This window comes from Panthera pardus, unplaced genomic scaffold, assembly GCF_024362965.1.
Source record: "Panthera pardus isolate Hobbes unplaced genomic scaffold, ASM2436296v1 HiC_scaffold_24, whole genome shotgun sequence".
In the NCBI taxonomy this organism is placed as follows: Eukaryota; Metazoa; Chordata; class Mammalia; order Carnivora; family Felidae; genus Panthera; species Panthera pardus.
Genome location: NW_026526810.1, coordinates 130,539,287 through 131,116,002, shown reverse-complemented (window position 1 = coordinate 131,116,002; position 576,716 = coordinate 130,539,287). Strand labels below are relative to the sequence as shown.

Sequence of the window (576,716 nt, the reverse complement as noted above, 5' to 3'; positions counted from 1 at the left end):
CTGATAATTAAAGGGTAACAGCTAATGAATATGAATGAGACATGTAACTTCCAAATCCTTAAAAAGAGAAAGCAATGGAGCAAAGAAAACTCAATGTTTTTTTCAGTAAAAGTCTGAAAAGAGGGGGAGGGGAGCATGGTAATTCAAAAACATAAAATCCTATCAGTGGAAAAAAATGTAAATGCATTAAATTCTTACATTAAAAGTCAGAAGCTCAGGGTGAGTTCCTTTTTTCAAGGTTTTTTTTTTTTTTCTTTATATTTGAGAGAGAGAGAGAGCACGAGCAGGGGAGGGGTGGAGAGATGGAGACAGAATCTGAAGCAGGCTCCAGGCTCCAAGCTGTTAGCACAGAGCCCGATGCAGGGTTTGAACTCATGAGCAGTGAGATCATGACCTGAGCTAAACTCGGATGCCCAACCGACTGAGCCACCCAGGCACACCATCAGAGTGAGTTGCTTTGATGCAAATACCTATAATTAATAGGAGGCACAACTGGGGCACCTGGGTGGCTCAGTCGGTTGAGCATCTGACTTCAGCTCAGGTCATGACCTTGCAGTCTGTGAGTTCGAGCCCCACGTCAGGCTCTGTGCTGACAGCTCAGAGCCTGGAGCCTGTTTCGGATTCTGTGTCTCCCTCTCTCTCTGCCTCTCCCCTGCTCATGTTCTGTCTCTCTCTCTGTCAAAAATAAACATTTAAAAAAAATTAAGATTCTCTCTTTAAAAAATAGAAGGCACAACTAAAAAATGACACACAAAGACATAAAATAAAGACATGAGCTAAGTAGCAAGTCAAAAAAAGAAGGCCATTTGGTAACATTAATGTAAGACTGCACTGAATACAAGCTAAAAATAATATTTCATATTAATAAAAAAGTGTAATTTACAAGAAAATATAATAGTTATGACATTTTAGTTCCTGACAACATTATTTTAAAATCTTAGTTTAAAAATCAGAAACAGGGGCGCCTGGGTGGCTCAGTCGGTTAAGCATCCGACTTCAGCTCAGGTCATGATCTTGCAGTTTGTGAGTTCAAGCCCCACGTCGGGCTCTGTGCTGACAGCTCAGAGCCTGGAGCCTGCTTGGGATTCTGTCTCCCTCTCTTTCTGTCCCCACTCATGCTTTGTTTCTCTCTCTCGCTCTCAAAAATAAATAAGCATAAAAAAAAAGACTGAAAAAAAGCAGGAAATTTACTCCTATAAAATAGTATTGTCTTTAACATACATTTCTCAAAAATGAAGGGATCAAACAAAGAAAGAAACATGTAGAAGAATTAAATAACACAATTAACAAGCTTGATATAAGAGAAACAGAATTTTGAATCCAACAGGCAGAGAATCCATATTCTCTTCAAGGAATGCTCATAAAACCTGATCATACAGTAGGCCATATAGAAAGTCTTTTTTTTTTTTAAAGAGGAGAAATGACTCAAACACATTTCTGACCACATTTCAATAATATTAGAAATTAATGACAGCAACAAAGGCAGCTAAATAGAGTCAACCTGTGTCAAAATGTTAAAATGCCATTTTTAATAACTCTTGAGTGAAAGAGAAAAGCAAACCAAAATTAACAACTGTTCAAACATGAGCAATAATGAGAGCAGTCCATGAGAAAACCCATGGATTGCAGCCAACTTAATACTCAGAGGAAAACTTATAGCCCCAAATTTCTATCTGAAAAGCAGAAAGATGGAAAATAAATGAACTAAACATTTAACTCAGGAAACGGAAGAGGTAAGAAGAACAAGAAAATCAACCTGAGGATGGTAGAAGGAAGAAATTCATAAACACAAAAGCAGAAATAAATTAAAAAGGAAACCGGTGGGGGGGGAAAAAAAACAGCCCGTAAAAACAAAAACATGCTCTTGGAGAGACGGATGAAACAGACATTCTTTTGGCATGTAGGTTTCATCAGCGACTCACTGAAAATTTTCGGAGCAGGTATGACAGGCCAGGTGCTGTTCTAGACCCTAGAAAAGGGAGTGGACAGAGCAAAGATCCCTGCCATTGTGGAGCTGCACTCTGGTGGACGTGAGGAGACAATAAATTGATAAACAAGTGAATCTAAAAACGTCTGATGAGGAGGAGTGTTCTAGAGAGGAAAAAAGCATGGAAGAGAGATACAGAGCCTGAGATTGGGTAGGTTTGCTGTTATAAAGACGATGGTCGGACCTCACTGAGAAGGCATGTTTGGGAGAAGATCAAGGGGAGGGAGGGGATAAAGACATGCAGATACCTGGAGAAGAGTATTGTGGCAGAGGGAAGGGCGAGTGCAATTACCCTGAGGCAGGAGCATGCCTGGTAGGTTTGCAAAGGAGGCAAGAAAGGTGCTGGTGGAGAGTGGAGGGAAGAGAACAAATACACAATAAAGAGGCGTAAGTATAGATAGATGAGTTGTTTTAAAAAAATAAGTTATTGAAAATGTAGCTTATATTAATTAGATGTGGGATCAGTGGTTGTAGCAAAATAAAAATAATAATAACCCTCAAAATAAGTAGCTTAAAAAGAGAAGTCAACTTTCTCATAGCGCGAAGGTATCGACTCCAGCTCCTTCTGCTTTATTGATGTCAGCCTGTTGTCACTGGACTCACCTCTAGGCGTCTCTTCCAGACATCACATTGAAGGAGGAAGGGGAGCTCTCCCACATATAAAGGCATGTGCCAGAGGTTACACACAAGCATCACTTCCTTTACAACCTGAACTCTGAAATCTTGCATAACCTGAACTTTGGTACCTGGTCACATCCAGCCACAAGAGAAGCTAGGGAAAGGTGTCTCATTCCAGGCATTTATACCCAGCTAAAAACTGAAAAATGAGAGAACAGATACTGTGGACAGCCAGCAGTCTGTGCTAAGTAGCTGTAGATCTATCTCTAAAAATGAAAACAAAAACAAAAAACCCACCATGCCGGGTGGTTTTAAGGACAAATTATCCCAAATCTTCAAGAAATAGAGAGTTTCAGGTTACATCCTCTGTTATTGAGCATGGGAAAGGACAGAAAATTTCCTTGTTCATCCTTTCCAGTTGGAATGGTCCCGATACTAAAAATAAGAATAGTGCACACATAAACGCTATAGGTCAATATCATTTATAAATATGGGAGCAAATCCTAATAAAACATACCCAATGGTCTGTTAAGAGAATGATGCAACTCAATTGAGTAGATTCAAATGCCAGAAATATAAATGTGGTTCAACATTAGGAAGTTTACCACACTAACAGATTGAAGGAGAAAATCATATGGTCACCTCAAAAGTTACTGAAAAATAATCTGGTGAAACCAAGTATCTAAGCCTAGATTTAAAAATAAAACAAGGATGCCTGGATGGCTCAGTAAGTTGAGCTTCCGACTTTGGCTCAGGTCATGATCTCACGCACATCTGTGAGTTCAAGCCCCGCGTCGGGCTCTGTGCTGACAGCTCAGAGCCTGGAGCCTGCTTCAGATTCTGTGTCTCCCTCTCTCTCTGACCCTCCCCCGTTCATGCTCTCTCTGTCTCAAAAATAAAATAAAACATTTAAAAATAATAATAAAAATAAAACAAACCGCTTGTTAGCTAGAAATAGAAGGAGATTTATTTAAGTAGATAAAAGAATATGGTGGCAAAATTGTGCTAGTCCCCATCATCCATTCTCTTGCCCCCCCCCCCCCCGTTGTACCTAACCCCCAGTTTTGGGGGGCAATATGGCCACTGAGCCAGAGACTACATTTCCCAGCATCCCTTGCAGTTGGGTGTGATCAGGTGATAAAGTTTGAGCCAATGGGATGTGAGTGGAAATGATCCCTACAATTGCTAAAAAGAGAACAGTTTTCCTTTGAGACCCCTTTTCCCTTTCCAGCTGGATGGAAAATGGCAATGACTGGCGGAAGTGTGGAAGCTACCTATGGAGGCTGGCAAAACCAGCCCTGGACTATCGCTGTGAACTCTTATGTGAGAGAGAAATTAGCTTCTATCTCACTTAAGCCACAGCATTCTAGACTCTCTTTGTTGTGCCATTTAGCCAATGCCCTAACTAGTACGTGAATGCATAAATCGTGACAAACATAATTTCCAATCATGAATCATAAAAGCATTCCCCATTAAAATCAGAAACAAGGAAAGGATACCTGCAGTCTTCTTTATTGTTCAACATTTTGCTGGATGTCCTAGCAATTAGGTGAAAATAAAATAATAAATATTAGAGGGCCGCCTGGGTGGCCCAATTGGTTGAGCATCTGACTCTCGCTTTTGGCTCGGGTCATGGATCCCAGGGTCTGGGGATTGGGCCCTCCAACAGGGTCTATGCGCAGTGTGGAACCTGCTTAAGATCCTCTCTCCTCCTGCCCCTCCCTCCCCCCGACTTGTGCGTGCGCGCTCTCTCAAAAATAAAATAAAAATAAATATTAGAAAGGAAAATTAAAATTTCCATCATGTGTAGGCAATATTATCTGCTTTCCTGCTAAAAAGTACTAGAAATGGTGTGAGATTTCAATAAAGTGGCTAAAATACAAAAGATTTGGAGACTCAGTTCCTTGTTTACAAAATGAAAATAACACTTCTTCATAGGATTGTCATGAAGATTAAAGGAGAAAATGATTGGAAAATGCCTAACTCCATGCTTGGTATATAGTAGGCATTCAGTAAATACTATTCCTTCCCTTCTTTCTCATTCATCTGTAATTGGGAACCTCACACATCTATCTATTACAAGAGACAAAAGATTTCTTTTCTAAAGTTCTGAAAGTAAAATCAGTCTCTACTGCATTTCTGTGCTGAGACAAAACCCTACAGGAGTATAATGAAATCAGGGGCTCTCCGGTTGGAAAAAATCCAACAGATTAGTTTGTCTGACAACCTATCTAGTTCCTGAAGGCTCTCTACAGCCTGTGCCTGAATGCTCTCAAAGCCAAAGAAAATATTATCTTCTAGGAGGATCTGTGCCTTCAGTCCATCCACCCACCCATTCATCCATCCACACCCCCATCCGTCCATTCCACAAACACTTATTGAGCATGTATTATGCGCCGCAGTGGTAGGCATTGGGGCTTTCAAATTGAACATATCTTGGTCGAGACACTCCTGTGTGTAAACATATAACAACAACACACTGTGACAAGTGCTGTAAGAGAGTCCCCTTCAAATTGCTGTGGGAGAAGGGAAGTAATAAGTGCGGGGAGTGCGAGAGAGAGTTCCCAGCAGGGATGACATTTTAGCCAGGAGCTGCAGAATGCCTATGAGATAGTCCCCAAGCAGGGAAGAGAGGACGGACATTCCACATAGAAGCAAGAGGACGCCGAACACAGAAACGAACATACACAAGGTGTCTGGAACACTGTAAGCAGTAGGGCAGGGGTGGGGGCGCGTGGGAGCAGGAGGAGGGGTGGCAGACCGGGGGTCTGCAAAGGTGACCGGAGGCAAAACTCTGCAAGACTTGGCAAGCCCTGCTTCAGTTAAAGTTTTGGCGAGTGGAACAATCATGCTCTAGAAATCTCCTTAAGAAAATATGCAAAGAATCCCCATGATGTTCTTACATTAATCTGTGCTGCCGGCGTGGGCTTAGATGCAGCTTTGCAGAATATATTTTTTAAAGTTTCATTATGCCACTGTACATCAAAATAGGCCAATATAAATTATAATATGGTCATGCCGATAGGACTTGCAAACACAATATTTTAAGTTTATATTGCTTTCCAAGACCCATAAAAATTATTCCGAATGGCTGTTTGCTTTTTGAAGCCAAATGAAAAGGTATTTGCAATTTGATTATTAACAAATCAAATCACTGATATGATATTGGATTCGGTACATCTCAAACTGACTGAGAGCGAAAAAATCCTCAGTGGTCAATTATGTAGCCTGGCTGGTTTATAGTTTCTTGTGTGTCATTAAGAATAAGCATCACAGCCAACTCCGATTTTATTTTGATCTATTTTAACTGTTTCTCTGCTCTAAGAATTTCTCTCTAGGCCTCTCCCAGGCATTGGACCTTTTCTCTGGCTCAGGCTGGTATGGATGGGTGTGACCAGGTACACTGTTAGCTACGTGAAAAGGTCGGTGGGTGGATGGCTAGGCGAATGAATAAGTGAACGGATGAATGAATGATACTATGTCAGTGCCACACTAGATTTCAAGAACTGAATTGCTTTCGCAATTGAAAAAGTGTTGGTTTTCTTACTTCCAGCATTGAGTCTTTTTTATTTTTTATATTGCTTTGTGTTTTTGCCCTGTGCCTTTGACTAATGGAAAAGTCCCTTTTCTTTCGATACGTTCGGGGCCTCTTGATAGCAATGGCCAGAGAGAAAATTACATATATGCCCTCAAGTAAAATGGATCATCCCGGATTGGGGCCTCCTGTGCCATGTCCCTGGTGCCTCTGCAGATTCAGGGAAAACCTGAACTCCTCCTTCCAGTAAATGGTGCTTCACCTCACCCCTACTTCAAGCTGGGATCTCAATTTCAGGAAATCCTTAGATGACCCAGGCTCGGCTAGGGCATGGAAATGCAGGACCCAATTAATGCGGGGGAAAGGACTCCTACAGAGCAGCGTGTCTGGGGACACAACCTTCTGCCTACTGATCTGGAAATAGGATTTGGGTTTGGGAGAGCCACGTCTTGTCCTGCTTTATTCAGCCTTTAAGGTATCCTTACGTTGCCATGAGCGCTGATGATCGCCTCTTCCAGAGGGCTTCCGCGGACAGCTCTCACAGTCTCCCCACCTTGTGGTTCTCAACCCTGAGCCTCACGATGGGTTGGGCAGGACAGGGGTTATTTCCTGAATTTTGCTAAAACCGGAAGGAAACAAAGATTTAGGGAAGTTACGTTATCTCACACAAGGTGACCGGAATGAGCGTCTATTTTGTGCCTCTCCAGGGTCCGTTTCCCCAACCCCTTTGGTAATAGCCCCCTTAAAGGCCCCACGCTGAAGCCACTGTTTGGCTCGGACTGATACCTAGCCCTGCTTCTAGGGGTGGAGAACCCTCCTTCTGCACCCTTAACGTGAAGGAAGATCACGTGACTAGGCTAATGGAACGTATTTCGAGAATTTTGTGTACCTACTGAGACAGAGCAGGTGTGTTCCTTGTCTTGCTGGTAGCAGGGGTGATACAAGTCTGGAAGTTCTGGGGAATATCAGTGGAGAGAGGTGGTTTAGGAAGAAGCCAGTACAGAAGAGAACAAAACATGAAAAAGAGAGAAAAACAAGATCCGGCAATATTATTTGAGCTTCTGGATCCAGCCACACCTCTAGACCTCCTTGGACTTCTGCATCCTATACGTGTTCTGGTCATCTATTGCTGTATATAGCAAACCATCTCAAAATTGAGTGGCTTCAGACAGTAACGTATCACTGTTGTCATGGTTCCGTGGGTTCATGGAGTCAGCTAGGTGGTTCTGACTTGGGGTTGTTCACGTTGTGGTATTCAGATGTCAAACAATGTGCAAAGTGGCATCTTCCCTAACGCGTCTGGTTGACTAGGTTAGTGTAGGTGGACCACCTGGGGGCTGGCCAGGCATCTCTCTCTATGCTGCCTCTCCACATGGCTCGTTTGGACTTCCTCACAGCCTGGAGGTCTCAGCAGAGTTGAACTTCATACGATGTCTGGCTTTCCTTGGGATGAGTCGTTCCAAGAGAAGGTGGAGTCTATAACACTTCTGTCTCAGAAGCCGGGAAGCATCATTTCTGCCACTTCAGGTTACAAGCAAGCTTCTGGGTCAACTCAGATTCAAGGGGGAGGCGCCTATACAAGGCATGTGTACCGAGAGGCTTGATTCGCTAAGAAGCGCATTTTTAGAGATAGGCTACCACGATATGCTAGCCAGGATATTCCTTTTGACGCCCTCAGAGTTAGGTTTCCACTATTTGCAACCAAAAGCAAGTTTGAGCAGAGCCTAGAGAATACAGGCCTGCTCTGCCCTCTCCTCTGCTGAAATCCTACCTGCCAAAACCAAATCAGATACGCTTCCTGGTACACCCCCTTCCTCGGTTCCTCCTCCCCAGTCATAGGAATTATGTGTTTCTTGATCCCGTTGCACTGTTGGAAATCCATTGGAAGAACTGGTCAGAGCCGGAGACGTGGTGAGGCTCAACACCCTACTTTCGCAGCTCGGGAAACTGAGGCCCAGAGAGACAAGGAGAAATGACCAAAGTTGCCCCATAGTTTAGGAGGCTCATGAGGGAGGCATTCTGGCTGGGAGGATGGATATTATGTTCGTGTCTTATTCTCTCTACTGGACCATAAACTCCTTAGAAGGCGGGATGGCACCCACTCCATCTCTGGACTCCCAGGGCTCCTTGAACAGGTCTTGGACAGGGAAGAACTTCGATGCTTCATTAAATAAGTGTTTAAAAGTTGCAGAGGTAAACTTTGCATCAGGAATTTCCCCAACCTGCTTGGCTCTAAGCAGCTCTCTCTGGCCCCTGCTGGGGAGCGGGGGAGAGGGCTGCCACTCTGCCCATGGCAAGGGGAAAAAGGAGACGAAGGACAAAGGCCGGGAGTCCCAGGCCTGGGCTCATGGCCAGGTGGACCTTCACTTCCTCATCTGGAAAGTGAGGTGTGAGAACCACAGCCCCTCCCAGCGGGGCTGTTGGAGGCAATGATGTCTGCAAAGGGGCTTTGAGAACCCTAACAAGCTACGCAAAAGCAGGGGGTTGGCATCATTAGTAGACTGTGACGCGGGGACTCCAGTGTGCCCAGGGGGGGCGGGGAAGGGGAGGAGAGGAGCCCGAGCATCCTCAGAAGAGCTGCCGCCCTCGTCCTCCCCTGCCCCGGAAACCCTCCCCGGGCCAAGAGGACAGGCACTCCCACCAGAGCTGCCCATAAGAGCACGGGGCTAAGGGAGAGACGGAGCCCCATCGGATTTTCTCCCTCCCCCACCTCAGATTCCCCACCCATTATTAGGCCCGGGGTGGGGGGAGAGACGTGACTAATGTGCCCACAGTTGCCTCCTGGCATGGACAATTAGCCACCTGCATCTAATTCTGAAGGACCCAGAGGCTAATTGCATCTGCCAGACCCCATGGGCTGTGTGCGTGTGTGTGTGTGTGTGCATATGTGTGTCCTCGAGCTACCAGTGGGCACCAACACAGACGCCGCTAAAATAATCGGGTATTATTGCATTCCACATCCACCGAGAGCCTGCTGGCCCCTGAGCACAAAGGGACCAGAGCACGACACGGTCCTACCTAAGGAAGAGGGACAGAGGCGGCCGTCACCGGTAAATCAGTGGAGCCCAGTTTTGCAGCTGGAGAGCGCCCTCTGAGTCATTCTGGAGGTGAGGGAGGGGTCCATGTCAGGGCTGTGATCAGAACCACCTTGCCTCGGGGTTCTGGACAGACGTCGCCTAGAGACTCCTCCCCTCCCATCGGCGCCCTCTGTCCGCACACTGGCGATGGCTCGGAGGCCGGGGCCGGGAGTGTTAGAGGCTCCCCCTGGCTGAATGAATGAATGAATGAGTGAATGAATGAATGGAAGACAACTGCTGCCTCCGGAAGGGCTTGTCGCTAGTTCAATCCTGTGTTAGGACCCCCCGGCACACCTTCTCGCCACACAGCCGCCCTCACCTAGCAGCAAGCGGGTCCCGCCACGGGGTTGGCTCCCATACGGAGTCCCGACACCTTCTCATGGTCCCGCTGTGCACCTAACCCAAGCTGCATTACTAACCAGGCCAGCCCTCCCTCTGGCCCCCGTTCTTCAGTCCCACAGACTTGGCCTCGCGGGCCTCGGTTGTCTGTAGGGGACCCTGCCCTGGCAACCGTTAGAAGTTATAAACTCCCAGCTCTCCATGGCTTCCCACACGATGCAGCCCCACACAGGTTCACGGGGAACTTGGCTCTGTGCACTCACTGACACTCCCAGGCCCTTCTGTGTGGGCTCAGAGCCCCCCCACTATCCCATCTGCGGCTGGCGGGCACGTCAGGGAAAGGAGCGAGCAGGCAGGGTTGCGTGGCCGATTTCCGTGGCCAGGTCCAGAAGTGGCACAGCTTGCTTCCCTTTTCCCCCCGGCCAGAATTCACACGGTCACCTAACCGCAGGGGAGCCTGGGACACGTGGTTTGCTGTGCGCCCAGGAGGACACGAGATTCAGCTGGTGAGCAACCAGCCAGGCTCTGCCATTTCCACCAAGGGTCTTGCATATAAAGCCACGAAAACGTACAGTTAGGCATTCATTTCCTCTGCATGCTCCTGAGAAAAGGGAAACACCGTCATCCGACATCTGAAGCCCTGCCTAGTCACCTGCCCTTTCCCTGGCCCCCCTTCCACATCCTGTGCTCCAGCCATGGCAAGCCAGTCAGGACACCCCCCCACCCCGGGGGCCCCCAAGGCTCTTTCGCGCTTCTGTGGTTTGGTTATTCCTCTCCTGCCATGGCCTCTCTCCCCTCCCCCAAACTCCATCCGGTCTTCAAGCCCCACCTCAAGGGCTTCTCCCCGCAGAGCTCGCCCCAGCCCCCACCCCCCAGGAGAGCGGACAGTATCTCCACCACCGCCCTGCTTTGCTCTCCTTGGCCCACCTGGCAACCCACCTGTACTGGGTTGGATTGTGCTCCCTCGAGAAGGTACGTTCAACTCCTAACCCCTGGGACCTGGGAGTGTGACCGTATGTGGGAACAGGGTCTTTGCCGATGCAATTACATTCCCGACGTCAAGATGAGTGTCCTCCTGGATTCAGGACTGGCGTCCTTAGAACAGAACGGAGAGGCGAACTTGACACAGGGATCCCGGAAGACACAGGGAGAAGGCCGTGTGAAGATGTGGGCAGAGATGGGAGGACGCAGCCATGAGCCAAGGCACACGAAGGATGACTGGCCGCCCCCGGAAGGTGGGAGACAGGCAGGGAACACAGTCTCACTCAGGGCCCTTAAAGCAACCAGCCCTGCTGGCATCCTTGATTCCAAACCTCTGGCCTTCGGAACGGTGAGAAAGAAGTTTCTGTTGTTCTACCACCGAACGTGCAGTGATTGGTACAGCGGCCACAGGGACCCAGCGCGGCACCCACGCTGCGTGGCCGCTGAAAGCAAGCTGCAGCTGCTTCCCCAACAGCTGCCACCCGCGTGCCCGGCAGGTGATCTGATGACACGGGAGACCAACGTGAGCGCTTGGCCCGTGCCGAGGCGTGAGAACACGTGCTTCTCTGAAGGCCATTCGAATTTTTCCTTGAAAGAAAACGAAAAGAAGTGCTATGTCAGCAAAACAAAGCCCATCTGTGCTGGGATCGGGAGCCCCACCCCACCTCTAATCGTGCCCCCACATCGATAGATTCGATTATTGTTCCACCCAATGCACTCCCTCCCCACCTCCCCTGCCCCCCCCCCCCACCTCTGAGGAAGGAGAATTTCCCTCTGTCCAACAGATGTAGGGCTTGGCCATTATGACTTGCTCTGGCCTCGCGGTGCACAAGGGCAGAGAACACTTCCCTGCTGCGGAATCTGGCCCGAGCCATGTGACTTGCTGTGGCTGCTGGGATGTTAGCCGATGTGACTGAGCTGAGGGTCGAACAGCCCTTGCACAACTGGGATTGCCTCTTGCACCCCGTGCATTGCACGACTGCTCCCCCCGGCTAGTTGCTGCCCCTTCAGCCTGGGCCCTGACACGAACACTCCTGGAGTAGACCTGAATCCAATCCTCAGAGAGAAGCCAAGCCCAGCATAGATCAGCAGAACCCCAGCCAATCTGCAGAAACAAGTGCACATTCTCGTACATCTTTGTGGGGTTTTGTGACTGTTTGTTACACGGCAAAAGCTGACTTGTACACCCTCAAACCACCATTGGATCCCAGGATGGTCGTGCTCCCTCTCGGTGCCTGGGTTCCAACTCTAACCTCCTCACCCCAACCCCAGTTAGCACCTCAAGCCCCCCACACGCAGCTGGAGACTCTGCTGACCTCCCCTTCCTGCCTCTGGGGTGGCCTCCCCATGTCAGATGCGGAAAACTATTGCACTCCCTTTGTTGTTTTATAATTAACCGATTACATGTCTACACACCTTGTAGACCAGTGCTGTCAGATAGAAATAGAATGTGAGCACATTTGTAATCTAAAATGTTTCCAGTAGCTGCATTGAAAAAGTACAAAAAAAAAAAAAAAAGGGCAGGTGAAATTAATTCTAACAGTGAACGTTTTTTAATCTGATAGATCCAAAATATTATCATTTCAACATGTGACCAATATTAATTATTTAAATCGTAGTATTAAATATTTTAATACATAATAAATACTATGTAAAACATGTATTGCTTTAAAAACATTTTGTGTTCTCTCTCACGCTAAGTCTTCGACGTTTGACATGGCCAGCAAATCGCAGTTCAGACTAACCACGTTTCAAGTGCTCAGTAGCCACATGTGGCTTATGGCTACCATGTTGGACAGCCCAGATCTGGAACGTGGAAGACAGAACTCAATACCGCCAATGCGTAGCATAGAACCTGGCACATACGAGGGACTCAGGAAATAATTGTTAAATAGATGAATGAAGAAATGATAGGGGCACCTGGGTGGCGCAGTCGGTTAAGCGTCCGACTTCAGCCAGGTCACGATCTCGCGGTCCGTGAGTTCGAGCCCCGCGTCAGGCTCTGGGCTGATGGCTCGGAGCCTGGAGCCTGTTTCCGATTCTGTGTCTCCCTCTCTCTCTGCCCCTCCCCCGTTCATGCTCTGTCTCTCTCTGTCCCAAAAATAAATAAAAAACGTTGAAAAAAAAATTAAAAAAAAAAAAAGAAAGAAACGATAAGCACAGGCATTGTTTTAAGGTGGTGTTTCTGTAGAGGCACCTGGGTGGCTCGGTTGGTTAAGCATCTGACTCTTGCTTTCGGCTCAGGTCGTGATCTCACAGTTTCTTGAGTTTGAGCCCCACATCAGGCTCTGCTCTGGCAGCGTGGAGCCTGCTGGGGATTCTCTCTCCCTCTCTCTCTCTCTCTCTGCGCACCCCCCATCTGTGCTGTCTCTGTCTCTCTCAAAATGAATAAATAAGCTCACACACACACAAAAAAAGGCGGTAGAACGATTGTCCCTGGTAAAAACACCAGAGGCTTATATAAGATCCAATTTTCATTATAAACAGCGGTGATGGTTTGAAGGGCCAAGTTGTCTAGAGCTGTACCTGAGTCTACATAGCAACCTTGCTCTAAGACTTCGATGCGCAACTAAAGTGTGACCTCGGGCAGCGTTTCCCAAAGCCGTCTGACCACGAATAGTATTTAACTCGCAGTGCTTTGTCGGGGTGCCGACAGAAGCTCATGCGGTATCGTTTACATTAAAGGAGACAGCCCCAAAATGGTCTCACGGATGAATTAATTCTGGTAAGAAATGATCAAAATGTGATCCATACGCTTAATATAAAGTAAACAGGGAGTAAGTGCACCGATAAATGTCAAAATTATGAGATAGAATGCACGACAAAGACCAGCCATTGTCAAAAAGAAAACACACAGCTTGGCAGCGGGAGAGGCAACTGCGCAAACTGCTGGGGAACAGCGCGCTTCCCCCCACCCCACCCCACCCCACCCCCGCCCCCATCTGTCACGTGACCTCGCAGCGCTTTCAGGTGGCGGGGGAGACCCCTTCTCAAAGGCAGATGATCACTTAGAACGGAAAGCCACCACAGGTCCCAGGGTCACCGCGTGGCGGGCACGGGTCTACCTCTCTGATGCAGGTCCTTGCGTCCGTGCCATTTTGCAGACGAAGAAACCGAGTCGCAAAGAGGTCGAGGCATTTCTCAGGTCAGGTTGTGCCTGAAGATGCTGGGCCCAGAGCCCGCACTTCGGGCTGTTACGCCATCCAGCCTCTCTCTAATTATTAGAACAGCTCTAGCGGTAAGCTTAGCCTTTTTATAACATTTTACTTTGAAATACACCGAACAGGAAAAATGTCACCGGCTGTGGTGATGCTCCCTCCTCTGGAACCTCCGTATGCCACGGAACAGGGTTTGGGAAATGGTGTTCCAGAAACATACAGGCTCCGTGTTATGCTGCCAGAAGGTGTATTGAACCATTTATCATTGACAGACTTGATCCCTGGGCTTCCTCTCCACCTCCATTTCCCAAAGGCAGCGTACAACAAAAATAGAATACCCTTAGATCGAGAGAGGGGTACAGTGGCCCAGGTAACACTCCAGAAATTAAGCCCCAAACTGCCCTCTCAGCTCCCCAGCACGTGGAGTCCAGAGGGAAGGACCGCAGGCCAAGGGGTTCTTCCCGTCTAGACGTAGGATCCAGCCTGCGTGTCAGGAGGACCAGTTTCTCTTGGCCCGGTGCCCTAGGATGCATTTGTCACAGGGACATTTGCATAAGTGGCATTGAGCAGCGTAATGAATGATGTCCCCAATAGTCATTTTACAAAAAAACGCAGTGATGTTCCTTGGGTGGCTTTTCTTAGAGCATCACGTAATCTTTGCTGAGGGCAAAATATTAAGGTGTTGTTGCACAGACGCAATTCTAAAGGGGAACTGAAGTAATTTTCGGGTGGATTCTAGACAAAGGAATTTTAGTTAAGCTGCCTTCCGATCTGTCCCCTCCTCCTTATCCAGGTTGCCACGGCCCCCCGGCGACGTCTTAGGAGTCTCCTCAAGGTCTCCCAGCTTCTAACTGCACCACCTCCAACCCCTCCTCCCAACTGTCGCCACGGTGACTGTCCTAACACTCAGATCTGAGCACATCTCCAGGGCTCAAAACACAGCCACTAACCCAGCAACTGCCTTGGCTGTTTTTGTTTGTTTGTTTGTTTGTTTGTTTTTGTTTTTTAATCTTGAAATCCCCAGGGTCCGGCACATAATAGGTGCTCAACAAATGTTCATTGCTGCATAAAGGAATCATCCCAAAGTAAGAAATAAAAACAAAGCGCAAAGTCTCCAGTCAGTCCTGCCGACTCGGTAGTCCCTAAACTGGATGCCCACATGCCTTTCTCTGTGACCCCTCTCTTACTGATCGAGCCCCATCTGTGAAAATTGTACTCGGACACCATCTCCTCTATGACCTTCTCCTCCTTTCCCCCAGTGGAGATGAACCCCTCCTTCTCAAGGTCTCCACCAGCACAGGCTGCTGCCTATCGTGGGCAGCGGGCAAAGAGATGTGGGTCCCGATGTCAGACGGCCCTGCTCTGGGGGACCCGGGGAAGTCACCTAAGCAGCCTGAGCCCTGGTGCCCTCTCTGCAGCATCGTGGTGCTGCAGATAACCACATCACAGGGTAGGAACCAGGAGCATACGGGATGGTGCTCTAAGTCACAAAGACTATTTTAAAGCCCGCACATCCAGCCTGCTCCCCTCCCGCCTGGCAGGCTGCTTCCGAACACGGTTTTCTGAGTCACCGCTGTATCCACCCGCGTGCCTTCCAAGGACCTTGCCCAGAAGGACTGAATAAATCCGGCAGATTTGAACACGAGGGATCCAACATGTGTGCTTTGTGGCTGGCGTCCTAGGGCTTGAACCCAAAATTTCTGGGCAGTATTCATAAATATCCAGGATAACTCCCAACACTTCAAATTTCTTTGACTCCATGGTTCTAAGTATAGAAATAAGCTTTGGATTTTAAATAGAAATCGGGGAGCTGAAGACCCGTGATCAAAGTCTCAAGATATCCAGGCACAACGGCAGAGTTCAGGCAGGGCACGAAACACCGACGGGGCAATCTGTCTGACAGATCTCGGAGCGAATCCAGAGCTCGGAGAGCGAGGTTGGAGCTTGGGCTCCACTGGAAACAGGCACAGCCTGGGCAGGAAAGATGATTAGTAATAAACAGAGAGCACCTCAGGGGACCCTCCTACAGACAGTCTGTCACCCAGTGTTTTTACCATTCCGTTTCAAAGTTTAATGAGATAATCACTTTCTGATGCTTACGTGCAATTAACCCCTTTGGAGCGGCCCTGGTATGGCATCAACTTTCACAGGCCCCAGAAGCTGCAATGCCCCGTGACGGTATTCAGCATCGCGGATTTGAGACAAGCATTTCTCCAAGAGAAAAATAACTCACAAATATTTGCGGGTTTTAAAAAGGGAACTTCGCTCCTAAATGTCGGAAGACAACCATTTCTGCTCCAAGAGCTCAGCCCCCACCATCCATGCCTCCTTCCTTGTGGAAGTCCAGAAACAGAAAGAACACGCTTTGGCTGGAGCCACGCTGCCTCCTTCCCCGCCAAGGGAGCACAAAGACCGTTGCATTCTTCCCTTCAAGGGCAAGCATCTGGTTAGTTGCAAATGCACGTGCTCTTTTCCTCACTTGTCGGAGGCTGCTGCCGCTGGTCCCATTTAAATCAGTGGAAGAATATGGACCCCTTTGGCCCCCCCTTGGATCACCAAACCCAAGAAAGCAAAGAACCGCAGAGAATACAAAACGCACCAGGACTTTCAAAAGCAAGTTGCTTATTTGCACGGTTTTCCAAAGCATTCCTATATGTTACTGACCCTCGCAATACGGTGGCCGGGAAAGAGAGCGTTGGGCCCACGGAACATACGAGGACACTGGCTCAGGGGACGTACTCAGCATCACACAGCTGGTAAGAGCCGCAGCAAACTCATACTGGGGGCTGCGAGTTCTTTCCACTAAGCTTTTATTATTATTATTATTAATCCAATGAGTACTGATTGAGTGCTTCCTACGCGGTAGGCCCTGGGGATTCAGTGTCTAGACCCAGGAACCACCCACGTTCAAGGAACTCTGACTCTAACGGAGCAGGCAGACAAAAAGATGTGGGGTGACAGTCCACTGAGAGATGTAAGCCTTGGAAGCCCCCAGATCCCAGACAACGGGCCTGGTCTGCCCCTGGGAAGCCGGTGGGAAGTTACTCAACAGAGCCGGGCCTCTAGGGTAAGACCAGCGAAGTATCTGGTGAGCAAACTTCAAGGAGGCCCTCGCTCTTAGAAGCATACAAGTCATGGCCCTCTCACTCAAGGATGTGCTGGTAAGTACTGGATAAATACTGGAAACTGGCTTCCGGAGGAGAACAGACCTGTTGTAGCATTTGCCCGTTTCCATGGCATAAAGACTCCCACGACACCTGATTTCGAACTACTAATGTGAATCCCCAGCTCTCGAGAGGTTGGTGCAGGCCAGGGCAAGCCGGTTCCGACTCAGCCACTGAGCTGGCATCTAGCTGAGACCCGAAGAGCTCATACCATTTGGTTATAAAGGATGGATGTGGGTTTGAGTGAGACCGGAGGCAGAACTGAGGACAGGTTTTTATAGAGCTGCACGGTCCAACGCTGTGGTCACTAGCCATATGGGGCCGTTTGATCTCCATTTAAATTAATTAAAATTAAATGAAACTACAAAATCAGTTGCTCAGTGCCCGCTAGACACGTCATAAGTGCTCAGTAGTCACATGTGGCTAGTGGCTACCGTATCAGACAGCACGGATTCCGGAACGTTACCAGCATCACAGAATGTTCTATTGCACAGGTCTCTGGGGTAGAAGGGAGAGAGAGCATGAATTTCTGGCAAGAGAAATTCCAAAACGGGAGGTGAAAGGTCATCTAAAATAAACTTCCTCGACTTCCCCATTTTACCGAGGACCAGCCTGAAATGAAGAATGCACTGAATGCAGGACACTGGGGTGGCTCGGTCCGTGGAGCATCCGACTTGGGCTCAGGTCATGATCTCACGGTTCGTGGGTTCAAGCCCCGCGTCGGGCTCTGTGCTGACAGCTCGGAGCCTGGAGCCTGCTTCTGTCTGTCTGTCTGTCTGTCTGTCTCTCTCTCTGCCCCTCCCCCACTCATGCTCTGTCTCTCTCTCTCTCTCTCTCTCTCTCTGAAAAATAAATAAACTTAAAAAAGGCGGGGGAGGCACCTGGGTGGCTCAGTCGGTTAAGCTTCTGACTTTGGCTCAGGTCACGATCTCATGGTTCTTGAGTTTGAGCCCCAGGTCGGGGTCTGTGCTGACTGTTCAGAGCCTGGAGCCTGCTTCGGATTCCGTGTCTCCCTCTCTCTGTCTCTGTTCCTCCCCCTCTTGTGCACTCTCTCTCTCTCTCTCTCTCAGAAATGAATAAACATTAAAAAAATTTTTTTTTTAAAGAAGGGACTGAATGGAAGAAAGCAAAGTCAACGTGCCGGGTGTCAAGAAAGCAAAGTCAAGGTGCTCCCTGTCTTTGCGGAACTTACAGCCCTGGATCAGAGAGGTGCTCCATGAATCCACTGAGCATTGGGGGCCATCGGCAGAACGGTGTTCCGCAGAGCCTACTTTGGGAAACGCCCATGCAGGTACATTGCTGGTTTTGGTCCCCAGAGCCCATGGCCGCAGCTACACCACGGGAACGCGGAGTCATGGGGCAACCGAGGGTCTGGTTAAACCCTCACCTGGGGAGTACTGCTCTCTCCAAAGAGAGCATGCCATGCATCTTCCTCAGGGGTCAGCAGCATAAGGGAGGATATGGTGACGGCCATGGAGCACGTACGACAGACACACGGAGGTCAGCTGTCGCGGAAAACAGCTCCACATCGAACAGCAAAGGCAGCAGAAAGCGCTGGGCAGAACCGAGCGCTGCCCGGGTCAGGGAGTAGCGCGGGACTCAAACCCGGGCCCCTTTTTCTCTAACACCCGTGCTCTGTCCCTCCGTCTGCCCCCCCCCATCATCCTAGAAACTAAGCTCCCCACCACTTCCTCTATCTCACAGAGTCTGCTCATCCAGAAACTGGCTCCTTTCCCCCTCAACCATCTAGAACCTTCTTCTCCGAGCCCTGGTCACTTCCACACCCACTTTGAAAAGGAAAAAGAAAGGCGACGGCTTCATTTCTAGTCTAAAGGGAAATCGGTGCTCCTTCCAGAAAACTAGAAGGCCAAAGAGAAGTAGGGGGTTGGGGGGGAGGGAGAATCAAGCCAGTTCCACCACGCAGAGGCAGGCTGTGCACGTGGTTTCCCTGTGTGACTTTCCCTCGCTGAGCGCCTCTCTGATCGTGCTGCTGATGTGGCTTTGAATCCTGCTTTTGCCTCTCTGGACCGCCGGCACCTCCCCGGCCACCGTACTCTTCCAGAGGCGACCTGCCACACAGGCGGTGGGCGGACCACAGGTGACCTACAGAGTCCACTTCTGTTGGACAGTTCAGGCTATTTCCAATTTTTCTTTCATAAGCGGCAGCTCAATTTACATCTCTGGGCGTCAAGCTCTTCCCACATTTCAGATGATTTCTTTGGGCGGATTCCCAGAACTGGAATTACTGTATCAAAAGGTATGAGCGCTTTAAAGGTTCTTGACACAGACTGCCAAACTTCTTTCCAAAAGGGTTGTGTCAATTTATATTCCCCAAAGCCATGCCTGCAACCCTCCTTCTCTTGCCTCCCACCAGCCTGTACTCCTCTGTGCTGCTCGGGGGATGAACGTCCTGACTCATTGTCAGGAATCCCTTTGGCCAAATGAGTGGTGGATCCTTTTCTCCAGCCTGAAAAAAAAAAAAAGAAAAAAAAAAAAAACCTGAAAAAGTTCCCCGGCCACCGAAGCTGTCTGCATCCTTAAGAAAGGGGCGCCTCTCCAGGGAGAGGCAGAACTTCTCCTGGAAAGTCCAAACTCGGAGGTTCTTCTCTCCCTGCCGACTGGCTCCTGGGGTCCCCTCCCCGGCCCCTCCCAGCCGCGTGTGCACCCCTCACCTAACGCCCCTTCCTCCGATATGGACAGTGGATCCCCAAAGGAGTCTGTGTTTTTAAACCGAAGACGGCAACAGAAAACAAACCCAACAGACACAGGCAAGCAAAACAAAGCGAAAAGGAAGGAACAGCCAGGCCGGGCCGGGCGGGCACCCGTGACCCTCCCGCGTCTCGCAGGGCTTGGGCCGCAGCTAATTCGCCTGCGGTTGGAGGAAGGGGAAGTCGGCTCGCATTAGCGATGATTAAACTGGAGGCCCGTGATTTATTTGCGAAATTCCCGGGGGAGCGGGAGAGGGCGCGAAGGGGGTGGGGGGAGGAAGGGGAAGAAGAGGAACGGGGCAGAGAAAAAATAAATCAGAAACGCAAAGTTGGAGGTGAAGAAACAGAACTGGAGAAAGAGCGAAGAAACCGTGAGGTTATCGCGTAGGAAGAGGAGAAGCGAAGCGAGAAAAGAGAAACAGCCAGAACCCTGTAGGGAAAAAAGACGGAGAGACAGAGCGGAGAAAGCGGACGAGAATTCGCTGCTCTAAAATCCTCGCAACGGAGGGAAACGAGAGCCGGGGTGCAGACGGAGGGTCGGGGGCGCAGCGATGGGGGGGGGGGGGTGACGGGTGGAGCAGGGGCGAGAAGGCAGAGGGGGCGGAGGGGACCCCGGAGAGCAGCGCGCGGACTGAGCCGCGGACGCGCGCGGAAATCCCGTCCCGGGGCGCGCGGCGCCCTCCGCGGGGTCCGGACGAACGCAGGCGGCGGGGTGGGCCGAGGGCGGGCGGCCGGCCCGGCCTGGGCCTACGAGCCCGGCGCCCCGGCGAAGGCCACATGCGGGGCCACTCGAGCGAGAGGCCCCGGCCCCCGAAGGGGCTCCCCAGAGTTAGACGCAGAATCGGCCCCGAGCCCCCGCGCGGGAGGGGGACTCGTGCTAAATGCACGCGCCCGGGCGCCCTTGGCCGCGCACCCCGCGCACCTCCTGCCCCCCTCTCCGGGGACCCCCGCTGCCGGCGGTGGAGGGCGGGCCGGTCCGCGGCGATGCCGACGCTAGAGGGCGCGCGAGGGCCGCTGCGCCGCGCCTGGTCCTCGAGGAGCGGCCCGCGCGACACGTTCTCAGCCCCGGGGGGCCTGCGGGGAGCCAGGTGCCGGCCGGCCGTGGGGTGCGCGGGGCGCCGCTGGCCGCGTGGCTGATGCCTTGCAAACGGGTGTCGTGCACTTTGTTTATTTGGGGGAGAAGTCGCGTGTGAACTGAGTCTTGGCAAGGCAGAGACGGGCACGTGTGAAACTGAATGAAAGGCGGCGCGGGGCGCGGGGGGCGGGGGGGGGGGGCGGGTTGGGAACCGGTGGACGGGGTGTAAGATGCCTCTTGACCCCGAGCCCCCGCACCTCCAACCCTCGGCTCCAGTCTGCACCCCTCAACTGCTTAGGAAGAGAGACTCTGATCCCACCAGCACTCACCACTCCACCTAAACACACATCCAAACACCCTTTCAGGATGGGGGAGGGAGGGATAAGTTTAAAAGGCTTTTTAAAGCAGAAAAAAAGAAAAAAGAGGGAAAAAAAGAAAAAAGAGAACGAGGTTTGCGAGAGGCTGAGGTACTTGAAATGATTTTTGTGTTGCAAATTGCTATGCTTTTACTGAGGCGCTGATGAAAATAAATGAGGCTCCTCTCTCTTTTTGCTAATAAATGAAATGAAAAAAGCACCATTATTATGCCACCTGCTTCTAATTCCTAATTGTGGTAACTTAATTCTCAGATTGTTGTTAGCTGCTTAATATCTCAGGCGCCCCAGCACAGACACACACAGCACGATCGGAAGGGCCATTTGGGTCTTTTTTGGGCAGAGGAGTCAGAAGGTGAGGTGAGCAGGCTTCTTTGGTGACGTTCCCCGTCATGAAATATGCGTATCGGAAGGGAGAAATCTTTATTCTCTTCAGCTTCCCAAGGAAAGCTCAGAAGGCATAAAAGGGCTTCTGAGATGCTCAGAATCTAAATAGTGCATGAAAAGTGATCATTGCGGAGGTCCATATATTTTCCCTACTGAAATAGAAAGGTGTATATTTGCTATAAAAAGAGAAAGTGTACATTTCTGTAAGCTTGTTCCTAAGTGCCTTCTGCGAACCCCCAAGCCACACAGTTCCCAGCCTGGGTAGTATAGCCTGTTCTTGGGAATGAAAAGCCCTTTTATCCCCAGAGTGGGGGTGGAGGGATCTGATTGAAAATTCCTTCCTGGCAAGTAGAGATTACCAGACCCAACCACGATTTTGCCAAAGTCAAGAGCTGTATGTAGCGTCGTATCTCAATTTCCGTTAAACCTGAGCTTTTTTGTTTGTTTCTAATGGCCATTCTTATTGTTGGGAAGTTCTGGACTATGGGACGTATCGGGGAGATATCACAGGGCCTCCAAGAAAGACAGAGTTGGGAGAGGGGAAAAAAACATATCTTCGGCACCACTACGAAGGGATAGGGTATTTCCTTTTGCCCCAACACATTTGTCTTCTCTAGGAGTTTGCGAACGGCTAAATGAACACCAGAGAATAATACCAATTTCATCAAGAACGATTTGTCAGTGCTGTTACTTACATCTGTCAGGAAGGCCAAAGTGCCTTTTGTGAAACCACATGAAATCAAGGTAATGCTTATTGCCTCGGCCTCATGGTCTTTGACTTCCTCGCCCTAGATGCTGTTTTTCTCTTATGACTGTGAATGAAGACAGCACAGTGGAACACGCGGTCTCGATGGTATGCAAGCCAGTTAGGGGCCTGGCGAGGAAAGCTGCCAGACCCCCGATCCCAGTTCGAACCAACCTCCTAGCATGCGGCGACACATGGCGATGTCCTGGTGACTGTGAGATCCCCTTCCAGCGAACGAGAGCCACGTCTAGCCCCCGGCAGAATGGCAAAACCCGCATGAGCAGAGAGCCCGATGCAGCCCTGAAATATGAACGAAGTTCACCAGGGAGAGGACGCAGAGCGGCCAGCCGGAGTCAGCCGAAACCAAGGGAAACCGAAAGAAAACACTTGTGAGTGGGACTTAGCAAGCTCTCAACGGAGCAGGTGCATCAGGTACTGTTTAAATAACCAAAATAAGGTGGCAAGGAGATGTATCCCATGAACCCCCAATTCAGGAAAATATGCAAAAGGTTTGTTCTTTCGATCCCCCCCCCCCCCCCCCAAGAACAGAAAGTGGAAAATATGTGTCTGGGCCATAGAGAGCAAGGGTAAATGAAACACTGAATGTTAATGTGTAACATGATCAACCTAGAGTGCCGTGGTTACATCTTAAGCTATTTGTTGCTGATTCTCTATGCTACTGTTTTGTACTGGCATTCTCAAAGCTGAACCAGAAGCATTTCAATGACCCTATGCGTTTGTTTTGCGTCTTCTAGAAGGCTCCGGCACACACACAGGCATCCACAGGCACACACACACACACACACACACACAGCCGGTCCCACATCTATGCACATAGGCAGAGTGTTCCCCCCCCCCCTTATCTGTACAAATCTCTGGCATCTCTATATTCCCAAACACAGGAGAATCTATGTATTTATCTCTCTTGAACTCAACTATGAAACACAAGTCAACACTCTTAAATGTCATCTTTTAATACCTCATATAAAAGGCAAACTTTTCCTAACGTGCTTTCCGCCGATCCTATTTAATGAACTCCCCCAAATGCTGCATGCCCCCAGTTTCATCTGTAGAGCTAAGGCTTGATATAAAAAAAATATTTTTTTGGTATTAAAAAATGAAAGGAAAAAAAGCAGGGGAAATATTTTGAAAGTCAATTAAAATTTTGTGTACGTTTTCATTTTTTAATGATAAATTAAGTTACTAATTTTGTCCGTGCTCTTTGTAGACACTGCAGGTTTAATTGCTAATTGTTAACTGCGAATGAATACATTTGCATATTAATTAGCTCCAATTTACATTTTTAATTTGCTTCCTTCAAAAGGTGCAAGATAAAAGGTCGTGTTATTTTAAATAATTTATGCTTTATTGCATGAAATACGCTAATATGAAATGTGCCTACTAATTTTAACCCCTTTTCTAAGAAGGAAAATGAATACCATTAAAAGGAGGAAGCCAGAACTGGTGGTGTTTTGAAAAACATTATGCCATGTTGTTCCTCAGCAGCAGAACCTGCTTTTTCCTGCAGCCTCGTTGGGCTGAAAAATGAATATATTCGTTCCTCTACCGTCAGTTTTAAAAGTGATAATATATTTAAAGAACAAAACAGCTGCACTGGATGCAGGCGGCTGGGGGGGGGGAGGAGTGGGGGGTGAAGGAGGGGGGCTGTTCTCTGCTTTATCCAGGGAAGGACTCACAAAATGGGTCTTGCTGTCTAGTAAATACTGCCAGCCAGCGAGTGGAACCCCCGGTAAGTGGAGAAGCATCCAGCGGAAGCCGCTCTCCCGCCCCCCTCCCCCCGGAAAGTCCTGCCACTCCTGTGTCGCCTTTGGAATCCAAGCCGCTCACGCTGGCTTCTTGAAAAACCTTGAGCTTGCTTTAACAGGAGAGAATTAGTTCTTTTCCAATAGCTGACCAAAGAGGTTCTCAAACTGCAATTTCCACTCACCTCTGGTAAGTCAGCTGCCCTGAAAGAAAATAAAACCCGATGGTTAAAGGCAGCGATATTAACACATCATGGCTTCGACCAGGACAGTAACGCTCCATTTGGAAAGGGGTCTACAGCTTGCTGTGTTTTTACCGTTACTGATGGAAATATCTCCTTCATTTTATTCCTTTTTTCTCTTATAGGGTGTCATTTTGAGCCATAACCACTAAAAAGGCGCTAACATTTTATAATGTTTTGTAATAATCTTTCTGAATAAGCATTCATTAAGCATTTTTTAAAAACAGGGTTCTGGAGCTAGGATATACAATTAGAGAAAAATATATTAATAATTTGGAGGATATTGAAAACGGCCGCTTTGTTCTCGGATCGCCCCTGGGTCTTAGCCTTTTTGGTTAGGTTTTATTTTTTTTATTCTTTTTTATTATTTTATTAAAAATGTTTTTTAATGTTTATTTATTTTTGAGAGACAGAGCGGGAGCGGGGGAGGGGCAGAGAAAGAGGCAGACACAGAATCCGAAGCAGGCTCCGGGCTCCGAGCTGTCGGCACGGAGCCCGACGCGGGGCTCGAACTCCCGGACCTTGAGATCGCGACCCGAGCCGAAGCCGGAGGCTTAACCGACTGAGCCACCCAGGTGCCCTTGTTCGGTTTTATTTTTGCAGATGGAGCCCAAGCCACAGCGTTGTGGTGGGAAAACCTCGTAGGTGAGGACGATCTAAGACAGCATCACCAGGGTGAATTGTCTACATTTCCAGGCGGGCAGGCCTCGAAAGGAGGAAGGAGGGAGGTGTGGACGGCAGACAGCTCTGCAGGGCAGGAGTACAGAACCCAGGTAACCGGCACTGAGTAGCCTCCCTACACAGGTCCCAAGCTCTGACCCAAACCCTCCCTCGTTCTCCAGATCGAAACACAGCCTCCCGGGGCCACGGAGGCCCGGCCTGGGCTGGAAATCCTCTAGTATCAATGGATATTAGCAGCAATGGAACAGAGTTGATCGTCCCCCAGAGGGTCGATCTTTCCAGATCTTTCCGGGCAATTATAGCTGCAGTGACGGGAACACCGCAGGTTCACTGTGGAAGACACACGGGCAGTTAGGTATAGCCCCCGAGAGGAGCCAGGTGCGTGGGCACAATGCTCCAGGTGGTTAGGATTTTCAGGCAGCAAGACTTTTCGTGCGCATCAACATCAACAGAGTGGAAACAGGACACGATGCAGCCTTGACTATTTGTCCGTCTAGGAGCAGATGACTAAAGGGGAGGACGGGCAGCTTAATCGTGTGCTATTCCCCTCCGGAGCGGGCACCGATGAGGTCCGCAAAGCACCCACATGAAATAACGACCTTGTGGCCATCTCTGCCTGAAAGCAGAAGGGTGAGCACAGGAACGTGCAGGACACTTGCCTTTTGTGCGACACGGGTGGCCAAACGGGTAAGATACACACTGAGACAGGCAGGTGCCATCTGCAGCGAGGATCCTGGCTTTCTACTCAGCTGTGCACGGATGCCACCGTAAGTTCCAGAGCACAGACACTGTGATGGAGACAGGCTTCCCCACATCCTCCCAGCCGAGGGGTCTCCCTGCGTTTCCGTCTCGGATGCAGCTTATCCCATACGCTCCAGCCCTCCCGTAAATCAGGGGCTAATTGTCATTCTTTCAGATCAGTGTCGACGGGAACCCGAGACTTCTGAAGGATCCCTTGCCGGTGAACAGCGTGGAGGGAGGGGCAAACTTTAGGAAATCCAACTTTGCTGCCTTTCCTGAGCCATGTGTTGTGCGTGTGTGTGTTGAAAAAAATACGTCAGGTACCGGCGTTACAAAGTCCCAGCGCACTTTAATTAATAAAGCCACTTAGGATGGGCGCAAATCACGCATGCGGAGTGTTGCGCAGCCCGTGTATCTCTGACATCCAGCCCGGTTTGTTTAGTGTAATAGTCAAAACATTTTTTCTTCTCTCGGGTCATGTTGATCTGTAGGATAATTTGAATTCTCAAGCTGTTATCTATACATCATTCCCAATAGCATCCAAAGGACGGGAAACAATTTCACATTCTATAATTAAGCAATGCGGAGCAAGCAACAGGCAGGGGGGTGTTCTGGGGGGGGGGGGTCGGGTCTCAGGTCTGAGCTGCAGCCCCACGGCGGCACCCGGCCTGAGCAGGAGCTCAGCACTTTCTCTCCACGTAAGTATTCTCCGTGTTCAGACGCATAGCCCCCGTTCCTTCAACGGAATCTTTCTTTCTGGAAAATTCCAGCCTGTGTGACGGATTTATTCCAATGGGGGTCGTCTACTCCCTATTTAAAAAAGAAACCACTTCTGGGCGCAGGGAGCCGTCCAATATACTTCGTGCTGGAGAAGCCTAGGCTGGCTCCTTTCTTTTAATTTTTCTTCCCCCCTCCTAACAGGAGAGGGTTTAAAGAATTGCTTCTACCATGGATACCAGAGAGGGGAATTTTAAGTAGGCAGAATGTAATCACCCAAATTGGAATTCAGCCAGGACACTGCCAGGGCAATTACTCCTCCTCTCGTGCTAAATACCAGGGGAGCGTAAATGACCCAAGTGGCACAGACCTGCAGGTCTGCACCCCCCCGTTCGAGCGGCAGGACTTCCCGGAGCCCCCGGGGGCCGCCTCCCATCCTTCCCCCCCCTCCGACCCCGGTCCTTTAGCTCATCTCTGTCTCTGACTTGCCCTGCACCAAGTTCCTGTCATTCAGAGGGTTTAAAGCTGAGATTGGAAATGAATTTGGAAAATGACAACTCCCGCTTACACCTGCGAGGAATAGCCCCCCTCTCCAAGGCCCCCCGCCCACGGAAAGACCAGATTATTGTCCTTGGGGCCTCTTCTTGGTGACTCTGCGGAAGCTGCTTCTCTTCTTTCCACTTCCTTAGCCCAGAACTGAGCACCAGAGAGGTTGTGACCTGCTCAAGGTCACAAACTCAGCCTCCCGGCCATGTTTGACCCCCGACCCCCCAACTCTGTCTCTTCTTCCATGGGGACCCTTGAACTAGAACCCATGCCTGACTCAACTCTGCCTATGCTTCTTTCTGGAGCAGACCTCTCTTCAGGACAAGAGTTTCTAGTTCAAATAGGCTTTCACTAACACGGGTAGGACTGTAATGAACACCCTGGCTATGTTCACCCTCACACATGTCTCTGATTATGCCCTTAAAATAATTTCCTAGCGATGGAATTATCTGATCAAAGGGGATGCACATCTTTAAAAATGTTATCACTGAGGGGCGCCTGGGTGGCTCAGTCGGTTGAGCGTCCTGACTTCAGCTCAGGTCATGATCTCGCGGTTTGTGAGTTCGAGCCCCACGTCGGGCTCTGTGCCGACAGCTCGGAGCCTGGAACCTGCTTCGGATTCTGTGTCTCCCTCTCTCTCTGCCTCTCCCTGCTCACACTCTCTCTCTCTGTCAAAAATAAACATTTAAAAATATTTTTAATGATAGCAATGATCAAATCACCCCCCCCCCCCACCAGAAGGACTCACCTGCTCAGCAGCTGTGTATAAGCCCGTTCTTGAAGGTTGGATTGTTGTAAACCTTATCATCTGTACTGTGCTGTACATTGTGCTGATTAAAGACGAAATACTCTCACGTGTTCCCCAAGGCCCCCTGCCCTGTCACCTCTTGCAGCCACCCCACTTTCCCAGCTGTGTGTCATTTGTGCTTTTGTGTGAATGGGCTGGTTCCTCGGGCTGGAGCGTGAGCTCACTGGGTCAGGGGTGGGTGCTTTCCCCATGTCCTGAACCCCAGGGCCTGGCCTGGCCTCCCGCAGGACACTGGCTCCACCAAGGCCCGTGCTGGCCTGCGTGGAAAGCTCCGGGTCCCCCGCAGGGTCAGCACACTCGGGCTGGATGGCAGAGGGTCCGGAGGGTGGGAAGGACACAGGGTCTGACTCCTCCCCGGCACAAACTGCCATGAGGGCGGAATCACTCTGTCTCCCAGAGAACATGGGACCATGGTGTCCATCTTGCTGAGCTGCTCCCGGTTTCTGGTCAACTAGAGGGTAACACCCGACTCTGTGGTTTTGAGTCTTCAGATTCCTATTCATGGTAGTCTCGTGTCAGTTTATCAACAAAGTTGTCGCCAACCGGCGGCCAAGTGAGAAAAAGGAGACTAACAGCGAGATTTTTCTTCAAGAGAAACCTATTCAATGCGAAGGCATTTCTTCACTGAGACATGATGCGATTGCTACTTTTTTGCTGCTAAAACCTCCTTTTGTTTCTGAGGGGCTGGTGAAGGCAGGTGGGAAGTTGTTATTGTGCCTATTTTGTTATTTTATTTATTTTTGAGAGGAGAGAGAGAGAGAGAGAGAGAGACAGAGTGTGACTGGGGGAGGGGCAGAGAGAGAGGGAGACACAGAATCCGAAGCAGGTTCCAGGCTCCGAGCTGTCAGCACAGAGCCCGACGCGGGGCTCGAACCCGTGAACCGCGAGATCATGACGTGAGCCGAGGTCAGAGACGCAACCGACAGAGCCACCCAGGCGCCCCTGTTGTGTCTATATTTTTGACCAGACACATACATCCCCATGAAACACAATAGGTAGCAAACTTCCATGAGCCCCATTGATGCCAGCTTGGTTTTTTTGTTTGCTTGTTTGTTTGTTTGTTTGGGGCTCAAACCCTAAAGGACCCAGAACAACTGACGAGGCTAGAGCTCCCGCCCGGATTTCTGAGCAAATACCCCAGCCCCACAAGTGCACGGAGGGCAGCAGAGGGACCTAGGAAGCAAAACAGCAAATGTTCCCCCATCGAACTGCTCACTCTTATTTTTGAGTGACATAAAGAACAAAATGAGCCTCTCGGTTTTGCTTGTTTGTTTGTAGGACAAAAACGTGAGAATTTTGGAGTCTGCCTAGTGGTGGTGGTGGAGTAGTGATGGATGGGGCTCACCACCCACCGCTCTTGGTTCAGCTCCCCTGCTGGCTTCGTCACCTCCCGTCCTTCTTCGCTCCAAGTGGTTTCTCCAGCTTTTTTTTTGTCGTCCATCTCATGAATTTCCTCGTCCCCTGTGGCTCGTGATTGTTTCTAAAAAATCAAAACCTACCCGTAAAAGAATGGAGATTTGCCAAGGCCCAGGAAACGCATACAAGGAACCAAAAGCTACGGAAAGCCGACAAAGCTACCTTACTTCTTGTGACCTTACGGGCCCGAGTGTTAGCGCACGACCTCACTATGTTGGCTGATGCCATTCCTGCTCGTCTAAGGGATCCCAGACCCCGGCCCCGCTTGGCCTCACGTCTCAGGCTGTGATGCAGGAGGCAAAGCCCAGATAAAGAAGCAAGAATAGAAACAGCCCTTGGAGGAGGCAGATTATTCAGATCCGCTTGGGGAGGTATGTGGGACACAGTGCAGCCCCCAAACAGGGTCTCATCCTTCCGCCAGGGCTCAAGGAACATCCCCAAAGGCGTGGCTTCAAAAGCCTTCCGAACGTAGAGGCCGCAGAGCACTCTGGCTGTGAGGAGGGTTTCATGAGTGCAGAGGGTGTGAGGCAAGCGGGGGACGTTGAGGAGGTGGCCCTAGTGACGAAGGCCATCACATGAAGGGCCTTGTCGTGGCTCGAGGGGCGGCTCCCCAAAAGCTGAGTTTACATCCTACACCCCAGGGTCTGTGAATGCGACCTTAGGTGGAAAAAGGGTCTTTGCAGATGTCTTTAAGTGAAGGGTCTGAGGAGGAGATCACCCTGGATTATGTGGGTGGGGCCTGAACCCAACGACATGTCTTGTAAGAGACGCCGGACACAAAGAAGGCCGTGTGAAGACCGAGGCAGAGATTGGCGCGATGCAAGGCCAGGAGCCTCCAGAAGCCGGAAGAGGCTGGCGTGGGTTCTCCCCAGAGCCTTCCGAGAGAGAGCACCTCACGTCGGAGGCAGGGCCTCCAGATTGTTCGAGAATACATTTCTGTCTGCCAAATAATGGCAGCCCAGGAAAACCAATACAGGCCTCTCTGGGCAGGGGTGGGCCTTTGTCATTTTAGGAGTGAGGCAAATCCCTGACGGTGCCGGGGTGGGGGGTGGGGAGAGGCAGTCGCCGGCGGGACGCAGGGCGGCTCCAAGGAGATGCCACCATTGAGCCCCCAAATCTAAGGGGAGAGCACGTTGCGTCAGGGGTCTTGAAGGGGCTCTGGAACAAGAGCAGAGAAGCAGAAAAGGGAGATGAAATGAATGTGAGACGTGGGACACAGGCCCACAGAGGCGTGAGCAGAAATCACCACATCGCTCATGATGGCGGAAAACTGGAAACGTGCCAGATGTCCAACTGTCGGGGATTGAAAAATTATCGTACAGCCTTGAAATGATTGTGCAGATTCGTGGTAGTTCGTTGCCAGGGACAGGGCTCCAGATACCTAGTTAAATGAGAGCCATCGGTTGCAAACAATATATATGGTGTGATCCCGTGCCTGAATTATGTAAGTGCGTATTCGTTTAGGAAAAGCCCTAGAAGAAAAGCTCACTAAGCGCGATTATCAGTGGGTGGGGGAATTAGGGGCGATTCTGGCTTTTATTTTTTTTCTCTCGCTCTTTCCACCTTTTCTAATTTTTTCTGCAATAGAATCTATGGTTGCATAGTATCTTTAAGGCTTTGTTTTTCTAAGATCCTCTATTGGAATTGAAATATAGTCTTTTCAAGCAAAGTCCTTAATACAAAATCATCAGCAAAGCTATCTGCCTGCCTAAAAAAAGCCTCCAGTACCCCTGTGGGGACTGTGAATTCGTTCAGTCCTTTTAGAGAACAATCAGGCAATGTCATTAAAATTTAAACTGCTCATACCCTTTGATGCAGGACTTTAACTCCCAGGCATGCATCTCCGAGAAACTCTCAATACCCATGCAAACAGCTTGCACGAGGTATTCGTTGAAACATAGCTTGTAAGAGCAAAAAAGTGGAAGGTAGCTAAATGTTCCTAGCGGAGGAATGTGTGTGTGTGTGTGTGTGTGTGTGTGTGTGTGTGTGTGATGAGAGGCTGTGTCAAATCCCCTTGCCTCCTCCTTATGAAGACATTGGTGACTGCATTCAATGCCCACCAGATCATCCAGGGCCTTAATCACACAGGCATCTTGCTTCGAGGGCCCACTGTGTATAGCCAGAGGAGGGAGGCGGCTTTGCGGGGTGAGTGAGGGGGGCAGGGGCCCTTGCCTTTTGCTTTTCTCCAAGTGTGTACTATTCCTATATGTTAAGAATACAGCCATGACTCACGTATGAAAACAAATAAGCTGGGGGCGCCTGGGTGGCTCAGTCGGTTGAGCGTCTGACTTCAGCTCAGGTCACGATCTCACGGTTCCTGAGTTCAAGCGCCACGTGGGGCTCCGTGCTGACAGCGCAGAGCCCGCTTTGGATCCTCTGTCTCCCTCTCTCTCTGCCCCTTCCCCCATCCCCAAAATAAATAAACATTCTTTTAAAAAAGACAAATCAGCTAGATGAATAAAGAAGCTGGAAAGGTTTTCTGCACTTAAGGGGAGCCCAGGACCGTGGGCAGTCCCCCTGCCCCTTCACGCGGTCACCTCGCCTCCCCTGTCTGCTCCTTGGTCTCCTCCTCTGTCCCACCGGCAGTGTTCCAGAGCCGGGTCCCGAGCCCCTTTCAGCCCAGAGTCCCCAGTTCTCTGTTTGCGGTGACAAAAGGAAAAGATTAGTCTCCCTTCCTTCGGCTGGGGTGGGGGGAGGGCTCGAGGACCACAGCGTGGGGACCCAACAAGTTGCTTGTTCGTGAGAAAACAAACTGAGAAAAGAAACCTCTCCTCACATGACTCCCGGAGCCCGCCCAAGACCCAGGGCCCCCAAAGTGCCTATTCTGCAGAAAGAAGGCTGCTTACCTCCGGGAGACTTTAAAAATAGTCGATGTGTGAAAAGATTTCCTGAGACTTTGAGAGGGATTTTTTCGTACCCTCCTCTGTAATAACCAGAAGGTGTTTAATAAACATGATATACAGCAGTTGCTAAGAGAATCTGATTTCCCTACAAGAGCAATGCAGACCAAACTGTGCAACAGGGTTGTGTCCTTTTCTTTGTGAATCCTGTGATTCTTAGGAAAGCACTTGGGCTGAACTTTATTTATAATCAGCTTACAGCATGGATAGCTGTATTGTAAGTGCTTCTCAAATTACATAGCAAATCTTGTTGTCTCCTTAGGCAAATAAGAGGCCCGCATCATCAGCTTTAATTGTAATACAGGTCACTGTCAAGGGTAAAATATTTTCCAAACCCTTCTGATAAGTGACATCGTGTATGACTGAGGGAGGGGCTGGGGCCACAGCCTCAGCACCTGAGGACAGCTCGGAAAGCCTCCAATAAATAAATTGACGTTAGGAAATCTCATTAGGAGAAAATTTAATTCTTCTACGTGTGTGTTGAAGAGTTCACCAGGAAGCATGGACCGCTCGCGCTAAGGAGCTTCTCTCCAAAATGAGCCCTAGAAACATTGCGGAAAATTCGAGGCAGGGAGGAGGCCTTGTTTCGCTAGCCGAGAGAGAAATCAGAACAGATGGGAGAGACCATTTTCCCAGAGACTCAAACAGGACACAGGACAAGACTTTGAAGCGGTCTCCCTTCGCTGCAGCTGCCGGGCAGAGAGAAATCACAGAGCGGTCCCTCAGTTGTTGGTCTAAAACCCCTCTCCACGGGAGCCACCACAGAAGGGTCCCAGAGGAGCCAACACAGCTCTGGAAAACGTTCTCACAATTCATAATTAACACGCCATGGATCCGAATCAAAGGAGCCTGCGTTTTTGGTGCCCTTTTTCTAAAATTTCTTTCACGTTTATTCATTTTTGAGAGACGAGAGACACAGAGTGTGAGTGGAGGAGGGGCAGAGAGAGAGGGAGACACAGAATCCGAAGCAGGGTCTAAGCTCCGAGCTGTCAGCACAGAGCCTGACGCGGTGGCTCGAATCCATGAACCATGAGATCATGACCTGAGCCGAAGTCGGACGCTTAACCAACTGAGCCACCCAGGCGCCCCTGGTGCCCTTTAAGAAAAAAAAAAAAAAGTTTATTCTATTTACTTTGAGAGAGCAAGAGGGGAAAAAAAAAAAAACCATGAGCAGAGGAGGGCCAGAGAGAGAGAGAGAGAGAGAGAGAGAGAGAGAGAATCCCAAGCAGACTCCAAGGTCAGTGCAAAGCCTGATGCGGGGCTCGATCTCCTGGCCTGAGCTGAGATCGAGAGTTGGACGCTCAACTGACTGAGCCACCCGGGCGCCCCTTTGGTGCCCTTTTAAAGTCTCTGCGACCTGGCTCTCTCGTTCTGTGAAATCAGACAGAAATGACCTCAGATCGATTCTTCTTAGCTGAGGCTCGTATCGGAACAAGGGACGGTCCGAACATTCCAGGCATCAGCCACGTCCTGGGAAATTCATAAAACTCTCAACAAAATTTAACATACACACATATCCCCTTTCTCTTCCGCTCGTCTTCGAGTGTCCGTTTTTCAATTCCCCCACCTCACCTTCTCTGCCCCTTTCCAGAAAGGACAAGCAGACCCCTCTTCGCCACACCAATTTCGGGTGGTCTCAGAGCAACCACTCCCCCCGGTTAGTATCTGTGTGTGGGTGCACATGAGACATTCGAAGAGCTCCCCGGATGCACCAAACTCGCTTGTTCTTTCCATTCACTCCACAGATGTTTATCAAGCACCTACTATACACCAGGCATTGTTCCAGACGCTGGAGACACAAAAGGGGCCGAGAGAGAAGGGATATGGTTTCATGAGGGCAAAAGAAACCCAAACAAAATAAAACAACTACGTACGAATGGGGACGATCGCTGCGAAGGAAGCGGCCTGACGAGAAACGGAGGGCCGCCCGTGTTCTGGGAAGGTCTCTCGGCAACCCTGGGCTCAGGAGCTGGTCTGCAGAGGTGGGGTGAGAGCGTTCTGTCGCAACTCAGCGAGGATGAAAATCAATGACCACACGCCTAATGGCTCACGTTGTGGGGGTTTACAGAGAGTGCTGGGTGCTGGGCGGGCTCCCTGCCTCCTTTCTGAACCCTGGGACTCAGGTGAGCAGAGCGGAGGAGAATGTGCTGTCCCCTTTTACAGAAGAGGAAAATGAGGCTAAGAGACGGTGAGGCCTGCTGGAAAGCACTCAAGCAGTGAGCAGCGGTTCCTCCCTGCTGTTCCACCCCCAGCACAGAAGCTGGAGCCTTGAGGTGGGTTCTGTCTCATCCCCGAGAGGACCACGGCAGGGGTTGATCACACAGCAGGGTACCCTACAAGCATACCCTTCCTTGTGCAGTGACCAGCCTGCACCACTGCACATGGCAGTCCTGGACAGGAGGGTCTCTTCTGGCGTCTGAACCGCGCTGCACTTATCTTCTGTTCCTCTCACCACGTGACTCCACCTGCCTTTCCCACCTGCTTTCCGTCCTGTCTTCCACTTTGCTCCATACACACGGGGCTCCTCCCCACAAGCGGACCTCAGAAATGCCATTTCTCTTGCTTCTTCCGACTTCTGAAATCGTACTCAGCTTCCTAATTCTCTTGATCCTAATCCAAGGCAACCGGTCCACTGTGACTCTCTCCCGTCCACGTTGCTAAAACCCTTTCTCTGATCTCCCCGTAGCCTCTCCGACTCCCTTCCCTTCATCTCTCCACTCAGCAGCCATCAGAATATTCTTTAAAGGGTACAAATCACATCGCGCTGCTCCCCTGCCTAAAAACTATTCCAAAGCTTTCCATGGCTATTAGGGCACAGATCACACCCTCACAGTGGCTTCCAAGAATTTGCTTCATGTGGCCTCAGCTTGGCCCATATCCTCACCTGATAGGATTCTCTCCTTTGGTCCGGTCTTCTGTCTAGTTTTGTGGATTCACAACTTCTTCCTGCCCGGGGCCTTTGCGCATATTTTCTCCCTCTGCCGGAATGCAGAAGGAACATCCTGACTTAACTGAAATGTGGTTTTCCTATTTTGCTCTCTCGTAATAAAAGCTAATACTCGGGGCGCCTGGGTGGTTCAGTCGGCGAAGCGTCCAACTCGATTTTGGCTCAGGTCATGATCTCGCGGGTTGTGGATTTGAGCCCCACATCAGGCTCCGTGCTGACAGTGTGGAGCCTGCTTGGGATTCTCTCTCCCTCTCTCTCTGCCCCCCGCCCTTGCCTGGCTCATACGTGTGTGCGTGCTCACTCTCTCTCCAAACGAATAAAAACTTAAAAATAACTAGAAGCTAACACTTAGTAAGGGACGTATGCTTCAGACATTACTCTCAAACCTTTTTGTGTATTTGCTTATTTAGTGCCCACACGGATGCCAGGATCTCACTTTAAAGACCCCGTCTGGGGGCGCCTGGGTGGCGCAGTCGGTTAAGCCTCCGACTTCAGCTCAGGTCACGATCTCGCGGTCCATGAGTTCGAGCCCCACGTCGGGCTCTGGGCTGGCGGCTCAGAGCCTGGAGCCTGCTTCCGATTCTGTGTCTCCCTCTCTCTCTGCCCCTCCCCCGTTCATGCTCTGTCTCTCTCTGTCTCAAAAATAAATAAACGTTAAAAAAAAAAAATAAATAAATAATAAAAAAAAATAAATAAAGACCCCGTCTGGGAGGCCCTGAGAGGTTGTTAAACACTTTGCCCAGAGACACACAACTAATTAGAGTAGGATTGAAATTCAGGTCGGTGGGACCTCAGAACCCACAAACTGTCTACTTTCTTGACCCTGAGGGAGAAGCTTTCTATTTATAAGGGACTGCGTGCCGCCATGCCTTATTTTTGTAGGTCCTACACTGAAAAAAAGTAGCTGGAACACACTAAGGCCTCCACAAATATTGAATGTACAGATGCAGGAGCCAGAAGTAGCTGGGACACAGACAGAGCCATGCCTGGGGCACTCCCTACGACCACGCATTGCACTGGGCGGTGAAATGACGGTGGTTGCCTCCGACAGCCGTCACGAAGGACCACAAAATCGATGACTTAGAACACCATTCGCTCTCTTTCTTACCCTTCTGGGGATCCGAAGCCCAAAAGCTGGTTTCGGCTTCAGAAATCAGGGTGTGCTCCCCCTGGAGGCTGGAAGGCAGCATCCACTTCCTGGAATTTTCCAGCTCCCAGAGCCCTGTGCACCCTCCCCTCTGCCTCCCATTGCAAGAACACTCGTGGTCACATTTAGGACTCCCCCACCCCCTCACCCCCCACCCCCCACCGATAGTCCAGGATAATCTCTCCATCTCAAGATCTTTAACCTAATCACATAGAAAATGCCCCCTTTGCTGTGTATGGTGACATAGTCACAGATTCTGGGGATTGGGACCTGGCTATCTTTGGGGACCATTAGTCAGCAGGCCACAATGCTAATAGGCGCATCACCTGCCGCCTGCCACACGGGGAGCTTCACCCGGGGGCTCCCACCTGACCTCACGACAGCGCTCCCCGGATGGCTACTGTCCGCATCCCCCTCATTTCTCAAGTGAGAGGACCAGGGCTGAGTAAGAGGCAGAACCAGGGTTCGAACCCAGGCCACCGGGGCCCAGAGCCTTGCAACTGACCCCATGGCGCCCCGAAGTTCAGTGGTCACCTCCGGAGGGCGGGCAGCAGACAGGAGAAACCCCGAGGCAAGTGGGTCCCACAGGTTCACAGCAAACCTCCCAACGGGCACAGACGGGCGCACCCTGGCCACCTTGGCATTGGGGGGGACCTCCCAGCGCTGGAACCTGGACACCTGTGGGCCAGCGGGGGGGGGTGGGGGGGGGTGGGGGAGGGGAGGCCCAGCCACGCCTCATGTCAGCCCCCCTCAGCGCCTGTGGCTTTATGGCCTCACCCCCGGTGGGCCTCCGTTACCACCAGCCACTCGGGCTCGGGAGCACTGCACCTCGTTAATGTATTATTTATTTTATTACCTTATTATGGACATTGGTGTTTATAATCCGCTACTTTACATAATGGCCTTCTAATGCACACAGTGCTAAATAATTTAACGACGTCTTAGCCCGCCCCGGCCCCCCGCCTTCCCCCCCAGGAGCCTCACCCTCCATCCTGCTAACTAGGTCAACAGCTTATGTCCAGTCCTTTTTGCTGGAGCATCTCATGGAGTGGGTGTCTGCGAGAGGCATGCTGGGACCAGGGGTGACTAGCCTCACGGGGATCTGGAACGCGGGGGCGCCGCCCGTCCCCCTCCACCTCGAGGACACAGAGCATTGTCTGGGGGGCTGAATAAAGGTCCCCGAAGGCTCCACCTCCTGATCCCGGGACCCTGTGGATGTATCACCTGACGTGGCAAAGGGACTTTGCAGGTGTGATTGAGTTCAGGACATTGAGATGGGGAGGGAATCCTGGATTATCTGAGCGGGCACAGGATCATCACAAGGGTCCCTGTGGCGAGAGGCAGGGTCCTTGCGGAGGGTCCAAGGAGAGAGAAGATAAAGCATTGAGAGATCTGGAAATGTTACACATCCGGCTTGAAGAGGAAAGAAGGGGCCCCGAGCCAAGGAATTCAGGTGGCCTCTAGAAGCTGGGGAAGGCAGGAAGCAATTCTCCCCAGAGCCTCCAAAAGGAACCTGCCCTTCTGACACCTTGATTTTCACCCCATACCCGGTCCCTGCCTTCCAGCACTAGAAAAGAATAAATTTGTGCTGTCGAGAGCCAGCAAATTTGTGATTAGTTCTAGCGGCTATAGGAAGCTAACAATACGCCATGTCGTATGTACGTTTCCATCTAACACAGAGCTTGGCACACGGCAGGAGAGTCTGCTGAAGCAACCCCAGCGTCGACGATGCGGGCGGCGGGCTGGCGGAAGGCTGCCCAATGACCCGTGAGTATGGACACAGCATCCAGACACGTTGACACCAGCCTGGCGAACGCCAGGCCAGATTCCGAAGCCTTGGCCAAATGGGGCTGGCAGGCAAATGGAGCCTACAGAAACCCCAGACCTCCGCTGTAGCTAATGGGCTCCATGTTTTCGCCTGCCAAGCTTTTGGCTGATGAAATGTACAACTATTTGCTCCTAGTCGGACATGCTTTGTAGACACCAGAGTCCCCAGCCCAGCCAGACTCTGGAGGTAAACGGCACAGGCTTCACACCCCCCCAACAGACAAGGAAAGCAGGGCTGGGAGAGGCGAGGAGACTTCCTTGGCACACGGCTTGCCGGGCGGGGGTGCAGACCGAAGGAGAAAACATGAATTCTGATGTGATCCATAAAGAAACGAGCCAGTGCCCTCGCCTCCCCAACCCCATGTGATGACACAGTAGGTCAAGGAAGAGTCACCTATTCACTCGTGGAATTTTCTGGAGAGACCCGTGGTCCCGACTGGAAAATGCATGGCAAATCTCGGAATGCGTCGTGAGGGGCCCGTGTCCCAGAGACAAGGAAGGGCCCACCTTCTACCGAATGCAGTGGGTGTGGCATGTGGTGGTCATATTGTTAAGACCAGACGGTGGGTTTACACCCCTCCCTTCCTTCACGTGTTCGTGCCACACCCGTGCACCGAGAGCCCTGGGGTGCTGGGCGTGACTGACCCAGGAGCTCAAACTCTGCCGGCGGGGGGGGGGGGGGGGGGGGGGGGGGGGGGGGGGGCGGAACGTGCCATCGGCAGATGGGCTGGGTGCTCACTGCCGGGGTCCAGGGGTGTGAAGGGTGCACCCAGCCAGAGACGCATCTGGGGAATGTGACACCTGCTCCCAGTCCTGAACAAGTCAGAGCTCATTGGGCCTAACGGGTGGAAAGATTGCTGCCATTAATAAGAAATCCAGAAGCAGAGGACATTAGGGTGTCCTCCTGGAAGCACGGGGCTCCAGTCTTTTCTGGAAGGCATCCTCTCGGCTAAAGACAGGGACAACCTGCAACGTTAGACACCAGGGGAGGCCACAAAGGCGCCCCGTGGTTTCAACGAGCGGGGAGCCCTGGCCCTTTCAACAAGAGCTAGGGTTTATCGAGCCCATGCTTGTGGCAAGCCTTGACGGGACTTGGGGGACCTGGCAATGGGCCAGGAACCATCAGCCCCGCTAAGAGGGGCAAGTCGAGGGGGGAACAGACCCACAACTGTCGCTCTTACTTTTCACCATGGACACAGGCTGTTCGCCAGCCCGATGTCCCTTCTCCCGGGAACAGATCTGCGCCTGAGCCTTTTACAAGATTTTACAAGAGGAAGAGCTGGTGGGTGACCGGCAGGGCGATGGTGGCAGGAATTAGCCTACGAGACCCCAATGGGGTGGTGACTTTGAGCAGGTGAGTTGGGGCTACTTGGTCATAGGCTGTGTCTCCTCAAGGGGCTCCCCCACCGCACCCCCACCCCGTTTAAGATGTGCACGTTTCTCTTTTTAATAATAAAGCAATAATAATAATGATTATTATTATTATATTATTATTATATTATATTATTATATTATTGTATTATATAATATATTATATATTATATATAATATATTATATATAATATACTATATTACTATATTACTATATACTATAATATACTATATTATGGCACCTAATTCTCTGTTTAAAAATGTTGCTGTATTTATTTTTGCGGGAGAGAGAGCAAGCATGAGCAGGGGAAAAGCAGAGAGAGAGAGAGAGGAAGAGAGAGAGAGGAGAGTCCCAAGCAGGACCCGAACCCTCAGCGCGGAGCCTGATGCGGGGCTCGAACTCCCACGCCATGAGAACGTGACCTGAGCCGAGATCAAGAGACAGATGCTTAACTGACTGAGCCGCTCGGGCGCCCTTTATCGCACTGGGTTCTTCCACAGCCCTGGGAGTCAAGTAGCACTAACTTTCTTTTACAGACAAAGCAGTTGAGTCTCAGAGAGCTTAACTGTCTCACCCCAAGCCAACAGCCAGGGACTGAATCAGGACTCGAAACCAGGTCTGCCAGAGGTGGGATCAGTCGAGGCTTGGCCCAAAGACCTCATGCCGCACAATCAGCTAGCACCCTGCTAAGCAAGCGGATTCCCGGCTCCCCCTCCGACCCGAAGAATCGGAGTTGGGGGTGAGGGTTGCGGAAACGAGGAGAATCTATGTTTGCACGAATCGCTCCCTACCCCTCCCGCCTTGTCCTCCTGGGGCACATGCCGAAGTCTGAGAACCACTTTGCTTTCTGTCTCTACCAGCCACGCCAGCTCCTTGGCTATGAATTCCTGCCGCCCCTCACACAGGAAGGCACGGCCCCCGCCCCGACCCCGAATTGCCATTGAGAAGGCGTCTGGTGGTTCTTTTTCCAGAACCAGGGGCCAGGTTCGGCGTCAGGCAGTCCCCACTTGTAGTCCCCGGGCTGCTCTAGGTTCTGCTGCTCTCATCAGCAGGCTGGAGGCCCCCGTGGCTCAGCCCGACGTGGTTAGTTCCCGTCGGGGCTGAGTGTCCCCCACCCCGCTTCCCTCTGCCTCACCCTAGGAGTGCCTAGGGTCTCCTCACTAGCGATTAAATGCCTCAGACAGGAAGTGATGTGTCACTTGGTCGGGACAGCTCACCCGGCGTCTCTACTGGCAGGGGGCAGGCAGGGGGGGGTCCCCCCAAGTGCCCAAAGGAAAAAGAGACCCCGATGGGGCAGGGGCGGGGAGGGGGGGGGCGGGGGCTCTGGCGCATCTGTTCTAGTTGTCTGTCCCGGGAACAGCACCAGATTCGGAGGTGGGTGACCAAGGACCACCTGCCGTCCTGACACAGATGATTCTCCAGAAAGGCACTTGCAGGAGTCCAATTCGGGCCCGTGGACCAGAAAGGGTAAATCTCAAGGCAGCACAAAACCGAGTAAGAGGTGGGGCCGTGCCTGGGCCTCGGGAGACCCAGGTTTTCGTCCTGCTCCTGCCTTTGCTTCTGCAGGCCCTCAGGAGAGTCACCTGAGCTTCCTGGCCCACTTTGTCCACCTCACGGCCCGGGGGGGAGGCTGGAGGTGTGGGAGGCCCAACAGCACTGCCACCCTGTGGTTCTAGAATGGACTGTGGCCTCTGACCTCAGGCCCGCCCCCAACTCTTGGACGCGGAGGAGGGTTTCCCCCCAAGAAGCCCCAACAGGCAGAAGCGGCACACGCGGAAGCTGGCCTGCCTGCAGGCCCGTCCGCCAGCGCTGAGTGGGGCGACAGGGGGCCTCTCCAGGCCCCACCTGAGCACCGGAAAGGAGTGGCCCCCGTGACAGGGAAGCCATTTGTCACACAGCTCCGTGTCCCTGCAGGAGCCAGGTTCCCTTTCCCTGGGTGGCCTTTAGCCATACTTGGAGAAGACTCCAGTGTGGGGGCCCTCAGCACTTTAACCCTTAAATCAACGCCCAAATACGCCTCCAGGGCATTCCATGTGCCGCGGTGACCCGACAGAGCCCACAGAGGTCTGGAGGATGGGGCCACAGCCCCTCGCTGCTCCTCCCCGGCTCCTGTGCGCTGGGACCTCAGCCTCTCCCTGGTACACAGTCCCCTTGCTATGCCCTCGCTCTCTTTGCAACAAGCCAATGAGAAGATTCCAGAAGGCCAGTGAGAACTGAGTTCATACCGGAGGACATACGTCTCCTACATTTCTCCTTCCTTTCCTTGGGTCGCTAGACTGGGATTATGCATCTGTGCAGAAAAATGCGACTTAATTTGTTTTCTCTAACCGCTCTCATCTTGCAGAAACCCTGATTTTGCCAGCTAGGCTACTCTGTCACTTCCGGGTCAAAGGTTAGTGGCCTCCAGGACTTCTTGCCCGTTTTCAAGGACCCTCCCTTCTTCCTTCCCAAGATGGAGTCAAGGGGTCCACACAGTTCTGGGGGCAGAGCAGAGGCTCCTGCCTCACGAGGCTCCCACTGACCTCAGTCAGGGCGTTACTCACCCATGGACGGCAGGTGACAGCCTGGTCCCTCCATGTCCCCTGAGGGGTAGCCTGGCCGTTGGGTCTCTGGGCATCTTGCTTTGGCGTCTGCTGGTCCTTGGAGCGTTGTGCTGTGCTCACGGGTTCTGGTTCCAAGAGTCCACGCCATGTGGCCTCCTCACCCAACCCAAGTCACCTCCAGGCTCTGGCCCTTCTGGGCCTCCCAGGGCCCGCAGACTCTCAGTTGTTCCCTGGGCCCCTTGCCAGCGAGGGTGGGCCCTGCGAACTGCCTTGGGCCCACTAACTGGACCTCTTCCCTTGGCCATGCACCTCTACCAATCTGCATCAACCTCCTGCTCCGGTGGGGGAGGGGGTGGGGCGGGGTCTCCATGTTGAGCCTAGAAAACACGGAAGGAGTGTCCTGTTTAGGGATCTGACCATGGGAAGGGAAGGGTGAGGACATTGGCACTGGCCCTCTCTCCCCTCTCCCTCCCCACCAGGACCCTCACCCCAACCCTGAGCGTCCTTCTTTCTTCCTACCTTATGGATTATTCTACCATCAGTTCTCCAAGCTTCGGCTCTTGAGATGTAAAACCCGGCTCCGGAGGCGTTCTGAGAAAATAGCTTTTCTCTTTAGAAAGCCTGGCTTTCAAGAACATTACTGCACAACGAGTTTTTATTTTTAAAGGCCAGTTGAAGCTCAAAGTACAGCAAAACCTTCTTTGTTCTTGGCAGTATCAGCCCTCGTTTCCCTGGAGTGAAAGCCTCATGGCCTCATCTTCAAGTTCAAGGGTCCTGAGAGGGAGGGAAGAGGTGGGAGGAGAATCTGAATTTCCAAGAAGACAAAACACAAGTGATATTTCAAAATAGTGTTTCACCTTCCTCCCTCCCTTCCTTCCTCCCTTCCTCCCTCCCTGCCTCCCTGCCTCTCTCTCTACCTTCCTTCTTTCCTTCCTTCCCTCCTTCCTTCCCCCCTTCCTTCCTTCCTTCCTTCCCTCCCTCCTCCTTTCCTTTCCTTTCCTTTCCTTTCCTTTCCTTTCCTTCCTCCCCCTTCCTTCCTTCCCCTTCCTTCCTTCCTTCCTTCCTTCCTTCCTACTTTTCTTCCTTTCTTCCCTCCCTCTTGCCTTAGTTGGATGTTGGTTTACTTCCAGCTACATCCTGGGCTCAGTCACATGGCATTCTGGGCATGTGGGGACGGGTAAGACCAGTACTTGCCTTCAAGAGCTAACGGTTCAGAGAGAGTAGGTTGACCAGCCATCCTGGTCGCCTGAGGCTGAGGGGTCTCCAGAGATCTGAGGCCTTCAGTGCTCAAACCAGCAAAGTCCCAGGGTTGGCTACTCTGAGAGAGACTAGGGATGCCATGTAAGAAAGCCAAGAGAGATTTGTGCCACTGCAGAGTCACTAATTAAACCGAGGGAAATCATGGCATGCTTCATGGAAGAGGCAGCAGGTACCAGTAACAGTAACAGCCCACGCCTGTGTGTGCTCCATAAGCACTACCCTGTCTAGTACTCACAACTCACCCCTGAAGCCATTATTGTTGCTGTTTCGTCGAGGGGAAACAGCCTTAGAGGTGAAGGCACGGGCCCAGTTGTGCTAAGCTGGCCCGTGGGGAGAAGCGGACCCCATGCAGAACATGGCTGTGATCCTCACCACCCCTACCTGCAAGGTGTCAGGATGAGCGAGAGTGTGCTAGGTGGGAAAGGGGGAGGTGGTCCCGGCAGGGGCACCAGGATAAGAGCTGGACTCACGGGAGGAACAGAAGAGAACCCGGTCTGGCTGCATGGAATTCGGATGCCTGAAGGAGATCTCTGTGGGTGGCCCGAGCAGGAAGTTGGCATCTTGTTCCTGAGTGTGAAGGCTTCTGTGTGTCATGCTGAGTTTGGACTCCATGGACAGTCAATGGCGGTGTCTGAGCAAAGCAAGAGTGGGGACATGATGAGCAGAAAAGCAGACAACTGGGTGTCTCTGTTGGTTAAGTGTTCGACTCTTGGATTCAGCTCAGGACATGATCTTCTGGTTCTTGAGTTCGAGCCCCCGCGTCGGGCTCTGTGCTGACGGTGTGGAGCCTGTTTGGGGTTCTCTCTCTCCCTCTCTCTCTCTGCTTCTCTCTGCTCTCTCTGCTTCTCTCTCTGCTTCCCTGTTTGCTCGCTCTCTCTCTCAAAAATAAATAAATACTAAAAGAAAGAAAGAAAGAAGAAAGGAAGGAAGGAAGGAAGGAAGAAAAACAGAAGAAAGAAAGAAAGAAAGAAAGAAAGAAAGAAAGAAAGAAAGAAGAAAGAAAAACGAAAGAAAGAAAGAAAAGTAAAGTAAAGAAAGCCTGCTCAGTTGGAGGGAAGAGGGGATCCCACAGTCCCTCCTGTTTGAGCTCGCTGGCCACTGGGAGAGGAGTCAGATTGCCCAGCAAATTAAGTATTGAAGTCCAGGGCCTTGACCTCACAGCTGAGAGTGAGCCCTCCCTGGGCCTCCCCTATGTGCGTGCAGGGCGCTCGGAGACTTTGTGCCACCGTCAGCACTGGAGCAGATTCCAGCCCGGGTCCACCTTGCAACGTGAATCCAAAGCCCGTGTTCAAGGACGCAAGGAGCTGTGAGGACAAAGGGAAGCATATTAGTTTCCCGTTGCTGCTGTGACACATGGCCACAGTTCAGTGACTTAAGACAACACACTTAGTCTCTTAACGGTTCTGGCGGTCAGAAGTCTACAACGGGCCGGCAGGGCTGGGTTCTCTTGAAGGCTCTAAGGAAGAATCTGTCCACTTGTTTTTTCTAGCTCCTGAAAGCGGCCCGCATTCCTTGGCTCGTGGTCCCATCCGGGCATCACTCAGACCTCTGCCTCGGTTGTCACATCTCCTTTCTTGCAGGCCCCTCGTGACTGTGTTGCACCCATCCCGATAATCTGGGGCAGTCTCCCCGACTCAAGATCCCTCACTTGACTCCACCTGCAAAGTCCCTTTTGCACGTAAGGAAACACATTCACAGGTTTGGGAATGAAACGTGGACGTCTTTGGTGGCGATGAGGGCGGCTATTCTGTCTGCGGGGAAGAGACAGTGAGGAGGATCGTGGTCGTGGGTGTCCGAGAAGGCTCAGACCCTCTTATCTATCAATGAGCAAACATGCTGAGAACTGTGCGAGTGCTCGCCTGGGCTACTGGAACAGAGACCCCCCCCCCCCAATAATGGATCCTTATCAAGAATTATAATTCTTAGGGCGCCTGGGTGGCTTGGTTGGTTAAGCATCTGACTCTTAATTTGGGGTCAGGTCATGATCTCACAGTTTGTGAGTTCGAGCCCCGCACCAGGCTCTGCACTGCCAGCGTGGAGCTTGGGATTCTCTCTCCCCCTCTCTCCCTCCCCGGCTCATGCTCTCTCTTTCTCTCTTCTCTCTCTCTCAAAATTAAAAAAAAAAAAAAAAAGTAATTCTCTCTCAGGTAAACAGCTGGGGCAAAAATAGTACACGGCAGGGCGCCTGGGTGGCTGAGTCTGTTAAGCATCTGACTTCGGCTCAGGTCATGATCTCGCAGCTCGTGGGTTCGAGTCCCACGTCGGGCTCTGTGCTGACGGCTCAGAGCCCAGAGCCTGCTTCGGATTCTGTATCTCCCTCTCTTTCTGCGGCTACCCTGCTTGCTCTCTGTCTCTCTCTCAAAAATAAACATTAAAAAAATGCAAATTCTGGACCTCTACCCAGACCTATATACATTTTTTAAAAATGTTTATTCGTTTTTGAGAGACAAAGAGTGAGCAGGGGACGGGCAGAGAGAGACAGAGACACAGAATCTGAAGCAGCTCCAGGCTCCACGCTGGCAGCACAGAGCCCAATGCGGGGCTTGAACCCATGAGCCGTGAGATCTGAGCTGAAATCAGATGCTCAACGGACTGAGCCATCCAGACACCCCTACCCAGACCTATTTATAAAAAAAAAAAAAGTTCAGGGCTGGAGAGCAACCTCACAGTGTCACGGGCCAGGCCGACTGCATTTTGTTCCTGTGTCCTCTTAGAGTGTGGCTCTTGACTGCATGGCCCAGGTCGCTTTCTGTCATGCCCAAATTCCAGGCACTGTCAGGGGCCAATGGAAGACGGGGAGGAGGTGTGCATTTATTCTTGAAAGTTATGAGACGGAAGTTAAGCCCTTGGATTCTGTCACATTGACGTTGGCCCAAACACAGTCACGTGGTTATGCCTAGCTGCAAAGAAAGCAGAGAAATGCAGTTCTTGTTCTAAGAGGCCGGGTACATAGCGGAATATTCTATGATTATGGAAAACAGGGTGGCTAGATGTTGGGGTACCATCCCCAGTGTCTGCCATAAGCACATGATAAGTTCACGGAACATGGGTGGAGGGCTCAGGATACAGCCTAAGGAAATCTTTGACCTTAGGAAAACCCACAGACGCTCAGGGGAGACGGACAAGTAAACCAAGAATTATAATTTGCTCTGTTGGATGCCTGTGCGGTGTGCCATGAAAACCCCAAGCCTGGGTGTCTGAGTCCACTCTGGCTGCTGTAACAAATACCACAGACTGGGCAGCGTAAACAACAGAAATTTATTTTTCACAGTTGTGTCTGCTACAAGTCCAAGATCGGGAGCCAGCATTGTCAGGTTCTGGTGAAAGCTCTTTTCCTAGCTTGTAGACGGCTGCCTTCTCACTGTGTGCTCACCCAGCAGGGGGAGACACGGGCGGGGGGCGTGCTCTGATGTCTCTTCTTATAAGGGCACTAATCCCATCGCGAGGGTCCTGCTCTCATGACTTCACCTAAACCTCCTTATCTCCCAAAAGCCTCATCTCCAAATAGGGCACGTTGGACTTTAATATATTAATTGGGGAAGGAGGAGCGGGCCAGGACAGAATTCTGTCCGTAGCCCTGGACGAATGGCTAGGCCCAGAGGAGGACAAGACAAAGAGTCAGAGTAGGCATCCCAGGCAAGGGAGCATCTCAGCAGAGTCTCTAGTAATCAGTGTCCCTCGCTTTCCCCGTCCACATCCCCTAGGTCTGTCACCCGACGTCTTCACAGTCTCTCCACCATTGTCTCCTTCTCTACCCAGAAGCACCCTGGTCCACGGCCACCCTCAAGTACTTTGTCCTGAGCCAAAAGAAGTGCTTCTCTGTGAGTGTGAACACGTACATGTATGCACACACACGCACACACGTGCACATGCACATATAGTGGCTTTTTGTCACCCTTCTTGTTGGAAGCCACCCTACCTCTAACAAACGAGCCACAGCCCCCTAATAGGTCTGAAGATGTTAATTTAGAAGCAAGGCTGCAGCCTTACGAAAGCCATTCTCTGAGCAAACCTTGCCTTCTTTAACCACCACCCACCTGGAGGTCCCCAGACTGGGGAGATGCATCTTCCGCTACTCTGAAAATGGGATTCTCCTGCTCAAATTAACCAAGTACATAGCACCCCCATGTGCGTGTGCACGCAGTGCGCATGCACGCACACACACACATACACACACGCTCACACGCACTCATGCCCAAATAGACAGTTTCTCAGAAATGAGGAAGCAGATGAGAGAGTCAAGGACAGGCCTTACTTGCCCTCTGTCAGTTTACAAGAGAATTTATTCCACATATTCATCCATGAATATTTAGCAAGGCAACAATAACATCCAATGACACCCATGAGATACACAACTCGGAGAGCTCTGTCCCAGGAACATACACAATGCTTGATGTCAACGTTTTCACTGGACTGAATGTTTGAAATGCAAGCATTAGCTCACAATAATCCTCCCCTCCCCTCTCTGTCTTGCTCTCTCTTTTTATTTGTGTACCCAGCCATTTCTCCCACTTTTGATGCAAACCACCAGGCAAATTCTTTACAATAACAACAGAGCTGGTGGGTGATGAGGACAGCTAGCAAAGATTTAAGAAGCATTTGTGGCACAAATGAATTTGCAAACACTCCATGCTTTCTTTTTGCTCAAGAAAACACACACACCTGCGCGCACACACACACACACACACACACACATCAAGCAAGGGCTGTTCGAAGATTGGCTGACATTTGATAAAGTCGATAAAGCTTCAGGCTTTTGATAAGCCCCTGTGGCTGCTGAATAATGGTCCCCAAAGATACCTTGCTCCTAATCCCCGGAACCTGTGAATGTTCTAACATATGGCAGAGGGACTTTGCAGTTGTGATTAAGTCAAGGATCTTGAGAGAGGAAGGTGATCCTGGTATCCAGGTGGGCTCTAAATGCAATCACAAGAGTCCTTCTAAGAGGGAGACAGAGTGAGACCATGTGATGATGGAGGACAGAGGAAGGGACCACAAGCCAAGGATGGAGATGGCCACCAGAAAGTGAACAAGGCCCCCAGAGCCTTAGAAGGAACCAGACCGGTCAACACCTTGACTGGGTAGCCCAGGGAAACTAATTTCAGACTTATGGGCCATAGAACTATAGGAGAAAAAAATGTGTGTTTTTGGCAGTCACTAAGATCACGGTGATTTGTTACAGCAGCAACGGGAAACTGATACAGTCCCAACAGCTCCAAGGAAGGTCTTTGTCTTCTCCACAGATGTGCAGGCATCTTCTGAGGGGCTCACCTGCAGGTCGGTCTGCTGGGCTCTGCTGTCAGTGTGGGGCCACTGGAAACTACCCTGGTACTTGCGGGTTTTGTGTTTGTGTGTATTTTTTTAAGTTCTGTATTTTTCTGGGACGACGCCTGGGTGGCTCAGTCGGTTAAGCATCCGACTTCAGCTCAGGTCGTGATCTCACAGTTTATGGGTTGGAGCCCCACGTCGGGCTCTGTGCTGACAGCTTGGATCCTGGAGCCTGCTTCCGATTCTGTGTCTCCCTCTCTCTCTGCCCCTCCCCCACTCACACTTTGTCTCTGTCTCTCTCTCAAAAATAAAGAAACATTAAAAAATTTAAAAAAACAAAAAAAATTTAAAAAAATTAAAAAAGACAAAGTTCTCTATTTTTCTAATAATAAAGTCCATAAAGGCCATGGTAGGAAACATAAGATCTAAAGAAATTTAGAAGAGCATAAAACAAAACCAACACCACAATCGCCCATAATCCCACCCTACGGAAATAACCTTCTCAATAGCAATAACGATTTGTATTAATGAATTTAATTTCATGATCATTTTCTTAATATTGCCTCTTCTTCCTCCCTTACCATGACAACAAGATCCATAGAGGCAGGAACTCACTCTGTTTTGCATACTGCATCTCTAGTGAATAACACAGTGCCTGATATATAGAAGTGGATCAATTATCATGGAATGAATGACCTCTACTAACACTTTAGTACATTTCTTTCCAGCTTCTTTGATATGTATATTCCATAGTTTTACATGCTATGTCTATATGTTTTTGGTTCATCTTCTTCACTTAGTATTTTATCCCGGACATGTTCTAAAGTCATTAAAAAGTCTTCAAAAACTTATTTTAATGGCAGCCTAATAGAGATTTTTTGTTAACTTACTTCCTCTCCCCCACCCTTTTTTTCTGTTCTAAATAATACAGCAATGCACATCTTGGTGCATAAATCTTTATCCACGTTTCTGATTATTTTCTCGAGGTAACTTCCTAGAAGGGGCATTACAGGAACGTAGCACATCATCATTTGTAAGACCAGCTACAGCTGGTTGTCCATGCATTTCAATGCTTCAGAACCAACTCTGTTACCAGGAGGGGACCCTCTGGGACCTAGACAGGATGGCAAAGCCAATCTACTTGGTTGTATTTAAGCGAGAATTTCGCCTGGGTAATAGGAGACCCGGGTTCTGGTGTGAGCTTTGCCACTTTCTAGCTAAGTCTGTTTTCTCTGGGAAACTGAAGTCCTCATCTTTAAAAAAAATTTTTTTTAATTTTTTTTCAATGTTTATTTATTTTTGGGACTGAGAGGGTGAGAGGGAGAGAGAGAGCACAGATGAGCAGGGGAGGGGCAGTGAGAGAAGGAGACACAGAATCTGAAGTAGAATTCAGGCTCTGAGCTGTCAGCATAGAGCCAGATATGGGGCTCGAACCCACGAACCACGAGATAGCAACCTGAGCCGAAGTCAGATGCTTAACCAACCGAGCCACCCAGGTGCCCCTGAAGTCCTCATCTTTAAAGTTTATTTATTTTGAGAGAGAGAGAGCACAAGCAAGCAGGGGAGGGGCAGAGAGAGAGGCCCCAAGCAGGCTCCGAACCATCAGCGCAGAGCCCGATGCGGGGCTCACACTCATGAACCTGAGCCAAAATCAAGAGCCACTCTCTTAACCGACTGAGCCACCCAGGCACCCCTGAAGTCCTCCTCTTTAAAACAGGGAGAATGGGTGATGACTTTGAACTCTCTTCTCCCAAGAAACTCCTAGCAACCATTTCAAAAGGGAAAAAGCCAATGAAAATTTGGGGCAACGCATGCCAGACAATCAAATGTTGGTTTTCAAAGTCAGACTTCTCAGGTTTGCAAACTAAACCACGATAAGAAGCATCTTGCCACTCTCCTGCCCGCCCGGGCACACCACATTTGCTGTGTCTGGATGTTTGTTGAGAAACGATTCGAATCATTCAGAACATGGAAAACCTTCCGCGCGATTAACAGACTCAGAGAAGTAGCCGGCCTGACTTAGCAGATGCAACAGATTCCATTTACGCAGAGTCGGAAGGAACAAAGGGTGATTTGGGGGAAGTGCCTTTGGCAGGACTTTAAGCTACGTTATTGACACTACTCTATCCCGGTGCTTTGAAAAGTGTAATCCGTATCTGATGCATGGACCCACTGTTAGCCAGTGCCCTTGAGGCCTAGCTCGTGGTCCTGAGCAAGACACCTGAATCCTTCCAGACAGCTGGGGCTCCACAGTCCCCTGGAAATTCGACACTTGTTCAGTCATTCTTTTATTGGGCCACTCGGTCACTCAACACACATTTGCTGGGAAGCTGGACCAGGCAGACCCTCTGTGGGACTCCGGGGAGATGGTACAGAATAGAGCATGGCCTCGCTGGCACAATGGGAAGGCCACGCACATCCCAGTTTTGCCTCAAAGTGGCCGTGCGACCTACAGCAACGTGCCTCTCCTTTTAGCCTCCCGCGAAGGGGGCCATTAAGATGCCCCCCGGGCGTGTTGCAAGGAATGACTCGAGGTGTGTCCCACGTGTGGCCCAGAGCCTGATACGGAGGAGATGGCAAATGCCAGGCCCTCCACCCCGGCCTCGAAACACTCACAGTTTGACGAGCAGGACAGGAGCCGAGGTTGTTTCAACCTAATGGAGGTTTTTACAAAGCTCTGTGCGAGCATGAGAGACCAGCCGCTCTGGTTTTCCTAGAGGCACAAAGGGGAGTGTTTGAAGTGTGTCGGGGCAAGGCGGCGGGTTTGCAAGCCCGGGTGCCACCCTGTCGAGCCAATGTTTGGAATCGGTCTGCAAGGATCCAGGCTGATGGATGTTTATTTAGACACCCATGCCAGCAGCCTGTAATATGTGCCCAGAAGAGGGAAGGGGGCCAGCAGGATTGATAGATTTTATGTGCAAGTACGAATTCCGGCTATGAAATGTGAAGTTTAAGATGCCTCATTTTCGGGTTCGGCTCTGGGAAGAGATGGAATGTATTTCTCCCAAAAGCTAGAGGATTGGGCCAAGTTGGGCTGCAGAAGGGATTTCTGCATTTGGAAGACAATCTCATCTGGTGGGCTTGGGTTTTGGGGCAGGCAGCCTGGGTTTGTGTCCCAACTCAGCCACTTACTAAGCGCGCGAGGCCAGCCGAGCTCCATTTCCTAGAAAGTTCCATCCGACGCCAGATGGGGGTGAATCTGGGGCGTGCTTCAGAGGGCTGGTGTGAGCTTTGGATGGGGGAGTACTGGGAGAGTGCCCAGCCCAGCGAGTTGCCTAATAAATGTTCGTTATTATTAGCAGTAGGCAGGAGGCTGGTTGATACGCTTCGAACTAAATGTTCCCTTGAATCCAAAAAGTCTTCGTCTTTGACTCTTTCCACTGCATTTATGGAGGGTTCGGGAGACACTTTTCAAAAGAGGGGAGAAGGGAGAGGCGTGAACTCTCACGCCGGTGTTTTTCTGGCTGGCACTTCTGATTGGCCAATAGCTCGCTATTCCCCCGGCGAGAGGGTCTTAGGATTCAGATTCAACAAAGGCTCTCTAAATTCTTCCTGTGTTCCAGGCACTGCAGTCCAGACATCACCCTCCCCCATTCAATCTCAGTCCACCCCCTCGGCAGCAGCATGAGGTGACATTAGTGTCTCCAGAGGCACAGAGAAGCCAAGTCATTTGTGGAAGGACACACAGCCTGGAAGTGGTAAGGCGAGGATTTGAACCTGGACCTGAATGGCCCGTGGCCCTTCATTATTTCCGGCTGGGAGGATGTGCGTCCCCTCACAGGTGGGGGTGCCCTCGGAGACCCGCAGAGGGAGTGCTAATTCCTGCCTTGCTCAGACCTCCTGGCGACCAGCAGAAAGATGTCTGTCCCGTGGCAGCAGGCCAGCCGCACCCCGGGGGCCGACTCTGGAAAGAGTTCACCTCTTAGTCTTTTAATCACATCGACAAACACAGGCAACCCGTCACTTCCACATCACTGCAAACACAAAGATGCCAGAAAAGGAGAGTTCATGAGGGTTCATGAAAAGTGCTCGCTGAGCAGAGTCTGGGGACATCGGGGGACAAGACAAAGCCATCTGCCCCTGCGTCTCCCACCGCCCTGCCTGCTTCAGGGAGAGGCAGCAGGCTCTGTCCACACCCACCTGAGCTCCCGGAGACAGGAGACATCATGTCTGAGCCACCTTTGGCCTCAGGTCTGGCTCGGAGGAGAAGCTCGGCCCCTGGGCATCTGGAAGGTCTCGCAAAGACCCAGGCACTACATGCAAGGACAGCTCGATCTCCTGACGTGCCAGTGGGACCGGAATGCAGCCAGTGGCCCGTGGCTTGGCAATTCCTTGTGTGTTCAGAAGTCTGGGGGCAGACTCCAGGGGCATCGCTCGGGCTCCCACCACGTGGCTGGCCCAGGCGCTGCATCCCCACAGGCCCCGCCCACTCCGGCCCCGGGCCTCTTCGGGGCTGTGACTTCTGCCTAAATGCCTTCTGCAGCCCCTGCCCCAGTCCCACTGACGGACTCTCCCTCTCCCCCGAGGAGTCTGCTCATGCCCAGAACAGCTGAATGGAGGCTTGGTGAATACCTTCCATAATTAATTACAAATTCCTCATTTTCCCCACACGCCCTCGTGCCCCTCCTGTCCCCTCACTGGGGGAATTAATTAACCGGACTTTCGAGTTACAAACGCATCTCTCCATATGGTCTTGTAATTCCTCCTGATACCCTCCGAGGTAGCTGTGGTTACTTCTCCACGTCCTGGTTCTTTCCCCTTTTCCTCCCAAAGATGAAACTCAGCCTCACGGATATTAAGAATGCACCCAAGGCCGCACAGCTAGGCGGTGGTGAGCGAGAGGCTCCATCTGAGCTCTGGGCTCCGCGTGGGCCAAGGACAAGCATGCCCCCCCCCACCCGGCCCCTGGAGCCCGTCCTGCCCTCAGACGTGAGCCCCAGGAGGGCGCCGGTGAAGAGCCGCCAGCTTCTCACCTGGGCCAGGTGGGGTGCGGCCAAGGCCTGGAGGCCCTCCTGCCGGGCAGCCCGTCCTGCCTGCCCACGGGTGGCCTCAGCCAGCTGCCCTCCGCCGTCTGCCGATTCCAAGCTTTTCGGCAAACTGGCACCTAATCCCCCACCATCTGTGAGCAGCGCGAGTCTTGGCTACCTCTTGGTGCTTCTTCAAATCAACTTGCAAGTTTTCAAAGTGACGTGAGTTCTTGGTGCTCGAAAAAATGTCAGCTTCCGTCACATCCTATTAAAACTGAAAATATGAAAAGGTTTTGGATAAACTGAGATGAGCTGAGTTTTCCTCTTTTCTTAAGTGAGATTGCTTTCTTCTCTTTCTTTTTTTTTTCTCGTTTTTCTTTCTTTTTTTTTTTTTTTTTTTGAAAATGAAGAATTTGGTTGTTTTTCTCTGATCACGAGAGTGATCATCCCTGTCTCGGTGCCTGTCGCCTGACGAGGGGGCCCACGTCGTCCGTCCAGACTGCGGCAGACTCTGTCCATCCCACACGGGTGGGGTCTTGGGTTATTTTCTAATGAGGGCATATTCTTGGGGGCGCCCCACGATGAGGTAACGGTTGTGGAGAAAATACTCAGAGCAGCTAACACCCCATGCCAGGGACGATGTCCTCTATGCATCTTCTTACTGAATTCCAGAAGAAGATTCTCCTTTCATCTCCATAGAAGTGAGGAGACAGAGCACAGAGATGCCCACCAGTCACAGGGTTAGTAAGTGGCAGAGTGGGGCTGGCTGGCTCGAGGTCCTGCACTCAGCCTCTTCCGGGCCACGGCCTCCGTGCTCCCAGCCAACTCCCCACAGGGTGACAAGCCAGGGCCACGCCTGGAACATGCTGGCAGGAGGAAGGCGCTCGGATTCCGTCCTAAGAGCAGCGAGGGGCCGAGTAAGGATCTGGAGCAGGGACTGGCAGGGTCAGAGCCACATTATAAAGATTCTCGTGGCTGCATCGTGGATCCACTCATCCACCCATTAAGTGGCCTCAGCTGCATAGGCCAGTGCCAGATTCTGGGGAAAACGCGAGATGGGTAAAACCCAAACCCAAGCCCAGGGGAAGAAGCCCGTGCTTCATTATGGGACCACCAGGAAGGAACAAGTGGGCTCCTGCCTCTCCAGGATCAGCCCCTAGTTTTCAAGTCAGCCCCCCCCCACACACACACACGTGCCCCTCCACCCAAGGGTCAGGCCCCCTGGTCCGGGTGTCTACAGGGATTTTAGCGTCCGTTGCCTGGCTATCAGACCTTACTCCTCTTTCCAGATTAGGCCACGAGGCTCCGAGAAGCTGTTTGGGACATCACCTCTGGGCATGGTGGCCCTTCCCGGGAACGTGAACCCTGACCGGTCTCCCTGACCAGGAGGGAGGTGGGTTTCTTGAGTGCAGGATCCCTCCTCGCTCATCGCCGGGTCTCCTGCCTCTTCCACATCCCCTGAACTCAGCAGGCATTCTGCAAACGCAGGTGGTAGACTTTTGTCCAGTTGACGGAATGGGGGGGGGGGTCCCCAGGCAGACAGCGTGGCACAGATAAGCCAGCGCCAGTCGAGAGCCAGCTCTCTTCCCGACATCCTAGGGCAGGCGTTCACCTCTGTTTCCCCATCTGTAAAAGGGGGCCACAGAAAACCTCACAGAGGTAGCAGACAGACTCGAGCACCGCAGAGATACATGCTATGACAATTAATTAGGGAAGAAATCTTCAACAGTCCTATGCAAAGCTGGAGAGATTGAGTCGACAACCCAGCACAATAGGGCATCATTATAATGGGCTACTTTGGGTGAGACGGAGACCGTGTCACCTGAACCTTGATCAGTATCAGTGAGCACAGAGGGGAGAAAACCCACACATTTGACCCTCGGGGAATGATCGTCCCAATTGGCATATTTTCACTGGCTGAAATATTACACAGCTCTGAACAATGGCAGTGATAAAGAGATCGTCCCACCAGGAAAGAAGCTTATGATGTACCATTACAAGGAAAAGTTTAAGACACAAAATAGAACTACGCTGTTTACAGTATTATAAAATATGTATGCTCACAGACAAGTATTAGAATAAACACAGAAAAATGGAAATAATTAGATTTGAGTATTCAGACCACGGGGATTTTTTTTTCACAGTTTTCTTTAATATTACTCTCACGGTGTTTTTTTTTTTCAATTCAAAGGAAAAGAAGAAGAAATATCCCAACAATCTATTGGTAGATTTTCCCCCTTTGTGCATAACATAGATGTATCTATTTAAAAGACTTCTTTTTTTAAAATCTCATTTAGCACCACAACAAAGAGTGCCCGACTCCAAGTTTGTTCCAAGTGAGTTCCTGGAAATAAATGGATTCCTGTTTATTGCATGTGTAATTTGCACACTTTGGGAGATGTAGTGGTTATATAGGAATCCAGAGTTGTCATAATTTCCTGACAGGTTGTTTTCGAAGCAGACAATGTGTTTTTCCTATTTCCCAGGCAATCTGATTGATGGAAAATATCCAGAATAGCCATGCCTGAGTCTTTCTTTCTCCCTTCTAATTTCCCACACATTTTCGTGGCTGTCGCCACTGTCCCTGAGCTCCTATGAGGAAGAACTCTCCTTTTGAAGCTAAGTCCTTGCAGACAAGAAATTATAGTCATCGTATCCCTAATGCACTGCTAGATAAGAAAAGGACTTATTATCCTTCAGGAATCTGTGCACAAAGGCTTCATCCCAGCAGGCGACTCAATCTCCATGGGGCAGGTAAGCAGAAAATCTGACCCAGAGATTTCTGAGCTACGGGAAATGGGTATTTATGTCAGCACTAAGCACTGCTTTCATTCCAAGTCAATAGAGACCTGGGAAAGACAGGGCAGGAAAGAACGTTTCAGATGATCTCATTCAGCCGCGTCATTTCACAGATGGGGAAACTGAGGTCCACCAAGATGCCATGACTTGCCCAGGGCCACTTGCCACTTAGTGGCTGAGCAAGACTCCAGCCACTCCTAAATCAATATCCTTTCTACCCTCTTTAAGAGGATCTTTTCTTAACTTAAAAAAAATTTTTTTAACGTTTATTTATTTTGGAGAGAGAGACCGAAGGCAGCAAGCTGTGATGAGGACAGTCACCCCCATTTTACAGGAGAGAGAGCACAGCTCAGACAGGCCCGGGCGTCCTGCTCACAAGGATGCTCTTTCTTAAAAGTCTGGAAGCGAGATTCGTGTGTGACCGTCTGACACCTGTGAGCTCTCCCGACTTCTTTACGAACCTCGACCTCCTGACCAGGAGCCTGAACAGAGAACTCAGCCCATCCAGAGAGCAGGGAGGGTGGACAGCTCTTTGGGGTGGGAGGGCAGTCCTTGGCCAGACTCACACATACACTGACGGGTGCAAGTGACCTCCTACAGGACCCGAGCGTTGCCCAAAGTCAGATGGCTATGGGACACGTTCACCTATGTCCTCCCTGTCAGCAAGATGGCTTACAGCAGCTTCCCACCTCCAAGTAGGAAGGAAGCCCTGTTGCCCTTGGTAAGCCCGTTGGGATTTTGAGTCTACACTGAGATATTCACAGAGGCAGGAAAGGAAAGCAGACTAGTCTGTTGAAGTCCCCCAGCTAGCAGGGGCCAAACAAGTCGCCTTTGCACACGGTATCTTTTCATCTCTATGCCAGTTGTGTAAAAGGGGCATCGACTGCTTTTCCCCCACCCGGCATCTTCTGGAACATTCTGGAAATGACCCCCCGAGTTTCTCTTTAGGCACCCACTCCTCTACAACTCAGCTTTTTAAATAACAGCTTGTTTGAGACAATAGCCACATCCCATACAATTCACCCATTTAAACTCTATTGTGCAGGGGCGCCTGGGTGGCTCAGTTGGTTGAGCGTCCAATTTCGGCTCAGGTCACGATCTCGCGGTCCGTGGGTTCGAGCCCCGCATCAGGCTCTGTGCTGACAGCTCAGAGCCTGGAGCCTGCTTCGGATTCTGTGTCTCCCTCTCTCTCTGCCCCTCCCCCACTCACGCTCTGTCTCCCTCTGTCTCAAAAATAAACATTAAAAAAATTTAAAAAAATAAAAAAATAAAAAAAATAAACTCTATCGTGCAACAGTTATCTTCACAGATGTCCCCAACCATCACCGCAGTCCATATTGAACATTTTCGTTACCTCAGAAATAAGCCCTGTACCCTTTAGCTAGCACCCCGCAATCCCTCATCCCCCCAGCCCAAGCAACCACTAGTCTCCTTTCTGTCTCTATAGACTCCCCTGTTCTTTTTATCCAGTTGGAATCATACAGTATGTGGTCTTATGCGACTGGCTTCTCTCACTTCAAATGCTGTTTTCAAGGCTCATCCGCCCTGTACTGTGCATTTGTGCTGTATTCCTTTTTACGGCCGAGTAATATTCCGTTGTCTGGGCAGACCACATTTTGTTCATCCGTCCACCCACCGATTTGGGTGGCTTCCACCTTTTAGCTATCATGAATAGCGTTGCCGTGAATGCTTGCGTACACGTTTTTAGGCGGACGCATGTTTTCATTCTTCTTGGGTGCACACCTGGGAGTAGAATTGCTGAATCCCATGGAGACTCTATGTTCTACCATTTGGGAAACTCCCAGCCTGTTTTCCCCGAGCGACTGCCCTGTTTCACATTCCCACCATCAGTGGATGGGGGTTCTGCTCTTTCCCATTGCCACCCACACCTGTCACCGCCTACCCATCTCTAGCTCATCACCCACATGGGGCTCCACGAGAACGGAGACCTTAGTGTGGCCACCCTCTCCCCTACCTGTATCCACGTACCGTCTAGGTACTTTGTGCTGTGGGGAATCGTGGGATTCTTGCTGGTGGGCCGACGGATGGGATAGCCGGGCTACCGTGTGTTGTGTTCAGGTTGCGTGAGGTTCCGGGGGAAGACATTCTGAGCAGGCACACACTACGGAATGAGCATCGTGTGCGACAGCCCAGGACGGAGTCTACACTCCAGCTTCGCCTGTAGGTTGGGGGCTCACAGCGCCCCCTACCTGAGAAATAGGAGAGCATCCTCACGGGGCTGTTGGTGGGGAGAGCCTGACGGGTGACACTTGCAGCAGCAATGGTCGGACTTGTCCCCAAGCAAACCCCCACCCAACTTCTGGGCCTTTCTAACCATGCCCCTGGGCGCCCCCCGGTTCTGCGTCCCGGGACACCATCTCTAATCCTTCCAGCACCCCTAACAGCGTGGATTCAGCATCTCCAGGTTAGGGATGCATATATGAAGCCCAGAAGGTTGAGGGCGTGCACAGGGCCTTGCAGCCAGGAAGTGGCAAAACCAGAATAGGAAACCCCGTCTGGCTGCATCCCGTAGCTGTCCTCAGGGCCACACCCAACGTGCCTCCCCTTTCCTTCCTTCTGGCTTCTTTTCCACCTCCCCCTCTTCATGGGTGGCCAAAGGATGGTCCAAAGACTAATAAAGTCTGTCCTAGGCGCCCTTCTTGCCCGCTTCCCAGCAAGCCACCCTCACCACCACCCCTCCGAGTCTCCCAGTCCAGCTGTTGACAATATCCCTGGTATCATGACAACGAGAGGCTGTCAGTTTTCAGCTTCAATAGACTCCTTTTCGGCTCTGCACTAAGAGTCCATTAAGGATGCCCTCTCCTCTAAAGTGTGGCGTCCCCAGGTTAAATTCTTTATAAGCAGATGTTTATTTTTAGAGAGCCGCTGTATGGGCTATTATTGAATGCTTAAGCAGTTTTTTAAGACAAGGGTCACCAAAGGCTCCCACTGTAGGAAAACCTCCACATAATACCGCCCGCTGAACAACACAGCTGAGGAAAAAGAGAGAGAGAGAGAGAGAGAGAGAGGAAAATAGGAGCCTTTTATTTAAAGGAGGAGGAATTTGAGGAGCGGGGGTTACTCTGAAAGCATTTCTGTTGAAAGAATCAGACTTACATGTTTCCATTCAATGTGAAAATGGATTCAATAAAGTTTATTTTTTCCAGGTATTTTGAGTGACAATGACAACACCCATCAGGGTGCAGAGGACGGGCTGGGAGGCGTGGTCTCGTCCGGCCAGGGATTAATGTGAGTGTCACAGAGGTCTTTCAAATGTCTCTATCTCACGCACCTCGTCAGGGGAAGACGTTGGCTCTCAGGCAACTCGTGGGTGCCGGAAGGGGTGCTGTGGGGTTTCCTCCAGGTCTGGACAGGGGAGTTACTGTGGGATGCTGCTAAGGGCAGCGGTGGGTTTTTGTCCCCACACAGTGGTGCTGAGGCCAGGTTTGATAACAACAACTTAAGAAGGATAGTGAGAAAGGGCTACCAATTCTCGGTGTAGCCAGCTCCTAAGGAGACCATGTTCTATGGCAGCAAGATCTCCCCGCACCACGACAGAGGAAGGGGGTCTGATGACTCCTCGTTTATAGCAAAAGCTGACTCAGAGGGGCTAAGTAACTCGCCTGTGGTGGAGGCTGCTGTGTGTCCATCAAAACTCATGCAGGTAGACTAGATGTCCCAAGCTTCCGGTTAAGTGTGGCCTCATGACTGAGTTCTGGCCGAGGGAACATGGCCCGAAGGAAAGGGTGCCACCTCCAAGCCCGGCCCAGAACACCGTCCCGGGCGCCCTTGCAGCCTTGTGCCATCCGCTGGCTGCATGAGGAGAATATTCCAAGTGGTGGGGCCATAGGATGGAAGGACCCAGTGAGCACAGGGCAGGCTGTCGGGCCAGATGGTGGTGTGAGTGAGGAAGAGCCACCTGGGGACTGAACCACTAGTAACTCTGGGTTCATCTATAGTAGAAGCTACAGTGGTGGAGGGAAATCTAATCCCATCACCCCGTGCCCCTAAGGAAACTCCGAGAACTATAGGCTCCCCTACCCCAGATCCTCCCAATCAGTCAGCATTCAGCCACTTTCCACCCCTTGCCAGGCTCTGCCATCTGCTGGGGTCACGGACGTGTGGCACTGTCCCTGTCCCCGCCACACCCCTTAACAGTGCTCCATTATGGTTTTCCCCTTGACATATTTTGGAGCACATCTAAGGGCCAAGAAACACGGGGAGGGCACAGAAAGGGAAACTGCGGCCCCAACTCTCAACGAATTCCTGGGCCAGTAGGAACATAGTTGGGGGGCGGGGGGGGGGGTGCACCAAAGACACCAAGCATGAAGTCCCTAGTTGGCTACAGGAAGTTAAGGAAAGTCTGCAGCAGGTAGTAGTGGTTGAGCTGGGGCTTGATGGCGAGTGAGGGAGAGCCCAGCGGGCAAGCAGCATGAAGCGCGTCCAGGAAGAGGGGTCGGCATGAGCAGACATGGCATCATGAGAAAGAAAGGCATGTGATGGAGGGAATCTAAGATCTTTGATGTGACCAGAGCCTGAAGGGCAAGAGAGGAGTCCCCTCCTCACCAGCACCTCTCTGGTGCAGGCTCTCATCTCCATGGCAACGGCCTCCTGTCTCCAGCCGGACCCCCTCCAGGCTGTCCTCCACCCTGCAGCAGACAGGCACCCTCTAAAATCTCCATCAGACCATGTCCCCACCTTGCTGGGCTGTCCTGGATATCAGCCACCTCCTTACAGCGGTCTACGAAGCCCTTCTGGTTCTGCCCCCTGCTGGCCTCCCTAGTCACATCTGCTACCTTCTGCCCTGAACTCGATCTTTTAGCAAATCTGAGCCACTCCTTGCTGTGCCTCCGTGTCATTGTTCCCTCTGCCTGGAATGGCCTCCCCACTGACTGGTCCACCTCACCAATCCTACCCACTTCCTACAGGATGTCCATACCTGCCCCCTGCAAAGGGGCTCAGTGCTCCCCTGCGTCTCCTGTGCATCCTCCGCAATCTCCCTTGACTACGGCGAATGGGTTTATCCACTCACTGATTGTCTCGTAGTGGACGAAGCCTGGCACACAAGTGATGCTGGGCTCATGTTTGCTGAACTGATCAGAGGGAGGACAGCCAGACTGCTTGACAAAAACCCAATCGCACCAATGACCTTTGATCATCTGGACTCAGTGATGGTCAACCCAGCTGTAAGTAAAACTGGAGTCAGCTTTGCTCACTGTAAGATCGGTAGTTGTTTCTCCTCTGCACCCTTCTGCCTCTCCAACTTGGGACAGGTACCTCGGAAGCAGCCTCCGCAATGAGGGTTCCCATGAAATCATGATTGGGACACTGTCCCCAGAGGAGAAAGGAGGTGGGCTGGGAGGAAAGGGGGCCACACAAGGGAGTGGTATCCAGCCAAGGCCCACAGAGGGTAGCTATGGTGCAAACCCTCAGGTGCCCTGGCCCACCTCAGTGTTGCCCCAGTGAGAGGCAAGGGCATCATGGTACCCAGAGTTCGGTTCCCAAGAACTCTTGGTCATTTGCATGCATGAGCTAAGTGGACTTCGCTCCTGAGGACAGTTCTCCAGCAAAAGGGCCCACTGTTGGCTCTTTGAGTGCAAGTACATCAGGAGCCAGTGGGTGTGACAATGGCCATGATTACAGAGGGTCCAAGTGGAGCACCAGGAGCTTTTGCTACATTCTCTAGGCTCAGTGTTTCCATTTGGAGGCGGGGGGGGGGAGGGGAGCTCCCAGGGCTCTCCTATCTCTAACTTCTTCTGGTTCTATAGCCTCAAGATAATATTCCAGCAGACTGTCTCCCAGGGGCTCAGAAAGACACGGCAGCCAGCCAGGAGCAACGATAACCCTGTCATGGGCTCTAGAAGCCTGGGGAGGAGTGCCCAGCACAGGTGATGCTCTACCAGGAGTCTTTGCAAGGGAGCGCCATCAACATAGCACCAAGAGCAGCCAAGAAACTCCTCCATCTGTTCTGGTTCTCCTGTCTCAGCTCGGCCTTCTCTAGCCATCAAAGATGCAGCACCTTGGGACAAACTCTAGCCCGCAACTCTCAGTTCAGGCTCCTCTGACCTTTCACGAAGAGTCATGCCTCGAGCAACATGACAAGATTTTCCTACCAGGAAATGCTCAAGGGTTGTGGCTGGATATGCCCATTTGGAGAAACAAAGTCAAGAGGCAGGAGGGGGGGTGCAGATGGCATGGCATGTGGAAACAAGAAGGCATAGGGCGTCAGAAGGAGCAGATTTCAATTCTGGTTTTGCCTTTACCAGCTGTATGACATTGGGGTAAGAGACAGAATTCTGTAAGTCTTGTTTTCTCCATTGCCAGACCACACATAACCGTCCTCAAGCTGTTGGAAGAATTAAACTGGATGTCATATGTAAAAGAGCTCTGCACATAGTAGGTGCTTTAAAAACATGTCTGTCTGTTCTCCTTCATTTTATTGACTTCTCATGCTCACTGTTTTTCTTACGAACAATGCTCAAGAAATATTGGTTGAAAGAATGAATATGTGGGTGGATGGATGGGTGGATGGATAGATGGATGGATGGATGGTAGATAGAAAGATGGATCGTTGGATGAATGATGGATGGATGGATGGATGGATGAAAGAGTCTGGGTTTTGGAGTTAGGCAGACTTAGGTTTTAATCCCAAATCTGCTATGTCATCTTCTTCAGGTTACCTCACCAAGTATCATCTGTAAAGTGGGCATAACGATTCCTATTCTCCAAAAACGCTGAGAAGGAAAAATGAGACAATGGATATAAGAGACCAAAGTAAATGGTAAGTGATAGATGCTCAACAGAAGTTGTTTCACGTGGGGATGGAATGACTGGCTACAGTTCTTTACTCCTCCCTGCACTCATACCCCTGCCATGGCCTCATCATGGACACAGTTTGACCCCTACTTGTTGACTTTGGGTTTGGCCGTGAGGCTCTCTCTGGCCAATGGCATATGGGCCAGCGTGACTCAGCCAGTTCCAGCCTAAGCCTTAAGAGACCATGTTGTCTTGCGTTTCTGCCATAGCCTCAGAAGCCCTTCCCCTGGGGAGCTGCCACCCCTTCTGCCTGGGCCCAGAATCAGCACCTGTGGAGCAGAGTCACCTCACCCAGCAGACTCAGTAGTGAGACAGAGCTTCCAGGCTAAGCCCAGCCCATCTGCAGATTTAGGAGAATAAGTGACATTTGAAACCTGTGCGTTTCAGGGTGGTTCGTCATACAGTATTTTGTAGCAAAAGCTACCCAATACGCGTCCTGCTCGTTGGGGCTCCCTAGGTTCCCCTCTGCTAGTTTATATACCTAGAACTAGACCCCTACTCTCCTGGAAAGGCCTCTAGCATGCTTCCCCCCACCCACCACCAAACCGTATCTCACCTCCTCAGTCGACGAGTTCTGCCCCAAACGCCCACAGCCCTCAGACACCAGCGGAGTACCCCACTCCAGAGGCAGCACTCTAGCAGAAATGCTTTCGCAGGCAAGAAAAAGCGACAGAGGCAAAGGTCTGCCTCTCAGCCTCTAAAAGAATGTTGTGTTGGTGATAACGCCTTCGACGATGGCGCTCACGTTCCTTGATCGACCACTCGGCACAAGTTAGGGACAGAGGTATGTGTTCCACTGAAGCTGCCCACTTCAATTTTCTCTTTGTCCAAAAGAAAAAAAATTAAAAGTGCTTCATGTGGGCACTGAAGTACATCATTACTTTCTGAGTGCTTTATCATCATTACTGAGCGTTCTCGCGCAATCGCGGAAGACCTTGACTCCCACCAGTCACACCGCCTTCCGCACTGGGGCTGCTTCCACGGGCGCATTTCAGGCATTGTTCCTTCGGCATTACGAGGCCGTGTGTGAAGGAGCTGGAGAGGAAGCTCTCCAGGTAAATAGATACACTTTCTGTTTCCATTCAAGGCTTTGAGCCATTCCTTAACCCCCAGTGATGCTGGATACATCGACTTCGCTGAGGAGGTCTGGAAAGTCTCAAAAGGAAGAATTTTCCTTGGGGACCTCCATTTATCTCAGCAGATAGTGGGGAGATACAAAGAGAAGGGGGTTAATGCTGGGCAAATTTGAGACGGTCCAGGGGTCTGTTTGGTTGGGTGTGCGGGAATTGGAAGGGAAGTGTGAAGGTTATCTGAATTTAATTGAATTTCTCTAATCCCCAAGGCACGCATGCCTCTCCAAGTTACCTGGCACCTGCTGGTTGAGACTAAATGGGAAGTGCGTGAGAGCCCTGCTTGTTGTTCTGGAGTGTGGTCTCACCGGGCAACCCCCTGCAGCAGGGTGGACGCCAGCACTCCGTCCACCCCAACCCTTGAGCCTCTCCCCGCACAAACCCAGACAAAGGGCTCTCGTTCTATGTCATTTGCCAGGAAGCACCCCATCCACTCCTCACCAAACTTCATCGCGAGGAAGGAAGTCAGCAGACTAAGCAGGAAACAGAGGCTGGAAAGGATTGCCAGCTAAAGGCAGGTCAAGCCTGTCCACACAGAGCCAGGCTGGGGCCCTGGCCGGGGACACTTCTTGCTACAAGCCAGGAACCCCAAGAAGGGGATTGGTCGGCTCTTAGAACAAAGTGGGGAGTGCACCCAGAAATCATTCATTCATTCTCCAAATATTTACTGGGTACCTATGTGTGTTGCGAACTATTTACCGTAGGTGCTAAGCTATTCCAAGGTCTGCCAGATTATAGGCCTGCAAATCAGACGTGGAATTTTCAACATGGTTGTGCGATCTTGTCTCAAATCCCAGCAACATGAGGGAGGGGTTCTAGAAACTCTTAAAACACGTGGCATGGGGAAAAGCAGAAGCAGGTGTCATATCCTGTGAGCCACCGGACAGGAGGGGAGAGGCTTGTTGGTGCCCCCACGCCCAGTGCCCGGCACGCACCTGCCTGCAGAGGCCTCCGGAAGGGTGAGGAATCATCCGGATACTTTCTGTGAGGGTTGGGCCCCGCCTGCTGCTACTGCTGAACCTCCCAGGCTGCTCCTAAGAGTCCTTTGCTGACTCGGCTCCACACTCCCGCCTGCGGGAGGGGCCAGACCGCACTTCACACCCTGTTCAACCTCCAGTGGCTCCCAGGGGCCAAAGGACAAAGTACAAAGTCATAGGTGTTTAACGAGGCCTATGCGGCCGTCCTCCAGACCCTTGTCTGCGTCTCCAGCCCCATGTCTCACCACCAAGTGCCCAAGACAACACACATGCGTGCACGTACGCACACACACACACACACACACAGATACACACACAGGTAGACGCACACACGAAGATAAACACACATACACCACACACTCACATACACACACAGACACACACACACACAGATACACACACAGACACACACACATCCACACACCACACCCCTGCTGTTTCCTACCCCCACGCTTTGTTGGTCATTCCCCTCCCCCAGGACACTGTTCCTGACCAGCTCCCCCACAGATTCCCCCCTCCGTGTGCCCAAGACACTCCAGGCGGGAGGTCACCGCCCCGAGCATCTTCTGACACACACACGGTCTTCTCTGACCGTCTCTGTAGGCCTGTAGGGGGGGCACTCTGCGGTTCCCACTTCAAAGATTGGGAAACCGAGACTGTGGGGTTACACAGTATGACCAAGGCCACGGTTCTAAGGGGGTGCCAGGGATCCACCCAGGCCCGTGCAGACCCCCAGCCCAGCCACAGGAAGGTTCCATTCATCCCATTTCACAGACGCCGAACCAGTGGCTGAGGAAGTACAGAGGGTTACCTGAGGTCGCCCAGCCAGGGAGCTGCAGGGTGCCCCCCACCTTGTGGTGGCCCCTTCTGGTGTCTGCGCCCCTGCCACACTGGGGCTGCTGGAGGGCAGGGATGGTTTCTTACCTACTCCTCCCCTGCTCTTGGTGCAGGACCCAGCCCGGGACAGGTGCACCATCAAGTGGGAGCTGAATCAACTGAGCCAAAGCAAATGTCAAGAGAGTCACGGCGTCCTGGTCTGTGGGCTGCATCCAAAGAGTCGGAAGGACAGGAGAAGAAAGAATGTGCGACCCCTGCCCATGGCAACCAGTCCTCAACCTCCAGGAAAAGTGTAGGACTTAAAAGCTTGTGTTCACGTCCTGCCTCTGCCCTGCTGAGATACGCGTATGCTACTGAGCAACCCTGAGGGATGGACAGTAACATGAGCCCCACAGGGGCTCTGTCTCCCCTTGGCCCAGAGCCTTCCTTTGGTCCAGGATGACCTCCCAAGGTTCCTCGAGCCCAGAAAGACAACCGACTCGAACTTGTACTCTCACTCTTGGATACAGAGAACAAACTGAGGGTTGATGGGGGGAGGGAGGGAGGGGAAAGTGGGTGATGGGCATCGAGGAGGCACTTGTTGGGATGAGCCCTGGGTGTGGTATGGAAACCAATTTGTCGATAAATTATATTAAAAAAAAAAAAAAAAGAACTTGCATTCTCAACGCAAAGATGGTTTGCTTGTCCCAGTCGTCTGCCTCAGAGGGAGCTCCTCTGCGGCCAGGAGGGGCAGGGCAGGAGGCAGGAGGTACCATGATGGGGGAGCTGCTGTAGGGGTCCGTGTAGTAGGCAGTGGAACCCTGCTGGGCATGGCGGCGACCTGACAGCCCGGGTAACTGGTCAACCACAGAGCCTGCAGGAGAGAAGATTCGAAGCCGCCTCCCAGGGGTCTGCCCTGTGGACAATGGTACAGCTTACCGTGTTGTTAGGAGCAGGGAGGAGCATGAGGATAAAATGATGGGTTCTGTTGGGCACCTGTTACGTCGGAAGGTTCTCCAGCACTCCCCCAGGGTGACTCTCGGGAGACGACGGTGTGGGTGTGCAGTTTGTTTAGAGGGTAGCCCACGGGCTGGAAATACACATTTGGGGCTGTGACTGTACAGGTGGTGCAGTGAGGCTGCCCAGAGAGCCCCGGGGGCAGGGAAGAAGCGGTGGCTAGTCTGTGACCGGGACATAGGCTTACAGGACACTGGGAAGTTGCCGAGAAGGAACATTCCGAGGGGTGGGAGGGAGTCACGGAGAGATCACTGTTATGAAAGCCAAACAGAGAAAGGATTCGAAAGGAGGAGGGTTAACGGAGCCCCAGGGCCCAGGGGGGTCAGGAGAGGACTTGGAAAGTGCTCACTGGGTTACACTAACCGCGGGAGGAGCACAACACAACTTTAGAGCTGTTTCCCGCCTCCTTGTTAAAATGCATCTTACCCTGAATTCTGACAGACTCCCAGGGCCTTTCTGCTCATTCCTGGCAACATCCTGTCCTAGGGCCACTGGGGAATCACAAAGAACATCCCCGTTATCGCCATGTCCAGAGCGCGAAAGTGACCCACACTTGATTTCAAATCATCTCCCTCCCAAATAGACCCTGCCCAGACTGGGCCCTGTAGTGCTGGGGGGACACAGTGGACCCCTCTATTCTTCCCCCTCCCTGCTTCTCCACACGGCTCCGCTTTCCAAGTCACAGCCTCTGTCCAAAGCCTTCCTTGCTCCACACCCTGACTCCGTTTTTCATATTCCTGTGCTGCCTGAAGAGCCTCAGAAACGCTGAACTGGTTTTTGCTTTGAGCTCCCTTGGGTGACAGTCCCAGCCCCTTGGTGGAAACGGAGGCAGAATGCGTGCCAAGCTGACATGGCATTAGAGAACCACCCTGACCTCAAGGAGAGCAGGTTGAGTGGCGGGTTTCGGGCGAGAGATGGGAGGCAGGAAGGCAGACAGGCTGGGTTTGTTCAAGGTGCTGGGGAAGCAGAGACAGCACTCTGACGAGATGCCCAGCCCCTGCGGGTGCTGGGAGGGACAGCTTCCGCCGAATCCATGTGGGGTGACGACAGAGCGGGCCTTCCCCAAATAGCTTCTTTGTGTTCCGATGTGCTATTTACAAAGCTGTCCTCAAGATTCAAGGAGAAAGAAACTTAGTTGTTTTTAAGAATGGGAAACCAAAGGTAATTTAAAAAAGGGGGGGGGGGACCCATCAAGTGTCACTCGGCTTCATCAGAAGCATTTCTCACCCTGACAAAACAGGAATAACAAAGAGTGTGTTCTTGTTATTTTTCCAGAGGGACCATCTATAGGCGCGGGTGGAGAAGGAAGTCATAAAAGATACGAAGCAAATGCAATTATTGGGTATTTCAGTGCACGGGAGACTTATTCTTTGGGGGGCAGGAAAAACCCACAGTGGGACACTTTAGGCAGCCTACTTAATTTCGAAAGAAAAACAAAATTATTTGCGATTTCAATGGCGGCCCCATCACAGGCCTCTCCCGCCGCCTGGGTGGCAAGGAAATCAGTTGCCATGGCAACCCCAGGTTGCATCATTAAGAATTTTTTAAATGTGGAGAGGTGGGAGGCGGGGTTTTAAACACCGGGAGGAAGAGGAGGAGAGGGAGGAGAGGGAGGGAAGGGAGGCTTGAGGAGTGAGAGAAGTCCAGGGGTGAGTGGAAGTCTCTGCAGAGGGAGGAGATCCGGGAGCGGAGCCTCCCTTCACTCAAGTGGACGCGGTCATTGTCTCTCCGATATCACGTCCCCACTTGGGTTCCTCTTTGTTTCACATCTTTTTGTTTTGTCTGTTTGTTTCGCGTCTTAATTTGAGCATTTTCTTTCTCTTGTCCGCTAAAAGGGAAAACATTAGAAAGATGGAGACGATGGCAAGAAGCAGGCTTCGCTTCTTTGGTTTGTTTGTTTGTTTTAAGCCCTGAATGGATCGTTATATATCTCGAGTTCGTTTGCTAATGTTCTTCAACGGTTTGGTCCTGAACGTTCCCCTCAGACAAGATGTAAAAATAAAACTTCGCACTTCACCGTCACCTTCTTAAAGCCGTGGCCCCAGCTCCTTCGCTCGCCTGGAAAACGAGAATGGGTGTTATCGGATAGAATTACACATTCTCTCCAAAAGAGCATTTTTACTCAAAGAATCATGGGGAAGAGAGGTATGCCCTCACTCCATTGCTTCAATGCTATCTCTTCTTGAGAAATGTTGAATTTTGTTTTTCTTTTACCTGCGTCTTCATCCGGAGGAAGGAGAGGGAAACTCAGGTGATCATCCCGGTCACTAGTGGTCTGGGCAAGACCTGGAAATATTGTACCTTCAGCTCTGAAATAGCTGGTACATGGGTTCCATTTTGTACCTCCTCCTTGTTTTGGTCCCCAGAGTTCATTCTTCTTTATGATGCGGGCCCCCGTGTGAATCTTTACCTGCAACGGCCATAGGGTCCCAGCCCTTTGAGAGAGAGCCTACCTGGCACACTGAGGTTCTAAAGGCGAGGGTCCAGGGAAGCCCCCTGTGTAGACAGCAAAGAGTTCGATGAGTGTTAGGCGTCTTCCTGTGGGAGGCTGCCTCCAGGCTCCAGGCTTCTTCCTTGCATAGGGTTATGTCAGTCATGCAAACGAGTCATAGGGACCCACCTTCTGCCTGGCTCTCAGGACTTTTGAGGCCACTCTCTTGGCTCTTGGTTGACTAAGACGGGTGAGAAGCCAGGGGCCTGATACTATGGTAGCCATGCTGCTCAAGGCAGTATCTCCTCTGTGGAAGCAGCAATCCCAAGATGCCAGGCCCCTTAATCCAAGGGGTGACAGAAGAATGAGCCAACGGGGCCGGGCAAGCCCCCCATCACTCCAAGTTGGCTACTCCCCGCATCACTGACCCACAAGGTTGGCCTTGCTCTGCCTTTCTGGTTTCCTCCCATGCCACCAAGCCCAGGAGACCTGCCAACTCCCTCAGGGACCACTCCTCTCCTAGCACGAGAATGCCCCCCCACCCCGGCAAGGCAACCCTTTTTTTTCTCTTCTTGTGCAAGTGGCTGTGGGGCCCTGGCTCTGCGTTCTTGAGTAGACCCAATTTCCAAATACCAGTACCTTGTTCTTTCTCCCATGCATCCAGCCAACAGTCAACAAACATTTATGGGACACCTTCGCTAGACATTGGCTGAGCCAGGGAGTCAGCCAAGTATAGCCATGGACCAAATCCAGCTCGGTGCCAGTTTTTATAAATAAAGCTTTATTAGAAACAATCATCCCCATTCGTTTCCGTATTCGCTACGACTGCTTTCACCATTCAGTGGCAGAAATTATAGTTGCAACAGAGATCATAAGGATCATAAAGCCTGAAATATTGACTACGTGAACCTTTACAGAAAAGCCCAGCCCTTGGGCTAGATACCTGGTGGAATGGGGAGGACCCAATAACTGAGGTAGGAGGGACAGGCTGAGGTCCTGCTCACCCAAGGAGCTTACAGCCAAGTGGAGGGAACTGACCGTGTGCATTCTTATTCTGCTACGGGGAAGGCTGTCTTGAGAGGGTTTCAGAGAAGGTGCAAAGGAACTTCAAAAGCAAGATGCTTCTGCCTACAGGAGGACTCAGGGAGCCGTCTGAAGGCTGCACCTTGCAAAGTGGGTTGGACTTGACCGTGTGCACGTGAAGAGGTGAGGGAGGGGTGTCTGCACCATGGGGGCTGCCTGGGCAAAGGCTCCAGCGTGGGAATCAGAGCCATGCACACAGGACGCAGGAAGTGCTGTGGTCAGGTATGAAGGCAAGACGCCTGATGGAGAGCACCCAGAGACACGGATGGAACGAGAGCTTTGGTCAGGATCCCGGTGGGCCTGGAATGCCCATCTAAGGAGTGTGGAGTTTACTCTCTAGATACAGAAAGTTTTTTAAAGTTTTTGAGCCGGAGGGGTGAACGGGGAAGCTGTGCTTTGGGACCATTAAAAAGGCAGCCTGCTGTAGCATAGACTAGAGATTGATATTTCCAAGAGAAATTAAGCCTTAAGATTTATTCTCCCTAACCCAGTCGAACGAAGTCATGTATAAGAAGGATTTTGTTAGCTATAAAATGTATGGGATTATTATGATTATTTATTATAACAATAATGCTAACCCAGGTAAGATTTAGACCTTTCTGTTCAGATTCATTTCCATGTTTCAATCACTTTAACAATTTCCCCATCCTGGGTTGTATTTTGACTTCCCCAGACTGTAATCGGAGCCCACAGAATATGGAGCATGGCATGATTTCAGCTTCTGTATCCAGGGCAGTCATTTTTGGTGTGGCACAGAACATGTCATGGCACGTAATGTCACACAGCTGAGGATCGAAGCCTGCCTGGGACAGGACACTTCCCACCAAGGGGGACACACCCTTCCCATGGTCTGGGCCCGGAAGAATGCTCACTCTGCTGGATGAGGTCGTCGGCAGAGGGCTAAGCCAGAGGGACGAAGAGCCACAGCTGTCTGCGGCCCCGACCAGCAGGAGGTGGGTATGAACTGATGCAAGCTGGATGGGGGAGCTCTCACCAACCAAGGAGGGAACGAGGGGCCATTAAGAACCAATCCACCGAAATCAGGAACCAACACATCATGTAACCGGTAAGATGATGCGATTGGAACTTTGTCTTAAAAGTTGCAAGTGTGGAGCACCTGGGTGGTGGCTCTGTAGGTTAAGCATCTGACTCTTAATCTCGGCTCAGGCCATGATCTCAAGGTTCGCCAGATCGAGCCCCGCATTGGGCTCTCCGCGCTGACAGCACAGAGCCTGCAGGGGATTCTCTCTCCCTCTCTCTCCGCCCCTCCCCTGCTTGGTCTCTCTCTCTCTCTCAAAAGAAATAAATACTCCAAAAAAGTGCAAGTAAAAATCACAAAATCACGTTTACTTTCCTCATGGCTAATAAAACCTGGGCTCTAACGGGCAGCTAGGCATGAATTCGTAGAATGAAGAAGCAGTATGTTGGTGAGGGAGCATGATTTTTCCAGCAAAACTGTAAGACAGCAGGTTACAACTCCCTTCACTTCAAGTTTGACTTCCCAGTGTAATAAAAAAGAAGTCCATTTTTTTTAATTGACAGTTTTCATCAATTTTCCCAAGGGCTTTTCTTTGTCCTTTGGGCAAGATTTACAACCTTTCTTTGCAATTGGTCCGCCATTGTGTTCATCCCAAACCCGACAGACAAGACATTGACGTAGTGAATGGAAGGGAGGTCGGTGTTGAGATGAGGGTGACCCCCCCCAGAGGCGGGGGACAGAAAGCCTAGGGCCTCCACAGACTCATCCAGGCTGCAGATCTATCCACCGGTCCTTTCCCACAGCCCGGATCGGCTCCGGGTGTATTCCCGGGCCAGTCGAACTCAGAACCTTCTCTACAGTCTTCAGACATCTGCCCCCACTGCCCGAGGGATGACCTACCCAGTCCTCTGCATGGAAAGCAGAGGGCCTGGGGAGGGACATCCTCTACCACTCAGTCCCACACCTCCAGGCTCAGGTGTGTCCCCAACAGCTGTTACCTATTTTCCTGGAGCCCACAGGGAAGTCTCCTGCTAAAGCGTCATCTCCCCACGTCTTCTGCATTCAAGCCCTTCCCATTGGTGCCTTGAAGCGACATGTCATTTGCTCACAGACCTTCCTTCCCGCCCCTCCCTTGCCATGGCTCCCTGTGAGTGGAGCCGACATTCCACCCCTGGGTGTGGACCCAACCATGTGACTGACTGTAACTGCACCAGGGACCGTGTGACAGTTCCCAGGCGTGCCATGGCCTTCACAACGGAAAAGGATGTTCCGGGCGGTCACTGTGGCCTCAGCCTGGGCCCTGGGATAGAAGACTCTGGAGCAGGTCTGGACGGAAGCCTGGTCAAGCCCAGATGAGCCGCAGCTGACCCACAGACCCGTAGGAGGGAAGGAAATCATTACTTAGGAAACCACTGAGATCGGAGGGTGCTTTGCCGCACATTGTTATTGCCACAAAACCTAACACAGCCTCTCCTTCCCCCACAACCTGTGAGCATAGATGAACATCTGTAATTTTTGTCTTAACAAAATTCTACGTTACACATGATGGGGGTGGAGTCAATTCTGCCAGAGAACAGGAAGGGAGATCAGGGGATAGTCTGGGCTTTTGGGGAGGGAAGGGAATGGTTTTCTTTTATTCTCTGCACCCCGAAGCAGTCTCCCATGTTGGCAAGGGTGGATTCCGGAGCCAGTCTGCCTCGACTGCGGTCCCAGCTCTATTACCCCGGGCAGGTTCCCGACCCTCCTGCTGACCTGTGGATCTAAAATGACCCGGTCTATGAAACGGACATGCCTGTGGTCATAGCACCTCCTGGGCAAACTGGTGGGAAGAAGGAACGGACTTGGGGTCGCATCTGGCACAGAGTGTGTGCACTCAGGGTGATCGTTTTTATTCTGTGTCTCTTCTCACACGGGCTGTGGGCTCAAGCCTGCGTCACAGCCACCTCTGGGGCCCCCTGGGCCAAACGCACAGCCTGCTGCATAGTAGGTGCTTTTGGAACACCTCCTGGAATATTTGCAGCCCAGCCATCCCACACACTCCCCGGAGCCCCCCACACGAGCAGAGGAGCCTATGCTTCTTTTCTTACTTAAACGTTAATTTATTTATTTTGAGAGAGAGACAGAGAGAGAGTGGGGTAGGGGGAAGAGGCAGAGAGAGGGGAGAGAGAGAATCCCAGGCGGGCTCCGTGCTGTCCGCGCAGAGCTTGGCGGGAGGCTCGATCCCACAAACCATGAGATCATGACCTGAGCCGAAACCAGGAGTCGGACGCCTAACTGAGCCACCCAGGCGCCCCAAGTCTATGCTTCTTGGCTCGGCTTCCAGGGACTCAAAACACACCAGCTCCCCCTGCTCAGCCCTCCAGATTCGCTCCACCACATCCTCCCATCGGTGCCCTGCTGTAGTGTCCTCATGGTCTCGGGTCCTTGTTGTCCCCGTGTCCTCAGCTGGTAAACCCCACCCAGACATCAGCCCTGCATCCCTCCGGCCCTCAGAGACAGTGAGGGCAGAAGCAAGGGCAGGGTCGTGTGAAACCCATCTCCAGGCCCTGCCACCTGCCGAGTCGCCCTTCTCACCTGCCGATACCTGGGGCCTGAGCCGGGGCTCTGCTCTTTCTCCCTGGTCTTTCTCCAAGCCGGGCCCATGTCAAGTCTAAGGATCCCCACCCCTACCCAGAGTCTGCTCAGGGGTGCCTGTGTCCCTCTTTACTCCTGTCCCTCTCCTGTTGGATTGGTCTCCCCATTCCAACAGTCTGTCATCCCTCAAGGGGACTGTATAGCCTCTCACGGGAGGAGGGCTTTCCTACCTGAAAATGCCACTGGGGAAATATGGCCACCGGGCCATGTGGCAAGAATATGTGAAAATTATAGGCAGACGTGGGTCTCTAATCCTGTGCGGGGAAAGATCAGGAAGAAGGGTGTCCTGGACAGAAATGGAAGAAGAGATTATCAGCATGAGCACCATCATGGCATGGTTCCTCTTTCTCTCAGAACATCGGTGACATCCTTGAGGACCCCCAAATTGGGACCAAAATACACAAGTTAGGACTCTAGACAGGATCCTGTACCTCGGTGCCATTAACGTTTTGGTCCAGGGGCGCCTGGGTGGCTCAGTCGGTTGAGCGTCCGACTTCGGCTCAGGTCATGATCTCACAGTTCGTGGGTTTGAGCCCCACGTCGGGCTCTGTGCCGACAGCTCAGCGACTGGAGCCTGTTTTGGATTTTGTGTCTCCCTCTCTCTCTGCCCCTCCCCCGCTCACGCTCTGTCTCCCTCTGTCTCAAAAATAAATAAACATTAAAAAAAAACATTTTGGTCCAGAGAATGCCCCTCAGCGGGGGCCGTCCATGCACCTGCAAGGTATTGAACAGCATCTCCAGCCTCTACCCACTAGATGTGCGTAGTTCCCCACCCCCGTCGGGCTGTGACAACTAAACCTCATTCCGGGTGTTGCCAAATGTCTCCCCGGGGGACAAAATCCCCCCCCTTAACCCCAAACCACTGCTCTAAAGCAATAAAACAAAGTGTTGATGAAGGAACATACAAATTCAGCTTGGGACTATCCAATCAAAATATAATGTGAGCCACAAATGCAAAACCCATAGACGTAGTTTTAAAATTTCTGGTAGTGACATTTTAAAAAGTGAAAAGAAACCGGTGAAATTGGTTTCAATCACATATTTGATTAAATCCAACATATGCAAAATATCATTTCAACCTGGAATACTATTAAAAATTGCTGGTGCGATACTCCCACATCTTTCTTTTTTATTTTATTTTATTTTATTTTTTTTTGGTACTGGGTCTGGGAAACCCACTGTGGATTTTCCACTTAGCAGCACATCTCAGCTTGGACTCACCACTGCTGAGTTCAAAGAGCTCAGTGGCCCCACAACCCTGGTGGCCTCTTCAGTCAGTGCGGGCTGGGGAGCGTGCACGGAGGACGACGCAAAGAGCCTCAAGTCCAAACTCACCACCGAGGTGACCTGAGCAAGTGACTCCCTCTAGCCTCGATTTCCTTATCTTCAAAATGGGACAAGGATGCCTCTTTGGGGGCTAGTCCCCTGCCTCTGAGGGACAGTCCCCTCCAGAGCTGTGGGAGGGTGCTCACCGGTCCCACTGCCAGATTCGCTCTCCGACCCCGGAACAGGTACATCCCTCAAGGTCTCAGCCCCACCAGCCCCTCCCTCCCCCGGGCCACACGGTTCATCTGGGGTATGCTTTCCGCCCTGTATTTGTTAATAAAAGTGCTTTTCCTAGAGTGCTAGCAACCAAGAGTGGGGAGTGGGGAGCAGGAACACGTGTTTGGCGTCCCGGATATTAATAGCACCGAATGTCACATGCTATGACAGCGAGGAAAGCGGGTATGGACGTGGGGCCCCCTCTCCCCCAGGAGGGAGCGCTCCCCCTTGCAAACGGAAAATAAACACAGCCCCTGGTGGGGCACAAGTGCCAATAACTGTGAGATTTTGATTAAATAATAGATATGTGTTCAGAAGCGCTTCTTTATAGTATGTGATTAAGAAAGATAAGTAGACATTCTTACAGCCCTAATGATAATAATTACCACAACACACAAAGTGCAGAATATGACACCAGAAAGGCCATTATTAACCTTTTCCAGGGTTATTTTTTGGGGTGTATTTTTGACACTGTGGACACCGGCATTCAGAAACTAAATAAAACTATAGCTGAGGTAATTACCCTCAGTTATTGCCCTGCTCTATCATGGGATCGGGATGAGGGGCACGGAGGGGAGAGAGAGAAGAGACAGTGTGCAGGGGGCATAAAAAGTCTTTTATACAAAACAGATGCTTGTTTAATATCGAACATCTGGCCAGTCTTAGAAAGATTTGTATTAACATTTCTGCAACTGTCAGTAATTCAGAAAACTGACAGAGAGCTTCCCTGTTTAAATTTTTGCTATAAATAACAACCTTAGACCCAGGCTTTTTTTTTTTTTTTTTTCTGCTTGCATGCAGTTTTTGGCCACTGACATATGAGACCTAACTGCTCAGCACTTTCTGTCCTACCCTGAGGATGCAGGGGAGTGGCACCTGCTCTAAATTCCCATTTCCTCGCACCTCCTGGAGGGCGGCCCTCGATGCCAGCCTCGGGGGCCCTGGCCCCAGTGCCACTCAGCTTTCCTCTACCCTATACCCAATGCATCAGTTAGCTTTTGCCGCATAACAATCTATCCCACAATTGAATGGCTTCAAATAGTGACCACTGGGGGGCCCGGTCAGTTAAGCGTCTGACTTCGGCTCAGGTCACGATCTCACGGTTCATGAGTTCGAGCCCCGAGTCGGGCTCTGTGCCGACAGCTCAGAGCCTGGAGCCTGCTTCGGATTCTGTGTCTCCCTCTCCCTCTGCTCCTCCCCTGCTTCCATTCTCTCTCTCTCTCTCTCTCTTTAAAATATAATTTATTGTCAACTTGGTTTCCATACAACACCCAGGGCTCATCCCAACAAGTTCTCTCTCTCTCTCTCTCTCAAATATAAATAAACATTTAAAACAAATTTTAAATAGTGGCCATTTATTTTGCTTATGACTCCACAGTGGACAACTTTGATTCTACTCAATGTTCTTCTGGTCTCGGCCGGGCTCACTTGCACATCTGCAGTGAGCTTCCAGGTTTGCTAGGGGCTGGTTGGGAAGGAAGCTGACAAGGAAACTGAGACCCAGGGGTTTTCATTGACTTGCTCGGATGTGTTGGTTGAGGTCCTTCAAGACACATGCCAGGAAGGATGAGGGGGAGAGGGAAGCGGGAGTGGGGAAAGGAGAGCCTTCTGACTAAGATGCAGGTCTGATACCTGGGACAGGAGAGAGGGAAAGGAGGAGCCCCGGGAGGAGTTGTTTCAGACCATGGGGCAGCTCTCTGACAAGCCCCGGCCCCTGGGAGTCTCCAGAGCAAGGGCTGCCTGTAAGAGGCATCCGGTCAGTCAGGTAGCCCTGGCCCATCCCCACCACCCCGCCGAACTCGGTCCCTGGCTGGGAAGAGCCAGGGGAGGGCATGGCCGCGGGGCGAGCCCTGCTGAGGCCTCGAAGGTGCAGCAGCCCGAGGTCATGATCTCGCGGTTCATGAGTTCGAGCCCCGCGTCGGGCTCTGTGCTGACAGCTTGGAGCCTGCTTCCGATTCTGTGTCTCCCTCTCTCTCTGCCCCTCCTGCACTCACTGTCTCTCTCCCTCTCTCTCTCTCTCAAAAGTAAATAAACATTAAAAAAAAGGGAGGATGGCGTCAGGACTGAAGTCCCACCAGGTGCCTGACTGAAATGCAGATGAGGAACAAAGGGACAGGTCTGGAGCTTGGGGGACCGCAGGTGGTGCCTGAAGAAATCCTCGGGTGGACAGGATGAAAAGCCAGAGGGGACAGAGATCCTGGAATCTGCTAGGACCTGGACCCTGCTTGGACCCCTCTCAAAAAAAAAAAAAAAAAACCAACCCAAGCTGGAATGTGCTGGAAAGTTTGGGCAACTCGCTGGGCTCCACGTTCATATGACAGCCCGGAGAGAAGGTCCACTTGGCCGAACTTCGCACGTGCGAAAGCCACGGCGCCCAGTTTAAGGAGGAGACGAGGACAAGAACCGAAGGAGGATTTGGGGGCTGAGAGTGTCTGCCCTCCAGGGTGGCATTGCCTGGTGACTGTCGCTGCACAGAGCCTCCTGCTGGCGTCTCCCAGCTGAGTGCCACATCACGTGGGCACCCGGGCATTGGAGATGCTAAATGGGGCCCTGGTGTCGCAGGGGCAGGAAGTCGGTGATGCAGAGCCTCTGAGTCACAGCCCCGAGCCAGAGACACGATTAGATCACGGGAGCTCCCAGCGCATCCTCCCGCACGAGCCCTCCACTGCCATTTTACAGACGGGGAAACCAAGGCCCAGGGAGAAGGGGCTTCCGGTCGCCCGGGGGTTCGCAACGTGGACACCATGGGCGTTTGCAGCCAGATGCGTCTTTGGCAGGAGGGGCTGGGGTAGGGTCTGCACTGTGTGTTGTAGGATGTTGAACTGCATTCCTGACCTCCACCCGCTCAATGCCAGGAGCATCTCCCCAGTCACGGCAGCCACAAGTATCTCCAGACTTTGCCGATTGTTCCCTGCAGGGCAAAACCACCCTGTCTGAGAACCACTGCTCTTGGTCAAACATGCAGTCAGTAGCAGAGAGGGACCTCCAACCCGTCTCCTGCCGTACAAGCCACAGCCCATTATCTCCAACATGACAACACCCTCCCAGTGTCTGCCTTTTACGTCTGGGCTTGGAGAAGGAGAGTAGGAAACGGCTTTTGAATTTCACTGAAATGCCCTGGCCACGGCAGATGGAAATCTAATACTTGACCAGCGTATGATCAGAAAGAACTGCCCCCACCTTTTTTTTTTTTTTTTTTTAGCAAACTGATTCTTCTCATGTTGAATCATATCCACAGCACCAAAGAAATTGGAAAACAGAGAAAATGAATCAGAAGACATGACTCCACCGTCTTCTTTCAATACATTTCTCTTTTTTTTTTTCAATTTTTATTCATTTTTTGAGAGACAGAGACAGAGCACAAGCAGGGGAGGGGCAGAGAGAGAGGCAGACAGAATCTGAAGCAGGCTCCAGGCCCTGAGCTGTCAGTACAGAGCCCGACGCGGGGCTCGAACCCACGGACTGTGAGATCGTGACCTGAGCCGAAGTCAGACGCTTAAAGCCACCCAGGTGCCCTTTCTTTCAATACATTTCTGAGTCTCTTTGATTTCCTAGAGCTACGTGGGATCCCTCCAGGTCATCAGGGTTTAAGGAGACAACCCCAAAGAAGTGGGTTTCCTCCCTCCACGGTCACTGGGCTAATGGAAGGTGGTCTCTGACCAGCAAGCCTGTGGACTTTCTCAGGAGGCCACCGCGGGGCTCAACCTCCATGCACTGGGGCTCCCCAGTGCCGCGGCCAATTGACAATGGCTTCCAATTTGCATTTGGCCAGTTCCCTTGCAAAGCACCCTGCCTAATTTTCTCCTCTGGGTCATCACAAATGTAAAGTTGTCTTGAGGCACATTATTTCCCCCACCCTTTAGGCGAAGGAATAGAAGATTAGAGACACAGAGGCTAAACAGAGTAAGAACTCAGGTGTCCTGGCTGCCTTGAGGTAGGCAGGAGCCCCAGAGGTGGCCCTTGCTTGCCCCGACCCTTTCTGAATCTCAGCTTTATCAAGTTGAAGGCTGAGGATACAATGCTGCTTCGTGGGGTTGTTGGGTCATCATTTAGGAGATAATATGCATGAAACGCCCTGCGTGAGGAAGGCCTTCGGAGTTTGTCTGATACCGTCATTGCTTCAGGAAGGATTTCCTATAAATTATGCAGGCGACCACAGTTCGGTTCTAGAAAGCCCACAGAGTGCAGTGGTTGGGGGCGGGCTTTGGAGGCAGCTGAGTCCAGACCGTCTGGGGGGAGCTTGGGGGAATGGCTGTTGATTCTCTGCTCTCCAAAGTCAACACCTGTGGTGTGTTTACAATGTATCGTGGGGCGCCTGGGTGGCTCAGTCGGTTGGGCAGCCGACTCTTGATTTCGGCTCCCGATCCAGGGTCGTGGGATCGAGCTCCACGTCAGGCTTCGTGCTGAGTGTGGAGCCTGCTTGAGATTCTCCCTCTCTCTCTCTCTCTCTCCTTCTCCCTCTGCCCCTCTCTCCTGTTCGCTTGCTTGCTCTCTCTGTCTAAAAAAAATAATAATAATAAGTAAAATAAAATATATATCTTGATTTCTTAACACTCACCGGGCCCACAGTTTGCCTTCTCTCGCACAAAATGAGGTTGACATGGGACTGCCTTGTCGAAGACGGACCCTGGGTCCCAGAGACTTTGCTGTGCTCCCAGCAAAAGCCTGTGTTGGCTCACGTAGGCACTGAGCAACTGTCCGCCTCGCACTCTGGCTAGTGTCAATGACAGCACACAGCCTGCACCTGACAGCCTGTATGGGTGATTGAAGGGAGGACTATTCTGGCAGCTGGTGCCTCTGATCCAAAGACACCTTAGTGCCACCCCTGACATAGCACCAGATTGTCGCGTCTCTGCGCTGAGCATATTCTCTTCCCTCTTTATCACGAAGATCCCATTCCACTCACTGAGGTCCTGATGCGCTAGGACAGGATACTGGCAAGAGCTGCATTGTCACCTGCTGTTGAAATGCTGCTGTCGCTTGGGAGGAAAGAGGGGTCCCCCCAAATTGAAGGAGTCTACTGGAAAGAGCGCTGAGCCTAGCTAAAGTCCCCGGTTCCTGTCTCAGCTGCCTGGTTGTGGGGTTTTAGGCAAGTCACTCTTCAAGTCTGCCCTGTATGGTGGTGCAGGTGGCTGACTGCACAAGGCTGTGATTAGAATTTGAAATCTGGTCTGCACCCTGCTTGCCAACCCTGCTTGTGTGCTAGAACAGGGCTGTCAGCCCAGAGCCAGGGGCACGTTTTCCTAATTCTTACAGACACTAGATGGGCCGGGAGCAACCTTGCTTCACTGTCTTCTCAGAAGCTCAGTTTCTCTTTCTGTGGACTAGGGGAATCTTCAGGGGCGGGCCTGCCTTTATAGGAATTATAGAGCCCTCTCCTTCCCATTTGTCATTATTTCTCTGCCTTCCTTTCCCTTCAAAGACAGAAAGAAAGAAGACTTCCGATGTGTCTTTGTGAACTTCCAGAAGGGAAGACGCCGGGTGCGGGCAGAACCTAACGATACTTAGGGGATAAATATGGGCAGGACTTGCTGGAGTAAAGGACGTGAGGGAGGGGGAGAGGGAAACGAGGGGGGACTCCCAGGGTCAGGCTTCCGCTCCTGGGCGGGTGGAGGAGGTGGGGAGGAAGGGGTGGGGTCTGAGAACGGAAGGGAGGTTGCAGAATGAACCTGTCAGGGGCAGGTGTGTTTATGGGCATCCCGGAGAAATGCTCAGCAGGCCCTGCCTGCACAGGTTTGAAACTCAGGAAAGGAGCCTGAACTAGAGGCCGGGCTTGAAGGACCCAGGGCGCATCACAGATGAGTCCATCGGGACTGCCCTTAGAGAAGGAAGCGGCTTCACCAGCACATCAGAAGGCCGTGGTCCCAGATGGCACTTCATGCCCCAAACATGCAGAGAAAGGGCTCCGCACCTCTCCAGAGGCAGAAAATGACCACAGAAGCTGAGCTGGGTCAGGGCCGTCTCCCAGGCAGCCAGGCTGGTGGAGAATGAGATCACAGGGATTTGGGTCAAGCTCAGAAGAGCGTTCCCGTCTGGGACACCTTCTCTGACACGGGCTTATTTTTAGAAATGCTTTTTAATGAACAGCATGCAAAACGGTGAATTCAGCAGAGTCTATTCCCCGCGGGCTCCCTCTGCAATACATTTTAAGTGGAGTCGCTGGTGGAAGGCGGCCATGTCCTCTCACGAGGGCCGTCCAGAACACTCGTGGGCTGTGCTTTCAGTGACCACGAGCTGGTAATTATCATAATCATCGTCACATCCTCTCAAATGCCTAGGGCACTTTACAGTTTGCAGGGTGCATTCGCCCCACTGACTCGCTTGATCTCTACAACAGCACTGCAAGGTGCGATTATTTTGCCATTGTACAGATGAGGAAATGGAGGCTAAGGGAGACACAACAGCCCATCCACTGCCACACACAGGGGACACTCACAGAAGAGAGGGACAGCTGGGGCGCTGGGTGGCTCAGTCAGTTCAACGTCCAACTCTTGATTTCAGCTCAGGTCATGATCCCAGGGTTATGGGATTGAGCCCCACCTCAGGCTCCATGTTGAGTGTGGAGCCTGCTTGGGATTCTCTCTCTCTCTCTCTCTCTCTCTCTCTCTGTCTCCCCGTGTGCCCCTCTTCTCCTGCTCTCTCTCTCTCTCTCTCTCAAATAAAAAAAATAAAAAAGAAAAGAAACAAAGAGGGGGAAAGCTGGGCCAGACACACACAGACAGGACACAGTGGCTCTGGGAGTGTAGGTAGCAAGGACCATCCCTCAGGAGGCCATTTCTGGGGTGAACCAACACCCAGCCTCCCTGGCCAAGGATCTCAGGAGAGATTCTGATTGGCTGAGCCACAGGTCACATGCCCATTCCCCACCTAGGGAGCAAATGGCCCTTCGACTTGACGGACCCCCTGAGGATGCATACAAAGAAGAGGTGATGCCCCAGAAGGCAGCGGGGTGCATGAGCAGAGGGGGGAGAAATAGATCCGGGAAACAAAAGAATCACCCAGTACTTCATTCTTTAAAAGCTGTGTGTGAGTCAGATTTCTAAGGAATTGAATCCTGTGCCTGATTTTCCTCTGACCCTCATTCTCTGGATAGCACTCTTCATTTCTGAATGCCTCTGTGAGTAATGCAACCTAACATTTTGGCTGCACATTGCTGTACGTGACTTTGGACCAGTCCTATCTTTCTCTGGGACCCAGTGTCCTCATCTGTACCACAAGGGCACTCCCCATTCACAAATACAAGGGAGACTGGGAGCCCCAGCAACCCAAGGCAGGCTCCAAGGTCAAAAGGCTACTAATACATAGACCTGGGGAATCCTGAAGTGTCCCTCACACCAGCTGTCTTATCCATCTGAAATGACAAGTCCAGGACTTGGCTCCCTAGTGGCATCATGGAAACTGGATGGCCGGGGTAAAGAATATTCTCCCACTGGATTTTCTGTTGCAGGTAGATATTCACATAGGCTCATATAACCCTTCAGACCCTTCTGCAGTGTAGTGCTCCCGGGCCTCTGACTGCCCTGCCTGAGCCCTCTTCTCTTCCCTTCCCTCCTCACTTGACTCATTCCCCTTCCAGCTCCAGGTACAGGGCCCCCGTCTTCCCTGACCACCTTCCTCTGGGCTCCAACTCTATGCTCCACTGCAGTCTTCACCCTGCTGTGTTAGTTATTCATGCTTCTTACCAGTGAGCATTTCATAGGCAGCATGTGTGTCTTATTGAGTCTGTACTCTCAGTGCCCAGCATGATGCCCAGCTTGAGGTGGGTGCTAAGTGATAGCTCATGGGATGATGAATGAATGATTGATTGATTGGATGGATGATGGATGGATGAATGGATGTGAGGATGGATGGGTGGGTGTGAGGATGGATGGATGGATGGATGGACGTGAGGAATGGACGGAAGGATGGATGGATGGATGGGAGGATGGATGGATGGATGGATGGATGAATGGATGGATGGTTGGATGGATGAATGGATGGATGGATGGATGGATGGGAGGATGGATGGATGCATGAATGGATGGATGTGAGGATGGATGGAAGGATGGATGGATGGAAGGATGGATGGATGGATGGATGGATGGATGTGAGGATGGATGGAAGGATGGATGGAAGGATGAATGGATGGATGGATGGAAGGATAGGAGGATGGATGGATGGATCGAAGGATGTGAGGATGGATGGAAGGATGTGAGGATGGATGGAAGGAAGGATGGATGGATGGATATGAGGAACGGATGGATGGATGGATGGAAGGAAGGAAGGATGGATGGACGGATGGATGTGAGGATGGATGGATGGATGTGAGGATGGATGGAAGGATGGATGAAAGGATGGATGGATGGATGGATGGAAGGAAGGAAGGATGGATGGATAGGAGGATGAATGGATGGATGTGGAAGATGGATGTGGAGGATGGAGGATGAATGCAGGAATAGATGGATGGATGGATGGATGGATGGATGGAAAGATAGAAGGATGGGTGGGTGGATGATGGAAGGAAGGCAGGCAGACATATTTTCCAAAAGTCATGCGGATAGTTGATGACAGAACTTGCTCTAGATCCCGGTCTTCCCATTCTGAAACAAGCCATTTCCAATGAGTTCTCTGCTTCGCTATCTTTCCTTATTTTCATTGAACACCTGCTCCACTGAACCTACACCTCCTACGGCTGCTGCTTCATCCGTTCAACTACTCAGCAAACATGCTCTGTGCCAGGAATAGTGCTGAAAGTAGGCAGTCTAGTAACCAAGCTCTGCACACACCTGAACAGCTTCTGTTTACTGACCAGCAGGAGGCACAGCCATCCTCTGAGAGGGAAGGAGGGTGAGGACAGTGGAGAGAGTTTGGAAGACATTGGTGGGAAATGGGAGAGGGTCCTAGAAAGGAAATGTGGGGGGTTCTTGAGCAGCATGGTGGACCCATGAATCTGTAAGGCTGCAGCTGAAAGGGAAGAGTGGTTTCCTGAAAAAATCAACCCAAGCTACCAAATACAACCATGGTTTTCTGGGTGACATAAACTGCAGACAAACCCAACAGAGATACACTGGTCATGTCAGGCCTTCTGGTTTTAAGCGGGTAACAGTCCCAAGCTTTAGACATTGTCACACAATCAGTAGCCATCAGGGACTTACCTTTTGATTGTTTTAATGTTTGTTTATTTTTGAGAGAGAGAAAGAGAGAGCACGAGTGGGGGAAGGGCAGAGAGAGGGGGAGACACAGAATCCAAAGCAGGCTCCAGGCTCTGAGCTGTCAGCACAGAGCCTGACGTGGGGCTGAAACTCATGAAACGCGAGATCATGACCTGAGCCGAAGTTGGACACTTAACCGACTGGGCCACCCAGACGCCCCAGGGACTTAACTTTTAAACATTTTTTTTAACGTAGCAGAGAGGGTTTGAAGTAAGGAGGAAATATTCCACAAATGTCCCACCGTCTCACTGCAAAGAGATCTGTTTGCTATCACTTTTCTTGGAGCAGTGATGGGATGGGGGAAGAGAGCGGTGTCTTGGATATACATTCAATGAAAAATTTGTCTCTGTCATGATAGATGTCAAATACGTCCAAATACGCTCATTCGTCTGTATGTTTTTCTAAGGAGATCAGGAGGTGAGGATTCTTTTCTTCCTACCTTGAAGCAAAGCCGTAAAAATCTGGAGATGAACTCATATGATTTACTTCATGTCTTTATCGTGTCCCTTACACTTTTAGGACAATGGAATTTCTGGGTGAACTGTCCGCCACCCACCCCTGTAATTTCTCCCAGACCTCAGTTTCCATTTCTGTAATGCAAGAGGCTTGGAGTCGACATCCGAATGCCTCTTCTCTGAACCCTGACACACCACAAGTCTTCCACACCGATGGGGAAGACGAGTCCTCCCAGGGGCATAATGTACACAAATCAAATCAAAATATAAATCATCTCACCCTGTTATGGGTCTCATACACAGTTGCTTTTAATAAAATATGCAAATATTTTGCAGTAAATTGATTTCCCAGTTTCATTCTCTTATCTCCATATCTATTATTCATGATTCTTCCCCTCTTTACTTGAAACGTAAGGGGGGCAGAAGTCTAGAATGCTGCGTTCCCTTGCACTCTGACGGTTAATATCAGCACAATGTTATGCTCCCAGGAATAAAAGGTGCATGTCAATATTACTTCCAGTCTCCACCCAAGAGCTAAGATACAAGGTCTTGCGTTGATCTAAATCCACAGGCCTGAACTTCCTGGGAAACTTGAATAAAAGTGTAACTTTTGTAAAAAGTTTTTTTTTTTTTTACTTATTTTGAGAGAGTGAGAGAGCTCACGTGCATATGTAGGAGAGGGGTGGAAAGAGAGAATCCCAAGCAGGAGCCTGACGTGGGGCTCTACGTCACAAACCTTGAGATTGTGACCTGAGCGGAGATCACGAGTCAGATGCTTCACCCACGGAGCCACCCAGGCGCCCCAATAAAAGTTTAACTTTGTTGGGGAAACAGCCATAGTTAAAGCCATGACTGCATGGATATTGTTTCACCTGTAAACAATGAAAACACCGTATCTCATCCTCTCCAGCATCTGTAGTCTCCTGATTTGTTCATTTTAGCCACTCTCACTTCACTCTTATGTGGATCCTAAGAAACTTAACAGAAGACCATGGGGGAGGGGAAGGGAAAAAAAAAGTTGGACAGGGAGGGAGCCAAACCATAAGAGACTCTTAAAAACTGAGAATAAACTGAGGGTTGATGGGGGGACAAGGGTGGGGAAAATGTGTGATGGGCATTGAGGAGGGCACCCGTTGGGATGAGCACTGGGTGTTGTATAGAAACCAATTGGACAATAAATTTCATATTAAAAAAAAAGATTATGTTCTTCAAGAGGTGTGGCTAATGGTTGACTTGCTTGGACTTCACTGCTTTTCCGTGGGACACTATTCAGGGATCAGACCTTTTGGTCCAGTTTTGTATCTGAAAACACAAGGAGTATATATATTTTAATTTTTTTTTTTTAACGTTTATTTATTTTTGAGACAGAGAGAGACAGAGCATGAATGGGGGAGGGTCAGAGAGAGGGAGACACAGAATCCGAAACAGGCTTCAGGCTCTGAGCTGTCAGCACAGAGCCTGACGCGGGGCTCGAACTCACAGACCACGAGATCATGACCTGAGCTGAAGTCGGCCGCTTAACCGACTGAGCCACCCAGGCGCCCCAAGGAGTATATATATTTTAAAGCCTTCTCATCAAGAAATAAAGTTTCCTAGATTCTTCTCTTTCACCAAATTCTGGATTGAGATACAGTGTTTTCTTTCTTTTTTTTTTTTTTTTCAACGTTTTTATTTATTTATTTTTTTTGGGGGGGGGACAGAGAGAGACAGAGCATGAACGGGGGAGAGGCAGAGAGAGAGGGAGACACAGAATCGGAAACAGGCTCCAGGCTCCGAGCCATCAGCCCAGAGCCTGACGCGGGGCTCGAACTCACGGACCGCGAGATTGTGACCTGGCTGAAGTCGGACGCTTAACCGACTGCGCCACCCAGGCGCCCCTCTTTTTTTTTTTTAAATCGCTCTTTGGGAGCTCCTTTATTTATTTATTTTTTAACATGAAATTTATTGTCCAATTGTATTGTTGTATTTCCATACAACACCCAGTGCTCATCCCAACAGGTGCCTTCCTCAATGCCCATCACCCATTTTCCTCTCTCCCTTGTCCCCCCATCAACCCTCAGTTTATTCTCTCTTATATTTTGGCTCCCTCCCTCTCTAACCTCTTTTTTTTTCTTCCTCTCCCCCATGGTCTTCTGTTAAGTTTCTTGGGATCCACATAAGAATGAAAACATATGGTATCTGTCTTTCTCTGTATGACTTATTTCACTCAGCATAACACTCTCCAGTTCCATCCACATTGCTACAAAAGGCCATATTTCATTCTTTCTCATTGCCACGGAGTATTCCATTGTGTATATAAACCACAATTTCTTTATCCATTCATTGGTTGATGGACTTTTAGGCTCTTTCCATAATTTGGCTATTGTTGAAAGTGCTGCTATAAACATTGGGGTCCAAGTGCCCCTTATGCATCAGCACTCCTGCCTGTATCCCTCCGGTAAATTCCTAGCAGTGCTATTTCTGGCTCATAGTGTAGATCTATTTATAATTTTTGAGGAACCTCCACACTGTTTTCCAGAGCGGCTGCACCAGTCTGCATTCCCACCAACAGTGCAAGAGGGTTCCCGTTTCTCCACATCCTCTCTAGCATCTATAGTCTCCTGATTTGTTCATCTTAGCCACTCTGACTGGCGTGAGGTGGTATCTCAGTGTAGTTTTGATTTGTATTTCCCTGATGAGGAGTGACGTTGAGCATCTTTTCATGTGCTTGTTGGCCATCTGGATGTCTTCTTGAGAGAAGTGTCTATTCATGTTTTCTGCCCATTTCTTCCCTGGATTATTTGTTTTTCGGGTGTGGAGTTTGGTGAGTTCTTTATAGATTTTGGATACTAGCCCTTTGTCCGATATGTCATTTGCACATATCTTTTCCCATTCCATCGGTTGCCTTTTAGTTTTGTTGATTGTTTCCTTTCCAGGCCAACTAATCTTCGACAAAGCAGGAAAGAGTATCCAATGGAAAAAAGACAGTCTCTTCAACAAATGGGGCTGGGTGAACTGGACAGCAACATGCAGAAGAATGAAACTAGACCACTTTCTTACACCATTCAGAAAAATAAACTCAAAATGGATAAAGGACCTGAATGTGAGACAGGAAACCATCAAAACCCTAGAGGAGAAAGGAGGAAAAAACCTCTCTGACCTCAGCCGCAGCAATTTCTTACTTGACACGTCTCCAAAGGCAAGGGAATTAAAAGCAAAAATGAACTACTGGGACCTCATGAAGATAAAAAGCTTCTGAAGAACCTAATCGTAACAACTCTTAATAATCACCTGTCCTCTCCTTGCTTCTGATTCTCCTGGAGGGTTTCCCTTCTCTTCCCCCAGCCGACTTTTCTCTCTCCCAGGCCCTCTATCTCGGCCATCTAGCTGTGGGTCACTCCTGCATACCATGCCCTGTCTTTATAGGCTCTGAGCCCCCACACCGCCCAGGGTGGACCCCACAGCTGCCCTTCCGGAAGGCTGCATCCCTCGTGGGTTCAGTCTGTTCTGATCTCTGCCGTTGTAGTGATCAGGTGGAAAGATACAACCACGGGGTGGCAATATCATGTGCAAATCTTTATGTGCTGTAGTTCTGACAAGTCTGCATGTGAGAGAAGGCCCTCAATGCATGGTCCTGTCGGGGGACAATGGCAGAAGGAGGGAGGGCCACCACCCAGAAGGGGATGAAGGCAAATGAACTCCCGGGGAGAGAGGGGGCTTGGAGAGGGGTCTTACAAGCCTAGGTGATGTTGCTCCCAGAGGGGAGTCCTGGGTCAGAGGGCATCAGAAGGCAGCCTCGGCGTGAGGTCTTTCTTTATGGGTGCAGGGTTTCTCTTACCCGTGGCTCACAGACGTCGCGCACAGTTTCTCAGGGTATGTAAAGCAAGCGGGGTCTCCTTGGCTCGAAATCTGCTGGTTTGGGCTGGGTTGAAAACAATTCAATGTGTCAAAACTGGAGTTTGGTGAAGGCGGGCCCTGGCCTGCGGCTTCATTCACATGTTGCAGTTGGTGCCCGCTGTTGGCTGAGGGGTCTCAGCTCTGCTAGGTGTGGTGGCTCGTCCCCCGGGAAGCAGGACTGGACCTCCTTGTATGTTAACGGACCCTCCCGAAATGTGCAAGCACTTACCGCCTCTGCTTGCATCACGTTTATTTCTGTCTCATTGGCCAAAGTGAGTCCTACAGCCAGGCCAGCGTGGTTGCAGGGGACTGCAGCAGGACAGGGCTCCCTGCAGGTGTGGCTCTCCAAGACCGTTACTATGATAGCCTATTACAACTCGTAAGCCACAAGGAAGGTTTCTTATAGGGCGTCCACTTTTCTGTGTGTTGGCGAAAAAACATTTTTTTTTTAGCCTGGAGCCCAATCAGGAAGTTACTCTTTCTGATAAATAGCAGATCCTGACCGAAGGACTTTGAGGCAGGTCGGTTGACTCAGGGCAGCACAAGTGAGAGAGCAGGAAAAAGGAGACAGGGAGGGGAGAAAACCCTATAAAGTCCGCGAGGATCCCTCATAGCATGACCCCATCCAGAGGCCACTGGCAGGGTTGCCACTGTGGGAACCCGGGGCTTAATCCTGCTGGGGTCCCTCTGAGAAGCCATGGGGGCGGGCCTCAGTTTACATCAGTGGGAAGGCTGCAGCATTTACTCACCTCCGGCTGAGCAGCGATAGCAACTTCCAAGTGGATGGGGAAAAACCGGAAGGCGGAGCAAAAGAGTCAGGTGCACGCTGGGAAGCTGTTGGTGGGTTGAAGTCGGCCCACCCAGCTGCAGGTGCACCAGTAGGCTGAGGCGACGTGGGCCAGCGCATCAATGGCATCCGATACAGAGAGACAGAGACGTCCCTCCCATCACCAAAATGCAGGTAGAGTGCAGGCGACACCCACGGGCAGAATCTGGAGCCCAGGGGCAGGGGGAGAGAGGACCAAGCTCCAGGGAAATCCGCACCTCGGTAATGCAGGGCCATTGCCGGGGACTCTCCTGAGCAGAGTGGAGGGAACGAACCACACCCAGAATCACCAGCGAGAGCGATTTAGTACCGAAGGTGACTTTCGGGTAACTGCACACATAGAGACACAGATATATTCTGCCAAGAGAAATAAGGCTCTGACTCCAGAAGCGGTCTCCTTCCTGGTATTCTCGCTGTGGAACGAAAACTACTTGGGATCCAGAAGGGCCTCCCCTATCTCCTGGCAAGAACAGAAGCAGGAGTGAGTAGCAGAATTCTATGTGGGAGCCGCGGTTGCCGTGAACCATTACATGCTGAAGTTAAGAGCACAGTTAACTGTGTGTACCTTAGTTCGTGGATTCCAAAAAGCACGTGGTTTTTTTTCACATTTCATATTTCCAAAATCAGGATGCATTTTACAATGATAACTGGCAGCATTTGTTTGTTGCTTGGCGATACATAAAATAATGGTGCACCTTGTGTTTGACAGCCTCTTAGGCACGATGAACTGTGGAAGCACGTTTCAGAGGGTGAGTTCAACCGGGTTGGAATAATCCTTTCGTGGACTAAATTGAATAACGCCTTTAAACCAGTTACAGAGAGCTGTCTAAACCTCCTGCCATTTCCAGGTAAGGTTCTGGGGCCCCAGGGAGACCCAAAGAGAAGCCTGCAGCCTTCCTTACAGAACATTGCTTGAAAAAATTTTTTTTCAATGTTTATTTATTCTTTTTTTTTTTTTCTAAAATTTTTTTTTTTCAACGTTTTTAATTTATTTTTGGGACAGAGAGAGAGACAGAGCATGAACGGGGGAGGGGCAGAGAGAGAGCAATGTTTATTTATTCTTGAGAGAGAGAGAGAGCACAAGTCGGGAGGGGCAGAGAGAGAGGGAGACACAGAATCCGAAGCAGGCTCCAGGCTCCGAGCCGTCAGCACAGAGCCCGATGCGGGACTCCAACCCACAAACCGCGAGATCTTGACCGGAGACAAAGCCGGACGCTTAACCGACTGAAACACCCAGGCGCCCCCCAGAACATTGCTTTTAAAGCACCTTCTTGCACCTGGGGTACACAAGCTATATTTTATTACTCGAGACTTCAGCTTTCAAAAGAGCTTCCACGGCTACCAAATGCTAAGGGACCCAACAAGAATGCAGCAACAATGACAGAACTCTGAGCGGGGCGGGGATCTAGACTAAGATTTGGTTCAGCAGAACACAGCCGAAGGCCTAGAATGATCCAGATTAAACAGTGAGAGGTTCATCACTCTCTCATGTGGAAGAAGCATGGAGAGAGGGTAGTTCTGGGCTGGTACAGTACTTCCAAGGTCCCCAGGGATCCAGATTCTTTCCATGTTTCTTACCCAATCTCCAAGCACATTGTTTTCATCCTCAGAGTTATCTCATGGGCCAAGATGGCGGCTGGAGCCTCATCTACACTGCAGGCTGGAGGAGAGGAGCAAGGCAGAGGGGAGACAGGACTCCCTCCCCACCTCCTTTCCAGAAAACTCCACAGAAGCTCCAGCCAGCCCCTTCTGCATGCATCGTTGCATTGGCCAGGGGAGATTCCCACAGGCTAACTGGAGATGTGGGGTAAGGAGTGACAGCCCCATGGAAGGTCGCAGAAAAGTGCAGCAGGAAACGGCACCAGCCTTCGGGGTGAGGCTCGTCACAGGTGTGTTTAGGAGGACGCCACCAGGAGGCCCAGAGGCCAGGCTTCCAGTGCTGACACGGGCTCTCTGCCCACGGCCCGTTACAGACCAGATCCGTCCACCAGAGGCTGCAGAGGAAGAGACCATCGTCCCCATCTCCGCGACAGGAGAAGGTCCCAAGTGGGAAAGTGTGAAGCTGTCAAACGCGCCTTCTGCTTTCGCTTCCAGAAGCCACCGTGGGCTCCCGCCTCTGCCACCAGGCCCCTGGCTCCCGCGAGCACACTCTGGGCCGCGGGGGGCCAGGGGGCCTGGTTATTAATGTACTTTCCAGGCGGGAGGTCCAGGGTGGGCCTTTCTTCATGGTCACCGGTGGTCTGTGCGTCCCACCACCTCCGCAGGGATGGCGAAACGTTCTTGAAAGAGGAAAATTAACCAGAAAGCGACGCCCAAAGAAAAGTCGGCTCTCGAAAAGTTTGTGCGTGTTGCAAAGCATTATCTTTAAGTCCTCCAGCTAGGCTAAAAGCCTACCCCATTCCTCCCTGGGATTTCTAGTGAATTAATAATGCCGCTGATGAATATTCAAAAGTAGGCAGCTATTGTGCCTCCAAGCACATAATTAATTATTCATTACACATTTTTATTCACTGAATTAAAAAACACAGGGTGCTCTGGGAAACGAAGGGTACTTCACGACAGGGGCATGAAATTCCGCACTGCCCCTTTAAGGACTATTATTCTCTATGTGTGGTTACCAAGCAACATAAATGCCGGGCAATTAGATCATGGGTTGTCCCTGAAGACTGATGGGATAATAAGCAGTAGTTAAGTATTAAGTTGACCCAGCGAAGGTCCCATGTGAATAAACCTGGGTAGGACCACAGCTGGTGTCTTTTAAATGAAACTTTTACATTAATACCGTGCAAAAGGTGAGCCTGTTCGAGGAGCACACGGCGGCAAAACTCGCTCATCTGCAAACCCTGCGCAGGTTCCTTGTGTCCTTTTTCTGACACCGCCGCGCTTGCGAAGGTGCACGGGGGAGCATGCTGTCCACTGCCTAACCGGCTCCCCTCCAGGGGGCAGCCGGGCTGAGACGGCAGGATGCACGGTCAGCCTCCCCGGGAAAGAAGATACAGGAACAGAGGGCCTTCTGAGCAGGGAGCCGGTGGAAGTAAGAAAGGCTGAGTTCCTCCAGCCGATGGGGCTGAAGTCAGAGCACAGACCAGCCCTGGCGGGAAGGCCTGGCAGAGGAGACCCCTTCCTGGATTCCAGCCCCGGACAGGTCTTCCTGCCTTGACCCCGGTATCGAGTCCTGACTAGTCAGATCCTGGTCATGTCTGTATCTTCAGAGTCCGGCACATAGCGGGCTCAACAAATGATTAGTGAATAAATACCGAGGGTTTGGGACACTTTATTAACCACGCCATTGGATTATAAAGCAAAGCTTGGACTCATGACTATGGTTGTTAGCTTACAAATCTATCGGCACCCTTCCTAAATGCCTCCTGACTGCTGCCAGCAGGGATGCCATATACAGTTGTATGGGATGTGCACTGCACAAAGGGTACACAGCCAAAGGGGTGAGGAGAGCCAGAAATCTGGCCTGTGGTCCAACTGCCAAGTCATACGCTTGTCCAGAGGGGCTACCTGTTTCCAATCCTCACGAAGGTCGTGACTGGGGTGACAGCAGCCCTCACTGTAGTTAGAATGTGGGTGGCAGGAGAGGACAGCTGGTTCTAAGGAAGTAGACCCAGTGGTCCTGACAAGAAAGAAGCCACAGTCAGTATACACAGGCAGAGCCCAGGGCCCAGAAGGTCACAGGCATCACCAGCATGATTCAAGGGAGAAAAGCTCTTGGGCAGAGCCTACTTCCTCTCTGTCCTGCATGGCCCCTGGCGTGTGGCTATATCTAGCCTAAGGACAAGACAGAGGCCCTCAGTTCACCCTCACTGCTGATTTAGGGACACGGAGAGCAGGTATAGGGTGACAGTAGTGAGAAAGATAGAAGCCGGGACATTTTTATTAGTGTGAATCTCCCAGCGGCCCTGTGGGGTGTGTATATATCCCCATTTGCAGATGGGGAGACTGAGGCTTCGAGAAGAATTTAATCAACCTGCCCATTGTCACAGAGCCAAAGAGGAACCAGGGTTTCAATCCAGACAGGTTGGCTCCGGATCCCATGCTCTTAGCCGGGGTCCTGGGGGCCTCTGTTGGCAAAGCTAAGCTCACAGCTGCTGGATGACTGAGTGGTCAGGGCAGGGGAGGGGGGGTGCTTGAGGAGGCAGGCAGCAGCCGTTTACCACTGGAAAACACTTCAGTGTTCTAACGACTGGTGCAATCATGCAGGTGCCTCTCTGCCAAGGGGCAGCCTGCCTTGAAGCATCGTTTTTTACCGCCTCAAAGGTTCCCATGGGTCTGAAGAGAGGCGGAAGGAAGTCAGCCCAAAGCAGAGTCGTGAGCAGAGATCAGAGTCTGTATTCAGCCAGTGCAGGAACCACTAGGCAGCAGAAGACGACAGGGCTGGGGACTCAAGGGCAGCCAACTTTTCAAGACCTGGGCTGGGGCCTTCCCAGCCCTCTGCCCAGGTGGAGAACTTAAAGGCACCACCAGGCAGCTGAAGAGCAGAAAACGGGGCTGAAGATTCCATCCTGGACCGGGCAGGTCCCCCGACAGAACACGCTTGGACCCAACCCCCATCCAGCATCTCCCCTCTGGTCAAATAAAGCCTTTGGGCTGGAAAATCTCCGAGGAGAGTTTTGACAATAGCATTTTATGATTCCATGTTTCTAACCAACGCAAACACTACTGAAGGAAAAGGAAAAATAAAAACATCTGCACTGTTTGCCATTGAGGTTTTGTGTGTGTGAGTCTGTGTGTGTTTTTAAGCTCAGAATGTCCTGGGATCCCCACTGGTGACGGGAGATGATGGTTTTATTGTAGTTGTAGATCATTAATTTTGCAGACAAAAATGTGAAAACATAGCTTATCTCTGTCTGCAGACACTTTGCTATGCCAGAGCATGAAACAGTTCTCGGGTGAAGATAAAGAACCACTGTCTAGAGTTTTGTGATATGAAGCAGAGAAGACAATTCCCCCCAAAGCTAAGTGGGCTCCATGCAAGACAGAAGAGGTATGACTACAGGAGTCTCTAGGTAAGGAGTAAAGTTTGTCAGGCAGGAAGAGAGAATAGCGACTGGAGAAGCTCTGAGAAAAGCCAGAGGAACACCCCCATTCCGCTACACTTTCACCCCAACCCACCCCTCCTACCTGGTCCTGTGTGGACATCCCCGAGCTACTGTTGGGGCACTAGCTATCACCATGATTTCCTTCCTTTCCACGTGCTTTTCCTGAGAACAAGAACTTTATCTTAGGTGTGTTTGTTCTCTGGGCTCCTAACACAGTGCCTGAGACAGAATGAACATTTGATAAAGGTTTGATAATTGAAAGTTGGATGGATGGTTGGATGGATGGATGGTTGGATGGAGGGATAGATGAACAGATAGATGGAAGGATGGATAAAAGGAAGGAAGGGAGGAAGGAAGGAAAGGGGGAGGGAGGAAGGAAGGAAGGAAGGAAGGAAGGAAAGATGAAAGGAGGGAAGGGAAGGGAAGGGAAGGGAAGGGAAGGGAAGGGAAGGGAAGGGAAGGGAAGAAGAATAAATGGATGAGTAACCCAGGGATTCTCAGTGGCTTCTCTCTACATTTTAAGGGGGCAGAATTTGCAAGTTGGAGAACTTACTAGAACATCTGTTCTTACGAAGGTCCTCCAGGCCTTCCCATGACTGCATCTTTAACTCTGAACCCTTAAAAGTCACTGCTAGCAGAACATTCTGGTATAGCAGGGCAAAGAGCAATGATAAAACTGGGCTAAACACTACACACCAAATTGAGAAGCGGTTGTTCATGAAAACCTATCGCACTTCAGGTACAAACAATGCAAGCATACAGCATTCTTGCCCGGGGCTGCGCCTAGCCCTCACCCTAGATCCTTCTCGCGAGGTGGGATGCTCCAGGAAAGCCAGTAGCTTTGATGACAGAGGGGCGAGTTGACTGGGGTGGAGCACTGAGTAACCCCTTACCCGGTGGTGTTGTCAGTACCAGGAGCAGAATGTCAGTGGCAACTGAACAGGGGAGACCAGCCCTCGAGCTAGTCTGAGCCTTTGATTCTCATTAGGGCAAATACAGACCAGCCGACCAGCCAGAGACTGAACAGGCAGATGTGGGAAATGAGACAAAAGTTAGCCTTGATAGGCTCTTGACACACTCATGCACGAGAGACTGAAGAGGGCCCAAGCTGTACAGATATCCTAGGCTGACTGTAAGCCTCCACATAGGCACTGAGAAAATGTGAACAAAAAAGCAGTCTTACAAACTGCTTGAACTTGGAATACATCTCTTTATCCATACACACCAACCCGTCAGCAGAGGGTTGAAGCCTTACCTGTTCCAAGTGTCTGAGCAATCATTGCCTGACCAGGAGGCAATACGGACACAGGGTAAGTTCTAAGTAGCCAGGCTTTAAGAGTGGGGGGCGGGGGGGTGCCTGGGTGGCTCAGTTGGTTGAGCGTCCGACTTCGGCTCAGGCCATGATCTCACGGTTCATGAGTTCGAGCCCCGCGTTGGGCTCTGTGCTGACAGCTCAGAGCCTGGAGCCTGCTTCGGATTCTGTGTCTCCCTCTCTCTCTGCCCCTCCCCTTCTTACACTTTGTCTCTCTGTCTCTCTGTCTCTCTCTCTCTCTCTGTCTCTCTCTCTCTCAAAAATAAACATTTTAAAAAAGAGAGAGAGAATTTGAAAAACAAAACCAAAAACCTAAGCAGAGACATCTGTAGCTACACTCTGAGGGAAAATAGATTCCACACGCTAAGTTCAGGCAAGTTATTAAACGACAATCAAACAGCCAAAACCACCACCTTTGGGGGCTGAGAGGATCCAAATCCAGAATTACCATAATATATAATCTTTAATTTCTTAGTTTTCCACGAGAAATTATGACATCTGGAAGAAACTGGAAATTGTGAGTCAGGCTAAGAAAAGAAAAACAAAAAAAAGCCATCAGTAGAAACTTTGTCTAAGGGGGCCCAGATATTGGAATTAGCAGATAAGAACATCAAAGCGGCTATTATAGATAGGTTCAGAAAAAAACATCTTTTAAAAAACTAAAAGGAAGTATGATGGCAATGACTCAACAAACAGAATATTGACAAAGATAGATATTATTTTAAAAAGAACAAAATGTGAGGGGCACCTGGGTGGCTGTCAGTTGAGCGTCTGACTTTGGCTCAGGTCATGATCCCACAGTTTGTGGGTTTGAGCCCTGTTTTGGGCTCTGTGCTGACAGCTCAGAGGAGCCTGCTTCCGATTCTGTGTCTCCTTCTCTCTCTGCCCCTCCCCCACTCATGCTTTGTCTCACTCTGTTTCTCAAAAATAAATAAATGTAAAATTTTTTTAAGAAAATAAATTAAAAAAGAACAAAATGTGAACAAATGCTTCTTAACAAAATGTTAAGAAGCATATGGTAATCCCCAGAGCAACCACTAAAAATTAAATAAACAAATAACCAGTAAATAGACCTACAAATTGTTTTTTAAAGCCAATGAAAGAATTAGGATGCTAAAATTCTATTTAACACAAAAGGAAATGGAGAGGAAGAAACAAAAGAAAAGACATGAGGCATAGAGAAAAGAAATGGTAAAATGAAGACATAAACCCAATCACATCAATAATTACATTTAATGCGGGGCACCTGATGGCTCAGTTGGAGGAGCGTGGGACTCTTGATCTCAGGGGTCTTGAGTGCAAGCCCTACGCTGGGTGTAGAGATTACTTAAATAAATAAATATTTTAAAAATAATTACATGAAATGAAAGTAGACAAAACACTCCAATAAAAAGGCAGAGGTTGACAGACCAAAAAGGCAGAAGTTGACAGACTGGATTAAATTTAAAAAAAAAACAAGATCCAGGGGCACTTGGGTCACTCAGTCGGTTAAGCGTCAACTTCCGCTCAGGTCACTATCTCACAGTTCGTGGGTTCGAGCCCCGCGTCGGGGTCTGTGCTGACAGCTCAGAGCCTGGAGCCTGCTTCAGATTCTGTCTCTCTCTCTCTCTCTCTGCCCCTCCCCTGCTCACGCTCTGTCTCTCTCTGTCTCAAAGATACATAAACATTAAAAAATTTAAAAAAAAGAAATATAGGGATAGGGAAGGACACTTCAGAATGATTAAAATGATCAACCTATTCGCAAAATATAATAGTTATAAGTATATGCATATCCAACAGAGTCTCAAACGTATGAAACAATCACTAACAAAATTGAAAGGACATATATTGCTGCATTATTCACAATAGCCAAGTAGAAGCAACCCAAATGTCTGTCAGTAAATGAATACATAAACAATGTGGTATATCCATGCAATAGAATGTATCCAGCCTTAAAGAAAGGTGATTCTGTCTCATGCTACGACGTGAATGTACCTTGAGAACATTATGCTAAGTGAATAAGCTAGTCACAAAGAGACAAATCCTATATGGTTCCACATATAGAAGTTATCTAAAGTAGTGAAATTCATAGAAACGGGAAGCAGAAGAGTGGTTACCAGGAGCTGGGGAGGGGAAAATGGGCAGCTATTGTTTAATGGTATGAAGTTTCAATTTTGCTAGATGAAAAAGTCCTAGAGATCTGTTTACCACCATGTGAATATACTTAACACCACCGCATTGCACACCTAAAACTGGTTAAGACGGTTGTTTTACACTATTTTTCACCACATTTCAAAATATTTTTAATTGAAAAAAGAAACAATTCATTAATAAGAGTGGCAGATTTCAATACCCACTCTCAATAGTTTATAGAATAACTAAACAAAGGAGCGAGAACACAGAAGACAACACTACCAACCAACTTGACCTAACCAACACCAGTGGGATCGTCACCAATGACAGCAGAATACACGTGCTTTTCAAGCACACACAGAACATTCTCAAGGCTAGATTACATTCAAAGCCATAAAACAAGTCTCAGTGAATTTAAAAGGATTGATATCACACAAAGTATGCTCTCTAGTCATAATGAAATTAAAATCAAAAACAGAAAGAAATTGAGAAAATCGCCCCAACTGTTTGGAAATTAAACAGCACGCTTCTTTATGACCTATAGGTCAAAAAGCCCACAAGAACAATTAGCAAATGTTTAACTGAATGAAAATAAAAACAAACATCAACTTTTCTTGGATGTGCTAAAGAGTGCTTAGAAAGAAATATACATTTGTATTAAAAAAGAAGAAAGGTCTCACATTAATAACTTAAGTGTCCACCTTAAGAAACTAAAAAACAAAGAACAAAATAAATCCAAAGCAAGCAGAGAGAAATAAATAATAAAGAGCGGAATCCAGTGAAACATAAAACATAAAAACAATAGAGAAAAGCCATGAAACCAGAAGTTTATTTTTTCAAAAAGATCAGTAAAGTTGACAAATCTTTAGTCAGATGCTCAAGAAAAAAAGAGAGAAAACACAAAATAGCAAGATCAGGAATGAAAAAGGAAGCATCACTACCAACCAGAAGTTGAAAAGGATTTTAAGAGACACTATGAACAGCTTTATGCCAACAAATTAGACAACTTATGTGAAATGAACAAATTCCTAGAGAGGTACAAATTACCAAAACGGACTCAAGAAAACATAAAAATATATGAATAGATCTATAGTCTATTTAAAATGTTCAATTACTAATTGAAAATTTTTCCCACAGATAAAAACCCAGGCTCCAGTGATGAATCCTATTGAATATTTAAAGAAGAAATAATACCAACCCTTCACAAACTTTTTCACAAAACGAATTTTATTAGACAGTATTACCTTCATACCAAAGGCAAACAAGCCACCACAAGAAAACTATAGATCAATGTACCTCATGAACACAGATGTAAAAAACTTCAACAAAGTATTAGTATACTCAATCTAGCAATATATAAAAAGGATTTGTCCCAGAAATGCAAGGTTGGTTTAAAATCTGAAAATTGTTTAATATGATACCTTATATTAACAAAATAAGGGACAAAAGTACATGAACAACTGAAGATACAGAAAAAAATATTTGACAAAATCTAACATGTATGATTAAAAACTCTCAACGAGTAGGAATAAAAGGGAAATTCCTCATTGCTAATATCCTACTTAATGGGGAAAGACTGCACACTTTCCCCCTACAATCAGAAACAAGACAGAATGTCCATTTTCACTGCTTCCGTTCAAGATTGTGCTGGCACTTCTAGCTGGTGCAGTCAAGCGAGGGAGATAAATAAAAGGTATCCATATTGGGGCACCTGGGTGGCTCAGTCGGTTAAGCGTCCGACTTTGGCTCAGATCATGATCTTGCTGTTTGTGAGTTCGAGCCCCACATCGGGCTCTGTGCTGACAGCTCAGAGCCTGGAGCCCGTTTCCGATTCTGTGTCTCCTTCTCTCTCTGACCCTCCCCCATTCGTGCTCTGTCTCTCTCTGTCTCAAAAATAAATAAACGTGGAAAAAAAAGGTATCCATATTGGAAGAGAAATAAAGCTGTCTTTATTCACGGATGACATGATTTTATATGTAGAAAAGCCTAAGACACACTTGCACACGCGTGCACACACACACACACATACACACACCTGCTAGAACTTATCAAGGAGTTCAACAAAGTTACAAGATATAATATTAATACACAAAAACTAATTGTACTTCCGTATCCTAACAACATACAACCTGAAAATGGAATTAAGAAAAAATGCCATTCACAATAAAAGAATAAAATATTGAGAACTAAATTTAACAAAGAAATGCAAAGTTTGTACAGTGAAACTACAAAACATTGCTGAGAAGATTTAAATAAATGGAGACACAATCCACACACATGGATTCAAGACTGAATGTTGTTCAGATGACAATTTTGCCCAAATGTATCTATACATTCAACATAATTTCAACTGAAATACCAGTAGGCTTTTTTTTTAATAGAAATTGATTAGCTGATCCCAAAATTCATATGGAAATTCAAAGGACCCAGAATAGCCAAAACAATTTTTAAAAAGAAGAAGAAAAAACATACACTATCCAACTTTAAAGCTTACTATAAAGCTACTTGAATCAAGGTCATGTGGTATTGGCATAAGAATAGGATAAGGGGCACCTGGGTGGCTCAGTCGGTTAAGCATCCGACTTCGGCTCAGGTCATGATCTCACGGCTCGTGAGTTCGAGCCCCACATCAGGCTCTGTCCTGACAGCTCAGAGCCTGGAGCCTGCTTCAGATTCTGGGTCTCCCTCTCTCTCTGCCCCTCCCCTGCTCATGCTCTGTCTCTCTCTGTCTCAAAAATAAATAAAAACATTAAAAAATTTAAAAAAAAAGAATAGGATCAATAGAACAGAATTGAGAGTCCAGATTATTACACTATTACATTTATGATCAATTGAGTTTGACAGAAGTTCTAAAGCAATTCCATAAGAAAAGTCCTTTCGGCAAATAGATATCCATATACAAAAGAATGACTTTAGACTCTTACCTCACACCATATACAGAAGGTAATTCAAAAAAGTAATTCAAAACGGGTCATAAACTTAAATATGAAAACTGTACAGTTTCTACGAGAAAATTTAGCAAAATACTTTGAACCTTGGGTTAGGCAAAGATTGCTTAGATACAACACCAAAAGCATCATCCACACAACAAAAAAATCATAAATTCAGCTTCCTCAAAATTAAGAACATGTGTGCTTCAGAAGACACCAGTAAGAAAATGAAAAGAGAAGACACATACTGGGAGAAAATACTTGTTAAATCATATATTTGATAAAGGATTTATATCCTGATTCCATAAAGAACTCTTACAACTCAGGATTTAGAAAACAAAAAACCCAACTGTAAAACAGACTTCACTGAACAGACATCACCAAAGAAGATAGACAAATGGGTAATAAGCCCATGAAAAATGTCACCATCATCAGTCATTAGGGAAATGCAAATCAAAACCACCATTATATACCCACTGGCATGGCTATCATCACAAAGACAATAAAAATCTTGGCAGGGCTGTGGGAAGACTCAGACCCTCACACACTGTTGGTGGGGGTGAAAGATGGTTCCGCCATTTTGGAAAGCAGTATGGCAATTTCTTCAGAAGTTAAACACAAATGTACTACCCAACAGAGCAGTTCCGTTCCTAGGTATCTGTTCAAGAAACACGAAAACATTTGTCTGCACAAAGACTTATACATGAATGCTCACAGCAGCATTATTCGCGATAGCCAAAAAACTCGAGACAATCCAAATGTTCAACCGGTGAACAGATAAACACAACTTGGTATATCTTTAAAACGGAATTTGCCCCAACAGTGAAAAAGGATGAACTGCTCAGACATGGTACCACTTGGATGAACACACCACACAAAGTGAAAGACAGCAGACGTAAAAGGCGTACGATTTCATTGACACGAAATGTCCCGGAAAGGCACATTTATAGAAACAGAGAACACAGACCAGTGGTGGTCATGAACTGGGGGTGGGAGCAGCCCCCAGAAATGGGCACAGGGGAATAACCAGGGTGATGAAAAGGTTCTAAAGCTGGAGGATGGTGATGATTCCACACCCCTATGAATTTAATGAACATCAAAGTATACTTCATTAAGGCTGTTGAAAAAAGCAAAACAAAACAGAAAAGGCAGTGCTCCAGGAGGGTGTTGGATCAAACAGGGGCCACCTGTACCCACATTCCCTTCCTTGTCAACCTGATCTTCCAGCTTCCGCGGGACCAACATGCCAGACCGTGCAAGGCAAATGCACACTTTCTTTACTGAAAGGTTAGGGTCGGGGCAATTTCAGAAGCAGAATTACAAGGCTGAAGGGCAAAGGTTAAGGTTTAGGACTTGGGAACTTCCCTGCATCTCAAAGAGATCACACCCACATTTTCTGGGCGCACCAGAGCTGCTCCTCCCTGAACCCTCAGTGCCTCCTACAGCAGCTGCCAGGCCTCATCCCAAGGGGCTCACTGTGGCTCTAGGGCGGGACCAGGTCTCCAGGCCAATAGGTGAGGCCCGCACACCTTCCAACTTCGGTGCCTTTAATCCCTCCTAAGAGCTGGGGCATGTGACTTCCTCTATCAGGTGACCATTTCAGTAAGCCCAGCTCCCAGTGGAGATTTCCTGTGGAGATCCCTAGAGAAACCACAGGGAAGAAATTCTGTTCTTCCTGTTTGAGACACCAGCCGGCCCTTAGAGCCTTTGGACAGCCACTCCCCCCCCCCAAAAAAAAACCTCTAGAACCGAGATTTTTGTTTCTTTCCCTTTCCTCCTGGGGGGCTACGGGTCTCACAAGAGAGCAGCCACCTTGGTTATAACCAGCCAGCAAGCACCAGCAGGAACCTGCCAGAAGATCATGCATGGGACCGAACTGGAGGGTGCTGCTTGGTCAAAGGGGCCAGGGTAGGTGGCTGGGAAAGGCAGAGCTCATCGGTTTGGGTGTGCTCACCCAGAATCCAGGATTTAAGCTCCTGAGGAGGACACCAGACAATGGTGCAGACTCACAACTACAATCGCCCCAGGAAGTGTGGACAAAACAACACCCACGCTGAGGCCGAAATGGCAGGATTGCCACGGCAGGCAGCATGAGAAGAGATGAGACGTCCACCAGTCTTGGGCTTGCCAGATGACGCGCGTAAGTTCAGAGGACACGCGAGACGATTCTGCTACATAGAAAGCCCTGGAAGATCCGTCCTTTGCCAAGCCGGTAAGAAATGGGTTGATTTGAAGAGTGTCGGCACCATCATGTTCCCTGGGCACTCCCCTCTGCATGGCCAGGGCTGATGGTGGAAGGTGCCAGCACAGAATCCGTTGCACTGACAGCAACAGGGATGAGAGCCACCAGGAGCCAGGAGGGTGGGAGTGGCAGCCAAGGGAGTCCAAACGGGGTGCAAGCCGATGCAGCTTCCTTACAGCCCCGCTCAGTGGTGGCCTTGAAGGCAGCAGGGAAGGAAGATCGTCCGAATGAGTGGAACCCAAGTGGTGCACCTGTTCATCCACCTCTGTGATCTTGTGGTCAATGGCAAACAACTGCATCCTCAGCCGGCTGGTGAGGGGCTTGGAAAGAGAAAGGTTGGAAGATGCAGGACATTTCCATTCCTGGGAATAAGCCTGGACCTCAGGAGGTTCCACTGGCCACACTCAAGGTCACAGCCCTCGCTCGGCAGGGAAACCAGGAGTCACCAGGCAGTCTGATTCCCGAGGCCACTGCATGCCCGCACAGCTCTCCCAGCTATGATGTGAAAGAGATCGCTGCCTGGTGTCCGGCTGATAGGGGCCCGGGGGGGGGGGGGGGGGGGGGCGGGCACTTTCATGTGAGCAAACAGAGGACCAGCGAGGGAACAATTCAGTGCAATGGGTTTTCCTGAGGAGTGGGGACAGTCCCATCCCTGATGAGAGCCAGGCTTCAACAGGACTGAGAGGACCGTTATCGGGGACAATCACAAAGGCCCCAGCCAACTCTCTGAGGAAAGGATTCTCTGACTCCATGCATGACATTCAAATCCCCCTGCCCTGAGTGGACTGGATGCTTCCAGCTGACGGTGATGTGACGACAGGCAGAGTTCAGGCCGCCACAGAAGGCCTCAAACTGGACTGAGGCCTGACCCGGCTTCTGGAAGGTGGCCGACGGCTGGTGGCGACTCTGATCGCCCTGAAGCAGGAGGCCAGACCGCATGACGGCTGGAGGTCCGTCCGGGATCTCAGTGCCCTTGACCACATCCCAACAGGGGCTTCATGGACGCTCTAGATGAGCGAGGTAATGAATGCCGATCAGCCTTGGAGGACGAACCCTCCGGAGACGCAGACCGAGACACGCCCCTCTAGCTCCACTTTGCTCGTGTTTTCGTCCCACGCCTGGAAGGAATACACGCCTTGCAGCCATGTGTGTGTGCGCGAGGTGTGACCTGTGCATCAGCACCAGCCTCTGGGCAAGACCCTTGGCTCCAAATTCCTCGTTGGCACAACCTCGGGCCTTGGGCTTCCCAGAGGGGAAGGGGGATCCCTTTCCCTGAGGCGGCGACTTCTCCCTCGCCACCCACCCCAGCCAGCAAGCCGGACTTCGGAGGACCTCCGAGTAGCTCTTCCTTGAGAAGAGTGCCAAGCTCTACTCAGGGCCCCCCTTCTTCAGTCCCGCTTTAGATCAAAGTGAAGCTGAGAGACCAGCAAACTGGATCCTCTGGGATTTAATCATCTCACCCGGGACTCATTCGCTCATGGAACAGGCTTGTCTCACGCCGGGCCTTTGCCCCTTCAGGCTCTCACAAAATGCCAGAGGCCGTGTGGCTTCTAAACGACGCATGCTTAGTTCTCGCGGCTCTGGAGGCTGGAAATCCAGGATCATGGTGCCGGCACGGTCAGGTTTGGGTGAGAGCCCACCTCCTGGTTCATGGCTGGTGGCTTCTCTGTGCCCTCAGGGTAGAAGAAGAGACCAGGGACCACGCCCCCCGCCCCCCCCACCCCCCCACCGCCCCGAGCCTCGAGCCTTGTTTGTGAGGAACTAATCCTATCACGGGGCTTCACCCTCCTGTGCACCTGAATCCCTCCCAAAGCCCCACTTCCTGATCTCGGCCCATTGAGCATCAGGATTTCAACATGCGAATTTGGGGGGTGGAGACGGGGGACACATTCAGATCATAGCAAGTGTCTAAGACACGGTTGACAAATGCTTTCTGAGAAAGGCCAAGTAGTAAATATTTTAGGCTCCGTGGGCCAGCCCGTCTCTGTCACAACTGCTTGACTCTGGCGTTGTGGTGCAAAAGCAGCCCTAGACAACGTGTAAACAAATGGGCATGGCTGTGTTCCAATAAAACTTTATTTACAAAAACATGCAGCAGACCAGATTGGCCCACGGGCTTTCGTTTGCCAACCCCTGCTCTAAGAACACAAAAGGAATAGATGTATCTGTGTGTGTGTGTGTGTGTGTGTGTGTGTGTGTGTGTGTTGGGAGAGGGGGGCAGGGGGTCCTCGTCTGAAATTTTGTAAAACTGTGGAAACGGGTCTTGATCATATAGCTTTGAAAAGCCAAGGCACGGCCAGCGGGTGACTTCTAACCCCACGTTCCCGACAGCACGGGCAGAGGTGGGACGGGAGGCCTGGGTTTGAGCCCATTCTCTGCCACTCACCAGTGTATAAGCCACTTCCACGACCTCTGGTTTCCTCGTCTGTAAAATGGAGATAATGATGCATATATGCACTGTGGTATTTTTTTTTTAATGTTTATTTATTTTTGAGACAGAGAGAGACAGAGCATGAACGGGGGAGGGTCAGAGAGAGAGGGAGACACAGAATCTGAAACAGGCTCCAGGCTCTGAGCGGTCAGCACAGAGCCCGACGCGAGGCTCGAACTCACAGACCATGAGATCATGACCTGAGACGAAGTCGGACGCTCAACCGACTGAGCCACCCAGGCGCCCCTGCACTGTGGTATTTTTACGAGGACGGAGTGAGACCATAAACGGGAAAGTGTTCCAAACACCATAAACCCAGGAGCCACCCCCTAAGTCCCTCCCCTGCGTCCACACGTTCAGTAAGGGCTACCGACCCTTCTCCCCCACACAGTTCTTAGATCTGTCCCCTTTGCTCTCACTGCGACTCACCTGTCACCTCCGACCTGGGTCACCGCTCTGGGCTCCTCAGGGCCTCTCAGACCCGCAGATCTACCCAGTGGAGGCCAAGGGCTCCACACCGCAGCCTCATGGAACTGCCCAGAATGAAAATAGCGTCCCCTTCCTGAGACCCTTCGGTGACTCCTCTTCGCCCTGTGACCCGTCCTTTGTCAGCCCAGCCATCCTCAGCCTGGGTCCCTCCCAGACTCAACCTCTATTTTCTTCTCTCGCCCCGCCGTCTGACCTCCAGGCCTTTGCCTACTCCTGCTTCTAGGGCCTTCCGCCATTCCTCACCTGACTCCCTTGGCCCAGAAGGCCTTCCCAAGGACCGTGGCCAGAACCGGTGACAACCAGCTCAGCTCACAGCACTGCCGTCAGGGATGACGGGGCCAGGCCTGGAGTGAACTCAGGTGAACTGCCGACCAACTCAGGGAAGCACAGACCTCCGCAGCCTGTGCTGTGCCAGTGCCCCAGGGGGCCAACCCCGGGAAGAACAGAGAGATCGAGGGGCAGGGCCGAAGCACCTGTTTGCTTAAGGGGCAGCGGCACGTCCTGCTGGGACCCTGGGCCCGCGGGGTCACACAGTTCCACTCTCTAAGCTTCGGTTCACTGGGCTTTCAAATGGGGTCATAATAATCGTGCCTCCTGGGGGCAGGGCTGTACATCGCCCAGGGTCAGCCGAACCTGCCCCCTGCAGTCGTCTGCTTTGGGACGCACCTGTCCCTCCTCAGCCCCCAACCCAAGAAGGCCCACTTCCTTCCCAGGGGCTGCAGGAGCTGCGAACGTGCTGCGAACCTACTTCTGTGGGAAGCTGCCTGGGGTACCAGTGAGAGCTGGTCTGGGGTCCGCGGCCCCCAGCCTGCCTCTCTGAGGGGTCCGGCCGGTGCCCCGCCCTCTGCCTCCCCCCTTCCTCCCTTTCCAACCTTCTCCCCTCTCCCCTCTGCTTCCTTCTGTGTTCTCTCTTTTCTCCCATCATCTGTCTGTCCCTCCTCTGTTTCATTTCCTTCTTTCTCTGTCCTCCCCTTCCTCCCTCTCTTCCCCTCCCTCTCTCCTTGCCTTTCTGTCTAGCTCTCTCCCTCTTCTGTGGCTGTTTCACTCCTATTCATCATACGCTCCCTTTCTCTCCTCTCTGTCCTGTGCAAAGAATTTTCCCCTGTTGCCTCCAGGCAAAGCTGGTGGAGAAGAATGAATTTTTCATTTGTTTTTCCATTATTCTGCTCCTGTACCCAAGAAGGTGGAACTCAGGTCGCCCTGTACGTGATAGAGATATGACACACGTTGATCTCCGAGTTTGGTTTTGTCGTTCCCCTGTGAAAGTCAGTCCCACCCAGGCAGGCGGGCACCAGGCCCAGGGCGTCAGAGCATCAGGCCGCGGGCGCGTCGAGTGGACTTAGCCCTGTGGGCAGTCAGGGTACCGGGGAGCTTTCCTTGGCCCAGTTCCCAACGGGAGGGCAAGAACCTGTTAGAAAATCCTCTCGAGTTTCCAAGGATGCTAGAAATCATATTTCCAGGCAAGGACACCAGTTGTGCACACACACACACACACACACACTGAAGGGAGATGGTGCAAAGGTCCCACCTGCCTCTCCGACAAATACATCAAGTGGGTCAGTTTCTTGGAGCCAGCGTGATGAGGAAGAAAGACCAGGGGAAAACAGATACTCCCCCTGGTGACTTTCACTTCCTTGCTCTGGTTTCCAAAGAAAAACCGAGTCAGGATCAGCTCGACGAGGAAAACAAAGGCAGAAAGGATGAACCCAAAAATGGATGGTCCTACAGCACGTGGCCCACGATGCACGTCTGAGACACGCAGGGCACGCGGTTCCTAAAGGTCCTCGTGACTCACGTTTTACGCGATAATAAAGGGTGACCTTATCTTGACAATGGCCAGACCTCCTCCAAGGTCCTGTAAACCTTACTTTCAACAGACACAAATTCCTTAGACTCTTACGTATCCCTAACCCCCACTAGCAAAAAAAAAGTATCTAATCAGTCACTCCTCACAGTCTGGGCGCAACTCCTGTCCCCGTGCCTTAATGAAAGCATCTGTGAACCATCTCAAGAATACTTCCTGGACCGTCATGCTCAACGATCCGGCTTCAAGCTCACCCCGATTTGTTTTCTGTTGACCCGGAGAATGTCACAGGTGTCCCTGCTCTTTCATTTCCCATCCTAGGACCAGGTTCAGTAAGACAGGATCGACCCCCCGAGTCAGATGGGAACACCGTGGGGACAGTCGGTGCTGCCCCAAGGGATGGGATGTGTCCTGACCACACCCCAGCTCCATGCCAACCTCCAGGTCTATTCTCTCTCATAGATCTGCTTTGTTCCTCTCTTGGCCCCTCCATCAACCTGGACTTGTTGTATTCCCTTGTGTGTCACTTGTTGATTGCCAGCCTTCTGTATGAAAATGGAAGCCCCCGTCAAGGCAGGAACCTGTCTGCAGGCAGAGCACCTATAGCACATGGCAGGTGGTCAATCGATAACTGCCAAATGGATGAATCGGATCTGCACAAGCTCCTGTTGTTACGAACGATGAAACTGAGGCCCCGGGAGGAAAAGCGATTTGCCCCAGACCACGCGCCTGGGTGGGGAGGGGAGGGAGGACTCTAACCCCTCCCTGTGCCCTCACCCCCACCCCAGGTCTCTCCCCTGAGCCTGGTGTCTCGCCCTAACGACGGGTCCGTCCACAGAAACTTCATACCCACACGCCTGCTATCCTCTTAAGCCAGGCCCATATTTCCTTTGGAGTAATAATTAAAATAACATATTCACCAGCTGTTTTTTTTCCTAGATTTAATCTGCCCAGGCTCTGATTTGCATATTAAAAGCACTAATTAGCCCCTCCGAGTGCTTGAGCACGGAGAATGCAGTAACTGGTCAGGTCGTCCCTGAAGACCTATCCCCAGCGCTCTGGGCTGGGATTCGGATGCGGCCGAGCCCTGGGCAGGGAGGAGCCTTTGTGTCCCCGCGTTTGGGGACCGGAGTGCCACAAGGCTTCATCCTGTGGCTCTTCTTCTCTTTGAAGTGTCGTGTTTGATCTGTTAGCTTGTCTGTCAATTTTTGTTTTAGCACCTTTGGAATGTGCATTTGGTCCCCTCCCGGCCACACCGGGGCTCAGGGTGGGAAGGTGGACGGCCTTCGAACGGTGGTCCCGGGTGAGCCCCAAGTCCCTGTGCGGGAGGGCTGTGTCTTCCTTCCCAGGCTTTCTCCCTCTGCCTCCCAGGGAGGATGAGAGGGGCGATTCCAACAGGCCGGTCCCTTTAAATGACTCCTTTACTGGAACCGTACAAAGGAATCGGGAATTGCTGTTGTTATTATTTCCTTAAAAATAAAATCGGGGAAAATGTGTGTGTAGGGAGGGCCAGGGGGCTGTTCCTAAAAGCTGTCAGCCCATGAAGTGGGATTCTGGGTGGGCTTCCAGCAGACTGCACGCCCAGAGGTAGCATTCAGCGTCCCCCAGGGACAGCTCTGAGTACACACTGCTCTCCCTGGGCTGAGACGTTGGATGGGGACCCACCTGCTCCCTGCGGGGATCTGGGAAGGAAACCGAGGCCTCACCCTTGCAGGAGCTGGCAGAGGCCAGCCAGGGCCCCTGCCAGAGTGGGGGGGGGGGGGGGGGCTGGTCCCAGGATTTCAGAATTCCAGCCTGCCTGGCATGCCACATGCCGCTCCCCCAGACCCTGGGTTTTCACAGCAAACAGCCCCTCCCTGGAAGGCCCGGGAGCCTGCGGGGGCTGGGCCACAGCACAGAGAGCCAGATGGCGGCTGTGTGAACACCAGGGGGCAGGGCCAAAAACCGTAAAAGGGAAGAACGCGCTGGCAAGAGAACCTCTTTATTTCCTCCCCCGGCTCGGGGTAGGCTCCAGCTCCGACGGCTGGAGCTGCTTGGGCTTCGGGCGAGAGCGCGCGGGGGGCGCGGAGGGAACCAGAGCCAGGCCGACCTCCCTGACCGACCCACAGCCGCTGTCTGCGGACCCTGCCCATCTCGTGTCCTCGCCAGCCTCCCCAGAGCCGCGGCGGGAGCCAGAACACCCCGCATACTCCCACCTTGAGACGCTCACACAGCCTTCCCTGTCCATTCCCATACTGGATCCAGATCCGCTCGTTGGGCATCTTGCCTGCGCCAGACAGTGGGGTGGGAGATCGAGAAGGAGGCTGGGAGGGCGAGACATGTGACCTTGACTCTGTCTGCAGCCACATCAGTTGCCAGAGGAAGCAGCCTAACTAGAGACACGGGCTTGGCTTTGAAAGGAAAGTGTCAGAAACGCAGGCAGGAAGCTTCAAAGTCAAGTGTATATCTTGCAGTCAGCACAAAGCCTACGGGGAAGGGACAGGGAGAGGAGACAGAAGACTGCCGCTTAAGAATCTGTCTTGACTTTGGCAGGGGAACCACCAGAAACTCAAGGAAACATAGAGTCAGCTCAAAAGTTTTGTATCTTGCAGCCCAGGGGCTGCGGGAGAGAGAAAGGGCGAGCGAACAATGGCAGCCTGAGATCAGGTGGAGGCCTTCAGAACAGAGCCAGGGCTTGGGGTCTACAGGACAGGTGAGGGCGCTGGGCCAGGGCGCACAGAAGTTCACCAAGGTCAGAGGTGGAAGGCTTGCAGGGAGGAGGCAGCAGGTGTGAAGGGAAGGGGTGCCCAGCAGAGTGAAAGCACTTTGAGAGCCTGGGCTTGGCCGGAGAAAGTTGTCGGATATTTACAGCTTCCAGTGAGGACACGGGGTGGCTGGGGATGGAGGGAAGCGGCGCCCCCTGCAGGCGGGAGCGGAACTCTGGCAAACCAAGTAGAAGGCAGAGCTAGGGGAAGGCTTGCAGGGCTGCGGAGGGAAGAGCAGGGGCAGGGAGGGAGGTGGTGGCGGTGGCTGGAGACCACCAGAGACACCAGGAGAGCAGGCAGGGGTGGTGGGAGAGGGGTGGGGGCTTGATTTCGGTTTGCTGGGTGGCCTGATGCCAAGGGGGGAACCCTTTCCCAAGGAGAAACTGACCTTCCCTCCGTCAAGGATCCATGTGTCAGGAAAACAAGACAAAGGAGACCAGCCCTGGGGAAAGGGTGACAGAGTGAATGAACACTAACCAAGAAGGACCTTGGCCCGTGGCTGAATTCCTCCAGGAGGAATGTGTTCTGGAAGTTCCTTTCCAGGAATGGTGGCTTTTCCCCTAGACAACAGAATCTTTCAGGAGGGGCTTGAGGCACCCAAATCTATCTGTTGCTAAGAAACCGCCCCCCCCCCCCGCCCCAGTTACATTTAAGGTGCACAGGTGGGAAGTCCCCAGGGCTGGCACAGAAGCTGAGGGCAACTTGACCACATCCATTTCCTCTGAATATGCTCATCCCCTCCCAGATACACCACTAGAAGAATCTAGTCTCTATGACCGAAGATCTAGACTGCCACCAAAAAAGTTGACTTGAGGAACACGATTTCACGGGGCCCTCCTGGCTCAGTGCAAGGCTGGCGTGGGGCCCTGATGAGGCCCTAAGGCCCAGGAACTGTGTGGAGGTGATACACGGGGATGATAGTGGGAGGGGACGGGTAGGCAGTGCCCTTCCCTGTGGACTTGAAATTGGAGGAAGCCAGGTTGAGAGGAAGTAAATTCACCCTTCATTTGACCCTGGGGAGGCAGGCAGGGGGACGCTTCATCAGTGGGGATAGAAACAAGGAGACCCAGGCTCGGACAGATGCCCAGGTGAGCGCACTGTAGCCAGAACCGGGCAGAACACCAAGAGGTGTGGACAGGAGAGAGACTGTGCCCGTGTCGTGGTTCTAATTTCTCCAAAGCAATCTTGAAAAACAAGGACCCGATAACCTTGCCTGACCTTGAAACAAAAGGGAGCTAGACGTGCCATATTTGCACGTTGGACGGACACCTTGGCATTTCACGCCGTGGGGACTGTTTTGCTTGGACAACACCGTTGGCACAGTAGTGACGTGATCGCCTGCTCCAGATGACATGGCCGTGTCCGGCGGAGTTGTCTGGAGGTGACCGCGGCCAGAGCGGAGGTGTGAGGCAGACCTGGAGGGCGCGGGGTCTGAGCCGGGGGTCTCCCCTGACCTTGGCTGCCGTGTGACAGACGCACAGCCTGGTGCGTTTCAGGAGCTTCTGGGGCAATGCCGACTCCACGCTCGTGAAAGGCCCTGAGGGGCTGAACTTCACATCGTGGACGCAGAAGGGTTTTAAGGAGATATAGGAAGGTTGGAACTTGACCTTCCAAGACACATCTCTTCTGAGAGGCCCCTAACAGCTCCCCGAGAGCTGCACAGCCACACGCGAGGCCAACTGCAAGGCTGGTCCAGCTGACCTAGTGCTCAGCCCAAGTGGGAGCGCCGGCCCGGTTCTCCTCACCTCCCCAGGGAAAACCATCAGGCAGCAAGGACTTGTCCGCAGAGAGGGCTAAAGAACTCTCTGGAGAAGACAGGCCTAGAAACAGGCAGAACAGAGCCACTCTCCCCACCCCACCCCTGCGTACCCTCCCCCCCTACAGGCTTCTCCTCACTTAGGTGAGTCGGGAAGGATGATGGGGCTCTAAGCACCGCTCTGCCTCTCTTATTTCCTCCCCATCTCTCTCCCGTTGGGTTGACAGCTGTCCTTGCTGGAAGGGACCTTGGCCCTAAAGACATGCAGGGACAGTCAAGAGGGGAGGAATCAAGTTACGGGTGGCTTGCCTAAGGTCACACACGCTGGCGTAGCTCCCGTCACCCAGAGGTAGACTCTGCTGGTCAAGGCACGTCACAAGGCCAACCAAGAGACGAGAGGTTGGAGGAACCGTAAACTCGTGTGGCTGTGGTTCTACGTCCACACATGCTCCGCTGCTCAGCTGTCCCATCTCCGTGTCCACCCTCGACCTGGAGAGAGACAAGAGCATGCATCACAATGTGGTTTGTTACGGCAAAGTCAAAAATAAAGACACCCATCGTTGGGAGACTATACAAACAAAAAACGGCAGGTTCACGCATTCGAAGATGGTACAACGATTTAGAAGATGGACTAGGTCTCAATTTACAACTTGGAAGGATCAACAATTATGCTGCTTGGAAAAAAAAAACTTGTAGAATTTAATGTATAGCATGGCACGATTTTAGGGAAATTAAAAAAAATACAACAAGGGGCTCCTGCATGGCTCAGTCAGTTGGGCATCCGACTCTTGATTTCCGCTCAGGTCACAATCTCATGGTTTATGAGACTGAGCCCTGAGCCCAACAGGGAGCCTGCTTAAGATTCTCTGTCTCCCTCTCCCTCTGCCCCTCCCCTGCTCATGCACTTGGCTCTCCCTCTGTCTCTCAAAAATAAAATAAAAGAAAGTAAAATAAAATAAAATAAAATAAAATAAAATAAAATAAAATAAAATAAAAAGATAATACCATATGGTATTTGCACGGACATGTGCACATAAATGCATAGCGGGAAATCAAAGGGATATACATTAACTGGATGAGGTTCAGTGGCTTCAGGGAGTGGCATGGGCCACTTTGGCTTCACCAAAAGTTCCACCGGGTCTCTAACTGAAGAGAAAGGCGAGTGAATAGATGGGTCCATTCTCCGCACTAGAGATCCCACCCACAGAATAACTTCACAATAAATAGAAACTTGACAAGAGGATCCATGAAGAAGGCCAGTGGGGAGGGGGAGGGGTTGTAGAAAGTTGAAGGCAGATTAGCACTGAGGTGGGACCCGCCTTCCCATGGGAGTCCCCCTCCCCACAGAGCATTAATACCCTGCACGCTGCTGTATTTTTTTTATTGTTGCTCACGTCTTGTTTATTCTTGCGGTGTACCCCCCTTGTCAGAGAGGCCAGGCTGCTTCCGTCGCCCGGATAAAGTTAGCACTTACGGGCAATTTTTTTTCCATCACCTGGATAAATTATTGCCATCTTATGGGCAAAATAGTTACTGCCATTCTCCGGATGGGTGACTGTGGCTCAATGGGTCCCACTCATTCATTGATTCACTCATTCGGCCAGTATTTGTCGAGTACCTCGTACGTGTCTGGTGCCATACAGGGCACTGGGGACACACCAGTGACCTTGGCCATTCATGGTTCCTGCCATGAAAGAGCTTACATGTGGAATCATTCCATCCAATGATTGGAGAAGTTGCTCTTGGCAATTTCTCTCCTGCCCCGAATTACCCAATCTGCTGTGGTGTTAAGACTCCTATCTTCTCCCGAACACGGTTAATATCCACAGACCCAGCTCAGATCCACTGAGAGCAGGCTGAAAGAAAGTGTGGAGAGGGCACGCCTCCCCTGCCCTAGGTCTGATCCCGCCTTTGGCGTCTCCTGCGGCTCTCTCTCTGATCTCTTGGACTCTGAGCCATTTCTTGCCAGGATCCACCGCAGCGTCCAGGCTACTTTGGAACCCAGGGCTTCTGGGTCCACCTCTCCCCGTTGCCTTTCTATCTGCGTTAAACCAGACATGGAGGGGACTGGGAACGTGTTGTTGGCATTCTCTTGGCAACGATCCTGTGGGGTTCTTTGGGAGGGGTGGGTTGGAAGGCAGAGGGGCTGCCATGAACACGGTCCTTGTTCCGAGCCGTGAGGGTGGCGAGCCTTGACTGGGGGCGCAGGAGGAGTCTAAAGGAGGCCACACCTGTCCTAAAGGCTCTCGGCCCCCAAACATATCCCACAGGCCTGCCCCGTCCATACTCTTGCTCATGGTGAGTTTGCCACCTGGACTGTGCCCCCCGCCTTGGGAATAGGTGACCCAGTCCAAATGTCACCTTCTCTGGGGAGCCTCCTGGGACCCTTCATGTTACCCCAGGCTGAGCTAAGACCCTCCTCCACACCGTCCGGCCCCTGCACACCCCCGCCTTCTCCGGCTCTTAGCACACACAACGCGAGGGCAACGAGCCTCTTCCTCGCCACCAGGCTGTTCACCCAGCACCGCCACCCAGAGGGAAGGAACGGAGGAGGGCAGTGATTAAGTGCTGGTTCTCAAAAGAAGAGGGAGAAGAGAAGCATGGGAGAATGGAAAGGTGAGGCGACACTGGCCACTCAGGGTGAAATCCCCAGAGAATGGCGTGGCTTCGGTCACACCCTCATACGTCTCAGGGAACGGGCAGGACCCTGAAGGCTACGGTCATAGCCACAAGGCCCCTCGGGCAGAGCAGACCGTGTGACTTTATCTGCAGGACCAAAGGGCATGCCAGAGCCCATGGGGAGAAAGACTCCTGCCGGAACCCCGTGGCTCATGCAACCCTCCGGCCCTCCCAGCATGGCAGTGGTTGTCTTCCTTCCCACACGCTCAGTAGTGTGGACATTGTGAATATTACTGATTCAGTATTCATCTATTTACAAGAGCACGGCCAAGACCCCGGAGGAGTTCTTTCACAGGGTTCGTTCAGTGCCGGGCTCTGGAGTCGGGCTGCCTAGAATCAAACCCTGCCACTTCCTGGCTGCGTGACCGTGGCCTCCAGTTCTCAACTGGAAAGTGTGAGGAATAATAGAACCCAAAAGCCACATCAGTGGGGCTCTGACTGTTGGCTCTATGTGCCTTATCTCCCTAAATCCCTGTTTCATTCCCAGCCTGTGGGAAGTTGAGGCTCGGAGAGGTTACAAGGCACCCGGGTCTCCAGCCAGCAGGTGGACAAGCCAGGATTCAGACCCAGCTCTTCTGTTGGCCCTGGGGAAAAGAGGGGTCCCAGGAAGGGGACCCTCCTCACCTCCCCCAGGCAGGCTCTGGGGCCCCCTCTGCTTCTGTCATGCCTCTGGACAAAACTGTGATCAGTGGCTCTCAGGGGCAGGACACTGGTCAGGAAGCGATGTCCTGCACTCGCCTGTCCACTGGCATCTGGCTGTGCCCCACCTGGCCCCCACCCACACGGCTCACACCCAGTCCTCCAGGGACCACCTCATAGCCAAACCCAAAGGCGGCTGTTTGGGCCTCTCCCATCCACGGCCCCTGAACCCGCTGCTCATAGGCTCCTGAGCGGCCACTGAGGCACCTGCGCCCCTGCCCGCCCCACGATGCCTCCTTGGACTGCCTGCAGGCTCCCCTCTACAGCCTTCAACGCTGGCTTAAACCCGTCGCCTCTGTCCCCAACTCTGAGCCTCTCCCCCAGTGTTCCCGTCCGTGCTCATCCATGGCCACAGGTCATGACCCATGAGTCTCCCACCCAGGCAGCCCCTGGAGGTCCAGGCCCATGGATCCAATGGAAATTCTCCAGCTGGATGTCCACAGCCGTCCCTGCCACCGCCTTACCGTGCCCACGACTGCGGACCTGCTCTCTCTCCCAGACGCCTGCCCCTCCCCCGCCTGAGTGCCCCACCCCCCCCACCCCCAGAACGGAAATCTGGAGTCTTCCTGGACGCCTTCCTTCTCGAGCCACACATTGCCAGAGTGGCCAAATCCTGTTAACCTCTTGAACGTCTTCCTCACACGTTACCTCCTCCCGTCTCTTCTACTTAAGCTCAAGACTCCCCGTCTCTACCTGGACCGCTGAGGTTTTATCCCAGGAGGTTTCCTTGTCCGGGTCCCCTAACCTGTGGCTGACGCCCCAGTCGTATTCCTCCCACCAGGGGCAGCCGGCCCCACCACCGACAAGCAGGGGGGGTCTCACGTGTGTCTGCACCTTGCTGGGTGTCGGGAACCGACGGGGCCAAACACGGTTCTTTTTTGCAACGAGCTCAAAAGCGGCAGCAAGGAGGGTCAGAACTGCCATGCAAGTGACAAAGCACGGCAGCCAGCGGCGAAGCGAGCGCACGCAGGACCGCTCGACCCTGTCTCAGGTGGCCGTGCGCGGCTTTGGGGCAGCTCTGAGGGCTGAGATGAGCGCGGCCCTCCTCCCCGTCACCGCTGAAAGTCAGACCCTCCTGCTGGCCCGCAGGACCCTTTGTGAGCTGGCCCCCCAGCCTCATTCAACCCCCCACCACACACACGCACACACACACACACACACACAAAGAGCTCGCTTCCAACTGGCCCAGCCACCGCGTGCCAGCGGGCGGGGGTCCCTCTCCCTGCCGTGCGGGCCCCGGTACAACATCTTGCATCAAGGATCATGTCAATTTGTGAGCTCGCAAATCGGCACTTAGCTTGCATGCCAAAGTCCACAGTCCTAAGTTTCGGTGGCAGAAAGACATTGCTGAAAATAATTGTGCCTGGCAGCGCTGGGCCGGTTCCAAGAGCGGTCCGGTGGTCCAGCACACGCGGAATCTTCGGTCGATCCATGCAACAGCCAGATGCCTCCATACCCTGCCCAATTAATCTGGAATGAGTTGGACCGTGATCACGTACATTCGCGACAACCTGCTTCGGAGAGAGGGACCACAAAGCCTCCCGCCGGCCTCTTCCCCACCCCCTCCCCGCCTCCCTCCCTTCCTCCGCTCACCCGAGGGCCCCCGCGGCCGCCAGCCCCCCACAGGTAGAAGACTGGCACCAGGTTGTGGCCGAAAGCAGCAGCCCCACCGGCCAGCTGTCAGCCACTGGCCACCGACTCCGGTCCCCCCGACTCCAGCAGAGGGCGGTGGCAAATCCCAGCTCCCTGCCTCTCCAGGGAAGGGGTCCGTGCACTGAGCCCTTTCTTGGAAGGGACTGTGGCCCATTTCACGCGGTCGAAACTCCAGAGGCATTCCTGAGTCCTGGCATCGGTGGGCAGGGACCTGTTTCCCCCCCTCCCCGCCCTTAGGTCCCGAAAGAACCAGAAAGATGAGAGGCATTAACAGGAAAAGAATGTCCCCGGGTACTGTTGGCTGTTCTCACTGTCACCCTCCTGGCAGCGTGGGGAGACCCTGCCCTTCTTGGCTGGTGGGCCAAGTGGAAGCCGGGCGAGGGTGAGCACGGCGTGTGAAGCCCCCCGGCTCGTCGGCGACCTCAGGCTGGGCCCCTTGACCCCATCACCACCACCACCACCCCCCCGACCCCTACCACGGAGGCCAGCGGTCTACGTCTACATCCGTGACAGTATTCGGAGGCCCGCGGACATCTCCCTCTCCCTCCCGCTTTTCTTGGCCTCTCTCCTCCAAACCCTCACGTTCTGGGCCCGGGGCCTCAGGGGTCCCCTTGTGCAACTGTCCTAGTGACCATGCCTGCCTTCCTTTCCTGGCCATTCTCAGAGCGGAGGAAGCTCGACTCACTCCGGAAAGGGCCCCCACTCCCCCCGCCCCCGGGCCTGGTAGATGCTGGAAAAGACCCAGAGCCGGCAGGGGACCCCATTCCTAGGAAATAAATGACCCAAGAAACTGTTAATGTCGCGATCCTCTCAGGAACGCGGAAACTTGAGTGAACTCTGAGACTGGCGAGCCGGCTTCAGTTTGCGCTTCTCACGGAGGACGAAGGTTGCTTTTCCTTCTTTCTGCTTCCTTTTCCCTCCACAACCCCCCCCCCCCGCCCCCGACACACACCCCCAGTATCTCCACACCGAGCAAACAGCCAGGATTCGCTACCCAGCTTCTCCGTCCCCCGCGGCCGCTGGGCGCTGGAAGTGTGAGCTCATCCTCCAAAGCCTCCTTCCGGAACCTTCTCCCCTTGCTCTGCCACCCTCACCGCACACCCCGCCCCGCCGCCCGTCACTTCCGAGGCAGAGACAGGCTGTCTTTGGGCACCCACCTTGACCAAGAGAAATACCAAATGTTCACCTCCCACCAGCACCAAACGTTCTGGGTTTTTTTTCCTGGACTGTGCACGGAGCTCAGGAACCAGGAGAGACGCGGGGAAGGAGGGAGGGGAGGAAGGGGAATGTGAGACTGAACGGTCCCCCGAGAAAACCAGCGTCAAAGTCAAGCAAGGTTTCAAAGTAGGGGCCGCCTCTCTATCAGCTGGGCTTCTGGTGGCCTCGTCAGCCGTCCAGGAACCGGAGGGGCTGGTTCAGGCCGTCCGGCACCAGCTCTCTCCACTCACGCAGAAAGTCACTGCAACCATTAAGCTGGGTCCCTTTGTTTCCCCTCCCCTCTCCCTCCCTCTCTCCCTCTCTCTCTCCCACCCTCTCTCTCTCCCTCTCCTTCTCTCCCCCCTTCTCTCTCTCTCTCTCTCCCACCCTCTCTCTCTCCCTCTCCTTCTCTCCCCCCTTCTCTCTCTCTCTCTCTCTCTCTCCTTCCTGCGAATGCCACGTCCCACTGTGCGGGGTAAGGCAGCCACCCTTTGCTGTCAGGCCGTTTCGCGGTGGTACTGTGGCGCCGTGGAGAGGAGCTAATTGGATTTGTTGTCACCTCCTGAAGCTGCCAGGAGCTCACGTCTGCTCTGGTTACAGATGAAGACATCACGGTGACAGGCTCAGAGACAGCTCAGCTGGCATCCCAAGGCCACTAATAGAGCCATGTTGATTTAATGTCCGAGCGGAGAGGTGCAGACAAGCTGTTCAAGTTTTCCCTTCCAAACAAAGCAGGGATATACCATCCGTCATCTGTGGATCAGTAAATAAGCATCCGGGTGCCTCCAGGAGCTCTTAACCGTTGCCACAAAAGAATGACAAACTATTTTAAACGGGGAGACGGGACTTTGAAACGGAGCGTCTCTCTGGTTTATGCTGCCCTCGGGGAGCCCGGCTAATTCCGCCAAACATAAATTTTACTTAACTATGTAATTATGAAGGAATCCTGTTAGCCTTAAAATCGCCCGCTCGCTAAAGGTGCACCCCTGTGGATGTGGTCTGTGGCGTGGGGGGAGCTGGGAAAAGGCACCGGCGGAGAAGAGATCCCTTTTCATGAAATCTTTCGTCCATTCAACAGGCATTTAGTGAGCACCTACTATGTGCCAGGCACCGGGAGAATGAGATATGGCACCTGCACTGGAGAAGCTCACACACACAGATGAGGTGTAGACATGTAGACAGGTGTTTAGAGCCCAGAGCAATGGGTGCTATGGAGGAGATAAAAACAGGAGAAGGGGACACTGACGATGGGGGTCCCATTCACTTTGAGGGTCTGGAATCAGTTCCCAGTAGAAGCATAGAAGTCCAGAGTCTGCTCTCAGAGGAAGAGGGCGTTCACCACATCCCTGGCCGCTCTGGGCAACTGGGGTCCGAATGGGGTATACCTGGGGTGACCATTCCCCTCTGTCCAATGCAGAGGGGGTGGACAGTCTTTTCCTCCAACCCACTGGTGGCCCGTAGTCCCCTTGCGTCTGCAGAGGTCTCAGGATTTCAGAGGAGCGACTAGGTCTCACGGGGTGATGGGTGTCGTGGCCTTGAGGTCTAAGAGCTCCAGGAAAGGGCCTGTGGAGGACAGGTCTCAGAGCACTGTCTACCCGGCACATCACCCCTCAGCCGCTGGCTGGGGTCAGCCCTCTGCTCCCCAACAGCTCCCCTGCATCCAAATGATATCCCTCAAGGAAATTCTCTTCTTAGACCGAGAACATGCCAGGCCACTGACCACCCACGGACCACTCTCAGACTGGGGGCCCAAAGAGGGGGATATTGAAAATATTTATTCCTGCCAACTGGACATCACCTCTGGCCCAAGGATGCAAACATCCGGCCCCAGGCCCCTCGTCTTGTCCCTGTCCCCATCTCTCTTTAGGCCCTCACCCCACAGGCGTCTCTTTTCCTTGACCCTGATCCCTAATGGCCCACGGGGAACAGTATCGGAAGGGCCCCACAGCTCAACAGAAGGGAAGTCCTCAGGGCCACTCCCAACAGGGGAACCATCGCGGGAAGGTGTCTGTCCTGCAACCAAGGAAGCAAATCCTAGCAGAGGACCTATAAAAAAATCTCAGATGAGGGAGTGGAGACCCTGCATCCTGACAAAGACCTCCCAGCCTCCCAGCTGAACGGTCCTCACCACCCCCAACCATCCCACAGTTGGAGAAAAGTGGCCAGAACTCCATATGTCTTCAGACTGCAGCTTGGGAGGGAACACAAACCGATCTCAAGTTCGATGGGAAAGCAGCCCAGGGAGTCACCCACATACCCACGAGCAACTTCCCAAGTCCATTCCAACACAGCACACGACGCCTGGGCAGAGATGTCCCGGTAGAGGCAACCTGATGATATTAACTTGTCACCCACGTAGTAGTCGGCGGGGGGGGGGGGGGGGGGGCAGGGGAGACAGAGACAGAGAGACAAAGATCCCAACCTACAGCAAAGCCTAAGTCCCAGAAGAGAAGGAAATCCCTCATTACTGAACAGCTAGTACGTTCAGTAACTCAGCCAAACAAAAGCCGAGAGGCAAGATCATCAAACAACAGGAATAGATGAAAAGGGACACTGCTCAGATCTAAGGGGAAAGACTGAAGTCAAAACATTTCTACAAGAGTAACAACTAACTTTTAGATGAGGAACAGAAGACATGCTTAAAACCGAAACCGGTGCCCGGGTGCCTGGGTGACTCAGTGGTTTGAGCATCTGATTCTTGATTTCGGCTCAGGTCCTGATCCCAGGGTTGTGGGATCGAGCCTTGCATTGGGTTCCATGTCAAGTGTGGAGCCAGTTTAGGATTTTCTCTATTGCTCTCCCTCTGCTCCCCACCTCCACTCACACTCTCTCTAAAGTAAAAAAATAAAAGGGAAAACACACACACACACACACACACACACACACACACAACTTGTGCCATAATGGAAAAGCTTGAGAAAAATCGGGGAATGCAGATGAAATAAAGAGATTGAAGTAATTATAAATAAGTTGGGGCGCCTGGGTGGCTCAGTGGGTTGAGCGTCTGACTTCAGCTCAGGCCATGATCTCGCAGTTTGTGAGTTCGAGCCCCACGTCAGGCTCTGTGCTGACAGCTCAGAGCCTGGAGCCTGCTTCCGATTCTGGCTGAGGGTCTCTCTCTGCCCCTCCCCTGCTCATGCTATGTCTCTTTCTCTCTCTCTCAAAAGTAAATAATAAACATTAAAAAAAAAATTTAAGAAAAGAAATGTGTATCCCTAGAGTAAGCAATCCAACAAACGGAACTGAAGATGCATTTAAAGAAATAATGCAAGAAAATTTCTCATAAATGGACAACTTTTGCAACAGATCACAAAAACTCTAAATACAGTGTTCCAGAAAAGCTTAACTCAGAGCCATGAACATGGAAACATTGCATGGCTGAATTCTGGAATGTCAAGGATAAAAATGAGCTCTTTGAAGACCAAGACGGAAAAAGCAAATCACCCTCAAGGAGAAAAATACCTACCTAGTTGGCCAAAGATTGGCCTGCAGCCATGTTCAATGTCAGGACCACCAGCTCTGAGGTGCTAGAATCACCAAGAGAATTACAACCTGAAAAGATGCTATTTGAGTATAGTGGAAACCAGAGATATGCCCAAACACGATTAAATTCCAGGAATATGGTACCCAAGCCCTCAAAAAAAAAAAAAGTAACTTGTCATTGAAATCAACCAGTTCAAAGAACCACGAAAGGAAGAAGTATGGAGAAAGACCCGTGGCAGGGACTGGACCCATTTAAATATAGAACTAAAATTCAACAATTGCACGATTATGATTTTAAAAGAGACTTCGAATTATAAATACAGAACTCGGGGTGGGGATGGGAGGTGGCGTGGGCGTCAGCCTCGGAGCGGGGGGTCCAATGGAGGAAAGCACGGAGGGGCATACAGCTGAGCAGGACAGCTGGGGCACACGCGCTCGCCGGGTTCAGGGCCCTCACCCAAATGATGGTAACAGGACAAAATAGCTACGCACCCACAAGAACAAAGAACACGGCGGTGACAACACAGTGGATGAGGGATGTCAACAAAATTTTGGAAGATGGGCAGTTGATAGGTCCGTGGGAAATGACTTAGCACACCAGAGAGCTAAAATTTAATTGGAGGAGGGTGGGCAGCGAGAAGCAAGCCAGCTCCCCCCCCGACAGAAGCCCAGCCCGGCTGGGGAGCCAGAAGGACCAAGGACGTCTGCAGGCTAGAGGATAAGAGAGGACTAAAGACAGGAGGACTGGCAGAGAATTGGCGTGAGGACAGGGCGACCACCGGGTGGGAGGACCAGCTGTCCCGGTCGCCTGGACCTGAGGGGCTCCCCAGGATGTGGGACTTGCGGTCGCAGGCAAGCGAGTTGGGCTCCCCCCCACCATCCCCCACCCCCACCACCGTGTGCTCCTATGGAACTGCCTCTCCCACCCCCCGAGAAAGACTGGAATAAAGTTCGCCTTGTGGTGACAATGAACCAGGTCATGTATTCAATGACACCAGGCACAGTGAAGACACGACTGCAAATGGGGGGTTAGGAGAAAATTTGCCAGGACAGTATGGCAGGATCCGTGGCCCCCTCTCCTCACATGGTAGAATCTTGGCAGCTGGGCTGAGACCCCAGCCCCCTCCACACACAGCCCCCCTCCCAGTAGGTTTGGAGATTCCTCTTCGAGGAGACTGTCCAACAGATACTGAGATCTGGGAACTCACCCAGGGGAATGACCCGGTGGCCACCCAGCCATCCTCCAGGGAGAAGCCCCTGCCCGCAGGCCCCACCCCTGCACCCAGAGCCTCCACCCTGCTTCCAATGCCCCGCTCTTGCTCTGGAAGCAAGTCGGACCGACAGCTGAAGATCACCGCACTTGATCGCCAGACCTGGAGAAAAGCTGTTGAACAGAAAGGTGGGAAAAGAAAAAACTATTTACAGAAACAGAGACAGACGTCATAGACACGACTGCCTCTGCCGAAGAAAATCGGTCGCTAATGCAATAGAAAGAACAAGCCGGGAACAAGAAAGGGACCCAAGAAGTTTAAAAACGTGGCCAAGGAAATTGTACACTCGTCGGATGGCCCAGAAAACGAAGCCGAGGCAACCTCTATCAAAAAGAGACACAGGAGAAGCCCAGGGATAAAGCCACGGAACCAACACGACAAGCCGGCCAGCAGCACGCTCTTTTTCCTCTTGGTCATTTTGTAGGTTTTCCAAATTTCCCACAATGGACACGTGTGAATTTTATAGTCAGGAGAAAAAAATATAGAAAGATGACACGGTCAAAATCCCGTGACCACGCAGTAGGCAGCACGCTGGGAGCTTGCTGGGGGAGGGGGCCTGGGATGCACTGGGGAGCCCCGCTTTCCCCGCAGCACCCGGATGCATGCACAGCAGGGAACGGGGTTCCCTGAAGCTTGCCGCCCCCCCACCCCACCCCCACACCCCGGGCTGGGCCCACAGGAGGCTGGTGAGGGCCGGCGCATCGGACAGGCGCTGAGAGGGGAGCAAGAGCCCAGATTTCCATGAGACGGGCCACTTTTCTCCGTGTCCGCAGAGGACCAAGCGCGATGCGTGCTCGGGAGGCACCTGCCAGGTGGGAAGAACAGTTAGAGGTCCCTCCGGGTAAGGTCTCACCGCGCACGGAGACGTCTGTTCCTGCCTTCACTCAGCAGGCCTTAACCAAACACCTGTCCGTGCCCGGCCCTCGCCGGCAGGGACACGCCTAACGTTAAGGTCTCACCGGCCGCAAGCGGAGGGCTGGGCCACCTCGTCCTAAGTAAACCCCAGGTATCCTAACGCACCCACGTTGAGCAGGGGTTGCCGGACGCTCACAAAATTAGAGGACGGGGCTTCAGTACCTCTGATGGTTCCGTTAGGCAAGCAAGTATCTTGAAAACCACTGCGGAGGTGGAAGGCGGCAATGACCTTGGCTGCCATGAATAACAGTTCCCGGGCAAGACGATGGTAGTGCCTGTAGGAGGCGCCCTCATGCTTCTCATAGCCACCGGGAGGCCTGTCACCTTCTCTTCCCTCCCCCCCACCGACCTCCACCAGTCAGTAGGGAAACCCGGGGCTCAGAGAGTGGAGGCAATGCGCCCGAGAGGCCCAGCTGCAATGTGGGAAGACTCCCAACCCGGGGCCAGCCACACCCCACCTGCCAGGCTCCCAACCTCCCATCCGCCACTTCCCACTTCCTCGGGGACCCTACAGATGACCCATGGAGGCCACGGATGCAGGGGCCAGCAGATGTCAGTGTGGAAACACATGCCTGGACTTTCACCTGCCGGGGGGGGGGGGGGGGGCAGGTGGAGGCAGCGACATGGCTCCTCTTCTGCCCTGTCGCACCGCTCCCCCGTCTCCGAGTGCCTACCCGGCTGGGCATGTGGGCCTGGAACCCCCTTCCCTGGCCCCTCCCAGCGAGTCCCACAGCGACCCTGGGACAGCCAAAGCCAGAAGTGAGGAGGCCACACTGCCCCCATTTGGGACTCTGCTCAATTTCTGCAAGCGTCCTCTGAGGGGAGAAGGAGACACCACCCACCTTGGGGGTCCGCAAGACGGAAGAGGATCCCAGAAGCAAGTGTAAATCTTTCGAGCAGAATGCAAACATCCCCGTGGTTCTTTGACATGGGCTGGAATCAGAGTGGCCGGTGGTTCCCGAGGGTCTCTCCTGCTGAGGGCTTTTCTCAAGGAGCAGAAAACCGCTGCAGCCTGACCTATCTTTCGGGTTTGCAGACGCACACAGGGAGGCAGGCACCAGTCTCGGGCTGAAGATCACACCTTGTCCAAACCCAGATGGCCCAGATGGCTCCTGCCACCATGTGATCGAGGGCCAGCCCCCCACCCCCACCCCCACCCCGGTCTCCTGCCGACACACCCTTTGGACTGGATGGCCCAATACTCCTGAGCAGCCACGATCTCTCCCACCTCTGGACTTTGGTCCTGAGGGGTCTCTCTGACCCCCAGAGTTTTCTCCTCTGAGAAGCCTTTGTGGATGACCAGAGAGGGTTGGGGTGCTTTGCCATGGCCCCTGAGCACCCCCTTGTCCCACTAGTGATGTGTCTCCTGGACTGGACTAGGGGCTCTGTGACCGCAGCAATGGATCTTATTTCCTTTTGGATTTCCAGAGCTCAACACGGTTCTTGGTGGGTTAAAGCCACTCGGTGAAAATGGGGTGAGCAAGGGCCTCACCAGCCAGCCCTCTCTCCCCCTCCCTGAGAGGCTAATGAATGATGGGAGCTCCAGAGCCATCTCCCTTCCTCAATGGTCTCGCTGCCATGGAGACACTTGGACCTCAGGCTCTTCCTCTTCCCCACACTTCTGGCCCTAGACGGAGAACCAGAGCCCCATCGCTGAGGAGAATACGCACGCACCCCACTCTCCGCAGGAATCTGAATGTGGGCCAAGTTGGCTGGTGGGGGCTAGCATCCCCACGTGTCCTACCACACAGTCCCCTCCCACAGGGCCCTGTTAGCAGTAACGCCCCAAGAAGAAAGGGTCCAGGAGGTCCCTGGAGGAAAGAAGTCACTCGCCAGTTGACAAGGCAGCTGAGCTGCTCTTTGGGTCCAGGGTCTCCAGAGAAAGGGAAGGGTGGAAACAGGCAGAAAGAGGGGGTCCTCCACGTGTGAAATGGGACCTACTGGACTTCCCCATGGGTGTGTCCCTCTTTTTATTGTCCCCGGCTTCTGGCACCCTCTCGCCAGCTCTGTGGCCACAGAGAAGAGAAGTGGCTTCTTAGAGCCTCCTTGTTTCTCATGAGAAAAGCATCTTGTGTTCAAGCTGCCTGACACGTGGTATGGGCATAGCCAACGCCTTTTTGTGCCCAGCCGCCCCCCTGCCCCACTGCCTTTTTTTCCTTCTGGAAGGCAGCTTTTGTCAGAAGCTTTTCTTAGCCATGCCCCACTCCTTCGGGGACCACACCCCCTTCGGTCCTTGACCGCGCCCCATTCTGTCCTGAACCACGCCCTGCTTTGTTCTTGGCCACGCCCCACTCTGTCCTTGACCACGCCCCACTGTGTCCTTGACCACACCCCACTCTGTCCTGAACCACACCTTGCTTTGTCCTGGGCCACGCCCCACTCTGTCCTGGACCACGCCCCACTCTGTCCTGGACCACGCCCCACTCTGTCCTGGACCACGCCCCACTCTGCCCTGGACCACGCCCCACTCTGTCCTTGGCCGGTCCCAGCATCTCTGAGAGGGGCCAAGACCTGGCTGGGGCTTCCCCCTCACAGAGCTCCAGCTGCCCCAGCCCCTCTGGCTGACATTTACCTGTGGTGCCCTCCCCACCATGGGGTACCCGTGAGTGAGAAGGCTGATGTCAGGCTCACAAAAGAACAACAGTCACCTTCCCAGTGAGAACTGCCCCCCTGCCTGTACGGGTCCCTCTGAGCTCCAGGGCCCCCTTACAGCCCCTCTGCACACACACACACACACACACCCATCCCAAGGCAGGGGGCACAAACTTGTCATACTGGCCCTTGAATGGCCCTAGGGACATCAGGCCATTTTATCCACTGTGGCTTCTGAAGCAGGAATGAGCAAGATGCACAAGAAGGAAGGCTCTCCCCTCAGTGCAGAGGAGGCTTCTGGGGGACCGTCCCGGAATCTGACCCCACCATGGCTGGTTTCAGGGCCTCGCTAAAAGAATGGAAACAGCCACCCCTCCACCCTCACAGGCGTGCTGATCACCTCTCAGAGCCACCCGGGCCAGGACAGGACAGAGGTGGCCACCAGCCTGCTGGTTCCTGCTCTCACGGAGACGACGTGTACAGGGCAGGGCGGGTATGACACGAGTAACGGCTCTCGTGATGAGGGCTTTACAGGCCAAGGCCAGATCTGGTCCGGGGGAGCCAGGGAAGGATGCTCGGAGCAAGGAACAGCCGTGAAACTGGCAAAACGGACCCCAGGAGCAGCCAGAGGGCAGGACGGGGCAACGAGAAGGGAATTCTCCGGGCAGAGGGGAAAAGAATGTGCTCACGTTCCGAGGTGGAAAGAGCTGCCACAGAAAAAAAGCAACTGGGCCGTGGAGGTGCGACCCGCCGGGGGGCAGGGGGGGGGGGGACAGCAACTTGGAGCCAGGCCGCCGGGCTTTGGCTGTCCTGCCGCGCGGGTTTGGGCTTTTCATACCTTGGGGTTTGGAATCAGGAGCCGCGGTCACCCAGTGACCCTGACAAATCCTTTTTCAAAGCCTCTCTGGGTCTTAATGTCCTCACGTGTCAAATAGACACGAGCACAGTAGCTATTTCCATCCCGCAAATGAGCAACTGAACCGCAGGGATGCGCCGTCAGCACTGGAGGAAGAAGCCAGCCGCCACCCCACCAGCACCCCCACCGCTGCACGGATGAGAAGGGCCCCAGCCTGCAGACCGGAGGCCGCAAGGGCAGCTACGGGAACGCAGGGTGGGCCGGGCCCGGCTGCAGTCCTGGCTCCGACCCCACCAGCAGATTTTTCTTCACCTCGGTTTCCTCATCTGGAAAATGGGACTAATGATGCCGACCAGCCGGATGTCATGAGAAGGCGGTCATAAAAGTGAAGGAGCGTTTACCGAAGTGCCCGCTGTTGGCCCAAGTGTGCTTGGCAGCATGGCGGAGGTGCGTGGCGAAGTCATGGAGCAAGGCACGCGCACCGGTAGGAGTCACGTCAGCCCAGAAGGCTTCCCTGATCTCTGCAGGTGGAAGGGTGGCCGCAGATGTGCGGTCCAGGCGGCACCACCTTCCCGGCCTCCCACGGGCCCCCGGCAGCCTGGGGATCACTGTCCCTAATCACAGCACACCCCAGAAGCCCCCACCCTTACCCCTGAAAAGACAAAGTCCGGGTGACCAAGTGACCCTCACGCTGACCCGTGACTCTCTGACCTTGCCCTTGGGGGCCCTTGGCCTGCCTCCCACGGCCCACCGCAATGGACTCTGGGAGACTTAACTCTTTCCCTTGGGTCCCGGATCACGCCCGAATCTGCCAAAAACCTTCTCCGGAGCCCTAACTACAAAGGGAGGACACGAGGGAAATAAACACAGGAGCCCAAGGGGCAGGAATTGGGTCCATCTAAGCCAGTGCAGGGTCCTGACCCCGTAGAGCCGGCTATATCCCCAGGTTCTCCACTGCCCTTGCCTGAGTGCTATTCCAATCTGGACCCACCCGGGTCGAGATGCTCCACATCCAGGGAGCCTGCCGCCTGTGGAAGACGGGCAGTGTAGCATCTGAAAGGTGCTGGGACAGTAGCTGGCCCGCCAGGAGGGCTGAGTGTCCCCCGTGGAGGCCGTGCCTGAGCGGAGTCTTTACGGATGCACCCTGGCAGAAGGGAGGAAGGTCTGGAGCCTTATGGAGAGGGGGCAGCCCGGGCCTCAGAGCCTGCACAGGGTGGCACCACCCTACTGTGTTTCCGGCACCCCTTCAAATGCCAAGGAGACACAGTGTGTTGGTGTGCTTTCTCCGGAGAAACAGAACCAACAGGAGATCGATACAGGGCCAGGGAAGGGAGAGATAGGAAGGGAGAGATAGAGAGGGAGGGACAGGGACAAAGAGAGAGACAGAGACAGAGAGGATGTGTTTTAAGGAATTGGCTCCTGTGAGTGAGGAGGCCGAGAAGTTCCCCGACCTGCCGTCTGCAGGCTGGAGACCTAGGGGAGCCAGTTCATCGTTCTGAGAACCAGAAGGCCAGCGGTGCTAAGTTCCGGCCGAGGGCGGGAGACCGGTGTCCCAGCTCCGCAGTCAGGCAGAGAGAGTGAACTCCCCCCTCCTCTGCCCCAGCCCCCAACAGATTGTGTCAGCGCCCCGCCCCCCCCACCGTCCCCCCAACCCCGCACAGGGGAGGCCACCTGCTGTACTCACAGCCCATCAGTTCAGTTGCTAACATCATCCAGAAATGCTCTCGCGGACACACACAGAAATAACGTTTAATCTGGACACCCTAAGCCCCAGGCAGGTTGACAAAGAATTAACCATCGCACACGGTAACCAAGAATGACTTCGACAACCCAAGGGTCCGTCAGCAGAGGAGCAGATAAAGAACACATGGTATGAACGTGCAATGGAATATTACTCAGCCACTAAAAAGGGGAAGTCTTGCTGTTTGCAACCGCCTGGGCAGACTTTGAGGGCACTATGCTCAGTGAAAGAAGTCAGACAGAGGAAGACAAAGACTGCTGTATGATTTCACGTATATATGGAATCTAAAAAATAAAACCCAAACCCAAAAAACCCAGAATTTATAGACACAGACAATAGATCAGCAGTTGCCAGAGGCGGGAGTTGGAGGTGGGCGAAATAGGTGAAGGGGGTCAAAAGGTACAAACTTCCAATTACAAAATCGAAAAGCCGTGGGGTTGTGACGTACAGCACGGTGACTACAGTTAATAGAACTTTTTTGTGTATTTGAAAGCTGCTGAGGGAGTGTATCTCGTCAGAAAGGAAAGCACGTAACTGTGTGTGGAGATGGGTGTTAACCACTTCCTGGGGTGACCATTTCACAATACATCCAAATATCGAATCACTAGTGTGCACCCGAAACGAATATATAATAATTGTGTATTGATTCTGTCCCAATTAAAAAAAAAAAAAAAAAGACTTGCCCTGCCTTCCTACAGCTTATAGTCTAGTGGGGAGAGACAGACGATATGGAAACACATAAGCAAGATCATTTCAGATAGTGAGAAGTGGTTTGGAAAAAATAAAACAAACACTTGACAGGGGAGCTAAGTGGGGTCAGGAGTTTCTTCAGCCAGGGTGGCCAGGGAAACTTTCTCTGAGGTGACACTCAAGGTTCGTGAAGGACGAGACAGAGCCAGTCGGCTGGCATGGGAGGAAGAAGGTACCATGCAGAGAAAATAGCAGGGACAGGGGCGCCTGGGTGGCTCAGTCACTTAAGCGTCTGACTTCAGCTCAGGTCATGATTTCAGTTTGTGAGTTTGAGCCCAGTGTCGGGCTCTGTGCTGAAAGCTCAGAGCCTGGAAGGAGCCTGCTTCAGATTCTGTGTCTCCTCTCTCTGCCCCTCCCCTGCTCATGCTCTGTCTCTCTCTCTCAAAAATAACAAATAAAACACTGTTTAAAAATTTTTTTAAAAAGGGGTGTCTGGGTGGCTCAGTTGGTTGAGGGTCCAACTTTGGCTCAGGTCATGATCTCACAGTTCGTGAGTTCGGGCCCCGCGTCCGGCTCTGTGCTGACATCTCAGAGCCTGGAGCCTGTTTCGCGTTCTGTGTCTCCCTCCTTCTCTGCTTCTCCCCTGCTCACACTCTGTCTCTCAAAAATAAAGATTAAAAAAAATCTTTTTTAAATAAAAAAAAATTGTTTAAAAATGGGGCACCTGGGTGGCTCAGTCGGTTAAGCGTCCAACTTCGGCTCAGGTCACGATCTCACAGTGTGTGAGTTCGAGCCCCGCGTCGGGCTCTGTGCTCACAGCTCAGAGCCTGGAGCCTGCTTCCGATCCTGCGTCTCCCTCTCTCTCTGCCCCATCCCCACTCATGCTCTGTCTCTCTCTGTCTTAAAAATAAATAAAACATTAGGGGCGCCTGGGTGGCTCAGTCGGTTGAGCGTCCGACTTCAGCTCAGGTCACGATCTCACGGACCGTGAGTTCGAGCCCCGCGTCAGGCTCTGGGCTGATGGCTCAGAGCCTGGAGCCTGCTTCCAGTTCTGTGTCTCCCTCTCTCTCTGCCCCTCCCCCGTTCATGCTCTGTCTCTCTCTGTCTCAAAAATAAATAAACGTTAAAAAAAAAATTAAAAAAAATAAATAAATAAATAAAACATTAAACAATTCTTTTAATTAAAAAAAAAAAGAAAATAGCAGAGACAAAGGTCCTGAGACAGGACTGTGCCTGGCTTGTCTGAGAAGACATCAGTGCACAGAACATGAGAATGAGTGGAGGGAGGGGGAGCTGGTAGGAGTCGCACTCCTCGGGGCCTCGCAGCCATGCGCATCAGTCACTGGCGCTGCGTAACAAAACAGCCCGAAACTTGGTGGCTCGAAACGACGACACTCATTGATTTTGCTCATGGATGTGCCACTTGGCCGGGGCTGGTCTCGGCTCCACGAGGACGGGGTCTGGAGAGCTCACCTCCAAGATGACCCACAAGGTTGGCTTCAGCCGTGCCTTTCCGCGTGAGCCTTTCTCGGGCTGCTCAGCTTCCCCCAGGGTGGTGGCTGCGTTCCAACGGTGAGCATCCCAAGGAAACCAAGCAGGAACCGGGCCACCCGGTACATGATCGAGCCTCAGGACTGTCTTTTCTTCCAAGTCCATCCAAACCGACAGAAGGTCTACCTCTCAGGAGACGAGAGCCAGGGTCACCCTGGAAGTCATGGTCGGGGGCGGGAGGTGGGGGGGAGGCTTATGGTCAGTTTGGGAAAATACAAGCCTCCCCCCGACCCCGGGAAGCAGTCTGGGTTTTGCTGTACATGTGACAGCACACTATGGGATGGCCACGTGACTGAATTTACATTTTTAGAAGATCAGGTGGGCTGCCGGGGGAGGGCGGGTGGAGGGGCTGAGTGGAAGCAGTTAGGAGGCGATGGCCATAGTTCAGCGGAGAGACGCTGGAGGCCGTACCCCGGAGCAAGCAGTGGACACAGGGAACCCCAGGAAATGTACACAGTTCCTTTTACCGGCACAGGTACTGACCTGACTCTGACGGGTCAAGGTGGGCCATGCGTGATGAGTTTGGGGGTCTAGATTTTGTCCTGGGGCATTAAGCCAGGAAGTAATATGATCAGGGGTGTGCTTTAAAGTTGTTTTTTTTTTTTAATTTTTTTTAATGTTTATTTATTTTTGACAGAGAGAGACAGAGCATGAGCAGGAGAGGGGCAGAAACAGAGGGAGACACAGAATCCGAAGCAGGCTCCAGGTGCTGAGCTGTCAGCAAAGAGCCCGACGCGGGGCTCGAACCCACGGACTGTGAGATCATGACCTGAGCTGAAGTCGGACGCTCAACCGACTGAGCCACCTAGGCGCCCCTTAAAGTATTTTTTAAAATGTTTATTTTTGAGAGAGAGACAGAGTGTGAGCAGGTGAGGGGCAGAGAGGAGACACAGAATCCGAAGCAGGCTCCAGGCTCTGAGCTGTCAACGCAGAGCCCGACGCAGGGCCCGAACCCACGAACCGAAAGATTATGACCTGAGCCGAAGTCGGACGCTTAACCTCCTGAGCCACCCAGGCGCCCCAGTCAGGAGTGTGTTTTAAAGGGAACCTTCTGAGCGGTGCCTGGGTGGCTCAGTCAGTAAACCACCCGACTCTTGATTTCAGCTCCGGCCGGGATCTCATGGTTCGTGAGATCGAGCCCTGTGTCGGGCTCCCCACAGACAACAGGGGAACCTGCTTAAGATTCTCTCTGTCCCTCTCTCTCTCTCTGCCCCTCCCCAGCTTGTGCCATAAATAAACAAACAAGAACAAACTTAATAAATAAATAAATAAAGGGGACCCTCTGAGAATATGGAATTTAGGACAAGACTCAATCTGACCTGGGCAGTAATGGCCGTGAGAACCAGGCACCCAGCCGTCTCCTGGGGTTCTGTAAATTCACCATAATGCCAACGGGCCACCCGCTGCTTCAAGCGCCACCCCCGTCACGGCGACTTTCTCTGCAGATTCACCGAGCTCTGGGATTCTCTCACCTTCTTGCCCCTCGGGGACGCGCCTGTGGCTTCCGTCCTCCGGGCACCCACTCCGTCGTTGGATCTGTCAGCTCTCACCGGACGGCACTGCAGGAAGCAGCGAGCCCCGGAGCTCGGGGACTCACACCAACAAGTATTTATTTCTCCCGTTCGTTTCACGCCGGCCTCAGGGGCTCTACGCGGCGTATCTCCCTGGCTTCCGACGGCCGCGTCTTCTTTGTTTTCAGGTCCAGCCTCTGTATGTGACAGCTCCTTCCGGAGGCAGAGGGAGGAGAGGAAGAGAGCTGGCGGACACCTGCGATGTCGAAGCTCTTAACGCGCCTCCTCACGTGGCATCCTTCACACCTGCTCACGTGGCACTCGCCCGGCAAGTCCCACGCCCGGCCCGAGGTCAGGGGGATGCGAGGCGCTGCCGGTCAGGTGGCTTAGAAGGAGACGTGGAATCCTCCGACGGGAGAGGACCAGCGGGGGCTGATGGCCGTGAGGCCACCTTCCCCCCCCTTTCACCCGGTAACCTTCGCCACGGGGGTGGGTTCAAGGACGGGCACGTGATCCGAGCCAGGCCAACTGAGTCCGCGAGATTCATCTCTAAGCCTCTCTTTTAGGCTCACGGGAAACAGAAGCACCTATTCCCGTGGGGGGGCTTCTGAGAAGGCGGATGTGAGCCTGGCGCCCTCGGGCAACCGTCTTGGAACCGTGTGAGGACAGCCTGCGTGAGGACGGAGCCCTCCCAGAGACAAGAGCGAGGCCAGCTCCCGACCTCCCTCGGGGCCCTGCGGCCGCTGCTGAAGGAAGCCGCCCTCGGTCTGTCTGGTTACGAGAATGCGCTCAGGCCTTTCGAGCGGGCTTTCTGTCACTCGCCACCAAGAGTCCTGATGAACAGCACCGTCTAATCAGACCCTCTCTTCAACTACAACAGCCGAACTTCCCGGAGGGTGTGCTTTGCGTCTCTAACTAGACGTGAACTCCTCAAGGATAGAAACCCACAGCACGCATTTCCAATCGCCCTGAGCGTCTACCACACAGCGAAGCACACATTTGGGGGACAACTTATGGAGCGTTTGCTCGGTGCCGGGCGTCGTGCTAGGCGCTTTCACGTGACGTATGTCATCCCGACCTTCGGGGAAACCTGTAAGGCGCATAGTACCGTCAACGTTCAAAATGATCAAACTCTGTCCACGTCGCTCCCAAGCCAGTAACAGCTCGAGCCGGTGCCATCGGCCCAGGTTGTCGGTGCCATTGGCTCCTGGGGCTTCCGCTCATCTCGTTAGGCTCCAACTTAGGGTTCTGGCTGTAGTAAAGGGGACGCGCCATTCCTCACAGGCTGACCTGCCGTGACCAGGGGCGATGAGGAGACCAGCCAGGGCCAGTCTGGACTCTGTGGGCAGGAGGTAAGCCCCTTTGCCTTGGGTCAGGGCTCCCCACTCAATCTCCAGCCCAGGCTTGCCCCCTGATCGAATACCCCCGGACCTCAGAAACAGGCCCTGAAGGCTGTACTCACTCCATTCAACCACCTCTAAAACCGGCCCATCTTTGGGCCAGCCTTCTGCCCATCCTGTAGGTCTTCGGGGCTGAAGCAATGTCCTGTCAAAATTGGAAGCATGAGCCGGGAGCCCAGACTGCTGTTCCCAGGTTGTCTCAAGTCCCCTGCCTTCCTCGAACTGCCTGTCCCAGCATCCAACCCTCCTACCCTGAGATTATTAAATATAACTCCCATTTGCAGGAAATATGCAAAAACTGTTTATCTTTGGAAACTAAAATATATGAAACTGAGTCATCAGGCAAATTATATGCATCAGTAAGTGATAAATGTTCAGGGCCAGCAATCCTGAAATAGTGCATGAAAGCCTTTCTGCTTCTCCTCTTTTCTGCCTACAGAGCACTTTTGAGCAAAGTTCATCGCTGGCAGTACAAAGTCGCGGCCCGTAGAGGCTTCCACGTTGTTGCTGCCCGCTCAGAGGGCTGCCGGGGGGGGGGCCCGGGGGGCAGGGAAAGCCCGCAGACCACTGTTCCCAGCTGGTCCCCCCGCCTCCACCCCAGGGCAAGACCGTCAGAACGTCTCTGGGCTCCAGCTGGAATCCCAAGACCCCTGCAGCCTGGCATCTTGGGACGAGAAGGAGGTCCGGTAAATGTTCCTCCTCCTGACATCCCCTTGGTTCGTCTGCCCGAGGGGCTGGGCACCGACAGCAACCCCACTGCCAGGTGCCCAGAGGAGGGCCCCGTCCGCCAGGGCTCCCCGTCACCGAGGCCCTGAGAGGGGTGGCAGCTCCTGGTCTTGTCTAAGGCCCCCGTGGTTCCATGACTGATTTTCTCGTTCCAAGCGACTGCAGAATGCGGCCAGCGACCCAGACATTTAGTCGCTCATTCAACCACAGCGGCCTGGCATCTCCCGTGTGATGCGCACCGTGCTAGCCCCGGGGTGCCGCAGGCGCGACAAGGTCCCGCCGTGAGCCACTCGCCGTCCAGGACCCCGGGCGCAACTTGGGCCAGCCTGGCAGGGGCGGCTGAACTTACAAATCGGCTGCTGTCCTCCTGGCCCTGACCGGCCACAGCTCCATTCCGTGCCCTTTATTGGCTCGCTTTCCGCGTGGAGAGGTCACGGTTTTAGTGCAGCACGATGTTGAGAATCTGTGGGAGGATGGAGTCCCGGCTCAGATGCCCTCGCGTCCCTGTGCCTCGGGCTTCTCAGGTGACAATGGGAACACTAAAGTCTCTTACGGGGACAGTCTGTCCTCTGCTGTCCTCCAAGCCCTCCCTCCTGAGTCTGAGCTCTACCCGTGACCTTGGGGATGGATCCCCTCCCGAAACACGCGGCTTCATCGGATGCCACACCGCACCGGCCTCAGGGCTGCCGTGAGGACCGAACGCAACGGCCTCCACGCAACCTGTCGTGCCGTGAAGGGTTTCGTGAAGACAGAGCCCCTGTTCCCTGAAGGCAGAAAGCCACTTTCCACGTGCAGGATCAGCTGGGAGGTTCTGGGCTGCAAATAACAGAAACACTGACTCGAAGCGGTTCAAACCACCTCTCGTCGCTTCCCGTACAAAAGCCCCCGCTCCCGGCCTGGGATGTCCGCTGACCGGCCTCCGAGGCGAGGCGACTGGGAACCTTAGACCAATGGCAACCCACAAAGCTGTGGCCGGTGGAGAAGGTGGGAATCCGCCGGCAGGGACGGGAGGCACGGGTTCTGGACGAGCCACAAGGGCGTCCGTCGCACCTGCTCACACGAGACCTTGGAGCGTGAATGTCTTCATCCACTTGCAAAGCATTCTTGGCATTTCCTCCTGATGTTGACAAAATGAGGAAGAACAATCGGTAAAACCTGGATTGGAAAGGATGCCTCACACCCGAGAGCCAGGGTGCACGTCTACTCGGAAGGAAGCGGCCTTTACCCCCCTGCGCCCCACAGGGCCCCAGTCACGCTCTTTGTGTGGCAGAGTTGTTGTCCTGGAAAATGTGGAAGTTGGTCTCCAGAGTCCTTCTCCTCCGGCGCAGGGATTCCACTGCCTGGGAAAGGAGTCACCTGGGAGAGAGAGGCCTTCGGGGACCCTCCCTCCCCTCCTCCTGGTGTGCCTCTGCTGTGGCCCATCCCCCAGTGACTCCCTCTCAGCCCCATGCCTCTGACTGGTGTCCACTCCCTGTCCCCTTAAGACTGGCTCTTGCACAAGCCCCACTCGTGGGACCGGCTCGGCATAGATTGGCTCTCTGGCCGCACGGCCCAGGCCTTAGCCCAGGACCCACCCCCAGCCCTGCCCGGCCTCCTTTAACCAGGGCAGTCCCCACGCCAGCAACAGTCAGCTGAGGCCCCAGCTCGGCAGCCACCGCCCAGAGAACAATCTGGGGGGGTCCAGGGCTCGGCACCCAGTAAGCACCAACTACATACCAGTTGTCATGGTGACAGAAGCAGTAGGATCCCGAGGGCAAACGTGGACTGCGGTCAAGGTGTGCCCCCAGCAGGACCTGCTCAAGTGGGGGTCCTGGAGGTGAGTGAGAAGCTAGAAGTGAGGCCAAGAGTCAGGCCCCGGACCGTCCTGGGTTCCGGCCATAAGAGCACAGGTGTGTCCCCTTCATACCTGCACGTTCCAGCGTTACGATGGCCGCATCGTGGCCACTGGCGCTCTGTGGTCGTCCCCTTCTGGAAGTGGCCCCCCGTGCAGGGGCTGACCCTGAGAGGCCACACCTCGTGCTGCCCATCCACTCCCAGGAGAGACTCGTCTGCGTAGCCAGCCCAAAGACTCTGCCCCCGCCCCAGGATATGGAAACTGAGGCACAGTGGTGCCCCGCCAGTGGTGGGGGGGGGCACTGGAGCAAGTCGCGTAAGGGCAAGCCCCCCTCCCGCTGCCGGGTCCCCATGGCTGCCCTGGTTCCCCTTCTTCCTGAGCCAGCGCATCCTCCCATTCACAAAACACCCCCTTCCTATGGTAAATGCTCTCTTCTCGGACAAGACAGTCAAGGTCAGTGTGCGTTGCTCGCTTCCAAAAGGATCTTAATAAACACGGCGGGGGCGGGGGCGGGGGCGGGGAGGGGGCGGTGCTTAGCCATGCCCTCACTTTGCAGGCGAGGGAACTGAGGCCCAGGAGGTCACGTGACCGGCCAGGGGCTGCCCAGGGAGCAAATGGGAGGTCGGAGAGACCCCAGGCTTCTCAGCACCCCTCCCCCCCGCCCTCCCTAACGTTGTGCAAATCACGGGGGACTCGGCACTCCCCGGCCTCAGTGGGCCCCCACACCGCGGGCTGGGGGAGGAAGGGCCTGGCCTGGCTCATCAGCGAGCCCAGAGGGGAGCCCCGGGGGAGGGACCCCGTCTCACCACCTCCCGTCCCCTCCGCGCCCACACACCTCCGGTCCAGCCGTTTCCCCAGGGGTGACAAGGGCTGTGATGCCCCCAGATAGAGAACGTGCGGAGAAGCAGGGAAATGGCTTCTGGAGTGTTTACTGCTCCCTTAGCCGGAAGGAGCGAGCCTGCCTCCAGTAGTACATAAACTCCTGGCAAAGTTGGGCTTTCCATGGTTTGCTGAACTCCTGAACACAGATGTCCCATTTGTGTTTCATTAGTACATCAGCCGCTCTGCGGCTCTCGACCTCTGCACCAGGCAATAATTACCTGGCTCGGGCCCATCCCCTCACCAGCTGGCTGGGGACTTGCTCTGCCCGACCAGGGCTGTGTCTGCTGTCGGCCCTTTCCAGGCAACTGAACGGCTGCGTCATCACCCACGTCCCGGCTGGGCCCCGGGCTGGGGATGTGGGGGGTGGGAGGTGGGGCCGGTAGACTTGAGCCGACACCTCCAGAGGAGGAGGAAGCAGGGGTGAGAAGGGAGAGGAGGGAGGGGAGGAGGGACGCTGGAGAGACTGGGCAGGGAGGAGGCTGCAGGAGGAGGAGAGGGAGGAGGGGTGGGGACAGGGAGTGGGGGATGGCAAGGAGAGGGAGGGGAGCCGGGTGGAGGCCCAGGGCCCCCCGTGCGGGAGCCGCATCTCTGAGCTGGGCACGCTCAGGAAGGCCCGGCAGGCAGGGCCCAGCCTGGATCCCAAGCTTCATGCGTTTGGCTCGGCCGATGCGTCGGGACAGCCTCTGAGGGCAGAGGACATTCAGGGGAGCTCCTGGAGGGACTTCGGCCAAATTTCGAGGGCGGAGCGGGGCTGTCCTGAGCTGACAAACCCGGGCATGGTCGGGGGCGGGGCTGGTCTGGGCCACCCACCTCTCCCTTCTCCCCCTCCTTCCCCCCTCCCCAGGCCCCACTCTGGATCCGGTCTAGGCCCACAGGCACCAACACACAGTGCTCCCTGAGCTCCCCCCACCCTCGCTGTCTGTGAGATTCTGATTGTGGATCAACGGGGAGTGGCTGCAAAGCTAGCACAGCCTCGGCCTCCGGCCCCCTCATGTGCCCAGGCCCCTTCCAGTGGTCCTGCGTCCGATTCAGAATGCATAGTTTTGTGAGGGGAGACCCCAAATGTTATAAGCTCCGGACCAACCCCCCTCCCCCCGCCCCCCGCCAAAAAAAAACCCTGGATCTACCTGGGCATAAATTCTGAACATCTTTTCATCCACACTGAGGTTTGGGATCCGGACCCTGAAATGAAGAGGGAGTCTAAGGTGCGAGCGGCAGAGGCCAGGTGTGAAAACCAGAAAGGCATCAGGATGCAGGACCACACGGAGAGGGGCAGGGAGGGTGACAGGAAGAGAGGGACCGGTCAGTATCCATGAAGCGCCTAAGGAGTGCACCGTGTTAAACACTTCAAATCATGATTTCTTTTCTTTTTCGAGTTTACTTATATTTTTGAAAGAGAGAGAGAAAGCGTGTGCCAGCGGGAGAGGAGCAGAGAAAGAGATTGAGAATCCCAAGCAGGCTCCATGCCGTCAGCACAGAGCCCCACGTGGGGCTCGATCCCACGAACTGTGAGATCATGACCAGAGCCGAAACCAAGAGCCAGACGCTTATGTGACTGAGCCACCCTAAGGCGCCCCTGAAGTCATGATCTTGTCTGATTTTCCCAAAGCCGCTCCCATCCTGCAGGTGGGAAGTTTGGGCCTCAAAGGCGTACGTGGTCCCAGAGCGGAGGTGGGACTCAAGGTCAGGCTGCGGGCTTCCAGGGCTATGCTTCTCCTACGAAGCATGAGCTTGAACGTGCACGGGAGCCGGGGGGAGGCGGAGCGAATGCCTGCGATCTGTTGAAACCACTGGCCTCAATGACCCTGAAACATTTCTCAAGTGACTTGTACCTAGAAATTAACAGTACGGTACATTTCGTGACTAATTACGACCTGTCCAATGACTTTGGTAGTCTCATTAGTTAGCCTGCTGGGCTATTCTGGTTTTGTTTTTGTTTTTGTTTTTTTTACCATAGAAATGTATTTATAGTTGCCCCTTGAATGACACAGAGGTTAGGGGCACCAACCCCCCTCATTGTCAAAATCTGAGTATAACTTTGCTTCCCCAAACACTTAACCAGTAACTTAACCACTTCCCCAAAAAACTTAACTACTGTTGACCGGAAGCCTTACTGACCACCTAAACAGTGGATTAACACACATTCTGTATGTTATACGTATTTATCCAGTATTCTTACAATAAACTCAAGAAAAAGGACGTTATTAAGAAAATCGTAAGGAGGGGGCATGCATGTGGCTCAGGCGGTTAAGCGTCTGTCTCTCGATTTCGGCTCAAGTCATGATCTCACGGCTTCATGAGTTCGAGCCCCGTGTCGGGCTCTGCCCTGAAAACATGGATCCTGCTTGGGATTCTCTCTCCCTCTCTTCCTGTCCGCCCCCCCCCCAACCCCAACTCACACCGTCTCTGTGTCTCTCAAAATAAATAAATTAAAGCTGTAAAAAGAAAATCATAAGGAAAATACATCCACTATGCTGTGCTGTATTTATTGGGGGAAAAAAACCCTACATACAAGCAGACCACGCTGTTCAAAACCATGTTGTTTGAGGATCAATTGTGTATCCACAGATCCAGCTCCCCTGTGACCTTGCCGGCCTTAATGCACATTTCCCCGTGAGTTCGTCAGCCTCCAGTTCTCCCTCCAGGAGGCTCTCAAGCACAAACCCATCACCACCAAGGAGAGGAGAGAGAAAGAATGACATAGCTGGGGGACAAATCGCGTCTTTTTTTGCCAACTCCCGTAAGTTGGCCGTGACGTCCCGAAGTCCTGTATTAGATGAGGCTCTAGGCTTGGCAGCTGAGGTCTGTTAGCGACGCCTGCCCCCAGACGCAGGGAAGGAGGAGAGGCAGGATCCCTGGCAGGTATCCGTCAGCCCCTGGAAAAAGCAGAGACAAACCAGAAGGATGGCCCTCCACTACAGAAATGAGTTTTCGGGGACGCCTGGGTGGCTCAGTCGGTTGAGCGTCCGACTTCGGCTCAGGTCACGATCTCACGGCTCGTGGGTTCGAGCCCCGCGTCGGGCCCTGTGCTGACAGCTCAGAGCCTGGAGCCTGTGTCCCCCTCTGTCTCTGCCCCTCCCCTGCTTGCTCTCTCTCTCTCTATCTCTCTCAAAAATAAACATTTAAAAAATTTTAAATACTATTTCTCTTGATTGCTGAGATGTGGGGCACCCCCTTGCAGGCTGTGCGGGAAGGGGGAGGCCGGCACCTCCCTCCCGGCCTCACAGGAGCACAGACACTCTCTTCCTCCAATTTTCTAAGGCAGATCAGCTCTTTCCATCCCAAACTCAGTGCCTCGTCTCCCAAGACCTGAAACTCTGACACCCCTCTCGGCAAAGGACCGCCCTGTTGAGACAGGAATGAGGGAATAAATTCGGGAGGGGATTCCCACGGAGGTGAGGCCCCTTGCTCACCAAGAGGGCTGTTCTCCCAGGTTCTCTGTGGACAGGAGAGTCCCCACACGCCAGGGAAAAGGCTACTAAGCCAGATGGGTTGGGTAAGCTGTCCTGAGGACTGAGATAAAGACCAGGGGCCAGTAGACAGGAATGTGGGTCCGGTTCTCACGGCTAGCGGGCGAGCTGGGAGGAGAGGTCACTTCTCTGCAGCCCGGCCTCTGTCAGGGTCCTGACCTTGGACAGCTTTCCTCGGCATCCAAATAGGTGCCGAACCCTCTGGGCGGGACGCTGTGGGGTCCGAGGAGGGTTTGGAGCAGGAGGAGGGCTGGTTAACCTCTTCTCGCCTCTCGCTCTGGGACTTGGTGCATTCCCCCCACGGCTCCCGCTGCCTTTCCGCTCTTCCTGTTCCGCCCTCCGTGTGCGAGGCGGCCTGAGAGCCACAGAGAGGCGTCCTGTCATCCAAGCGTCTGCTTCCTGGGCTGCACAGATCAAGAGAAGCCAGGAGGCCCCATCGGGCGCTGGGAAGACGCTGGCTGGGCCTGGAAGGGCAGGGAGGCCTTCTGGGGCCTGAAGAGGGGCCACCGGGATCAATGCCTGGACAGAGCCGAGCCTGGTGTCCTGAGAAGCACTGGCGGGTGCACCTTGTGTACCAGCCATACGGTCACCTCAGCACGGGTGGTGACCGCTCCCGGTTCGTAGCAGAGGGAACACAGCAGAAGCCGGGCCGGGGAACCCGGGCTCAGAACCCATCTGGGCCAGCGTCCCCGGAGCCCGAGGAAGAGCCAGGGGTCCTAGTGTGCCGCATCTGCACAGACCAGTGCGTGGGCCGAGCTCAAGGTCCCGAAGTCTCCCCGCCCCCCGCAAGAGGGAGAAGGGGCCGGCCCTCCAGAGGCTTCTGTGGCCCTGGGGAAAGCGCTTCACAGACCGCGGGCCTGCGGGGGAGCCCGGTCTCTGCGGGTGACTAGTTGTGTGACCTCGGGGGAGTCAGTCTACCTGCATGTGCCTCAGTTTCCTCATCCGGAAGACGGGGATGGCGGTGAGGTCCACCTCAGAGGCGGTCGTGAGCGCAGAAGGGGCTCCGCTCCAAGTGAGGGGGACGGCGGCTGGCCCGTGGGGAGCGCTTGGTGCCCACCACACTGGGTAGCCTTAGGGACTCGTAGGAAAGGCTAGTGTCGCCATGCTATTAAGCGTACGTTATAAACTGTTTCGGGTGCCCAGTCCGAGGCACGCGGTGGGGGCCGCCCAAAGACACGCTGTCTCCCTAGCGCACTCCTGACATTAATACTCCAGTGAGAGCAGCTCCTGGAGAGGAGATGGGGAAGAGAGAACGAAGGCGAACAGGGACTAAATAAATTCTGGGAACATACCGGCTCTGCTTCTGAAGCCACGTGCCCGACACAGACAAGGGCCGGAGGGTTGGGCCGGGGACGGCACCGCCTTAGACCTTGAGGTCAGAAATGCAGACCGGGTGCGTTTTGTTTTTTTAATTTTTAAAGTTTATTTTAAGTAGGCTCCAAGCCCAATGGGGGGCGGGGGTGGGCTTGAACTCACGAGCCTGAGATCAAGAGCCACACGCTCTCTACCGACTGAGCCACTGGGGGCGTCCCTGTAGACCAGGTGCCTTTGACCTGCTGCTTTGCTCTGTAGTCTTACTGAGCCAGTAAATACAAGCAAGCTTGGCCTCGGTGTTCGGAATCTCCCTCCTCTCAGAAACTGTCGTCCTGGGTGGAGGAGGGGCCGTTGAGGACCAGAAGGCAGCGAGGACAGGGCCACCATGGCCCCAGGCACAAGCCGGAGGTGAGCTCCCGGGAGGACACGCTCACACACAGCGCTCCTCCTAGAGTTTTCCCGATCGAGATAATGACATCCTAACCCAGTACGAAGGGTCTTTGAAACGTCACCCAGAACCAAGCACGTGACAAGAAAATGGGGCCACAGAATAAAGTGTGCCGAGGACGTGGAGGGATAGGACAGCCCGGAGGGCGGGGAGAGAGGGCGGAAAATGTCACGTCCACAGCAGTGGAAGCTGCCTATGATCCTGGAAGGTTCCAGACTCCACAACCAGCTCAGGCTCCAGCCTGAGCCTGCTGAAGACATTCCGGGCTCTTCCTCACCCGGATGGCAGGTTCCTGGGTGCCCGGGGATGTGCCGGGGCTGGACCCCTGAGCTGGCTATGTGACCCAATGGGCCCAGCACCCCCCAGAGCACAGCCTCCGCCCCTTTCCAGCTGCGCCCTTGGATGGGATGTTTCACCAGCCTGAGCTGGGTTTTCTCTTCGGCAAAATGAGAAAAAATGGAACCCATCGTATAGGACCGTGGGGGCACAGGTTAGAAAAACAGCTAGAAGTTCTTAGAGACTAAATAAAGTGCCCAAGCTTACACAGTACGCGGGGTAGGACCAGAACTCAGGCCTCCCATCCCCAGCCTGTGTCTGTCCACCGGGCCGCCCTGCTCTCGGGCACCCTGTCGCTTTGTCCGCTGAGACAGGAGTCACAAACTGGTGGTCTAAGAGACTGCCTTCACAGCATTGAAATTATTTCATTTTGTTGCCAGTGGTTTAAAAAAAATGGGAAATTTCACCTAACAGCATAGATCTCCGGGGCGCCTGGGTAGCTCAGTCCGTAAAGCATCTGACTTGATGTTGGCTCAGGTCATGACCCCAGGGCCGTGGGATCGAGCCCTGCGTCGGGCTCTGCGCTGACAGCACGGAACCTGCTTGGGATTCTCTCTCTCTGCCCCTCCCCCCACTCACCCTGTCTCACTCTCTCTCAGAATAAAGAAACATTTACAAAAAATCACAAAGATTTCCACCTTCCCCCCCAAGAAATCATAACCTCTACAAATGCTGAGCCTGATTCCTACGTGGTGACAGCCGGCTGGCCCTGAGAGTCAGACGCCCCATCTGGGCAGGGTCACAGACCCTACTTTTCCGGGTCCCCCCAAATATCCCGGGTCTCCTTCTCCCCATTTCCTTTCCCTTCTGGCCTCACAAGCACTCGGACACAGGGACGTGCCGCCTTTTGGAGAGGACGTCCCTTGCCCCTTAGGACACGAGAGCTGATAAAAATTGCAAAGCATCCCTTGAAATGTGTATGTGGTGATTAGCAGGCCGGAGACATGATTTATGAAGAACGGTGACCACAGGAAACGTGCCGAGCTTGGCTGAACAGTGACGTGGCCAGAGATGCGCTCCGACCACGGGCCTCAGGAGGGAGCCGAGTCCTTAGAGGAGCCTGAGGGGACAACCCAGCGAGGCAGAAACTGAGCCACGGGAATTTTCAGCTGAATTATCAGGAAACCATCCCCGGAGCTGTCAAAGCCTGGGCTTTGGAGATGGAAGGAAATACCTTTCCTGTTCCTGCCTGACTTCTCCTCAAAAGCGGACATCAGGCCTTTCAGCGGGCACGGGGGAGGCAGCCTTCCTTCAGAGACGCTCTGGAACCTGGAGGAAGTGGGCCCGGGAGGGATCACCAGGATTTAGCTTTAGTCTTTAGCACCCAAAGGAAATGGCCCAGTCAGGATCACTGGGGTCCGGTCTGTCCCAGGATCTGGGCTGGTTACCAAAACATGGCCACGGGATCCTGGTTTTGGAAGAATAGCCTGTTGGGTAGGTGTTTTAATCAAGACTCTTTTCAGTTGTAACAAAAACCCAACTCAATCCGGTTCACGTGGAAAGAAAAATTACTGGCTTCCGTAAATGATCGTTTCAGGGGTAGTACTGCTTCAGGTATGGCTGGATCTAGGGGTTCAACGGATGCCATCAGGACCTAGTCTCTCTCCACCTCCTAACTCTGCTTCCTTCTATGTTGGGTTCATTGTCAAGTAGACTCCCCGCCGTGGTAGTGAGCTGGGGATGACCAGAGCTCTGATCTCACATCCTGGAGACCTCAAAAGAAGGAAGCACACTTCTTTCCCATAAATCTCATCAGACATCCTGAGAGCAACTCTTACTGAAACAATTTTGGATCATGTGCCCATCCCCATACTAACCAATCAGACTGAGCTCGGGGTGTAATGCTATGGCTGGCTATCCAGCACCCTGAAGCCATCGAGGCACTGGGTTGGAGTGGGGTTGGCCCTTTCTCAATCCAGATGGGCTGCCTGTAGAGGAGGTATTCTCCGAAGGACAATTAACATTCTGTTTCTAGAAGTGGGAGGGGTGGAACTGAGAAGGCAGAACAACACAGTGGGGTGGCAGACAGAGAGGGCAGGGGAGGGGATCCACGACAGTGAGGCTGTCTCTTAGGGCCCACCCAAGCAGGGCCACCGCGGAGGCTCCTGGGGCACACTGGGATTCGGGGACACCGCCACTGAGGCCGCCCCAAGTCTCACCGTGGACTGCAGGATCCCAAGTGTCCCCCCCCACCCCAAACGCTGAGGCTGGGACAGTTAACACTCTAGTCACTTGGTGAGGCTGCCTTGGGTTCTGAGTGAATCTGCAGCTTGAAGAGGTCAATGCCGGAAGCCTGGAGGGGCCTGGGGAAGGGGGGCTCAGGGGCTCGGGATTCTAAGCCCAGAAGGGCAAAATGCACATCCCAAGACACCCACAGCCCCCCCCCCCCCACCCCTTCCCAGTGTCTGTTAGTCTCAGCCTCGGGAAGGATGAATCCCCTTCCTGCCAATGGCTGGCTTAGGCCTGGGCATGTGGTTCTAGCCAATGGGAGGCGAGGGAGGCTGGATATGGAATGAGGTCCGGCCTTCTGGAAAAGGTTGTCCTTGCTGCAAACAAACACAAAGAATCCCCTTTGAAGTCCCTTTTCCAGCACTGGACTTCATCATGTGTGGATGGCCTGCCTGGACTGGGGCGGGAGCTGCCACACTGAGGGCGGCCGCGGAGAGTCGTGGGTCTTGGGCGATGTGGCACAAGTGGCTGAATCCGCCAACCTGGAGCCGCCACCTCGGGGAATCTGTCATGTGACAGGGTCGGTGTCCCTGCACTTGAAGCTAGCTGAGCTAGGGTTTGTTCCCTGCAGGGTAAAGCAGCCCACCGAATACGGGGCTGACGGCCACTTTACTCAGAGCCGGAAGGGACGTGCGAGGCTGAGAGCAGCACAGCCCAGGAGGGAGGGGGTGACCCCAGGACCCTGGCCACCCCAGGACAGCGTCCTGGCCACTGCCGCGCGCTCCGATCACCGGGGGCTCGTCTTCTTGGAGACACCTTTCACCGCTCAGGTGAAGAATCTGCATTTTCTGTCACCTCTGGGCCACAAAAGGGAAATTTTTTTTCCTACGTAACTTTCTTGCTCCGCTTTAAATACAGCTTCCCCAGAAGGGCCACGGATGCTTCTTTTATACGCGCTCAAAAAAAAAAAAAAAAAAAAAAGCTCTCACCTATCAACAGGGGCAATTAAATTCATTCAACTACAAAACTGATGCTGATGCTGACAAATGTGTTAAAGACACAGGAGAGGGGCGTCGGGGGTGCTCAGTTGGTTGGGCGTCCGACTTCGGCTCAGGTCACGATCTTGTGGTTTGTGGGTTCGAGCCCCGTGTCCGGCTCTGTGCTGACAGCTCGGAGCCTGGAGCCTGCTTCAGATTCTGCGTCTCCCTTTCTCTCTCTGCCCCTCCCCTGCTTGCGCTCTGTCTCTCTCTCTCTCTCTCACAAAAACAAACATTAAAAAAAATGAATACATACATACATAAATGCACAGGAGATGCTTTGTACGAACCACCCAAAGGGAAAAAAAGGACACAAAACTGTATGTACAGTGTGATCCCAATTTCACATACGTATATATAATACACACACGTAGGAAAGGGCTGGCAGGAAATCCAACAATGTCTAGCCCTGGGTGGTAGAATCGAGGATGATGCTTTTTTTTTCAAACTTTATATCCCTACATAGTTTTCAAGTTTTCTACAATGAGCATACATTTGGACTATAACCCCCAAACTAAGTGGAACACGGAAGTCCCTGGCAGTACTCTAAGCAAGCACCGGAAGGAGAGAAAAGTCTTCTGTCCTCCGCAAGGTGCGGGGGGCTCCAGGCACCCACCGGGGCCACACGGGGCCAACGCGGCCATTCGGGAGTGGCCCGGGAGCGCAGAGCTTATCCTGCCGAACGCGCAGGTGGAAGCAGGAAGTCCGCATTCCTGGGCCCAGACCACCTCCCACCCGATCCTGGAAGTTTTCTCGCTGACACCAAGAAGCAACAGAACCCCCAGCAGCGAGCTGGCGTGGGAGCTGATGCCCCCCTGCACAGGCCGACTCCCTGGGACCCTCTCACACTCAGGGAGCTCGGCACGCGGGAGGTTAATTCTCTTATCGAAACTGTACAAAATCCTAATTTTGCAGAGTGGCAATTTGGGGGAAAAAAAAAAAAAACCCCAGCCATGGGAAAATGTTAGTTATGCAGCTCTAGACGTTCAGTTCTCAGGGGATCAATTATAAAAACACTCATTCAGCTATTTCTATTCAAATGAACACCTGAGAGGAGGCCTCAATGGTTTTAAAAGTGTGTGGATATTACTGGATAAATGTTAGCCCAATAAAAGAGATCATCATCTGCTATTTGTGTACATTTAAGTTGACACTAAAAAGATCTTTGTGGAGGATCGCTGTGGCTGCTTCTTTTTCCGCACGCTTCTTTTTATCTCCTATTCCCTTAACGCTTTAGGAACTGAAGGAAACAGACCAAATGCGGCCGGTCACGGTCTTCCTTGTTTTCTCCTTCTTTTTCTCCCCCAACCCCACCCATGATTAAAGGGACATGGGTGCTGGGAAGGCCACACCTGAAGAGGGGAGTGAGGTGCCTCACACTTATGAATATGTAATGTCCTGCTTGGAGGCGCAGTCACGAACTCGTAATAAGAATTCACGAGTCTGTGTTTGAAAACAGACATTTGCATTTGCCCTGCGGTCACAGTACATGGACCATTCTTATTCAAAAATTTATTTTTCTTCGTTTTTTAAGGCCTGGAAATATTCTGTGCCCTCACTCCCCACCAACACACACACACACACACACACACACACACACGCCCTTTTTTCTATGTTTTCTTTAAACAGAAATTAAGGGAGCCCAGAGCCCCCGGAAGCCTCTTCCCTCCAGCTTGTGGACATGGGGGACCTCCAGCTCCCAGGTAGAGACCCCCCCCCCCAAAACCTAGTTCCAGCAGTCATTTTTGTGTCCAGGAGGAAATGCAGAATGAAAAAGAAGGGGAGCAAAAATAAATGGGAGAGGGTATGTGGGGGGCTCAGCAGACCCCAGAGACGTAGGGGTGGGGGGGGGCTTCGCTGGGCACCTGCAGGGACCAGACAGGCCAGGGCAGGCCAGGATATGGTTTCTGGCGTTAATTCCCCAGAAAAACAGCACCCACCTGGTCATTTCTGAAAAACAGACCTCTAAGAAGGGGCCTTTTAAATCCGGAAGCACGAAGTTGGCGGCACGTGCAGGGGGGAGGGGTCACCATCTGAGCTACAGCCCCCACCCCCACCCCCTCGGCAGGGCCACCCCTCTATACTCGGGTCTCTCCTCCCTTGCTGGCTGCTCTATAAAGTGCTCGCTCCGTGACTTCTGCTCAGGGTCCCCGCCCAGCCTGGACCCCGGGTCCGCGAGGCCTCCGGGCGCGCAGCCGGCAGCGTGGACGCGGTCCCCGACCGTCCGGCTGACCGCGTGGACGCGACTGCGTGCGGCTCCCCGCCCGTTGCCGCCCCTCTTTCCCGGGAGGTCGCTGAGGCCGAGCGAGGCCCAGCCCACGAGCCCCGCGGGGGACTGCTCCCCCTCCCCCCCCCAGGACTCTCTGGGGGCCCGTCACTTCCGGGGGGCTGCGGCCTGAGGGGCGGCGGTAGGAGGGGACAACGCACTTCTGGGCCCCTGGCCGAGCCGCTGGTGGCGGAGCCCGCCGGCCAGGAGGAGCAGGTTCCTTTGTGGCCGCCCTGGGGCTGGAGAGCCAGCCCCCATTACAGGGCTAACAGTGACACCTGCAGTTTAACGCGCCGCATGTCACGCTGGCCGACAGGCGCCTGGGAGAGGCCTCTGGCCACCACATCACCACCCCCGGGGGGCCTGCAAACCGGCCAGGCTGGCCAGGGATCCCCAGGGAGGGGGTGAGGTGACTCAGTTCTCCAGGCCTGGTGAAGGAGCCAGGGAGGCTGGACACCCACCTGCTGCCCCCCACTTCTCAGCTCTGAGCCTCCAGAACCCAGGATGGCGCTTCTGGTCTCCCCCACGACCAGCGCCCCAGCAGGCCGCCCTCCGCCACCCATCTGGCAAGCCAAGGCCAGAGGTACTTGCTGGGCCGGGCAGCAGCCGCCGCCAAACACCCATTTCACAGATAAGGAGACTGAGGACCACAGAGGGGAAACGGCTTGGTCAAGGTCACCCAGACAAATGGTATCTAAGTCTGGTCTCCAGCCTCTGACCACAGAGCAGCGCTCGGGACTCCCGTGGGCCCCTCGACTTCCGATGTGGCCACCGCGGGAAAACGCACATGGAGCCTTGTCAGGGGTGTCACCCCTCTGCCATCACCCGCTGCCCCCCGCCCCTCCGCGCGCACACGCGCACGCACACGCGCACGCACACGCACACGCTGCGTGAGGGCGCCGGGCCAAAGGTGAATGGCTTCTGCTTCTCTGAATCCAGCGCCCGGCTCCACTGCCGCCCGTCCGCGCCTTCGCAAGAGTCTGAGCCAGGACCCGGGGAGCTGGGAATGAAAATGAAGCGTCGCAAAGATTTCTTTATAACTTTTCTCAATATTCTGCTGATTGCTAGCTCAGTAGCAGATGTGGTATGCTTAATGATGCATAGACAAGAAGCAGCCCCTAATCCCTAAATGAACTTCTTATCTCTAAATATATACAGGGGAAGCTATATAAACTCCATTAGCCCCTCCGCTCTTCTAGCTATCCGAACTGAGGAGTGGAGGGAGAGTGGCCACCCAGGAGACCTGGCAGGGGCGCGGATGGAGGGCAGCGCACGGGCCGCGGCGCCCACCGCCTCCTCCGGGTGACCAGCGGCCCGACTTCCCGGCCGTGTCCACAGAGGGATCTGACGGGTTTCCCGGAAAGGAGCTTCGCTGGTGTCTACAGCAAAAGCGGTAACATCCTGCACCAGCCAAAATCCTCGCCGTTGATTTGTTTCCCGTTAAAGGTGCCGAGATGATCCCCTCGGGTTGGCTTTTCTTCCTCATCCCGGCCTCTGCAAGATATACACCTGTGGCAAGATCCAGCAAGGTATTAAAACCGAATTCGTGGGGCGCCCGGGTGGCTCAGTCGGTTGAGCGTCCGACTTCGGCTCAGGACATGACCTCGCGGTTCGTGGGTTCGAGCCCCGCGTCGGGCTCTGTGCTGACGGCTCGGAGCCCGGAGCCTGCTTCGGATTCCGTCTCCCTCTCTCTCTGCCCCTCCCCCACTTGGGCGCTTTCCCTCTCTCCCACTCTCCAAAAAATAAACGTTAAGAAAGACAAGGATTTTTAATTAAAAAATAAAAACTGAATTCTTGACCAAGGGAGTTCCAAGAGCATTGGCCCTGGGCCTTCTTCACTGTGTGAAGGGGCCAGGGACCCCTCAGGGGCCAGTGGGGACAGACATGAGCTCCAAGTGCAGATGTGTGGCAGAGGCAGACCCTGGGCCACAGGGACACGGACCCTCCGCCCCCACCCTCCCCCAGGCCAGGGAGAAGGCAGAGGAAAAGCCAGTGCAGAGGCTCAGAGACACAGGAGGAGCTGTTCTGTCTGGAGCCGGCAGGTAAGTCCGGAAGGCAGCTGGGGAAGGGCCTCCGGCACCAGGAAAGGAGTTGAGCTGTGTCCTACAGAAGATCCAGGCCTGTTCCCTCAGGGTACTGCTGACAAACCAGGGCTCCCGCCGCCAGGCCGAGTGGGTGGGCCGGAGGGCGGATCCCGTTCCAGACACGAGTCCCAGAGATCCCGAGAGGCCTGTCCAGGGCCCGGCCAGTTCACTCCAAGTCAGTGTTCAGCCCAGACGGCCTGCTGCTCTTGAAGGAAACCCGAAGAGGCACAGAGAGTGCCAGTGGAAAAGAGAGTGAAATCACCCTCCGCCCACCCTGCAGCCAAAGGAGAGCTTATGCATATGCATCGTGGGCCCACTCAGAAAGCTTTTCGATTAGCCGCGTGGAGAAGCCGTGGCCGGGTTGGGGAATCTATATTTCACCTTACGCTGCACACAGCTGGGTTCAGACTGGCACCGGTGCTAATATGCAAAAGAGGCGATATCTGTATTCATCAGGACTCCCTCTGAGAAGCCAGGAGGGGCAGGCTCCTTCTCCAGTTCCAGGGCCCAGCAAACAAAGAGAGCGGGGGGAATGCCAGGGGGTCAGGCTGGCAGGCAAGAGCCAGGTGGGAGAGAAGAGGCCATTGCTTCGGGAGGAGAGACCAAATCTTCATCAAATCACGGTTTTCGGAGGAAAAACATTCGTGATCCAAGAGGAGACTCGGAGCCCAACGGAGCTTGGAACCAGAATCTCCCCCAAGAACCCCAGTCAAATGACCTCATTTTATCGATGGAAAAACTGAGGCCCAGAGAAGAGAAATACTTTTCCGAGAGGCACACAGCCAGTTTTATTTATTTATTTGTTTATTTATTTAGTATATATGCGAATACATTTGCGTTTACCCTAACTTTTGTTCGTACGGGTACAGAAAGATCCAGGAGATCCCTAGAAGGTCAATCATGTCAAAGCCAGGCTTTTTCTGCTACGCCCTGGGTTGAGGAGGGGAAAAAAAAAATGAAGTCTAGAACGTGGTCCTTGCCCTCAAGAGGCGTACGTACTGTTTGGGAATAAAAAGGCCGGCTCTTGTTCAGAACAACACAAAGCAAACTGGAAGAACTTAAAGTCTGGAACGCTCTGAGTGTTCTCGGGAGAAGTGACATGAACACGGGCTCGTGCCGGGTTCGCGGCATGCCCGAGGAGGGTCCGTCTGGTCCGCATCATCTCGGGGCCCAGGGAGGACTTGGCAGTCACCCCGTAGCTACACGCCAACCTCCACCTTCCTCCCACTCCCCTCTGAGCCCTGCTCTGGCTCCTCGCCCCAAGTCCCCTTCGTCGGGGTTTCCGGAAGAAAGAGATGTGCAGAAAGCTCACCGGCCCACACGGATGGATGCAGAGCAGAGACGACGCTCTTAAAGAGGCAACTGAGGCCAAAAAGCCGCTCTCCCCTCCTCCCCCCACACAATTGGCTAATCGATTGGCAGAGCAGCTATCTGTGCTGGGTACACGCAATTACGAGCTAGACAACACCTCTTTTCTCAACCGGTTTCCTAGTTAGTCTGTAACATGCAGCTAACAGAGTCTATTTCGCAGGTTCTGCCTGAGTCCAGGACCCGGTGGACTGAAGTTAGCTGCAGGTACGGGCATCTAGGGTAACCCGGGGTGAGCTGTGAAAACAGGTGTTGTCAGGGCGGGTGTCAGCCGTGAATGCCACCTGAGAGCCCTCGATACTCGACAGGGCCCCTTGGCGCGTGGGCCGTGCAACTTTCCTTCCCAGAGCCCAGAAGGCTTTTCTGCTCATGGCTCTGTTCAGAGATTCCAGGCGGCTCCAGAGGGAGAGAGTGTCTGCCAGCCAGAGGCCCGGGTGCCCAGGCTCTAGCGGTAGCAAAGATGCTCTGCCCTCCCTCCCTCCCGAGTCTGCCCTACACCCTCTTCCGCCAACTCCACTTGGGACGATCCCAGGAATTACTCTCGAGTCAGCCTGTGCTCCCGGGAAGGACAAACCGCTAAGGCTGAACGTGAATCTTGGCAGGGCTCTCTCTTGAACGCGCTTAGCATCTAGGTAAAGAAATGAGCATTGGGGCAGTGATATCACATTCATCTTTTTGCCTAAAAATGAATCACAGGCCAAGATCGGTTGTTTACCATCACATAAATCACAGCGTAATTTCCTTTACCGCACTGGGCAAGTCCTGTGCCGCGCTGGCCTTGGCCATACTTGCAAACCTGTCTAGCCCGTCCCTTCGTTCCAAAAAACCTGCCATGGCCAGTGAGGGGCTGAACTAGAAGACTTCGGGTAACCGGCAGTTAGTCCTGGTCCAAGGAAAGGGTTTTGACGGTGACCCCTGTGATCTATGAGGACCTTCTAGTTACCAACCACGTCCCCATTAGCTGGGCTCCCTGGCATGGTTTATTCACTAAATGACAGTAAGAGCTGTCACGTCGGGGTCTCTTCCCAGTCAGGTGGGACAGACCATGGGCGGAAACGGCTCCTGCCTGGAGGGGCCCCCTTGGCCTTCAGGGTCCTCTCTTCGGAGTCTGTCTGCTCAGGACTGGTCAGAGGGTTTGAATTATGACCCGAATGCTTCCTTGCTGGTGCCCTTTGAACAAGACACTGAATTTCCCCGAACACTTAGGTTCCAGGCAACGACACCACCCCCACGGGGGTGTTTTGAGAACTGAATGAAAGCTGCATTGCCCTAAACACTCCATAGCGATGGGCTCCATCATCTAGAAGGTGTGGGACCTCAGACACGTGTTTAGGCGCCCCGTGCCTCAGTTTCATTGTCGATCAAATGGGAACGATATTCTCTGCTTACAGGATTCAGCGAGCTCATCCACGTAAGGCACTCGGTAGCACCCAGACACATCAAGTCTTCCTAAGTGTTAGCTAGAATCCCCCCCGCCCCGCCCCCAAGAACATCGGGAGCTCCTCAGGCCGGGACTCGATCAGTCCCTCACTCCCAGAACTTACACTGACAAGCACGACCACTCCTCAGGGGCCGCGGCCATAGACAGGCGTCAGGACATGGCCCCGGCTTTGAAGAGCTCGGTTTCCAGGTGGGGCGACAGGGCAATAGAGCAGGTGCTAAGGGAGACTTACTGCAGTGCTTTGGGGCTGGGGCTGGGGGGGGGGGGGTCTATGCCAGTCCGAGGAGAAGATGCTCTCTCTCTCTCTCAGCTACAGTCTGCACAGTGAGTGGCAGGTGCCAGGCACAAAGGGGGATGGGCAGTGAGCAGATGGACAAGAGTCTCCGAGCCTAAGGAAGCCACACAAGGGGGTGCTCTCGGTCTCCCTCCTCTGACCCACCCAGAACACTCACCAGGCATCCGGGGCTCAGCAGTGCTCAGGAGGGCAAGTAGCCAGCCTGATGCACATGGTCGGTGCCCACCCCCCTCCCCCCCAGTCTGCCTCACATCCAAGGAGTAAAAGAGCCCAGGTCGTGGCCGGCTTGTTTGGGGGGGGGGCGGGGGGGGACGGGGGAGGCACGTACTTGGGCAATCGGGGGCCAGCAGGTGCAGGCTCTTGCCTTTGGCCACACTCCCATCACCTCTTTCCGGCAAAGGTGCCCAGCACTTTGTCCTCACTTCTCCCCTTCCCGCGGGCCCTGCCCCAGCCCCCCACGGCTACACCCCCTCAAAAGCTCCTCTCCAGGCTGAGATGTTCATTGTTCGCTGCTGTACCCTCCGCTTCAGCCTCCAGTGAAGGCTGTAATTAGAACCAGCAGAAAGACAAGCAGCGTCAAGAGGATGGGCTTGTCCCCAGACGCCGGTTAGGTTGTTTTTCCAGGGTCTTCCATTCAGGTCACAAGTTGCCAAATGCCTGGGGACGGGGGTGGCCTTTGGTCAGACTGCAGCATCTCCCATCAGTAGTGAGGGCAAACGTCTCTCCTGAGCTCCCCGCCCCCCCTCTCCCCCACCGCCGACTCAGAGGCACTGAGAAGAATCTAGCCTTGATCTCTTGGAGTACGGAGTGGGTGGGCGAGGGGGGCTGGAGGGCAGCGGGCAGCAGCGGAGCCTGGGCCGCAAGCCCTGTGGGCCGGTGGCTGGGTGGAGGTGGCGAGGGTGAGGGGTGCCTGCTGTAATCTCTATGAACATAGAGCTGTTTCTAGCCTTCGTTAAATAAAGACTCATCCGCATTCAGCCTAGCAAAGCTGAGCCCCACCCCGCCCACCCCCAGTGATGGATGTCAAGGACTAGAAGGTTTTCTGGGGGAGGACTCTGCAGAGACACAGGCCCCCACCCTAAAAGGGCACATCGTGGCCCCCACACACGTGCCGGAAAGGGCACATTACTCACGGCCTCCACTGGCTTCAGTGACGAACTGCTCCTTCTCGCTCTGCAAGCCAGATGAACTTGTGTTTCAGGGACCCGGGGCCCACAGCAGCCGGGGGTGAGGTGCTACTAGGACAGTCCCGGGGGCCAGAGCCAAAGGGCTCAGAAAGGGGGTAGGGGGAGCCGTCACTGCACGTGCCGTGGCCCCACACTGAGCCCCGCGCTCCAGCTCCCTGAACGGACGGGGGTCTTCGTCTGCCTTCATGGGGATGACGGAGGGTCAAATGCGGAGGAACCGCCGAACACATGAGCTGGGGTCTCAACACCGAAAGGACCTTGGCTTTGGAACCCGACAGGTTTGATCTAGGACCGGCTCAGTGGCTCCTCAGCTACCACGACTTGTCACGGCAGCCAAGTGTGATGTCACCCAGGGCCCCAAAGGGTCTAGCACTGTGGACACTGAGTCCCAGCGGAGCCCCTGCTGGCCTGATTCCCTCCCTGTAACAACACCCTACATCAGGGGGACCAGTTCCCAGGAAGCAGAAGTACATTACCAGGTGGCAAAGATAAAGCAGGAAGGGGGCCGTGAGGGCAGAGCCTAAGTCCAGAAGACTTTCTGAATGTGTTTATTTGGTTTTTCCAACTATCTGCTAGGGGTATTCGTCTCAGCATGATGTCTGTCTCCAGGGGGAGCTGCCAAGATCCAGTCCTATCCCGAAGAATTCCGGAGTCCTTCACCCCTGCACAGCCTGCCCTCCTCTCTGCCCCCCTCCTGGGTCTAGACACCCATTTCTCCAGGGCTTCAAGCCACACTCCAGAGGGTGGTTCCTGGGGATGCGTTCGGGAGATGGTCCTGGGTTCTTCACTCAGCCTGTGCAACAGCCGGGACAGTGTGGAGGGAAGACGCTTAGAACACAGAAGTGCTTACCTAGTGGGAGCTGGGCTATGTTAAAAAACGTGTGTGTGTGTGTGTGTGTATATATATGTATATATGTATGTGTGTATATTTATATACACATATATATATATATATATATATATATACGTATATATATACACACATACATATATACATATATATGAACATAAGAGATTTAAAACACTGATTATGGATTATGGAAAATCCATAGGATTATGGATGATTTTTATTTTCTTCTTTATACTTTCTTTTACCTTTCAAGTGTTACAATGCATATATATTCCTATCATGATAAGGAAAAAAACGGACATTAACAAATTCTAGATCAGGCATCAAATCTGCCTAAAATCCAGTTCACCTAATAATGAATTTGCTAAGTGACATGTTCACACACCATCCACTCTGAAAACAATGTGTGGCATCTTATATACAATGTACTCAGCACAAAACATTCATTTTTAGATACTGATTTTTATTTTTACCTCCTTTATTTAAAAGAAAATTATCGTTTTTATCTCATTCTTCCAAGGGTACTTCTGCCTTAATTTTGTGTTTTCAGTAAGATGTTTTCAAACAAGTATCTTCAGATAAGATAAAGTAGTTATAGCACCCCCTGGGCAATCTATCAGGAAGGTATCAGTGTTGATATTTCTACTTGCCCTACTGATGAGTTTAAACATTTTAGGGGCGCCTGGGTGGCTCAGTCGGTTAAGCGTCCGACTTCGGCTCAGGTCACGATCTCGCGGTATGTGAGTTCGAGCCCCGCGTCGGGCTCTGTGCTGACTGCTCAGAGCCTGGAGCCTGTTTCAGATTCTGTGTCTCCCTCTCTCTCTGACCCTCCCCCGTTCATGCTCTGTCTCTCTTTGTCTCAAAAATAAGTAAATGTTAAAAAAAAAAAAATTTTTAAACATTTTAACCTTTCCTTCTAGGTATTCTTGTCGTAATTGGTTTAAAAAGAAAAATATTTAGGGGCGCCTGGGTGGCTCAGTCGGTTAAGCGTCCGACTTCAGCTCAGGTCATGATCTCACGGTCTGTGAGTTCGAGCCCCGCGTCGGGCTCTGTGCTGACGGCTCAGAGCCTGGAGCCTGCTTCGGATTCTGTGTCTCCCTCTCTCTCTGCCCCTCCTCGTGCGGTCTCTTGGTCTCTCAAAAAATGAATAAATGTTAAAAAATATCAATAAAAATAATTTAAAAAAGAAAACTATTGATACAAAAGTAAATATCCTAACCGATATGAAAAATTAACATATTTTAAAAATCCAAATTTTAGGCAAACTGATGGAGTGCGAATGGGTCTGTTCACCCGAACTGGCCACAGCCGAGCCTTCCCAACATGACGGAACACACATGCTTGTCCTGCAGCCTCACTGAAGCCCAGCCAGCTCTCCGGGCATCCCAACAGCACAAAGGCCACTCAGCTATTCTGAAACTAGAAGCCTGTGCAAAAAAGAGCGAATAACTCTGTCCTTCCCAGTGCTGATTTCCAAACAGAAATACTAAAAAAAGTAACACCGTAGAGGGGGAAAACGCAAGGCGACATTTCAAGACTACGTTTTGGAGTAAAGCAGGTTCAAGTTCCAATTTCCTGCGTGACCTCGGGCAAGGTGTTTCACAAGCTAACCGGTTTTTCTCCTCTGTGAATGGGGACACCATTTACCCTGTGGGCACCAGCTGTATCCTTAGGCTTACACCAGCTCCGTGAGGAATTCTCCCCCTCACCTCAGTGTCTGAGCCCCCTCACTGCCCACCCCCGCCAGAAGCTGTGCACTGCATTTGTGTTGGCGCTAAGGCAGAGGAACTTTTCTGAAGGAGAGATCAGTCTGCCCCACCCCACAGTAGTTTGAAAAATAACAAGGACTTTGCCTGGGTCCAGATTTTGTTCCCTTACTCTGGTCCTGCCCAAAGTTCCTATCTGGAAGACAGCTTTGGGACTCAGGAGAAGGGGTCTGCAGACAGATGCTCCTGTACAATCTGCAAGAGGCCTACGTGTCCACCCTCTTAACAAATCCAAATTATATTCGACCTAGCACTTAAACAAGGAAAAATCTATGATTCTCTTTACACGTTACTTACTTGCTAACCTATTTAAGGTTCCAACACAAAACAAAGAAATAAACAAACAATCCCAAAATTCGTCCGGAACCACGAAATACCCCAAATAGCCAAAGCAATCTTGCAAAAGAAGAACAAAACTGGAGGTATCACAATCCTGGATTTCCAGATATACTACAAAGCTGTAGTGATCAGAACAGTGTGGTACTGGCAAAAAAACAGGCACACAGATCAGAGGAACAGAAGAGAGAGCCTAGAAAGAAACCCACAATTACACGATCAATGAATCCTTGACAAAGGAGGAAAGAATATGCAATGGAAAAGAACACAGTCTCTTCAACAAACGGTGTCGGGGAAACTGGCCAGCAACACGCAGAATGAAACCAGACCATTTTCTTACACCACACACACAAATAAACTCAAAATGAATTGAGGACCTAAGTGTGAGACCTGAAATCATAAAAATCCTAGAAGAGAGCACAGGCAGTAATTTCTCTGACATCAGTCATCGCAACACTTTTCTAGATGTGTCTCCTGAGGTGAAGGAAACAAAAGCAAAAACACACTGTTGGGACATCAAAATGAAAAGCTTCTGCACAGTAAAGGAGAACACCAAAAAAACCCAGAAAACAAAACCAGAACCTACGGGATGGGAAAAGATATTTGCAAATGACATGTGATAAAGAGTATACAGAACATATAAAAAATTTATACAGCTCAACACCCACCCCCCAAAAATAAATAATCCAATTAAAACTGGGCATTAGACATGAACAGACATTTCTCCGGAGACATCCAGATGGCCAACAGACACATGAAAAGATGCTCAACATCACTCATCATCAGGGAAATGCAAATCAAAACCACAATGAGATGCAAATCACACCTGTCAGAATGGCTAAAATGAACAACACGAGAAACAAGTGTTGGCGAGGACGCGGAGAAAAAGGAAGCCTCGCGCACTCTTGGTGTGAATGCAGACCGGTGCATTCACTGTGGCAAACGGTATGGAAGGTTCCTCAAAAAATTAGAAACAGGATTGCCATATGATCCAGTAATTCCTCTACTGGGTATTTACCCACAGAATACGAAAACACTAATTCAAAAAGATATATGCACTCCTATGTTTATTGCAGCGTTATTTGCAACAGCCAAATTATGGAAGCAGCCCAAGTGTCCATCGACAGATGAATGGATAAAGAACATGTGGTATAAATATACAAGGGAATATTACTCAGCCATAAAAAAAAAAGAATGAAATCTTGTCATTTGCAACAACATGGATGGAGTTAGAGAGTATTATGCTGAGTGAAATAAGTCAGGCAGAGAAAGATACCATATGATCTCACGCATATGTGGAATTTCAGAAACAAAACAAGGTACAGGAGTGTTTTTTCATAGGGGCACATGTACCCCGATGTCTACAGCAGGATTATTATTCAACAATAGCCAAATTATGGAAAGAGCCTAAATGTCCATCAACTGACAAATGGAGAAAGAAGATGTGGTTTATATACACAATGGAATACTATGTGGCAATGAGAAAGAATGAAATCCCGCCATTTGCAGCAACGTGGATGGAACTGGAGGGTATTATGCTGAGTGAAATAAGTCAGGCAGAGAAAGACAGATACCATATGTTTCCACTCATATGTGGATCCTGGGAAACTTAACAGAAGCCCATGGGGGAGGGGAAGGGGGAAAAAAAGTTACAGAGAGGGAGGGAGGCAAACCATAAAACACTCTTAAATACAGAGAACAAACTGAGAGTTGATGGGGGGGTGGGGCACAATAAGGGAGAGGGGAAAATGGGGGATGGGCCTTGAGGAGGGCACTTGTTGGGATGAGCACTGGGTGTCGTATGTACGCGATAAATCACGGGAATCTACCCCCGAAACCAAGAGCATGCTGTATACACTGTATGTTAGCCAACTGGACAATAAATTATATTAAAAAAAAAAAAAAAAGAAAAGAAAAAAGAAACAAAACAAAGGAAAAAAAGAGACAAACCAAAAACCAGACTCTTAACTCTAGAGAACACACTGATGGGTCACCAGAGGGGAGGTGGGGTGGGTGGTGGGGGAAAGGGGGATGGGGTTAATAAAAGCACACTTACCCTGATGAGCACTGAGTAATAAATGGAATTGCTGAATCACTATATTGTAAATCTGAACCTAAATTAACACTACATGTTAGCTATACTGGAATTAAAGGAAAATTAATTAGTGGCTCGGTCGGTTCAGCAACTGACTTCAGCTCAGGTCATGATCTCACGGCTTGTGAGTTCCAGCCCTGCGTCAGGCTCTGTGCTGACAGCTCGGAGCCTGGAGCCTGCTTCGGATTCTGTGTCTCCCTCTCTCTCTGCCCCTTCCCCCACCTGCACTCTACCTCTCTTTCAGAAATAAACAAACAGGGGCGCCTGGGTGGCGCAGTCGGTTAAGCGTCCGACTTCAGCCAGGTCACGATCTCGCGGTCCGTGAGTTCGAGCCCCGCGTCAGGCTCTGGGCTGATGGCTCGGAGCCTGGAGCCTGTTTCCGATTCTGTATCTCCCTCTCTCTCTGCCCCTCCCCCGTTCATGCTCTGTCTCTCTCTGTCCCAAAAATAAATAAAGAACGTTGGAAAAAAAAAAATTAAAAAAAAAATTAAAAAAAAAAAAAAAAGAAATAAACAAACATAAAAAAATTTTAATAAAAATTAAAAAATTAGAAAATAAATAAACAAATAAATAACTGTAAAGAACACAAATAGTTCCTGATTAGAAGCAGGAAATAGATAAGGCAGAATTGGAGTAGCGATTCTGAGTATGTATTTTAATATAAATTTGATTGTTGAGACTCAAATATTTTATGTGTATAACAAAATTTTAAACATGAAAAAAATAACATCTGAACCAATGATTAAAAAATAAAACCCACAGAAGTAAAAAAACATGTTATGTTTTGCTCAGAAACTCAGCGTTAAACAACCTACCCATGGTCCCCAGGCCCTGGTGGGCGAAGAGAGGGGATCTGTCCTTCCGGCAACCTGGGCTTTTTCCTCTCAGCACTGACCAGCTTCACTTCTTAGTGCTAATTAAACATCACACACACTGACGGCGGCCTCAGAAGCCTAAGGCACAAAACCTGATGCAAAATGGAGCATAACTGAACTAAAAGGCCAAGGGCGAGGTTTGGCAATATTCAACTTAGAAATCAGAAAAAATGACGTACCAGTTTTGGGGGTTTCCCTCATCTTATCGAGGGACCTTCAGTTGGTGGCCACTCACACCAACTACATACATAATTTCAAGAAACTGGTGACAATATTCAGCTGAAGTAATTATTTACAAACAACATTCACCATCAAGTTGATCTGACACAAACTTTACACTTGAGTGGAATCTCAAACATTCAACCGCCTTCCAATGTTGGATTTCCTAAATCCTAGCTTGGACCAACGCTCAAATTGCCTTCCACCATTTTGGCTAAGCCAACTAAGAATGCAAAATTGTTAGAAATTGTTAGTCAAAACTTTTCAGGCTGATGAGCTTTCCAGAGTGAATGTTGACGTGCTGAAGCCTAGGTCTGAAAGCAGCAGTGACATAAAAACAGGCACTCTTCTCCACTACCGCACAGAAAAGGTGTTTGCTAAATGTTTCCAATTGGCTAACGTGATAAAATGGCAGTCAACATGGAAGGCTTAATGGGCAATGTTGCTCACTACCGAGTCTAGCATGTGCCAAGCCTGACACAGATGCCCCAGGAACCCATGGAACTCTTACACGAGGGACAAGGCGCCCCTACCCTGATGCCACCGCCCCCGAAAGTGGCAGCTCAAGTCTTTCACTGAACAAAAAGCCTAGCAGTCATCTCTTACTCTCCAGAGAGCCCCAACCTTCCAGTTGGCGCGTGTCTGTTCACGCCTTAGACACTCAGATGGGATTCTCCTTCCCGTCTTTTCCTCCTGGTAACCAATATGGCATGTTTCAAGTAAAACACCACACGAGTCAGAGCCCCTTAAAAATGCTTTTACTTCAAATCCTTCATTCATGGAAACTCCATGGTTTTGGATGTTATAATCTTGAGTGGTGACCAAAAGCTACAAATGAGAATTCCCAAATGATTCTGAATTTAAAAGTTTTCATCATCTCTTACAGTTTAGCAATTAGCCATTACTAGTAAAAAGGTAATGGAAAAAAACAACAACAACAAACAACTTCCACTGGAATGTAAATCCCATGAAGCCATCAACTAGATTTGGAAGTGGTGATGCAGATTTTGAAAACACTTGGTCGAGTAAACAAGGGGAGGTCGGCATTATTTTCTCTAGGTTTCTGGCCTCACGTTACAACATTTCCCCTTTATCCCAACTACATTTTTTTTTTTTTTAAGATTTTAATCTCTACACCCAACGTGGGGCTCAAGTCTAAAACCCCGAGATCAAGAGTCGCACACCCTACTGACTAAGCCAGCCAGGCACCGTCTGCGTGACTCTTTTTAGAAACTTCATTCTTAAGATGTGTATACACGTACGTGAGGAATATTACACAGCAACAGTAAAAGGATGAGATTTTTTACGTTTGCAACAGCATGGATGTTGCTAAATGTTTCCAATGTTCCCAATGTTTCAAATACCCTACCCTTGTAGGGTACTATGCTGTGACAAAGTCAGAGAAAGATAAATACTATACAATTTCACTTACATGGCGGAATCTAAAAAAAGAGTAAACAAAAAGCAGAGGCAGACCTGTCAATACAGACAACAAACTGATGGTTGCCAGCGGGGAGGGAGAACGGGCAAAATGGGTGAAGGGGAGCGAGAGATGGGAGGTCCGTTACTAAGTCAGTCGTGGGGATAAAAGCTACAACACAGGTGTACAGCCAGCGCCATGGAACAGTGTGGTGTCGTGACAGGTGGCGGTGGCACTTCCCGTGAGCACGGCACAACTAGAGATGTTGAATCCCTATGCTGCACAGCTGAACCTAATGTAACATTGTGTGTCAGCGACACTTTAGTTCAAACTCAGCCCATTTCAAATCTAAGCCATTTCAAACCCTTCTGGAAAGGGAGAACTTTCACCCTTTCCAACGTTGCTGGACAGTCGCCAATTCCAAAACTCTTCATTGAAAGTACCGCAAGGGTGAGAGGGAGCGGATGGAAAACACCAGGAGTCGTGGCAGCTCACCTCTCTTCCACCCGCCACAGTACCCAAGCCCGTTTTGTAGGGATTACAATTTACAGGTCTGTGATTAGAATCAACCCTGGGAAACCAACCTGGGGAGTGTGTCCAATAAATCTTCTTGGGAAGAGGACAACCAACCAGCAGAAAACAGGCTCTGAAACATGCTATACAACTCCGTGACAACCAGGAAGGCTCACTACACGACAATCCTGCAAATGTTCCATTTTATTCCCTCCTAAATCTAAGGTAAGTTGAGAACAAACAATGTAGAATGGCAGGAAAAAAACCCTTTAGAGTCAGACAGATGCGGAGAGAAATTGCATGATCTTTGACAAATTACTTAAGCTAATTTATCTAATTGTAAATTACTGGTGTATATCCATGCTCTTCATTATCCCTGTTATCAACGGATTCCCAACTTAGCAACAGCTCATGCTTACCATTAACCTCAAAAAATGCCTACTTACAAGAACCTGATCTAACGACAAGTTGCCCCATTACTCCCCAAAGTACTGCTTCACTGGGAGGACCTGTTCTCAAAGTATACACTCAAAGGTAGGAGTTTGATCTAATTCCCCTCCGGTTGTCCAGTTCTTGGAGAATGCATGTTAGAGGTTAGATCACCAACACTCAAAGTACAGGGATCGAGTGACGTGCTAATGTCCTGTGGTCTGGTCTGGCTTCAGTCTTAATGCACTCTAGCCATAAAACACCTGCCAGCATGTAGTTTTACTGCTGATAAGAAAAACAAGGAGTAAAAATTCAGAAATCTGTTTTAAAGCTCATGTTAAAGGAAATAGAACTTATTTCTAAAAGAACAGTGAAACTATTGTAATCAAGGAAACCATGAGATTTGTTGGATCCCCACCCCCCCACCCAGCCAACCCCATCAATGGGAATGGCTGAGGTGGTCATGGATACAATGAACTAGATGTTTCAATGGGTACCTTCTAACTCTGAAATCTCAGCAACAGATTTTTAAAGTTAAAAAAAAAAGAAAAAAAAGCTTGCGAAATGTGTGCGTCTGTGTGCGTGTGTATGTCCATCGACCCAACAGTCTTGGCAGATGGCAAAAAACATACATGCAAAATTATGCAAGAACTTTCATCGTCAAGAAACTGAAGTGTCCACATCTGGGCCACTTTATAAGACAAAAGCCACAATGATATAGTAGTTTCCTTAAAAGACATCGGACCAGTAAAATAATGCTCACGTAACCTAGGACAGCTAAAAAATTTTAGGCAAAATCTGTACCTTTCAGATCAATATTAAGAGTGTCAAAAATTCTAGTGGACTATCAAGGAGACCACACAAAACGCAACAGCTTACTTGAATGCCAGCAACCTAAGCTTCCTAACAGTGATAGGTGAAACACACACACAATTATAATCATTATTGACTAAGGCATTTAACAACCCATAAACTAATCAATACTTACTCCAGCCAAAGCTCATTCTTGAGACTGTCAAACTAAAGATTTTGAGGAGGCTGCTGTCTGGAAGAAAACAGGCTTTCTGTAAAAACTGTAGTCCTAGTTTCTAAATAAAACTTAATTTTACAAAGCCAAATTCGGATGGATGATTAAGTGTTCTTAAGAATCCGCAAAGATAATTACTTTACAGTGGGAAGTATGTGTGTCCTATTTGCAAAGAATACATCCTGAGCACTCATTCCACGAACTTTAGGATGAAAGTGGGAATGGGAGGCAAGTCTAAATTAAAAAGACGTAGTAGCCTAATCGTACAGCAAAGCTCTTCTAATAGTGTTGGCACAGTGTGCAGGCACGGTCGGTTCTCTGCTGGGGGCAGCTTTCTTGGCTGTGAAGGCGGATCATGCCCTCTGTCACTCATGGGGAGCAGTTCTGCCCAACTGTCTCTTTTCAACAACTTTATCATCAATCTCTTTATTAACAGCTCCACTGCAGTCAGAAAACGCAAACAAGGACCAATTCTCATGCCAGATTTCTGGAAATCACATAGCACCAGGCACCACACAGTGTGAAAGTTTGTAAGGAGGGTGTCGTGCCAAGAGAGAGACAGCATCCACAAGGAACAGGCACAAAGTTGGGACATTTTGCATTATTACAGTAAAATACATACACCTACTTTCTTATGCCTGAAATTTGAAAAGAACCCAGACACCCACATATGCATGTATATATGGGGATGCAGAGGGGAACAGCCGTGGCACGAGATCATTTTACTCCCCAGAAATAACTGTTATTTTGCACTGACATAAGTCTTCTTAAAGGAAAAATTGTTTTAAAAAAATGTTTTAACGATCTTAGGGACTCTGACATTATTAGAAAACACACAAGACTGAACTAACTGCAATGAGCTGTAAGAAACCCACAAAACTAAAATTCTTGAATTATTCAAAATACGTATTTTCAGATTGAAATCTGTTGAATCAGAAAATAGCATCATACAAATTAATTAAAAGAAATGCTTCTAAAGGGCTTACAAAGTATTTCTGAGAAAGAGATTTAAAAAAAAAAAAAATCAGGTCATAATCACGTGACTGACATGAAATTAAAAACATCCACGTTAGGTGAAAACAGAGTATACGGTCTGGATACTTCCAAATACTGAGATGCAGGAGACTTACACGAGGTGATGCGTTGTCACTTTAACTGTTAATTACATTATACTCAGCCTGAGACTTAAACCTTAAACTTAATGGCTTTCTCGTTAATCTGTTTCTATTTCAAACCATTGATGCAGCAGTTTGAAAAATATTCAACTAGAGATGAAACAATGGGTATGAAATGTACCGAAGGGCTAGGATACTATGTAAATGAATCTATACTGTTCCAAATAATGTGTTTTTGCTGTGGTAGGTCTCAGGTAGGCCTTATGGCTGTGGGGTCTGTGCTCAGCTGGGAAAAAGAACTCTGCTAAGTCCAAGCGTCAGTGGCAAGTTCAAGCCCAGGGTCAATCAGCTCAGGGGCTTCTAGCTCCTGGCTGTTTATTTCACAATGTAAAACAAAACCCACACATTCGGAGGCTTCCCCTGGTCTATTCTGGCACCTCATAAAGCGGGAGTGTGGAAGGTGCAGCATAAATCCATTGTCCCGACTGAAAAATAACACAGGTAAACAGAAACTCTAAGTGGGGTGGCAAGGAGAAAACAATTTTTGATTAAGGGATTATCCTGTACCTGAGAAATATAGCAAAAAAGGTAAAGCTTCTATTCAAGCACACAACAGATTTCTCTTTTTCATTTCGAAAGATGACCCATTTCCCATCCTATGAGTGCAGCATATAGATACCCAGAACAGAAGGAAAGGGAAGGCAGTGCCTCATTTAAAAGTTCACATTTGAAACAGCTGGTTAAACTCTAAGCCCTCAACAACACTCTGCCCTGTCGATAGGATTTTTCGCTTTCTGAGAACGGGAAGCCTTTAAAGAAGGTTAACTGTGGAAAAAAAGCACAGGAGCCAAAATTACCACCTTTCACACGCATGTGATCTTTCTGAAATGTGAACCTGAGCAGAGCCTCAATTCTACATTTTCAAGGAAAGGCCTGTGAACTAGGAGATGGCGGGGGGGAGTGTGCTTCAAACTCCATCCCTTTCGATAAAATCGTATACGCTCGGTCGCCGATCAGCCGCAGTGATGTCCACAGGCCCCGGAGACAACAGTGTGTCTCTGAGGAAGAGGAACAGAAGCTGAAGACTCCCAAGTACAAGAAATCACTTCTAGGATGAAGTATAGACAAGCACTTGTAAAATACACGGCTCAGAAATACTGATGCCAATAAAGCCACATAAAATGTCACGAGAATGTTTCAACTGGTACGTACAGAGAAAGGATGAATAAATGGATCGTGCCAATACAAAAAACACACTGCGCACAATTAAACAGGCCACTTGTCACGGTATGACTGAAAGTCACGTTTATTCCAGAGCACACTCAACACCTCAGGTACCAAGTTCAGGTCTAAGTGAAGACAGCCTCCATTTGTGATTCTGGTTTGAAGAAAAACTACCAGGAAAGGAGTAAGGTGGAGAATTTGAAACAAAACACGCAATTCAGGCTAAAAGCAACTAATTTTCCCTGTGCTGTTCTTTTATTAGAATCAAAATAGGCAAAAATCTATCCACAATTCAATGCCTTTTTAGAGAAACCGTTTCTGTTTTTGGGCAAATGCATTTAAGTGCACAGGCAGTTAGTACTCCCAGGGCTCGGTCTCCAAGCTTGTGTATATTAATGATTTACCCTTTCGTACACCCATTGCTACTTCGAGCTGCTGATCACTTTTTGCCACCTTGACTGCAGCCGGAACTAATGCTACGCAGAGAGCTCCAAAACATTTTTGTGTGTGGAGAAAAACACAGAGGTGTTAATTAGAAAAATACAAACTTTATTCCAGAATATACCCAGAGCCACAAAACACACAACTTTCAAGTATTCTGCTAATTCAGCAAGATGCACGAAAAGCCCAAAGACCACGTAGGTGACCAAAGTCAGAAAGTGTGATATTCAGTCCCATGTTTAAGTGTCTGTGTAGGTAGAAGAAGTCCGGCAAGTTCAGGTCTGTAGGTGTGAACAACGGAGTCAAGGATAATTTTTACAATATTTTCCCTTTTACTGAACAGCCCCGGAAGCTTAATAAGAAGTCATCCCGTGTTGCAGTCGTAAATTGTTATACACACACACACATAAGATGTATAGATGTATACAATAAAGGTATAAGGATTTGGCATTTCAGGAACGAAATACACACAAACGCGTGTCCGGGAGAACAACGGCTTTTACCTCGGGAGGTCCGCCCCGCCCCTAGAAGCACTTAAGATGGCCACACTCAAGAGCGGGCCACTACAAACATACGAAGCAGTTCCCTCTTACCCCACGACTTTAGTATGCAACGTTGAGCATCTGGGGGGGTTAAGAGAAGCAGTATCTGGTTGGGGTTTAGTAAAATGAGAAACAGGAGATCTCAGCTGGTTGTGGTCTAGAATCCTCAACTCACTGAAAAACAACAGCGCCACCTGCTGACACGAGAGACAGAGGACCAATCGCATGGAACACCAACAGCTTTGGAAAAGAAACGCCTCAGCAGTACACGGTCCACACGACTGAGACAAATATGCAGAAGAGGTATAGTGTCTACGTACACAAATACTGTAGCCAGAGGGGCAGCTGAGAGTGAATTAATGGTAACTATATTCACATTTTCCTCCTTATAATGATCATGTATATGAAAAATACCGATTATATAAGGTACCGATCATTACTAGACTGCCACTGCTAAGCATACGTTAACAAGAAGCAAATCCTTTGTCAAGGTAACCTAAGTAAACTCCTTTGCCAATCTTCGCTGACAGCCGTCCCATAAAGTTGTAAGTATAACCAATGTATCGCTGAAAAAACAAAAGAAATCAAGTCAGTCCGAAGAAACCAGCCAACTGTGGGATTGTGCTGTTTTTTTTTTTATTGTGTTTTCAATGGAGAAATACATCATCTGTTTACAAAATAGCTCTTGAAAAATACAAGGAGTACAGATACTATAAAACAAAGCAAACTCCAGTCATGAGACACTACATACATCATGCGAAAGCAACAGTCTGATCTCCAGGTTATGAAAACTAGAATTAAAAAGTCACTACACAGAAAAGGTCCAAGTTTCCAGCTTGGCAAAACTTGGGTGCAGTTACATGAAACGTTTAATAAACTGAATTGTTTTCCCCCGATGTGTAAACAAAATGACAAGACTAAATCTGTGCCTGGCAATTTCAGTCTAACTCTGAAGCTACACAAAACACACAGACACCTTGTACACTTCACCTGTTAGCATGACCATCTTTTTTTTTTTTTTTTTTTTTTCCTTAGGTGGCGGGAGGAAGGGCAAGGTGACTGTGCGGAGCGAAGATGTGGGAAGCGGAAACACGGTCTACTAGACGTTATAAGGTACGGTGAAAAGAAAGCCTCCATTAATGCATAGCCTAAGGGGAAAGACTACACTCCAACTTTGGAAAATTAATTTGGAAGGATAGGGGAAGAGTTTAAGTAACTGCAGTTTAACATGAAAAATGCACATGTGATAGAATGGAGCACAATGGAAGATTCATAAAACATGCTCATCAGAAAAATCTGTTAGGTTTGCTTTGTCCAGATTAAGAAAAGTGTAACTAAGTTTATCAACATCTGGCATCCCTCGTACTTCGTGAAGACGGATATTCTGCTGCTTAATTATGAGGATTTGTTTTCTTTAAAGAAAGGAGTTCCTAATCTACTGATCGGATGAGACAAAATGAAAAAGGAGTAGAGGGCTGACTAGATGCCAAGTGCTTGCTAGAAATGATTTTTAAAATGTTTCTACACGTAAAATTTACTGACAAATTTCGGTCAACCATTTAAAAATAAAAATTAGTTTAAAATTCTTGGAGAAAATGCCTTTTTGCCCACATGTCTAAAATTGAAAATCAACTTCACTACAGAGAAGAGTTCCGTGGAGTGTACAAAATTGCGCATACTCAGAGATCAAATGGCCTTCCGAGACAGGTCGTCACAGTCCACGGGCGTGACTTCTAGTCACCCTCAAGTCTCAGCCACGGGACCAAAATTTAGTGTTCTGTGCCATGTGGCCACAGGATCATTGGTTTCACATCATGGCTTAAGAAAATACTGGCATTTTGTTTTTTATGAAATCAAGTTCTACCTTACTGCGTACAAGCAGAAAGGGAAAAGAAAAGGGGCGGGGAGCAAAAAGCTTTGTTTCAAAGACAAACAGGTTGAAGGCAAAAGAAACGTGGAGCTGTAACAAGCTCAAAGAAACACAGTCGCTGGCTGATCGCTGATTTGTATGCACTCTGAACAATTCTATAAATAAAACCAATATATCATTTCTTAATCATGACCCCATCAAAACCAACTATTTCCTAATTATTCTCTCCATGTCAAATATATACCCTAGGATTGACATTTCATTTGTAAGGGTTCGAGCTCCCGCACAGGGACTGAACGAGATGTACTCTTACCCTTTCCCTCAAGTAGAACAGGATACCGCTGCACGACAGTATCCAGTTTGCAGACTGATGGTAAAGGAAAGTTTTCGGGAAAAAAACGAAAATCCATCAAGCCGAAAATCTAAAATTAGTTCTCCTTTCTAATAAAAAAATTACATAAAAGTGCATCATCGAACAAGGAATTCTTATGCCAGTTTGTATTGCAAATTTTCCAAACAATGCATCAAACATAAACCCGATCCAGATGTCAATTATGGATACAAATATAGCTTGAGGTGTTTTTTTTTCTTTGTTTTAAAGGCAGTAATTTTTTTAATTTTTTGAAATCGTTAATGCAACTGTTGCTAACACAATAATAACAGTACTCCTGGCTTCACATACTAACCTGGACTCTTCCGATCAAGTGCTGATTAGCCCAGTAAGGGAGGCCACAAAAAAAACCTAAATCCATTTTCAGTCATGTCTAGTCTTGTACCCTCCATTCTCCTTTTTTAGCATTTGAAGACAACAGGTTGAGTTGGCAGATATTGTTTATGGACCCCTGAGGTTGTTTTTACCGATTCAATCTCAGTTTTATTGAATTCTTGATAACAGGAATAGGATTTGCAGGGAGAGCAGGGATATCAGAAAGGTCTGTACTGGATGTTTTCTGAGAACGAAAGCAAAGAACACAACATTGTTCAAAGCACTGTAACTTAAAAACGAGATGTACTTTCCACTGCTTTACTTTCTAAGAAATGGATGGGACCTTACCATAGACGTATTAAAAATTTTAAGAAAAACAAAAAGGAGGTGCAAATAAACACGACTATTACTGTGAAATGATTTGCTCCACACTTGTAGAAATTTTCAAATAATAAAGGAGGCATATTTTAGCGATACACAGAAAACTCCTAAGTAATTTAAAACACAGATTTATAAACACGCTGCTCTAAGGATGACCTGTCATATAGTTATTCAATTCACGTTGCACTATATTTACTCGAAACAGCACTAAGAGCTGTAGCATTAACTGGTATTGGAGCACCCCCATGTGGGAGAACACTTAAGATTCACCTTCTACACAGGAGCAGCAGTTACCGGTCAATTTATCATTTTCTGACCGTACAAATTGTAAAAATCGATACAGCTGAGCCAGAATTTAATTCCTCTAAATTTTAGCAAAGTTCCATGTCAAAAAAGGACTAAATCACAAGCCTCTGTTAACATTCAAAAACAGAGGTAAATTTTTAAGTGTTTTATTATGGGAAATTCCAGGCATCCACACAAGCAGAGCACGTTGGCTGATGAATCCCCACTTGGCCGTTACCTCCGCCGGCGGCCCAACGACAGCCGACCACCCCTCTCTCACCTTCACCCCCAGCTTACTTGGAAGCAGATCCCAGAGATCCTAACATGTTGTCTGTATTTCAAGTTTATCTCAAAGCAGTAAGGACTCTTTGTTACACACAGCTACGACATTATAATCCTCTCCCCAGAAACACAGACACCGCTGCTATTACCAAATAAAGGGATGTACTTCCTTGTCATCTACATCATCACTCTTTTTATAACTGGGTGTTTTCTCTCTCAATGGCTCTAGGAATGCTTACATTAGAATATAAGTTTTACTCCCTCATAAATATACCCAAAAAGGCAAACAGCCACGAGTACTGACCACGATAGGGATGAACTTCTTAGCAAGGCAAAAGTATGAGAACCGTTCTCCAGAGTAGTGCGGCAGAGGCCAAAAGCCATGCAATCGCATCCCAGGAGTTCACGACTGCTGAACAGCTTTGTCCACGTATCAATACCAGGCACATTTCCTAATGCTGTTTTAGTTACTTCCTCCACCCCGAATTTTTATTAGATAAAAGTTATGGAAATAAAAGACATTCCAGAAAGTGAACACGACGGTTCTCTCTTTAGAGGCTATGAGGGCTGATGGTCAGCAAAAACACATTTTAACATTATCACGTTAAAATAACCCTGAACCTTACAAAGCAGCGAAATACCACCGCCTCAGCTCAGCAGCTTTGCTGTGAGCAACACCGACCTCCCGAGGGTCACCAGCTCAATGTGCACGTAAAGAAAATATTTACTTCGTGTCAGAGTGTGACCTAGACGTTGAAGTAGAATCAATCTGAACAACTGTTTCACAGACAAATGAAGGTTCCCAAATCACTATTTAAAAAAAGATTCCAGGTGCCTACTGTATGCAAGGGACTGCCACAGAGAGAATTTCTAGGACAAATGAAAAAATAATTTTAAAGAATTATGGGTTACATTAAATTAATAATTGAAAATCAGAAGTAAAATGTGAGACAGAAACACATTTTAAAAATAAAAAAAAATTAAAAAAAAAAAACTTATCAACCTCACAAAAAGATCCACAAAGAATGGTTTTTGGTTCTACCATAATTTAAAATTCACTCTGACCTATAAAGAAAACCTCTGTAAGAATACTGCATCTTGTGACTACTGAGGATTTAAATGATTTGCAGTATCAAATAATATACTCAGGGAGGAGTCGGCATCTGGACAGTGCAAAGAACGGTCCCATTAAATCCAATGTTCTAGCTTTATACTACGATACAAGTAGTTACTGTCACAAAGATAATTTTAAGGGTCTTTGGCATATGCTCATTTTAGTTCATTATACCCCACTAATCTTAACAACATTTATAAAACTCTCCTTGCTTTTTGCACTTAGTACCTGAGAGGCCAACAGAGAAGCCGCTGTCTGAATAGTTTCTGATTGAGTTGTACTTGTCTCTGTATCAAGTTGTTCCTGTGAGACAAAGAGGACGGGGGAGGAAAGAGACTTAAAAAAGAATTAAAGAACATAACTGGGTTTGGTGGCTAATAAAGAAGACAAATTGGAAGACAAGAGGGTCAAGAGAAAGATGGGACTACATCACAAACTCATCTAGTAAGCCTCACCGTAGGCTCTTTCATCATTTCAGATACACATAAATTTCTACTTGCCTACTTAAATTCTATAGGCATGGTCAAAATCTCTCATGACTTTCCAACTACCTCCAACTTGGACATCTGAAGAAAATAATCACTAAAGATGCACACAGGCACATTAAGAAATGTTGCCCAGACAGTAATTAACATGATACAAACCCAAGCTCTTAGCTATGTGAAAAAAACCCAGTTACTATTATTAAATAAAATTACCCAAAAGGACAAAAACTGCTCCCACACCTTTAATTAAAAGTAAAAAAAAGTCCCTGAAACATTTCTCTCTCTCTCTCTCTTTTTTTTTTTTTTTTTGGTTTCTCCTCCCCTCCTCAATAATCAATGCACTGATCTACTCTATTATCAGAAAAGACAGGGCGAACCATGTCATTCCTCTGAACTTTTTTAAAGGTGTGCACAAAGCAAAATAATACATACACACAAAGATGAAAATAAACATAAACATTTGAATTTCTACAAAACAACATATACAAAAAAACAATGAAATGGCAATTTTCTCTTACAAAACAGAAAGGGGTAAACAGGGTGTAGGTAACAGAAATGGAAGAGGTGCAGGCTTTCTGAAGGACAAACTGGCAAAATGTTATCAAGTCTTAAAAGTAAGTGTATGATCTGCCTCAGCAATTCCTTTCGTTAATTTATTCTAATAAACATAAACGGATGCCAGGTATTTAGCTACAGTCAATAGGACAATAGAAAAGAGCAACTTTTTTTTTTAAAACAGAAACAATTGCTAAAAATAGGGAACTGGTTGAATAAAATATAGTAATGGCCTTGAGACAGCATTCTAAATAGCCGTTAATATTTTGTGAATTATGTAATCACAGGAACAGTTTCTCCTGGTTTACAGAGTAAAGGTTGGAAGGTAGAAGGCACTGGCACGTATGCCCAAATAAATTCTATAAAGACATCAAAAGAACACACGCTAAAATATCAATTATGGGAATAATTTGGGGAAAGTATTTCCAAATTTTCTACAATGCAAGGAAAAAGTTAAAAGCCTTCAGTACATTCCAATTTCAAAAAAAAAAAGACGTTCGAAGTCTAACGTGGCTTGGCTAAACCACTCTCTCTCACCTCATCTACCTCGCCTCAAGCCCCACGCACCCCAGAAGGCTCAGGCCAAAACGTTCTGCCAAAGACATTCTCTAAACGCACACACCCCAATCGTGAAATGACCTTCTCACTTCTCGTCATGCCCCCAATCCTATATACCCTTCAAGAACCGCCTCAAACACTTCATACATGGTCCTTCTATGAAGCTTCTTGCCCAGCGTTCCTGCCCTCCTGCCCTCACCACGCCTGCAGCCTCCATTACTTTGATCTTCTCTGGTAATGTGATTAGTTGCATCTCCCTCCTATCTTCTCTGCTTGATTACAAGTTCTTTTAAAGGTACCGAACATGTCTCACTCGTCCCGCCGTTCCACTCAGGGTCCACCCAGATTACTGGGCCTTCAGTAAGGAGCTCACACATTTGAGAAATTCAATTTCAGCACTATAAATTAACATTCAAAAGGGACAAACACTTCTCTAAAAACAATACTGCAAACAACCTAAAGCCTACAGAACAAAAGACAGTACAATATTCTAGAGACATTTTTAGCACATCTTCTGTACTCTTAATCGTGTATGTATTCCAAGGCTAAATTAATATACCTTTGTTTCTGTTTTATCATGTCCACTCAAAGCAAGACAGTTAGCATCTTCGCTTGTTTCATCCTGTTTTTGAAAAAAAAAGCTTTATTCTCTAAAATGAAAAATTTAGATTACTTGCCAATCAATGCTTTAATTGATAAAAAAAATTTAATTTTTTAAAATTCAAGTAAATTATAAATTATAAAATAAATTATAAAATAATTTAACCTGTAAGATCAATTATGGCCTTAAAATAGATTACTCGCTCACTTGAAAAAAAATTTTAATGTAACATATTTAATTTGGCTTCAGTATCTTCCAAACTTAAAAAGAATATGAAGAAAACTGTTACTGTTGATCAATACCACCTAAGTACATTCCCCAAAACCACGAGTTTCAGAAAATATTTTTTGTAAGGAAGAGAAAAAAAAGAGTTCTTTGATCAAATAATTTACAAACTTGAACACTATCACACCACCTCCGCCCCCTTTTTAGGAGATTCACGCATATATTGGCACATAAAAGATTCTGAGAAGTTCAAGAAGGAATACCTCTTTAGCTTTCCCAAACTTAATTAACCACACAATCCCCCTGGCTTAGTAAAACTTATTAACATCCTGAAGAAGAGTGCTCTCTTCTGATCTTAATTTTTTAATTTATTATAATTCTATTCAAAACCAACTCGTTTTTGGTAAAGGAGGGAAAGGAGGAGTCAAAAGTTACTGTACTTTCCCGTTCCTGCAGTCACTTGCAATTAATGTCACTTTCTTAAGAAAAACTATCTTTTAACACTAACTTCTCTGCTATGTATTTACCGGCCGAACTTTTAATTTTAAATGTGGCTTTAAAACAAGACATAGAAACCACGGAGTTTCTATGAGTGGGAGAGATTTAACAACAATATAAACCAATTCCAATAAGGACCTTATCTGCATCCTGCAAACATTACAAACTTAAAGAACAGTAATGTGTCACAACTGGGCAAATTTCAACACTGACTGGATATGTTAACACTTCAGAATTATTGCTAATATTGGCAACTATACTGGTGTGTGTGTGTGTGTGTGTGTGTGTGTGTGTGTGTGCGCGCGCACATACAAATACACGCACACATGTGGTAATAATATACTGTAGTTGTGTTTTTAGAAGTCTTGACCTTTACTATACACAGAAATATTTCTGGCTGAAATGATATGCCTGGGATTTGCTTCATAACAATGGGAAAGGAATCAGATGTGTGGATGAAGAGGGCTGGCCATGAGGTGCTCAACGGCTGAAGCTAAGTGATATAAACAGGAGTGTTCACTGTAATTTTGTTCATGTTTGAAATTTTCCGTAAGTTTAAAAATACATATATAGCGTCACTGAACCATATAATCTGGGTCAAACATTTTTCTATTTTTATCTTACCTTCCATTCTTACCATTTATATGTATTTGTAAAGCCTTTGCATATGATGTAAATTAAGCAGACGTAAACTCCCTGACAATTCCTGAAACCCTCCCGTCTCAATGCATGTTAGTATATTATTAAGACCTGTGGTTTCTTTCTGGTTTGCTAAAATTTCTAATATCAAGTACTCACTAACAGAGCATAAAACACCCGGTTTAGGAGAGCTTCAAAATTAGTATATTCATAACAGTCCTCTGCTTTAGCACCATGAGACTTAGCCCTGGGTTCTAATCCCAACTCTGACTTTAATTAGCTTTATAAACGGAAAAGCCACTGAAACTCAAGTTCCTCTTCCAGGAAATGAGATCAGTCTAGGAGATAACCTAAGATCTCTTTTATATTGTAAAACTGTTTTTGTTAGTCAACTCCATGGAGTTTCCATAAGCAAAACCTAGACTGTGAGAAAACCTAAGAAAACAAAACAAAAACAAAAACAAAAAACTGCAAGGAAAAAAGGGAGGGAAATCTGTATTTTAAAGAATACTTAAGGGACATCATTCAATAGCTACACAGAGATCTTACTTAGCTCCAGACTGGAACAAATAAAGACTTTTAAAGAAAAAAAAAAAAAAATCAATGATGATGCAATCAGGGGCATGTGAGCACTGACTAGATATACGGTATTAATGAATTTCATTTTTCTAAGCGGGTTAGGTTTATTTTGTTTAAGCTGTTTTTTGTAATCCTTACCTTTTAGAGGACTTTAAAAATACTACTGAAATGACATGATGTCTCGGTTTTGAATCTAAATAACCCAAGTACAAAGGGAAATGGAAAAGGATGAAGAATTAAGGGTATAGGAACTGGCAGAGTCCCTTATACCTGAAGCCACATAATGGGTACACGAAATGATTCTCTTGTGTATGTATTTAGAATTTTCCATACTAAGTGCGATAATTCTATATTCCTACTGCCTCTCTAACTAGACAGGAAACATGAGTGTTTTCTACCAAGGTAAGTGCAAACCGAGGTACAAACACTGTGCCAAGACACAGGGAGTCAGAGCTCTCAGGGAGCCATTAAAAGAATTAAGCCATTAACAGTAAGGGCACAGAATGAGCAGGCATCTAGAGTTATGCTTAATATACTTTACTAAGATAAAAAGAAATATGAATTCTGAAATGCTCTGCCAACTGCAAACAAGCACCACCAGACAGAATGTGGAGCGACCAGAACTGGCACGTTTTCAGGTTGCTGCACGACAGTCCTGGAGCACTCGGGCTTTCCTGAAAAGATTCCAGGGCCTAACCCCCGGAATCTCTGATTCGGGGTATCTGGAGGCCTCCATAAAATCTCTACCAGGAGGGGGGGGGAAACGCTGAAAAATTCTGATGTACAACCAACACTGAAAATCACTGCCTTAAGAAGTAACTACGCAGATGGGTTTTCAGAATGCGTGTTGTAAGACAGGATATAATATGTTCACTCTTCATTTAGCATCGTTAGGGTGACAAAAGTCATCACATTATTCATATTTACTTAATAACGACTATTTCAAAAAGAAAAAAAAAACAAAAACCTAAAACAAAAGGTTTCAGAGTAAGCTGGGGAATAGAACACTTACAAATTAGAGACAATCATTTTTCACTAGTACAGATTAAAACATTCCCTTGAGAAAATCCAGATTCCCCCCTCCCCCCCAACTCCTCCTTCTAAAGAAACTTCGGTGAAATGAGTAAACTCCTAAGTAACAACTTATCAGCCAAAAGTCACAATGAAATTGGGAGTTTCTGGGGTGTCACCTCTGGGGCACTGAGGACTGTCTCGCTAATAGCAAAACAACACGAGAGTGACTCCAGGGAGCAACAAAATTGTGTAACAAGGCTACTTACTTCTATTTCATATTTTCAGACCCACACCAAAACAATGTGCACTTCGATGGTTTTCCTAAACGGAGACCCTGACGAGGTAAACTGGCCACTTATAAAAAAATGAGAGCACTGCTAGAAAATTTCCTGAAGGTTGGAGGAAGCAGTCATCCAAGGTCTCAAAGTTAATCGGACTTGGCAACTTTTGGTTACTCATTCACTAAGAATTCCCTGAAAACCTCTCAAATTTAGTAACCCTATAATCCCGAGTACAGTGTAAGAATCTCCAAAACCCATTTCAATCACAGAACTGTGTCCAAAGGCGCTATCGAAGGATCAGCGCACATAAAAGATAGAGTTACAAGAGAATAATAAATTAGGATGACTGACGTGGAAGCCCATGCTACACTGTATTATGGACGAGACAAGCTACTTGTAAATGAGAGGCACGGCTTTATGGAAGAGGCTGTCACTGGGAGGAGTAGGAAGGGTGAAGAGAGACTATGGCCCTAAAGTGCTACGTAAAGATTTTCTAAAGCATTCTTCCTTGCTGCTTCTCAATTTGGGCTCACAAAGATTTTCTTCCACTGGATTTTAAACTACGCAGGCTGGTATTCCCATGGCTAACTAATATATAGATACCTCTTCTGTTTTGGTTTTCTTGGGGCTCTCTTCTTTATGAGGTGAGGATGTCCTCTTGACTCCTACTATAGGATTAGGTATTTTTGTTGCTGCATTTCCTGAAGGTCTAGGTGGTGGGTTTACCAGACGTGTTGAGGAAACAACTCTGGAGACCGTAGGCTTTGGTGGTGGTGAAATGGCTGGCTGTGTGGCAGTTTGAGGAATGCTTTCACTCGATGTACCTAAGAAGGTCAAGTACATGAACACACAAAAATTACAATAAATCATATTAACAGCAAGTTACAAGTAAAGCTTTATTTAGGTCTCTGAATTTTACTTCACTGATTATTATACGACAGTGTCAAACAACTGAATTCAGGCAACTTAATCAACAAATAAAGCCATCTTGCAAAACGAAGGATAAAACCAAATACAGTGTAAATATTCTCAAGCCTGTCAACCCCATCACCTTACCCCCTGAGCTTTCACTGGAATTTACTTGTGGCACAGAAACTTCAGTAGCCTGTATGTTGGTCACAGATGCTGCTGTTACAGCTGGAGCAGGACTGTTTCTGCTAAAAGAAAGAAAGAAAAGAAAGAAAAGAAAGAAAAGAAAGGAAAGAAAGAAAAAAAGAAAAGAAACAAAACAGTGAAATATAAAATTCCATAACAAAATTTAATATGCGAAGTTGTTTTCTAAAGGAAATGATTCTTTAGTTTTACTTCTACATATACATCAGTAACTGACTTTGATAAAATGTAGCCAACAACCAAAAGCACACAGACATTCTTGAGCAGTGCTGTCCCACAGAACTCTTAGAGCTGTGCTGTCCATTATGGTAGTCACTGTTCACATGTAGCTACTCTGCACTTGAAATATGGCTGGCAAAACAAGGAATAATTTTATATGATTTTAATAAATTTAAATCTCTACTTGTGGCTAGTGACTAGCATATTAGATAGGACAGTTCTTTTTTTAATGTTTATTTTTGAGAGAGACAGAGAGAGAGAGAGAGCGCGAGAGCGAGAGTGGGGGAGGGGCAGAGAGAGGAGACACAGAATCTGAAGCAGGCTCCGGGCCCCAAGCTGCCAGCACAAAACCTGACACGGGCTCACACTTAGCAAACTTCGGGATCATGACCTGAGCCGAAGTCGGACCCTTAACCAACTAAGCCACCCAGGTGCCCCTAGACAGGGTAGTTTTAAAAAACAACAACAACAACAACAACAACAACAACAACAACAACAACAACAAAAACAACCTGATTGTATCTGATTTGGGGAAACAGACTTAACTGATGTGGGGTATAAGAAAACTCTGTCAAACGCTATAAATAAGAAATAAGAAATTTCTTATTTACCTTTCTACAAAGGTAGAAACTCTGTAGTTTCTGCCTACAAAATCTAAGGGTTCATAACACCCTAAAGACCACCCAGTGACCCAGATACACAACAAAGGCTTTCAAAGCCATCCCTCCTCTTCTAGGTTCTGGATCCCACTGCCTCCTGTCATCTCAGCAAACTCAAACCCTTCATCCTTTACTTTCCTATCTCTTCAACTTTTCTGTCTCAAATCAATCCTATCGTAGTTAAATAATCTCATTTTAATTACTTCCCCCCTCCCCACCCCCCCGAAGAAAAACCAAAGCACAAAGTCCTCTGTAAAGACTGTCACTCTCTCTGCCAACTGTGGAACAATGACGCCAGGACAAGGCGGCAACACAAAAGGACTTTGTGTTTCAGTGCCTACATGACATTCAGGTGCAACCAGAGCAGTCAGCTCACTAAAGCTCTGGAGAGTTCACCGGTACAGGGAAGCCCAGACATCAACAAGCACAGGGGTTCCCCGTCCCCCCTCCCCCCACCGAGGAAGACGACAAGGACACAGGACTGTGGAGTGGGCACACACATCTAGTGTCTTAAACAGAAAGGGACAGCTGGCCAGAGAAGCACCACAGATGCAGGAGAAACCCAGAAATAGCTAGCAAAATGGCTAGTGTATAATAAATACTCCAAGTTTGCTAAGCAAATATACAATTATAAACTTAAAATCCAGAAGTTACTTACAGAAGATTACTATTATGTAAGAAACTAATACTAAAACTTCTGAAGTTACTTAGTATGTATGCCTATTTACATACATGTGCACAAACTCAAAGTACAAAAGCTTCTATACAAACCCCAAACCTCTTATTAAAATGTCTGCTTCTTTGTGGCAGAGGGAGGGGGGGCGGGGAAGAACACTCAAACTTAACAAAAAAAAAATCCCTGGAAATTAAGACTCTACAAATGGGGAAGTGCTTTTAAAACGACAAGATTTAGAATCCATGTTCGTGCCTGAAGTCTTCAGACTGTGCACAATTACCCTAAAAACACAGCACGCATTCAAAGGCCAAGAGAAGAAAAGTGACCCTATCTGACTGCACGCCTACATCTCCCCTACTGCGTATTTGTCCAAAGAATCATCCTAACCTCCACCTCTGCCATTGGTTCTATTTTAACTAGCAATCCGATATTTAAAACTGCTTCTTAAAATACGAAATATGAAATATAACACGCATTCACAAAACTGCTCAAGTTTTAAGTATCAACTCATTAATTAACAAAATGATCGGCACAACTAAAAATATTAGCAGCACCTGAGAAGTCTACCATAAACAGCTCACTTCGAAGATACCCTAGTTATTAAAACAAACAAAAAAAGACTCTGCAAGCATATACCGTAAGAATTTACAGAAGTAAAAATAAATATGGCTTTTTGTGTTCTAATTTTTGCCACCATAGCCATGTCTTTCTTTCGTAAGAAAAGTATTTAGGGGTGCATGGGTGGCTCAGTTGGTTGAGCACCAGACTCTTGATTTCAGCTCAGGTCATGATCTCACAGTTAGTGGGATCAAGTCCTGTGCTGGGCTCTGTGCTCACAGAGCACAGCCTGCTTGAGATTCTCTCTCTCTCTCTCTCTCTCTCTCTCTCTCTCTCTCTCTGCCCCTCTCCCACTTATATATAAAAAAAAAGTTTCCTGTAACTAAAACCAGCCCACAGAGATCTTCACCTCCTTCAGGAGACCCCTAATATTTTCATAGATATGTTCTCCTGCTGCACATATAGAAGCAGCTCCAGGACAGAAAGGTGGTTTTCTCTCTCTTGTCCATTCTCCTTAGCACACCACACAGTTCACTGAAGGTTAGCAGATATCTCAATACAGCTCTTTCTGGATTAAGCTGGGATTACATCCCACTAAAGCCATCATAAGTTGAAAATATCTTAAGTCGAAAATCTATTTAATACACATAACCAACTACCAAACGTCATAGCTTAGCCTAGCCTACCTTAAACATGCTCGGGTCACTTACGTTAGCCTGTAATTGGACAAAACCACCTAACACAAAGCCTACTTTATAATAAAGTGCTGAATATCTCTTGTAATTTACTGAATACTGTACCAAAGGGAAAACGGAATGGTTGCATGGGTGCAGAATGGCTGTCTGGGTACCGGCCGCTGACCCTGTGACTCAGGGCTCTCTGCCGGTGCCAGGCATCGGGGACTATCGTACACAGTATGTTGCTAGTCCCAGAAAGGGTCAAAATTCAAAACGCGACGCATGGTGTTTCCTGACTTTGTCCTGCTTTTGCACCATCATAAAGTCAAAAAATGTCGAACCACGAAAGTCAGGAACTATCTGTGTCGGAAACTTGAGGGATTACGGCGCTAACATTCATTCACATCTGAATGAAGACATACCTGTTCCAAAAACGGAATACAAGTACGACACAACAGGACAAAAATAATTACTTCCTCCCCAAAATAAGTTTAATTGCTGTTTTTAAAAAAGTCAGAAGATGGGGAAAAATAAACAGATGACTTTAACGAGAGAATCCATCAAACGTGTTTAGTCAACAGCCACTCCACTTCATCCCCTCGTCTGCCTTACCCCTGAGAGCTGCCAGAACTGTTCAATGGACTGGTCTTCATAGCACTAGTAGGTGAAGGCACAGACATGCTGTTGTCACTGTCCATAGACAAGTCGAGGCTGCTGTCATTGAGAGGTGTCAATCTGACACCTTCCGTCGAATGCTGCAATTAATAAAATTAAATATTTTTAATTTTACTTTAAATTAAATATTAGATAAATTAAATATTTGAAATATATTTCAAATGTATCTTTATTTTAGCCAGATCTCTGAAACACCAACATCTTTTACTCTGATAAATGATTTCTATTAGAAAGTACAAAGGAATGAGGTCCGGAAAAACCAGAAGTGTCATGCTGACTTATAAGGCAAACATCTGGGAGACGTACACTTGCTGGCTTCCAAGAGGCCTCGGACCACAAGACAGTTCCTCCACGGGAGAAAACAGGAGAAACGGTGCAAAACTAAACGTACACGCTGTCCTTAAGACACGCTGCGCACTAAAAAGCACTCTCGTGTGGAAACAGATGGACCTTAAATCAGAGGACTATGAATATACACAGACACACAGACATGTGTATCAGGAAAACAGTCTTAATGATAAACACAATACTAGCAACGAGGATCTCTGGTTATTGGGTTTATGAGCAATTTTTAAATCAATTTTTAATTATTCTGAAATGAATATAAAATCGTGTAATTTCAAAAAAGTTATCAACTAAGTACAGTGTAGCGCCACTTCTAAACATTTGTAAATAAATGAGCTTCTCTCAAAGCAAGAAGTTCTGGTGCTCTGACCGCCAACTTAGAATTTTAACATGACACATCCACTAGTATAAATTTTCCTGTGAAAATAAATTTTGTGAAAGTGAAACCTAATATCCACATGTAAATCCTAATGCTAGTCTTGCTTCTCAAAAATCAAAGCACTCAAAAAGGTTATTTAATATAGGAAAGCCCAAATAAAACTTAAACTATGAATGGTTCTATGGGATGAAAGTTGATTTCTAAACAACGTAGGTTTCTCTTTCTACAATCAATAGTATTGCAATATCAAATTGAGTTTCTTCAGCTTCTTTTTTTTTCCAGAATACTTTTTAACCTTGGTGCTCATTTACCTACAGGAACATTTTATTAAATTGTTTTTCCTTTCCTTCTTTTTTAAAAAGGTATTATTTATTTATTTTGAGAGAACACGGGCAAGCAGGACAGGGACAGAGCGAGAGACAGACAGAAAAATCTATGAGCTATTAGCACAGAGCCCGATGCAGGGCTTGAGCTCACAAACCATGAGACCATGACCTGAGCCAAACTCAACAGTGGGATGCTTAACAGACTGTGCCACCCAAGGCGCCCTCTACAGAAACATTTTAATGGAAAGGATTGCACTGTTGACAAAAACCCATACCCCATTTACGTGTATGTGCATATGTGCGTGTGCTCTCTAGTTACTGATCAAACGGGGAAGATGAGATTTGGCAGAAGGGAGAGGAAGAGAAAGTAATGCCACTTGTTCACGTAGTCAGTTGCGTTGTGAAACAAATCTTCTAGTGAACATCTTTCCTACACAAAAATGCTACCAATTTCACTCTCCACCAAAGATTTGTACAGGAAGAAAATTACACTCAATTCTACAGTTACTTGCCTGACCAGGTGATCAAAATACCTATGAGACAACAGGCCACTGCTGAGGATGATCTGTGAACGTGGAGGTTTTAACTGGTTGGTCTGAACACAAAACGGCTGCTCTGCTTTGCCTCTGTGTCTATACCAAATTTGGCAAGAGACTTCAATGCCAAGAAATCATAAAGATTCTATAGAAACTTTCCAATAAAAGATAAAGACAGAACATACTAAAGAGAGAAACCTAGGTTCAAGTCATGTTGCTAACTCTACAACCTTGGGCAAGTTTTTTAGCCACTCTGTTTCCCCTATAAAAGACATACTTGTAGACTGTTGTAGTATTCAATACAGAAAAACACTTGTACAGTGCTTTGCAAATAGCAGTTTATAAAAGGATGGTATTAATAAGAGTCTAAAAGAAACGCTTCATGGATCTAGATTTCTAGATACTTCTAAAAACAAGAAAATACTATTTTGCTAGTGGCTAGAAATAATCCAAATGACGTCAAATCAAGGACAGATACAAGCATACCATAGCTATACAAAGAAATACTAAGCAGCCACATAGTATTTGTAATGTAATGTAATCTGGATACATAATAAGCACCCAAAGAGGAGGTCACAAAAGGCAAGTATCACCAAAAACCTTTTAAAAATACATATGTATAGGTCACATATGTGCACTGAAAGGTCTATATAGAAATAAAACTGAAATGCTGAAGAGTAGCTGTTACTGGGTGATAAGATTATAGTTAAGCTTTATTTGATAAATACAATGTCTGGACTAAATAATACATTTCTGATCATTCATAAGTCTTTTCAAATTCCACATGATTATGTGTAAGTAGATAAAACTTTAAGAAGTAGAAAAAAATTTACTTAAACTATACTTTAGTTGCTCCAAATATCAATGTAGGAGGGTTTTTGGTTTTTGGTTGTTTTTTTTTTTTTTTTTTTTAAAGTAGGCTTCATGCCCAGCCTGGAGCCCAACATGGGCCTGAACCTATTACGATACTAACAGCAAGACCTGAGCTGAGATCAAGAGTCCGACACTCAACGAACTGAGCCACCCAGGCACCCCTAGATAGGAATTTTAATTTAAAAGGTAATCTGAACCAAGGGTCCTGGAAAATCTAATTACCTCAGTTATAAATAGCTGTTTTAATGGATGTAAGTGTTAAAGAACAACAATCTATTTATATTCACATTCACTTCTGAAAATGCGTAAAATGTTCACATATTTTTACATGCAGTAAATACATATTTAAGTGCAGTTGTTTTAACTCATTAATAACACCAAGGGACAATTAGAAGACAAATGTCTGACTTGACACTTTAGTTTAAAAATAAAATTATTCACTGGTAAACTTTATGTATGCTTTATAACAATTAAACAAATAAAATGGCTTGAAATAACAGCAGTACATTTTATCACTTTCTAGATATTACTTAGTTAACTCATAAAAAAGCATCAGGTTGAGAAGAGAATGACAAGCCGTATAAAGGCTTTACTGTGGTAAGCCATTTTAAAAATGGAAATGCCTTTTACACCTGCATTTTAGACCAAAATAAAAAGGCAAGTAAGTACCTCTGCCCCCAAAGTTATGATGATAACAACAGAAACAAGTATGAGCACTATGTGCCAAGCACAGAGTACCTATAATATCCTTACAAAATACCTAACGAGGTAGATAAAAATATTATCTCCATTTTAGAGAAAAAGCGAATCAAGAACATGACGTTTGTTCCAGAATTGGCCCGAGTCTCACAGCTGGGAGGCCGTGAAACCTGAAATCGAGCCAGCTGACCCACAAAGTCTCGTCCTTGGCTCAGATGCTTGTACCATAATAAACGCTATGCTCTAAGACAAAAACCTTATGATGCTGAAGCCCTTTGTGTGTTAGCTTCGTCCTCTGTCCCAGCCCCAGCCCCAGATGACCAACCATCACCCTGAAAAGTGGTGGCCATCGTTCTCTAACAGACTTTTCTTTCCTATTCTCTCAAAAAATATGTCATTTTACATTTTTAAACTTGCAAACTTTAGATAAAATTATTAAATAGTACATATTCATCTGCATCTTTCTAACTAAACATATTAATATCATACAGCTCTAGTCCAATTATTTTCACGGCAGTGTGTTAAGTATTCTGTTACAGAAATAAGCCGTCTATTTTTGAAATCATATAACGTTAAAAATCTAATTGTCATCTCTGCACTAAAATTCTAATATATTCTCTAGAAGTCCAAACGAGAAAAACACAGCTATAAGTTATTCAACAGGAAGCACGATTCCCAGAACAATTAACTACAAAACATTAATTCTGGTCAGCTCTGCTTGTGATTTTCATACTCCACAACTTAATTTTTAAGCAATATACATATATAATTCTTAACAAAATAAAGCCATTTTTATAACAAGCCACAGAATTTACTTGATCCACAATTTACCTAATTTGTCTACTTTTTAAAGGAAAAGAAATCAGGTACTGATATAGGTGGGATACTAAATGGACAGTAGAAAATTCTGAAAAGAGAATATACGTTTATATCAAATAAGGGTAAAGAAGCATCTCCATGTCTGTGTGAGGTCTGAATCAAGTACATGCAAGAAACTTGACCGGAAGCAAGGTTTCACATAATGGAGCTGCTCCCTAGAACAGATTTTTCACCTGCTGTGATCTACTTCATGTGTGACTCACTGAGTCTAAACGCTGAGTAACTGATAGGCTGAATACAGTAAAAACATTATGTCAGTAACGCTTTTGTTAAGTACTTGCTAAATTTACCTTTTTCTTTTTCTGAAGAACATGATTAGGTAGTAGTTGATGGAGTTGCTTTCTTTTTACATGCATTGCAGCAATTTTCATGTCCACCTCAAACATCTTGCTGTTTATTGCTTGCCTATAAACTACACAATTAGGAAATTGTTACAAGAAATAGCAACATTTTAATAAAGGCAGTTAAACTCACCCAGCAGAAGCTATTCTAAGTAGGGATCTTCTTCTACCAATACTGTACATAAAACTTCAAAACCATCAGGCAAAAAAATGATCTGACAAATTCCATTGCCTGAGCAAACTCTATCACCACAAGGTGTATATAATGAATAAAAGCACAAAGTATACTAATTCTTCCAGTGCAATAACTCTTCAAATAATTTTATTTTTATGTTTATTTTTAAAATTTTTTTAATGTTTATTTATTTTTGAGAGAGTGAGCGAGAGAGCGAGCGAGCGCACAACAGAGTGGGAGCAGGGGAGGGGCAGAGAGAGAGGGAGACACAGAATCCAAAACAGGCTCCAGGTTCTGAGCTGTCAGCACAGCGCCCGACACGGGATTCGAACCCACGAACCACAAGATCATGACCTGAGCCAAAGTCAGATGCTTAACCGACTGAGCCACCCAGGCACCCCTATGTTTGTTTATTTTTGAGAGAGAGTGAGTGCATGAGTGGGGGAGGGGCCGAGAGGGAGGGAGACACGGAATCCGAAGCAGGCTCCAGGCTCTGAGCTGTCGGCACAGAGCCTGATGCGGGGCTGGAACCCACGAGCCACGAGATCGTGACCTGAGCCGAAATCGGACGCTTAACAGACTGAGCCACCCAGGTGCCCCTTAAAATAGTAACTTTAAAGAGTAACTCCAAGAAACAGCAGAACTGGACAAAAGGAGTTTCTAAAACCCATACCCTTTTGTGCTACCAGTATAATTTACAACTCTAGCCCAATTATGTAACAAATGTAGCAAAAGTCAAGCTTATTAACTACACCTAAACACACCGTTTCAAGAATCTGCAGAAAAAAAGACTTTAGCAACATGTTCTGTTATAGAAATAACTGAATAGAGGTCACAGGAACAAAAACAAGATGCTACAAATATAAATTAATCCACCTAAGTTCCAGAGAATCCCAAAATGGAAAAATCAATTCACTCAGTCATACAACGAGTATTTACTGAGCACCTACACTGTATCACACTGTATCACACTGTTCTGGACATGGGGGACAGAGAAAAGAGTTAAGAGACCAAAAGAACTTTATGGAGTCTACATTCTCATCGTGACAATACAATAAATAGGAAAAAAAGCAAGTAACAAATATTTCGTATCAGATGATGGTAGTGCTACAGAGGGAAACTGAGTAGGGAAGACGAGGAGAGAAGCTGGGCCTGGAAAGTGAGAGGACATGAGCCTGGAAACCTAAGTGAAAGTAAAGAAGTAACGGGCGGAACAGCATTCATTCCAGGAAGAGCTAATGTCAAGGACTCACTTTGGGAATGTCTGAGGAACCACAAAAAGGCCACTGGAGGGAAGGAAAAGTAAAGGAAAAGTGAAAGTCCTTTAACAGCAGTTCTAAAATCCCCAAAGCGCCCAACACAGAAGTTTTTCCTAAAATGGGCATCAGAAGTCACGTGGCAACAACACACCCTGATCTAAACTACCAACGGGTGGCTATTTGGTCTCTACCTTTGCTTACTTAATGCAAATACCGAACAGTTCCCTGCAGAAATGTTCCTGTCTCGGACTACCAAATACCAGGCATCGTCCAGTCCCCACTAGGAATCTTACTTACTAACTTGATTACCTTCCTGGCCCTGAGATATATGGATAAAGGATTCTGAACTTACAACAGGAAACGAGGCCAGAGACATAGTGAGAAGGCCAGATCAGGTAAAAGCTTGCAAACCACAGAAAGGAAGGCCTGAGACTTTTATTCCAAATGAGACGGGTAGCCATTATAGGTTTTAAGCTGGTGAGACATGATCTGGCTTAGTATCATTTTGGACGCTGACTGAAAATAGCTATTATTCTATTAATAGCTGGGCGAGGTCAGGCCGGGGAAACTGTAGTAACGGCAGTAATACAACAGAGCAATGACAAAGGGCCTGGACTGATGTGACGGCAACAGAGATAGCAATTAGTAGCAGGAATCTCAATGAATACTACAAGTAGAGGCAAAAGGATTTTTTAATGCATCAGTATCAAGTATGAGAAAAACAGGAGCCCAGGAGGACTTCAAGATTTCTAGCTTGCACAAATACAGGGATATAGTTGCCAATACCTGAGATTAAAAAGATCTGAAGAGAAGGTGGAAGAGACTGGAAGTTAAGAATTGGAGTACTGAACATATTAAACTTGTTTTCTGAGAAAATCTCACCAAGTATTCCATTAAAATGTTTCAAGACACAGGAAAACTAAACACTTCCTTCCCAAAATAACTACAAGTCCTTTAAAATCTTGATGGTTCATTAGCACAATCTTTGATAAACAGCTAAACTTAGATGAAATGCACAAAACCAATTTTCTAATTCAAGTGTCTCTACATGATTTGTTAGTTTATAAATAGTTTAAGTCGACATCAGAATTTTTACTTTGGAAAAAAACATTCTGCGGTGTTCAGCAAGTGAAGTTATCACCCTCCAAAGCACATGCTAAGAAATGTGTAGGAATGTTTTCGTTGTCACAGCAATTAAGGGTTACCACTGCCAGGGACACTAAATACCCTTCAATGTTCCCCACAATAAAGAAACGTGCCACATCCCACTTACATCCCTAGAAATGAAAAACTTGCTTACCAATTATTTGAACCAAGAAATCAGCTCAATTTTACATAAGAAACAGAGTGTTTTTAATCTGAACTGTTCAAGAAGGCAACTACCAGGTGTCTCATTTAGAGTTCACCTTTCAATTTACTGGAAACTTTAGCCGCTGTGTCACCAATGGCAATCCTGCCGCTGGCGGTCTCTTGGGTCACAACAGAGAGCACCTGCAGGAACTCACAGATGTCACGCTGCTGGCGACTCTACACATACGTGTAATCACCTGACTACTTGCGTCTGCCTCCTAGTCACCGCACCTGAGCATTTACACACCGAAAGACACACTCTTTTCCTTTCATTTCTTCACACTTAGTGTACGATACTGACTTTTTAACAAACTGGACCGATTTCTGTCTCTCCTCTAAGGAGGTACAAAATGTTTAATGTTACAGCTGAAGGTTCTTAGGGGAAAAACTCCTTATTGGGGACAGGTGAAAATGACATACACTAAATTTTTTTTTTTTTTAACGGGGAGAAAAGGAGATGTGTAAGAGGAAAAAAAGAGTTAGTCCCTATTCATCACTCTCTCCATGTGTATTCACCATCCTCTTGGAAAGTTGTGCACCTATACACACACACACACACACACACACACATACACAGAACAGCCTTAGGTTCTGTGAACTACACCCACCATGTGCACTTTAGTTAAACTGGACTACCTTCTATCTCGGGGTATAGGTTAATGTGAAATGTAGCTCTAATCACCCTATTCTCCACCCATGAATCAACACTGGAGTCGATTATTTGACACAGAGAATAAAATTTCCTCAAGTTACCAGATGTCTAGCTTTGAAAATGTCTAAAGTTCAAGATCACTGAGGCAGTCAGACACAGACTCAGTCCTTCACACAATCAATACTCAAGTGGCATCCAATTTTATAAGTAATTGTGAACAAATTTTAAATGGTCCTCCTTAACTTTAAATCTACAATACAAAAAAATCATTTTTATCTTAGACATGACCAAAACTAATAGCTAATCCCAAAACATTAAGATTATTTTGATAACCACTGTTCAATATTCCCAAGTAAATTAACAGTTACTGCAAATATCGCTATGGTATACATGAAGACAAATTCAAATATGCAAGTTATGGGTTTTGATCATCCAAGTAGAGATATACCTGTATCTGTGAAAGACTGAATATCATAGGTGAGATCAACACTGAGATTTTCAGAGTTTTCTGTTTTTTTAAACACTAACCCAATCACCCACATCGTGCGAAATTCTTCCCTGCAAAGTAAGAAAAGCGTTACTAGTTTATTTCATGAAAATGTTATCAATGTGGTTACAATCTGAGGTACGTGAGAAAACAGGATACAAATGTATGAGCAAACTAAGTTCTAAACCCGAACCCGATCACTACCCCAAGCCCCCCCCATGCCTGTCATTCCCACCCCTAACCCTGACCCTATATAAACAGGGTGCTGATGGCCAACGTTAACGACCCGAAAGTACCAAAGTACAAAAAAATGACCCGAAAGTACCAAAGTACAAACACTATGTTCAAACTGAAGAGGGAAAAGGAATAATGCGTTTTAGAAAAATCTGAAACAAAAAAGGTGATTCTAGATATAAAAATTTAACTAGAACTTAACATACATTCCTTAAAATGTTACAACTCAATCAAAAATGTGGCACGGACAATAATGTGACTACAGCATAACAACAGGAACAATGGGTGATTCAGCTACTTTTGAATCTCTATCAGTAGACTTAATAATCTACTGAAAATATCAGTCTTTTAGTAATTTAGATTACAGCCACAAAAAATTATAAAAAGCTCAAATATACAACTCATTTACAGGATTGCAACAGGAAATAACCTGTATAAACAAATCAGAATAACAGCTAAACCACTGCAGCATAATCTCAAATGATCAATTACTTCTATTTTTCAATCTTTCTTTAATGCTACTTTATTTTTTTAAAGCTCGCTACTCAAACTCCCTTCACGTTCCAAATGCAACAAAGTATAAAGCAAAGTAGATTTTGTATGAGTAATAATACAGCAACCACTGAACCAGAAACTGACCTATAAAAGACTCTTAAAAGAAAAACATGAGCCTTTTATTAACAGATCTTCTCAATGTTCCAGAATCCATCACAAATCGGATTTTTGCGAGGTCAAATGAAAGCATGTTCTTTTTTAAAAAATTAAGATAAACAGCAAGACATATTTAGTATAGCAGCTATTCTAACAAGCACCGCACAGTAAGGTGGGGGTGGGGGTGGGGGGGAGAAATGTAAAGAAATGCTAAAAGGCAGATCTGCATAATTTGAACTCTAATTAGTTCATAGGTACCTCATCATTAGACTATTATCAGAGAAAATTTATTTGAGCATTGATTTTTCTCAAGAAATAGTTTTTCTCTTCAAGGTTTCTGATGCGGAAAACCTAAACTATAAATCTCAAATTGGTTTTGTGCCTTATCTGATCAACGGAATAAGGACACTAGTTATTAAAAATCGACTATAAAAAGCTTCTGTGAGTAAAAGCTGAAAGGGAGAGGAGGAAACTAGATGAAGTTAGAAGACTGCTTACTTGTCAGGATTTTCTTTGGGTGCTGGAAATGACTGGGGATTCACATGAGCCAGTGTAATAAATTCATTCTTCTCCAAACTTCCAACCAGGATTCGGATTTTTGATTCCACCAAGCCCACCCTGAACAAATGTCACTTAGTATTAATGAAAATTCTGGTTAATTTAAAAAATAAAATAAAATGCACAAAGTCAAGTATGTTTATGCAAGGCAGTAATAGGAAGTTCACACTTAAACACATGTGAGAGCAGTTCAACCATCTGAACGTCCACAGATAAAACCAGTCTCATGCTCTAACCAAAAATGCTGATGCAAAAACTGAGGAAGGAGAACCAAGCCACATTTCAAACTAAGAAGGCTACAAAAGACATCCCCGCAAATATTTAAAGGATAAAAATCAGGACACTGAAACAAAGCACCTTAAATATACAGTTAATGATACGTGGATCTCCATAAGGGAAATAAAAACGGAAATGGTGTATGGATCCCCAAATTCCTCTACTTCCATTTCAAGTAGTAAAGCTCGGCTTATGAATCAAACCAAACTGGATGGGAGGACAACCTTCTCCCATCTCCTACTGTGCTCTGTAGCTATCTGATTTTTGCTTATTTTTTCTGTAAAGTCTAATCTTATACTCACCATTCTAGGCGCTGTTTTTCTGTTGGCGCACTTGCTAGAAGTACAATATAATGCCTTTGGAGATAAAGACAACATGCTATTTATTTTATTTAACTGCTTTGTGCTGGATATTAATACCATAATGTAATAGCTTTGCGACAGTTACAGATCAGCATCAATTTAGCAGGGGGGATCGCAATCTCAGTATGTCCATAAAATCATAAAAGCTAATTTTCACAAGTTTCTAACTATTGGTGAGTTTAATTCTTCTAAAAAAAAAAAAAAAAAAAGAGTGATTTTATAAATAATTACCCCAAAGCAGCTTAATTCAAAGACAATGAATAAACATGAACTGATGGGTTTGGTCCAAAGACTCCGATGGAGTACTTTCTGTCTATAAGCTGCTCACTAAAATATATTAAGACAAAATTGTTTTAATTGAAGTAACGCACCATGGCTTTGGACACAAAAACAGGATCACTAAATACACATATTCTACCAGTAAGTTCAAAACAGTTCAAACACATCATGCTTTTTAACTCAAATTAAAAGGTAGCAAAAATTAAACTGAATACTGAAGGTAGGCCTCAGGATTTTTTTCAAGGAAGAGTGTAAAACTTCTATTAAAAAAAAAAAAGCAGACTTCACAAACGTGAGATCAACACAGAAATCTGATTTTTATGCGGAGTCCAATTCCATCAGAGAAAAGGCAAGTTTTCATTTCACAAAATACCATCGGAACTAAATACCTATTTTTAATCTTTTTAAATCAAACTATTTACAACTAGAGTATAATCCATATAATTTTATAATACCAAAAAACTTTCATCCAATATACTCTTCTACAGAACCCATCTCAGAGGTGCTAGAAGCCAAACTTCTCACCAGAAACTACCTCACAAAAAGCAAACTCACACCATTACCAAGGATAGTTACTAGTTTGGAAAGCTGGAGTATGATGAAAATTTTTAAATTAGTTTACTCTTTTAAAAGGCTGAACCCCTTATCGTTCACATCTGACGAATGAGGTTTTCGGGCCTGACCTAGGCCAGGAAAAAAAAACTACTAACCCCACTTCAAATTAGTCATCTGGAAAAAAAAAAAAAAAGAGAGAGCGAGAGAGAAAAAACATTTAGGCAGGGGATAGAGAAAATTTGGCAAGTTAAAAAACATTTTTTAACCATTCTTCCTTAAAATATTCCATTTGTTTGCTTATTATTTACGCTCATTAAGTATTTAAAAAGTAGTCACGATTCTTCATGGCTATGTAACCCAGGTGCGAGACTTGTGTGCGTCCTCTGAAAAATAACACCTCTTACTGGCAGGGGAACTGTGAGGTTCAAATGAATTGGCTTCAAGTACTTATAAACTTAAGGGAACACAGGCAGCATATTAAATGTGGAAACACGGAGACAGGTACGTGAATATGCAGCTCAAACCATACAGACCAGTACTTCCTTCACCACCAGTTTACTTTGTTCTGCATTATTTGGATCAAACCAAACAGGACAAACACAGACGGCCTAAGTAAATAAGTTAATAAAAGTCACATAAAAGCACTAAAAGCTCATGCATCTTACGAACACAGAAACCCACTCAGAGCCCTTAAATGCTCTTAAGTCCACTAAAATCCTAACAAGCTCAGTCACCTTATTTCCAGTCCCTGGGAGATTGGAAATGGGCAACAGTTTTTTTTTTTTGGGGGGGGGGGGGGGAGAGAAGATGGAGAAAGAGCTCACAGAAGTCTAACAACTTACAACAGGAGACAACAAACTATAAAAGCAGGCATGTACACAAAAACAAAAAAAGCAAAGATGTCTGCATTCACCTAGTACAGGGGACAAAACTCTCAGTCTCTAAACTACTCTTACAACACTATTAAAATGGATGTTCTTAATCACCGCCTTAGTCTTCAGTACAACAAATGTTCTCTATTTACAGAGGCAAAACATACAATCCATTGGAACATAATTTTGTTGGCAATTTAAAGTTTAAAATTTCAAAGTTTAAAGAGTTCAAACTGGTTCTTATTGCAATGCGGGGGGGGGGGGGGGGCGTGGTAATCTACTCTTGTTACATCCTTCACTCAGCCACATTTAAGCAAATTTAAAGTAGAAGATATTAAATACAGTAATTACATTCAACAGAAATAACCTGCCATTAGGAATCCATTTATAAAACAAAGACTCATCCAACTAAGAAACAGAAACCAAATCCCAACCGAGTTTGTTAACAAAGTTTTAAAAACCAAAACTGGTATTCAATTCCTAAGATCTGTACCAGAGAATAGAAAAACCAAGAAGTATTTCAAAATTTAGACTACATATATCTTCTTATTGCTGTCCTAAAGAATGTGATGGCCTATTTCCAACTGCTACTATAATTTGCTTAAGATGTTCAAATGCTTTCAGGAGACACTTTGAAGCCTTAATGCAATGGTCATTAACTTGACCCAAACTTAAAGTATGTTCCCCCCCCCAAAAAATTTTTTTTTCACTATCAAAATGTATCCCAAATGAACTGAAACCTATTTAAAAACTCCTAAGAACAATTTAGTTGCTTTTATTACCTAACAACTATTTCCAACCAAAATATAGTATGTAAGTAGGTTTCCTGGCCATTTCATCAGAATATTGTACTTAGGTAAACTACAGCTCAGATATGTGCACTGAAAAATATAATCATCTTAGAGAAAACTCCTCACAATTCCATCTTTAATTCAGAAACAGAAGTTTACAGTTTAGTATTTTAAGTTTTTAAAACATTTTAAGGCTAATTATTCTATTCACACATACACCTTGAAATTATAATCCTACGCCCTAGAGAACATGTTGGCCCCTCCCTGTTACCTCTCCTCCTTTTTCCAATTGAAATGGAACACCTGAATGAAGTATTCACATTTCCTATGTCAACGATGATTACCTTTATTACTATGTGTCAACCTGAATTATCTTAAAGGAAAAACATGAGAATTATCTTCTTGTGGCTATTTAAAATTGAACAGAGCGAGGTTATCCCTTTTTCTCAAAGAACACTGAGATCATCTGGAAGATGGACTCGTCTGCTTTATAAGACAAATGAAATTTCCCCCATGGTTCCCACCCTCCCAAGAACGACAGGCAGGGATACTACAACCTAAGATCCAATACATAACCAACGGCCCTGGTTTCAGGACACACTAAGCCAACTCTGACTCAAGAGACAACTAAGGATTTCGATTCAGTTGTACAGCCCACTTGGGGGGTATTACACGTGATACGTTAAAAGGAAAACTTCAAACCTGTGACTACCTGCACGTTCTAATGATAGTAAGCACTAGACTATTCTAAAGAAGAACATTTGGGAGAAGATAAAAATACAAATAGGATTTGGAAGATGAAACCAGCCCATTATTGTCATGCTTTCAAATCTGTTTTCCCAGGACTCACAGCTAAAATTTAAATTTTTCTGATAGAATGCCCTCTATTTGTTGCTACTTCCTCATATCTCATCATGCTTGAAGTCATTTTTGATCACCTAAAATGATCTGTTTCAAGAGAATTCAGTAAATAATCTGTAACCTTTTAATCAGTCCATTGAAGACCTTATAGGGACCATTTGGTGTCAGTTAAAGGACAGCTCAAAACTTTTAAAAGAAAAAAGATTAAGCAAGGTTTAAAAAAAAAAAAACCTTCAAAGCTCTAGTAATGCAAATTTATTCAAATAGATGACACTATCAAGGTTTCAATTTCAACAATTAATCTTTCTTCAAGTGAAGGAAGCCATTTCAGAAATCTCATTCTACCCACCTCGAGTTCTACCAGGAAGTGATAGGAAGAATGAATCTAATTTCGTCTTTGATTCTCAGGGATTAAGAGATGCTGATACTTTTCTACAAAACCAGTTTCTTCCTTATTCTCCATACAAGTAATTAAGTACTTTGATGTTGTAGTTTTTAAAGTATCAGAATATATGTTTATTAGTTTAAATGTTCAAAAGGTACTTCCTCAACATTGGTTAAAATAAAAACAAAAACAAAAAAAAACAAAAAAAAAAATCTGCCAAATGGAAAAGCACAAACTTACGGGGAATAATAAACATGAGCATTCAATGTTATGCTATTTAAGTTTTTTACTGACAACGCAGTGCTCCCAGAACACAACAATTAAGCTGGCTCCATATTGCTTTTTCATGCAAAAGATACAGAAACAAAACACAGAGACATCATGAAGGTCATCATTCTTGTTTTTAATTGGGGAAATAGCATAAAGCAACCTTGCTTAGATTATTACAAAACACAATCCAACACAAGATCAAATGGTCAGGAAAGTTTCAAGCATTAAAGAAAAAAAAATTTTTAAGTGGGACTTTGGCAAGTTTTCAGCTCAGGGCAAATAAAAGTGCAAGTCCGTTTTTTTTGTTTTAAAAAGTAAGATTTATTATAACTTACAATTTTCATCAAAACCAACACAATCAGGCTTTTAACCTGTACTATGGTATTATTATATTAAAACCATTAGTAAAAAATATTACACCCACTTAGATCCCAAGAAAATTATTTGTAGCAATGTCGGAAGGGGCTTTATTAACACTAGGGGGAAACGGTAGGCCAATCGTGTGCTTTACCTACTGGAAACCCTTTCCTGACTCTATGTTGACATTTTACCAGCTCTGCCTATGTTTATATAGGATCTCAATGGTAAGTTTCCAGAGCTGGCTGGAAATAGTTTCCTAAGAGAGAACAGTAACTACAGATTTCAACTGCTCACTCCTTTGCCAAAGCATACAGATTGAGAGTTCAGGTGACGACTGAGACGCCTACAGAATGGATGTTGCTACATCCGTGGGAGTTGGGTTACACCAGGTAGCAAACGGTAGGGGCTACACTTCACCTCAACAAAGAAAAACTAAGGGGTTTACTAAAATCAGTACAACCTTTGTGACAGGAAGGAAAATTTAAACTACATTAGCCTAGCAAGAAGAGAGGTCACATATGCTACCATTAAACCATTACTTAAGAGAGTAACATGTCTGACATGCCTTAAAATACATACTTGTACTTTTGAAAGAAGTTTGGAGCTTCAAAAAGTTTGGACCACTCTGCCTTACTCAGCAAAATTTCATCTGTGATAGCAAGACCTAAATTAAAAACATATTAAAATGTTGGCATGCTTCGGTCTAACAATCTAAAATTTTAAAGATCTTAAACATACCACATGCATTCACTATAATCCTAAAATCATAACTTTAACAAATAGCAATTTTGGTCTATCGACTTTACAGCACAGAGATTCTTACATACATACACACTTCTCAAAAAGCTGGAGGATTTTTTGAGAGCCAGGTTTCTGGTAAATTACCATTACTCTAAATGCCATGCTCATAGGATGACTCTCTCCAAAAACTGAAGCACTGTCGTTAACCAAGAAAGATTTCCCCAAAGCTCTGATTCTTGCCTTTCTAAAAACAAGCTTCCTGATGTTCCTAAGCGACATCCTCCCATGAAGAGCCTCTTCAGACTACAGAAAAGAATCTTACACTTCTGAGTTTGAAGCAGGTAGTGGTACAGCTAATTCTGTTTCCTTGACTATTATCAAGCAAATCAAACAATCCTGTTTGAGCTACTTCCCTCAAAGACCTTTTCAGGCAATGAAATTAACAGTACTGCTGCGAATGGAAGTTTAGAGGTTTTTGCAAAATAATAGGCACTTTGGCCCAATCCCGCTCAAAGCTCTTTCCAAGTATATACAGTGCCTGCTAAAAAGCATCTCTCACGTCACCCAGTGGAGACAAACTGGTAGCATTTAAAATTGTACATGGCAATGGTATGGCACTAAAGCAGCCCGTAAAGGCACAGCCAAGGAGACAGCTTTAAACTGGTTAACTTTCCAGTATATAATCAAACATAATTTGCCTCAAAGGAATTGAATGGAGCTTTTCAAGTCACTTCTCAAATATATACCGTAATCAATCAATAAACACCAAAACCCACTGCAGTGAATGCTTTCTTCAATTTCAACTGTATAACTGGGTCTACAATGGTATGCAAATCCTTCGTGTATAAAGGAGAGCATAAGGATAAACACTTACCTTGTTTAAACTCCTCAACCATGACCATCCGTGTTGAAACGGACACATTGTACGTGGAGTTCTGTTGTGGGTATGCTGGTGTAATTATAGGCATAAGATGGTACCTATCACTGGGGTTTACCTACATACAACAACAGCCAATCAGTTTCTTCAAGTACATATGCAACAGATACTTGGACTTTTTACCCCTTGTTAAACTGAACCAATGATTAAATTTTATTTCACTCATAGCTGGAGTTGAGAAAGAAAAACCATGTAAGGAGACATTGTTTTTACAGAATTTCTTTCTAGAATCAGAGATTTGGTCTAAACTAAAGGTTTGCTTCAATCATTTGGGCATGACTATTCTGGCAACCTTAAACAGTGTACCTGTCGAGCAAAAAAAGTTCTAGTTGGGCATCTACTGATGTTTAGTTTTTCTTTTTTCAACAACAGAAATGGGGATGCACACATAATTATACTTTTCGGAAACGTCCTAACAGTGTTCTGTGCAAAACAAATTTTAAACAAGATGGAAACGTAGTTTTTAATGTACCGTTAACTTAAAGGAAGTATAAACTTACTAACACATGCGGAGACTAGGTTACCCATGGTGGTACCATTTTAAGAAAAAAATGAAATGACTTAATAACTTAATCTGTATACTAATGATACGTGACATATTTCCACAAAGGAAATGGTAAACTCACATCCTTCCAGAATTAAATGCTTGGGGTTTGGAAAACTTGAAAATACATAGCTTGATGTAATTAACAGAATTTAAAACTGACATTATTTTCAATACTGCAATAAGACAGCAAATTAATGTAGAAAATCGAATCTATAGACCTTAAAGTCTTATTGAAACCTATGTTTCTTTTATCAATTAAAAAACTGCTTGTTAACATTTAAACTGAGTAAGCGATAAAGGTCGTAATTTCCCATAAAGCAGAAAGAAGCTCTTCTTTTAGCCCAACCAGGTTTTTGTAATCTGAAATATCCCAACCAATTTTTAAAATTACATCATAATAATCAGAGCGATACTGCTTAGAAGTTATCTGCCACACGTAAACATTAGACAGTTCTCCTACCACAACCCAATTTTAACATTTAGATCAAATAAAAAAATACAGGGATTTTGAGTATCTTTTATTTTTTTTTTTTTAAGCACAAATGCCCACACAACTTTGACTTACAAGGTAGTTCTATATAGAATAAATTAAAATGTTAGTGAACTTGATATTATCAACTATGTACAATTAAATGGAGTTTACAGGGTACATAATTATGCTTCTCACATCAGAGGACAATTATAGTTGATGTATCTAAAAAAAAAAAAAAAGTGTAATACGGACATGTCCACTCATACGTAAAAGGATGGGAAGTCTCCCTGAAGATTATGCAGATGATTTTTACTTGTTATTGCACAGTGCGAATTTGTAGGGGAAAAAATAATACACTAACCCTTGGGTCCCATACAGGCAAATTAAGATTGCATTCTTCAGGCTGTTTCAATAGCACTGGATTTGGCCATTCCCTGTTTAAAAAGATTGTAGCACTTGATAAGACTATTGGATATTACCATCTAAACGTATTTTGTTAAACATACAGCATTTGTGAATGTGATCCTTCTTCATTCATTTTGCCCTCTTGATATATATAATCTCTTACTCCTTTCTGTTGATGTTAACACCACTCAAAATACTTTTCCTCTATGAAATTAACTTAAACCATTTGGTAGCTTTCTTAGGCTGAAGTCAAAACATCTTCTCTGACTCTCCAAGAACTGATAAAGCGCTATTCTCTTTTTTTTAGTACTATCCCAGGACATTTGATGTGTTCACCTCAACCTTCAACAGGATCAATCCCTCTTGAAAGATAAAAATCCTCTCTTTATACTAGCTATGTCCAAAGACAAGTGAGGATGAAAAAGTTCACTCATTTAGGCAAAGGAATATGAATAATTACAGAAATTGATTTGGAAAATTTTTCTCTATCTCACGACTTAAAAGTTGTTAACATGAGTATGTGTAATGAAACCTTGTGACGCAAATACGTTGTTTTCAAGACGCATTCTATGAGTTAGCTACCTCAGTCCTTTATGGAAGTGTTTAAAAACTGGAAAACATTTGCCACCCTTAGTATCAAGCTTAGCTTTTTAGAAATATTGTTTGCTATGCATGTGTAACATTACAGAAATCCTGACATCCTGTAGTCAATCTCCTCAAAATTGATTATATGTGATTAAGTGCTATCAAATCTGTAAATAACAGAATGTGTACTGAAAAGTGTGGCATAGTTCTAAATTATATTCCCAATAACTCAAATTTTTATAAAAGTAACTAAAAAGAACTGTTTTTGCAGAGGGAGTAGGTACAGGGGTTCGTAGGTATAGAGTGGGAAGACAAATCTCTGATACCAATTTGATTAAAAATCAAGAAACTGAATCTTTTAGGCCAAAGCAATATGAATTGGCAATAATTTTTTATCTTACTTTTCTAAAAGAAATAATGGTTGACAAATGTGAACATAATGAAATGAGGAAGCTTTAAGGGAAAAAAAAAAACTCTCCCGGGTCAATGACTAATCTCCGAGGGATGACAAATTGCCATTTTTTACACATTTATAGATATTCTTAAAAGCTTTTTATATACAATTACATTTTTAATGCTTTGCCAAAGATAAGTGGGCAACTGAAACAAAAAACAATTCCCAAAACTAATGACCTATAGGTTTAGAAGAATCCAAAGAGTAAAAGAAGTGGTATATATAAATTTTATCCAAAGTTCCTGAAACGGATACCATTCATTGGATTTTAGCAGACCTGACAGCTAAAATTCAGGGTTTATTTGCAAGATAAGGAAGCACAAAAAGCACCTGCCTTACTATCCTGGGAAAGCCAGGGAAAAGGAATGGAATTTAGGCTTGCCATTTTCTACACAATATGATCTCCCCAAGACTACCTAGACGGCTACATCATGAACTAAAATTTCAATCTGAAACCAGCTGCAGAAATGTCATAGAAATAAGACTAAACTTCAGTGTCTACAATCAATTTTATTTTAATATAATCTAAACACATACCATTTAGAAAATACCAAGAAAAATTTATGTACAAGAGTTGACGCTATTGCATTTGGATAAAGCTGGCAAGTTCTTGCTACTAGCATAGCCCAGGAAACACCACCGAGGAAACCTAATATATTGGAATAGATGTTGTGGCCTGTTGATAAGGGAAAAGCAAAAAGAAAAGTTAGTGTTGAACAAAAGTTTAAACATTTTTAATAAGCTAGCCAACAAATTCTGAACTCACGTTTGGCCCACAGTTTGATAGCTCTCAGAGTTAACCTGAAGTTGTCAATGTTTGGTACTAGATGTAAAATTTCATCGGTTACCCTGCAACCTGATTAACAGGGAGTGAAAAAACAGAACATTAAATCATCAAAAGTTTAATGACCATATTTCTTTTCAATTTTCTAAGACTGATGTCAAACTTAAATAAAAACATTTCACAGAAGCAGTCACATTAACTGATTTAAAAAGCAAATAAAAAACCGAAAACTTGTATCTCCTATCACAAGTATTACCATAAACCAAAGAGTCTGAACTATAATCTACCTAATCTCAAACTTTCATCAGATAAATTAGAACGTCTTCCAGTCCAGATATGCTGAGAAGGGTTTCATCCCCTTAAGTTTCCAAGAATTACTCTTTGAGAGCAAGGCAACAAGCAACGTAAATACAACAGTGTTCAAAATTAACCCCTTTAAACACAACATCTGAAAAGGTTACAAAGGATCATCATCATCACAACTAATTCGGTTATACAGTGAAACCTACACCACTAGCAACAGAGTACAGATGTCAGTCTTTAAATGTCCCAGAAAGAAAACACGTTGACAGTTCAAGATACCAGTGAATAAAATAAATTCCCTCTGGCAGTCTAGCTATTAAGTAACGTGTATTTTATCTGACTCGCTATGGGTAAATAGCATGGCTATAAAAAGCTCCATTATAAAATCTGAGTTAAAAACGATTTCATATTTGACAAGAACAGCTACTACACAAATGGAAGTGGGTTTTAACATACCGTTAAGACTTCTTATGCATCTTATGTCTAAATTCTTAAGCAGACTGTCGTCTCGTAAGTCCAAGTCTTCCGGAATAGTCTGCAGTGCTAATCTTGCAAACAAAATATCAATCTAGAACAAAAACAAAACTCAACGTTCCATATACATCAAACTATTTTTAAGGCATTTCTTTAAAAAAACAAAACACTTAATACTCTTTAAACCCAGGATCTTCTCATCAACTATAAACATGACAATGCCTCCAAAAGGCCAAACAACATGAATCTGTACCACAGGTTTTTTGTTTTTTTAATTTTTTTTTAACGTTTACTTATTTTTGAGACAGAGAGAGACAGAGCATGAACAGGGAGAAGGTAAGAGAGAGAGGGAGACACAGAATCTGAAACAGGCTCCAGGCTCTGAGCCATCAGCACAGAGCCTGACGCGGGGCTTGAACTCACGAACTGCGAGATCATGACCTGAGCCGAAATCAGACGCTTAACCGACTGAGCCACCCAGGCGCCCCTGTACCACAGGGATTTTTAATCAGATGTTAAAACATAGCACTATGAAAGAGAACTTGAATAAATACCTATTTGTCATTTTAGTCATGCTTACTAAGTTTTATTTACTAAAGTTCATTAACGCAAAAATTAACTGTTTAGTTCTCCCTCTATATGAACTGTGAATTGATCATATATGAACCAATACAGTGCCCAAATACAAGGCCAGTATCCCTACATTTAGCCCAAATACAGCTGCCAGTAAAAAGGGGGCTCCGTATGTTTAAGAACTTACATATCTGTAACATTACACTATGTTTCCCCAACTTAGTTTTGACTAAATAGAAACAACCCAAAAAAAAACCACTAGCTAATTCTGAAGGCTTAGAGAATGAAACGGACAACACTTTTTCCCTTTTCCTCAAGAAGAGGTGAGAGCACGAAGAAACAGCATGGATTTGGTTGTTATTCCTGAGGGCATGATTTCATGGTTCTAAAACTTCGGATGCTGTCTATGTCTAAAATAAGCCTCTTAGAGTATCAATTTAAAAAGCAGTATTTTAAGAGCTTATTGTGAAAAATCACTCAAACATGCACCTATAAACCAGAAAAACAGCTGTACACTTTTATAAATAATTCCTCGTGGCACAGGATAAAAGTTCCAATGAGGGGTGCCTGGGTGGCTGAGTCGGTTAGGCGTACAACCTTCAGCTCAAGTTATGGTCTCACGGCTTGTGAGTTCAAGCCCCGCTTCGGGCTCTAGGCTGACAGCTCAGAGCCTGGAACCTGCTTCAGATTCTGTGTCTCCCTTTCTCTCTCTTTCTCTGCCCCTCCCCTGCTCATGCTCTGTCTCTCTCTCAAGAATAAAAAAACATTAAAAGCAATTAAAAAAAAAAGTTCCATTGAAACAAATTCCAACATCCAAATAGCTCTTCCAATATAGACAGAAATAATGATCATGTGCTTACAAAAACAGATACCTCAAAAAGCAACTCAAGGAGACTGCCAATTAAAGTTAGGATAAAATGGGGGTGGCCGGCTGGCTCAGTGCATTAAGATGATCTCCCGATCATGGGATTAAGCCCCGTGTTGGGCTCTGCGCTGAGCGTGGACCCTACTTGGGACTGTCTCTCTCACCTCTCTGCCCCTCCGCGACTGGTGCATGGCGCACACGCGCTCTCACTCTAATAAAAATAAACTTAAAAAAAAAAAGGATAAAATGATTTTTAAAATGTTGCAATGTAAACACATTCCCTAAAACGGTTTTTTTTTTATATAACATACGGACAGAAAACGAATACATTAAATATTTCGAGTAACTATTTGATTTTCATCTCCATCTTGAAAAGTTTACACAATTGAGTTGGGTCTTCCACCAAAACACAACCTCCTATCTTTTGATAACGTTCCTTTGGGGAAAACAGGGCACTGCTATACGTTACAGATGGTTTTGTATTTATTTAAACATTGACAACAAATCTATCTAAACCTGACAGACCTTTACTCAATTTAACATTTTATGTCAACTTATTAAGGACCTTTCCTAAATTTAACATTGAACGTGTACTCATTTTATATCTACTTTTCAAGGACGATGGAGCTGGGCATCTTATGTAGCAATTACAGAAGTCGCTTTTTTGGTAAACAATAAAGTATTACCCTTCCAGTTTTCAGAATTTTACAATCTGCACTATGACTACCAGTGGCTTCCCAGCACCATTACATACGGCAGGAGTGACACAGGTAACTGAAGGCGCTTCACTGTCCTATCAGCTTTGTTCCAACTGCCTTCTCTACAAATGTGGAAAGTAGCAGACAGAAATGAGTGTCATCTCAAGAATTTGAACTCCTAAATCCTCCCCTCCCAGAAAATATCTCTGCATACACAATATCAGGTCACAGTTTTCTCTAAACTTCTTAAATATTTCATTTAAATGAGGTCAAGGCAAAGTTCTATCTGCAAAAATAGATTCTGTTATTGCCTTAATGAGACTAAAAGTCTATAAAATTTGCATGTGGAGAACCTACCAAGTAAATGGTTCCACAGAAGCATTTCAAAGTCAATGTTGCATTATTGCTGCCTATATTTTAGCTCTCAATTTCATGAGGCTCTTTTTAAAAGACTAAAACTGATATTGTACAAAGAACAGGGAGTCAATTCCGTTAAAAAATTTTAAATTTTTATGTTTTTATTTATTTTTGAAGGAGAGAGAGTGACAGAGCATGGGCGGGGGAGGAACAGAGAGAGAGGGAGTCACAGAATTCGAGGCAGGCTCCAGGCTCTAAGCTGTCAGCACAGATCCCAATGCGGGGCCCAAACTCACGAACTGTGAGATCATGACCTGAGCTGAAGTCGGACGCTTAACCGACTGAGCCACCTAGGCACCACCCCCCCCAAAAAATTTTAGTATCACACCAACTCAGCAATTAAAATAAACTTTCAGCCTACCCCAATCAAAATTACACACAGCAAGAACTGCCTTACCTCTATCCCATCAAAACACAGTTTGATAACTGGTACAAATGCCTCTTCAACAGCCTGTAAGAAAATTAAATAAACTCAGTGTCTCTGCAAGTACAGATTAGACCTATACTAGTTTTAGCACTTGTAAGTGAATGGGATTATTTGAAACTGCTTATACATAATTTAGCAAAATGCCTGACATAGACTAGGTTCTCAGCAACTAGCTTTAAGACACTAGGCTCTTGAATCAGACAAACCTAGGTTCAAATCCTTGATTTCTGCCACTCAGATACGTCATTGTGGCTACATCGCTTAATGTTTGTTTTGTTTGCCTTATTTCCTACTCTGTACATGGGATTAAATTTATGATTTCTGACTTGTTGTAAAGAGTAAAATGCAAGCATACATGTTAAGCACTTGAAAGGGTCTGGCAAACTGCAAGAGCTCAATAAATGATGGCTACACCATAAAATTCACTCAATTCACTGATGTTTACAACTCCTCCCCTTTCACCCCAAACATTTACGCACTCTTAAATCTTTTACTTCTTCCTGTAATTTCAACTTATCATAGAATGAGGTGAAAAAGTCACTTCGATCAACATGTCTTGGTGCAACACACAACGCATCAATATCGGCACCTAAAAAAAATTAAGCCCATCAACCACTAATTACTATTACAAGAAAATTATTTTACATCTTATCATGGCAGTACTTGATGTTGAGAATCTGTTAACATTATACCGGTGAGCCTCTAAAAATGTGCCCTTCCCCTTAAAGAAAGTACTGGTCAATATAGGGAAAACGTCATCTTAATTGATGGGATATCTTTTTTCCTACAGCATCCTATTTATAGCGGCCCAGGTGGCCTGGGAGTCAAACAAAGGGGACTCAGATAGGACTTTGATGGTGAAGAGGGGGAACTATTCAAGAATACACCCAACGTCCTGATGTTGCTAGTCATAGCCATGTTCATTAGCAAACCACACACACACACACACACACACACACACACACACACACACACACACGATTTCTTCTACACATTCTGTGACTGGTACTTACAGGCCTCTATCTGGACCCTAAATGGGACCTATAGAATAAACTTCAAAAAGGATCACTGGCAAGAATCAAAGAGGCAGACCAATGTAAGATATCTGTTACAAATTCAGTGCCTGATAGTAGGCCAGCACAGAGTACATAGGGGAAACACAAAAGGGATGACTTAAATCAAGAACTAGGATCCTAAAAGGGAGAGATCAATGTGGAATCAGGTCAACATAGTCATTCTCCTAGAAGACTCAATAGCTAAGGCATTACTCTGAAGGCTGTATATTTAGCACATACATGAAAGAGAGAAAAGCGTACCCGTACAGGACACATCAGAAGCAAATGCACTAACTACCACTGGCACGGAGCAGCGGGAGATGGGGAGGAAGGAGGCCAGAACAAAGAGAACACTATACTGGCAGACGCTTTTAACACAGAAGCCTGTGGTTAATGGCTAAAGAATCCTAGTTCCGCCAAGACATGACTGGGAGAAACTGTCCAAGCCTGTTGCCTCTTTAAGTCTCAGACTTCTATTTGTTAGCTGAGAATAAGAGTACTGAGGAATAAATAAGATCATGAAGACGAGAGCTTATTATTAAGGAGCCCAATAAATGTTCTCTGCCATGACAACACTTTCACTGGGTATTTATTGGCACAGAGGAAAAAACTACAAGTGGAAATGAGAAAATATTGCCAGTGATTACCAGTGGCTGCAGATACACACTGTTTTGGTTCGCTTTTTTGCTTAACTGTATTTTACAACTGTGGGGGGGAAAAAAAAAGCATGGGGAAGAGAAAAAAAAAAGCAAGCAGAAAAGAAAATCCACAGGTCTTTTTTAAAAGCTTTAATTCATTTTTGTTCTGATCTCTCAACTTCATTTTCTTCAGGTAGAGGAAATGACATAGAGAACAGCACCGTCCAAAAAAGAACTCTCCAATGAGAGAAGTGTTCTATATCCGCACTCTGCAACACGGGAGGCACTGCATTTTTTTTTTAATTGAAGTACAGTTGACACACAATCTCGTATTAGTTTCAGGTGTACAACATAGTGATTCAACAACATTCTATATACGTTATGCTGTGCTCACCACTCTCAGCTACCATATTGCTATACAAGGTCACTGCAATACCACTGACTATATTCCCTATGCTGTACAGAACTGAATTTTTTCATTTCCTTAATACTGTATTGGACAGTGCAGGTTTAGAAGGCATCTTTATCTTCCTAACCAACTTTAGGCCCCTTGAAGTACTCTATCTCCCACGCAAACCTAAGCTGTAGGATACAGAGGTAACTGACATGAATGAGTCATTATGTTTAAGAACTCAAACAAGTACTCCGTCTCAAGATAATTAAAACAGTACTTACCTTTTGTATGTACTCCTAATCTGTAAGATCCAAATGTAAAAATTTTTCCTCCAACATTTTCAATTACAGATTGTGGAAGATTCTGTTTAAAGAAACAAAAAAAAATGGGTATTTTGTCAGGGGAGTACAAAGGAAATTATTGCAAAGAGCACTATATATGAAAAAAGAAAAAAAAAAAAACTCCAAGTAAGAATTCAGTGCACATTTATGGAGGCAAAACAAACTCTATAAGCTCTACAAAATACCAGACCTTCATATATCAACCAATTTTAAAATTCAGGCAATTTCCAACTTTTAATGAGCATTCTTTAGTGACCCAAACCACTTTAGAATTTTGCCACATTTCTGGAAACTGCTATAAAAGAGGACTGAGAGGGGCGCCTGGGTGGCTCAGTCGGTTAGGCATCCGACTTCGGCTCAGGTCATGATCTCACGGTCCGTGAGTTCGAGCCCCGCGTCCGGCTCTGTGCTCAGAGCCTGGAGCCTGTTTCAGATTCTGTGTCTCCCCCTCTCTCTCTGACCCTCCCCCGTTCATGCTCTGTCTCTCTCTCTGTCTCAAAAATAAATAAACGTTAAAAAAAAAAAAAAAAAAAAAAAAAGAGGACTGAGAGTGTGTAATTCCATAGGAGCCGTGTCAGAAGCAGATTTTTACTCATTTTTATTCATGACTAAGATGTTGCACCCATCATGAATGTTAGAATATTAAAAAAAACACATATTCTGACTGCTTAAAAGATTACATTTAATGATCATATTGAATACCCCATACTACATCACAGTATAATTTTACCATATCAAAAGTGACTTTAAGGCCAATACGGCTACATAATAGTTCAGATTCTCAAAAGGTTTTGGTGGGATGACTGAACAGAAAACTTACTGACAGTTTCTTAGAGGAGAAACACCCAGAAAAAGGAAAGGAAAGCATTTAAAAATCATCTTCCTGACTCTGGTACTCACCTTCCTGACCCACAGTACTCACTATGGTGAGTATTTAATGCCACTGGAAGTAAGGATAATACATGCCCAAACAAAAAACAATTTTAACGTGTGCCAGGTCAATGTTTCTCTTCACTTTCTAATTCCTCAGTAAAGTCTGATTCACTACCAAACCCCAAATCATTCCTCACCTCCCCCAAACAACATAAACAGTGTTACTTCATACTCCAAAACCCTAACAATCAATCATAAAGATTCAGGGACTCCCTTGTTTTTTAAGGACACTTTTAATCATCACCTACAGAAAACAGACGATCTGTATGTAAAATATTACATTTTTTGTCTTCCTATATTTCGAAAACTAAAAACCTCACGTGCAAAGGTGGCCTGGTTATTTAAATGAATCCAGTAAGATGCTGCTGAAATAGGTCTACAAAGGGAGTTAGGAAGAAGCTACCTGAGAACACTGACTTCCTAGTAAAACACAAATCTGGACGAGCAAGCTCTAAAGAACTGTCCAATATAGTAGCCATCAGCTTCCCTTCACTATTAAGCACCTGAAAACACAGCTAGCTTGGCTGAGGAACTGAATATTTAATTCTACTTCATTTAAACTGAAATACCCACACGTGGCTAGTGGCTACTGTATTAGTACACATTTAGACATTAACATGTTTATAGCTATTTCAATAATCGTTACCCATGGGGCGCCTGGGTGGCTCAGTCGGGTGAGCATCCGACTTCAGCTCAGGTCATGGTCTCACAGCTTGTGAGTTCGAGCCCCACATTGGGCTCTGTGCTGACAGCTCGAAGCCTGCTTCAGATTCTGTGCCTCCCCCTCTCTCTGCCCCAACCCACTCGCATTCTGTCTCTGTCTCTCTCAAAAATAAATAAACATTAAAAATAATAATAATAGTAATTTAAAAAATAATAATTGTTACCCAGAAATGAAGAATGAAGATTCCTTAATTCGGGGCACAGAAAAGTATTTTAAGTTGCAAGTCTTTTTTTTTTTTTTTTTTTTTTTTTTTTTTAAGTCTTAGGATATAGACGGCAAACAAGACAACTGAAGTAAAATTAAATTTTATATAAGTCCCCCCCTCCCAAAAGACTAAAAATGATTTGGAACTATATATTAAATCACTGTTTCTGAACCAGGGATGATTCTGCTCCTCAAGGAACATATGGCAACATCTGGAAATATTTTGGGTCATAATTTGGAGAGATGGGGGGGGGGGGAGACAGGGGCGGTTTATCTAGTAAAAATGGGGCCAGGGATAGATAGCAACCTTAAAAAAGAACTATCTGATCCAAAAATACCAACAGTGTCAACATCAAGAAATCCTATATCAAGTCTTAAAACTGAGGAAGAAATTCTCTCTACAAAAGGCAAACACAAAAGATCAAAATTTATGAAGCCTAACCTCAGTCCCATTCTCTAACCAACTTAATACTTGCAGTTAAGCTATACAGAAAAGGACGCCAATAAATCTGAACAGGAATGAGCATTACTTTCATTAATCCAAACAAAAGTTCTACCCTCAGAAAAACCAGCAGGAAGAACTCTATCAAGAATTACTGGTTAAAGAAACTTACGAGGAGGCACTTGAGGAAGTAGGTAAACAAAACTATCAATGAAGCAATATGCATTTTTCACATCAAATAAATCTAAGTCCTGGCTTTGTCTACTTGGCTGCGGTTTTAAACTTAAACATCTAAGACAATGCCATTAAAACATAGCTGTTTCCCTCAGAAGGTTAAGGAAACACGAAGTTCGATAAAGGAGGAAAAAATACTTAAGTTTGGACATCTTCTGCTCAGCTCAAAAAGAACTTCCTTTTAAAAATCTCCTTCGTGGGGTGTCACCTGGGTGGCTCAGTCGGTTAAGCGTCCGCCTTCGGCTCAGGTCACGAATTCAGTTTGTGAGTTTGAGCCCCTCATCGGGCTCTGTGCTGACAGCTCGGAGCCTGGAGCCTGCTTCCGATTCTGTGTGTCTCTCCCTCTCTCTGCCCCTCCCCTGCTCACGCTCTGTCTGTCTCCCTCTCTCAAAAGTAAATATTCTAAAAAAAGTTTTTTGATTAAAAAAAAAAAAAAACTCATTCGTATCAGGAATTCTATCAATGAGAAACATGTACTACACGGAATCTCCAATTTACAATACTCCCAGTGCTGAAGTTTTAATCAGTTACTTGAAATATATACACATGGTTTCAAGAAAACAATATTATAAACTTGACTAAAACCAAGACTTTCTTCTATGTTAACATCTCTCTCAGGTTTTCTTTACCCTTGGTTCTCTTTCCATCAATTTTTCAGTTGTGTTATACATTAAATATGCATTTTGTACTGCCCTGGGAAAATTACCACTATCTATGCAATTTTTTTAATAATCTTTACCCCCAATGTGGGGCTCAGACTCACAACCCTGAGATCAAGAGTCACACACTTCACTGACTAAGCCAGCCAGGCACCCCTATGCAACTTGTAAAAATGGGTCAAATGAATTCCCCACACAACTCTGAGAATATATTTATTTCCTTTACCAGAAGCCCCATCATGGATACAACAACCATATATATATATATATATATATATGTATATATATATATATATACATATATATATATGATTTTTCATAATGAAGTTTTAGGAACTCAGAGAATGTTATAAAAAACTAAACATACTCAGTTTGAGAGTATACTATCCAAAAACCCAAAAACTGTTCGTTGCTGTAAGATTGCTTAAAAGGTAACAAGATTCTCAAATACTTAATATACATTTTTAAAGCACCTCTTCAGGGAAACATCTATTATTTCTGTGAAGCATAAGTAATTACTGAGTTTCAGTTTTATAAATATGGCAACCAGACAGTACTTATAAGTCACTGAATTCAGTTGTTTTCCCAGCTTTCAAAATAACTAGAAACAAAATATCAAACCAATGGTCTAAAACAAACTCTGCAGTGAAGACTAAGTCCATTCTAGGAAGAACGGGGTTACTTAAGACTACCGCTGTGTTCAGCTGGCAAATTATTTCACATACGAATACGTCACCTTACCTTGCTTTCACTGATTTCTCGTATCCACTCTTTTACCAGGTTATTTAATTTTCCCAAAATTAAAATCCTGTTGAAAAGAGCAAATATCAATCAAGTATCAAGCTGTTTCATTACTAACTCAAATGAGAATCGGTGCTCAATAGGCGGCTCCCCAGACTGTAACCAGTTTTTAAGTTCCAGAAAGTAAGCACACGGTAGGGATCGACATGCAGGCAGGCAACGTCACGCTGGCCAAGACGTTCCTTCAGCTGAGGCAGCCACTCCCCTTCTGACAAATCTGTACTGTAATAACCCAAAAGGATCAAAATTCTAAATTAAGGGAATAAAATTCTATGTAGAAAAAAGAGGTTTTGCTAAGTATTGCTGCTGTCTGAAAAAGACCAATTTCAGAGAATTCTGGCTTTCTGAGTAGGTTAAGGCCTCAAAACTAGTTTATTACAGTAATAAAAAAATTATACACGACAAGAAACACATGCGGGCGGGTGAGTTCACCTGCGCTGCAGTTCCTCTTCCTCTTCAAACACCCCAAAGGGCTTCAGAGTCTCGATGAGTTTCTGTGTAAGGAGGCAGTCAGTCTCCTTGGGGGCTGCTAAGCTGATAGGAGAGGTAATGCCATAGTGCTTCTGTGGCGGCTGTGTTTGTTGTGATCCCTGCGTTGTAACTGGACTGCAAACAAAATTGGATACAATTACTGCCAAAGAAGTTCTACAATTTGAAACAAATCCTGGACTAGAACCGCTTTCATAAAACGCATTGCTAAACATAGATGGTTCCCTGCCCACCCGAAAAGCTTCCTCTCAAAGACATCTTAGCACAAAAAGTAACCAACCAAAAGCAAGTGAGCAAAAAAGAAAACTTTATTTCTCTTCCCACTCCAAAGAGTTTAACTTTGCCACTACCTAAGTATCTAAATAAGCTGGAAAAATCCAGATCAAACATACTGGTAGAGAAAATACAATCTGGAGTATAGTGAATTTCTGAAAAAAATTTTACTTCGGGGGGAAAAGGAGCCAAAATCTGTTACATAGTTATTTCTAAAGCAACGATTAACAAGCTACAAAAACACCATTTAACCAATGCAAGAGACTCCCCACAAATAGAACTTAGTACCTGACTCACAATGAATAAAATTCAGAAAATACAGGGCAAATAACAAACATAACTTGTAGAGTGGGAGGCACTATATTCACACTAAACCTTACACATCTGTGATAAGAGGTTCACACTTCCACAGTGATGCTAGTCTAAAAGTTTTTTCCAGTTTAAGAGGAATTCCCAATTTTTACAATCAGTAGGATTTTAATATAACTGGCTTAAAAAAAAAGGCATGGCATGCTTGAAATGCTTTCAGAAATTAATTCGACTCCAGTAATTTTTCAATGAAACCAGTGGTTTTTTATTTTTTGTTAAAATAATTCTAAGTCAATGGACAACAGCTCTAAAGGTAAGTAACACAATTATCATTTAAAAACTAACAAGTCCAGGGCACCTGGGTGGCTCAGTCAGTTAAGTGGTGACTTCAGACCGCTCAGTGTCTGACTTCGGCTCAGGTCACGATCTCACAGTTCGTGGGTTTGGGCCCTCCCCCCGACCCCTCCATCAGGCTCTGTGCTGGCAGTAAGGAGCCTGCTTGGGATTCCCTCTCTCCCACTCTCTCTGCTCCTCCCCGGCTTGCATGTAAGAGCTCGCTCACTTTCAAAATAAATAAATAAACCTTAGGGGGGAAAAAATCGAGTAACATACAAAATGAGGAAAGGGCTAAGGAAAGAACATAACATCTGGATCAATTATTTTTCCCAACTCTGTTCACTAAAAAATTAAGTGTTCGTTTTACACACATACACACCTCTCCTTTTCTTTCCAAGTTCTAAATATGTATATTTTAAATTGAAATTCAAAAAAAAAAAAAATTGAAGTTCAAAAAAGAAAAATTGAAGTACTATGCTTAAGCAGCAACATGCCAAATGCAAGAGTCCCATGCAGGAAGCTCCATTATGCATTTAATACTTGTCCACTGGGTTCTGGTTTATACTGTGAACGCTGGGCTGTGTTCTATACTTTGTCTTCTGATACCAACACAGACCTAAGGATGCCAGGACAGCCATCCTGATTGTTTCTAAGTTAGCCATTGGTCTGTGTATCATCTAGTCAATGTTTCCTGGTCCAGTTATGCACTGTCTCCATTTTAACTCAGGTTTTATAGTAACATTTACTAAATAAGTATGTCAGATATAATACCTGTTAGAGCAATTAATTCATGTCAGATCCTTCTTTCTACTCCTGTAACCTAAACTGCAGACCTATGCAAAAGCCATGTTAATTCACAGAGCTGGGGATTCACGTGAGTACCAAGCACTTATACCTTACATTAATGTTCTATTTTCCAAATTTATGTAGCATCTCATATGATTAAAATATACAAAATTAACCCAATAAATGCATTCATCATGTCCTGGTTAGTGCGTGCTTTTGTCAATAAACAAATTGTTATCATCAGATTCCACAAAACTGACAACAAAAAGGTAACCCTCAAAACTGTGTAACCATTTGAGAATTCTCCTTCACACACTACTCTGATTTCCGGTAAATTACATATTAAATGAAAAAACAGCACACTTAACCACATATCCCGAAGAGATTATATATATTCACTCTCATATTTTTCTTGCTTCCTAGGAGTTTCTCCAAGCAAACTAGCACCCTTCATGACTACCCCAGGATCAAAAATACTTTTATAAATGATTTTAGAAGGGAAGTAAAAATAATACAAAAACAGGGAGGGGACAAAACATAAGAGACTCTTAAATATAGAAAACAAAACAGGGTTGCTGTAGGGGCTGTAGGTGGGGGGATGGGCTAAACGCACAAGGGGCATTAAGGAAGACACTTGTAGGGATGAGCACCGGGTGTTATACATAGAGGATGAATCACTGGAATCTACTCCTGAAATCATTATTGCACTAGATGCTAACTCACTTGGATGTAAATTAAAAAAATAAAATAAAAATAGAAATTAAAAAAAAAAAAAAGATTTTAACATGAGTAGAGCCAGAAATGAAAATAAGTATAAAGTTCATTTTAGCTAGACTTGATTCAAGTAAGGAGAGATTTCGCGTCAAGTCTGAACTGAATTCATGTTTTCACAACTTCAGGTAATAAGCCTCTATTGTATTGTTTTTTGTTTTGAGCAAGTAATAGGATTCTTGCATTCATTCCTGTCTGAAGGAGTGAAATCCATTACCAGCTGAGTTTGGGATCATCAACAAACTATGAGTACCCATTCTCTGTGAGGTTAAGGCTCACTTATCTTTCCCATGTTTTTCTTTCTCAATATTAAGGTTTTTCATTCTCATACAAAAAAACAATGCTTGGAAAGGCCCTGTCTACATCAACAATATCACCAGAACATCAGGATATAGACTCATATTTCTAAGTTCACATCAAGTTTGCTCACCCTAATTTGAAAAAAAATGTTGATTTCTATATTAGTTTCCACATTAACATTTTGATAGGGAAACATATCAGATGCAAATTATGACTTTCTATTTACTCTATTCAAAATATAGTCGCATCATCTAAAATAAAATCACATTTATTTATCCCATCTAATTCAGGAAAAAACGTACATATCTATACATGTATACATATAGAACATAATACTAATTCAAGAACACATAAATAAAAATAAATCACAACCAAATAAAACGAAAAGAAGAAATATATGTTATGAAAGTTACAAGACACCTGTGCCTCCAATAAAAATGACTTAATCTTAGCTTAAGTAGCTAGACTAGGGAGTTCCAGGCTGCCATATGCTTTGAATGTCCAAAATGTCCCAAGCAGAAACATTAGCCATGACTGTACTGTAAATGGAGAAAGTCGAGTTTGCCATTCAATTTTAAATTAGAAATCAAGTAGACTGATAAAACAATTTAAAGGATCCTTTATTTGCTGTTCTGTTTCTAACAAAACTAAAATACACACTCTGCTGGAACAATTCACCGGACAGCTACCAATCCCCAGAACACAAAGCTCTTCCTCCCATTCTCGAACACATTAGACATCTGCCCATTATCTATCACTTTCTAGAGACATTTTTGCCGGTACTTAATTTTCTTCAGACATTATTCTATTTTAAAAATAAAATTCTAGGGGCGCAACTCAGTCAGTTAAGCATCCGACTCTTGATTTCGGTTCAGGTCATGATCTCACAGTTCACAGGGTGGAGCCCCACATCAGGTCGGCACCAACAGGTGGAGCCTGCTTTTGGGGATCCTCTCTCTCCTCTCTCTGCCCCTCCCCTGCATATGCCTGAGTGCGTGCGTGTGTGCTCTCTCAAAATAAATAAAATTTAAAAAATAAAAATTCTACAATTATGAAAACAAAGAGGAAAAAAACCACATTAGATACAGAGCCACAGTATTTGTGATTCATTAATATTTCTTTCAGGTTTTTACTATCAAGAACACTTATGCTTTTCCTAAAGAGCAGTTTATTTTCATCTCAGGAACGTGATTTATCTTTGCCTTTAGGACACTCTGAATTCTGAGAGTGAAACTGGTGGCCATTCAGCAAGTTCTCTACAATGAGCCAAGTATCACTGTTTGTAAGAAGTTTATCCTAATTTCTTGCTGTTTTAGATCTCTATCCTTACTTTGCCTTTTTACCCAATCTTTTTTTTTTTTTAATGTTTATTTATTTTTGAGAGACAGAGAGAGACAGCCCAAGCAGGGGAGGGGCAGAGACAGGGAGACACAGAATCTGAAGGAGGCTCCAAGCTCTCAGAGCCGAACACGGAGCTCGAACTCACGAACCATGAGATCATGACCCCAGGCACCCCGCTTTTCACCCGATCTTTAATGCAAACATCTTGCTGGTTTTTCACATGTAACTAAAGCATTCCGTCTTAATCCTTTCTGGATCGGAGCAAGGTATAAAGTCATACTTGTATATGTACTTACAGTACATTTACAAATTTTGACCCCTCTCAAAATCACAAAAGACAACAAAACATTACTTCCCCTACCCCGCTTGTTTTGGTGAACACCAGAGCGGCACACTGAGGGCGTGGGGGAGCACAGCGGTAAGTATGTTCACAATTTTTTTCTCCCTTAGGACACGGGATATTTCCTTTACCATAGTTAAAATCTTTTCATCGAGGCAAAGCTTACACAGGACACACGCCCACCTTTCCTTCTGACTTTGTTTTGTTCTAACATTCTGTGTAACAATTCCACTCCAACTATTCTAGTTCTGACTCTTGGCACCTGTCCTGCCCCTTTCTCCCTTGCCATGCCAGTCCACCATCCATACGGTTACCAAGCGTATCTTCCTAAAACACAGCTTCCTTAAAAACCTCTAGGACTTCAGACAATAGAATCCCAGACAACAGAATCCAAAACTCTGTCTACAAAGTCTGCTCTCAACTCAGAAGCAATCTGATAAATAGAAAGAAGAAGCAGGGCTGACTTCACAGCTACTAGTTACAGATCACTCTAGTCTCACTTCTGCCACTAGTTATATTACCAGTAAGCTGGACCTCTCTTCTCTCCATCGGATGGCAAACTAGAATTTAAAAACTGTAACACACCCACGACACTAAAGAACGGTTTCCAAGCATAGGAAGTTTTAAACCAATACTCAAAAGTCCATCCTTTCCCAATGCTAGGCTATCCAAGACAGGGTTCTAAGTAGAATATTTAGGTACTTAGAAAGAATATCAACATTTTTGTGAAACTAGCAGAGGACTATAGGTTGCTTATTTCAGCTATATATTTATTTCTAAAGTTTAGACATCTGATTTAATCAGTACACACTGAAATATCAAGAACCACTAGGGTACATGATTGTAAAGCTAACTCAAATAGTGTAAGTATATAATATAGTATGATTTGTTAACTTGTTTTGTGCCCATATATCCGAAGTCTGATCAATCTTTGTACAAATCATACGAATAACCATTTCAAGTCAGTGAGAAAAGTATGGAATATTCAAATGGGTTCAGTTACTCATTGTAAAATGTATATTTCAGATGCCATTATTTCAAAATATTGAAAAATTAGAGATATTTCAAAGTTAAAAAAAATTAAGAACACTATTTTCAGAGCCATGTTTAAGATACACAAAACTCAAAAATCATACACAAAAAGATTTACCTACGTAAAAATATTCTAGCTTTTATGTAACAAAAATGTATCAAAGTTAAAACAAGTGAGGAAAATACATGCAACCTATGCTGAATCATAATGCATAAAGAGTTTTTTTTTTTAATTTTTTTAACGTTTATTTATTTTTGAGACAGAGAGAGACAGAGCATGAACAGGGGAGGAGCAGAGAGAGAGGGAGACACAGAATCTGAAACAGGCTCCAGGCTCTGAGCTGTCAGCACAGAGCCCGACGCGGGGCTCGAACTCACGGACCGTGAGATCATGACCTGAGCCGAAGTCAGACGCTTAACCGACCAAGCCACCCAGGCGCCCCAAGAGTTTTTTTTTTTTTTAAATCAACTAGAAAGTTTCACTGCAAATCAGGCAAGTAAATCAGGACAAACACTTTTCTGTCAGACTGCAGAAAAACAACGATATACATCTGGTAAAAATGAAAGACTTATTATAAACCTACAATATTGGTAATGTTGTAAGAAAATGAGCACTCCTCGCAATCACAGAAGAAGTGAACATCATCTTAAAAAGCAATATGGCAATGTTCATTAAAATAAAAGATGCATGTATCAACTTTAAAAGTTTGTATCCAGGGGCACCTGGGTGGCTCAGTCGGTTAAGCATCCGACTTCGGCTCAGGTCATGATCTCACGGTCCGTGAGTTCGAGCCCCACGTCGGGCTCTGTGCTGACAGCCCGGAGCCTGGAGCCCGCTTCAGATTCTGTGATCCCCTCTCTCTCTGGCCCTCCCCCGTTCATGCTCTGTCTCTCTCTGTCTCAAAAATAAATAAACATTAAAAAAATAATAATAAATTAAAAAAAATAAAAAAATAAAAAAAAGTTTGTATCCAAGAAACTTCACCTTTAGCAATACTAGAGATACCAGGACACAAGACTCAAAGAAAAGGCCCTGAAATTGTGAGACATGTTCTCTTTAACTCACCACACAGTTTTAGTATATGAAATAGAACATAAAAATCCAAATTTCCACCCACTTTAGGATAGGGGTACAATGGATTATAAGACAGGCCAAATATGGGTCCAAACTCCTGTACAGCAACAATAAACTTGAAATGAACAGTGTCTATCCCAGGGTTATACCCTATGGGGGGGGGGGGGGGAATGCTTGGTATCTAAATACCTCCTTGACCCCACAGCTTCCGGAATTTGACCTTCCTCATAGGAATAATACAAAAAGATACCCAAGGCTGTTCGGTGGAGCACTGTATACAATGCACTAACTGGAAACCACCTAAATATCTACTAACGTAATATAGGACTGATTAATTGCACTACATTCTTACAATGTAATACAATGCCATATAAAAAGAAAAAGGTGATTATTACACGTAGTAGCGTGCAAAAATGGTCACACTATATCAGGTGAAATAAACTGTGGAATATAATTATGACAATAGGATTTATTGAAACCTCAATATATTCCAGGTAGCGGGTCAAGCACTTTGCAATATTCCCAATCGTTCCTAGCAACTCTACTGTATCTGTCTCCATATTACAGAGGAAGAAAGTAGGGGCGCCCAGGTGGCTTAGTTGGTTAAGTGTCAGACTCTTGATTTTGACTCAGATCCTGACCTCAGTGATTCAATTCGTGAGATAGCACTGACAATGAGCTTGCTTGGGATTCTCTCTCTCCCTCTCTCTGCCCCTTCCCTGCTCACGGTCGGTCTCTCTCTTTCTCTCTCTCTCTCTCTCAAAATACATAAACATAAAGGAAAGGAAAGAAGAAACAAACAAATACACCGGCTTACCTAAATTCACTGGGCCAGAATAAGAACCCAGGCATTTAACTATAATTGTAACCTTTATGCTGAGTTGTCTTTATACATCTTTCACAAAACAGTTTTATATATTGAAAAATTTATTATGTCTATAAACGCATAAAAACACACCAAAAAGAACTAAGATAGAATTTCACTTTGCACTTTCTAAAGGTTTGTTTCAGCACTGTGAAATTATTTTTAAAAACAAACTTAATGATGTCCTACAAAAGGCAAAATCATCTAATTCTACTATTCACCATAAAATTAAGTTAGTGATAGTAAGAAGGCCAAAATCATCCCCTAAAAATTTTCCCTGGCAGCAAGGAACACCAAACAAATGTTTAATTGAAAACAATAATTAGCATTTTGATTATTAGATTTTTAAAATCAGTTTATGCTAACCAAAGCACATTCTTTTAAAGTGAAATAAACAAAGTTTCAAAAAACGGATTTTTCATAGGGCAAGTGGGTGCCTCAGTCAGTTAGTCGGACTTTGGTTCCAGTCATGATCTCGGGGTTCAATGGTTCACACCCCTACATCCGGCTCTGTGCTGACAGCTCGGAGCCTGGAGCCTGCTTTGGATTCTGTGTCTCCCTCTCTCTCTGCCCCTCTCCCACTGCGCTTCATCTCTCTCTCAAAAATAAATAACATTTTAAAAAATGGATTTTTCAGTGCAATACTGTGATCAGAAATAGTAAATACAAAGAAAATCATGCTCCATTTTCTTGCTCCAGAAAACTGCTAAAGCGTTCAAGTTTATAAAACTTTGTACCAATCCAGTTTTTCTAAAAGCTTCTTTTTCTCATTTACCTTAATTTTGCCAGAAAGCATAGTATTTATTAGGCTGAATTTACTGAATTCCTAAATATGTTATGAAAGACAACACTAAAATCAGGAATATAAAAATTGTCTCTGCTCTGGGTGACAATCTCAAATTTGGTCTGGGATCCTTAAAAAACAAGTGCAAAGTAAAAGCTTAAAATAAATACTACAGAAACAAAGAATCGAAGCTATGCCAAAGAAAATCGTTAAGGAGGTGTGTGCACTCTGAATGACTTTGATGGGGTGGGGGGAGGCAGTCTAGGCAGATGACGAACACAGAAAAGGAAAGGACAAGTCACCAATGGTGTTTTCCCAAACGGTTAATGTGTAATGACTGCATCCCAATTTTAAACAAAGCTCATACTACTGATGAATCCCTGCTTCCTCATACTGAGCATGTGGAATATGTCGTGGCGTATGGTACCAACAAAGCCAACTGCCTCCAAATCCCAAGCTACTAGCCAATAGAAAACACTTTAGCATTTCTTCCTAGTTTTAGTTATTTGAGCTAAAATCGAAAGCTTAACTTGTTTAATAGTCTTCTTTGGAAGCAATCGGTAAGTCACAAAAACTTACTCAACGTAACATTTCACCACAGTCTGATTTGCAGTAAAGAGGCTTTAGCCTTAAACATAACATAATGTGCCCATCCGGATTACACAGGAAGAAAAGGACACCAGACAGAAAAGGAATAAGGGATCTTTCTAAAATGTCTCAATGTGCACTCAATATTAATCCTTAGCAGAAATATTACAATTACTTTCACAAGAAGTCTAACGTGGAACGCTTTTTTAAATTTTATTTTATTTTTTTTATTTTTTTTTTTTTAGAGAGAGAGACAGAGACAGAGAGACAGAGAGAAAGAGAGAGAGAGCATGGGAGAGGCAGAGAGAGGGATCGACACAAAATCCGAAGCAGGCTCCAGGCTCTGAGCTGTGAGCACAGAGCCCGACGCGGGGCTCCAACTCATGAACCATGAGATCATGATCTGAGTCAAAATCAGATGCTTAACCGACTAAGCCACCCAGGCGCCCCTAACATTGAGTGTTTTGATTTTAGTAGTAGCTTAGTCAAGCATACAGACAAGACAATGTATTTGATCACTAAGAAATTAGACTAAGAATCACTAATTTATCTGCCATGTGTTCTTTGTTAAGCGGTACCAAACATTATCTAGAACTACTTGTTATGTTCTTAAAATATGTATTCCAAGTGAATCAGCCAATATTTAGTAAGCACAGGGTCCAGTAAGTTCATGCTCAAGGGACTAAATTATGATGAATCCCAAAGGCAAACTTCGGAAATGCAAGGCTGATTATGCAGGTACTTGTCACTCAATTATAATAGCCAAGTTATTCTTCCTTCCTAAGGACACCTCCAACTGCCTTCTTGCCCCCTCTCCCAACAGACTAGGAGCAGTGAAAAAAAACAGCCAGACCTGGGGCGCCTGCATGGCTCAGTCGGTTGAGCATCCAACTTTGGCTCAGGTCACGATCTCACAGTTTTTGAGTTTGAGCCCTACATCGGGCTCTGTGCTGACAGCTCAGAGCCTGGAGCCTGCTTCAGATTCTGTGTCTCCCCCCCTCTCTGCCCCTCCCATGCTCACATTCCATCTCCTGTCTCTCTCTCTCAAAAATAAATATTAAAAAAAATGTTTTTTTAAATAGCCAGACCACAGTACTCATGCATCAGTTTTCCAAGTACAACTTGAAAATGAAGACAATGTAAATATAACAGAATTTGAGAAAGCATAAAGATGTATTAGAAAAGAATAGTCAAAAATATACTGTTGGGGTGCCTGTGTGGCTCAGTTGGTTAAGCTTCTGACTCTTGATCTCTCAGGTCATGGTCTCCCGGTTGGAGGGATGGAGCCCTGCACTGTGCTCTATGCCAACAGCACAGGGCCTGCTTGGGATTCTCTCTCTCTCAAAATAAATAAACTTAAACATATATACATACATGTTCATATATATAATCATAGTTTTATAATACACACTATATAATACATAGTATTATAACAGTATTATAACACACATAGGTACTTATACATAGAAGTGTGTGTGTGTGTATAGTCATAGCATAAAACATTAACTGCAGGAAATACAAAATGTTTCTGATGACCAAAATGACAGGAATACTATTCTTAACCCATAAACTGTAAAAGCCATCATAAAATGCCAGAGCTGATTTCTGGACAAAGTATAGATGGAATATAAATTTGAAAGATAATTCTGTGACAGAAGAGAAAGAAAATAAAGTTACCTAGCAAAATCCCTACACTTTTCCCTTTCCCAAATCCTTAAATTTCCACAATTGAGAATGTTATATAATTCTGAAGACCTACAACTCAAGGATTAAAAAGTAACACCTAGAAAGTCAGCTAAGCATCCCAATTCGGGCAAGTTAAGATCTCACAGTTCATGGGTTCGAGCCCTGTGTCAGGCTCTGGGCTGACAGCTCAGAGCCTTGAGCCTTCTTCAGATTCTGTGTCTCCTTCTCTCTCTCTGTCCCTCCCCTGCTCATGCTCTGTGTGTCTCAAAAATAAACAAACATAAAAAAAAATAAGTAACACTTTCCACAGAAGGCAGTCGTCACAAAATAGGAGCCTGTAGACTGGTAAAGCTGTACGTAGCTTTAAATAAATAACACTAAAAATACATACTAAGATCTTAGGTTCTGTAGTATATTATAGTTTATGTATAATACACAAATACAATAAATATATGTCGGCAGTAAAAAAAATTTGAGGTTCAAATATTCTACACGCAAGAAATATGATCTTGAAAATTAACTCTACTTAAGACATCTGAATAGATCCCAACTGAGCTGATCAAACAGTTTCTGAGGAGATGGTATAGTACCAGAATGAGAACAGAACACGGAACCCAAAGTTGAATTAAGCCCCAATTTACAATGTAAGCACCCTTAAGACCTTGGATAAGTAACTACTTCAAGCCTCAATTTATTTATAGGGAATTAATACCTCCTGTAACGTTGCTGTTTTGTGAATCATAAACTGAGAATGTGCAATTATTTAAAAGCTACCGAATAATCAGAACAATGAACATACAGAATAAAAAACACGCCTCCCACCCCATCAAAATGGGAAATAGCTAGGAATCCAAATGGCTTCATTCTGGCCAGAAGACTTTCACCTCTGGAGGTGGGAATGATCAGAGAATAGGAACCGATTTACTCAATTCCCACACCTTATCTCCTAACTTCCCCATCAAAAAGCATGAACTGAAAACAGGCCTAAGGTAAAATACCACATTTCAAAACCACAGTCAACATTTATTAGGCAGCAAGCAATTCATTAGAAAAATCTCTAAATCCTAAAATCTGAAACCCAAAATCTCTCCAAGTTAGAAGTTATCTTCCCTAGGGGTGCCTGGGTGGCTCAGCCGGTTAAGTGTCCAACTTCAGCTCAGGTCATAATCTCACGGTTCATGGGCTGGAACCCTGCATCGGGCTCTGTGCTGACAGCCTGGATCCTGGAGCCTGCTTCAGATTGTGTGTCTCCCTCTCTCTCTGCCCCACCCCCGCTCACACTCTCTCGGTCTCTCAAAAATAAACATTAAAAAAAAATTTTTTTTAAGTTATCTTCCCTAAAGGTTATCTATGCATTGTTTCCCAGGACAACAAAAAAGTCTTTAAACCACTGTGTGTCCATCCCTCCAGACTGCCCAAAAGCCACCCAGAGATGCTACAATGGCACCGCCATTGGAAACAGCAGACGGGAAGCTATTAGCTGTTGCTGTACAGCAGCAATTTGTAAGTTCTCAAACTTTTTGGTTACAGACTTCTTTTACAAGTCTTAAGATTTACTGAGGACCCCAAAGAACTTTTGCTTATATGGATTATGTCTGCCAATATTTACTGCACTGGAATTATAACTGGGATATGTTTTTTAATGTTTATGTATTTAAGTAGCAAGAAACCTATTACACATTAACATAATTGTTTAAAACTGTTCTCCAAAACAAAAAATTTAGTGAGACAATCCCACTATTTTATATTTTTGCAAGACTCTTTAATTCTGGCTCAATCAAAGACAGCTGGATTCGCCTATCTGCTTCTTCATTTAATCCCTTTGACAGGTTGTGCTGGTAACACACCTATGAAGAAAACCTGGCATCACACCATCCTCACTGGAGAAGAGTATTTTAACAGCTTTTTTAAATAATTGTGGATATTCTTCTTTGATACTACACCAAAACTCCACAAGTGGTAACTTATGAAAGATTACGGTATGAAAGCTCAAACTATTATCAATAAACCACCTGTACTCTGCTGTATTAAAATCCATGAGTCTAGGGGTGCCTGGCTGGCTCAGTCCGTGCAGTGTGCCACTCTTGATCTCAGGGTTGTGAGTTCGAGCGCTCTGTTGGGTGTAGAGATTACTTAAAAATAAAATCTTAACAAAAAAAAATCCATTGGTCTACCCAGTCCTTTGAATGAACTTTTTACCAATGTATAATTTTATTACAACAAAATTATGCAGATCTTCCAAACGTCGACACATTATTACACAAAATTAAAAAAACTATCGTTAATATCACCACCAATCTAGTCACAAACATTTTTTTTAATTTTGGGGAAACTGTCAAGCTCACGATGACACAAACAAGATTTCCAAAATTCTAGCTTTTGTCACAAAGTTCAAATTTATCATTTGGCCACCAAAGCTGTCAGTTGTTTTCCTTAAAGAGACAGGATCACTTCACGGTCAAGTTAAACGTCAAAACCCATGGTTCATCATCTGTTTTTTCAGATAAAAAAGCTCTGTGAGGAAAAACACTAGTGCAGTTCACAAATCAATCATACGTGTGCAACTTTTTAGTATACATGTGTACTTCCTCTGTTACCACGGCATATATGAGACATAAACTTGAGTCAAGATTAAAATGAACGTGTTTTACTGTTTCATCAAGAAATTTTGAAATGTACGTGTGTGATGAAGAAATATAAGAACTCCCAGTACAATATGGTGCCTCTCTCTGCCTTGATTCTTCCTAAGGCACGAACAACATTCCCCACTAGAGCTTTCGCACCGTCAATGCAAATGTCAATAGAGTAAGAGACATAACATTCCAGCACTATTATGAAAATAATTTGAATCTTATGTACTCCCTAAAAGGATCTCAGAGACACCCCTTCCCCCAGCTCCCACTGTGAGAATCGCTGGTACTACCATCCACCAGGCGGCCCCCGTTCTATCCATTAGAACTTCATGAAACTTTTGGACAGCCCCCAATAGGCGGGAGAAAAGCTATGGTCTCCCCCAAATCTTGTTAAATATCTCCTCCAGTAACTTCAACAACATTCTCTAAATGTTATATGAATGCTAGGCCACTGACAATGGTTACTCTCCTCAAAATCTTTTTATTGTAAGTGTGATAGCCAGAACTGAGCTCATGCAAATAATGATCCGCCCATCACAGGGTAGGGCAGAAATCAAAATATAGTTTCCAGAAGGGCATTATATTCTATTAATGCAATGGAAGAACCTTGCCAGGGTACATCTGCAACATCTAGAGACATTTTCGGTTGTCACTACTGGAGAGATGGGGGGTGGGGCTCCCGAAATCCAGCAGGTTGAAGCCGGGGATGCTGTTAAACACCTTACAACAGGGGCGCCTGGGTGGTTCAGTCAGTTGAGCGTCCCATTTCGGCTCAAGTCAAGATCTCATGGTTCGTCAGTTTGAGCCCCGCGAAGGGTTCTGTGCTGACAGCTCAGAGCCTGGAGCCTGCTTCGGATTCTTCGACTCCTTCTCTCTCTGCCCATCCCCCGCTTGTGGCTCTGTCTCTCAAAAATTTATTGTAAAAAAAAAAAGAAAAAAAAAAATTGGGGGGCGCCTGGGTGGTTCAGTCGGTTGAGCATCCGACTTCAGCTCAGGTCATGATCTCACAGTTCGTGATTTTGAGCCCCGTGTAGAGCTCTGTGCTGACAGCTCAGAGCCTGGGAGATCCTGTGTCTCCGTCTCCCTGCTCCTCCCACACTCACATTCTCTCTCTCTCTCTCTCTCTAAAATGAATAAAAAACATTTAAAAATAAATAAATGAATAAGCAAACAAACACCTTACAACACATAAGACAGACCCCTCCAAAGAATTATCTGGCCATAAATGTCAACAATACCTACCAGAGAAACACTGTACTGATGGATCCTAAGATTACCAAAATTTCTGGAAGCTTCATCACCATGGCTTTTTTTTTTTTTTAATTTATTTATTTGTTTTGAGAGAGAGAGAGTGAGCGAACAAGTGCACTCAAGCAGGGGAGGGGCAGAGAGAGAAGAATCCCAAGCAAGCTCTGCTCTGTCAGACCAGAGCCCTAACATCCAGGAACCATGAGATCATGACCTGAGCCGAAGTCGGACGCTTAACCGACTCAGCCACCCAGGTGCCCCATCACCATGACTCTTAAATTGGACCAGCCTTTCAAAATTACACATGCTATTACATATGCTTTTTAGACAAAACAGGAACACTTGTTCACAATGCTTTATAACGAACTTCAATACTCTTTGATTTAACCCATTCTGACAACTCACGTGAGGTCTATACACACTCCCACCCACCCAAATTTAACAGGACAGGCATCCCTAAACTGCAAGTGGAAATCAAACAAGATCTAGTCTGAAATCACAATTCATAGCTTCAAAGAAATGAAATGAAAGACAGTGTGACACCAGAACATGAAAAACAAAGAAAGCCAATCAATGTGGAAAAAGGCGTATTTAACTAAGCAGTCTGGTCTTCCTGTTGTTTACTTAAATGTATACTACGCTTATGGTTAAAAATGAAAGGGACAGCTAATGAAAAGCTGGCCATTACTGTTAACATTTCAAAAAACACACTGGAAAGCTAATTATCCATGTATGAATCTGCTGCCTTAACTCTGTCTTCCATTTTATACATTTGAACTTACTTCCAAAAAAATTTTTGCTCTGAGCTCTTTACAGAAAACGTACACCTCCCTTCCTCAAAGAATGCTGGGAAAAAGTAGGTGTAAAACTATTTTTATTTTCTAAAGAGAAAGACACAACTATGTTATTTCTAATTAAAACCTTTCAAGGCATACATTTCCTATCACTGACCAATTTGTAACACTGCCATGATTATCATAAAGTTGCTTTTCAAGCACAGCAATAAGACGTGAGCTAACACAAAGAAGTCACATGGCATCACCAAAAACATTTAATTGCTGAACTGGAAAATACCACAAAAATCAGTGCTCCTAGTGCCTCTTTCCACCATTTCATTAAAAGGATGAATGAATCAATTAACAGGGATCTTGCAGATTCCAAGATTTTAGGTCTGCATATTTAATTAAAACTAGCAAATATTCTCATTACAGAAATGTTGACAGGTCCTTTAAAAATGACAGGAGCGGGTGAGAAGGAGCATGAAATTCTTTTTAAAAATACTGTATAAAAAGCAATAGACGTCTTAAAGCCTGTGTCAAAGTTAGGGCCTCGGCTGTAAAGACACACACACGCACACAAGTACACAGACCTATAAACTTGTAAAACTGTAATCAGTGATATTTGCGAAAAAGAAATGGTCTTTACTTAAAAAATAAAGAAAGAAATAAACCTGTGGTGCTGTATTAGGTGTCTAGAAATCAGAAGACCTTTATTTTGCATTTAAGTAAAACTTCCAGTGTCAATTACATGGTTCATTGGGGGACCACAAAGAAGAAAATTCAGTCTAGTCTCAGAGGAGCACTCTTACACTTGAACCTTCATAAATGCAAGAAATGCAGTCTCACTATTTAGGCCTCGACACTGCTGCATATACGCAGAAAGGAAAAACAAACAAAACAAAACAACTGTAAGCTACTTCCGATCCCAACAATGAGCTCGCAAATTACATCTCATTCTTTGAAAGAGAAAGAAAATAGAAACTTTTTTAAAACGCCCGACAAGGGAAGCAAGGGAGAAGACGCAGCCCTAGAGAGACCAGAGAGGCGGGGATGGACCAGCTTTAAGTCCACAATGAGAAAAACGTAAAGCACCGCTAGAGACGGAGGGAGAAGGCAAGCAGAATGCATCCGACTGCCCTATCAAAACAAAACAGAGCAACACCCAACAAAACGCGCTGCGGAGGACACACACCCTGGCAAGTGCCCCTTCGCTGAGTGGGGGAAAGCCTGGGGGCGGGGGGGGGGGGGGGGGGGGGGGTCCAAACACGGAGCAAGGCTCGACGCTCGAAACTGCGCTTTGAGCTAGTGCTCGTGCAAGCTGGGACGTGGAAGTGGGTTAACTCTGGCGCACGATTTGGGCATCCTGGAAACGGGAGGAAGAGAGGGACGCGGCGGAGGCAGACCAGGAAGAGAGCATCGAAACGCGCCTGGGAGACGCCGAGAGCGAACCTGAACCCCGTGTGCCGACCCCGCGACCAGCAGGGCCTTCCTTCCCCGCCGCCAGGCATTGGCTTTTTTGTTTTGTTTTGTTTTCTCTTTTCCTTTTTTTCGGACGGGGCGGAGAAGCGGGCGCAGTAAGGTCCGGGTTCCCCCGGCCGTCCCGGAAGGGGAAGGCCCCCCGGCCCGACGGCCGCGGAGCCAGGAAGGGGTGGGGGGAAGCGGGAACCGAGCGCTAGGGGAAGTGCGGCGGCGAGCGGGTGAGGAAACAGGAAGAGCCCCGTTCCCGCCTGCCTCCCGCCCCCCTCCCCGGGCCGAGGGCCCGGCTCTCGCGCCACCCCCTCCCCCTCCCCCTCCCCCCCCCGACGCCCCCAAGGCCCCGCCGGCGTGCTAGAGAAAACAGAATACAAATCACTTACAACGGCATCGTCTCCTGCGCCGGCACCGCCCAGTCACTTCCCCCCCGCAACCGCCGCCGCTGCCGCCCTGGGCATGATCCACTGAGGCGGGAGGGAGGGGGGGGCCTGCCTCAGCCCTGGGTCCAACCCCACTCCCGCACCGCTCCCGCCGCTTTAAGCGCTTCTCCTCCTTCCCCTTCGTCCTAACATGGCGCCCGAGCGCTACCACAGCAACGTTCTAGAACTGCTGACGCCGCCACGCACGCCGTGCGCGCGCCTGCGCCGAGGCCGCCCGGCCCCGCGCAGCCTCACGGGAACTGTAGTTCGTGAGGCGGCCGGCGGTCCGGCAATTTCCGCCCCGGGGCCGCCGCGCTTCCGCGGCGAGGGTCGGGGGTCTGGTGGGAGCGGTGCGGGAGGCTCCGGGCCGCGGGCCGTTCCTCGAGCGAGGACGCCGGAGGGCACGACGCGGACGCGGGCCCGACGACTGAGGAAGGGCCCGAGCGCGAGGCGCCGCTTCCAGCGCATTGTGAGGTGCCGCCGTTCTCGCCGCCCGAGGTCGCGCTTGGCGGGGACCGAGGCGCCCACGGGTGTGCCGTGGGCCGCCCGAGCGCGCGGGGCTCGGGACCGGGCCGCTCGGGTCGGTGCCTTGGGTGGCCGCAAGTTGCTCGGCCTCTTCGTACTGTTCTGCCAAGCGGCAGTAAGATCTGCCCCCGAGGCTTGTGGCGATTGATTGCTGCGTGTGTTGGCGCCGGAGGGGTGCTTGGCTCGGGCTGCTGGTTGGGACACTCTCCTCCCCTACTAGACCGGGGTCCCCCTAGGCGAGCTTTTCGGCTCCTCTGGCCACTAGAGTGTGTGCACGCAGGCGCTCTAGAAGTCTTTGTGGAATGAATCCGTTTGCGGGGCAGGACTGTGATGACGGCGAGTTCTGGAGCACGAGCTCATCTTTACAAACAAGTGGTGCCCTGGAACTTACCGATAAAGCTGCTGCACTTACGTGGAAAGATCGCTGGCAGTAACCGTTGGGATTTGAGCAAGGACTGTGTTGTGCGGCCCTGATCTATCCCTGGGGGTGGGACCCGGGAGCGTACCCCACCCTCCTCCCCCGGAGCAACGGTTGAAAGAAAAGTGCCTGAAGCCGATCTGATACTCCTTCCCTCTTCGAATTAGAATGCTATCGAAAGTGTCCCGCGGAAGGCTTATGGAGGGTCGGGAAGGAAATAAATACGGGGAAGATGAAGTTCTAAATTATTTAAGTAGATTAGTAATGGATTCGTGGAGCCTGGGGAAATTTGGCAAAGGACTTCCCTGTTTTCACAGGACATCTGTCTAGCAGGAGGAACCATCTAGGACTAAAGGCTCAATGGGAGAAGTCCAGGACCTAAACCTGCAATCTCCGACACTATAGTCATTTGTCACCTGTGACTTTTGAGCCCTGGGAATGAGGCTAGTTCATTTAAGATGTTCTGTAAGTGCAAAATACAGATTTCAGGGGTCTTACTGGGAACAAAATAATGAGATACCTGATACTTATATTCATTACATACTGAAATAGTACTTTGGATATATAAAAAAAAAAATCGTTTAAAATGAATTTCATCTGTTTGTTTTTAAAATGTGGCTACCAGGACATTTTAAATTCTATACGTGGCCCTCATTTCTATTGAACAGGGCTGATGGGGAGACGGACTTGAACTTGATTCTCAATTCTACTTACTCCCTTACCCTCTTGTCATCAAGGTGGTTTGGGTTGAGGGCCCAGTAGCACACCCGTCCTTTAAAGCTTGAAAATTTGAGATCCATGGGCGCCTGGGTGGCTCAGTCGGTTAACCATCCGACCTTGACTTTGGCTCAGGTCATGATCTCACACTTGGTGAGTTCGAGCCCCGCATCAGGCTCTGTTGCTGACAACTCGGAGCCTGGAGCCTGCTTCGGATTCTGTGACTCCCTCTCTCTCTGTCCCTCCCCCCCCCCTCTCAAAATAAATAAGTAAACTTTTAAGAAAAAAGGTTAGGGGCACCTGGGTGGCTCAGTCAGTTAAGCATCCAACTCTTGGTTTCAGCTCAGGTCATGATCTCCTGGTTCACGAGTTCTAGCCCCGCGTCGGGCTCTGTGCTGACAGTGCAGAGCATGCTTGGGATTCTTTGTGTGTTCCTCTCTCCGCCCCTCCCCTGCTCACTCTCTCTCTCTCTCAAGATAAGTTTTTTTAAAAAAAGGTAAAGAAGGGACTGATTTCAGAGAGATTCAGGAGATGTAGTTAATCCTGAATGTGAAAGGTGAGGGAGGGGAAGACACATGATTTCAGAGGTTCTAGGGAAGGTGGGAGAAACAGGAGGATGATTGGGAGACTGCACAAGGTCACGAGAGTACTTTGGTAGGAGTTTTTTGAAACGCCGGTGGGACCTTTAGAAATGTCTACCAGGAGATGGAAAACACGTCTCAGGAGCTGAGGAGAGAAGCCAGGGCTGGAGATAAAGATTTTCAACTCTGAAAGCAAGAATTGGATCTTGGAGTTCTGTTTCAGCTCAGCATGTTAGGAAGCGCCCTACACACACCCAGCAACTACAGTCTAATCCACCCGAAAGTTCACACGTGTGTGATGAGCTAGGTGCTCCCGTATCCCCAGTGTTTAGGACCCACTTAAGGACGTAACTTGAGCCAAGCAGAGGGGACAGTCGGATGGAACCAGTCTCCAGTGTGCTGGTGGAGGCAGTAACCCTGCTGTTCGTCTTTGCCTTGTCCTCCGAGCCCTGCCCGGTCCTCCAGCTGCCACCCCGTGGCTGCGGCCCTCGCCCTACCACAGTGCCTGTTTCCACTGGCTACTCAGATGGGGGAAGACGTCTTCTGGTTCTCCTAGGTCCACAGTACTTTCCAGTTTAAGAAATGCACAGAAATGGGAGGGGGGAACGCCTAGGTGGCTCATGGGGTTAAGCGGCCGGCTCTTGATTTCACCCCAGATCATGATCTCACGGTTCATGAGTTCGAGCCCCGCATCGGGTGCAGAGCTTGCTTGGGATTCTCTCTCTCGCCCCCTCTCTCTGCCCTCCTGCATTCTCTCTCTCGCGCGCGCACTCTGTCTCATAATAATAAATAAATAAGGAAACCTAAAAAAAAAAATGCACAAAAAATGTTTTTGAGAGCAGAGCCTCTTGACCTGTTGAAACTAGCTAGATTTTTTTTTCAGTATCATTTAGGAGGTGGCAATTGGAGATGCTATGTTGATATGGAGGTTTTTTTATCCCATTAACAAACTACAATGATTCATTTGGCTACTAATGGTGCATAAGTTTTAAATTTTTTTAACCAAGATAAACCAGATTTATGAGTCACTAAAGTAAAAGTAGTAACATAAACACTTTCATCTAATGAGTATTGTACACTTGAGCTGTATTTTGTTTAAATTCTTTTTAAAATTTCCTGTAGGTGTTAATTAGTTTATGTATTATTTATTTATTTATTTATTTACATTTATTCATTTTTTTTTTTTTAATTTTTTTTTCAACGTTTTTTATTTATTTTTGGGACAGAGAGAGACAGAGCATGAACGGGGGAGGGGCAGAGAGAGAGGGAGACACAGAATCGGAAACAGGCTCCAGGCTCCGAGCCATCAGCCCAGAGCCCGACGCGGGGCTCGAACTCACAGACCGCGAGATCGTGACCTGGCTGAAGTCGGACGCTTAACCGACTGCGCCACCCAGGCGCCCCACATTTATTCATTTTTGAGAGACAGAGAGAGAGCACAAGCAGGGGAGGGGCAGAGAGACGGAGACACGGAATCCAAAGAAGCAGGCTCCAGGCTCCGAGCTGTCAGCACAGAGTCCAATGCAGGGCTCAAACTCACAAACTGCAAGATCACGGCCTGAGCCGAAGTCGGACGCTTAACCGACTGAGCCACCCAGACACCCCCTAGTTTATGTGTTTTCTACATGTCTCTTTATTTTTAGAGAGAGAGAGAGAGCGCGAGAGCGCGTGCCCTCCCAAGTGAGCGGGGGAGGGGCAGAGAGGGGGGAGACAGAGTCCCAAGTAGGCTCCCCGCTCTCAGCGCAGAGCCCGAAATGGGGCTCGAACCCACAAATCCTGAGATCATGACCTGAGCTGAAAGCAGGAGTGGGTCACCCAGGTGCCCCCATTAGTTTATGTTTTAGAGACCATGTCCCCCACCATTTGCATGAAAGGAAGAACCACAGTAGCATGTTGATTATAACTGGCCCCAGACCTGTGCCTCCTGGAGTCCCTGCCTTTGGTCAGCAGCACGATGGTCTTCCACACTGAAGCAGAATCGCCAACCCGTCATCAACTCCTATCCATCGAATCCATCAGAAACCACCCCCTGCTCCGTCCCCTCCGCCACTGTCTCGTCTGGCTTGGACGATTGTGGCAGCGCTTTCCTTCCGGTCCTTCTCCAGACAGCAGCTGGGCTTTGAAAGCATAACTCAGCTTTTATGACGCTCCCACAGGAAACCCAGTTTAATGGCTTCCCATTGCTCTTAGAATAAAACCAAACTTGACTTACAAAGTCAAGGGGCGCCTGGATGGCCCAGGCGGTTAAGCATCTGACTCTTGATTTCAGATCGAGTCATGATGTTCTGGTTCGTGGGCTCCATGCTGACAGTGCTGAGCCTGCTTGAGATTCTCTCTCCTCTTTCGGCCTCTCCCCCCCCCCCTCCCTCCCTCCCTCCCCCCCTCTCAAATAAAATTTAAAAAAACAAAACAAAATGGAAAGTCAAGCCAAAGTGGTTTACAAGGCCTTTCGTGATCTGGCTCTTAATTTTTAATTTTTCCCTCTAACCTCATCTCAGGCCCCACCCCTTTCCTCACTGTGCCTCAACCCTACCGGCCTCTATTCTTTCCTTAAACATGCTCAGCGCCTTGCTGCCTCGGAGCCTCCGTGCTTGACCCTCTGCACTGCCGTCCCGGCCCTTCCCACAGCTGGCTTGTGCTCAGCCTGTCAAAGCCCAGTGTCACTGCCTCCTGGACGCCTTCCTGGACCACCTCGTCTAAACTGCTTCCTTGCATTATCATCCTTCTTGCATAACTGGCACTTCCTTGCTAATTTCTTTATTTTTTTTTTAATGTTTATTTATTTTTGAGACAGAGGGAGACAGAGTGCGAGTGGGGGAGGGGCAGAGAGAGAGGGAGACACAGAATCCGAAGCAGGCTCCAGGCTCTGAGATCTCAGCACAGAGCGCGATGCGGGGCTCGAACCCACGAACCCTGAGATCGTGACCTGAGCCTAAGTCGGACGCTTAACCAACTGAGCCACCCAGGCGCCCCATCTAATTTCTTTATTATTATGTATTCTGTCATTGTCACTAAAATCTAAGCTCCATGAAGATAGCAGCCCTGACTGTGTTGTTCAAACTACCCTAAGCCCAAAGCATTAAAACAGTGCCTGGTGAATATTGGTACTTAAGAATCAGATTCTTTCTGGGGGCACCTGGGTGGCTCAGTCGGTTAAGCATCTGTCTTTGGCTCAGGTCATGATCTCACAGTTCGTGAGTTCAAGCCCCACGATCAGGCTCTCTGCTGTCAGCATGGAGCCTGCTTCGGATCCCCTGTCTCCCTCTCTCTGCCTCTCCCCTGCTCGCTCTCTTGATCTCATGGTTCATGGGTTCAAGCCCTGCATCGGGCTCTGTGCTGACAGCTCAGAGCCTGGGGCCTGCTTCAGGTTCTGTGTCTCCTTCTCTCTCTGCCCCTCCCCCACTCACACTCTGCCTCTCTCTCTCTCTCTCAAAAATAAATATTAAAAAAAAATGTTTTTAAATATAAAAGACTAAATTCCTTACTGGGAATTCAAATAGTATTTTTTTTTTCCTGAAGGGGCTGTAAGGAATTCTATGACAATGAAGAGGTCTGCATTTTAAGGAGTTGTTTCGTTTTGTTTTTAGCTTTTAAGGACACATGCTATACTTCACTTTAAAAAAAAAATTTTTTTAACATTTATTTATTTTTGAGAGACAGCATGAGTGGGTGGGGGAGAAGCAGAGAGAGAGGGGGACACAGAATCTGAAGCAGGCTCCAGGTTCTGAGCTGTCAGCACAGAGCCCAACACGGGGTTTGAACTCACAAACCGTGAGATCATGACATGAGCTGAAGTTAGATGCTTAACCAACTGAGCCACCCAGGCCCCCACTTCAGTATTTTTTCAAGGTAGAGCACTGGTTCCTTTTTAAAAGATTATTAAATTCCGATTATATGGTAATCTGTACCAGTATGAAGCCTTTTATGCTTTCCCTCTCTGTAAGACTCCCTATTGACCCGTATGAATTTTTTTTAAGTTTATTTATTTTGAGAGAGAGACAGAGCACCAGTGGGGGAGGGGCAGAGAGAGAGAGAGAGAGAGAGAGAGAGGGAATCCCAAGCAGGCTCTGCACTGTCAGCACGGAGCCTTGACACAAGGCTCGATCTCGCGAAACGTGAGATCACGAACCCGAGCCGAAATCAAGACTCCGATGCTCAACCGACTGAGCCACCCAGACGCCCCAAGCTGTATGAATTTTTATCCTGTGTACGCTCCCATATAACTATCACTTAAATCAAGATACAGAAAATGTTCCGTGCCCCGGCAGACTCCCTCCCAGCGAATAACCCTCTATCATTACCACCACCGTTGCCAGATAACCACTATTTTAACCTCTATCGCCATGGACCAGTTATATTTATTTTTCAGCTTCCCACATAGGGAATCACAGAGTCTTCCCCCTCGTTTATAACTTCTTTCATGCGACATTATGTCTGTGACATTATGTCTGGCGGCATTGGGGTGGAATCCCCCTGCGGTTTGCATTTGTCTTTCTCTGATGAGTCATGAGTAATGGCTTTGAGCACTTGTTAATATGCTAATTGTCCATTCACATATCCTCTTGATGAAGTGGTTTCTCAAGTCACCTGCCTGTTTTTATTTTATTCTTAATTTGAATTAAAATTAATTTAATTAGAGTGAGAGAGACCGACAGTGAGCAGGGGAGGGGCAGAGAGAGAGAAGGAGGGAGAGATCCCAAGCAGGCTCCGCACTGCCAGTGTGGAGCCCGAGGCAGGGCTCGAACTCACGAACAGCGAGATCGTGACCTGAGCTGAAACCAAGACTTGGTGGCTTAACCAGCTGAGCCACCCATGCGCCCCTCTTCTTTTTTTTAAACTGGATTGTCAATAAATAAGTACACTGGGCTGTCAGTTTTATTGACTTGTAAGGAATTTTTAACATATTCTGAGTACAAGTCCTCTGGCCTATATCTTCAGTGCGTATCGATGTATATCCATTGCAAGTATCTTCCTAATTCTGAAGCGTGACTTTTTACTCTTTTTTTTAATTTTTTTTTTTACATTTTTATTTATTTTTGAGAGACAGAGAGAGACAGAGCACAAGTAGGGGAGGGGCAGAAAGAATGAGAATCCGAAACAGGCTCCAGGCTCTGAGCTGTCAGCACAGAGCCCGATGTGGGGCTCAAACTCACAAACTGTGAGATCCTGACCTGAGCCGAAGTCGGATGTTTAACCAACTGAGCCACCCAGGCACCCCCTTTTTACTCTTTTAATATTTCCTTGAGAAATCTTCACCCACCCCTGGGTTATGAAGAACTCCTCTCATGTTTTATTCTATTGTAGAAGCTTTATTGCTTTGACTTTCCTGTTTAGGTCCACAAGGCATCCTAAAATAATGTTACATATAGTGTGAGTTAGAGGTCAAGGGTTTGGGTTTTTTTGGGTTTGGGAGGGGTTTTTTGGTTGATTTTTTAAACGTATGACCCTCTAAAACGACCTGCCCCATTTATAGGAAAGACCATATTTTCTGTTCCATTGATCTTAATTACTGTAGTTTTATAATAAGCCTTGATACCTGGAGAGTGAAGTCCTTCAGGTTCCTTGTCATTCTTTAAGCCTGCTCTGGGGGCACCTGGGTGGCTCAGCGGGTTAAGCAGGTAAGCACCCGACTCTTGATTTTGGCCCCTGTCATGTTGGGGTCCGTGCTGACAGTATGCAGCCTGCTTGGGATTCTCTCTCCCTCTCCCTCTCTCTCTGCCCCTCCCCCACTCACAGGTGTGTGCACTTGTTCTTGCTCTCTCTCAAAAAAAAAAAAGGGGGGGGGTAGTAGCTCAATCGGTTGAGCGTCCGACTTCGGCTCAGGTCAAGATCTTGCAGTCTGTGAGTTTGAGCCCCGCGTTGGGCTCTGTGCTGACAGCTCGAAGCCTGGAGCCTGCTTCGGATTCTGTGTCCCCCTCTCTCTCTGCCCCTCCCCCACTCATGCTCAGCCTCTCTCTGTCTCAGAAATAAATAAACATTAAAAAAAAATTTAAAAAAAAAAGACTGCTCTGATGATTCCGGGTCCCTTGTGTTACCAAATACTTTTCAGAATCAGATGATCAATTCCCATGAAACAAACAAACAAAAAAAACCACTGGGAATTTGATTAGGATTGCATTGACTCTCTGTATCATTACTGGGGAAAGAATTGGAATATTAACAATATTGAGCTTCACAAGCCATTGACATAGTTTATCCCTCCATTTATTTCATTTTTAAATACTATCAGCAGTGTTTTATAATTTTCAGTGTAGAGGTTTGACACATCTTCTTTAGATTGTACCTGGGCATTTTATTGTAAATGGCACCAGCTCTTTTAAGTAATATGGAAATATGTCTATCCAAACTATAGGTGTATATGTCTATCCAAATTACAGCTATAGAGAGAGGATGCTTAGTGACGAGCTGGCCTGCTCAGATTTTAGGGAAAATTGCCTTCAGAGACTTTAATTATAAAGTGACAGAAAAGTGAAAAGTCACCTTAGAGCGCCTCCCAACCTTAGACCTGAAAGGATGAATATATTAATATCTCTGAAGTGCGAATGTGTCAAGGAGAATCACAGAGGTAAAAATTCACCGCCCATCCAAAAGTCCTGGCAAGTGCACCTGGTCGGGAAGAACCAGAGCACGTGACAGGTCTGGCGGGGGTGGACAGACCACACTAGCTGAGGCCAATGCCTCGTCCTGGTTTTGCGTTCACCAAGCAGTTGTGACCGTCTGGCTACTCAGAAAATCTGCTTCCAGGAAGAGAATGCCTTGGCAGAATGGGTGTGAGCACCTTCCCACCCAACAACTATGGTGTCCTGCCGTGGGGCGCCTGGGTGGCTCAGTCAGTTAAGTGTCTGACTTTGGCTCAGGTCGTGATCTCCCAGTTCATGAGTTCGAGCCCCGTGCCGGGCTCTGTGCTGACAGCTCAGAGCCCGGAGCCTGCTTCGGATTCTGTGTCTCCTCCTCTCTCTGCCCTTCCCCTGCTCATGCTCTGTCTCTCAATAATAAAAAAACGTTAAAAAAAATTTTTTTTTAAAAGAAAACAACAACTATGGTGTCCTGTTGTAAGTAAGTCGGTACCCTGACCTCTCTTGTCTCCTAGGAGACTTAAGGTAAGTCAGCGTCTCAGGGTCCTACCTATCCTGAGGGCGTGGCTGAGGGCTGGACTCCATGGTGAATTCACCAAAATCGGTGCCATTAGTGAAGCCTCGTAGTGACCCCCAGAGTTACTTGAGTAAACCCATCACAGCCGTATGGAAATGTATATTATGGACTTCCGCAAAGGACTGGAGACTGGAATCGGTTATATATAAAAAAATCACAATAGCTGTAACAAAATTTCAGCTGCAAAGCTTTCATTCACTCATATTTATTACACGTCTACCATGAAGCTATGTACTTTCTTCATCTCTGAAGACCCAGGAAAAAACCGAAACCCCCACCTCTGCGGAGCTTACATTTTAGTGGGGGAGAGAGACGAGAAACAGAACGTCAACATAAGCAGAGAACGAGAACGGAGTGGGGCGCCGTGGACAAGACGGGCCGAGGAGGCCCCTCCAGGGACCTATTGGATCCAAGCCAAGGACAAAGTGACAGTGAGCCACAGGGAGACGTGTGGGCCGAGGATTCCAGGCGACGGCCCCACAGCAGACCGTACTTGGCAGTGAAGAGTGAAGTGAGGGGGCAGTGAGGGCACGAGGGGTCAGGCTGTGTCGGGCCTCCTAGGCAAGGTCGGGACTTCGCCTCCCCCCCGCCCGATGTGGGATTGCCAGGCCCCGGAGGGCTCGGAGCAGATGGGACTTCTGTTTGAACAGGATCCCCCTGCCGGTACGTGGAGAGCAGTCACAGGAAGTAGCAGCCCGGTCATGGGTGACAGCAGCCAGCCAGGTGGGAGATGGAGGTGTCTGGGGCAGGGCATGTGGGTGTCTGGGGCAGGAGGGGTGAGGAGCAGGGGACTTGGAACATGTGGCGGAAGCCGGGCCCATAGGATGCGCTGGTGAACTGACTGTAGATAAGAGTTGCAGGTGACACCAGGCTTTGGAAGGATGGAATTGGGGGTCCCTGAGATGGTGGGCAGGGGGCGGGGAGCAGTGGTGGGGAGGAGGGGGCAGAGCGATAGGAATTGGACTGGCCCTGCTTTAGACACTCGGGTGGAAGGAAGAGGGGGTTTCAGGGAGGAAATGATAAGATGCTCGCAGAGGTCAAGTAAGATGAGGACCCAGATCTGGCCAAGGGATTTAGAAATGTGGAGGTCACTGTAACCTTGACCTAAAGGGGAGCAGGATCTTGGGACCCTGGCTGGAGGGGGACACCAAAGTCTAGGAAGGCTTTTGCATTTTAATCAGCTTCTGTCCTGTGTGGGGTTTTTTAATGCTTATTTATTTATTAGAGAGAGAGCGCGCGTGTATGCACATGAGTGGGGGAGGGGCAGAGAGAGAGAGGGAGAGGGAGAATCCCAAGCGGGCTCCACGCTGTCGGCGCAGAGCCCAACGTGGGGTTCGAACCCACAGACAGTACCCCTGTCCTGTTTTGTTTGGAAGCGTGGGAGCTAGTACGTTAAGTTCAAAGCTAAGAGTGATGATCCAGAAAGGAGGGGAGAGTCAGGCTGTGGGAGAGAAGAGACCACCCTAGGAACAGAATCTGATGACGTGAGCAGGGATGCACCCAGGGAGTCAGGAGTTGGTCTCGGATGGGAGCACAGAAGCGAAACAGCCAGTTTGCAGTAGGGAGAAGAGAACAGCCCTTTTGATTGCTTGGGTTTTCTCAGCGAACTAAGAAGCGAGGTCCCGAAATGTAACCATCGTGGGAAGGCACGAAAAGGTGACTAGGATTAAGGCTCTAGGATTAAGGTAACTGTCACGAGGGCTCACGACTTGCAACTTGAAGTATAAGGGTCAAAAATAGTGCAGTGAAGCAAAAGAAAAATGTAGGTAAATTGGATGTCATCAAAATGGCGAGCTTTTTTGGCACGAAAGGGCACCATCAAGAGAGTGAAAACACCAGCCACGGGGGCACCTGGGTGGCTCAGTCGGTTGAGCATCCGACTTCAGCTCAGGTCATGATCTCACAGTCTGAGTTCGAGCCCCGCGTCGGGCTCTGTGCTGACAGCTCAGAGCCTGGAGCCTGCTTCAGATTCTGGGTCTCCCTCTGCCCCTCCCCTGCTCATGCTCTGTCTCTCTCTGTCTCAAAAATAAATAAAAACATTAAAAAAAAAAATTAAAAAAAAAAAAAAGAAAGAAAACACCAGCCACAGAATAGGGGAAATATTTGCAAATCCTCTATCTGATAAGGGTCTTACATCCAGAATATAGAGAGGACTCTTACAATTCAATGGCAAAAAGACAGTCAACCCAAGTACGAAGGGAGCAAGCCCCCCACCAAAACTGACAACGGTTGTTCAGGCAAGAACTTGTACACAAATGTTCACAGCAGCACTATTCACAATTACCTGAAAGGTGGAGACAACCCAAATTGTCCATCAGCGAATGAACGATTAGACCGGTGGCGTGTCCGTACGTGGGAATAGTATTCAGCCACAAAAAGGAACCCGTGCCACGACGTGAGCTTCGAACACATGCCAGTGAGAGAAGACACAAAAGGCCACACGCCGTAGGATTCCGTTTACATAAAATATCCAGAAGAAACCAATCCAGAGAGACAGAAAGTGGATTGGTGGCCGCCAGGAGCTGGGTTGAAGGGCTAGTACAGGGTACAGGAGTTCCGTTTGGGGCGATGGAAAGGTTCTGAGGCCGGGTAGTGGTGACGAGTATCCAACATCGGCTGGAACAGACTAACCCCATCTGGGGCAAATGTGCCCTGACGACAGCTCGGTGACCCGAAGCTTTCACGAGCACAGCCCTCCCCTCACATTCTCTCCTTTTGTTCAACCACACCCTTAAATGCACCCTCGGGGCGTAACCGTTCTTGATCTGTCCCCAAAATCGGACTATTACACACACTTATTTTTAACCATTCTCCCACTGGGTGGACTCCCAGCCCCTAGGGCTATACAGGCGGGCGGCCCAGCGACAGCGAAGCTTCTCGTACTCCCGCTTTTATGTAATTTGGCCTTAATAAAAGTACCTGGGGAATCGTCTGTTGGGAAATTGCCCTCGACAGGCCCCCTGGGAAAAGAACCATCGGGGAGAGGAAGAAGGTTCCGCGAGGAAATCGAGGAAATCGTGCGGCCCTACATTTAGCCCTTGCCGCCCCCTATAAAGACTCCTCTACCCAGAGGAAGGATAGCCTCATACATTTCCCAGCCAAGGAAGGAACAAATGGATTTGAAAGCCCCACTCCGGTAACTAAGGAGCGTATCTATGGGCACAAGTTACCCCAACCCCTAGGCCCACTTGGCCCCCCGGAGGCATTCCAGATGATGACTGAACCTAGGGCTAAAGTACAGAATGGTTCATTCGTTCCTAGGTGCATTGTCTCTCTGAGAATGTGTAAGGCGTGGGTTCCTAAGGCCCTCTTGGCCCCCTCCTGGCACCTCGGACCGAGGCAAACAGTTGTTCCTCAAACCACAAACGGTTCAGGGAAACAACTAAGAGGTCATGTCCCTGTAACTGTTCCGCCTGAGGGGTTGAGAGATAGATGACCTTTCATGAAAGCAGCAGAGCAAATGCTTCATAGATGATAAACGTAGATACATCATGAAAATAATGTCAGAAATTAATCAATCAGCCACGGGCAGGAGGGAACGTTGTGAAAGAATAACCATGTTATTCCTTAAAGGGTGATTACACGTAGGAACATTTTTAGAATCAGGTAATGCCAGAAAACATAGATGACGCTACAAGGAAATTGCGAACAAACATAATGCCACGTTTGCCACAATAAAGCGGCCAGTTCCACGCACTGCTGTGGTCTGTGTCCGTTTTTATTTTTGTTTTTTTTTTTTTTTTTCACTTTTTTGCCGACGCCCGTTCATCCTTGGGGAGCCCCTGGACCTGCTGGAGCTGGAGTCTGGCAAGTCCCCTTAATAAGCCATTTCTTATCAAGCTCGATTTGTCAGCCTTTTTCTTCCGTCTTACTGCCCCTTTGGGCTTCGGAGGTCGTTTTGCACACACCTCCCTTTCATGGAACAGACATAGTGAATGTGCTTAGTGCCACTGAACTGTATGCTTTAAAGTTTATTTATTTATCTTTGAGAGGGGTGGGGAGAGGCAGAGGGAGAGAATCCCAACAGGCGCCACACTCTCAGCGCAAAGCCTGAGGACGGGGCTTGATCTCACGACCGAGAAATCCCGACCCAAGCCGAAATCAAGAGTCGGGAGGCTTAACCAACTGAGCCACTCAGGCGCCCCCGAATTGTACACTTTTAAGTGGTCACGATGGTATATTTTATGTTGTATTTTACCTCAATAAAAAAAAAGTGCAGTTATATTCAGACTACATTATATATGTAGATCTATTTCAGTTTCTTTCTTTTCAGAGAGAGTGAGAGAGAGAGAGAGAGGGAGAGAATGAGCGGGGGAGGAGCACAGAGAGAAGGGGGGACAGAAGATCTGAAGAGGGCTCTGTGTTGACAGCATGGAACCAAATGCAGGAAGGACTCAAACCACGAACCGTGAGATCATGACCTGAGCCGAAGTCAGATGCTCAACCGACTGAGCCACCCAGGCGCCCCCAGGTTACGTTATTTAAAGAGACGAAATATACTCCATTAAAATAAACCTAGTTGATTAGTTTAATTTTCTCATTCCGTGTCATTCTGGAAATTACAGGGCTTTTCAAGCTGGAAAAGACCATAGGGCTTGATTGCCTATGCCTGCATTGTGAAGTTTGTTGAACATACTCGGCGGCTTATAATTACCACAAATATTAGGATTATTCATTCTGTTACGGGAATTTTTCTACCAAGAGGCTTATCATTCTCTCTCTGACTCATTGCCTGGGAAACTGACCCCGAACTCAGAAATTAACCCAGTGGAAACCAATCACATCTGACAAAGTGTGAGTCAACAAAGCATACCGTACATCCAAGTGTGCAGAATACCTTGACTATGAATACAATATAAAATCAGTATTTGTCCCATGAGCTATGCAGACTTTATCATTTACCTTTCAAATAAAGTTCTTTAATGATGTCACTCGTTGCCATACAGCTTTTTATAATGCTTCTACGTAATAAAGTATTTGCTTGTGGGGAAGACAAGGAACTTTCCAAAAACTGGAAACGCATTTTTTTTAAAGCAAATTTTTCAAATTACAATGTTAAACTCTAACTCCATAAAGGTATATCATACGCGATCTGTAAAGTTTCACTGTATTTCAGGATTGTTCTTGAAGAGATACTCTGCCTATAATTGAAAGAAAGAAAAAAAGACAAGTCAACAATTTGGAAGACATTGCTACTAATGATTACAATTTAAAAATAAAAGTACAAAGGGGCGCCCGGGTGGCTCAGTCGGTTAAGCATCGACTTCGGCTCAGGTCATGATTCACGGTTCGTGAGTTCGAGCCCCGCATCGGGCTCTGTGCTGACAGCTCAGAGCTCAGAGCCTGGAGCCTGCTTCGGATTCTGTGTCTCCCTCTCTCTCTGCCCTTCCCCTGCTCGCACTCCGTTTCTCTCTCTCTCTCTCTCTCTCTCTCTCTCTCTCAAAAATAAATAAAACATAAAAATAATAATAAAATAAATAAAAATAAAAGTACCTAAATCTTTACTCTCAAATGAGTGATAAAATCTTACTATAGGGGCTCCTGGGTGGCTCAGTCAGTTAAGTGTCTGACTCTTGGTTTTAGCTCAGATCATGATCTCACAGTTTGTGAGATCAAGCTCCATGTCGGGCTCTGTGCTGACAGTGAGGGGTCTGCTTGGGATTCTCTCCCCATCCCCTCTCTGTCCCCCCCCTTGCTCTCTCTCGCTTTCTCAAAAATAAATAAAGAAAAGGGCGCCTGGGTGGTTTAGTCAATTAAGTGTCCGACTTTGGCTCAGGTCATGATCTCACAGTTTGTGGGTTCGAGCCCCAAACCGGGCTCCGTGCTGACATTTAAAAAAATAAAAAAATAATAAACATTTTTAAAAAGCTTATAAAAAAAATCTCTTACCAGAAAATCAACAGGATCATCCGGTCGGACCTTACAACATTCATTCAGACCCTGCATAAGTGTTGGCATCACGTGGGTCATTAAATAGTTTCTCAGGGGAATCGACTGGGCCTCTAATAATTCTCTTTCTTCTCTTTTGACTTCCTCTAGTCGTTTATTCTACAAACAGAACATTGGGGGGTTGGGGTAAACAGAAAGGGGAGAGCATTTCCACCCAACTCGTCCTGGAGTACTTTACAACACGATAGATGTTGCTGTAAGTGTTCACCACGTTATCATAAAGATGGCATTTGAAACAGCAGAGAAAAGATGTAACTGGTGTTACCACAACCGCTTAGTAATCCAGAAAATAATAAACCGGATCCTTAAGCCACTTCTTAGATCAAGGTAATTCCTAGATGCCTAGATAAGCGTGGGAGGGTAGGAAGGAAGGGACGAAGGAAAGAATCACAGGAGTGCTAATAGGTCTAGAAGGTACTCGTCTGGTGGACGCCCGTTATTCCTCGCTCACCATACCGTTCCCCCCTCTCTTGGGAATAGTAATTCCAGGTTTCCTTTGAGAAACGTCCCGTCTTAGCCTGGTGGTTTCAGTGGGACTTAAGCCCATCAGTCCAGCCCGCCTCCTGGTTATGAGCCTTAATTAAGGATAAACACATCAGCAATGTGGAAGGCAGAGCAGAGACAAGGACCCCAGGTCCCTGGTGACATCATCTGAGCAGCTCTATCAAGCCTTGCCTGAAGCCAGCCCTACCCCTGGACTTTTCTGTTAGGTAAACCCGTACGTTTTTTTATTTCTTTTTTTTCCATAAGTTTTTTTTTGTTTTTTTTGTTTTTTTTTTAGTTTCTAAGCCATTTTCAGTTTGCTTTTCTGTCACTTGCAAGATAAAGAGTCCTAACTGATATTATTTGTTCAAAAAGAGTCTTTCCCAGCAAGACAGCAAATCCAGAAACCAACACGGGAAAAAGATTGATGGATTTGACTACATGCAAACATAAAACTTCCTTATGTCCAGAAGAAACACCATACAGGCTGTCAAAAGATAAATGATGAGCAAAACTATTTGCAACGTAGCATAAAAAGCTAGGCTATCACGGGGGGAGCCTGGGGGGCTCAGTCAGTTAAGTGTCCAACTCTTGATTTCGGCTCAGGTCACGATCTCACAGTCAGTGGGATCGAGCCTCGAGTCAGGCTCTGTGCTGACAGCGTGGAGCCTGCTTGGGCGTCTCTGTCTCCTCCTCTCTGCCCTTCCCTGGCTCACGCATGCACACTCACATATACACACGCATCTCTCTCAAAACAAATAAACCTAAAAAAAAAAAAAAAAAAAAAAAGGTAGGCTATCGTGAGATGCATGGAATTTGCCAGGCATTGGCCGTGTTCTTCTACATAAACGGACTCTTTCGTCACCCCCGCGGCTGTATGAAGCCGGCACTGTCCTCACCCCCGTCTTACAGATGGAGACACTGAGGCACAGAGTGGCTTGTGCAGAGTCACATACGTACCAGGAGAAGGAGCGGAACCTGGGCTCTCGCAGCACACAGCTCGGGACACACACCGTTGTCTCCCGAGGCCGTTCCTGCTCCCATCACACTGCCTTCTCGCCGGCTGTCGTTGCAAAACACTCAGAAAGGGACACACAGCCCCAACGTGGGCAGAGAAGACACGCGACTTATGAGAGACCGATGCCAGCTGCCTCGGAAAAGCTGGTAAAGCTCTGATCACAGAAATGGACGTGAGAGCCGGGAGCCGGGGGCTTTGTTTATCAGATTGATACTTTGGGAGCAAAATTGAGAAAGCAGAGCTGGAAGAGGTGTAGGAAAGCAGGCTGGTAGACAACGTGTGCCCTGCTTTTACCCTTGCTGGAAGGTAGTTTAGAAGTATCAACAATTGGACCTGGTATAGTCTCGCCTACCAAAATTCGGGCGTTCAAGCTGAGGAGATAATCAGGCACCCAAGCACGTGTCCATAAGGACATCCTTCCTCCCGCTGCCCCTTCCTTCCACAAATATTTGTTGAGTGTCTGCTATGGAAATAGAGTAGCGAACAACATAGACCAAAATCCTCGTCCTCACGTAATTTAAATTCTACGCAGGGAGAAGACCATAAACCAGATAAATGTGTAAAATATATAGTCCATTAGAATACGTGCAAAGAAGGAAGTTAAAAGGTATAAAAGGGAAGGGGGGGGAGCGCCTGTCTGGTTCAGTCCGTGGAGCGTGAGACTCTTGATCTCGGGGTTGTGAGTTCGAGCCCCACATTGGGTGCAGAGGTTACTGAAAAAGAAAGTCTTTAAAAGCAAAAGTGTAAGAGAGGATATGACATGTGTGGGGAGTGGCAGGGTTGAAATTTTATTTTATTTTGTTTTGTTTTTAATGTGTATTTATTTTTGAGAGAGAGAGAGAGAGAGCACAAGTGGGGGAGAGGCAGAGAGAGAGAGGGAGACGCAGGGTTGAAATTTTATTTTATTTTGTTTTTTTTTAACGTGTATTTATTTTTGAAAGAGAGAGAGCGAGCGCACAAGTGGGGGACGGGCAGAGGGAGAGGGAGACACAGAATCCCAAGCAGGTTCCGGGCTCCGAGCCGTCGGCACAGAGCCCGACCACGCGGGGCTCGAACTCACGGACCGTGAGATCACGAGCCGAGCGGAAGTCGGACGCTTAACCGACTGAGCCGCCCAGGCGCCCCAGGGGGTTGACACTTCAGCTATGGTGCCCAGGAAAGTCCTCAGGGGAAAGATGACTTTCAGGAAAGACTCCAAGCAAGTGAGGAGGTTATTGACTCGGATGATGCGTTGTTTGTTGTTTTAATATTTATTTATTTGGGGGAGAGCGCAAGTGGGGAGGGGCAGAGAGAGGGGGGCAGAGGCCCCGAAGCAGGCCCTGCGTGGACAGGCTGGCAGCGGCAAGCCGGTGTCGGGGCTCGAACTCCCGAACCTCAAGCTGAAGTCAGACGTTCTACTGACTGAGCCGCCTAGACGCCTGATGATGCGTTGGTTAAACACATCGGGGAATAGCAGATGTGTCCGAGCAGAGTGCGAGCGTGTGCGCGAGGGAGAGTGTGTGCGTGTGTGTGTGAATGTGTGTGAGTGTGAGGGAGTGTGAGTGCGTGTGTGTGGATGAGGGTGTGTGCGCATGAGCGAGTAAGGGCAAGTGTGTGCGTCAGTGTGTGAATGTGTGTGAGGGTGAGGGTGTGACGGAATGTGAGTGTGAGTATGCGTGAGTGTGAGGGTGTGTGTGCGTGAGTGGGTGTGTGCGCATGAGCGTGTAGGGGCAAGTGTGTGTGTCAGTATGTGAGGGTGAGGGTGTGTGTGACGAAGTGTGAGAGTGTGAGTATGTATGAGTGTGAGGGTGTGTGCTCATAAGCGTGTAGGGGCAAGTGTGTGCGTCAGTGTGTGAGGGTGAGGGTGTGCATGAGTATGTGAGGGAGTGCGAGTGTGCGTGAGTGTGAAGGTGTGAGTGGGTGTGTGTGCGTGAGTGTGCGAATGTGACGGTGAGTGCGCACGTGAGTGTGTGAGGGCAAGTGTGCGCATGTGTACGTGAGTGTGAATGCATGTGAGGGTGTATGGGAGTGTGTGAGGGAGTGTGAGAGGGAGTGTGAGTGAGTGGGGGTGTGAGTGTGTGCATGAGTGTGTGCATGTGACGGTGAGCGCGCACGTGTGTGAGGGCAAGTGTGCGCATGTGTACGTGAGTGTGAATGCGTGTGAGGGTGTATGGGAGTGTGTGAGGGAGTGTGAGAGGGAGTGTGAGTGAGTGGGGGTGTGAGTGTGTGCATGAGTGTGTGCATGTGACGGTGAGCGCGCACGTGTGTGAGGGCAAGTGTGCGCATGTGTACGTGAGTGTGAATGCGTGTGAGGGTGTATGGGAGTGTGAGAGGGAGTGTGAGTGAGTGGGGGGTGTGTGTGCGTGAGTGTGTGAATGTGACTGCGCACGTGTGTGAGGGCAAGTGTGCGCATGTGTACGTGAGTGTGTGAATGCATGCGAGGGTTATGTGAGTGTGAGAGGGAGTGTGAGTGAGTGGGGGTGTGAGGGTGTGTGTGAGCGTGTGCGCGAGGGAGAGTGTGTGCGTGTGTGTGTGAATGTGTGTGTGTCGGGGAGTGTGAGTGTGAGCATGTGTGTGGATGAGGGTGTGTGCGCGTGAGCGTGTAAGGGCAAGTGTGTGCGTCAGTGTGTGAATGAGGGTGAGGGTGTAAGTGTGTGACGGAGTGTGAGAGTGTGAGTATGCGTGAGTGTGAGGGGGTGTGTGCGTGTGTAGGTGTGTGTGCATGAGCATGTAGGGGCAAGTGTGTGCGTCAGTGTGTGAGGGTGAGGGTGTGCATGAGTGTGTGAGGGAGTGCGAGTGTGCGTGAGTGTGAAGGTGTGAGTGGGTGTAAGTGTGTGCGTGAGTGTGGGAGTGTGTGAATGTGACGGTGAGCGCACACGTGTGAGGGCAAGTGTGCGCATGTGTACGTGAGTGTGAATGCGTGTGAGGGTGTATGGGAGTGTGAGTGAGTGGGGGTGTGAGTGTGTGCGTGAGTGTGTGCATGTGACGGTGAGCGCGCACGTGTGTGAGGGCAAGTGAGCGCATGTGTACGTGAGTGTGAATGCGTGTGAGGGTGTATGGGAGTGTGAGTGAGTGGGGGTGTGAGTGTGTGCGTGAGTGTGTGCATGTGACGGTGAGCGCGCACGTGTGTGAGGGCAAGTGAGCGCATGTGTACGTGAGTGTGAATGCGTGTGAGGGTGTATGGGAGTGTGAGGGAGTGTGAGAGGGAGTGTGAGTGGGGGTGTGAGTGTGTGCGTGAGTGTGTGAATGTGACAGTGCGCACGTGTGTGAGGGCAAGTGTGCGCATGTGTACGTGAGTGTTTGCATATGAGAGTTATGTGTGAGAGGGAGTGTGAGTGGGGGTGTGAGGGTGTGTGGGTGTGGGTGTGGGTGTGTGCGCATGAGCGTGTAGGGGCAAGTGTGTGCGTCAGTGTGTGAGGGTGAGGGTGTGCATGAGTGTGTGAGGGAGTGCGAGTGTGCGTGTGGTGTGAGTGGGTGTAAGTGTGTGCGTGAGTGCGCGAGTGTGTGCATGTGACAGTGAGCGCGCACGTGTGTGAGGGCAAGTGTGCGCATGTGTACGTGAGTGTGTGAATGCATGTGAGGGTTATGTGAGTGTGAGAGGGAGTGTGAGTGAGTGGGGGTGTGAGGGTGTGTGTGAGTGTGTGAGGGTGTGTGTGAGGGCGAGTGCGTGAGGGTAAGTGAGCGAGTGAGGAGCTGTGGACGGATGTGCGCGCGATTTTAGGAGGCAGAATAGGGAGGACTCGGTGATCTGGGGAGTCGGGAGGGTGAAGGAGGCCGACCAGCGGGTCACGTGGGTAAGCGGAGCGAAGTCCGATGTAATCCCAAGGATGGCGCGTGCGTGGCTCACTGTCACACGCTGGCAGGGCTGCGTATCATCACTACTACTGGCGACGGCTGGGTTTTGTTACCGGTATTATTTACACCAAGCAAAAGACCCTGGGCACCTTCCAAAAATCGGCTCGGGCGGGTTAGCGTCCGACTTCGGCTCGGGTCACGAGCTCTCGGCTCGCGGGTTCGAGCCCCGCGTCGCGCTCTGTGCGGACGGCTTAGACCCCGCAGGCCGTTTCGGATTCCGTGTCCTCCCCCGTCTCTCTCTCTCTCTCTCTCTCCCTCGGTCCCCGCCCCACTCGCCCTCTGTCTCTGTCTGTCCCTCAAAAATAAATCAACGTTAGAAAAAACTGTTTAAACGGTCATATGACAAAACACACAAAATCCAAAAAAACCAACCGCAGAAGGTGTATTTCCATGACAATGCTCTGGGCGCAGGACTGGAGATGGCGCTGGCCTAAATGGCTGGCCGCCTCCACCCCCAGACGCGCGCACGCGCACGCACACACTCACACTCACACGTATACTCGCTAACACTCACACACCCGCTTACACACATACTTGCTCACACACACACACAGTCGCTCACAGACCCTCACACAGACACCCTCACACCACCACTCACTCACACTCACACTCCCTCACCCACATTCACACACTCACGCACACACACACATACTTGCTCACACACCCACTCACACACATACTCGCTCACACACTCACACACACTTTCACACACACTCGCTCACACTCACACTCACACGTATACTCGCTCACACGCTCACACACACATACTCGCTAACACTCACACCCTGTTACACACATACTTGCTCACACACAGTCGCTCACAGACCCTCACACACACACCCTCACACCACCACTCACTCACACTCACACTCCCTCACCCACATTCACACACTCACGTACACACACACATACTTGCTCACACACCCACACTCACTCACACACACACTTTCACACACACTCGCTCACACTCACACACACTCACACGTATACTCGCTCACACGCTCACACACACATACTCGCTAACACTCACACCCTGTTACACACATACTTGCTCACACACACACACAGTCGCTCACAGACCCTCACACACACACCCTCACACCACCACTCACTCACACTCACTCTCACACTCCCTCACCCACATTCACACACTCACGTACACACACACATACTTGCTCACACACCCACACTCACACACATACTCACACACACTCGCTCACACACTCACACACTTTCACACACACTCGCTCACACTCACACACACTCACACGTATACACGCTCACACACACACATACTCGCTAACACACACCCGGTTACACACATACTTGCTCACACACACACACAGTCGCTCACATACCCTCACACACACACCCTCACACCACCACTCACACTCACACTCCCTCACCCACATTCACACACTCACGTACACACACATACTTGCTCACACACCCACACTCACACACATACTCACACTCGCTCACACTCACACACCGTCACACACACTCGTTCACATACCCTCACACACCCTCACACACACTCGCCCTCACACACACCCTCACACCCCTACTCACTCTCACACTCCCTCACACACTCACGCACACCCTCACCCTCACACATTCACACTCACGCACACACTTGCCCTTACACACTCACGCGCACACACTCACCCACACCCACGCACTCACACTCACACGCACGCGCACTCGCCGTCGCGCACCCCGCTCACACGCTCACGCACTCAGCCACACTCAGCCACACTCACCCACTCCTCCCAGCGTGCCATCTTCTCTGCCGTCTCCGCCGCCTCCCTGCGCTCACGTTCCGCTTGCTCCCGAGCCTCCCGGGCCAGCCGCTCCTCCGCGGCCTTCCGCTCCGCTGCCGCCTTTTCTTCGTCCGTCAGGCCGTAGTTTCGAGGCCCCCCGATCTCTTTGACCAGCTGCTTGATGGCAAGTCTGTTCTGCGGGTCCTCGAGTTTTCCCACATCTGGAGACACCGGGAGAGAGGAAGGTCGGCGCCCACTTGCGTTCCGGGGCCCGCCCGCACCGCGTTCCCTAGACGCTGTTCGGGAAAATTCCTCGTTGCCCCAAGCGTGCGATGGCGGCCGGCCTGAAGGGCCGCGCCGGGCTTTTCCTCCCCGGGCCGGCACCGGCCGGCACCGGAATGTCCCGTGTCGCTGGTAAGTAGCGGCGTGGGGTCCGGGAGCCCCGGGGGGTGGGGGGGGGGGGGAAGGGGGGAGGGGCCCGCTCTGAGTTCCGACCGCCCCGAGTTTGGGGCGGGGGGAGGGGAGGACCGGACTTCTCCAGAAAGGGTTCCCCGGAAGCCTCCGGGCAGAGACTGGGACGCCGCGGGGTCCCCCCCGGAAGGCAGCCCCGCGCTTGGTTCCCTCTGTGTTCTGCTTCGGAGAACCAAGGGTTCTGGGATACAGTTTTCCATTCATAAGAAAAACGAACCATTTCGGTGAGCCCACCCGAATAGGGAGAAGCGCAAAGTCCAGAATGTCTGACTACTGTTAATCTCAAGACCGGAAAGAAAAAAAAGAAAAAAAAAAAAAAAAAGCAGCCGCAGCAGCTTTTGGTAAAAGAGGAGTTCCTCCACAAAGTCCCCGAATAGTAACGAGTTCTATACCCGTCTCTTGGGTTTGCCTGCAAGGTACCTGCGTAGGGGGGTGTGCGGCGGACGATTTGGGGCCTGAGCGCCCGCAGGCCTTCCCAGGGCTGAGGACCTTTCTCTCACCCTGGCCCCAGGCACGACCACTGCTGCGCCCCCCTCTCTGCGTTCAGGCAGTATGACCTTGACCCAGACTAGAGGCGCCGCCCTGTGCGGCACGGGGGGAGCAGGGGAAGAACGGGGCCCAATGTATCAGTTGGCGGAAGCCAGCCCCGCCCCCCCAACACACAACAATCAAAACCAAAATAAAACCAAACTCCTGTATTCCACGTGTGGCCTGAGCGCTGACATTTAGAAGTGTTTGTCCCCGGGGCGCCCGGGAGGCTCAGTCGGTTAAGTGTCCGCTTACGGCTCGGGTTCTGATCTCAGGGTTCGTGAGTTCGAGCCCTGCGGCCCTGAAGCTCTGCTTCGGTCCTTTGGCCCCCTCTCTTTGCCCCTCCCCCCCTCAAAAATAAGTAAACATTTTTAAAAAGAGTATTTCTCCCAGATTTCTCGAACAGAGTAATTGCAACTTGACGCACTTGAAAGTGCTCTGAAACACTTTTTTTTAAAAAATGCTTATTTATTTATTTTGGGGCAGAGGGGGGGCAGAGAGAGAGGGAGAGAGAGAGAAAATCCCAAGCAGGCTCCACACTATCAGCACAAGCCTGATGTGGGGCTCGAACTCACAAACTGTGAGATCATGACCTGAGCCCAAATCCAGTCGGATGCTTAACCCACGGAGCCACCCAGGCGCCCCTGAAACACTTTTGAAGAGGCTGACTTTTGGAGACCAGTGCTGCCCAAAGCAGTACTTCTGCCCTGACCCTGGACCAGGGGAACTTGGGGGGGGGGGGGGCACCTGCCCAAACCGGGACCTTGGATTTGCCCTTCTAGGGCTGTGGAGCTAGGCCCGAAAGTCTAGCTCCCAGCGTAATGCGGCAACTCCCAGGCTGCAGGGCAGCCGCAGCTCACCCCCGGGGGGCGAGGGAGGAGACATTCTGGTCCAAAGAGCCAGAGAGAAAGAGACTCCAAGGGAGAAGAGGAGTCCAGAGGTGCAGAGAGAGAACGCAGGTGTCGGCCCCCTTCTGGATCCTTCTGAGGCCGGTCTGCATTCCTGACCTGGACACCCTCCCCCACACCCATCCCTAAGATCCATTCCTCCCTTTGCTTTGACGTCATCTCCTGCGGGTCAGGGTGGGGACCAGGCCAAATGTGTGGGCACAGAATGAGACAGGAACGCAGTGACCCGCTCGTCCATTCCTCCCACTCGTTTGTTTCTCAACATTTCTCCCCCCCCCCCCCCACCCCACCCCGGGCTCTCCAGAGTTTTCTGTAAATAACTTTTCGAGCTTTACTGAAAAGATGACAATCACTGTTTAGGTTTTTGAAACGTGCCCACTGTTCCTTCCTGGTTCTCCAACCAAACAGGGTAAACTCTTTTCCACATCAGTAGGTTCAAACCCTGGGCTTTTACATGTAAAACATGTCTCCAGTATACACAGACACATCCAGGTGAGAACAAAACCCCATCACTTCCGCGGGTGCAGAACAGATTTTGCAGCTTTATAAACTGTGCTCTCTTTTCATGGCTTCACAGCACATTATTTTTTGCCTTCGTATTGGTGGTAATAACAAAATTAGTGGCCACTTGGTGAACTTTCGGGCACACCGGGCACTTCCTGTCTCTTATCTGTCTGTGTGTAACAACTCTATGAGCCACGGATCAGCTCTCTGTTTCACAGGTGAGTAAACGGAAGCAGAGCCAGACCTGATAATCAGCTCTCCTGTCTCATGCTGACATCGTTCCTTAGCTCTATACCGCCCCGTACAGCAGGGTCCACGTGCTGTCCCATTGGGCTCCTGGGGGTGAAGAGAGGCCCTGGGAGACTGACCCACGCGGTCAGCCTGGCCACCAAGCTTCCACCAGGCTAGGGGTTTCTCACCAAACCCAGGGGCAGAAGAAATGTCAACATCCAGGCAACCAGACAGGAAGGTCAGGGGTTCAGCAAGCCAAGGGCAGTAGAAACACCTATGACAGCAGGGATTTGGAGCCAGAAACGAAGATGACGATGGTGATGATGATGAGGTGGATGGCAGGTCCTAGTTAACGGCATGCCTGCGGTGCTATGGGGACAAAACGCTGCCCCAAGAAAGAAGATGGCCCAGAGCAGCCGGCAGCAAATACACATACCTTTGAAGTGTCCTTTAAATGTTTGTTTATTTATTTTGAGAGAGAGACAGAGTGTGTGCCGTGTGAAGGAGGGGAGTGGGCAGAGAGAGAGAGGGAAAGAGAGAATCCCAAGGAGGCTCCCCACTGTGAGCACAGAGCCCGACACGGGGCTCCAACTCTTGGACTGTGAGATCATGACCTGAGCCGAAAGCAAGAGTCAGATGCTTAAGTAACCGAGGCACCTGCGGTGAGAGCACAGCGCCAGCTTGGGATTCTCTCCCTCCCTCTCTGCTCCTTCCCTGCTCACACATGCGCAAGCTCGCTCGCTCTCTCTCTCTCTCTCTCTCTCTCTCAAAGTAAATAAATAAATAAAAACATTACAAAAATGTTTTTTAGTTTTAAAAAGTGCCGATTCGGTATTCGATTTCATAATATATCCACATGTTTTCATATAACACCTCCCTCTCCTGACCAAATCCGCGAGCGTAAGACTCCCCAGGAGGATGGCCCTGTTTATCCTGTGACTTCCCGGCCCAGGGACATAGCGGTGCTCCCCTGTCCTCCCACGGCCCCGTGAGAGACAGGCACCGGGGTTGCCCAGGGGTCCTGAGCCTTGGTGGTGGTTCTCCGTGTTCCCATTCGTCTGGAGCCCACGTCATACCGATGTGGGTCGGGTGGATCTCAATTTCATCAAAGTAGTTGAAGACGGTCTCGTCTTCCGTATTGATGTTGCGGTAGCTGCCCAGAGACCGGAGGAAGCGGTCCTGGCTGTAGTGGGTCCCCGCCACGACGCTCTCGGGAAGGTTCATCACCCGCTCTTTCAGGAACTCATCTGACGCGTCCAGCGCACAAACGAATTCTGGGGAGACAAGGAGCCTCCTGAGTCAACCCAAGGACGAAAGGGCTGAGTGGAGGGCACTGGAGGCTGAGCCAACGCCTCACCGTGGTGTCCGGTGACCAGCCTGGACCGCTTGACAAGACTGGCCTTCTCGCCGCCTCTCTCGAGGACAAATAGTTACAAATCACTGGCATTTCCAGAGACCACCCTACGAGGCCCAACCAGCTGGTCTTTTGTGAGAGCTGTTATTTTCCTATTTCCCCCCCTTCTCCCTTCTTCTTTCTTTCCTTCCTTCTCCTTTTAATAAAAGCAGCCGAAATTGGAAACAGAAAATCTCTAATAATAAATAATAGCAAATCTGATAGCAAAGAGCAGCAAATCTAATCATGGACTAAAAACAAAACCGATGACTAAAAGCAGCAGAATTGGAATGAGCGCATCTCTGATGACCCTGAGACATCGTTAGGCTCCCAGCCGCCCCCCTGCCCCCTGCCTCTTTCCCAGCAAGGGCGTCACGGGCTCCCAAAGAGGCTAAGCAGCTGACTGAAATGATGGCCAATTTAGCAAATTAATAAAAATGTGGACACCCCTTGGGATTTTATTTTTTATTTTTTAAAGTGTATTTATTTATTTTGAGAGAGAGTGAGTGAGAGCAGGGGAGGGACAGAGAGAGATTGACAGAGAGAATCTCAGGCTGACTCTACACTGTCGGTGTGGAGCTGGACCCCGGGCTCGAACTCCAGAACAGCGAGGTCGTGACCTGAGCCAAAATTAAGAGTCTCAGATGCTCAACAGACTGAGCCACCGAGGCGCCCTGCTTTGGGACTTTAATTTCCCAAGGATGCAGTTCTTTTCTCAATGCGATCGGCTGGGAAACAATTGGGTCCACTACAACACGGTGCTCATCTCATGTTTGAGTTATATTAATGATGGGGAAATCATTTCGCCCCCCTGGGATTTTCTTTTAAACTATGAAAACAGCTGTTCCTCCAGCTCCTAGTATAAGTTCAGTAGATATTTGTTGAGTGAATGAATGATTAAAATGCATATCAGTGAAATGGACTTTCTAGGTGAGTTACTGTTCTCAGATGTTCTCAACGAGGTCAGAGCCCACAGGTGCCCAGATCATTAGCCAGGTGCATTGCCAACAACTCGCTCCCTGTAAGAGCCTGGCAAAGCCTGGAAATGGTTAAATTTGCATTCTAAACTTGTATTGCCGCCCTGTGGGCCAAATCCGGCCCATCACCTGATTTTGTAGTGAAAGTTTTATTGGAACTTTTAAAAATTAATTAACTAAGTGACTCATTGTATTGGTTTGCCGCGTAATCATGCCACTGGCACCTAACTGCATTCTGATCGGGCTTCCCGAGCGAGAGCAAGGTAAGTGTGCTCAGCAGCGGGGCAGTGGAACCCCTTTGAACATCGTCCGCTTCGGGCGTTAACAGTGAAAAGAAAGGCTGAGGTCTGAGACTGCCTCGATTCTGACCGATTCCAATTTAGCTCAGGTGCTCATCTTTGATCATTTGATTTACATTAGTGGCTATATGTTAAAAGAGGTGGCACCTGGGTGGCTCAGTCGGTTAAGCGTCCGATTCTTGGTTTCGGCTTATGTCATGATCTCACACAGTTCGTGAGATCGAACCCCACACTGGGGTCTGTGCTGACAGTGCGGAGTCTGCTTGGGATTCTCTCTCTCCCTCTCTAAATAAATAAACAAACAAACAAATAAACAAACTCTAAATAAATAAATAAGTAAACAAACAAACAAACAAACTTAAAAATATATTGAAAGAAAGGAGAGGAGACAGTTGGACCTCCAAATGCTGGTATAGTACTTAAATCAAAAGTACGTCAATAAATTCACTGGAGGTTGAATCTTGTTAAGCTCCATACGTTAGGCATCTAGATGAAAAGTTAATAATTCTGTTAGTAATGTAAGAATCTTTAAATATGATGCTGTATCTTTTTTCCCAGTGACCGGGAAAAGGAAGATTCCAGTTAATCAAATACCATGAACAGTGAGTGATACACTTGACTACAAACTTTCAAAGAATTTTAGTGTGATGAAATATATTTCCCACAAGATGATTTTTTTTTTTTTTTTAGTGAACTCTACACCCAAACTAGGGCTTGAACTCACAACCCTGAGTCACATACATGCTCTACTGACTTCACCAGGCAGGCGCCCCCAGATGATATTTTTTAAAGTCCTTTCTCTTGTGATGAGTCAGATAGAACTTCAGGATTTTGCAGTGTCTTGAGATAACTATTCAGAACTTCTGCTGTCCTTGTACTGGCTTCACTGTGGATAGCAAGTAATCGATTTCTGCTTGCTTAAGATTGTACTAACAATGGGAATGCAAGCTGTTGCAGCCACTCTGGAAAACAGTTTGGAGGTTCCTCAAAAAACTAAAAATAGAACTACCCTACGACCCAGCAATGGCACTACTAGGCATTTATCCAAGGGACACAGGTGTGCTGTTTCAAAGGGACACATGCACCCCCATGTTTTTAGCAGCACTATCAGCAATAGCCAAAGTATGGAAAGAGCCCAAATGTCCATCGATGGATGAATGGATAAAGATGTGGTGTATACACACACACACACACACACACACACACACACACACACACACACACACAATGGAGTATTACTCGGCCATCAAAAAGAATGAAATCTTGCCATTTGCAACTATGTGGATGGAACTGGAGGGTATTATACTAAGTGAAATTAGTCAGAGAAAGACAAATATCATGAACATGAGGGAAGGGAAACAAAAATAATATAAAAACAGGGAGGGGGACAAAACAAGAGACTCATAAATATGGAGAACAAATTGAGGGTTACGGGAGGGGTGGTGGGAGGGGGGATGGGCTAAATGGGTAAGGGGCACTAAGGAATCTACTCCTGAAATCATTGTTGCACTAGATGCTAACTAATTTGGATGTAAATTTTAAAAAAATAAAATGAAACAAGTTAAAATTTTTAAAAAGAAAAAAAAGATTGTACTAACAAGGAGGTTACTGTGTTTGGTTATCTTGAGTCATATGAAAACCTGTATTTAAAAAAAAAATTTCCAGGGGCACCTGGGTGGCTCAGCTGGTCAAGCTCTGACTCGATCTCAGCTCAGGTCATAATCTTGTGGTTTATGAGTTCGAGCCCCAGGTCGGGCTCCCCACTGTCAACCTGCTTGGGAATCTCTCTCTGCCCCTCCCCAACTCATGCTCTTGCTCCCAAAATAAACATACATTTAAAAAAAAGATAAAAAACAAAAACATGTTTCTATATTTCTCAAGCAGATGCAACTTTAAACGTGTCTCCTTCAATGAGGAGATCTGAAAAGATCTGCCCGCAGCAGCTGTAAAATGCAATGATTTACCAAGGAGAGAGAATACCACATTTGACTAGATCACGACAGGTTCAAATGTTTTATCGCCCAAATCAGGCACGGAGACTTGTATTTATCATGTTTGTTGTTTTCTGCATCTAATGATGTTTTGACATCTCAGGGAGGCCTTACCGACCTGGAGAGAGACAGCCTCTTTCAGGGCTGGCTAATTCCTAAAGACAGTCAACCGCTTGCTTGGGAGCATGCCGCCATATACATATACGTGACCACAGCCTTTTTATAACTTTCGCACACCGAGCCAATATTCCCCTTGCCTTAATTCATCCCACAGCCAGGTACGAGGCCACTAGGGAGCAAAACCCATTGGAATTGGCTCAAACTAGCCAATCCTCTAAAAGCAGCTGTTTGCCTGACCCTGCCTCGCCCTTTCCCATGTAAACCCCAATTGAGGCTGTGGCCTAGACATCCCCCTCGCTCCTTCCTGCCTCCTGACCAAGCCTGGTGCTTCCCCATGCGACCCAGCGTGGTGAGGCACACCCCCTGCTCTGGGTACTCTTCTTTCGATGGCATTAACCTCTCGTGTCCTCACTCAACCACCTCCCTGCATTAAAATCCCCTAGATACAAATGACACAATTTCCAGAAAGATGGTTTACTAAGAACAGACTAAACATTCCAAATAGATTACATGTTTGACGCATTTGGACTACGTCCAGCAGAGAGAGGGCAGCCCAGTGGTGCATGGTTAAGACTCTTTCACCGGGGGCGCCTGGGTGGCTCAGTCGGTTAAGTGTCCGACTTCAGCTCAGGTCATGATCTCACGGTTCATGAGTTCGAGCCCCGTGTCGGGCTCAGTGCTGACAGCTCAGAGCTTGGAGCCTGCTTCAGATTCTGTGTCTCCCTCTCTCTCTGCCCCTCCCTTGCTCACACTCTGTCTCTCTCTCTTTCTCTCAAAAATAAATAAAACATTGGGGTACTTGGGTGGCTCAGTGGGTTAAGCATCCGACTTCAGCTTAGCTCAAGTTCTCGCGGTTTATGGGTTTGAGCCCTGCACTGGGGCTCTGTGCTGACAGCTCAGAGCCTGGAGCCTGCTTCGGATTCTGTGTCTCCCTCTCTCTCTGCCCCTCCCCTGCTCATGCTCTCTCTCTGTCTCTCAAAAATAAATAAACGTTAAAAAAATTTTTAAATAAATAAATAAAACATTTAAAAAAAGAGTAGCTTTAAAAAAAAATGAATCTTTCACTGTTTCATGTCTATGATTGCATTTCCTGGAGGGGTTTCATTAAATCTGTCTTTTGAAGGCAGTGGGTGAGAAAACAGAGTTTGAATTTAAGCCATTCCGTTGACCAGCAAAGTGCTCTTGGGTGAGTCTCTCACCCAAGACTGGGAGATAGCTTCTGGGTTTTAGCTTCTGGTTCAGGTAAACACGGGAGGAATTCCAGCCTGGCAGGATTGTGCAAAGGTTCAACGGGCTCCCATCTTGTGCGGGGCCCAAGCACATGACGAATGGTTCGTTGCACTGCCCAAGAGAGGACGTGAGGATTTACAATGGGGTGTGCAATGAATAAATATTGCCCAGAAGTGGGGCTCCTGGGTGGCTTAGTCGGTTTAGCCTCAGACTTCGGCTCAGGTTATGATATCACAGTCTGTGAATTCGAGCCCCGCATCGGGCTCTGTGCTGACAGCTCAGAGCCTGGAGCCTGTTTCCGATTCTGTGTCTCCCTCTCCCCCTACCCCTCCCCTGCTCGTGCTCTGTTTCTCTCTGTCTCTCAAAAATAAGTAAAACAGGGGCGCCTGGGTGGCACAGTTGGTTAAGCGTCGGGCTCTGGGCTGATGGCTCAGAGCCTGGAGCCTGTTTCTGATTCTGTGTCTCCCTCTCTCTCTGCCCCTTCCCCTGTTCATGCTCTGTCTCTCTCTGTCCCAAAAATAAATAAACGTTGAAAAAAAAAATAAGTAAAACATTAAAAAAAAAATAAATAAATAAAAATATTGCCCAGAAGTGATAAACTCCCATAAACTAGACAGATGTGGTTATTTAATCGATTTTACTTTTTAACTTTTCTGATCGGGAGGCCCACATTCATGGAAAATCCCAGACCACCCACCCCTTTGGCCTTGCGGATTCCTGCCCCAGGTTTCAGGGCCCTCGGGGAAACGGTGAACACCCAGCCCTGAGGACGACTGCATTCTGGTGGCCCTAGTGGTTCCAGAAGCTTCATCGCATGCAAACTGTGCCTGGACCTAGAGGAGAGGGTTACAGCCACAAAATGACTCCCGTGGGGGCTTTGACACAAGTGAACAGGGCTCCTTGAATTCCAGCCTCGGGCCCAGTTGCCGAAAATAGCTGTTCTTGTGGTTACCACATGACCTAAAATTATTTCCTATGATGACACTGCATGCAAATTGATTAAAAATAACAAGTTTAAAAGTTCAGGGCAAGGTCCCGAGAAAGGCCTGCTGGGTACTCAACAAATCTTTTTTTTTTTTTTTCGTGGAATAAGTTGTTTACGCTTTACTTCCAAGAGTACATCGTGAAACTTCTGTGCCAATGTGTGAACAGTGAACTGAAAAGCTCTGTGCCTTCCCCAGGCTCAGTTCTGGATTTGGAAAAGACAGGAAAGATGACGGCACGGCTGGCACTTAGGAGGGTAGGAAGGGTCCAGTCCCTGGGGGTCTTGCCAGCTGACTCAGAAGTCAAGGCATCAGTGGACTGGCCACCTTGGGCTTTGTTCCCAGAGGGAGCAGCAGACAAACATTCTCAAAGGGACTTCTGTCCATTTCAGAACTCGATAGTCCCTTTTTTTTTCATTTGAGAGAGAGAAAAAGAGCACAAGTGGGAGAGAGGGGCAGAGGGACAGAGAGAGAGAGAAAGAGAGAGAGGGGGAGAATCCCAAGCCGGTTCCACATTCGGCACAGAGCCCAACAAGGGGCTTGATCCCAGAACCTTGAGATCATGACCCGAACCTAAATCAAGAGTCAGACGCTCAACCGACCGAGCCCCCCAGGTGCCCCCCAGGAAAATCAGAACTTGATTTTCCTGATGTCTGCCTCCCATACAGTCTTTAGTTTGAGAGTTTAAGTGTATCATTTTACCTTTTATCCTGAAAAGAAAGAAAGAAAGAAACAAACAAACAAACAAACAAGAGAGAGACATAGAGAGATCTGCTTTATTAACATCAAAAAGATGGTTTGGGTACAAAAGAGATCTTGAATGGCATTCCTTTAAATATGACCTTGGAGAATTGTTTTAAACTTACCAGGGGGTGCCTGGGTGGCTCATTCGGTTGAGCATCTGACTTCTGCTCAGGTCATAATCTTGTGGTTCATGAGTTTGACCCCTGTGTCGGGCTCTGGCCTGTTTCGGATTCTGTTGTCTCCCTCTTTCTCTGCCCCTCCCCCACTTGCACTCCGTGTCTCTCTCTCTCTCTCTCTCAAAAATAAATAAACATTTAAAAAATTTTTAATAATTAATAAATAAATAAATAAACTTACCAGGTATGATTAATTTATCAAAGGGCAACATTTTGCCTCTGACTTCTTCTTCTTCCTCCTCATCTTCTTCTAATAAAACAAAATATACATTGTTGTGTTTATTACATATTACTACTATGGACAGCTTGGCAAGAAAATTCAAAATATTTTAACTAGAAGTCACTAATGAAAACTAACCATAAATAGAAAAGTGTGTATTTTAGACATAGTCTGTCTGAATTTTAAATTTTAACGAAGCGACTATTATTATGATATGTTGCAACTTACCTGAATATAAACACTCAAAATAAATGAAGGAGGGGCACCTGGCTGGCTCAGTCTGCAGTGCACGTGGCTCTTGATCTCAGGGTCGTGAGTTCGAGCCCCACATTAGGGGTAGAGTTTATATAAAGTAAGAAAGAAAAGCTTTGAAAAAAAGATACAGGGAACATTCAAACTTACGATTGAATAGGTCTTTAGCTTGATCATAGGTCTCCGGGAACCCATCCAAAATATAACCTTGATTCCTGCAAGGCATAGATTTCAACTTTTCTTTGACAAATCGAATTACATATTGATCTTCTAGTCGGCCTGGTAAAAAGAAAAAAAATATTACTAGGGGAGTCACATTCTACATGGGGGTTACATTCCAAAGTCATCTCACAAACTGTTGTATAGGGGACGCCTGGGTGGCTCGGTCAGTTAAGCAATGGACTCTTGATTTTGGCTCAGGTCATGATCTCATGTTCATGAGTTCGAGCCCCATGTCAGGTTCCGAGCCTGCTTGGGATTCTCTCTCTCTCCCTGCCTCTCCCCTGCTCGTATTCTCTGTCTCTCTCAAGATAAATAAACTTAAAAAAAATTGTTGTGTAGTCAAAGTTCCCTTACAGGTAAAAATAGGTGGTTTTGTATTTTCAACATGATGTGCATTTTAACGCACAATAAAATAGGAGAACCCAATGAGCTTGGCTGCAATAAAGAACAGAAGCAAAGGCTACGTCTGCATTTCCCAAATGTTCTTCCGCAGCGACAGCGTGTGGGTGAAGCTGAAGGAGAAGTGGAGACATCCAGAGTGCTCCCACTTGCCAGCAGGGTTCCCTCAATTCTGTTTTGATATTATTCCTTAATACATAGCCTTATAGCCTTGATACATAGTAATAAAGGTTTCTGTTGTGAGATTTAAGTGAGATAGTATCCATGTGTGCTGTTGACACATGACTTATTAATAACAGGTGATCGGTAAATATCTGCTGCACTGGAATAAACATCAAGCTTGGGCTCCTGGCTGGCTCAGTTGGTAGAGAGTGCGACTCTTGATCTTGGGGTTGTGAGTTCGAGCCCCACGTTGGGCGTAGAGATTACTTTAAAAATAAATAAATAAAAATCAAAATCAAGTTTGATCTGACTCTTAAAGGCATTATTCTCTTTAAATCTGCAGGATTTAGGAAAGGAAAGAACGCCCTCCCCACCCATCTCTCCAATTGGCATTCCTGACCTTGGCCCCGCTGAACAATTCCCTCTCAAGCCTTGGATGCTGGGTTCCTACGATTGTGATCGCGTGGCGTAGCTGTCCAATAGTTAAAGGACAATTTGATGCAGCTTTATGGCGATATTCGTTTATTATTCTATTGTTAATTATAGAACAGCTACCATTTCTGAGACATGGCCCTGCCCTTACATTGCTTAATGTATGCATTTCAGTACCGTGAGTTTGGCAAGTTTGAGTCCTTGATCTCCAAAGCTCTTTCTCCCATACTCTTAGTTTATCAGTGGGTCTACAATACAAAATAGTTTTTGGTCTCTGTTAATCACTGTATTAATGACAGTGAAATGATGTAATTAAGACACCCCTTCTTTCTTCTGCCTTTCATCGCCGCACGACTCATTAGGCAGTAACTGATTCAAAACTAATTGGGTCTCCCAGAAATTTCAGTGTTAGGGCTGACACCAAAAAAAAAAAAAAAAAAAAAAAAAAAATGAAAGGCGTTATTTTGCGTAATGAAATTCCTCGAAATGATTTGACATTATTTCCCAGTAAGGTTCACACTGGTGCAAAGAAATAAAGCCAAATAAAAAAATGTCGAGGGACTCAGCAAAATTCAAAGACGAGCTTTATCTGAGCGGTCTATTCCTGGTTTTCAAAGGCTTTGTTGCTCAGGCAGGGGCACATACGTACCTCAGAAACCTGGCTTCAGTCCCCTGCGTGCATGCCTGGGTTTACTTCAGGCAGTGAGCCTTGCCATTCATGTCTGTTTGTTTCAGAACCAGGAGTGTTCAGTATGCAAGAAGGGACCTCTCGCAGCAGTTTCTGATAATTGTGCAATGTGAGGACACAAAGGGCCAAGCCCCAGTGCCTCTCTCTAGAGAACTGTCACCTCCTAGAGATACACCCACGACCTTGGCAGTGTGGAGCTCCTTGTCAGAGGATTATCACTTCCGCTTTGAAAGGAATGAACACAGCCTACTGGACAGCCTTTAAAACACCACCTGCTTTTTTTTTTTTTTTTAATTGTAAGTATCTTTCACATTCACGTAATATTTAAAATGTTCGTATTAATCCATATTCATAACTACTAAAACACGGTTCAAAAATAGATAGCTGCATCCAGGGTTTTAAAGAATCCATGCAGGGGCCCATGGGTGGCTCAGTCGGTTAAGCATCTGACTTTGGCTCAGGTCATGACGCTTCGTGGGTTCGAGTCCCACATTGGGCTCTTTGCTGTCAGCACAGAGACCACTTTGGATCCTCTGTCTCTCTCTCTGCGCCCCCCTCCCCCCAACTTGTGCTCACTCTCTCTCTCTCTTTCTCAAAAATAAATGTTAAAAAAAAAATAATCCAGGGGCGCCTGGGTGGCTCAGTCGGTTAAGCGTCCGACTTCAGCTCAGGTCACGATCTCGCGGTCTGTGATTTCGAGCCCCGCGTCGGGCTCTGTGCTGACAACTCAGAACCTGGAGCCTGCTTCGATTCTGTGTCTCCCTCTCTCTCTGACCCTCCCCCGTTCATGCTCTGTCTCTCTCTGTCTCAAAAATAAATAAACGTTAAAAAAAAAAAATAATCCATGCACGGGATAGACACTAGGAAGTTGACACATTTCCATACATCCTTTCCACCCCACCCCGCCCCCAATATTTATTTTCAAACTCACAGAAAAGTTGAACGACTAGTCCAGTGATCACCCGGAATCCCACCAACTAGATTCAATAGTCCCACAATGCTTTTGAAATACCCAAAGCAAGCACTAAGAATCTGTAGCCAGTGCATTCTGGTTTAACTAAGCCCCTATTCTGGCTGCACCATCAGGGGCCAACTGGAGTGGAATTAGCAGGACACAGAGGTGACCACTGCAGGACTGTGAAATTTGCCTCACGGGAATCGTTAGAATCACATAATAACAAATTAGGTCATGTAAGGGAAGAGTCAGCTAACCTCTGTGCCCTTGCTCGTGCTGGGAAATTTCTATGTAGGTCTGTGCAATGAGCTCAAAGGTCTTGTTTTGTCCAAACATAATCAAGGTCCATGTCCTAGTTTCAGCTAAATATGAATAGGAAGGATTCGGGGACACACTTCAGGAAGGGAAAAAAACGAACAAACAAACAAACACCGAAAACACCTTCCTAAGGTCAAAGAGGATTGAATGAACTATTCCAGTCTTGTAGGAAGTGAGTAGGTGGCTGGCTAAAGACCACGTCCTCTGCTCCCTTCCAGTGCCCCTCTACACAGAGGCCACTGACCCAGTTTGGCCTCTCTTGACATCTGGGGAAAGAACTGAGTCCCCGCCAAGGACAGGCCCTTGAGCAATGCACTGACTGTTCTCAGCTCCTCCCTGACATTCTTGCTGGGCGGGGTCTCCCCCCCCCCCCCCCCCCCGGGCATGAAGAGAACCCAGTCGGTACCTCCCCCCGTCCTGTTACACATTTTGGCTACGATTTTTGGGTTCTTGCAAAGACCAATTCGTAAGTCTCTGTCCGATAAGTATTGTCTAGGGTCTGTCGCCTCCCGTTAGCCCGGATCCTCCCTCCCCTCCTGGGGTGGCGCTGTTCACTGCTCCCAGCGCCCTGCTCCGGCCTTACACCCCAGGCATACAGTGCATGTGCATGTGGTCACGTACCCCTGTAGATCCTTTAAAATCCCAGCCCTGCGCCCTCTAATGTGCCTTGCCAGATTTCCTTCCGCGGGTATCCTCACAACGGAATGTCTTAGTTCGGGTTGTTTCCTCTCTCCCAAGTGGTGGGCACCAGGATGTCGGTAAGTCTCTCTAACACCAGCATGTTGACTCCCAAGCGTCTCACCGGCGAGGAAGGGGCAGTGTTTTCTCTCAAAGTATCAAACTGGGCTCTCCGTGTACCTTCCTTTTCCTCCGGGACAGCCCTGGGATTCTAAATTCCATTTCCTCCCGGCCTGGCTGACACCAAAGCAGAAACCAACACACAGATAATCAGCTACCTGCGCTAAGCGGGCATCCAGTGTGTGTACATAAGACCACGTCCTCCACGCCTTAAAAAAAACAGACTTGAGTGGCCTGGGGGAAGGGGAGGAGGGAGAGGGGTACTCTGACTTCAGAGGAAGGTGTGGAAGGACTAGAATCCTTGAAGTGTCTGGGGAGAGGACCCCCCTGCAGGGGCAAAAGGGGGTGCCGGAAGACCAGAGGTGGGGAGGCCAGTCAAGAGAGGTGCCCCAAGGGATGCAGTGGGCGGTCCTCAGTGGGAGGGTCTGGGAAGGGCAACCCTAGGAAGGAGCTGTCTGTCACCAGGGGCTGACGCCTCCGTCCTTCTTCCCTGCTTCCCAGCTGCCCGGCCCAACCCTGGGAGGATCAGACCAGCAAGATGAGAGCAGGAGGTAAGAGGAAAGAAGCCAAATGTGCTTGAGAGGTGGTGAGGGGAGAGACTCTGTTGGGTAAGCGCCCAATGGCCACACATTGGACTGGTCTATAAATGATACCAGTAAAACCAGTCTGATGGAAGATCGTGACCATCAATGTACGAAAATGAAATGGTTCTGGTTTCCAGATAACTTCTACAGGTTGCTTTTCTGCCAAATAGCTGAGTCCCTTGGAGATGTCTACGCTCAAAACCCAGCTTACACTTATTTGATCAGGATGGGCTTCTTAAAGCATGAAAATACAGAAACTCTACCTATTTATTATCGAGGAGTTGCAATGGAACCAGCCTGAAACTCTGTCCAGGGGTGATGAAAGAATGAGTCCAGAATTTGAGTTCAAAGTGACGGTTTACCATGATCGGCTTGTTCAGCAAATTGCTTAAGGTTACCAAGTGGGTAAGGATAGTTTTCCATGTATTTGTATTTCTTCCTGCATGAATTATGGCTCCACATTATTCATCCATTTTGTTCTATTAAAGAGTTAATGATTTTCTTATTGGCTTGCCTGAGCATTTTATATATTAAGGATATTAAGCCTTTATCATGTTAGTGGCAAATATACTTTCCTTGTTTGTCCTTTGCTTTTTTTTTAAAATGTTTATTTTTGAGAGAGTGAGTGCACAAGCAGGAGAGAGGCAGAAAGAGGAGACGGAGAATCCGAAGCAGGCTCCGCGCTGTTGGTGCAAAGCCCTATTTAGGGCTCGAACCCACGAACCCGAGATCATAACGTGAGCTGAAGTCGGATGCTCAACGGACTGAGCCACCCAGGTGCCCCTGTCCTTTGCCTTTTAATCATTTTTTTAAAGTTGTATTTATTTAATTAATCTCTACACCCAACGTGGGGCTCAAACTCACAACCCCGAGATCAAGAGTCACACACTTTTCCGAATCAGTTGGTCAGGCGCCCCTGTCCTTTGCCTTTTAATTAATGACTTTTGATGTTTATAAAATATTTATGACTATCCATTTGATCTCATCATCATCATCATCATCATCATCATCTTAGGTAGTTCTTTCCCATCCTGTGATCACAGAGTCACCAAAATGTTAATGGTGATTTTTGGGGCGCCTGGGTGGCTTAGTTGGTTGGGCGTCCGACTTCGGCTCAGGTCACGGTCTCACCGCTCGTGAGTTCAAGCCCTGCATCGGGCTCTGTGCTGATGGCTCAGAGCCCGGAGCCTGCTTGGGATTCTGTGTGTGTCTCTCTCTCTGCCCCTCCTCTGCTCACACTCTCTTTCTCTCAAAAATAAACAAACGTTAAAAAAAAATTTTAATGTTAATGGTTATTTTTCCCTCTGGGGGGGGGTGGGTAATATTATGAATGAGATTTCTTTGTTGTCATGTTTTCCATACTCTGCTTTTAATAGCAAGCAGGCAGTCTTTTCTCACAAGGAAGCAAAACCTGTCACCACGAGCAGTGCCGTGCGGTGCACGATACCTGCATTCTGCTCCATGCTTTCCTTGATGCCGTCCAAGAGCTCCTGAGCTTCATCCACGTTCTCTTCCTCCTCCTCCTCCTCCTCTTCACCTTCTTCCTCTTCCTCCTCTTCATCCTTAGGCGTGACAATCGTCTCCTACAGACCACAGGGATATTCGGGTCAGAGGACGCCCTCCACGGACCCACTGCTCACAAACCATCTGGCAGGTGGTCCTGGAAAAGACTGGTGCCCAAGTAGGGACCACGCCCACCCACAGCCGTCGTGCAAGAAGTTGGGATGCGTGTGTCTACAGAGGGGGGTGAGAGCCTTGAGGTTTCTCTCACTCTGTTTTAGGAGAAGAATCCACTTCTGTGTTAACGCCAGAACCGCTTAAGAGTCAACACTTCCCTCCGTGTCAGGTTGTATCTTACTTTCAGGAAACACATTTCGTAGAAATCAAGACTTTTAGTAATCGTTTAAGGAGATATGTCATAGCATCAACCATTTCCAATAAAACGATGAAAAGCAGTTAGTTGGCGGTGGGGGAGGTGGGATAAACAGGCAGAGCACAGAGGATTTTTAGGGCACCGGTAAACACATGTCATTATACGTTTGTTCAGACCCGCAGGGTGTGCAACACCGAGGGCAAACCCTAAAGTCAACAGTGGACATTGGGTAGTAATGAGGTGTTAACACAAGTTCATCAGCTGTGACTAATGGAATCACTCTGGTGGGGATGTTGGTAATGGGGAGGGGGAGGCTATACGTGTAAGAGGGAGGGGATATATGGAAAATCTAAGGGGCTCCTGATGGCTTAGTTGGTTGAGCATCCGACTCTTGATTTCGGCTCAGGTCATGATCCCAGGGTCGTGGGACCGAGCCCCGTGTCAGGCTCTGTGCTGAGTGTAGAGCCTGCTTAGGATTCTCTCTCTCTCTCTCTCTCTCTCTCTCTCTCTCTCCCCCTCCTTCCCTCTCTCTCCCCCTCCCCTAGTTATGCTGTCTCTCATAAAATAAATAAATAAACATGAAAAAAACTGCTCTAAGAAAATAGTCCTTTTTTTAAGAGCAGTTAATAAATAAATAGTCTGGTAATACTCTGGAAAACATACATCAAGAATAAGAAAACCTAAAGATGTTCTAGTCAACAGAGAAAATACAAGATATATTTTTAAGCAACAGCTGGAGACAGACTGAATTTCAAGGGCAACCCCATGAAAGAAGCTTCTATCTCACAGAGGGAAGTCCCGCGGGATTCTGTGCTTTCATAACTGGGGCCAACAACAAAATCCAATTGAAATAACAAATCTCACCGTAGGATGCCACGTAAAATTAGTGGCTTCCTTATTACGAGATGAAGGGAAGCATTTTTAAGATATGAAAATTCCCAGTGAAGTAGTTAGAAACGTTACCAGTCTTGCTATGGCTTCAGAAATGACATCCTTCAATTTAATGTGATGCAGTTTGTAGTGTTTAGACAAGGCTTCAGCGATACTCGATTTTCCCACAGCGGGGGGACCGAGAATGCAAATCTTGATCGGCTGAAAAAGGAGAATAAGGATCACACGGTGAGCTTTGGACGATCCGTGGCTAGACGGGAGTGGTTTTTTGGTTTTTAATTTTGGGGGGGGGGCCTTTTTTTGAACGTCTCTGGATCCTGCAGGCTAACTCTTCTCTGCCGAGACTCAAGAGTCACTTCCTCCGCTGCTGGCCTTAGGGTCAGCGCCACATCATCCTGACAGCGCTGCTCTCCGATGGGAGTGGCCGTTCATGCTAATTCATTCAGCGGGTGTTTAGTGAGCAACTATTATGTGACCAACATGGGGGACACAGCGCTCCACAAAGATGTACTCAGGAACACCTCAAAATTATTAAAGAACAAAGTACTTGAGCGTCACAGGCTACCATATTACTCATTAAAGACAACAAAGACTGGGGCGCCTGGGGGAGGGGTTCAGTGGGTTAAATGTCTGCCTCTTGATTTCAGCTCAGGTCACGGTCTCATGGTTTGTGACTTCGAGCCCCACCTCGGGCTCTGTGCTGACAATGCGGAGCCTGCTTGGCCTTCTCTCTCTCTCCCTCTCCCAAAATAAATAAACTTTACATTTTTTTTTTTAAAAAAGACAACAAAGAAAGAGAATTTCTGGTCTAATGTACGGGTGCTTAGTTTATCGCCTCATGAGTCCTGTCTCTGGACTGGCTTGGTCTCTAAGTATCCTTTACTTTTTAACGCAGTTAACTTATTCTAGTTTTTAAAAAATATGCTCATTTGGGGGGAAAAAAAAGCCTCACAATTTCTGCTGCTGAGACTTGCTCGAATATGCTACAGAAGCCGTGTGACATTCGTAACCAGTGAGTAAATGTTTATTTGCAACAGAAGTCAAAATATCCGCGGCAGTCGTTTCTTCCAAAATGGTCCAAACAACATTCGTGCAACCGAGGCTTCATATTTTGTGAGGCGATTAGTAACCAAAGTCAGGCTGATGGGGAGGATTTTCGGTGGCAGAGCGTCCGTGTGCTTAAAGGTTTTGTAATTGCAGCCACAAAATTGGCCACGGTTATTATACCATCATATTATGCGACGAGAAGGCAAGAAGGCCACGTCTGTTAGGACAGAGGTGGCAACCAAGATGGCGGGCAGCGGAGGGGCAGGGGTCCCAGGGAGCGACTCGAGCTGAGTCTTGCTGGGCAGGGCTGCTCCCCTGGGTGGGTCTGAGGTCTAGCTGTCAACTGAGCGTGTTGACGTGTCGCCCACCCGCCAGCGGCAGAGCTCCTGGGGAAGGCGCACCTCCTCCGGGTGAAAAACCAGAACGGCAGCTTATTCGTTTAATAATGAGACGTATGGCTGCCACTGAACTCAGAATTCCAAGTACACGTGTCTGGGGCATCTGCTCCCTCAGAGCAGACAGGCACGGAGGGCTGTTGATGAGCAGCGTTTGAAGCATGAAGAGTTAGGTGAATGAGCTATTTACTGGCGTCTGGTCCCGGGGGCTTGAGGCACCTGTCCGCAGCAGGGACAACTTTGCCTTGCGAAAGGGACTGGAATCACGGGAGCCTTTGGCTTAAGACTCCACCTTTTGGGATGCCCCTGGCCTGCCACGGTCTACGCTGCCCTCGGTAGTTTCCTGCGCCACGCGGACCGACACCCCCAGGGCCGGCTAGACGGTTCAAGTGTCAGATACGCTTGGTCCCTCTATCCCGTTCCGTCCAGTCTTGCCGATCGGGAACCATGTGATCTCTTCAAGGCATCTTGTCCTACCTCTACTCTGACTGCATTGTTTTACCTTTGACCCAGAGAATGACACTAGTTTAACGATTTGAGCTGGGTTCTTGGGTGCCTCAGGATAGGCTCCCAGTACAGCCGCCGTGCGTGTCTCACATGCTTAATGGGATTGTCGTTTCTTTCGCTAAGACGCGCATCGTCTACTTACTCTTAACTGGGCATGCTTGTCAGGAGAAGGTGGTTCTGCGGACACAATGGGGATACCACTCTTGCTTTTATGGAGTGTTCCCACCCTCAGTGGTAACTATGGTTATGATGGCACCTGCTCCTCCTGGGCTACCCTACGGTTTTCAAAACACGTTCTCATGTATTACCCACTATCGTCGTTGGGATGCTTCCCTGGCATAAATCCAAGGATCCGGGCAAGGGCTACATATACGCCCGATTTCGGGGAGGGTGGTGTGGAGATGCCACCGTTAGGCCATTCTAGCTAAGTCTGCATCCTAGCTAGTTTGAATCTCTGACTAGCTGTGTGACGTTGAAGAAATGCTTAAACTCTCTGAGCCTCAGTTTCCTCATCTCTAATGTGGAGATAAGAATATCTACCTTGAAGCTCTACCTGTGGTGATTAAAATGACCAGTGAACCCCCTGGCCAAAAGGAAGAGATCAAAGTAACAACTGGACTTCTTCCATTTTCCATTTCTCCTACCGTCTCCCGTAGGTAACCCAGGGCTGAAACAGACAAGCCAGGAAGCCCCTGCCATTTTTCCGTTTATAGGCAGTGCTGTGGCCATCAGTCTTGAGCTTGCTATCGTGTTCAATTTGTGTCAAGCGTAACAGTCATTAATCTAACTTTAAACTGTTTAATACTTAATTGACAAGAATTGACACCTAGATTGTCAGACGTGGACAAGTCGGTCAAATTTGAAAAAGAGCTTGAATTTAGAAATTGGGACATCTGAGAAAGAAAATACTTTCACTGGTGTAATCATACCAAACGTTTCATTTACATCGCTCAAATTAGAAGTTGGAACAGGAAGGAGCTCCTGGATGGTTCAGTCGGTTAAGCGTTCAACTTCAGTTCAGGTCATGATCTAACAGTTCGTGGGTTCGAGCCCCGTGTCAGACTCTGTACTGACAGCTCAGAGCCTGGAACCTGCTTCAGATTCTGTGTCTCCCTCTCTCTCCGCCCCCTTCCCTGCTCATGTGCTCTCTCTCTCTCTCTCAAAATCAAATAAACATTAAAAAAAAAAAAAAGAGGTTGGAACAGGAAATTGTTATAGTTACCAATAATCCTCTACTTTGCTTGTACTCTTTGAGGATATTGCTGATATTTTCCACAAATCCCGTTTGGGCAAGCCATCGAATGTTAAAATTCTCCTTCACAAAAAGTGCTTCCATTCTCAGGTTGACCAGTAAATGATCAAGACACTCTTGCTACAGGATAAAGGAATATTAGAGATTTGTCCTTTTCTTTGCCTTTCATTTTGACAGTCATAACAGGCCCAAATCACTGTTATCACAGGAAAAATATATACACATTCACAAAACCTGGATGTCCATCAATGGCGGCCCTCAGTGTGGACAGAGTGCCCTCTGTGGCCCTCTGTGGCACTTCTAAACTCTTCCCGTGTCTGCCCTCAGGGACAGGCAGCATCCTGGCAGCTCAAAGAAGTAGAGAGATACTGGAAGCCCCAGGAAAAGGTTTCTGTTTTTTTCCCCCCACCAATTGTAATTGGATCCATTCTTTGAACAGTGCAATCCCATGGCTCGAGATCCGAAAGAACAAATGTAGAGGAAAGCACTCCCTTTGACCCCCATCCCCACCCACCCAGCTCTGCTCCCCAGAGGCCACCAGAGATACCAGCCCCTTTGGAAACATTCTCGAATGTAGTGTTTTGATGCAATTTATTCCTAAAATGAATTATATCCTAGAGCAAGCTCCAAGAGCACACCGCTGACTAAGGATGTATAGGTTTTTGTGGTGACGGGATCAGAAATCCCAGGTTCCTGTGTGAATTGCACAAAGAGACCAGAGCAAAAGGACAGTAGGCGTCTGTAAAGCATTTATGGATCAGATTTCTCAAATACATTTTCTGACCAGGACCTCTGGGGATTTTTCGGAAAAGAAGAGAAAGGGAAGTTGCTTTGGGGTGCACTGTTCGGCTGTGCAGGAGGGGCAAAGGGGAACTGGAAGTCAGGCGTTCTGACTCCAAATCCCCCAAGAACCGATGCATTTTGGAAAAGACTCTCTTCAGTACTTACTGGTAAGTCCTTGGTTAGGAAAGCATTTTCTTTGGGGAGTCTCTGGATTTTCCCAGGGCCAGTATTTTTACTGATGCACTGTTAGAGAAAAACAGGGATATTATTTGGCTTGCCTATAAGATTTTGATATACAATTTCTTAAATGAATGTAAACATAAGTGAATATATATGTATATGTGTGTGTGTGTGTATATATATTTGTTTTTTTTGTTTTTTTTTTTTTTTTGCAAAGCAGAGGGGAGTGCACTGAGGGTATTCATTGATTCATTTGTTAACAAGTATTCAAGTATTCAACGTTCACCACTACAGGCCAGGGACTGGAGACAGAGGTGAGTAAGGCCGGATCCCTGCTCTCAAGGGGCTCTCAGTCTGTGGGCGGCAGGGGGCGGGGGGGTGGCAAACATGTACACAGAAGATTATGCGGAAAGTCTGCAGTTGGAGGAGGGGATGCTGGGAAAAGAGGTGCCTGGCCAGTTGGGGGAGGTGGGAAGGAGGCAGGGAGGGTGCAGAGGAGGAGATCTGAGCTGAATGTTAAAGACGAGCAGGGGGTGGTTGGAGGAAGGCCACACTCACTGTGCTAGCTGGGCTCCAGGTTGACAAGCGGCCTGGCTTGGAGAGGGGAACCCCTCCAGGCCCCAGACCTAGGGCCTCTGGAAGCTGCCAGTAGGTTTGAGGAACCCGACCATGTCAGTACTTTGGGGCAAGTGTCCCCAGAAACATTTTAGTGACCCCGTGTGTAATTCGTGTGTGTCTTGTCCCCACAGTGGCCTCTCCTACTTTCTTCTGTGCAGACTGGAGAGAGGCCATCTTGATGGTAAATTTCCCAGCACACACACGGCAAACGCAGATAGTGACTCTGGTTTTAAGGCTCTTCCGTTTGGGGAGCCCCCAGTCTTGCCGGCGTACCCGATTCCATGGCTATACTTCAGGGGGTGAGACAATTTAAGAAATGCCGTCAAATATGGGATGACACAGCTGTACCTTGACCAAGTCTTCCAGGGTGTGAATGGACTCGTCCACAGCAACCAGGTAGTGAATCTTTGGCACGTGGTCTATTATGTTTTGAATCACTCTGCCGCCCACCAGGAGAAGCCATCGCCAGAGGGGAGAAAGCAAAAGAGATGTGGTCAAGTAGGGTTCACCGACCACCGCCGCCATGGGCCAGCCAGCATCTCCCTCCATGGCTAACGTGGTCGGCTGGGGGCGGGGGGGAGGGAGGGACGGCAGTCTCTACGGACGGGGAAGCGGGTAAAGTCCAGTGACACTTCCGGGGCTGAAGAGCCGCTGGGCAAGTAGAAAGGCCAGGAGTTGAGGGGCCATCCGTCTGCCTCCAGATTCTCCCAGTGCGCAACAAAGGGCACCTGACGACCAGCAGGACTTCAGTTTGTGAAGTGTGCTCACCCAGGGGCTCCTGGGAGTCTCTCAAGTGCTCCGGAGAGGGGGTTTCACAAAGTCAGACACAGATTCAGAGAAGCCGTGGCTGTCTTTGGGGAACTGCGTGGCGCTAAGAGGCAGGGCAGAGGCTAAGATTTCCTGCCCTGGGTCAGTCACGATTGCCAACATCCGAGGGCCCGCCTCTGGGCGAAGACTGTGCCGTGGGCTTTCTGGGTGTTCCCTCCCTGACTTCTCACAAGTCTACCAGGCGGGTACCGTTGCTATCCCCATCTTATTATTTTTTAACGTCTATTTGTTTTTGAGAGAGACAGAGTGCAAGCAGGGGAGGGGCAGAGAGAGAGGGAGACACGGAATCTGAAGCAGGGTCCACGCTTAGCGCAGAACCTGACTCAGGGCTCAATCTCACAACCCTGGGATCAAAACCTGAGCCGAAATCAAGAGTCGGACACTCAACTGACTGGGCCACCCAGGCGCTCCGGTATTTTGTGTTCATAATGTAAAAGATTCTTTCACATCTTTAAAACCTAATAATGTAATAATGTAAAGTCTCTGCTGGAAAGAAGGGTACGTTTCAGCGTTTCCATGTCCAGTGTTACATGTTGGCTAGAATAGATCTAGGTTTTGCATGCAGTCTGGAGTTTATATAATTTGGAGGACGCTTCTTTAAGAAAAATAATAAAACTTAAATTTAGGACCTTGGAAGAGACCCACGTAGCGGTGGGGGTCTTGAAATCTAAGCTTCATGGTTTCCCAGTAAATTTGTAAACCCACCCGGGATTATGACTAATTGCCTAAATGACCACTGGAATCTAGAAGCCAGAGTCTCAGGGAAGGGCTGAAACTGCTCACTCCTGGTGGGGGGGGTGGGGGGAGGGGGGGGGTGGGGTTGAGGGGGGTGCAACAGGGCAGTAGAATAAAGCCCCCGGAACCTAAAATGTAGACGTGATAAACCATAAATACAGTGAACCCTCTCTCTGACCCCAGTGTCCAAGTCAGGGTCTGCAAGGAGGAAGGCTCTCCAGACATGTCTGGAGCCTAGCGCTGGGATACAGTGTGAGTGTGAAACACGTGTGCTCCAGTGGCCTACAATTGCCAAAAACACCTGCTTCAGGTTTAGAATTTGCGATCTGATTTCTGGAACTTAATTAAGTTGGCAGGCTGGACACAACACTCTCACCTGAGACAGAGGAACAAGACAGTAGGTCCCCAGAATGCACCTAACACAGTCTTATCTTTTCCCGAATTGGAAGGCATGCTGTTCTGTGGGAGAACAGTCTAAAAGATGACCTTGAACTTGTCATCCAAAGTGCAGCACTTTAAAATTTTTTTTTTTTTACGTTTATTTATTTTTGAGACGGAGAGAGACAGAGCTCTGTTCTTAATCCCCTCTGTTCTCCCCCCATGATGGGGGAGGGTCAGAGAGAGAGAGGGAGACACAGAATCCAAAACAGGCTCCCGGCTCTGAGCTGTCAGCACAGAGCCCGACGCGGGGCTCGAACTCACGGACCGCGAGATCATGTCCTGAGCCGAAGTCGGACGCTTAACCGACTGAGCCACCCAGGTGCCCCCAAAGTAGAGCACTTTTAGATGGTGGACCCTATTCCACCAGATGCAAACTGGAGATAATAACCACACCTTCTGCATAGGGTCGTTGCCAAGAATAAATACAATAACACATGTGAGGGTCGTGGCGTGTGTAAGTGCTCACTCCAGGCTCACTCCAACACCAGCACGTTAGTCAATTACTTCTAGGGAAGTCGTATCTCTAGGACGATACTTACCCTGCTAGATCAAGAACATGGATTGTTGGGATTACATTTGTTCCATCTCCAAACACTGGCAACGCAGGGACCTCACCCAACCAAGCCATCTAAAAGAAAAGCAAAAGCATATTTTCCCTGGTTATACATAACTATTATGGCTCACACACACAGCCACAGTCAGGGGCATCCGAAAGACCCAGTTATCGGATGAAGTCATCGCCTAAGGGGATGTTTTGAAAATCGGTTCTTTCTTTTTTTTATTAAAAAAAATTGTTTTAATGTTTATTTATTTTTGAGAGAGAGAGAGAGAGAGAGAGAGTGAGTGAGAGAGCAGGGGAAGGGCAGAGAGACAGGGAGACACAGAATCCGAAGCAGCAGGCTCCAGGCTCTGAGCTGTCAGCATGGAGCCTGATGGGGGCTCAAAGTCACAAGCTGTGTGATCATAACCTGAGCCGAAGCTGGACGCTCAACAGACTGAGCCACCCAGGCGCCCCTGAAAACCAGTTCTGATGGGATTTAGTTGCTGATCGAGTCCTGTTAAGAGAAATAGTGTAACCTCAGGGCTGAAATACTTTACAAGAAATCTATCTTTCCTGGCTCTCTTCAGGAGTCATCTGCATGGCGTCTATACAGAAAGGAAATGTTTTCATATGTGTGACACCTTCCACTCTTTCCAAAAAATGTGAATTCAAGTCTGAAATTCCTCCCACAGGGCCAGGGATAATTAGTATCAGTTCATAGATGAAATGCTTAGTTGATAAAGTATTCTGCAGGAGGCTACATTTCTTTTTTTTTTAAATTTTTTTTTTCAACGTTTTTTATTTATTTTTGGGACAGAGAGAGACAGAGCATGAACGGGGGAGGGGCAGAGAGAGAGGGAGACACAGAATCGGAAACAGGCTCCAGGCTCCGAGCCATCAGCCCAGAGCCTGACGCGGGGCTCGAACTCACGGACCGCGAGATCGTGACCTGGCTGAAGTCGGACGCTTAACCGACTGCGCCACCCAGGCGCCCCATGGAGGCTACATTTCTGATGAGTTGGGGAGCCTGGAATTGAACCCTGGTCTTCAGAGTCCAAGTCCTTGTCTTTTCCCTGCATTAGGTATTTCAGTAAATAGACAGTCTGGGTATTGTTCAGCTGTCAGGTACTAGATTATTTTAAATTGCTTTTATTTTTTTAAAGTCTATTTATTTTGAAAGAGAGAGAGAGAGCACATGAGCAAAAGAGCAGGGGAAGGACAGAGAGAGGGAGAGACAGAATCCAAAGCAGGCTCCAAGCTGTCATTGCAGAGCCCAACGCGGGCCTCAATCTCATGACCCCGAGATCATGACCTGAGCTGAAATCGAGAGTCAGGCACTTAACCGACTGAGCCACCCAGGAGCCCCTTAAGTGACTTTTAAACAAAGAGGTAGGCGTGGGGGCCACAGCAAACCACTGGATCTTGTAAGATATTTTGGACTCTGCAAAACCATTGAAGAACTTTAAGCAGTAGACTGTTGAATTTGAAGCAGTAAACCACTGAAGAATTCACAACAGATTTTCTTTTGTTGCCACTAGAAAGAATGATGGGGATTAAGAGTTGAAACGGGAAGGCGGAGGTCAGGACAGTTGTGCAGACAAGAGATGTCTGCCCTCCCCAGCCCGTGGGTGGAGGACTGGGGGAGCGCGGTTGGAGAGAAGGGAGATACTGGGGAGGTTGGCTCTACAGTACTGGGGGGTTTCGTGATGGATGAGAAGGAGGCAGGGGTTGGGTTGTGGTTGGTGCAGCTGGGTAGAAGAAGGTCCCATTTTCGGAGATGAGGTCCTAGAGGAACGGCAGGTTTGGGGGTGACCGTAGGTGGAGTTTGGGTTTGCGAACCATCCAAAGTGAGGTGTCGAATAAATAGGCAGCTAGATGTACAGAGCTAGGACTAAGGAGAGAGCCCTGCTGGAGAAACTTATGTTTGAGAGTCATTGGCCCCAGTCACGGGAATGGACAGACCCTCCCAGGGAAAGAGTGTAGACAGAGAAGACCAGAGGGCCTGGGGCAGGAACCTGAGAAAGCCAACATTCAGTGGTCAGGTGGGTGAGGGGTAGCTGAGAACCGATAAGGAGAGACTACAAATGGGCATCGTCACCTACCATTGTCCCACACTTCGGCCCCACGCAGCTTTTTGCTGTCCCTTAACACAGCCCACACATTGCTGCCTCCGGTCTTTGTGCTTACAGTTCCCGCTGCCTTTCCCCCAGAAAGCGAAGGAGCCACCTCCCTTTTCACTTCCTGCTCACGTGTCCCCTCATGAGAAAGGCTTTCCCCGACCATCATATCCAAGATACAACCTCCTAGCCCTACCGCCAGCTCTCTTTCTACCTTTCTCTGCTTTTTTGCTTTCCATTTTGTTTTTCAACAGCTGAAATACTCAACGTGTACTGGCTAATTTGGCCCTTGTCTCCTACTCTCCTCCTCTTCCCCACTGGAACCCAAGCCCCACAAACGCAGGGGTTTTATTACAGCATCGGATTCCCCGAATCTACAATGGTTTCCGGCCCATGAGAGGCATCGATGTTTGTCTCATGAATTAAAGGAGATCCATCTTGTTTCCTTATTATGTCGAGAGTGTGGTAAATACAAATTGTTAGTAACAGGAAAGGAAAATAGAAAAAAACATCTTCAAATTGTATAACCTTACTGTAAAATGCTTTAAAAAAAAAAAAACTCAGTCATTGCAAACTCATACCTTGAAAAAATAATGTAAGATGCCTCCTTCCACTCCATACTGAAGTCCAGCAGCAACCACGTAAGTCGCGAATTTTTTGACCTATTTGATAAAGTACAGGAGAAAAGCTAAATGTAATATTATTAATCATACCAAACCAGATTATTTTCGTGGTTAGAATGAGTACTATATGAATGCTTCTGACCACTATTAAAATTGATTTGGTACATTTTTTTAAGTTGATTTATTTATTTTGAGAAAGAGAGAGATTGAGCGTGAGCAGGGGAGGAGCAAAGAGAGAGAGAGAGACAGAGACAGAGACAGAGATAGAGACAGAGATAGAGAATCCCAAGCAGGCTCCACACTGTCAGCACAGAGCCTCACGAACTAGGAGATCATGACCTGAGCCAAAACAAGAATCAGATGCTTAACCGACTGAGCCACCCAGGCGCTCTGGGACTTTTAATTAACTAAAAGCCAGAGACGATTATGTGTGAGAACTTAACAGCTCCATGCACTATACTGGCACCTACAGAAGAAGGGAGATATAAAAATGGGTCCTTCCATGATGATCTTTACTTACCCAGTAGGGGAGGCGGACACACATATGGAGTTTCTAGGAACGGGCCACGCTACAACATGTGACATTGTGATTCATAACAAGATACATATATTCGGTTTTCACCTCCATATCTGGCACTGAGTTCCTAAAACTACAGGAATGTCCTAAGCAACAGAGTGATCAAGGTGCCTTTTGTTATGTCAATCAGGTGACTTTTGGACCCAATCTAGAGATGGGGGTTGATTGCCTGAAGCGCCAAGCTTGTGACCAGAAGGTCAGAACTTCCAAATCCTGTACCACCTCCAGGGAGGGGTGAGGGGTGGAGAGGAGTTCAATCACCGATGGAGTGTGATTTACTCAAACACGATGAAGTCTCCATAAAAGCCCAAAAGGAGGCTTGGATAGCTTCTAGATTGGTGAAAAGTGTGCAGACTTGGGAAGAGTAGGGAAACCCCATGACTTTCCCTATCCCTTGCCCTGTGGATCTCTTCCATCTGGCTCTTCCGGAGTTATATTCTTAAAAGTGTATTTATTTATTTTTGAGAAAGAAAGAGAGAGCAAGCGAGAGAGGGCAAGAGCGTGAACAGGGGAGGGGCAGAGAGAGAGGGAGAGAGAGGATCTCAAGCAAGCTCTGCGTTGTCAGCACGGAGTCCAACATGGCGCTCGAATTCGTGAACCACAGGATGGTGACCTGAGCCGAAATCCAGAGTTGGGCATTTAACCAACTGAGCCACCCAGGTGCCCCTGAGTTATATTCTTTTATTACAGCAAACTGGTAATCTAGTATGTAAAATGTTTCTCTGGATTCTGTGAGCCACTCTAGCAAACTATTCAAACCTAAGGTGGGGGAGGTGAGTGGGGTCATTGGAACCTCCAACCCATAAGGGTTGGTCAGAAGCACAGGTGACAACTTGGGCTTGCAACTGAAGAGGGTAGAAGCAGAAAAATGTTCACCTTTAGCTCAGAAGGCTGACCTATAGCCTGCATAGTTTTGATAAGGATCAAATACACACGGGTTGCTACATTCTTCTAGGGTCTCATGACTGCCCGTGTATTTCACTGACAGTTAATATTGAACTGAATGATACGCACCAGAGAAATCTCGTGAAAGTAGTTTCACCAGTAGAAATTCGAAGAAGCATTTCTGATCTCATACTTCCTGCACGTCCCTACCCCCTTGAGCACTCAGCATACAACCACCAGCTTCGTACAGAAAAAGTGCAGCCCTTTCTGCCCACGGGTCCTGTCCCCATGCTACTTAAATAAACTTACTAAGTCGTTACATACAGCGTCTCAAGAATTCTTTCTTGACCGTTGCGCTCGACGACCCCACAACACAACTGGTGTCTGAAGAGGCGGGGGCAGGCTTGCAGGGCTGAGCCCTAGCGGGATCTGACGTCACCTCCAGGAAGACAGTGTCAGAATTGAGTTGAAATGTAGGACACCCAGCTGGTGCTGAGACTGTCTTTGCCTCGTGGGAAACCCCTCCCAGAGTGTGCGCACACACACGTTGGAACCGGGTCCAGAAACTCTGTCGGGAAAATGAGTCTCTTCTGCCCAGGTGGTGGATTAAAAAATCTAAAGCCTCCTAGCGCAAATACCAAAAAATGCCCAGTAAGATGCCACTCGTATCCTGCCAGCAAGGCAGAATTCTCAAGGAAATAAGAGCTACCCGCTAGGAGCCAAAAACAGAAGTGACTCAGTGGGTTGAGTGTCCGACTCTTGATGTCAGCTCAGGTCGTGGTCTCACAGTTTGTGGGTTCAAGCCCCTCACTGGGCTCTGAGCTGACAGTGCGGAGCCTGCCTGGGATTCTCTCTCTCCCTCTCTGCCTCCCCTGCTCATGTGTGCACGTGCTCTCTCTCTCTGTCTCTCTCAAAATAAATAAATAAAAACTTAAAAAAAAAAACAACAACCAGAAGTGAAAACAAGAGTGGGGAGAGCAGAGAGTTGGGCCACAGTATGAAGGGTGCGTTCACAACAAAAGGGTGACCTTAGAAGGAAGTCCTCCCTGCGACAGAAGACGGCGAGAAGGAATCATGTCCAACCTAGCCAAGGCTTTGGAAGGAAAAAACGCTCCCTGGAGAATTTTAACCTTGGCCTTGTACTTTTCGAAGGTTTGTCTTTCACATTGAAATTCCCTGCCTAATCCAGATATTACAGAGCCAAAAAGTAACATAAAAAGCATTTTAGGCAGTGAGACTCTTTAGAGCACTTCAGAGAGGCAGATACAAAGCCCCTGCTACCCCCACCCAGGGACCTCCCTTGTCCCTTAAAGCCCCAGTAAAGGGACAACGCTGGGGCAAGAGTGGTGACTTATGGTAGCAGAGGTGTGCTGGTTTGAGGGCACAGCATTGACCGTGAAGCCAATAACAAACTGTAAAGCATGTTCACATGGTGAATTCCCATTTCCCACGGACCATGATGAATCCTGAAGGCACCCGACTCATGAACATCCTTGAGACTTTTATAGCAGCACTTTTGGTGAACACAGACTTCGCATTAGCCCCCTTTCCCCTGAGAACTCATCTACATGAGGTTTTTAGGGGCGATGAGCTATTAAGAAACCAATGTCGACAATTTAAAGCGATACTATTTAAAAAAAAAATCCATGTCAAATTACAGGATTATTTTTATAATTGGAGTTCCATAAATTGCCAGAAAATATGTTTATTAATAGTGACTTTGTAGAAAAAGACCTTACTAAAGATGAGCTCACAAACCAAAATTATAAAACTTATGAGGGAACAAACAATCCACCACAAATGAAATCAGACTTGCACTGCCTTCAGAAAATAAATTAGCAGAGGGGCGCCTGGGTGGCTCAGTCGGTTACACGTCTGACTTCAGCTCAGGTCGCGATCTCACAGTTCCTGAGTTTGAGCCCCGCGTCGGGCTCCGTGCCGACAGCTCAGAGCCTGGAGCCTGCTTAGGATTCTGTGTCTTCCTTTCTCTGCTCCTCTCCTGCTCATGCTCTGTGTCTCTCTCTCACTCTCAAAAAGAAATAAGCATTAAAAAAAAGAAAGAGTAGAAATGAGCAGAGATTGTGGAATAAATATGTTTGTACTGATGAAAAAATAAAGGCATGGGAAACAAAGGAAACGAACACGATGATGAGGATGGTGACAACAGAGATGATGATAAAGAACAGGCAGGTGTAGAGTAAGGAACAGAGAGGAGTCAAGGTTGCTGATTTAAGGTGGAGGAAGAGAGTTGACCACATCCTAGCCTCCCTCCCCGCTGCATTCATCACAGCCTGAGTCAGGCTGAGCTAGCAGGAGAGAAGTTTAAAATTAAATGGTAGACTGATGGCTTTAGTATTAAACTTGTCTGAGCCTTTGTAAGAACTAGAAAAGACTCCATTAATGCCTGAGAATGGTCTGGAAAGCTGTGGACTTGGCTGGGGATATCGTCCTGCTCTCAATTATTAAGAAAAAATAAACAGATTTTATAGTTTCGTTCTGGCAATGTCGAACACTGTGAAGGGGTTACAAGACTGTGCCTTGAAATGAGCAAGCCAAAAATCTAACATGATATCAAGGAGATATGGATAAATGTACTCCATAGTATGTCCCTGTCAGTAATTGATCAACTCAGGAGACCCCAAACTAGGAAGATATGCAAAACCCCATTAAGAAACTTGACCTAAGTAGACATATATAGAAACTCCACACAGTTTGAAATACACAGGTTTTTCAAGTCCATGTGGAATTTAAAATAAAAACAACACAGGCCATGTACTATGTAGCGAAGAATCTCATGACCAAATTCTCTGACCACATTCTCTGACCAAAAAGCAATTAAGTTAGAGATGAACAACAAAAAGATAACACCTTCTCTAGATATCTGGAAATGTAAGAAACCATTTCTCAATAATTCACAGCACTGCTTCCCAAGTTCTAATAGACTACAGAAAATTTGTAGAAATTAATAATAATACAAATACCATTTATGGCACTTCAAAACTTGAAAGCTGTTAAAATTATACTTGGTAGCAAATTTGTGGCATTAAGTGGTTATATTAGAAAAACAAAGATTGAATATTAATAAACTTAGCTTCTAAAACAAAACAGCATAAACCCAAATTAGAAAGAAGAATAATGAAGACAGAGAAATTGATTTCTTAAAAAACAAAGAAATAGCAGAACACAGCAAAAACTACCTCTTTGATAAGAATAATAAAATTGAAAAATTGAGGGGCGCCTGGGTGGCTCAGTCGGTTGAGTGGCCGACTTCGGCTCAGGTCATGATCTCGCGGTCCGTGAGTTCAAGTCCCGTGTCGGGCTCTGTGCTGACAGCTCAGAGCCTGGAGCCTATTTCAGATTCTGTGTCTCCCTCTCTCTGATCCTCCCCCGTTCATGCTCTGTCTCTCTCTGTCTCAAAAATAAATAAACATTAAAAAAAAAAACTGAAAAATTGATTCAGGGGTGCCTGGGTAGCTCAGTTGGTTAAGTGTCTGACTTCCACTCAGGTCATGATCTTGCAGCTTGTGAGTTTGAGCCCTGCATCAGGCTCTGTGCTGACAGCTTGGAGCCTGGAGCCTGCTTCCAATTCTGTGTCTCCCTCTCTCTCTGCCCCTCCCCTGCTCATGCTCTGTCTCTCTCTCTCTCAAAAATAAATAAACATTAAAATATTAAAAAAAAATTGATTCAGATTGATGAAGAAAAGAAGGGTAAGACACAAATAAACAGCAACGTTGGAGTTTGAGTTGCTGAAACAGACACTTTTTTCCTTTTGGAGTTCTGAAGATTTAAAAAAGATTTAGGGCACATGGATGGCTCAGTTGGTTAGGTGTCCAACTCTTGATTTCAGCTCAGGTCATGAACTCCCCATTCATGGAATCGAGCCCCCTGTTGGGCTCTACACTGATAGCTCAGAGCCTGCTTGGGATTCTCTCCCTCTCTCTCTACCCCTCCCTGATTTGCACTCTCTCTCTCTCTTTCTCTCTCTCTCCCTCTCTCTCTCTCAAAATAAATAAATAAAAATAAACATTTAAAAATATTTGGGGTGCCTGGGTGGCTCAGTTGGTTAAGCGTCAGACTCTGCTCAGGTCATGATCTCGTGGTTCGTGGGTTTGTGAGTTCGAGCCCTGTATCAGGTTCTCTGCTGTCAGCACCAAGCCCACTTTGAATGCTCTGCTCCACCTGTCTCTCTGCACCTCCCCTGCTTGCTCTCTCTCTCAAAAATAAAAATTAAACACAATTTTTTTTTTTAAGATTAAAGAGATTAAAACTTTGTAAAAAGGCAGATGGATCTCCAAGTCACAACTTTATTACTGGTGTGGTTTAGGCTAGAGGACATTACTTAGCTGAGCAGGGATGAGGGGCTTCCTAATCCTGAACTCCAGAATAAGACAAATTTTCCCAACCAGGCACAGGCAGCACCAGAAAACTATGGGTTGGTTCTCCCCTGGGGGGCTGCCCCTGCAACACTTAGGGCATGAAGACGCTGAACGCTGAATGCAGGCACAGCAACATTGAATTCAGCAACGCTGAATGCAGCTAAGGCACAGCTGTAGCCCAGAGCAACGAGAGGGAGGTGGGGTCAACATGACGTGACCACGCCCCTGACACAGCCACCAATCACGTAACCCGATTGAGCTTCAAGCCGCGGGGTAACAGGTGCCGGCAAGAAGACAGCCTTTGGGGAGGATACCCAGGCTCTTCCTCATGGGCACCAAAAGAGTGGGAAAGCAGTGATGCCCCCTCACAATATTCGTCCTGAAAAGGGAGACTAAACTACAAATAGAAATTTAAAAAACATCTTAGGAGAGACTTATGGGCAACTTTTGCCAGTTAATTTGAAAACTTAGCCTAAAGGGCTAGTTTCTTGCCCCCAAAACCCACGACTGCCTTCACCCAGTCCAAGATCGTCTTATAGGCAAATTCTACCAAATATTCAAGAGATATGCCCAATTTCATATAAATTACAAGAGAACAGTAAATTTTGTTTTCAATTTGTATGGGAATAGTAAAACCAGGAAACTAAAACAGGAAAGAGACAGTATGACAAAGGCAAACTATAAGCCATTTTCACTTATCATCTTGAATCTAAGTGCAAAAATCTCCAATATGGCATTATCAAAGCAAATCCAGAAACTTTTTTTTTTTTTTAAGTGAGCTCTACATCCAATGTAGGGCTTGATCTCACAACCCTGAGGTCAAGAGTTATTCATGCTCTACTGACTGAGCCAGTCAAGCAGCCCTGGAAATATTTTTTATTAAAAAATTATCATGAGCAACTTGGGTTCGCCAGAGAATACAAGCATCAAAAGTCAGTGTGGTAAACAAATTATTACAATAAATTTCATAAATTGCCATCGAGATCTGACAGGTGACCATTTTTTCAGGGACTATGTACACAATACCCCACAATTAAGTGGTATTCAGGGATGACTTAATGATTGAAGTAATTTGCAAGATAGACAGGCAATTCTGGTTAATTTAAAATACTAATTAAAGTCAATATACTTGTATTTTTAACACTATTTTAAAATATTTAAAAAAATTTTTTAATGTGTATTTATTTTTGAGAGAGAAACAGGCATGAGCAGGGAGGGGCAGAGAGAGAGAGAGAGAGAGAGAGGGAGACACAGAATCCAAAGCAGGCTCCAGACTCTGAGCTGTCAGCACAGAGCCGGATGCGGGGCTCAAATTCACAAACCATGAGATCGTGACCTGAGCCGAAGTCTGACGCTGAGCTGACTGAACCACCCAGGTGCCCCTAAAATATTCTAAATAATCAGTGTGACTCCTTTGAAGATGGAGGCACCCAGTTCAAGCCATGTTTAGTGTTAGGCAAATCACAACTATTTAAGCAACTTGTATAGTTATCAGGGCTCCCCCTTTGTCTCAGAAAACTAAAGGAGTCCGCCTTCGGGGGGACTACATATATTACTACATATATTTAGGTGGTACATAAAAATGAATGTGATGGCTGCAGGTGTGGTCAGCAGAAGAGCATCGGACAACCAGCCTGAGGAGTGCCAAGACCTCAACTGCTTGTTCACGGCCGGGAGGCCAGCTCTTAGCCACGGTGCCTGGTACACAGTAGGATCTAAAAGGACATGTGTTAAATGAATGGGTTAAAGTTTACTTCTAAGGTTCAATCGACCCAATGCAAAGCACTAGGTTTAAAATTGGGTCATTGAGAGGCGCCTGGGTGGCTCAGTCAGTTGAGCGTCTGACTCACGATTTTGGCTCAGGTCATGATCCCGGGGTCATGGGACAGGGCCTCACATCGGACTCCGAGATGAACAGGGAGCCTACTTAAGATTCTCTCTCTCTCTCTCTCTCTCTCTCTCTTTTCCCCCTCCCCTGCTCATGCACTCTTTCTCTAAAATTAAAAAAAAAATTTTTTTTTTTAAATAGTGTCATTGAGATGACCAAGTTGGCCAGATCAACCTGATTTTATTAATTGTTCAGTAAAGACTAATTAAGAAAGCTGGGAATACTATATATATATTTTATATATAAATATATATTATGTATTTTATATAAAATATAAATATATTTAAAATATAAATCTATTAAAATATATTTTTATATAAAAATAAAAAATTATTTTTAGAGAGCAAGAGAGAGCAAGCTGGTGGGGGAGGGGCAGAGGGAGAGAATGAATCCCAAGCAGTTGCCACCTAGCACGGAGCCTGACTCGGGGCTTGATTCTGCAAACCGTGAGATCACGACCTGAGGTGAAATCAAGAGCTGGGTGCTCAGCTGAGCCACCCGGGCGCCCCTAGAATAAATCTTTTCAATAAAGTTTTGATTGTTTTATTTAGAGCATGAAATAAATTTAATGTTTCTATAAGAAAACAGATATTAAAATGATAGTATTTCTCCATTTTACACTTTTAGTCACATCAATTATGTTTATGTGTGTTTTCTTCTACATAATTTGGCATAAATAATCAAGAAATAATGGATTCTTGGGGCACCTGGGAGGCTCAGTCGGTTAAGCGTCAGACTTCGGCTCAGGTCACGTGCTGACAGCTCAGAGCCTGGAGCCTGTTTTGGATTCTGTGTTTCCCTCTCTCTCTGTTCCTCCCCCACTCATTCTCTGTCTGTCTGTCTCTCTCTCTCAAAAATAAATAAACATTAAAAAAAATTTTAATATAAAAAAAAAAATCATGGATTCTCTACCTGGGGAAAAGCTCAAAGCTCAATAAAATAATACACTCACAAGATTTGGAAGTGGAAGAAATTTAGACCTGTCTAGTCCAGTGCCTTTATTCATTTATTTTAACTCCAAAGTGTTAATTACTTAGCTAAGGTCATAAATTAATGGCAGAAAAGGGGCTAGAACTTTGAATACTATATTATCTTCTTCAAATATTTTATACTTGTGGTGTTTGCATTGCCAGAATAAAAAAAAAAATTATTTTATTTTTTTTTGGTTTTAATAGGACAGAAGGTGGGGACAAAGTTCCCATTGTAATATCCTCTGAGCCCACTAGGTGTCACCTTGGAACCATTGTTACATATCCCTACTGTGGGTGTTCTGCTCCTGGGAAAAACATAGTGGATGGAACCTTTAGAAGTTTGGGGGTTCTATATAAATTCTACCTAAGTTAAAGGAGGATGAAGTTACCAGCACCTGGTTCACAGAATGTTGAGGATTATATAGGATGTACCAGAAGTAAACCCATGAGGATTACCAGAAGTAAAACATTTAGCACAGTGCCTGGCACATAGTAAGCAAACCCTTGATAATTCTTAGGTGTAGTAAACGTATTCATCACCAAGGCACTCCTACCATCTATTTTGACAAAAGATAGGAAATATAATAGTTTTATAGTATATATATATATATATATATATATATATATATATATATCTCCAAATGATAAATTTTGCTGCAACAGAAGGCTAAGAAGTGTTATTATTTACAAGAGTTTCTCAGCTATGGGTCGATCTTAATAACTGGTGGCCAGGCCTGTGTCAAGATCAACTCTACTGAAAGACTGAGCTTTGAAATCAAGAAAAAATAAATAAACCCCACAGTCTGATGGATCTAGTTCTGAACCACAGCTGTACCACTTGACGCCTCTTTCCTGAAGTGCCCGCATCCGGGAAATGGGGATAATTATGTACAGAGTCAAGACCGTTGTTGTAAGGAGTGGATCAGACAAGGCCAAGAATTGTGCGCGCAGAACGGTGCTCAGCAAATCCCAGTTGTGTGAACTTGGGCCACTTATTTAACTGCCGGATGTCCTCTCCGCCTTATTTGTAAGGGAAGGTTAATAGGCACTTTTCGGTTATAAGAAACAAATGAGATAGATTCTGGAACAAGGGGAAATGTGGCTCCCCTCTTCCCCACTCCAGCTCTGAGTTATTTGCCTCTTCTGGGCTCAGGGACTCTTTGAACCCACACCTTAGTGGATAAGGGCTTGAGCTCTGCTGGGGCCTAACACAAGGCTCTCAACTTAGTGGACTGGACCAAAACCAGAACCAGAAGCAAGGCTCATCTTGGGATGAGCCTGAAGCTCAGAGACCTGTGGGTGAGAGGGCAAGGAAAGAGGCATTTAACGAGCTGAGATGATGTCCGTAAGGCACGGAGAACAGTCCCAGCCACGTGCGTTGAGCGCTGCTTCAGAAAGGACTTCTCTTACCCTAAATGCCTTACTACTCCAGACCTACATTTTTTCCAAATTTGAGAACCATTTTTTCGGCATTGATGTGGTCCAGAAAATTAGGATGTTGCTTTCTTCTTCGATAATCCTCCTCAGTAAACGGGATCTCAGAATCATCCTGTGAAAGAAAAAAATCCAGATTGGATGGGTGAAACTTAAGAGCTACATAAAACATCTAAGCCCCAGATGCTGGCTCGGCTATGTTCCAAAGAGCTCAAATAAAGCATCTGAAAAGTTACTGCTTATTTTTACAGTGATTTGACTTCCTTGAAAATGCTTTAGCTGGCCAAATTTTATCATTTATACTTAATTGAAACAAAATAAAAATTCAAATGTCTTTCTTTTATTTTGTAGAGACAGCGTCAGGTTGTCTCCGGGATTCCATCAAGACCTTCGGTAACCCATTTCTTTGATTTTTTTTAATTATTTTTTAATGTTTATTTATTTTTGAGAGAGAGAGAGAGAAAGAGAGTGCAAGCAGGGAAGGGGCAGAGAGAGAGACACAGAACCAGAAGTAGGTTCCAGGCTCTGAGCTGTCTGCACAGAGCCGACACGGGGCTTAAACTTACAAACCACAAGATCATGACCTGAGCCGAAGTCAGATGCTTAACCAACTGAGCCACCCAGGCGCCCCTCGATAACCCATTTCTTAATAGTTCTTGCAACTTACATAGTTTCATGTTTTAATCTAAATCATGGGTTTTTCTTTCTCTTCCACATTGCCCTTTCCCCTCGAATCAACCTCATAAGAACATTCCATGTGCAAATTTCTATGTCAGGCTTCATCAGATAAGGTGAAATATCAATTTGCATTGCGAATCAGGGATGAAAAATATTTCTTGGCAGTCCGCTGGGCTGTACATTGTGTCCAGTCCTCCCACAGCTCACCCTCATGCCCAGTCACATGGAAGGATTCTTCCAGAACCACAAAATGGAAACTTACAGAGACTCAAAGGAGGAGACTGAGACCCATGGTACAGAGTGGCTTCTCTAAATCCATCCAGATTTAGAGGTCCTAGTAGTTGGATGAGGATTTTATTTTTTTATTTTTTCAAATGCTTATTTTATCTACTTTTGAGATAGGGAGGATGGAGGAGGGGCAGAGAGAAGGAGAGAGAGAGAATCCCAAGCAGGCTCCACGCTGTTAGCACAGAGCCCGACATGGGGCTCGAACTCACGAACCGTGAGATCATGACCTGAGCCGAAGTCGGAAGCTTACTGGACTCACCCACCCAGGCACTCCTGGAGGGGGATTTTTAAAACACATTGTTCAATAGGAGACTTTCAACCACTTCACAGTGGTCCAAGTTACATAATCAACCCAAAACATTTGAGCCCTGAGTTTACAAGGAATGAATCAGAGAAATGGAAGAAACACAGTGTTGAGGACCCCGATTGTTGGCAGGTTGGAGAAACGGGAGGAAGGGCCCAAATGATGGGGGACCAAGCTGGGAACTGGTGGAGGGTGAGGCAGTTTACCAGGGCTTGTGGGCCATGTGGAGGAGTTTAGATTTATACTAAGAGCATAAGGAAGCATTGAAGGGTTTTGAGCATTTTAAGCAGCACTAAGCCATGATCTGAATTATATTTTAAGATCACTTAGGCTGTCCCTTGAAGATTGCATTGGAAGGAGGTGACGGAGGCACCAGTTCCCAGGATGCTTTCACAATGGAAGGTGGTAACGGCTGAGGCTTGGTCTAGGACATCGCCATGGATACAAAGAAAGCAAGATGGATTATGACACATTTTGGGTGATGAGTTAACAGGATGTACGATGGGTTGTTGGGTGGGGGGAAGGGAGTGAGGCTAGGGCAGGTGGATTGGGGGTTTTGGCATGGGGAGTAAGACGGGGAGAGAGTTAGTGTTCAAGGGGAACAATTCTGGGTCCATGGTAGGCACTCAATGAGTGCATGTTACGGGATAAGCTGACCTCTAAAGCATGTCCAGTGGCTTACATAAAGGGTCGCTAGAAGAACTACAGGGCACCCAGCTAAATTTGAATTTCAGATAAACCACCGAAGAGTTTTTAGTGTAAATATGTCTTAGATATCTCACGGGATAGACTTAGGCTAAACATTACTCACCATTTACACGAAATTAGAATTTAACCGGGCATCCTGTACTTGTATTTGTTAAATCTGGCCATCCTACTCACTATCAGCTTTCCCTCCGGGATGAATGGAGTCCCGGCATCCCTACGGCCCCAGACTGTCATGATAGGGTGGCCAGCCTGCCTCATGGACTCTCCTGCTCCCTGTGACTGGGTGCCCAGCACCCCTCTTCTAGTAGAATTTGTCTTTCCTTCAGTCCTCACGGCTACCGCAGAGACGGTCACATCCCTGGTGCTCAGGTTTTGTGTTTTTTTTGTTTTTTTTTTTTTTAACGTTTATTTATTTTTGAGACAGAGAGAGACAGAGCATGAACGGAGGAGGGTCAGAGAGAGAGGGAGACACAGAATCGGAAGCAGGCTCCAGGCTCTGAGCCATCAGCCCAGAGCTTGACGCGGGGCTCGAACCCACGACCGTGAGATCGTGACCTGAGCTGAAGTCGGACGCTTAACCGACTGAGCCACCCAGGCGCCCCGGTGCTCAGGTTTTGATGGCCAGTCAAACTCGTCCTTAACATTCTGAGACTGGGACTGATGGACAAGCAAGATCACCCCCTCCCTGGCCAGCTGCACGGTAGCCCGTGAATGTCAACCAACCTGGGCTTCAGCTTCTGAGTTGTCCTCCCGATTCCTGGTTGGGACAGAGACCTGGCTTTCACATTATGAACCTTTGCTACTATCATCTGACTGTGTTCCTTCTAGTCCTTAAATGTCACGTGTTACAAATACACCAGTAAAATATATTTTAATATCTATATATATTTTATAGATAGATAGATAACCTGTATCTTTCATATAGGTTTTAGATCCTTGCAACTATTTGCATCTCTGCTTTTCCAATCGATGACGAGTCGACTTTGGGTTGGCATTATATCCATTATCCTATAATTGATACATATCGATGTCTGGTAGCATTTCTGGAAACGTAGCCTGTCTCCTGGGCATCTCACTGTAATCAATAAGCTTGTTTAGAGGCTTCGTCCTTCCAGGAGGTGAAAAGCTGACTCTGCAGAGTGATCTCCCCCTTTTTGTATAGGATATTGGGTGAAATCTGTTGTCTTGGAATATGGCGTTGGACCCACTCTTTAGTTGGTCATTGTGTTTCACTGCTTGTGTGGACTACCCACCTGCTGGACTCCTTTTCCCAGCTGGTTATTCCGTGTGACTATCAGAATGCACCAGTTTCTTCCTCTGGATTATTTGGTTGAGTAAAGTTCACCCCTCTTAACTCACACATAAAAAAAAGCAAACACATAGCTATACTTTTAAAACAGATACTGGGGCACCTGGGTGGCTCATCTGGTTGACCATTGGACTCTTGATTTTGGCTCAGGTTTGTGAGATCGAGCCCCGCATCGGGCTCCATGCTGACAGTGCAAAGCCTGCTTGGGGTTTCTGTCTTTCCCTCCCTCTGCTCCTCTCCCACTCTCTTGCTCTCTCAAAATAAATAACTAAACTTAAAATAAAATAAAATAAAATAAAATAAAATAAAATAAAATAAAATAAAATAAAATAGATACTAAAGAAGAAAGCCCCATAAACATTAAGATTTTCCCACTTGTCAAAATAAATACAAATGAAAATATTCTACTGTATTTACAATTCTTTTGTATTAAAAACGTTCTTTATAGACTTTAGCCTCTACTACAAAGCTGTAATCATCAAGACAGCATGGTATTGGCACAAAAACAGACACATAGACCAATGGAATAGAATAGAAACCCCAGAACTAGACCCACAAACGTATGGCCAACTCATCTTTGACAAAGCAGGAAAGAACATCCAATGGAAAAAAGACAGTCTCTTTAACAAATGGTGCTGGGAGAACGGGACAGCAACATGCAGAAGGTTGAAACTAGACCACTTTCTCACACCATTCACAAAAATAAACTCAAAATGGATAAAGGACCTGAATGTGAGACAGGAAACCATCAAAACCTTAGAGGAGAAAGCAGGAAAAGATCTCTCTGACCTCAGCTGTAGCAATCTCTTACTCGACACATCCCCAAAGGCAAGGGAATTAAAAGCAAACGTGAATTATTGGGACCTTATGAAGATAAAAAGCTTCTGCACAGCAAAGGAAACAACCAACAAAACTAAAAGGCAACCAACGGAATGGGAAAAGATATTTGCAAATGACATATCGGACAAAGGGCTAGTATCCAAAATCTATAAAGAGCTCACCAAACTCCACACCCGAAAAACAAATAACCCAGTGAAGAAATGGGCAGAAAACATGAATAGACACTTCTCTAAAGAAGACATCCGGATGGCCAACAGGCACATGAAAAGATGTTCAACATCGCTCCTTATCAGGGAAATACAAATCAAAACCACACTCAGATATCACCTCACGCCAGTCAGAGTGGCCAAAATGAACAAATCAGGAGACTATAGATGCTAGAGAGGATGTGGAGAAATGGGAACCCTCTTGCACTGTTGGTGGGAATTCAAATTGGTGCAGCCGCTCTGGAAAGCAGTGTGGAGGTTCCTCAGAAAATTTAAAATAGATCTACCCTATGACCCAGCAATAGCACTGCTAGGAATTTACCCAAGGGATACAGGAGTACTGATGCATAGGGGCACTTGTACCCCAATGTTTCTAGCCGCACTCTCAACAATAGCCAAATTATGGAAAGAGACGAAATGTCCATCAACTGATGAATGGATAAAGAAATTGTGGTTTATATACACAATGGAATACTACATGGCAATGAGAAAGAATGAAATATGGCCTTTTGTAGCAACGTGGATGGAACTGGAGAGTGTGATGCTAAGTGAAATAAGCCATACAGAGAAAGACAGATACCATATGGTTTCACTCTTATGTGGATCCTGAGAAACTTAACAGAAACCCATGGGGGAGGGGAAGGGAAAAAAAAAAAAAAAGAGGTTAGAGTGGGAGAGAGCCAAAGCATAAGAGACTGTTAAAAACTGAGAACAAACTGAGGGTTGATGGGGGGTGGGAGGGAGGGGAGGGTGGGTGATGGGTATTGAGGAGGGCACCTTTTGGGATGAGCACTGGGTGTTGTATGGAAACCAATTTGACAATAAATTTCATATATTAAAAAAATAAAATAAATAAAAACGCTCTTTATACAGTTTTATGTCCGTTTGGTTGCTTTTGGCTACAAGTAACAGAAAGTCAAATTCAAAATGGCCCCAACACTGATGGGATTCATGACCTCCGATAAATAACATTCAAAAACCCGGTAGCTCCAGGTGCCCCGTGATGGGCCTCTCTGCTCCTCTGATGCCCTCTGAGCTCTACCTTACTCACTGTGTGGCCCTCCTCTTCAGGCTTATAAGCAACACTGGCAACAGCAATCCCAAGTGTCATATCCACAGTCAATAATATTCCCAGAGGGAAGAAGGTTGCATCTTCCTTGAAGGCTCTCTTTATCAGAGATGAGCCCTTCCCAGAGGTCTCCTGGCAGACTTCTCTCTGTGCCAAAGACCAGACCACCCTGATTTTCCTGGGCACAAAGTGAGATTACACCTCCCAGGCTCTCTTGCGGTTGGGTGTGGCCATGTGACTGGGTTTTAGCCTAAGGGATTTAGAGAAGGGACGCACATGTCTTCAGGCCTGGCTTGCAAAGGTTCCCCCAAGCATGATCTTTTGTGACTTCTCCCCAGGGTGGCTCCCTGGCTTGATATAGATTTGCATTATGACTCTAGAGGCCGTTCTGGGAGATGGTCAAGCCATCCAATGGAAGGAGTCTGGGTCTCAAATCAGAGTTGGGAGGACACGTACTCATTCATCTGGGACACTTGTCATATGTTCTATATGAATAAGAGAGAAACTTTCCCTGGGGCACCTGGGTGGCTCAGTGGGTTAAGCACATCTGACTCTTAACTTTGCCTCAGGTCATGGGATCGAGCTGAGTCGGGCTCCACACTGACAACGCAGAGCCTGCTTGGGATTCTCTGCCTCCCTCTCTCTCTGCCCCTCCCCAACTCATGCTGTCTCTGTCTCTCTCAAAATAGATAAATTTTAAAAAATTGTAACGTAAACGTCAGCGGAGAGAGGACCCCTGTCTTCCAGTTTTGGTGGGCAGGTAGGAGCCTCACTTTGCTGGAAGCCTTGCTCTAAGCTCCGAAACTACCTCCTGTCATAAAGCTACGAAAGGTTTGTTTTTCCTCTGGATAAAGCCAATTAGCTAACACAGATGGCCACCCAAATTACTAGGTGACTCTGAGACAAACTATTTGTGACAGATGGTGATGTCAAGGCCTCTCACTCAAGAGCTAATTGTTGTTGACCAGGAAACATGTATGCAATGGATTGTATCTGCTTGACTCTAGAAAAAGGTGAGATTTCCTTCTACGTTTGCAACCTCTTAGCGGATCGCCTACGCCAAGCATGACCTTCCATTTTAATGCTTGTTCCATAATAAAGCTATTTCTTTTCTCTCCTGCCTTGTGGAGGGATTTGCTGGGCTGGGTGAAGATTTTGCTTTTAATTATTAAAATTATTTATTTTTTTCTGAACCATTTGAGAGCAGATTGCATACACCGCACCCCTTTTCTCTTTACTTTTCAGTGTGTATCTCCTAAGAACATTCTCCTATGAAACCGGAGTGCAGTGACAAAATTCAGGAAATTTCATACTGATAGGATAATTTTATCCAATCTACAGTCCATGCCCCAACTTTGTCAACCGTCCCAGTAATGTTCTTTATAGCACTTTTCCTCTGGTACAGACTCCAATCCAGGATCACGTTTGGCCCTGAGCCGCCATGTCTCAATCGTCTTTATTTGGAACAGTGTTTCAATTTTCCCTCTCATTGCCATCTTTAAAGAATATAGGCCAGTTATTGAATAGAACACCCTTCGATTGGGGTCTGTGTGATGATTCAGATTCCTACATAGCGAAACTGGTTTCCTCTCCACCCCCATCTACCTCTTCATCCACTGGATGATTTCGAAGGAAATCTCACACATAGCATCATTTCATCCATAAATGCCTCAGTCACTTCATTGCAATTGAATTTATTCATTTTATTTTCATATTTAGCGTTACTAGGTCCTGTTTAAGAGACTCCCTGTGTAGATTCTATTAATATTTCTCAAAAAATGAGATCCATCTGGAACTGAGCTTTTGTATGGTGCAAGGTAGACAATTTTGGGGGGTGATGGAGATGTCCTCTATCTTGGTTGCTGTGGTGGTTACACAACCATATGCATTTGTCAAAACTCACAGAACTGTGCGAGGAAGAGGGTGATGGGTACCCTATGTACCTTATACCTTAATTAGCCTCACGTCAGTCCATCATGAGCTGTTTACGGACACATAAGTTAGAGCCATAATGGGAGGATGGGGACGTGCCACAGGGCATAGGAACTAACGCAGCAGCCATTTCCCCCTATTTTCTTTGGAGGACCCATCTCTTCTCCGCTCTCAGCCCCTGTAGTTTGGGGGCCAGTCACCCCCACACCTCTAGAAGTGAGTATAGAACCCCAGGCCTGCCCACCCCGAGTTCTGTGTTCCCCTGGCCACTGTGGCCGGCTCAGGTTGAGGCTCAAGACCTGGGATGAGACAAAACGGAAGTGGAAAAGAAAATTGAAGCTCCAGGGGACGTAAGCCTGGGAGCTGCTGGGGCCCAACGGGAGGGGAGCTTACGTGAGAGCAAAGCCTACTCAGGACCAAAGAAGCCACGGAAGAGAGAAAGAGCATAGCGAGGTCTGAAGACATTGTGTTTAAGCCTCCAGTGCCAGCTGTGCCTGAAGTCCACCATTGGACTTACCAGCTATGAGTCAATACATTCCCGTTTTGCTTAAGTCAGTACGAGCGGTTTCTCACTCATTGAGCACGGTCAACCAGTCGACTGCAGCCAGTCGACTGACCAATAATTGTGTTGTAGCAGACCCTTCGCTGGACATGCTGAGGGAAAGAACCACGACAGGGTCCAACGACTGGCTTGGCCCTTGAGGTGGGGGCCACCAAATGGAGTGAGTGAGCGAACTTTACTTTTCAGGAAAGGACTGAAACCCTCAGGGCCCTACGACAAGCATGTCCTGCTTCACCAAGGGAGAGACAGTTAAACAAACAAATGGCCTTTGAGGCGACGTGTGATAAATCCCTAAATATCTCCTTGTTATAGGTAATGTATCCCACTGATTCTAACGTGTGCATTTCCCCCTGACATCTCTGACATTAGAGTGCGCCTCGGGATCAACGGCTGATTACAGCCGTTCTCAGCCAGGAACATTGACTCTGTCCTTGCTGGTGCCTGAGGGTGACCTTGAGCACAGCTGTTCATACTAGCATCCTTCCAGATGGAATTAGGTACCGCATGTGATCATTTAATTGCCTTCCTAAATGTCTCTTTAAAAGATCACGTCGTGATTCGGCGCTGAAACTAAAAGGCAGTTCATGGCACAAAGGCACTGGGGCAGAGCCGCGAATGTAAACCTGGTATCTGTAAAGAAGACAAGCAGCCCCTGGGAGAGTGGCTGTGGCTTCACATTTTCTTGCGAAGTAAGAACTATGGGCTTCACAGAAAAGGAAATAAATGCCGCGAGGCAGGGTTCATACTGAGTTACCGTGCGGACAAAGAAGGGAGGCGTGAGTCAGACGTCTGGACTCCGAATATGAACAAGTTGGGGGTTGTTATCACAACAGCATGTTGCTTATATTCCCCTTTCCGTCGCAAGAAGGTATGGGGCAGAAACACAGGTCTAAGTCTGAAAGAGCTTCTTCAAACAAGAAGTGTAAGCGATACGTAAGCATGGTTATGGTTGAGTGTCATTTGTAGAGTTTCCTTTTCCTTTCTCAGGGGCACATAGCACAACGAGGCCCCTTAGAATTCAGCGTGCCTGGGGTCCGTGATTTCCGTTGAACGCTTATTCCGGGATGGGCTTCAGGAGTGTGTAAGAAGACACAGTGCCCTAGAGAAAGTTCTCTCCACACACACATCAGGGCGTCTCAAGGGTGGGATGTCGCAGAAAGGAAAAGCTAGTGCTCTACTTACGGGGTCCAGGAGTTTGGAGCGTGCCCAGGTCATCACCGTGGATACCAAAATAAATAGCTTTCGCTTCTCGAAGTGGCTGACTTCTTCATTCAGTGCTGTGGGGCCAAAGGGCAGGACAGTTATTCAGATCCACAAAGACCTGGTTTTCCAAATCATGTGTGGGACTTGAGATTACTCCTTTTTTCAGGGAGCACGTTAAGACAAGTGCCACCTCTCTGCTCCACTGGCCTGTCCCCCCCTCCGCCCCCACATGTCCCTAGCATGTTCTTGGCATTCTCCCTCCAGCCACCTGACCTCTTCTGAGCCCAGCTTACAACCTGAACCCCCGTTCCTGTCTCCTGGCCTCTAGCAACGTGCTTTCACTTTCATGGAGTGCCAGTGGTAGTAAGGATCATAGCTGGTTCGATTGGAACAGTTCACGAGCTTTACCGAATCCTTACCATTACGAGATAGGTATTACTATCAACTCTGTCTTACAGATGGGGGAACAGAGGTGCGGTTTGCCCAGAGTCATGGAAGAGGGCTGGGCGGGGTCCGATCCAAGCAGCCTGCTTGCAAGGCCTGTGCTCTCCCCACTAGGTCCCAGAGCCAGCCAGCTGCGTGGAGAACGGAGCAGGAAGCCCCATCAAGGTTAGGTCTGAGGGCTGCGAGGGCCCCCAGTCAAAAGGCAAGGCCCCCTTCTGATCACACACAAAGCATTCCTGTGTAGCTTGCGCCCTTGTGGAAGGAAGCAATTTGGGGTGTGCCCACCCTTCCCACTCTACCTGGCCGGGGGAGGGCGGCCCATGCAGCAGGTGCTGTGGGCCATGGCTGGAGGGCCTTTGGTTCAGCAGGACTAGCTGAGTGGGAACGCTCTGTAGGAATCCGAATTTAGAACAGTGGTGGGTGGAAAGGTAAACATTTGATTTCTGAAGGCTTTGTCCCTCCCCAGGGGGCTCTCTGCACATTTAAGCATTGAACCTCTTAAATACTTTGAGCATGGGATGCTGCTAAAATATTTTTCGTGAAGTAGAATTTTCCAGAAGGAAAGAAATCTGCTAAAGGGAGGTCTCGTTACACTGTCAGAGGATCTAAGTGACACGGTTGTCATGGTACATTTTTAGTCTCATGAGCTGATTCCCTAAAGAAGCAAAACAATAAAGTGCTGATATCCTGAATCTAATAAACGTTCGGATTCTGAGCCCGAGGTGAGACAACGTTACAGAATTAAGTAGGAGAACACTGTGTCCACATATTAATCCCTGACTCAAGTGTTCACTTTAGTTTCCATTTTTATTCTATTAACAAAAATTGCCGCTTCAATTTAATTTTGCCCTTTTACCCTTTCTGTCCTCCTGTGCTTTCGGCTGGCCTATTTTGTGACTCCCTGGCACACTTAGACATCCTCGAAGTGGGTTAGCCTTTCATTTATGATTATTTTAATGGGTCTAAAATAATCTGCTTTTTCACTGGTGAACAAGCACATTTTATTCCGCCCCCCCCGCCCCCGCTTTTTTTTAAGTAGGCTGCACTCCCAGTGTGGGGCTTGAACTCATGACTCTGAGATCAAGAGTTCGATGCTCTGGGTGACTGAACCACCCAGGCGCCCCCACTTTACCCTTATATGCAAATGTTTTCTCTCATTTCTAATACTTTATTCCCTTTTCCTGTGTCATTTTGCCTTCCCCTGAAAGGCAAGGTAGGAGAATCTTTTTATATTGAGACATTTTAAAATTACTTAATAAAACATTATTAGGAAGTAATATATATTCATTGCAAACACACGCAAAACTAACAAACATACAAAAAAAAAAAAAAAAAAAAACCCAAGTGGAAAACAGGTCCCAAATCTACGAATATGCACATCAGGTAAAATGACAAAATTCTCAAAGCCCCACTGACCCCATCCCCCCCAGGTGACGTTGATGGCAGACTGGAGGCCTCTGACTGTCCTTTCTTGCAGACATGAACACTCTGTATCTCAGAAGCCTGGCAGCACAGCTAAAACCTTTCCAGAAAACAGAGAAGTAACATTTTCTTAATTATTTAAATCTCTTGGGGCGCCTGGTAGCTCGGTCGGTTAAGCATCCAACTTCGGCTCAGGTCATGATCTCACAGTTGGTGAGTTCGAGCCCATGTCAGGCTCTGTGCTGACAGCTCAGAGCCTGGAGTCTGCTTCCTATTCTGTGTCTCCCTCTCTCTCTGCCCCTCCCCCACTCATGCTCTGTCTCTGTCTCAGAAATAAATAAACATTGTTAAAATGTCAATACTACCCAAAGCAATCTACACATTCAATGCAATACCAGTCAAAATTGCACCAGCATTGTTCTCAAAGCTAGAACAAACAATCTTAAAATTTGTATGGAACTACAAAAGACCCCCGAATAGCAAAGTAATACTGAAGAAGAAAAAGCGGGAGGCATCACAATCCTGGACTTTAGCCTCTACTGCAAACCTGTAATCATCAAGACAGTATGGTATTGGCACAAAAACAGACACAGACCAATGGAATAGAGTAGAGACTCCAGAATTGGACCCCCAAATTTGGCCAACTAATCTTTGACAAAGCAGGAAAGAATATCCAATGGAAAAAAGACAGTCTCTTTTTTTTTTTTTTTACTTTTTTTTTTTTTAACGTTTATTTATTTTAGACACAGAGAGAGACAGAGCATGAATGGGGGAGGGTCAGAGAGAGGGAGACACAGAATCTGAAACAGGCTCCAGGCTCCGAGCTGTCAGCACAGAGCCCGACGCGGGGCTCGAACTCACGGGCTGTGAGATCATGGCCGAAGTCGGCCGCTTAACCGACTGAGCCACCCAGGCGCCCCAAAGACAGTCTCTTTAACAAATGGTGCTGGGAGAACTGGACAGCAATATGCAGAAGAATGAAACTAGACCACTTTCTTACACCATTCACAAAAATAAACTCAAATGGATAAAGGACTTGAATGTTAGACAGGAAGCCATCAAAACCCTCAAGGAGAAAGCAGGAAAAAAAACCTCTCTGACCTCAGCCGCAGCAATTTCTTACTTGACACATCTCCAAAGGCAAGGGAATTAAAAGCAAAAATGAACTATTGGGACCTCATGAAGATAAAAAGCTTCTGCACCACAAAGGACACAATCAACAAAACTAAAAGGCAACCAACGGAATGGGAAAAGATATTTGCAAGTGACATAGCGGATAAAGGACTAGTATCTAAAATCTATATAAAGAACTCACCAAACTCCACACCCAAAAAACAAATAATCCAGTGAAGAAATGGGCAGAAGACACGAATAGACACTTTTCCAAAGAAGACATCCAGATGGCCAACAGACATGAAAAGATGCTCAACATTATTCATCATCGGGGAAATAGAAATCAAAACTACACTGAGATACCACCTCACGCCAGTCAGAGTGGCTAAAATGAACAACTCAGGAGACTATAGATGCTGGCGAGGATGTGGAGAAACTGGAACCCTCTTGCACTGTTGGTGGGAATGCAAACTGGTGCAGCCGGTCTGGAAAATAGTGTGGAGGTTCCACAAAAAATTAAAAATAGATCTACCCTATGACCCAGCAATAGCACTGCTAGGAATTTACCGGAGGGATACAGGCAGGAGTGCTGATGCATAGGGGCACTTGGACCCCAATGTTTATAGCAGCACTTTCAACAATAGCCAAATTATGGAAAGAGCCTAAATGTCCATCAACTGATGAATGGATAAAGAAGATGTGGTTTATATATACCATGGAATACTACTTGGCAATGAGCAAGCATGAAATCTTGCCATTTGCAACAACTTGGATGGAACTGGAGGGTATTATGCTAAGTGAAATAAGTCAAGAAAGACAGATACCATATGTTTTCACTCATATGTGGAACTTGAGAAACTTAACAGAAGACCATGGGGGAGGGGAAAGAAAAAAAAAAGAGGGAGAGAGCCAAACCATAAGAGACTCTTAAAAACTGAGAATAAACTGAGGGTTGATGGGGGGTGGGAGGGAGGGGAAAGTGGGTGATGGGCAATGAGGAGGGCACCTGTTGGGATGAGCACTGGGTGTTGTATGGAAACCAGTTTGACAATAAATTATATTTAAAATAAACAAACGAACGTACATTAAATCTCTTTATGAGAATGAAGGAGGAAGCAATAACACACATTCTACATTTTAAAGCTCATGGAAGGAGATACAGTGTCCACGTTTGAGAAATGATTATGGTCTCTTGAGGAACAGGGTGTGGGGGGTCCTATGAGGAGCTAAAACCCATCTGTCACAGCTGGAGGGCAGTGGTTAACGTCTAAAATTCATAATCAGAGGACATCAATGCTGGTATTTTTATGTATGAAAAAAAGCATCAGTGGGTTAAACGAGGTTTCTCTTGGGGTATAGGGATAGAGTTGAAAGGGTATTCAGGGCATCATAACTTTTTATTCTAAGCCCTACTGTGCTTCTTAATTTTCCAAACATGTTCAGGTTTGTTTTAGTTTTTTAATGTCTGTTTATTTTTGGGAGATTGAGAGAGAGAGAGAGAGAGAGAGAGAGAGAGCAGGCGAGAGGCAGAGGGAAACAGAGACACAGAATCCAAAGCAGGCTCCAGGCTCTGAGCTGTCAGCACTGAACCTGACACGGGCTTGAACTCACGAACGGTGAGATCATGACCTGAGCCAAAGTCAGACGCTTAACCAACTGAGCCACCCAAACGCCCCCAAACATGTCCAGGTTTCATTTCAGAAAAAAAAAAAAATTAATTACAAGAATACATTACATAGAAAAATCAATTCTCAAAGCCTGACCCAAAATAAGGATGCATTACGTTAGCTCTAATTATGATTTTTAAGTGGTGCAATTATTTCAGAAGGCACGGTTATACATCATCTGTAAATGTTTGCAAAGGGACAAAATGCAGAAAGTAGGCTTTCAAAGAATCTGTTTCAAAAGATGACACAATGGTCCTGGTTTTGATTTGTTCCCTACTGGATGAAATGTAGGCACAGTTAAAACAGAGAAATCAAACGCTCTAAGCTCCTGAGGAATCTCACACATCCGCAGACGGTACTTCTGAGTATGATGCGGTCATTCGCGAGGCTCCGTCCCATTTCTTTTCATTTAAGCCAAAATGTCACTTTGCTGTTCATCTTATTCGAGGGTTGGCAACGTAGCGCCTGTGTTTATAAATGAAGTTTTATTGGAACCTAAGAAATAACTCCTCTCCTCTTAAAGTCACATCCCCCTTGTGATACCTGTCTGATAAATATGCCATTCTCTGTCCTGCATCAGAGTTCCTCACGTGTGCCTTAGCTCTCCTGTGGGGCTACAGGGGCCTTGAGGGTATAATCTTTTTCTTATTTGTCTTTGTATCTCCCCAGTATCTTCGACCGCACCTCCTTAAGCAGTGCCTGTAGAATGAATACACGTTGAATTTTGAAAGTTATTTCCTTTAATGATTAAAAATGTTCTATCCTTGGGGTGCCTGGGTGGCCCGGTTGGTGAAGCGTCTGACTTCGGCTCAGGTCACGATCTCATGGCTCCTGGGTTCGAGCCCCGCATCGGGCTCTGTACGGACAGCATGGAGCCTGCTTGGGATTCCCTCTCTCTCTCTGTCTCTCTCTCTGTCCTGCCCCTGATTGTGCTCTCTCTCTCTCTCTCTCTCAAAAAATAAACATTTAAAAAAAATGTTCTATCCTTTGGAAGCACCCATTGCTTATTTTATATATTTATTTATTTTTTTTAATAAAAGCTGCTTTTCAAGTTTGTTTATTTAAGGTGAGGGGACAGAGAGAGGAGAGAGAGAATCCCAAGCAGGCTCCACACTGTCAGCACACAGCCCAACGTGGGGGCTCGAACTCACGAACTGTGTGATCATGACCTGAGCCGAAGTCAAGAGTGGGATGCCTAACCAAATGAGCCCCTCAGGCGCCCCACCCATTGTTTAATCAACCAAGGGGGCCATGAGGTCTCAGCTGACTCTAAGGCCATAGTAGTCCACATGAACAAATCAAAACCTAAGTCTGTTACGGGCTGCAAGTTTCGGAAACCAACACCTAAGGACAACCAGGCACAGTCAACTAGCCTCTTCCAGGTAAGCCAGCTGAGTACACTATAGCCAATCAAATAACTTCCTCACTTTGCTCTGCCTTTGCTCTGTAAGTCTTTCCCCTGGCCCCTGTTGGTGAAGCTCTCCAAGCCACTTCCGGCACGGCGTGCTCTCGTGAATCGAGTTTTGCTCAAATAAATTCTTGAAGATTCTCATATGCCTCGGTTTATCTTTTAACACTATCCAAAGGCTGATGAATATTCATCAGCTTTTTTTTTTTATCAGAGAAAGAGAGAGAGAGAGAGAAAGAGAGAGAGAGAGAGAGAGAGAGAGAGCACGCACACACAAACGGGGGAGAGGGGCAGAGGGAGAGAGAGAGAATCTTAAGTAGGCTGCACGCTCAGAGCCCAACACGGGGCTCGATCCCACGACTCTGGGATCATGACCTGAGCCTAAATCAAAAGTTGAACGCTCGGCCGACTGAGCCACCCAGGCGCCCCTCATTAGCCTAATTTCATTTCATGTTTTAGGTAAGTCTCAGGTCAGTTTTCCCACAGTCCTAATTCGCCTCGTGTTCATTAGATGACTCTTGGGTTAAGTAAGTTGCACAAAAGCAGCATCCCTGGAGACGAAAGAAAGAAGTTCACTGACCAGAGACTGCCCAGATGGCCTCCTCTGCTTGCTGTGGGTTCTCGGTGATGTTATATATGATGATGTCACACTCCAGGAGGCGCATGAGAAGGTCCTCCCGAGAGATGTTCTGAAAAAGAGATGTGACAGTCATTTGTTGCAAGGCGCTAACCTTAATATTTAGCTGGAATGACAATTTCCAAATTAGATATACGGCAGATGAAGTGTCCTACAGGAAACATTTGCAGGGTTTCTATTTAAAACGAAATTTTGGCTCTCTTCTGTGTGTAGTTTCCAAGTAACAAATAAGTTTATGAAAATAGCTGGGAACAGATGATTAAAAAATTGCATAATGATTTTAGGTACTATTTCTGCAGGCTGTTTAAACCCCAATTCAGAAGGGAAGAATTAGAACATACTGGAAGAAAAATGTGTGAGGCATTTGAAACTAATGCAAACTCTATGCAAGATTACTTGAGCCATTATATATCCTGAATCGCTCAGAAGTGCTGATGAGTGATGAATGTGGATGGTTTCAGAACCCTCACGATGGCATTCATCCATTCTCTTCGTACATGCAAGGTGCCTTATTACAGTCGACAGTTGGGAATATTTCGAAAACACAGGAACTTTTAATGGGTGGAAATATAAAAGTGCTTACATTAGACAAAAGTAACTTCGGTGATCACTGTGTTTTAGGTAGCTGTTCCTTCCTGGCCACAAACTGAGTGGCTTAAACCACAGAAATTCATGTCCCACGGTCTGGAGGCCACAAGTCCAAGATCGAGGTGTCGGCAGGGCCGGTCCCTTCGGAAGGCTGTGACGGAGATTTAGGTCCGTGGCTCTCTCCTAGCTTCTGGTGCCTCTCAGGAAATCTCTGGGATTCCTTGGCTGGTTAATGCATCAACCACATCTCCGCCTTCCTCTTCCCAGGTGTTCTCCCTATATACGTGTCTGGGTCCAAGTTTTCCCTTTTGGTAAGGATGTCGGTCGTATTGGATGAGGGGTCCTTCCCAATGACCTCCTTTTAACTCAATTTCCTCTGTGAAGACCTATCTCCAAATAGGTCACGTTGTGAGCTTTCTGGGGTTAGGGCTTCAACAGATCTTTTTTCGGGGAGACACAGTTCAATCCATAATACATTCTGTTTCTTTTCTGGGCTGAATGGGCAGAAGGGAAGACACTCTGAAAATGCCGATCCAAACATCAGTTTTTAATTTTTCAATAGTGAGACGACACAGGACGACCCTGCTCTCCCAACGCACCTGAGACCGATCTAGATTCAGAAATGACGTGGGCAAGGAAGGAAGGAAGTCACTGGACAAATGGAAGGCATGTGCTCCAGATGCTGCCCGAGAGAAAGAAGAGAAAGCATCTATGATTCCAGCCCGTGACAGCATGTGAGAGCGGCGTCCAAAGAAACACGCACACGCATGTGAAATCATAGCTGGATTTCGGGTGAAACAGGCACGTTTCCAAGAGGACGGCCATCCTGATCAGACGTTGCGTGACCACATTTTGGCATTCATTTGTTTACCCATCCAACATTTGGGGGCCTTTTGTTTGACCCCGAGGATAGAGGCAAAATGAATAATGTCTGGTTGTTTACACTAAGGAGCATTGTGTGTGTGTGTGTGTGTGTGTGTGTGTGTGTGTGTGTTTTGTTGGGAAAACTTATAGCAAATTAGCAAATTTTGTTTGTTTTGTTGGGAAAACTTATAGCAAATTATAGTCTAATGCAGACAAGGACATATCTAAGGATATAAGAAGCCTTTGAACAAATTAGAAAAAGGCAATCTGCTCTTTGTGGGGAAATTATAAGGCGGCACCTACTCTGGGGCACTCTCAACCCAGCAGAACACAGCTCCTACTCATGTCCTTAGGCAGGCGCCCTTGCACAGTGTGCAACCTGCCCAGCCTTACATGGCAGCCCCCAATATAGAAAGGGCTATCATAGAGGTACATCTGAGGTTTGATAGACCAGGAGGAATATGTGATTAAGGCTCCTGGGAGTTGACATTCGAGTCGGATTGAAGAGTGAATATGAGCTCATTCAGCAGAGCCTGGAATAGTGGATGGTTTGCTGAGCCAGGCAGAGGCACCTTCCACAAACTAGACCAGCCTAATGTTTTCCATCCTCTGCTCTCTCTCACCTTTCATGCCACCCTTGCCTCTTCTCCTTGGTTCCCTGCAACCCATGCTCTAGCTATGCTGATGTTTTTCCTATTCTAAAGCATACCACGCACTTCCCCATGTGTTCCCGCCTTGTGTGACATTTCCTTGCCCCCTTATCTGCCTGGCAGTCTCTACTCAGCCCTAGAGGCCGGGCCTCAGTCCCAGCTTCTCCCAGTAGCGGACCATCCTCCATCCCGGATGGAGGCTCCGGGATCTCCAGACCAGAGGAGCTGAGGGGGCCGGGGGGGAGGGGGGGCTGATCTGTGTGGTAGGCAGGGTGTGCAGCTACATCTGCCTGGCTCCGTACCTAAGACCGAGCGCTCATCAACTGCCCTTTTCAGATGCTGCTGTGTCCACACCTCTGCGGTCGTGCCCACTGCACTGCCGTGGGGCTGCGTGTTTGTGTGCGAGTCCCTGCGAGGTGTGAGCTCCACGCGCCTCTGTGGATCCTTAGGACGCTCGAGACACGTTCACGGATCCGAACTCCAGTGTAAATGGTGGGCGCTGGTAAAGATCTGAACTAACGCAAATGGCCACGCTAAGGGGAAGGGGGCACCTCGTGGAGAGGCTGTAAGGCGCCCAGGTGAGGACCTCGTGACCAAGAGGGGGCGCCACGAGCCCACAGCTGCGGTAGCGGGGGGTGCGTGAGGACACAAACGTCCATTTCCTGTTCCCCTTTCCCGACAGAACCCCAATTTTGTTCAGGTGCTCCCCTCTCAGCCTGGGATCTGAACTCCACTCCCTAGCTTCAGGGCTGGGCTTTATTGATCTCAGGGTACAGTGATCCGTTCAGGAATGGGCATGTGACTCACTTCCACACCGTGAGATTCAAGGAGACGCCTGCAGGGGACCGCGGGATTGTTCATCCTCCTTTCTCTGAGCACTTCCGGAAGTTCCCTTCACCGCGGTGTTGCTGTGTGTGAACGTGAGGCCCTGGACCGTTGCCGCCTTGCTCCCAGCCCAAGAGTGACATCACCCTTAAAGGAAGGGAGAGGCCAGGAAGGGGCAGAAAAAGGAGCTGCAGCCCCTGGATCACGCCAGCCCTGAAGCCGCATCTTCCCTGAGACGACCAGCCACATAAACTGAAGAATTTCCTTCTTTACTAAGCCAGTTTGCCTTGCCTTTTCCCCCTATGACTTGCAGCCCCAAACAGCCCAAACAGATCTAGGTCCTTAATCAAAATTAGGAGGCTGAAAGGCAGAGTGGTTTTGTAGAGGAGGGAAATAAATTTCATTTGGGGGCCCATTGAACTAGAAGTGCCAGCAGGACATCTGGGGGAGTGCACCGGGGGGCAGTTGGATTTGCTGGTCAACAGGGCTGGAGACAGATTTGAAAGGCATTGGCCCGTATGGGGGAGCTGGAGCCATAGGACCAGAGAAGCTTGAGGAGGGACATCCGTTATGAGAAAGGAGGGAGTTCTGGGGAAAAGCGCGTTTAAAGGGCAGAACGAGGAAAAGGAGCCAGTGAAACAAGGAGTGCTCAGATGCACGAGGGAAGTCAGGGGGTAAAGACCGCAGAAGAGGGAAGGAGACTTTCTCCTGGGAAGCCAGGTAAGATAGGACTCTGGGAATTAGGCCAGCCGGGAATTAGACCAGTGACACGGGTCAGGGTATTTCCTGTGGCTGGACCCTCGCTGAGGGGGCAGGGGACAGGGGCGGAGAAAGAGGCTGGTAGCCACCAGGAAGGCCGAATGAAGTTCAAAAGATGTGCGCACTGAACACATGTATAGGCAGAAAGAAAGAAGCCAGTGGTGACTGAAGACCCAGGAGAGGGTGAAAGGGGGTAAGTGGTGGAGAAAGTTCCCTAAGATGGCAGGTTGGGGGGAGAGGACTCTTTCATTCATTTCACAAGTGTTTATCGAGGGCTGCTTTCAGCCAGTTAATGTGCTACGTGCCAAAGATGCACGGATAAACAGGGCAACAAGTGAGGCTCGGTCTATTCTTTTTTTTTTTTTTAATTTTTTTTTTTTCAATGTTTTTTTTATTTATTTTTGGGACAGAGAGAGACAGAGCATGAACGGGGGAGGGGCAGAGAGAGAGGGAGACACAGAATCGGAAACAGGCTCCAGGCTCCGAGCCATCAGCCCAGAGCCTGACGCGGGGCTCGAACTCACGGACCGCGAGATCGTGACCTGGCTGAAGTCGGACGCTTAACCGACTGCGCCACCCAGGCGCCCCTGCTCGGTCTATTCTTAAGGCTAACCATCTGGGGCAGTGTGACCCACAACAGACAGATAGTAACAATGGAGTGGGAAAAGTGGGATGATGTAGGCAGGTGAAGATGCTGTGGGAGTCCAAGAAAAGAGCTCAGATTCCAAACTGGGAGTGGGGAAGAAGTGGGAATCACCGAGGGCTTCCTGGAGGAGATGACATCCTGAGTTAAGTCTTGCGGAACGAACAGGGCTGGGTGGGGTTGGCAGAGGAAAGTCTGTTCCAGGGTACGGCGTGTGCAGAGCTGTATGGCAGGGTCTGAAGAGCGGCAGGCAGGCCGATGAGAGGCAGACACCCCTACTGGAGGCATTCAAATGTCTCAGGTTGTGTGCGTAGAGTTTGTCATGCGGGGGCAGTGAAACTGCTAGAGAAACGTGAAGACGGTCGGAAATTAAGTTGGACACACTGGTGGTTCAGCAAGGCTTGACTCGAAAGGGAACAGATGCTTCTCCTCTTTGTTCTTGAAGCCCCCCTCTCCTCTTCACTTGTTTCTCTGTAGAATCCTTTGCTCCAGGAACACGGTATGGATTCTGACATCCCACTGACCTCAATGTACACTTAGTAACCAGACTTGGATGGCAGGTGCCAGCCCTGAGACCGCCTTGAAGGGCGGGTCTGCAGTTTGCTGCTGTTGTTGTTTTCAAGTTTTTGTTTAAATGCCGGTTACGTAACGTACAGTGTAATATTAGTTTCAGACGTAGAATTTAGTGGTTCGTCACTTACATACAACATCTGTCGATCAACACGGCAAGCGTCCTCCTTAATGCCCATCACCCAGTTAGCCCACGCACCCCCACTGCACCCCTCCGGGAACTGTTTGTTCTCGATAGTTAAGAGTCTGTTTCCTGGTTTACTTCTCTCTCTCTCTCTCTCTCTCTCTCTCTCTCTCTCTCTCTCTCTCTCTTTCCTTCCTATATTCATCTGTTTTATTTATTTTAAGAAAATTATTTATTTTTGGGAGAGTGCAAGCGGGGGGAGGAGCAGAGAGAGGGGGACAGAGAATCTGAAGCAGGCTCTGTGCTGACAGGCTGACAGGAGCTAGTCTGATGTGGGGCTCGAACTCCTGAACTGCGAGATTATGACCTGAGCCAAAGTCGGACGCTCAACCGACTGAGCCCCCCAGGTGCCCCTCATCTGTTTTCATATGAGTGACATCATACGGTATTTGTCTTTCTCTGACTTATTTCACTTAGCATAAAAATCTCTAGCTCCATCCACGTCGTTGCAAATGGCAAGATTTCATTCTTTCTAATGGCCGAGTAATATTCCATTATATATATATATATATATATATATATATATATATATATATATATATACACACACACACACACACACACACACACACACACCACATCTTCTTATCTGTTCATCAGTCAGTGGACTTTGGGCTCTATCCATAATTTGGCTATTGTTGATGAAGCTGCTATAAACATCAGGATCCTTTGAATCAGTAGTTTTATATCCTGTGGGTAAAAACCTAGTAGTGCAATTGCTGGCTTGTAGGGTGGTTCTATTTTTAACTTTTTTTTTAAGGTTATTTATTTATTTTTGAGAGAGAGAGAGAGAGAGGAGGAGGGGCAGAGAGAGAGGGAGAGAGAGAATCCGAGCAGCCTCCGTGCTACCAGCATTTCCACCAGCAGTGTAAGAGGGCTCCCCTTTCTCCACATCCTCGCCAACCCGTTGTTTCCCGTGTTGTTGATTTGATTTGATTTCTTTCCCCTGTGTTGTTGATTTTAGCCATTCTGGCAGGTGTGAGGTGGTATCTCAATGTGATTTTGATTCGTATTTCCCTGATGATGAGTGATGTTGAGCATCTTTCCACGTGTCAGCCATCTGGATGTCTTGTTGGAAAAACGTCTGTTCGTGTCTCCTGCCCATTTCTTAACCGGAAGGGTCTGCAGTTTTGAAGGCATTAGCCCGCTGTAGCCTCCTTTGCCTGGCAAAGTAATAAAACTATCGTTCCTCTTTATCCCCACACTCCGTCTCCGTGTTATATTTTAGCTCCCGAGCACAGAGTTGGGTTCAACAACGGCCGCACAGTTTCTCAGTAAGACAGCAACATAATGATATGTTCTTTCCTAGTGGCTTATTACCAAAGGAGGTTTCTCCCTCCCAGAAAGCGCCCACCATAGTTGGGTAGTGAGGGGCAGCATGCATTTTGAACACAGGTTAGAAGATTCTATGAGTCTGCAAGTCCAGATTAGATCTATCCCTTCCAGGAGTATCTAATTCAAATTCTTTGCTCCAGGCACACATTCAAAGTGGAGACAATGGTTGTTCTCCGTCAGGGGAGAAAGACCTGCCTCCACCTGTCCCACACCTTCTTGCACCCCCATGTGTGCGGAAGAGAGAAGGAGAAGCAGAGAATAACAGCATATCGTGAAGGTGTTGGAGCGCAAGGTGACTCTGCCCTTGGTCAACTCTTAGCAAAAGCCACCTGGACTTACGCTGTATGTCTCCACGGCAAAGTTGGGCGGAACGCCTTCGAGCTTGGAAAGCGTACCCACGATCTGGAACGTGCCGTCCTTCAGTTTGGATGAGGCTTCCATGGCTGACTTACTTTCTTCTTCTTCCTCTTCTTCTGTGATTTCTTCAAGTGAAGCCCCGACTACACAGTTAGACAGGAACTGCAAGAAAACACAAACTTGCTAAGAAAATACTAAGGACAACTTAGAGAAAGGGTAGACAGTTGGAATGATTCTAAACACCGACCATCCTTGAGGGCTTGCTAGAGGTACCCCATGTGCATAGCCGATGCGTTTTACCCTGGTGGTTTGCTGAAACTAACAATGACCCCAGTAACACGGCCAAGTGGGTATTATGGCACTCTAATTTTAAAGTGTTTCTAAAATTTATTATTTATTTTTGAGAAAGAGAGAGTGCATGCAAGGGAGGGGCAGAGAGAGAGGGGGAATCTCAAGCAGGCTCCGCACTGTCAGTGCAGAGCCTGATGCAGGGCTTGACCTCCCCATCCTGGAGATCATGACCTGAGCCGAAATCAAGAGTCAGATGCCCAACCAACTGAGCCACCCGGGTGCCCCAATGGCACTCTCTTTTATAGATGAGGAAGCCAGGCCCAGAGAACTTAAAGAAGGTGTTAAGAATATTGCCCTGCTCTGGCAACGGGCAGAGCAGGGCTGCGGTCACCACGATGATCTTGTCTAATAGAAATGTAGCAGTGTAATGTGATCAACTCAGGTAAGTTAAATTGGCTAGTTGCCACATTAACAGCAGTAAAAAGAAACCAGTGTAACTAATTTAAATAGTGTTTTCTTTACCCAACAGATTCAAAATATTATCAGTTTAACATGTAATCAGTGGAAAAAAATTATTAATGAGATCTTTTATGTTCCTTTTTGTTCACACTAAGTCTTTGAAATTCGATGTGCATTTTACACTGACGATAGGCTAATCTCCATTTGGATTCGCCACATTGAAACGTTCAATAGCCACATGTGGCCAGTGGCTACCTTTACAAGTAATGAAATAGAATGAAGTTGGCGAAGTTTCGCTTTTTATTTTACAGAAGTTATCCTTGGGAGTGGCTTAAGAAATGTTAAAGAGTTTCATATATACACGTGTGTTTGTGTGTGTGTGTGTGTGTGTGTGTGTGTACACAAACGTATATGTATGTATATATAATATGTATGTATACTTTATAAGAATGGTTTTAATTTCCATATTAAACGTGTATGTAATCATGATATTATTACACCGTGGGAGGAAAAGCAAACCAAAACGAAACAAACAGGAAGTCCCACCTCATTTATTTTGATAAACGTCACTTTGAGTTAGTAATGCAAGATTAGCAGGTTCAACCTCTTACTGGAAGATAATTCTTCCAAGTATGTCATGTATATTTTCATTTCTCTCTCAAACATACATATTCCATTTTATTATCTCATTTCACAGATGAGGAAAGAGATGCCCAGCTGGAAGTAACTTGCCCAAGATTGCACGGGCAGGGAGGGGTACAGCTGGACCCTGGGATCTCAAGGCTGCACACATACCACGCCCACCACACTGCTCCGTCCCGGGGACAGAGAGGGGGCAGCAGGGGCTGTGGGGAGCGGGTGGCGTTGCCCAGCTGGGCCGGGAACCTGAAGACCAGAGACCTGGCCTCCATTTCTTTTATAGACTTCTTATTCCCACTCACATGGTGCTTGGTACAGAGAACAGCAATTACCTAAAAGGCCAGAACTAGAGGTCCAGGTGAATTAAGGAAGAACTGAAAATTCTGTTACTGATAAGCTTTTGCAAAAGATCTCTACAAATGGAAAGAAAAGAAAATTTGCTCTAAAAATATTATACTGTAAAAAAATAATCAGAGCTCAAAAGGGGGGTAAAGTAAAAAGCTAAATTCTCTTCCCTCCCACTCTCCTAATCTCAATCAGGTTCACCTCTCTTTGTACAATAATCCAGTAGCTTTCATTGGATTTGGAATATAAACCAAGAGCCTGACCTCCACCCCCTCCCTGCCCCCAGATGTGGGCCTTTGTGTTGGATTCTGCTTTAATTTATGCAACAAATATCAGTGGAGTGCTGAGCACGCCTGAGGCACCATTTAACTGCTGAACAGGCCCACCTTCTGACTTTCATGGGCCTTTTCCTCCCCCCCCCCCAAAAAATGAAAAATTGTATTTCATGACTGTATTGCCATAGAGACCCACAATCTTTGACTCTAACGTTTCATTTGGTTCCTTCTGATTTTAAAAGAAACATTTCTGGGGGCGCCTGGATGGCTCAGTCGGTTAAGGGTCCGACTTCAGCTCAGGTCATGATCTCACAGGTTGTGAGTTTGAGCCCCATGTCAGGCTCTGTGCTGACAGCTCGAAGCCTGGAGCCTGCTTCAGATTCTCTGTCTCCCTCTGTCTCTCACCCTCCCCTGCTCACACTCTCTCTGGCTTTCTCAAAAATAAATACAACATTTTAAAAAAGAAAGAAAGAAAACATTTTTGTCAGTCGCCAAGTCTCTCGGGCCCTGGGCTCCCTGCCTGCTGCCCTGCGGCCTGGTTCCCTGCACCCTCACCTCTCTGCCCTCGGACTCCCTCCTGCAAACACCTGGGCTTCCAGCTGGAGCTCTGCATGCAGACTGGTGCCCAGGACCAGGAACCCTCTCTTAAGGGGAGCCTCTGACAGCGCCCCGTGGCACAGACCCTCGCTGGGTTCGGGGGTTCGGGAGTCCGGGGCAGGGGACCGGGAGCTGGGGTCTGGGACTCCACTCTGACCCTCCGCTGCTCACCTTCCCGATGTTCCCGCTGCTGTATGAATCCAGCAGGTTTATAAACACCCTCTGGATCCGGATAACTTTCTCCATGGGTGCAGTAACTTCCTCTTCCTCACCCTTGGTGGCAGCCGCACGGGTAGCTAAGGAGAAAGCGTCCCTCTGGTTGCCAAGGAGTTGGGGCCAGAGCGAACTCTTCAGGGGCGTGGCCTAGGGCGCGGGGCGGAGCGTTCCTGGGGTGGGGGCGGGGCCGCCGGTTTCCCGCGCGGGGCGGGCTCTGCCGGGCCGTGGGGCCAGGGTGGTGTGCCCGCTCTGCTTGCGTCCGCGCCCTGTTCTCTCGTGCAGGGCGAGTTCTCTTCGAGGCCTCCTGAGGCCTTGACACAGGGGCCAAACGACCCCTGCTCCCTTTCCTCTCTTTGATTCCGAAACTGGAAACACCCCCCAGGGGTCACCTGACGCGGACCGCTGGAAATACTGCTGAATCCGCTGATCCAGGAAAGCTCACACACACGTTACCCTGTGGGATGGTCTGACCAGGACGTGACAATCCTGCAGCGCAAAGAGCAGCTGTGGCCATGGAGTTTCGTGTCCAGGACGCTGGAACGACAGCGCGTGTGGTCCTCACTGTCCAGTTGCTGCTTGATTCATGGGGCTCAGCTGGCTTTAGGGGCTGTTTGGTAGCAGTTCCGGGAGACCTGGGGGCTGGCAGGGGTGTCATCCACATTCCCAGCGAAAGGCTTTGACCTTTCCAAACGAGATTATACATGCAGGTGCCCAGCTAAACCTACAAATTAAAAGATGACATTCAGTTTGTCTTATCACAGGACCACAAATGACCTTGTGGACTATATATCCTGCCCTTGTCTTGGAGCAGTCTGATTCTATTGAAATGCTTTGTGTTCTACACAATAACTTGTTAAAGGTAGATATTTAACCCATGCAGCATTTTTTTTTTTTTTTATATATATACACACTGTATTTATTTAGAGAGAGAGCATGGGGGAGGGGCAGACAGGGGAGGGGCAGAGGGCGGGGGAGACGGAATCCGAGGCAGGCTCTGCACTGTCAACATGGAGCCAGTCTCCGGGGCTTGAACTCACCAATGGTGCGATCGTGACCCCAACAGAAATCAAGAGATGGCAGCTTAGCTGACTGAGCCACCCAGGCGCCGTGTGTGTGTGTGTGTGTGTGTGTGTGTGTGTGTGTGTGTGTGTGTATTTAATTGCCTCAAAAATGGATGTGACCCAGGAGCTTCATACAACTTGGAGGTTCTGGGCACTCAGCAGATTTGGCCTTGAATCCCAGCTCTGCAGCCATTTGTGGGAGATTGGGATAATGTTTTGACCTTACCTCAGCTGTTAAATTGGCTGTAAAACAGGAGTGAAATGACCAGCCTAACAGGGCTGTTAGGATTAAGTAAGATATAGACGACAGCATTTTCTGAAATGGTGTCCAAAGGTGAAATCGCCTTTTATTTTTCTGCAGGGCTAAGGTACAGGTCTGCAAATGGGAGCCTTTCATTTTTTTTTTCTTTCTCTTTTTCTTTCTTTCTTTCTCTCTTCTCTTTTTCTTGTCTCTACCCCCTTTTCTTTTTTATATACGTCTCACTAAAACTTGTTTTGATACAATTAACACCTTGAAATTTTGCACTCACTTTGGGAACAGCTTGCTCACAGCAACAGTTTTTTAAAAGTTATCAACAAGATGTAAAAATATTCATGCAAGACCAGTGCAAAACTTTATGGAGTAAATATTCTTCAGCATTCTTTCAAATGACTTTAGTCCAAATATTCTAGAATTCACTAGATGCCTCATTTCGATTTTAGTTTGTCCCTATTGATATGCAGCTAAGCAGGTGAGTATTTTGAAAGTGATTCAACTGGTCGTCTTACTATATAATAGCTCAGCTTTGTTTCATTCTTATCGTTTCTCCTCCTGCTAACTGGTAAGCGACCTGGTGCCATAGTTCCAAGTGGATGGTTTCCAGAGCATTTATTTTACAGCTGTCATGTTGGTAGGTGAGGGAAGGAGGGTCTATTGATTAATTCTATTATGTCAACAAGTAATGTCCCTTTCTTTGTCTGTTATTCTTTTTTAGAATCAGCTTTCATATATAGGCATACCTTGGAGAATTTTGGTTTCCAGACCACCACAATTGCAACAAAGCGAGTGAATTTCTTGGTTTCCCAGTGCATATGAAAGTTGTGTTTACCCTACAGTGTAGTTGATTAAGTGTGCTATAGGATTATGTCTAAAAAAAAAATCGATGTACCATAATTAAAAAATACTTTATTGCTAAAAAATGCTAACCATTATTTGAGTGCTCGGTGAGTTTTAATCTTTTTGTTGGTGCAGGGTCTTGCCTCAGTGTTGATGGCTGCTGGTTGGTTAATCAGTGTGGTGTTTGCTGAGGGTTGGGGTGGCTGGGGCAGTTTCTTAAAATAAGACAACAATGAATTGCACACCATTGATTGACCATTCCTTTCAGGAATCATTTCTCTAGCATGTGATGCTGTTTGGTAGTGTTTTACCCACAGTAGAACTTCTTTCAAAATTGGAGTGAATCCTCTCAACCTCTACTCCTGCTTTGTGAGCTAAATTTATGAGATATTCTAAACCTTGTCATTTCAACAATCTTCACCAGTAGGTTCCATCTTGAGAAACTCACTTTCTTAGCTCATCCATAAGAAGCAACTGCCCACCCGCTCAAGTTTTATTGTGAGATTGTAGCAAATCAGTCCCGTCTTCAGGCTGCCCTTCCAATTCTAACTCTCCTGCTGTTTCTATCACATCTGCAGTGACTTCCTCCACTGATGTCTTGAAACCCCCCACATCATCCATGAGGGCTGGAATGAACTTCTTCCAAACTCCATGTTGATATTTTGACCTCTTCCCGTAAATCATGAATGTTTTCATGGCATCTAGAATGGTGAATCCTTTTTAGGTTTTCAATTTACCTTGCCCAAATCCATCAGAGGAATTATGAGACAGCTACAGCTTTTCAAAATGTATTTCTTAAATAAGACTCGAAAGTCGAAATTACTCCTTGATCCGTGGGCTGTAGAACAGACCTGCCTGTTGTTAACAGGCCTGAAAGTAACATTCATCTCATTGCACGTCTTCACTGGGTATACATTGTCGATAAGCGGTAATATTTTGAAATGATTTTTTTTCCTGAACAGGTCTCAACAGGGGCTTAAAATATTTAGCAGATTATGTTGTAAACAGATGTGCCGTCACCCAGGCTTAGCTGTCCCATTTTATAGAGCACACAGTGGATTTAGTGTAATTCTCAAGGGCCCTGGGATTTGGGGAATGGTAAATGAGCATCGGCTTCCAATTAAAGTCACTGCTACATTAGCTCCTAACAAGTCAGCCTGTCCTTTGAAGCCAGGCATTGACTGTTCTCTAGCTATCACAGTCCTAGAAGGCATCTTCTTCCAGTAGAAGGCTGTTTCATTCACATGGAAAATGTTTAGTGTGGCCGCCTTCATTAGTTAGCTTAGCTGGATCTTCTAGATAGCTTGCTTTGAATTGGACTTTTATGATATGGAGACGTCTTTCCTTAAACCTCCTGACTAACCTCTGGCAGCTTTGAACTTCTCTTCTGCGGCTTGCTCACCTTTCCCACCCTTCATAGGATTGAAGAGTTAAGGCCTTGCTCTGGCTGAGGTTTCCTGGTATAAGGGAATGTGGTGGTTGGCTGATGATCTATCTAGACCACAACTTCCTCCACACGAGCAGTAAGGCTGTTTTGCTTTATCATTTGTGTGTTCACCGGAGGGCACTATTAGTTTCCTTCAAGAACTTTCCCTTTGCGTTCACATCTCAGCTAACTGGTGCAAGAGGCCTCACTTTTGGCCTACCTTGGCTTTCCATGTGTTCCTCGCTAAACATTTCTAGCTTTTGGTTTAAAATGAGAGATGTGCGGGACGTCTGGGTGGCTCAGTTGTGGAGTGTCCACCTTCGGCTCAGGTCATGATCTCGCGGTCCATGAGTTCGAGCCCCGCGTTGGGCTCCGTGCTGACAGCTCAAAGCCTGGAGCCTGTTTCAGATTCTGTGTCTCCCTCTCTCTCTGACCTTCCCCTGTTCATGCTCTGTCTCAAAAATGAATAAATGTTAAAAAAAAAAAAAATTTAAATGAGAGATGTGCAACTCTTCCTTTTACTTGCACACTTAAGAGGCCACCGTAGGGTTATTAACTGGCCTAATTTCAATATTGTGGCTCGGGGAATCGGGAGGTGCAAGGAGAGGGAGAGAGACGGGGGGGGGAACGGCCGGTCGCTGGAGCCATCAGAACACAGTTTATCAATAAGGTTCACCGTCCTGTATGGGTGTGGTTTGTGGCACCCGTAACAATGATAATAGTAACATCAAAGATCACTGATCACAGGTGACCACACAAATATACCTTTAATTTGTGGAAGTGTCCGCCCCGCCTCCCCCCTCCCCTGCATTATCTGTGAAGCGCAATAAAATAAGTAAGCCTGCAGCGACGGAGTTCAGGTGACGCCGTGTCACTGGATGGGGACAGTTGGTGGAGACGGAAGACGGGGTTCTGACCCCACGCGTGCTCACGGGTGGACTGCTGAGCAAGGCCCTCCCTCTGTCCACGTCTCGGCCAAGCCATCCCCAAAACAAAGGGGCCGAGGGCACAGTTCGGAGGTCCGCGTGGCACACGTCAGGATCTGTGTTTCACCCCGTTCCCCGGGACAAACAGCACATCCTGGGTGTTTGAACACCAGACACGGAAGAGCGCGGTGTGATGGAGGCGGCTAAGGACACCACTAGCGGCCGATTCACTGCTGACCTGGAGGAAAGGTGGGAGGAAGGCTGTCGTCCTAGGCAAGGGGTGGGCGGGCACTGTCCGGGCTTCGCAGTCAAGCTGCCTCTTCAAGGGTCCTGCGAGTGAGCACGATGCAGTGCAGCTTGGTGCTTTCGAGAGGAAAAGGTTCTTCGGCCGCTGAAGCACCATCCAGATCTCGCCGACTTATCGCCTAGAAGCTAATGAAGAAACTGTGAAAAAGTATGAAGACGACGACGAAAATTACCTATCTTATCACCTACTGATAGCTCGTGTTAACACTGCAGAACATTTTATTCTTCCCGTGAGTTGTTCGAAAACAGATCATAGTTTTAGATCTTTTTTTCACGTGGTATAATTTTTTCCCGTTGCCATTTTTTTTCATTATTTTTTGAAGTTCATTTTTGAGAGCGCATGAGCAGGGGGAGGGGTTGAGGTGGGGAGGGGTGGACAGAGGAACTGAAGGGGGGCTCTGTGCTGACAGCAGAGAGCCTGATGTGTGGCTCGAACTCACGGATTGTGAGATCATGACCTGAGCCGAAGTGGGATGCTCCACTGACTAGCCACCCAGGCACCCCTTTCTTCATGATTTTTAACGGCCGCACATTTTTCCATCAGGAGGACGTAGCATAACAACAACTTTTTAGAGCCTTTCCAATGTTTCGTTAGAGAAAATGAGTATCCTTGTAGTGTATCTTCTGCTGAATCACTTCCCTATGCTAGATAGCTAAGATACTACCAGTCCATAAGTTAAAAGCTTTTTATAAAGGCTCTATTACCTGTGTTTTCCACAAAGGTTTCAATATACCCTCTGATAGAATGTAAGAGTGCCCCTCACTAAATCCTTATTGAGATGATTATATTTAAATAAGAGAAATTATCAAATTATTAGGTGAAATACACAGCTAACCCTATTTTCCTTTCTTGAATTACTGGTCAGGTTGAATATCTTTCAAGTGGTTCCTGAACATCTATATATTTTCCGGAGTTGTCTGATCATATTATATGCCCACTGTTCCCTTTTTTTCTTGTTGACTTGTAAGAGTTACTTATTTAGAGGTTTTTCTCTTTTTCCTCCCCCTTTTTGGGGGAGTGAAATCAAGGCTTCCTTCATCTTTTACTTGTTACTTTATTTGTCTTACTAAATTCTTTAAACAACCTAGATGAAATAGTTTTAGTGTCTGTATAGCTTTATTAATGTCTTCTCTCTCTGTTCCTCTTTCATAATAATAAAAAGAGCAAATCACTTGACAACAAAATGTAACAATATGGAATTCAAAAATGGACACACAAGCTCCTGGAACCAGCCACTTATCACAAAACGGACAATGTCAATTTTCGAACATACAATCACTTTTGTTCATACTTAGCTCAGAATGAGTAAACAGAATTTTATTCAAACTTTACAAATCTCCTTTACATTTATTTAGCCTGAGAGTAAGCGTGAGAAAATCCGACCTGCAGTTGGACTTCACTGCCCAAACAGTTAGCATCTGAAAATAAAGTTGTGAATGAACACGCATTTAGCGAACGTAGCTAGAGCCTTGCGGTGACCTTTGACGATGAATACTGATACAAACCAAACTTCAATCTGGTCTACATGACCTTCAGAGCCTAAAAGTACCTATTGCCTAATCACGATTCAAAAAGGTCCGCAGATGACAAATTACGGAGGTGCGTCCAGATGCAGAATGTAGTTCGACATTTCCACGGCTGCTGCTTTAGATTGCTACTACAAAGTCGACTCCCCGATCCTTCGTATCCCACGTGTACTTGAAACCATGTAGCAGCATGGCACAGTTTCTTTTTATGAATATCAGTACCTGTAATCAAATATAAAAACCGAGTCTCCCTCTTTTAAATATTAAGCTTCTGAATGTTCCATTCATCCTTTGGTTTCAAACCCACACGATGCACTCACATTACATTCAGATTTAGCATGGAGACAGCACACTGTGCATCTGTTGGGAAAGGGCGGGGGGTGGGGGGAGCTGCGGGGATACCAGAGCACTGCGTTAGAGAAAGCAAACGTAGAAGCAAAAATACTTTCTGAATATATACTGTACATTATGTAAACAAACATTCATAATAAGAATCAACACAGGCCAAAATATTGTCTTCTAGGACATCAGAATCTTCATCCTTTTCAATCACACACACACTGAAGATGTTTTTTTGTTAAGAAAAATGGAGCCTGTTCCTATATTTGCTTATGTGCTTCAATATCTTGGAAAGAAGTGATTACTACATTCATTTGCTAACGGTTTGTCCTCTTAGTTGGCTGGCTGTTGCAAACAAGGAATACAGGACTATCATTTCAGTACCTGTTTTCCATTTAATACTAGCGAAGTAATATATATAATTAATTCATCGTTATCAGTCCATATTAGTAATATAAATAGATTAGGTGAAGCAGTGAATTCTAAAATTTGTGCAGGGGAAACTAGTTGATAATTTGTTTCCGATAAGGCTAGTAGCAAAATAATTACTACAAAGTCAGTCCAAGCTAGTAGCAGACCCCTGATTCAGCAAGCTGAATCAAAGTCTGAAGTTAGGTCATTTTAATTCCTGTCTATTACTGTGCAAACCTAGAATTTCCTATGTAAAAGACAGTGCTGGCAGCATTGAAATCCTGAAACAACAGAATGAAATACTGATTAGGTTTTGAAATGCAGAGATACTATATGAAGAAATTTGAAGGTCTTAATGATGGTGTCACAGCAATGGCCTCAGGATTCCCTTAATGAATCCAAAACTAAGAAAGAGAATCCATTAGTCAATAATAATATGAGTCAAAAGCCCAAATTTGAAGCAAGAAATGACAGACCTAAAACCAAAGATGCATTTTCTACTATGACAATATGTAAGAATTTCAAGCTTTATGTCAACATTTTGTACCAGCAGCAGCCCCCTCTAGAAGGAAAAAGCTTAGTCATGACTGTCCATCCCTTTTCAAAGCTTCCAGTCTTTGAAGGAGTGCGTTTCCAAATGCTTCCCGGTAGGCAGGGCTGAGGGTATCCAGCAAAGAGTAGACTGTTTCATGATAGGGGGTGTGTAAGTGATCGTCCACTTGGTCAAAAGCATAGCCTACCACCTACAAGAGAAATGCAACAGTGAATTAAAGAACCAGACTTCATCTCGGTACAGAAAGCAAAAACCAAGTGTTTACACAGGTCATTCCCCAACGACATGATTTCTCAATCAATAGTCAGAATATGCAGATTTCTTTTTTAAGTTTTATTTCATCTTATTTGAGAGACAGAGACCGTGTGATGGGGGAGGGGCAGAGAGAGGGAGGGAGAGTATCTCAAGCAGGCTCCGTGCTGCCAGCACAGAGTGCGATGCAGGGCTCGATCTCATGAAACCGTGAGATCGCGATCTGAGCCGAAACCAAGAGTTGGACGCTTAACCGACTGAGCCACCCGGGTGCCCCTAGAATATGCATATTTCTAATCAGTCTGAAACATGGGAACACCACCAGCTTTAAAATGCCCTCTTTATCATTCTTTTCTCAAAATGTAAAAGTTTAATTTACCTACTCCTGATCCTAAAAAGGAATGTAGAAAGCTACACAGAACCAGTATTTCATTTTCATAGACTGGACCGTCCTTCTATTTAATCCCACATATATTAAGGATCATTAATTAAAGGCACATCATAGATAATATATATATCAGTCTATATTTTAAAGATTTACAAAAATTATTTTTCACTTATTTCTTTTTCAAAAATTTTTAAAAGATCTTATCTTTAAAGAATCTCTATTGATCATGCTTTACAATTAGTTACATTACTAGTTTAACGTTATAAGCACATTACTTATCTGTCAGGGAAACAAGTGCTCAGCCCTGTGAGATAAAAGGGAATGCTATTCTCTGTGTGCGTTGTCTTTAAACACAATGAGAGCTTTTTTCCCCAACAAGATGAATCCGGGTTCACCAGCACAGGGTAGGGGGAAATCAATTTAGTTTTTGTTGACTTGACCAAAGCGTGTGAATTCCGTATATGAACTCTAATTTTTTATGGCATCTACTCAAGTCATAGAAGATGCAAGTTTATGTTGGAAGTGGCACTGTTTTTGCTTTAAATAAAAGGCAGAGGCAGGCATCTACAGACGACGAGTCACCCCTCTTCAGAACCGCCAGGCCGCAGCACCGTCTGCTTGGATTACAGTTCCGTTTGCCCCTCTCTTCCTTGCTAGATGGTAGTTTTCCTAGTGGATGGGGATCATGTCTTACTCATGGTTTGATTTTCAATTCCTGACACAGGACAGATGCTCAGTAACTTAACTGAGTAAAAGTGCAAAAACAAATATTTGGATACCTATGTGCCAGGTTTGTAAGTGATCTAGACCTTTCTGCAAGCTATTCATATAATCATCCCCCCATCCTCTTTAGTTTTCTTACCCCTCCCTCCCTCCCTCCCTTCCTTCCTTCCTTCATTCCTTTTCTAGTCTCTAGGTTATAAAGAAGCAAGGACTCAGAGAGGCAGAATGACTCACCCAAGATGACTCAAATTCACACTGGGTTCTCACTCTGATCAGAATCCTTCCTACCTTCACACCATCACCTTGGAATTAATCCATGTAAGATCACATTAATTTATGCAGGGTCATGTATCTCTACTCTTCATTTGCCTATTTCTGTTGTTTTTTTTTTTAAGTTTATTTATTGAGGGAGCGAGCAAGCGAGCACGTGAGCAGGGAGCAGGGGAGGGGCAGAGAGAGTGAGAGGGAGAGAGAGAGTCCCAAGCAGGCTCCACGCCCAGCACAGAGCCTAATGCAGACCTCAATCCCACGACCCTGGGATCATGACCTGAGCCGAAATCAAGAGTCAGATGCTCAACAGACTGAGCCACCCAGGTGCCCCAGAAGAGACATTTTATGAGAGGTGGGGAAAGGTCCTCTTAACACAATGATCGCAAAACTCATCCAGTGTAGAGAATGCCTGATTTTGGCGGGCATATTTAGCTACAGACAAGAAATAAGTTACTTTGGGGGGGTGATGATCAAAGCAAAGTAACACTCTGCAAATCAAATGGCTTTTCTTTTTCAAAAAATCCAATTTCCCCATGTTGACCCAAAGACTTTAGAATCAGTAAGAATTCGTAGGGAAAAAAGTTTCCTTACAAAAATCTTGGAACTGCTGAGTGTCCTCAGTTAGCACCCCTCCCACTCCCCGACCCCTAAAGTGGTAAAGACGGCAATAAATTTTTTTTTTCCCCTAAAAAGAAAGGTGACTTACCCTGAGCCCTGCTTCAGTCAGCTCCAGGCAGTATCTGTTCCTCTCTCTTGTTTCCACATTGATATAGGCCACATCATCTGCACAGCGCAAGTTTTTTGAGACAAACATGTTGTTAACAGCAAAGAGAACATCGTTGACAACTGCTTCAGCTTCTAGCTTCATATCTTTCATATCAGCTTCTTCAAAACCATTAAGCTGCGCATCTTCTTCAAATCCTGACATGCTACTTAGCTCCATGGGATTACAGTCTGTTTCCATTCTGCAAAGAAGCAGATATAAAACGTGTTTACAGATGGACATGCCAAATATTATTGCTTGATGAAAAGTAGCTACGGCCCAATAGAAAACAGTAATGAATTAGTAACAACTTTTAGGGAAAATACTGTCTAAAACCATTTTTGGGGGGCGCCGGGGTGGCTCAGTCGGTTAAGCGTCCGACTTCGGCTCAGGTCACGATCTCACGGTTCGTGGGTTCGAGCCCTGCGTGGGGCTGTGTGCTGACAGCTCAGAGCTTGGAGCCTGCTTTGGATTCTGTGTCTTCCCCTCTCTTTGCCCCTCCCCCTCTCGCTCTGTCTCTCAAAAATGAATACACGTTAAAAAAACTTAAAACCGTTTTTGATTGTTTTTCACAGACATGTACAGATTTAAAAAAAAAAAAAAGACCTAGGTTTTCCACTCCTCCCCCACAGTGACACTAATTCAGAATATTAGTTTTTAGCTATTTCAAACAATGTCTCAATAAAAATCCTAGTACATTCTTCTTTCTAATGTGTAATAATTTTTCTAGTGTAGGTATTTAAAATTGGAATTGCTGAGTCAGAGTGTATGCTCATTTTAACTTTCAACAGACTGCTGATTCACCTTCAAAAAACAGGCTGTACTCATTTATACCCTGTGAATAGAATATGAGGGACTATATACTCTTTTTCACTACCCTCTTGACAATCTTTTCTAATATTTACCCATTTGAGAGGCAGAATGAGGCCTCAGTGAGTATATACTTTTTCGATGAAACATCTTTCTGAATATTTACAGGGTATTCTTAGTTCCGAGATCATACAGCTGTAAAAAACAGAAATGGAAATGAACTCAGCTCGTCTCTGAAATCAGAATACAAATTCTGACCCACTACACTACACTACTCTCAATAGCTCCTTTTATGACTTTTGGATTTGGGGTTTTAAGAAGGCCTTCCCCATCGGATGATCACATTTTAAAAACCTCTTAAGCACTCTTCTGAGCTCTCATTCTCTGTATGTGTAGTTAATTCTCTGATCCAGCTGGAATTTATTTTGTGTAGCTTTATTTTTGAAATGGATGGCTTACTGTCCCAACAACATTTACTGAATGACTCATGTTTTCACCACTTCTTTGAACTGATCCAAAGATTATAATTTGAAAAATATTATTTCTCAGGCGAACTCAATCCAACATTACTGCCGGCTGCTATGTAGTTCTAGCTTCTCTTCTGTGACTGGGGTAGCAGTGAGTATTGTTAAAATTTGAAATACACAAATGAGAAAAGTTAATGAATGTCAGATTGCGTTGGAACGTAGGGAGGCTTCTTTAGAAGAAAATATGGTTTCTTTTTACCCGCAGGCTTTAAAAGTCAGTTAAGATTTCATTTCTCTGAGCTAGAATAAGCATCCATTGTCCTGAATATAGTATGATTGATTCTCCAACTTGTTATGAATATTTATATAATTTTTCTACTATCTTAAAAATTCCAGCTCTTTTTCTACAGGTACCTCAATTGTGGATGTCAGAAATGATAATCATCACATAAAAAAGATGTTTATATGAGAAATCTTGACAAGCTTTTAAAGCAAAAGTCTAAATCATTGTAATTAGGACTTTAATGATGGAGAAAGATGAAGAATCCAACAGCAGAATGAAGACATCCTCACAGGTCAATAAAGTTAGTCATCCAACTGTTCTGTAATAATTATCACCAGTGGACAAAAAAGACACAACTTTCCTAACTACAATCTTTTAGAAGAGTTTTTCCTAGAATGTCTTTACATGATGCATAAAATAGACATGTTCAGAACTGCTGGTGATGATATATATACATGAAAACGATACATGTTAGTATTGAAGCAGTATTCAAGATATTACAATTTTATCTTTTGTTGTTTTTAACAGGTTCTTGCTTTATCGATACACTTTCCTTTTCCTAACAACACTTCCTTCTCCTACCTGAGTCAGGTAACCAAGCAACATGAGTGAGACTGACTCCAGTCCTGGCTAAAGACTGTCCTAATCAATGCATGAATTCTTTCTAGTCACTTCAATCCAGAACAGTTTGAGCGCACAGCCCCAGTTGCTCCCGGTGGCCATCCTGAGACAGGAAACTAGCCCAAGCAGGATCCTGACAGTGGGGAAGAACAGAGCTAAGAGATACAGAGGGAAATGGGGCCAAAGTCCTGACAGCTGTCCGACCTTCACATTTTCAGTTACTGAATCCAACAATTTCCCATTCTTTACAGGCAACTGAAAGCATCCTAACTGATATACAAGTCTACACAAAATGAAAAGCAGTGACTGATCTAGCTTGTCAACGGTTTTTTATATTCATTTGTTATTTATTTGGGGGTGGGGGGAAGGGGCCGAGAGGGAGAGACAGAGAAAGAGAATCCCAAGCAGGCTCCATGCTAAGCATGTGGGGCTCAATCCCACGAACCGTGAGATCATGACCTGAGCTGAAATCAAGAGTTGGATGCTAAACTGACTGAACCACCCAGGTGTCCCTAGCTCTTCACTGGTTTTATAAAAGTAAAGAGATTTTAAAAATGGGGCCTTCGGATCGAGTCTTGCGAGCCTTGCATCGGGCTCCGCACTGACAGCACAGAGACTGGGATTCTCTCTCTCCCTCTCTTTTTGTCCCCACCTTGCGCATGCACGTGCTCTTCCTCAAAATAAATAAACTTTAAAAAAATAAAAAATTAAACTCTGATATTTTCGTGCCTGTCACACAGAAAGTGCCTAATAAAAGCTCTGTAAAACGTGAATAGAAGTATGCATCTGTATCAGCTTCCTATTTCTAATGTAACAAATCACCGCAAATCTAGTGGCTTAAAACAACACGCTTCTTTTCCTATAATTCTGAAGGAGTGAAATCTAAAATCCAGGGATCAGCAGGGATGCAATACTTCTGGAACCTTCAAAGGAGAATCTGTTTTCTTGTCTTTTCTAGCTTCTAGAAGTTGGCGGTATTCCTTGGCTCATGGTCCCTTCCTGTCCCTTCAGAACACATCACTCCACCCTCCGGTTCTGCAGTGACACCTTCCTTTCCGGACTCTTGACATGGGCCCCCCTCTTACAAGGAGCCTTGTACTTACACCGGGCCTACCCGGACAACCAAGGATACGTCCCAGACCCACGGCCCTAGAGTTAATCAAACCTGCAAAGTTCCTTTTATCATATAAGGTAACATATTCAGTTTCTGGTGATTAAAACACGGACATCTTTGGGGGCCATTATTCTGTCCACCACAGTGTCTGTACCCTATTGGCAGGAAAGGAGTATGAAGATAGTCAGAGAGACTTCATTTTCTGACTTTCTTTTTTGGAAGTTATAATTTATTTTTAATACACACACTGGATGGGCGATGTAAAGTACTAGGCAGTTTCCATGGTTCTCTTAAAAGAAGGCTCAGAGCACCTGCCAAGCTCAGTGCTTTCTTTGGAAAGGTTCCTTAATTACAGGCTCATGCTTTGTACTCTGTCACTCCGGGACCATGATCGCAGCAAAATACCGGGGATGGTGTTTCAATGAAAGGTACCATCTCGAGGCTGGCAAGGGGTTTATAAAGTATCCTGGGTCAAGAGCTCTGTCCAACTACTGGACTCCGGATGGTGAGTGGCCTATCCAAACAGATCCTCTCATGAGGAGATTGAACACAGAGCCAAAAAACAGGCAGTCGGTTGGTGGGGACAGTGCAGGAGCTACAGCAGAGAGACCAGGGAGCAACAGGGTGGCTTTATCACCGGGACACTAAGGAAATGGCTTCCGCATTTCTGATTACGCATTCCAGGAACAAAAATACTTTGAGCGACACCTTGGTGTGTGTCTACTTAGACACATATTCTACTACAATTAAAATATTACAAACACACAAATATGAATTTAAACAGGAGCAGGTAAAATAGGAACTGTAAACTATTTTCTCTTACTTCTCAATGGATTATCTCGTGTACCTGGCTGTGGAGGCCTGCACCACACAGGATGAGGGGATGCATGTCCGTTTCGGTGAAGGGACACTACTGGGATTACTACTGACACCTCGGAGCTGCAGTCTGGTTACCAGAATGGTTCTCTCATCAGCATGAGAATCTGGTAAAAATCTTTGGTTTCCCTTTCTGCAGGCAAAACAATTTATCATCATATAACAAATTCTAGACCCGACAGAACTTTGTGCGATGACAGAAACATTCTTTATCAGCACAGAATAGCTACCAGCAAGCTTGGTTAGAGTGACTGAGGAACTGAATTTCAAATTTTATTTCATTTTCATTCATCTAAGTTTAAATAGTGGTTCCTGTAGCAGACAGCACAGGTATAGACCTTTATGCATACTCATGAGTAAAATGATTAACATGATTAACTGAGTTTATACTATGGTTGAAAAAAATCAGTAGATAGAAAAGTACTAAAGGAAACTTATTTTATATAGGAGTAGCAAGATTTAGAAATACATGTTAGAAAAAACATTTTGAATCTTAGCTACCCCATGGAGGGTAATTAACCATTTTGTTTCAAATGGTAAAAAGTAATGAATTATTTTTACGTTTTGTGATCTTGTCAATTTAGACTCTATGTTTATTAATTGAATATCGTAATCCACTGTGCATCTATATATCCAGCATTTTTCTAAGCATTAGAATACTAATTAAAGGTTTCTACTGGTAGCTTAGTTTGGGAAATAAGACAAGCACATGAAATACGTACATAAATATTAACGCTACACACATGCATCATAATTATAACCTAAGAGATGTACTTAATCGTGAGTGGCAGATAATTAGAGAAAGCAATGTTTTTGTCCTACTACAAACTTACCACTAAACTTGTACCAACTTGGGCTGGTCACGTAACCTCACTGGACTCATGGTTTTCTCACCTATAAAATAAGGGAAACAGACAAATTCTTTACTGCTCTTGAGAGCTCTGACATTCTGTGATCTATGATGCAATTGTCATTTATGATGCGGCTTGACTTTGACTCATGGCACAGGTCAGTCAAAACTGGTCTTGAATGAGCACAGATGAAATTATGGGTAAAGCAGAAAGAACCTTAGAGCTGTGAAGAATTCTTCATAGGGAACACAGCATAAGCAAAAATCTGCATGGGGTGTGGCAGGAATTCTGAGGAGACTAGTCTAACTAGTCTAATACAAGGACAATGTTAGGAGAGTAATAATAGATACAGATGGCCCAATTTGATGGGTGCTGATACCCAGACACGAAAATTTGATTTTGATATAATAGTTTTAAGCTTTGAGAATGGTAATAACAATGTCTTTATATTTAAAGTGGGTTTCTTTTAGGCAGCATATAGTTTGGTCCTGCCTTTTTATCCAATCTGACAATCTTTACCTTTTAATCGTAGTGTTTAGACCACTTATATTTAACATTACTATAATTATTGATACAGTTATTATTTACCTTGTTTTTTCTTTATGCGATTTATACTCTCTTCCCTTTTCCTTCTTTTTCTGCCTACTTTTGGACTGACCACTTTTTAGGATTCTATTTTATATCGTTTGGTGGCTTATTAACTAGAACTCTTTGTGTGTTTTTAGTGGTTACTTTATACATCTTTAATTACCATCATCTACCTTCAACCTTGAAGTGATATACCACTTCATGTACAGTATAAGAACTTTACAAGAGTATACTATGTAGCCTTTGTGCTATTTTTGTCTTATTTTATTTCTACATGTCAGAAACTTGATAGTACATACTACTTTTGTTTTAAACAGTCAATAATTTTTCAGATATTTAGATAATAAGAAAACAAGTATTTTATATTTAACCAGATAGTTACATCTCTGGTGTTCCACATTCCTTCCTGTTTGTCTACATTTGTGTCTATGATTTGTATCATATTTCTCTGCCTGAACATTTCCTTTAACATTCCTGTAGTGCAGACCCGCTGTTAATAAATTCTTTCAGCTTTTATTTAAGTAAGTCTTCCTTTTACCTTCATTTTTCAAAGATAGTTTTGCCGGGTATAGAATCCTAGGTTAACAGGGTTCCCCCCCCCCTTCCCTGCCTTTCAAGACTTTAAAGATGTTTCTCTATTTTCTTGCTTATGTGATTTCCTATGAGAAATCTAATGTCACTGTTATCTCTGTTCCTCTTGGTGTAGTTTTCCTTGTTTCTTTTACTTGGGGTTCACTGAGTCTCTTGCATCTGTGGGTTTATATAGTTTTTAACAAATTTGGAAAAATTTGGAAACTCTTTTTTTTTAAGTTTTTATTTATTTGAGAGAGAGTGTGAGCATGCATGAGTGGGGGAGGGGCAAAGAGAGGGAGAGAGTGAATCCCAAGCAGGCTCTGCACTATCAGGGCAGAGACAGGCACAGGGCTTCAACTCACAAATCATGAGATCATGGCCTGAGCTAAAACCAAGAGTTGGATGTTCAACCGAATGAACCACCCAGGTGTCCCTTGGCCATTATTTCTTCAAACACTGATCTGTTCCTCCCCTCTTCAGGGACGCCACAATTTAATAAACATTAGTCTAAGTGAAGTTGTCCTACTCCTTTTTTCATGTTTTTAGTCTCTTTCTCTTTGTGTTTCACTTTGAAGAGCTTTTATTGCTATGTCTTCAAATTCACGAATCTTTTCTTTTGCTGTATCCAATCTCTTCAACTTGAGTATTAAAAAAATACATATTTTCCATGTCTCTGCCTAATTTGTTCAGTCTTTTCTCTAGCTTTTTAAACATATGAAATAGAGTTTTAATGTCCCTGTCTACTGATTTGCTATTTCTGGGTTAATTTCAACTTATAGATTTTTCTTACTATAGGTTGTAAACCTAGAGTAAACCTGCTTTGCATGCCTGGTAATTTTTTATCGGATGCCAGACAATGTGTATTTTACCTTGTATGGTCTTGGCTATTTTAATACTCCTATAATTATTATTGAGCATTCTTCTGGGGCATAGTTATCTGGAAACAGCTTGGTCCTTTTGGGTCTTGCTTTTAGACTTTTCAAGGCAGTATCAAAGCTACACTTCACTTCTGGTTAATTTTGACACAACTATAGAGTCAAAAACCTTTCTGAACATTCTGATGTCCTAGGGATTATGAGGTTTTCCATTAAGGGTGATAGGAACAGGAACATCCCTGGTCCCGTCTGAGTTCTGAAAAGTCCTCGAATTCTTTTGGGTAGTTTCCTCACACCTACGTGTTGATCAGCATTCAGCTGCAGGCCGGAGAAGGATCCCCTGTGTATTTCTTGCTTTCTGTGAAGTTCTCTACTTTCTAGTATTCCCCCCTAGCTGGCTTCGCCTTTCTGAACTCCTAGCTCCATATCCTCAATTAAGGGAAGGGAGACTACTGGGCTCCACATGGGCTCCTTCTCCTGGTGCCATGGCTAGAAATTCTCTTGAGGCAATAAGCTGGGGCAATGGGCTCATCTCATTTTTTTTTTTTTTTAATATTTATTTTTGAGACAGAGAGACAGAGTATGAGCGGGGGAGGGGCAGAGAAGAGGAGACACAGAATCTGAAGCAGGTTCCAGTCTCTGAGCTGTCAGCACAGAGCCCGACGCGGGGCTCAAACTCACAGACCTCGAGATCATGACCTTGAGCCGAAGTCGGCCACTTAACTGACTGAGCCACCCAGGCGCCCCTGGGCTCATCTCATTTGTATCTTGTCTCTCAGGGATCAGTGTTCTTCATTGTCTGATGCCCTAAGTCTTAAAAGCCTTTTTCTCCCATATATTTTTGCCCACTTTCTCACTGTTTCAGATAGAAGGGGAAATCTGGGCCCTGTCCCTCTGTCTTCGCTACAAGTGCATATCCCAGTAGCCAGTTTTGAGCTAACTTTGTGATCTTATTTCTCAGTTTTTCTTTCAGTGATTTTGGACAATATATATATATATAAAAGGTTTAAAGTAATCTCTACACCAAACATGGGGGCTCAAACTCATGACCCCAAGGTCAAGAGTCGTACTGTCCAGCAACCAAGCCAACCAGGCACTCCTTTCCCATATTACTTTGGATCAGCTTTACCACCTTGCCAGTTCCTTCATTAATGAATTAAATACATTACACAAATTTGAGTATAGTTGACACACGATGTTAGTCTCAGGTATGTAACTTAATGACTTGACAAGTTCATACGTTATGCCGTGTTCACCCCGAGTGTGGCCACCTGTCCTGTTACACAGCTATTACAACATCATTAACTGTATTTCTTAGACTGTGCCTTCTATTCTCATGACTCACTCTATGGAGTTAAATACATTTCTGACACATGCTTACTAAGTTTGTATGAGACTCATGTTTCAAACTTAAAAACCATTGTATTTTGACACTGCAGGTGACCCTTGAACAACATGGGTTTGATATGCATAGTTCCACTTACATGCAGATTTTTAAGATAATGTACTATAAATCTATTTTCTCTTCTTTGTGACTTATTTAGTAATGTCTTTTCTCTGCTGATTGTTAAAAATAAAGCACATAATGCATGCAACATACAAAATATATGCTAACTGTTCATATCATTGGTATGACTTCAGGTCAACAGTAGGCTATTGGTTCAGAGTTTGGGGAGTCAAAAGTTATATCTGGACTTTCAACTACATGGGGGTTGGTGCCTGCATTTTTCAAAGTTGAGCTGTACTTTCAGACTTTTAATTCTTCAAAATTCAGCTCAGACACATTTATTTCAGGATTATGTATCTGATCTCAAGAGAGAGTAAATCACTATGTCCTTCTTCCTTTGCATCAGTATTGCTGCAAGTTTTCATACTTCATTGCAAATCAGGGTCCGTGATGTCTACATCATCGGCACATCTCCCATAAGGCAGATCTTTACCGAACGTATATATATTTATATACACGTATGTATACACACACACACACATATGTATATGTATGTGTGTGTGTGTGTATGTATATATATATATATATATATATATATATATATATATATATACTTAAGTTTATTTATTTATAATCTCTACACCCAACGTGGGGCTCGAAGTCACAATCCCGAGATCAAGAGTCACACACTCCACTGACTAAGCCAGACAGGTGCTTCTCACTGAATATCTTCCGAATGAATAAACCAAAGAAAAAACTCTAACTCTCTGCTTCTCAAGCTGTGATACTTGGCCCTGTGACAAGGGGCATACAAAGCAACCGGATAAACAGTGTAGACATTCCCCTCAAATACACGTCACTGTTATAGTAACAGTATTAGGTAGCATGATGCAAAATTGCCTAGAACTTTAAAGCACACGGAGGTCTTAAGCCATATCCTCTTCAGGTTATGCCTCCATACCCCTAGAGTTTGCTTCTGATAAAAATATTTTAGTGAAAAATAAAAGAATACTGCTCTAATCTTAGACATTAACTCAAAAGGCTTAAAATTCCAGGCACTGGATCTAGCTAGGGGTATAAAATTAATGAGCAGAGGTGGAAGCTAGTAGAAGGGTAGCAGGTTAGTATCGAGTTAGACCTCTCTAAGTCTTTATATCTCCTCCCACTGCAGTTAGGATACTGTGTTTTGCAAACAGCCAAGGTAATTCTTGATAGCTCTTACTCCATCTGGTGGTATGGTTTTGGAGCTCTGGTAGTTTTTTTGGAAGATGCAGGAAACTGGTTATCAAGATATTGATTACTAAGGCCTTTATTCCCAACCTCTTAACTTTGTATCTTCTACTTTTTCTATGGCAAAAAGGAAATATATTATGTTTGCAATAAGACAAACCTGTTTTGAAAACATGATATATTGGGAAGTACAAGGTATAGAAGCGGAAACATTCTTCTTAGAGAAGCTAAGCTGTTGAGATAGTTAAAGTAACTGGTAGCTTGAGAGGTTTGAATTTATCTGCACTTCAAACAAGTGTTTTGAAAGTAAAGATGAATAAAGTTGATTCATTATAATTAGCAACATTCAGGAATCAGCCAAAGCTAGTTTAATCTTTGTTTTCTGTTAACACATAACATTTTGTGTGTTTTCTAAGATATATGTGTGTTTTGAAATTAAAATCAGAATCACTTATAGTATTGCAAATATACAGAATTTTATTAAAAAATATTTTTAATGTTTGTTTATTTTTGAGAGAGACAGAGAGACAGAAAGCAAGTAGAGGAGGGGCAGAGAGAGAGGGCGACACAGAATCTAAAGCAGTCACCAGGCTCTGAGCTGTCAGCACAGAGCCCGAAGCGGGGCTCGAATTCCAGAACCATGAGATCATGACCTGAGTTGGACACTTAACCGACTGAGCCACCCAGGCACCCCCATGGTATTTGCAATTCAAATGAAAATGGCCTATTTTTCCATTTGTACACTGATTTATAAAATTACTCTGCACCCCATTTCCAACAATGGCAGAGACACATATACACAACTGAGTAATAACGAATCAAGCCAACAGAATCGTACGGTACTTTTGCTGATTATGGAGGGAACTAACAGTGAAGAAATACACAGATAGCATTAATTTGAGAGGCCTTTTAAACTGCAAATAAGCGGAGAAGATGGTGGCATAGGAGGACGCTGGGCTCACCACGTTCTGCTGATCCCCTAGAGTCCACCCACATTGGCCTAAATAACCCAGAAAACCGGCAGAAGACTAGCAGAACAGACTCTTTGGGGCCAGGCACAGACGAGAGGCCCACAGAAGAGGGTAGGAAGGGCGGAGAGGCGGTGCGCGCTCCACGGACTGGCGGGAGGGAGCCAGGGCGGTGGAGGGGCAGGCCGCCTGGCCGGGCAGAGCCCCCAGTCTGGCCTGCAAAAGCGGAGGGGCCGGCCTAAGTGAGTTCTGACAGCCAGCGGGACTTAACATCTGAAATGTTAAAAGTCAACAGCTCTACTCAGAGAGCGGGAGGGCAAGAGGACACTGGGAGGGAGAGGTGTTGAGCCCCGGAAGACAGAGCTCAGCTAGGCGGGGAACAAAGACGCTGGCCAGCGCCATCTCCCCCTCCCATCCCTCAGCCGAAATCCCAAAGGGAACCAGTTCCCGTCACTGACCTTGCTTGCACAGCGCAAACACCCAACACTGCTTCTGTGGATCCATCCCTCCGAGGGGTCTGCCTCCCTCCCAGGGCTGGAGGGCCCCTCCCACAGGGGACCACCGAGGGCAAAGCAAGCCGAGTCTGCCCCTCCTGCCCCTGTGCACCTGCGGATCCACCCCGGCTAATACGCCAGATCCCATTCAAAGCAGCACCACAAGCCTGGCAGTGTGCAAGTGGCCCAGACAGGGGCCACACCACTCCACAGTGAGTCCTGCCTCTGGGAGAGGGGAAGATAAGGTAGACACCAGTCTGACTGTGGCCCCAGCGGTGGGCTGGGGACAGACATCGGGTCTGACTGCGGCCCGCCCACCAACACAAGTTACTCCGGACCACAGGGGAAGTGCCTTGCGGTTCCGCCGCCCCAGGGACTACCCAAAATGACGAAACAGAAGAACTCTCCTCAAAAGAAACTCCAGGAAGTAGCAACAGCTAACGAATTGATCAAAAACGATTTAAGCAATATAACAGAACAAGAATTTAGAATAATGGTCATAAAATTAATTGCTGGGCTTGAAAAAAGTATAGACAGCAGAGAATCTATTGCTACAGAGATCAAGGGACTAAGAAACAGTCATGAGGAACTAAAAAATGCTATAAATGAGGTGCAAAATAAAATGGATGTGACCACAGCTGGGACTGAAGAGGCAGAGGAGAGAATATGTGAATTAGAAGATAAAATTATGGAGACAAAGAGGAAGCTGAGAAAAAGAGAGAGAAAAAAATCCAAGAGTATGAGGGGAGAATTAGAGAACTAAGTGATGCAATGAAATGCAATATCCGTATAATAGGAATTCCAGAAGAGGAAGAGAGGAAGAGAAGAGAGAGAAGACGAAGAGAGAGAGAAAGGGGCTGAACAAATCATAGCTGAGAACTTCCCTGATCTGGGGAAGGAAAAAGGCATTGAAATCCAACAGGCACAGAGAACTCCCTTGAGACATAACTTCAATCGATCTTCTGCATGACATAGCATAGTGAAACTGGCAAAATATAAGGATAAAGAGAAAATTCTGAAAGCAGCTAGGGATAAACACGCTTTAACATATAAAGGGAGACCGATAAGACTAGTGACGGATTTATCTACTGAAACTTGGCAGGCCAGAAAGGAATGGCAGGAAATCTTCAATGTGATGAACAGAAAAAATATGCAGCCGAGAATCCTTTATCCAGCAAGTCTGTCATTTAGAATAGAAGGAGAGATAAAGGTCTTCCCAAACAAACAAAAACTGAAGGAATTTGTCACCACTAAACCAGCCCTACAAGAGATCCTAAGGGGGATTCTGTGAGTGAAATGTTACAAGGACCACAAAGTACCAGAGACATCACTACAAGCATGAAACCTACATATATCACAATGACCCTAAACCCATATCTTTCTATAATAACACCGAATGTAAATAGACTAAATGCTCCAACCAAAAGACATAGGGTATCGGAATGGATAAAAAAACAAGACCCATCTATTTGCTGTCTACAAGAGACTCATTTTAGACCTGAGGACACCTTCAGATTGAAAGTGAGGGGATGGAGAACTATTTATCATGCCACTGGAAGTCAAAAGAAAGCTGGAGTAGCCATACTTATATCAGACAAATTAGACTTTAAATTAAAGGCTGTAACAAGAGGTGAAGAAGGGCATTAAAAATAATTACAGGGTCTATCCATCAGGAAGAGCTAACAATTATAAATGTCTATGCCCCGAATACGGAAGCCCCCAAACATATAAAACAATTAATCACAAACATAAGCAACTTTATTGATAAGAATGTGGTAATTGCAGGGGACTTTAATACTCCACTTACAACAAGAATAGATCATCTAGACACAGGATCAATAAAGAAACAAGGGCCCTGAATGATACATTGGATCATATGGACTTGACAGACACATTTAGAACTCTGCATCCCAAAGCAACAGAATATACTTTCTTCTCAAGTGCACATGGAACATTTTCCAAAATAGGTAACATACTGGGTCACAAAACAGCCCTTCATAAGTATACAAGAATTGAGATTATACCATGTACACTTTCAGACCACAATGTTATGAAGCTTGAAATCAACCACAGGAAAAAGTCTGGAAAACCTCCAAAACCATGGAGGTTAAAGAACACCCTACTAAAGGATGAATGGGTCACCCAGGCAATTGAGAAGATATTAAAAAATATATGGAAACAAATGAAAATGAAAATACAACAATCCAAACACCTTGGGATGCAGCGAAGGCAGTCCTGAGAGGAAAATACATTGCAATCCAGGCCTATCTCAAGAAACAAGAAAAATCCCAAATACAAAATCTAACAGCACACATAAAGGAAACAGAAGCAGAACAGCAAAGACACCCCAAACCCAGAAGAAGAGAAATAATAAAGATCAGAGCAGAAATAAACAATATCGAATCTAAAAAAACTGTAGAGCACATAAATGAAACCAAGAGTTGTTTTTTTGAAAAAATAAACAAAATTGATAAACCTCTAGCCAGGCTTCTCAAAAAGAAAAGGGAGATGACCCAAATAGATAAAATCATGAATGAAAATAGAATTATTACAACCAATCCCTCAGAAATAAAAGCAATTATCAGGGAATACTATGAAAAATTATATGCCAACAAACTGGACAACCTGGAAGAAATGGACAAATTCCTAAGCACCCACACACTTCCAAAACTCAAACAGGAAGAAATAGAAAACTTGAATGGACCCATAACCAGTGAAGAAATTGAATCAGTTATCAAAAATCTCCCAACAAATAAGAGTCCAGGACCAGATGGCTTCCCTGGGGAATTCTACCAGACATGTAAAGCAGAGATAATACCTATCCTTCTCAAGCTGTTCCAAAAAATAAAAAGGGAAGGAAAACTTCCAGACTCATTCTATGAAGCCAGCATTACTTTGATTCCTAAACCAGACAGAGACCCAGCAAAAAAAGAGAACTATAGGCCAATATCCCTGGTGAATATGGATGCAAAAATTCTCAATAAGATACTAGCAAATCGAATTCAACAGCATATAAAAAGAATTATTCACCATGATCAAGTGGGATTCATTCCTGGGCTGCAGGGCTGGTTCAACATTCGCAAATCAATCAGTGTGCTATATCACATTAATAAAAGAAAAGATAAGAACCATATGATCCTGTCAATCGATGCAGAAAAAGCATTGGACAAAATTCAGCATCCTTTCTTAATAAAAACCCTCGAGAAAGTCAGGATAGAAGGAACATACTTTAACATCATAAAAGCCATTTATGAAAAGCCCACAGCTAACATCATCCTCAATGGGGAAAAACTGAGAGCTGTCTCCCTGAGATCAGGATGTCCACTCTTACTGCGGTTGTTTAACATAGTGTTGGAAGTTCTAGCAACAGCAATCAGACAACAAAAGGAAATCAAAGCCATCAAAATTGGCAAAGATGAAGTCAAGCTTTCATTTTGCAGATGACATGATATCATACATGGAAAACCTGACAGACTCCACCAAAAGTCTGCTAGAACTGATACATGAATTCAGCAAAGTCGCAGGATACAAAATCAATGTACAGAAATCAGTTGCATTCTTATACACTAATAATGAAGCAACAGAAAGACAAATAAAGAAACAGATCCCATTCACAACTGCACCAAGAAGCATAAAATACCTAGGAATAAACCTAACCAAAGATGTAAAATATCTGTATGCTGAAAACTATAGACAGCTTATGAAGGAAACTGAAGAAGATATAAAGAAAAGGAAAAACATTCCGTGCTCATGGATTGGAAGAATATTGTTAAAATGTCAATACTACCCAAAGCTATCTACACATTCAATGCAATCCCAATCAAAACTGTACCAGCATTCTCCTCAAAGCTAGAAATTTGTATGGAATCACCAAAGGCCCCGAAGAGCCAAAGTAATTTTGAAGAAGAAGACCAAAGCAGGAGGCAGCACAATCCCAGACTTTTGCCTCTACTACAAAGCTGTCATCATCAAGACAGCATGGTATTGGCACAAACACAGACACATAGACCAATGGAATAGAATAGAAACCCTGGTACTAGATCCACAAAAGTATGGCCAACTAATCTTTGACAAAGCAGGAAAGAATATCCAATGGAAAAAAGACAGTCTTTTTAACAAATGGTGCTGGGTGAACTGGACAGCAACATGCAGAAGGATGAAACTAGACCACATTCTTACACCATTCACAAAAATAAACTCAAAATGGATAAAGGACCTGAATGTGAGACAGGAAACCATCAAAACCCTAGAGGAGAAAGCAGGAAAAAACCTCTCTGACCTCAGCTGCAGCAATTTCTTACTTGACACATCTCCAAAGGCAAGGGAATTAAAAGCAAAAATGAACTATTGGGACCTCATGAAGATAAAAAGCTTCTGCACTGCAAAAGAAACAATCAACAAAACTAAAAGGCAGCCAACAGAATGGGAAAAGATATTTGCAAATGACATATCGGACAAAGGACTAGTATCCAAAATCTATAAAGAGCTCACCAAACTCCACACCCAAAAAACAAATAATCCAGTGAAGAAATAGGCAGAAAACATGAATAGACACTTCTCTAAAGAAGACATCCGGATGGCCAACAGACACATGAAAAGATGCTCAACGTCACTCCTCATCAGGGAAATACAAATCAAAACCACACACAGATACCACCTCACGCCAGTCAGAGTGGCTAAGATGAACAAATCAGGAGACTATAGATGCTGGAGAAGATGCGGAGAAACGGGAACCCTCTTCTTGCACTGTTGGTGGGAATGCAGACTGGTGCAGCTGCTCTGGAAAACAGTGTGGAGGTTCTTCAAAAAATTATAAATAGATCTACCCTATGACCCAGCAATAGCACTGCTAGGAATTTACCCAAGGGATACAGGAGTACTGATGCATAGGGGTACTTGCACCCCAATGTTTATAGCAGCACTTTCAACAATAGCCAAATTATGGAAAGAGCCTAAATGTCCATCAACTGATGAATAGAAAAAGAAATTGTGGTTTATATACACAATGGAATACTACGTGGCAATGAGAAAGAATGAAATCTGGCCTTTTGTAGCAACGTGGATGGAACTGGAGAGTGTTATGCTGAGTGAAATAAGCCATACAGAGAAAGACAGATACCATATGTTTTCACTCTTATGTGGATCCTGAGAAACTTAACAGAAGACCATGGGGGAGGGGAAGAAGAAAAAAAAAAAAAAAGAGGTTAGAAAGGGAGGGAGCCAAAATATAAGAGACTCTTAAAAACTGAGAACAGGGGCGCCTGGGTGGCTCAGTCCATTAAGTCTCCACCTTTGGCTCAGGGCATGATCTCACGGTTTGTGAGTTCGAGCCCCATGTCAGGCTCTGTGATGACAGCTCAGAGCCTGGAGCCTGCTTCAGATTCTGTCTCACTCTCTCTCTGCCCTTCCCCTGCTCATACTCTGTCTCTGTCTCTCTCTCTGAAAAACAAATAAACATTAAAAAAAATTAAAAAAAAAAAAACTGAGAACAAACAGGGTTGATGGGGGATGGGAGGGAGGGGAGGTGGGGGATGGGCATTGAGGAGGGCACCTGTTGGGATGAGCACTAGGTGTTGTATGAAAACCAACTGGACAATAAAGTTCATATTAAAAAAAAAACTGTAAATAAGCATCAGCACTATACCCCCATAAACAACCTTTCCTTTAAAACCAGAAATTACAAATGAAATTCTAAGAAAAATCTCAAATACCAAACGCTTAAAATAAAAATCCTCCCAGCATTAGTTTGTTTCCATGTAATCCTCTAGGTTATGCAGAGGATTTGGTCTACACTTAATATAAAGTACGGTATAAGCAACATAAGAGAAATCAATATCCAAAGAGACATAAAATAGAAAACCTCTCTGCTTTCCATTTCAACTCTGAATTGGCTGTTTACCAGGTTCTGAGCAATATTCCATCGCCAGCACCTTCAAAAAATTGGAATACCTTGCTGGTGCTATCAGTTATTCTGGTAGATTGTGTCACCTTGTATAAAGTTTCCAAAATCATTCGTTATAGCATCATACATCAATTATTTAGGAACAAGCTCTTACTTCGTCCGTTGGTATAATCTTTGTGCTATGTTAGTGTTTTGGAGGATTTATGAACTGGTTACCACTAAGTATTTATCACTAAGTTGTTCATTCTCTAATTTAGTAGGCTTTGCTGCGTTTCAACACAAATTTACAGCATCAAAGAGCTGCAAAAAGACTGTGGATTTGTCCTTGATGACAAAACACACTTCATACATATGACATGATAAAAGAATAGAGGCGGCATGATTTCAAGAGCAGTATATAGAGTTCATATTTTCACTTTGAGAGTTTGACATTGCAAAAGTCCACAGAGGGCTGGAACGCAGTATCTTAATCATGATTACTTTTAGTTGATTTTCAGCCTGGCAAATCCTCTCAATATGGACAAGAAGTGGCCACTATGGTGCGGTGGTTAAAGGGTCTTGAAAAGGGCAGCAATCTGAGCTCTGCCACTTACTCTGAGACTTGGGGCAAGATACTTGAATCTCTCTAGTCACACAGTCCTTCCTCTCTAAACAGAGCTAACCACAGCCCCTACCTAGAGGGATACCGCAAGTACTAACTGAGTGAGTTTATGGAAAGTGCTTAGCATGGTGCTAAGCTCAGGAAATACTGTCAATTATTATATATTAAAAAGATAGCTAAAGACCTGACCCTGAAACTCAAGCCACTTAACTCTGCGTTTGGCCCTCTTTACACCACGTAAAGTGCCGTGGCCGTTGCTGTCTTGTACAACTCCCAGGACCATGCGATGTGGCAGCCCTACGGCCAATAATCCTACCTCAAGTGCAAGTCTCAAAAGGCCAAGAGCATTTCATCCGCTTTCCTTTTGCTTCACACATTAACACGGATTTCTCTGAAGGATGTACGTAGCTCTGGTATACAGCTTCTAACCTGTCACTTCAAAGCCTTTTACAGAATTCTTAAAAAGTTGACAGTGTTCAGTTGACGGTGTTTCTTCACTTTCCTCATTTAATTAGCACTAGGTGTTAACATTTTGCGATGATGAAAACACGAAAATAGCACTGGGATTTACGGTGAGTTCATAGCCTATTTGAGCTAAAGGTATAATAATGCTATGTCCTAAGACTTAACATTTATGCTGAATTTCTCCTAGAAAACATAGCATGCACAAGGCAACACCCTTAACACTCAAAGGGAGCATGTAAGTTGTACAATTTCCGATTTTTATTTTTCTTTACTGATTGAAATTTCAGGTGTTTCACGGACAGCCTGAATGCAATTCTGTATTCCAAAAGAAGTCGCATATCACTCGGACTTGAAAGAAGTCAACTGTATCCATTTGTCAAAAGTGCAGTTCAAATCTTCCAAGGCCTATTCTGATTCCCAGCCAGATGAGATCTCACTTTTTCATCACTTTGTTTATACTCTTTTTATGGCAAACATAATTATTATTCGTACACACATCTTACTTACCATCTTCAAAATACTCCCAGAAACCAACTGCTACTTACTACCTTTACCACTACTAACTACTCTAGTCCAAGCTACTGCCTTCTGTTGCATGGATTACTGCAATACCTCTCTCTAACTGGTCTGGCTTTTTCTCCTTCGGTCCTCCCACCTCCAGAACGCAGTTAGCATGACCCTGAGGAAAATTAGGCCAGATTATGTCATTCCTCTTCTCTAACCCATTCACCCACCCCGAGTAAAAGGCCAAAGTCCTTATGGGGCTCTGTAAGACTGCCCACTCTCTAGCCCCCAGCTTCAACTCCCCTTCATTCGCCGCTGATGTTCTCTGAACTCACCAAGCATGCCCTTGCCATAGGGTCTGCACCTGCTGCTCCCCTGCCCCGGGAAACAACTCTTCAGGTATTCCCATGCCTTGCTTCCCAGTTTTCTCTGTCTCTTTTAAAGCATCACCTTATTGGGGTACCTGGGTGGCTCAGGTCATGGTTTCCTGTTCTGTGAGTTCTAGCCCCGCCCCCTCCCCTCCTAGGGCTCTGTGCTGACAGCTAGGAGCCTGGAGCCTGTTTTGTATTCTGTCTTCCTCCCTCTCTCCGCCTTTCCCCCGCTCATGATCTGTCTCTCTTGCTTTCAAAAATAAAATAAAAAGAAAATATTTAAAAAAAAACCAAAAACACCATCTTATTAAATAAGACAGACCTTCTCTTACCCCTCTACGTAAAAGTGGTAAATCTCTTCCCTCTTCATTCTTTATATCGCTTTATGTTTTTTCTACAGCACTTACCAGCACAGGGCATATGATATACTATTTAATTACTGTTTCCCTTCCTTTCAGTGAAATGTGAAGCTCCATGAGGCCAGACACTTAATCCGTTCACTGCTGTATCCCCAGCACCGAGAACAGTCCCTGGCACATAGCACTCAATAAATCAATACTTACTGAAGAGACTAATGGCCCTTTCACTATAGAACACAGACTCCTTGGATTCTTTTCTACCTTCTCCACATCACCAACTGCGGAGACCTAGATTTAATAGACCCTTAACGAATGTTTTTGAATGAATGAAGAGCAAGGGGAATGAAGTTACTGAGGATGCTTGGGACAGGTCTACACAGAAGGAGGGGAACCAACAATCCAAGCAACTACATATACCAGACAACACTCTGGTTCTCAAATGAAAAGGTGGTTGTGGAAAGGGGCTTTTCCGCTTTCTCATCTGTCAACACTTCCGGGCTGTCTCGGTGTTTCTAAGGCATTTGTGGAACTTACCCACACATCAGTGAAATCTCCTTAAACCGGTCGTCTTCATTCGCTATCCCTAATGAAACCGTTGTGTATCGCGGCTCTGTTTAGGTTCGCCCCCAATTTCAAGCTCGGCTAGTCTGGATCCTAACCCCGGGCATCTGGCCTCCAGGACACCGAACACCCGCACGCAGGCCTTTCGGGGAGGGGGGGTGGGGGTGACCAAGTTAACGGCCGGCTCGGCCTCTGCAGGAGTTTCCCCCCAAATGAAGGCAGAAATACGATTGCGCAGATTCCCAGAGCAGCACAAGTACTTCGCCCAGGTTTCGGCGGGGTCCGGAGGCTCTGGCATCGGTCAGAGAAAGCAGTTCTGCCCACAGATGCCTCCCAAACTCAAGTTTCCCGGTCGCCGGTGCAGCACACCCCGCACGAAGGCAGCGCTCTGGAAACTGCCAGCCGCTAGCCAAACAGAACCGAGGGCGAAGCTTGGGAAACAATACCTGAAAGAGGCGGGGGACGCATAACTTGCTGACAATGGGCACCGGTCCATACCGGGGGCGGGAAGGACGTGGAGGTGCTGCAGCCCTTCGCGAGGGGCCCGCGGAGCTCGGAGCGCCCGTTTCCGGGGTCGGGGTCCCGGGTGACCGCACGGCCCAGGCCAAACGCACCCTCAGACCCCTGTCAACGCGGCCACCGGGCCCCTTCCGCCGTCGCCCCCCACGGCCCGGCCCGCTGCGTCCCGCTCGCAGGGCCCCAGGGCGGCCCCGAGCCCCTCTCGGCGGCCGTCCGTCCGCATCCGGCCCCGCGACGGCTCACCTGCGCGCGCCCGGCGTCCTCCTCTTCCTCCCTCCCGGGGCTTCTGGAGCGGCCCCGCGGCGCCGTCCCGCCTCCCGCCCTCGCCCCGCCCCCTCGGAGCCGGAACCGCTCCCTTCAGGGCCCTTCTCCCCGCCTCCTTAGCCCTAGTGTGGCGTCACTTCCGCCAGCGACCGGCGGCGCGCAGCGAGCGTGGGTCTCGCGAACGCGCCGGGAGCGTCCCAGAGCCGGGAGCGCCCCAGAGCCGGGAGCGCGCCCCGCGGATGACAACAAATTCGACGCGCGGCGGCAGCGGCAGTGGAGGAGGGTGCCTAAGTACCTGCCTCGGGCCCTGCCGCCTCCCCGCGTGTTCTCTTGCATCCCCTCTCTGTGCCGAGTAGGATCCTCCCGGAGGTGTCCCGGGCCCGGGGCGACGGGGGCTCCCCCGCGCCTGGTCCCTGCCGGGCCTAGCGCGAGCGACGCGGCGCCGGCGATGGGGTCGCCCTGAGGGACGCCCGGCGCCGAGCGGGCATGGAGGGGCCGTCCCGGGCTTAGGCCCCGCCGCGGACCGGGGACGCCGGCCGGGACCCGAGGCGCCGCCGCCGCGGCCTGGAGCCGCAGCCTGGGCCCCAGGGCCGGAGCCGCCGCCTGCAGTCCCCGCGGGCCCCGCGGCCAGCCCTCGTCATGCCTTGGCCGTTTTCGGAGTCCATCAAGAAGAGGGCCTGTCGGTACCTCCTGCAGAGGTACCTGGGCCACTTCCTTCAGGAGAAGCTGAGCCTGGAGCAGCTCAGCCTGGACCTGTACCAGGGCACCGGGTCCCTCGCCCAAGTCCCTTTGGACAAATGGGTAAGAGCCGCCGGCGGCCGGCCAGGAGGGTCTCGCTGCCCTCCTTGGGGCGGTTTGAACGCGTGTCACCCAGGATTGGTGACGGGCAGCCCCTCCCTGGGAATGGTTGGGATCCGAGTGGAGTGTGCCAGGGGCTCACAGAAACGTGTTCAAGTGTTTAGCCCGTTTCTAGCAAGTTTGCGTCCCCAAATCACGTGTTTCTGAAACTTAACAGACGTGGTGGAGTCTCCACTGAGGGAAGCAGTTGCGTCAGTGGTTTTGGGGTCTTTGACGCTGGCCGCAACGGGTCCCTGGAAGGAGGCGACCCGCGCTGTCCCTGGGGTAGCAGGGGTCGCGGGGTTCTGTGGCAAACAAATCCTATTTCATGGGATGACACTCTGGAAAGCTGAAGGATGAGGGAGGACCTTTGGGGATGTCACAATTCGTATTCCTTTATTTGTTCTGGGTGGGCTGCTTGAACCCCGCGGTACGGCGTTTGCTACCTGGAAGGCAAGTTAGGCGAAGGCCTCTTGCCGGTTTGCCTGGGTTTTTTTGCCTGATGGTGCGTCTACAGGGCCACCCTGCGAGTGGTTGTGTGGCCCGGGTGGTGCCGTTGAATTACGCCTATTTGCTTCACGTGACAGATCGCAAACAGGTGTTGCGAGAGAGCGCTGAAGCTGCGAGTTTCAGACCCTTTAAAAAACCTGTTGTCGGCTTGTCATCCAGAGGCTGTGAGTTGACTCCGTGTGTCTTACAGGTGCTTCACGTATGGTTAAACTCCCCACGTGGAGATGTGCCTGCATTTGTACGTTCAGGGCATGGTAGTCTGCTTACACTGTATTCAGTCCGGAGTCGAGCACGAATGGGACGGCTTTTCTCCTTCCCCCAGCCCTTTACTTGTTGCGCTACAGTTTGCTGCTAGCATTTGAATCCTACGCAGGTGACATTTAGGAGAAAGGAACATAGGTGACTTTCCGGTGGTAGTTGTGCAAAACAAAAGGACCCCCCCCCCCCCCCCATAGAAGCTGTGTAAAAAAAACAACAACAACAAATGGTTTTTTTTCTTTATATAAAAGTATTTTAATAGAGTAATGACGACTTCTTTAGCCACAGAAACCTGAAAAATTCAAATTACGGGTAACACCTTATTATGACCCTTCAATTAATTTGTACTAGTATGGGTAAACATATAATTTTTTTCGGTAAGTAGATGACTTAACTAGGGAGAGTTCAAACGGTAGTGGAAAGAGCCCTGGTTTCAGTAGACCCAGCCCCACACCTGGCTAGATCAGGCTAGCCCAGGCTGCCAGTTAGCTAAGTGCCCGTGGACGTGGTCATTCACCTGAGTTTAGTAAACATTAACGGAGTATACGATCCATGCTATGCACTGTGTCAGGGTACAATATTGCTGTAATGCTTAGCAGAAGGTAGGGATTGTGATGGATATTTTTAAGTTTGGTGACCCATGAATCTATACTTTTGGTATAGATACGAATAAGCTATCTTAAAGGAGGAGTATTGGACACTTATTTAATTAAAATTCTTTTAAATATTTAGTTTTGAGCAAGAGGGAGAGCGAGAATGCAAGCACAAGTGGGTGAGGGGCAGAGAGAGATGGAGACACAGAATCTGAAGCAGGCTCCAGGCTTTGAGCTGTCAGCACAGAGCCTGATGCAGGGCTCGAACCCATGAACTGCGAGATCATGACCTGAGCCAAAACCGGACACTTAACTGACTGAGCCACCCAGGTGCCCCTAAAAATTTTTTTTTTATTTAAGTAGACTCCACACCCAGCATGGAGCCCAATGCAGAGCTCGAACTCACGTTCCCAAGATCAGTTATTTTCTCATTATTAAAGCGATACCTCGGGGCACCTGGCTAGCTCAGTCAGAGGAGCATGTGACTCTTGATCAAGTGGTTGTGACTCTGAGCCCCACATTGGGTGTAGAGATTACTTAAAGTCTCTATAAAAAAAAAAAAAGTAATGTCTTTACTTTGCAAATATAAAGCGTGTTTTGTTTTTTGGAATATACCTGCTAGGTAGCATATACTGCTGATAGCCATGGGTCATCTCATAAATGATTAGTCTATTTGGAACCCTTTCTGTAGAAGAAAACTGCTTATCTTTAATTTCAACTCTTCAATATTTGGCCGTAAGAAAACCAGGAAATCAGAAAGTTATTGTTATGTTCTCTTTAAAAGGATTCTGTGTTTAGGTCTGTTTTTATTATGTAGAACGTATGCCCAAATAAGTTTCAGGATGCTGACATGGAATGAATATCCAGGTGAGGGCGCCACTCTTGGCTTTTCCCCATTGTGGGACTACTGTTCTTCCCTTTGTGCCATTCGGATGCCTGGCCTGAGTGAGCGTGCCAGTGCCCATTTGTGTATTAAGTAGTGGTACAACTTTTAAATCTAAAACTGTGAGAAATTGCATATGGAATGCCTAATTTTCTTCTAACATACCTATAGATCAACTCTTATACTCTCTGGTATTCATACATCCCACTTGGGAGATCATGACCTTAGAAGGGCTTGAAGTGGGAGGGAGAAATAGAAGCAGGGGGTTTGGATCTATTCCACAACTGTAATGTGCTCCTAAGTTCATGAGTTCCCCAAGGAGGTGTTTGGAAATGTAAAATGTTGAAAGAAGGAAATTCTACTTGGGGAGGAGGTTGGGATTTGATGACTCATTCTTTTCCAACTCTTTAAGACTGACTTTATTGGGGCACCTGGGTGGCTCAGTTGGTTGAGCGTCCGACTTTGGCTCAGGTCATGATCTCATGGTTCGTGAGTTTGAGCCCTGTGTCAGGCTCTGTGCTGACAGCTTCTAGCCTGGAGCCTGCTTCCGATTCTGTGTCTCCCTCACTCTCTGCCCCTCCCCCATTCTCACCCTGTCTCTCAAAAATAAACATTAAAAATAAAAAAACCCTGACTTTCTTCTTTTTTTTTTTTTAATGTTTGTTTATTTTGAGAGAGTACTTGGGTGGGAGAGGGGCAGAGAGAATCCCAAGCAGGTTCTGGCTTGGGGCTTGATCCCACGAACCATGAGATTATGACCTGAACCGAAATCAAGAGTCAGACACCCAACCGACTGATCCACCCAGGTGCCCTATTTATTTATTTATTTATTTATTTATTTATTTATACAAATAAATATATATATATATATAATTTAAAAAAATATATATTTTTTTAACATTTATTTTTGAGACAGAGAGAGACAGAGCATGAACGGGGGAGGGTCAGAGAGAGAGGGAGACACAGAATCCGAAACAGGCTCCAGGCTCTGTGCTGACTCAGAGCCCGATTCGGGGCTTGAACTCACGGACTGCGAGATCATGACCTGAGCCGAAGTCGGCCGCCCAACCGACTGAGCCACCCAGGCGCCCCTATAATTTTTTTTTAATAGAGAGAGAGAGGGAGAGAGAACATGAGCAGGGGAGGGGCAGAGAGAGAGAGGGAGACACAGAATCTCAAGCAGGCTCTGAGCTGTCAGCACAGAGCCCGATGCTGGGCTCAAACTCACAGACTGTGAGATCGTGACCTGAGCCAAAGTCGGACGACGGTTAACCAACTGAGCCACCCAGGCGCCCCATATTTTTTTAAATTAAAGTGTTTTCATCAGTTGGTTCGTTACACTTCTGGAGTTCTTAGCATGTGCCACTATGAGGAGCTGGGGGTGGAGCAGTGAACTAGATAAAGACCCTTTCCTCACGGAAGTTCAGTATGTCCTGGAGGGTAGACATTAAGACTCTGAAGCCTTTGAATTTCAACCTAATAATCTTTCTTTTGCTTTCCTACTTATACTGGTATAAAGAATAAAATTAATCTTCAGTTCAAGCAATATTGGTTAGTAATTCTTTGCCAGATGGTCCAGTAGACCAGTGTTACCTTCCCTTTGTCTATATGCATGAAACTCATTGATAACTAAAAGCTAAATGGCCTTTAAGATAAGAGAAACTCTAAGGTAATCTATAAGACACTTGCTTAGCACTTCAGGTCTCTGCTTTTAGGTTAAGAATTATTCCGTCTCAAGGATATACTTCTATGGGCTAATGAGGAAAATACTGCCTGAGTAGATAGCCTACCTGGCCAAATTGATTCCGTTATCTAAGAATTTTGTCCTAGTTGTATACTGTAGTAGACCTTGGAGTTGCATAGAATGAGTGAATTTCTAAGTACCTTATGATATTAGATATGGAGGATTTTGCCCAAGTGCATCTAAGACTGTAGAAGTGTGATCTATTTAAAACCTCTTATTTTTAGGGATATTATTTTGTATCTTAGTGGCACTGTTTAAATTCTTGAACTGTTTACTCTCTCTAGAACTATTTCCTTAACCAGATTTCTTTTAATACCATTCTTCAGTGCTGTAATAAAACTTCCTGTTCTATTTAAAACAAAATCGAGACAAAGCTTGGTGTTTATTGGGAAGAGAATTCTATCAAAATCCATTTCCTAGATAGTTGTCTAATGTTGACAGATGCCCATGTTACAGAGGCTGTCATTGCCTGTATACAGTTTAAAACACTTTGGTATATTTTAAGTTGTTTACTTTTATTATATAGCTTACATGCTAATTGTGAAAAATTCAAATGGGAAAGAAAGATGAAATATACATATGTATGTAAAATATATTAAGTATGAATAGCCCTTAATCTCATCTCTCCCAGAGATAACAATATGGTACGCAAATTTCAAACTTTTAATTATGGAAATAACCCATGAAATAAGCCATTCTGAACTTTTTTTGGTCTTATATGATGGGCCTCTTTAGAGTCACACATTCTAAATTTTTCTCTTAGAATTGTTATGAATATATGAAAGACATGAGTAGAGGCATGAATCTTGAATGACCATCGCTTCCTGCACTAGTTTATTGGTTTAATAGGAAATAGTAGAGAAGGTTGTGTTCCTCCTTCCCACCCTGTCCCTGTAGGGGTGAGGAGCAAATGGGAGAGGAAAGAAAATTGAAACTGGGGGGAGAATAAGTTTTAACACTGATTTTAAGGGAACTTTGGAGCATCCAGACAGAGATGCTCAGGAGGCGGTGGGAGCTGTGTATTGTTAACCTTAAAAATAAAACTGCCAGTTACTTTACCAACAAAAATTGTTTCTGTTTTTGTTTTTTTTTATAGCAGAGAATTGCAATCTGGGACAAGTAAGCTACATTAAAACCCTAGGCAAGTCTGGAGAACAAAGGAGGAGTAAGCTGTTTTACAGAGGAGAGAGGGAAGTTGGGAGGGCCTTTATAAACCAAAAGTCCATTGGAGTAAACTGGGAGTTCAAAGTGGAGTGGCCCTTCTTTGGCTGAGCTGTGAAGTCTCTTCCTGGCTGGGCTGTTGTGGGGGCGGGGAAAGGAGGAACATTTCCTACCTCCTGTTGGGACAGGACTTAGTAGCTCAGGCCGAATGGACCTGGAAGGTAGGTCTCTTCTTGTTGGGTCTGCAGCTGACCACCAGCAGTAGGGACTTGAGAACTCTCCCTGCTGGCCTCCCGGCTCCATTTTAAATGAGGTTTCCTTTTATTTCTTTTCACAGTATGGATAGTATGGAGCTGAGGAAGAGCCGGGGCCAAAGATTTGGACGTTTTCAGAGTATCAGTAGTGACTAAGACAGAAAGCACACAAGGTGCGTGGTTAGTCTGTCGACTAGACTGAGAAACCAAAAAGGCTGAAGATGCAACTTAGGCGAATACCGACATTGAGTGGTGAAGGGTTGGAGAGAAGAGTGAGAGGAAGCATGAAGAGTGGTAAAGAAGCGAAGTAAAGTTAGAATCCCAAAAAGGGAAGTGGCCGTAGGAGTTAGAGCTGAGAACTCAAGGGGAGGGGAGGACTGCGTATTGTTCATTGTTGTTGGCAGTTCTTTTTGGCAGAGTTAAGAGCGGTGTCACAGGAGCTGAGGGTTAGAAGGCAGGTAGTAGTTGGTGGTGAGGAAATGGCTGCCTTGGCTACCCAGAGAGGATGACTAGAGGGCATAGGGAGTCAAGGTGGGGGATTTTATTCTGCTTCTGAAGATAATAGCGACCGTTTATTAAGCACCTTCCATCTCTGTATACTGTAGTGGGTGATTTTATGTAGGTTTTCTTGCTCTAAGTTGGGTGCAACCATTTCCATTTTACCATGAGGTTAAGTAACTTACTCAGGTTTAGGATTAGCAGTGCGGCGAGATTTTAAACCTAAGTCTTTCCAACTCCTATGTGCTTTTTGTACATCACACTGGTTCAAAAGATTCAGGAAAGCAGAGCTTCTAAAAACACTAGCAGCACTGGGTTCACCTGGGATCTTTGGTAACATGCAGACTTGTGGCCCCTTGCCTTTAGATTCTTGTTCTAAAAACCCAAGAATCTGCATTTTTAGGAAGCATCCTGCGGGAGTCTGACACATATTGTCCTTGACTGAAATTTGAAAAACTGGTACAAAGGGATTGAGAAGTTTTCTATCATAGAAAGTTTGTTCTATAAGCCAGCTCCTAAGCCCATGTGCTGTTTTTTTGAGACTTACTGGTGTTACTACATTGTTTTGATTTGCCTCTTACATATTTTCACAGTGGAAAATTTTGTATTTCTTTTTTATAGTTTCTGGAATGATTCATTGAAGAGCTTTTGAAAGTTAACTTTTCGGATCTCAGTTGCCATATCTGTAAAACGGGCACAAAAATACCTGGTTCAGAGGGCTATTGTGATGATTTAATGCAATAACGTGGGTATGAGATAGTATAGTGCAGTGTCCTGTATGTAATAAGTGCTAATCAAGTGTTAATTGGTCCAAGTTGGGTCTTGCTAATTTTTATGCTCTATTTTATCTCTTTGAATTCTGATGCCTTGGTTTAAACTAATAAGGATATATTTCCTAGTTAGTCTTATGGTATTAAAGAAAAACATAACTTGATGTTTTTCTGTCTGCATACTGTCAGACACCTTGGAATCCCTAAGAGTGCTCATCATTGTGCTAGGTAGGCACTGTGGAAGATAAAGAGCAATAGTCAACATTTATAAGGTGTGTACTTGGTATCAGGAACTGTGTTGGTAGCTTTCCATGTTATTACCTCATTTATGCTCACAATAAGTCTATGAAATAGGTACTATCCCATTTTATGGATGAGGAAATTGAGATTCAAGAACTTGTCCAAGACCACCCAACTAGTAAGTGATTGAGCTAGGACCAGAACACATGCTCTTTTAAAGGAGTGTCCTTCAAACATTTGCCCAATTTTCTCTTAAAATTTTTGAAAAATTACCATATTCCTTGTGCATTTTAAAACTGACCTAACAGTTTGAGTCCCCTGGGTGGCTTATCGGTTAATTGTCTGACATCGGCTCAGGTCACGATCCCATGGCTCGAGAGTTCAAGCCCCGCGTCGGGCTCTGTGCTGACAGCTTTGAGCCTGGAGCCTGCTTTCGATTCTGTGTCTCCCTCTCTCTCCTCTCCTCCCCTGCTTGCACTCTGTCCCTCTCTAAAATAAATAAACGTTAAAAAAAATTAAAATTGACTTAACGGTTATGCGTCTGACTTTTGATTTTTGGCTTAGGTCATGATCTCATGGTCCTGAGGTCGAACCCCATGTTGGGCTCTGTTTTGACAGCACGGATTCTCTCTCTCCACTCCTTGTGTGTGTGTGTGTGTGTGTGTGTGTGTGTGCGTGTGCGCGTGCGCACGTGCGCGCGCACTCTCAAAATAAATATTAAAGTAAAATTGACTTAAAAGGTTTTCATTATAAATTTTGATTAAAAAAAAAAGCAATTCACCCAAGGACATTTGAAAATCTAATTGGCTTTTTTAATCAATACGTGAATCAGTCAGCACCACACCTAGCTTGTGTGGGGAGCTCCAAAGTTGTGCAAAAGGTAAGGTTTTTATAGGAAGGAGGGAGGAGGTTGGGGCAAGAAGTTATTAGCAAAAGAAAAGATTGTTTCAGGCCAGAACTTCTTTCCTTAGGGGAGAAGAAGGGAGAGTCTTAGGTGGATTACCTCATCTTCCTCTAGGGGAGAGGATTACCTCCTTGGTGCCAACCAGAAAATCCAGATTGATTGGCTTAAAATTTCACTCTTGGAGAGGTTGAAACTGCAATTAAGTCTTGATTTGCTGTCCTGGTGGGCGAGTGACGCCACCTTGGCCTTTCGTCTTCTTAACAGCTTAAATAGTTGTAGAGAGTAATCCTGTGTTGTAAATATTGATATAAAAAATATATTTTTTCACCCAGTAGGATCTAAATATCTACCATTATGCATTTGAAAATGCTTGAACAAGCTCTTCATTAATAGTTGGAAATTTAACATTGTATTTTTTTCCCATTGAACTCTTATGTTCATCTTCTGCAAAATTTTATCATAACATGTATTTTATGCTTAAGTCTTTTATTGATCATGCTGTAATTTCTCTACAATAAAAACATGTAACTAAACTGAAAGAGATCATATTTTAAAACTTGCTATCAAGCTTTCTTTTGCATTAAGTAAATACTTCCTTATTCCTGTTTTTTAAATATTTATTTTTGAGAGGGAGAGAGAGACAGACCGTGCGAGGAGGAGGGCCAGAGAGAGAGAGGGAGACGCAGAATCTGAAGCAGGCTCCTGGCTCTGAGCTGGAGCTCTGAGCTGTCAGCACAGAGCCCAGTGTGGGGCTTGAACTCACGAATCAGAACGATATGACCTGAGCTGAAGTCAGATGCCTAACCGACTGGGCCATCTAGGTGCCCCTCCTTATTCCTTTTAAATTTAATTTAATTCCTTTTAATTCCCATTTTAATTCCTTTAATTTCTTCACTTTCTGTTTTTTGAGTTTTATAGTGGTCTTCTTAGTAGTTCTCTAGGCCTTACCATATTAATCTTATCAGTATTTCCTTCAGGTAATCGTTAGGCTTTAAGTGTTAAGATTTTTCCTCTGGATTGTGGTGTTATAAGTGTGCAGTTGATCAAAACGATATGAATATGTTTGAAAAATTAAACTTAAAAATTTCTCTTGGAAATACCTTTCTTAATGATGTGGCTAGGTGGTTTTCCCCCTCTTCCCTGATTAGCTTATGTATCTATAGATGAATATACTTAACTAGAATTTGATGGGGCTCATTATAAATTTCCTTCCAAGTTTTTGAAATAGTTATAAGCTTGACAAATGCTGATGTCATAAAGAAATAGATGAGACTTGAAGGGATTTTGCAGTAGCAACATCGCTTAGTTCTTTGAGTGCCATACCAAAAATACGTATAAGATAGGGAAACAATAGCAAACTTAATGCTGGTCCTGCCTGGAGATTTTTATACCCTGGGCAGTGCACGAAGGAGGAATCGGGAAGGGAAAAGGTAGGCCTTTCTGGCTAAGTCGGGGCAGGGAGATTGTACAAGGGAGTACAGGAGAGGGTATCCAACATGGTGCCACCGTTAAGTACTCTTCTCAGGAAGATCGATCAGCTTGAGCACAGAATATGTTTGGGATGTGAGCACCTGGATGTGTTTCCCTTAAAACAATCCATGCCCACGTACTCTTAGAAAGCCTGTAAGGTCACACAAACACCAGCATGAAGAAAGCCTGTTGAAGTGGTAACCTCCAGTGACAAAACCCGAGCCAGTCCAAATCTCAACATTCAGTGTTAGGCTGGTAGCAAAGAATTATGACACTGCGGTTACCATGGCACGCAGGAAGTGCCACACGTATAAACTGGCATTTAGTGAACGTGCGTTATCTTCATTTAATGTCAAAAGTACATTATCGAGAAATACGTTTAATTATTCTGTTACCTATATTTACATCCATCCTGTCTTCCTTCTGTTGTAATCTGGTTTGCCTTACCACGCTATTGAAATTGCTCTCACTGGGATCACCGGTGGCCTAAATATCACAGAATCCGGTGGACGTTTAAAAACGTTTGGCCTCTTGTTACTTTTTGTTGCCCAGGACCCCTCTTTTTATAGTGGTCTTTCCGTGATTTTCTGGGAACGTAAGACTTGATTTTCCTTCTACTTCTGTTTGCTTTTTTCTAGTTTGCAGGTGCGTCTTTCATAAACCAATTCTTAGTTCTTAAATGTTGGGGTGCTTATCAGGATTCTGTCGTAGGCCTCTTGTCATCTAACTCTACCTAAGTTTCCAAAGGCTGTCTCTCATCACCCTAGGGCTTCAGCCCAGATGGCTCCCCTGATAATCGAGACCAGAATAGCCAGCGGCCTCTGACGTCTCCACCTAGATGTCTGCTCTTGGGAACTGAACTTCTCCGCTTCCTCTAACCTGCTTCTCCAGGTTTTTTCAATGTAAATAGCACTGTCTAACCAGTTGCCCGGGTCAACACCCCGGGAGTCATCCTTCGGTCCTTTTTTTTTTTTATTTCTCATGATGCCAATTCTACTTCCTAATAAACTACAAAAATCTGTCCACTTCTAACCACCCTCAGTGTCACTGTCCTCGCCAAACCAATTTCCCTGGCTTCTCTTACTCATAACAACCTTTCTGCCTGAATTTTGCTTTCCTCCAATACATGCTCGGTGTGGTGGCAGAAGTGGTTCGCTGAAAGTTCCAATCTCATCGTGGTCCCCTGCTTAAAATCTTTCAATGGCTTCACTCTGCTCTTGAGATAAATGTCAGACTCCTGAACATGAATTACAAGGCTGTTTGGACTCCCTCTCCCTTATCTATGTAGCTTTATCTTTGGCTCCTCACCCTAGCACACTGCACTAGAGTCTAGAGTAACCTTTCCTTTTCAAAAAGTCTTGCGTCTCTGACCTCTGCTTTCTCTGAATCCTGTCACACGCCGTAGTCTGTGTGGACCACTTTGGTTAACTCCTCAGCCTTCTCTGGTCTCACTTTGCAATAGTACTGCCTCTGGTGCCAGGACGGGTTCTATTATATGCTCAAATACTACAGTGTATTTCGTCTTTCATGTAGCTCATCACATCTTAATTATGCGTGTCTTCCATGGTAAGCTATTTAGTAAATTTCGTGAGGATGGGGAGTCTTTATCTTGGACTCTGCTTTCTTTTTCTTTTCATTTTTTTAAAAATAGTTTTTAAATTTTATTTTTGAGCGAGCGAGCACGAGCAGGGGAGGGGTAGAGAGAGAGAGGGAGACGCAGAATCTGAAGCAGACTCCAGGCTCTGATCTGTCAGCACATAGCCTGATGTGGGGATCGAACTCATGAGCCGTGAGATCATAACCTCAGCCGCAGTTGGACGCTGAATCGACTGAACTACCCGGGTGCCCCCTCGACTCTGCTTTCTTAATCCCTAGTGTCTGACACCTATATGAGCATATTCAGCATCTTTGAGTAAGTTACCAATTTTGAATTCTTGTCCCTGTGATTTCAAAATGTACATGTTTTTTCTCTTTAGTGTCTCAATGAGATCCTGGAGTCGGCAGATGCGCCTTTAGAAGTCACTGAAGGATTCATACAGTCAATTTCTCTGTCAGTTCCATGGGGCTCCTTGCTACAGGATAATTGTGCACTGGAAGTGAAAGGGCTAGAAATGGTCTTCCGGCCTAGACCTCGCCTAGGTACGTGTGCTGTGTTTGTTTGATTTGTTTCTATTTGTATTCCTCAGAGATTGGGAAAGTAACCTAATTGTATTAAATTCAGTATTTAATTTATCACTTAGCATTGTATTTGTGAGCTTTTCAGTAGATAAAAATATTAGGACTTGGGTGTGTGTGATTTTACCTTTAGGATTACTTCTCGCCCTGTTTACCTGCAGGAACTTTGGTATAATGATGATTTGGTTTAATTATTTGTTACTGATTATCTAAAGTGACTCGTGTTTTAAAGATTCGGAGTATTGTGCCAGAAAGAAAGGAATTGCTCAAAGATCGATGGAGAAATGTTAAAAGGACACAGGATTGGGCTTTAGGGGCTCTCATTGGCCAAATCTGGGAATACTTGAGTAAACAAAGAATAATGGCAATAATGGATTATAGCACACTAAATTAAAACAAAATTTCTCTTTAAGTTTATATTGTTATAAATAAGTAATCAGTATGTAAGAGAGGCAGGAAGAAGGGAAAGCTCTTTATTGCAGTAGGATACCTAGGTCATAGAGTAGAAAAAGATGAGAGACCATAACCATGTTTTTGGCCACCATGGCAAAAAAACCCCAAAAACCAAAAAACAAAAAGCACTTGATACAGGTGATAATCATCAATGAATTCTAACATCGTTTGGTGAAGGTTGTTGAGGAGCTTTATATTTAGATGGTATCAGCATACCTCCCATCGATTACATATTATTTACAAAGAGAAAAATGTTTCTTTCACAATGAAAGAAATTGACAGTCATCACAACAACCTAGTGATCAAACTTAATCTCATTGATAGTGGATCAAACCGACATCGTGTGTGTCCTGATGTGATGGCTGAGGAGGACACATCATATATGTACCGTTCCTGTTAAAAGTGCTTAATCTGAATCAGATTATAAGGAAGAAGGCAGACAAATCCAAAATAAGGAAATTCTACAGACTCACTGGTTGGTAGTCTTTCGAAGTGTCCGTATCACGAAAGACAAGAAAGGTGGAGGAATTGTTCCAGATGAAAAAGACTAAGACACTGCAATAGTTAATCGTGTGTTTTTGCTTTTGCTACGAAGGATGTTACTGAGACAGCTAGGGAAATTTGGGTGTGGCCTGTAAGGAAGATAATGTTTTGCCAGGGTTATGTTTCTTGGGAGTGTTACCCTTCCTGAGCTTTTGCTGGGGAATGTTCATTGTATTCTTAGGAGTTGTATGCTCAAGTATTTAGGAGTGAGTGTTAGGATGCCTGAGGTTTACCTTCAGATGGTTCAGCAAAAGGATGAGGGTTTGTGTGTATTTGTGTGCGTGTGACACAGTCATGATGAGTCTAAGTGAAGGCTGTGTGGGTGTTCATGGTACCATTCTTTCACCTCTTTCTTAGGATTGAAAATTTTCAAAAGAAAACTTGGGGAGGGAAAAGCTTTAAAGGGGTAGTAAGTCATTATTTACAAGTACGTGTGTGTGGTATAGCTTTAATTACATGCGTGATGTTGTCCGACGTATCCAACGTGTATAGTGCTTCTTAGATGCCACATACTGTTCTAAATGCTGTACAAATATTATTTTATAATAGCTCTTTGAAATAGATATTTTTTATTATCTCCATTTTACAGAACAGGGAATCGAAGCAGAGGTAGATTCCAGACTTGTCCAAGGTCACGGCTAGTTAAGTGGGAAGATGGGATCTGAACCCAGGCAACCTAGTTGTGGAGTCCCCGTTCCGAACCGCCGTGTGATGTTGTATCTTAAGATTTTCTACTTCGGGGTGTGTGTGTAGCGTATGTGTATTTTCTAAACCAATAGAGTCGTGACGTGAATCATCTTAAATTCTGAATTTGAATTCTTTCAGTGGCAAGTGATGTTTACCAAGATATACCTGGCGAATTATAAGCCCAAGTGCTGTCTGGAACACCAAAGTTTAAAGTGTACTTCCTGCAATCAGTGGCACCTGTAGTTTGAAAAGTGGTAGTCTGTGCATGGAAGTCCTCCTTGATAATGGCATTTAATTAACAATAATATTTTTTTAACCATGATGACTAGATATAATAATACTTTCTCTGTGGAAGGTCAGATATTCTCCCTTACTTTAAAAATATTCCATGAGGGGCGCCTGGGTGGCTCAGTCGGTTAAGCGTCTGACTTCAGCTCAGGTCATGATCTCGCGGTCCGTGAGTTCAAGCCCCGCATCGGGCTCTGTGCTGACAGCTCAGAGCCTGGAGCCTGTTTCAGATTCTGTGTCTCCCTCTCTCTGACCCTCCCCTGTTCATGCTCTGTCTCTCCCTGTCTCAAAAATAAATAAAACGTTAAAAAAAAAAAAAAAATTAAAAAAAAAAATATTCCATGAGAAGGGCTTTTAACTTCCATTTTTGGAAGGCAAGAATTCTAGTGATCTCTGTCACTTTGTTTTGGATAACGTAAGAGAGAGTGGTGCAGCTCTCTGATGAGGGGAGATCTAGAAAGGATTTTTCCCAGTTCATATATCCCTCCAAGGATGCTTTTCTGTCTTGTCTACATTTCTGCTCCCCTTCCAAAGCCCCGGCCCAGTACCAGCCCTGCCAGAGTTCCTGTTACCTTATGTCAGTGAGAAGAATTAACCTCTCGATTCAGCCGTGTTCTCTGTTGACCCTGCATAGTTGCTTACTAATTCATCTTAACTGCAACATATTTCTTCTGTTGTAGGCTCTGGGAGGGCAGAATTAATATTTTTTGGATCCCTTACAGCAGGGTCGGCTAACTCTGGCCTCTAGGCCAAATTTGTTCTGTCTTATTTTTGTAAATCGGTGTAGGAACACTACCATACTCATTCATTTATTCTCTCTGCTGCTTTTGCACCAGAGTGAGAGAGTTGAGTCATCACGGTAGAGACCAAAGGACCCACAAAACCTGAAATCTGTGCCGTCTGACCCTTGCCAAAGAAGTTTGCTGACCTCTATTCTGTAGACTTTTAAACAGTACCATGCATGCATTAAATATTTGTTGAACGAATTCGCGAATTAACATTTGGCAGATGTGTATCATTTAATGAGAACACAGGTCTCTGGACATGTGTTCTGTGATCTTTTATTTTTTCTTCTCAGTTATTATAAGGTGGTGGTTGAATCTCTTGCAAGAGTGATTTCTAGAGTATTCTTTTTTTTTTTTAATTTTTTTTTTTTAATGTTTTTTTTAAATTTATTTTTGAGAGAGAGAGAGAGACAGAGCATGAGCAGGGGAGGGTCAGAGAGAGAGGGAGATACAGAATCCGAAGCAGGCTCCAGGCTCTGAGCCGTCAGCACAGAGCCCGACGCGGGGCTCGAACTCACAGACCGCGAGATCATGACCTGAGCCGAAGTCGGACGCTCAACCGACTGAGCCACCCAGGCGCCCCGATTTCTAGAGTATTCTGTGCCGAGGGAACATCATGATGCTAAATATCTCTTGGAGGATTAAGAATTCACTTATTTCAAATGTGGCATTTTATGAAATGGCTTTGTTGGAACTATGAGAAGTTATTTAGAATCCATCTATATTTTCTGCAGCAACTGGTTCTGAGCCTATGTATTGGTCAAGTTTCATGACCAGCAGTATGCAGTTGGCAAAAGAATGTCTTAGCCAGAAATTAACGGATGAACAAGGAGAAGGATCCCAGCCTTTTGAAGGACTTGAAAAGTTTGCTGAAACCATTGAAACAGGTTTGGCATTATTGAGTATTTTCAAAAATTTTAGATTTTTGTTTTGTTTTTAGCATATTAGTACCTTTTATTTAGTAAGTCTCACATAAGGTAAATCCGTTGGAGTGATTTGTTTTTAAACAGAATTACTGTTCTCACTTCAAAACTTTAGAATTGAGATTATTTTAAATATTGTATCTGATTTAATTTCATGTCCTTTGTGTCCTAGTTTCTCCTGTTTATTTTATTGTGCTTGTGTAAGGGATTTTAATTCAGCGGAGAGCGTTAGCTCTACCCAAGTGTCTGTTGAGATATGACATAGTAGGTGCTCAGTAAGACAGAATATTTATTACCAAACTTAAGGTTTGGGGATTTTTAAGGAAAGAAATACAACTTTTTTATTTTGTATTCCTTTCATTAGAAGTTTTTATTGAGTATACATATGGTCTCATGTTGACGGTGACCTGTTTCCTCTAGTGCTAAGAAGAGTAAAAGTCACTTTTATAGACACTGTCTTGAGAATCGAACACGTGCCAGAAAATTCCAAAACTGGAACTGCACTTGAAATTCGAATAGAAAGGTAAGACTTCTTATCTCTGAGAATAAATGACCCTATTCTTTTCTTTTATAAATGGTAAGATCTAAGTCTGTCATTAGATTTTATGATGCTTTTAGAGATTAGAGGTGATGCTGTTAATACATTGTATGATTTCACAGTAAAGCACTGCTGTCCAAGATATGTTCTAATCCCATTATTGAAAACTTAAAATGCCAGTTGGGGTATAATTTGTATATAATACTGAATTCAAAGCAAATGGTTCTGTTTTTAGTTAGTATCAAATAAAAATCATGAATAGTTGAGCGCTGCTGAATTTAAGGCACTCCTGTTGGAGTTTTTTCATGTGAGCGATGTGTTGTTTTGGCATGTCTCATTAGTATGAGGGGCTTTTTTGCTTTCCTTTGCTTGGTCTAAGTGCTGCTTTGCATGAAAAAGCTGCTGCTGTTTTCTTTGAGGATTCTGTGAGAGTATCTTAAAGTCAATATGCGTGATAGTGATTTCCTTAAAAATATAGAAACCAGCACTTAGTTTTGTGTTTTTGCCCGCTTGGAACCTTCTGAACAGCTCTGAAACAGAGATGATTCATGTACACACTTTTGAGTGTTGATTTGAGGTTGTCACTGTTCGCGTGTGTTTTGATGTGCTACGAATGCCTGCAGAAACACACAGGAGGAAATATGTACACCGAGCACCAAAGACACTTAGCGCTCAGTATACGGCCCTGTTGTATACAGATCTGCTGGGGGGTTTGCCAGATTTTGAGCAGATACGGTTTCTGTCTTTCGCAAAACATCGTATGTATTAGTGAAACGGTTATTATTTTTTTTAATATTCATTTATTTTTGAGAGAGAGCGAGCTTGAGCAGGGGAAAGGCAGAGAGAGAGGCACAGAGAGAGAATCCCAGGCAGGCTCCACGCTGTCAGCGTAGAGCCTGATGTGGGACTCGATCTCGCCACTGTGAGTCCATGACCTGAGCCGTCAATCAGGAGTTGGACGCTTCACCCACCGAGCCACCCAGGGGTCCCTTGAAAGTTCTTGTCAACAGAATTTTGAAATTAGGTTGCATTTCCCTGAAATGGTACGTTAAAAAGCTACTGAAATCTCACGCATGTAGAACTACTTTCTGCATTTCGTTTAAACTGAACTCCTGGAATGAACAGTCGGAAGGGTTCAAGAAATGCCATTCATGTCAGACACGTGACTTGGAGCCAAGATAGGTTTGTGAGGGAGCACGGGGATTGTTTTCCTGGAGGCGAACTTTAGGCAGTTATTAATCCCGTCTCCCCCCCGCCCGCCCCCCGCCAGCTTAGGACCCCCTAAAATTACCCTTCCCGTGGCTGAGGTCTCTTGGTGAAAACGTTTTCCCGTAGCAAAGCACCGTAATGCTGACCACGTTGCCTTTTCTCATTTTCTCAGTTGTGCTAACACTTGAACAATCCTTTAAGTGAAAAGGCTGTGTGTGTTTCTCAGGCTTGCCAGTAGGTTTTCTCCGGAGCGTCGTGCAAATGCTCTTGTTTTGAACGTGCAGGACCGTGTACTGTGACGAAGCTGCTGACGAGTCTGCAGGAATGAACGTGCATCAGCCCACAGCGTTTGCGCACAAGTTGCTGCAGCTCTCCGGAGTGGCCCTCTTCTGGGATGAGTTTTCCGCGTCAGCAAAATCCTCCCCAGTGTGTTCAACTGCACCAGGGGTAAGAAAAACCAAACAAAAAACCAAACGCTAAATCCTAGATTTGTAAAAGGTTTAAATGGGGGCTGTTAGGTTTTGCCGGGGTATACAGATCCGTCTGATCTGGAAGTTAACACAAATATTCAGCGATGCCTACCTTTCGGGGTTTTTAAAATACTCCTATTTACGATTGATGCCTTTCCTACCTGTGAGGTGTGTAACATCGGATACTGTGTTTTGGGGGAAAGTGGTATGATGACCGCAAATACCCTTTTAGGATAAAATCCCAAGCAGTGTTCACATTACCTTACATAATGAACAGTGCTGAAAACTTACAGCTTAAAAGGGTTTTATAATTAGGAACGTTTTATTAATCCTTTCTGAGAGTAGAGAGTCCTTTCATAAATCAGTCCTTCCAGAATTTATCTTTTGCATTATTTCAGATTTTCATGATTACAGAATGTCTATTTTTTCTTATTGCTATAATTTGAATAGATACTGTGCTTTTTTTCCATAAAGTCCTTTTCCATGATTTGCCTTTATTACTACCGTTTCATGCCAGCTATAAGATACTGGTTTATTCATGGTCACGTAATAAGTTTTTCATGTCAAATATTTTACTCTTATGCTGACATTTGTATTTTGCATTTCATTTTATTTACACTAAGGTATTTTAAAGAATTACTTTATTCTTTTTTTTAATTTTATTTTTTGTTTTTTAAAACTTACATCCAAATTAGTTAGCATCTAGTGAAACGATGATTTCAGGAGTAGATTCCTTAGTGCCCCTTCCCCATTTAGCCCATTCCCCCTCCCACAACCCCTCCAGAAACCCTCAGTTTGTTCTCCATATTTATGAGTCTCTTATGCTTTGTCCCCCTCCCTGTTTTTATATTGTTTTTGTTTCCCTTCCCTTATGTTCATCTCTTTTGTCTCTTAGAGTCTTCATATTAGTGAAGTCGTATGATTTTTGTTTTTCTCTGACTAATTTCACTTAGCATAATACCCTCCAGTTCCATCCACGTAGTTGCAAATGGCAAGATTTCATTCTTTTTGATGGCCAAGTAATACTCCATTTAGTTTTTTGAGGAACCTCCATACTGTTTTCCAGAGTGGCTGCACCAGCTTGCATTCCCAAGAATTATTTTATTCTTATTGCCTCATTGTAGGAAACTGAGCCAAAGCTGTCACCTAGCTGGAATCCCAAAATTGTCTATGAGCCACACCCACAACTAACTAGAAATTTACCAGAGATGGCACCCTCTGACCCAGTGCAGGTTGGAGGGCTGATCGGTAGGTTGGAGTTGAGTCTCACGTTGAAACAGAATGAAGTACTTCCTGGAGCTAAGGTAAGTGTTCGTTTTATTTTCTATAGTAAAACAAACCAGAGTACAAGCATTCTTTAATCTGTGCAGTGCTCTCACCGATTGGTCACTGTGGATTGTCCTGTAACTAGGGTGCCCACTGTCCTGGAGTCAGCGTTCTTACTCTTGCTGGGGCCTCTGTCCTCCCGTCTTAAGGCTCACGTGAGGAATCCCTTTGCCCTTCTGCTGCTGCTTGGGTTTAGCACTGTCTCCTACACTCGAGCGGTTCAGAAACATTCGTTAGTTCAGAAACTAGCAATTTATTAAGGAATCTGTTATCACAAAAGTAAGTTTAGGAGAAGAGATTTGGAAAGCAAGAAGTTGACCGTAGAAGGTGCTTAATTGTATGCATGTAAAAATGCCCACCTTTGTGCGTTTTGAACAGAATGACTGTTTTTATGTTGTGGAATATTTATGAAAAGAGATTGACTCCCCCCCCCATGGTAACTCATGGCTTTTGAAGAGCTTGTAAAGACAACACCTGTTTTGTAGGGAGCAGTATTGGGCGGTCTGCTGGGGAATCAGGAAGCTTGTGTTTGTGTAGCTGGTTAAAAACGTATTTGTGGCGTGTTATTTTCAAACTTTGAAAACTAATTTGCTATATAATCTGTGTAAAATGTAGTTTAAATTAAGAAGATGTCAGGATTTAGTCATTTTACTCACTGTGCTAACTAGCTGTAGGTATTTGAGTACCGTGTGCCAGGCCCTGTGCAACTTCTCGGGGAGATGCAAAGAAGAGTGGAGTACTGTCTTCGCCTTAATACAGCGTATAATGAGAGCTATAGAGATTGCTGGGGGGAGGGGCATGGGAGAGGGAGCAACTGAGTGCACGTAAATGCACGTAGGATTTTCAGAGGATTGAAGGATCTCCAGCAACCCGTCCTTGGGTTGGCACTCCTGGCTAGAGGTGGAGGCGGGGGAAGGGGGTAATCAGAACCTCAGCCTTCCTATTTCCGAGGACTCCCTCTCCTTCGTTTAGTGCTCTGTCCTACCCTAGGTGCTAGGACCTCCTTTCTCCAGTTCTTAAAAGTCTCTTCATAAAATAACACAAGAAAGCTGTAGGTGTGTTTAAACCCTCAGGGAATCCCCCGACGTGCTAAAATCCTTGGGAAACTAACACACTCCTGCCTCTGGGAGGGGTAGGGGGGTGCATTTACTGTTTCTCTAAGAAGGGAGAACCATAGTAACTTTTATAGTTCTGTTTTGATTAAATATAGTTTTCAGCATTTATATACTTGATCTTTGAGCAGACCCAGACTTTTGCACACTATGTGTTGATTTGCATAAGTGCCTTTTCGACGTTGCTTTTGGACATCTGTGTATTAGGTGGCAAATAACACCTGGAATCACTGCACGAGGGTATGATTGTCAGCCAGTGTTGATATTTGGGGATCTTACTCTCCTCGCCTATATGGTCATTGTTTTTGCGGTAGTAACTTGATTTTTTGAGTCCATATTGTTCTTATTTAATGAAAATGAAGACTAAATGGAGAAATCAAAGTTCTAGATATTAGCGTTGAGAAATGTAAATCTCATAAACGATACAGTGTAGACAAAGATGGCATTGGCTAGGGGTCCTCAAAGTGCCCGATCTGTAGTCCCTCTGATGTTCATTAGACCCACGTCTTTCAACTGTGAGCTCAAAATGTTATGAAAGATATTTTATGTTATTTATTTATTTATTTATTTATTTTAGTTCTCTGAGACTGGTACCCACCCCAAATAGTGTAAGCCTTATGGTTCACATACTCAGTTTTAGCATGTACTTTCAGGAATGTGCTAAGAACACAGAGGACTTGTATGTATTGAATTTATAGAGATTTCATTTCAGTTACCGTGTCATATTGAGTTTGAAATTATTTGACTTTATTTTTTAATTTTTGTTAAAGTTTGTTTATTCGGAGAGAGAGAAAAAGCACGAGTGGGGGAGGGGCAGAGAGAGAGAATCCCATGCTGGTTGGGGCATAGTGCCCCAGCACTTAAAAAAGCAAAACCAAAAAGTGATAGTGATGATTGTTATTATTGGAGAATGTTGTTATATTCTCAGATCATGGACATTTCTCAGAGTTACTATATAATACGATATTTTTTGTTTTTAGAATCAGAGGAAATTTGTTTTTTCCCCTGGGGAAGGTGCCATTTTCCAAATATAAACATATTTTATTAATTGAATTCCTTTTAAATTGCAAAATGGCATAAGGATAATGGGAGTGTTAGCATTAGGACTAAGAGGAGGTGAATGAAAAGTAAGGCGGCCATAGCACATTCAACTTTTTAGAATGTGGTGTAGAGAGTGGAGTAATTGTTTTTGTCGGAATATACTCCACGGGAATCCAGATGGGACGGGGCGGGCTCTTATTTCTAGGAGGAAAATTGGACAAAGACTTGGAAAAGAGCAAGGCAGTTCACCCGATTGCCCAACTCCGTTGGCATCTCTGCTGTGGCTTATGCTTTCCTACCTAGCGGGGAGTGGGCTTTGTGGAATACGGCGCATCTGGAGAGGCACGCTGCCGATAGGGAAGGGTCCCCAAGTGCTGTGCTAGCAAGTGGGCAAACTTGGGAAAGCCAACTTTATTTGCTATTGGTGTGACTCCAGCTTTGAGGATTATGACTCGAGTCTTGAAGTCCTGCTGGGAAGGAAAACTGTACTACTAACTTGGTATTCTTTCTTAGTGGCTGTGTCTTAAGGCCTCAAATACCTTAAATACTCTATAGTAAGCTCACAGAGACAAAAAGTGTGACGTTGGACTTGCCAACATGGAATTTCTCGGGAGGATTTTCCCTCTTAGAACAACAGTTGGATGGCTTAGAAGTCTTTTTATTTAGATTGTGTGAATTCGTGGATGGAATCTTAGGTAAAAGAATTTAAGACTGACTAACCCGTATTGATCTCCGTGCATTAAAGTATACTGGGATTTGTGGTGATGAGGTTTTAAGAGTGTTTATCCTGAGTGGTTTTGTTTTTGTTTTTTGTTTTGAAGTTGGATATTGATGGACAGATAGACTCTATTCACCTATTCCTGTCACCGAGGCAGGTGCACTTGCTTTTGGATATGTTAGCAGCTATTGCCGGACCAGGCAAGTATGGCAATGGGTTACTCTGTTGTTATTTTTAACTTTGCAATTTTTTAGTTAAGATCAAAGATGCTATGATTTCTAGCTAGCTGCTTAAAACTACTGCATAGGTCTCTGATTAATATTAAATAGTGGTAGTTCTGAATTGACTGGCATGAAGTTGCTGTTAGTATTGAACAAGTGGGTTTTGGGAGAGAGATGATTAACTCCAGATTTAATTACTGTTTTGCTTTCCTTTCTATACTTCCAGAAAATTCTAGCAAAATAGGATTAGGTAATAAAGATAGAAAAAACCGACCTATGCAGCAGGAAGACGAATATCGAATTCAGATGGAATTAAACCGGTATTATTTGAGAAAAGATTCCCTCTCCGTGGGTGTATCTTCAGAGCAAAGCTTTTATGAGACAGAATCTGCTCGGACACCTTCTAGCCGTGGTAAGGAACTAAGACCGTTGACACTAGATTCCTACAATGTCATCAGAGAGCAGAGTAAACAATTTGGCTGTTGTGAAATGGAGTTTAGTAACGAAAGAACAAAAGATCTGTGCTATAAGAAGATTTCAGTTAGTAAGTTGATCTAACCATGTCATTAATTACAGTGATGCACTGGCACATGTACCTTTTTTTGATTGTGTAATCTTGTTTCATAAGTCATGATTTATTCTTTTTTTTTATTCTAAGGATAGTCAATTCACAAAAATGCATACACAAAAGATAAATTGGGGATAATTATTCATTTTGTCAAATTCTTACATACTTGTATAATGATTTATGGCAGATTCCTTTAGGAACCTTTCTCTACTCTTCTATCAATTATGTGTAAATATAATGCCAAGTAAACCTGGCATTTACAGGTGTTTTACAATGTTTAAGCACTAATACCTTAAGAAGAATCACTTTAAATACAGAATGTTGAACTAAATAAATTAAAAACTAAGAAATTAAAGCGTATTCAAGCAATATTGGCCATAACAAACTTCATTCGCCTCAGGGTGAAACAACCTCCAGGAAGAAGAAAGTGAAAGGTAAATAGAATTCTAAATGATATATTCAGGTTTGTTTTTAAAGAAAAAGCTGTATCCATATGAAACCAGATATCGCAAGATCTTCATACTATTTTAAAGTTGGGTTTTAGCTCCTAAACTGTCACATGACACCTAAAAATATACCATGTAGTACATGTCATATATTTGGAAAAAAAACAAAAAACCACAAAACAAGTTCCCCAGTAGGATAGCATAACTTTGTTAACTTGTATTTGGTCGAGTTTTTATTATGCCATTTATAGCTTGTATCCAAATAAAGTACCCTACTGGAAGTAATGTAAACTTTAGGGCATTGCCGTATTGCAGATAATCTGAAGGAAGAATATGATATTAATACATGTTAACTTACTATAAAGACATGAATTACACAATTGACAAGGTTTAATTCTCTCTAGAAGAAGAAGTTTTCTTCTCCATGGCCGATATGGACATGTCCCATAGTCTCTCTTCTCTTCCACCCCTTGGAGACCCTCCAAATGTGGACCTTGAGTTGTCGTTAACTAGTACATATACAAATACTCCAGCAGGATCTCCATTAAGTGCTACTGTGGTAAAGTATTATTTAATTGTTACTCTTGGCTTGAAAAGTGGCTTCTAAAATTCTACGCTTTATTCATGTGATTAAAAAAAAATTCTTTTACAGCTTCAGCCAACGTGGGGAGATTTCCTTGATCATCATAAAGAACAGCCAGTAAGAGGGTCAGCATTGCCATCCAACCTGGCGCCCCCACCAGCTTTACAGAAAACTTGTACGTAGCATAAGACATTTGTTGATAGTGCCACTAGAATTTTAAAAAATTTAAAAATTAAAACACATTGTTTCTTTCTTGAAAATGCCATTCTGCCGCTGCTTTTCTTTCCCTTCAGAAGATTTTCTTTTGATCTAGGCCATTTAACCAAATTTGGAAAGAAAATGTGAACTTGTAGTCTTTGTGTATTTAAATATTTTTATTAAAAAGTGTGTGTAAGTTTCATATTATTATCGCAGCTTAGGCGTCTCACCCACCATCTGATGCTTTTCTTGAAAGAGAACCTCAGGTTTGAAATAGACACGAGGCTTACAGGAAAATTTGAGCAACTTGTGGTTGATCTGTGACTTTTCCAATACAGTTTTATCACTGCAAAAGTTTTGTTTCCCTGTGTGTGTGTGTTTTTGTTTTTTTTTTAAAGATTTATTTATTTACTTTGAGAGAGAGAGAGCACGAGCAAGGGTGGAGCAGAGAGAGAGAGGAGAAGAGAGAATCCCAAGCAGGCTCCACTGAGCCTGATGCCAGGCTCAGTCTCACAACCGTGAGATCATAACCTGAGCCAGGATCAAGAGCCAGCTGCTTAACGGACTGAGACGCCCAGACTCCCCATTGTTGTTGTTTTTTTTAAGTTTTATTTATTTAATCTCTGCACAGCGTGAGGCTTGAACTCATAAACCTGAGATTGAGTCCCGTGCTCTACCGACTGAGCCAGCCAGGCATCTCCATATGTGTATCAAGGATCCAGGATATAAAATGCAGAGAGTTAACAGTTTATCTTGTTTAACATCAAATATCATTCAAACTGTCGTGTGATCACCTGTTTTTTAAAACTAACACAAATAGGGGAGCCTGGGTGGCTCAGTTGGTTAAGCGTCTGACTTCGGCTCAGGTCATGATCTCATGGTTTGTGAGTTCGAGCCCCGCATTCGGGCTCCGTGCTGACAGTTCAGAGACTGGAACCTGCTTTGGATTCTGTGTCTCCTACTGTCTCTGCCCCTCCCCCACGCTCTGTCTCTCAAAAAATAAATAAACATTAAAAAAAAATTTTAAACTAACACGAGTAAATGTTTTATAATTTTGATATAATGGATTATTTTTAAGTATTTTATGTATCTCATTTTAACCCATGTGTTCCAGCTCTCCCATCTAGATCTGTTTCAGTGGATGAATCCAGGCCTGAACTTATTTTTAGACTAGCTGTGGGAACCTTCTCCATCTCTGTGCTTCACATCGATCCTTTGTCTCCACCTGAAACGTCATTGAACCTTAATCCATTGACACCTTTGGCGATAGCTTTTTTTACTTGCATAGAAAAGATTGACCCAGCAAGATTTTCAGCAGATGATTTGAAGTCTTTCCGAGCAGTATTTGCCGAAGCTTGCAAACACGATCACCTTAGGTAAATTCTCTCATATTTATTAATGCTCCTTGGAAAAGAACCGGATGACGTGGGCTTTTGTATCTACCCATCACCATTTGTTTTTCTGATTCCCATTTTACTTGGAAACGAGGGAATGAGTGAGGTTTCTTTCAGTGCTGCAGACATACTTACCATAGAATCTCTCGTTCAGGTTAGTTGCCACGTGAAACCATTCACATAGAAGATTGACATAATCTGGAGTTTTCTCTGCTCTTGACAAGTTTTTTCGACCACATTGGGCTGGTTAAAATAGTGACACCATTATAATCCTAAAAATAGTTCCTACTGTCAGTGGCTCAGCAGAGACGGCAGTGGTGGTAGGAATGGAGTGAGGTCATGAGAAGGGATGTGCCCCAGTCGTCTGCCGTGGGGAGGGGGACAGCACCCAGGCTCATCTTGAGCCTGGATCCTGCACTTTCCACTTCTGCTTTAAAAAATTAAAGCCGTCCAAATAGCCAATGATCTTTTCATGAGTTGAGTCCTACTAGGTGAGGAGACAATTAAATTTGTAAGTACGATGTTCTTAATATGTAAATATTGTTTAACAAAGTGATCTTTCATATTGTAAATGATAGTTTAGGCACATACATTAATATTTTTAGAAAACAGTTTGGCCTTTTAAGTATTAACAGTTACTGTACAGAATAGTTTTTATACATAGCGAAAGAAACTCTATGGTAAGGACCATAGTATTTATAATAAAATTGTAAAAACCTCTCCCCACCCCCATTTCTGACAGGGTTTCAAATATATGCCAGTAGGAAATATAAGAAAAGCAGCAACAGCTGGAAACGAGCTTACACTTGAGATCCACTGACTGAAGTTTTAAAAATATTGCATGAGGCTTTTAGACAATTTTAAGAATCTATTACGTATATTTTACAGATATGAAAGTTTTTGTCCACTGCAGTGTAAATTTTAAAATGTCAAAGAACAAAGGTCAGTGTTGGGAAATAAATATATCCTGGATAATTTCCTATTGACGGAACTGCTTTCTTATGTCAGGGAATGGGAAATTTGAAGCAGTCTTGCTGGTTAATACCCTTAGGAATATTAGTTATCACTAACAACTTGAACCTGTCAGAATAGGTGGATAATTGTGCTTTAACAACACTTGTGTACTCCTCTTTAACACGTTGGTTAATCCAGAAGTACATGAATACTCTTAAATGCTTCATTTTTTATAATAGATTTATAGGTACTGGCATCAAAGTGTCCTATGAACAAAGACAAAGATCAGCTTCCCGATATTTTAGTACGGATATGTCCATTGGGCAAATGGAACTTTTGGAGTGCCTGTTTCCAACTGATTTTCATTCTGTTCCTCCTCACTACACAGAGGTAAATGCTAGATACTTTTTCTTTAGATTCTTCCTTTTTTTTTTTTCCTTAAAGTTTGAGACAGAGGGTGAGAGAGCACGAGCAGGGGAGGGGCAGAGAGAGAGGAGGGAGAGCATCTGAAGCAGGCTCCATGCGGACAACTCAGTCTCCCAAACTGTGAGATCGTAACCTGAGCTGAAACCGAGTCGGATGCTTCATCGACTGAGCCACCCAGGTGTCCCTGTTGAACATTTTAATGTACGGCAGTCAAGGTCATTGTAAGAGTCTGTTAGACCTTTTAATTTAGAGTTGACTTGTTTTAAAGTGGCAGACAGATTATGAGACTGATGATTTCATTTCACTAACTTTCCAAGTACCATTAATTTCAGAAGATTTCTGCCATTCAACAAATACTGAATGCCTGCAGTGTGCTAAGAAGCACTGTTTAATACCAGCAAAATGTCTTTTGTTCATTTATTAGTAGTCTGATTTTTTTTTCTAATCCTGAAACCTGTTCTAGAGAAACTTTTCAAAGTTATTCATGATAACATTTATTGTTGTTACTTTGTACGTTATTTTATTTTCAGAGTACTTTCTTGGGCATTAATTTACTTGAATTCTCAGGTACATTTTGCAGATGAGATCCTAAGTATCCCAGGAGTGAACTAACTTGTCTAGGATTCACGCTGCTTGTAAGAGCCCAAAATGAAATGTAAACTCCTCCTTCTTGACTTCAAAAAGCTTAAGCTTTTCCCACTATTATATTAGCACCTCTGTTAATTCATGAAATTAATGATAGTTTAATATCTTACATTTAATTTATCTTTGTCTTTCTTTGTAAGCTTTTAATGTTTCATTCCAAAGAGCGGACTGATTCCCATCTCCCTGTGTGTCTTCAGCTTCATTATAAGCATTCTGAGAATAAAGGACCCCAGGTAAGAGGCCTTTTGATGTGATTACCACCTGTAAATTTTCATTTGATATGTATTTTGTCACAGTCATAAGGTTTTCACTTCCTTTTGTGGTATTAGTGGTTATATTAATGTTTTCCTTTTTTTTTTTTTTTTTTTTAAGGGTAATCAAGCAAGACTTAGTTCTGTTCCTCAGAAGGCAGAATTACAAATTAAGTTAAGTCCAGTGTTCTGCGAGCTGGATATCAGTATTGTGGACAGATTAAATTCCTTGCTTCAACCACAGAAACTTACTACAGTGGAAATGATGGCATCTCACATGTATACGTCCTACAATAAACCTATTAGTCTGGTAAGTATTCAGAACATTGCAAATACTAATCGTAAGTATAGCTAGCTAATGGGCTTATTGGGATCATTTCTGGACTTAAGTATTCTTAATAGCTTAAATAGCACCTATTATTAAAACAGCATCATTCATAATAATGAAAAATGAAGACTTGAACGCCTAGGTGGTAGACTAGCCGAATACGCTTTGCTAATATATGGAGTCAAATACTTTCGTGGCCATTTTGAATGATGGTTATGAAGACGGGCAACATGAAGAAAGCTCATGAAGGAGTAGTAAAAGTGGAACGTGTTACTCCACATAAACTTTTGTGACAACTGTGTAAATAAACTTGAGGTATAGAAAAAGAATGGATAGAACTGAACCAGTTGGTAGCATTGATTATGTTAGAGTGTAGCATTAGATTCCCTTTCCTTTTCTGTGTTTGTCCAAATTTTATAAATTTCAGTTACAATATCTGTGCAAAACTCATTCACGCATTTAGCAAACTACTTGGTCTACCTGTAAAAGGTAGCCCATATGATGAAAGACACACTTGTGAAGGTGGGAATTTAATTTATAGTATTGGGTTATTGGGCATCGCATTAGGTCACCTTTACTTATAGATCTGTCTGGTGCTTGGTGTCGTTTCTAAGCAAATCAGATTTGCAAGAAATCCGTTAGGAATTTTGGGGCTGGAATTCGGGCGCTATAAGGACCGGGAACAGATACAGACAACTTTGGTTTAAAAAGAAAAGGGAAAATCTGTTTTTCCACTTACTTGTTTCTCCCTCAGTTACTGGTGGGCATTCGCATTAAATCAGCGTTCTTTAATTTTTGTTGTCACCGATTGCTAATTATTTGAAGTTCTGTGGGGCTAGTGTGGGTGTTTACTGTTGGCCGTAGATGTACCAAGATGATGGCTTAATCTCTTGGGTTATTCTTGCTGAGAATAGGGGTTAGTATTACAAAGTCCAATAGGGGAGAGAAAGGATAGGTGTGTTAAAAATCCAAGTCTAGGGTAAGAAGGGGACTTTCTAATCTGGGAGGTCAGACTAGAAGTAGAGGGGAGTGTTCTCGCTTGCAGTGTAGTCTGGGCTAAAGCTTTTTTTTTTTTTTTATTCTTTATTTTTGAGAGCGAGACAGAATGCAAGTGGGGGAGGAACAGAGAGAGAGGGAGACACAGAATCCGAAGTGGGATCCAGGCTCTGGGCTGTCAGCACAGAGCCCGATGTGGGACTTGAACTCAAAAACCACAAGGTCATGACCTGAGCCGAAGTCGGACGCTCAACTGACTGAGCCACCCAGGCACCCCTGGACTAAAGCTTTATAAGCTTCAATGCATTTTAGAAAAAAAAACACCCCAAAACAGACTTTTATCTGAAGGGCATGTTCTTTGATACTTTTGTTGTAACATGATTTTGAGTAAAGGGTGCATACATGTCTTGGTTTCTAAGAGCCATCTGATGGGCTTATACACTTGGGTTGGATGGGAGCTTAGGGTGAGTCATCTGGTGAATATTTAGAATTTACACTGTGCCAGGCTCTGGGCTTCGGCCTGGAAATACAGAATTGAGTCAGGGATGGATGGGCCTTTGCATTTGGCTTAATGTATCTAAGTTCACATTGAGTCTTTGAAGTAGCATAGTGGTAGACAAATTCTTCATATTGGAAGTTAAGTTGATTTTTAACTGTATTGGACTTATTGATAACCTACTTTACACACTGTCCTTTTTTAGTCTGTACTAATATATGTATGCATCTATAGCACCTGTGTCTTTGGTTCAGTTTTTATTTTGACTGATTTTATATGAGGATTTAACTTTTGCCAGTAATTTGGAATTTTGTCAATAGCTGTTACATTATAAAATTCCATTACTCTAAATTAACATGGTTGGGGCGCCTGGGTGGCTCAGTTGGTTAAGCGTCCGACTTCAGCTCAGGTCACGATCTTGCGGTCCGTGGGTTCGAGCCCCGCGTCGGGCTCTGGGCTGATGGCTCAGAGCCTGGAGCCTGCTTCCGATTCTGTGTCTCCCTCTCTCTCTGCCCCTCCCCCATTCATGCTCTGTCTCTCTCTGTCTCAAAAATAAATAAACGTTAAAAAAAAATTAAAAAATATAAAAAATAAAGAAATTAACATGGTAGTAGTTAATTTGAATTTTATTTTAATGCTTTATACTGAATGAGGAAGTAGTGATTATACATATTGTTGAATACTAACATCATTTGTGCTTATTTACTTAATTTGACATTTTGGCATATTTTTGATGTTTTGTGTTTTAGCACAAGGCTTTCACCGAAGTATTTCTGGATGATTCACATAGTCCTGCAAATTGTCGGATATCAGTCCAGGTTGCCACACCGGCATTAAACCTTTCTGTCCGCTTCCCGATACCCGATCTTCGGTCAGATCAGGAAAGAGGACCGTGGTTCAAGAAGTCGCTTCAGAAGGAGATCCTTCATTTAGCATTCACAGATCTAGAATTTAAGACTGAATTTATAGGAGGATCAACCCCAGAACAGATTAAATTGGAACTTACCTTTAGAGAACTAGTTGGTAAGATTGAACGTGCCTGTAAGAGCCAGACCAGAAATAACCGCTACTGAAACAAACATGAAAAAGTCTGACGGTCCACAATATTAGTAACATTAGACACCATTAGAAAACAAGAGGAATGGCTGTTTTCCAGTATTGTATACCAATACGGGATACAATTATTTTTTTGTTTTAGTTACTAAGCATGATTATTCACTTCCTTAAAGTACTTTTCTACAGGGGAATGTTGTAAAGTTTCTTTTCCCTTGTTCTGAGTTTTACACCTCTTTACAGATATTTACAGTTGATTTGCTGATTATGACTTCATTAAAGGGCCTTTAGGCGTTATCTGATCTAATCGACAGTGGTAGGAAACTCAGTATTCTGGAGGAAAGTCATTCTTTGTGAGATGGACTGAAAAATCACGCATTGGTTATTGTGAACGGAGGGAATTCTTACAATGCTTGGTACAAAGCGTTTAAGAAATATAGTTATTATCCCTGTGTTCCTAGATGAGCTGCATAAACTTTTGTGTAGAATAATCATTGAGTGACACTCACTAAGTGGCACCTGCTGTATTTACTGTCATGATTATGTACCTTACACATTAAACTTGGTGCCTTAAGAATTTGAGTTTGGGCAGAAAACATCATCTTTAATTCATCTGCTCATCCTGTCTCCCCACATGTACCCATGAAACAGGGACAGAAGAATAAGTGCTGTACAACTTAATGTTGCACGTGTCCCTCATCCAGAGGACCTTTGCTTATGTAAGGAGGAAACTACTTTTTCTCTTAGCACTTGAAAAGAAATGCATTTTAGTGAATCAGTCTTGTTTTATTAGGGTCATTCCAGGAAGATAAAGGAGAATCATCTGTTAAGTTTTTCCATGTGTCTAGTGGGGTAGATGGAGATACAGCATCATCAGATGACTTTGACTGGCCACGGTGAGTACCAGATGTATATGATAGACATTTAGTGAGACTGTTGTTTCTAGAATAAATTGCTGTAGTACTTTTAATTGACATTTTGGCTATGAATTTAAAAATACTCACCCTTAATGCGAGAACTCAGAGGAAGATGGACAAAATCAATTTAAAAATCCATATTGAGGGGCGCCTGGGTGGCTTGGTCGGTTAAGCATCCGACTTCGGCTCAGGTCATGATCTCACGGTCCGTGAGTTCGAGCCCCGCGTCAGGCTCTGTGCTGACAGCTTAAAGCCTGGAGCCTGTTTCAGATTCTGTGTCTCCCTCTCTCTCTGCCCATCCCCTGCTCGTGCTCTGTCTCTCTCTGTCTCAAAAACAAATAAATGTTTAAAAAAATAAAAATAAAAAAAATAAAAATCCCTATTGAGTGTATTACTCTATGATGAAAGGTGTCTGTCTTTATTGTGAGAGATGAAGTTTAAAGTGTATTCCCTGGTCTCAAGTTACCCAGTTTAAGTAGAGGGACAGAAGAATCCTTAACTGTTTTAAAAATCGTTCAGGGCTACAGGCAAAGAGTCATGTGGCATCATTTGGTTAGTCGTCAGAAGAATCTTCTAGTCCGTGATCTCTTTTTTTCAAAAAAAGTCCGTGACGGTGTTTTACAAATCTGGGGAGCTTTTCCAAGATACTGATTCATGGACTCCACCCTGAGATTTTGGGATGGAGCGTGGGCATCAGGATAGTCCAAAATTACATCAGGTGATTCTAGTGTACAGGTGGATGTCAAAAATTACTTCAGGATTTCTTAGAATTAATAAAATAATTATATTTATTATAGGCTACTGTATTCATTAACACACTCGTTACTCAGTAGATATTAGAACAAGATTATTATTTAACTTAATGGCCTGATAGTGGGCTTTGATATGTTTGAAAGGATGTCATTTACTTGAAATAATGACTTTTTAGTATATTGAAAACTGAATATTTGAAACCTGAGCATTAAAGTGGTATTTCTTTAGCGCCATTGCCTGCCACCAGTATATCAGGCCTTGCAGGCTCTTAGGCGTGATCAGTTCGTGCCTGGTAATGAGCAGTTTACTGTATGAGTTTCCAGCATAAGAAATGGATCTACTTCAGTTAATTTGGAAGCACATTTTATATTAGAATATCAAAATTAGGAAACATTGGTCACTGTTCGTCACTAGAGCCAACCGGCACCACCTACTTAGGGGAAAACCCATTATAGATGCACGACAGCTGTTTTGTTTGAGGGCATCAGGCCTCCTCACAGCGGTGTCGAAGGGCAGACTGCACATCCTTTACTAGTGACGAGCAGGGAGGAGGAAAGGAGGGGCCGAGGGCATCAGCTCCTTTATTCCAGGTTTGTAGCTTCCATACGACGGCAACCCTGCAAGCCTTTCATGATTGAAATTCCTGAAGGAAAGAATTACTTCATCGTTGCAGTTCTAGCTTATTCCCTTATCATCCTCTCCTTTTCCATTTGAACAGTTTCTAGAACGTAAGGTCTCTTAGGTAAGCAGGTATTCCATGATAGCAGAACCCCAGAAGCATTTGATTTCGTGGTACTAAATAGACTTCTTAGGTAAAATTCGTTGGCTGTTAGTGAAATTTACAGATCACCTTGTGTCCTCAAAAGATCAGATTTTTCTGTTAGCCAAGTATAAAATGGTAATGCCCCTGTTTTATTTCCTTCTGTGCTTCGAAGTTACAACACACTCCGAAGCGGTTACGTGTCGATAACTAGACTTCATAGAGAAGCTGAATCCTATTGTCAGTGGTTTTTGTGTCAGTGTGCAGAAAAGTTAAAGCTTTGCAATTCACGCCGAGACCTTGAGTTTTTAAATTGTCTTTGCTGTCAGAATTGTACTGAAAATAAATCCGCCAGCCATGCATTCCATTTTGGAGAGGATAGCAGCTGAGGAAGAAGAGAGTGATGGCCGCTATCAGGAAGAAGAGGAAGGAGGTGCTCATTCCCTAAAGGATGTTTGTGATCTGCGAAGACCAGCCCCATCTCCCTTTTCTTCTCGCAGAGTCATGTTTGAAAATGAGCAGGTAAAATAAAAGTGAGCAGGCAATGAAGGGATTAGCCTCCGTCACGTACCAGTCATTTTCATTCTTTATTTTTAAAAAGTACTTTGTATACTACGTTTACTAGGTTTTTAACTCCAAGACTGAATAATACCCATTTCTTTCTTGGTTAAAAGTGATTATGTGTTTGCTTTCTTGCTCACATACCAAGTCCTATGGACAGGGTCAGGAGATGCTACTCTTAATTCTAAATACGAAATGGTTATTTGATGCTTTTTTTGCCCCAAACTATTCTATTTTAGATGGTGATGCCAGGAGACCCTGTGGAAATGACAGAGTTTCAGGATAAAGCAATCAGCAATTCTCACTATGTGCTGGAACTTACATTACCCAGCACTCATATAACACTACCTAATAAAAGTTTTTATGAGAAGCTGTATAATAGGTGAGTTGAAACGCATTCAGTTGAGTCTTTGGGATTGGACTGTTCTGCCTAACTGCCTCCCCGTTTCCCCACTTCCCCCTTTTCTTTCCTTTAATATTATCTACATCTCTGGGTACCTTGTGTGCTGTTGATTATGAAACTTAACGTTACAGTGGGCTGTTGTCATAGCAGAGTTTCCTAACCAGTGTGCCTGGTAACTCGGTTACTTGCGTGTGAAATGTTTATTTCCTCCACCGTCGTTAGCTGGCTGCTCTCTGTCACCTTACCACAGGGTACTGAGAAAATATGTCTTCTGTGCGTGCAGTGACATGAAAAGAGTTGGGAGGTCCTGGATGGAGGCCAGCAGGTGCTAGGGTGGAGTCAGAATCCTAGAATCTTTGTGTAAGGAGCATCTTTTTTCAGAGTTTAAAAAAGCATCTTGTTAGAATTCTACAATTCAAACTTGTCAGTTTGCATGTAACAATTTAAATTGATTATAAATATCCTTAACATATCAAGCAAATATGTTGAAGTAAATGGGATTCTAGAGTTGAAATATCCTAGCCTCTGAAGACCTTCCTAGCTTACCTGGCCTCCCCAAGCTCAGTTTCCTCATCTATTAAAAAAAAAAAAAAAAAAAAAAAAAAAAAAGTGGGTGATACTTATACCTGTCTCAAAGCGTTGTTTAGAGGATTAGATGATACAGTACTTGGAAAGTTCTGAGAATACTGCCTAGCATATAGTTAGCGCTCAGTAGTCCTCTTGTCACTGTCCTCGTTCCTATACACTGAAGGAATCTCTTCTATAGCATACCTGAAAGATGGTCTAGAAAAAGATGTTCTTAGTGTCTGTCATCACTAGCTTCCCATATGTAAACATGCTATTCTCATTTTTACTATTTTATTTTATTTTATTTTATTTTCAGAAGCGCCACCTTTGTTTCTGCTGTACATTTACTTGGTATCAGATATCCCTGGCCCTTTATTCCTTAACTGTTACTAATAAGCTCTGGATCTCCTTATTGCCTACCCGTGACCAAGACTGTTGATCTTAGAAAATTTAAGTTCAAGAAAGATCCACCAAGTTCAGTTGTCTTGATGATGAGATAGGTTCGTAGGACAGTCCATTGAGATGCAGGAAGAAAATGTTCTTCTGTTTAACTTTTTAAAAAGTCATAAAATTTATATATTTGTTTTATAATATTCATAATGTATAAATTGAAGCATATAATTTATAGACACATCAGAAGGCTTTTACAGTTGTTTTTTTTTTTTAGCTTTTAGGGGTTTACACGTGATCTAAGATTTGGAAACCACTGATCTCTCAACCATTCTTTTATAGTTGTGAAATAACTAAGAGCTCACGGGATGCGTAAGGCTAAGACAGAAAAATGAAAGATTAGTTCAAAGTCCAGCCCAGAGGTCAGAGGGCTTAGTCCATTTCTTACACTTTCTGCATTTGCTCAAGCAGGTGGCTGTTGGTTAAATTGGGAGATCAGAACAGAAATATGCATCTTAAACAAATTCAATTTATAAATCTGTTCCTTTACCACATTTTAAATACAAGACCAGGTTTGTTTGTTTTTTTTAACACGAGTCCTTGGTTGGAGGATTTACATAAGTATAACCCGAAAGGTTTTGTCTGCAGTTTTTAATTTCTGAAAAAACAGTTTCAAAGTAATCTGAGTACAGAATCCTTCTTGGATTTTAAGATTTTTTCAGTCTATATACTTAAAAGTCGTCTGCTAGCACAATATTTTATTAAAATCTACTTACAGCAATAAATACAGCTGGGATGAGCACATTTGAGGCCAGACACAGTGACACTTGGCGAATACACAGAACGTCGAGCTCGCCTGGTGGGAGCGGCATTCTCCGGTGTGCTGGAGAGCAGTCCCAAGGAGCCAGCAGTCAGCATATGGGGGACATCAGTCAGCATGGCACGTGGGGCAGGTGACTGCTCCCGTCGGGGTGCTAGAGAGTATCTGTTCTTCTGAGGATGGGTTACGTGGGGGGTTGCCGAAGAGCATTTCTGTCGTGCCTCACTCTGCCCACTTCTCCTGCTGTCAGATGCCTACAGCTATATAAATACTGAAGTGTTCCCTTACCTTGTGGATCTTATAAGTCACATATCGAGGCTCTCCGGGCTGTGAATTCTTTGCTCCTTATTTGGCTGTGAATATGTATATTTTTATTTTGAAGTTAATATCAAAGTTTTCAAATGTTCTCCAGCTTAACAGAAAATGGCACAAAGAGCTTTTTTTTTTTTTCTCTCCTGAATCCTTTGAGACTGAGCTGCTGGCCTGAGGCTCTCTGAGCACTTGGGTGTGTACTGCCCACAAACAAGGACACTCTTCTACATAATTGTAACTCAGCCATCAAAGTGAGAACATTGATACTCAGCGCTACCTAGTCCTCAGACCCCATTTGAGTTTTGCTAAATGTTTCAATATTGCCCTTTTGATTATATAATTGTATGTTCTGTATTATAGTGTTATGTATTCTATAATGTATAACATAAAATACATATATAATATTTTATAATATAATTAATGTAGTATATAATGTGTATTATATATTATATAGTATATATAACTTTTATTCTTATTTTTAATTTTTGTACATCTAAAAACATAACTCTGACCAGGAGTTATAACCAACTTTGCCTTAACTTCACACATTTAAGATCTTGGTTTATTCCCTCAGTGCCTGGGTCATCGGGCCCTGTTTAGACACACAGTCTCAGGTACAGGACCGTTTTTTCTATTTCAAAAGTCCTTTAGAATAGAATGTAAAAAAAGAATTTTCACTAGCTTTTTGGATCAGATATTTCTTGAGCATCTTATATTTTAAGCTCACAACCACAGGACCATGGTGATATGTCCTTAAATATCTTAGGCGTCTTCTTTCTTGGTATTAGAAACATCACCCGTGTTTTGCAGTATTAATGGTACCAAGACTGTGTTTAGACCAACATGTAAATTAAGGAAAATGTAAAGTCATATGAAACTTATCTTTACAGGTCACCTCCCAGGAACTCCAGGTTTTAGATAAAGTAATGGTTTCTCTTTAACCTATGAAGATAAGAGAATAGTTGTGAGGAATAAGTAAGAGAAGAGTTATTTCCCGAGAAGATTCTTCATTTTGGTTTTTTTTCCCCCTTTTATATCTTTGTTATTTATATACATAGGAGTTCAAAGTAAGGTCAGGGTTTAGACTCTTTCGTTTCTTTGTCCTATAAGTAATATACCCAAGAGAAGCCAGCAAGCCAATGAGTACCATACAGTTTTGGGGCACAGCTGTCATTGTGTCTGAGATGAGACCTATTTCTGGCCTGTGTCACTGGTATTCTTCACCTATGACGCTTCCCAGATGGAGAGCTTTCAGGGTGGGGATCTCAGTCTACTGAGGGTCACAGTACTCCATCCTGGTGTATACTTTCTAGGGCTGCAGAAGCTCAGGAATTGGCCCAGAAAATTCCTAGACAAGTGGTTTCTCACAGGAAGGGCCAGGGCTCCATCATGGCTTGGCACCTTAACTGGTATTCACACTAGGCTTTACGATGAGTCTGTGCTTTTGGCAGTCCTTCCGTGTGAGTCATCAAACCCTTGGTGCCTGTTACGTGACAGTCACTGTGTGAGGCCCATAGAAGGGTGCCCAAGACCTACGTCCCTCTCTCTGAGAGGCTGCAGTCTAGGAAGGGGAAGCAAGAGAATAGAGTGTTGTAGGCGCCATGATTGAGTTACATCTGTGAAGGATTTGCTGGGGGTCCAAATCGATCAGAAGGCTTCGGAGAGGATGTTGTAAAGTCTGAGTTTTCATGGAAATGTAGAGCATGGGTGATGAGGGTGGGGGGAGGAACAGAAGGGCATCAGAGTAGGGACAGAGATTTCTTTGAAAAAGGAGGATGTGTTGGTCGCCTGGCTTGACACGTATCAACCCGTTAGTCCCCGGTCTTGACTTGGCTGCGCAGCTCGTGAGAGGGTCTCATGTTTCACTTGCGCTCTTGGTCTCCTGCACACTCCCCAATGAAGCTGCTCTTTCTGTGGGAGGGAACGCACTTATCTAGGGACGGTGAGCGATGGAGGAGAGAGCTGGACGAGATGTGGGCTGTGGCCCCAGTTCCCCCGCAGATCAGCTGTGTGGCCTGTGGGAGGCAGCTTCTCCGAGCATGAAGTGAGGGTGATGGTTCTTCCTTGGCTGCCCCGTGGGATTGGGGGGCATCACACGAGACAGAGCGTGCTGTGTTGCGGCTTGCAGAGTGCTCTCCTGTGGGAGCAGTTTTCCCTTGTTCCTCATGGGTTTTTAAATTAACTGCCTCCTTTAAAGTGCATTTAGATGTATGCACACCACACAGGTAAAACTAGGCAGATGGCTGATTAGGTTATCGCATCGTACGGATTCCTTTCTCACGGCCCCGCACTAGCACCATCCACTGCTTTTTCCTTTGAAAGAACGTAATGGATGTTTACAAAAAACAAAAAAACAAAAACCAAAACTTTTTTTTTTTTGTAGGGTCTAATTTCTGTGTCACCATTTAGAAAAATTATTATTCACGTGACTTCTTAAAGGCATGTTCTGTCGTGTACCTTCAGTGGAACTACGAGTGATGTCCTTATTTTTCAACTTCTGTCTATAATAGGATCTTTAACGACTTGCTGCTCTGGGAACCAACTGCCCCTTCGCCAGTGGAGACATTTGAGAATATTTCATATGGTATTGGTCTTTCCGTAGCCAGTCAACTGATTAATACCTTCAACAAAGATAGTTGTAGTCAATTTAAATCTACAGTTCACTATGGTAATGTATTTTAAATTTGTTTGGAATTAAAATGCCTGGTTTATCAGTAAATTAGCAACCCTTTCTCAATTGGCATTAAAATATTTCTTGGCTGTTTTCTGCTCGTAATATATTTTATAGTATCTTTTAGTAACTTACAGTATTTCCCCACTTTCATCTACATATTGAGAATATTATCAATGAAACGTGTTGCCTTTATAGTGACACCATACACGTTGTCTTAAGTTCATTGGGAAAGAGAACAATATAGTAAGTACGTTCTTATTGTGAGGCCAGATTCTTGGTAAAAAAAACAAAAGAACAAAACAGGTTGTAAGATAAGAATTGTGATAATGTTCCAGTTACTGTTTTATTTTAATAACTGTCAGAACCGTAGAATTATGACATTTGTTTCTCGCAGATGAGGAAAGTGGATCTGAGGAGGAGACGTTGCAGTATTTCTCTACCCTTGATCCCAACTATCGTTCCCGTAGGAAAAAAAAACTAGACTCTCAGAACAAGAACTCACAAAGTTTTCTCTCAGTTCTTCTGAGTGTTAATCATGGATTAATGGCAGTGTTCACAGAAGTAAAGGTGAGGATTTACAAATGCAAAGTGTTTCAAGTGTATCTTATTTCAAATCTCCCCTGATCCATACATGCAGTCATCGAGGGAGTGGGAGGTTGTCTCGGGCCTGGGGAAGATCAGTGTTGTGAGGCACTCGCTCCGCGGTGACCTGGTGACCGCAGCTTTGGGGAACGAGCGGTCACTGCAGATCAGAAGACAAGTGTTACGTGGTCCTTTTGGCAAAAATGCTGGTTCTGCTCCTGCAGTGATCGCTAGAAATTTTATCTGTTACAAAGGCGGATGAAGTACAGGGATTCATTTGGCAGAAGAGGCCCCCACCAGCATTTAATTATTCAGTTTTTAATACCACTGTGGTGGGTGGTTCCAGAATCGGACCAGTTTGCCACCACATGGGAGGAACTTCGAAGCTGAATCAGGAAGGAGCAACCCAAGGGTCGTTCTTCCTTTTCTGCATGTAAATAATGACTTCTGTGTTTTTCTGATCTTTTTTTTTTTTTTTTAGCAAGATAATGGAGATCTGTTGGAGAAGAAGCATGGCGAATTCTGGTTAGAGTTCAATAGTGGTTCCTTGTTTTGTGTGACAAAATACGAAGGTTTTGATGACAAGCACTACATCTGCCTTCATTCTAGCAGTTTCAGTCTATACCACAAAGGTAGGACACGTTTCATGTGTGTGTTGTTCGCTTCTGTTTAGACCGGTTTAAATTTTATTTCACAAAATCTATTGAGAACAGAACTCTGATAATAGAAATTATTTTCTGTGGGGTGTTCTGATTCCATTGGCAAAGTAATGCTTATTGTACATTAGGAGTTGACTTTATGTTTTTTGGGGCAACAACTTTATTGAGATACAATTCATGTACCATCCATTTCACCCATTTCAACTCCACATTTCATTGGCTTTTACTATTTCACAGAATTGTTGCAACCATCATCACAGTCAACTTTAGAATGTTTTCATCACCACTAAAAGAAACTAGGTACCCCTTAGCTGTACCCCTCCCATAGCCTTCACCCTGCCCAGCACTAAATAACCTCTGATCTACTTTGTGGATTTATGTATTCTGTATGTTTATGGAATCATTCAGTATGTGGTCTTTTGTGACTGGCTTCTTTCATTTGTCATGATGTTTCCAAGCCTCATCCAGGTGTGACGGTGTTTTATCCTTTTTCATTGCCGAATAACACTCCATTTTATGGATATACCGTATCTTATTATCCACCGATGAGTTGATAAGACTTTATGGTCGTTACTCTCTTAAACAGTATCTCCTTGTGGTAACAGATACGGAATTTACCATCCTGTGAGCACATTCCCTGTCACCTTGTGAACAGAAGATATTTGCAGCATTTTTTTTTTTTTCTTCTAAGTGTAGAAAACAGTACTTGGACAGTCTTAATGTTTATCAGATTTTTCTGTTTAAATTTAATTTTCCTAGCATTTCCTATCTTAATTGTTTTCTTGAGTACCGTCATTCATACCAACATTAGCAGAGACATACAGATTATTAACGTCAAGCTGGTTCTTGGTCATTATGGTCAATGGAAGTATATAGAGTTTTGTTTTGAGTTGTGAAAGTCTGAACTAATTTCAGATGATCATTTCGTTATGTCGTCATCTCGTTGTGGATGTAGGCATAGTGGATGGAGTGAGTCTTCCCACAGAAACACGACTGCCCAGTTCAACCCGCCCGCATTGGTTGGAACCAACTATTTATTCCTCTGAAGAAGATGGCCTCAGTAGAGCTGCTTCGGATGGTGTCGGAGGTGACCCTTCGAATATGCTCTCTGTCGCAGTTAAGATACTGTCTGATAAATCGGAGTCCAATACAAAGGTTTGTCTTTTGTATTTTTGTACCGTTATGTACTTGCCACTCCTTTGATTCCTAGCTCCAAGTGATTGCATAAAAGGCAACACATTTTTTCCCTTAGAAAAACTTTTCAAGTTTTGATTTAGAGGATTACATAGGTGGTAAATGGAATTCTTCGTGTTGTTGTGTGTAGGAATTTCTCATTGCTGTAGGATTGAAAGGAGCCACACTCCAGCACAGGATGCTTCCTTCTGGGCTTAGCTGGCACGAACAGGTAAGAGAGTTGTTACGTGCGTATTGGTTTCCTTCTGACTTCGTACTGACATGTAGTACACACACTGTAAAGTCACAGATCATAAAGGATCAGTGCTCACTGAGTTTTCCCTGGAGTAAACACTCCCAAATAACCACCTCTCAGGTCAGGAAGTGGAATATTATCACCACTCCAGAACGAAATTGATTTTTTTACCTTAAAGTTTGGACCCTAAATCTCCCACAGACAGAGTTATCGTGTATGTCATTTAACGGAAGGGATTCTGTGACCCAGAATCTTAGAGCACCTGGTATAGAGAAGAGATGAATGGCGTCCTGACTTGCACTTCTAACCCTGTATTCCTTAAGGTATATTTCAGAGTGATTTCAGAGTGATTCCCTAGGCCAGTAACATGCTTTGAGGCATTTAGAATGATTTTTGTAATTAATTTCCAGTGCAACAACCGTTTGATTAATGAAATACAGTTGGTCAATTTCTTTTCTATGTGAGAATTGTACAATGACTCTTGTTCATTTTCCTTAGAAAGGGGAACTTTTTCCTTTCCTCTGAAAATAATAAATTAGTTCATACTCGAAAGTTTTCAGAGAGCTTTCATAAAAGCATTTAGGGAACACAAGGAGTCTTAGAACAGTGTGGTGAGGGGAAAGAGACAGTTGGGGTGAGCGCTGAACTCGGTTGTGAGGGAGAGGTTAGTCTAACCCTATTTAGATAGAAATATGGGAGAATGGATGTCGGTAAGAGAGACTGAGACCGAGATGAGGTATAATGTAGGGAAAGATAACTCTTCCCAAAAATGGATTATGTAGAAAACCAGGCGGAGCGTAAGCAATCTTTAGCAAAATTTATTTTTTTCGAGAATTGTCCCTGGCAAAATAATGTAAAAGTATATCATACGTACTTCAGTTTCATGAGATAGGATTTTTCCACGACTTCTGTAGCATTGCAGTTGTCAGATGGGCCTCTCTCTTCATTTCAGACCCTGGTTTTGCAAATACTTTTTTGAAATGAATTCCTTCAAAATGCTGATTTTCTACTTTTAGCTTTGATTTTTCCAATAAACGGTTGCTTTTTCTGTGAGATATTTTATTTTACATTGGTATTAAGGATATCCTATCAAAACTTTTTTTTTTTTTTCCTCTAAAGCAGGGCATTTAATATTTTTGTGATTATAGATTTTATACTTCTTGAATATTGCTGATGAACCTGTCCTGGGATATAATCCTCCAACTTCAGTTACAACTTTTCACGTTCACCTCTGGAGCTGTGCACTTGATTATAGGTTAGTTCACAGATGGACTAAATAAAATTCTATTCAAAGTAGGTACTGAGTTTTGAAAAAATACGTAATTCAAATTAAGGTTCACACTGCTCTCTTAAGGGAGTTTCTGTTGTTGTAGCCAACTGATGTTTTTTGTTTCTTTTCGGTATTAGGCCTCTTTATTTGCCGATCCGATCTCTTCTCACTGTGGAAACATTCAGTGTATCGAGTAGTGTGGCCTTGGATAAATCATCATCTACACTCAGGTGTCTATGTGAACTTTGCTGACTACTAAATTCAGCTGGTCCAAACATGCTGACTGATACTTAGCTAAACTCGATTAGAGTCCCAGTCTTTTGTTAAAACCAGCATTCTTTTACTCATAGTCCTGTCTCTCTATCCAGGTTTTCGACTTTTAGATTTCAGATGATTCGTCCCATCTCTTCTGTTTATCACTGTTTTTTATTTTTAGGGAGGAAATGAATTCTTGAGATTGGTAGTTTACTGCTTAAAGCAGAATATAAACTTCCCGTATGACCTAATACACTTTATTTTCATAATTTAGGTCTTGTGAATTTGGGCATCTATTAAAACATGCTGAAAATTTACAATTCGAGCAGATGATTCAGTCTTACTCTTTACACAAATTAAATATTTCTAGCACTCAGAAGCAGTGAGTTTTAAAGCAATGCCAGATGGCACTTGTAAGAAACTGTATATGACTTTGATGACTTGTGTATCAGAAGAACGATACACCTAAGTGTGCCGTGATCACGTGTTAGGTATTCCAAGTTAAGTGTTTAGAGGTTGATTTTATCTTTTTTCCTCAGAATAATCTTGGATGAAGCTGCTTTGCATCTGTCTGACAAGTGTAATACTGTTACCATAAATCTGAATAGAGGTAAGAGTTGAAAAACAAAATCTGGGGTTAGGTGAATGCTCTTTATTTTTTGTACATGGATATTTTAAAGCATTTGAACTCTGAAATGATGCCACTGAACTAAGGATCTTGTTAAATACCAGTTTGAAGTTGTAATGTCCTTAGAATGTCAGTTAAGTGCATCAAGTTATATATACTCTATTTACTTAGTAAAAGATTAATTTTGTTTCTAAATAAAGGGAATTGTAGGACTTTTAAAGGATGAAACTATATTTCCATTGCATTTTAAATATTTTTAGCACCAAGTGCCATGAATTTTAAAGAGATGCTAGTTTTAATACATGTTGGTTGGATCAGCATTTTTTGAAAGCTTTGCTCAGATATTTTGTTAATTTAAAAAATTTTAGATTATGTTCGTGTGATGGATATGGGGCTTTTGGAATTAACCATAACTGCAGTGAAATCTGATTCTGATGGAGAGCAAGTAAGTTATTAAAATAAATGGAAATTTTTATCTAAGTCCTTTTTATAGGAGAGACTGAAGAACTATTGAATTTACTGTAAAAATAGTTTTGGTTGGAAGTAGATAAAATGTTTTAAAATTGGGATTTAGTCATTATAAATACACATTTCCTGTGGCAAGAATAATTATATTCTACTTTATTTAATGTAAACCTATGCAACAAAAGAAATTCTTATCTCGTTTGGAAAACGTTTTCTTAAATTTTTTTTTTTTTAAGTTTATTTATTTTTGAGAAAGAGCATAAGCTCGAGCAGGGATGGGGCAGAGAGAGAGGGAGAGAATCCCAAGCAGGCTCTGTGCTATGCGGGACTCGAACTCACAAACCGTCAGATCATGACCTGAACTGAAACCAAGAGTTGGACGCTCAACTGATTGAGCCACCCAGGCGCCCCTGGAAAATGTTTTCATCCATTTTCCCTTGTGTGCGCCCAGACTGAGCCGCGCTTTGAGCTACACTGTTCGAGTGACATTGTCCATATCAGAACATGCTCGGACTCTTGTGCTGCGTTGATGAATCTCATTCAGTACATCGCCAGCTATGGGGACTTACATGCGGCTAACAAGGCGGAGACGGAGCCTGGAGCCCCTGAAAGAAAGACAAAGGTACAGCCAGCGGTATCATGCATTACAGCTAACTCACCCTGACCCGTTGCGGCCACACGAGTGCCAGGTGTAGTCGGTGAGGTCTTCATGACCGTCACGAGGTAGAAAAGAAACTTTGAAAAATCCTCTATTATTTACCTTCAGAGTGATGAGGTCTGGAAAGGTGGTTCCAGGGGCCTTTTTGGAAAACCGTTCTGCTGTCTGATACTCTTTGTTTCAAAACCTTAATCTTCTCGGCCAACATAATACTTTTTTCCAGACTTGAGTTCTTTTCATCTCACCTCCAGGAAGAAAGAAAACACTTAGCATGTAAGAGCTTGTGATGTGCAAGTCGTGTGTAAAACTGCTTCTGAGAGGGGGAGATGCAGGTGTTCATATTGTTTCCAGAGGCCTCTGTTCTCCTTCATGTTTGTTACGTGGGATTCTGTTCAGTTTTCAGTCTATGTTCTCCTGTGTGATTTCCCTTAACCCAGTGTGACAGGGTAAAGATTATCACCTCTGTTTCATAGGTGAATAAATTAAAACCCAGAGAATTAGGTGAGTTGCCCAAACTGGTAGCCAAAATGGCAACAAGATTCAGGTATTTTGATTTCCGGTTCAGTGCTTTCTTATGCCCCCATACATTACCTCTCTGTCCTCTCTTATGTCCAGATTGAACAGTGTCGAGTGTGTTTAGCATTTTTAAGTGTTCAGTGTTTTTTCATTCTTTTTCATCGTCTGGTCTGTGAACAGAATTTTGTCTCTTTGGTGATGGAGCCTCTAGTAAGGGCCTGATGGACCTTGCATTCTTTTGTTCAGGATGCTTCTACCCTTCATTTGTGTTACACTTCTGTTTTTGACTCCTTGCTCCTGCTATATTCCCACCGATAAGAAGGTGATTCATGACACTCCCTCTCTACTGTTTATTCTCTTTTTAAAAACATTCTCCGGTTTACTAAAAGTTACTTTAAATTATCCCTTTCAAATGAGATATTTCCAGTTCAGAGTCCTGCTCCCATTTGAAAAGCGTGATCTGGATGTAATGAATGCACAGTTCGCTGACCAAAATGGTTAAGCGTCCCTGCTGGAGATGAGCCCCCAGAATCCCCGTTCAGTAGGTTTCCCCTCCTGTGTGCCCCCTGCTGTCCTTGGACAGATGTCCATTCATCCCGAGACCTGAGGCTCTGATCTGCAGCGGCTTTTGGTGTCAAAGGGGCGAGCCTTGTTGTAGCTGCCAGATCTGAGCAGATTTAACTCTGCAGAGAGAGCCTCCCTCTCCCCCAGCCTCACTGCAGTATTTTTATCCTGTCTCTCCTAATGTGCTGTCTCTTCACGACCCCAGTTCACTGTGCTGGCTGGGACGTGATGGCATATTTATTTCTGTTTGCCAGTAGTTGTCAGGGTGATGGTGATGATGCTAAAAACGTAAGACGTAAGCGCTGCCGAGCAGAGTGTGGAACGCTGCCTGCGTTCCTGCTTCCGGTGTGTTTGTAAAATGTAGTGTATTTCCGGGACAAAATGATGCTAAGTCATTTGCTTCTTAGAGCATTTTCGGTTATTTTTAATTAGGCTTTTTGGCTGTAGGTAGATTCCGGTGGCCGCTCATCCTCACGAGGCCCAGTACTTCCAGAAGCAGATCAACAGATGCTGCGGGATTTGATGAGTGATGCTATGGAGGAGCTTGACCTGCAGCAGGCCACTGCGTCTGCACAAGGCCAGTCTAACGGTAGGATGGGCCCGGCCTTCTTCCCCCGGGAGCTTCGGGGCCGTAGTTGAGCCTTACGTTATTTGTACGCATATAAATTCTTCAGCAAGTAACTTATTAACAAAAAGACAAGTCTGAGTTTGGGTGGATATTTATTAGTCAATCAGCTTGTGTTTATCGAGTGTCTAGTAGATAAACGACACTGGCCGGGGTGTTGTGGGGGACACAGATTAAACGGAAAACGGAGCTTATCTTTTCTGTTGGCGTAGAGTTTCGTAAAACAGATCGGCACTAAACCAAACTGATGCTCTTACTTAGAACGGTTGAGAAACGACATGAGAAAGAGCTTCAGAAAGTGTCACCATCCCCCCAACTGCTGTTCAGGAGGGATGGGAACCATCTCATTGGGCTTCAATGCAAGTGACATGAATTGGCTTTTCAAGAGTGGACGGGGTTTAGGTATGTGGAAGGGAGAGGAGGTAATCTTGGCAGGATCATGAACGTTGACAGAGGCACGGAAGCATGCACAAGCCTTAATTATCTCACAGCCCAGGCGGTTACTGGAGCACAAGCTCCCTTCTCATTGAAAAGAATTGGCCAGTAAAGGTGGAGAGGCGGGGAGGAACCAGCCGGTGAGAGAGCCTTGATAGCCAGACTGAAGCATCTAAATACTTTGAAGCATCCATCTAAAAAGTGTTTGTTTTCTAATTGGATGAACGTAGTCATTTCTACATATTCTAAAATCTTAATTTTAAAAGATTATCTCCGGGTATTAGAAAAGTTTAGCGTTAAATGTTGCTTTCATTCTAATTTAGAATAAATTAGAACTCAGGAAACAAACAGGAACTTTTTTAGCTTCCTGTGTGTGCTACATTATCTGTAATAAACATTAGCAGCTAACCTCCTTATGTGGGAAAGAATATTTCACGAATATTTACTGGACAGCTTCAGTATTCTGGTGCACCAGGCACTTACAAGGGATGAGTAACTTAGAAGAATTTAAAATCTGGTCTGGGAGCCTCTTGAGGCTAAAGTGGCACTTTATCCATCTTCGCGTTCTCCGTCCATCCAGTGGCTGGAATGACTGAATGGGGAAAGATACGTGGGAGAAACGCACAGAAACGTACGTTCACATTCAGGTTTGGCGCACGTGCGGTCTTTTGTGAACTTCACATTGACAGAGCTACCTGAGAACAGGTGTCCCATTGGGCTATCCAGCACCGGATGAAGTAGCCCATCTGTCACACGGCACCACGCCCTGGCCTAAAACCGCTTGGCCGCTGTTTCCAACCCACCCCCCTCCAGAAGCAGAGATTTCCTGTAGTCTTTAGGGGAGGGACGGCCATATGTAACCACTTTCCCTCCCCTTGCATTATTGTCCCAGAAGCTTCTTCCAGAGCTCCACCCACAGGACAGAGCTGTTCATATGAAAATCTGGCTTTAAGGAGCCTCCAGTCAACACTAGTCAGCTGCTGCCGAATTTCTGAGCTTCACTGATGCCAAATAACTAGGAGGAGACTCTCTATGACTTTATGAGACCGTCATTCACTGTTTGCTTGAAGAACGTCAAACTTATTGTCAGTTTCCTTAGTAGTGGCCAGAGGGTTATTGTCAGACAGAAATGAGATATGGCCAGTGAAAACGTTCAACACAGTGTGCAGCTGACATGTGGTTAAAACGGTTACCAAGCATTATTGTCGATGTTTCAAAATGTGCCAAAATTGAGTGGTTTTTTTTTTTTTTTTTTGGTTTTTGTTTGTTTTACCTAGGTGTTTTGAATGAAAAATCTCAGATTCAGGAGCCGTGTTGTTCAGACCTCTTCCTGTTTCCAGATGAGAGTGGGAACGTGTCTCAGGAGCCCGGCCCTGCTTACACCTCGTTCACACACCACCTGATCAGTGATGCAATGACAGGTGCTCCCACCGAGAATGACGACTTTTGCATTCTTTTTGCACCAAGAGCAACTATTCAGGTAATAAATGGATCATGTAACTGAGGCCTTAAGGTAGTGTTGCAAGTAAAATTGACCAAAGGGGACCTGAAAAAGAGACTTTAGGTTTTATTTTAACTCTTTGTAGTTGAGAATGACTTCATTTTGTAATTTATTATGGAGGCTTTGCAAATGTTTGCTATACTTTACTATTTCTATGACACATTTCTCAGAAACTCAGAGAAGAACGCTCTATGTTTGCAAAATTTTCTACATAGATTATTAAGCTGCAGATGTTGTGTGTAGTAAGATAGCTCTTCAGAGTATTAAAGTGGCAGAAAGGAGTGCTATCTAGAGTTGCTAGTCCAAGAATTGGGAAAGATAAGATCTGGTTTGTGTGAAGGCTGATGGATGGTTGATACGTATCATTTCCATGTTAGAGTCATGCTCACATTAATGTATTTATTTTTAATGTTTGTTTATTTTGAAAGAGAGGGAACAAGTTGGGGAGGGGCAGAGAGAGAGAGAGAGAGAGAGAGAGAGAGAGAGAGAGAATCCCAAGCAGGCTCTGCACTGTTAGCTCAGAGCCTAACGTGGGGCTTGATCTCACGAACCGTGAAATCATGACCTGAGCCGAAATCGAGAGTCATAGGCTTAAGTGACTGAGCCACCCATGTACCCCAGAGAGTCATGCTCATACTTAAAAAGGATGGTCTGGATTTAATGAATCCACAGTTTACTGAAATGGGTAAGCATTGGTGCTGAAATGGAACTTTATGCATCACCATTTAGTGTATATGTGTTAAACTGCTCGGTAGTGATTTGGCAGGTAAGTGTATTTGTTTTACTACATCCTGGAAAATTAAAAAGCAGTCAAACTCCCAACAAGTTTGTCATTAGGATCATGGTAATTTGGTCAGCATGTTGAAGTACGTTAAGTTTGAAATGTAATACTGACTTTGAATTAGAGAACTATAAAGCCCCCTCCACATACACACAGATAGACACTTGCTATATCTGTGCCTTTTTTATTATCAAACAAATAGTAAAAGCCAAACTGAAGACTATAAAAATTTTTTATGGAATGATTTACATAGAACAGAAAGTCCATTTTATGGTTAATGCAGAGTATCCAACGTGGTGATTACTACATTGTAACTAGCCCCGTTTTGTATATTGAAATTATTGTTAAAAAGAATGCAGAATCAAGAAATCTTGAGATAAGCAGCGTAATCAGTGGTTTCTACTGCGACAAGATAGGATGTGTTCCCTGTTTCTTTGCTGTAGGAGAAGGAAGAAGAACCAATTGTAAAAATAATGGTTGATGATGCAATTGTCATAAGAGAGAATTATTTTAGTCAGCCCATTAAGAAGACAGATACAAGCAAAGCCCCAGTGCACTTTCCCATCCCTGTCGTCCGGTATGTTGTTAAAGAAGTCTCTCTTGTTTGGCATCTATATGGAGGAAAGGATTTTGGAACAGTCCCTCCTACTTCTCCAGCTAAAAGTTATATGTAAGTTGATTTCTACAAGAATTTTTCTTGTTTCTACAAGTTTCTACAAAAACTTACTAGAAGTTTTTTGTTTTGTTTTTTTTTACAGGCCACTATGTTCTTTTCACAGCATACGTAGAATTTGTCATTTTAAGGAGTATTAATAAAGTAGTATTGAAAACTATGTGATTTAAGTTACTCCTTTAATATAAAAGCTCTTCATTTGTAAACTTATTCGCATTGTTTGTATGTTTACCAAACTAAGGCAACTTAAGTGATTTCCATTCAGCACAATTTTGGGGCACCTACCCTGTGCCAGAGCCTGTGTTAGAGGCACATTCACCAAAATGAATAAGACCCAGGCCCTGGCCTCCATTCAGAAGGACCATTATGTGAGCAGGTGAGGGCAGTGCAGTAAAGCCTGTGCCTCAGGGGGCAGGGACCATGTGTGCCCTTGACTCTCTCCAGCATCCTGCTGGGTGCTAGGCTAGGGCTCGAGGCTCCTGAAGTACTTGTTAAATGTGTGTTTGGCTTTGACACATAGAAATACAGTTTGTGGCAACATGTTGATGGTTCTATAATCTTAGTTTTCTCTTGTTATCTTACTGTTTTTCCTGAGGTCATTCATTGCCTTTCTTTGAATATTCCTGCAATAAAAGGTTTTGTTGTTGTTGTTGTTGTTGTTTGTTTTTTCTTCATTTATAGCAGTCCTCACAGCTCACCTTCTCACACACCCACGAGGCATGGACGTAACATGGTGTGTGGGGGAAAAGGAAGAAACCATGACTTTTTAATGGAAATACAGTTAAGCAAGGTGAGATGGCAGTTTGAAGGAAAAAAGTGCCTGACGTGGGAGCATTAATGGGGGTTCGGAGTCACGCCCCCACCTTGTGGTCTTGAGCCACCAGCCCCACGCCTCTGGATTGGAAAAGTGCAAGGGGTCCTGTAAAACTTTTACCTCTTTTTCTTTCTTAAATGTTCTGAGAAGTTTGAGGGGTTTTGTGTTTTCCCAGGCTTTCCCTAGAGGAGTGTCTCTCAGAGTTGAGCAGGGGTCAGAAGCACCTTGAGGGCTTGTTAAAACACAGGTTGCTGGGCCCCAGAGTTTCTGATCCAGTAGGTCTGAGGTGGGGCCCACGAGTTTGCATTTTTAATGAGTCCCCAGGCGATTCTGATAACTCCCTTTTCCAGGCCCACACTTGGGGAACCACTGCCTTTGAGTGTCTGTCTATGTGAGAGGGCCTGCCGTCGGATGGCACCTCTGTCAGTCCCTCGTGAATGTCAGGGACCAGTATGTTCAGGCCACCAATGACATTATATGCATTTAATCCTTTCAGCTTGTCTGGGATTGTGCCCAGTGTCATATATTAGGGTACTTAACATAGGAATATTGTGGTGAGGATCGTCCCCCCCACCTCCCTCTTTGGGACTTGAACCCTGCATGCGTTGATTCACTTTCAAGCAATTTCATAGGTACGCAAGGTGCTGATCGTGTGTATTACTCCTGTTGAGGGTTTTGCCTGAAAAGGATAGGGAGTTTGCCAAGATCAAATAAGAAATGTCAGTCAAGCTTATCCTTGTCGGGGACACATAGATCAATAAATACGTGAACAAATAAAGAGCTGTTATGTTCTCCGAAAGTGAGAATTCAAAAAATGGTGAGGGATGTTTTGCATTTGAAAGAGGAATTCTAATTTGAATAAAAAGTAAAAATTGCTGTGTGTTCCCTCTTGGCTGTGAAGGTGAAGTTTCAGCACGAGGTCTACCCCCCTTGCAAGCCGGAATGCGAGTCCAGCCTCTTAGAGCACCCAGTCTCCCGGCAGGTGTTCATCGTGCAGGATCTTGAAATTCGAGATCGTCTGGCAACATCACAAATGAATAAGTTTTTGTACCTGTATTGCAGTAAAGAGATGCCTCGAAAAGCTCATTCCAACATGGTAAGATTTAAGACCTCCTATTTTCTGTCATTATATTAGTTTTGGAAGTGTTTTTTTTTTTTTTTTTTTTTAATTTTTTTAATGTTTATTTATTTTTGAGACAGAGAGCATGAGCAGGGGAGGAGCAGAGAGAGAGGGAGACACAGAATCTGAAACAGGCTCCAGGCTCTGAGCTGTCAGCACAGAGCCCGACGCGGGGCTTTGAACTCACGGACTGTGAGATCATGACCTGAGCCAAAGTCGGACGCTTAACCGACTGAGCCACCCAGGCGCCCCAAGGAAAAGTGTTTTTATTATATCTAACTGCAGAAGATTTAGACTGGGGAAAATTGCTGGGTTGGTTTGTTTTTTTTTTTTTTTCATTTTAATATGAAAATCCCTTTTAAATATGCTGCTTAAAGTTTTATGTTTTAAAAATTATTTTACACGTCACTTGGAGGGTCCGTTAATTATAATTGCCAGCATATTGATGCCTGAGGAAAACCAGAAGTCCATAGTGATCTACACAGAATACTTAGTGTTGCTGGAAGCTGGAAATGTTCCAGATTTCGAACACTTTGCAAGTTTTAGTGGAATAGAAATGATTCGCTCAGGCTCGCCGGAAGAAAACGTCACAGCAGCCGTCTTTGAAGTATGGCTGCAGTCAGCTTCAGGGGCCCAGCAGACCCCCAGGAGACGACACCGTCACCCGCGTCTTGTCCACTGAGGAGAACCCATACCTCTCATGAGACTCTTCAGGGAGCGTGTGACCCAGAAAAGTCTGAGTCAGGCTTGTAAGGGAAAAGGTCAACAACTCCACGGCTAGTTCTCGTGTCAGAAAGACAAATGGGATTTTTTTTTTCTTTTCTTTTCTGTTTGTCCTTTTTAAATGAAAACGAGGTTGTAATATCATTGGGGGGGGGGGAATGTTTTTCTCCTCTCGTAGTTGACGGTGAAAGCGTTACATGTGCGCCCGGAGTCTGGCAGGTCACCGCAGGAATGCTGCCTAAGAGTGTCACTGATGCCACTTCGCCTCAATATTGATCAGGTTTGTACCGCAAACATTCTTGAGGGAGTCGGGATTTTAAAAATGTCCAACGTCCGGAAGAAGAGGTTCAATTTAGGAGAATTAAAATGTTTACGATTTCACTTTTACGGAAGTCGCGTAGCTGAAGCAGAGTTCTGCTGGCGAGGAGCAGGGCGGACTCGTTAGGCGTTTGGGACCTGCTCTGTTGGCGGGTAAACATTCGATGTTATTCCCTGTCTCCTCGTCGCGTGCGTGCCGCAGCACTGACTACCTGCTTCCCACGCTCTCGTCCTCACGTACACACACTCGTGCAGGTGCACGGGTGTTTTCAGGGAGTGTTGAAGGACTCCCTCCTATCTGTGATTGAAAGATAAGAGCGGTTGTGTCTTTTTTATTTTTTTTTAATTAAAAAATTTTTTTTAATGTTTATTCATTTTTGAGAGAGAAAGAGAGCATCAGTGGGGGAGGGGCAGAGAGAAGGAGACACGGAATCCGAAGCCGGTTCCAGGCTCTGAGCTGGTGACACAGAGCCCCGTGCACTGCTCGAGCTCAAGAACCGGCGAGATGATGACCGGAGCCAAAGCGGGACGTTTAACCGACTGAGCCACCCGGGCGCCCCGTGAGCGGTTTTGTCTTAACCGCAGCACCTGGAAGAGAATTCCCACTGCCCTGGGCAGACTGGCCGATCACGAAATTGGTACCGAAAGAGATCACACGCAGCAGAGATTTGTGGAAAAACAGAAAGACATGCACTTTGCCATGTTTTAGCGAGCATCCCATCAGATTATTGCGGGTTTTGCGTTGACTCGGCTGTGTAAAACCTGGCCGGCACCTCTTGGGCACACTCGTTCAACGTGCACGACCACGTGGTGCTTCAGAGGCGTGCGGCCTGGCGGTGCGGGGCCCGGGCTCGGGGTTTGCATCTCGGTTCTCTTGTCCTGGTTGTGTGGCTCCGGGCAGGTTCTTTCTCCACGCCTCCGTTTCTTTGCTGGTAAAATCCAAGTAATAGATGTAGCCTCAGTTGTAAAAATGAAGATTGAAGATAGTGAGCGTTAAATATTTAGCTCGGTGCCTGGCGCACGGTGTTAAAGGTCTGTTGTTCTTACTAACCAAAGCACGTGACAACAGAAAATAAATGGAGTTGTTAGAATAGCCTGCTTTTGAAATAACAAAACTGTCCTGTCCCAGCCTACGTTGCTGTGAGCTCAGGTTTGAAGTAGAGAGTATGTGGGAAGCATTATTGGTTTGCTTAAGTAGTAGGGATTGAATAATGGTGACTTATCTAAATAAGTAGCAGATATCTCAGGAATAATGTATCAATATTTATATCATAAAATACAGGCATTTCTCAGAAAAGTCTCGTGAAGCGCAGAAGTTCCCCACGGCTTTACATCAATACTGTTCGCTTCTGAGCTGGGACGGTGCTGCTGATGCGCACTTGAGATTTATGTTCTCTCGTTAGGAGAAGAATATCTTTGCACGCCCGTATTTTAATTTGGTCCATCCATACATTGGCCTGTATTGGAATAGGAATACGATGAAGTATTTATGGGAAGTTTGATCTGTGGAACTCATCAGCCTGAGCAGGAATTTGTGCGAGATGCATCTTTAAAGCATGACTTTGCCAGACTTAGCCCGGTTTCCTTTAATATGCTTTTTTCTTTAATAGTGGGCTTAATTTCTTACTCAGAGCTATAAAGCATTGTGATTTTGAAATGGGAAAATATTAACCGTTGAGAAAACAAATAACTGTTATGGTGTAACTGAGGAGTAGCCGGAAATAATTCCCCAAGATGTGAACCCTAGGAGAACACAGCCATGCTCCCAAGTGTTGGGGAGGGATTCACTGCGCCGACCCCCCCCCCCCCCCACCTTAGTTCGAGATAGCAAATGGTCATCTGGATAGAAAACCAATTACTCGCATTCTCTGTGTTTTCTTTTGAAAACAAATCGGTTGAACGACTGTGCTTTGAGTAATATTTTTCTCAGCGAACATATCTCTGACTTTATTAACTGGATCAAGTATGAAAGCCACACACTGTTTTCTCACGTTTTCAAAAAGCTGCATTGCCGTTGAAGTTCAGTGCCATTGCTTCCAAAGCTCGGTGTACCCGTAGGGCCGGCAGGATACCAGGCGGAAGGGGTGGTTTTCGTCTGGGGGAGGGTAAGTAGATGACGACGGTCGTGTAAGTAGGCAGTTTGGGATCTGAAATATGAAGAGGCCAGATTGCCTGGCTCTCCTAGTCTGGGATCCATTTCAGTGTCTCACTGCCTGGAAATCTGCATAGGGAAGACATGCTTATTAACCCCAGGTCATCTGCTGGATGCCAGCCTTGTCCCAGCTTCTGTGCTAAGATGTTGGAGATACGAAGCTAGGCAAACACCCATCCTCAGAGACCTCTGTACGGGGCGGTGGGGGTGGGGGGAGGACCGACATAAAACAGAGGACTTTTTAAACACCCTGTGGTGAGTACAAGTGGTAAAGATAGGCAGAGCATGTTACACCCCAGCAGAAAGGGCTCCTTAGCCGTCTGGGAGTTTAGAAGAGTGTGGAGGGTGATCAGGAAAGGCTTTCTGGAGGAGGTGACACTTGAGGTGGGTCTTAAGGAATGCAGTGGACTTAGTCACACGAAGCTTTTTGTAAAGGCATCGAGGGTCTAGTTCAGGGTGTGAGAGGACGTGCGAGGCCATTCTGGTAAGGTGAGTTTGTGCTTGGCTGAGGTTGGAGACGGTGAATACGTGGCAGGGCCAGTTTGCATATCGGTGGGTTTTTTTAGCATCATTGCCTAGTTGCCCGAGTATGACATGAAAATTAATTATTTTAACACTTTAAGTCATATTGTACTGTTAATATCTTGTATCGTAGGACCTTAAAGCTAGAATAACTGTAGTCTGTTTGCAAAAATAATAAACCAAGTTTTTTTTAAACTTTTAAGAAATTGATTGTATGGAGGTATAATCTGCATACAGTAAAGTGCCAGGATGTTAGGTGTACCGTTGGAGCTTGACTAAGATACACACGTGAGTAACTACTACACCAGCTGAAATAGAGCACATTTTCTGTTCCCTTCAGAGTCCCCCGGGCCCCTTTGCAGTCGGTCTCCACCAGTAGCCATTGACCTCCTTCCCGTCCCCGCGGGTCAGCCTTCCTGTCCCACTACTTCGTGTGAGTGGAAATGTATTTGGCTTCCCTTGCCACGCGCTCCCTCTGTGCTGAGGCAGGTCTGTTCATTTCTGTTCAGTCTGTTCCCCTTTATTGCCGAGTACGGACCTCACCGTACGGCTGTACCACAATTTGTGTATCCGTTTACTTACTGATTTACATTTGCGTGGTTTTCTCGGTTTGGGCTCTGATAAATAGAGCTGTTATGAAGTTAGTGTACGAATCTTCTTGTGGATCTGGGTTTCCATTCGTGTTGGGTATTGTAAACGATTTCCAGGTCACGAGGCAGATGTGTGTTTGACTCTTGTGAGAAGCTGCCTGTTCCCCGCAGCGGTTACACCATCGTATGCTCCCGCTGCAGCAGGTGAGAGCTGCCTCTTCTTCACACTCTGGCCAAACTTGGTGTTGTGTGTTGAACTGTCTTATTTGGTGTTCATTGTGGTTATAGTTTGGATTTCCCCTGATGATGGTGCTAATAAGCATCTCTTCATGTGCTGCTTTGACATTTGTACACTTATTTGTGAAGGGTCTATTTCTGGCTAGTTTTAAAATCAGGTTTTATCGAGTTGTAAAGAGTAGCATAAATAACAAAATCAAAACTTCTGAGAACATTGAAACGCTGGTGATTAGTACCCCTTTTCTGTTTTGTGCATTTGTAGTAAAAATGGATAAAAGCTGCTGTCTCTGTAGTCTTCCTTTTTTTTAAAAAAAAATGTTTATTTTGAGAGAGAGCGAGAGAGAGAGCACGCAGCACAGGGGAGGGGCAGAGAGAGAGAGTCAGTCCCAAGCAGGCTCTGTGCTGTTAGCACAGAGCACGACGTGAGGCTCAAGCTCAGGATCTGCGAGATCGTGACCTGAGTCGAGGTCAAGAGTCAGATGCTTCACCGACTGAGCCACTCAGGTGCCCCTTTTAGAGCATATTTTTACCTAGAGTTTTCTCTTACTAGTATTTTTTTTTTGAAGGCAGTCATGGAGCCAAAGCATTTATAGTGTTAAAATATCGCCATCTAGTGGTCCAATAATGACAGGTAACATTTAGGTTAACTTTGTTAACATCTAGTTCTCAATACACATATATATTAAATGTGTGTATATATACATACGTGTATCTGCATATTATTATGTAATGTAAATAACAAGTTATATACGTGTGTAAAGCATAATAAAATAATGAACAAATCATGAACCGACTACCCTACTGCAGAACCAGAATATTTCCATAAGTAGCTGCGTATTCTTCAGCCCCATCCTTCAGTCTCCCATATGCCGTGTTACCTAGGAAAATACCTTTCTAACTTCCATCATTTATACTTCTGGTGAATGTGGTTACTAGTTGATCAGATCCCTTGGAATTACCAAACTTTTGGTATGCCACCAAATATTGTGCCCTGTAATTGACTGTCACATCGCTTTTTCTGGTGCGATATTAACGTGCTATATTTATTTAGGATTTTTCCAAAGGCAAGGGAAGAATTAGAAAGAAGAGGCTCAGGCATTTCATTTTCATATTTTCCAAAATGGATTTGTTGGCTTGAGGGAGGGAGGTAAAATGCGGCTGCTAATAATGGGCAAATACGGTTTATTCAGATGACATCAAGACAGGCCTGTGCATTTTTGTTCCTATGTAATTTCAGAAGAGACCGTACTGACTGGGCTTACTGATTCTGAGTGCCCTGTTCCAGGAAGAACGCGTATTAAGGCAGCATAACATGGCGGTAAAGGCAACGTTAAGACAGTGAGAACTTGAGCGGCACCAGCTGTTGCTCGTGTCGGTATTACCACCACCGCCGGTTTGCGGTGAGAGCTAGTGTTGAAGACCGAGAATGCTGTATTTCCAAGAAAAGTAAAATTCATTTTGATTCAGAAATAGCTATGTGATTTTTAACCCCTCTGTGTCTTAATTTTCACATTTAAGATTTCTCATTTTAAGATTAGATGAGAGAGAGAAGAGGAGCGACGCCTCACACAGTAAAGATTGTAGATGAATAAGAAGTCAAATATGGGACTTTAAGACCCTTTGCTTTTTAGTTTTAGAATCAATCTGCCTTTCCCTTCCCTTCCCTTTGGTTATAATTGCATCTTTTCACTTTAGGATGCCTTGTTCTTCCTGAAGGATTTCTTCACGAGTCTTTCGACAGAAGTAGAGCTTCTCATGGCTCCAGATCCAGAAGGTATTAAATATGTGTAGTTTGAAAATGTCTGTAACAAGTGCTTGGATTGATTTGTTCTGAAGCCTGTTTGAGAGTGTATTTCCAGTCTTCATTCCGGTTTATAGAAGTGTGTTTTGTGTGTGTTTTTCATATTTCGCGAACGTAGTATATGTGAAAGTGACATCTTAAAAGGCGGAAGTCCGTTTTCTCTGTAGCGGTAATTGCGTTTATTAAGTGAAACATAGCAACACAAGTTACAGCTACCTGGATTTTAAGCGGGTGCTCTGAAGAAGCACAACGGATCTTCAATGTGCACGTTACCTTTGCAGTTAAGAAGTCTCCTGGAGCGGACGTCACCTGCAGTTTGCCGAGGCATTTAAGCACCTCAAAGGAGCCAAATCTCGTTCTTTCTTTCCCTGGGCCAAAGCAGCCCTCCCAGAACACCGGTGTCAGCTCCGTGGAAGTGGTTAACAGGGAGGAACAGAAGGACTTCTCAGCTGAAGAAGCAGCAGTTAGTGATCAGCCTGTGTTTTTTAGGTAAATCACTTAATTTGGATAACAAGTAAAGCTATTTTAGACTTTCGAAGGTTTATTATTATTATTTTTTTTAATGCTTATTTCAAGAGAGGGTGCGAAAGCCGGGCTGGTGGGGGTGCGGCAGAAAGGGAGGGAGGGAGGGAGAATCTCAAGCAAACTCTGTGTTGTCAGTGCGGAGCCCGATATGGGGCTCAAACCCACGAACCATGAGATCATGACCTGAGCCAAAATCAAGAGTCGTACGCTCAACCGACTGAGCGCCCCGCCCGCCTCCCCCCGTACCCCGCCCCGTCCCTCCCCGTGTCCCCCCCCCCCCCACCGCCGCCAGGTGCCCCTGCAGGTTGTTCTCGAATGTGTTCGTGTACCACTCCCTAATCGTGAGATTACGCCAGCTTTTCTGTGCCTGCCAGACCGTCGACTGGTGTGTTTATTTACAGGCGGGCCTCGCGCATCCCGCACCCCTTGATTACACGCAGCAGCCCTGGCTCAGGAGCCCTTCCTCCTGATCTTTTCTGGAGCAGGAGTGTCCTTTCCCTCTTAGCTGCCGCTTCCCCCTCCTCGGCCCTCTTCCCAGCCCCTGTGATGGCGTATTTGCACCTCCTCAAACATGGTGTCCTTTACACACCCTGGCTTCCTGCGCTTCCTCCTCCCACGTGAGAACTTTCTGCGGTTTTCCGTCTGCCCTTCCCCGGCACTGTCCTGTCTCTCCTGACCCTTCGCTCCCCAGCTCAGTCGGCACCGTCAGGAAAGTCCGGTCCCCTGCGCAGCCGCCGTCTGCTGGAGTTACTGCCCCACGGCCCAGCCAGCCGCTCGCACGTTGCAGTTTGGCCTTCGCTTCCTGACCCGTTCGTTCTCCCCGTCTTCCTTCTTTCCCAGCCCTTGATGGTGGGCGTGGAGCCTTGGCTCTTTGGAAGGAGCGAGGATGATGACCAGGCCACCTGTGTTGTGAGGGACTGTCAGCTACTCCCCTCGTTTTCTGTACTCCTGCTGACATCGATGGTCCCCAAGTTCTGTCTTTCCACGTGGACTTCAGGTTACACTTTGGCTATGGCTCAAAGCAGGCAGTGTAACTATTTTAAAGTGCTTTCATGTTTTATATATCTTCTGTACTCTAGGAACTAGGGAAAAAAATAACCGAATATGAGAATTGGAAAGATCCTGGGAGAGATGATCTCTGGTGGTTCCAGACCTTTCACCATGAAAGAAGGATCTCTTTTATTTTGTTTCTACCAAGAAATTGTGTACCCGAAGTAATCATTTGAATACCGGTTTGTTTTTTGTGAACACTGGATAACCGGTCCAAAAGAAATTGAATTGTTAACAGTTCTGGCCTAAAAGCAAAGAGGTTGGATGCTTTTTATTTAGTCAGCTTGTGTCGCCTTACTTACTTAAGCAAATGTTTATTTTTATCATTAGACTATTTAAAATTGCTTACAGAATTCTGTGTATACACTCAAAAGCTCCTAGAGGGCCTAGGACCCTGGGGTGGTAGTTAGTGATATAACCCAGATTTCTCCCTTCATAGACAAGGAAGTTAATGCCCAGAGAAGTGAGTTGACTTGCTCAAGACCACACAGTGGCCAAGTCAAGACCAGAACACAGGTCTTCATCCCAAATCCAGTGCGTTTTCTAAGTGATGGCCTAATAGCTCCCCCTCCCCCAACCATTCCATAATACTTACTGAGCTCTTGCTCTGTGTATGCCAGCTCTTGTCCTAGGCACAGTGAACAAAGTAGAGAAAAATCCCTATACAGTTGACATTACGAGTAAATAAAATAGATGATTTGTCATATTCTGTGCCGTGGGGAAGAAAGTGCGGACGGAGGAGGCAGGCGTCAAGGGGCTGTTGCCGAGAAAACCAAATGGAGAAACCAAATGGAGATGTGTATTTGGAAGACGGGGGATGACCTGGGGTCCCAGGCTCCTTGTAGTGACTGGTGGAAACACAGCACTTCCATTTTACTGTGGGTTAAACTGGGCTTTTGTGGAATGGCTTAGGATATAAATGCACACATTAACTCTGTAGAAAAATTGTGTTTCAAGTCCAATGTGCAGTCCAGCTTGGGGAAGTCCGCTTCTTCTGTTTGAGGTATACCATCGGTATATAATTATGACTTCATTGTCACAGAACTCCCAGCGTCTGTATGTTGATACCCTGTTTATCAGCATTAATTTCAAGAATGCTCACTAAAATCCACCAGTGTAGGTAGCATTTTAAAAATTTAGTGACTTGGGGTGCTTGGGTGGCTCGGTTGGTTGAGCGTCCCGACTCTTCATTTCTGTTCACGTCATGATCTCAGGGTCGTGCGATCGAGCACCCTGTCGGGCTCTCGGCAAGCGCGGAGCCTGCTTGACATTCTCTCTCTGCCCCTTTCCCCTGCTCCGCTCTGTCTAAAATAAAAAGTAAAAAATAAAAAAAAATTTACTGACAAAGATGTTTAGGTTCAGAGTTTAAGTTCCTTGCCCACGACCGCATCACATATAACTGGTAAAACTGGAATTCGTGGCTGGGTTTTCTGGCACTTTCTGCTTCACCATGGAGCTTAAATCCCTTACCTCTTCTCTTTTTTTTTACTTCTTGGTAATGATTATATCATTTGGTTTAATCTTGAAGGTTGCTTTTATCAGTTTGTTCCCTGTATAAATGGAGAATATCTGCCAGAATGAATTTTTCTAAAGTGAACATTATTTAGTAAACTAGGAAAAGATTTTTGTGAGGAAAATTTAAGTAAATCTAATGTAGAATATGATAAACATCAGTTAAGTTGTTATATTACATATTACCTTAAGAAAAGGTAGAGCTAAAAAACATTCCCCTTTATTTAGGCTTTCAGATAATTATATCCCCATCATTTTGTGTCTTCGTTTTTTATTCTCCAATTGAATAAATTTAACTTCTATCTAATTTCAGCTGTTAGTACTTTCGAATATAAATAACTCCCTTTCTCTGTCTTTAGAGAATTTAGATTCACATCAGAAGTTCCTATTCGACTTGATTATCACGGCAAACACGTGTCAATGGATCAGGTTTGGAAACTTTGTATAAATATACTCCACAAAATTATCTCCTTTGTTTTTTTGTTTTCTAATTATCTCTTTGTTTTTCTTTGTTAGGAGTTAATTTTTAAACCTTTCCTGTCATAGTTTATGTGTGTTTGAAATGATGTGCAAGATTTTAAAATTCTGGTTTTAAAGTAAACGTCATTTAAGAACCCATGAGTACAGTTGTTGTAAGTTGTGTCATATGTCCTATTAAGTGTGTATTTGTCGTAAATATTTTAAGTGTTCTAGCTTTATTCGTGAATGAATGTTACTTTGCTTTTCCCCAGTAGCAACTGTTTTACATGTGAGGTCTCTCAATCTACACATCAATCCGTTTTAAATCCTAAAGGGCACGCTAGCGGGGATCCTGATCGGTCTGGCCCAGTTAAACTGCTCCGAACTGAAGCTGAAGCGCCTCTTCTACCGGCACGGGTAGGTTCATTCGGTACATGATTCGGTACATGAGGATTTAGTATAGTTAGTGTACAACAAATTGAATGCTGAGTTTTCTTAAATAATTTAATTGCTTTCCAGTATTGTCTGCAGAGAGCTCGTTTTTAGAGGACGCTTCCCAGTTAGGGGCTACTTTTTATTCTGAGAGAGTACTAGTAGTTTGGACAGAGGAGGATTTTTCAAAAACAGCTATAGTTATTTTTAAATAATTTCCCAAAGTTGTAAATCAGTTTATTTAGCAAAAAGACTGGAAATTCATAGCGTGATGGCTCTTAGTAGCTGGGAGCCCTGTAGCAATTTATAGACATTGAATTAACCTGATGCCAGAATAAAATTAATCCCTGGATGCTCAAGAAATAAGAGCAGTGGAAGAACACACTTCTACTGGTTACCTAGGCCTCATAGAAATTACTGATGTTAAACCAGATTATACATGTGTCCATACATCCGTGTGTAATATATTCAGACTGAATGTCTACAATATCTGAACCTGCAAATCTCTTTTCTGTACACTAATAGTCATTTGCTCTAGCTTGCTAGGTGTTGACAAATTGTTTTCGTATGCCATCACCGAATGGCTCACGGACATTAAGAAGAACCAGCTACCGGGGATCTTGGGAGGCGTTGGGCCTATGCACTCTCTAGTACAATTAGGTGAGTTTTCTTTTTTAATCAAAAGATGATTTCTTTTGCCTGATCTGTGATTCTTAACCCTCTTGGAGTTCGTGGATGCCTCTGAGAGTCCTTGTGCGGACCATCTTTCTAGAAAATTCACATGCGTGGTCATGCACACCTGTAAGAACACTTGGCCTCCCATTTCAGGTTAAAAACCCCAGGGTGAGAGTGATGGCAGAGACCCGGGCTCCATCACTCCTCCTGATTTCCCTGTATCGACTGTCGTTCTAGTGCAAGGCCTGAAGGACTTGGTCTGGTTACCCATCGAGCAGTACCGGAAGGACGGGCGCATCGTCCGAGGGTTTCAGAGAGGCGCCGCCTCCTTTGGCACTTCCACAGCGATGGCTGCTCTGGAACTCACAAACAGAATGGTTCAGACCATACAGGTATCTCCCCACAGCCTGCCTTCCTCTGTACAGAGAGGAGGACTTATTGTAAAATGGTTGGGGTTCTTTTTTGTTTGTTTTTAAAATGATATTGTGAAACTATACAAAATGCTGGAGTAGGTATTTTATTTATGATGAGTTAATTTTTCATTTTTTTATTGCTTAGCTTTCCGGTGTTAAATAATTAGTAGAATAAAGAAGTGGAATGCAGTGTCAAATTTGTTTGCCTGTTTCAGTTAAATTATGACCTTTAAGTTAGTCGAGGATTTATTTTGCCTCCTTTATATGAAAAGATCATAGCTAAACGTAAAGAAATCATTGCAGATCAAATAGCAGATGTATTAAGGTTTGTTGCATTAAGTATTGAGCTCTAGCTGACCTTGTCTGGTTGTTCACGGACAGGGCATTCTTGAGTAGCCTGGTAACATGGAGAGTGTTCTCCGAGGACAGAGGAGCCACTGAAAAAGTCTGATCAATCCAGATATTAATTTTTTTTGACGTTTATTTTTGAGAGAGAGAGAGACAGCAGGAGCAGGGGAGGGGCAGAGACAGAGGGAGACACGGAGTCCGAACCAGGCTCCAGGCTCTGAGCTGTCAGCGCAGAGCCTGACGCAGGACTTGAACCCACAAGCCGTGAGATCATGACTGAGCCGAAGGCGGACGCTTAACCGACTGAGCCACCCGGGCGTCCCCTAGGAATTAATTCTTAATGTGCCCTTTCATGTTCTTGTTTTTTTTTGTAAAGAACTCAGCCCCTGCAGAAGTGCCTGTGTTAGAGCCTGTGGGTCCCTGTGTTCTTTTGGCCAAGTACATCATTGGGGCGTGTGCAGACTTTTCCTCTGATTCATTCTTTCTGATAAAATGATCCAGGCAGCAGCAGAGACTGCTTATGACATGGTGTCTCCTGGGACCCTTTCTATCGAGCCCAAGAAGATCAAAAGGTTTCCTCATCACCGCCTGGCCCACCAGCCAGTGGACCTGCGGGAAGGTGTGGCCAAGGCCTACAGTGTTGTGAAAGAGGTGAGTGGTATTTGAGAGGATGAGGCGGAAGCAGCTGGCATGCTTTCCTGGCTTTTGTCTAACGAGCGTTCCATGGTTGGGATTTGTTCCTGACAATCCCTGAGAGTGGACTTCGAATTGCTCCCAGTAGCGAGTGCAGATATCTGCATGAGGTCAGAGACTGGGGCCACGTAGTGATGGGCTCACAAGAGGGGTCATGATCCAGAGGAAAGACCGATTCTCCTTACGTGCAGAGGCCGGCTGGGTCGCGGAGACCAGCGCGTGCCCTCCGCAGCCGGCTGTGACACGGGAGTCACACTGCGCTGTAGTTGCTCAGCTTTGTTGAGAAGTGCAGCTTTTACAGCTTTTCAGGTGAGCCGCTCACTCTCGTCCCGATCCCATGCCTCCACTGTCCTGAAGGCGGTACGTGGTTTTTTGTACACGTTTTTGCAGTTTTATCATGTATGTATTCCTGAGCAACACGTACTGTTGTTTATATTTTGAAAGTCGCCATAAATGGCATCACCGTGTATGTATCGCTGTGTAACGTCTGCCTTTCAAGATCGATCCATGTTGGTATGTGTACATTTAATTTAAACTGTCTTACAGCATTTTACTGTATGACCGTATTTCCCTGTTGGTAGACAGTTGCCATTTTTGCCCTAAAACACTGCTTTAGGGGAGCCTGGGTGGCTCAGTCGGTTAAGCATCCGACTTCGGCTCAGGTCACGATCTCGCGGTCCGTGAGTTCGAGCCCCGCGTCGGGCTCTGTGCTGACAGCTCCGAGCCTGGAGCCTGTTTCACATTCTGTGTCTCCCTCTCTCTCTGACCCTCCCCCGTTCATGCTTTCTCTCCCTGTCTCAAAAATAAATAAATGTTAAAAAAATAAAAATAAAAAAATAAAACACTGCTTTAGGAATGTTCATATAAACGTCCCTTTATTTGTGCAAGAGGTTATGTGTAGCTGTTCGAATCCTGACCCTTATTAAGTATTGCCAAATTGCAGTTTAGTTGCACCAGTGAATCCCGGTTCTTTATGGGCCTTGTTGGGGACATTCTTTTTAATATGACATGAAGTTTGAGGTTGTTGTACTCATGATGCATATATTAGGATTTCATTAAAGATCTTTTTTTCCCATCATATTCGGACAGGCACAGGTGCCTAGGACGGTCTTTTCCCTGACAAAGTAGCCTCTGGTCCCGAACAGTCGGATGACCACTGAGGTAGGGCCCCCAGTACATGTATTAGTGGAATAAGTAAGACCACTTGCCTTTCTTAAGAGGAGATTCATTTGGGAGAATAGAGAGAATTACTGGTCAGACCTGTTCCTGCAGATATCAGGATGGGCTAGTTATCTAACATGTAGTCATGTTAGAAATCAGGTTTGTAAAATGATTCTGGGGTTCAAGGCCTAGTGGGGGCCGTTGAAAGCCAGATGTAATGGCACTTGGATATGGGGCACTTTACAGTTTACACAAAGCTTGACCAACTTAATCTGTGTTCATTAAAAAAAATATTTATGTGCTTACTTTGTCCCAGCTGTATAGCGACCATCAAAGGTAGGTGGTGTTCCTTGCTCAGCCCTGAGGACCGGCTCTGTGGGAACAGCTCCCCAGTGGAACCGGGCAGGTCAGAGTGGGTCAGGATTGGAACCTGGGTGTTCGGCTCTGCCACGTCCTCTTCTTTCTCTCAAACTGTCAGGATGAGACTGGGGGAGGGAGGGTGTGAACAGTGAGCACCCTGTAGACGGATCTCAATTCTGTGTTAAAAACTTTTTAAATAGAGGCACCTACATGGCGATAAACGCGTCTTTTCCCTTTTAGATGTTAGTAACTCAAAGATTGAGAGAACACACCCCGTGTATTTCACAGAAAGGCTGCTCCTCTAGATCCGGGCTCTGCGCACCATAGCCTGTAGGGCAGATCTGGCCCCGGCCCGTTTTTGGGAGGATCTTCTAGCTCAGGGTTATTTTTACAATTTTGAAGGATCGTAAAAAGAAGACAAAAAGAAAAAGCATGTACAGTAGAGACTGTGTGGCCCACAAACATTTGCCTTCTGGCCCTTTCCCGAGGAAGTCGGCCGACCCCGGCTTACGTACCTCCCCCTCGTGGGAGGCAGGTAGCTGTGATGAGGGCGGGGGTGGTGGTGGTGACCCGGAACACGCTTAGTGAATACGCGGTTCCTGCCGTGCTGGTGTCGTTAGGCGCGTCGTGGCATTTAATCTCGACAGTCCCCACACCGTGGAAATTCCCCATCGGAAGGACTTGAAGGCAGCGCCTAAGTGCCGGAGCTGAGATGGAATTTACTTCTGTTGTCTCCACACTTGCTGGTGGGGCTTGCCGGGTGACGTCAGCTAGTACCCGGAGGGGGCCGAGGGAGGAGCGGGGAGGTGGTGGGGCGAATGGATAAACGGAGCCTTTTCTCTCTTGTATGTACTAGATGGTTGTAAAAAATGGCACTTAGATGGTTGGTTTTTTGTTTTTGTTTTTTCTTCTTCTGTACTTTCCCTGCTCCGGTGTTCCATGCTTTTGCCTGCTGTGGCGGGTGGGAGGGGTACTCTTGCTCGCCCGTCAGAGTGATGGCAGGATTCTGGGTTAGGACAGCTTCCTTGATTTCCCCGGAGAGCCCGCAGTTCCTTGCGCTGTGCCCCTCCTGAAACGGCCACACCGGAACAGGGACTTGTGTCCCCTGCAGGGAGGGGTCCGGAGTTAGACAAGTCAAAAGTCATGCCTGAATTTTACCAGCTCGGTTTGATCAACACCTTTACATATTCAGCTTTAAAGGTTAACAGTCATTATTTTAATGTTACACAGTTAGAAGAGGAAAACATGCTACAGAAAATTATTAAACATGTTCCTGCTTTATGTTCTCAGATTTTTTTCTGTTTAACCCAGTAAGATGTTGTATTTCGCCTTTTCTCTTAAGTGCATGTTCCATGGTTATATTTTCTAGCAAATAGACGATAATTTAAAACAAATTAAGTAATTTTCTGGAGTTTCATAGAATTAGGTTTTCTTGTTATGGTTGGATCGGAAGAACTATCACCGTATTTCTTTTGAGATTATGTTATTCCGGAAGCTTTGTTTGCTAAGTTTGATTTAACTAGAGTGATTAATAGTGCCAGGAGGGCTCCTCTTGGATCATTAAATATTTCTTTAAGCTTCCCTATGTGAAATTGTAGTTTAGCTGTATTTTTTACACACACGTGTCACAACAAAATACTAAATCATAATAATTGCCTTTTATTTTCCCTTAGAATTTTGTCATTAATATAATTATCCTGGGTTATCTCAAAAGCACGGTGGGTATTTTTTTTGGTCTAGTTGCAAGCATACTGTTGATGAACTCTGCTAAAGCTGTGTACTGCGGGAAAATTTAGAGATTTTTCTGGCCTTCTCTCCTCTCTCCCTCTCAGGGACTTACAGACACGGCTCAGACTATTTACGAAACTGCAGCTCGAGAACACGAGAGCAGAGGGGTCACCGGCGCCGTGGGCGAGGTCCTGCGCCAGATTCCTCCCGCGGTGGTGAAGCCTCTGATCGTTGCCACAGAAGCAACATCAAATGTATTAGGTGGCATGAGAAACCAAATTAGACCAGATGTTCGGCAGGACGAGTCCCAGAAATGGCGCCACGGGGAAGACTGATTTTTCAGACGTGACTCTTCGTGAAGACAGCGCGGGGCAGGGGGGCGGGAAACAAGGAGCATAGCGTCCCGTCGGCAGCTTCAGAGGGAACTCATTTAATTTTATTGTGCTCATCTCAGGAACAAAAGCGTTTCTCAGTTGAATAATTTAATATCAAAAAAACACGCAACCAAAAACTTGTGACGTTTCAGGGCTCGTTTGGTACTTGCCTGTAGAAACGTTTGGCGGCTGGCGTCAGAAGTCCTAAGCGTTGGCTGCTGAGTGAGTGAAACGCTTGCTTTTATCGAAATGGCTACAATTCTCCTTGCTGGAGACGAGAGAGCATTGGAAGCCGCCTGTTACAGTGGAGCGTTCGGAAACCTGTCGCTTTGAAAGGGCCATTTATGTTGCCCCGAGGAGCTGATTTTTCTCAAGGTTGAAAAAGAACCACAGCTTCGAGACTTTCACGGAGAACGAGAGACCGAGGCTCCAGGGAGAGCAAAGCAAATAGGATCTTAATATAAATATCACTGAGGAATAACTAACCTAGTCGGTTGGAGTTAGTGTCCGTGCACTTGAGAACACGATTTCCATTTCCTCAGAAAACCTTTCTGTGGGAGTTTGAGAACGTGAATGTCGCAGACGTGTTCTGTTGTGTTGCACTTTATCTTCTGTGTGTGTGTGCGTGTGCGTGTGCGTTTAGGTTAATACAAGTCGAGATACATTCGTTATGTAATTTACAGATTTTCACAAACTATAAAGAGGAGTAAACTGAGTGTTTTTGGCGAAGGAAGCTAATAACTCAAACGTAATGACTTCCATTTATTTGAAGTGTAAATGAAAATGTGCACTCTATAATGAACTGGGGCCCATATGATTGTTTATATGTTCAGTTTTCAGCAGGGACAGTGCAGGCTTGTTAGGACTGTGTGGAGAGGGAGATTGGAAATGATTTTTACTCTTGTGAAATTAACCAAAAATCCTCCAAATATGCCCTAATCAGCTATTTCGAAGTATACCGTTTTTACTTGGTTAACGATGTACGTTTTGATAACCTGTCAGGAATGAATAAAGTATTTTTATTTAAAGGTAAAATTGTTTTATGCTTCCATGAATATTTTGCTTGTCTTAGAGCATATTTATAGATGCAGTACTAGGATCCATCCCAAGATACCTGGGACACTTTCTCAAAACTGATTTTGGTTCATAGCAAGGAAATCCTTACCTAGGAGTGAGAGGGAAGTTGTCCGCAGGAACTCCCTTTTTGACTTTCGGTTGATCTGGCAGAAAGCAAGTGGGGGACTTTGTCCAGTGTTTACAGCTGCATGATGGGACTTCTCGTTTCCCAGAGTGGGGAGACTCACGTCTCGGATGTGAGTTTGGATTTCAGAACTGCTTCTCAGCCAGGGGTTTGAAAAATGATGTGGAATTGATTTCATTCTCTAGGTTCTCTGAACAAGAGGGCAACGTAGACCAAAAATCTGGGCCTTTAACATTGATGAAAGTTGTGTTAAACAGTGTTTAATTTTTATTCTGTTTTCCTTTGTACTGTTGAAAAAACTCAGAGAAGCGCCTGTTTAAGTGTCACGGAACTTTCTTTTACTTTGCGCCTGTAAAATGCAGTCTGTGTAAAATGGGATCCCGAGGAAACACTAGCCACACCCGTTCATCACCACGAAGCCTCAGCCTGCTTTGGGGGCATGTTCCGACCACCCTGCTCACCGACCCCACCATGTTCCAGGTTCCTTAAAACAGAGCATACTGTGTATGTTTTCTGTGATGACGAATCAAACTGAATTCAACTTAAAATATAAAAGAGCTTTACATTTTCCGTAGTTACACCGATTATTTAAGTTCAGTTAGATACAGCATAGGGAGAAATAACCATCCTCTTCTTTGTACTGAGTTGTAAATAGACTGGTTTTTCGACACATTCGGTTTATAAATCCTGTTTTGACCTACATCTCCATAACGTATTCTCCACGGTCTGTGTCCTGTGCTCCTGCACCTGCTGTCCACAGCCTCTGTTTGGGAACCGGAAACCTGCCTCAGAAAGGTCCAGTGTCGAGGTTCTGTTCGTTGCCTCTTTAATCCAGATGGTCTTTGCTGGAGATGTTTATGTAGGTCATATCTGAACCCTTCTGCATTATTAAGTATCTTCTATTTTTTCTCTTAAAAAAAAAATGTCTCTTCCAGCTTTTATGTCGCAACGACGCAGTAAGAAGACCGTTGGGCAGGGCCCTTGGGCTGCCAGGTCCGCACTCACTAGGCAGGTGACGTGGCCAAGACATTTGATTTCTCTTCAGTCTCAGCGTCTGCCTGTAAACTAAGGGGGTTTTGGGTGACAGAGCCCAACAGATTTTTGGCTGATGAGGGCGTGTGTGTGCGCGTGTGTGTGAATGGCGGTGTGGGATGTAGCGCTTGATAGAGGGCCCCAGTCCTGCGACACCTCGCGCTGATGGCGCCGAAGGAGAGCGCCCACGGCAGCCGTGGGCTCCCCTAGATCTGGGATCTCTCCCGAGTGCTGCATTTGAGAGGCTGCGGTGGCCGCGTGGTTGACTTTTGAGGTGCGGTTCTGAACGGAGCGGACTGCGTCCGTCTGCTTGGTGCTGCCTGGCGGCCAAACGGGCATCTCCCCAAGGAGTCCAGCGAGCAAGCTTGACCGAGATCTGTCAGCGAGTCTTAGGACAGACAGTGTTCCAGAGACGTGTGAGGACCACTCGGTTAAGACCGCGAAGTCCATGGCGGTACCTTCTCTTGAACGGGGACTGACTTGCACTCCCAGTTGCCCTCTCTGTCCCCAGATTGCTGTTATTTACAAGTAGGACATCCACTTTAAGATTTATTTGCCTTTTAGGATAGACCGAGTGTTTCTTTTAGAGCAGTAAACGTCCGTTTTAGCCACGTTTGGGTCCAATTTGGATTCCCGCTTACGCGCACGTATTTAACATCGATGTTTCTATAACGCAAAACTCGCTTTAAGAAGTCTTTCCAAGCAGCCGTGTGCCTAAAATGGCAAAAAATACTAAACACCGGTGTTTCCTGCCTCCTGCTGTGTGTGTCACTTTTCCAGTAAAGTCCTGTTTACTTTGTAATCGTCCCCTTTTGAAAGCTGTGTTCTGTAGGCTTGGGGCCTCGGTTCAGTTTCTAAGCCGTCTAGACGACTCTGTCTCTCCCGTGCGGGGGCCGCGTGTCCCGGCGTGTTTGGTTCGGGTTCTGTGCGCTGTGCGCACTCTCACCAGAGCGCAGAGACAGCGGGCAGTGTCGGAGTCCGGCAGTTTGCAACGAGAACACTTGCGCTAACTGGCTTCAGGGTTGACAGCTGTGGAGAGCTTCGGGCCTCGACTTGAATCACCGGCCTTTGTTTCCGTTTTCTTACACCTGCATTGGGCGTCTTCCCTCAGAATTGTGGGGAGGAAGCGTGGCAGGGGTCGTGAGCAGTTACTCTGTTTCCCCTCCCATCCTCTTAACCTGCTTGGGACCTTAGGGACCAGGTCGAGAAAGTTCTTTAAGCTCGAAAGGAAGGGACTGTCAAAAACTCGTGACCCTCTTTGTATCTGCAGGTGGATTAGACAAGCCAGCTGATATCAAGTAGAATAAATCAAATACGGATTTGTGAGTCTTAGGTGTTAACGAGGAAGGTTATGTATATAGCGTAGAGTTAATGTAGGGGAAAAAAATCTTTTGTCGAGCAAGCCCATTTCTGCTAGTCTTTTCATATAACAATAGCTGAGTGCTTTGATGCCAATTTAAGTCCCTATCGTCGGGGTCAGCCAGGCACACCGCTCCCCTCAGTAGACTTCATAAACACAGCTGTCATCAGCCCGCTTACGCGGGGAGTATTTTCCTTTCATTGTAGTCTGCACACCGGAGGTAGAGGTGTTCTAACACCATCACGATGGGCTGCTTTGGGGATGAGAAATTTGAGTGCCAACGATTCCCATTTCGAGATGTCAGCAGTTTTCAAAAACATTGGTGTTCGAGATCTTTGCCTCCTGGGCCAACCATGGGCACCTTGGTTTCGAGTGCCCCCTGCTGACGGTCAGGAGGTGGCAGGTGTGACGCTGGCTGGCTCCGTGACCTCTCTCCAGGGCAGTGCATTGTTGACGTAGCAGCCCCCGCTTTAAGAAATGTGTTTATCTTGCTGTTCGACACGTATTTTGTATATATGAAATGGCAGCTTCTAGTTTCTAGTTGGATTCGTCTTCTCTCGTTTCTATAGAACTCGCCGATCACCCAGGACCGGTTGCTTCTTGATGGTGGAATTTGGAAGGGGCACCAAGTTCGGCTCTTCTGTGAATCCATCCCGACTTCAGAGATTGAATTTAATCTCACCGCAATGTTGTGTACTCGTTGCTAAGTTTCCTAGTTTCCCCTAAGGTAATTTTGGATGTGAGTACTTTAAGAATACCGATGCTGTATGAGTATTTTTGTGGAAATGTAACTTTTTGTCAGTGTGACTGTTGAAAATATTATGAAATGAAGAGAACTCTTGAAGAAAAACATTTACTCTTTGGAGTTTGCTTTAAACACTATTGTCTTTCGCCAAGAACTGTTCCCAAAACCTGTATAAAATATGTTTGGGGGTGGGGTGTAGGTCTGTGTCAGATCCTGTTTACGAGAAACAGTGTTCCTATGATCTGGGTCCTCGCGATAGCAAATCGTGTATCCACCTGCTCTCGGATATGCAGGGCATGTCATTTTAAAATGTGCCACTCCTGCCCCCTTTAGGGCATGAATCACTCTATTATCCCTACAATGTGGACTTGTGGCAAACATACCTTGCTGTTTCGGTCTTAGGGACCTAGTTAAATACTTGATAAATCTGTTCTATTTGGAGGAACATTTTTAGCTTTATAAAAGAGGTATTTTAAAGAAACACTTTGATATGTTTATTTTTGAGACACACACACACACACACACACACACACACACACACACACAGCACAAGCCAGGGAGGGGGAGAGAGAGAGGGAGACAGAATCTGAAGCAGGCTCCAGGCTCTGAGCTGTCAGCACAGAGCCCGATGTGGGGCTCGAACTCATGAACCGCGAGACCATGACCTGAGCTGAAGTCGACACTTAACCGACTGAGCCACCCAGATGTCCTGTTTAACGCTTTTAAAGGCAACGCTTTAAAAGAGGTTTTGATGTGACAGATGTCACTACATCACCATCCACTTTGAGCTGCCAGGGGAAAGTCCCATCATGCTCCACACAGGGCTCTTGTGAAGGAGGGCCGGCAGCCTCTGTGAGATGCTTTCTGTGACCCAGGGCTCGTGGCGCCTGGGCGCTCTGTCACCCTCAGGGCCCCTCGGAGAGGCGCTTGTTACAGTCCCCGGTTTCCAGAGGAGGAAGCAGGTTCAGAGAAGTCCAGGGAACCTTTCCCAAGGTCACACGGCTTGACTCCCAGACCCCATGCCCATCCTAAGACATCACTGCAGGGGAACTTGCACAGTTGTCTGAGTTAGTGAGAACTCGTCACTCGTTAGGAAACTAAGAAAGGAATTTTGCTAGAAGATGGAGATCCACGACCCTTCGAGGACTTGAGCCCAAGGCAAGGACAACTTGCTTCTCCGTCTCTCCCCTGCACTGCCAGCTTCTCTCCCCTCGCCTGGCTCAGCACCGGCCGTGCTAGTCATTCGGTTCTGTCGCATCCCTGGCTGCAGGGGTTGGAGCCACTTGGAGATTTTTTTTTTTTAATGCTGAAGCTCGGGTTCCACTCTGCACCAATTAAATAAAAATCTGCAAAAAGGGCTAAGTCAGGGTCTCTCCACCTTAGCAATCTTGACATTTGGGGCTGGATAATCCATCGTCGAGGGGGCTTCTTGGGCATTTTAGGGTGTTTAGCAATATCCTTGGCCTGACCCAGTAGATGCCAGTAGCACCCGCCCCCCAGTCGTGAAAGCCAAAGACGTCTGCAGGTATGGCCAAGTGTCCCCTGGGCGGCAGAACCCGCCTGGGACAGACCACGGGGAGGTCATGTGCAGCCTGGAGCGAGAACAGGGCCTAAGAGCCTTCCCACATTCCTTTCTAGAATGCTCTGCCTGCTTCCTCCTGATCACAGCTTAAAGGTTACCATTTTCAGACCGGGCCAGCCACCCTACCTACTTCATTCCCCGTCCCCGCACACCCTCCTTAAAACATAACAAACGTTTATGGTCCCTCTCACGAACCCAAATGGACTTGTTTCACTCCTGATTGTCTGACCCCCTCCGTGAGGGCAGGGTGCGCATACACCTGGTGCCTGGCACAGGCCTTGCCCAGAACCAAGGCATCAGGGCCCAGTGAATGGATGAGCGAGCGAACGACCGAATGAACCTTAGGGGTCATATAACCCTCCGGTCACTGTGCCGTTGAGAACGAAGCCCAGAGAAGCAAAGTTAGGCGCCCAGGATCACACGATTTAGTACTTGAAGTCCTTTATTCAATGCAATTTTACTCTTTTCCTGGTTTTAGCAGTATTTAAGAAGCAATACAAATCTATAACTATATGTAAAATAGATGAAAATGCAATTTCTGTTCGGTATTCACTATGTGCCGACTGCGTTCAGCACTCAACCATGGGGCGTCCACACTCCGCATCAGCCGGGGCCCTGGCAGGAGGCAGACGGCCACTCAGGGCGCCCAGGAGGCTGTAAGGAAGGGACTGACTCAGCAGAGGTGGGCGGGGGCTGGGGAGACCCACAGGGACCTTGGTGTCCCTTTCACTTTCAGCTCTGGGTCTGTCCTGGGCCTCAGCCAGGAGGCGGTGGTGATTTCTCGCTTTTTGAGCAACACCGAGGCAACATTAAGTCTCACTGCGGGCCTGGAGGGAAGAGGGAGAGAGGCTCTCAGAGCCTGCCTCCGAAGGAGAGGGGGTGCCCCACACAGCGGTGGCCTCGCACAGCCAAGTAGTCAGAGGGGCCAGAGGGACAAATCCCCGCCCCCCCCCCCCACCTCCCATCTGCTGCCGGACCCCTGGGTGGGGGGCAGCTGTGAGCCACCGGGCTTTCCAGCATCCTCTCACCTGTATCCGTGCTCTGCAGGTGACCAAACCGATGCTTAGGAGAAGTGACCCACCCACAGCCACACCATCTGCTAGTCCGGGAACACTGGTCACTAATGACAGATGAAACCCCCCCAAATCCCAACCGCTTTTCATTCACATCAAGTCCAGCTGGTGCTCCCGATGTCTGGCAGCTCTCCTCTAGGGTACTGGAGGACCCCAGGTTCCCCCCATCTTGTGGCTCTGCCTCCCCCACCCCCCCCCCCCAGGCGGGGATTGAGGAGGCCAGCCTCGAAGCTGGGGACATTTGCCCGCAGGCTATTGGTCCGAATCCTGTCACGTGACCACGCCCAGCACGAAGCCAACCTGGCAGTGTGGCCTTGGTGTGAGCCTAGGAGGGTAGAAGGAAGTCGGGGTCTGGGGGCGGGGGTGCTGGCCACGCCGCTGCAAGAATGTGGCTGCGGACCCGTGCTGTTAGCGCCTACCGAGTGGAGTTATAAGCAGTTCGTTGCATTCCAACGTTAATTTGCCGCCACCAGAATTGGATTTTTGTTTTCCTCCCTGGCTTGTTTACACTCCTGAAAGCGGTTCCACGTGGTGCAGTTTGAATTCAGCAGAAAGATGTGCCGAGTAACGAGGCAGGAGGACGAGTAACGTCACCGTCCTCCAGAGTCGTCCGCGTCACTGGAGGATCTTTTAAAACTTTTAAAAGAAACTCAGGCCACACCCAAGACCAATAAAATCACAACACCTGGGGCTTTTTTTTTTTTTTTTTTTTTTTTTTTTTGACGCTTCCCGGGTGACTCGTGTGCAGGCAAGTTTGGGAGCCACTGGTATAGTGGCTAAGAATGTAGATTTTATTTTATTTTTTAAGTTTATTTATTTTGAGAGAGAGAGAACGTGCGGGGAAGGGGCAGAGAGAGAGAGGGTGGGGCGGGACCGACAATCCGAAGCAGGCTCCGTGCGCGGAGGGCAAAGAGCCCCATGCCGGGCTCGAACTCACAAACCGTGAGATCTTAACCTGAGCCAAAATCAAGAGTCGGACACTTAACTGACTGAGCCACCCAGGCTCCTCAAGAATCTAGATTTTAGAGAGTCAGGCTGCCTAGGGCCGAACCCAGGCTTCAGTACTTGTTAGCTGTGTGGCCTTGGGGAAGTTGCTTGACCTCTCTGGGCTTCAGTTTCCTCCTGTACAGCGATAATAATATGGTTATTATGAGGATTGTGTGAGTTAATAGGCGCAGAGTGCTTAGAATAGTGTCTCACACACTGTGTAAGTATCATGTGAGCATTAGATGTTTCCTGAATGCCTCCTATGTGCAATGTCCCAGGCTAGAGATGAAAGATGTCCCCTTGCTCTTGGGGAGCTCAGAACCCAGTGGGAAGACATCGATTAGACACAATCATTCCAGCCATTTGTCCCTTATCAAATGGAAATCAATGTTTTGCTCTTGAGAAATCAAGTAATATATCACAAAGCCAAAGAAAGGAGCAGACGCTACCCAGAGAGGTTTTAGAATTGGAATACCCGCTTCTGAAGACACCACTCGGGTCTCTCTCCCCACAGCCGTTCAGAGACCTGGCTTCCCAGGCATTAAACACAGATCTGGGGAAGCCTTGGGATCGCTGCGGGGAGCCGGCTCCCTTTTTAGCCTCGTGTTCAGGATTGCCTGGTTACAGGGGAATTTGACTTAAGGGGTGCATCCTGGGTAGCATTTGGAAATAAAAGTCAAAGAGGGTGCTGGAGTCAAAGTCTTTCGGGTTTGGGGAGAGCCAAGAAAAATGAAACCTCTCACGTCCTTAGAGGAAGAATTTCTAGGCTCTCAGCAGAGGGCAAAATATGCTTTTAAATTTAGATTCCACTGAGGTATAAAGGGAAACATGACCGCTTGGTGCAAAGTACTAGGCTTTTTTTGGGTTTTTTTAATGTTTATAGAGAGTGAGCATGAGCTGGGGAGGGGCAGAGAGAGTGGGAGACACAGAATCTGAGGCTGACTCCAGGCTCCAAGCTGTCAGCACAGAGCCTGACAAGGGGCTTGAACTCACAAGCTGTGAGATCGTGACCTGAGCCGAAGTTGGACGGACGCTTAACCGACTGAGCCAGCCGGGTGCCCTGCAAGGTTCTGGTTCTGCTTCCAAAACCCTAATGGGAGCATTTGTCAGCCCAGATGTGGCCCAATTAATTTTAGAGGGCTGGAGACCTCAAGGCTATTACTCCAGAATGCCTTTAATATTTGGGACAAGTTAGGCACAATCCCCCTCTCCACTCCACTCTATTTTCATTTCAGTATCAGTGGCAACAACTCCACGGTGAGAAATCTCCCTTCATTTATGAGGGACACTCCTGGAGCCCCATAAACACCTCTCTTTTCCATTTCAGTATGAACCAAAGTTTTACTTTTTTTAAATTTTCCCCTTCAGCACATACAATTTTCTTCAAAGCCCTTTTTATTGTTTTCTTTAAGTTTATTGATTTATTTTGAGAGAGGAGAGAGCACGAGCAGGGGAGGCGCAAAGAGAGAGGGAGAGAGAGAACCCCAAGCAGTCCCCTCGATGTCAGCGCAGAGCCCGAGGTGGGGCTCGAACTCACAAACTGTGAGACCTGAGCTGAAACCACGACTCGGTCGCTTAACTGAGTGAGTCATCCAGAGGTCCCTTCAAAACCCTTCTTAATAATCTTCATACGGGCTTTCACTTTGAAAGCCATTTTCTCAGCCTTTATGTCTTACTTGCTGAATCGGGGTTTTAGCCACTCTCCATCCCAAAGACTGACCTTGAGTAAGTTATTTAACTTTGCTGCGTCTCAGATTCTCCGTGACTTATCTGTTCAACACATCAGACGAGGGGGAACAACCGAGTCAATGATATACCCATTTAAAATTTGGGTGTCTGTTTGCCAATTGCTGTCTGGTTGAAGTGGTACCTACTAACATATACCCGCTAGCAAGGTTAATCATTAAAACATCTTTTTCTTCCAAAGACGTCTTTAAACAACCGTGTTCCAGAGAAATCATTGCCTGTTCCCATTTCTATATTCTGTTACGCTTTGGAACTGATCTGTTGTAAGTAACCCTTTAAAACAAGGGCTTTGAGGGGCGCCTGAGTGGCTCAGTCGGTTGAGCATCTGACTTCAGCTCAGGTCATGATCTGTCCATTCATGAGGTTGAGCCCCGTGTCGGGCTCTGTGCTGACAGCTCAGAGCCCAGAGCCTGCTGCGGATTCTGTGTCTCCCTCTCTCTCTGCCCCTTTCCTGCTCATTCTCTCTCTCTCTCTGAAAAATAAGTAAACATTAAAAAAAAAATTTTTTTTTTAAGGGCTTTGGAAATCTGTGCAGGATCCCTTGTGGGAAAAGAGCAAGCCTCCCCCTCGGCCAGCAGGGGGCGCCCGCTCCCTTCCCGAGTGGAACTTTGGTTCAGCAACTACCGAGTTCGGAGCCAGCCCGCATCCGCCGCGCATCTGAGCCTGCGCGGAGTCCGACCCCCGCGCCCCGTGGGAAGGTTTGGGAAAAATCCTAACTATCCCAATCGTTTCGCCAGGCTTGTCCCGTGGCAGGCGTCCTCTTGGTGGAGGGCACTGCTTAAATTAAACACGAAAATCGCTTTTTATTTCACAATTTCTCCCTGGAAATACTCCCCTGGGTGGTAGAACACACCAGGGCCAACTGTCAATGCCCGGGGCTTGGTGTGGTTGTCACAACAGGCTGATAAGGGAATATTTAGGGCATGAAATAATGGAAATGCGTTTTATATTCAGATAAAGATCTTTGGTTGTTTTTCCCGCAGGGGTATCTAAGGGTGAGTCTAAAACAGAAGCCTGTTTAAGGTTCATTTCTTTGCTGGAAATGCAGCCCCCTAGCCCGGTCACCCCGCCCCTCGGGGCTGGGAGGCGGGATGCGCCGGCCCTGGTGCATGAGTAATCAAGATAATAATTTAGTGCAATGCTTTTAAAAAGCACAAATGAATGCACCAACATCCGTGATCACCAAAACATCGACATTTTAGTTTTAGTTTTTAAACAGGTAATGCCTTTATATTTTTAAGTAAGCTCTGTGCTCAACATGGGGCTTGAACTCAAGATCAGGAATGGGGTCCTCCACCAACGGAGCCAGCCAGGCACCTCAAAACATTAGCCTTTTAAAAAGTAGGCTCCATGCTGTTGGCGTGGCTGGAACTCACAACTCTGAGATCAACACCCGAGCTGAGTCAAGAGTCTTGACGTTTAAACAGACTGAGCCATCCGGGTGACCCCTGGAAACATCATCACTGTATTTTAATTTTATTCTACTTTATGCTTAAACATGTTTTTTATTTTGAGAGAGAGAGAGTGTGTGAGCAGGGGAGGGGCAGAGAGAGAGAGAGGGAGAGAGAGGATCCCAAGCAGACTCTGTGCTCAGTGCAGAGCCCCACAAGAGGCTCGATCCCATGACCCCGGCACCACGACCTGAGCTGAAATCAAGAGTCGGAAGCTCAACCGACCGAGCCATCCCCCAAATATCAGCACTTTAAATAAAGATCACGTTCCGCATCTCTAAGCTCTTCTCCATCACCTAACCCTTGGCCAAGTCCTGTCGGATCCTGTCTTTACTTAAAGGGTTGATCCTTCGCACATTATAATTGAATCTCATTCTTCGCTTCCTTTGTTTCCCCTTTTCCGGCCTCAGGCCTTCCCCCCACCCCAAGGTTGGCTCTAGGCTGATGGAGAGAAAATGACTTTGGGAGAAGCCACAGGGCTTGACTGGAGGAATTTACTGTTGAGCACCAGGGAATGATGCCCAGATCCGTGACGCGCTGCTATAAACCCGTGTCACTATTTGGGCTGGAGGAGAGACAGCTGTAATGATACCAGCAAATATTTACTGTGTGTGCAATGCATGCCAGAGGTGGTTCTCAGTGGTTTCATATGCTTGGCTATTTAATCTTTCTGACCTGTTTGCGCGGACCTGGCCCCGTGGCTTCTCCCCTTCCCTTTGTTCTGTCCTACGAGGGCTGAAGCCCCACCACCTCCGAGCAGTCCCCCCAGATCACCAGCCTTTCCTTGAGGCCCTTGCTGAATAACTAGATCACGCGAGTTAAAATGTGGTTCTCAGCTCGGGGTAGGGGCGATCTCGCTCCCGGAAGACATTTGGTAATTGATATCTTAAGACATTTTGGTTGTCGCACTGGGGGAGGGCTTCTGGAATCGAGTGGTAGAGGCTGGAGGTCTGAGATGCTGTTGAACACCCTACGATGCCCCCCGACAGCCACCCCCCTCCCCCGTACCACAAAGAACTGTGTGGCCCAAAACGTCCATATCGCCAAGAAACCCCGGATCAAAACTTGCTAAGGTATTACTAAGGATTTTGTGAACACTCTCTCGGGAATCGGATTGGCGTTTCGCCATCGGGCTTTCATGGTTTTGCCCAAGGAGTAACAGATATTTGGAATTTGAGTCCCTTGGAGGAAGAGATGGGCAAGATAATAGGAGCTGGGGTTTGAGGACAGTTTTCCTGCCTGTTTGGAACTAAGCGAGGCAGATCGGAGTCAGGGGATGGGGGCCACGATGTCACCTTCCTGACTGAGGAGGGCACGGTTGGGTGATGTCACCTAGATATATGGTATCAGTGGGCCTCTTAATTCTTTCTTTTATTTTTTTAATTTTTAAAAATATTTTTATTTATTTTTGAGAGAAAGAGAAAGAGAGACAGAGTGGGAGCAAGGGAGGGGCAGAGAGAGAGGGAGACAAAGAATCCGAAGCAGGCTCCGGGCTCCGAGCTGTCGGCACAGAACCCGACGTGGGGCTCGAACCCACGAGCCGTGAGATCGTCAGGAAGCGTTTTCTGGGGAGCCACTGTACGGGGCGAGGGGGCTACACAGGGTACGAGAGCTGGCCCCCCATCCAGACCTCACACCGACCGGTGTCACCCCATGACGGGGCAAAGCATGCTGGGCTTCAGGTTTCCCGTCCATAGACCGAGCAGCCTGCCCTAGCCGGTCTCTTCCACGTCCTGCGGCCTAAGAGAAGGACAGTGTCTCATTGTCCTCTGTACCCACACCTCCCACAATCCCCGGCGTGTATGAAACACCCAGTAAGGGCAGTCGAAGCAGTGGACGATTCAGCGACTCTGGTTCTGTCTTAGACGGGGGAGGTCAGATTTGGGGGCCTCGGCCTTGCAGCAACGCACCTAATCTGTCGGTGATGTTTAATTTACCTGAGGCCGGCTCCGTGCCCGCCGTGCCCTCCGCTCAACCCCTGGAAGCAGAGCTGGCTGGCCGTTTGCCGATGACAGGTGCACGCGTGAGCGCGGCCCAGCCCGGCAGGAGCCCGTGTGGTCGACTGCACAACTGTGAGCTAAGGTGGGTCTATTTCTGTACGTTCGGAGGTGGTTCGCCGGGGGCGACACATAGCTTATACGACCTGCAGGCCATCGTCCCTATTCCACATATCCCAGCGGAGCGATCTCTCTAGAATGTGGGTCTGAACGGGACACTCCCCTGTTTAGAGGCTCCGTGGACTCTCGTGGCCGAGAGGGAGCACCGACCTCGGAGGCTTGCGATAATCTCGAGCCTTGCCCTTGATCTCACTGGCTGACATCTTACACGAGGCAAAGGCTGTTGGGGGGTGGTCAACGCCCTCACGGTCCTGTTTCACTTCAAGACCCAGCTCGGGCTCACCTCCTCTGTTACCCCCTTGTTTCCTGAACTCCTCCCAGGCAGACTCTGTGGATTACACGTCTCCTACCGAGAAACGACCTCTCTTCTTTTCAGTCTCCCCTGCTCGCGTGAGACAGCTGTATCAGAGAGCTCTTTCCTCAGCCAGAATGTGTTTCTCAGGATTTTTTTTCCCTCTTCGGTCCTATTGGGGTCACACTAAAGATACTTGTTCCCCTTTCTCCACAGGTCTTCGCTTCTTCGGGAAAGCCCTCTCAGGCTCTCACTGTGTCATGAAGGTTATGATACTGAGTCCCTTCGCCAGTCTGACCCCTTTCTTCTGAATGAGCCAAAAGCTGGATACACGATGCTCTTCATGTACGCTGTCCAGTGCTAAGCTAAACGGGGTGTCACCTCCCACATTTTAGATGCTGTACTCCTGTTAATATAGCCCAGGAGCCAGCAGCTATTTCAGCAGCCACTGAACTCCCCGTCAATGAAAGCCCTGAAGGATCTTCCTCTCGTACTTGCTGAGCCCCAACTGACCCTTCTAATACTTTCCTGTCTCCTGGAATTCCTGAAAAGTAAGCCTGTCTTCCCGCTCGTGATCTCAAATCCAGCCCCAGGTACAAGGAGTCTGCCACCAGGAGGACAATTCCCATGGTGGGATCCCTGGCACTGAGCCCTGTTCTCTGACCTCACAGTCTAGCTGGCATCCTTGGGTCTAGACAGAACCCCGTCCCAGGAGTCCAGCTCACTGGGTAACCTTGGGAAAGTGTCTGCCTACCTCCGGGCCTCAGCATCCGTATCTGTAAAGTGGAGGGGTTCAACCTGATGGTATCTTCCTTGTTAAACCTTGTAGTGGATTCACAGAGAGATCCTTTGTGTTTTTCACTCCGTTTGCCCTAATGGTTACATCGTGCGTAAGTACGGTCCAATGTCAGAACCGGCACATTTTTGCAGATTTTATCCAGATTGCCCCGCTTTGACCCGCGCTCATTTTAATTGAATTTAAAGCCTTTTCTGTCTAGCATGTAGGACAAAGCTTCCTGCTTGCTCCTCGTCAAGCTCGTGACTCATCTCCGGAGGACGAGAACCTGCCTGTGTCCGTTGCAACACCCAGGAGTCTCCCCGGGCTGGGATTCGGGGGTGCTTAGGGCGACTCAGTGCCCGTGACAGATGGGGTAACGGGGTGCATTGGGAGGGGCCAGGGCAGCTGTGGATTTGCATGACAGGCCCACAGCTGGAGCTGGATTTAGGGAAGAAGCTCCACGTCTCTCCTGGGCCCTTCGCAGAGAGAAAGTGGGAGCCCACGTGGGTGCTGGAGCCAGGGACGCTAACAGGGAGCCGGGTCCGGCCTCTGCCCCGTGGAAGGGGGCTGTAGCCGATGGAGGGGTGCCCTGTCGTCAGGGCCAGAGAATCGGTGCCTTGGGGTGGAGCACCCGGAGGTCAGCTCCAGGAGGGCCCTGCTGTGCTCTCGGTGCCTGCCCCAGTGTCAGGCACAAAGTAGAGACTCAATAAATATCAGCCCCAGAAAGAAGGCACACCCTGTGTTGTAGATCTGCCAAAGGGCGTCCCTAAATCGGGACTTTAATCTGGAATTTAAATACTGGTAACCAACCCTCGAATATTTTTTTAAACACCATGTGATCCAGGGGCGCCTGGGCGGCTCAGTTAGTTAAGCGTGTGACTTCGGCTCGGGTCATGATCTCACGGCTGGTGAGTTCCAACCCCACAGCGGGCTCTCTGCTGTCAGCCCAGAGCCGGCTTCGGATCCTCTGTCCCCCGCCCCCCCCCACCTCTTCCCCACTCACACTTGCACGCTCTCTCTCTCTCTCTTTCTCAAGAATAAACATTAAAAAAAAGAAGAAAAATATTTTTAAAATAAACATCTAAATTAAATTAAATGTGATCTAAATTAAACCCATGTGCAGGCTGGATCCTGCTTGTTGACCTCAATCTCTGCTCTCCAGGAAAAGCTCCAGGGGCTGGAGCGCTGGCCGGAGGGTTCTCGCGGATGGCCTACGAGGGCCTAGTGGCCCAGCGCCTGCCAGCCTCTTAGACCACCATCGCCAGGCTCCAGGAACACTGGCTTCTGGGTCTTTGCCGCTGCCCCGTGAGGACCGGCCCCCTGGCACCTGGCCCACTGGCTGTGTCCTTCCCAGACCCTTCCAGCACCTGCCTGCCTAGAGGACCCAGCGGGCGGCCATCCTCGACCGCTCCATTCCTTGACTGCCTTGTCACCGATGACCTTCTCCTTTCCTCTGTTCCAGCCACCCGATGCCGTGGCCACGCGGGAGATGGAATGTCCCATGCAGACACTCTCGATCTGTGGCCACAGCCTCCTGTTCTTTCGCTCTGTCACCTAGACGTTCCCCCTGCTCCATAACTGCATCCGTTCTGCCTCCCGCTCCTCCTAAGTCCATTCCTTCCTTGATTCAGCCATTCTCCGTAGTCATAGGGTAGTACCCCCAGCACCCTTGAACGATGGCCATCCATCTGGAAGGACCCCACGCTGGGGAAACCCAAGTGTCTACCTGTTTGGGGCCGGAAATCGTTGCTCGAGTAATTCACACAACGTTAGATCAATGCCTTCCGGCTTCAGCCGGGCCCTTAGCACCCCCTCCTCCGCCGCCTCCATGCTTCCCTCCCTGCCCTTGAGCATCTTAGGTCTTCCTCAAGCCTCAAACCCCTCCGTGACCACCTTATACCTCACCTTCCTCATCCTTCTCCCTCCTAACCTCTGAGCCTCCCAGCCTCTGGGTCGAGCATGTTTCTTCTATCTGGAACACACCTTTTTGCCATCTGGTTTGGCCAACTGCTAGTTGTTTGGACTCAGCTTATATGTCTCCTCCTCCTGGAAGCCCTCCAGACCCATCCCCGCCCAGCCACCCATCCTGGGCCCAGTTCCTCTGTGCTCTGAGCGCCTCCTCTCACGCAGTGGGGGCAGTTACCCTGCTTTGTGTCACCTCCTATTCTTATTTTTTATTTTTTTTTAATGTGTATTTATTTTTGAGAGAGAGAGAGAAATAGAGGGAGACAGCACGTGAGCGGGGGAGGGCAGAGAGAGAGGGAGACACAGAATCCGAAGCAGAGGCTCCAGGCTCTGAGCTGTCAGCACAGGGCCCGACGTGGGGCTTGAACTCACGAACCGTGAGATCATGACCTGAGCTGAAGTTGGACACTTAACCGCCTGAGCCACTCAGGCGCCCCTCTTGTTTTCTTTTTTTATACTCTAATCATTTCTGCAAGTTCCTTGGGGTTAGGACCCCTAGCCGTATCATCTCTGCATGCCTAGCCGTCAGCGGAGAAAATTTTGGGCGGGCAAGAGACCCTCACCGGAAAGTTGTATGAGTTTCCTATGGCTGCTGTAGCAAATTACCACCAACTGGATGACTTAAAACAACACAACTTTATTGCCTTACGGATCCGGAAGCCAGACATCTGAAGTCCGTCTCCTTGGGCTAAAGTCGGGTGTCTACAGGGCTGGCGCCTTCTGGAAGCTTGAGGGGAGAATGCGTCTCCTTTCCCTTCTCCGGCCTTCGGCGGGTGCCAGCAATGGCTCGGGGCTCCCCCACGACACTCCAGCCTCTGATCCTGCTGTCACGTGGCTTTCTCTGACCCTGACATTGCCGCTGCCCTTTTACAAGGACCTTTGTGGCTGCGTCGGGCCCACCCAGACGGTCCCCTATAATCTCCCCCTCTCAAGATCCATCACATGTGCAAAGTCCTCCTACCCTAATCACACCCACGGTTCCCAGGGACTGGGTCCTGGCCATTCGGGGGGCTCACTGTCCCAGCCGACCACAACAGGACTTCCCGATGTCCGAAACCGCGGATCCGGAAGCCAAGCTTCGTGACTCCCCGCCGCTTTACTTCTGCCAGAAAAGTTGGAGGATGTCTTTCCGCTGGGCCAGGCACACGGGACGAAGGCTCCTAGGGACGCACTGTTTACAAAGCTCCCGCACCTTGGTCTTGAAGAGCCGGCCCACGAAGACGTAAATCACCGGGTTCAGGCAGCTGTTGGTGAAGGCGAAGAAGTTGGCGTACTGCAGGCCCAGGTCTATGAACTTCTCCCAGAAGCAGCCGCGGACGGCCTGCACCTGGAACAGGAAGTCCAGGAAGGCAAAGAAGTGGTAGGGGGTCCAGCACACCAGGAAGGCAGCCACGAGCGTGAGGAGGAGCCCCGCGGTCTTGCCACCCGTGGAGCCCCCGCTCCGCGTGCCGCCCACCTCCGCGCGCCCTCGCAGGGAGGCCAGGATCTGGCCGTTGTAGAAGACGATGGCCAGCAGCGGCAGGAGGAAGCCCAGCACGTTCAACTCCACCATCCGCGCGAAGTGCCAGGCCCCGGGCGGGTGCAGCAGCACGCAGGCACAGGTGTCGCTCAGTTCCGGGACGGCGGCGAGGGAACGGAACAGGAACGTGGGGACGCTCAGGAGGCCCCCCGCCACCCAGATGAGCACGCAGGTGGCCCACGCCCGCCGCCTGCGCCCCCGCCTCCGGCTGGCCATGGGGTGCACCAGCACCCGGTAGCGGTCCTGGCTGATGGCCACCACCAGGAAGATGCTGGTGAATAAGTTGGCCTTGATGACCCCGTTGACGACGCGGCAGAGGAGGGCTCCGAAAGGCCAGCGGAACCGGTTCGAGATGTTCTCCGCCCAGAAGGGCAGGCCCAGGACGAACACCAGGTCGGAGGCGGCCAGGTTGGCCAGGTAGATTTGCGCCACGTTCAGGCGCCGCCGGGGCAGGAGGAAGACGGACAGCACAAGCAGGTTTCCCAGCAGGCCGCAGGCGCAGATGGCGAGGATCAATGTCGGCAGCAGCCTGTGCAGCAGGTCCCAGGCCTCCCGAGCGTCGTCACAGGACGTGGCGTTCGCGGGGCGGGGCTGGCTCCGGTTCAGGGACAGGAGCGCCAGGAGGGTCCGGGACGCCATCCGCGGCCACCTGCAACGACCAGCATGCGGCATCAGCTGGGGGAGGCGGCCAGCCACAACCCGAGGCCCGGGTCCAGCCCGCCGCCAAGTCCAATTCCGAGCGCAGCCACTTGGCGTGAGCCACTGAGACCCACTAACTTTTAGTTCCCTTTTCGAAAGGCAAAGCTAGTCGTATCCCTCGAAAGGCAAAGCTAGTCGCATCCCTCGAAGGGCAAAGCTAGTCGCATCCCTCGAAGGGCAAAGCTAGTCGCATCCCTCGAAGGGCAAAGCTAGTCGCATCCCTCGAAGGGCAAAGCTAGTCGCATCCCTCGAAGGGCAAAGCTAGTCGCATCCCTCGAAGGGCAAAGCTAGTCGCATCCCTCGAAGGGCAAAGCTAGTCGTATCCCTCGAAGGGCAAAGCTAGTCGTATCCCTCTTGTGTAACCGTGGTGAGGACCAGGGACAGGGTCTATGGAGAGCTTGGTACGGTCGCCTGGTCTAGAGGAAGCACTCGGTCTTATTAACAACCAGATTATTATCGTTCACTCTTTGGCAGACATCAAAGAGCACCCGCTCTGTGCCAGCACCTTGCCAGGGAAAGGACCCAGCCCCCAGCCTGAAGGTGCTCACCGTCCAGAGGCGATGCAGACATGGAGACAGTGGGCGAGGACCTAAGAAAGAATCAGGAAGTGCTAGCAAGAGGTGCAGACAGCGGTGATGTCCGTCCATTGGGTCCCAGACCAGTGGGGTGGACGGAGTAGGGACAAGGGTGGGAGGTTTCCAGCACGAGAAGCCGGGCTTGCAAATTACCAGCAGTAAAACAACATTAATAAAGCAGCTAACATTGATGAGATGATTTCTAAGCCAGACACCATTCGGAGAGTTTGACATTGAAGTACTTTTTCATTTAACGTTCCCAGCAGCCCTGTGGAGGTAAGAGCCTCGTCATCTACATTTGCTCAGAAAGCGGGGCGCGGAGGGACTGATCACTCGTCCACAGTCGCACAGGGGGCTGGAGTAGAGAGGGGATTCAGCCCGGCACAGTCTGATTCCAGAGGCCGGACCTCTGTCTCCTCGATTCTGCTGCATGTTTGGCCCCCAGTCGGTAGATGAGGAAGCCAGGCTCGGAAGTGAACAGCCTGTCCTGGGAGCCCTCAGTCTGTGCTGACCCGAAAGGCCACAGTCCCAGCCACACAGCAGGCCTGCCTCCCAAATGCCCACGCGGAGTTTCAGTGGGGGAGGGATACGGTGGGAAGCAAGCAGACTGAGTCCCGCCGCCCTCTGGAACCCCACGGAAAGAAGGGATCGCATCCTGCACTCGTGGATTTATGGGCACCTGCCGGTCCAGCTGGCCACAGCTGACTCAGGAGACCCGTATGATCCCCATTCACACAGTGAGCAGCTTGTGAACCATTCTTGGCTGGGTGACCTTGAGCAATCACTTGATGTCCCTGAGCACGACTTTCCTCGACCTAGGACATGATGACTTTCGAGTTTGGATGCTGTGTGTAACTCACACGCTGTGCCATTCACACCGAGGTGTAATTTACCAGTTCCTCCATGCATTTGTCTACTGAACCAGTATTTATTGAGCACCTACTATGTACCTGGCACTGTTCTAGGTATTTGGGACAGAGCAGTGAATCAAACTAGCAAAGACCCCTCAGAGGCTTCCAGCCTCGTGGGAGGACAGAGCCCACAACAGTAAACATACTGAATAAAATTGTAGCACGGGGGTGGTAAGCAGGGGGGATGGCGAGATGGAATCAGTTTTTGGATTTTATATTGAGGGTAGTGCCGCCATGATTTTCAGTCGGATACAGGTGGGGAGAGAGGAAGGCTCAGATGATGCCAAGATTTTTATCCAGAGCACCTGGACATATGACGTTGCCATCAGCTGAGATGGAGACGGCAGTGTGTATGTAGATGGGGCAGGGTTTGGCGGCGGGCGGGGAGATCAGGAGTTCACTCTCGGACATGTCAAGGTTCAAGGTTGAAGTATCGAGTGGGGACATCAAGTGGGGATTTCCAGCGACTAGATGTTCAAGTCTGGTATTCAATGACAAGAGCTGGCATAGTGGACGTCCAAGAGTGGACGAAACCACCGAGGGAGAATGTAGACAGAGGGGAGAATGAACTGCTTGGCCACGAGTGGGGAGGTCAGTGGGATACACGGGGGATTAAGGGCTGGTGGCTGTGGCGTATGTGTGGCATGGGGACCTCTGACCGAGTGCATACAGAAGAGTCGAGACACTCTTGTGCTGTAAATCCACAGCTAAATATTTATCTGGTTATTTGGGAATCGTTTCATTTATTTATTTTTCTTTGTGGAATTCTTTTTTTTTTTTTTTTTTTTTTTTTTTTTTTTTTTACCCTGGAAACACTTTAAAAATTTGCAATATGCCCTTTTGGCCTCGATGAGCTAAAAAGATGAAAGTTTCGGGAGGATGTAAGTACTGAGCTCCCCTTTCTCAAGGAAGTTGGCAAATTTGCAAGTTGCACAGACTGTTGATGTTTATTTACATCACTAGGCAGGGCTCTGTGGCGATTTCACCAACCACAAGAAAACCTAAGACCCAAAGCTGCTACTGTAGAAGTTAGTAATTTTAATTTTCTAAACCGTGTATTTTATTTTTGAGAGAGAGACAGAGTGTGAGCAGGGGAGGGGCTGAGAGAGAGAGAGAGAGAGGGAGGGAGACACAGATTCCAAAGCAGGTTCCAGGCTCTGAGCTATCAGCACAGAGCCTGATGAGGGGCTCGAATCCACGAACCAGGAGATCACGACCTGAGCTGAAGTCGGGCGCTCAACCAACGGAGCCACCCAGGCGCCCCAGAAGTTAGTAATTTTAAAAGATCTGCCCTAAGACCGATTGCACCCACGTAGCTGCAGAAGGCGTTGTTACAGGTCGCTCTGGGAAGCATGGATTTTCCATTCAGATCAAGCTACTATTCTGCCAATTAATTCAACTCATTTTTGGTTCCAGTTTATCTCCTGCACAGGTAACAGTGGAAATGACGGCTGATCATGGGTCCGCTTCATAACAACTCCACACACAGGGAAAATGCTATCGGTATCTTCTGATTCTTCCACTGGAAAAAAATCAGTTCCAAACATGATCCAATTCACGGACTCAAAGCAAAACTTCTGGAAGTTCCATCTGGGCGACTGGAACAACGACTTCTGGGGGATGCTATTCTAAATTCAGTTTCAGTTGTTTACGTTGGAACTAGAGTTATGTTTTTGTGATGATAATACAAATACAGATTTTGCTGGGGTGTGGTGTCATGGTAACAGCGATGTTCTTTCGAAAATAAGAGAGCAGTGGAACAGAAATGTACTTTGAAGAGGCCACTGGTGCACATGCCGTTTGCAATTGCATATGAATAAGTTTCAGGATCCTACCAATTAATTCTTTTTTAATGTTACTTATTTTTGAGAGTGAGAGAGACAGAGCATGAGCGGGGGAGGGGCAGAGGAGAGAGGGAGACACAGAATCAGAAGCAGGCTCCAGGCTCTGAGCTGTCAGCACAGAGCCCGATGTGGGGCTCGAACTCACGAACCTCGAGATCATGGCCTGAGCCGAAGTCGGACGCTCAACCGACTGAGCCACCCAGGCGCCCCTCAATATTCTACCAATTAAAATGGAGGTTAGAGTTGACAAAGTTTAGAAAATCTAAAGATGGGTACACAGGGTTACAGAACCACAAGCTTTTCGTAATAAGGTTGACGATGAATTAAAAAAAAAAAAAACCCTAGAGCACGTATTTCCTTTCTTTGCTGCCCCATCATCAATCACTTTTAGGGGACCTTGAGCCTAAATGCCCGGAAATGTTACTAAGCTGTTTGTTAAAGCGGAACTCTAAATTTTGTTTGAATTTTGTTCCAAATCATTTGGATATCTTTAATCAAGGTACGCAAAGAATGGAGCACCAAAACACCTGCTTTTACGCTGTTAGCAGACTGTAATTACCTTGAAAATGAAGGTATTATGCAGAAAATAAAGGACATTTATTGCGAAAGGGGAAAAATGTTTAAAGAATGCGAGCTCGGTGGCACACAAGATTTGATTTTAAATCTCTGTAGTGAGCTTTGGAATATCTCAGTTTGTGGGAAGAATCTTTTCACTTGGGTAAATTCATATTCCGTACAAGAAATGAGACGAAACTGAGAAAACCCGGGATGCGCAGCCTCTAAGTTTCACAAAACGTTCAAAGAGGGGAAGTAACTACAACTTATTTGTAGAGTAAAAATATTCTCTGGTAAAAATGTTTGTTGAGAGCCACTCTGAACTAGGGCGTAAAGGCATCACCTGTGAACATACGTGGGCTAAGAGAGTTACGTGATTTTGTACGTAAAGAGTCAGACCTGAGAACAGCCTCTGCTTGGCAGAATTTGCTCAGAGATTAGCAGGTACCTCAGCCCTTACAGCAAGGACATTTTCTTAACTAAATACATTCTGGTCTGGGGTGCTTGGGTGGCTCCCTCGGTTACGCGCTCGACTCTTGGTTTCTGCTCAGTTCAAGCTCTCACGGTTTGTGGGTTCGAGCCCCGTGTCAGGCTCTGTGCTGACAGCTCGGAGCCTGGGGTCTGCTTCGGATCCTGTGTCTCCTTCTCTCTCTGCCCCTGCCCTGCTCGTGCTCTGTCTCTGTCTCTCTCTCTCAAAAATAAATAAACATTAAAATTTTTTAAAAATAGGGGTGCCTGGGTGGCTCAGTTGGTTAAGCGTCTGACTTCGGCTCAGGTCATGATCTCACAGTTCCTGAGTTCAAGCCCCACGTCGGGCTCTGTACTGACAGCTCGGAGCCTGGAGTCTGCTTCGGATTCTGTGTCTCCTTCTCTCTCTGCCCTTCCCCGCTCGCGCTCTCTGTCTCTCAAAGATAAATAAACATTAAAAAAGACTTTTTTTTTTTTTAATTTTTAAAAAGAAGCTGGAAAAAGCAAGGATTCTCCCTTGGAGCCTCCAGAAGGAACACAGCCCTTCTAACACCTTGACGTTAGCCCAGGGCGACTGATTTTGAACATCTGACTTCCAGAATAATAAATTTGTGTTGTTTTAAGCCACTAAGGTTGTGCTGATTTGTTACGGCATCCAGAGGAAATTCAGGGAATTTCGCCCTCCCTAGGGAATCAGGGGCTGCCTCCCAAGCCACCAGCAGAGACCTCTGACTTCAGCTCAAATCTGGTTGGCTTAGCAGACACTGCCCTCCGTCCCAGTGGACCCAGCTGTGTCCGTGGGGCCCCCACGGACACAGCATGTCTGCTCAAGCTGGGCTCATTTTGAAAGGGTTTGTCTTTACCAGCTGTTGTCTGTGTTTATATGACGTCGGACAGAAAGGAGAGCCCTTCCTTCACCAGTTCTTAGTTTTAGCTCTGATATCTGCCTGGCACATAGTAGGTGCTCAATAAACAGCAGCTATTGATAGTATCGGTAATACTCGATCTTATTTGAAAAACGTAAAGGTGATGCTGGGCAGGCCTGCTAGAGAAGATGATTCTGTAATTTCTACGTGATATTTTCTGAGTTTGCATATTCCAACCCTGGCATGTGCTACTCGGGAGACCACTTTCTTCAACGGATTGGGCCTCGTGGAATTCGTTCCAATTTCAACAGTGAGGTGAGATAAAGGCATTTGAAATACAGACAGAGAGATGAATGAATCTCAACTCAGTCACATAATTAAGATGCGATTTTCAAGCCACAAAGAACCCAACCAATTTATTGGCCTTATGAAATCTTGCAAGCAATCCTGGGAAGACCGATTTGATTTTTATAAATCAAAATTCGTAGATTGAAACTGGTCAGAGTCCACACGGAGCTCATTAGGAGCTGTATTATTCAGCCTCTACGTGTTTCATACGGCCTTGATGTCAAGAAAGAATTTCTGGGACCTCCGTGAGCTAGTCCAGACGCTCTCCTCCTTTTCTGCTGGAAAAGCAACTAAACCCTGAAGTAGGCACAGAATACAATCTCTCCCACTGATTTAGAATTACGTTTAAAACAAAAAACAAGACATACACTTAAAACAGAAAATCTTGCCAGTATTTCATTGTAAGAGGAAGCTTTCTTTGTTTGTTTTTTCCAACGAGACGTGAATCTCCTCTTACACCTTGCTCTCATAAAAGGAAAAAAAGAGACGGCTGTTTACTTACTCAGGGGATGAAAAAACTCGCGACTTCGTCTGGGTTTTCTGATGGCGAGAGCTGCTTTCGGAGGTGTTTTCTGGGCTGAGAAGCACAGTGGAAACGCGATGGCCTCAAATTGCCCAACCTCCTCTCCAATGAGGTCACTGGAGGGATTGCCGAGAAAGTGAGTCTTTCGATGGAAGAAGCAAGCTGGGGTTTAAAAGGAAAATTGCTCTGTACTTTAAGGCTGGCAAGAGAGCATTCAGCTCCCAGCCCCCCTCTTTACTTTGGAGACATCTGGGGAGACCAGTGACTCTGCCAAAAAAAAGTATGTTGGCCAATATGCCCTTAAACCATATTCCGGCATCATCCAGTCCCTTCGAGCCTCAGTGGACATTGAGTAATGACTGTGCCCCGTTCACCACGGGGTCCCACATGCCTGAGGCTTACTACAAAACCTCAGCTTTTGTGGGAGCTGACTTCAATGTCCCTTTTGAGTTTCAGTCCTCAAGGACGCACGGCCAAGAATCCGTTAGTGTGGACCCCATTAAACAAACAGTGAGCTAGGAAAAAAATTGACTCCTGCAACGTCCAGAACTGAATGGGATCAGATACACTTTTCTTCATCTTCCCCAGCAGCTCTGAAGCCTATTTGCCTGCACATATCCAATTGAACTGCTCAAGACCTCCTGTTCAGACAGTAAGAAATTTCTGGCTTTCTTTGAGTGTCTGGCCTCAAGATCCTGTAACTGAAATGCCCCTAACCCTCCCTCTTAAAAATTAAGACGCTTCGAACTCCCTCCCTAAATGCAGGAGAATGCATCCATGCCTGGGGCTTGAATTGTGGCTTCTGGAAAGGTCATCCTCAAATCTCAGGGCCCCAGCCCTCCCCACACCCGAGTCCTGCCTCTTGGATGCCCCATGTCCCCTCTTTAAAAAGAATTTTTTTTTTTTGCATGTATTTATTTTTGAGAGACAGAGAGGGACAGAGAATGAGCAGGGGAGGGGCAGAGAGAGAATGAGATAGAATCCGAAGCAGGCTCCAGGCTCTGAGCTGTCAACACAAAGCCCGACACGGGGCTCAAACCCACAAACCAGGAGATCAAGACCTGAGCCGAAGTCGCACGTTTAACCGACTGAGCCACCCAGGGGCCCCTCCATGTCCTCTTTTGATGTCCCCTTGAACCCAACGTGTCTGGGGCAGAAGAATGTCCCCTTTGTCTTCAGCATCTAGCCTTCTCTGTTTCCTTTCTCTGTACTGACACCTCAGTGGGGACAAACTGCACTTCAGAACTTTCTAGCAAGTCTCTCCTGTTGCTAGATATATTAAAATTGTGGAAGCAGAAAAAACAAAGAAGATTCCGAGACTCAGCAGATGGGGAGCATTTGAGGGAGGAGACTGGAATCTGTCTTTGGGGACGGTCCCTTCACGTGAGGAGAGACCTGGGATGTTTTAGTCACGCAGACGTTAGGTGAATGTCGGCCAGCGTCTGGGTAGCTTTTCATCAGAGAAGGCCTCCAAATCCCAGGCCTTCCTAATTAGCAACGAAGATGGGGGTCTCACCAGTGGAAACCATTTGCAGAGAGTGACTGCCTTTTCTCTCTTCCACGGGAGTGGAGAATGGACTGCTTCTCACCAGTGTCTGTCTTAGGAGATGCCTTCCTGCCCAGACAGGCATTGACTCGGGAGGGTCCCTGAGACCAGCTCCGTGGGAGGTGAGCCACTTGGTCGGACCCTGGCTGACCCCGCTTCATGTCGGGGAGAGACGGTGAGACGGTGAGAAGGGGCCTGTGTGTGGCAGGACCCTGTGGCCCCCACTGCTGGTGGCCCACTTGCCACGTGATGGCTGATGAGCGGGGCTTCGGTAGAGGACTCTGTGGCAGCCTTGCCAAAGCCTTGGGGGCTCCCCCCGCGGGCGGGATGGAAAGTTCTTTTAGGAAAACGGATGTTCCTCCTATGGCTCACTTGGGGTGGGAAATGGAGTGGAGTTGCCCTCTGCCTCTGGGGCTGTGGGGAGAGGGGGCCTGAATTCCAGGGGCTGAGGACAAGGCGAGGGAACCCCAAGTCTTGGGGACAGGGGGCCTGAATTCTGGGGGGGTTGAGGGCAGGGTGAGGGAACCCCAAGTCTGTGGGGAGAGGAGGTCTGAATTTTGGGGGTTAAGGGCAAGGCGAGGGAACCCCAAGTCTTGGGGAGAGGAGGTCTGGATTTTGGGGGTTGACGGCAGGGTGAGGGAACCCCAAGTCTTGGGGAGAGGAGGTCTGAATTTTGGGGGTTAAGGGCAAGGCGAGGGAGCCCCAAGTCTGTGGGGAGAGGAGACCTAAATTCTGGGAAGTTGAGGACAAGGCAAGGGAACCCCAAGCCTGTGGAGAGAGGAGACCTGAATTCTGGGGTTTAAGGGCAGGGTGACGGAACCCCAAGTCTTGGGGAGAAGGGGCCTGATTTCCAGCGGCTGAGGACAAGGCGAGGGAACCCCGAGTGTTGGGGAGAGGGGGCCTGAATTCTGGGGGGTTAAGGGCAGGGCGAGAGAACCTCAAGTCTTGGGAAGAGGGGCCTGACTTTGGGGGGTTGAGGGCAGGGTGAGGGAACCCAAGCCTATGGGTCAAGGGGGCCTGGATTCCGAAGGCTGAGGGCAGGATGAGGGAATCCTACATCTAGGAAGGGGTACAGGCCCCTGTAACATGGAGGCAGGGGGAGGCCAGGAGTGGGGTGAGGGTCCTCTGGGGCCTGGGGCCTGTGTGGGGCCTCTGTAGGGAGAACAAGACAGCAAAGAGACTATTCTAAGGCATGAAGAGGCGGCTGGAAAGAGACCCAGGGCTGCCGTCTAGAAACAGGACAGCCTGACCAGCGTGCTGGGACAGGTCAACCTTCCCTGGATTGTCCCTGATGCTGATGCTGGGGACTCCAGGCAGCGGGGTCTCCTGAGCTGAGGGCTCGGGCTATGCTCCATGCATATTCCGAGAAGGTGAGCTTGAGCTTAAGGGACTTGGGGACACTCAGGTCGCAGTCCCCACCATGACACACACACAGTTCTCTGGTCACTAAACCCCGGAGTCACCCTGTCTCCTCTCCTAGTCACACCCAGCAGGTTCTGCAAGGTCACCTCCCTGGGCTCATCTCTACAGGTGACTTCCAGATGTGGGACATCTTCAGGGCTCTCGCTCAGTCCTCACAAGACACGAGCTGTCTCTTTTATTATCTTTACATGTCGACGCAGGAAAGGAACCGAGGCTGGCCCGCTTCCGGCCGGGACCGAAGGCCCCGCCGGCCACCTTCCCCTCCGTCCAAGCCTTCCTTCCGGCCGTAGGTGTTAGACAATCACGTGGCAGACACGTCTGCGACAAAGAGCTCCCAGCCAATCTCCTAGCTTTCTGAGTTTTGTCCTTCTGTCCATGCTTGTGCTGGATTAATATTCCAGAGCACCTGGATTTTGTCATTTCCTAGGACAACAGCCCAACCCCTTGGAATTCAGACTCCCCTGTGGTCCTGCTGTAACACGCGGAGCCACCCTCCACCCTGGGACATTTCCTGACGGGTGACTCCTGGGCTCCTAATGCCTCTGGACGCGCCTTCCTGTGAGCGTTTGCTGGAAATGCCCCCCCCCCCCCCCCGCCCCTGTCTTTCTGCTTAATGCGCCTCGGTCATTCAAGGCCCCTTTTGGTCCTCTGTGAGCACAGGTCTGAGTGTTCATCCTTCTATTCTGCACACACGTAGGGAGCACCTGCCTGGCGCCCCCCCTCGCCCCTGGGGGCCGCTCAGGTTCCATGCGTCTGGCAAGCGATCGAGCCAACATTTCAGCCAAGTGTGCAAACACCACTATACGAGAGCCCGCAGCGTGCGGCACAGAGGGGGTGGGGACGGATGGGGCCAGGGCCAGGTGTCAAGATGCAAGGGGTGTGAAAAGAAAATCCTACAGTTTGTAGGTTTAACAAGGCACAGATACCTGGGAAGCGACAGGGCGACGGGGGCCGGCTTGAAGGTGTCCCGGGCATGCGGGCAGCTGGGAGCACTGCCCTGGCCTGAGCCGACGGCCATTTAGAAATGAGGGGCGGGGCGCCTAGGCGGCTCAGTCAGTGAAGCGTCTGACGTCGGCTCAGGTCATGATCTCGGGGTCCGTGAGTTCGAGCCCCGCGTCGGGCTCTGCTGATAGCTCGGAGGCTGGAGCCTGTTTCCGATTCTGTGTCTCCCTCTCTCTCTGCCCCTCCCCTGTCCATGCTCTGTCTCTCTGTGTCTCAAAAATAAAAATAAACGGTAAAAAAAAATTTAGAAGTAAGGGGCTCTGGGCACCGGCCACTCAGCAGAAAATAGCCCACTGGGCCAGGGGTTCCACAAACCAGTGCAAGTTTAGAAATTTGCACATAAAACGCTGCCTGGACAGTGAGACTCAGCAGGCCCTCCCTGAGGGGAGTCAGGAGAATCCCAGAGCTAATGCAGCCAGGGCCCGGGTGCAACACTCGGAAATGACCTGTGACCGGGGAGGGTCAGCCACAATCCTCTGTGTTCTAAAGCCTGAGCCAGACCAGGTCACGTCTCTGCCTGAAACCCTCAGGCTCCCCTCGCAGGGCAGGAAAGCGCTGCGATCGACAGCGGCCCACCCACAAGGCTGCACAGCCCTGCTGCCTTTCTCAGTGTCCTTTTCACACTCCCCACCCGCTCATCCACTGGCTCTCTGGCCTCTGCTCTGTCTCAGATGTGCCACGTCCTCTCCACCTCAGGGCCTTTGCACTGGCCATTCCCTGTGCCCGGAGCACCCTTCCCGTAGACAGCCACATCCCTCGGGTCCTCCTGGCCCCCACAAATCCCCCCTTATCAGAGAGCCCTTCCCTGAAGTAATACCTCCTCCCTTCTGCCTGCTTCCTTGTTTCTCACCACCTGGCTACACTGTTTAGTTTTTCCTTCCTGTGTCTCCACCAGGCAAGGTGTTTACCTCTTTTGATGAGAGTCTTACTCCGGAACTCCTACAACAGAGCCGACGTGCTCAATCAGCACGTATTTGCTGAATAAATTCAGGACCCTATTTACTTATGCTGCATATCGGAATATCAATAGTTTGTCCCTATGTCAACACGCACGTCCTGAACCCCTTGGGGGCCCCAGGTGCCTTGTGGGCAATGGGAAGACGGAGGTGAACAAAGCCTTTTCCGCGTCCCCTTGTGGAGCGCGGGGTCCGTCTGAGGACAAAGACAGGCAGGCAGGCAGACAGTGACTGCACGCCTTGGAAGGCAGAATGGTAATGAAGAGCCAAGGTTACGTCCGAGTATGAAGGCCTAAAGAATGGAAGTCTTGGAAGAATTACGGCAGAGGGATATTTGACTGGGGTTTTGAGAGATGAATAGGAGTTTGGAAGGCAGGCCAGCCAAAACAAACAAACAAACAAACAAACAAACAAACGCAAAAACATTGTAGGTGGAAGGCCCAGCACGTGGGCATGCACAGATGTTGTTTGTGGAAGGCTTACTTAGAACTTCGGAGTCAGAAAGCCCAGGGTCAAGCCTCAGACCGCGTTTCCTCATTCCTTTTGAGGACCACTCAGCCCCTGCCCTGGGGTCCGCTCTGTGCAGATTTGCCCCCAAAGGCTGTTGTTTTGGTGCAGCAAAGAGCACGAAACGGTTTCAGATCAGAGTGAGTTCTCTGAGAGCGCAGATACTCCCCTGGCACTGGGGGAGAGGGGGCGAGGGTGGGAAGAGAGCCGGGGGCCCCTGCGGGGAAGTCCCGGGAAGGCTCAGACCCGCAGGTTCTTCATCTGGCAGCGAAGGTGCCCTGCCTGCTCTGACAGCTGTTGCGGGGATCAAATAAATCCACGGAAAATGTCACTCTTTCATCATATGGACGTTCACAGGATGAGATGAATTATGGGTACGTACGTTCCCAGTTTTATGACCTTCCTCTGTGTAATCTGGCAGAAACCGCCCATGTGGAAAGCCTGTTGCCTCATCTTTCAATCGGCCCACGGACCTAAATGGCCTACGCGTCCGGCGAGAAATGGGGGCGTGAAATCAAGTTCGTTTTCCACAGAAACCAGTAGTGCTCGTATGTCTTTTGCGGGGATGGGGTTGATGCTGTGATCGTGTATCTCTAACACAAGAAACCAGGCCGTGCCCCGTGATCAGAAATGTTTCTACGACCAGGGCGCAGGAGAAATGACACGCTGAAGACAACGCTCACCTTCCCTTGAAGACTTGGGGTCATCCTTGGCTGTCCCAGCCCCCATGGTGGCTACAGATATGTGACACAGACAGATACGTCGACGATACACGTGGAATACTTGAATGGGGTTCTCCACTGGGCATTCGGAGAAGGTGCCTCAGAAGAGAGCTAACGTTTCAGAGTTTGTTGGCATAGATGTGTCTCAGGCAGGGCTCTCCAGAGAAACCAAACCAATAGGATATTTACCTATTCCTGTCTATCTATCCATCCATCTATCTATCTATCTATCTATCATCTGTCTGTCTTCTATCATCTATCTATCTGTCTATCATCTGTCTGTCTATCATCTATCAATCATCTATCTTCTATCATCTATCTATCATCTATCTATCATCTGTCTATCTGTCATCTATCTATCATCTGTCTATCTGTCATCTGTCTATCTACCTATTTATCTATCATCTATCTATCTATCTTTCTATCATGTATCTACCTATCATCTATCTATCTATCTATCTATCTATCTATCTATCTATCTATCATATATCATGTATCTATCTGTCATCTATCTATCTATCTCTCTATCATCTGTCTATCTATCTTTCTATCATGTATCTACCTATCATCTATCTATCTATCTATCTATCATATATCATGTATCTATCTGTCATCTATCTATCTATCTCTCTATCATCTGTCTATCTATCTGTCTATCATCTATCTATCATGTATCTATCATCTATCTATCTATTTATCTATCTATCTATCTATCATCTATCAATCTATCTATTTATCTATCATCTATCTATCATCTATCTATCTATCTATCTATCTATCATCTATCATCTATCTATCATCTGTCTATCTATCTATCATCTATCTGTCTATCTATCATCTGTCTATCATCTATCTATCATCTATCATCTATCTATCATCTGTCTATCTATCTATCATCTATCTGTCTATCATCTGTCTCTCTATCATCTATCTATCATCTGTCTATCTGTCATCTATCATCTATCTGTCATCTATCATCTGTCTATCTGTCATCTGTCTATCTATCTATTTATCTATCTATCTATCTTTCTATCTATCATGTATCTACCTATCATCTATCTATCTATCTATCATCTATCATGTATCTATCTGTCATCTATCTATCATCTATCTATCTATCTATCTATCTATCATCTATCTATCATCTGTCTATCTGTCTATATATCATTTATTTATCTATCTGTCTATCATCTATTATCTATCTGTCTATCTATCTATCTGTCTGTCTATCATCTATCTACTTGTCTATCATCTATCTATCTACCTGTCTACCTATCTGTCTATCATCTATCTATCTACCTATCTGTCTATCGATCATCTATCTTCTTCATCATCATCATCTATCTATCAATCAAGATATTTATTCCAAGGCATTAGTTCATGTGATTACAGGGGCTGGCTATGTCAAAATCCATAGGGCAGAGCAGAGGACTAGAAACTCAGGTAGGAGCTCATGCAGCAGTTCTGAGGCAGAATTTCTTCTCTGGAAATCTTAGTTGTTGTTCTTAAGGCTTTCAACTGCTTGGATGAGGTCCACCACATTATTGAGGGTAATCTCCTTTACTTCAAGCAAGGGATGTTCACCACATCTACAAAAGACCTTTGCAGCAACCCCGGATTCCTGTGTGATTAAAGAACCAGGTGCTGGAGCCCAGCCAAGCTGACACGTAAGACTCGTCATCACAGATGGCATTTAGAACCATGATCCTAGCTGGGATTAGTAAGATGGCCCACGCAGAGAGAAGAGAAGAAGGCTTAGGGTTGAAGCCTGAGGAGTGCCAACATTTAAATTTTAGGTGGAGAAGGAGGTGCTGGGCAAGGAGAACAGGAAGAGCAGCCAGTGGAAAACAGATTCCGTGCCGATCAAGTCTGGGAGACCTGGGGTTAGACCAGGCTTAGAGAAGCATGCCTCCTTGCAGGACTTCTCAGGGCCTTTAATATGCTTTTGTGCATTGTGAAGCCTCGAGAGGAAGGTGTCGTGGTTGCAGTTCTGAGACTTATCGGACCAATCAGGAGCCAGGTTTTGGTTTCGCTTTTGGTTGTTGTTGTTGTTGTTGTCGTTATTTTGTTTTCACTTTGTTTTGTTTCGTTTTGAGAAACTTTGGGGAAATTCTTCCAAAGTAAATAATGGCACCACGATAGCTTACAGAGTAGAAGGTGAGCCCTATGGCTCTAGGAGAAAATGATTTTAGAACTGAATTGAAGAGAAAGAATTCGGGCGGTTAATGGGGTGGGGGCACCCAGGAGAGACAACCAGTTCTCGCAGTGAGAGGGTCTGTTCTTCCCCATGGAGCACGAGGACAGGGGTCAGACTGCCCCGAAAGGCCATCCAGCAGTCGGGATGCCAAGGTCCCACTGCTTTGTCTTCCTCCCAGTGGACAGGTACTTTGGGGGAAAAATCTGACTTGCAAGCAAGGCCCCGGTCCTCAGGTCTGATCTGGAATTCGGGGCGGGCGGGTCTGGGCCGCAGAGCCACCTGCCAGGGAGGGTTCGGATCCTAGCTCCATCACTGAGGAGCTGGCTGACCTCGGACCGGTTTCTGCGCCACCTCCGGAAGCCTTGGTTTCTTGGTCTGTGAAGCGGGCCCCTTCTCAGAGTTTGGGGATCAGGTGAGACGCTGTGGTGACGCAGCCAGCGGGAGCTGTCCTGGGTTATTGATTTGCTCTTGCACAAGAAGGGTTATGTAAGCCGTCCTCTGTCTTGGCCGGGACCCCAGAGAGGAAACAGGCAGACAGGGCTGGCCCTCTGTGTGGGCCTCGGAAGTTGACTCAGCGTGGACGGGGTGTCCGGGGAAGCTTCAGAACCCCGTCTTGGTTCATCTTGTGGGGTTGTCCCTAAACAACCTTCCACCGAGTCGGAAGCCGGGAGCCGGGCCCTGTGGCCTCTTCTTAGCCTGGTCTGGGAGGCCCTGAATCAGCCTGGCTTTGGGGCCTGGGGAAGGAAGAGGGCAACAGGGCAGCCCCGGTCCTGGGCCAGCAGCCTGGGGCCTGGGGTATTTAATAAACCCGGCTCCAGCAGTTCTGTGGTTCGTACACTCTGGGGGGCCTGGGTTTGCCCCTAACATCCTACATGACCTTGAGAAAGGCCTGGGGATCCTCCTTTGGAAAAACTCCCTCGAGTTCTGCAAGATGCTCTAGCCTGCTCTTTCTTAGGGACACTTCTGTCACCAGCTGGCATCGCCAGGCCTCAGGAGACCTCAAGGAAGCTTCTGGTTGACTCCTGCATTGCTGGGGGGAAAGGGGTCTGTGTGGACCCCGGTGGGCAGGCCCAAAGGTGAGTGAGCGCGTCCTCAGAACGATTACAGCGCCTCTGGCCGCCTCCCGGGGCTGCCGGAGCCTAGTGCCGCAGACAGTCTGGCTTCGAGCAACGGAAATTTAATCTCTCCCAGGTCAGGAGGCCAGAAGTCCAAGATCGAGGTGTCGGCAAGTTCTGAGGAACAGTGTCTTCTATGACTGTTTCCTGGCTTCTTGGCGGTTCTGGGGAATCTTTGACGTTCCTTGGCTTGTGGGACCGTCACTCTGATCTCTGACTACATCTCCTTGTGGCCTCCGTGTCTCTGTGTGTCTCTCCTCCTCCTATGAAGACCCCGGTCCTTGGACATAGGGCCCACCATAATCCGGTACGACCTCCTCCTACCTTAATGACCTCTGTGAAAACCCTATTCCCAAATACGATCCTGTTCTGAGGTCCCATGTGGACATGAACTTGAGGGGGGTACGGAATACTATTTAACCCACGAGAGTGCTTTGATCTCTGTTACTCTTCACAGCACCTGGATTCTCATTGTATAGGCGAGAGAACAGAAACTCAGAGAACCTGACTGGCTTTGCCCGAATTCCCAGAGGCAGGATTGACAGAGCTGGCATGTGAACCAGGAACCTGGCTCCAAGCCCAGGGCAGTCGCTGTCACATTGGTGCTGCCCTCTACAGTTTATGGAGCCCTCCTTCCAGAGTCATTAGCTCTGGGTAAGACAGTCACACTTAGGGTGTTAGCTGCCTAGTTTCCAGATGAGGAAACTGAGGCCAAAGGCCGTTGGAGGGGGGGTGAGGGGTTGGCCAAGATCACACAGCGGGTGGGTGGCATGGTGGGGCCTCAAGGCCTGGCCTCCAAAGTTCTCCCCCTACAATGACATGTTACCTCTCAGCGTCGGGCACATGAAGGGAACCAGACACAAAAGGCACGTGGTGTTATGATTCCATCCGAATGAAATGTTCAGAAGAGGCAAGTCTGGAGACGGGAGGGTTAGTGGCTCCGGGACCTGGGGGGAGGCGGTGCTGGGGGAATTTCACGCTGGGGTGATGAGCGTGTTCTGGAACTAGAGAACAGTGACCACACAGCTCTGGGGGCAAGCGAAACCCACTGGAATGGGTGAGCTGTCTGGCTTGTGAGTCATATCTCGATAAAGCTGCTACGGAGAACATCTCAGGGTAAGGTGTCAGCCTCCAGCCCCTGGTGTGTGTGTGTGTGGGGGGGGGGGGTGGATTCTGTAGGAGGTAAATACTCACGAGGCCTACAAGATTCAGACTCTGTTAGGGCAGAAACAGTCCCAGCGTGGGCTCAGAAGCTGTCCCCGCAGGAAAGCAGCTTGAGGCCAGATTTGTACCCCCCCCCCCCCCCGCAGTGCAGTTACAAGCACCCCTCCTGAAGAGCAGTGGGGTCTTAGCAAGTTACTTCCCTCTCTGGGCCTCAGTTTCCCCATCATGAACTGGCGGTAACGCAGGTGCCCACCTCCCTGAGGGGTCACGAGGGTCTGAAAAGAGGTCAGCGGAGTGTGAGACGTTATCATGGGGCCATTTGGCCTCAGCCAAAAAACAACAAGCAAGCCATCAGGCTTTCAGCCATTCCCACTGCTGAATCGTGACCTCCTCGCCTCGCCCCTGTCCACCCCCCCCCCCCCCCCCCCACTGCTCCCAATCCTCCAGGGTTTGGCGAGAGGTCAGAAGGTGTGGCTCTGCCGTGGGCTCAGGGGCTAAGAGCAAGGAGAGAGGGGACCACACTGCCGGTGGCTGCGGACCGAGGCTTTGCTTTCCAAATCATGAAGACTGCACCAGGGACTTCAGAGATCGACGACGGCCCTCATCGCTAGCATTCAGTCCCACCAGGTCGCTGGCATTCAGCTTGCACCGTGACCCCACCTCCTCACCCACTCGGCCAGGGCAGGCTCAGGGGCCCACCGGTGGGCTTTCAGGGGGGGCGCCGCGGAGGGTCGGGAAGGCAGGGGCTGCTCATGTTGCTGGGCTGGCTGGGGGCAGGTGGGAGGGCGGCTTTCCCAGCCCGTTTCCACCTGCCGAGAGCCCAGTTCACGCTTCCGGCCAGGTGGCTTCCCTCTGGGCTGCAGACATCCTAGAGTCACGCTTACCCAGCGACCAAAGTCCCTTAGAGGAGTGAGCTCCCTCGGGCAGTGGTGGGCAACTGTCTCCGAGCTCAGAGCTGCTGGGGAGGTAAGGGTGCAGGACGAGTGGGAGGCTCGAGCACTGGAAGGAGCACGGAAAATGTGTCGGACTCTATCCAGTTGTGGACACTAGGGCCAGAGGGCAGAGAACGAGCCAGGAAGTGGAGAGAGGGAAAGATACAAGGCAGGGGCTGGCTCATGACAGGCCTTGCGAGCCACGTTATGGATGTAGAACTTTATCCCGGGTGCCGGGACACGTTTGCAGGATTTCCTGTTAGAGAGCGTGGTCCTCGCCCTCACCATCGTCTTCATCACAGCTGTCATCGCCATCATGATCACCATCGTGGCCGCTCACACGCGTCGAGTGCCAACTCTGTACCAGGCACCGGGCTAGACGCTTTTCTGCGCGAATCCTGTCAACAGCTCCGTAAGGCAGATGCCCTTATTCGCCCCCTTTTACAGATGAGAAAACGTAGGCTCAGAAAGGATCGGTGAGATGCTCCAGACCACACAACAAATAGGAGCCCTGGCCGGAACCAGGACTGGAATCCAACCCAGGTCTGCCTCATCCCAAGCCTCGGCTCCTAAACGCTGCTCTTTCGGGGTATAGCCCCTCTACGGTTGTATTTGTGTGAAGACACGTCATTGGATACAGAGTGAAGGATAAGAGCTGGCAGATGGTCGAGGTCAGTATCAGAGACGGCAACAGCGGTGAGAGGATGCTCAGCCATAGAGAGAAGCAGGTAGGTCCTGGAAACACGTGGGTGGAATCTGAAAGAGGTGCTGATCCGGTAGGTGGGAGGGATGGGGGAGAGGGTGTATTGACCGATGACCCCCAGGTTTCTGGTATGGGTGCGTGGAGGTGTATAGATCGAGTAATGCCATTTCTGTAGAGACAGAATAGAAGTGTTCTTTAATGAACGAGTGAATGAATGAATACGTGAGTAATGAGGAGGTCCCCTAAATGAAGTGGGTAATGAGTTCCCCATCACTGGGATTATGCAAGCAATGGCCACACAACTGTTTGTTTAATCTAGACATTGTAGAAGGCACTCCTGCTTGGAAGGGGAGGTGAGAGGGAAGGGCCTCAGTAAATATATATTGCGTGCATGAATGCTTGAACTTGTTGCCACCCCTCTGATTCTAGGGCCTCATGGGGGCTCGCTGGCACCTGGTGGGAGCTTGATGAGTTACCACTGTAGGAACGGAGGACGGGGGAGACTATCAAACCCTATTCAATTTTCTTACATTTCTACTTCGGTATATTTTAGAGCCTGCAGTTTAATACATATTAATGAGTTTACACATTGGGTATGCATAATCAAAATTCTTTTACTTATAGGGATACACAATCACAAGAGCTTGGACACCGCTGTTCTGCAGGACAGAAGCCCTCAAGTGGGTTGAGCGGAAATAATGGCCTTCTCGCTGCCTCTTGATTGCAGTGTCCTCACAAAACTAAGGTTTTCGGGAACCGTGACATGAAAAACGCCTACAAAAACCACTGCAAAAAAACTCCTCGACCGTTTATTAAGCTGTATGGAAAAGACACATGTTTACACACCTCATCCATTTCTCATTGTTTGTGAATTGCTCCCTCCTTACAACGTAACAGCTCTCTGGGTCTTTCACAGGACAATGTTCTTTATCACAGTGTCAAAACAACCCACTGGGCGGCTGCCCTCCTGCAGACTGATGGCTCCTCAGGCCACGGGAGGACCCCTAAGTGACCATTAGGTGTCCAGAGCTAAATGACCATTAGGTGCCCATCACACACCCGCTGATGGATGAGTGCTACACATGTGCGAAGCACAGCCTCCTTTTTATTCCACTCACAGTCTGCGCGCGGTTTAACTCCATTAAAATGTTAAACCCTGCCTACTTCTTCAACCGTTTTCTTTCTCCAGCTACGAGCGTGTGTGTTTATTGGGGCAGAGGGGTGTGCGTGGCAGGGGCACAAAGGCTGGGAATCTTTTCTGACTCCTTTTGCTTTAAAATCTAGAGCTGGTTTGATGAGGATTTACCGGCTGTTTGCCATCCAAGGTTTCCTGGTCTTTGGGGTTTCCATCTTCTCCGGAGAGGGCTTGCTAACAAGTATCCAATTACTTTGAGTGAATGAATGCTGTCCTGGTGTCGCTTGCCTTACCATCCTGGTAGCTCCTGAGCTCCACTGCTACTGAGCTGGCCCTCCCCGCCTTGGTTCTCCGCCACATGACGTTGGAGCCTTGGAGCCCGGGAGGTGCGTTCTCCTTACTCCCCACGGTACCTGCCGGCCACAGCAGGCCGATTGGGAGCCCCGTAGAAAAAAAGAAATGAATCCTCCCTGGAGCACGGGGGGCTTGGCGATAGGACTGTCTCTTAAGCCTCTGGCCAAGGATGCTGGTTCAGCTTCCTGTGGCCTTACTCCTGGGACCCGCCCCGCCCCACCCATCACCCCGCCCACCGCTGCCCCATCACCCCGCCCACCGCTGCCCCATCACCCCGCCCACCGCTGCCCCATCACCCCGCCCACCGCTGCCCCATCCAACCACTGCCGGCCCCGCCCAGCGAAGGCGGAGCCACAGCCTCTCCGCAGCGCCGGCTGGAGGCCCCTGGGGGAGGGCGTTCTCCCTTCTGGGTTCATCCTGTGGGGCCCCAGGGCTTCCTCTTGGTCACATAAGACCAGGCAGCCACGCTGTGACTCAGACCCAGCTGGCCCAAATGAGGCGCTCAGCCCTGTAGGGGAGCTTGGTCCCAGGATCAGCGCTATGGGGTCCGTGACCCTCGTGCCAAATCATTGGGCTGCTGTCCTCGGGTGGTAATTGGTCGGTGCCCTCGGTTGCTGAGACCCGGACAACGGTGGACGGGCTGGACTCCGCCTGAGTACTGCCCACCCCCGGTCTGAGCATGAGTCCCCGGCAAGTTCACTCAGACATCTCTCGCGGGCATCACAAATCAAACATTGAAGGGGTGGCGTGTCCGCAGAACGCTCGCGTGTGTGTGTATGTGTGGGGGGCGGGCAGGCAGCGTTACGGGAAGGTGGAAGGCAGGTAACGTTGTTGCGCACCTGCTATGAGGCCAACCCTGAGACGTGCTTTATTTACAGCACCGTTAGCTACAATACCGGTTCTCCTCTAAAGAGCTATTGTAAAACCCGAGTCCGTTTCTTTATAATAAATTTATTTCCATACTGTGTGCCTAATAAAGCCTCACATTTATATAGCACCTTTCCTTTTTCCCAAGCACTTTCGTGCCTGTTACGCCTTTCAGCCCTCCCAACAAGCTGATGTCACAGAGGACGAAACAGGCAGGGATTAAGTGACGTGCCACTAATTATCAGCAGAACTGGGGCGTCAGGCTCCTCCTCAGTCCTCTCCTCTGCACCAGCCAGGGTGCCTCGCTGCACCACGTCGCAGAACAGCCTTCTGGTCGTTGGAAGGAGTCATCCCTGTTCGAGTTTGCGAGTTCCTCGGAGACAGAGATCATACTTGCTTTTTTCTTCCCTCTTGCCCGCGGTGCTCAATACTTGCCTACACAGCAAGTGCTAGAGAACTGCTAAGTGCTCATCGAGTTCTTGTTTGGCACAGACCATCTTGCCCACGGGCAGGGGGAGTGATGGGATCCTGGTCTCCGGGTTCTTACCAGGGATCCCTCAGAGTTCAACCTTCACTGATCTGAGAAATCATCCTCCGGAGTCCCAGCTGAGAGGATTTAAGAGACTGAAGGCAAAACTCCAGCCAGGCCCCCCGCCTGGGGACCCAGCCGTGGCCTCAAAGCTGGGGTGGCAGTTCTCCCGGAGGTGTGATCTGGCACGCTGGGGCAGGCTGGGACGCCACGTGGGAGGGACACTCAGTCCCTCCTGTCCCTGTCCCCAGGCCCCCTCCACTCCTGGGAAGAAGCAGACTGGCCCACGGGTGGCAGCAAATGGGAACAATAATACCATCATGTTTATGGAGCCCTTGGCTCTGGGCACGAGGTCACCCCATCCTCACGGCCTCGCCCGCTGCATCTTGGGCAGGGCGGGAATGAAGCGCCTGTGTTTGGCCGGAGACGTCGACTTACTGCCCAAGGTCGCATGCCTTCCATTCCTGCTCGGGCACATCCTGAGGGGCAGCTGTAACCGCGCCCTCACCCACGTGAACCGTAGTCCTCGGGGCGGCCCTCACTGGCTGTTCCCCACCCACTCGGGCAGTCTGTGAATCTGGCGTTCCACCGAGACGGAGGTCCGTAGCGTGCCCATGGAGTTCTCCGTCTTGGTGGCCTCCGACACGCAGCCCCCCTTCTGGCACAGTCCCCGGAACACCTCCCGTGACTTCTTGCGGAAGCGCTTGCCCACGATCACGTACACCAGCGGGTTGAGGCAGCTGTTGCTGTAGGCCATGTAGGACGCGATCTGCGTGAAGACGTCGACGATGTGCTCATCCCAGCAGCCGGACAGGATGTTGAGGCGCAGCAGCGTGTCCAGGAAGGTGCTGACCTGGAAAGGCAGCCAGCAGGTGACAAACAGCAGCAGCACGGCCAGGACCAGCACCGTGGCCTTCCTCTCCGTCTGGATCTCCTTGAACTTCTGCATCTCGTTGTTGCGCAGCACCTTCATGATCTGTGCCGTGCAGAAGGTGATGACGACCAGGGGCAACAGGAAGCCCACGGAGTTCAGGAGCACGTTGGTGAACACCTCCCAGGTGCGCGACGGGTAGACGATGAGGCAGGCCGTGACGTTGTAGCCCTCGGCCGTGTACTCCTTCATGGTCCGGAAGGCCAGCATGGGCGAACTCAGGAGCAGCGTGCACCCCCAGATCACCAGGCTGTAGAGTTTGGCCCAGCGCACCCCGCGCATCCGGCCCATGGACATGGTTTTCACCAGGGCCAGGTAGCGGTCGATGCTCACCAGCATCAGGAAGCAGATGCTGCTGTACAGATTCATGTAGAGCATGGTGTTCACCACGCGGCAGAGGACCTCCCCAAAAAGCCAGTCGAAGTTGTGGGCGATGGTGATGGCCCAGAAGGGCAGCCCGCAGGCCAGGAGCAGGTCCGCCGCGGCCAGGTTGCCCAGGTAGATCTCGGCCACCGTGCAGCTGCTCTTGTGCAGGCAGAAGACGCCGAGGACGAAGATGTTCTCGAGGGCCGCCAGCACGAACAGGACCCAGAGGAAGGGAGCCTGGATGGCGTTGAGCCAGCTCCTCCACTCGTCGTAGACGCAGCCCTGGGACGACGTCCCGTTGAGAGTGGGCTCGAGCACCTGCGAGGTGATGTTGAGCATTTCGACGCTAAAAGAAAAGCACAAAAGAGGCTGTTACACCTCGAGGTCACAAGAAGGAGGAGAGACAACTGACGCAGAAGGAGGCGGACTCAGCAAGCAGCTTCCGGAAGCGAGGTCGGGAGGGGCGCTCAGGCCCTTTCTGCCGCATGCTCAGAGACCGGGGCGCCCCGGACTCCCCGGGGTCTTTCAGAGGGACCCCGTCTCCTTGGGCTGAGCCGAGAGCTCGTGTTCTTTGCCTGGCAGCTCCGTTGGGATGTCTCCTTGGACGGTGTCCCCCCGCGGCACCAACAACCAGTCTTGGGCCCTGGGCCTCCTCGAAGCTTCCGTGATGGGAGGATGCAAAACACATTCCTTCCTTATCGCGCGGGCCCCTCCCAAGGGAGCTGGGCATCTTTCAGCCTCTCGTGGCCTGGTCACGGTGAGTAATTTATTAGAGGAGAAAGGTGATATCATGCCAGACAGTGATATTCCAACCTGCCTCCGAGACCACAGCCCATCTGCCCACACCCTGTCTCCTTCTGGCAGAAGGCAGCGCTGTGCTTCCAGAACCTCCATCAGCCAAGTGTTGACGACAGTCCGAGGTCACGTGATGGCAAGGGAAGGCAGGGGCTTTGGAACCAGACAGTTCATATCTCGGCGCGTTCATTGGCCGCGTGACCTTGGGTGAGTTAATTAGCCTCTCCGAACCTCAGTGACCTACCTCGTAAAATGGGAATAACAGAATGTACTTCTCAGGGCTGCGGTGGGAATCCAAGACAGTGGGCAAAAAGCTGTGCTCTTGGCTCAAAAAGCACGAATAATTATCGACTTTTCGTGAACTTAATGAAAACAACCGGCACCACTTGTTTTCAGGTTCTTGCTCCTGTATTAGCGACTGTATCATCAACTCACTTCTTCCTCTTCCACTCCTGGGTGCGACTCAGACCACGGGGCGGTTCATTTTCTGGAAGTGTCACTGTTCAGGCTACTTCCTCTCTACCCTCTGCCAAGAGGCACGGGGGTTGGACAGCTCCCTAGCTGTGTGGTCTTAGGCAAATTGCTTGACCTGCCCGAGCTTCCATTGTGTTTCCTTTGGAGTAAAACGCTGCTCTCTTCTTGAGTGGCTTTGTATGGCTGTTGCAAGGGCCAACTCAAAGCGTGGGCGTGAAGACACATCGGAAGCGGAGAGTGCCACCAGAGGGCAAGACTGAGTAGATGTTTCCCTAGTGCTCAGGGCAGGGAGAGTCAGGGAAGGTGGTGGGAGGGGAGCTCTTCCTGGGTGGGTGAGTCCTTCCGGGGCAGGCTCATTGGCTGGGAGGTGGGGGGTGGCGGGCTGAGCCACAGCTATGGGAAAGAATCTGCTGTTCACCGGTGGGATTTCCTAGGAAAAGCCCCTCTGCTTCCGGGACCAGCTGGCTGGCTTTGAGCGGCCAAACTGGGCACCTGTGACTAACTCATTCCTCAGTGCAATTGTTATTTATGTATTTATGTATGTATGTACATTTGTATGTATTCATTTATTTACTTTTCTAAAACAGTTGTCTTTTTTAAAATGTTTTATTTATTTTTGAAAGAGAGAGAGAGACAGACAGAGTACCAGTGGGGGAGGGGCAGCACAGAGCCCGACGTAGGGCTCGAACCCTCGAACTATGAGAACGTGACCTGAGCCGAAGTCGGACCCTCAACCAGCTAAGCCACCCCGGCGCCCCTGCAATGGTTCTTTCAATGTGCTTTGAGCATCTTCTCTGTGCTGAGCTCCACCCTGGCTGTAGAGACCCAGAGGTGGGTGCCACGTGTCCCCCACGCCCTGCCAAAGCTCCTGGCAACTGTGGTCTAGAGTGTGATGGATGCCGTGGGGGTGTGGGGCACAGAATTGGGTGCGTGTGGAGAAGGACGGAGGTGACTCTGTGACTCTGGAGCTGGATCTCGAAAGATGAGGAACATGTCAACAGAGAGCAAGAAGGAACAGTGTTATATGGTGACAGAGGGTGGCTACATTTGCAGTGAGCACAGCGTAACATATAGAGAAGTTGGATGGCTATGTTGTACCCTGGAAACCAAGGTAGCATTGTGTCTCCACTGTTCTCAAATAAGAAAATGAAAAAACAAGACAAACAAACAACACCAACAAGGAGAGAGGAAGACCAGGCAGAAGGAGCAGCTTAAGCGGAGGTGCAGAGATGCGGAAGCCTCCGGCATGTTCTGGAAGGCAAGGTGGGAAGTGGCCAGGGATGGGATGAATAAAGGAAAAAAGACAGTCATCACTGGCTGCTAAGAAAGTGAAGCTTTGTCCCTGAGAGCTTTAAGGAGGGAGTGATGGGATAGGAGAAAGGCTCTGGGAAGATTCTTCTGGTGGAGTGGTGATTTGGATATGTCCCCCAATTTTTTGCTACCCTTCCCTTCAAAGGGTGGAGTCTAGTTCCTCTTGCAGTGAATGTAGCCGCTGACTTGCTTCCCACCCGTGGTGGCAGTGACAGTGTGTGAGTCCGTGGTCTGTCATAAAACACATTGCAGTTTCTTCCTTGGCCTTGCAAGGGTGCTTGCTGTGGGGGCAGCTGGCAGCCATGTTGTGAGGGCGCTCAAGCAGAGGTGTGGGAGGAACCAACTTGCCCCCTTGGAAGCAGATCCTCTGGCCCCAGTTCAGCCTTTGGTTGACCCTGGCACCCTAGCCTTGGAGTATTCCGGCTGAGACCCCAGATATCACAGAACAGAGACTGGCCGTCCCCACTGGGCCCTAAGTTCCTGACCTGTGCAAACTGGCAGGCTCCTTCCAGAGCCTCTGGATGTAAGGCTTCTCCTGGACAACCTCCTTGGTCCAGCCTTTGGCCCTGTTTTTGCAGCTACATAAAACCCATTTTCTCAGTGACCCAGGCTTGGACAGTTGTCTCTCAGGGTCTGGGTCTCGGAAGACGGAAGTATGGCACCAGATGCTGCCTGTTAATTTCCCAGCAATGTGGTCCTTTGCCAACGGGATGGCCCCTGGCCCTTAGCTGGCTCTGAGAAGCCACTAGATTGTCCGAGGTGGCCTGGGGAGTGCAAAACTGGGAGTTAAGTGCCCCGTGGCTGCCTGGTCATCTCCATGGTATGCTGCACCCCATACAGGGCTGAGAAGCCCGGCGGGGCCCCTCTGCCCTTTGTCTCGCCAGCCCTGAACCCTCAAGACCGACCCTCCCTTTCTTCTGCTTCCACTCGCAATCGGTTCTCTCTATAGAGTGGCTAGGCCTCCTACCAGACATCAGACATGAGTTGGAGACATCCCTTCTCCACGGTGACCTGGTGCATCTCTGACTCCTTGGGTGTTGACTTCAGAGTGTCACTCTCTTCATTTCCAAGTTCATTTGCGATGGGTCGCACATGACCATCACTTCTGTATCTTCCTCCCGCATCCCCGTACCCCACCAAACCCAACAGAACACCACCCGCCCTGCTCCCACCAGGTCCATGGGGGACTCGAACACGGGCCCTACCAGCCCTCGAGAGGTTTTTTTTTCTGCGGATCCCACACTGCCTGTTGCTTTCACTGTTGCCCAGGAAATGGGGGTCACATTCCCCAAGTCTTCTCCAGGCTTTCTGCCCCTCCCACCATAAGCAGTAAATCAAGGAATTCTTTTGACTTACCCGAAAGTGGCTGTGGTGGGCACGGGGTCCTCATGAAAAGACAGGAACATATGTCTCCTCCAGGAAGAGAACATTCGGACTCAGAGGGAGACGTGCGTGAGGCGCCCGGGCTGATCGGAGGAGAAAAGACAGTTAGATCGTGGGCTGGGGACCATAAAACACACATGTGTTTGTCCACGAGGGAAGGGAAATCGAGCCCTTCACTAACAAATATTTATTCAGCAGCTGCTGCATACTGGGTGCTAGGGACATAATGGCACAATGTCCTGTCCTCCAGGAGCTTACAGTCTAATGGAGAAGCCAGACATTACTGAAATAGTCACTAAATAATTGAAAACTGATGTAAGTGCTATGAAATAAAGGTCCCACGAAAGCATATAAGATGGAGTCCTAAACCAGCCTGGCGTGGGTGGGGGGGGGGGGTGTGTGTGTGGGAAATGGATATTTATTTTAAGAGCTGAGGGTGAGCAGGAGGAAACTGAGCAAAAAGATGGCGGTGGAGAGGAGGATGTCTACGAAGGAGCAGCAGGTGCAAAGGCCCCGAGGCAGGAAGAAGCTTGGTGTGGATGTGTGTTAGGCCCTGGTGGCTGCTGGGGGACGGAGGGTACGGGATTGTGGCAGGGACAGAGTGGAAGCAGGGAGACCGGTTAGCAGGTTCAGCCCTGGTGTAAGGCTGGCCATGAGAGCCCGGGGAGGAGAGCAAGGGACGTGTCAAAGACACCCCCCCCCCCCCACCACAGGTGCTGCCATCTCCTGTGAAGGGAAGAGGCGGAGGGCTGACTTGGAGAAGGGGTCATGTGTTTAGACCGGGACTTGTTAAGTTTGAGGTGCTTCTGAAACTCACAGGTAGGGGTGCAAGTAGCCGTGGGGCTCAGAGTGGGTCTGGAGCTGGGGGTGGGGGGCCTGGGCTGGAGCATCTCCAGGGCCTTCGAGCCTAAAGGCAAAGGCGGGTACAGAGGAGCGGTTCCAACCCTTGTGGTGGTGACTGTGTGCTCTCAAGGTCTGAGCCCCGGATGAGAGGGACTCAGAGCCTTTCTCTGTCCCTCTTCATGTTTCACTGTACAGCTGACCCTCGGACAGCACAGCTTTGAACTGCGAGGGTCCAGGTATGCGGATGTTTTCCAATAAATACGGTACACTCCCATAAATGTGAATTTATTTTCTCTTTTTTGTGATTTTCTTTTTCTTTTTTTTCTTTAATATTTATTTTGGGAGAGAGAGCGAGAGCGCGAGAGAGCATGAGCAGGGGAGGGGCAGAGAGAGAGAGAGAGAGACAGACAGACAGAGAAAGAGAATCCCAAGCAGGCTCTGCACAGTCAGCACAGAGCCTGATGGAGGCAGTGGCGGGGGGGGGGGGGGGAGGCAAAGCGGGGGACTTGATGCCCCGAACCGTGAGATCATGGACCTGGGCTGAAACCGAGAGTCGCAGAGGTTTAATGAACTGAGCCACCCAGGGGCTTCCTTACGTTTCCCTTAATAACATTTGCTTCTCCCTAGCTCACTCTATTGTAAGACACTATATATTACATATGACATACAAAATACGTGTTAATCGGCAGTTTATGTTATTGGTAAGGCTTCTGGTCAACAGTAGGCTCTCAGCAGTTAAGGTCTGGGGGTGTCAAAAGTTAGATGCGGATTTCCGACAGGGAGGGCTGTCAGCACCCCTCCCCCCAGCTTTGTTCAAAGACCAACTGTACTCTCATCCCGGGAGGTAGGCATCTGCCACAGGCTGGCCTTGCCGAGGAGGTGGGGGTGCAGAGATGGGGGAGGTCACTCGTCCAGGTGCCATTGCTAACAAGACCCAGAGGTGGGGCTTGAACCCCCCCTTCTGGTCCAGATCTCGAGCTCCCGCCGGGATCTCACCTGCCCTCTTGCTCCCGTCCAGGAAGGGTGTGAAAACCTGGGTGCCCATGTGCATGGGCATGGAGCCGTGGATCTGCCCCGCCCCGGGTTTCAGCCACCCCTCAGCAGGCACACGGAGCTTCCAGAAGCCAGCTCTCCTAATCCGGTTGTAGGGGGTGAAGGGAAGGCGGACGACAGTCCAAGAAACATTAAGGCATTAGAAAAAGAAGAGACTGGGTTAGTAAGTAGGAAACGAGGCAGAAGATATTTAATGAACATCTGGAAAAGGTTTCCCTGAACCCCTGAACTGAGCGGAGGTCAGGATTTGGAACTTGCAAGAGGAGGCCAGCAAGCAGCCAAGTCCTGCTGATGCTTCAGGGACGGAAGGGGTCTGGGGGAAGGGAAGAAAGGTCTAGTAGATTGCCTTTTGGGGAGGGCCTCCCTGCTCCCTGGAAAGCGGAGGGCAGAGGCCATGTGTTTGAATCATTCATTCCTCCAGGACCCTAATTGAGATGGGGGGGGGCGGGGGAAAGCAAGGTGAGCTTCCCTGCCCCATGGGGCTCCCCTCTCCTGCTGAGGGACTTCAGTCTGTCCCAGGCCCCCCAATTCCACCCAGACAGTGACAACTGCACAGGTGACTGCGGGCGGGGCGGGGGTGCTTCAGCTCAGTCACCCTGGGGAGTGCCCAGTGTTTCCTCGTGGCCCCTGGGTGTTGGGTGTTCCCGATCTGGCCGGCTGATCCTAATTGCTGGCTAATGGCTGTAAACATTGCTCTCATTTTGAAAACAAAGCCGGGAGTTTCTCTGCAGCCCTCTGGAGAGGGGGTTTCAAGTCTGGAGAAATTGTAGACGCTAGTTGCTTCTCTGCCTCTGCTGGCGGAGGCATCCCCAGGAGATTTCTGCCTGTGGGAGCCGCAGGCAGCTCCAGGCCACTCTCCCAGCCAGCCCCCCCCCCTGCCCCCCTAGGAACCTCAGAAGGGCTGGCTTCCTTTGGGCTTGGCCAGTGGGAGCACCAGCAGGGCAGGGAGGGAGGAAGTACATGGGGCATCAGCTGGGGCGTGGGCTCCCAGTTCTCTGCCTCAGGGCCTCCAGGGGCCGAGCTCACAGCTCCTATCAGGGGCCCTTTCCACCTCACTGGCCAGGATTCTGGAGACTGCCACCTGGTCCTGTTCAGTTCTCTGGGAGGGAGGGGGTGACCCGAGCCAGGACCTTGGCTGTGCTGGCTCTGGTGCCCCGCCGGCACCCCCACAAGCCGTCCACACTCCGAAAATAGACCCTCTGTCAAAAACACCTCAATATTACCCAGTGTGAATGTGCCTTCTCTTTCCTCCCGGGACCCTGTCGAATAGGCCCTGGGATTATAAAATCTGATGTCAGAGAGCGATCGGAAGGAATGTGGGAGAGAGCTTGGCGCAGCTCAAGCTGGCACGGGGAGGGGGGAGCGGGGGGGGGCGGTGGCCAGGCGTGCGGCACTCTCCGCGTGGCCCTGAACGAGCCCCCTTGCCCCCCTGGGCCTCGATGTCCTGGTCAGTCCCCCCGCAGACTGACCCTCCTGGCTGGAGTAGAGGTAGAAGAGGGGGGGGGGTGACCCTGTGACTGGGCTCCCCCCTCGTTGCTCACACTGATGCTCAGAAGGAAGCTTCCAACATTCTGATTCCCTTGTTCATCTGCCTCGGAATCCTGTCCAAGAAGGACTTGCTTTAAAAAAGATCTCCCTTCGTTGAGTCACATCGACACTGGCCGTCGGTTCTGCCAGGAGTAAATTCCACCGGAGTCTCAGAGGGATCCGGTTTTGGTTGGTGTCTGGGGGGCTCTGAGGCTGCAGCCGCCACAAAACACACAGTGCCACTTTCTCAAGGGCCAAATCTCGCCTTGTGTGGGCCCCCCAACCTGGGATCCCAGCCGTGGCAGCGTTTTGTGGCAGCGTTTTGTGGCTGCGTGCTAAAGCAGGGAGCTGTTGCCCGAAGCGAGGGTTGAGGGCTGAATGGCAAATAACCCCGTATTGTGTGGTCACTCTTCCCGCCGGGGCCGTCCCAGCCCTGTTGGTGCATTTTCAACACCCCTGTGGGATTTGCTTTCACCGAAGAGGGCGGGCCTCGTGCCTGAATCTTGTCTGACTTTAGTAGAGGGGCTTTTATACGTCAGGCCATTGTATTTATTTGTCACAGATTGTTGTTATGACAGATGACACTCGTTTTCCGTTTAGTAAGAAGGTGGCCACGTGAAGTGACCATTCAGAAGTAAGTCTATTAAAGAAGTAGCTGGACAAGTGGCAATAGTATGGCAGAACCCACAGGGGGAGTGACCAAACTGGGGGGAAACAACCCCAAAGCACCCTAGAAACTTGTGTCGCCAGCCAGGGGGCCCAGCGCGGCAGCTAGAGGCTTCCGGAATCAGAACTGGGTCCCCCTCTGCTGGGCTTGTCATTTGGGGCTTAGTGTAAAAATAGCCCCCACCTCGCAGGGCCGCGGTGAGCAGCGGATGAGTCAGTGCTTGAACAGGCACAGAGCATGCGGTCAACGTGTTCCAGAATGTGAGCTGCCCTTCCCGCCCCTGTGGGAGGGCTGGTCTGCTTCGGCCACACCACGGGACACATGGGATTTCGGAGGGGACCCTTCCGTGGGGCCTGCTCTCCCGCTCACAGACCCAGCCTCGGTTTTCGGACACTGATTCCAAAGCTGGGTTGGGAGATGATTAGGGTGTCGCTGGGACATCGCCGGCCCCGCGGATCTGGGGGGAACACTTGAGACTGTAGTTCTAACTTCCATCTGAACAAAAGGTGTTCTCCTTTGCCGTGTGTGTGTGTGTGTGTGTGTGTGTGTGTGTGTGTGGCCGTCTACCCCATTATACTCAGCACCCCGAGTGGGAAGGGCCCTCCCCCTCCACCCCGCCCCCTCCGCCCTGCCTGCACTGATCTGCACATCCCATCTCTTGAACACCACTAGCTACAGGAAGAAGTGGAATGTCTCAGACCACCCAGCCCTTTGGAGTCCAGGCCAGAGCTGGAAAGAACCGAGGTCTCTTGAATCACATCTTAGAGCCCTCTGCCAGACACATCTCCAGAACAAATGCTTTCCTCTAGAATCGGAGAAGATCTACATGCGTGCCGGGTAAGGATGCGGCTTACAGATAAGCACCCAGGGAAACTTCAGGCCACAGTAAATACTGGGGGGCTGGGGAAGGAGGTGGGCTCATGCACCGTATGGGCCTCGGCAGCAGGGAAAAAGCGTGGCCTGGCCACAGAATTTCCAAAGGACTTTTTTCCTCTTTGTCCCTAAAAAAAGGCCATACCTGACTACGGGGAAGGATGGGGCTCTGGGAAGTCCTCCCCCATTCCAGGAACTCCTAGAGAGCTGAATCAGAAGATCCAACCCAATCATGTGGGCCCTTCCGGCATTTGGACACATTATGGGCCTGGAATGTTTTGGAAACATGTATAGAGAATGTAAGAGGAGCAGAGCCCCTCACCCACATGCTTTCTGCCTCACAGGGTAGGGTGCACTCACCCAACTCTGCCCGCCCTCAGATACCCCAGGGCTGGCTCAGTCTTTATGCTTTACCTCCTTATTATGGAAGGTTCTTCTGTTCAACTTGTTTTGACTCTTTTCCCCACATTGGTTTTTAGAGGGTTTTTTTGTTTTTTAAGTTTATTTATTAAAAAAATTTTTTTTAATGTTTATTTATTTTGAGAGAGAGAGGGAGGGAGGGAGAGCGCATGAATGGGGGAGGGGCAGAAAGAGAGAGAGAGGGAGACACAGAATCCGAAGCAGGCTCCAGGTTCTGAGCTGTCAGCAGAGCCCGACGTGGGGCTCGAACCCATGAACTGTGAGATCATGACCTGAGCCGAAGTCAGATGCTTAATCAACTGAGCCACCTAGGCACCCCAAACTATTTATTTTTGATAGAGAGAGAGCACAAGCAGGGGAGGGGCAGAGAGAGGGAGAGAGAGTCCCAAGAAGGCTCCAAGCTGTCAAGGAAGAGCCCTGAGGGCTCGATCCCATTGACCATGAGATCATGACCTGAGCTGAAATCAAGTGCCAGATACTTAACCAACTGAGCCACCCAGGCACTCCTGGGGTTTGGGGTTTTAATGGGAAACTTCATTGGACATTCTAACACCAATCCTTCCCCTTAAAAAAAAACCCTATTTGTTTTACAAGATAACATAACCAGATTCCAGAGCATTTGTGTTCAAGACCCCCAGAGTTCTATCCCTACGCACATCCACATGCAAGCATCCTTTCTTCTCCCATGATTTTACATGGAATATCATATCAAGTCACTGTATTTACTTAGTGTCAGTTATGAAACCATTCCTTTATTCCAATCCCTTTTCATGTGCTAGATTTTCCCTGTGCCAAGTGAAGGAAAAGAAACCTCATTTAAAATGGGGTCGGGAGGCCAGCAGGCAGACCTTCAGTGCTGCTCCCAGCAGCCCTCCACAGCCCCAGCAGAAAACACGCAATCCCAGCAGAAGGAATCTTGGGCTTCCCCTTTACAGCCCCAGGGGGAAAGAAGGAAGATTGTCTCCTCCCTTAGCAATAGCCCAGCCAATGAGAGATAGCCGCAGCTCAGCCAATGAGAAGCCACTATACTTCCAACTCCCAGTTTCCTCCAATGGGCTTTTTGTTTATAACAGCCCTCCTGACTTCTCTCCCTTCCCTCTGGAAAAAGAGCCTTACTCTGTTCTCCAGGCTTGTCCATGGCTTCCCTGTAGTTATGTGTTTCAGGCTGTGATTCTGTTACTCTCAAATAAACCATTTTTTTCTGGTAAAAGAACTGACAGTCTTATTTTTAAGGTTAACATGCCCCAGCCACTGTCACCCCTCTCCTGATCTCCAAGGACGTTCCCTATGCTCCCACCTCCTTGCCTTTGCTGGGGCTGCCCACCCCCGTCTGGGTGCCCTGTGCAGGTGGCTGGGGCCTGTGGGGATGGTGCGGACCGCTCAGCTGGCTGCATGGGGCCTGGGAAGTCGGCAGTCCCTGGGGCCCCGCTTTGGGGGTGCAGTGGGGAGCATGATGGATGGGCTACAGAGGAATGGCCACTGTGTGTGTGTGTGTGTGTGTGTGTGTGTGTGTGTGTGTGTGTGAATGTGGAGGAGCATGGGCTGAGTCCCTGGAGATGTCCCCAAAGGGCTGGAAAGACAAGGGACCGGGGTTTCATAACTGAGATCCAACCAGGTCAGAATCCCAGATCCAACACGGACTAGCCGTTTATAACCTTGGACAAGCCGCCGAACCCCACCAGACCTCGGTGTTTTCATCCATCAAATGGGGATGTTCATAGCGCCTATTTTGTGGGTTTGCTGTGAAGATAAGGAGGATAATGAAAGCAAAGTGCTCCCGACAGCGTGTGACCCGTGGGCGGTGCTCCGTGAATGTCAGTGTGCCCTTCCTCTGTGCCCTGTCTCAGGTTGCTGCCAACAATTTTATTGGAGGAAAGAATTTTGCTTTCACGAAAATGCTCCACCTGCTCCCACCCTCCCTTTTACAGAAGGGAAAACTGAGGCCCAGAGAGGCGATGAGATGTTTAAAGCCACACAGCAAATTAAGTGCCAGCCTGTGACAAGAGCCAAGTCCTTGCCTGTCTCCTGCTGGAGTGGCCGTTATTTAGGGGTTTGGTACAGGCCAAAGGCGACGTGGGGTCTGGAGGCATTTACAAGACTGGGGCCATTGGGGACAGAGCCCGAGGACCTGTCTTAATTGAAGCACGGGATTCTTGTACCGGGTATATTCCTCCTTCCTCCTTCCTTCTGCCCCCGGAAACTCTTTCTAGGTTAACCTGACAAGATCCTGGAATACTAGGGTGAGAAGGGCTTTTGAACACTATTTCATCAGACTCCCTCATGTTATAGAAGGGACACAGAGGCCCGGGGATGGCGGGCGTTCCCCCAGGACGCACAGCCGGCTGGTGGCAGAGCTCAACTTTGAAACCAGGTCCTGGAATCCTGGAATTCTGGAATCCTGGCACCCAGGCCCCCTGTTCTTTTTTTTTTTTTTTTTTTTTTTAATTCCACAGCTGCCCCTGTCCTATGCAGAAGAAGGAGCTGTGTGCTAACATTGTCTGATTGTGAACACAGTTAAAAACCCCAACTCAGGGCGCCTGGGTGGTTCAGTTAGTGAAGCATCTGACTCTTGATTTTGACTCAGGTCCTGATCTCACGGTCATGAGATTGAGCCCCGCTTCAGGCTCTGCACTGAGTGTGGAACCTGCTTGGGATTCTCTCTCTCCCTCTCTCTCTGCCCCTCTCCTGCTCTCTCTCTCTCTCAAAATAAACAAATACACATTTTTTAAAAATGTAAAAAAAAAACAAAACCTCATACCCCTTGCCCACGCAGGTGTGGATGGCTTACACCAAACCTAAGAGCAGTGCCTTTGTGCGATTATAAAGATGTCCTTTCCACTTTCCTATAGGTCCCAGGGTTTCTGTCACAAGCAGGTCAAGAATTTATAATGGGGGGAAATAGAAATCCTTGCAATAGAGCCTTGCAAAACAGGAAGGCTGTGCGTCCACAGGGAGTGTGTTTTCCAGAAAAGCAATCCTTCGGGACAGGCCCAGGCTTGGGTATGCTGAAGAACGTTCATTTCTCCCACAGACGCTCAAGCTCCCTGAGGGTCCTGGTGGCCCCCGGGGGGGCCCGTGGCCCTGCTGGGGTGGCAGGAGAGGGCGGTGGCCGGGGGCCTTTGCCAAACTGGCTGCTGGCCTGGCCCCCCTGCCACCTGCAAGGGTGTCCCTACCGGGACCGTCTTCCCAGGAAGCCAGTTTACAAAACGAGGAGGTGATGACATAATAAACGGAGACTTGGAGCCAGCTGAAGAGAAAAAAAAAACGACACTTCGTGGCACGAAGTGGTTCGGGTCCTGTCCAAGGTGCGTGCAAGAGGGACAGTGGAGAACACGCAGTTTGGGGCACGCGGAGTTTTGTCCCTTCCTGCCACGCTGTAGCCTCTGAGATCTGGTCTCTGAAGGGACCTCTACTATTGCCCATTCGCTTCCTGGGAGGGGGCTTCATTCAACAAACTTTTAAAAAAAATTGTTTTAATGTTTACTTATCTTTCAGAGGGAGAGAGAGAGAGAGAGAGAGAGAGAGAGAGAGAGAGAGAGAGACATTGCATGAGCAGGGGAGGGGCAAAGAGAGGGAGACACAGAATCCAAAGCAGGCTCCAGGCTCTGAGCTGTCAGCACGGAGCCCGATGCGGAGCTCGAACTCATGAACCGCGCAATCACGACTCAGCTGAAGCCCGATGCTTAACCGACTGAGCCCCCCGGACTCCCCACCCGGGCTCCCCCATTCAACAAACTCCTATTCCCCATTTGTTTGTCATGTTCGGTGTGAGATATAGTTGGCGACGAGCACAGACACGGCGGGCAGGATCAAATGAACTTGGACATCAAGCCACAGCCTAGTGCCGTCCTTCGAGGACCGTCTCCTGTCTCTGTCACTGAGTACCAGGTGTGCCCTGGGATAGACGCTGTGACATCTCTGAGACTTCGTTTCCACGATTACGATGAAGGGTTGTCATAGATGATTCTGGAGACCTCTGTACAACCGTGTCCCTAAAGGAAATGAGCTACCACGGGGAAACAGAGGCAGTGGATTAGCACCCTGCAGTCTCGGGGGCTCATCTCCCCACTTGCTGGCATCCAAAGGCTCGTATGGAGATGGACGGAATGAGCCAGTCTTAGCAAGTTCCCCTTCTCCCGGCCTCCCTGAAGCCTCTGAGGATCCTGGGCCAGGCCTGCCCAAGACACGACCGCCACAGGCAAGCCCGAGCCTTGCCCAGCCCCGTGACTATGGCCCTCGGCCCAACTCTGCTTTGGAAGGTGGAGCCCATTGGAACCCAGGGAGTCAGCGCTGAGAATTCCAGAGCTCCAAGTTCTGCCCGTGTCACACCTTGTCCAGAAAGGAGGGGAAGGGGACCGTGTTTCTTAGTGTTGATCTGCAAAGGAACTGGCCTTGAGTCTCCCAAGGCCAGAGAAGCAGAGAGGATGGGAAAAGCTGGCCCCGGGTCCCCAGCACAGGTAAGGATATCATGCTGGGACTCGGGATGCAGGGAAACCTGGGCGTGTCTTGGGTTTGTCTGGCTGATGACCTGTGGCAGGAGCCCTGGCCCCTTGGGTAACTGGGAATAGCTTCCCATAAAAAGGTAGTGTGAAGGCCAATGACAGGGTATAAAGCACCTGCAAAACAAATCTATTTTCTTTGCACCTCTCTGCAGTGTAGGGACCATTGTTCTGTCCCTATTTCACAGATGAGCAAACTGAGGCATGGCCAGCCGGGATCTGAACCTAGGCAGAGCCCCTGGTTTGTGTTTTTGTTTTCGTTTTTTAGCTTATTCTTATGGCAAGTTTTTTTTTAATTAAAAAAAATTTTTTTAATATTTATTTACTTTTGAGAGAGAGAGAGAGAGAGAGAGAGAGCAAGTGCAAGCACGTGCACACGAGAAGGGCAAAGGTAGAGAGAGAAGGAGACACAGAATCCGAAGCAGGCTCCAGGCTCCGAGCTGTCAGCACAGAGCCCCACGTGGGGCTTGAACTCCCGGACCTCGAGATAGTGACCTGAGCCGAAGTCAGACGCTTAACCGACTGAGCCACCCCGGCGCCCCTTAGGGCAACTTTTGAAGATCTATACAAGCCGACAGGCTCCCATCATGAATCTCTGTGCCCATCACCCGGCTTCAGTAATTGCCAATTCACGGTCACTCTTGTGTCTTCCACACCAAAACCTACCCAACCCTTCCTGTAAGTTTTCAAGCAACTCTCACGTGCCTATCTGTTCCGTGACTACCTCAGGGTGTTTCTACAAGTTATTTTTTCTTTCTCTCCCTCTTTTTTTTAAGTAGGCTCCATGCCCAACGTGGGGCCCAAACTCACAACCCCGAGATCGGGAGTCGTATGCCCCTCCGGCTGAGCCAGCCAGGCTCCCCACGGCTATTTTCTTGAATCAGGACCCGAGTTATTTGTCACGTTGGGTTGGTTGATGTGTCTCTTACGTTTCTTTTAATTTAAAGGTTCCCCTGGCATCCCTCACTCTGTGTTTTCTTCCTTTCAGTTCGCTTGTTCGTGAAACCTGGCTGTCTAGGGTTTCCCACAGCCTAGAGCAGTGCTGTCTAGTAGAGATTTAATTTGAAACATAAAGTAATGTAAATTTTCTAGTAGTCCCATTTAAAAAAAAAAAAAGGAAAAAGAAGCGGGCTAAATTAATCGTAACAGTGTGTGTGTGTGTGTGTGTGTGTGTGTGTGTGTTATTTGAGAGGGAGAGAGAGCGCAAGCAGGGGAGAAGGGCGGAGGGAGAGAGAATGATTAGCAGGGAGCCTGACACGGGGCTGGATCCCATGACCCTGGGATCATGACCTGAGCTGAAATCAAGAGTCGGCCAGGAAATCTGCAACCACCTTAGATGGAGGTCTGACTACTGGTCCCATTTCACAGATGAGAAAGCAGAGGCCAGAGTCACACGGCTGGTACCTAGTGGAGCCAGGATTTGAACCCCGGTGCCTTGTTGCGCTGTCTCTCTTTATGGTGCCACTCCAATGGTAAACTAGAGCCAGCAGGTGCCCTCGGTAGCTCCCAGCTGGCTGGAGTACGCCCAAGGGTGCGGGGCACAGGTGGCTTCCTGGAGGAGGCGATCACCTGAGGCCTTGGCCCGGAGCAGTCCCACCAGGTGATCTCCCCCATACCGCTTTCATGCATCGATCTCATCTTCCCGGCTTTTCGGCTGGGATGCCCGGACGGCCAGAGCATGGTGTTGCACCGTCATCTGGACGGCTCGAGGGGTTCCCTTAATCCGGAGGCAGAGAGTCAGGGGGCTGAGGCAGCCAGGCAGCAGAGACGGAGGAGGTGGGGCAGGAGGGAGATGGTGGGAGGGGGAGATGCGGGAGGGGAGATGCAGGGCGGAGTGGGCTCCAGAGGGGGTGGGGTGTGGTGACCAGGATGGGTCAGTGGCCTTGAAGGGGCTCGTAGCGTGGAGGGTGCGTCCTGTGTGGTCCCTCCACCTGCGGATCTAGGTGATCCTTCACCTCCTCAGAAGCCAGACGCGACTAAAAGAAACTCTTAAGGTTTTCTGCCTTTTGTCCATGTCGCTGCTTCCCTTGGTGCAAAGCTCTGTCAGCTTCCTGCCCTGTCTGCCTTCTGTCACCGATTTACAGCCTCCCTCCGGGTCTGTCTGTCCTGGTGTGGGAAGTTGGTGCCTGAGAAAAATCCCCCCAGGGACCGATTCACGCCCGCCCTCCCGCCCCCCCGCCCACCTCCCAACCCCAGGCCCTGGCGTGGGGTAGACTCCCAGTGAGCACTTTCTCAGTAAACACTCCCGCCGCTCACTTGAACTTGCCCAGGACCTCCTGCAGGAGGAAGAGCCATCCCGCCCTTAGCCCTTGGGACATCTGTCCGGACGAGGGTGGCTTGTTCAGCCAAAGGAGAGGAGCCAAGGCGGTGGTGTGCCAGCAAAAGTTAACAACGGGCTCTCCGGGAGAGAAAGGCCTCATGTGTAGCCTTTGGAGATTGTCGTGGTGGTGAGTTGATTCCTGCCACGGTTGATTTCAAGCCCGATGTGATGCTCAACGAGCTCACAAAGTTCCTAAGCATGTAACCATCGGCGCACGCCCTGGGCAGAGGTGTACCCCCTGCCTTCTGCCCATTCCCGCTCTGCGAGGAGCCCTTCCAACTCCTGTTATCCTTCACATTCAGCTTCATATCCCCTCCTCCAGGAGGCCTCCTGGGGCCCCGGCTGAGCTCTCCCTGCAGCGAGGCTCCCAGCCCCTGTGCTCCCCTTATGTCTGAGCTCACTCTGTGTCCACAGCCGCCCCGACTGTCTCTCTCCCTGCCAGGCCGGGTGTGCTGGAACCGTGTGAGACGCCTCTGACTTCCCCTCCACCGGCCCTGGCCCCCGGGGCTGACGCTTGGGAAATATTTGACGGAAGGACGAATGACAACGAAGGTGACGAAGGTGACGCGGAAGGTGACGTCGGCAGCAAACGTGTGTAGCATGTGCCGTGCGCCCGCTGCGTTCTGAGCGCAGAAGCAGCGTTAACTCACTTGATCCTCAGAAAGACTCTGAGTGGGTGCGGATAGCCCCATTTTACAGGTGAGGAAACTGAGCCTCAGGAGTTTGGTGGCCAAGCCAGGGCTGGGACTCTGTGCCAAAGTGCCCCCGTGTACCTGGGTTTCCCTCAGTCCTGTAGGGAGGGTGGGGCTCGTAGGATTGTCCTCATTTTGATAAACAACAAAACAGGCTCAGATTACCCCCCTCCCCACCATACACACACACACACACACACACACACACACACACACACACACAGTCTTTTCTTTCTCTTTGCACCTTTACGCCCATCCCGACTGCCATATTATCAGTCCCTGGAGCATAGGACAGGGTCCTTGCTTCTCTGAATCCCCGATCCTGGCAGGCAGGGTAGCAGCTGACAGAGGCTTTGCCGAATTGCAATGCTTTTCCTGTTACTGGAGGTATTCTAGTAGAGTCTGGGCAGTGTTTCTGGTGTATTTGGACCACGATTTCTTGAACTCTACAGGTCGAGGCCCCAGGACTGCTTATGGCGGCCCAATCCAAAGCCGCGGCCCTGTTCGCCCTTGGCCTTTCTGTTTTGAGACACTTAGGTTCAATCCATCCGTGAGAAGGGATGAGAGCTGTCAACTCTGTGTCAGGTGATTCACAGACCTGATCTCCCCGACTTCTCCAAGCAGCACCGTGAGACGGTTATGCTGGGTATGACAGCATCCGACTTCTGGGTGCAAGATGAACTTCAGAGAGGTCACCAACCCCCGGAAGACCACCCAGCTGTGAAGTGCAGAGTATGGCCTTAAACCAACGTCCTCACTTACTCTGCCCCACCAGGCTGCCTCCTTCTTGGGGCACGGGTGCGGTGGAGAAGGGGGTCGAACACAAGACCGCTGTTATCTCTTCATGTAACCCTACCGAGGAAGGTTTACAGCTCAGCTGACTAGGGGTCTTGCCGACTCACCCAGGGCTCTAATACCTTCGCAGACCCTTCCAGGGGAGAGGCGGGGTGAGGGGGGAGGCAACAGGACCCCAGGGTTTATCATTTCTGGTGCTAAAGCAGGTGGAGAATTCCCACTTCCCGAGCCAGGATCCAGGAGAATTTCTGACATGCACAAGCTTGCCTAGGCCCCTTGTATTTCACGGTTTGGGAACTAGAAACAAAAGCCTCTGAGGTGCCCTGCCTGGCCCACTCTGAATCTGTGCCAGGCACGGGCCGCACCCAAAATGCTCACCTTCCCACACAGTCTACGCTGAAGCCTGCCACAGGGGAAATGGGGGCCACGGTTCTGTGTGCCTGCTTACTGCCAAGTCCCGTAGCCTCTCTGAGACTCAGTTTCCTTATTGGGGAAAGGGGTTTGGTTTTTAACATGTTCTCAGCAGGGATTGCTATTAGTAGGAGTTTGCATTGATGAGATACCAGATCCCTTGTCTTCAGTCTCTGGCTCCCTGGCTCCAATTTCTGTAGGCACCCCTCAGGGCCAATCCAACATAAAAGCAATGGGCATGAAAGCAGTGTTCAATGGGCCGGTCTCAGACTGAGAAAGGCAGGCAGGTGTGGCCTGGGTATCTTCTCTGAATAGGGTCAGGCAGGTTCCTACACCTGTCTCCAGAAAATCCAATTTTTGGATCGTTTGCTGAAACACATCAAGAACCTAATTCCCTTCCTGTTTTGCTTGGCATTTCTGAAAATGATCAAAGGACAGGAAAACAGATGTTGATCAGCATTTAGAAGAGGAAAAAAAAAAAGAAAAACTGAAACACTTAGGATTGGGAAATTGGTTATATATGTTAAAAATTATGCTCCAAAGCCTTTGCCAAAAAAAGAGAATATTTCTGACATCATGTCAAGCAGGAGAAAAAGCAGAGCATAAATTGTATAGACAACACAATAGGAAAAAAATCTGAAAGGCAAGATACCAAATTATTAACTAATGGTGTTTGCCTTTGAGCCTGGGATCCTGGGTTGCTTTTGTGTTTTCTTTATTCTTTGTAGTAGCCTCCAATTTTTCTATGAAGAATATATATTTCTTTTGTAACCAAGATATTTGAATAAACCGAGTGTTGTCTCCTATTTAAAAAAAATAGGGAATGAATCATGGGCTAGCTTATATGTAAGGAAGATAATCAGCCAACTTGCGTTCAAAGCGAAAGACTTGCTTACATAAAAACTGGTAAATAAATACGCAATCATGTTTTCATTTTAAATGACATGTTTAAAGTATTTATGAACTGTTTCTTCAGTGGTTTCCTGTTTACCCAACCACCAGCTCCAAGCAGGTGGATTCAGCAGGCTTCTAAAACCCAAGGAAAAGTACCCAGATGAGTACTGGGGACGGGGAGGGCCGTCCTAGAAAGATGCGGTTTCCTGCCGGGCACAAGCCTCTCAATGTCAAGGGCTCAGACCGATTTCCTGAATTTGGGGTCCCCAGGAAACAAAAGGAAAAGGCAGAAGCAAATCCTTTCCTGATCTGTGTTCTTGATTTTGACTCGTGCCTCTGTTGCCTGGGTTACGGCTTTGAGTGATTTTTTTTTTTCACGACGGTGGCAGAGATAGCGTGTTTTGTGAGCCCTTTTAGACGTGAGCCTGTCGGTCTGCTGCCTTTGCTCAGGGAGGACCATTCAGTACCACAGTCTGTTTCCCTCCTAAGTGTGTAGATGTTCCTCTGTTGGGGTCTGGTGTATTTGCAGAAGACCTGAAAGCAGCCTGCTTTTCCTTCCTCTGTGTGTTGCCTCCGCTTCCCCCCCCCCCACCCCCCCCCCCCCCCCCCCCGGTTTATTCAGCTGCCTCAGCTCGTCACCCTAGGGCAGGTCAGCTCTGACCTGTGACATAACAGAGCTGTGTAATGAAAGACCTTGGATGACAGAGCCTCACTGGTGGCATTCAGATCCCAGCTCCGACATTTACTCATAGTGGGACATCAATTCAGGGGCCCCCTTCTCTGGGTCTGGGTCCCCCCACTTGTAGGACACGGCGCTTTATCGCCAGTGTGTGGGTTGTGGTGAGAACCCAGAGGATCACTCCTCACGCTCATTAAGCCTCGGCTCCATTTTCTGCTTCAGGAATAATAGTCACTTCCAACGTCCCCGCCAGATCCAAGGGTGGTTCTGTGCGGTGAATACCCTTGGTGGCCCCACCTCTGCCCCTTCAGCCACAGCCGCCGTAGTCCGAACAGACTCTCGGGAGAAGTTCCCCAGGTCTCTTGCAAGGAAAATCTCCATGGCTGGTACTTATTCTTACAGTAAACAGGTGTCCAGGGCCAGGGACATACAAGGTGTCCCCGTTGGGGCTGTTAGCGCCCAGCTGGGGCTGCCAGTATTACGTCCCGCTGTGGGAAGCACCCACAGTGGGGTCCGTCTCCTCATGCCCTTGCCTAGGCAGGGAGGCGTGATGTCCTCACGGGAAGAACCAGCCCAGCCCAGCCTAGCTTGGCCTCTGACTAGCTCTGTTTTGCCTCCGGAGACATTTCCTTGACCCTCCAGTGGTTATACCATTCCTGCTTAGTGGGTTTACCAGGAGGAATACTTAAGGCAGTTCTAGGCGGCAAGGGAGCCCAGGCGTGGGGCCGAGATATACTTGTGGCACGAGTAATGGCCCAGTCTACCCCACTGCCACCTCTTTTCCCAGTGAGTCGTACTTCCACTTAGCTTGGGTCTTGGACCCTCATGGGAAAGGAACCGAAAACTGCTCACAAAGGCGACTCAGACTTTAGTGACATGTCACAAGTTGGATGGGGGGCCGAAGAGGCAGCAGAGAGGCAGTGTGCGTGTGTGCATGTGTGTGGTCTGTGTGTGTGTGTGTGTGTGTGTGTGTATCAGTGGGTGACAACAGAGGCCCAGGACGGGAAGAGAGGAGACCTCGCCATTTGGCACTGGATTTGGGACGCTTGGAAATAAGCCTTGTGTGTGACTGTCCAGCATCCTCTGGGGATGCCACCGGGGGTCACAGAGGCAAAGTGCAGTGTCAGAGTTTCTTGGGCCCTTGACTCTCTCTCCCACCAGGCTCTGCGTGCCTCGTGGGCAGGTGTCTGAGCTGCGGAGCCCAGAGCACTGTCAGTAAGTGGTTCGGGGACGCCAGGACAAGAGGAGTCCTGGCATTGTGTGGGCACCTGCACGCACCGTCCTGCTCTATCGGCAGCACGACGGCTGTGGACAGGCTCCCCTGGTGCAGGGGAGAGAGGAGAGGCTCAGAGAAAGCCGGGACTTGCCCTACGTATCTCAGCAAACCATCGGCCAAGCCTGGGTCAGAATGCTGGGCTGCGGGCCAGCAGGCCAGTGTCCCCCTCACCCCACCCCTGCCCGGGGGCTGTAGCGGCCGGAGGCCACCTGCTGAGAAGCCTGCTCTCAGCGACCAGATAGACCTTCAAAGGAGCTGACTTTGCAGAGAGTTGTAGGTCTATGAATGGCTGCCATGGGCCCCCGTGGGAAAGGACCCTCTTCCCTTGGGGAAGGCCTGCGGCTCGGGGCTGCTGAGCTGAGAAGTGAAGTCCCATGCGTGCCCCAGAGCCTTTAGGACGTGGGTGCTGGCTTGCACGGTGAGGCCCATAGGGGAAGAAGCCTCGAAAGTCCCAAATCTGTCTGTAGTGACAAAGAGGTCTCCTTGGAACACGTTTTCTCGAGGAGGCCAGAGGCCATCCTCCGGGGATTCCAGGGCTTAATGACTGTGGCTTCTGATGGCCAGATGCCTCTTACTGTCACTGCAGAGTCTGGTCTCCCAGGATGCCTGGCTGAGCCTACCCAGGTGCGGGCCCCACGAGCCAGGAGGGTGCTGTTAGGTCTGGTTCTGGGTCACCTCGTCCCCCGCAGCCCTGCTCTGTGCTAGTCTAAGAAAGTTCTTTCTCCCTGATGGGACCAGCTTAGTCCTGCCAGATCATTGCCTTTTCTTTAATCTAAAGAATCCTTTCTAAACAGTTATTAAGCTTCAAAATTACAACAATTTATTAGCCATACCTTAGACTTTAGTTGATTTCATTGATCACAGTCATCTTGTCTGTAACATCTTTTCCTTTCTGGGATTATTTGATGGGATTAATGTGACTGGAATGCACAGACAAGTAAAAAAAATTTTTTTTTTTTTTTTTTTAGAAAAACTCCTCCCCAGAATCTGAGTATGGCAAGCAGTTTCGGGGTCCCTAGCAACATCCCAGTGCCCAGCACAGAGCCCATACATAGTAGATGCTCAGTGAACGTACTTCCCCCAATAGTCACAGAATGGACCAGAGGGCCACCTGCCCCGCCACCCTGCGGTCCCTCCTGTTCCCTTGCTGCCTCTCCCCTGCACTGGCTCCTGGAGGCAGGTACCAACGTGTGAATTGTCCCCTCACTGCCTCTCCCCTGCACAGGCTCCTGGAGGCAGGTGCCAGTGTGTGAATTGTCCCCTCCCTTCATTTGTAGGACAGACCCAGGGTGTGGGAAACGGGCAACCTGGAGGACTTTGGCTCCTTATTTGCATTCTTTTTCATTTTGTTTACTATATTGAAATTTCTGCAAAGGGATATGCATGCTCATGATAAGAATTTCCATGAAATTCTATGAAATTCTTTTACGAAAGTGTGTGGAGCGACCAGGAAACCTGCCTCCTGGCTCTGACCCCTCCCCCTCCCAGAGGTGCTCTTCTGGGTTTCTCGAGGCTCCTTCCAGGCATCCTCTTTTTGGTTTTTGGTTTTTTTTTTAATGTTTATTTATTTTTGAGAGAGAGAGAGAGAGAGCGAGTGGGAGAGGGGCAGAGTGAGAAGGGAGACACAGAATCCTAAGCAGGCTCCAGGCTCCGGGCTGTCAGCACAAAGCCTGATGCGGGGCTCGAACTCATGGATGGTGAGATCGTGACCTGAGTTGAAGTCGGACGCTCAACCCACTGAGCCACCCAGGCGCCTCTCATTGTTTGAGGAGGACACGGGAGCATCCCCAAAGCACCACATCATGGTCGTCCGTGCATTTAAGAAGCCAGCCACCCGCTGCTGTTTTAATGCCTGGGTGAGACCCCAGACAGAGCAGGCACTTCCCAGCTCCTTTCAGGAGGCTTCCAGTTCTATTATTATTTGTAGAGGAATGAACCAAGGCTAGAAGAGGCTAAGTGGTGGTCCCAGGTGACACGGCTGGGGAGGAGTGCAGCCGGGATTCCGTCCTCGTGGTGGCCTCAGGACCAGGAGGAGGAGGGGAATCAGGGAAGGAAGGAGCAGGGAGGGGCGAGGCATCGCTGACCTGGGAGTCTATTGCCTCCATGCGCCCCAATTCGTGTGTCTCCTGCTTCCCACTGCTTTGGCTGCCACAAATGATGTGTGCAGACCCACCTTGCCCGCGGCCATGCCCCTGCTGAGTGCACCTGTACCCCTGTTCCCACCTGTCCCACCTTTGTACCTCTCCCACCTGTCCTTGCATCCTAGCCATTCATTGCCGGACACTTCCGGTCAGAAGAGAGCCCAGAGGCCCCTTCTGCTGCCCTCACTTTACTAATTGGCAAAGCGGGGGTCCAGAGAGGGGGTGGCTTGCCCAAGGTTCAACCCGGAGGCAACACCCTTTGCTCCCCTTGGGCTTCCTGGCGGGGGGGGTGGGGCATGCTAGGCAGGTCCAATCACAGGGGCTCTGGAAGGACCCCAGAGAGCCTCCCCTCAGGATCAGGCTGTCACCTTGCCCTGCAGGTGTGTACCAGTGTGCAGTAGGTAAACCCGCTCTGGGCTCTATCTTTTCCCTGGAGGGGATCCAGTAAGGTGGGGAGGGAGGCCCAGCATGATGAGTCCTAGCAGTCGAGGCCCAAGCTGCCGGGCTGGGAGGTGTCTGGACTCTCCCAGTTCTCAGGACGGGGTTCCTGCCCGTTCCTGAGTTGAGGGGGGGGACCATGATGGGTCCCAGGTGCTCACGGTTTGCGGGACCCATGTCTCTTAGCTGCGAGGACTGAGAGAAAGGGCCTGGGGAGGGTGGCGTGGACAGGGCCTGATTTCTCCTCAAGTTTGTTCCCCTCAGAAAGCCCTTTGCAAAGGCAGTTTGTCTCCCAGGTGTGGGCAGAAGCCCACCAGCTGGGAGGAGTCGGAGTCCCAGGGGAAAGCCTGGGGGTCTGCAGGTGGTGGGAGGAGGGGACCAGGCTCCACGTGACTCTGACACACAGCGGCGTTGGGAAGTGGCTTAGTCTTTCCCCATCGGGCAGTGCCCACACTGGACTGCAGTGGCTCAGGGAACCCGCAGGGAAGAGGAGGAGAAGAGGTGTCACGGGTACAAATCAGCACAATAACAACCACAGAAGTGACAGGCACTCTACAGTTTATGACATCTTGCGAGGTGTCCCGTCCAGGTACCGCTGATTTTCAAGTGTGGACCCATGAGGCCCAGAGAAACCAAGTGACTTGTCTGAGGTCGCTCTGCTGTCTCGTGAGTTTGGACTGTGGTCTGGAAGCCAGCTCTCTGTGCCCCACCTGACAGGGCTCCACAGAGGTCAGGAGGCCCGCAGGTGCTGGGGGTGACGGAGGGTGGAAACCTAAAGGTTAGGCCCCGAAGGGAAGTACGATGGGGCTCCTGCTGTCACCACCCAAGGATGAGGTGTCTGGGAGCATGAGCACGTGTGTACTGGGATGCTCTTTTCCCTGGGAACTCCCAAGATGTAGTGGCCCCACAGCAGGGCAAAGACCACACCTCTGATAGTCCCAGATCCATCCATCCATCCATCCATCCATCCACCCATCCAACCATCCATCCAACCATCCATCCATCCATCCATCCATCCATCCACCCATCCATCCATTCATCCAATCATCCATCCACCCATCCATCCATCCAACCATCGATCCATCCAACCATCCATCCATCCATCCATCCAACCATCCATCCACCCATCCATCCACCCATCTAACCACCCACCCATCCATCCATCCATCCATCCAACCATCCATCCATCCATCCATCCATCCATCCATCCATCCAGCCATTCATCCATCCATCCATCCAACCATCCATCCATCCATCCAACCATCCATCCATCCATCCACCCATCCATCCATCCAACCATTGATCCATGCAACCATCCATCCATCCATCCATCCATCCATCCATCCATCCACCCATCCATCCACCCATCTAACCATCCACCCATCCATCCATCCACCCATCTAACCATCCACCCATCCATCCATCCACCCACCCATCCATCCATCCAACCATTCATCCATCCATCCATCCAACCATTCATCCATCCATCCATCCAACCATCCATCCATCCATCCACCCATCCATCCATCCAACCATTGAGCCATGCAACCATCCATCCATCGATCCATCCATCCATCCATCCATCCATCCACCCATCTAACCATCCACCCATCCATCCATCCACCCATCTAACCATCCACCCATCCATCCATCCACCCACCCATCCATCCATCCAACCATTCATCCATCCATCCATCCAACCATCCATCCATCCATCCACCCATCCATCCATTCATCCATCCATCCATCCATCCATCCACCTCTGCTAGGTGGGCACCTGCAGTGATTCTGATACCTGCTCACACCTCACAACACCCTCTGAGTTAAAACTCACCATGGCCTTCAGACATAGAAATGATTATCCCGATTACACACCCAAGAAAACAAACTCAGAGAGCGTCCCTAAGGAGGAAGCAGTCGGGATTTGAACTCAGAGCTCATGTGTGTTCCACACTGCTTTGTGCTGTGACGATTTTGCTGGGGCTTCTATTTTTCTAGCCCTCAGGACCCCACAGATCCCCACTTTGATGACAGAGTCAAAGAAGTAGCTGACTGTTTGGGTTTGCAGTAGAAAATGTGTCTTGGTTAAGGGGCTGTGGAGGTTTAGCTCCGAAAGGACCTATAAGGACTGGAGTTGGACAGTCCAGCCCCAAGAACTAGAAAGTGGCCCATCGCTCAGTAGGAGAAGAGTTTCGCTCCAGTCTAAGAAAGGTCTTTTTAACAGTAGAACTCTCCTGAGATGGAGCGGGCTGCCTGGTAAAGAAGGGAGTTCCCCATCCCTGGAAGTGTGTGCACTAAGAAAGATACTCACAGGTCAGGGGATTCCTAGACTGGGTAGGCTTTGGAAGTGATGTACTCAGGGAGTCAAATCTTAGTAAGTTCTGATCATTTGACTCATGGTCTTGAGATAGTCTGAATCCTCAAAGCAACACACTTTGTGTGCTTTAAAAAAAAACTAGACTGTATTTTGGGGGAAGTTTTAGGTTCACAGAAAAATTGAGCAGAAAGTACAGAGACTTCCCATATATTCCCTGCCCCCACACATGCACAGCCTCCCCTGTGATCAACATCCCCCACCAGAGTGGTGCATTTATTACAATGAATACCTATACTGATACATCATTATCACCCAACATCCACAGGTTTCCCTTGGCATTGTATATTCTACGGGTTTGGACAAATGTATAATGACGTGTATCTCCCACTACAGCATCGTAAGATTAGTTTCACTGCCTCTCCCTAATCCCTGGCAACTACTTCTCTTTTTACAATCCCCTAGCTTTGCCTTTTCCATAATGTGATATAATTGAAACCATACAGTATGTAGCCTTTTCAGATGGGTGTCTTTGATTTAGTAATTTTATCCATCTATCCATCCATCCATCCATCCATCCATCCATCCATTCAGTCATCCATTCAGTCATCCATCCATCCATCCATCCATCCATCCTCACATCATTCCATCCATCCATCCATCCCCTCATCCATCCATCCATTCATCCATCCATCCATTCATCCATCCATTCATCCATCCATCCATCCATCCATCCATCCATCCATCTTCACATCATTTCATCCATCCATCCATCCATCCATCCATCCATCCACTCATCCATCCATCCATCCATCCATCCTCACATCATTTCATCCATCCATCCATCCATCCATCCACTGATCCATCCATCCATCCATCCATCCACTCATCCATCCATCCATCCATCCACTCATCCATCCATCCATCCATCTATCCATCCATCCATCTATCCATCCATCCAGTCATCCAGCAAAAACCGAGAAGTGCCTGCGTTATGCTGAGTGTGGTTCTCTGTGCAGGGGAGGCAGCAGTGAACTCACAGAGGAGATTCTGCTTTCATTCTGAAAACCAGTCCTTGGCATTACCCTCTGACCCCCTCTGAACTTTCAGGCCAGACACAGTCATTATGTTAGTAGAGACCACATGGCACAGCTGTTTCCCCTGCTTGGTCCCTGCTTGGCCAGTATCTTCCTGAATTTGGTTTAAGCCAAAGCCCTTAGTTCCCCCCACTCCTCCAACCTAGACTCAGTTATTTGAACCTTCCCCTGTGTATACATGACAGAGCCTGAGTCCTAGAGAGGCCGAGACATTTCCCCTGATGGCGAGCGAAGGGCTTGGCTGGGCTTATGTCCCCGTGCTGAGACTGTTTCTTCACCCCTACCCTGAGGGGCTTAGAGCACAGAATTGCAGGGGTTTTGTGAATTTAGGACAGACCTGAGATACGACCTTAGGGTTTCGCCTGTTGTGGGGACGGCACGGGGTCATTCTTGTTTTCCATGTTTTTCCGAACTCCTCCTGGCTGTTCCCCACACCTGCCTGCCCTCTCTACAGCATGAAAGGGGAAAGCAGCAAACTCCTTCCTCGAGCCTGTGGGGCCCCCCATCACCCCACTGCTGCCAGGGCCTAGAAGGCCATAGAATAGTTTTCCTCCAGAGGATGTAACAGCACCCTCTGGGGTGGCCCACCCCACCCCCAGCCAAGCCCTTCTCTCCTTTAGAGAAAGGACCCCGTGATCTCACATCTGGATCACAGCTCCTACTTCCTGTGGGATGGCGGGAGCCACAGGTAGCCTGTGACTCAGGGAGGCACATTCTAACCTGCCTGGGAGAGCAACGCCCATTGCCCACCCCAACCCAGGCTCACGAACCACCTGCCCTCAGCAGCTCTGACTGGGCACCGACTGCACACGTGGGGCTTTGCAGGCAAGCACGAGCCCATTTCTACCTTTGTAACCACCCTGCCAAGTCATATTTATGCTCAGGAAACGAGGGGGAAAATAGTTGGCTCAAAAATGTTACCCAGGGGATGAGAGCAGAGCTGGGACTCCAAACCATGCAAAGCCCATGCTCTGAGCTGTGCCCAGTTTTATCCATGACAGGCAGGACCAGCACAGGAGGGAGCGTTTACAAACCCTCTCCCATCTGCCACCTGATTTAACTCCAGCCACCCTGGGAAGCCAGCAAGTAGAGTTCTTTGCAGACAGAGAAGCTGAGTCCCAGAGAGGTTAAGAAACTTGCCTGGGGTCACACAGGGCCAATGATCAGCACAGCTGTGAGATAAAAGCCAGGTTCCAGAGTCTACACCCCACACCCATCCCTGCTGTACGACGCTTGCTCCTTACTGCTTATGTCCGAGGCAGCTACCCAGAATCTACAGAAATCAGATAGCTAAATTGTTTACACAAACACACACATGCCTGTCTCGATTCAGGGAGAAGACAAATCTAGAACAAACAAGATCATTCCTCCTGTTTGGGAGCCGTTCTTGTGACTTGCCAGGACTAGGAAAGGGAAAGAACTCCCCCCCCACCCAGGACCTGAGGGAACTTTAGCCCTTGTGACACTCACCTGCAGACTCTCTCTTGGTGCTGGGACCTCCTGTCCTCCTGGCAATGGCGAGGCGACTGGACCAGCCCCTGTCCAGGACTCACCTTGTCCAGAACGAGCCACGGGAGCACCTCGGTGGCTCCCTCCGTGCGGCAGGGCAGCCCGATGTCCCCACCCCTCCTAGGAGCCGCCAGAGCAGAGCCGGAGTGGCGGAGGGAACAGCTCATCTTTCAAGGGCTGGGTGGTGATGTCATCACCCTCCTGGGCACTTCCTCCCTCCACCTCCAGCCCAGCCCAGTGCTCCTACCCAGCGACAGGGCCAGGCTGGCTACACTTTCTAGAACCCAGGCAGGCAGAGGCCACACCGAGGTGGTTACAGCTACCCTGTGAACCTTGAGAGCTCGGTGAGCCGCATGGAAGATTTCCAGGTTTGCCCGAGGAACGTTCTATTGTGTAGCCTGGCTGCTCTGTAGAGCCACAGGGTGGCCAATGTGTCGGGGGCTCAAAATCAGCCAGTCCTGGATCAGGGTCCCCGTACTCCCTTCCTTGGCTAAGGGGCTTGGGGGAAAGTAGCTTAACCTCTCTGAGCCGTGAGGCAGAGCTGAGATCGTGGCCAGGGTCACAGGGGATGTGGTCGGGATTAACAGCTTTTGCTGTGTGTCAGATGCTTTTTCTAGGCACATCAATGGATTAACTCAGTTAATCCTCACTGGAACCCAGGCAGCCTGGCTCCAGAGTCTGTGGTCGGAACCACTGTGCTGTCCCTTTCCTCTGTCACGTGCAGTGATGGATGTGAAAAGTGGATGTGTCACTTTTCAGCTGACCCCTAAATCCTAAATAGTATTCTTCCTTCTGGTGTTGAGGCAGGTAGCTGGCGGGCTCCGTAAGTGACCGAGTGTGTCTAATACAACATTTAACTCGTATCGTTATTTTCCTCACGTGGTTGTTTTTATGACTGAGTTCCAGTGTAAGCAGCGGTCATGCCTCCCAAGGGGGCAACAGAAACGTGGAAACAACTTTAGAGAAAGAAGACCTTTCCTTGGCTTGTTCTGTGGCCACACGTAAGGTTTGCGCTGCCCCCTCCCCTCCTCCCTTCCACTGATCTGGGGGGTGTTTGGCAATGATTTCTTCCCTCTTCAACACTGATTGGCTTCCTTGGCTTTTCTCTGGAGACTTCCTGACAATCTGTAGCACTTAACGTTTTCAGCAGTTGATAAGCTGGAAAGTTGCAGGGGCTTTCAAGTGTATATATTTTTACAGCCTTGAAACCTTTCTTCGAAAACAGACCAGATAAAGTGGACGTGGCGGAGGTGGGGTGCAGGGGGGGGGGGATAGATAGGAAGGTCAGATCCCCACCTATCTCCTTTTCCCGTCATTCCTCTGAAGCAAGCCTACAAACAGTGATCAAGCCTACAAACAGTCACCATAGAGAGAGGAAAACTGAGTCACAGAATAGTTCACTGGGATCCAGGCCTGGCTTGGCTGTAGAGTGAAGTCCCTCCCCAGCCTGGGTGCCTCAGTTGACTCCTCAGGGTACTGGCCCCTCCTACCACACGGGAGTCCTTAATAGGCTCCCCCAGGGGTCCCTGAGCCCCCTAAAATGGTGTCCAGAATTGCACGCGTGTGCTTTTTCCAGCTGAGAGGGTTGCCTTTGTCAAGTTACTGAAGACCAAAGCATGTTGAGACCCAACAGAACAGAGACCTTGTGAAGTCCCCAACTGGTACATTCTCGGGTTCCAGGTCTACGAGATGAAAATCCTCAGATATCCGAATCCGGTGTTGAGGCTTTGGTAGATGCTATTGAGAGAGCTCCAAAAGGCATCCATCCACCCACACACTTTTCCATATGCTGCCATAATACAGTTTTTGAAAAATACCATCTTGATCCAGGTGGAGGCTGGTCAGTTTTTCTTAGCGGCTAAGTTCACATTCTGACACCTTCCTTGCCAGGCTCTCACACTCTGGGCTACTATGTACCTAATCATCCTGTGGCCAGGTACCACATAACTGTGGACACCCCCAATACCCTGGAACTCAAAAAACTGTTCATATTAGCCATTCCCAGGGAGCCTAGGAATCCTCGCTAACCCCACCCTTCTTGCCATAGGTAAGCCGCTCCCTACAGCTCTGGTGTGCTGCTACCCTGTCCCTGGGTACAGCCCCTTGTGTGGATCTGCCTGGAAGCCTTCTCATATTTGGAACTAAAGTAACACAAAGTTCTATCTTTCATCTATCCAATTATCATTGTGTTGTGTCTTGCCATCAAAAGAATATTTAAATCTTATCAAACAATTATCCACTCTTCCATTCACCTACAAGTGTATCTACCCATTCATCCAAATATCCATCCATCCATCCATCCATCCATCCATCCATCCATCCATCTGTCCATCCACCAACCCACCCACCTATCCACTAACCCATCCATCCAACCATCCATCCATCCATCCATCCATCCATCCATCCATCCATTCATCCACCAACCCACCCACCTATCCACTAACCCATCCATCCATCCAACCATCCATCCATCCATCCATCCATCCATCCATCCATCTGTCCATCCACCAACCCACCCACCTATCCACTAACCCATCCATCCATCCAACCATCCATCCATCCATCCATCCATCCATCCATCCATCCATTCATCCACCAACCCACCCACCTATCCACTAATCCATCCATCCATCCATCCATCCATCCATCCATCCATCCACCCATTCATCTACTCACCCACCCACGTATCCAGCTACCCATGAACTCACGTCTCAGACATCCACATAGCTAGGCTGTGCATTGGTAGAAAGAAATGAATAAATCTGCCTGCCTGCCACGGAGGCCAGTCCCTTGCTTAGGGTCAGAACCTAGGTGAGGCACCAGGTCCTTTCAAAAGGAGCTCTGTGTGGACTCAGTAACCACCCACTTTAATTTTTATCTGTATTAGCATATTTTCTGTACTTCATTTTTGCTATGAGGAAACTTGACTAAACCCTTCCTGCAAAATCACTGCACCCACTGACTTCTTATACTCCTCACCACTGAGTCCGCTTGGCTGGGGCCTGCAGAGAGGGTTCGGCCGTGCCAGGACTCCCGGCTCCAGCTAGCACAGCTGCATTCAGAGAGAACCAGAGGGGGATCGAGTTATTTCTACACAACCCTCATGGCTTCCCCATGAAGGCAGGGCCCCTTTGCGAGGCATGGGGGGAACCTGCCCAGGCCCCCTGGCCTTTCCAGCCTCAGGCCCAGCTCCTAAGCTTTAGCCTCATGGAACCACCTAAGGTTCCTGAATGCACAGATCCTGCTTACTTCTGGACTTTTGCACATGCCGTAATCTCCGCCCGGAGCTCTCTTCCTTTGCCCTCACCTGTCAAGCCTTGCCCTTCCCTTAGGGGGCTGCTCAGGAAAACTTCCTGCTGTGCCTGGTTGGGGTGTGGGGCCTGTCTGCACTCAGCAGCCTGACTGTGTCCTCCCACAGCCTTGGGGTTTCCTCTGTGCCCCCTGGATGTGAATTCCATGAGCAGGGACTCCTGTTTTTACTTATTGCCTGTCTATCAGCCAGCACAGAGTAGGCACCCTATGAATACATGTTAATGGAATGAAGACACAACCCAGTCGATGGACAAAAGCCCCCAGATCCAACCTTTTTGGGGTGAAGAAAAGACCACACAAAATAGAACAGTACAAAAGCAAGCCATAGACATGTATTTTCGTATATTTGTTTATATATGTCTAGCCCCTCCACTCCAGTGTTCTAGAACATTCTCTCCAACTTCTGTGTATGGGGCTAGCGTTGTTATCCTCACCCCTCTTCCACCCCCCAACCCAGGAAGGCCCCCAGGGGTGGGCTCTTTGTACAGAACGCCACAGTCCTGACCAGAAAGCCAACCCCCATCCTCTGTGATCACCGGCCACTGGGCGAAAGGCTGATCTGTCAAACACACCCCAGACAGACCAGTCCTGGAAAGCTGGCAGGTAGAATCGAAAGGTAAGCTGACTTTGATGCAGAGCAAAACACATGCAGAGCCTGTAGTTTTAAATGGTTGGCACCTCCAGCCACACCTATGAACCCTACGGAGTTCACCCCAGCTCTCGTGCACCTCTGTCCTGCCTCTGGTCCCCGCGCCCAGAGGCTCCTACGCAGCCCTGCTGGAGGCATCGTCCTTGTGCTCCGACCCCACGGCCGCCCCGCTGCCCGATGATAACCCTCTTGGCTATTTAAGGCCATTCCAGGCAAAGAAAAATTAAAAATCTAACTTATTAGCACGCATCTGCCATGTATCTTCATTTGCTCAACGCCAGTGTTAAGTGCAAAAACATCAGGGCATTTAACTCATAGGTGAAATCATCAAAATGACATAATTCACGTTCCATAGCTAGTGTGTGCAGACGTATCTGGTTCGTATTAGGCAGTGGGAAACACTGCAGAAAACAAAGGCATCTGTTTTTGTTTAACTTTGGGCTATGGGAATTTTCCCCACGGTTTCTGTCCAACTGGGCTTTCCCAAAGCACTCCCCCTCCCCCACCCCTGATTCGGGGGGTGGTGGGGGGTGAGTGAGATCCTTGCTATCCCTGGTATGCAGACCTCAGAAGGTGGGCTGTGAGAGGTATTGCAAGGGGTGACGGAGGTAGCATGAAGAGGCCAGTCCCTCCTCCAACCTTCTGTCCATCTCCTGGGATGCTGTTCTGGGAGGTGGGTGGTGGGGCCTGGTCCCCTTGGGCCTGGCAGTCTGTCGAGCACCCCGGGTTTGGCGGGAAGGAGCCTTCTGTCTGCCCATCGGCCTGGCCGCACTTCCTAACTCTGTCCTTGGCCCTGGGGCTGTCGCCAGCAGGTCTTGAGAGGTGGTTACTCACTTCCTGCCTCTGGGGCTGGGAAACCCTCAGGGTGTGGAGGGAGGCTGCTTCCTGGCACCCTGCGGGACCTCTTCTCCTGGGACTGATGGCTGAACCAGGATCTCCAGGGAGCTGTCTCTGCGCGGGGTCCTCTATCTCCCATGGGACCTGGGGCCCCTCCCCCCCATGCCCTCCACCTGGGCACCTGTCTGGTTCACTCCCTGGATTCCGCCAGGCTGGCACCACAGCCAGGCCTCTCCATTCTCCCTCCCACCCTCTCCTCCTCCTCTTCGTCTTCATCGGGAACCTGAAGCCAGGAGGGGGAGTCCAGTGAGCGGTGGAGTTAGGCTTTGGTGGCTTCTGCCTGCGGAAGCTTCTCCTCCAAGAACTTGAGGGGGGCTGGGGGAAGGCTGGGGTGATTGGCCGAAACGTTTGGGGATGTGCAAGGAGGAGAGCTGGAAGGACATCGCATTGTCCTCCTCACCCCCATTCGCCCTCCCAAATACCAAATTTCATCCCCTTGGCCACGGGAAGTGACACTGTGGGCCCCGTGCTCAGGGGAGATTCCCTAGGGAGGACTCCCCGTCCTGGATGCGCCCTCCTGTCCCACGTGTCTTCCAGTGGCCCCTTCACAGCCCAGGTCTTCAGCCCCCGTGGACCCCAGCTGGGGATCACGCTGTGTTCTCCGGGCTGCCCCTTGCTGGACTGCCTTCCCATCGCTCTCTGGCTGGTGCGGTGCACCTGCTCCAGAGGCCCCCGTTCGCTCTGAGCTTGGGGTTCCACAGCCCTCACCTTCTGTGCGTGCTCTCCAATGCCCCAGGGCCGTCTTCCCTCTGGGCCTCCCAGACCCAGTCACTCGTCACTGGGGTGGCCGGCGCCCATGATTCTCGATTCTAACTGCTCTGTGCATCCGTCTCCTCTCCTACCACAGAGGCGATGATCCCGCCTGGCGGGGCCTGAGACTCAGGTGAGGCGATGGGTACGCGGCGCTGGTCGAGCAGCAGACAGAGAGAGGGGTCCACAGCAGGAGCGCAGACCCGACTTCCAGCCCTGCGCCGTCACAGGTGCGCTAGCGTGGGCGGGATCCCGGCGTCCTCACGGTAAACAGGGTTACCGAGTCACGCGGGGCTGCTGGTGGCTAAGTGGGGATTTGGGCAGCCCTGCTTCTCACCGGATTAGTCCTCTCTTCCTGGTGGTATAGACCGCAAGCACTCTTCCTTGCCTGCCTTTACCAAAAAAACGTAACATAAGTCAACCCCTTTAGAGTTCATTGCCATTGAGCCCATTTACAGTGTTGTACCATCACTTTGGTCTAGTTCCAAAACACTTCCATTCCCCTCAAAGGAAAGCCTGGCCCCGCTGGCACTCCCTCCCCAGATGCCCCTCTCCCCAGCCCCTGGCAGCCACCCATCTGCTTTGTGTTTAGGGATTTGCTTGCTCTGGATATTTCCAGATCACACAATCTGGAGCTTTTGGGGGCTGGTTCCTTTCACTCAGCCTAATGGTTTTGAGGTTCAGCCGCGTGGTAGCAGGGTCTATACTTCAAGCCTGTTTACAGCCGCGTAATATTCCATCATGCATGGAGAGACCACGTCTGCGTATCCATCCACACACAGATGGATCTTTGCACTGTTTCTACCTTCTGACCATTGTGAACGATGCAGGTGTAACATCCACGTAAGAGCATCTGAGTTCCTGTTTTTTCAGTTCTTTGGGGCAAAGACCAGGAGTGGAATTGCTGGGTCATGCCGAAGCTCTATGTTTACCTTTTCGAGGAGCGGCCGGGCTGTTTTCCACGGCAGCTACGTTCTCCCCGCTTTCTCTCCCCTCAGATCCAAGCGCCGGGCCACCGATGCTGTTGGGGAGGGCGAGGCGCTTGGATCCGGGGCCTTTGGAGTTTCCCCTGACTCAGTGGCCTACCCTTCGGAACCAGCACCAGCCTCCTTTTTACCCCCAGCGTCGGTTAGATTTCCAGTTCCCTGAGATGCGTTCCCATGTGTTCCTCATCAGAATCTTCTAATGAGTCAGAGAAGTAGGGTATTTGGCCCAAAGTCGCCCAGCTCAGGAGAGGCTGAGTTGGAACATGAATCCAGATCTCCCGCCCCTGGCGCGCTGGCCTACGGGATGCGGGGCTCCAGCCCAAAGTCTCCACCTTCCAGTGGGTCGCCCCACAGGCCAGGCTTTCCCGGGAACTGTCTGCCCTCCGCCCCAACACAAGTGCTCTGGCCTCCCTGGGGGAGAGAAACACTCTAAGTACACAACATTCTGGGCCACATTCCTCTGCCCAGGGTGGCTGGATCCCCAGGTCGGGGCCTCCAGCCAGGTTCCCTTCACCCTTGACTAATTCCGCTTCGGTTTACTTTCAGGTCTGTTTTCTGAACGCAGCCCCTGGAGGCTCCCGGCCCCCTCAGGGCACCCTGAGGTCGGTCACAGCCACCCTCTGGCAAAGCGTCATGGCTCCTAAGTGCCGGGGGACCTTGCTCTAGCCAGGCCCCACCAGGCAGGTAGGTTACAGGTGTCACCTCCAATCCCCAAGGTCAGCTTCCAGGTAGGAATCACCGCACCGTGTCCTCAATGAAGAAATCGGGGCTCCCAGGGGTCAACAAGCTGAACTCGGGTACGTGACCCAGCTATTGTCCCCAAGGTCGTTGCAGTGGCCCCAGCTGGTTTCCCACTACCCCCTCCCCCCACCCCCCGCCAACCTTTCTCCTCATAGCTGCCAGAGGGATCTTTTCGTAATTAAAAAACTTTTAAAAAATGTGCACACAGTACAATTCATTCTTTGTTGTGTCTGGGTCTGTGGGTTTTGACAAATGCGGACTCGTGTACCCAGTGCCCTCGAGCCACGCAGAACAGTGCGATCCGCTCTACAAGGGCCCCTCTGTGCTCATGCCCGCCCCCCCCCCCCCCCCCCCCACTCCCTGGCCCTGCTCTCTGGCAACGAGCCATCTGTGCTCTGTCCAGAGGGATTTTTTAAGAAGGTAAAAAACCCTCCTGTGGATTTTTCGCACCTAAAATAAAACACAGCCCCAGGCCCGGTGGCCCACCCATTGCTTTCCTGCCCAGGACACTGGCACGGCAGGTCCCACCCCTGGGAACGTTCTTCCCTCTGGTCCCCTGGCCAGTCCCTCTTCCCCCAGTCACAGCCTCAGTGGCTCCTCTCCAGGGAGTCTTCTCTGCCATCCTGGCCAGGGAGGTACCCACCACCCCGGTCTGTTATTCCATGTCACCTGAGGCTCCTCTGTGACAGACACCTGCCATGTGCAGTGATGTGCGTGCGTTCATCTGTGGGGCCCCTGTGTCTGCCACGAACCCGTAGCTCCGTGAGGGCAAGAACCATGTCTACACTGCCCACCAGTCCACAGCCAGGCACATACGAGGGGCTCAGTAACCACTCATGGAACAGCTAAAGGAAGGCCATGGATGGCTGTGAACCCGGTTGCTTTCTTGTTCCCAACTTTACCTTTCCCACGATGCCCTGTGGCCTCCCCAGATTTCTCACACATCTGTCCATCAGTCCATCCATCCATCTGTCCATCAAACACCCACCAGGGCCAGATTTGTTCTCTTGTGCCAGCCCAGGGCTCACAGAACCGGGGAAGCCGGGTCCCTGCTTTCTCATGGTCAAGATAGACAGCCCCCTGCACTTCAGAGGCAGGAGAGCACCCTCCCATCCATTTCTCTACATGGCCACCTTGTCACAGCTCTGTGAGGTGAGTGACACTGGAATCATCAACAGGAGGGAGAGTGACCCTGCCCAGGGAGAACGGGGGCGGAGGGTGGTTCTGGGCAGTCCGGTGGGTGGAGTCACGCTGTCCCCTGAGAAAGTGTGCTTGGGGAGGTAGGAGGTGGGGCAGGGGGGCAGCCCTTACATTGGGGCCCCTGGTGGGCGCAGCAGGAGCCTGGAGCCTGGGAGGGTCTGTGAGGGGGCCTGGGGTGGTGGGGGGGGCATCTCAGAGCTGGAGGCCCCCACCCACCCTGTGCCCAGTGGGGAAACCGGGGTACTTCTGGCTGGGCTTTTCCCTCCCCACTCCCACCGGAGCGCAGTGGGTCCCCGTGTTTCTTGGTAGGTCACAAGAGCATCCTGGAGATGTAGGGGAGGGGTACTCTGGGGCCAACGTGGGAACCAGTCCCTACGATGACGTCAGGGTGACAGCAAGCACGTCCTGTTGTCCCTGCCCCAAGACGCAGGCACCACCTTCCTAAATACCACGCTGTCACGGACCTCAAGTTTGTCGAGCTGGGAGCAGGATCCAGAGTTCCCCGTTGCCAGAAATAGGTGAGGGGCCCCCCGACGGGGCAGAGACCATGTGGGTGGTGGCTGGCCACTCTTCCGGGCACCGAGCCGCGTTCTCTTCCCAGACTAGAGTGATTCAGAAAGTAAGGAGGTGACCTTTTCCTTCCCCGAGGGTCGCTTTTTTGATTCCAGGGTTTATTTGAGGATAGAGAATATTTTAGCACTGGGATGGAAGCCAGAGTGGATTATGTGAAATTACCGAGACTGACACGGTGCCGGGCACAAGGGGAATGAATATGTAATAAACAGACGCTGATTGAATAAACAAATACATTGTCTCCAGAGCACTTAGAGGCAAACAATGGAAACCACCGCAAGGCGGTAATGAAATGCTCTGGTCTCTGGGGATGGGGGGCGGGGGGAGGGGCGAGGTGAGGGGTGTCCCTACAGCCAGTCCTGGTGCCCAGAGGCCACCTCAGAGCTGCTGCAGTGCCCACACCGCTGCCGCCCCACTGGGTCCCGGCCTCACTGCTGCCACCGCCGATGTGCTCAGGTTGGCAGGGGACGCCACACTCGCCCCGGTGCATCAGGGAGCTGGACGCAGCCGCCACCGCCTTCCCGGGCGCTCTCTTGTTTCTCCTTCAAAGGCCCGATTGGGAATCCGCGGTCACACACCTGCATCCCAAGTTGCAAGAGGGGCTGGGAAAGCATTTGCCACCCTCCAAGACTCAGGGGGCGGGGAACCCCCACACTCAGCAGAGTTCAGAGATGCGGGGGAGACCAACCAGAGTAAACGCGCTGGGGACCCCCCTGCGGCCGTCCCCCGCTCAGGCCAGTCCGTATCCGGTGTCACCATGCTTCTGAGCCACTCTGCATCCCGTGTGACACCCCAGGCTGCACTTCCCCGCATCTCGGTGCATCACCACGTGTCTGTGAGTTCCTCTTGCTTCCCCTCCCCCAGCCTCCCAATGCGATTATAGGCACAGTCTGGTTCCAGCCCACGTGGCTGCGCTGGGACTGGGGAGCCAAGGGTCACACCATGATTAGGGTTACTGCTCTCCTAAGGCTCCTGTGACAAATGACCACAGCAGAAGGGTGTTCACTCACAGTTCTGGGGGCGGGGGCACAGGTCCGAGATGAGGGTGTCCACGGGCTGTGTGCCTCCGTTGGTTTCTAGTGGCAGCCAGCATCCCTTGGTGTTTCTTGGCCACCTCCCCCCACCCATCTCTGCTCCGCACGTGCCTTCTCTGAGCATGTGCTCTCCGCCACCATCCCCACCCCCCCTCCCTGCCATGAGGATACTTGCGGTGGTATTGAGGGTCCACGCGGACAATCCACAGTGGTCTCATCATCTTAATCATATCCGCAGAGATCATTTCTCCAAATAAGGTCACCTTGATCATTTCTTTGACAAGGTCCTCCCCCTTGGTTTGCTTCTGTTTTCTTTCTCTGGAAACTTCCATTTCTCAGATCTTGAACTGCCTGTATTAAATCTCTAACTCTTAGGGGTGTTTTTTTTTTTCTTTTCCTTTACTCCTATTATTATTATTGTTCTTCTTTTGGGAACTTCCCTTGATGTTATTATTATTTTTTTATATATAATTTAACTTGATTTTTTTATTTTATAAGATTTACATCCAAATTAGTTAGTATATAGTGAAGCAATGATTTCAGTAGATTCCTTAGTGGGGCCTTCCCCATTTAGCCCATCCCCCCTCCCACAACCCCTCCCATAACCCTCGGTTTGTTCTCCATATTTATGAGTCTCTTCTGTTGTGTCCCCCTCCCTGTTTTTATATTATTTTTGTTTCCCTTCCCTTATGTTCATCTGTTTTGTCTCTTAAAGTCCTCATATGAGTGAAGTCATATGATTTTTGTCTTTCTCTGACTAATTTCACTTAGCATAATACCCTCCAGTTCCGTCCACATACTTGCAAATGGCAAGATTTCATTCTTTTTGATTGCCGAGTACTACTCCATTGTATATACACCACATCTTCTTTATCCATCCATCCATCGATGGACATCCGGGCTCTTTCCATACTTTGGCTATTGTCGATAGCGCTGCTATAAACATGGGGGTGCCTGTGTCCCTTCGAAACAGCACCCCTGTATCCCGTGGATAAATGCCTAGTAGTGCCATTGCTGGGTCGTAGGGTAGTTCTATTTTTGAGAAACCTCCATACTATTTTCCAGAGTGGCTGCACCAGCTTGCATTCCCACCAACAATGCAGAAGAGATCCTCTTTCTCCGCATCCTCGTCAACATCTGTTGTTGCCCGAGTTGTTAATGTTAGCGATTCTGACAGGTGTGAGGTGGTATCTCATTGTGGTTTTGATTTGTATTTCCCTGATGATGAGTGATGTTGAGCATTTTTTCATGTGTCAGTTGGTCCATCTGGATGTCTTCTTTGGAGAAGTGTCTATTCATGTCTTTTTCCCATTTCTTCACTGGATAATTTGTTTTTTGGGTGTTGAGTTTGGTAAGTTCTTTGTAGATTTTGGATACTAACCCTTTATCTGATACATCATTTGCAAATATTTTTTCCCATTCTGTCAGTTGCCTTTTAGTTCTGCTGATTGTTTCCTTCGCTGTGCAGAAACTTTTTATTTTGATGAGGTCCCAATAGTTCATTTTTGCTTTTGTTTCCCTTGCCTCCAGAGACGTGTTGAGTAAGAAATTGCTGCGGGCAAGATCAAAGAGGTTTTTGCCTGCTTTCTCCACGAGGATTTTGATGGCTTCCTGTCTTACATTGATTGAGGTCTTTCATCCACTTTGAGTTTCTTTTTGTGTATGGTGTCAGAAAGGGATCCAGGTTCATTCTTCTGCATGTCGCTGTTCAGTTTTCCCAGCACCACTTGCTGAAGAGACTGTCTTTATTCCATTGGATATTCTTTCCTGCCTTGTCAAAGATTAGTTGCCCATACATTTGTGGGTCCATTTCTGGGTTCTCTATTCTATTCCATTGATCTGAGGGTTTGTTCTTGTGCCAGTTAGTTATCATTTTTTTTCAAACAGCTTTATTGAGGTATAATGGACGTATAATAAACCGTGCATATTTAAAGTGTGCGGTTCGATGAGGCACCTGGGTGGCTCAGTCGGTTAAGCGTCCAGCTTCGGCTCAGGTCATGATGTCGTGGTCTGTGAGTTCGAGCCCTGCGTGGGGCATTTCCAAAGTTTGCCTTTGGGATTCATCATAATTTAGTCCCTTGAGCATAAACTTACTGGACCCTGTGCTTACTAAATATTGGCTGATTCACTTGGAATACAGATTTTAAGAACATAACAAGTAGTTCTAGATATGTTTGGTACCGCTTAACAAAGAACACATGTCAGATAAATTAGTGATTCTTGGTATAATTTCTTAGTGATCAAATACATTGTCTTGTCTATATGCTTGACTAATCTACTATTAAAATCAAAACATTTGATGTTAGGGGCACCTGGGTGGTCCAGTCCCTTAAGCATCTGATTTTGACTCAGGTCATGATCTCATGGTTCATGAGTTCGAGCCCCACGTTGGGCTCTGTGCTGACAGCTCAGAGCCTGGAGCCTACTTCGGATTCTGTGTTTCCCTCTCTCTCTGTCCCTCCCCTGTGCGCTCGGTCTCTCTCTCACAAAAATGAATGAACATTAAAAAAAATTTTTTTAGATAAAATGAAGTGTGAAGTTTGGTAAGTTTTTAGGTAGGTATACACTTCGAAGCCATTACCGTAATCAAAATAACAAGCACATACATCCCACCATGAGCCCCTTAGGGATTCCTCCCAGATCACCTTCTGTTATCTGGATTAGTTGATATTACTTAGAGATTTATAAAAGTGGAATCATATGGTGTGCCCTCTTTTTTTTGGCTGGCTTCTTTTACCCAACATGATTATTTCGAAATTCGCCCGTATCGTTCTGTGTAGCAGTCGTCGATCACTTTTTACCCTTGTGTCTCTGGGTGTGCTACAATCTGCTTATCCATGCATGTGCTGATGCACATCTGGGCTGTTTCTGGTTTGGGGGCTATTAGAAATATACTGCCATGAACATTCATGTGGGATGCTTTTTAGGACCTACATTTCCTTTCCTCTTGCTTGGGTAAGTACCTGCGAGCAGAATGGCGGGGTCATGTGGTAAGTGTAAGTTTCACTTTTTTGCAAACCACCCAACTGTTTTCCAAGCTGCGTAAATCATTTGACATTCCCACCAGTAATGTCTGGCGATCCCAACTGGCTCATAGTTTCAGTGACACTTGGTAAGGTCAGCCTTTAAAAAAAATTTTTTTTAATATGTATTTATTTTTGAGAGAGAGAGAGAGAAAGAAAGAACGCGTGGGGGAGGAGCGGAGAGAGGGGGAGACACAGAACCCGAAGCAGGCTCCAGGCTCCGAGCTGTCAGCACAGAGCCCGGCGTGGGGCTCGAACCCACGAGCTGTGAGATCATGACCTGAGCCGAAGTCGGACACTTAACCACCTGAGCCACCCAGGCGCCCCAAGGTCAGCCTTTTTAATTGTAGCCAATGTAATAGGTGTGTTGGGGTATCTCATTGTGGTTGAATTTGCATTTCACCAATGACTGTGATGTTGAGCATCTTTTCATCCCCTTATTTGTCATCATATTGTTATTATTATTATCATTATTGGTAAAATGTCTGTTCAAATCTCTGTCTGCTTTTGAATCAGACAGTAAGTTTCTTTATTGTAGGGTTTTGATAGCTCTTGAAATATTCTGGACACAAGTCTGTTACCAGATAGATATGTACTTTGCAGAGATCTTTCTTCCAGTCTTAGTTATGACATTTTTAATGGACAAGAGCTCTGCTTATTCTTTTTCGGTTTTATAGCATCCTGTTCTTGTTTAATGGATGTAATATTTTATTTTTGTAAGGATATTAAGTATACTTTAAGAAATGTCTGCACCATCTCCTCTGTTTTCTGCACTGCTTATCCTTGGCCTCTTTTCCTCTTTGCTTTTAGGTTCCTGGGTTTCCGCAAAGAGCCAATGCTCCTGGCTGTCTTTTTTTTTTTTTTAATATTTATTTATTTTTGAGAGAGAGAGAGAGAGAGAGAGACAGACAGAGTGCGAGTGGGGGAGGGAGAGAGAGAGAGGGAGACACAGAATCCGAAGCAGGCTCCAGGCTCCGAGCTGTCAGCACAGAGCCCAACGTGGGGCATGAACCCACGAACTGTGAGATCATGACCTGAGCCTCAGTTGGACACCCAACCGACAGAGCCACTCAGGCGCCCCTGCAGTCTCCCCCATTTTTATGTTCTTGTCGAGTTGTGCCCTTTTTGGTAATACCTCTACTAACATTTTAAAGGGGTTTGGGGGAGGGAAGAGACCCATGGACGGCGAAGGGCCACTTTGACCAAAATCGGTATTTTTCTTTCTGCCCACAACATCCCTTCTTCCCATATGACGTATTTGCCTACTTCTGCTGCCCACATACCCTCACTGAGTCGTTGCCTGTTGTCCCTCCCTGTCCCCCTTGTCCCTCACCACCTTCTGTCCCCTCTCTACCAGGCCAGTGGGACCCCCAAAGGCCGATGCCCTGATCCCACTGTCCTCTCAGGATTGGCGGTCCCGGCGGGCCCAGACACGCCCAGAGCCTCCCTTGGGTCTTATCTCCTGGTTCTTCCTCTTTCCCTCCAACTTCCAGACCTCCCCCTTCCGTCTCACCCCAAGCAGAGGACCATCCTGCTATTTCACAGAGAAAACCAGTGTCACTGGATGGGGCTTCCCCGCTTCCCGTCACCCAGGCTCACACCATCCTTTCCAGCCTGGACGCTGGCTCCGGGGCCGCTTCCCCAGTCTCTGCCCAGTAACCCAAGGGCTCCGTGGAAAACCGAAGTCAACTTACGTTACTTAAAACCCTTGAGTGCTTCTCACTGTTCTTCTAATAAAGCCCGAACCCCTGCGGTGCTTGGCTGTCTTCGCCTCTTAGGTCCTCTGCCCAACTCCCCCTGCCCCTCACCCTCCCTGAGCTTTCTTTCCATCCCACAGGGGGGGCAGGGGCTCCGCACCAGGCCTGTGAATCGTGAACAGTGGCTCCATGATGTGACAGGGAGGCTTGATGCTCTACCCAGAGTTACTCCATTAATGTCCGGATCCTGGAGAGAGGATTAGCTCTGGGCCACTGTCACAAAGCACCACAGCCTGACTGGTGGGAAGCCAACAGCAGACCCCTTTTGTTTCCCAGCTCTGGGTGCTGAAGTCTGGGCATCGGCAGGGCCTCGTACCCTCTGAGGGCACCGGGGAAGGATGGGTCCAGCCCTCTCTCCCAGCCTCTGGGCTGTGACAGCTGAATTCCCATCTTCACACTGCCTTCTCCCGGTGGGCATGTTTGTGTCCAGATTTCTCTCTTTTATAAGGACACAGACATATTGGATCAGGATCACCTTAGTGACCCCGGTTTAATTGGATTACCTGCAAAGACCCTATTTCCAAATAAGATTCCCAGGTACGGGGGTTAGGGCTTCAAATCTCTCTGGTGCCTCCCTGCCCTAGATCGCGTCTGTGGGAGAAAGTATCCCCCTTCCCTTGGCATCTGGAGGCCAGCAGGTGCCCTGTCCTTCTTTGCATATCTTGGTTCCCCTGCCATAAAGTCTTTTACATATTCGCAGCTCCAGTGTCGTGGGCGGATGGATGGACGAATGCTTTCGTGAGCACTTTACCCTTGTCAACCACGTTCACAGCTTTGCTTTGTTTTACATCCTGCTAGATAAAATGGAACTCATGGACCAGCAGGTACGGAGCTTGAAATTTTCGGGGGGTGCGGAAATAAAAACCGGGAGGGGGACAAACCAGAAGAGACTCTTAAATACTGAGAACAAACTGAGGGTTGATGGGGGGATGGGAGGGAGGGGGAAAGTTGGGGATGGGCACTGAGGAGGGCACCTGTTGGGATGAGTACTGGGTGTTGTATGGAACCCAATTTGACAATCAATTATATTTACTGGGAAACAAATTTTCCCCAGGTACTTCTCAATAACAAACAGCAAATCTATCAGTGAATAATTAATAGATGTCATGATGCCACCTAAAATATTTGCTGTCAAAAGCGACTTACCAGAAGCGTTCTCAAACTAGATTGTGGTAATGATTGCAAACTCAACACATCTACTGAAAGCCGTTGAATTGTGTACTTAAAGTGAATGAACTTTCGTGAATTATACCTCAATAAAGCTGTTTTTAAAGTGAAGACAGAGAAAAAAATCCAAAAAAACCCTTTAAAAATAAATAAAGTAAATAAATAAACACAAATAAAAGTTTGGGGGTTGCGGGACATTTTGCTGTGCAGAATAGAGTCTGGCCTCCCGTGCGCTCCACAGTGAGAAGAAAACGAGAGCTCCGTGTGGGTGACTAGCCTCAGCAGGTCACCAAGGGAGGTCTCCAGGGGAGCAGACTCTCTCGGAAAAGAGGGGAAGGCTGGCGCCATGACACCTTGAGCACGTGTCTGCAAGGGCAGCCTGGAACAACGGCTTGTTTGAAAGGAAGGCCTCATGGGGCACTGGGTTCTCTGGGGTCTTTTGGACGCTTGGCTAGAAGTTTTAGTTCTTTGGGGTTCAGAGAATGGGACAGCCCATTCCTGTTCGCCCTCTGTCCCCCTCTGTGGGCCCTTGAAGGGAGACACCCTTATGCCCTCCTACCAGGAGCAGTGACCCCAAGGAACAGGTGGGGTGGGGGAACCGCATGCCAGGGCTGTGGCCTGAGGGGTGGTTGGTTCAGATGGTCACCCTCAATGTCTTCCGTGGCCGGCTCTTCTGTCATTTGGGCTCAAATGTCACCTCTCCTAGAGACCTGCCTGACCACTCAATCTATAGTAGCCCCCAACACACACACACACACATACACACACACACCTAGTGCACACAACACATACATACGCTGACACACACTGACACCCACCCCCCATGTCACACATGCACCCCCTCCCCCATAGACAATACTCTGTCCCTGACCTTCCTTTATGTTCCCTGTGACTCTCTCACTCTCTGCCGTTCCACTGAGTACCCACTGGTTTACCAGCTGACCGCGAATCTCTCGCTTCCAGAATGTGAGCTCCAAGACCTCAGGGCCATTACCCGCCCTGCTCACCAGTGGATCCCGAGCCCTTACAATAGGCACATAGTTGGCATTCGGTGAAAGCTGCCGAGAGGGGGGCTGCCCTCTCGGACGGGGTGGGGGTCCCTGGGCAGCCCCTCCCCACCGCACTTCCTCAGCCCTGTGCTCACCGTCCCACCGGCATCTCTTGGAAAAGACAGACTGGTCCGCTCCCGGCTCGGAAGGAAAGTCTTAAATTGCAAATGGAGACCCCAAGGGGGTTCAGTGGCGGCCCCTCAGGTGTGTGTGGTTTCCCAACTCCCCTCTCGGACACAGAGGTGCTAAGGTCGGGCATCGGCACGGTGGTCTCAGAGGCACCCAGGGGCTGCGAACCCTGGCGCTGGGGTTAAACGCTCCATGGACATCGTTGCAGGAGTGCACAGGTTTGGAGCTGGCTTCCCGCATGCCGCGGGCAGAACACAGCACGCTTGGTCAGTGCAGTGACAGCCACGCGTGGAGGCAGAGGCTGGGTCGGTCACTGTGTCCCTTCCCCGCCCCCCTCCCCGGAGCCACGCGGGGGGCCTCCCCCCGTTTCCTCAATTTGTGCTCATTTAATTACGTTCTCGTTTTCTGGAAAGGGCAAGGTCAGGACAGCTCAAGGCCCGTCATTCTCTGCAGCACGAGGTCGTGGGAGCTCACGCACAGCTCTGGGACTTTGGCCACCTGCTCTGCAAGATTCCACCTGGACCGGGACCCCCTTGAGGGCAGACCTGGGCACACCCTGAAAAAAAAACCCTCGCACCAGCTGGGAAGTTTTCACCGTCCCACCAGTTTTGCCTTCCCACCAATAATAAGAAATGATTATAAGCTATTAATTCAGCGTTCTCCTAGTCGACAGAATCAGGGTTAAGGTTTTTTATAATTGTTACTTTATTTCATGTTCAAAACACACCCGGAGGCGCCTGGGTGGTGCAGTCGGTTAAAGAGTCTAACTCTGGATCTGGACTCAGGTCATGATCTCGTGGTTTGTGAGTTCGAGCCCCGCGTCGGGCTCTGTGCTGACAGCTCAGAGCCTGGAGCCTGCTTCAGATTCTGTCTTCTCTCTCTGCCCCTCCCCACTTGTGCTCTGTCTTTCTCTGTCTCTCAAAAATAAAGGTAAAAATATTTTTTTTTAAATAATAAAAAATAAAAAAAACCACCCACACCTGTATAGTAGGTGTGATCATTGACATTTTCCATGGGGGAGAACCGAGGCGCAGAGAGAAGCAGTAACTCGCTCTAGGTCACAGAGCTAAGAGACGGAGGTGTGGTCAGCACCGGGACCCCAGGTCCAGTATCTAAGCACCCATGAGGGCTCCTGATGCCCTGCTGGCCCTTAGCCTAGGATGCCTGGTCTCTGACGGGAGATCTGGACAGACGGTGCTGGAAGGAACTCCTTCCAGAGTGGGGACAGAGACAGAGGCTTCTGTGCGGGGCATTTATTTGGGACGTGACCACATGCACCAGCCGGTGGGAGGGATAAAAGGAAGGAGGGAACACCGTGCAAGGGTGTGTTCCCGAATCAACCACCGCTATGGCTGCTGGGTGCCTGGACCTTCTAAAGAGAGTCTGATTGGGTCTCTGAAAAGTCTGCCACAGGGACAAAAGGGAGAAGCGTTTCCCCCATAGGTGGAGGGTTTCCCAGTGAAGTGGCACCTGCTGTAGGTCCCAGAAGCCCCAGGGCAGGGAGAGAGGGCTAGAGCAGGGCTAGGGCTGGGAGAGCGTGTCGCGGTGCATGCCCAGGAAGTACGCCTCCCCCCCCACCCCAGGCTCTTCTGCGACTGCATCACCATCACTGTCTGTCGCCATCACTGTGGCTCAGCCGCCCTCTGTGCCTCAGAGAGAAGCACAGCCCCCTGTCCCCAGCTGTCTCCGGTCTGTGTCTCCTTCCCTTCTCCTGGCTCTTGGCGCCTCATGGCCTTCTCTCCACGTGTCTTCTGTTTCTGCTTCTGCCAACAGCTAATGGCGGGCTTTTCTGAAACTCAAGTCCACATCCCCAAGCCTGCGTCCCACGGGTGCGGGTGGTCCCCACCCTTCTCAGGCGCCCTCCAGGCCCGTGGCCAATGTGTGCGCGAACTTGGGGGTCGGATGCTCCCCTCTGGCTCAAGAAACCCAGTCTGTGTCCCCCCACCCCCCCAGATCCGATGTTTGGGAGCCAGCTTCTCAGTGCTCTCTTCTACCCTCGTCTGACCAGAGAAGAGAACGAGAGAGGGGCCTTTGCCTGTGGTCTGTTGTGGGTCTTGAGGTGTGACTCAGCCTTCCGGGAGCTCCAACACCTGGGCCCATCACCCCCAAGGGGGACTGTGTAGACAGAGCACTGTCCCCCACCCCCCACCCCTGCCAAAGATGTCCATGTCCCGTGTTCTGTTACGTGACAAAGGGGATTGGCCGACTTGAGGGTGGAGTTTAGGCTGCTAATCAGCTGACCTGAAAGTAAGAGAGATGCCCCTGGAATCTCCAGGCCCAGTGCCATTGCACAGGTCCTTCCACGTGGAGGAAGGAGGATGAAGGGTCCGCGTTGGAGGCAAGCAGCGTGAAAAAGACCCGAGCGGCCACTGCTGGCCTTGAGGATGAAGGGCTACAAACCCAGGGATGCGGGCGGCCTCTAGAAGCCAGGAGGAGCAGAGGAAGCAATGTGGTGACTCAGGGGAGGAGGGGGGTAGTGAGACACCCTCTGCCGCCTTCTTCTGTGGGGTGGAGGTGAGCCGTGCTCCATCCCCCCCCCCCTCGCCCGGCTTGGGAAGGCAGGCTGCTGGCTCGTCCCCGCAGGCCAGGCGTGGAAACCACCACAGCGGCCCACCCGGCTGGCTCGTCCTGCCCTGCCCAGCACCCCGGCCGCGCACAGACTCCTGTGCCCGCAGCGCCGCCAGTGACGGGGTCTGACTCCGGCCACCATCCCCACAGCCAGATGAGAGGGATGCCATCCATGCTGGGGCTGGCGTCTCACTGGTGGCAGGGCCCCGGAGGGGGAGCCTGGAGCCCGTGTTCACTCGGCCGGGTCACCTGGCCCACGTCCGTCCCTGCTGTCAGCCGCTTCCCCTGGGGCCGTGTCATCGCGCTGTGAAGATCAAGCCGACTGCGCCCTGGAAGAGTTTGGTCAAGTTCAAAGGCCACCCCGGTGGTAGGGTGACCTTTTGGAGAGAGGCCCCGGCCGGTCATGGTCTCGGAGGCCAGTGGGGGGATGAGCGAGCCCTGCTGACGACTTCCTTCTGACACCGCAGCGCGGAAGTGGGGGGACGGGGGTGCCAGGCAGTTTCTGGCTTGGTGGGGAGGGAACTTGGGACACCAGGGAGCGGTGGGAGCCCAAGGCTCAGATGGGAACCGTCATCTCTACCACCAGCCCCCCCCTTTTAATGTTTTATTTATTTTTTAGAGAGACACAGACAGACAGAGTGTGAGCGGGGGAAAGGCAGAGAGAAAGGGGCACAGAATCCGAAGCAGGCTCCAGGCTCTGAGCTGCCAGCACAGAGCCTGATGCGGGGCTTGAACTCACGGACCGCGAGATCGTGACCTGAGCCAAAACCGAGAGTCAGACGCTTAACCGACTGAGCCACCCAGCCGCCCCTCTACCACTGGCCCCTTTACTCTTTCTCTCCTTCTCTCTCCCTGTCTCCCTGTCTCTCTTCTCTCTCTCTCTCTCTCCTTGTCTCTCTGTTTCTCTCCCTCTCACCATCCTACTGTTTGGTGGGGAGGGAACTTGGGACACCAGGAAGCAGATGGGAACCCAGGGCTCCGACGTGACATGTGACCCTTACCACACTAGTCCCTTTATCCTTATTCTCTCTCTCTCTCTCCCCCCCTTCCTCCTCCCCGTCCCTCTCTTGCTCTCTCTCCCTGTCTCTCTCCTTCTCTCCTTCTTTGAATGTGAGATCTCCCTCTCAAGTGGATTTCACATTTGCTACTTTCTGTCTGGACTTCTCACTGTGTCCTCTGTGCCCCTTTCCTTTTCTTCTCATCTTGCCCTTCACTGTTCTTAGAAGTTTCCCCCCGCCCCCGTGTCCCCCGCAGCAGTACCAATGCTTGCCCTTCTTAACTGTCCTCAGATCATCCGAGATCTGTCGTTACCTTCCTCCCCTCTCCCCCGAAACCTGGTCCGTCCCGTGTATCATTCCCAGCCAGCAACTAATCGCTCTGTTCAGGACTCATGCACACTTCACAGGTGTGTCTTGGGGGGACGTCATTTTCACCCGAACCCCGGGTCCTACAGCACTTAACAAACGGGTGGGGAGGAGGCCCGGTGAGCAGGGAGCCTCTCCTGGGCCTGCAGCCTGCCCTCGGGGCTGTTCCCTTCTGGGGACCGAGACGACAGCCTTTCCGGCTGGCCGTGTGTTGGTCAGAGGGACAACCGACCTGCACGGCAGACCCCCTCCCTCCCCAGGAGTGACTGAGCACACAGAAGTCTACCTCTCGCACACTCAGGTAACAGCCCCAAAATGAGCCGTCGGTGGGGGGGGTTGCAGTCCCCGCAGTCACTCAGGGAGCTGGGTTCCTAGCATTAGGCACTCCGTTACTTGCCGGGTCCCATTTGTCACCTGCACAGTTGGAGCTGGGTCACTGCCATGTCTGGGTTCCACCTTCAGGGAAGGGGACAGAGAACGTGGTGGGCACCCTTCCTGTGGCTCAACTCCCAGACCCCCCAGTGACGTACATCTCGTCCGTGACAGCCTGGGGAACGCGGTCGAACCAGGCGTCTTGTGCCCAGCTACACACGTCCATTACTAAGAAGTAAGAGGGATCGATGCAGGGGGACGGCTGGCAATCTCGGTGACACAAGACAGCAGAGACACCACGGCTCTGGCCCCATCCCCCTCCCTGCCTTCTTTGCTGGGAAGGGGAGCTGGGTCTCAGCTGTACTCGAGTTCAGTCAGTGGCTTCTTTGCCTGAAGGGCTCAGGAGCCTCTGGGAAGTAATTCACCCTAAGGGAAGAGTCTGTCCTCACAGGGTTCAAGGTGAAAATAGCCAGGAGGGGCAATTCTGAGCACAGTTCACCATCTGTCACTCAGATATGGCTCTGGGTCCACCCTGCAGACGCACTGAGCCAGAGAGCAGGTGCGAGGAAAAGGGAGTCAGACCTGCAAGGCTCCTCCTGGAATGCAGAGAAGGAAGCAGCTTGGGATCAGAGCAGACCCTCCGAGAGCGGCCTGGCTGTTTCTGCCCAGTGCTTAGGCCCTCGTCTTCCAGGAACAGCTCCTCTGATACCCCTCCGGGGAGCCCCGTTGGTCCCCACTGCACGCAGTTTTGTGGGGACTCGAAATCAGGTGGTGGGTGTGTGGCTGAACTGGGCGGATGAGAGGCTCTTCTGCAGGAACTTGACCTTTGAGAGGGTGGATGTGAGGACAGAGTGTGGTCAGGACGCCTTGGTGCCAAAGAGCACGGGGAGGTGGGGGCTTCTGACCTGTTAGGCGATGTTGTTTCTTAACCGGGCTGATGGGTCCACGGGAGGCTGGTTTATGTTATGTGTGTGTGTGTGTGTGTGTGTGTGTGTGTGTGTAGGACCCATTGAAGGGAGCTGACTCAGCCTCTGCCATTATAGGTGGGGAAAGAAGGAGGAAACCCCTTGTTTTCTATTTGTGGTCCCGGGATTACCTTCAGGCTGCCGTGGCTGGGGTGGCACGGTCTGGTGGCTTAAGAGTCACTTGGGGCCGGAGGGTGAGCAGCGGACTCTGCTCCGGGGCAAAGGAAGTCTTGGCCGTGAGAAGGAACATTCGGGCCAAGAAGCAGAAGGAAATAGATGGCCGTAGGTCGAGTCAGGGCTGAGGATCCCGCGGCAATCCTCTGATCCAGATTTTCACGTTGTAGACCCAGACCAGAGACATTAAGTAACTTGCCCTGGGGTCACACAGAGATCAGGCAGCGGAGCCGGGGCTTGGATCCGAACTTGCTGTTAAGCTGTCCCCTTGGGAAGGACAGACGGAGGCTGGGATGAACCTGTGGCTTCAGCAGCTGAGGTCCGGAATGTGGGGCTGGATGATATGGGCGGGAAAGGGGGGTGCTGGCAGGAGGGCAAGCGGGTGAGAGGTCTCGGGCGGGGTGGCTACCCCAGGAGGCAGACATTCATAGTCGGTGGTGCTCGTGGGTCGTGCAATGATGGAGTCAGTTTTGAGCGTGAGCCTTTGTCATCCAGGCCGACAACACGTGGTCATGGATGGGGAAGGATGATCGTTGTACCCAATTGGAAACACGTATTTGGATCATGATAGATATTCATACACCTTTTATTTTATTTTAAAAGTTTATTGATTTATTTTGAGGGAGAGAGAGAGAGAGAGGGAGAGAGAGAATCCATGGCAGGTTCCATGCTAAGCGCAGAGCCCCACGTGGGGCTTGAACTCATGAACCACGAGATCATGACCTGAGCCGAAATCAGGAGTCTGATGCTTAACCGACTGAGCCACCCAGGAGCCCCGTATATTCTTTTAAATGGTACTCAGGTCTTACAGGTGCCCCACTCACAGGCACTGGGGACTCCATGAGAAAAAAGCAGCCTTCTTTCTTGGACCCAAGCCTTTTGGGGAAGACGGACATCAAACATGCAATTTCACACATACTTATTGTTTAGCCGCTTCTGCACTAATTGGCAGGGACCTCTCTCTGTTATAAAGTGATGTCATAAGCTGCTGCCGGAAGAAAGAAGGTTTGGCAGGGAGAGTTGGGCAGCATAGATCCCAGATAGTGGGAGTAGCACGTGCAAAGGTCTGGGGGCTGGCGAATGTGCCTCACTGATAGATAGGACTAGAGGAAGAGGGCTTTTGTGAGGAGTGAAGGTGAGCTTGAGGGGCCTCATGGGGGTGTTGGGGGGAATGGAGGGCCTAGGAGCTGGGCCTGGGAGTCAAAGAAAGGGGGAAGTGGAGAAGGACCTTGGAGGCCACAGAAAGGGGTTTGGACTTTGTCCATGGGTCGAGGGAAGTCACCAGGGGTTCAGTGTGTGTGTGTGTGTGTGTGTGTGTGTGTGTGTGTGTGTGTGTGAATTAGTCACTTTCGATATATGTCTTACTGATTCTGTTTCTCCGAAGAACACTGACTAATCCAGATCTCTCTTCCCTCCCCTCCAGGACTGCATGCTCCTCTCTTATAGGGGCTCCTCATCTGCGTGGCCCATCCATCACCCCATCACCCACTTGATCCCCGAGGTCCCGTGAGGCCGGCTCCAGGAAGACCATTATCAAAGTCTGAGCAGCATAGGGGTCAAGCGCACAGACTTCCCAGTCCAAACCAGAGTTCTGCACCCCATGTGGGTGTGTTTCTAAACCGCTTGTGCCTCAGTTTACTCATCGGTAAGGCAGGGGGTGGTCCTGGGAGCACCCACCTCACGGACCGGGGTGACGGTTGCCATGCCTCCGTTCTCCATTTTACTGCGGGCAAGTGGGCAATCAGACCAGTGCAGAAGCTTCATGGTTTCTCTGCAAGTTCGAGGCAAAGCCGGTGAGGCCTTCCTGACCTCTTAAGGCCTCAGTTTGCCTGTCTGCAGGGTGGGTAGGACCAGGGAAGCTCACTGGGAGGCTGGAAGCAGGGCCACGTGCCCTGTGCTGTGTGTGTCCCTGAATGAAGGCAGAGCTCTCTGGCTGTCCCTGGAGAAAATGCTAGAAGACCAGTCCCCCTGAGCCCCTGACCTCCTGAAGTTTACATTTTGCAGGGAGGAGAAGAAAATAAATAATAGTAATAAAAGCTAGGAGCGCACAAAAAGAGCCATCGGCAGGGTCTGACTAGCCCGGGTAAGGGTAGGTCAGCTGTAGCAAGAAAGGATTCCCAGAATTTGGGTCCGATGCGGTGAAGGTCTGTGTCTAGCACAGTGGGGGTGTAGGGGAGGCTCTGCTCCCCCAGTCTTTGAGGAACCAGGCTCCTGTTGTCATGTGATCCATCGGCTCCCGGAGCCTAGCGTCTGACAGCCTTCCGCTGGCCCTGGCCCTCCGCCAGCAGCCAGGGGCAGAAAGACGTCACGGGAGATGGTGAGATAGTTTTAGGGGGCAGGCTTGGAAGGGAGTGCCCTTGACTCCTGCCCACATTTCATTGGCCAGCACCGAGAGGCGTGGTCTCTGCTGGCCCACCCAAGGGGGCGGGGCTGGGAAGGGGTGTCTAGCCACGCCCCAGAAAAACTAGCCCGGGTTGTTCCCCAGTACCTGGAAGGACAGCCGTGAAGGGACCAGACCGCGTCAGGAGTCCGGGTTTTGTTTCCGGGGATGGGATCCTGGTGCAAGGCTGGTAAGAAACGTGACATCCATCACCTGGTTTCGTGCGTTCCGTCTCTGACGCTGAACGGCCGTGCTCCGTGTCCAAACGCAGGCCACATGCACTCCTGGGCTTCCTGCTCCCGCTTCCAGAATGTGAGGGGGAAAGGGTGCCCACATTGTTTTTAACACCCCTCCTCCCCACCTCCCTACCTATTCTGTGGCTTCCTGGGGACCTCGGCAAGCAAAGCCACTCTACTGCTGCTGAGGACGGTCCTGGGGGTCCAGAGCAGAAGGCGACAGCGCTGGGAGGGAGCCCCTCCGCCAAAGTGCTTTCCAGCCCGCTGCCCTTTCCCACCTTCCCGGTGATTACACAGGACGTCCCTCACTGCCCTGCCTCCTGGGCGATTGACAAAAACACATTGATTTCGGGCATCATCTTCTGCCCCGAAGAGCCTTCCGATTCCTCTCCTGGACCCAATTCACACACAGCCTCGCTGATTGCACTCAACACCTCCTTTTTTTACTTACTCTTGTCCACGGTGATTTCTCTCTTCTCCGTAGTCCCACAAACCCCAGGGTGTGTATTACCCAATTTATGACATGGCTTGCTCGTTTATTTATGATTCTTTATTTTTCTTTTATTAAAATTTTTTTAAACTTTATTTATTTGAGAGAGAGACAGAACATGAGTGGGGAGGGGCAGAGAGAGGGAGAGAGAGGATCCCAAGCAGATCCCGCACTGTTGTCACAGGGCCTGATGCAGGGTTCTGTCCCACAAACCGCGAGACGATGACCTGAGGCGAAATCAAGAGTCAGACACTTAACTGGCTGAGCCACCCAGGTGCCCTGTGATTCGCTATTTTTTTTTTTTTAAAGCCTCGTGTTTGTTGAGTACTTTTATGAGCAGTTGAATCCAAGACCTTGAAGGCATAGCATGACCTATGAGGTAGGTTGCTGTTAGATTAGGCTACATTACAGAAGCAGATAAAACCTGATGCCTCCGTGGCTTAAGCAATGAAGGTTTTTCTTTCTTTTTCTTTCTTTCTTTCTTTCTTTCTTTCTTTCTTTCTTTCTTTCTTTCTCTTTCTTTCTCTTTCTTTCTTTCTTTCTTTCTTTTCCTTCCTTCCTTCCTTCCTTCCTTCCTTCCTTCCTTCCTTCCCTCGTTCCCTCCTCCCCCTCTTTCCTTCCTTCTTCCTTCCTTCCTTCCTTCCATTTTTATTTTAGAGAGAGAAAGAGAGCATGAATGGGGGGAGAGGGGCACAGAGAAAGAGAGAGAGAGAGAGAGAGAGAGAGAATCTTAAGCAGGCTCCTCACTCAGCATGGAGCCAGACTCGGGGCTCAGCCCTCCGACCCTGGCTGGGACCATGACCAGAGCAGAAATCAAGAGTTGGACACTCAACCGACTGCAACACCCAGGAGCCCTGAAGGTTTATTTCTTATTTGCCTCACAAGCCAGTTAGATTCTTCTCTAGGCTCAGGCTTGGGGACCCAGGTCTCCTCGTGCCGTTGTGTGGCTCTGCTGTCTCGTTTCGTGGTCACCTTGTTTCACCAGTCAGCACGGAGGGCCTGGAGGGTAAGAGGAAAACGAAAATGGAGGATGGTGTGTGGGAGGGACCAGTCACTCAGGTGGCCTATGTCACTTCCCATTAACCAGAATGCGGTCACGAGGCCCCATCCGCTGCAAAGGATCCTGGCAAACAGGGCTTGATGACGTGTCTGCGAAGAAGTGAAATTTGTATTGGTGAATACGACGCAGTACCCGCCCCAGGAGGATTGTTTTAGAGATGAGAAAACAGGGGTTCGGGCGAGGTAGGTGAATCCCCGGTGGTCACAGGGCTAGGGGGTGGGGGGCGGCGCTAGAGCCTGAGTCCAGATGTCAAAGCACAGCAAAGTGTTCGCGATACAAGTAACTGAAAACGGCAGGTTATAAAATGGTATGCAACTTGATCCCACTTACATTACTTAGTTTTACACAGACACACACTCACTCGTCCACACCGGAGACAGATGGGAGGAGAGAACACCCGAGTGTCACCGCGTTATATCCACTGCGTTACATCCAGCTGCTTGGATGATATATGCTGAGTTTTTCCTTTACGTTTGCAATATTTGCTACACTCAGAAAAGAATTGCCAGCATTTTTTAAATTAGCTGATTGATTTTTCCGAGCTGATTCGTTTCCATAGAGACCTGTCACAAGAACCGAAAAGTTACCCGCCCAGTGGGGCACTTGAGAACAGCCTTCTTACTGGTAGAAATAAATCTTTTCACTTACGATTCCAGTTCCTCAAAGTTTCCAAAGTACTCCTGCACAGTTCATTTGCTCTTTCACTTTTTCGTCTTGTAAGTTCTGGTCCCACCCAGTGTCCACCGGGTCCTAGCCGGACAGAGGATGGCAGAGAGGGGACATACACCCAGGAGTCATGGGTTGGTTGGGCATATTCGGTCGTCGATGAATTCGCGAATTAAGTCGTGAACGAATATGGTGAGTTCCTGCCCCGCGGGCCCCAGATCACAAGGGGCCTCACATGCCATGCCCTGTGGCTTGCGCAGTTTCTTGTTAGCACCAGGGGCGACGAGGCAGGGGCCTACGGCTGTCAGCCTGCTCGCAGGGCTCACTGCTGTGACTGCCGGTCAGGGCTGGTGAACTTGAAAGTGAGGACTCTGGGAGACCTCGGGACAAGGCTGCAGAAGCCCGGGGTGGGCCCGGAGTCTGGAGACAAAGAGCCCACCCAGAGCTCGTTCTCGAACCTCATGTCTCAGCCTCCAGATGGCTTGGCCGTCAGGATGTTCCTGCTGCGTCATCCTCAAGCACTCAGCAGGGCTCTGTATGCACAGCGGGGCCCCGGGCCGGTGGGCCGCCCCACATGCGATGGGGGGGCAGGCCAGGAGCTCTGCAGGCGAACATGTTGTTCTGATTTGTCACTTGTGTATCTCAGAACCCGGGGAGCATAAACAAAGCTGTGTTTGTCACCTGCGGTCGCCTCTTAGGGGTGGCTCAGGATGTCCTGTGCCAGTCCCGCCCACCCAGACTTTCTGTGGGTGGGTGGGGAATGGGTGCACATGCACACACACACACAGATACATGCAAACACACAGACAGCTATATGCACACACAGATACAGATACACACAGAGATACATGCACACACTCACATACAGATAAACACACAGATACATGCACACACACATACAGATACATGCACACACACATACAGCTACATGCGCACACAGATACAGATACAGAGATACATGCACACACTCACACACAGATATACACAGATACACGCACACACACACAGACACACACAGATGTATGCACACACAGATACATTAGCACACTCACACACAGACACACAGATACATGCACACACTCACACACACACACACACACAGATACATGCAAACACACAGACAGCTATATGCACACACAGATACAGATACACACAGAGACACATGCACACACTCACATACAGATAAACACACAGATACATGCACACACACACATAGATACATGCACACACACAGATACACACACAGATACATGCACACACACATACAGATACATACACACGGATACAGATACACACAGAGATACATGCACACACTCACACACAGATATACACAGATACATGCACACACACACAGACACACACAGATGCATGCACACACAGATACATTAGCACACTCACACACAGACACACACAGATGCATGCACACACACACACACACACAGAGATACATGCACACACACACACAGCTATACACAGATACATGCACACACACAGACACACACAGATGCATGCACACACACACAGGTATACACAGATACGTGCACACACACAGATACACACAGAGATACATGCACACACTCACATACAGATAAACACACAGATACATGCACACACACACATAGATACATGCACACACACAGATACACACACAGATACATGCACACACACATACAGCTACATGCACACACATATACAGATATACACAGAGATACATGCACACGCTCACACACAGATATACACAGATACATGCACACACACAGACACACACAGATACACGCACACACTCACACACAGACACACACAGATACACGCACACACTCACACACAGACACACAGAGATACATGCACACACACATACAGATACACACAGATACATGCACACACACAGACACACACAGATACATGCACACACATACAGATACACACACAGATACATGCACACACTCACACACACAGACACACATACAGACACACTGACACACCCACATGCACACACACACACAGATGCACGCACACACGCTCACATGCCTTCTGCACTCAAAGATCTCCGTGTTCTGGCTCTGCCCTGGTCCTCTCAGTGCCCTCACTTCTCACCTGTAAAAACAGATGATCTGGGACGTGAAGCGACTTTCCCCTGTGTGAAGGCTGGGGGTTCTGAGTTGATCTCTAGTGCTGTGACGCCATGCACTTGGAATCCCACTGTGGATAAAACATCATGGCTGAAGAAATTAAACGATATTTGGGATAATTTAGAAACCTTCCAGAAGAGCTGCAAGGCTGTTCTTACTCACTGCCTCCTGCTCCCGGCCTTTAAATCAAGCTTAAGCCATTGTGTGCTTTTTATCTCCAAAGCTATCTTGGAAACTTGGGACAGCTCCTGGTAAGAGGCGGATTTTGAATTTACATCGAACTGCGGCAACTCTTCTGAGAGCATATGCCTGCCATCTTCCCAAGATTCAGCTGCCATCGAGCCAGAACAGACCTTTCAGTCTACAGAGAGGGAAACTGAGGCCCCTGAGGAGGGTCAGGTCTGCAGCAGAGCCAGTGGCGGGACCCAGGACCCAGGACCTTGTGTCAGTGTGTGTAGTACGAGCAAGGTCTTCAAAGTAAAAGACACCCGTCAGGGACTCCAGCTCAGCCCAACTAAAAGTCCCAAGATGAAGGACACGTTATTTAAACTCCGTGAACCTTGGTTTTGCCTTTTGACATGTGGACTAGTTTCCAGTTCATTGGCCAATGTTGGGATTCAGTAAGACGATGATTATAAAGTGCTTAGTCCAGTGCCGAGCACAAGGAAAGGGCTGGAAAAACGTTAGCTCCACGATTATTGCCCCAATGTCTAGATAAGGAAACCAAGGCTCAGAAAACTTGGGCCTCTTGCTGGGCGTGGCTCCAGAGTCTGAGTCCCTAACTATGACATGCAGTGTTTGTGCACAGGGACAAACACGGTGCCTTTCGGCAGGAGCGTCACGAGTCTCAGAGAGAGATCCCTGGGCCAGCCCACAGGCAATAGAGGCCGAGCCCCCAGGGAACTGCGTGAGGGCAGAAACCTCCCGCTCCTGGCCAGCAGAAGGCTTCCGATTAGTCTGACGTGTTGAGGGGAGGGAGAACACAGAGAGAGGAAGGGAAGAGCCTGAACCTGGGCAGAAGGTGATGGACCCACAATGCGACCCTTTACTCCGGCCACCTGTGCCTTAAATTGCCGAAGTCACAAGACGGGACAATGAAAACGGTCTTGGGCTTTAGGAGCAGGATGCTAAGGCCAGGAGCACAGCACTCTGGGATACAGGAGCACAGAGCTGGAGAGAAGAGCTCCAGGAAGCAGGCTGTCGAGAAGCCACAGAGATCATTTTTGGGGGTGGCAGGTTGGGGTGTTGGGGGCCAGGTCCCTCTGGAAGCCCTGAGCCTGTAAATGGAAAGTTTGGGTGAAATTTCTCCAAATCCCCGAAGTGCGAGGAGGCCCCACCAACCCCGAGGCGTCATGTATATGAATCAGTTTCGTTGGTTTTCCATGAACCTAGAGAAACAGCCCTGAGGAATTTGCTGTCACCCACACCGATTCAGCTCTCTGAGCTCTCTTTGCGCTCTGCCTTCCAGGACCAACCGAGCCAAGCCTTACGTCCCCATCCCCTCGGCCTCTGGCAGGACCTGGGCCTCCTGGATCCGCCAGGACTGCCCACTTCCTTCCCACAGACGCTCTGCACACCTCCTACTCTGGCCCCGTCAGCCATCCGCCTCTCACTCCCTTAGAAGGCTCCAGAACTCACGGTCAGTCCGAGTTCTGGTCTTCCCCCCTTGTACTGACCCAAGCCCGGTTGAGGTCTCTGCCCCCCTCCCAGCCTTCTCAAGAGGTTGATTCTTCCTATCACGCGTCACAACCTCAGGACCTGGGAGCAGTGTGTCGACACCCGTGGCTTCTTGCCTCCTCCTCCAGGCTGCCTCCTTCCTGCACAAAGCCCCCGGTTCCTTCCAAACATACCGCCTGTCTTTCCCACGCTCACTGCATCCGTGGCTGGCATTTCCCGGTCGCCCCCTTTGCTTACCGATCATGTCGGTGCCCGATTCACCGACTCTCCCCCACTGTGAATAGTCGTCTGTTCTAGAAGCAGAGCCCGAGACCGGATTCTTGTTCAGAGGGTTGACTGGAGAGTACTCCCAGGACAAGGGGAGCGAGGTAAACAGGACGGGACAGGTGGAAACAGGCCAAGCAATAAAGTGATCTCTGGGGGACACCCGCTTCGGCCTGGTGCGAGGACAGCCACACCGAAGGGTTACTCCCAGGCTCCGGGGGGCAGCCTCCGTGCCCACTGTCCCCCTGCCCGTGGCTGAGGTCTGCAGGGGGGTGGGAGTGTGGCCTCCTGCAGTCTAGGCGGCAGTGGCCACACCACCCACCTGCAAGAACCTCCCAGTCGCCGGATCTGAAGGGACAGCCAATGGCCTTCCCTGCGGCCATCCCGGCCCCCCATCGCAAGCTTGGTTTCAAGCCTCCCGCTTTGCGAACACCGGCTCCTCATTTTCCCAGCTCCCCTCCTCTGAAACTCCTCTGCCTCAGCCATCTGCCCACCCTCTGCCGGCACCGCGACGCTGATTCTATATGGGGCAAATCCTCCAAAGGAGTGGCCGTCCTCCTTTCAAAATTGAGCCTCACAGACCCCTGGAGGGCAGGGAACACTTGCATTAAACCCGCGTGCGCTCGTCCAGAAACTTCCCTTTGTACTTCCCTGGCTCCTCTCTCCTTCGTTCTCTGCATCTTCCCACGGCTTCCTTCCCTCCCTCTTGGCTGACGATCTCAGCTCAGATTTTATAGAGACTGTCGGCATATCTAGATGAGGACGTCCTGTCACCCGGTCCCAACCCCAGCACCGGTCTCCACGTGCCCCACAGTGGAGGACACGTCCCGGTTTCTGTCCGCGTGGCTCAGGGCTTCAGCCCCCGCCCGCTCAGGGATGTTGCTCCTGTAACCGCCACCTGTCCTTCTCCCAGCACCCGTTAAAGCCTCTCTGCCCGTTGCCCCAGCGGCAGCCTGCGAAACTCCTGGACCCCATGCCCTCCGCCAGCCATCGTCCACTCTTCTGCTTCCTTCCCAGCACCACAGAGTTGTCCTGGCTCGTCAGCTCCTCTTAACCTCCTCCTCTGGGCTCTTGTCCCCGTGATTCCCCACGCGAAGGTTCTAGGTGACCAGCGCCTTCCGTGGCACCAAAACTCGGACTCAGGTCCCTCGGCCTCCCAGCGCCATTTGATGAGACCGGTCCCGCCACCCGAGCCCGACTCGCCCCACGGAGGGCACCTGGCCCCGCGGGACCCCCGACGGGCCTCCCCTCCACACTCCCCTCACAGAGCTGAGTCATCTTCCCGAGGCCAGCCGTTATGGAGGCCCACGGATGTCATGTCACATCACGACCTGTCCAGGGCTCTCCCGTGGCCTCCCACTACACGTCCGGTGGAATCCAAACTCCTCGACGTGGCCGGGCCTTCCACCATCTGCCCTGCTCCCCTCCACACCCTCCCCCTGCGCCCCAGCCACCAGCCACACAGACCCTCTTTCTGCCCCCTCATCCTGTGACGCTCTCCAGGCCTCTCAGGGCCTTTACACCCCTCATCCTTCAGTCTGGAATGTTCTTCCTGGGATCTTGGTGTAGCTGCCTTCTCATCGAGAGCCACTCCCCTCAGAGAGCCACCCGGACTCCCCGGGGTTACCTGGCACTTTCTCCACGAACCTTCTTCACAGAGTTCCTCGGCTTCTGACTTTGCCTTACTTACCTGTGGGCTCACGTGTTTGCCCGGTGCCCCCAGGACAACGTGAGCCCCTTAAGGGCAGAGCACCATTTCATGTGTCCGCGGCCGAGGCCCACAGCACATCTCCAGAAGGTTTCTCGCCTGACAGATTTGGGCCTCTGGCTGCCCAGAGGGATGAGTGGAATAAATAATGAGCGGTTCATGGGTTTGCTTTGGAGCCACGAGGCATGGGTCCAGGTCATGCCTGCACGGGAGGGACAGGTGCGCTGGGACAGGCCTCGCGGGGCTCCCTGTGGGGCTGGCACGGGGGAGGGGTGGCCACGGAGGTTAACAAGGCCCAGGGGAAGCTGCTGGAACTCTCCCGGCTCTGCTTTCCTTCAGGGCCGGAGAAGGAGGGCGGCCGCTCAGAGCAGGAAGAAACGCACCCGTAAAACCCTGTCTCCTGCGGCCCCCGGATGCGAAGATGCTTGAGCCGTGCGTGCTAACCCCCTTCACATTTCGACATTCCAGAAACGGAGTATCAGCGATCGGGAGGCACAGGCCAGATAATCTCCCGTTCATCAGACGCGGCAAACTGACTCAAAGAATCCAATGCTTACTGATGCTTACAGTGTGTCTGTGGCTGATTAAAGAACATCACTCGAGTGGTTGGGCCCGAATCCAGCAACATTGCCTCACGGACGTGGTCTGTTGGTCTGTATCTAGTCAGATCGCAGGCTTCCGGGGTCAGGGTTCTTTGAGGACAAGGGCAGGAGGGAAATGAGGACAGGCCCATGGGGATGTCACAGGAGACGCTCCATGCAGGGCCGAGTGGATAGTAGTTGGGAGTGGGGGGTGAGGGAGCCCGAGGATCCACGGACCTGAACTGAATCACCGAGAAGCTTCTGGACTTCTCTGAGCCTCCGTTTTGCCATCTGTCAGGTGGGGTTACTCACCCTTGGCTTGGCACCCGCAGGGCAGGGGTATCCAAACAAGTGAAGGGGAGGGACAGAGAGTTTAATATTTCATATTTTCAAGTTTATTTATCTTGGGGGGGGAGGGGCAGAGAGAGGGAGAGGGAGTCAGAGAGAGAATCCCAAGCAGGCCCTGAGCTGTCAGCACAGAGTCAGATGTGAGGCTCGAACTCACGAACCACGAGATCATGACTCGGGCGAAAGTCTGACGCTTAACCGACTGAGCCACCGAGGCGCCCCGAGCGTGTAATATTTCAAATAGAGTGGTGCCCCACAGTCAGCAGCGACAGGTGAGAATTTCTTACACGCCCACGTGCTTATTTTAAGACTACCTTGTAGCACGTGGCTTGACACATAATAGGTTCTCAATAAATGTTCCTGCTTCCCCCCTGCCTGTCCTTCCTTCTCAGAGGTGAAATGGGAGGAGGCCAGGGAAAGACCAAGCTGAGCCTTCAGCTAGGGGCTCCGTGACATTTTCTGGAGGACAAAGGCCGCATCCTCTGTGTTCTGCATCCCTGGAAATCACGTGTGTGGCCATGGGCCTGGAGGGGCAGCTATGAAGAGAGTGCTTGCCCTGGGGGACCCCACGCGGACACTAAGTCAACCAGCAGAAAGATCTGCTCCCTGCCAGGTGACTGGGGTCAGCATGCCGGGCTGGAAAACAGGGTGGGGGGAGGGGGATGGGGAGTCCTGGGTGGGGGGGAAAGGGGGCTGGTGCCACTTGAGGGGGAGGGACATTTGAGGACGGCCCCAGAAGAGGAGGGGGAACAAACAGCAGTCTGGGGGTGCAGCTTTGCAGAAGGAAGAACACATATGGAGACCTTAGCGTGGGGGGGAGGGGGGCCTGGAATGCTGAGCACACAGCCAGCCGCGGGACCGGATCGGAGTAGCCAGGGAGGCCATGGCCTTCATCTTTTGCTCTCGGTGGGAGGCGAGGGGCCCTCTGGAGGGTTCTGAGCTGAGGAGCGGCAGAGCTGACCGTTCCCTCCAAGGATCGCTCCGGCTGCTGTGTTAGGACTAGAGGGCCGGGAGGCAGGTGTGAACGGCGCAGAGCAGCCGCGAGCGTTTTGCGACAGTTTCGAGGCCGAGATGACCGCAGCTTGCAGTGGAAGGTCACCAGATCTCCGTGGCTCGCTCGTGATCATCCAAGGCGAGGTCTGGGGGGAGTGCGTGGCCCGGCTACGACGGCAGCTGGGGTGACGTGCCGCAGGGGGCTGCCGTAGGGGCTTGCCCGCAGGATCTGGCGAGAAGGGCAACTAGCCTTTGCTCCGGGTCTACCAGGCGCCAGGCGCTGCCAGCTTGAACGGAACGAGGCTCAGAACGGAGCTGCTGGCGGGAGGAGGCCCATTTCACGGCTGTTACTGACGGTGGCTTTACTAAGCAGAGGCCAGGGACCAGGGAAAAGCTAGGGACACACGTGCTCAAGCAGTTCAGCGGAACCGGGCAGTGACCCGAGGGGTCCAGGACGAAGCAGAGTGGGAACCCCACAGGTCCCCAGGGCCTTAGGTCACCGGCCCCTCACGGGGATGGTGCTCTGTGCCGGGGAAGGGGAACAAAGCGGAAGAAACTGCAGATCTTGCCCACGGAAGGGTTTCAACCCCGCCGGGAAGACGTGTGGGGGACGCTCTCTGGGGACACCCTGCGGAGCGTAAGTAGCAGAAAACCCAGCCCCAACAGAGTTGGGTGGGAAGCAGTTTTAGTCTCACGTACCCGGGGGGGGGGGGGGCGTGCGTCTAGGGTCGAGAGACGTTCAGAGGATGGCACCAGAACCCCAGCGCCTTGGGGACCAGTGTGGGGAGGGGCGGGTCCCCAAGAGGCTACCCCCAGAAGCAGACAAATGGGTGCCATTACAGAAACTGCAACAGCCGCCTGGACTCCCAGCCACCTTGTAAACCGTTATCTGAGAGTGTGCTGGGGGGGGGAAGAGTGATTCTGACTGTGCCATCAGCAAATGGTTACGGAAAGGTAACATTTAGGCTGCGTCTTAAAGGAGCGTTTCCGGCCAGTACAGCAGGCAGGAAGAAAGTCACGCTAGATGGAGGGTGGTGTGGGCGGGTGGGGGGCGGATGGCAGAAGCCAAGGAGCAGAGACGTGGGGCGGGGGGGGGCCCGCTGCGTGGGGGGTGGGGAGACAGCGTGTGGCGGCAGCATCGGGCGGTTTCGGAGCTCGGGGAAGAAATCAGCTAGGGCTGGATCGTCACAGACCCCAAGTGTCTGCTTCGACTTCCTCTTAGAAGCGAAGGACGGGAGCTGGAGTTTCGAGGGCAAGGGGACGATGCGTTCTGTGCTTTGGAAAGACGGCTGGAGGCAGCACGGGGAGTGGACAGGCGTGGAGGGCAGCCCGGCAGAGAGCACAGTCTAAGCGCCGGCCAGGGGCGGAGAAGCCAGACCCCGCAGGACTCAGGCACTGGCTAAACGTGGGAGCTTGTGACAGGCAGCTGATTCCTTCTCGAATGTCCGTCCTCCGCTTTCTCGCATACGGAAATTTAGTTTTGTTCAGAGCCGCCAACACGCCTGGGGACGACTTCCCTTTGCAAATGCCTTGTGGGGAACGGTGGCCGTGTAACCCCACTGGGCCAATATGGTAGAAACAGACGTCTACCCGGCAAAGCGACTGTTTCCCGTGTGAACAGGAACGCACTCAGGTGACCTGCCTCTTTCCCTTTCTTCCTGCTTGGAATGTAGTTGCAACGCTTGGAGGTGGGGCAGCCCTCTTGTGACCCTGAGGATGAGAGCTTCCAGGTAAGGATAGTAGAGCAGGGGGCTTCAAGGAATCCGGGTTCTTGACTTCCTCAAACAACTGCACCCGCCCCACCCTGCCTGCCTCCAGGACTTCACGTTACATGACACAAACGGACGCTTCTTCGGTTAAGTCGCTAGAGTTAGATCGTGACACATTACAGGTCAAGCCCATCTGAACGTTAGAAAGGACTCTGGAGGCTTGAAGAAGCAGGTGGAGATTGATGTTGTCAGCTACGATTGGGAACTGGTCTGGAAGAAGCAGTGTGGTAGGAAAAGAGCCAGCCCAACCTGGGGCCAAGCGGGGTCCTGGGAAAATCTCTTATCTGGCTCAGCTTCTGGATCCCCAGCTGTAAGACGGGATTGGAAAGCCGAATTTATCAAGAAGACCAGACATAACAGGTCCGTCACGTAAGGTATCTGATACATGCTTCGGGGCCCCGATGACTTAACGGATTTCTTTTGGGGGTGTCAGGAAAGAGGACGCCAGCCTTGCTAGGGATCGAAAGTCAAGGTTAGAGAGGCGGGCGCAAGAAGGGCGTTGTGGACCGTGGCCTGTGTGTCCCAGCCCAGAGGGGCCTCTCAGCCTCTCACGGGATGAGGAAGACTGAGCCAGTGGTGGGGTCGGTGTGGGTCCCAAAGGATGAGCTGGCCGGGGGCTGGGGGGCTGTTGCCCAGCACAAGTATGTTGAGGGAGGAATGACGCACAGACCAGACACGAAGATGACTAAATATGGTGTGATCGGAGGTTTGTGGGCTCATCCTTGATATTACTTTCGTGCAGCAACATAAACCCTAAGGAGCAAGCACATGATGCTGATCGGTAATGTGTTTATAACAGCTGTTGGGGAGGGAGGTGACTTGGATTCAGGCCTTCCGTGGGTGACTCAGCTCTCACTCACCCCCCCTTCCACTCACGGACTGCTTGCCGGACACGAGGAGGCCGTGGGCAGCCAGAGTCCGGGCCCCCCTACCTCGGAGAACCACAATCTCGGGTGGGGGTGGGGGTGGGGGGAGAAAGGGTCCACGGGCCAGACGGGCACCGGACTCCATCAAGGCCACCGCCCTCTGGAGTCGAGTGCCCGGCCCATTCTCTGCCAAGCTGTTGTTCGAACTGTTCCCCAGCCCCTCCGGAGGTGAGACCTCACTTCCCCAAGGATGCGCATTCATTAGGACCCCGGGAGCGGGTTGCGAGCCTTGTTCGACTCCGACCCTTGGAGTCTGGCACAGTGTCAGACTCCAGAAACGCCCATCCCATCTCTTCTACTCAACGTCAGCCTTTCCCGAGGCCTGAGCCAAGCCAGGGGGTCTGAGAGGAAGAAATCCCAGCCCCGACCGGAGGCTCCCGGAGTCTAGAGAGGGAGGAAGGAGGCGAGCAGGTGGCGACAATCCGGGGCGGCGGGTGCCATGCAGGGGTCGTGCGGTACGATAGCTGAGTGAGCACTCACGCAAGGGGCTCCCCGACCTGGGCTTGTGAGTGGGGGGCGGCACGTGGGAGGGCCTGTCGGCTGGAGGCAGCGGGGGTCTCTCTGGCTCGTGTCGTCTGCATGAGATTGGCTGGAGTCCCCACTTCTCAGCCTGGGGGAAATTCAAAGCTTTTTCCCGGTATTTCTCGGGGATTTAGGTTCCCATGGGTGCCTCTGGCATCCCCAAGCCCTTGATTCCACCGAATTCAACCCGAGGCTTACCTCCCTGCCCCGCATCCCACCTGGGTGTCGAGCCTGATGCGGACCCCGGCTCCCTGGTTTCGGCAGATGAATCAAAGGAGACAAAGCTCAGGCCACGTGTGCACGTGCGTGCATAGAGGACCCCCCCCCCCCCCTCCGGAGGTCTCTGGGAAGAGGAACCACCTGTGGTCGCTTCGGCCACCCTCACCGGGGCTCTCCCTGGCTGCTTGGCCCCAAGCCCCAGCTTGCCACTATGCTATGTGCATATGACTCTATCTCGGCCCTTCCATTTCTCCTCACTCCACCTCCCTGCTGGTCCCCACGGGGAGGGGACCTCTTCTGCAGAGCACCCTGCCTCTCCACATGCTACCCGTGTCTGTCCAAACCCCCTCGTGCTCAGCAGGACAAGGAGACCTTTCCCAGAGCAGGATTTCTCCCCTTCGATGGCAAGACATTTGCACAGACGAGCTCTCCCACCCTGGGATTTACTGTGTTCCCGGATTGAGCTCAAACCAGGCTGTCCTTGGGTTTTGTTCTGTCCCTCGGGCTCCCTGGAGCAACCACGTCCCCTCCTTCCCTGGGCAGAGGGCTGGGCCAGCATCGTGCCCTCGCTCTGCGCCAGCCTCAAAGGGAAGGCACAGGCCAAGAACAAGACAAGAACACCGGTTTCAAGTGTTGTGGATTCTTCCCACCCCCCCAGGCGGTCCAAGGTGCCAAGAGATTTGTCTGTGCCGCCTCTGTGGTCAGGGGTTTTGAGCCGTTCTGCTGTGGCGAGATTTGGTGTTAAAGGAACGAGATTTTGTGTGGTCAGAAGGCCTTTCTTTCTTTCTTTTTTTATTTTTACTTTATTTATTTCTGAGAGAGACACAGAGACAGACAACCCCAAGCAGGCCCTGTGTTGCCAGCACGGAGGTCACGTGGGGCTCAAACTCATGAACCATGAGGTCATGACCTGAGCCGAAATCAAGAGTCAGACGCTTAATGGATTGACCCACCCAGGCGCCCCTCAGAGGGCATTTCTTGAGAAGGCCTGTGGTTTGGGCTCTCGTTTCCTTCCACCTTCCTTGTGACAGGCGATTGCTTACAAGTCGGGGGTGGGGGCGGGGAGCTTGGACACATGGGAGGTTTCTATGCCCCTGGGAGTCTGCCTTTGGGTTCTGGCAGGCAGAGAAGTGAGTCAGTCTGTCTGCAGCCCTGTCATTCATGGCATGTGGCCCTGACGACCCCGTCAATTGTCCTGGCACCTGGGGCGGTGCTGGGGGGCCGGGAGAAGGTGCTGGTAGGGACAGGAGAGGAAGCAGATGGGTGGCAATCTGTCCTTCCCTTCCTGCTCTCCCTCTTGGGCTTGAGGACATAAGCAGTGTCCTTTCTGCTTTTCCCCAGGAACAAGGCGGGGATTGAAAGAGCTGGAATGGGCAACATGGCAACCGGTCCTCATTTCTATCTAGTTTCCCAAGGGACAAAAGAGCCCACCATTCCCTCCCCCACACTGAAGGAGGAGACACCAGGGGTCTGGAAAGATGGGCTAGGGCTGGGCTTTGTGGCCAGCTCCCCTTTCCGGTCTGAAAACAAGGACATCGGCCCAGAGAGCACTCTGCGTGATTGCGATCAGGGACTCCCTTTGGCTAATTGCCTCCTTCCTTATTCCCATCTCATTGCTAATTGTTCCCCACAAATCCCAGGGCTCGTCAGGGCCAGAAGCTTCATGGGGCTCACCTCCAAGTCTGTAGCGTCCAGCCTGGGGCCGGCCTGCAGCGAAAGTTCCAGGGATCCAGCAGGTGCGGGTGGCGTTCGATGAGCGGGCAACAGCCCCGCGGCCCCTGTGCACCCTGGAGAGTTGGGAGCCTCTCCGAGCCTCACCTGTAACGGGCTGAGAATGAAATCACCCCGAACGTAGCGACTAGAGCAAAACCCGTTTGTGACCTTGACGTCCTGTAGGTCAGCAGTCCAGGCGTGCCAGCTGGCTCTCCACCTCGGTTCTCATAAGACTGGGACTGAGGTGTTGGGGTCAGGCTGGGTTCTTGGCTGGAGGTTCTGGGAAAGAATTTAAGAATTTGCTTGCAGACTCGTTCTTGTTGTCGGCTGAACCAAGTTCCCTGCAGTCGTAGGACCAAGGGCCCCTTTTCCTTGCAGGCTGTGAGCCGGCTCCCACGTTCAGCTTCCAGAGGCCACCATATGCCTTGGCACACGCCCTTTTCGTCTCCAAGGAGCAGTGATGCATGGAATCCTCCTTGCACACCTAGAGAAACGTCTCTGGAAAGGGCTCCCCTGATGGGGCCAGCCTTCCTCCCTCCCCAGCCCAGATAACCCCTGCAAAGTCCCTTCACAGCGGTACCTAGGTTAGTGTTGATTGAATAACAAGGGGATGCCATGGGAATCTGGGGCCATTTCTAGAACCTTGGTAATGTCAAGTGCCGGGAAAAGTAGCTGGCGCACAGTAGGTGCTCAACCTCATCAGGGAGCCGAAAGCGTGGTCCTGCCGCTCACTGGGCTCATGTGGATCAGAGGTGCCCCGGCAGGTATGGGGATGGCTAGAAGCTGGAAAGCACAAATCCCAAGCATTGCCTGCCTGAATAAGGCAGCCTTTTTGTGACCAGGAGGAAAAGGCCAAGGTCCTTACGGAGACAAAGACCCTGACGTCCCCTGGCCACTGAACCCATACGGGCACCACTGGGAAATAACGGCGGGGTGGTGGCAGAGTTTAAGCAGGGGAGTGACCCGCTCTGGTGGAATCTTTGAAACAACCAGCATGGCTAGTCTGCGACAGATGGATTTTAGGGAACAGGAGTGGCGTCTGAGAGACGAGTATGAGGTCACTGTGTTCGTCCTGGTGACTTACACCAGGGTGAGTGACCGAGAAGGCAAGAGAAGTGATAGATTCTAGCTACCCTGCAGGGGAAGGGTGGTAGAATTTGCTGGGAGGCTGGACGTGATTTATAGGAAAGGGAGGAAACTAGCCAGACCTGGGAGAGCATGTGGGAGGGAGGTTGGGTGGGGGTGAAGGGTGGAGATGCCGAAGGAAGATAAAAGTGGAGGGCTCCAGCACACAGACATATGTGCGGTCCGGAGCCCAGGGGACAGCTCAGAGGGACCGTGATTCTCTCGACGAGCCAGCCTTTGCGAGAATCCCAGGAAGAGGGTTTACAATGTGCGTTCTGCAGAGGACCACGGACTTCGCATGTTTAGCCAGTGCCATGAATGACTTCTTCCCCCTCCAGTCGGAAAGCGCCAGCCCAATTCAGGTCTCGTCCTTAAGGCCCAGAGAGGTCACGATTTGCTCAGCGTCACAGGCCATTTAAAGGCCACCTGCCACACGGCCCCGCGGTTTACCCATCGTATTTGGCTGCCTCCCCCGGGGGCTTGTCCCCTTATCATTTGTCCTTTAGAAGGGGTACATGTCGCTTTGCTAACGCATGAAGTTCACCTCCACACTGTGGGAAAGAACAGAGGGGATTTCTAGAGATGGAGATTTCTGGAATTTTGTCCCATGCCTGAGAGATGATGTCCTCGGGGTCACAGGCCTGGCATCGGCAATGCGGGGAAATTCTCATGTCAACACGTTCTTTCCCTCCTCAGAATATAGGGCCTGGGAGGGGCGAGGAAAAGTGGGAGTGGTATGGAAGTCCAGAAGGAGAGTTGGCATTCACAGCCGTGCCCAAATGCCTGGCAGAAGAGTCCAGATGAGCCCTCGGTTACGGGACAGTTGCTGTATGTAAAGAACTCAACGCTGGGTGCTACGACAGCCTCAGAGGCTTATAAACATGGTCCCCTTCCTCCAGGCCAGTGTGGAGGGGTGGGGAAGGTCCCGACTGGAGAGGTAGGCAGCCTGGTTCCACCACTTACTAGCTGTGTGACTTCAGGCAAGCTACCCGACCTCTCTGAGCCTTGGTTTGCCAGCCACGAAGCAAAGACAATCATACCTGCCTCACTAGATGGTGAGGGGGTAATTACCAAAGTGCCAGGTCACGGGAGGTGCTCAAAAAAACCCATTTCTTCCTTCCCTCCTTCCCATCGGCTGTACGCGGCTGGGACAACCACGCTTGTGGTCTGACGCTTTCCCCAGGACCCAGGACCCAGCCCCCGCAAAACACCACCTGTGGTTTCCATCTCAGTTTCCGGCTTTGTGCTCGGGCCCACCCCCTGGATGTAAGGATGTTGTTGAACCAGCCCCAGAGCCTCTGTCCTTGAACCCGGGTGTCCCAGAGACGACTCAGCTGTCAAGTGGACCACTGACTCCCATCGCAGTGAGGGAGACTCATACAACCTGGCCCACCCTCATCGGCAACCAGGAAAGAAGCAGGTGCGAGGCCAGCACACGAGGCACGGCCCATGCCTTTCCCCAAATGACCCGGCTTCCTTAAATCTGCTGTATTGCCTCCTGCCTCTGTGGCTTTGCACTGTTCAGACCCTCTCCCAGAGCCCCCTTCCCACCTTTATTTAGCCGGAGAGCTCTTACAAGCCCTTCCGAGGCAGCTGGGTCATCGCCTTCTCCAGAAACACCTCCCTCGGCTGAAGACTGGGCCAGCGCTTGCCCTCTGGGCTCCCGTGTCTCTGTACCAGCGACCTTCTCACTGCACTGTTTTAAAGTTGTCTCCTTCAGGGCGCCTGGGTGGCTCAGTCCGTTGAGCGTCTGACTTCGGCTCAGGTCACGATCTCATGGTTCGTGAGTTCGAGCCCCACGTCGGGCTCTGGGCGGACAGTTCGGAGCCCGGAGCCTGCTTCGGATTCTGTGTCTCCCTCTCTCTCTGCCCCTCCCCTGCTCGTTCTCTCTCTCTCTCAAAAATAAGTACACATTAACAAATTTTTTAAAATAAAGAAAACAATAAAATTGTTTAGTTCACACCAGTTGGACTGCGGCCTCCTCCGCACAAGGGCAGGCTGTTAATTCGGCTCCGTGCTGCGTGCCTGGCCCAGAGTGAGGCACGACGCAGCTGCCCTGGGAATGTTCGCAGACACGAGCCCGGCCGCACTTGGCCCGCTGATGGAGGCAGACGGGCTCAGTGGAGTCATGGCCCTAGAGATGTAGCAACCTGCCAGGGAAGCGTATTTTTTGTGCCGATGAACTTATACACAATTTGCGACAGTCAGAAAAGTATAAGGAGGAGAAGAATGAGTAACACTTCTCTCCACCCAAAGAGAATTCCTGTTACTATTTGATTCGTTTGCTTCCCGACCTGATTTCGAGCGCACTGTTCCGTCTCGGACTGTTTGGCAGGGCCGTAATCACTTCGACGCACAACCCTGCAGACTCTCTTTTCCCGGCTCATCATCCTCATATCGTAAGCATCTCTCTCGAGTTACTTGTAAATATCCTTTTCAGACATTTACGTCACCTTGCACCAGGTAGACTCACCAGTGTTTACCGAACTGCTCCCTGTTATTGGAAGTGAAGGTTTCCCACCACATTGTCAGTGTCATGAATAACGCCGGGATGACTCAACTTTATTCACAGCCAGTTGTACGTTTGGAAATGCAGGGCTGCTCTAGGTAGCTTGGCATCAGCACAAATGGCCACAGACCTATTGTGTTTGACCCGTACGGTACTGATCTGCTTTTCTTAACATTTTTTTGATGTTTTAGTTATTTATTTATTTTTAAATGTTTGTTTATTTTTGAGAGACAGAGAGAGAGAGAGAGAGAGAGCAGGGGAGGGGCAGAGAGAGAAGGAGACACAGAATCCGAAGCAGGTTCCAGGCTCCGAGCTGTCAACAAAGAGCCTGATGCGGGGCTTGAACTCACGAACCGTGAGATCGTGACCTGAGCCGAAGTCGGAAGCTCAACCGACTGAGCCACCCAGGAGCCCTAATGTTTACTTTTATCTTAGAGAAAGAGAGCAAGAGAGAGCTCGAGAATGGGGGAAGGGCAGAGAGAGAGCGAGACAAGATCCGAAGAGGGCTTCTGTGCTGAGAGCAGAGAGCCCGATGTGGGGCTTGAACTCAGGAACTGCGAGATCATGACCTGAGCCAGAGTCGGACACTTAATCGACTGAGCCACCTAGGCGCCCTGATGTGTTTTGTTTTTTTTTTTTTTGAGTGAAGAATTCACATCCAAATTCTGCTTGACAGCTTCCTTTGAAGAGTCAGAAGATTGGGTGACCCTGGGCCCACATTCCTGCGTGAGAACACCTGAAGGAGGGGGAAGGCCATCAGCTGGGTCGGGGGAGGGTGTGAGATCTCTCTCCTTCACCCCCCCCCCCCCCGCCCCGTCTCTTACTCTCTGTCGCCCCCCAAACACGGAGGCCGTGTGGCCAGCCACTTACCTCTGCACCTTGCTGATGTCTTTCTCGACGAGAAGAGGGAGGTATTTCCCAGACCTATACTTCTTTCAAAAGTGGGCAATGAAGACCACGCTGAAAGGGCTTTGCATCTCGTAAAGCACAGGAGAGATCCTTTCCTTGGTGCGGGTGAAGAGGGTTCCCAACGATAACTATGCAAATCAAGTGTATCTTTGTAGAAAGAAGGCCACCCAAACAGACATTTAATGAAAGCTCATGACCAGCCTGGCAGGTTCCGAGGCCCCGGCCTGCTGCCCGCATTACGGTTCTCTGCTAGGTGCGTGCAGCCCGTCTGGAGGGGATACTGCACCCACCCGGAGGTTCAGCACCGCAAGTGAAGACATCAGACGCAAGAAGCTGTGGACAGTGAGGACGTGTACGTCTCATGCGACTTGCGGTCCAGAAAGGGGAGGCTTCGGGCACAGCCCAGTCCGTGATTGGTGCTCTTGTCAGGACCCAGGTTCCTTCCCGTCTGTCTGCTCCGCAGATGTCACTCTGAAGCTGGTCCCCAAGATGGTGGCCAGTGACAACTGGGGCATTGTGGCTCCCTCGTCACACTCACCAGACGAGATGGAGAAACCTCTTCCCTGACCCTAGGGATCCTTTCCTCCAGCCTGACCAGGCCAGCTTGGGACACGTGCCCGCCCTCTGCCAGATGGGGTCGCCAAAGGCATGCTGAGCTCTGATTGGTTGCATTAGCGGGGGTGGGGAGGGGGACGGGGATTGGATCTTGGGGGCCAACCTCACGGCCACCACAGACGCCTCCCTTGAGGCCTCCAGACGCTGCTCACCTCCCTTCTGGCTGTGATTTACATTTGCAGGCACTCGGGCTCAGCTCTTCATGAGCAAAGTCTCATATCGAAGTCGGTTGTCCCCGGACCAGGCCGTCGGCGGGTTCCTGTGTCCCCCACACCCCCTTTTAAGAGCAGACAGACCGCTCCGTTCCTGGCACCACTGTTACCTTACTCTTGGGTTTGGGACTCCGACCTTCTGAACAACTCCATGTTTCAAAATGTAATTTTTTTTAATGTTTATTTATTTTTGAGAGCGAGGGAGGGGGCGCCGGAGGGGCAGAGAGAGAGGGAGACGGAGCATCCGAGGCAGACTCCATGCTGACAGCAGAGAGCCCCAGGCAGGGTTCAAACTCACCAACTGCAAGATCGTGACCCGAGCTGAAGCCGGATGCTTAACAACTGAGCCCCCCCGCCAGGCGCCCTTCAGCGTGTAATTTTTTTCTCATGTGACCCCTAGGACCCTGGGTGATTAAGGCAGCACCAACATGGGTTACAAAACAGCAAACATTTCGATGAATAAGAGTAGCGATAATGTCTCCCATCAGATGCCTGATTCCGGGCAGTGGAATCCGTGCTGATACGAACTGTCCTTGGGTGTGCCTGCACATTCCAGCCAATGTCCACTCGGGAACCCGGTTATGGAGCCCTGCGGGGGCCCAGCTTCCCTGATTTCCAGGTACTGTGCCTTGCACAATTGACTGTTCTGGGTCAGGAGTTTTTCCAGCTCACCACGTAGCCTCTCTGCCCGTCTGACCCCGCGTCCTGGGCCCATACCAGCTACAACCCAGGAAGCGCCGGCCGTGAAACTGATCAGCCATGTACAAATCGAGGTGTTAACAGCTGCCTTCCTGACGCTAATGCAGTTAGGACTCTGCCACCATTCCCTGGACAGGGACGGGTCCCTGGAGATGTCTCTAAATGCACATTAGGCCCGCAGCCATGGCTGCGTTCCCTTGCAAAGACGCTCTTCCACACTTAGCAGTAGGAGAAATCACAGAATATTGGAAGCGGAGAGGGTAATCTGGGGATCCGTGAGGCCAAGGCTTGTGGTGCCTGCACAGGGTTACCTGGGAGGCTGGTCAAAAAGAATAATCTTCTTGGGCTTCAGGGCCCACCCGCAGATGAGACCCATTCGGTGAACATACGATGTGCCCTTGAAATACAGGCAGATCGGGGCGCCTGGGTGGCTCGGTCCATTAAGCGTCCGACTTTGGCTCAGGTCACGATCTTGCGGTCCGTGAGTTCGAGCCCCGCATCGGGCTCTGTGCTGACAGCTCGGAGCCTGGAGCCCGCTTCAGATTCTGTGTCTCCCTCTCTCTCTGCCCCTCCCCTGTTCATGCTCTGTCTCTCTCTGTCTCAAAAATAAACAAACACTAAAAGAAATTAAAAAATAAAAAGAAATACAGGCAGATTTTACAATTGTTGAGCACAAGGCAGTTGACTGTGTTGTTCGAGAAGCACAGTAAAACCTTGGATTGCGAGTAACCTGTTCTGCGAGTGTTCCGCAAGACGAGCCAACATTGCTAATAAATTACAACTTGATAAACGAGCGAGGTCCTGCACCACGAGTAGTCCGTGACTCTGGATGTCACATGATCACAACTGAGCCAGTGGTTCTCGGAATTCACTTTGATAGACAAGTGCTTTGGATTACACGCACGTTTCCGGAACGAATTACGTTCGCAAACCAACATTTTTCTGTACCTATGGCTTACTCAACTTTGTGTGAAGTTGTTTTAGCAGTTGTCAAGAGACGGATATTAAGCCTTCTTTAGATGACAGCCAGGCTTCGCTTCCCAAAACATGCTTCCAACCATGGTACCCTGCTTTTCAAAAATGGGCAAGGGAAGGGCGGGTGTCCTGGGTGGCTCAGTCGGTTAAGCGTCCGACTCTTGGTTCTGGCTCAGGTCGTGATCTCACGGTTCATGGGATGGAGCCCCACGTCGGGTTCCACGCTGACAGCAATGAGCCTGCTTGGGGTTTTCTCTGCCTGCTTTCCAGCCTCACCCTTCACCAAGCAGTGTGATCCAAGGGTCCCTGAAGGGTCTCACTGCCAATGAATGAACACCCAGAACATCGGGAGTGTCACAGAGCAGGACTCCCTCCCTCGAGCAGGACAAGCCGCACCCTGGTTGCATTGGCGCTTGCAAAAAGCCCCATTTGGAACAGCAAGTCAAGAGTGTCACTTAACATGTGGCAGTTTTGGGCAGGCCGAACACAGGTTCCTGCTGTGTCGCCCTTCAGTTCCTGGCTATTTCTCAAATGGAAATAGGCAGAGAGAGGGAAGCAATAAACCCTGCAATATCACGTAGAACACGGGCTACTTTCCAATTTCTCAAGAGGAATTTGAGATTATGTTTGGATAAGTAATGGGAGTTTCAGAAGAAGTGATGGAGGCAAGGAGGCCTCTCGGAAGACAAATAACAAAGTGGCCAACAAGAGTTCACGTTGATTGATTTATACCGGCATTGCCGAACATTTGGGTAACCCTTGTGGGGCCTCCAGGCTCTAGCCCTCGGGCACCTGCCCAGACAGCCTGGTGGGGCGGCGTTTCCCCTCTTCCTCACTTTTAGAAATGAGCTCATCCGCAAAATGCCTCCTCCTCCATAAAGCCTTCCTTGATTTCCTTCTCAGAGTTGCTTCGCCCCCTTCCCCCTCAGCCGACCCATCACTGCCCCACGTGGGTCTGCTCATATCCTACTTTAGTGTAAAGTGAGAGAAATACACACGGGCTCTGGGGACAGACTCTGGATGGTATCCTGGGTCCGCCGCAGTTGGCTTTAAGATATTGAGCTAATTGTTCAACCTTTCTAAGCCTCGGTTTCCTCACCTATGAAGTGGCATTAGTAATAGGGACTTCCTCATGAGTTCTTGGGGCGTCAATTAAAGAGGTGATTCACGTCTAACCCAGAAGAGGCGTTCCACTGATGCCCGATCGGTGACATGGATGTGGCTGACAACAATCCTGATCCCTGGGTTCCGTCCTGAATCAGACTGCTTCGTTTTACCTGTCTCCCATTCCAAGCCGTTGCCTCTGAGAAGAAAGAAATTGTATCTCATTTCTGTATCCCAATCACCTACCGTGTACCTAGAATGTAGTAAGCACTTGGCAAATGCCTGTTAAAATGCTGAATGAGATGAACCAGCCCCTAAAAACTGGCATGAAAGCACGTTTCTTTCTCAACATTGTAAAGGGCCCACAATTTCTGGAGTGAGCCAGAAGGATCAGCGTATTCAGAATACATATTTTCAGATTTATCTAACGTGTTTGCCTGAGCCGCTGTGTTCCCCGGGGGGGATTGTGAGGTCAGACCTACTTCTTCCTTGCATCTTTGAGTTCTTGTTGGTGCTGTGCCCCTGCTGAGTTCCAGGATGCAGGGTGGGGTGGCTGGTTTCAGAAGCTGGCTCTGCTCCACTTATTCAACACTTCCCCCTGCCCCACACTGGGTCACTGGGCAGGGGAGGGACGGAGAGATGGGCCAAGGCCAATCCCACACCACCCATATAATGGATCGGTCCAGAGGGAGCTGGCTGGCCTGTTTCCCCATTCTTGGCATGTTGCCCATAGAAGTGTTTGTTTTGCAATGTCCAGGGTAGCTGCAGGCCTGGAACAATGGTGAATGATTTATTTGGTAAAGTGCCTTTGAGTTCCAAAGTGTTGCTAAGCACATTAAATAGCGGTGTTCCTTCTCACTCCCAGCCAGTGGTTTCCAGAGGCATCCAGGAAGAATTTCACTTGGTTCGCCTGATTTTGCAAGGTGCTGTTTTACCTTTCCCCTCAGTCTCCCTCAGTCTCCTCTGATAACGGTCACTGTGCCTCTCGACCTTCTAGCCGTGGGTGATCAACGTTAGGTAAATGTTAAAAATTAAATTTAAAAAATTCCGTCAATCGACAGGTGCAGACATCCATCACAAATGAGCCCAGTCCATTCTGCGTTAGAATCCTAAGGCTATTAAATTAATCATGAACTAAACAAATTCTTCCCTTGGGGATGAGCTTTCAGTAAAAATCCAAACAAAGAGTTAGGAAGCACTTAACTATCAAGAATGACTCAGACACAGGCCAGGAGTTGACAGATACCCCATTAAGCTAAGGAATATATTTTGTACGTGTTTTCAAACAAAACTGTTGGTAATTTATATGCTGTCTTGTAGCTCTTGCCTCGCAATTAGACTATATCATGAGCATTTTATATCATTAAATAGTTGACTCCATAATCATTGTTAGTGGTTGCAGAGCATTTTGTTCAATGACTATTCCATAATTTCGTCATCCAAAATATTATTGTTGGATGTTTGGAAAAATCTTCTCTGGATGCAAATTCATTAATTTATTTGCCAAACGTCCAGTAAACATCAACCACTTGCCCGGCCTTCAAAGGATAAATAAGGCACAGTCCTGGCCCTTCAGAAGCTCCCAGTCTGGGGAGAATGATTTTATGGTCGACTGTCCTGGAGAGCAAGAATTTTCCCCACGCACACGACGGACACAGCACAGACACAGGCTTACTTCTCTAATGGGTGGGGACTGTCCCTAAGCCTGCTGTCCCCTCTCACCCAAAGTGCTCGGACCCTGAGCTGCACCTGTTGGAGGTGGAAGGCTCACATTGGGCCAGGAGCCAACGTCTTCCTCTCCTTCTCTACCTCATTCTAGAACAGTGGTTCTTAACTGCTCTGCATGTTAGTCTCAGCGGGTAGACTAAAAATCCCAATGCCCGTGCTGATCAATGATACACCAGGAATGGGGCTTGAGCACTGGTGTGCTGGTAAATACTGAACAATCAGCTCTCAAAAAATATGCCTACTGATATATGCACATCAGTTTATTATAAACCTTACCGGCATGAAGGATGTGTAGGACGCAACTTACAAAATCACTTAAAATATGCAATACTCTTTCTTGTAAACTCCAACCAGTGATTCTTGTGGGAAGCTTTCACCAAACCATAGTCAACCTGCGGTTGCAAATGACGAGGAAGATGGGTCTGCCATGCACGATGATTGAATTGGGTCTTGGTGTTTGCATAGCGGAAGAATAGTCTCTCTCTTTTTTGGTACTATTCACAACATAACAGCTAACAACATGACACTCTTTGAAGTATCACCTGCGTTATTAACATTTTCTCCATCAATGTCTTCGGTGTAGATAGTCAACAAAATAACAGACCTAGCTCTGGAGTGAAGTCTCTGCTGATTCCTGTGGCATAAATTGTTCTGGGGCCAATTTCCAGCGACTGGTGTGATGTCACCACGCACAGTCCCGGAGGAGGCTTACTGATGTGACAGACCTAAGTGACCCCAGAAGCCCAGGTCACATGTAGTGAAATAGTTAGAAAATGAGGACTTTTGAGTATTTTCCACCATTATTCTAAATATGATTTACTTAATGTTGACTAACTCGAGAAGAAATAAAAATTAAAAAAAAATTTTTATGTTTATTCATTTTTGAAAGACAGAGAGAGACAGAGTACAAGCAGGGGTGGGGCGGAGAGAGGGGTGGGGGGACACGGAATCGGAAGCAGGCTCAAGGCTCTGAGCTGTCCACACAGAGCCTGACGCGGGGCTCGAACTCACAAACCTCAAGATCATGACCTGAGCCGAAGTCGGACGCTCAACCGACTGAGCCACTCAGGCAACCTGAGAAGAAATACAATTTTAAAAACATATAATTTACTATACGTTTTTGTAGTTTGATGTTTGAGAATATCCATGCAAAACTCCTGAAATTGTAATCATTGGCTCACACAAGCCAGGAGAAGCCAGCCCTCACAGAGCATCACGTCCCAGCCCGGGCGCTGGGATCTTTCCAAAGCTTCCTTGGGTTGGGGGTGGGGGGTGGGGGATTCTGATGTCCAGCCCAGGGTAGAGGTTCTTTTGTGGTTTGTTTGTTGTTTGTTGTTGTTGTTTTTCCCTGGTGAACTCTTTAAGGCAATTTAAAAAATAATCCCTTTGTTACACACTTAGGTTGACATCTAAAACTCATCTGAAGTTGAGATAGCTACATAGCTTCTCATTCCAAAATATTGTAAATAGTGAGATTTTAAAAACTGAACCAATTTCACCTCCCTCCTAAAAGTATCCCATGGAACTCGAGTGACCTTGAACTCTCGGTGAAGACGACAGTTCAGGTGCAGTGGGCAGGGTCATAAGGGGTCATCTGTTCTGTTCCCAAATGCCTTTCCAGGGGCTCTGTAGTTTGATTCTTGATTTTACAGCTTCCTTCTTCTCCCTCACTTCCCAGAAAAATTGTAATGAAAAACAACTCAGGGGCACCTGGGTGGCTCAGTTGGTTAAGCCTTTGACTCTTGATTTCAGCTCAGGTCATGATCTCACAGTTTGTGAATTCAAGCCCACGTCAGGCTCTGTGCTGACGGTGTGCAGCCTGCTTGGGATTCTCTCTCTCCCTCTCTCACTGCCCCTCCCCCGCTCATGCTCGTGCTCTCTCTCTCAAAAATAAAAAATAAACATAAAAAAAAACTTCATTCTAAAACTACTACTACTACTACTAATAATAAAGTATCCTGTGGCATCTAAAGGCCATAGCAATTTGATATTCTGTAAGAGAAGAAAAAAAACACCTTTCTTCTTTATACCTTCTAGGTTCCTGGCGAGGGCTCTGTAACAAAAAGATTAGCGAGAGAAAAACGGAGATTTATTAACAGGTGTATCTCATACACGCACGGCAGAAACTCAGGGATGAATAGCTCAAAGGGCTGGCTAAAACTTGGGCTCATCTGGCATCTTTATTTTTTTTTTCTTTCTAAATTTTTTTTTTTTTTTTTTTTTTACCGTTTATTTATTTTTGAGACAGAGAGAGACAGAGCATGAACAGGGGAGGGGCAGAGAGAGAGGGAGACACAGCATGTGAAACAGGCTCCAGGCTCCGAGCAGTCAGCACAGAGCCCGACGCGGGGCTCAAACTCATGGACCGCGAGATCGTGACCTGAGCCGAAGCCGGACGCTCAACCGACTGAGCCACCCAGGCGCCCCTCATCTGGCATCTTTAAAAAGAACAGTGCATTTGCAAAGAGACGGCAGGACAACGATTTCAGGCTCAGAGGATGGCAGACTTCAGGAAGGTAAACAAATGGGGGAAATGAATGGAGTAAACGTTGTGCGCGATTTCCTCCGGGCGTTATCTCTGGACTGATGAGTCTAGACCTGTCTCTAGTACAGGAAGATTTACACCCTGCCTTGAGGCAGAGATGAGGGGGCAGAGAGGGCTTTTCCTGCATTGGCTTCATCTTAATTGCCTACCACTCAAAATAATTCTTACATAAAAGAGGCATATTTTGGCATGACGTATTCTGGCTTCCTTCTATATCCAATATCGAACGTTTCTATGAATACATAAATAATTCATTGTCAAAAGCTATACATTTTATATATATTTTTCTCTTTGAACTCGTATGTCTACTCCACTTCTGTCCCCAAAATTGGGTTTCAATGTAATAAAGATAGTCCTTGCCTGCTATGAAAATACAGATATACAGTAAAGCCTTGGGTTTTGAGTATCTTTTTCTGCCAGTGTTCCACAAGACGAGCAAACATTGCTAATACATTTTAACTTGATAAAAAAGTGATGTCTTACAATATGAGTAGCACGTGACGCTGAACGTCACGTGATCACGACTGAGCCAATGGTTCTTGAATTTTGCTTTGATATACAAGTGTTTGGATTACAAGCATGTCTCTGGAACGAATTATGCTTGCAAACCAACGTTTTACTGTAAATGGAAATGCAGACAATTGTAATTCCCTCTGAACATAGGCACCAAGTGTAAAGAGGTTTCTGAACGGAGTTGTCATGATCACAAGTTCACGATTGATTAATCGAGAGAATATATTACAGGGTATGTTAATTACCAACCAACAAAAAAAACGTAAAACGTTACTGGAAACGCATCTTGTGATGGGTGCCTAATGGCTTTCTCCTTCCATTAGTTCATGCATCTGTGGATGTGTATTATTGCAAAATTTCGTGCGGCACCGGCTTCAGTTCTCTGCTATTTTTTGTCTTTAGAGATGTTAAGTTCTGACCAGCCTTTCTTACATAACAAGTAGACGGGATGGAGGGATGGAAGGAGCTTTGCTCTAAAGTCACTCAGTTCTTCAACCGTCTTCTAAGTTATTTTCCCAAAGACACAGTTTTGTCTTGTCAACAATGGTTTTTAATACTCCATCAGCACAATTAGGTCATTCTTCAAGTTAGTTGGAGGAATTAGAAGCCATGTCACTGACTCGAGGGCAGTTAGACGAGGGTCGGCAGGGGGAGGAGACTCCCCATTTGCTGGGGACCTCTCTGCACTCTTCAGAAGAGTCACCCCACACTGGAAAATAAAGCTCAGCCTGTCTTTCCCACGTTCTCCGGGGACCTTGCTTGCTGGGCTCACCCACGGAGAGCGAACCCGTGTCTGATTTTGCCGACGCGCATGGTGTGCGAAGTCACACGCTGGCTTGTGGCTTTTTGTCTGGCAGAAATGCCAAGTTTTTGGACTCAGTAGAAAAGATGAGCCCAAAGAGTACACCTTTGTTGACACTGACCCATTTTGTATCAGCAGGTCCTTCTAACCTTAAAAAATACGTACTGAAAAAAATCTAGGTCCTACACGCTCCGGGTCTATCACCCTCTTGGGTCCCTTATTAATAAGCTGAATAAATCTTTCACTTGTGTTCGCCCTGTGTGTTTTCTTCATTCTATATTTTAATGAGAATCGTATTTTAAACTTTTTGAAAGTTATACCTTGACAGTTCAGGACTGGTTGTACATATCTAATATGATATATGATATGATATAGATAGATATAAACTTGCTTTCGATCTTATTTAATTCTCTTGGTACTCTTGGAAATAGAGCGTCACGTCCCCATTCTACAGATGAAGACGTGGAGGCTCACAGAGTTTGCCCAAGTTGCCCAGACGGTGAGCAGTCACAAGTGGATGGTGGGGGATAGGAAAACAAGTCTTTGGGGTCTTGGGGCACCTGATTTCCATTTGGCTGAACCAGCTGAACTTTTAAGGCCAGACTCGTGACCCCTCCCACTACCCTGAGCCTGATCAGGTGGCCCCAGGCTGGGCGAACTTGCCCTTCTCTGGGCTCCTGCACTTCCGGTTATTTCACCCACGCTCTTGCCAAGTCTGTTGCCTCAAACCACTGATGCGGTGGCCCCTGAGAGCCCCCGAGGGCTTTGTCACTGCTCACATGCTCCAGAACCTGCCTGACCCCCCGGGTCCGGGGGCTGAGCCTTCAGATGCATCAGATTAGCCAGGGGGAGTGGAGCAAATTGCCCTCGACTTCCCTCTGTGAGGACCACCCCGGATCCAGGGCCCTCCTCCTCCCCCAGCACCACACTGGCCTGGCCCCTGAGGAGCAAGGGCTCTCAGCCCTGAGCAGCCACCGCTAGTGGGACCCGTCAGCCTGCGAGGCTACTGGCAACCAGAGCCCCTGGTGGCACCACGTGGCAGAAATGTCCCTTTTCAACCAGGGACCCAGATATGGGTGTGCCCGTGTGCGTGCATGCGTGCGTGTGTGCGTGTGTGTAAATTCAAATGAGATTCTAGGAAATTTTAGATCCTGAGACCCGCCCTGTGCCCTCGATTACAAGACATAAACACCATCTCGTATGATCGCGTTTCCTCATCCAGGTATACCGTATGGATGGTTCCACACTTTAACAAATCCCTATCGAAGGGCGTCGATGTTGTTTCCAGTGCTTTGCCATCACACACAACGTTGTGATTTTTAACAAGGCGAAATGTAACGGGGTTAAATACAAACCTATTACATGAGCCCACCCCACCCCCTGCACTCATTAAAATTGCAGATGCCCTTTCTCCAGTGCCCACTGCATGTCGGGGCTGTGCTGGGGGGGGCTACACCCACTGCAGGGCGGTGCCATCACCGCCCACCACACCGTCTACAAAGCTGACCTCCGAGGATTTCCAGCAGCTTCCTGCGGTCACACCACACAGCTCGAAAAGACCCAGAGTTTGAACTCCACGGTCCCTCAGATTTTGGAACCCCAGAGCCTCGGACGGAGCAATCTGCTAGGATGAGTGTGTTCGTCATCTTTCTTATTCTCTATATTTTGTGCTGCTTTGACATCTTGGGGCCTTGTGGACCTGGGAAGGATGGTCCAGCCCAGGGCTGACTAATTCCTAAGGATCGCAAACGGCTTGCCGGTGAGTTGAGAGCCCATTACCTCCACCAACCTCCTGTATCAAACTCACACAGCAGGGCAATCTTCCTCCTGCCCTAAATCACCCCAGGGCCCAGTTCTGAGTCACCAGAGACCATCCCTGCAGCCCAGAGCCTGCCAGACACATCGAAACCATCTAATCCTAAACTCACGCAACGGACCTCCCCTGCCTCGCCCATTGTGTTCTGCAAGGACCACAGAGAAGCCTCTGCTCCTGCCTCCTGACCGCCCCTTGCTGCTTCCCCAAGTGGCCCTGGGGGACACAGCATGGCCCGCCCCTCTCTCTGGGGGATCGTAAGTCGTCAACCCTTCTTCCAAGGCAGGGGGTAGACCAGTTGTCTGTGTCTGTCATCTTCCCACACCTGGCCAAAAACTCAGCCCTGGGTACGTTTTCAAATAATGAGGAAGCCACTCGGACTCTGGCTGGGGACATGGACGGCCCACCGCCAGCACGAAGCCCCGTGAGCTTTGTGTGGACTCTGCGTGGCTGTGTGCTCTTGACTGCGCTGATACCGGGGCGTCTGACAATGGGTGCCCCCTCAACTTCCCACGGATGAGGGTTTGGCGCTCCCACTGAGCCTGGGGCAGCTGGCAATATGAGAGGAGTGGGGAGGGGCATAGCGAAGACATCGGCAGTCTTACACGAGCGGGCTTGAGGGATAGATCTGGACCGCCACGTCATTCAGACACAAGCCCTGGGTCAGGGCTGCGGGGATGGACTCGGCTCAGGGGAGGCACATCTGGGACCGGCGCGACCACAGGCTCCAAACTCCAGGCGCACATTCATAGACCCGGAGGCTCTTACAGGAAGAGGCAGAGCAGGAACAACTAGAAAGGCGGAAACATCTTAACAGGTCCAAATGGGATTGGGGGCCATTCTACGTTCTTTCCGGAAGTTTCGGATACTTGGAGAGGGGGTGCTGGTGCTGGCTTCTATGGGCTTCCAAGAGCGTCCGGTCTTCCCAACCCTGCATTTGTGACGTCAGGTTGGTAGCTTGAACGTGGCCTTGGTGGGAATATTTACATCATGGCAACCAGCAACTGCTGCAAATCAGGATGCCTTTTCGCCCCCCAGAACTGATCGTTCAGCAGTTATCGGCACGTCTCCAGCAGTAGGTAAGGGTCATGGAAAGGCACTTAGGAGACCTAACAGGCAGCCCCCAAAAGGTGCAGTGGGTTTTGAAAGTTCTGTGCCTGAGCCAACTGAAATCTAAGCACAACCCAGCCATGAAAGGGAGGTCATTGTTTTTTTGAATTCAGCACTGAAAAATGAAGAGTGAAATAGCGTGGGCTCGGGGCGCCTGGGTGGCTCAGTCGGTTAAGCGTCTGACTTCAGCTCAGGTCGTGACCTCGTGGTCCGTGATTCCAAGCCCCGCATCGGCCTTTGTGCTGACAGCTCAGAGTCTGGAGCCTGCTTCAGATTCTGTGTCTCCCTCTCTCTCTCCTCTTCCCCTGCTCTCTCTCTCTCTCTCAAAAATAAATAAACATTAAAAAAATTAAAAAAAAAAAAAGAAAGAAAATGCTGTGTGACCAACAGCATGTGACAGAGTAATGGCATCTCACTTCCCAGATCAGGCTATAGAAGACTGCAACTTGGTCTGGGGCTCTCTGCCCTGAATCATTCACTCTGAGGAGTCAGCCGCCATGTTGGGAGCAGCCCTATGGGGAGGCCCCTGTGGCAAGGCACTGGCAACATGTGAGTGAGCTTATGAATCGATTCTCCAGCCCCAGTCAAGCCTTCAGATGAGTCAGCCCTGGATAATAGCTTGACTGCCGCCTCCAGAGAGCTCCTGAGCCAGAAGCACCCAGCTAAGTCCCTTCCAGATTTGGACCCTCAGAGACTGCACGAGACCATAAATACTTACCAGCTGAAACTGCTGAATTTTGGCAGGGTTCGTTATGCAGCGACAGATAGCTGACGCAGACAAGTCTAAGGATTTGAAACTAGAAAAGCACAACACAATTTTATGGATGAGGAAACAAAGCTGTATAACTTACTCAAGTAGGAGGGCATAGAGCACTAGAGAGGAGGGAAGTCTTAGAAATCTTCGATTCAGCCACATCACCAAAGCAGATAATTAAAAAGGAATATTAAATAGCCTTGTGGCATTAGAAAAAATTGCATCCTAAAGCCACTCCCCCATCGTGTCAACCATATGCATTTCTCCATGGCCCCTTCCACTCTTCAGCTATAAGCTCAATAGTTATTATTCTAATGTATATGCAGTTTGGGAGCCAATTTCTTAAAGTTTACATTGCTTCATTTACACAGTATCATCTCCCTACACAAATATCGCATTGATCATTTGAAATCGGTAGTATTCCATGAGATCAAAGAATCATGTTTCCCAGGCCTTCGTGTAGAATAACCTTTCTGTTGTGTATATGAACATCATTCTGAGAAACACCTATAAAGGTGACCTTTCCGTTTTCCCCCAGTAATTTCCTTTCAATACGTTCCTAAGAATGGAAGTAATAATGATATCTCTTTTGGCTCTTCGCATATAGAGAAAGGATGCCAGAAAGGATGTCTTAATTTTCTTCATCCTACGTTTCTGACACGTCTGGAGGTCCAGAGGGGTGCTCTCTCTGGGCATCTGGCACGTAATGGTCTGATTGGTCTCTAGGAAAAAAACTCACCATGATAGAAGTTGGGGGTCTGAGCCAAAGAAACAACAACCGTTATTTGACAGCCTACAGTATTCCAGACATGTTGCATTCACGATCTCTCATGGCTATGACTCTACTAGGTATCTGTGTGCGTGATATAGATGTAGGCATATCCTATTTTACAAATGGAGAAAGTAAGGCCACGCTGCTGGTAAGTGGAAAAACCCACAATCCAAACCCAAACCGGATGGACACCAGTGTTCTCCTCACTACACAGCACTATCTTGAACTCAACTTTTGTTGTTCAGTGCTGTTCTATTTTGCGACTACGCCGACCCCTGACACCCTTCCGTTGATGTGACCTGGGGACACCAGGTCACAAAGGTGTTGCCCTTTCCAAAACTCATGTCAGTTTCTGCATCCATAGTGATACATGGCTGCATGTATTGAACCGTAAACTTACCTGCCCAGGTTCATGATCATTTCCTTCATTTTCTCTGGTTTAAGGCAAGCCCCTCAATTTAAATTTGAAGTGAAGGAGCTCGAAAAGGTCACAGCGAGTTACCGTGCAACTGCAGCTCAGCCCTACCCCAAATATTCTACGTTATGGTTTTTGCCCTTCCATCGCTCTCCCCCATCCAGTCTACCATTTGCATTCCCAAGAGAGGTTGAAAGTAGCCCCTTCTCCACAGTTCTGCAGGAAAACTGGTTGAGAATCAATTTGTCCAAGAGTCCCCTCCTTTGTAAAGTGAGCCAGGGTGTGACTAATCCTACACATCCAGGTCCGTCCGGCAAGAAAAAGTCAGGGACAGTAACCATTGCGCGTCTTTGCAGGCCACAGGAAACCTGGACGGCAGCCACTGCCAACCTTTGAAGTGTCTGTTTCCTCAAACTCCAGGCTCCAGGACAGGGGTTCCACCTCCCACCTCTGGCGAGTCAGATGCCTTCAAAGGAGAATGTCTCCCTATATGGTGGTTGTTTTTCCACGCTCCAGGCTGGTTCCCAAAATAGGTGCTGGGGAAGTGGCTCTCTTTTACTCACCAAGGGAAGGGCGTCTTCCAGAAAAGACAAAGATAGCTTGGATGGAACTAGGGAAGGGGAAGGCAGAGGGATGATTAGACCTTTGGGGTTGGTCATTAGGGTCATTATCTTGTGCTGTGGACTCTGAGCCCATTAATCAGATGTGAGGAAGGGGATGGGCAGCCCCGAGGGGCCATGAGTAGTTCTAGACGAGTGTCTTCAAGGACTCATAGGGGCTCTGCTCTGTCATGAAGAGATCCTGGAATCATTTCTTCCCCTTTCCTTTTTGTAATTAGGGTGCAGTGCACGGTAATATCAAATTAGCCATTTCAAAGTGTACAATTCAGTGACATTCATTACATGCACATGGTTGTGCAACCACCGTCTTTCCCTAGTTCAAAAAGAAAGGAAGGAAACCCTGCCCCCATCCCTGTTCTTCATCCCACCCCAGCCCCTGGCAATCACCAATGTGCTTTCATTTCGTGTCTGTGATTTACTCATTCTGGACATTTCATAGAAATAGAATTACATAACATGGGCCCTTTTCAGTTTTATTTTTTTCACCTACCTTAATGTTTTCAAGGTTCACCCATGTTGTAGCATGTGTTGGTGTCTCACTCTTTTTTAAAAAATTGATGCATAGTTGGGGCGCCCGGGTGGCTCAGTCAGCTAAGCGTCTGACTTCAACTCAGGTCATGATCTCACCATTCATGAGTTTGAGCCCCACGTCGGGCTTGCTGCTATCAGCTCGGAACCTTCTTGGGATTCTCTCTCTCTCTCTCTCTCTCTCTCTGCCCCTCCCCTGCTCTCTTTCACTCTCTCTCTGTCTCGCAAAACTAAATCAACATTAAAAACTTGATATGTAGTTGACATATAACATTATATTAGTTTCTGGTATACAAAATAAGGGTTCAATATTTCATACATTGTGAAGTGTTCACCACACTATGTCTACTTAACATCCATCACCAGACATAGTTACAAATTATTCTTCTGGTGATGGGAACTTTTTTTAAAGTTTATTTGTTTTGAGAGAGAGCATGAGCCGAAGAGAGGCAGAGAGAGGGAGGGAGAGAATCCCAAGCAGGTTCCACGCTGTCAGTGCAGAACCTGAGTTGGGCATGGAACTCACAAATGGTGAGACATGACCTGAGCCGACGTCAGATGTTTAGCCGACTGAGCCACCCAGGTCCCCCAGGGCAGATGATATTTGTCTTTCTCTGTCTGACTTGTTTCATTAAACATAACGTCCTAGTACTTCATTCTTTTTATGGTTGAGTAGTATTTCATTTCGTTTATCCATTCATCCATTGATGGATATTTGCCTTGTTACCCTGTCTGGGCTATGCATAGTGCTGCTATGAATATGGAATTAGTACAGGTACTTCTTTGAGCGTCTGTTTTCAATTCTTTTAGGTATACTCCTGGAGCTAGAATTGCTGGCTCGTGTGGGAATTCTATGATTACCTTTTGGAGGAACCATCAACTTGGTTCCCACAGCAGCTGTACCATTTTACAGCCACATCAGCGACATATGAGGGTTCCAACTTCTTCACATCCTTGCCAACATTTGTTATTTTCAGGTTTGGGATTTTTTTAAATTTTAACGAATTAGTTAATTTATTAATTTATTTGAGAGAGAGAGAGAGTGTGTAAGCAGGGGAGAGGGGCAGAGGGGGAGAGACAGAGAATCTCAAGCAGGCTCCATGCTCAGCATGACCCCAGCACACAACCCTGGAATCATGACCTGAGCTGAAACCCAGAGTTGGACGCTCAACTGACCGAGCCACCCAGGCAACCTTGGGGCTTTTTAAATAGCCATTCTAGTGAGTGTGAAGCCTTTCACCCTGGTTTTGATTTGCATTTATATAATGACTAATGAGGTTGAACATCTTTTCTTATGCTTGTTGGCCATTTGGAGAAATGTCTGTTCATGTCCTTTGCCCATTTTTTAATTGGGCTGGAATAGCTTTTTTTTTTTTTAATGTCTATTTATTTTTGAGAGAGACAGAGACAGAGCTTGAGTGGGAGAGGGACAGAGAGAGAGGGAGACAGAATCGGAAACAGGCTCTAGGCTCTGAGCTGTCAGCACAGAGCCCGACGCGGGGCTGGAACTCACAGACCGTGAGATTGTGAGCTGAGCTGAGGTTGGACGCCCAACCGACTGAGCCACCCAGGCGTGCCGGGTTGGAATAGCTTTTAACCTGAGAGCTGAATAGGGTCTTGGGGATCATCCTTTGCCTGTCCATTCACCTCCTATTTTAGACGTGAGAAAACAGAAGCCCAGATAGGTGCAAGGCTGCCCTCAAGATGACACACATGGTCACTGAGCTGGGACAGGACGTGGACCCTGTGAGGGTCCATGCTCCTCCTAGTCTCCTCTTTGCAGATTTGACCAGGAGGCAGGTCATAATCTGTTGGCTGGCGTTTGGCTGGAAGGAAAGCTCCAGAGCAGTCAATTCAGGGTCCCAATGATCTGACTTGCTGGTCACCCCACTGATGCAAGTAGGGCTTTAAGTGTAAGACAAGGGCCATGGAGAATGAAGCCAGCCTCCTAGATCCTGTCTGTCCCTCCTGCTGTTTTGCTTCACTGAATTTTTATTCCCATACAAACTACATATATAAAGACATACATGCACACGCACTCATACATATACACAGTGTACACAAATGCACACACATACACATGTGCATCGCACACACACATATCCATATGCACACACGTGCACATATGTATACACACATGCATACATACACATATGCATGCACACGTGCACGCACACATGCACGTGCACACACATATGCACACACATGTACACGAATACACACATATATGCATACACATGGACGCAGACATATACACACATACATACACACACACACACACACACACACACACGGAGCATTTCTCCTGTCCCACCACCCTCCTGTCTCCTCAGTTGCCCACCACGTTCTATGGAATCCCTGGTCCATGACTTGCTGAGTGGTTTTGTAGCTGCCTGTATGGCATAGACCCTGTCCCTCAGACTGTGGCATTTACAGATGGTCGTGAGAGCGGCCCCATGGGGGAGGGGGGGAGGTTTTCATTCTTGTCTTCAGTGTCCGTCTTCACACAGGTCTCAGCCTCTCCAGGGCCTCCTGCCTCAGGGGCCCACACCCATCTCCTTAGCAGTTCCTTCCCAGGAGCACCAACAAGGCTCAGCTCTCTCTTGTCTTTGCAAACCTACCCCCTGAACTCACCCCTCACCCACTGCACCTTTTTCTCTTTTTGCCACTACCTGTCCCCCCTGGCTCCCCTTCCTCATCCTCACTCATTATTTGGCCAGTCCTCTGGCTCTTGCCTTCCACTCCCCATTCCACTGAAATGACTCTTACCAAAGTGACCCACGTATCTCTAAATACAACTAACGCTTTTGAGACTTCGTCTTGCACAACCTCTTGAAAATGCAAATGGTGCTGGGACCAGCGCGGGAAGCCATTGTTCAGCATGGGTGAATTTCCTCCAGCTCAGGACCATTAGGTGACTTCGATATGGGCTCTCTTGGGGACCCTACATTTCGACAGTCCAAACATAGAAAGGACAGGAAAATCCACTCCTGGGAATTCCACCTGCAGAAGGCCTAGCCTCATGGGTATATGACCTGTGCAGGCCCCGCACGGCCCTATGCTCAGAAGGGCCTCACCCTGGTTGAATGCTCTGCTGGGGCTGTCTGGAACTTAAAATTTTATCTTTGAACTTGTATTTTGTACGTGAAATCTGATGGGACCCTGGAGCATGCATGCGAGTAAAGGAAATACACACAGGAGTAGTGTCCCTGTCCCTCACTCCCCATGCATGTGATGTTCAAGATGCACTATAACCCTGTGATGTGTAAGAGTCCAACAAGACTCAAAGTGAGTGCAAGGTCAGTGTGTTACATCTACAACCAAATGACACAGGGGCTATGATACTTTCCTTTCTAGCCAGAACTTCCTTCAAAAGCAGAAAGTAGGTAATGGGATTCCCAGAAACAGGAACGACCAAGCAACTCTCCCATATCCTTTCTTATCAGTCTAACCTGTCTGTATCAGCCAGCCACTGACGGGGAAAATGGTGACATAGAAAGAAAAGAAAGACAGGCAGCCGACACTTGCCTTCCCTTTCTCTTCAGTGAGCCCGAAGTAAAGAGTTTTGGTAGAATATGTGCCTATCAAGAAATAAAATGAAGGGGACCTGGGGGGCTCAGTCAGTTGAGCGTCCAACTCATGATTTCGGCTTGGGTCATGATCTCGCGGTTTGTGGGATAGAGCCCCACATTGGTCTTTGTGCTGTCAGCACAGAGCCTGCTTGGGATTCTCTCTCTCCCTCTCTATCTGCCCCTCCCCCCCTCAAAATAATAAATAAATGAACTTGAAAACAAGAAATAAAATGAAAGCAGTTAATTTTGTGCAGTGTCTCAACCGTTCCGGTAAGAACAAAGCACACAAGCACCAACAGGCTATATGAAGCACAAATTGTGTCATTTCATTGATTCCCCCTGTGAGTTATGTATTCTAATGCTTACATTTAAAACTGGGAACGCACAATATACAGGTGAATAAAATTCATGCCAATAATTTAACATTCAAATTCTTCTTCACTTAGGACATTAAAACCTAGTAAAAACCCTCATGACAAATTGAAAAGAGAGACTGTGGAACAAAGGAAAAAGCTTAGTTTTATATTTTTAATGCCCTCAATGGCATTTTCCCTTTTTTTTTTTTAAATTTTTTAAAATTCTGATTTATTTTTGAGAGAGAGAGAGAGAGAGAGAGAGAGACAGAGTGTGAGTTGGGGAGGGGTAGAGAGAGGGAGACACAGAATCCAGAGCAGGCCCCAGGCCCTGAGCTGTCAGCCCAGAGCCCAACGCGGGGCTTGAACTCATGAACCTCAAGATCATGACCTGAGCTGAAGTCAGACACTTAACCGACTGAGCCACCCGGGTACCCCCCACTTGTTTTTTTGAATTGGGACCCCAAGTTTTCATTTTGTACTGGGCCCCAAAATTATGTATCTGGCCCCGAGAGCTAAACCCAGCTGAAGAAGTCTTGCTAGATTCTCTGGGCTACAGGAATCAGAACAGGGACCACTGTTGGGGGTGGGAGGTGTAAAGGAAGTAGATTTGGTACAGACTCCAGAAGTCCTTTGAGGAGAGGAAGTGATCCCTGATGGAATGGAATGACTTTCCAGGACTTACATAGTGAGGTCTCTGGCTCTAGAAGATTCTGTGCAACTGAATAAAGGAAATCTCATTTAAAATAAAGTTGGGGGGCCAAAAAGAGGGAGCTCTCATGCCCCATGGACTCATCAGCAATTGCAGGCCCAACAGGAAGTAAGGAAGATTTACTATGGACAGGAGAGCAAGGAAGATTTTCTCCTAGTCCTGCCACAGCCCAGCCAATGAGAAACCGCCAGCCACAGTAGCCAATGAGAAATTGCCACAGCTCAGCCAATGAGAAACCATCTTTCCTCTAATGGACTTTTGTTCAAAGCAATCCCTTCCAACCTCTTCCTTTTTTCCTATAAGGTAATGTTCCTCTCCTTTGTTCTCTGGACTTGCCTACAGTTTGTCATAGGTGTCCTCAACTGTAATTTCTCTGCTATTCGTGAATAAACCAATTTTGCTGGTAAAATACCAGGCTCTTCTCTTTTCTTTTCTTTTCTTTTCTTTTCTTTTCTTTTCTTTTCTTCTCTTCTCTTCTCTTCTCTTCTCTTCTCTTCTCTTCTCCTTTCCTTTCCTTTCCTTTCCTTTCTTTTCTTTTCTTTTAAATTTTCTTTCTTAATGTTTATTTATCTTTGAGAGACAGAGAGAGACAGAGCACAAGCAGGGGAGGGGCAGAGCAAGAGGGAGACACAGAATCTGAAGCAGGTTCCAGGCTCTGAGCTGTCAGCCCAGAGCCCGATGCGGGGCTCGAACTCAATGAACCATGAGATCATGACGTGAGCTGAAGCCAGCCGCTTAACCGACTGAGCCACCCAGGCACCCCCAGGCTGTTTTATTTTCGACGTCCATAATGCCAAGCAGAAATCAGAAGTTCTCTGCAGAAGAGATCCCTGATATGAAGGCAAATAATCTCAGAGACCTCCTTGAAGGTTAACCATTCCGCAACTTTTAGTTGGGGGAAGGGGAGTGGGAGAGACAGGTTACAGTCCCTTCTCAGAAACCCCTGTGTGACATAATAGGAAATATATATTTGGTCTTTGTCTGTGGTTCCTGACACAGTGATTCTAATACCTTTGGAATTTCCTCAGTGATAAGAGAGTCTTTTGTTATTTATAACAAGTCCCTGTCAGCTTTACCTGAGTTTATGCTAATGAGGTGACTCTTGGATGGGGCTGGTCACCAGAGGCACCAGCCCCGTCATTCTAGAGGTGGATTTTTCAGCCCCACCTGCAGACCTCTGGTAGGTGAGAGGGGCTGGAGATTGAGTTCAATCACCAAAAGCCAATGATTTGATCAATTGTGCCTGTGTCATGGAATTTCCACAGAAACCCCTAAGTGATGTCTGGGGAGTTACCAAGTTGGGGAGCATATCCAGGTTCTGGGAGGGTGGTGCACTCCCAACTCCCTGGAGACAGAAACTGCTGTGCTCAGAGCCCTCCCGGCCCTTACCCTGGGTACCTCTTCATGTGGTTGTTCATTTGTAGCCTTGAAAATAAACTGGTAATGAAGCTGGTAAAGTGTTTTGCGGAGTTTTGTGAGCTGTTCTAGCAAAGTATCAAATACGAAAGGGAGGGGAGGTTGTGGGAACCTCTCAATTTTCCGGATAGGGTGTAGGTTGCCTGAGGACCCAACACTTGTGACTGGTATCTGATGTGGGGGCAGTCTTGTGGGACTGGCCCTTGACCTTGTGGATCTGAGGCTAATTCTGGGTGGTTGGAGTCATGGTTGAGTTGTAGGACACCCACTTAGTATCTAGAGAGTTGGAAAATTGGTTGGTGTGAGAAAAAAAAAAAAAAACCGCACACTTTTTGGTGTCAGAAGTTCTGTGTGTCAAAACAGCTCACCCTGGGATCAATTATTCCAGAATTCAGGGCTTTCCACATTTTAGAAAGAAAATACTGTGCATATATCATACATTATGTAACACCCCTAGGGGAGTTTGTGAAACACCCTAAAATGGAACACTAGTATTTCTGGAGCAAACTCTATTGGCAACGCCTTATGCCAGGTTTTTCTTGGAAAGGGCTCAGGTCAGGTCATATTATTCCACCAAAAATTGGAAGCCTTTTGGAGTTCAGAGTGTTTTGGACTTGGGCATTGTGGACAAGGGATTGTGGATCTGCATGGGAACTCTTGGAACATTTCACTGGCTTTGTGGGGGAGGAAAAATAATTTTCCTTCTACCCTTCTAGGTTCTTGGCTGAGAACCCTTGCAATAAAAGGGGGGAAACAAACAGAATTTTAATGGCATGTACATCTCCTGTATGCATGGGAAATACCCAGAAAAACTGAGTAACTCCCCCAAATGGCCTTAGCCACCACTTTAAATGCCATCTCCAGCTAAAGACAAAAGAAGATGTTGGGGTGGGAGAGCAGTTATAGGAGGCAACCAGGAAAATCACAATAAACAAGGTTAAGATTGCTGTGCAGATTTAAGTGGTTGCTTTCCTCATCATAGAACATTCCTCCTGCTACAAAATTTCTAGAGATTTGGTCATCCTCATCTTCCTGGTACAGAGAAGACACCCTGACAAATGGAGATTTCCCTTATAAATACTAATGTCTCTTACAAAAGGGTAACTTGGACTCAGTTTGCAGAGCTTCTCCTGTGTCTGCTGTTTCTTAAAACTAACCGGCCCCAAACAATCCTTATGCCAAAGAGGGATGTTTTGCGGTGGCGAATTCTGCTTCCCTTCAACCTGAAAAAACAAACAAAACAAAAATCCCAAAGGGCGTTTAAACTGAGGTGCCCGAGGCATCTTTAAGTTTCGAGACTGGAAGCAGGGGCCGGTGCAATGGTTTAGGTCTGAACAAAAGTACCAGGGGCTCCTCTGTGTATCCGATGCTCACGACAACCTTGCGAGAGAGGACTCGTGGTCACACTCCTGGGGCAGATGGGGACACCGAGGCTTACACGTGGCCGGCATCTCATTGTTAGTCAGTGTTGGCGCAGGCCTCCTGCCTTATCCTGCTGCCCGGGGTCCGTCCCCGGAATCCTCCAGACTCTTCCTGCAGAACAAAAGGCAGTCCTAGAGGCCAGACACTCTGCCCTCTGGCGACTCCGTATTTTGCCTCTTACACCTGTTAGCGGAGCACGAAGGTACTGGTTATCCCAACCCTCAGGATGCCAGAGCACCTGAGCCTGTTGCCTTCTATCAAGAACAGTGCCCCCCGCCCCATACGCATCCCAAATATTTTCTATGTGTCCTACTGAGAAAAAAGTTTAGAAAGCCCTGCACAGCTACACGTTAACATATTCCATGCTTGTCTGAGCATCACAATCACCAGGAGGTTTTGTTAAAAACACAGACTCCTGGGCCCCCCCTTGACCTTCTACAGAATCAGAATCTCTGGACGGGGGCCCAGGAAGTTGTACCGGGCGTAAGCTCTCCAGGTGAGTCCCGCGATTGTGCAAGCCCGGGGACCACTGTGCCATTCCATCTATTTTGGTAAGAAGGCTCGACCTTCCAATGTGGGGGTGCAGTAGTGAATACCTGCCCCTCGTTCTCACACGCAAGGAACTCGATAGACAAAAGCTCCTAGCTCTGACTTTTTCCACGTCTCTGCAGTCACTTCCTCCCATTGTCAATGTATATGTGTACATTGCCAGCGCCCACTTCCCGAGGTCCAGCCTCGCTTCCGGCACCGGCCTGGCTGCTCCTTCCCCAGCTGATGGCTGCAGAACATTCAAAAAGCACGTTCTCCCATTGTTCTCCCTTTGCTCCAACCCATTGTTGGGGGGTCTCGGAAATAGCGGGCTCCCTCCCCTGCTGGCATTTGACCCCAAATGTCCATTTGTCCAGCCCAGTTCCAGACTGGTCTGTTTTGGCAATAACCTGATAATGTTTCTAATCAGGGGGAATTTTCCATGTGTTCTCTTGCCCCAATCTTGTGATTGCTGCACAGGAACTTGTAGCATAGTTACCAAGAGAAGGCTTTTCTCCCTTCCCTTTCCCTGGACACCGACTGTGGCCACTCACAAACATTGTAGCTGCATCCACGGACGTTGCTTTTGTACCCCAAACAGCTCTTGGTAAATAGACTGGTGTCTTTATGCTCCTCTTTTTCTGAAGGACAAGGAAACGTGGGGCTGTTGGGGAGAAAGCCATTTTCTTCCTATCCATAAGATTCTTTCGTTGGTCTAATAAATTAGCGTAAAACAGATAATTGGAGAAAAACAAGTTTAATTCTATAAGTACAGGGGTCTGATAAGAATCGGAGACCCAAGGACACGCAGGCAATTGAGGCTTGTGGGCCATCTTGAGCTAAGGACGGGATAGGGGCCTGAAGCTTCTAAGAGGAGGAGGGTGATTCAGAAGATTCAAAAGGTGGCAAACCGTTAGAGACTCTTAAATACAGAGAACAAACTGGGGGTTGCTGGAGGGGAGGTGGGTGGGGATGGGCTAAATGGATGACGGGCGTTAAGGAGGGCATTTGCTGGGATGAGCACTGGGTGTGGTATATAAGCGATGAATCCCTGAATTCTATTTCTGAGACCAATACTCCACTATAGGTTAACTAACTTGAATTTAAATAAAAAATACAATACAATACAATACAGTAGCACATGTTTGATAATTAGATGTTTGTCCTGCTATACAGGTAGGTCATTCAGATAAAATAGTTCTCTTGCTGGGCCAGACCCCTCCTCTAAATTCTTTTAGGTAGTTTAAGAGAGAGGTAAAAGTTTTTCTTGAGTCCGCTGGGTCTGATAGCCGTCAGCTAAAAACAGTCCACATACCACAGTGGCACACCGTGGGGACACTTGTTCTGAAACCCTTTAGGGACAAGTGGAATATTCGGAGGGGACATTCTTACCCCCTGATGCTACCAGAAGGAAGTGATATTCTTTTCTGTTTAGATCTCAGGAAATAAACTGTTACATTTGAAATCATTACTGCTCATAAACTTCCTGTTGGTTCATTTTCTCATCTGTTAATCCTATATTACGGGGGGAGGGAATAATGGTTTCCACAGCATGAAATACTATAAGTCCCTTAAGATGATGGCCCACACTTTGTTGTGGAAACGGTCTGGAATTGGAGGCCGGCAGCCTTGTCATTTACTGTGTGACCATAGAAAAGTTACTTAGCTTCTCTGAACCTTTTTTTTTTTTTTTTTTTCCACATGCAAAGGAGATAGTAACTGCGGTAGATACAAAAATGGTCACGGTCCTCCACCCCTTCCTAAATTCTCACCCTTTGCAATGGGTTTTGCCCATGAGGAAGTGGTGATTCCCAGATTCCCATCCCTCTGAATCCGGGTGGGCCTTTTCATTTCCTTTGGCCAAAAGAATGATGGGCGCCGGTTCGAAGTCTAGGCTCAAGAAGCCTCGCACACTTCTGCTCTCTCTTGGAACCCTGCCCAGCTGCCGTGTGAGAAAATGTAGGATGGCTTGCTGAAGGGCGAGAGACATGTGGAGCAGAAAGGAGCCACTCCAGGAGAGGTCATTTAGATCTGCCAGCCTCCGGTCCGCTTGCCAGCTGAGTACAGAGGCATAAGTGAACCCAGCAGAGGCTAGAAGACTCTTCCAGCCAAGCCCAGCCCAATCTGTCTACTTGCAGAAAAGTGAGCTGAACAAGAGGTTATTTTTCTCAGCCACTATTTTGGGGGTGGTTTGTTATGTAGTAAGAGCTGATATAATATACTTGTGTTTCAGTACCGCTGTGTACATAACATTAGACACCATACGTAAAACACCTGAATCAACACACGTTGATGGACAGACTTGTTTGCTTGAACTGCTAATCTGGCTGTGGTATAAATTTCATACCTCCCCAGTACAATGTGTCAGCCTCAGTGTCCATAGCCTATATTTGAAAAAAAAAATGTGTTTCCTTGAAAAGATAGGACGACAATATAATGGAATGTTTCAAAAAGAACCCGTAAAGCTTAGCTATCATCCTAATGCCTCTAACACAGGACGGAGTGCAAAGACCTTAGCAGGACTTGCAAAACCCTTCAAGGTCATGGTCTAGGTCCTGCCTGTCTTTCCCTCCCCCCAGCCCCCGTTCCTCCTTGTTATCTTCAGCTGTTCATATAAATAACATCTGAGACATCCATGATGTTAAATGCCTCTATTCGGGTCCTTAAGGAAACAAAACTCACAGGTGAAATCTATTTTTTTTTAATTTTTTTTTTTTAACGTTTATTCATTTTTGAGACAGATAGAGACAGAGCATGAACAGGGGAGGAGCAGAGAGAGAGGGAGACACAGAATCTGAAACAGGCTCCAGGCTCTGAGCTGTCAGCACAGAGCCCGACGCGGGGCTCGAACTCACGGACCACGAGATCATGATCTGAGCCGAAGTCAGACGCTTAACCGACCAAGCCACCCAGGCGCCCCAGGTGAAATCTATTTTTAATTGACTTTATTGAGATATAATCTACATACTATATATACAGTTTGATGAGTTTGATAAACGCATACACCACGTAACCACCACTTCAATCAAGGTAAAATCATTTCCAACACCCACAAAGTTTCCCTTGCGTGCATTTCCAGTCAATTCCATCCCCACCAATCGTTGCAGGTAACCACTTACATGTGGCCAAGCTACAATTTCTCGTATCCGTTATCGGTTGATGACATTTGGATTGTTTCCTGTTTTGGGCTTTTAGGAAGAAAGCTGCTAGGAACATTTGTGTATAGGTATTTTTGTGTGTGCCTGTGTGTGTACATGTTTTCATTTTTCTTTGGTAAATACCTAGAAGCATAATTGCTAGATTATATGGCAAGTATATATATATGTAGGGGATGTTTGTTTTCCAAACATTTGTACCATTTTAGGCTGCACCAGTCGAGCATGACAATTCCAGCTGTTTCCTACCCTTGCTATACTTGATATTATCGAGGATTGGCCGTTTATAGATTTTATCTTGTGGAGTCTCTGGCCTTTTACCATACCCTTTTAAGTATTATTTTTAATGTTTATTTATTTTTGAGAGAGAGAGAGAGAGGGAGAGACACACGGAGAGAGAGGGGGAGTGAGAGACAGAGGATCGAAAGCAGGCTCCATGCTGATGGCAGAGAGCCCGATGCAGGGTTTGAACTCATGAACGGTGAGATCATGACCTGAGCTGAAGTTGGACACCCTAACGGACTGAACCACCCCGGTGCCCCTCCGATCTCCTTTAAATTGTTTTTTTTTTTAATTTTTTATTACTGAGTTTCAGGGATTTTTGTGTATGCTGAACATAGGGCCTTCGCCAGATACATCTATTGTGTATATTTTATCCTCAAGGTAGCTTGTTTTCTTACTTTTTAACCGGTGTGTTAAACAGAGTTGAAGTTCTAAATCCTTACGATGTCCAGTTTACCAATTTTTATTTTATGGCCTGTGTTTTTTGTGCTTTGAATCTTGGCTTACTACAATGTCATAAATATTTTCTCTTCTGTTTTATAGTTGTAACTTTTAAGTCTGTGCTCCATTTCAAATAAATTTCGTGTATGCTGTGAGGTAGTTTGAAGTTTATGTTTTTCATTTGGATACCTACAGTTGGCCCTTGACCAACACAGATGCCCTTATACATGGGGTTTTTTCAGTAAACACAGTGCAGTACCATAAACGCACTTTCTCTTCTTTATGATTTCCTTAATAAAGAGAATAAATTTTTTCTCTCTCTTACTTTATTGTGGGAATACATTATATTATACATATAGCATATACATATGTATTGGGGCCCCTGGGTGGCTCAGTCAGTCAAGCTTCCGACTTCAACTCAGGTCATGATCTCACAGTTCTTGGGTTCCAGCCCCGCGTCGGGCTCTGTGCGGACAGCTCGGAGCCTGGAGCCTGCTTCGGATTCTGTGTCTCCCTCGCTCTCTGCCCCTCCCCCGCTCACGCTCTGTCTCTGTCTCAAAAATAAGTAAACGTTAAAAAAAATTAAAAAAATAAATAAACATTAAAAAACTGTTTTAACTACCTTATATCCTTAACATTTCCATATAGATTTTGGACCAAGCTTGTCAACGTCTCCAAAACACTCTGTTGGAATTTTCTTGACACCGAGTCAAATCTATTGGTGGACACCAATATATACACATATACACATATATGTGTATATATACACATATTTACCTTTGTTCCTAAGTATTTTGGATGCTATTACAGTAATATTATTTTTGAATTTTATTTTCTAATTGTTTAATGCTAGTACATAGAAAAGCAATGCATCTTTGTATATTGGCTTTCTATCCTGTAACATTGCTGAATTTACTTACTCTGGTAGACATTTTGCAGCGTTCTTAGGGGCTGTGACAGAGACAATCAGGTCGTTTGTGACTAGGGACAGTTCTACTTCTTGATTTTCAACGTTTACACCTTTATTTTTATTGCTTGCCTCTTTGCACTGGCTAGTGCGTCCGGTAAAATGGATGTCCTTGCCTTGGTACAATTTTAGGGGGGAAGCCTTCACTCTTTTACCGTTGAATATGAGGCTCTCTGTAGGCCTTTCATACCCTTCCTTAGGATTAAGGAGTTTGCTTTTCTACTCTTTGGGTTTCTGAGAGGGTTTTGCTGTTGTCGTTTTGCTTTTTTCTACTTTCAACTATGAAAGGATGTTGAAACTTGTCACGTGCTTTTTTCCCTCCACCTATTAAGGTAATCACATGGGTTTCCTCCATTCTGTTAATGGAATGAATTACGTTCATGCCTTGAAATAACTTTAAGTTGTAAATGACTTCAAACTTACATAAAGCCCACCCCTTTCAATTACGTGTCTCAGTGACATTTGGTAACGTTACCAACTGGTGCAACCGTCGTGATGAGTTGGCGTTAGACTACCTTCACCCCCCATTAAGATCCTTCCTGCCCATTTCAGTTCATCTCTTCACCACCCTCTGTTCCCAGGCCACCACTAATCTCCTTTATACAGTTGCTTTTTCTGGACCTTTCCTTTATACGTGGAATCATACAGTATGTGGTCTCCTGTGTCTGGTTTCTTTCACTTAGCAGGCTATATTAAGGGTTTTTTCCATGACGTAACACGTGTCAGTAGCTTGTTCCCTTCTATTGCTGCATAGTACGCCATTGTGTGTCCATACTTATTTTGTCTATTCACCAGCAGCTGCACACTTAGGTTGTTTTGGGCTCTGTGTGGGTCATGCCACTAGGAGCGGCGATGTGCACGTTCTTGCGTGAGCATGTGCATTTCCCTTGGGTAGACACCCAGGAATGGAATGGCTATGCTGTCTGGCAGTTCTACGTTCAACTTTTTTTTTTTTTAAGTTTATTTAGTTATTTTGAGAGTGAGCGGGAGAGAGCACACAGGAGTGGGGGAGGGGCAGAGAGAGAGAATCCCAAGAGAACCCCAAGCTGTCAGCTCGGAGCCTGATGTGGGGCTCAGTCCCATGGACCGTGAGATCACGACCTGAACCGAAATCAAGAGACGGATGCCCAGCCAACTGAGCCACCCAGGCGCTCCTTTTTAAGGGGCTCAACTTTTTTTTTTTTTAATTTTTTTTTTTTTTTAACGTTTTTATTTATTGTTGAGACAGAGAGAGACACAGCATGAACGGGGGACGGGCAGAGAGAGAGGGAGACACAGAATCGGAAGCAAGCTCCAGGCTCTGAGCCATCAGCCCAGAGCCCGTCGCGGGGCTCGAACTCGCGGACCGCGAGATCGTGACCTGAGCTGAAGTCGGACGCGTAACCGACTGAGCCACCCAGGCGCCCAAGGGGCTCAACTTTTTAAGAAAGTACTTAACAGCGGTTGCCTTGCTGGTTCTCTTTGAGTATTAAACCAAACTTGATTTCCTAGGATAACCCCCACGTGGTCATGATATACTTTGTTCCCCCCTTGTGCATATCGTTGATTGGATCTGTTAATTCATTTGAGTATTTTTGCATCTATATTTACAAGGGATATTTGTCCATACTTTTCTTTTCTGGAAGTGTCTTCGTTTTGGAATCCGGGCAAAGCTAGCCTCATAAAACAGATGCAGAAATGTTTCCTCTTCCTCTATTTCTGAACGAGTTTGTACAATATTGGTATTACTTCTTTTTAGATTTCTCAGAATTCACCACTGAAGCCACCTGGACCTGGGTTTTCTTTGTGAGGGGGCGTTTTTTGTTTTTGTTTTTGTTTTTACAGCGCATTTAACTTCTTCGACAGATATAGGGCTCTTTATAAGATTATTTCTTCATGAATTCGTTTTGGTAAGCCGAGTGTTTTGGGTTATCGAATTTACTGGCATCCCATTTTTCACAATATACCTTCACCGTTCTTTAACGGTTCGTGGGGTCTGGCTGACCTGGAACTCTAATGTCCCCCATGCACGACTCAATCTCGGGGACCTTTATTCTGTTCTCAGCCCCTAGTAGCCACGACCTGGAGGCGTTGGATAATTTCGCCCTGTGCATGTGCAGGCTAATGCTCACCAAAGCACTTGCGAGGACCCCAAACACAGACTTATGCTCACCCCAGCTCCCTCTTTCTGATGCTCTGCCCCCCAGATTCCAACCATTTCAGCTGCTCTGCCTCCTGCCTCTTGGGATCAGAAGAGCTATGTGGTCTGTTTAGACTCCAGCTTGCGGCTTACCAGTGGGGAAACCGTCCTCATGGAGGGGCCCGGGTTATAATGGGGCTCATCCTGTAGATTCCCCTTCCTCCAGGGCTAGCACGCTCGCTCTACTTCATGTCCAACACGGAACAAACAGTTGCTTATCTATTTTGTCTATTTTTATGGTTGTTTATGGTGGGAAGATTAGTTGGGTAGAGTTACTCAATCTATCTATTTTGCCAAGCGACATCTATTTTTAAGCGTTAACCTTTTTACCATAAACATTTTCAAATGTTTTCATGCAATCACCGTAATTGCTTTCATGAATCTATACTCTTTCACTTTTGAGGCCCCATGTTTTATTAACCTATGCTTCTCAGAAAGCACGCTCAGACCATTTTCAGGAAGCAGCCATGATAGGTGACAGAGAATATGTTTCTGCCTGAAGGCTTTCGCTTTTGTTTGGTTATGTCTATGGAATGAATCCCTCGAGGTGAAATTATTTGCAGTCAAAAGATCTGAACAACTCTATGGCTCTTTAGACGTATTAGCATGTGAGCGTATATATTCGATATATTAGATAGATGTATTAGATGTCTTAACGTATTAGCATATGTATTGGAGTTGTTTTAATGTTTTCAAGTTTAGTCTATTTTGTACTGATTTCTATGAAAATCAGTGCACCAGGGTGGCTCAGTTGGTTGAGCGTCCAATTTCAGCTCAGGTCATGATCTCACGGTTTGTGGGTTCGAGCCCCACGTCGGGCTCTGTGCTGATAGCCCGGAGCCTGGAGCCTGCTCCGGATTCTGTGTCTCCCTCTCTCTCTCCCCCTCCCCCGCTCATGCTCTGTCTCTCACTCAAAAATAAATAAATGTTGAAAAAAAAATAACCTTTATATGAAAATCAACATTGATTTTCATTGCAAATCAACCTCTTTGCTAGGTTTCTTGAGAAAATATAAGTTTGGCTGCGTGTAGCAGACGCTAAGATTTCATTTTTTTCTCTTACATACGCCTCGTTTAATTTCTGCTTGTTTTTGTTATATTCTCTCTTAGCAAAGGCAATGCTTTCCTTCAACCCTGTGAGCACCCTAGACGTACTTGTTTTATAGGTTGACCACATGCAGTGTTTCCCAAAGCTTTTGCATCCAGAATGAAAGTTCCTTTGTTCAGTGTGTTGACTCTTGCGTGCCATTAACTTTTTCGTTTCCGATATTTTGTTCGTGAACTCAAAGTAAATTTGAGATCTTGGAGGGTTTGCTTCTATTGGCATGTTTCGCTCTTCCTATCTATGTGTATGTTTTCTGTTGCTCGCACATGGCCCTGTGGATCGTCAGAAGAGGACCTTGACCTGTACTTGGGTTTTGGAGCTCTTGTTTCTTGTTGACACGAAGGTAATCATAATCTGGTTATAGAGAGAGTGGGCTGGGAGACCTTGGGCCAGCCACCGAGGTTTTGCCATCTCTACTGCCCTACCTCCTTACCCCAAAGGCTCTGATAAAGCTATACTCCCAGGCGACAGGCCATTTTTTTCCCAGCCCCTTCTGTGAATTGAGCCCTCCCCGCCCCGCCTCCTGCTCCCCATCTCCCTGACCTGAGCCTGTGCCCTGGCTTTTAACCTGTGAGCCTGAATATCTCTCCTAAATTTCACTAAAGCTCTGCATCCCTGATCTCTTTCTAGTTCACAACGATGTATAAACCTTGCTTTCGAGTCCCATGTCGTCTCCTCTGGATGTCTCTTCCTTCTATTTTCTTCTCTCATCGCTACCCGTTTGGGATTGGTGTTCAAGCATGAACTCCCTCCTTCACCGGTGACCCAAGGCCTGACCCGACACAGGGAAAACCCTCGTTTTTCCCCTGTGTTGGTATGCCATGCCTCACCCTGACTGGGGCCCAGTCCCAGGCCCCCGCTTGTCCCCCTGGAGCAGTTAGCGCACAAAATGATGCTTGTTTGCACAACCTGCAAAATGCTAACTCACGCCAGTGCCGTTGCCCTTTCGTCCCAAAGTGGAATGACTGGAGTCCATCGAAATCAACAAATGTTTATTGCCGTCTGCTGTGTTTGGTTGGCGGCATTGAAGATTAAAACACAAAACAAAACAAAACAAAACAAACCATGTTAATAGCTCCTCCTAATAAGGACAGGCAACAGTTCTTGATAAATCTTCCCCAAATGGCACTTTGAGAATCTTTGGTGGCCTCCGAAAAACCCACTGCTTCTTAGCACTTGACAATTCCACTGCACTCTTCCCGTCCAAACTTCTTTCCCTCTCCTCCCCACGCTAGCCCCACCTATGCTCTCCTGCCTTACTCAGGACCTGCCTTTGCATCTTGGCCCAAACCTGGGTATATTTGCTTATAGCTGTAAGGCAGACTGGTGAACATTCCAGTCTTAGGGCAGTAGTGTGTCCTAGGGACATGGACGATCTAAAGCATAGAGATGTAGATCAGTTTGCTAGATCCGCCGTAACAAAATGCCAGACGGGCAGGACGAAACTACAGAAATTGATTTGCTCACAGTCCCAGAGGCTGGAAGTCTAAGATCAGGATGCAGGCAGGGTGGGGTTGGTTTCCTCTCTCCTTGGCTTGCACGTGGCCACCCTGTTGCTTCGTCACATGGTCATCTCTCTGTGTACACATAACTCTACTGTCTCTCTCTCTCTGTCTTCATCTCTCCTTCTTATAAGGGCACCAGCCAGATTGGATGAGGTCCCACACTAATGATCTCACGCTAATGTAATCACTTCTTTAAAGACCCCCCGTGTCTGGGGGTGCCTGGGTGACTCAGTCGGTTAAGGGTTCAGCTTCAGCTCAGGTCACGATCTCACGGTTTGTGAGTTGGAGCCCCGCGTTGGGCTCCGTGCTGACAGCTCGGAGCCTGGAGCCTGCTTCAGATTCTGTGTCTCCCTCTCTGTCTTCCCCTCCCCCGCTTGTGCTCTGTCTCTCTCCGTCTGTCTTCATCTCTCCTTCTTACAAGGGCATCAGTCAGATTGGATGAGGTCCCACACTAATCATCTCATGCTAACCTAATCACCTCTTTAAAGACCCCCATGTTCAAATACAGTCATGTGGGAGGTACTGGGGGTTAGGACTTGTTGAAAAAAGAAAAAGAAAGAAACCATGGGCCCCCAAAGGAGTTACTTTTGCTAAGCGCCCCCATGATTTAATACCTAACCTAACTGCTGGTTCAGCCTCCCCCAACAACAGAATGTTAAACCGATCAATCTGGAATTTCCCAATCAGCCCTAATGAGGAAGTCTGCATAAGACCGTCTGCCTTTTCCTAAGGGAAGATAACCTTGCCTGAAACAATCCATTCCTTTACCTCCTTTATCCCACTCTCCCTCTGCCTATAAAAACCTTCCATTTTAGAAAGCTCCATGGAGCTCCTTTCTACTCAGGTAGATGAGATGCTGCCTGATTCATGAATCACTGAATAAAGCCAATTCAATCTTTGAATTTACTCAGTTGAACTTTGTTCCTTAACAGGCATCAACCTGAGTTCTGGGGGTACATGGTTCAGTCCATTACAAGATGGGTGCTGAGATCACGGGAGTGGGTGATCTGACGGGCGGTGGGGGGAGAGGAGAGAGCAGGGGTGAAGTCAGCCACCCAGAGATCAATGAACAAAGGCACTGGTAGTAACTCACTAACATCTCGAGCTGTATTCTTTTAGCACAGATATACTTTATTTGACTATTATGCTTATTTTTTTTTTTAAAGTGATTTTCACAAATGTGAGGAAGAAGCCCACCACCCCAATCAGAGGAAGGATGCGGAGACTCAGGACACAATCAAGTGAGGTTTTAATCAACGTTCTTGCAAGAGTGGGTGTCTGAGGGACAGGCACACTGGGGGGAGTTATAGCAGGCAATTTATCTCCTAGCGTGCAAGTCCCTCCCCTGGCTCCTCATTGGCTGAGCACTACGGAGGTAAGTCCCTCCCTTGGTTCCTCATTGGCTGAGTGCTACAGAGGTCACAGCCTTACCCGGAAGTCACCTATGCCCACATAAGGCAAAAACCAGTCTGATTAGAACAAATGTACATTCCCTGAGGCGATGCAGAGACTTTCAGTCCCTCCTCCATTTGTTCTTTGGTGCGCGCTCATTGCAAAGCCCTCGAAAATAAGCCTGTGAAACAGAGGGAAAGAAGAACCAGGAAGTGAAGTGTCCGAGGGTTGAGGACTCCATTGTGGGGTAGGAGTGGAAAAGACAACCATATTTCTAGTTGGCTGTAAATCTATTGTTAATTGGACAGCACAACTTTTATTTGGTATTTCTGGAAATGAATCATCTCCCTTTCTTCTCACAACAAACTTTCCCTTTATTACTTTTCTTGAAACCAGCTTCCCCTTCTGTGTATCGTCTGGTTTCCAACTTTTGATGGACGCTTTAGCCCAGAGAACAATCTTTCTATCATAACAAAAACAACACAGCAAGTGCACGGTAGATGCAACAGATGCTCGATGTCATTTTGGGGACAAAAGAGGGCGTGGCAGGGACACAGAGACCAGGAGCGCACACGGTGTCTAGAGCGTCGGCCACTCATCAGCTCTGACGGCGTGCCACCCTGTGGTCAGGCGGACCCAATGCTGCTGGGTTCCCGACTTTTCAAAGGAAACTGAAAACTTGCACTTTTTAAATGTACAACACTCCCGCTTTAAGACATGGGCTCAACTGCTTAAGAAACACTGTGACAGCAGACAAAATCCATCGGGTTGTTTTTCTAACCTTAGATGAAATGAGAAAGAAGAGGCCTTAGGACAGAGCTCAGAGGGATTCTGACTTAAAGTTCGGCTACAGTTTTGCAATCTCTTGTGGCCCAGTTAAGATGCCAAAGTCATCAGATGAAAGGTTAATATGGGAGTTTATATGGAGGGACCTTACCCTGCTCATTGTGGGGCGACAGACATGATGCATCTATTGGCGTGTGATGCAACAGGAAATACCCAGGACCACCTATGAACTGCCCAGATCCCTCAACTGGAATTTAATCAAGCCTCTAGATCAGATTCCCAGCTTACAGGAAATACAGAGGTCAGAGGGACCCATTAAAGGTCATTACAAGGATGCAGGAAATTCTACTGGACAAATGGCCTCATTTTTTTTTTTTAGGGGGGGCAAAAAGGAGAGAGGGACTGTTACAGAGATTTGAGAGACAAATCAAATGCATGCCATGCACGGACCGTGTTTAGATCCCAACTAGAAGACCGCTTAAACAGATAACGCTTTGGAGAAATTTGGACCTCGCCTAAGTAGTAATGGATGCGGAAGAATTACTTTTTTTTTTTTTTTTTTAGAATAATGATTTTTTTTTTTTTACTCAATGTTTTTTATTTATTTTGAGAGAGCGTGTGCAAGCATGAGTGGGGGAGGGGCAGATAGAGGGAGAGAGACAATCCCAAGCAGGCTCCGCACAGTGAGTGGCAAGGCTCGAACTCACAAACCACGAGATCGCGCACGACCGGAGTCGAAATGAAGAGTGAAACGCTTAGCAGACTGAGCCACCAGGTGCCCCACGAAGGAATTACTTTTACTTTTATTACACGTGACAATGATTTTGCAGTTATACATTTTTTAAAAGATTTATTTACTTATTTTCTGAGGAAGAGAGAGCACACAAGTGGAGAAGGGACAGGGCGGGGGGCAGAAGATCTGAAGCGGGCTCTGAGTTAACAGCAGCGAGCCTGATGTGGGGCTCGAACTCACCAAGCGTGCGTGGGATCATGACCTGAGCCAAAGTCAGAGGCTCAACCAACTGAGCCACCCAGGTGCCCCGTGGTTAAATGTTTTTAAAGGCCTTACCTGTTGGAGATAGAAACTGAAGTATTTATGGGTAGAATAATATGCTATCTGGGATTTGCTTTAAGACACTCTGGGGAAAGAGGGTACATGAAGTAAGATGAATAAAATGTTGATAATTATTGAAGCTGGTGGGGAATATGGGGGTGGGTCATTATATGATTCACCCTACTTTTATGGATATTTAAAAACATTTTTTTTTAACTTTTATTTATTTTTGAGGGACAGAGAGAGACAGAGCATGAGCAGGGGAGGGGCAGAGAGAGACCCTCACCCAGAATCGGAAGCAGGCTCCAGGCTCTGAGCTGTCAGCACAGAGCCCGACGCGGGGCTCGAACCCACGAACTGTGAGATCATGACCTGAGCCGAAGCTGGCCGCTTAACTGACTGAGCCACCCAGGTGCCCCTGGATATTTTTTAAATTCTATAATGAACAAGAAAAAAGAAGCCCAGCATAAAGTCTGGGTACGCAGGGGGCCCTTGCAGACGGGTGGGAGAAGGCCCTGGGCTGTGTGTCCCCCCGGCCCCCCGCCTGCTCCCTTATGTGACCACTGTCCTTTGACGTTGTGCCTTGACATGCAACCATCGGCTGCCTACGTCTTCATTTTCAGTCTCTCTTTCAGAAAACATTAGGCAAGCGGCTACTATCGGTAAGCTGGGCAAGAGCCGAGTCCAAAAACAGATGTCACTTTGGCATTCTGCACCCAATTCCAACGTGCGGGGACCTTTTCCACAACACCCAGCAATTCTCCGACACCCGTTGAATGTCTCACAATTGGCTTCAATTCTGACGCTACCTGGAAGTGTCATTAGATCCCACAGGTTAAGGGTGCAGTCCTACAAAATTGTCCCCTCTCCCCACCTCAGTGATCACAAGTCTAGGTGGCCACCTGTGCTTGTGGCCCACCAGCTGTGGATCAGAGGCGCCAATGGCCCCCTCCTTGGGTTTGATTAATCTGCTAGAAAGGCTTACAGAACTCAGAGAGACAACTTACTCAAAAAGGACATCGCTCGGGAGCAGCCAGATGGCAATGTGAAGGGTAAAGTAAGGGGGAAGGGCGTGGAGCTGTCCAAGTGCGCCATTTTCCCACCTGTCCACGTGTTCACCCACCCGGAAGCTCTCCCCAGCTGTCCTTTTTGGGTTTTATGGAGGCTTCGTTACACAGCCATGATTAATGAATCATTGGCCGTTGGCGACTGATCCTACTTCCAGCCCCTCATCTCTCCCCAGAGGTCAGGGGGGTGGGACTGAAACTTCCGGCCCCTATCACTAAAGCCACCTCATTCACACGACGAAAGACACCTCGATGGCTCTCTTCACTTAGGAAATTCCAAGGGTTTTGGGAGCTCTGTCCCAGAAATGGGGACGAAGATGAAGTACATATTTTTAATTATAAATCACAATGTCACCCATTTTCACAAAGGAATGTTCTCTTTCCTAATTTTCTTGAAACAAGCGTCCCTTGTTTCCCTGAGCTTCTGGGGCTCCTGGCCTACGCGCTGGACCCTCCCACCTAGATCCTCAGCCACCTGCACAAGACCCGTCTTGTTCTTATCAATGTCGTATTGCTCCCTAACATCGCTGTTCGCGGGGAGCTTCCTGTGGGCCAGGCATGGTGCTACATACATACCTACGTTATTTAAAATTGTGTATTTCGGAGCGCCTGGGTTGGTTGGTTAAATGTTTGACTTCGGCTCAGGTCATGATCTCGCGGTTCGGGAGTTCGAGCCCCGCGTCGGGCTCTGTGCCGACAGCTCGGAGCCTGGAGCCTGCTTCGGATTCTGTGTCTCCCTCTCTCTCTGCTCCTCCCTTGCTCATGCTTTGTGTTTCTCTCCCTCAAAAATAAATAAACATTAAAAAAAATAATTTAAATTTGTGTATTTCATTTGTCATGGATTTTTTTTTTTGCATTGAGATAATATTTATGTTGATTGTTATAGTTTTTTTTTTTTGGCACCCCTTAAATTTTGTGCCAAGATGAGCACCTGCCTTGCGCTACCTGATCCTGGCCCTGCAGGTAGCTCTCTCAATAAATACCTAAAACTGTGTGAACATCTGTTATTCTACTTGTGAATATTCTTTTTTTTTTTTAATTTTTAAAAATGTTTATTTTTGAGAGAGAGAGAGAGAGAGAGAGTGAGCAGGGGAGCGGCAGGGAGAGAGGAAAGGGGGAACAGAGGATTTGAAGCGAGCCCTGCACTGACAGCAGGCAGCCCGATGCGGACCTCAAACTCACGAACTGTGAGATCGTGAGCTGAACCAAAGCCTGGTGCTTAACCGACTGAGCCCCCCAGGCGCCCCTCTACTAGTGAATGCTCTGAAAACCTATGGCACCTGCAAACATGATGACAGAGGACAGGACGAAGAGGACTGGCCCTCCCGGTAGAACCCTGGGTGGCCCTGGAGACCTACTATTCTCACCAAATCCTGTTCTCATTGTCTTACATTGCAAATCAGGGGCTAAGAGGATGGGGAAGGAGGGGGGTGGGCAGGAGGTTCTCTTTCTAGAAGTCAAGGCCTTTCTACGGCCCAAATGGGCCACTTCATTGCTGACCTCCTCCAGCCGGCCACTGTTTGTTCCCGCAGACTCCAGGATTCCTCCCCTGTTTCAGGACCTCCTCCCCTCTCCCCTCTCCCCTCCATGTGTCAGGACGTCTGGGCCTCAATTTGGACTGGCAGTTTCTCTGGGTGCAGCAGGAGGCATCACACATCAGCCCCCAAAGTCACTATGGTCATCCCCAGTTGTGTCCTCAGCTCCCGTCAGCAACGTGTCCTCCTGGGGCTTCAGGAAAGATGCCTTTGGTGGTGTCATTCCCGGCAGCTGCCTACAGAGTCTGTACGGATTGACGTCTCCCCCATCTTTTCTCTTTTTAGACGTTTCGAACAAAGAATCACTCGTGGTGTTTCAGAGGTGACGCTGCCAACTGTCTATTTCTCACACACAGACGTACGTCTACCATTTAACTTGTAAGCGGAGGGAACCCCACGTCTGTATGGTTCGAGCTAGAAACAATCCCTGTAGGTTAACGTGGAGGCCAAGTTGGTCTGGGGCTTATTTTTCCGCTGTGAAGACTACTGGGAAGTGACCATGCAATGACACAGAGCGACTTTCTCTCCACACTGATGAAGGGGAACGGAATAGGCCTCCCCAAAGGATGCCGTTTTGGCGTATTGATTAATTTGATTTTTTTTTTTAATTTTTTTTTTCCAACGTTTTTTATTTATTTTTGGGACAGAGAGAGACAGAGCATGAACGGGGGAGGGGCAGAGAGAGAGGGAGACACAGAATCGGAAACAGGCTCCAGGCTCCAAGCCATCAGCCCAGAGCCTGACGCGGGGCTCGAACTCACGGACCGCGAGATCGTGACCTGGCTGAAGTCGGATGCTTAACCGACTGCGCCACCCAGGCGCCCCTGATTAATTTGAACTAAAAGTACTTGAGGGGATGCCTGGGTGGCTCAGCTGGTTAAGCGCCTGACTCTTGGTTTCAGCTCAGGTTGTGATCTCACGGTTTGTGAGTTCGAGCCCCCACTCACGCTCTGTGCTGAAAGCTCAGAGTCTGCTTGGCATTCTTTCTCCCTCCTTCTCTCTGTGTGCCTCCCCTGCTCTCTCTCTCTCTCTCTTTCTTTTTGTACAAACAAAAAGTACTTGAGAAACAGCCAGTCAAGAAAAATACCCTGACACCTTCCTTTGTCTCCTCAAAGCAGGAGGTAAATCTCCCCTGTGAGGTAACTTCCCTGTCCCAGGAGGGTAGAGTCACCCTTATCACCAGAGGTAGGGAATTTAGGGCTGAGAAGTGTCTATGAACAAAGTTATCACTTCACCAATTTACTGCCCCGCAGGCCCAAACCTTTGTCTTGTCAGTTTTTCACAAATGTGTTGGTTTCTCTCTCCAAAACGTATACAAGCTTCCTGCTTTGTTCACCTCGTTTGCCCTCAAAATTCTTATGGGGTACCCATATGTACGCAATTAAATTTCTTTTTCTTCTCATCTCCGAATCTGCCTTATGTCAATTCAATTATGAGACCAGCCAAAGAACTTAAAAAGGAAGAGGGGAAAATTTTTTCCACCCCTACACTGACATCCCTTCCGGGGAGTTATTCGTCTAAGATGTTCTTGAATTAATAACGGCAGTGGTTCTCCCGAGAGGAAACCAGCTGTTTTCTTACAAGGCAACCTCTGATTTGATTCTCGGGCACCCACGAAAGGAACCGATGTCCGCAATGCCAAACGTGCCCGTTGATTTCTGGTACCAAAGCCTTGGCTCAGTCTGAAATGAAGAGAGAACAAGAAGGAAGGCTTGTGGATTAGTTAAGCTCTTGACATCATGCCTAGCACACAGTAGGCACACACTGTTGTCAACTGGATGGATGAGTCAGCATTTAGGTATCGCCTGTGTGATCCCGTTTCCAGAGATTTTGTGAAAGGTCGATTCTCCTCTCCCAAGCTTCCCATTGACTTCATCGGGAAGCCTAGAATTCCTCCATAATAATTACTTGTGGCTTAAAAGCTTTCTCCTTGTCCTATGTTGCTAACACTTCATGTGAAGGAAGTCTCTGGAGGACATGTGGGAGATAGGAGTAATTATTCTGGGCTTGATGCGGTTCTTGTGGTCTACACTTGGAACTATGAAGTCCTCTGGGGGCAGGGACTGGGCGTTTTACCTTTGTGTCCTCTGGGTCTTGCAGGGAATATGCCACCTCCTGGGCACGTGGGTGGTTCGGTCCGTTGAGCATCCAACTCTTGGTTTCGGCTCAGGTCGTGATCTCATGGTTCATGGGTTCAAGGCCCGCATCGGGCTCTGTACTGAAGGTGTGGAGACTGCTTGGGACTCTCTCCCCCCTTCCCTCTCTGCCCCTCCTTCACTTGTGTGTCCTCTCTCTCTCTCTCTTCCTCTCCAAATAGATAAATAAAAACTTACAAAAAAGAATATGCCACCCCAAAATATGCCTCTTTGCCACAAGGGTTATTTTGAGAAGCAAAGGATCTCTGAAACAGAGTAGTTAGCTTGTAAGGGACATTGTATTTATAAAGGAAATCTTCATTTGCAAGCGTGTCCCCCTCCCTGTACCAGGAAGAGAAGTGTGGTTCTTAACGAGAAGAGACTTGTCACTAGAGAAGGCTTAGCTTAAATCTGCATAACAACCTTGCCCTGGTTCACCATGCGTTTTCTGGTAATTTTCCATAACTGGCCTCCTCCCAGCACTTCATCATACGTACACTTTTCTTTGTCTTTAGTTGATGATGGTATTTAAGCTGGTGGTTTAGGCCACCTGGGGGGATCTACTCAATTCCTCTGGGTCTCTCCCATGTGTATGAGGTTGACGTGTTAATAAACCAATGTTTATTTTCCTTTTGTTAATCTGTCTTTTTACAGGGGTCTCAGCCAAGAGCTCAGAAGGACAGAAAGAAAATTATTTTAGTGGGCCCTCAGAAAATGTCCTTTGAACACACGGCAGAGAGAAGACACTCTTGTCTTGCCAGCGGTCAGCATGGGGATTGGTAGATCGCGGGTGCTCAGTGAAGGATTATTCGGTGGCAGGCCAAACCACTGATTTTTCAGGAAGAGTGGAAAGCGAGAAGGGTTTTGGCCTGGAAAAGTACAGATTCGGGCTGGATAAAGAGGCTTTTAAATATATTCCAATCACACTCGCTGCTGACGAACTTGCTTCCAAAATGTTAATTTCCCCCCTTTGACTCAGTGCCTCTCGGAACAGATTAGGATGTTTACCAGTGAATCGTTGGAAGGATCTTGAAGCCAGCACTCAGGCCCTTGGGAGAGAACCAAGGAGTTGTGAAATGTTTGGCAGGGGGGCAGCTGGAGGCCTGTGACTCTCGGCCTCGCCTCCCACCTTCCGCATCCCCTCGGGAAAAGGACATTAGACTTTGCCAAGCATTCCATAAGGATTATTACCTCCTGGAGTATCAAACTCCAACCACACGACAATCCTAGACAGTAGGTATTACTCCCATTTTACAGATGGAAACTAACCCTTAGGCCCCGATTCATGTGTGCGGGAGGGTGAGCGGCAAAACTGGAGTTCAAACAAGATCCCCAAGCTTGTGCCTTCCCAGAACGCTGCTCTCTGCAAGGCTGCAGGATGTTGGCACGTAATATGGCCAGGGCTGTCTATGTGCATTCCGTGGGCGCAAGAAGATGGGACCTGGTGGTGCCTCCATTTTATGGGGGCCCAAGGCCACCCAGCTGGAGCTCAGGATCCAGGACTTGACCCCAGGGTCCAATCCCTGAGGTCCCACTGGCTTTCTCTCATGCTGGTCTCACTGCAGCCATGATTTCCTTGGCACTGACCACCCGGGAGTTGCCCACCAGGCTTCCCCAAGTCTTGTATGCCTTCGATTTACTGCCCTGCCTCCATCTACCACTGTTGCCTAAGTTGCTCTTCAAGTCCTAGGCCTGACCACACCCGTGCCCGTACCAAGCCCTATAACAGCAGCCACTTCTGGAAGATGCACTGTTTCCTAAGAACAGACACAATCAAGAGAGCCATTCATCTTTGAAATACTTCCCACAAATACCTACTTTTTTTTTAAGTTTATTTTTTTTGAGAGACAGAGACAGAGAGAGAGAGAGAGAGACAGAGCATGTGAACTGGGGAGAGGCAGAGACAGAGAGAGAGAGGGAGGGAATCCCAAGCAGGCTCCATGCTGTCAGCAAAGAGCCCAACTTGAGGCTCAAACCCATGAACCGTGAGATCGTGACCTGAGCTGAAATCAAGAGTCGGATGCCTAACCGACTGAACCACCCAGGCGTCCCACTAACGCCTACTTTTAACTAAAACTATCTGTTTTAAAAAATGCGTTGAGTGCTGTTGAAAAGCAAAATCCAACTGAGAACATTTTAAAGGTCTCATTGGCTTCATTCAATGACTCACGAACCAGACAGCATCCCATCTGGCAGAGAGAAAGTAGCTCCAAGGCGCTGTGCAAATCCGGAAGACTCTCATAGGCAGAAGGGGGAAGGACAAGGAGGTTACCGGAAAGGAGTGGATTGTTTCAGGCAAGGTCACCTTCCTTTAGAGGAAGGCAGGGAGGGGCCCACCAGGCAGATTACCTCCCTAGACACCGACCGGACAATTCCAGGTTGACAGGTTAAGATCACGTTCCTGGAGGAGGCTGAAACTGCAGTTTGGTGACATGGGCTTAGCACGAGTGACTCCATTTGGGGCCTCTTATCTCTTTTGAACAATTCCCCTCTTTTGAGCAGACTCACGGTTTCACTGGAGGCGGGATAAAATGTAAGGCATTAGCACCCCTCCCAGCTGCCCCTCTGAAGTTCTTGAAGTTTTTGCTGATCCTCCGGTATCCACAGGTTGGGAGATCTTTCTGCCGAATCTCAGTGGACCTCACGGCTCGTGACCTCAGGCTCGCATTTTTCAAGATGGTCATTCTCTTTGTTCTTTTTTTTTTTTTTTGACATTCCAGCCTTGGGGAGATCGTTTGCTTCGTGGTTAGCAGCCTTGAACATGCATTTGGAGCTTTGGAGCAAATGCAGTGCGGGGTGGGGGGGGACCACTGTGCTTATTATGAGCAAGATCATTCCCACTATCTGGAGTGCGCTTTGGAGCCACGGTCCCCAACGCCCACACCAATCAAAACCAAACGGTCATAAAAAGATTCCAATGAAGGAGTCATTTCCCTGAGCCCAGTGGGTTGTTCAGAAATATCGCAGAGCTATTCCCCGGAAGAGTTATCCAGGCACCGAGTGGTACTGACCACAACACAGATGCCTCCTTGCTCAGCTCAAAGATAATCAAAGGCTATCTTGTTACCTAGAACATCTGTGGCTTGGGAGACTAAGGAATTACGTTGGGCACCTATTGCTTTAACGGCAGATTCTGTAATATCTTCAGGAGTTAAGGAGAGGTTCCTTATTCCGGCCTCATTTGTACTCACTCTTAGGGAACTGGGGAAAGCCAAAGGAAGCGAATCCTGAATCATGAAAACCTCCTGGTAGGTCCTTCGTAACTCAGCAGTGTAAATTCAGGGGAGCTGACTAATGAGGCGTCTCGGTTTGTGCCAGCCGGGGCACAGATAATTTAGGAGGCTTTGCCTGGGTAAGTGCCAGCTGTCAAGGCATTCCTGGGGCTGAGGAGCAGGATATCCAGCGCAAAGATCAATCCTGTTGGGGGGCACAAACCACTCCCACTAAGGTGGCACTGTTAATGGACTCATCCCAAGATCGGCGCATCTGCCCATCGAAGCCAGGGGTCAGTTAGGTTTCTAGCACGTTCGGGAAGTAAATCTCCTAGCCCGAAATCAAAAAGTGCTCTCAATTCCTTGCAAAGATGGGTGCAGCTGGGGAGATCTTTTCATGACTGGGGACAGATCTGCTGCAGGTAATCCTAAGAATGCAGGGGTGCAAAATGTGTTATGGTCTGCACAGGTATGTACATCTAGTTGGGTATGGTTAACACTGGAGAGATGTAGAAACCAGACACTGGACGTTCTGGGCATAAAAGACTCTGTAGATGAGAATGCCTTCTGATTCTGCTGCAGTGTCAGTGGTGAGAAGCTCTTGGCAAGGTCCCTTCCAACATAGTTCTAGGGCTGTCTTCCTCTGGCGACATTTCCAGAATCCCCAGCCCCTGGGCTCCAGACTGGGACCAACAGGATTTTTTTGAATAGGCATCTGGGGAGGCTTCTTTAACCTGCTGATGACAGGCTTTAACATAAGACATTAAGGACTCACAGTGGCTCGTCATACTGGTACGAGATAACAAGGGATCAGCAGAAGGTTGTACATCAACAGACACCGGTCTGCCTGTGACTATCTCATGTGGAGTGAGCTGAAGTTGCCCAAAGAGGGCACTGAACACGCGAGCTGAAGGACTTTGAGTTTGAGGATCCCATCAGTTCTCTCGACCTTGCCTGCTTGTCGAGAGCAGGAAGGCCAGTGAGAATTCCAAGAAGTTTGCAAGGCTTTCCTTAAGGCTTACGTGATTTGCCCAGTGAAATTGGTACCCCGATCACTGGAGATGGCGGAAGGGATCCCCCGGCTGGGAGACACCTTTCCTAACAGTTCATTTGCCACTGTGAAGGGATCAACCCTGGGGCAGGGGAGTTTCAACCCATTCAGGAAACACACATCCGGTAACCATAACGTATTGATCCCCTGTATGAAGAGGCGATAGAATCAAGTCTGGTTGCAGGTGATCAAAGAGTCCAGAGGGAGGAGGTCTGAGATCTCCGGGAACCGATAATGGTTTTTCCGGGATTCTGAACCTGATGGGTCAGATACTGGCGGCCCACTATTTTGGCAGTTTTAGGGAAGTGTCCCCACCATGCTTGTTCATAGTTTGAGCCATCTTAAATGCGCCATGGTGGGTAGAGGAATGCAGAAACCAAAGGATGGAGTTTGCCAGGAAGCCAGCAAGAGGCAAGCAGCCGCCCTGGGCTCCCCACAGCCCTGGCCGTTCATTGATTTGACAGCCATCGTTTGCCATCGCGATTTCCCGGATGCGGGAGCGGACTGTTGCCACGTGGCAAGGACATCGGGATGGCAAAAATCTGACGCCACGAGGGGTCATTTTCTGGAAAAGCAGAATGGACTTCATCCACACGCACCACAGACTTTATAGAATCCGTGGTTTCTGCCTTTGCATGAAAGTCAGCCAGGGTGTTTCCGTGACATTCAGACTCAGTCTTTTTAGTGGGAGCCTCCATTTTGATAACAGCAGTTTCAGAAGTAAGAGACTAGCGGTGGGAAGCTAGTTTAATTGTCCATTTATGATGGGAGTCCTCACGGACGTAAGAAAATTCCTTAGTGTCCACAGCATCCCCCAAATCATGGACAACTCCAAGGGCAAACGAGCTGTCAGCGTAAATATTAATAATTCGTCCTTCTGTCAAGTGGCTTGTTCCTGCTCAGGCGAGGGCCTGAAGCTCTGCTGGGGGTGGGTTTAGCTCGTGGGAGGTGTCCCCTCTCAAGTGGTTCATACTGGGGGGAAACAGCCTAGCCGGCTTGGAAATTTCCTTTTCTGTCTCCACAACCTGACCCATCAGCGGACAAAATTAGATCGGCATTAGTCAAAGGGATGCCTTGGAAATCAGGACGGCGTGTCACGAAATGGGGTGTTATTCCGTCACCATCACGGGGCTGGCCTTCGTCAGGTGGGTGGTGGCGTAGCAGGGTTAAGAACGTTGCAAC

At 47.9% G+C, this 576,716-nt stretch overlaps 5 protein-coding genes and 2 long non-coding RNA genes across 27 annotated transcripts; 2 read left to right on the top strand and 5 right to left on the bottom strand.

Moving 5' to 3' along the window:
* Positions 1–152,297: 152,297 nt before the first annotated feature.
* Positions 152,298–153,654, bottom strand: LOC128773062 (uncharacterized). The gene is made up of 2 exons (XR_008417317.1): positions 152,645–153,654; positions 152,298–152,612 (listed from the first exon to the last, which is right to left on the bottom strand). It is a non-coding gene; the product is annotated as an uncharacterized LOC128773062 (long non-coding RNA).
* Positions 153,655–169,294: 15,640 nt separating this feature from the next.
* Positions 169,295–230,866, bottom strand: PAPOLA (poly(A) polymerase alpha). 8 transcript variants are annotated; one of them, XM_019462216.2, is made up of 22 exons: positions 230,684–230,866; positions 213,625–213,798; positions 213,133–213,199; positions 209,136–209,217; positions 207,247–207,356; positions 206,738–206,791; positions 203,770–203,881; positions 202,993–203,082; positions 202,764–202,902; positions 201,144–201,216; positions 199,701–199,821; positions 198,665–198,749; positions 193,653–193,706; positions 193,015–193,134; positions 191,593–191,702; positions 187,658–187,779; positions 183,268–183,410; positions 179,810–179,910; positions 179,357–179,577; positions 175,476–175,538; positions 173,547–173,621; positions 169,295–171,500 (listed from the first exon to the last, which is right to left on the bottom strand). In XM_019462216.2, the coding sequence occupies exons 1-22, from the start codon at positions 230,689–230,691 to the stop codon at positions 171,405–171,407; spliced, it is 2,220 nt and encodes a 739-aa protein (XP_019317761.1). In that variant the 5' UTR covers positions 230,692–230,866; the 3' UTR covers positions 169,295–171,404. The 8 variants fall into 8 exon arrangements, with proteins under 8 accessions (XP_019317761.1, XP_019317759.1, XP_019317758.1 ...); XM_019462214.2 differs by lacking the exon at positions 230,684–230,866 and adding an exon at positions 230,277–230,353 and having other exon boundaries at positions 179,810–179,907; XM_019462213.2 differs by lacking the exon at positions 230,684–230,866 and adding an exon at positions 230,277–230,350.
* Positions 230,867–244,616: 13,750 nt separating this feature from the next.
* AK7 (adenylate kinase 7) lies at positions 244,617–320,668 on the bottom strand. Its single transcript, XM_019461900.2, has 20 exons — positions 320,614–320,668; positions 318,381–318,397; positions 317,049–317,240; positions 314,254–314,433; positions 307,440–307,548; positions 300,785–300,879; positions 291,711–291,821; positions 281,534–281,614; positions 278,834–278,922; positions 276,639–276,729; positions 275,658–275,735; positions 274,680–274,829; positions 271,581–271,709; positions 270,192–270,327; positions 264,337–264,465; positions 263,896–263,964; positions 256,878–257,075; positions 253,160–253,380; positions 246,002–246,160; positions 244,617–245,253 (listed from the first exon to the last, which is right to left on the bottom strand). Exons 1-20 carry the CDS (start codon positions 320,666–320,668, stop codon positions 245,215–245,217), a joined length of 2,328 nt encoding a protein of 775 aa, XP_019317445.2. The 3' UTR covers positions 244,617–245,214.
* Positions 320,669–323,205: 2,537 nt separating this feature from the next.
* Positions 323,206–347,958, bottom strand: GSKIP (GSK3B interacting protein). 7 transcript variants are annotated; one of them, XM_053889774.1, is made up of 5 exons: positions 347,857–347,958; positions 332,139–332,199; positions 331,277–331,438; positions 327,078–327,336; positions 323,206–324,928 (listed from the first exon to the last, which is right to left on the bottom strand). In XM_053889774.1, exons 4-5 carry the CDS (start codon positions 327,333–327,335, stop codon positions 324,767–324,769), a joined length of 420 nt encoding a protein of 139 aa, XP_053745749.1. In that variant the 5' UTR covers position 327,336; positions 331,277–331,438; positions 332,139–332,199; positions 347,857–347,958; the 3' UTR covers positions 323,206–324,766. The 7 variants fall into 7 exon arrangements, with proteins under 7 accessions (XP_053745749.1, XP_053745751.1, XP_053745748.1 ...); XM_053889776.1 differs by lacking the exon at positions 347,857–347,958 and adding an exon at positions 347,541–347,849 and having other exon boundaries at positions 331,253–331,438; XM_053889773.1 differs by lacking the exon at positions 347,857–347,958 and adding an exon at positions 347,541–347,849.
* Positions 347,959–348,062: 104 nt separating this feature from the next.
* On the top strand, positions 348,063–420,863 carry ATG2B (autophagy related 2B). Of its 4 annotated transcripts, none has more exons than XM_019462207.2 (42): positions 348,063–348,678; positions 359,976–360,138; positions 363,665–363,817; positions 364,274–364,376; positions 365,885–366,047; positions 367,195–367,374; positions 370,371–370,467; positions 370,715–370,900; positions 371,907–372,061; positions 372,155–372,260; positions 373,398–373,659; positions 374,871–375,021; positions 375,843–375,935; positions 376,075–376,263; positions 378,523–378,796; positions 379,620–379,722; positions 381,586–381,778; positions 382,057–382,199; positions 386,820–386,977; positions 387,378–387,550; positions 388,047–388,197; positions 389,180–389,379; positions 389,549–389,629; positions 390,802–390,908; positions 391,061–391,153; positions 391,718–391,788; positions 392,175–392,251; positions 392,723–392,893; positions 394,457–394,598; positions 396,347–396,549; positions 397,795–398,021; positions 398,706–398,814; positions 399,740–399,934; positions 400,860–400,961; positions 406,196–406,274; positions 406,583–406,790; positions 409,748–409,817; positions 410,182–410,264; positions 410,818–410,939; positions 411,192–411,346; positions 412,217–412,366; positions 420,194–420,863. In XM_019462207.2, exons 1-42 carry the CDS (start codon positions 348,517–348,519, stop codon positions 420,329–420,331), a joined length of 6,141 nt encoding a protein of 2,046 aa, XP_019317752.2. In that variant the 5' UTR covers positions 348,063–348,516; the 3' UTR covers positions 420,332–420,863. The 4 variants fall into 4 exon arrangements, with proteins under 4 accessions (XP_019317752.2, XP_053745745.1, XP_053745746.1 ...); XM_053889770.1 differs by lacking the exon at positions 420,194–420,863 and adding an exon at positions 415,762–417,066 and having other exon boundaries at positions 348,064–348,678; positions 371,910–372,061; XM_053889771.1 differs by lacking the exon at positions 420,194–420,863 and adding an exon at positions 415,762–417,066 and having other exon boundaries at positions 348,064–348,678; positions 386,820–386,893.
* A 12,114-nt stretch (positions 420,864–432,977) lies between these two features.
* Positions 432,978–486,111, bottom strand: LOC109274530 (B2 bradykinin receptor). 5 transcript variants are annotated; one of them, XM_019462199.2, is made up of 4 exons: positions 485,489–486,105; positions 462,919–463,055; positions 461,053–461,162; positions 454,720–457,462 (listed from the first exon to the last, which is right to left on the bottom strand). In XM_019462199.2, the coding sequence occupies exons 3-4, from the start codon at positions 461,124–461,126 to the stop codon at positions 456,358–456,360; spliced, it is 1,179 nt and encodes a 392-aa protein (XP_019317744.2). In that variant the 5' UTR covers positions 461,127–461,162; positions 462,919–463,055; positions 485,489–486,105; the 3' UTR covers positions 454,720–456,357. The 5 variants fall into 5 exon arrangements, with proteins under 5 accessions (XP_019317745.1, XP_019317747.1, XP_019317746.1 ...); XM_019462200.2 differs by lacking the exons at positions 454,720–457,462; positions 462,919–463,055 and adding an exon at positions 432,978–434,528 and having other exon boundaries at positions 485,489–486,111; XM_019462202.2 differs by lacking the exons at positions 454,720–457,462; positions 462,919–463,055; positions 485,489–486,105 and adding exons at positions 432,978–434,528; positions 440,648–440,784 and having other exon boundaries at positions 461,053–461,165.
* LOC109274531 (uncharacterized) lies at positions 451,138–453,711 on the top strand. Its single transcript, XR_008417316.1, has 3 exons — positions 451,138–451,251; positions 452,679–452,902; positions 453,559–453,711. It is a non-coding gene; the product is annotated as an uncharacterized LOC109274531 (long non-coding RNA).
* Positions 486,112–576,716: the final 90,605 nt, after the last annotated feature.

Coding starts and splice junctions, on each gene's coding strand:
- PAPOLA (XM_019462213.2), bottom strand. CDS start 230,335: ATGCCTGGCGGCGGGGAAGGAAGGCCCTGCTGGTCGCGGGGTCGGCAC. Junction 193,135..193,652: donor GAAAAACAGCGCCTAGAATG/GTGAGTATAAGA, acceptor ACATTTGTTCAG/GGTGGGCTTGGTGGAATCAA. Junction 175,539..179,356: donor AGAAAACCAAAACAGAAGAG/GTATCTATATAT, acceptor TTTCAAAAACAG/GATGAAACAAGCGAAGATGC.
- AK7 (XM_019461900.2), bottom strand. CDS start 320,668: ATGAAGGGTGGGAAAGGTGAGCAAGCCGCAGAAGAGAAGTTCAAAGCT. Junction 270,328..271,580: donor CTGAAGCCATAGCAAGACTG/GTAACGTTTCTA, acceptor TGTGGTCTGTAG/GAGACGATTGTCACGCCTAA. Junction 257,076..263,895: donor TGATAAATTAATCATACCTG/GTAAGTTTATTT, acceptor TTGTCTCCCCAG/AATTCGTTTGTGCGCTGGAC.
- GSKIP (XM_053889774.1), bottom strand. CDS start 327,335: ATGGAAACAGACTGTAATCCCATGGAGCTAAGTAGCATGTCAGGATTT. Junction 324,929..327,077: donor TGACTGAAGCAGGGCTCAGG/GTAAGTCACCTT, acceptor TTTCTCTTGTAG/GTGGTAGGCTATGCTTTTGA.
- ATG2B (XM_053889769.1), top strand. CDS start 348,517: ATGCCTTGGCCGTTTTCGGAGTCCATCAAGAAGAGGGCCTGTCGGTAC. Junction 370,468..370,714: donor AGCAGCTATTGCCGGACCAG/GCAAGTATGGCA, acceptor CTATACTTCCAG/AAAATTCTAGCAAAATAGGA. Junction 406,791..409,747: donor GATCAGCCTGTGTTTTTTAG/GTAAATCACTTA, acceptor CTCTGTCTTTAG/AGAATTTAGATTCACATCAG.
- LOC109274530 (XM_019462199.2), bottom strand. CDS start 461,126: ATGTTCTCTTCCTGGAGGAGACATATGTTCCTGTCTTTTCATGAGGAC. Junction 457,463..461,052: donor CCCACCACAGCCACTTTCGG/GTAAGTCAAAAG, acceptor CTTTTCTTTTAG/CGTCGAAATGCTCAACATCA.